Source organism: Sminthopsis crassicaudata, chromosome 5 (genome assembly GCF_048593235.1).
Source record: "Sminthopsis crassicaudata isolate SCR6 chromosome 5, ASM4859323v1, whole genome shotgun sequence".
Taxonomy (NCBI): Eukaryota; Metazoa; Chordata; class Mammalia; order Dasyuromorphia; family Dasyuridae; genus Sminthopsis; species Sminthopsis crassicaudata.
The window spans coordinates 109,704,937-110,281,652 of NC_133621.1; the positions used below are offsets into that span (position 1 = coordinate 109,704,937).

Below are 576,716 nucleotides of genomic sequence, written 5' to 3' on the forward strand. Positions count from 1 at the left end.
TTAAATTAAAAATCTGCAAAAAAACTATCTTTCTCTGAAAAGGAAAGCAAGAAGTGAAATGTTTAAATCATCTGCCATAAAAAAGAGGCAAGAAAAAAATTTTACAGTGGAAGGGAAGAGGAGGAAGAAAGAGTAAGAAAATGAATCTGACTCTCATCAAGAACTGGCTCAAAGAAGAAATAACATACGTACTCAATAGAAATATAGAAACCTATTCCTGCAAGAAAATAGGATGGGAATGGGATATGGGAAGGGAAGAGGGTGATAAAAGAGAGGGCATATTGAGTGAAGGAGTGATCAGTACCAAAACACTTTTGAAGAAGAAGATGAAAGGAGAGAGAGAATAAATGGGGGAAATACAGTTAATTATAGTAATTATAAAAAGAATTTTGAAGTAACTTTCTCTGATAAGGTGGCATTTCTCAAACATCAGGAGAACTGAGTCAAATTTATAAAAAAAAAAAAAAGCCATGTCCTAATCAATAAATGATCAGAAGATATGATCTGTACCCATAGGACTATAAATTCATGCATATCCTTTGACCTAATAAGGCCACTACTTGGCATGAATACCAAAAGAGATTTGAAAAAAAATAAAATGACCTATATGCAGTTTTTGTACTCATATATGTATTCTCATTGTAATCATATACTCATGTGTGTATCCAGAGCAGCTCTCTTCTCAGGGCAAAAAAATTAGAAATCAAGGGGATACCCATCAATTGTGGAATGACTCAATAAATTTGATGTATGTTTATGATGAAATATTGTTCTCTGGGAAATGAGGAGGAAGATGCTTCCCAGAAGGAAAAAAAAACCTGGAAAGTCCTCCATGAATTCAAACAATATGAAATGTACTGTATACAAAATAATAGCAATGTTCCAGGATGACCGTCTGTGAATGACTTTGCTATTCTCAGTAGTATAATTATCCACGATTACTCTGAAGGACTTACGATGAAAAATCCTATCTGTACCTAGTGAAGAAACTGATTATGTCTGAATACAGACTGAAACTTTCTCCCTCTTCTTCTTCCTTTTCTCTCCCTTTCTCCTTCTTCTTCTCCCTTTTCCTTTTCCTCTCACTTTCCCTCCTCCTCTTCCCCCCTACCCCTCTCTCTCTCAATTTTTCTTGAGGATTTTTAAGTCTCATTAGAAGGAGAGATCTATGCTTTTTTCACAACTTTACTTTTATGGAAATATTTTGTACAACTTCGAAGTGGTTTCTTAATTGTGGGTGGGGATAAAGGAGAAAACCTGAACTCAAAAATTTTAGAAACAAATGAAAAAAAAATTTGACTGTAACTGGGGAAAATATTAAATAAATAAAACAAAACAGAAAAGAAAATTTCTCTATTTTATGCTTCTCTTGATAGCAATAGTCAGGGGTCATCAGATAAGGTTATCTTCATTGTATTTTTCAGGGAATCTTTTGATGCACTGCGTTGAAGATACTTCATTGTTGAAAGCCTTTAAGTCATCATTTTGTTCTACCAGATCAAAAGCTTCTTTTATAGTGGACAAATATTGATTTGGCACAGTAGGATTTTTTATTCTCTATCTTTCTTAGATAATTATATGATGGCAAAAGTATAGTTCACTGTAGAATATTTCTTGAAAACTTATCTGTTCCCTAATAATGACTGCATTAAGGATGCTCTTGATATGCATGTATGGTATTCTCATGTAAAAAAATTATATAGTTAGGAAAGTAAGCATTTAGATTGGTAATTGCTAATGCTTTTTTGGATTTTTTTTATATAAATAAGATCTGAGATTTTTTCTAATATGAATTTTGATATCTTCCTCTTTTAGTTACCTTGTAAATTGATCTCTCAGGCCTTCAAAACTTGGGTATCTGTAGCATGTATATTGTTTCCAAGGCTCTTTTCTTATCTTTGAGGCCTTCAGTGATATTTCTCCCTTTCCTATAAACACATCTGGAATTATGATATTAGAGTCCAAGGGCAGAGGTTTGGTATTCTTGATTGTGAAGAAAGTATGTGATTTAACAACAAAACAAAATAAAAATAACTCTTTGTAGAACTCCTCTGTTTTTCTTCTGGTTATTTTCCTCATGTGTTCATCTTTAAATACTCTTGAAAATACTTTTCTTCATTGGATATCTTGGCAAGCTTCCTTTAAACTAGTTTTATCCCCTATTACTTCTCTGTTTTATGACGCGATACCACCCATAATCTTCCACCATCCTTTGTAGTAGAATTTTACAAACAAGTTTATGTTCTAAACTGGAGTTATCTTTGGGTGTCCTTTCTTTGCTTGGGAAGTAAGTAAAATGTTTGCTAAGGTGACTTTTGTGCTCTTTTGTTTCCCATGTTGAGGCAATAGTCTTATGTTAAATTTCTATATGAAGTTAGTATAATTAGTATCTGTGACATTTCTTTCATCCTTATCCCATTTTTTATAATCAATAACTTGTTTAATTTATTACAAGAGGTGGCCTTCCAAGGTGGGGAGAGGTAGATACATTTAGGAAGATGACAGAAAATGAAAGATACCAACTAACAAAGTTTAAAACTTGCTTAAATAGGTCAGCTTATAATTGTTTCAATTGCATGCTAATTCTTTTTTTTCCCACTTTTATTCTTTGAGCTTTGTATTACTTTTGATATTTGCTCTCATGAGTGAATGTTCTGCTGATAAATAGACAGTTTATGCAGGATTATCTCCCACTTTAGTAAGAAGTTGCTTTCTAGTGGTATGACACTGGCTGGGCAAGGCATAATCTATCTGCTTCAGCTTTCTCATCTGAAAAAAAAAAAAAGAATAGTAATATGGATATGGACCAATCTCCCAGGATTGAGGATCAAAATTGTATATATGTCTGTATATGTGTGTGTATGCTTTGCAAACATTAAGCTGCTATGTAAATACTAGTTATTATTTCTGAATATGCTCCCCCTTTCCAAATCCTCCCCATAACAAAGATTTTGAAAGAAAGAGAAAAAAATCAGTTCAGCCAAATTAAACAATTCATCAATCACATTTGACAGCATATACAATATCCCATACCATAGTCCTCCACCTCTACAATGGCAGGAGGAAGGAGATATAATTATTTTCATGGTGGTCATTTCCTAAATACTTATCATGAGCATTGTAATACAAGCTAAACATATGTCTTGTGAAAGGATATTTCTTGTTGCCTTTGGTCATGTGACAAAAATAACACTGCCAATCCTTATTTTCCTCCCCAGGGAGAACTAGTGAGCCAACCTTCCATTTAGCATCAACTTCTTCCTGCATTCTGGTTTCCTTTACTTTCCAATGATTGAAGTTGTTTTGATTTAGTGCATCCTGTAATATTTAACAAACATCTATTAATCAGGGCCTATGGTCAAAACATTTTACTCAGCAATTGTCATGCATGAGGATCACTTAGACAAATTCCTAAAGAAGGGAAAAGGAAAAGTGCTTAATCAGGTAAGCAACCTTGTAGCTGAATCTGGATTAGGGTCATCAGAAATTTCCCCTTTCTAAGAACACTGTTTTCAGCAACAAATGCAGTCACAGCACAAAAATGAAGGAAGCAAAAGAAGACACCAACATACTACTTTCTGTCCTCTCTCTATTATGCAGTAAGTTTGAATTCAGGCAGAGACCATGAACCTAGGAACCCTCCCACCTCCTGTACCCCCAAGTCACCCAAATAGAAATACCTGCCTTTTCTCTCTCTTTTTTTTTTTCCTGGGCTTACCTCTTTTTGATTTCCTAAATGTCTAAAGCTAAAGTATATAAGAGTCCTTGCTTCCAAGGAACTTATAGCATTTTTTTTCTTTATTAAAGCTTTTTATTTTTCAAAACATGTGTGGACAATTTTTCAACATGAGCCCTTGTAAAACCTTGTGTTCCAATTTTCCTCCCCTTCCTCCACCCCCTCACCTAGATGGCAAGAAGTCCAATATAGGTTAAACATGGTAGAAGTCTATGTTCAATCCAATAAACACATACATATTTATGCAATTATTTTGTCCCACAAGAAAAATTACATCAAACCAGAAAAAAATTGAGAAGCAAAATAAAATGCAAGCAAAAAACAACCAAAAAAGTGAAAATGCTATTTGTGAACCAAATTCAGTTCCCACAGTCCTCTCTCTGGGTGTAGATGGCTCTCTTCATTACTAAACAATTGGAACTGGTCTGAATCATCTCATTGTTGAAGAGAGCCATGTGGGAACTTATATCATAAGAGAAGTGATAACCGAGGAGGGGACATTTTGCTCTAGAAATTTATAGGGATAGTGATTTGGACCATAGGGAAGAATTCTAATACAGTCCACGCAGGAACGTGGCAGCGTATTTCATTTGTTTATCGTTCAAGGATGGAAAAAGGCGCATGGAAAGAGTATCCACTAGTTCATGAGTTGGTAGGCAGAGACAGCCACCAATCAGGAGCATGTAGTACCAGGGAAAAAGAGCCTCCAGAGTGCGGCTTTTTCTGCTCTTAGTGGGAGGTTGATTATAAAGCAGATCATATGCAAATATGACCTAGCCTTTAAGGTACAGATCACATCCCTACCCTCATTATTTCTCCTTGAAATGATTTTTGTCTCTGTGCTTCCCAAATATCTACTGCATATGCCATTTATTTGGTCTGCATAAGTTTCCTGCCTTAAGTTGTCTTATTTTTGTATGTTTCCACCATATAATGACCTCTTGGTTTGGAGTTGGAGGATGCACTGGCTCTTCCGCTGATTACCTATGTGTCTTTTTCCAAGTCTCTCCTCTTCTTGGGGCCACAATTTCTCATTTAGAAAAAGGGAATTGTTGTGGAAAGAATATACACAAAAGCTACAACTATAAAAATGAAAATAACCTCAAAAAAAAAAAAAAGAAAATAACCTCAAAAAATAAAACAAAAAGGAAATGGAACATATTGTTATTATAATGTCCAATTTGACTTTTAGAGAATGGTTGAGAAAATAGGCCTCTTGATGATCAATTCTGATGGACATGGCTCTTTTCAACAATGAGGTGATTCAGACCCTTCCCAACGATCTTGTGATGAAGAGAGCCATCTATATCCAGAGAAAGAACTGTGGGAACAGAGTGTGGATCATAACATAGTATTTTGCTCTTTTTGTTGTGGTTTGCTTGAATTTTATTTTCTTTCTCATTTTTTATCTGATTTTTCTTGTGCAGCATGATAATTGTATAAATGTGTATGCCTATTTTGGATTCAACATATAGTTTTACCATGTTTAACATATATTGGATTATATACCATCTAGGGGAGGGTTGGGGAGAAAAACAGGGAAATTGGAATACAAGGTATTTCAAAGGTCAGTGTTGAAAAAATCTCATATGCTTTGAAAATAAAAACTTTAATTAAAAAACATGAAAAATGAAAACATGCCTCCCTCCTTTGTTTGAAGAGATAAGAGACAATGATTGCACATGGTGTTAGATTTGCTTGATATTCCAGTTTTACTGAAAGTTTTCCTTCTCCCCCCTTTTATTTTTTATTCTTTTTATTTTTATTTATTTATTTATTTATTCATCTATCTATCTATTTATTTATTTATTTATTTGTTTGTTTGTTTATTTATTTATTTTTACAAGAGATGGTTTGCTGTAGAGGGGAGAAAGAAGGAATAAATTTAACAATTAAAGTGTTTGAAAAATAAAAGTTATTAATAATAATTTTATTTAAATGAGGGAATTAGATTAGGTAATGATGAAGGTTCTTTCTTGCTCTAAATTTACGATCATATGACTTTCTTTCTCCAACTAAATTGTGAGCTCCTTGAGGTCAGGGACATTTTTGTGTTGCCCCCAGATGTATAGGACAATGGATGATGAATTTGCAAACCTAAGAAATAGGATTATGTTTTTTTTTTTTTTTGTGGGAGAACACCATTTAAAAGGAGAGAATAAAATATTAGATTTTTTTTCATAACACTTCTATCTTTGAGGGGAAAGTAATTTATTGTTTCCCAATAAGCAGATATGTCTTATGGGAGATGGTTCTTTGGATGCTTAGTTTCTCTTGAATAATCTAAATTTTGTGTCATTTCTCTAACTGATACTTAGAGAAACTCAAACCTCCTCCAGCCTGGGCAGTAGCTCAGGCTGCCTTGTACAACACAGGGAGTAGTTATGCCACAGTGTGAGAGCTAAGTCTGGGAACATCACACTAAAGACAGATTCCTGCTGTATGAGGGTTTCCAGCTGGGAAAATTGCCTTCAGTTCAGCCAGCATTTAGCAAAATTTTCCAGCTGCCATGAATATGCAAAAGAAAGTGGGCCACTGGCAAAATTGCATGGAGGGCTAGCGATTAGACAATATCATAGACAATAAAAGTTTGGACAGGTTGACTGTGGGAGTGCTGTATGTACTGAGTAAAGGTACTAAATTGTTCTGCCTCCACAGAAATGGCTGGTAGACATGACTAAAAAATACATGATTATAACCATTCCTTTGTGGGTCTTTTCCACATTCATTTGAAAGAGGCATGGCATCTCATAAAGAATAGCAACTTCCTTTCAACCCAGAGGACTTAATGAAGAATTAAGAATATTGCCTTACTATCACTGAAATAATAGAAGGAAAATTGAATTATTCTTCCCATATTAAATGCATCTATTCCTGAATGTTTCTGCCAAAATGACTCTGCTAACCCGGTGTGAAATATACTTTGTTTTCACATGGGGACATTAAACAAAGATGCCGGCTCTGGTATAACCACTTTGAAAGGAATGAAAAGCATCAGAATGAAAAAGTGCTCTCAACGTATGGTTCTATCAGCCCCAAATTGTATCACAGCTGCTTCTGGCACCATTAGATGGAACACTGGGTAATTTATAGAAGTCGTTTTTTAACAATTTGATTGTTGGTATATATCTGTTGAATTGATTGGTTGTAGAGACATCTTTATTTTTATAATAGCAATAACATCCTTTGCTGATTATGGCCCAATTTATTCCTAATGATAACATTACCAACCAGCATTTATCAATTTATATTGGGAAAATATGCTATTATGTCTTAATTATCTGTTTAATTGTAGGAAGATAAGAGCCTATAATACCCTGGATTTAGCAGCTTTTGGGTAGCCTGTTACAATCCCTAAGGTCTCTCTAGGCTGTTTCTACCTGCATTTATATGTAAGGCATGGTGACATAAATGATATTTAATACTCATCCTTGGGTGAGTAATAAAGCCATAATATCCACAGAGTCACCCAGCTAACCCTAAGGTACCACAGCATATATTTCTGCCAACCACTAGTTGTACTACTACCTTACCTGTACAATCTACCTTACTTGGATGCAGTTAGTAGGGATCCATGTGATGCACGTTCACCAGAATTTCTCTAGAGACTCCATAGAACTTCCTGGAGGGTGAGAGGAGGGGATTACCTTTTTCTTTCGACAATATGTCAAGACTTGCCTACACGTAAGTATAAAGTGACTACATTTCTTCATTCCTGTTTCCGTCTAGCCCCTTTCCTGTCTCTCCATGGAGTGAGCCAATATCCTTGCAATGAATGATTGGACATTTAGTAGTTCTATTCTAAGCATTGGGAGGGGGGCAGATAGAAGCATGAAGCAGTCCCTGCTCTCAGAGTTTACGTGTTGGGACACAGCACAGATAAAAGGGCTAGGCTGCACAATAGATTGAAAGGTCCAAGCATCAAGGTAAATGATAAGAAAGACAATTGATCTCTGATCTTTAGTCATTAAGGACTTTGGTAATAGGAAAAACTTTCCTTTCTGGATCTTTGACAGCGTGATCCATGTATTACTTACAGAATGAAACATATTGTTTCAGAGTATGGCCAATGTGTGTGTAACAATATCACTTCGGTGTCCAAGAGGGAAGGACACATTGTTCTCCCTGTGTGCAAAAGGTTCCTTTATTCTCTTGACCCATGCATGTGATGACTAAATTCAATCTTGATCCCCTGAAAGCCTGGATTTTTCCAAATGGCAGAAATAACATTTCTCTTTCCACTTCCTTTCATGAGGAAGATGAGGAAATAATTTCTTTGGAATAAGGGTAGCAGTCATTGATTTCAGACAAAGTTAAAGCTAAAATAGATTTAATCCAAAGGGAAAAAAGAGAAACTGTACTATGTATCAGCCATATTAATCAATATTGTTTTGGACTATTTAAAATAACTAGCTAATATAAAGTTGGAATATTGCTGTGGTGAAGGAAATGATGAGTTTTGGGATATAAAAAATATGGAAAGATTTGGATTTATGAAACATGAAGTTATCTACCTTTAGAGAAAAGAGGAAAAACAAGCATAATATGATCTTATATAGATGCATGTGTATAAATATATAGATGTATATTGTAAATATCTGTATGATTATTAATTGTTAACCAATCAGAGTTGACTGCCACTCTCAGGAACACATTTCTTCCAAGAGCATATAAACTGTTGGTCTGAGCCAGATGGCAAAATGATCATCCTTTTATTACTAGGCATGCTGGTATTAGTAATAAAATAATTAAAGTACCCAGAAACTATGTCTTTCAAACTTGTTAAATGTCACAATTGGTTAAAACTGCTCTAAGACTTTTGGAATATCCTATATTTTAGCCTCTGTGGGATTTTACACATATGTATTAAAGTCAAAATATTCTTTATGTTAACCAATTTCTTCCCCTTCCAGTTTTCTGTGTCTAGACAAAACAGAGAGTAATATTCTATCTTTAATTTTTGCTGGCCTTAGGCACGCAGACAAGTGGTTATGTCTCAGACTGATAATACTGATAATGCCCCCTAAACACAAGATTCCTTATCTCACCCTTGCTAAATATCTATTCTCAACATTCACAGACACTGGAAAGCAGCCAATAAATTCTTTCTCCTATCTTGCCACCTTCATAACTCTCTACAAATTGGTACATGAGAGATAGTGAATGTAGGTGGCAGATCACTAAGCCACCCATCTCCCTTGTGCAGAAGCCTGCCTTCTTGTTTCTAGAGAGAGCCTACCCAAGTACATTTCAAAGTCATGGGTCTCATCATTCCCCTCTATGAAATCACTAATAATCTTTTTATAAGCTCAAATAGGAGGCAATTTGATACTTAAACTATTATCAGCACCACAATCTCTTTCCTTAATGCTCCCTTTCCCCCAAGTGCCACAATTACAGTGTCTGGCTTTGAATATTATTTTGGACTTAAATACTGCCTACATAACTTTTTGAAGACAACAGCTGTGTAATGAGTAATGCTTCAATTAGACAATAAGCATTTATTAAGTGCTTACTGTGTGTTAGTTACTGTGCTAAGGACTGGGAGTGCAAAAAAAAAAAAAGTAAAGAAGAAGAAAGAGGAGGAAGAGGAGGAAGAATAAGAAAAAGAAGAAAAGAAGTCTATGTCCTCAAAGAGCTCTCATTTGAATGAGAGATAGTCAAATAACTACATACATAAAACTACATCCATATAGAGTAAATGCAAGATAATATCAGAGGGAAGGGACTGGGTAGGTGAGGGAATTAGTGAGAGAAGGTCCTAAGAAACCTTTTCTAAAGAAGAGATTTGAGCTGAATCTTGAAGAAAACCAAAACAATGAGGAAGCAAAGATAAGGAGATAGGGCATTCCGAGAATGGGGAATAGCCAAAGCAGAGGCACAGAAACTGGAGACGTAGTATTTTATATACATGGGGAATGGAATAAGGAGTAAGATGGCCCATTATAGTAAAAAGAAGTCAAGTTGCAAAAGGCTTTAAATGCCATAGGATTTTGCATTTTATCTTCAAGTTTATTCTATTTAATCAAGAAAAACTTCATGAAAATGGATTTGAAGGCAACTTTTAAAGGACAAAAAGTTTGCATCACTAAATTTTCTTAGCAGTGTACTGAATAAAGGCATTTAATAAATGAATGAATGAATGACAATAAAACATGGAGGAAGGGAAATAAGTATGTGGAGTATGGATAAGGCAGTATGATATTGGAAAAAATGGGGAATACATGGACATAGAAAGTACATTAGCTAAAGGGAATATAGAGAAGAAGGTTAAGAATTTAGTTAAGATGAAGAAGGACAAAGCATTTAGAAACTCAAAAGATAATGTTTATCTAGAATGTTAAGCCTCTCAGTTAGACAATATACATAGTTTTCCAGTTTTACAGATATGAAAACTGTGAAAATGAAAGATCATATGATTATAGTCTTAAAACTAGAAGGAAGTTTGGATGTCAGCTAGACCAATCCTCATAGTAAGTGATTTGCCCATAATTACATAGCTGGTAGATCTTTTGACTCCAAACCTAGCAATCTGCCTGCTATGTCAACCTGCCACTCATAAAATATATGACAGTGACAATAGCTTAGGCATCTTTTCACCAAATCATTGACTGCACAACTGAGGCTTCTTGTGTAAGGGATAGGGACAAGGGCAGAGGCAATCGATTCTATTATGGCAGAGGTATCTTTCTTCCTATGTATTTTCTCTACCTATAATCATAGCTTGATACATGACACACTTCTCCCATCTCCATGCCTTTTGATGCATAGCATCCATGCCTGGAATCCATGCCTTCCTTTTCTATAACCTAAAATCTCTAGTTTCCTCCGAGGCTTTGTTCAAGCACTACTTTCTCTATGTAGCCTTTCCTACTTGTGTCAGCTTCTAATGTCTTCTCTCCTAATTAATTTGTACCTAAAATATGTACATACATGGCATGTATTCTACATTCAATATAACTTACTGAACAGCAAAACTTTTATTGTAACTATTGGGTTATTTCAGTCATACCTGATTCTTTGTGACTCCATTTGGGGTTTTGTTGGCTAAGAGTTTGCCATTTCCTTCTCCAGGTCATTTTAGAGATGAGGAAACTAAGGCAAGCAGGGATAAGTGACTTACCCAGAATGACACAGCCAGTATGTGTTTGAGGTCAGATTTGAACTCAGGAACATGACTCTTCCTGACTCCAGTCCAGTTGTCCTATCCATTGAAGCACCTAGCTGCCCAGAAACTATTTTACTATTGGAACATCTTTGACTGGTGCTTAATCTTTATACTTGTCACAAAAAAGGAAATTAATAAACCTTTAATAGAAGTATTTAAGTGGTAGTGGATAGAGCATTGGGCTTAGAGTCAGGAACAGAACAGAGAACAAATCTGTACTCACTTAAACTTTCCCAGCTTCAATTCTTCATTGGGTGGGATAAAAATGGTGATAATAATGGCGACTTCCTTTCAAGGTGTTGGCAAGATAAAGCAAGGTAATATTTATAAAGCATTATAAAAATGCTAGCTTTGTTATTATTCTGATTGATGAATCCAGAGCCCCATAAAATCACAGGGGGGACAAAAAAGCCTAATTCTTTCCTCTACAAGCATAGTTTTCCAGGAGGAATAGGATGGAAATTATCTGTACTCTAAAGGTAAAGAAAGGCTTAGAGTTCTTACAGAATTGCTGAAACAAAAATATTCCCGACACTCAGAATAAGAAGATGCTGGGGTTCCCCAGCCTGCTTTAGATTTTTCCATTTATTGTGGTGATTCAATGAGATAACATGTAAAACATTTTGCAAACGTTGAAGTGCATTATAAATGCTTGTTGTTGTTTTTGTGATTGCTAAATCCTAGAACCGTCTAAGGACTTCAAGTCCTCCTATTGCTCTAAATTTTGAATTGGAATTTGGGGAGTTCAAGTTCTCAGAATGACAGAAACAGAGTTGGAAGAGACCTTTGAGCTTATTCTGTCTTTCAACAGGAATCCCTTCTAGAGCAATCCTGATAATTTATCCTTCAGTCTCCGCCTGAAGAGAAGGGATCCATTCCATTCCAGAACAACGTATTTCCAGTTTGCATTGTTTTTCCTAACAGCAAATATAATTCTTTATTTTTGCACCCTTGCTGCCCTCTGGGGCCAAATAGTATTAGACTGTAGCTCAAGGAGGGACTCAGTTCACCTAGGCAGCATCTTACAATTGAGGCATAAGCTGGGAAAGTTTAAGTGAGTACAGATTTGTTCTCTGTTCTGTTCCTGATTCTAAGCCCAATGCTCTATCCACTACCACTTAAATGCTTCTATTAAAGGTTTATTAATTTCCTTTTTTGTGACAAGTATAAAGATTAAGCACCAGTCAAAGATGTTCCAATTGCACTCATTATTGGAGTGCCTCGCTTCTCAAGATACTCATTAAATGATTTAGTGGGTGTTGATTTCTTTGCAATGTCTTACCTACTTGGCTCAACAGACTTTTGTTGTTCAGTTGTCTAGTCATATCCAACTCTTCATGAGCCTGTGGACCACAGCACACTAGGCCCTTCTGTCCTCCACTATCTCCAAACTCATGATCATTGCTTCTATAACATTGTCTATCCATCTCACCCTCTGCTGTTTCCTTCTCCTTAGGCTATATGGGTGAAAATACAGCTATGATAAACCAAGAGCACAGGGACAGTTAGAAATTATCTTTGCTCAGTGCTCCAGACTTTAGTATCGGAGTCATTTTACAAAGATATGCTGTTGGTCACTTGCTTCTCCAGAAATAAACCCAATGGCATATCCATTTAACACTAGAAAACAATCTTCATTTACAAATGTTGACGTTATTTCCTACTTCTATCTCATCTCTCAGTCCGATGGCTATTTACTTTTTAGAAGCAGTCAACTGAGGAGAGACTTGCAGTAATTCAAGGTGGTGGATGAACTCTAGTGCTTGGATGGAGTGGAATACAGTGGCTGTCACTTGACTACATTTTATCCCCTCAGCCAGCAGTTCCTGCACATTAGATCACATTCTCCTGGATAATGAGCATCCAGTGTAAAAGCCAATGTGTGCACCTTGGCTGATGTACATTTAAATGCTACAACGCATTACAAAGTGCTTTATGTCACCACAGGTTGTGTTCGCTTCCATCGTTGCTTAGGTTGATAGGATGCAACATAACAGGATGTGGCAAGCTGGGAGATGTATAATGTGATGCTACGTGTCCCGCCTGCAAAGCAGCAGGTTCTCAGTGGGAGTAACTCATCACAACAGAAAGCCCAGCTTCCTAACTGATCCTGTTTCTGTCGGTGATCTAGGGAGAGCTGGCTAGCTCGGATAATTGGCTCTCTTTATATCTTTGAAGCCACTGCTCAATGTTAGGTTGTATTCATACAGCTGCACCAACAGGCACTCTCAGAAACTCCAAATCCAGCATCTTCTATTTCCACTTCGGGAAAGAAACCAAGCTGAGCCTTGCATGCTGGTGATTAGGATTACTCGAGCTCTTCAGGTTTGCATCTGACTCAGGAGACCATTCTTTGGCTGGACAACATCCAGAGGTATACCTTACTGGGAAGGACAATGTTCCTGAATAATGGAGTCCTGGTTTACATCCTATTCTGAACGTGGCCAGGCTCTTCCTACTGAGATGCTGAACTATGGAAGTAAGGTGGAAGAAATAGATAGCATCTCTTCCTGCTCCTAGGACTGTTTCCTCCATTCTGTTCCATTCTTAGAAAACAGCCCCTTCCTGCCTGTGAAACAAATCATCTCTAGAGTCACTAGAATTTTTACAAATCCATTTTTTTGTCGTAGAAAACATTTCTCAGCCAGAAATGTGAGAAGCTCCTTGCCCTTGCAAGGATACCTTGCAAGGTATCTTTGTCTAACAACAGATTCCATTCATGTTCACAAAAGTTCTGATTTTAAGGCTTTCATCTTTGTTTTGTTGATCATCCCTTTCAGAATATGCTGTGCGAATGGCTCGCCTAAGTGCTCGAATATTTGGAGAAGTTGCCATCCCCACTGATTCCAAGTCCATGAAAGTGGTGAAGCTGTTTAGTGAATAGCCTATGGCCAAAAAGAAGGAGACTTTGACCTGGTATCCCCCTCACAAGACCTATTTTTTTCTCATGAGGAGAAAATGGTGATGGCAGTGGTGATGTCTGGTAGAATACTCTTCAGTACTACTTTCCTGATGCACTCTCTGAGGGAAAAAACTTAAAAAATAATGTATTTCTCCTATTGCTTAATCATTTTTCAGTTATATCTAACTTCTAATGACCCCTTTGGGGGTTTTCTTGGCAAAAATACTAGAATGGTTTGTAATTTCTTTCTCCAGCACATTTTACAGATTAAAAAAAAAGAGAGAGACAGAGTTAATTGACTTCTGCAGGGTTGTATAGCTAGTAAGTGTCTCAGGCCAGATTTGAACTTCCTGTCTCTAGGTCTGGTACTCTATTCACTATGCCATTTAGTTGCCCAAATATACTGTATATAATAAACATAACATAAGATATGTACATATTTATATTATATGTATATTTCATGTAATAAACATACTGTATAATATAATAAATATGTGATATATATGTAATATATAGATTTTATTTATTATATGTACTTACATATAGATATCAACTCCTCAGGAGTAGAGATTGTTTCATTTCTTTCAATCTACTTGCCCATGACATGTCCTCGTCAGAGAAGGTCCTCTCCCTATGAGCAAAGCAGAATTGAATCAGCTCAGAAGAAAGCAAGGAGTGAAAAGTGAGAGATTCCACCCCCAACTGTTCATAGGGACTATTTGAGCTCAATTTGTAGCAGAATATTCAAGCCACATTCAGACACACTATAATTCCATTCAAACATAGTGATGTCATTTTGATCTTTGAGAACAAAGGACAACAACCAACCAACAACCGGCCATGTCTGGTACATAGCAAACTCTTAATAAATGCTTGTCACTTAACTAATTGAGAATTAGGACAGTTCTCATCATAGTAACATGTATATCCTGGGAAAATGAATGATACATTTTAGGACCAAGGATAAGGACTGCACCTGTGATTTCACTAGTAATCAGAACTTCCAGATGAGGAAACTTCCTTTACTAAAGCAAGTTAGCTCCTTCCTTACATTTTCTTGTCTTAAAAAGTTGCTTAGAGTACCAGGAGGTTGAGTGATAAGATTTAGCTCATACTAAAGAAAATCAATCTTGAAAGACTAATCCGTAGTCACATAGAGCCTAAATGCCAAATCTCGGTGGAAGAGAGAGGAACAGGTTTGCCTAAGGATGGAGAAACAGGACAGGCTCCCACAGAACATAGAATTTGAGCTGAGGCTTGAAGGTATCCAAGGAAACTAGGAGGTGGAGGAGAGGAGGAAGAGCCTTCCAGGCATGGGGACTATGGACAGTGGTTGTTGGTATAGTTGGGACAGGAGAGTTCATGAAGGGGTATAAAGTGTCAGGAGCCTAGAAAGATAGGAGGGAGCCAGTTTGCAGGGGACTTTAAGTACCAGACAGAGGATTTCATAGATGGGAAGCAGTGTTTGAAGCAGAAACAAAATCATATTAGGAATATCCCAATAAGCCTGACAGGAGACAGAGCAGTGAGTGCAAAGATCTAGATTTTAGGCTTCAGCAAATTGAGTGCTGGGTAAGTAATTGGGGGTTGAGCTAGAATAAGAGATATCTTGATTTCTCAATATCTGAATGGCTTTTATGCCCTACTATATATGATTGCTCTCTACTTCCCATTTCTTCCAAAACCTTACTTTAAGACTATCACCACCCTGATTGTTTTCAGGACAACAGCTGAGTCCATGAGGTTGACCTCATGATATATTATACTGCTTGTGTTAAGAGTGACGTCTTAAACCCTATGGTGGAAGATTCAGAAATGCTTTGATTGAACTTTGCATTTTAAGTCAGCTGCAGAGCTGGAAGTAGTGTCTTTTGCACTTGGGGCAAGACAATTAGCCTAAAACGCACCCATACAAGACCAATTTTGGGAGGCTACTACTTTAGAGTGGGGGGAGGTGGGCAAAACTAGGGTAGGGCAGGTCGGAGGGCTATTCACCTGAGTGCTTTTTTGTTCTGAAACTTCCCATTTTAACGAATTATTCTTGCTAATTTGGTGCTGAACTCAGGTATATCGAGTATTGTTAAATCCCTCTAAATTGTAGTGCTCTAGGAAAAAATGCAGGTTGTTAGGCCCTAGATATAGCTCTGATAACCTGTCAGTGTCTAAAAGGGAAGTTGAATTAGGAAGTTCTTTCTTGTATTTAATCCAAACTCTATCCTGGGCAGCTAAAGCTTGTTTCTTCTATTCCAAGGAGACAAAAAACTAAGCCCCATCCTCTTACCCCCTCACTTACTTCACCAAAAGAATTCATCACATTTTTGAATGTATTTATCTTTTCCACACCCCGCTTTCTTTTCGCTAGATTCCCCTATAATCTCAGTCACTCTCACTTTTCTTCATAGCCCCTGTTTTGCAACTCCTTAATTGATTTTTCCATCTCCACAGTATGAATAGACCTAGGGCTTGACAAAATGTCACATAGTACGTCCTGATTCAACTATGTCGTGACCACCTCGTTTTAAATGTCATAGTTGGAAGTCCAGGGGCTTCCAAATGTATTTTGTGGTATTTTTAGGGCTGACCAGACCCCCATGGATCCATGTATCATCCAAATACTTCACATATAACTTGCATAGGAATTGTTATTACAAATATTTGTTTCAATTAATTAGCAGTAGCCCCATGATAGAGCCTTACTACATTATTCTATGGTAAGCATGTGGTTGCTCCAGCCCCAGGGTGATGCAAAGCCCAGCAACATTTCTTAACGATCCTCTTAATTACACTGTTGGGGTAACCATTCTGTCTAAAAAACCTGCTTCGTAATTACAAAATCACCAGCCCAGACAACCACGGAGGTCCATCAATCCCTTGCAATCTTCTGCGTCCTTAAACAGCTTACTGTCTTTTCTCTAAATGACAGGGAAGTATTGAGAAGAAAAGAGTTTTGTGTGCAGCTGCTCCTGTAATAAAGTTCCTGCCACCCACTGTCCAGCACTTCTTTACTAATGGAGATCCTTCTTTGCCTCCCACAGTCTTTCCCCCCCCATGCTGGTCTCTGAAACATGAGAGGAATCACTCCTTCCTCTTTGAATCCATCTTGGAAATTCAATCCACAAAAATGTGCTTACTGTAATCTATTTTGAGTGGAGTCCTGAAAAGGCATAGGACAAGAGGAATGGGGTCACGAAGAGTCAGACACTACTGAACAATGACAAAACAGTTGTGCTAAGCACCCTGGATACAAATACAAAAGCAGGCCCAAATGGAACCCCTATTCAAATATGGAAGGGACTACCTCTAGGGAAGTGGTGACCAGGGAAGGGCATTTTGGTTTGGAAATTTATAGAGATGGTGAGTGGAGTCACAGGAGAATAGACTGACACAACCTTTCTAATAACAGTAGAAGGATTGATTTGATTTTAGTTCCAGAACTGTTTGAGGGGCAGAGGGCAAGAGCACATGCCATGGTAGGGTAGCTGGCAGTAAAATGTTACCAGAAGGGGAGTGATATTAAAATGATACATGGCAGAGGCTGCTCAGACCTAAAGGACCATGTGAAGCACCCCCTCATTGAGACATTGAGGAGAAAGAGAGGGCATTAAGTCCACTATGGGATAATCTCTGTTTAGAAGGCTTTGCAGCAGCTGGATTGTCCACAAGAAGTCAGAGGAATAAAATAACGTGTGGCTGGGGGCACCTAGACATAATGGGTTATGTGAGATATTCACCTTTTGGGGCAGTACAAGGAAGTCCTCCCTTAACTATAAGCACCCATCACATTTTTCTGCCTGGGGTAGACAATATACTATTCCATCTGGGTCATATATGAGTCCAGCCCTGTGCGGAAACTGAATGGGTTCCATGATGGAGGATGAAACTTTCCAGACTGGGGAATAAGGTCAAGCTACAAAGTTCTATATATACCACAATAAGTCAGCGGGTATCACTGGGTCCAAGGCAGCTGAACTGTAGAAGCTAAGCCATAATACACTATTTAGAGTGGAACTGAGTTAGTATCAAGAATGCAATGAAGACACGAAGTTGGGCTGCAAAGCTCAGACACTGAAATAGATAATAGGGAGGGGCAGAAATCCAAGGATTACTTCATTGAATTCATCGCCCTCCATTTTCTATGAACACAAACATGTTTTTATGCCCCATTATGTGAAGCCTGTCCTGTCCTCCAGCTCTGCAGCAGCTGGACAGCTCCCACCACCACCACCTACTTCTTTTATCCATTAGCAGTGATCACTTGCTAAGAGCCATCCTGTAACTGGATCCGATTTCATTATTGTCAGAACTTGTCCCTATTTGAATGCTTCTTCCTCTTCTAAGTATGTCTCTATTTCCCCTCCAGAACTCAAATTGTGTACATTTCTTTATATTAATCCTAAACCCAGTGGGAAGTTTGTCCTATAAACAAGGACAGTGCAGAGTCCACTGTTTTGAAACTACTGTATCTGTTTTCTCCTACAGAGAGTATTCAGACAAGCAAGAGAAGGAAGACGTGAGGATGATAAATTCTCATAGGAAAGTCATATTAAACTTCAATTTCTTAAGTCAACCCTTGATCATATCTGAGGTGGACTCTTGTTTCAGCAGTAGAACCTCTAGGTGATAAATCCTTTAGGCTGAGCTTATAGATAGTTATCATACCAGCCCCAACTAAATCAATGGAGAAGGCATCTAAGTAATATATTTTGTATTTATATAATACTAGGCTGGTAATATTGCCTGATCAGATTGCAATCATTATTTCATTCCAATCTGTGTGTGTGTGTGTGTGTGTGTGTGTGTGTGTGTGTGTGTGTGTATAGTTTTAATAAGAAAAACTTTGAAATGCCTGGAATTTTCCTCTTCTGGTAAGATCAGCACATACAACTACTACCCCAGACCCTGCTTTCAAGGCTAAGAAAATAAGGATGGCAATATCTGACTAGAGGATTTAGAAAATTCTTAGAAAAAGAAAAGGCATTCATATATTGTCAGTTGGATATGGGAGTCATTATATTATCATGTGCCTAACATGGGTCTCTTCAGAATCCTATTCTAATTCGTTATCATAATGTAGAAGTAATTCTGGATTCTGAAGGATGTGTCAGCAGAGAACAAACTCTGGTAGGTTCTGTAGTGGAAACCCTTCAAATGTAGGTCAGAAAACAAATTCAGTCTTTTCTAAGATCCAGCCTAGCTAAGTATAGGGAAGTTCATCACCAGTGATGAACTGGTCACTTAGTGATAAATTATTTGGCTATAGAGTCACATAAAACAAAGGAAAATATAAAATGGCTCTCAGTTCCCATTCCACTTTTATAGTGAGAGTTCTACAGTATTTGGAAAGCAAGCATAAGATACTCAGAATCATAGTTTTGAGATCATCTAGTCTAGCAGTTCTTAAACTTTTGTGTCATGGACCCATTAGACATTCTGGTGACCCCTGGGAACCCCTTCTCAGAATGATGTTTGTAAAATTCCATAATTAAGGGAAACAAATTTTCAATGAAAGATAAATGAAAATAAAAATGTATCTTTCCCATCTAAGTTCATGAACTCCCAAGTTAAGAACTCCTTGATCAAAGTGCTAAGTAGATGTTAGAGCTAAGTGAATTCAGAAGACAAAAAGAAATTTCAACTAAATGCAAAGATGGCCCACAGGTTCCTTCTTGAGAGACAAGTAAAGGAGTTGATAGCATTTCTTTCATTGTGTTTGAAAGGCAATAAAAAAGATCAAGTCAAGGTATATTGTGTCACCTTGTGTTGTAGTACACTCGGTAAGCATCTGCAAAATAAAGATCATTCATACCATCTGTAGCTTATGAGCAAACATGTTTCAGAGGATAAAAAGGTAGAACAATTCTATGTAGAATTCAATAATATTCTACAAACTAAATTAGCATATATTTTAATTGTTGGTGACAAATTAATATGTGGGTTTAAGGAAGGATAGTAGAAAATATGTTGGAAAAAACAAAAACATGTGTCAGGAATAAAACATAAGAAAAGCTTGTTCTCTGCTAAACATCCTTTGAGGTTACTTCTACATCATAATAAGAAATTAGAATAGGACTCTGTAGAGATTCATGTTAGGCACATCATAATGACCCCCTAGTCTAACTGACAATATATGAATGTTCTTTCTTTTTCTGAGAATTTTTAAAATCCTTTAGCCAGTTGTTGCCACACTAATTTTCTTGGATTTACTCAGCCTTGAAAACAGGGCCTAGGGTAATAAGTTGTATGTATTGATCTTACCAGAAGAGGACAGGAATATGTAGAGCATGTAGAAATCTCACGCCCACATATCCTGAATATTTTCTTTAAGAACTGAAAAATGCTAGATATGGTGAGCACTAAATAATGTCACAAAAATTAAGTCAATCACCTTTAAAAGACAGAGAAAGGCTATAAGCGAGGTAGCCATTTATAAATCGGTTATCTCTAAGGTACATCTGCTTTTTTTTCCCCTGAGGCAATTGAGGTTAAGTGACTTGCCTTGTGTCACACAACCAGGAAATGGTAAGTGTCTGAGGCCAGATCTGAACTCAGGTTCTCCTGATTTCAGGGCTGGGGCTCTATCCACTGTCCCACCTAACTGCCCCTAGTCTGCTTATTTTTTTTAAGGCAAAGATCAAAACTATACAAAAGCAGAAGAAAGTATAAAAAATATTAGGAAAAATAAGGAGCAAATGATCCTCTGAATCCCCCTTAAAATGGAAAATGATTAAAAGAACAGATATCAGCACAAAGACCATCACCATATTTAAGGAAGTTTAATGGCTATAAGCCAATTACTCTAGTGAGAAGACCAAATAACCATAACAATAAATCAATCAGCTAATACCATCTCTTTGCCAAGAAGAGTTTTGTGGCAGTGAAAGGCAAAACCAGTTTAAAATATATAAACTCACTTGTAAAATTGAACTAAGAAGCACAACAATGGAAGATTATGGGTAGCATTACCTTACAAAACACTTAGAAGGGAAAAAATAGGGTTAATGAAAGTTGGATTAGAGCCAAATCATCTCAAAATTAAAGAAAATGAAAGGGGAAGAAAGAAAAAAAAAAAAAAGAAACGAGCTATAAAATTTTCTATAAAAAACTTCTTTCCCCCTTTGATGATAGTAGAGCTACTTCCTTTGGACTCTAACATCAGTTCTAGATGTGCTATCTAAGAAACAAATGGCATTAAAGAAAACAAAAGGTGAAAATGGAGCTGAACTAAATCAAATGTTGTTTGCCTTTGATTTTGAAAAAAAATATCATGGGGTGATGTCTTAACTTATGTGTAAATTGGGTTAAATTGCACAATGTTGTCAATCTTACTCTCTCTTCCAAAGTCATGGAAGTACAGTGGCAGGAAAAAGCCAGGACAACTGGCAATGGCCCAGATGCAAGACCTTGATGTCTTCAATGTCTGATCAAGCTCTAAGCGGTCCACAGCTCCTGCTTTAGAAGCCACTTTCATGGACACGGGAACAGATTATTCTCATCTGCTCCTTCCACCAAAGGAAGTTTTTACATGCTTGAGATGGACATTCCTCTAAGTCATCAATAGATTTGAGTTGGTAAATCTCAACTAGGACAATTTACCAGGTTGTGGCCACTGTACATGCTACAGCTTCTTGGAGCCGCAAGTGAGATTTGGGTGAAAGGTGGACCCCAAAGGTGGATGAGCAGCTCTGAAAAGTGCTTTACAAACTCTTTCATCCATAAACATTCCATACACCCCTAAATCAAATATACACAGAGGAAGCCCATGATACAGATGACATGAATTTTTAGGATGTTGAGTGTTCAATTATTAAGATCTCTGTGAATGGTCAAGGATTACAAAGACTTAGGAAAGAAATAAAACAGACATTATTATTACCAAAAAAGAAAACATGATCAACTTTAATGAGACATCATTATAAATTTTAATAAAATGAATAATATACACAACCATCATTGAAGATGAGAAGGGAATAGACAGGTTTTTGACAAAGGATATTCCACTGCAGACCACATCTTTACTGTCACACAATTGAAATAAAAGCATAGAGAATACAAGATTATAGTATTTCATAGTTTGTCTATTTTAAAAGCAGCATTTGATTTTGTATAACAAAATTCTGTCTTACAGCCTCTTTTCCAACAAGGTACTTCTCATGCATATGTCAAATATAAGCTTCCTTGGAAGTATAACAACAGAGATAACTGTCAATAACTCTCTGATTAGTAATATCAAGTAAGGAATAAAAGAGGGAGGATTGTTTGCCAAAAGTATTTTCCACTATCACAGACAATGTCTAGCACAGAGTTCAAATGAAAGAAAGATTGATTCCTTATAGATAATGAGGTCCTCTGGATACTCTTTTTTACAGATAATTTTCTATTGAATCAATCAGGCCCAGAACAATTCAGATCTGCTTAAAACATTCAGACTAATTATACATGCAGCAATAAACTCTGTGAAAGAAAAATTCCCTTTGTCTATACTATGATATGCAGTTGGATGGACAACCCATGAACTTGTATATATGTGTTTATACACAAACATAAACATGAAAATACACATACATATACATGTATGTACATATTTATGTGTATAGGTACCATATATATCTATATTTCTGGTTATAGCTATATCTAGCTAGGTGCAGACAAATACTTAGATAGAGATATCTTGAGCAGACAGTGCAAATGGACAATAAACAGGGCTCAGAACTGAAAAGGAATAGATGAGCATGCAATATTAATTTTGGAATATTGTACAATACTTTGATGACCTCAAGTTTCTCCCTGAAAGGAAAGTCTATCTTTTTAACCACCAACGTTTTTCCCAATCATGCTATATGGATATGAATCATGAAATCAGTTTAAAGAATCAATAAACATCCATTAAGCCTCTATTGGGTGCTATATCACTGTCTCCAAAGAACTAACGTTTCGAAGAAATGGAGGGCAATGAAGAGGGGTAAATGGGGGGAGGGGTTAACCTGAAATGTGTCATATAAAAATAACTGCCCAGGAGAAGCAGAGTAAAAAGTATTATTAGAGAATGGTATGACAGGGAAAGAGTTTGGTTAGTCATATAGCCAAGAATAAGAATGAAAAAAAAAATCAATTGAAAGTCCATGGATGCTATTAGTATTCACATACATCAAAAGACCCAGAGGAAGGTGCTATGCCACTGAACGGACCCACTTGGAAAATTTATGGAAGGACAAGAATAAGGGTTATTCAGAATGTGAAAATTCCTGGGGGTTGTAATCCATCAAGTTTGAGAAATGACGTCCATAGATGAGATCATAGATTCATTGAAGTATTGAAGCCTAACATGGAAACAAACATTGCAAATCCAACATCTGTCCCTTTTGTATTAAATATAGCAGTTAGTTAATAAGGGAGTCAATCTTCAACATGACTAAAATTGATTGCTTCAAAACTAATCAGAAACCATAAATCAGCGCATCTAATTCCATTCAAAAGATGGCACAACACTAAGAGAACTTTTAAAAAAGACTAGTACTTTATAACCCTGGGTCATTTGGCACATGGACACAATTTACACAATGTAGAGTTTAAAGTGTTCATATAATATATTTGCATATTTAACTGAGGAAATGGGGACAGCTTGGCAGCACAATGGATACAGTACCAGTTCTAAAGTCAGGAAGATCTGAGTTCAAATCTGGTTTCAGATACTTACTAGCTGTGTGACCCTGGGCAAGTCACTTAACTCTATTTGCCTCAAGTTTCCTCATCTGTAAAATGGGTGTGATAATAGCACCTACCACCCAAGGTTGTATGAGGATCAAATAAGATAATAATTTTTAAAGTGCTTAGCACTGTACCTAGAGCATAGTAAGTACCACATAAACAGAAACTATAATTAGCTATTAAAATAGGTCTGGATCTTTCCTGAGATTATGAGTAGCTACCTGGCATTGGGGGTGTGGGGTGTGACCACCTCATTTCTCACTGTTTCTGCAGCCCTATTTGAAAGGAAAATTACTTCTCCAGATGGGATGATCCAAGGGAATTGGCTTATAATGAGTAGCCCAATTGACATGAGGATGGGGGTAAGCAGGAGAGAGCAATTAGTCTGAATACGACCCTGTACCATACTACCATATAACCATATCACAACTAGATGAGTCTTTTCAAAGAATCAGTTTTAGTTTTGATTATTTAATCTATTTTACCTTTAGAGATTTTGATAGTTTACTGATATATTTATAATAAAATTATTTCAGAACTGAAAGTTACAGGGACACAAAGAGAGAGATACAAACAGAACCTGGCACTGAATTCCCAGAACCTGATAGATTAGAAGATCTTGGTGAACTTGGGGAGCAAACCTGCATTTCTGTTTGCGATGAAGCTATGAACAAGAGAATCACTGAAAGCTTCATGATTGTTAAATAGAAGCAAGTACAAGTCCCTATACCACCTGTACCCCCATCCCCAACTTGTTTCGTTACAGTTAAGTGGGGGGGGGGGAAATCTATTGTAATTTATCTTATTTCTTTTAAATACATGTAGGAACTTGATATGGAAAAAAATATATAGCAGCTTCAGAAGGAAATAGGGTAAAAGACAGGTGAGACTGAAGGTTCCAGTTGCTATAGCCTGGGGCTACAGAGGATAGGCTGGGTAAAATAATGACACCACCAGTTAACATTGATTTCTATCATCCGTGTCTAGAATTTATGGCTCTCCCTCTCTCTGTTCAATGTGGATAATGCATTATGGAGACATCTATTTTGTTTAAATTCTTTCATTTTCACTGCAGTTCTCAGAGGTAGCCGAAATCACTCACTCTATTTTATACGCAGTATAGCCAATCAGGAGTGATGTTGGGATGAGAATTTTTGAGCTTCCAGATCCCTAGTCTCATGTTTGATTGAAATGATTCTTTTTTCTGACCCCTTTTCCATCTTCTCTTTGCTATTTCCTTACTCAGGCTTCCATTTTCTTGTCAAAAATGAGCCAGGGTGCCAAGGTCCTGCTAAATGGGAGACAGAATGAGTGGGGGGCAGACGGGGAGGATGTCAGGATTCTACACTCCCAAACACTGCAATCAATTGTCTTAATGTTCCTGCTAGTTTTGATCACTCAAGGGTAGGACTACTCATTGTTCTTAAGGAAAGCAACAAATCAAAGATATGAGTTAAATCCATGGTTTAAGAACTCACACTGAAAATATTTTCCCACCATTGTTATATTTGGAAACTGCAACAAGTTGGATATTTAGTTTAGCATCAATTATTTAACCTTTCTACTATATTAAAATACCTCCTGAAACAGAACATCTCACTTTTGGACAGCACTATCACTAGCAAGATTTTTGTTATGTGGAACTGAAATTTGCTTCTCTACAGATTCAATCCATTATCCAGTGAAGAAGCGGCATTCACAGAATTCCCAGGGCTGATTCCAGCCCAATCCCCATCATTCATGGAAATAACCAAGATGGGATATTTAGTTTAACATCAATTTCTTAACCTTTCTACTATATTAAAATTCCTCCTGAAACAGAACATCTCACTTTTGGACAGCACTAATCACTAGCAAGATTTTTGTTATATAAAACTGAAATTTGCTTCTCTACAGCTTCGATCCATTATCCAGTGAAGAAGCGGCATTCACAGAATTCCTAGTGCTGATTCCAGCCCAATCCCCATAGCACCATTCATAGAAAAAACCCTCTGGCAATTTCTTCTGCAAGGGATTCAACCTTTGCCTCCTCAGAAGCCACAATAACTGAAGACCCAGATCCTTGCTTGACATTATTGCTTGATTCAACATCAGAAACAGACATGGTTTTTATCAGTGGAAATAAAATTTAAATATTTAAAAAGATACATTACCATTTACTTTCCTGATGTATCCTAAGGATCATGGGGTCTTTTCACCTGATGTAGCTGAAACCTATATTTGTTATTTCCCTTTATTGGAATGTGAGCTTGTTGAGAGTAGGGACAATCTCCACATTTCTATTTATGTCCTTGGGGCTTAGCACAGTGCTTTGTACACATTCTGAGACCAAGCAGACAAAAATCAAATTTTTCTTCCACTTAACAGCCTTTCAAATACTTGAATACTATTGGATCTGTCCTCTTCCCAGCCCCCAAGTCTCTCATCTCTAGGCTAAGCATCCTCAGTGCTTCATATTGCCTCCCTCTACTGGACACATTCCAGCTCATCCCCAAAACATAATACTAAGAGCTAATGCAATACTTCAGACGTACTCTGACCAGAGTACAAAAGACCTCCTTTCTTCTGTTCCTCTCTCCATTGAGGTATTACTATAGATCATTTTGAACTTGCTGTACTTTAAAAATTTTTCACCTAAACTCTAGTACATCCCATTCTGTAACTCTATTGTTAATTTTGTGAACTCAAGTATTAGACTTTACATTTATTCTTATTACATCTCACTATATTAAACTGTATACATTTATTTGTATACTGTTCAGTTCAATGATAACTGCCCCCACTAGGAGGAATTCTACTGAATCTTAGTAGCCAGGGGGAAGATTCTAGAGTTTCCCAATGGGTACAGGTTCCATGAGACATAAGAATGCATACGATTCAAATTCATATATACCATACCACTAGACTAATGAAAAGACATTGCAAGGGATAGAAGTAACTAGAGGGCCTGAAATATTAGTGTTAACTCAAAGGCTTCTTTGGATTGGTGGTCTGTATAACCACTGGAGGAAGAGCCATCATTTGACAGTCTTCACTGAATAGGGTTAGGATCCTGCTCACCAGTACTCTCACAGTTTGATATCAAGTACTGCCCCCTTCCTCTACCCATACAAATGTTGGTCTTCATTCCGGGGCTGGGAGTGGAGGTAAAGAGGGGTCTGAATTTATCATTGCCCATTATTTTCTCCGGAGGTTAATTCTGGTTCTGCTCATTAAGGTCCTTTACTTAACCTCTCAGTGCCCCCAAAACTACTTAGATTATAACTCAGAGCAGGTGAAAACCAGCATTGTATATGGAACTTCCTCATTTAGAGTTCCCCGTACTCATGAGATCACAGGTCTGGTCCAAATAAATAAAAAAATAGGTTTTCTTCTTTCTTCTGGACCTAAGAAAATAGAATCCCTTTTTCCTCTTGGGGAAGACCAGATGCTATAGTCTTGGGCTATATCCCAACTAGAAAAGACTTCATTCTCTCCATTTCACACAGGAAATCATTTTGAACTTGCTGTTTTGACTGAAATTTTCTGGTTTGACATTCTTACTCTTTCCTTCCCACGACCCGTACTACAGCCTCATCATTCTTTTCTCTTGAATAACTTCTGTCACCCAGCAGAGCAGAAAAAAAAAAATTCAAGATTAAAGTGACAAATTAACTGTAGCTGCTAAATATTTAATGCCAAAGAAAAAGCTGTTTAAAACCCATAAACTACAAAGGGCATAAATCTAAATTGGAAACCAGAGAAATGTTATATTACCTTAGATTATGCCGTGCCTTAATATTGCCTTAGATCAGGCTGTTTGCCGACTGGCGTGCATGCAATACAATTGTCACGTAAATTTATGAACATGTTTCAGTAACTACATCCATTTTCTTTGTATTGTTTTGCCTTGACATTTATAGCAACTTCAGTTTGTCACTACACAAGGATAAGTGATTTTTAATTTTATCTGTTCTCTTTGGAAGCCCCCTGCCCTTGTGAGGGATGGGAGGAGAGGGAAGGAGTTTTGCTCATGGTCAATTATCTCTTCTTTCATCATCCTCTTGGAATCTGAGATTTGTTTAAAAAAAAAAAAAAAAAAAAAAAAGGAATAATGTGTGTCCTCAGGGCAGTGGTTTGAGATGAACTGGATCAGTGAGCCGAGAGGCAGTGGGCCTGGGTACACTTCCCAGACCTGCCAGAACCCAAGCTTCTCAGGGAGCTGTGTTTTGAACATACTTTGCTTCACTTACTCTATGGGTAATGACACTTGTCACAAAACCCAGCCCCCAAGAGAAACAGTAGGAGTTAATGAGATAATAATGTCTGTAAGGCACAAAGAGCTCCTTGGATTAAAGGGAAAATGTGTATGTGCCAAACAATAGCCTCTGTGCTTTGCTCATGCTGTTCCCCCTGCCTGAAAGGCTCCCTCCTAAACATGCTCTCTTTTCTTTCTCCATATCCTCTTCATCCTTCGTGACCCCATACTAGGATCTTACTTTCCTTTAGGCTCACATCATCCAAACTCCTATAGTGTTTAGTGACTGAAACTCTCATTTAGCATTTACGGTATGTTTCCTTTTATTGGTATCCGTCTTTTTATTATATGGAGGCAGAAAAGTGTAGCTTGTCGACTGCCAGGTTTGAAATCAGGAAGACCAGAATTTAATTCCTGTCATGGACACCTAGTAACTCTGTGACCCTAATCAAGTCCCTTCACTTCTACCTCCACAAGGAGGAATAGTATTGAATCTTAGCAGCCAGGGGAAGATTCTAGAGTTTCCCAATGGATATAGATTCCATGAAGCATATGAATCTATATGATTCAAATTCATATATACCTACCACTAGACTAATGAAAAGACACTGCAAGGGATAGAAGTAACTAGAGGGCCTGAAATATCTTAGAGTTAAGCCAAAGTTTCTTTGGATCGGTGGTCTGTATAACCACTGAGCAAAGTGTGGAAAAGCCATCATTTGACATCTGGAAGACTGAATAATCAATTAAAGACTTTCTGAATTCTGCCACCAAAAATCAACAATCTTTGACATACAGGTATCTTGCTACGGGAGACTCTACAGAGAAGATTACAAGTGTCAGAGGAGGAGACTAAGGCCCAGGAAAAGGAAAATGGTCCACCTAAGGTGATAGTGTTCACGTTAGAGGCAGTGTGCGCTCCAATATTCTCTATTTAAAATACTCAAGGATGTTTTGGGGAGAATCCTTTGACGAGGGCTATATTTTCACTGAAAACATGAAGTTTACTAGAAAATGGTTGCATTCTACATTGGAATAATGCATATTCCACAGTCATGGATCCTTCCCAATATTTCAGATCATGTTAATTATGTCTTATCTTTTTCTTTCTTTCTTATTTATTTATTTATTTATTTTGGTGAGACAATGGGGTTAAGTGACTTACCCAGGGTCATACAGCTGGGAATTGTTGAGGGTCTGAGGCTGGATGTGAACTCAGGTCCTCCTGTGTCTTATCTTTTTTTGTCTTATATTTTTCTTTTTTTTTTATTTAGAATTTTTTTTACAGTATATATGCATGAGTAATTTTTTTATAATATTATCCCTTGTATTCATTTTTCCAAATTATCCCCCTCCTCCCTCCATTCCCTCCCCCCGATGACAGGCAATCCCAAAATCCCATTTTACATGTGTTACAATAAAACCTAGATACAATATATGTGTGTAAATACCATTTTCTTGTTGCACATTAATTATTAGCTTCCGAAGGTATAAGTAACCTGCGTAGATAGACAGTAGTGCTAACAATTTACATTCACTTCCCAGTTTTCCTTCTCTGGGTGTATCTACCTCTGTCCATCATTGATCAACTGGAAGTGAGTTGGATCTTCTTTATGTTGAAGTATCCACTTCCATCAGAATACATCTTCATACAACATTGAAGTGTACAGTGATCTTCTGGTTCTATTCATTTCACTCAGCATCAGTTGATTTAAGTCTCTCCAAGCCTCTCTGTATTCCTCCTGCTGGTCATTTCTTACCGAGCAATAATATTCCAAAACCTTCATATACCATAATTTACCCAACCATTCTCCAACTGATGGGCATCCATTCAACTTCCAGTTTCTAGCTACAACAAAAAGAGCTGCCACAAACATTTTGGCACATACAGGTCCCTTTCCGCTTTTTAGTATTTCTTTGGGATATAAGCCCAGTAGTAGCACTGCTGGGTCAAAGGGTATGCACAGTTTGATAACTTTTTGGGCATAGTTCCAAATTGCTCTCCAGAATGGCTGGATTCTTTCACAACTCCACCAACAATGTATCAGTGTACCTGTTTTCCCACATCCCCTCCAACATTCATCATTATTTGTTCCTGTCATCTTTGTCTTATATTTTTCAATGAAATCATAATCCTTGTAAAATCAAGGCCTCTTGAGTTAGGTCTCCTTTCATTGCCCTGCACCTAATAAGCCCTCAAGAAACATGGTATGATGCTAATAGTGATGATGACGCAATAGGAATATTTTTAAATATTTCTTGAATAAACAATCAAGTAGCATTAATAATTATCTATTAAGCATATCCCTGTAGGAACTAAGTCAAGCCAGTATTGAGGTAATTGTTTTATGGCTGGACTCCAGCAGGTGCTTACCCTTACAAAGCTCGTCCCGTTCTATTCTTGTGAACATTACATCCCCCTAGTGGCTGGTTAGTAGTAGCATTAGATCTATACTTCTAGTTGCAGTACTAATGATCAAAGGTGGGGCTACTAGGGGTCAAGCAAAAAAAAAAAAAAAAAAAAAAAGGTAAAAAGCAGAGCTTGTTATATTTAATTATTTGAAAATTATACCATGATGTATTAGAATCAAAAGATCTGAGTATGAATCCAATGTTGCAATTACTATGTTGCTAAACTTGGCAAAAACACAATTTTCTGGGCTTAAGTTTCCTTCTCCGTAAAAAGTGAGTTCTACTAAGTAATCTAAATGCTATATATTAATAGCTTCTATTTACATATTGCTTTAAAGTTATTGGGGTTTTTTTGGGGGGTGCAACTTCTACCTTTTATCCCTAATTCTTCTTTTTGGTATCCTTCTGAGAACCATGACATTCTTTCCCTCCCCCCTTTTTCTTATTTATTTTTAATAGACATTGCTTTAAGAATCATGTTGAGAGAGAAATGAGAAAAAAAGACAAAAAAATGACAGGAGAGATTAAAAAAAAAAGAAGAAAGAAAGAAGAAGCAAATATGGCATGTATTGATTTACATCCAATCTCCATAGTTCTTTTTCTGGATGCAGATGGTGTTTTCTATCCAGTTTATCAGCATTGCCTTGGATCACTGAACCACTGAGAAGATCCAAGTCTTTCATGGTTGATTATCGCACATTCTTACTATTATTGCATACAATGTATTCCTGGTTCTGCTAGTTTCACTTACCATCAGTTCATGTAAATCTTTTCCAGGCCTTTCTAAAATCAGCTTGTTCATCATTTTTTACAAAAAAAAAAAAATCCATTATCTTTATATACCACAACTTTTTCGGCCATTCCTTAATTGATGGGCATCTACTCATTTTCCAATTCTTTGCTAACACAAAAAGAGCTGCCACAAACAGTTTTGCACATGTGGGTCCTTTTTCCTCCTTTATGATTTCTTTGGGATACAGACTCAGTAATGGCACTGCTGAGTCAAAGGGTATGCACAATTTGATAGCCTTTTGGGCATAGTTCCAGATTGTTGTCCAGAATGATTGGATCAGTTTACAACTTCACCAACAATGCATAAGTGTCCTAGTTTTCCCATATCCTCTTCAACATTTATCATTATCTTTTCCTGTCATTTTAGCTAATCTGAGAGGTGTGAGGAGGTACCTCAGAGTTGCTTCAATTTGCATTTCTCTAATCAATAGTGATTTAAAGTATGTTTTAAAGTTTACAAAGCACTTTATATACATCATCTCATTTGAGCTTTACAAGAACTCTGTGAGGTAGGTCTTATTATCTGTTTTATAGTTGAGGAAAACTGAGACTCAGAGAAGTTGAGATGAAGATAAGAAGGAGGTTTTTTCTGATCAGCACTTAGCATTGTTAAATGGTTCATTGTCAGAAATAGATAGAATTTTGTTCAATGAAATACTAAAAATGTGTTTGTGCATCAACCTTAAGTTCTTTAGAGTATATATATTCTAGCCAAACTGGATTGTTTGCCACTTAGATCACTGGGCGTTCCTAATTTACTACCTGACTTGCTGGAAAGAAGGAAGGAAGGAAAAAAGGAGTAAAAAAGAAGAGGGAAGGAAAGAACTAAGGGAAGAAAGAAGAAAAGGGGAAGGAAAGGAAAAAAAAGGTTAAGAAGATAAAAGGGACTTCCATGCATTGTTACCTGCCACACTATGGCTCCTCCAGATTCTGCCCTATCATTTACCTGGTTGTTATAGCTTAAGAACTATTGGCCTTTCCCTCCATCTGTTAGCTGAACCCTCTATATATGCTGCTTCTCCTTTTCCAAATGTAAACTCTTAGCAGAAACTGTCTCACTTTGACATTGACACTTAGCCCAGTGCGTCCTATATAATAATCTCTTAAAGACTCTTTCATTCATTTGTCACATATTCTGTAAGTATACAAGGCAGGAATTGAACCCAGATTTTCCTGCTTCCATGTCCAGCACTCTATCTGCTCCATCTCTCTACTTCTCAAACTCAGAGCTCTGATTCCTCTCATAAACAGAAAAACATTTTAAAATTATTTTTACTCTGACATGAGATTTCTTTGCAGCCAGATCTCCACAAGGGATACACAAATACACCTTTAGACATGTGAGCTGCCGTGTTTGCAAATTGTTTTATGATTATGTTCATCAGTTGTGCCTCACAGCCTCCCTGACAGCCATCCCCTGGGAGACAGAGCAGTCTGTGCCTTACAGCTGGGGAAAGCCTGGTTTGGGAAACTCGAGTGGTTCTGACTATCCCCCCGTCCATCACCAGCCACCTTGTTTTCGTGTTCCCTTGCTTAGCTTGGTAAGAAATGCAAGATCACTGAATATTGCCTTAGCAGTTGCCCTTCTGCCTCTTCCTCCCAAGAGTCTTAACTGGTAATGACAGTTTATTCCTTTTTCAGCTCTCTTCCCTCCCATTACAAATTATTTTTTTTTCTCAGAAGCCACACTGGATGCTTCTTGTCCCTGAAATTCTGTGTTCAGGGGCACTGGGGCCTATGGAGATTTGATTACAGCACCTGAATTCTGGGCTTTTTCTTCTCCCTCTTCATGCTGACAATATTACATGGATCCACAAAATTTGCTTCCTGGAAGCAAATATATCCTAGTAATAACTTTCATGGCAAGGCTCTTCCTCATTTCTATGTTAAATTCATGAAGCTTGTGGTCCTTGATTTCAGCAGAAACAACTCTAGGAATAACACAGATCACCTGAGGGCAGACGACAAGGCAGAAGTAGAAGGCAGAAACAGAACTCAGGTGTCATTCTTCACAAGCCTTGGGCCTCGTTCCTATTTGAAGATACAACAATCTCTAGTATCGTCCTGTTCTGTTGGGACAGAGACAGAAGCTGCGTTTGGAAGAGGGAAGCCAACATTAGGAACAAAGAGCAGGGAAGTAAATGGCATATATCCAAGGAAAGGCCTACAAGTTGGTAATCAAGACAATTAGCAAGAGAAGTCAGATAAACAGGAGTTAGGGAGCACACAAGTATTAGGAATTAATCAATCAGCATTTATTAAGTGTTTGCAGTATGCCAAGGACTGTGCTAGGTTCTGGGTCAGTCGGTCAATCAATAAGCATTTGTTAAGTGCCTATTATGTGCCAGACACTGTGCTGCAGATACAAAGAAAGGTTAAAAATAAATAAATAAATAAATAAAAATAACAACTGCTGTAAAGAGCTCTCAGATTAAAAGGGAGACAATATGGAAACCATTACATACAAAAAATATATGGAGAGCATAAATTAGAAATAATCAACATCACCAGCATCATTTAAATAGAATTGTAGAAGATGGAGTTATAGTTGAGACTTGGAGGAAGCCACCAGCAAAACCATGAAGAGATGAGGAAGAAAAACCTCCTGAATGTGGGGACGAGCCAGTGAAAATGCCCAGAGCAGAAGATGGAATGTTTTGTGGGAGGAACAGCAAGAACGTCAATGCTAGTGAAGGGCATGGGGATGAGTATGGTGTGAGGAGACTGGCAATGGATCGGGTCAACTTATGAAAGGTTTTAAAGATCAAACGGAATATAAATAAAAAGAATGAAACAAGCTATAGTCCTCTGTTAGACGCCTTAAAAGCATAGCTTGTTTCATTGTGTGTGTGTGTGTGTGTGTGTGTGTGTGTGTATAAGCCTATAGGAAATAAATAGTCCCAAAATACAGTAGGAAGGAATAAGAAATTATAAGGAATAAGAAAATAATTTATGGAGAAGGTGGATCCTGAGTTGAGTTCTCAAGGAGATTATATATACATTTGTTTTCTTTTTTTCCTTTCTTTTCTTTTCTTTTCTTTTCTTTTATTATAGCTTTTTATTTACAAGATATATGCATGGGTAATTTTTCAGCATTAACAATTGCAAAACATTTTGTTCCAACTTTTATCCCCTTTCCCTCCACCCTTTTATGCATTTGTTTTCTAAAATGGGGACATAGTTGAGAAAAATGCAAAAAGATGGAAGATGGACTATCCTCTGTGAGGAATAGAGAGAATGTCTGTCTTGCTGGATTGTAGTTGTCTGAAAAGGAGTAATGTATGATTACAATGGAAAGGTAGTTTGGAGTAAAATTATAAAGGCTTTAAAAATTAAACATAAGGGGTTTGTGTTTTATTGTAAAGGCAATGGAATTGGTTGAGAATAGGAATCATTGCAATAATCTGGTCAAGAAATGGGAAAAGATGGGACTAAAGTTGTTGTGGTATGAGCAGAAAGTAGAGATATAGTGAAAGAGATGTTGTGGTTGTAGAACTAGCAAGAAGTTGGGAGTTGAAGATAATCAGGTTATGAACCCGAGACTCTGAAAAAAGAGTGGTGCCTTCTAATTCCAATAGACTTGGAACGGAAAATGCCATTTGTATCCAGAGAGAGAATTACGGAGGCTGAAACCGAATATTTTCACCTTTTAAAAAATTTTCTTTTTCTTTTTTTCCCTTTTGCTGTGATTTTTCTTGCACAACATGACAAATATGGAAATATGTTTTAAAGGATTGCATATATTTAACTATATTTATATATTAATATATTTATTAACATATATCAATAAATTTAATTTATAATTTTAATTTATGTATTATATGCATGTATCATATATATTTAATATGCCAGTTTGCTTGCTATCTTGAGGAGGGAGGAGGTAAGCAAGGAAGAGAAAAACTTGGAACACAGAGTCTTACAAAAATTAATGTTGAAACTTATCTTTGCACATATGTATTTGAGGAAATAAAATACTATTGAAAAAAAAAGGAGTGGTATCTTCAAAAGAAATATGGAAGTCCAGAAAATGGGAATATCTGGATAGAAAGATTGTGACCTAATTGGAAAGACTGTCATTTTGGGAGATTAACAAGTCTCTGAGACATCCAATTGGAAAGGTCTAATAGGCAACTGGTGAAATGAGACTGAAGCTCATGGAAGAAACTTAGCCTGGAAATATAGATCTGTCAGTCATCTATATAGAGAGGATAATTAAACCCATGAAAATTGATGAGATTGCCAAGAGATAAGAGTATAAAGAGAAAAGAAGGCTCAGACCAGTGCCTAAGGAATGAACCAACAGTTAGGTATCAAGGTAGTTGACTAGTAACCTGGCAAACTGTAAGGAATTGAGGAAGAAATATTAAAGAAATAAGAGAATCATAAACCAGGCAATACTTAGGTGTGTATGGGGGTATTCAAGGACAACTAACACCTTTGGTGTAATGAATGACTTGCTGAGACCGTTTTAAAAGCTTTCAAACTTTTTTGGTGCCTACCTGGCACTTAACTCTCACCTGTGGCTCCAAGAAACTGTAGCTTATGCAGTGACTATATCCCAGTAAACCATCTTTGCAGGCAAGCTAAATGAATCAAGTTAAGAGTAACTGTCAGTCCTCAAACCTTGGAACAAACAATTTGTTCCAACAGTCATGAAGGCAGCTAAAGCAGAAACTGTGAAATACTTAGAAGCTTGATCAGACATTGAAGACACTGAGGACACCTACTACATCCCAGGCTATTGCCAGTCATCCTAACTTATCTTGCCACTGAATTTTTGGTTACTCTGGAAAAGAGAGGGAGGCTGATGACTTTGTGCAATTCTCTCTTTCTTAAATTCAATTCATTCAGGAGTCAAGACACTATGATGTCATGGATCCTCTTCAAAAATGAAAGACAAAACAAAAAAAAAAAATAGATATCAATAGATAAGGCAAGCCAGAGAGCATCAGCATCTTATTGCTGAACTAAAAAGTCACTTGCATGCTTCCTCCTGGTAAAGAAGCAAATCCTAGCACATGGCCTGTCCAATGTGCTCAGTTGAGCTACATTAAAGAAACAGTCAGTCAATCTGACTGGCATAAGGACTCTGGATCAGAGTTAAAAGTAGATCATGACAGAACTCAGCCATAATTAATGACTTTGGATTGTCAGGGTAGGATAGGTGGAAGAGATTCACTTTGGCTGGTACATGAAATACGTGAAGATGGGAGGAGCAGGTTTCTATGATTGGTTCTTATGATATTCCCATTCCCCTCAATAGTAGAGACAAATTCTAAGCAGTGTAGAAAGATTTGCATGAAGTGATGCAGAGTAAAATGAGCAAAACAAGGAAGAGTTTCTACTGGGACAGGTATGGGAAGGTATTTCAGTGGGTGCTGATAGCTATAAAAAAATAACAAACATTTTTATTGCACAGAAAAAAAGAAAGAAATGAAGAAAGGAATATAAGCAAAGCAATTTTGTAACTACCTTGTTACACACACACACACACACACACACACCTTCTTAAACTTATATGTATAATAAAAGTTCATGGTTTCTCATAGCCCTCTTTCCCTTTCTTTTTTTTATAATTTGAAATGTTTATATTTGCTATGTTTAAGTTCAAAAATTAGAAAGGATAAAAAGGACCTTTAAGGATTTTTTACTTTGTCCTAGAAAAGAACATAAATATCTGAAAGTCAGATGAAACTATGACCCTCTCTTAAGATCAAGCTAATTTTGGAAAGCATAGGGATTTCAATTAACAGATGTTAAATATGGCCTAAAAGGACAATATTAAAAATGGAGTTGGTAAATATTAGCATTCATTTGTCAGGCATTTAAGTACCTAGTATGTGTCAGCCACTGCTCTAGGCACTGGAGATGTCCACCTTAATAACTATATATGAAACAAGGAATCTAGGATTTAAAATTGCAAAGAACCTTATTGATTCCTCTAATCCAATTTTCTCATTTTATAGATGAGGAAACTGAGGCCCACAGAGATAAGATGATTTTTTTTTTTAAAGATCACACATCTAGTAAGCAACAGAGACAGGAATCAAACCTCAGTCCTCTGAATCTTAATTCAGGGCTCTTTTCTCTGACACAATTTTGAATTACTATTTTTGACTATAAAAATTTTTAAAAGCCCCATTGGGCTTGATAAAGCTTTTGGGATCTCATGGATCATAACAAGATTGCAATGTTGAATGATTAATATATCACATGCTTGTTATGCACCTTTGGTTATATATGTCCCTTCCTTAAAAGTCATTTTGATGGATAATAGCTTGAAAACCTAGATGTTATAATTTTATCCTATTAGTGTCAGCTGTTTCAAATGAAAAATGAAAGAATATAATAAGCACCAGCCTTTGGTAATGCTACTATGGATTGGGAAGTCCAGAACCATAGAGCTTTGGGATGGGAAAAATTAGCTGGTAGAAGTTATGGTAGGGTTCCTACTTGATAATTGCAATATAAAGAGAGAAAGATGTGCCTCACCTTTCTCCTGTCCTGAATTTCAACCTATTTTCCTTTCCCTACTCAAGATCTTCCCTCCACCTCTTATCACACCCAGAGCTCCTGAGAATGACTCAGGCTGAAAGAGAACTACAAAGCACAAGTTCAATATTCTCTGGATCACCATAGAGAGAAAGTATGGCCCCATTTGGTACTGGTACTTAGGGGAATTTCCTAATCAATAGTGCTGACATTATTGAGTTCTATCTGAACAACTCCCCCTCCCCTGAATGTTTCATAGATCTCTGTTAGGGTCTAATTTATCATCTGGTGACTGACGCTCCGGTGATGAACCTCTGTGCACTTAGCCTGGTCCTCAGAGAACAGACACAGTCTATTGCCAGGACCACACATCTTGAGCATCTGTAGCAAGATTGAACCCTATTTGCATAATATTGAGTTCACAAGGTCACCTCTACAATAGATGCTTCAAAGTAGCACTTTTTTTGGGGGGGGTCCATTTTCTCCTGATGGAGTTTACATTTATTCATTCTTACAGACATGTTGTCTGAAGCTTTATAAGACAAGATGGTTGTCCTTGGTGTGTTCGTAAGGGAAGGAAAAACCTTAAAATTTTATCAAGGCATGTGATTATGAATGATCAAGCAAATCCCAAGGAACCTCACTGACAATGTGTTGAAATGCTGTAGGCAGGAGCACTACAGAGTCTGAGCAACATCACCAAGTACTCTGAAATTACCATTGCAGGTGTGAAATTCAGTCTTCCACTTCAAGAGTCTTACCACAAAGGTCAGACTTCATGAAAGAGCAGAGTCCTCCACAGATGGTCAAATGGTTCTAAGATTAACTCAGAGTGATAGTTCCAATTGTCAACAGCTTCAAACTTTCCTGATTGGGAAACGTTGCCACAAGAGCCTGATTACCTCTCCTATATTGGATCCAATTGGACCTTCTCCTGGCTATTCCCTCTTCTCCTTGTCCCTTACACTGTGCCTTGTAGAATGCCTGTACTAAGGCAAACCAACTCTCCCATACCCTGAAGCTTTTCTGTAATTGCTCTCTTTATTTTAAAACATGGCTTCCATTCAGGTTTATAAATGGTAAAAAGTCCAGGAATGGCAGATTGGAGCAGGTCAGCCTGGTCCTCAGAGAGCAGGGAGAATCTGTTGCAAAGGCCAGACTCCAACATGGTAAAATCTGTCAGTGTTTTTGTTCCACTGGGATAAACATTGAAAGCCCATAGTTACCTCCACTCTTGAGGGGTTCCCATTTCTTACTGATGGATCTTTCCTATTAGGAAAATGAGGGGTGGCTTCTCTGTGAGACGGGGGACCATGTTATGAGAGCTACCTTAAGGCCTGGGGAGATTTATTTACAGCATAGTCCTTTGGTACCTAGCCATATTGTTCAGAATAATTTCTAAGAACATTTAACAGTCAAAATCATTAATTGTGACTTAAACTCCATAAGATAAGCAAAGCCATAGAAGTATTAGTTTCAATGCTTCCCTTTTCTTTTGTCTTCAGCATAAAGTTTGTAGGATTCAAGATGTTGAGCTCCAGCTCACATCTTGTTCTCAGAGGCCAGCCACTCTAAGCTCTTTATTTTACAGATAAGGAAAAGGAAACATCAAGAATCATGTAAGTAATAAGCAGGAGAGTCAGGATTTGAACTAAGGTACTCTGACTCCAGAACTAGTGTTCTTTTCATTGTACCATTGCTATCTCCATGCTATAGACTCCTGAATGTTTCAAAGGAACTTTTTAAAGGTCTCTTTGAAAGAGAACATGCCGAAGTCACTGGATTTCTCAATGCCCCCCATGATTCTGTAAGATTATGAGTTATCATATTGCCAATAAGTTACAATGGTTGGACTTTTCATGTTAGAAATTTCCTGCATTGGTGAAATCACAGGTTCAGTCCTCCCTTCCTCAGCTCCTTATTGCCTTTATTATTACTACTTTAAATAATAATAATAGCTGACATTTATATCCTACTTTAAACATTTTACATGCAAAATATTCATTGATCCTCATGCAGCTTCCAGAGGTAGGAGATATAAGGAAAATGATGCTCATTTTGCAGAGGAGGAAACAAAGGTTTTCAGAAGTTAAGTGACTGGTCACACAACTAGTGTATGTGTCAAAACTGGAAATAAACTCAGATCCTCTGATTTCAAATCCAAGACTCTTCCCTTTACACTGAAATTGCTTTCTCCAGAGTTATCAAGAATCTACACTGCTAATTCGCTTTTCTCAGTTCTCATTTTATTTGATCTCTCAGCAGCTTTTTAAACCATTGACTATGTTCTTCTCTTGACCACTTTCTTCTTTTAACTTCAGTGAAACTACTTTCTTAGTTCTCATTGTACATGTCTGATCATTCCTTGTTAGCCTCTTTTGCTGTTTCACATCCATTTACCAATTTATCAGAAAATCCCCCAAGGCTTTGTTCTCTTTTTCTTTTATTTCTCTATACCTTGTTTTTTTGGTGAGCTCACCAATTCCCATTCATTATAATGTCTATATAGATGATTCCCAAATCTATGTTTGTTGCCCTAATTTCTCTCTGGAACTCTAGTTTCATTTTTATCAACTATTTACTAAATACCTCCTATACATTTCATTGACATCTTAAACTCAAAATGTCTAAAATGGAACTAATCGTTTTCTCTTCTTAACCTCCCTTTCAAAAATTCCTTGTTTCTGTTGTGGGTTATGACATCTTACCATATAGTTGAGTTTGTAAGCTTGTGATCATCCTTGATTCTTCTTTCTCCCTCACCCCCTACATCAGTCACTTGTCAAATCAAGTTTTATCTGCTCAACATTCTATAAATTTCTGCCCTCTGCCCCCTTCTCTTTACTCAAACTGCCTTAAACCTAGCTAAGGCCTTAGAAGTTCTCACCTAGACTAACAATAGGAACCTACATTAGAAAGCAATAGCTTCCCAACCGGTGTTCCCTCATCTAGTCTCTTAACTTTTCCTGTCCTTCCTCCAGGTAATTGCCAATTTATATGCACCAAACACAGATTTGTCCAGATCATTCTTCTACTAAATAATTTGCAGTGGCTCCCTGTTGCTCTTAAATAAAATGCAAAATCCCAGCCTCACATTTAGAGCACTCTTTACATTACTTCCAATTACTTTTTCAGTATTATGTTTTAATACTTTTCTTTGTACACTTTATTTTCGACTTTGTATTTTGTAGAATTACATTGAATTGACTACACAGCAATGACGATTATTCTCATTAGTTCAAGTCAAAGGTTAAAAACATTTTTATTATAAGACCCCAAATACATGCATTAGGGAATTGATGGTGCTAATTATAGTACCAAAAGGGATTCATTTTTAAAATCATAGAGCATTAGTGATATTTGAAGCATATGGTAGAAGTTACTTAGCAAAAGCTAAATACTAGAAGAAAAAAAAAAAGAGAATGACTTTAATAGAAATGGAAATGTTCTAATTGGTGGAGTTCCTTATATTCTGTGATACTCCATCTGTGAAGTAATTTTCTTGCCACTGGAAATTCAACTCAGGCACGTGAACCTCCTACATATACTCAAGTAGGTGGATGAGACAATCTTCCCATTCAAGCCCCAAAAGAAAATCAGAAAGCAGAAGAGAAGATACTTTCTACAATCTGTTCTAGAATCTACAGACCAGATCAACAACTTCCCCCAGAATTACTATTTAAAACCAATATTTTGACCTTCAACTGTGATCCCGCATTCCCTCCATCCAACCATAAAGTACAGTTTTTGAAGGTTTCCAAAGTACTTCATGAATATTATCTCATCTTACTTTTGCAACAACCCTGGGAGGGAGATGTTATTATCCCCATTTTACAGATAAATAAACTCAGGCCCACAACTAGTAAATGTCTGAGATCACATTTGAACTCGGGTCTCAGTGACTCCAGGCCCAATGGTCTATCCACTGTGCCACCCAGCTACTTCTAAACTGCTATGCTACTAGAACCTCTCCCCAGTTGGGGAACATGCTATTCTATCCATTTTTTTCTTTGCAGAATCTCTAAGGTTAAATTCTTACATTTAGTTTTCATTTTCTGCCCCCATTTCAGGTCTTCATTACTTAGGTCTGGACCCTTTTTGCAATAGCCTCCAATCTATCTAAAATATCACTTATGTCATTTTATTCTCCTGCATAATTAATTTCATGACTCCCCATTGTTTGTTGGATCAAGTCCAAACTCTTTATATTGACATTCAAGTCAAGAAACCTGGCTTTAACTTCTGGAGTTGATAAGCCAGCACAGGAAGGGCTCTCCCAGACCTCAGAAGTCCTTTACTCTGACTTGTACTTGCATAAGATCTCTTCTATAACATACCTCAGAAGCAGACATCCAGGTTCTCCTAGTGAAGGGAAACTGCTACCTAATAAGTGACCCCTTCTGCCTCAGCCTATCTCAGAGTCTGTCTCCCCTGGTGAAGCCTTCTCTGATAACTCCAACATTAGTCTTTCCTCCTCCCTGACTACCCATAGCAATAATTATATGTGTTTTATGCATTTATATTTGTGTAAGGTACCTGAGATGGGGAAGAAATTTGGAACAAATGACTGAAGTGAAGGGTGACATTAGTTCCACCTCTTTTCATTCATTCATTGTCTTTCCTTCCTACTTTTTATTTGAATAGGAGACCTGGAAGGAACAGAGAAAGTAAAGACCATGGATTCTGAGACACATTCAGCTCTTGGAGTTTCTTTGGCAAGGATTTTCCCTGAAATGAGATTTGAGGATGCAGAATCCTCATAAGGTTTTAAGCCAGATTGACAAAGAATTTCTACTTCTATATCAGATAGTTTTGTGGGGCAAAAGACAGCAATTCAGACTGAGGTAAAATAAATTCAAAGGCAAATTAAATGCCTGCAGAGTACCTTATTCATCTGACTGGCTTATCTGTACTCCAAAAAAGCAGTCTGTCTCTGGAGACAAAGATCTTTCTAGAGAGAAAAGCTACACACACTTAAACTTCTTGGAACTGATAGGTTATCTTTATGGAGAAAATGAAGTTGAGAGCTTTCTTATAATCAGTCAGCTAACAAACATTTATTAAGCACCATGTGCCAGTCACCATGATTAGCAAATAGAATGCAACAACAACAACAAAAAACCCAGTAGTCTGCTCACAAGAATCTCACCAACCAAAAAAAGGGAGACAAATTATGTACTAATAAAACATATACAAGATAAAATGAAGATGTTCAACAGCATTATGGGGGATTGAGAAAGGCTTCATGTAAAAGTTGGTCTCTGATACTAAATGTATGATGGTGTTAGAAACATAAGATTCATAACCAACAGAATAATGTCGAATAGCAACTATGAGAAAAGAATACGATCCATCAGAGACTGTACACCATTTGATGCCAGCAGAGAGCAGATTTAGCAAAAACATAAGGCTCTAGTGACCCCATAGCAGGACAAACATGAATTACCTCTTCCATGTAGCAGTTTTGACTATATTTTCTACATGTGTGCTCTTTTATCAGTATTAACTTTTTAACTTCACATTGACGTATGTAATTATGGAAGAATATCCCCTAGTTTTGTGAGGAAAATATTCTTTTGATTCTTTTCTTACAATTACATTTCATTAAAAAATCTTTGAGTTTATTACATCTTCTGGCATTGTTAGGGGCTCAGGAGTTAGGAGTTTTGAATAGATGTGAATAAAGAGTACTCTGGTTGTGGATGAGTTTTTTCTGGGGGACCCACGCATATATACACATATGCACATCACGATGTTTCCAAGTATAGGCTTTAATCTGTTTGACTTTCTCTTCTTCTCCATTAGTATCAAGCACCGTTTCATATTACTTTTCTAATCTCTCCCTCAACTTCAAGTTGTGTCTGTTTGGGGGAATATCGAGGATCCACACACAAAAAAACAGCTACAACTCCAAATAAGACATTTCCCCAAAAGTGAGGAACAAGATCATAAAATGTTATCCAGTGAAACTGATGCTAACAAGGATCAACATGAAAAGGATATAGTTGGTCATCTAAAAAGTAATACATTTGAAGAGGTAGTTTGCAAATGGATTGTTGTAAAGATTGAGGTGCTTCCTGAATCCCATTAAGTAAATAATGTATCTTCTGAATCAGGGCTTCTTAAACTTTTTCTACTTGTGACCTCATTTAGTCCAAAAAATTTTATGCAACCTCAGTTATATAGGTATATAAAATAGACATACTGATAAGAAACCACAAAAATTTATTTTCAAACAATCCTTTGGTATACCTTAATCATAAAATTTATTAAAGATAAAAGCAAATTTGCTTATTAATGATATGCATGTGCTTGCTTATTTTACATTCAGTTTGATGACCTAAAGTTTAAGAAGCTTTCTTCTAAATCACTTAATCTAGCTAAAGTAACTCAACTAAGAATCATCATGTTAGACATTAGATGTGTCGCTGACAAGATGCTTCATGGTGTGTAAGAAGTGTAAAACAAGAACAAAGAATATGAATGTTTCCAGCAGTGTGTGTGTGTGTGTGTGTGTGTGTGTGTGTGTGTGTGTGTGTGTGTGTGTGTGTGTGTGAAGAGAGAGAAAGAGGGAGAGGAAAAGAGAGGGAAGAAGGAGAGGAAGAGGGAGGAAAGGACTTAGTGGCTAAAACTTAAAGATATATTTATTTTGGGGACAGCTAGACAGCACAATGGATAGAGCACCTGCCTTGATATCATGAGGGCCCGAGTTCAAATGCGACTTCAGACACTTACTATTTACTAGCTGTGTAATCCTGGGCAGGTCACTTAACCCCAAATGCCTCAGGAAAAAAAAAAATATATTTATATCATGTGATAATAGACATTTTGTGTAGAAATGCAAATTCAGCTGTCAAATTGTAATCTGAAATCTAGCTAATTGTATTTAATTTAACACTTTATCCTATGATGTCTCACACCATTCTTTCTTTTGGGTCTGTAAATTACAATCTTCTTGAGGACAGGGATAGCATTTCCCTCCTTTCTCTCCCTACAATCATGTAGATAAAAGCCAGGATGGAATAAGCCCTAAGAGCAAGGAAGAATATGTCTGATGGGTAGTCTCTTGTAGAGTTACTTCCTGGTATTTTGAAGATTGGCAGTTGTTCACAGGAAATGTGAAAGGCAAGACCCTTTGGTCTGAGGGAACTCTCCATGAAAGCAGTTTGAGCTTAAAGAGCTAACTGGTGGGAGAGTGTCCACATGGTAATGGACCATGTGTTCCTCACTGTAATGGGCCATGTGTTCTTCACTGTAATGGGCCATGTGTTCCTAATTTGGCAGTCCTTCCAATCCCCAAGAGGACATTCTCACTGAATAGGTATACAATTTATTGTATCATGCAGGGCATTATTGCTCACGCCACTTTGGCTGGTGCTTAAGACTGGTGGATGCTGGCACGCCATCTTACAGAAAAGGCACTGCGCCATTGTGACAGATGGAGTCATGCACTGGCAAGTTGTCGAATCAACAGGTGCATCGAGGGTGAAAATGACATTTGAAGATTGACTCCAGGAAGCTCAAGTTCATATTTAAAGCCCAGGTAGCTAAGAAAAATGTCTGCCACAGCGAGGAGAGCTAAGGACCAAGCTGAACTTTTGATGAGGCTCCTGATTTGAACTTTAGAGGAATTAACATATTGGTACTGAAAGAAATGGAGCTCGTCTATTTCTTTCTGGGAAACTTTGCATCCATTAAAAGTTAATTTGAATTATTTTTTCTCGCCTTGGGATAGGAACTGGACCTATATCATCGATATACCATATTCTTACATTCTCTTATATTATTAATATATCATTGTATATAATATATAATACTATATATTACTATTAAAATATATTATTATATTCTATATTCTATTTCTTATAAAAAACTTCTTCTACAAATACAGGTTTGTTTGTGCTGCCTTTTCTTAAATTTATAACCTTATAGAATTGCCCAAGGCACTGATAGGTGAAATCACTGACCCAGAAGGAGTTGAAGTCAGGATTTGAAATTAGCTGTCCCTAACTTTGAGACCAACTATTTATCCACTAAGCCATTAGTTAATTACTATGCATCATTCTCTTAGGTGCAACAAATATTGAGTGGGAACCACAATTCTTCCCACAACAACAATGAATCATAGCCAGATAAAAAAATTAAAGAAAACAAAAACTCCAAATCTAATTTGGCTTCTAGCCTCCTCTCTGGATTATTTTTCCTCTAAATCAGATGTCAAGTTAATTAAAACCTTTGGAGAGATCTACATTAAGAAACACTCCCTCCGCCCTGAAAAAATAATAAAAGGATATCTCATGTGTTATTACTGTTTCACTTAGGAATCTTCCATACTCTGCTAGAAATACCATCTGGAATATAATTCAGTTTACTGCTGCGCCTCTTGGTTATTGTGTCCTCTTGCTTAGAGATACTGAGTAATGCACTCTTCCTGTCGGGAGTAATAATATCAGGTACAACAGGGGGATGACATTTATTTCCAATAAAGTATTTTTATTAGAACTAATGACTATATGCTGAAAAGAGTTAGCAAGGAGAGTTGCCACTGGCTAATATGGGTGAACTAATGGTTTCTCTGGTTTATTTGTCCAGAAGGGCTACTTGTGTTGAAAGGCTGACTTTACTTGGGTGGTCAGAGGGAGAGGAGATGAAAGCAAAAGTCATCTATGGGAGCTAGTAGGAAAACTGTGAATAGAACTCTAGTTTTTCCAACCAAATGATCTAACAAGGATGACAACTGTGTATATACCCAGAGATCTTTATTTATTCTCCAAGGCACTTTCCCACCAGTTATCTCACATCTATATAGTATGACACGGCATTCCCTCTACTTCCCCAGGGAATGGACGAATGTTCATCATTTGTGACTGAACCCAGACCATGACGTGGCTACTCTATAACAATCTTCCTGCCATGCTTCCAAATGTAATCTAACTTTCTCTTTTCACTTCTGGCTCAGAGAACAACCAACAACTCTATTTCCATTCCTAGAAAGGACTTTTTAATCAATTGTTCTGTGGTTCAATTTACCAGCCCTCTGACTTCCCTGACCAAAACCCTTCCCTGGCCATCACTCCCCAAAATAGGTGGTTTTCTTCTGTTAGAGCATAAACTCTTTGTCAGTGGGAATTGTTTTGCTTTGTTCTATTTGAATTCCAAGTATCAGAAACAGGACCTGATCAATCCATCAATTGATAAGCATTTATTAATGGGCTAAATGCTAGGAATACAAATACAAACAAGAAAGACAATCCCTATCTTCAAGAAATTTAAATTCTTTTGATTTTTAAAAATTTTTCTCATGTCTTGTGTAGTCATTAGCTTCTACTTGCCCAATTCTATTTTAAAATTTTATTTGTTTAATATTTTCCCTAATTATATTCAAAACATTTTTTAAAATTTGTTTTTTAAAATATTTGAGTTCTTTGTTCTCTCCCTTATCCCCACCCATGGGAACTTACATTTTAATAAGAGTAAGACCAATCATAAAAGAGAGCTAAAAGGGAGATAGAGAGATACTAGTCTAGGGGGGCATGATGAAATCCCAAGTGTACCCTGCTGAGAAATAGAGATGGGTGACCTAGATATTCTCCTTAAATGGGAGGAGCCATTCAGTCAGAGGAAGAGACCAAAGGGGCAGATGATATTTCTGAAGTGTGAGTTCCAGTGCTAAAGAAATCTTCCAGGATGAAAAGGTTTCTGGATCTGGTCCATATTAAGCTCTTACTAAATAATTTTTCATTCATTCATTCATAAAGTAGATAGGAGAAGATATAATTAACCCCATTTTATAGAAGAACAAATGGAAATACAAAACATTTAAGTGATTTTTCAGGTTCAAATCACTAATTAAGAAACATTAATGATTAAAATAAAGTATCCTTATTCCTAATTCTCTTTCTTTCAGAACTACAACATCCTCAAAATCTAGTATTAAGTATAGGACTTGCTTTTCAATAAACATGTTGATGGAAATAACAATACCCTCATTAGACTTTGCTGCTGCTCTTCAGTTTGGACTTGGGTTAAAAAACAAAAGGTAACATGTAATTGTGCCCACAAAGTTTTGCAACTTGAATCATGAGTTGCCCCTTTCTCACTTTTTAAAATAAAGAGTAAGGTAAATTTTTCTAAAGCTGTTGCTGGGGGTATGACATAAAACATGGGGAAAGCCTTTTTGGGGACTGATTTCAGAATTCAGAAGGATTGATTTCAAATCAACAAAGACTTCAAATAATATTTCTTAAACATCCCATTATTCATTGTGCTACACTAAATTTTCTTTCAGATTCAAGACTAAAATTCCAATGATATAATTGCAAGGATTAAGAAAAAGTAGAACTGCCTAAAGAGATGAATATGGATGCAAAGGGAACTCAATGGCTAGTCAAGATATTTTTAAAAGCCATATATAGAAGATAAAAGCAAGACCAAGTATCAAAGCATCAATGTAAGAGTACCACATTCCTTTAAGAATACTTTGAAGCCTGAGACTATTTTACTAGGTCCCTACGCTGGGACCTAATTCTCACATATAATTTGTTACTAAATAAATATCTGTTAGACTGAATTGGTATCAGATACTCTAAAACTCGGAGTAAGTATATGATGAATGCCAAAAGCAATAGGAAGGGACTTTTTTAAAAGTTATTTTTGGGGCAAGAGAAAGCTGAAAGAAGGGATTAGATTGGTGCTTAGGTGGAATAGCTTCATGATAACAGATGGTACAAAGTCAGAATTATTTAATAGTTATATTGATTTTTTTTCTCTGTACAGAAGAATCATCTATAGTCTGGGAAGTTTAGAACAAAAATGGCCAATAGGGAGTGAAACTCAAGATAAATAAGAAGCTTGTAAGAGAACTGTGGCTCTCAATGAATTCAAGTCAATAGACCCAAATGTGCAACATTCTAGGGTTTTAAAAGAATTGACCAGAGTGACTATCGTGTTGTCAATAATCACAGGGAATATTTGAAGTGTTACAAAACTGAAAATGGATAAATATTGTCATAATTTTCAAAAAAGTAAAGAAGTTCAATAGTTAAGCTATAGACTGGTGAAGCCAGCTTTAATTCCTGACAAAATTATAAAATATATGATTAAAGAAAGATTTTGTGAGGTTTAAGAAAGGAAGAAATCACTAAGAATTAACATGTTGTTGTTGCTGTTGTTTGTCCTTTGTTCTGAAAGGGGACCATGTCATATCATGACATGAAAGCAAATTGGATTTCAGTGAGTTAGGGCTGTGCAAGGTCACCTACCTCACTTTCCCTTCCTGAGCCATCTGGGTCCAGTGGCCAGATATAGATCAGGACAATTGGAGATGGCCCTGAATGCAATGGGAGACCCCTCCTTCTTAAGCTAAAGTCTTCAACAGGTCTCAGTTTGACTGAGGCTGTACCCATTCAGTGATTAAGGCTGAGAAGCAACTGAAGTAAAGAATTTGTCCTTTAACCTAGTCCAAAAAAAAACTACAAAAAAACAAAACAATAAATGAATGAATGAATGAGTGAATCTGGGATGGAAAGATCTTCAGGGTTTTTGGCCAAAGCAGAAACGACTGCTATTTACATTTAATCTGACTCAATCAGGACCCAAACAATGACCAAATGGGGCTTGGCCTACGACCTGTTGGTGGCCTATGGAAACTGAGACCAACAGGGGTAAGCGATATGCTCAGGATCGCGTAGGTAGTACATGTATGAGGCCAGATTGGAACTTGGCTCTGACGCCCAGCCTAGCACCCTACCTCACTGTACCACCTACCTGCCCAGTTAAATGAATTCCTTGAATAAGAATAGGCCAAGTGAAACACTACTTCATGGAAATAACATCAATACAGTTTTCCTGTAGTTTAGAAAACTACTCAATAAAGCATCCCATACTATTCTTGCTGTGATGAAGAAAGGAGGGATGAAGATTAGATAATATCACAGCTGAGTGGTTTCATAACTGCTTGAATAACTGGGACTAAAAAGTAACCATTAAAATAGGTTGATTGGCAGGATGTTAGAAGACCTAAAAATAAAGTGCTCAGAGATGGGTCTTTGGCTTCTGCTTTTCAACATTTATATCAATGACATCACAATATTTTAGAGTTGGAAGGGACCATACTGACCATCATACCTACATACTAACCCATATACTAAGAGGAGTTTCCCCACTATAACAAGTTTAACAATTGGCCATATACATCTCTGTTTGAAGCTTCCTAAGTGAGGAATCAAAATATGGATAACATGCTTATTAAATTAGATAGACTTCTTGGCTTCATAATAATTGTTGTCCTGTTTGATGAAAGAGTGAGTCTCCACAGGGAACTGCATAATGGGCAGAATCTTTTAAGACTAAATTAAATAAGGAAATGTGTGAAGTGATACACTTGGATTAATAAATTACTAGAACGAATATTGGATGAGGGAGACACTATTAGACAACAATTCACATGAAAAAGATTCAGTGGCTTCTGTGGACTTACGTGATCAATATGAAGCAACAACGTGACATGGCAACCAAAAACAATACTTGATCTCTGTCTACCTTAGTGGAATCACAAAACACAGGAGGTGATAACTGTTATATACTTTCTCTTCATCAGAAAATATCCAGAAAATTTTTTCTTTCACTCTCTGAAACATTTAAAAAGAAGGAAGAAACATGCATTTTTAAAAATGCTTAATATGTGACAGGCACTGTTTTAATTGCTTTATAAATATAAATTTATTTCCATGATACAGGTACCATTTTATGCCCATTTTACATTTGAGGAAATTGAGGTAGGCAGAGGTTAAGTTGCCAGAGCTCACACAACTAAGTGTCTGAGGTTGAATAGGAATGCAGGTCTTCCTGATTTCAGACTCAACACTTCATCTACTGCGCTACTTAGATGCCAAGTGATGTAAATCAATTGGAGTTTGTTCAGAACAGAGTGACCAGTGTGCCAGTAAGGAGACTGGAGACCATGTCAAATGGAGATAGCTTGGAGGTATTTAACCACAAAGGAGAAAACTTGAGGGGGAACAAAAAGGGGTCAAGGTAGCTACTCTCCAATATTTAAAGTGCCATCACACAGAAAAAGGATCAGGTGTGTTCTGGTAAGATATTACTAGGAACAACAGGAGGAAGTGGCAAAAAGATAGGTTTTGGCCATATGTAAAGAAACGGATCCTAACAATGAGAATTGTCTAAAAGTGGAATGGGTACTTCAGGAGATGATGGGTTTTCCATCAGAGGAGATCCTCATGCGGAAGCTAAACAGTCTCTTAATCACTTGTCAAGGATGACATAACAAACTCCTATTGAGACATTGGTTGAAGTGGAGGCAAAAGTTGGACTTTCAGTTTTCTTCTGATTCCAGAATGAATTAAAGAAGGTGTTAGTTAAGGGAACTTTAGAAGCTATTTAGTCAATCCCCTCATTTTTTTTTCTTTTTTTTTTTTTTTTTTGTATCTTTTGTGTTTACATCATTTATATCTTCCAATGTTTCCCCCCCACCTACTGCAAGATAGCTATCTCTAAATAACAAAGAATTAAAAAGAAGAAAAGAAAACCAGTTTAGCAAAGTTAACTGACATATTTAAAAAAAAATATGACAGTATATTGAATGTTCCATACCCAGAGTCTACCTTCTCTACACAGAAGAAGGGGAAGGTATCTTCCCCTATTTCTTCTTCGATGCCATGTTAGATCATTATCATTTCATAGCATTTAGTTTTAATTATTTTGCTATTGTGGTTCCTTCCATTTACATTAAGGTAATCATGTTTTATATCTTCTTGGTTCTTCCTACTTGGCTTTGTATGAATTCATATGTTTTCAAATGCTTGTCTGTATATATTGTATTTATTATATCTTAAAGCTCAGTATTATTTCATTATATTCTAGTACCACAACTTGTTTAGTCATTACTCAATAGATGGTTACTTATTTGTTTGGAGTTGTTTGCTACTTCAAAAAAGTGCTACTATAACCATTTTGATATACCTAGGACTATTTTTCTCACATCTCCATGTAGTATGGCTAACAGTGGAATCTCAAGATCCCAAACCTCTCCTTTTTCCAAGAAAAAAGAAGCTGAATTCTAAGAGTGATGACATATCTTGGTGAAGGTTACCTAGCAAGTGGAAGAACTGGACTTACAGCCAGTACTATTGAAAAACAGAACTGGGATTCCAATTCATCCAGTTTATTTTATCATGACACTGCATTGTCTCCTCAAATATGACATTGATATTCTTGCTATCTACGCATCCACCTTCAGAGTCCATAGTGAGAAAAATGTTAGGCAAGGAATCAGATTATCTTTTGTTCAATTTTTTTTCTCTTTTCCTTTCATCTCTGTTTAATAGCAAGCTAAAGCCCCAAAGGAACAAAATGTTATCTGTCCCTACTCGATTATCTTACTTGAACACCTCCTGCCCTTCTTGCCCATACCACTGTTATCATCACCAAAGCTTAACAACATGAGGTTGCATTAACCTCTTGTTTAAAAACAGCAGGTTGAATAGGGCAACAATACAGATTTGAAATAAGATAAAATTCCTGGAAACAACTTTTTCTAAATCAATAATCTGGTGTCACCACCTGCATATAATCAATTCCTTATTCATATGGGATTCAGTAATCCTATTTACTACATTCAGGTAATATGGCACTTTTCCCCCAATTTTTTCATCTAATATTCAAGTAAAGTGGCATTTTTACATGATTCTCCAGTTCTCTCATATCCCAAGATTTATCTTTTTTATCTTTCTACTATCTTTTTTATCTTTTATTTATCTTGTATATATACATGCAATTATAATATGACATGTTTTTTAACACATAAAATTGTAGCTCCTTTATAGCAGATTGTTTAGTTTTTGTCTTTGTATTCCTCCTAGCTAGCATATTGCTTGCATATAGTAGGCATTTAATTAATGTTTTCTTATTAACGGAATGAGTGAGAAGAATTTCTATACCAATAGTTCCCTAAACCAATGAAATCATAGATATGGGCCAAAATGTTTGTATATACATATTGGCAAATGTGTGGAACGTTTGTTCTTCATGGGCAATCGGTTTTCCTTAAATTTCTCTTTCAGAACTGAAATAGACTCCAAAGGTCTATATGTAGAAGAGAAAATCCATGAACCTCTCCACTATCACATCCCCATTTTGGTATTCATGTATTAGTTCTGAATGTTCCAGGAAAAAGTATACTTTCTACTGCAATTGAAAGAACTACAAACCCAGAGCTTGGCAGGGTTCAGCAATCATTTCTTTCTCTTTTCTTATCATTCTAAGAATGTTATTATCAACTTAATTCTCTCTCTAGGGAACAAGGGGTTGAAGACATTTGAAAAGAGCCTTTCAGAACCTCGTACCTATTTAAAATAGATTGCTAGAAGGTTATTATTATATAACTATTATTAACAGTAGCAACAATAGTCATAATAATTTGTCTATTGAGCATTCACTCAACAAATATTTATGGCATTACTACACATTATTACATAGTTACATACTGTGGGAGCTAAAAAAGCAGCATAATATCTGGCTCTTGTCCTCAAGGACAGTGTGGCTAAGGAGATAAAACTTGCATGCATACACATACGTTAATAAATAATACAAGCTAATAAAGAAGCTGTGTGGTAGGGTGGATAGATCTGTGCAGGAGTCAGATAATTCTATACAAATTCAGCCAATTACTAACTGTGTTACCATAGGCAAGTCACTTTCTACTCCCTACACCGTTTCCTCATCTATAAAACTGAGAGGACTTTGATGTGGTCATTTTTAAGGGTTATTCAAGCTATAAAATCCAATGATTCGATCATTCCTTATGATGAAATAAATGCTACATCAGGGATCTAGATCATAAGATGAAATAGGAATTTAGGGATAGAAGAGGTATTTGTGAATTCAGAGAAGTTTTCATGGAAAAATAAGACACCTCTAGTCTTGAAGATTAAGTCAGACCTTAAGAGGTAATGGGGAAAAAAATCTCAGATGCAATGGTAAGAAGGTGGCCGTGGTTAAATATGTTTTGAGCACAATAAGTCTGGCCCAAGAAGACACATTGAGAAGAAAGTATTTTAGGAAAGGTAGGTTCAGCCATACTTTAAAAACACTAGTAAACAAAAACCAAAACCAAAAAAAAAAAAAAAAAAAAGGCCAGCTAGGTGGCTCAGTAGATAGAGACTTCAGACATTTAACACTTCCTATCTGTGTGATCCTGGGCAAGTCACTTAATCCCATTTGCCTCAGCAAAACAAATAAAACAAAAAACCCCACAAGTTTGGGAATGGGGAAATGATATGTTTGGGGAAATCTGGGGTTTCTGAATTCTATTCATTAATTTAGTTACATTGGGCAAATCCTTCTTCAGTCTCTCCATCTATAAAATGCAAGTTAGACAAAATATTCTTTAAGGTATATTCCAGCTCTAGATTGTAGGCTCCTAATCTGGTGATAGTATGCAAGATGAACTAATTGCAGATGGGACAGACTAGTAGCCCTTAATACAACAAACATATACTGTCCAGAAACTTCACTCTAAAGTAGGAATAAGATCAGAGAAATATTGATTTGGACTGGAAGTATTATAATGAGCATCTAGTTCAATCTTATTTTATAGATGGACAAACAAGCTTAAATTGGTTAAAGGATTTGCTCAAATACACATCACTAGAAAATAACAGAACAATGGCTAGAACCCAGGTCCTTTTAACTCCCAAATGCAACATAGACTTCTTAGCCTTGTCTCTTTTGACAATGTTCTGTAGAGGCAGGTGGTACAGTGAAGCTGGGTCTTTTGCTAGAAGACCTGAACTCAATTTTAGCCTCACAGTTACTAATTATATGACCCTGACCAAAACCATTTAACTTCTGTCTGCTTCAGGTTCTTCAACTATAAAGTAGAGATAATAATAGTGAGAATCAAAAGAGAATATTTATAAAGCACTTAGCACAATGCCCAACATATGGGTGCTTAATAAGTACTTATTCCCTTCCCTTTCCTGAACTGAATGCATCTTTTCATTAACATAGAATTCAGAGAAGACAGGAATAGCCCAGAAAGATGAAATAATAGAAGATAAGTAATGAAAACAAGTATTAATAAATCCCTAAAGAGAGAAAGGCCTGGTCACTTAATTTTTCTTCTGATTTTTCCTTACTTTCTTCTGACTAGAATCATGAATTTTAAAGAGTCAGATAAATATGAATTTAGCCTTGTACTTGCCCTGGTACACAAGTGGTACATTCTCTCTAGCACTGGCTTATTTCTTCAAGAAGTTTTTGGACTTGGCTTAAAGTGATTTTTTTGCTACTTAGCTTGATTTATGGCCAAAAAAAAAAAAAAAAGTCTGATATTTACTGGGTTGATCACTTTGAAGATGGTCATAAGCATGCATTGAGGAAATGTAGCCTGGGAGGGTGCTTTGTGAAAATGACTATCAGCAACTAAAATTGTACTAAATGTTCTTAATCTCTTTACTTTCTTGGCAATTACTTATATTGTTGCAAAATGATAAATGGGTCATCTCAGAAAAGCAGCATATAATTTCCTTCATCCTAAAGTACAACAGGTTCTCTTTTTCTTTTCCTTGTTCGTGTTAATGTTTTTCAGCTCAGAATCTCCAAGGAGAATTTAACAAGAGGATATTCTACCTCAAATAAAAGTCAAACTCACACATCGAAATCCATGCATCTAAAACTTTCTCTTGTCCGAGTCTAGACCCTGTGGGACATTGAGGGAAAAGTCAAAATTGACATTCAATAAAATCAGAGTATGGATTGAGAAAACAACTAGCCTTAGAAATAAGAATGACAGAAAGGTCAATTGTTGCTGGAGTAACAGGTTCCAATGTGCATAAGGACAACTACTTGGGTCCTTACAAGATGCTTCAAGTAAAACACTGTAGGACACTTTTTTTTTTTTTAAGAACAGAAAAGGAAGAACAAAGGTTTAGCCAATAAAGTGCAAACACTTTCAGGCCAACTCTATGGAATCAACAAATACCAAAACCTCAGTTTTAGAAATGTTCGTCTTTGGGATAGTGGAGAGATTGTGGGGGGAATGGAATTGGGGTATGATGTTTGAGTAAAAGTTTGAAGGAGCTTCTACTGTAGAGAAGCCAAGATGTAGCCCATGTTGGGCTGCTGCTGTGAGGGATAAAGACCTAACACCTGGGGAATAGAGTAGCAGAGGGGTGGGGATCTTGCCAATAGTAGGAACTTGCAGGACAGTTGGGTACCTAGTTTCAGGTCCAGTGAAGAGAGGCCAACTGAAATTCACTGCCACTGGAGGGACTGCTGGGAGTAAGATCATTTGTAGGACAGCATGACAGGACTAGTAGATAGGAGGGGACCTCCAGCACTGGGTTAACACTGTAGTGTATGTGCATACCTTTTGATCTAGAAGTGTCTCTACTGGTCTCTGTCCCAAAGAGATCATAAAAAAAGAAAGAACCCACATGTGCAAAAATGTTTGTAGCAGCCCTTTTTGTAGTGGCTAGAAACTGGAAATTGAATGGATGCCCATCAGTTGGAGAATTGCTGAATAAGTTATGGCATATGAATGCTATGGAATATTATTGTTCTATAAGAAATGATCAGCAGGATGATTTCAGAGAGGCCTGGAGAGACTTACATGAACTGATGCTGAGTGAAATGAGCAGAATCAGGAGGAGATCATTGTACACAGCAACAACAAGATAATATGATTATCAATTCTGATGGACCTGGCTCTTTTCAACAGTGAGATGATTCAGGCCAGTTCTAATGGTCTTTTGATGAAACGAGCCATCTGCACCCAGAGAACGAACTCTAGGGATTGAATGTTGATCATAACAAACTATTTTCACTTTTTTGTTGTTGTTTACTTGTATTTTTTTTCTGTCATTTTTTTTTATCTGATTTTTCTTGGCAGCATAATTGTGAAAATATATGCAGAATTGCACATGTTTAACATATATTGAATTGTTTGCCATCTAGGACAAGGGGTGAGAGGACGGCTGAGAGAAAAAAAAAAAAAAAACTAGGAACACAAGGTTTTGCAAGGGTGAATGTTGAAAACTACCTATGCATTTGTTTTGAAAATAAAAAGCTTTATAAAAAAATAAAAATTAAAAGTGGAGTGTAGAAACCAAGGCTGAACCCCAGTTTAGACCTTAGAAAATAACAGTAAGAAGGACCTGAAGCATGGGTCATTCACTTTCCGCATACTCTGTAACTACAATTTGATAACACTAATAGTTGCTAAGCCCAAAATAAAACAAAATAAATAAAAATGAGGAAGAAAAGGAGAAAGAGCCTAACTATACATAATTACTATGGGGATAGAAAAAATCTGGCTTCATATTCAGAGGAAGATAATGGATCTTAAAAAGTCACTTCTTTTTCAATGAGAAATGTTAAATATCCTCCAGCAAAAAAAGAAAAAAAAAAAAAGAAAAAAGGTTTTCTTGGAAGAATTTTAAAAATCAAATAAGAAAAATCTAGAAAAAATTAGAAAAGAAATAAGAGCAATCCAAGAAAATCAAGAAAACAATAGGAGCAGCTAGGTGGCGCAGTGGATAGAGCACCAGCCTTGAATTCAGGAGGACCAGAGTTCAAATTTGGTCTCAGACACTTAACACTTCCTTGCTGTGTGACCTTGGGCAAGTCAATTAACCCCGGGGGGGGGGGGGAGAGAAAGAAAGAAAGAAAATAATGAAAAGAGATTATTTCATACAAATGAGACAAAAAATGAAAAGTTAATACAGAAAAAACTAGTATAGAGGAGGACAGATAGTGCTGAGAAGTTATTCTCTTTGGAAAGGGCTCAAAGAGGGAACAACATAATTATCTAGAAGGGTATAAAAGTCTTTTTTTCTTCTGAATTTAGAAGAGTACAAGTGGATAAGGAAGGGGGAGAGGATGAGGGAGGGATCTGAGTGAGTTAAGGAACAGGAGGGCAAGATAATGGGTAGAAGTAAAGCAGAGGAGTGAATAGCTATAGGAAGAGTGTGAAGAACAGTGAAGAAAATATATAAATAATTATAGCTTAGAATGTGAATAGGGTGATTTTACCCATAAAATAGAAATTGATACCAGATTAATAATTTGAATCCAACAATATATTGCTTTTAGGATATGCTATAAAAATGAGAGCTAGATACATGCATACATAAAATAAAGATTGGGAATAGAATTTATTATGTAAAAAAAGCAGGGGTATTAATCATGATCTTAGGCAAAGTTAAAGCTAAAATAGATTTCATCAAAAGAAAAAAAATAGGGAAATAATACTATGTGTGAGTACATATTATTCAATGTTGTTTTAGTCCATTTAAAATAACTAGACAGTATAAAATACCTGAGAGTATACAGACCGAGGAATTACATGAAAAACACAAAACACCTTTTATACAAATAAAATTAGCTCTAAGTAATTGAAGTAATATTTATTGTTTATGTAACGTTCCAGTTAAATTACTAAAAACATGGAAAAATAATAAAGTTCATTTGGAAGAAGAAAAAAGTCAGGAACTTCAAAGAAAGTTGAAGGGGTGGGGGAAGAGATGTAAAGGAAGTAGATTCAGTAGCATTAGACCTTATTGTAATGTAAGAACATTGTTGAATGTAAAATGGATAGTTTTGATCATTAACTTAAAATTTTCTTGTATAAATAAAACATATGCAGTTAAGAATAGGAGGAATGCAGAACATTAGGAAAAAAATTTCAGACAATCTTCCAGATAATGTTGGAATATTGCTGTGAATATGAAATGATGAACTGGTTGATTTAGAAAAATGTATAAAGACTTGGACTTATAAAGGAAGATGCTATCTATCTTCAGAAAAATAAATAAGAGGAATTAAATATAATAGTTTTACATATATGTTTGAGTATTTGTGTACATATGTGTATGTTTATAGATATGTGTATATATATGCATATATATATATATATATATATCTGAATTTCTTGGGGACGGATGGAGGAGAAAAAATATAGTAAAAAGTGAACAACAGAGAATGAAAAAACATAGGGAAACAAAGAAAAGCTGAAGATCTTGAAAACAATGTAAACTATTATATAGGTTTTCTTAAAATGTAAATATATTGTTTTATTTTGAACCCTCTTTTACATTCTTCTGTGTTCATAGCAATTTTTTTTCTTATTTTGTATTTAACTTTAAAATAAATTTAAAAACTAAAAAAAAAAAAAAAAAAATGGCAGGAAGAGGCAGATGGAGGTAATCAGAAAAGAAGGAGCTCAGGAAAGGATTTAAGTGGGTTCCATTAAATGTACTTCATCTTAGCAAAAAAACCCAAATAAACAAACAAAAACAAACCACCAAAAGATAAGCACATTAAAAATCACTGGAATGATATTACTTATGGAAAGCAGAGTTTTTAGGAAGAGGACATGAAATGAACATCACAGGACTATGTTCTTAATAAAATTATTTTAAAATTTAAAAAGAAAAAAGAAAGCTATAAAATTTGGTTAGGAAAAACCTTCTTGAACAAAATTTCAAAAGGATAAATGAAATAAAAGGGTTTGTTTCAAGGATCAGAGAATGCATTGGTGTGAATTTTGCTTTTATCTATGTAGATATTAACAATCAGGATTAGAACAAGCATAAGGTAATAGGCCCTTTCTGCCTGTCCCCAAGTTCCAATGGACATCACATCCTCTCCCAGGCCACCTTGCCACTGGATTAGACTAAATACCAGAGTGCCATGTGGTCTATAATCTCCAGGATAAACAAAAGATGGGCGGTGGTGCTAATGGCCAAGACAGTATATCACTCCTACAAATAGTAAATCAGCCCTGTTCCTCTCCACTTTCTATGTTTCTCTGCTCTTCTTTTCCATTGTGTCCTATGAAACTTCCCTCTACCATTATCAATTTTTTTCTATATCTCTTTCTCTCCTGATTCTTCTTTCTTCTGGTAGTCTCTCAAATATAGCTTTTTCTTAAAAACAACATTTCTCTTGGTCCTCAACAAAATGATCTGCTTTATCTCTTACAACCTAGGAAGCACAGAAGCAAGATGAAAAAATGGCATATTCCTTTCTCCCTACTGCCACCTCTGCTTCTATCATTCATATTCAAACACATTTTCTCCAGTTTACTCCACTATGAAATTGTCAGTCTATAAAACAGTCTGGAAAGCAATTTGGAAATATGCAAAAATGACTAAAATGTCTGTATCTTTTGATGCAGAGATTAAACTTCCAGGCATATATCCCAAGAAGATTAACTTTTTTTAAAGACCCTATATGCATTAAACAATTTATAGTAGCAATTTTCATGGTAGCAGAGAACTAAGTAAATGTCCATCAGTTGGAGGATGGCTAAATAAACCATGGTACATTAATGTAATGGAATATGACTGTTGTGAGAAATGGTAAGTATAGAGTAATGTAACCATGTTTCCATACACAAAACTCTTCTAAAATAGACCTAGAAAATACATCAGAACTAATGAATCATGATGGGAAATCCAAAAAGAATCACAAGTCTTGTCTTGTTCAGGAAAGCATAAGGTGTCAGAGAAGATTCCTGGCATTAGGGACAGGGTTAGACCGGAACATGCAGAGTGGAGCATGTCAGGCTGTGCAGAGCTGGAAGGAGTTACAGATCCATACCAGTGTACTCCCCAGATACTGTGTGAGGACAAGTGCTAGCTGGCAGTTCTGAGTCACAGACACAGGGTAGACCATGAAGGAGACCTATACTTGGGGATGGCATTCCTGGACAGGAAATGCTGGTTGGTATACTGAGAAAGGAAGAAGTTCAGAAGCAAGCAGAGTTAACTTAGAGTCAGGAACAGAGCAAGATCTCCATTCCAGCATCTAACTCAGTCTGTGGCTAGGAATCCCAGAGCAGAGAGGAACCTATAGTTCCCTCATTCTGGATTGGAATAACTTCCCAACTGGTTGATAAGGGATGAATCCAGCACCATTCTATTGTTATTCTGCCTGAAATCCAGGTCAGAAACTTTCAGGCCAGGAGGCTAATAATTATACTTAGCCTAGGTGAAGTACCTTGGTGTTATTGAGAACATTCAAGTCCTCAACATCATAAGATCCTCAACAGGATCTTATTTTATGATCCTGAAATAAGAGAACACTTTAATATACCAAGAAAGCAGCATCAGGACCAGCCCAGACTTTCCTTACAAAAATGTGCAGAACTCATCTTTAATAATAACTCCGAAATCAGAAAATAAGCTAGAAGAATGGGTAAACAAAAAAAGAATTCTACCATAAAGAACTACTACCATAGCAGGGACACTTGAGACACAAATACAGAAGGGAAAGATTCCATGATACACATGATACACATTTGGGAAATATGTAGTTTGGGCAAAAATTCAATTAGAATTCCTAGAAATGATTTAAAACAAGAATTTTAAAAAGTTAAAGATTTTTTAAAAAAATCAACAAAATGAGAGCACTTGAAGGGAAAAAATAGAAGAGAAATGAGAGTTATGAAGAAAAAAAAAAGATGAAGAACAAACAATGGAAAAATCATAAAGGTAATAGAAGAATTAGAACAGCTTGGGAATGAACAACTTGGGAAGGGCTTTGTTTCCAAACAACAAAATCCCTGAAAATTAGAATGGACCAAATAGAAGTCAATGACTCCATTAAAACAAAGTCAAAAAGCCAAAAAAGAAAAATTAAAGAAAATGTAAGATTTCCCATAGAAAAAATACTGACCTGGAAATTTCCCAGATTTCATAGAACTAGAAGGCAAAGTGGTTCTAGAAAGAATGCAAAATTAACCTCTTAAAAAAAAAAGAAAGAAAGAAAGAAAGAAAACTCCCAGGAAGACCATAGCTAAAATTCAGTTTCTAGTTCAAAAGAAAGCATATTATATGTATTTGGGGAAATGGAACCAAATACCAAGGAGCTATAGTCAGGATCACACATGATTTAGCTGTCATTACAGAGAACTTGGGGTACGATATTCCAGAAAGAACATGATCTAAACTTATGGTCAAGAATAACTTACCTAACAAAACTGAGCATAATGCTATAGGTGAATGGACCTATAGTGGAATAGAGGCCTTCAATGCATTCCTGATGAAAAGACCAGAGTTGCATAGAAACCTTGAAGTTTTAAACACAGGAGTTAAGAAAAACATAAAAAAGGAAAAAAAAAAAAGATTAAACAAGGATAACTTGTTTGCGTTATAATATAGGTAGATAATAAATGTATCCTATATGATCTATAGTATCATCAGAGGGAATCTAATTAGACTAGGAGTAGTTCTAGTATGTCTTAGTGACCTTAAGAATGGAAAGATGGGGGAAACACACACACACATGTACATGCACACACAAACACAACTTAACAGTACATTTGGATGGATTTGACACAAATTATATAACAAAATCCAATAACTGCTGATTAATGGATCAATATCCTTCTAATGGAAGGCCTTAATAAAGTGAAATAAGTCTTGTCCTTAACCCTTATTTTGTTCAATCATTTAAATTATTGACATAAAATGAAAGACTGTAAATATCATTCTTATCAGATTTGTAGATAAACAAGCTAGAATTTCTACTTTTGTTGAATAATAAAAATCAGGACTTTAAAAAAATCTCATATTTGAAGAGTATTAGTTTCGAAACCTAGCTCTAACACACCTGTGTGGTCTTGGACAACCAATCAATGTTATCAATAAGCATTTATCAAGTGCTATGATATACCAGTGTTAAGCCTTGGGCAATGCAGATACAAAGAATAAAATAATCCCTAGTATAAAAGAGTTCACATTCTACCAAATTCCAATCTCTTTAGATCAGTTTACTTACATATAAAATAAAAAATTTGGACTACATGATGTCTAAGCCCTCTTTTAGCTCTAAATCTATGCACCTACAGTATACTCAATTATATTATGTTTATCCCTATTAAGCTTTAAGTCCTTCTTTTATGTCTTTAAGGACTACAAGATGCCCTTCTGTAATTCTTCATTAGTTTCATTGAAATCTCACTTGTCCATATACAGTAGGTAGTTAAAATCCACAGATAATTTCCCAAACCTCTAAATCAAGAATTTCAGTTTTCTTTCTCACCAACTTTTTTCCTCTAAAGATGCTGATAAAACACTGAATTTTTCCATTTTCTTCTCAGATTACTCAGGTTATATACTCAGGTTACCTCAGATTCTCAGGTAATATACTACTCAAAACTGACTTAGATAAAAGCCTGTAGACACAAGAATGACAAATAAAAAGTCTGGATAATTTACACAGTAGATAACTAACCTCTAAATAATGACTGTATTAGGCTCAAGACACCTTGCTCTTCTTAGATTCATGAACAGCCCAGTATCTGTTACTATGGTACATTGTCCCTGGAACTAAGCAATTGTTTTGTTTTGAATAATCAAATTCAAACAGATATTTCTTTTCTTAATGCTTTTCTATAAAGTAGGTTCAAATGTAATTGATGAACATTGTCATCCTAGGGAAGGTAAGATCAAAAGTAAAGCTTTTACGAAATTTTTTGCTAACAAAGCCCCTACCCTCCTCTTTCTGGGCTCAAGAAGATATTTTCTGCTTTCCTGTATAAATGGAAATCCAATTGATGGAGTTGTGGGAAGAGACTGTATCAGCACAGTTCAAATTAGATGGGTAAAGTAGAGTGAAACCTAAGAAAAAAATAATACCTTCAAGATTCAGAAAAGAGATGGAAATCAAAGCAATGTTGACATCTAGAGTTTTAGGAAACTTTGAGTCAATTTTTGACATCAAAGGATATCTATGAATATATGAATAAGTAAATTAATTTTTATAAAGCGTGCCTAATTTGTGTATTGTACCAAGCACAATTAAATATCAAATACAATTAAATACAACTTTTAAAATTTAGACAATTCCTGCCTTCAAGGAGTTTATATTTCTAATGAATGAAGACAAAACATGTAATGTTCTGGTGAGCTTTGGGAGGTCTTGGGACCAGCCTTCGTTTTAGCAGAGAAATGACCATGAGAATATCCAGGGATAAAGTCCAAATTCTTTATTATCTCCTTCACAGTCTCCCAGTCTTCAGTTTTCAGAAATCACCAAAATGGAGGGAACCTGACTCCATGTGAATGGGTTTTTATGCCTGAGGTTTCTGAGGAAGCCTCATCAAGGGAGGCAGGGGCCAATCAGGTCCCCAGAACTTTGTTGCTTATCAGGGAAAATTAATTTGCAGGAAGCTAAAGCATCAAATAATCATCACACATATAAAGTTCCCATACATCCATAACAGCAATAATTGCACAATTTAACAATTTCCATCCCAAACCTTAAATACTCACCTTATCTCTCTATTCCACACAAATCAAAGCAGCCAAGTCCGATAGGAATAAAAAGCCTTACCTGTATGATTCCTTTCCAATGTGCTGGTTTTGTTTCCATCACTCTCTGACCTCAAGAAAAATGTAGCCATCTCATTTCTAAATATTTGGAGAAATTTTAATTATGGTTCCAGGCGAAACAAGGTAGAATCTCATCCATTAATTCAATCTCCTAACTGAAATGAATAATTTCAGAGGTTAACTGAAAAGAAAACTGCACGTTTATTTTAAACTACTTAGGATGTCCCTCACCAAGAAGTGACTTTCTGTTGGGATAGAGGGGAACCACCTGACAGTAACTACTGAAGATTCAACCCAGAATGGATCTCCTTTTGTGAAGGGATGAAACAAGGAGACCGAGACAGTTGCTGTTCTGATATCTCTGATATCTCTGACTGAGAGGCTGTTGTATTGTCTCACCTCCCTCCTCTTCCCTCTGCCTCCAATTTATCTCATTCCCAGTCCCCAGTCCTTTGCTCTGAGGTTATAAATTGTCAATGGGAGAGGAGGAACAGATCAGACATCCTGGCTCCTAGCTCCTTCTGCCCTCAAAGAATTTATGACATTGTCCCTCTAAAAGATTCCAAGAGATAAAGCCATCCCTGATACTTCATCTTTACTTCTGTATATTCAAACATCCTGACTCTGGCTTTTTAGTAAGACTTTATTGCCTTCCCTCATGCTGACAGAACAAAATGGTTTTGTAAAAATCTCTCCCGCTCTTTTTTCTTTGTTTGAAAGATATAAAAGGGTTCAGCATTCTCCCATACGTCACTGGATACTTTGAGAAGAGATTCCTGTCCAGTCAATTAAACTCTCCAATTAATAAAGTATTAAAAACTATATAATATCTATCTTGCCTCAGTTTCTCCAGCATTACACTATGATCCACAGCTGGGGAAGCTCTTAGGAAATTGACCTGTCCCTTAACAATTCCCCCCCTTTTTTTTGGGGGGGGGCTGTTATTTCCCCTCCCACCTCGCCACAGCATGGTATGCACACTGAGAAACGCAAGAGACACTATCACTTCTGGTAGTAGGTGTTGATCTTGTGAAACCTCATGGAGACAAACTTTCAAACAGAGAAGAGGACTGGGGTCAGAACAAGCATTTCAGTGTCTCCTCAGTCTCCTGACTCGGCCCTTTGATGTGTTGGCCCATTTAATTATTCCCAATAAAAAATTCTTACTGGGGCTCTTCTTCCATAATTCTGGAGGGATCCTTCTCACTAACAGCTGTGGTTCTTCTTGTAATTCTTGCCCCATGTTCAGATGCCATAAGTTGGACTACACAGGAGAGATGCTAGAATACATGGATGTCACCTTACTGGAGATCCAACGCAGAATGGATCTCCTCTCATGAAGGGATGAAACAAGGAGACTGAGAGGCCATTGCTGTTCTCTGAACTCTCTCCTGAGAGGCCATTGCCTTGTCTGACCTGAATCTCCTCCTCCCTCTGCCTCCAATTTGTCTCACTCCCAAACTGCAACACCTGTGTCAGAAAAGGCTGCCTCGCAACTCCTTCAGACTCTATGATCCACAGCTGTGGAGATTCTCGGAGAATTGACCTGTCTCTTAACAACTTTCCAATTCAAGAGTATCTTTCTTTTTTTAAAAAATTTTTGACTCTTTTGCATTTTTATTCATTGCATAGCTTCACAAAGCTGAAACAAAGTTGAAACATACACGTATACTCATACATCTAGACATACATACATAAATGCATATATACATGTAAGAAATCCTTCTTGATTGGCAGTCTTCTGCTTGATAATTTTTTTTAATTTAATAGTTTTTATTTACCAGATATATTTATGGGTAATTTACAACATTGACAACTGCCAAAGCTTTTGTTCTAATTTTTCCCCTCCTTCTCCTCTCCCCCCTGCAGATGTCAGGTTGACCAATACATGTTAAATATGTTAAAGTATAAATCAAATATATGTCTTTCTTTAAGTAGAAATTGGGCCCCGATAATCAGCCCTTTCAGAGAAGGATACATAGCCAATGTGCAGTATTATATAAAGATTCTATTCCAATACTAATATCTTTCAAAGTAGGAAAAACCAAAGCAGGGGAAAGGTTTTAGCCAGCCATTTGGTGTTCAGAAAGCAAAATGATACCTCTAGGAAATACATTAATCTTTGTTTAAAGAAAGAAAAGGAAAATTGAACATCTAGAAAGTTTTATACTTGTTGCAGATGCTATCTACTCAAGAACTGCAAAACAAAGGATTTTACATTTAATTTTGCTGAAGTAATTGAGGCCACCTGTCTTGTTTTCATTTCCTCCTTCTGAGGATTCAATTAGATGACCTTCTTGGGTCACTTACAACTCTCTTATCTACCAATCAACAAGAATTACAGATAGAATACAAGAAACATTCCTTCCTGGTCCTGTGGTCTATGAATTTATGAAACAAAAGGTTTGTGATGAAAATGGTGGTTGGGATTTGGAAGATGTCTGACAAAATGCATGTAAAGGTTCTAAGGATTACTTAAATCCAAAAGATTAAATCTGAGGACACTGCACTAGCCCATAGTGCAGCCAAGGGGACTTGGCCTAGTAGCAAATCAGAAAGTTATTACTTAGCTAGAATTCTTATGGAAAACACCAGCCTGCCTTTCCTATTTGCAGCAGAAAAGAGGATTTTGATCCCTCTGTGCTTCCCTTTTTACTTCCAGGAAGTGAGATGAAACTTGGTCTCTAAGGACCTGATTAAGAATCATAAAAAATCATGAAGAATCATAAATCACTAGTCTGGATTCTACTGCTATGCTGTAAACCTGGGATCTGCCACTTAGAGAATGGATATGAGAAGAGGAAGCCATAAGTTAATTATAGATTCAAGATTCTCTCTTCCCTTATATATGTGATTATCATTTCAGTAATAAGACAAGTAGTGTTGACTTCATGGAATCTCAAGAATGTCATCAAAGGCTTGAAATTTATTCCACATAGAAAATATCAGCCGCTATTTTTATTGATTGGTGATGATATACCTACCAAAATTACTAATTAATAATGATTATGAATTAAAATAATTTTTAAAAATATAGTTGGGAGCTACTTGAGAAACTTTTGCAGGTTACCAAGAATAGAGGGATGTGAAATTTAAACAATATCCTTGAAGGATGGAGATAAGGAAGAACAGCTGAGCACACCTTGAGTTTTTTTTTTTTTTTTAATCTGGCCTGGATTTTCAAGCTTTGTTCTGAATTTTAACTAAAAAGAATATTTTCTTGTATTCATTTCTTTAGTTTAATCACTGATTATGACTTCCTTCATAAAGAAAACATTGTTAAATATTTTATATTCTCATTTGTCCATACAACTTAGCAAATTTTTAAGTTTTCAAAGCTTCCTCTTCCAATCTCTCTCTTTCTTCTTTCTCTCTATTTTTCTCTCCCTTTTTCTCTGTTTCTCACTGTTTCTCTCGGTGTCTCTGTCTCTGTCTCTGTCTCTGTCTCTCTCTCTTTTTCTCTCTCTTTCTCTCTCTCTCTCTCTCTCACACACACACACACACACACACACACACACACACACACATACACACATACACACTCACAAAAACTATTGAATACCTACAACAAATTAAGGGGATGGATTGTAGTTGCAGAAGGGAAGAATAGATCCAATCCAACAATAACAAAAATTTTATGAAGAAATCTTCAATGCAAAGATTCTTTAAATTGGAAGCACTATGTACTAATTCCAACTCTGAAATTTAGTAATTTCATGATCCTGTCTGAGGCAACAAATATTAATATCATTTTTCTTTTTTATAAAATTATTAAAAGAAGGTTGTCTGAGATAGCTCATAATAAAAGCATGGTGAGAAGGTATAAAGTGTTGTTTACAATGAGAATACATAGGTTCAAATCCTTCTGTTATTTGTGACCTGTGTGACCATTTCTATAGAAGTTAAGTTTCTTCATCAACAAACCTAACTCTCTAGATTTTTTCACTTTCTCCATAACTGTTTGGCTCACATTGGTCACCCTCTCCACTTCTTCTTCTAGGGCCTCTTTTATGTTTTGTATTCCTTATGAGAATGTAGTTATCTGAGGCCAGAAATTGCCTCAATGAGGTTTATATAAAAACCTCGGACAGGGCTTTGGCCATATGATCCTCAAAAGTTACAAACATCTTCCCAATTTGGAAATAAAAGAAACTAACACCAAATCAAATGAGAAAATATTTGCAAAGTACTTAGAATTGTGCTTGCCATATACTTAATGTTACATAAAATCCAATTGTTATTACTGTTCTTATTCTTTTGTGGTTATTAGATAAGTACTCAGATGGGGAAACTGAAGTCTTGCCTGTTTTTTATAAGGCAGTTGATTTTTGAGGAACTCTCCAGAGAAAATAAAGAAAAGAAAGGGACAGGTGGCCACAGGTTAACTATCAGGGAGTGTCTGAGACATCTATAGTTTCTGTCTTCAAGTTTCTACTCCTAAATGATGAATTCTAGATGTATATGCTTGTAGTAGAAACATGAAAGAAAAAAGACAAGAAGAATGGGCAGCCTTTGTTGTGACCCTGACTTTTGTCTATTTAATTATGGGTGTTTTAATCCCGTTAATATGTGTTTGTAAATTTTCACAAGATCAACACCTGCTACAACCATCCAGAAGTGATAGTGCCTCTTGCGTTCCTCAGTGTGTGGACCATGCTGTGGCGGGCGAGAAGAGGAATAACAGCAAAAAACCAAAAAAAAAGGTGACTTGTTAAGGGACAGGTCAGTTCCCTGAGAGCCTCCCCAGCTGTGGATCATAGCATCTGAAGGAGTTGCTGGGCAACCTTTTCTGACACAGGTGTTGGTGATTCGAAATGAGATAAATTGGAGACAGAGGGAAGAGGAGGGAGGCCTCTCAATCAAAGATGTCAGGGAACAGCAACTGTCTCAGTCTCCTTGTGCCCTCCTTTCACAAGAGGACATCCATTCTGGGTTGGATCTTCAGTAGCCACTGTCAGGTGCTCCCATGTATTCCAACAGAAAGTCATTTCTTAGTGAGGGACATGTTAAGTAGTTTCAAATAAATGTGTGGTTTTCTCTTCAGTTAACTTCTGAAATTATTCACTTCCAGTTGAGAGATTGAATTAATGGATGAGATTCTACCTTATTTCTCCTGGAACCATAATTAAAATTTCTCTAAATATTAAGAAATGAGATGACTACAACTTTCCTGAGGTCAGAGAGTGAGGGAAACAAAACCAGCACATTGGAGTGGAATCATACAGGTAAGGTTTTTTTATTCCTATCAGACTTCCCTGCTTTGGTTTGCGTGGAATAGAGAGATAAGGTGAGTGTTTTAAGATTTGGGATGGAAATTGTTAGATTGTGCAATTGTTGCTGTTATGGATGTATGGGAATTTTATATGCCATGATTATTTGATGCTTTAGCTTAGAAATACATGGCCAATGTGATAATTTGTTCAGTTTGATTGTGTTTATTCATATAAAATGTGAATATATATTCATATAAATATATATTTATATATATATATATATATATATATATATATATATATATTCATCTAAAAGTTCTTCTGAAGCAAAGCAATCTTAAGAGTTAGTGATATAGAAAAGAATGTCAATACAACATCTAAAAAGGTAAAAAAAAAAAATCTAACAACCACCAGTTATATTCTAATGTTTGCTTTCAAAACACAAATTTCTTTGCAACCTTTAAGCCGCTTCTACAAGCATATTTTAGATTTTTAATCAAAATAAAATACTGTATTTACTGTGTATTTTCTGGTACAATAAAAGGTATAGAAAAAGGAAAGTTGGACATTATCCATAAACCTCATCCTTCTCCCACTCTTTATTTTCAGTTGTTCTTAACTTTCTAACTTGAGCAGTTATTGGGTAGTTAAAACTTTGCTAGTTCAGGTCCTGGGTCAAGCAGCACGTAAGGTGACATATTCCCTAAGGTTCCCTTCCTGTTCCAAACCTTTAAGCCTATGATAAATTTGGCCAAGCTTCAGCTGTCTTCTCACTCATAATGAAAAATAACTAATTGAAAAATTATTTGTAAAACTGTTTTTATCATCCAATCCATAGTGCTTTTGCATAAGGAAAGCCCTTTTGTAAATTGAAGCATTATGTAATTTGATAGATTATGAATAAAAATAATTGTTGTTAAAATATAGGATAACATTTTCTGATAGTTTATTCAATAAGTTTTTACTAAGCACTTTACTATATCTTATGTGCAAGATTACCAGAGTCTTTTTTTTTTCCTAGTGGCATTAGAGGTGGTGTGGCAGGAGGGAAGGGGAGGGAGTGAAGAGAGAAGGCAATAAAGTAAAAGAAACAAAGTCTTCTATTTCTAAATTGGATTAAAATAAGCCTATACTGCTATGTCAGCTACTTTTGTGATAGACCCAAGACTGTTAAAACAAGGTTGTTAAAGATGACAAATATATAGAACAATGAATACTTTTTCAGTGACTTAAAAAAATAGTAGTTTAAAGAGAGAAAATCACATGTGAAAGGTATGGAAGAAATCACTAAAATATGCATTTTTTTCAGTTAGAATATTTTTTTTTTAAAGACACAAGCATTAATTCACTTGATTAGTGATGGGGATGGTACCATATAGTTTTGACTTTTTGGATGATTTTTGTTCCTTTGTATTCAAAGAAAACCAAGGACATCATGATGTTGAGAACAAGGGATAGTGTATTTGACAATTGGCCAATATGAGTTCTGAAGGCTCTATAACAAGATCATGTACAAATAGTCCATTTCAATATTTAAAATGGATTCTGAATATTCAGGTGTGTATCTATATTGTCCTTGCTGTGTGGTTCTGTGCCTTGTCTTTTGTCTCAAAATTGATACTAAAATACTTGAGATGTCTTGAGTGAATGGTTAATGTTGAACATTTTAATTAGCATTTTTAGACACATAGTAGAATTCAAGAAGAACATTAGAAAAAGTAAACATTTTTTTCTTATTTTAAAAATGGTATTGAATTGCTGAATCTTTGTCAAATTGAAACAGGAGTAGTGCCCTTCATAATATAATTTTAGCACTGTTCATTGTAATTAAGAGTTTCTGGTTACATTGTATAATATTTTATGAAGAAAAATGCCATTCAGTCAATGCAGACTGTGCCACATATTTTGAGCGTGGCATTTCATTTTCACTACTTTCTCAAGTGGGACCTCCATAAATCATGGAGGCTAATGCTTCCCATGCACTCTTTGTCTATGTCCTAATAGTTATCCACAGGGGAAATATCACATAGTTGATAAAGCTGGAACCAGAATGTAAAAGGCTAAACTTAAATTCCTCTGTTGGGTATTTAAATTTGATTTTAAAGGCAATAAAGAACCCCTGAAACTTCTTGAACAGAGGAGTAATATAGTCAAACATATGCTGAATGTCAATTTGACTGCTATGTAGAAGATGCATGGGAGAAGAGAGAAAGTAGTAGGGAAACCAATTAGGAGGTTATTAAAATAGTTCAGGTAAATAGTGAATTAAGAAACTGAATAATTTTATCACAACCGTGATAAAGAAAGGAAATCAGATTATGAAAAGTAGATGATTGGAAGGATGGTGGTGTTATCAACAATATAATAATATACAGAAGGAGGGTGGGTTGGTACAAAAATATTGATATTTGTATTATGCATTCAGCAAGAAATGTTCAAAAAACTGTTGATAGGTAATTGTCATTCATTTTAATCAGTGAACAAATATTTTAAGTACTATGTGCCATGCACTTTTTGGGCCTTGGGAATAGGTGTCATGAATGAAATAATCCTTATTCACAAAGTACTAATAGTTTAAGGAAGACAAGTACACATAAAGATTATCTTTAGATAATAAATACAAATACATATTAATGGCATATGCAAATATATATAAAATAGTTAACTACAAGTCAATTTTTAGGAAGGAAGATAAGAGCAGTTTTAGGGTTCAGGAAAAATCTCATTATCTGAGATGTCCCTTTCCTCCTGGGCCTTAGTTTTATAGTGCTTGATACCCCATGAATACAGATAAAGCAAACTAAAAATACAGTATCTCATTGGTTTATAAACAGCTAGCAAGCAGATAAGAGCCACTTGTTCAAGTGGTCATGGTTATTGTCCCTTGTTGGACAATTGAGGGATGACAAAGGATGACAAAAAATAGGGGATTTTCCATATAATTAAGTCACCTCTGCCATACTGGGCTTGAGCATAATAGGGAAAAACTAGGTTGGAGTGCTCTAGATATCTCCTAAATAATTTGCAATCTGTAATTCATCTTAGGTCTAATAACAGAATTTATAGTAACTATCCTTTTTTATTATTATTATAGCTTTTTATTTACACGTTGTGCATGGGTAATTTTACAGCATTGAGAATTGCAAAACCATTTGTTCCAACTTTTCCCCTCCTTGTCCCCACCCCCTCCCCCAGGTGGCAGGTTGACCAATACATGTTATATATGTTAAAGCATAAATTAAAGAGGTGAAAGAGAATTGGGAAAAGAAAAAAAAACTGTCAAAACACTAAGTTTCATGGGTGAAGAGGAAGGAAACCCTTGTCATGGGAGGGAAGAGAGTACCAAGGCAGCACAGCTGGGATGTTGGAAGGTCTTGGGATTTAGCTGGTGTGCATGGTATGTACTGTTAATCCTGTTAATTCAGGTTTGCTCTTGGGCTTCAATGAAGCATTCACAAATAATTGAACAATTAAGAAAAGGAAGTTTAAATTAACCATTGCAAAAATATGCAACGACATTATAGTGGCCCCTCCTTTCTAGCCAATATGGAAACATATCTGCTAAGCAGGACTGAGTATGACGACTCAGGTGGTTTTCAGAAATCACCAAATTGGAGGGAACCTGACTCCATGTGACTGGGTTTTTGTGAATGGGTTTTTATGCCTGAGGTTTCTGAGGAAGCCTCATCAAGGGAGACAGGGGCTAATCAGGTCCCCAGAACTTTGTTGCTTTTTAGGGAAAATTAATTTGCAGGAAAATATGAACCCTGGTTCTATCACATGTGCTGTGGGAGAGCTCCTATTTTAATTTAGACTACTGGATCTGTGGATCAGGAGTTGCTTGGGTAGGTGTCATTGTCTGATCCCAGTTACCTTTATCTTCTATCTACTACTAACTGTGTCCTGCACAGTCAGGTGCAAGTGCACTAAAGGAGGATGGCTTGGGCCTTTGGTATGCACTCAGTAGCATTTTAAACCACTCGGAGCACACCACAAGGCACCCAGCAGTGAGAAAAGGTATAGTGATAGTAGTCTCGCTCCACAGGTTGCAGATACATCCTGTCAGATAGCTCATGGCATACTTGGAAAGTCCATAGTATTACACAGAGTAAGTAAGTCAGACATGAATGATAGAACAAAAAGCTCAGGCAACTGAGGGGTATGGCAGTATTACAGATAAAGGGAGCTATGAGTTATTCATCAGGAAGATAAACAGGCTTACTGGAAAAAGGGAATTCAGTCCCTTGGATGTTGATTGCCTACTTGACTTGTCATTTGTTTCTCTCCTGTACCTTTTATGGACTAGGTAATTTCTAAGGTTCCTTTTAACTCTAATATTCTGGGATACTACTTGATGAGAATTTGCTAGTAATTAATTCGCTGACTGAAGAGTTTCAAGCATTTTATAATCTTCAACTAAATAAATATCTAATTTTTATGAGAAATGGAACGATAGTCTTTTCTCAAGTTTATAATCTAGAATCTCTGGTAAATTATCTTGGTGGGCCAGAGTGCAGTAATGAGGAGGTTAAAATCATAGATGTGATTCCTCTGCAAAGCAGTTTTACACAGACTATACCTCTGGCTCTTGGTCATCGTGAACAAAGGCTAAGAATTTGTGTCTGGATCAGTGAAAGCTCTATTCTCATTCTTGCAAAGACTTCAAAGCTCATGCTACATGGATGATGAATAAATAATTCCTTATTTTGGAAGCAAAAGGGTAGTATGACCCAATGGTATTATACATACATACATACATACATACATACATACATATATACATATATACATATATACATATATATATATATATATATATATATATATATATATATATATATATATATATATATATATATATATATATATATATATATACACATACAGTTGTTTTTTTTTTTCTTTTCAGATGCTGTTAGTAACCTGGTCCTTTCTACCAACAGTACCAGTCATGACTAAAATGCTATACAGTGGTGTGATGGGATCAGATGCAAGATTACTTACTATGCTATCTTTTGTTGATTTCTTGTATAATAGAATGAAGCTAGCTTTCACTGCATTTGTATTTCAGATGATTTATTATTAAATTCAACTTGCCTAGAAGGATCAGGGAAAGTATGTTCCAATTTATCTTTTTATCTTCCTTTTGTATGTATTTATAACTGAATAGTATAGATGTCTAGATAGGAAGCCGCTGCACGAAGCCTCTATCACTGAAACACTTAAACCTTTTAGTTAGACTTTGTTTTTGAGGTTGTAAGCATTCTGGTCCATCAGTACATATATCTTAGAAAGATTCTGTCAAAACATCGAATGAATATAGCAGATTTGATTGCCATTGACCTGAATGAAAACGTTCCTACTATGTGCCAACTGAAATGGTAAGCACTAGAGTTAGAAAGACATAGACAATTCTTGTTCTCTAGGAACTTGTATTTGGAAGAGATGACATATTGTGCAGAATTGTGGCTAAGGAAGCACATAGTTTAGTCTGGAAAACTTGGCAGGATGGGGTTAATGGGGCCACTGAAGGAGAGTTGACTTGAATATGGTTCTAGTATGAGAGAATAATAAAGGATACTATGATTAAGACAATGAGACCCCAGATCAGAAGTTGTGGAAATGAAAGGGTTGAAACCAACAAAGCTCAGGTCTATTGGCAAGGTACTTGATGAAAATGAGGAAGTAGGTGGTGCAGTGGTGCAGAGAGTGCTGGACAGGAAGAACTCAAATCTGACCTGAGACTTGATTAGCTTTGAGACCTGGGTGAGTGGGTGGGTGAGAGTCAGCCTCAGTTTCTTCACTTAATAACTGAGAATAATAGTATTTATCTCTGTTACATTTGAAAACTCAGGTAAACTGAGGTGTTGCTATGAGTCTTAACCAATAATTTGGGTTAATGGCCTCTCTAATAGACCTGAGTGAGGGCTGACAGAATCTTATTTTTAGGTGTATCTTCTACTGATGAACTCTCCTTGCAAAGGTAAAACAATCCAGATTGGTAGATATTTTAATAAGGAGATGGGTTAAGTCACTTCAGCTGCTTCCCATTACTTCTTTGAGAGATGGGAGTAACCCCTCAAGTGATGGGATTAGTTTTAGACCTGAATAAATAGGTAATCTGTTTCCATTTTGAATCAACTTGAATTTATATTAAGTGGGTATTGGATAAGACTACCCTAGTGGAGATACCAATTAAAATAATAGAATTGAGACTCAAAAGGACTGGAGGCTAACTTGGTAAAGGATAAAAGTAATTACAAAATAAGTTTGGTCTTTAAGCAGTTTTCTCTAGAATATAAGTTAAGAGTGATGTTAAAAAAAAGTAAGAATTTAGACTGGAGGCATAAGAGAATTTTAAATCTATGCAAGCTTCATTAAGTCTTAAAAAGTTTTCAATTTTATCCCTTGCATGGTTGTTGTGGTGACAAAATGAGACATTTGCAGAGTATATTGCAAACCTTAAAGTGCTATATAAATTTAGTTGCTGTTGTTAACCATTATTATACGTTAATCATTATTGTCATTATATAGATGAAGATTAGTGAAAAACCTACTTTAGTGACCCTTGTCTTCTGAAACAAGTCCCAACTTTTTAATTTAATAAAAAAAAATATTTTGTCAGTAATGCCTATCTTTATGAATCTCTTAATATTACAATTTTTGAAGAATTAAATATGCAGTAGGAAAGTACAGTGGAAAGACTCAAGCATGAGGAAATTCTGTTAAGAACTACTTGTATAAACAGTTTGGTCATGTATATATGTATTGTATTTAACTTACTCTATCATATTTAACATTTATTGGTCAACTTGCCATCTGGGCGGGTGAAGGAGAGGAAAAATTAGAACAAAAGGTTTGGCAATTGTCATTGTTATAAAATTTACCCATGCATATATCTGGTAAATAAAAACTATTAAAAATTTTAAAAGATAATTAGTTCTATAGTTGTATTAAAGTTTGTACTAAAGCAGTACAAAAGATGACATCAGTAGATCTGAAAAGGCAGTAGGCTGATTATGCAATAACAACTTGTGTACTTCCTTAGTATGCATGAAATGTAAGGAAATCTAACAGAAGGCCTTGTGGATGTCTTTTGGAGCAGTTATGGTAATACCAATATTGCTTTAGGAATTTGCATACCAACATGCTTTAGGAAACCCAATCAAAGCATAAAGCTGAGTTTGTATTACCTGTCTTTCAGGCATGGTAGCCCTAGTAGACTTCTAGAGGATAAAATTAACTTACAATTAGCTGACTATGATCAAAATTGGCAACTATAAACTGTAAGATGAAGTTTAGCATATTGTCCTATTTCCTTGGAAACATAATTCAATAGAAGATATCTTAATCAAACTCCTTCTATAAAATAAATATCCAAAACTATGGAGGGAACAAATTTAAAATTTCAAATTTCAAAACTACTTAAAGAAATAAAGAACCAAATAACTAGAGGGTTATTTGTTGCTCATGGTTGGGCCATATTATTAAAATAAAAGTGAAAATGACTAAATAAATTCAAAAATTCTGTTATGCTAAGCTACCAAAGGAGTAATACTTCATAGTTCTCAGCAAAATAGGAACATACATTTGGAAGAACAAGAAGTTTATAATGTGGGGGTGGAATGGGGAGAGTAGAAATGAAATAGGCATAAGATTTTCAGATCTCAAGCTATATTATAAAGCGGTAATTATCCAAATTATTTGGTTCTGATTAAGAGAATAAAAAGTGATATCAAAGGAACAGACTAAATAAACAAATCAGAATTTAATGAAAACTCAGTTTTCACATAACCCAAGAACAAATTATTTGGAGATGAATTCCCTACATATTCCATCTCAAATTATCTTTTCCTGTTCGGTTGTATAGGATAGAACTTTTCTTCAGGTCCAGGTTTTGGCTTAAAAAATCAGGAGCTATGCATTTTTCTTTTCTTTTCTTTTTTTTACATTTCTTTCTAGATCTGATTTTTCTTGTGCAGCAAGATCATTGTATGGATATGTATACATATATTAGATTTAACATAACAGGTGTTCTAACACATGTTAAAATCTATCTGGGGGAGATGGGGGAAGAAGGGGAAAATTTGGAACAGTAGGTTTGGCAAGAGTCAGTGTTGAAAAATTACCCATGCACATGTTTTGTAAATAAGCTAATTTTTTTTTTTTTTTTTTTTTTTAATCGGGAACTATGGGGCAGCTAGGTGGCACAGTGGATGGAACTCCAGACCCTTAATACTTCCTAACCGTGTGACCCTGGGCAAGTCACTCAACCCCAATTGCCTCAGGGGAAAAAGAATAATAAATCAGAAACTATGTGAACACACCCACAGAACATGTTAACCTCCAAGAATTCTTCCCATTAAAAAATAGTTCTTAGGAAAACTGGCAACAGGTGAAAGGAAACACCTATTTAGACTAGAATCTTACACTATATACCAAAGTATCCTGATGGATATTCCAAAGATGATCAAAGACAAGGTCCTATATGTGCCCAAGTCCAGATAGAAGCATTTCTTATGATAGTAAAATAGGTGCCTATTACTTGGGGAGTAGCTCAAATTGTGGTATATGAAAGTAATGTCTTATTATGACATTGTAAGACATGATGAATATGAAGAATTCAGAGAAACTTGGGAAGATTTATGAACTAATACAGTGAAGTGAGCAGATAATATATACGATAACTATACCAATGTAATTAAATATCTATTTTTATTTATATCTATATGTACATTGACCAAGTTTGAAACCAGACAAGAGCAAAAGCAGCATTTTCTTTTTAAAGGGTCAGAATATTTGAGTGTGAAATGTTTATATATTTTTGAGGCAGGTTTAATGTGTTGGTTGATTTTGCCAAAATAAGATTTTTTTCTTCTTAGGGAAAGCTTCCTGGATACTTATTTGGGGGTAAATTCAAAAGTCAGTGTGAATAAAAATAAGACATCAGTTCAACTTTTTTGAAAAAATAAAGGGAGATAGATAATTGGAAAGGAATTAGTGGATGGGCTGCACCAATGGAATCATAGTGATGATACTATTTTAATTTATGGATTTATTGACATACCAATCAAATTACCAAGGGATAGTCTATAGAACTTTATGGAACTGAATAAAGTAATAATGAACTTCCTTTGGAAAGATACAATTTCTGTGTCCTTAAGGGAAACAATGGAAAAAATAAAATTGAAGGCAGCCTAGCATATTGTAAACTACCTGATCATGCAGTAGTCATGTAAAACTACTTAGTATTGGTTTAAAAAAAATAGAAAACTGATCAATGGACCAAACTAAGTAAATAAGAGCTGCGCCTGACCGCCCTGGCCGTAGAGCCAGGCCCTGCCTCTAAAGCCCTGAGCTGCGCCTGACCGACCTGGTCATAGAGGAAGGCCCTGCCTTGAAAGCCCTGAGCAGCCCCTGACCGCCTTGGCCGTAGAGCCAGGCTCTGCCTCGGTAGGTTTTACCTTAGTGCCTGGACCTGGAGCTTCGCTAGACGTTTAGGGCTTGCAGGATTTAGCTCAGGGCCTAGAGTCAGGGCTTGGCTAGACTGTTAGAAATGGCAAATTTTTAGCTCTGGGCCTAGAGTCAGGGCTTGGCTAGACGGTTAGGGCCTGCAGGTTTTTAGCTCGGGCCTAGAGTCAGGGTTGGCTAGATGGTTAGGGCCTGCAGGTTTTTAGCTCGGGGCCTAGAGTCAGGGCTTGGGTAGATGGTTAGGGCCTGCAGGTTTTTAGCTCGGGGCCTAGAGTCAGGGTTGGCTAGACGGTTAGGGCCTGCAGGTTTTTAGCTCGGGCCTAGAGTCAGGGTTGGCTAGATGGTTAGGGCCTGCAGGTTTTTAGCTCGGGGCCTAGAGTCAGGGCTTGGGTAGATGGTTAGGGCCGGCAGGTTTTTAGCTCGGGGCCTAGAGTCAGGGTTGGCTAGACGGTTAGGGCCTGCAGGTTTTTAGCTCGGGGCCTAGAGTCAGGGTTGGCTAGACGGTTAGGGCCGGCAGGTTTTTAGCTCGGGGCCTAGAGTCAGGGTTGGCTAGATGGTTAGGGCAGGCAGGTTTTTAGCTCGGGGCCTAGAGTCAGGGCTTGGGTAGACGGTTAGGGCCGGCAGGTTTTTAGTGCAGGTGTAGCTAGACGTTCAGCTAGATGGCCTTAGAGCCAGGCCTTGCCTCCAAAGCCCTGAGCTACGCCTGACCGCCCTGGCCGTAGAGCTAAGCCCTGCCTCGGTAGCTTTTTGCTTAGTGTGTAGGGTCAGGGCTTATCTAGACTCTTAGGGCTGGTACATTTTTAGCTCAGGGCCTAGACCCAGGGCTTCACTAGACGGTTAGGGCCAGCAAGTTTTTAGCTCAGGGCCTAGTCCCAGGGCTTAGATATATGGTTAGGGCTGGTAGATTTTAGCTTAGGGTGTAGACTCAGGGCTTAGCTAGATGGTTAGTGCCAGTATGTTTTAGTGTAGGGAGTAGAGTCAGGGCTTAGCTAGACGGTTAGGGCCGGTAGGTTTTAGAGTAGGGCTTAGAGTCAGGGCTTAGCTAGTCGGCCGTAGAGCTAAGACCTGCCTCGAAAGCCCTGAGCTGTGCCTGACTGCCTTGGCCATAGAGCTAAGCCCTGCCTCAAAAGACCTGTGCTTTGCCTGACCGCCCTGACTCGAATGCCCTAAGCTGCGCCTGACTGCTCTGGCAGTACAGCTAAGCCCTGACTCGAACGCCCTAAGCTACACCTGACCACCCTGGCCGTACAGCTAAGTCCTGACTCGGTAGGTTTTAGCTTAGGGAATAGAGTCAGGGCTTAACTGTCCGGCCAGGGCGGTCTGGTCTAGCTTAGTGTGTAGAGTCAGGGCTTAGCTGTACGGCCAGGGCGGTCAGGTCTAGCTAATTGTGTAGAGTCAGGGGTTAGCTAGACCCAGATTCCATTTGGGTAAGAGCAAAGAGTCAGGCAAGTGAGAGTATCCCATGTTTACCTGGGGTTCACAGTGTCAGGAAGATGACTTTGGCACAGAATCTCATATTTTTTTACATTGTTTTGCTTGTCCACGCTATTTATGAAGATTTTTGCAAAGTCTTTTCAACTGATTTAGTTCTATTCCTCTGTAGGATTCACCCTGAAATCCTCTTCATCTTCTCACCCTTAAGGGCAAATCAATTTCTTTAGGGTATCTGCTAAGCTGAGGGAAGAAGATGATCCAAATATGGATTAGTCTTTCTAGCTAGGAACCATAAGTAAGACTTTTTAAAAAAATCTCATTTAACTTCTAAAAATTCCAATTTTTTTTCCTTCCTCCTCCCTTTCAAATATTCATTTTTTTGAGCAGGACCAGGAAATCATTTTATACTTCAACAACAATACTGTATGATGATCAATTCTGACGGACGTGGTCCTCTTCAATGAGATGAACCAAATCAGTTCAAATAGAGCAGTAATGAACTGAACCAGCTACACTCAGTGAAAGAACTCTGGGAGATAACTGAACCACTACATAGAATTTCCAATCCCTCTAATTTTGTCCGCCTGCATTTTGGATTTCCTTCACAGGCTAAATGTACACTATTTCAAAGTCCGATTGTTTTTGTTCAGCAAAACAACTCTTTGTTCATGTATACATATATTGTATTTAACTTATACTCTAACATATTTAACATGTATTGCTCGACCTGCCCTCTGGGGCCGAGGGGAGGGGTGGGAGGGGAGGAAGGAGGGGAAAAATTGGAATAAATGGTTTGGCAATTGTCAATGTTGTAAAATTACCCATGCAAATATCTGGTAAACAAAAACTATTAAAAAAAAAAAAAGTAAAAATTTTTATCTAAAATCTTGAAAAAATACAAAAATTAATATTTGTTTTTTATTGTTATCTTTTCCAGTCTAACCATCTTAGATCTTTTCCATTTCCAACACCACCAGTTTGGGGAAACGTTGAACAGAAAGGCTTCCTTGGAATGAAGACTGAATCCTGGAGTCTGGAAATATCTATAATACATGTTAAATGTGTACAACTTATTCTTGATGAAACTATATTGATTCTTTATAAACAATGCTTCCTTTTCTAGCTGTCCAGCAGCCATTCTTTTAATACTTTATAGAATTAACAACAAGAAAACCCAGGTGCTCAATCAGCCAGCGGCACTCTACATATAGATGGTAACAGCAAATAGAGAAGTTTTGAATGTTGTAGATAAGTTTAATTATCTTGGTAGTATACTTTCTAGGGATGTAAACATTGATAATGAGTTTGACATGTATTGCTAAAGCCAGCTCAGTTTTTGGGAGTTTCAGAAGGAAAATGTGGGAGAGAAGAGGAAATAGACTATCAAACCGAAGGTATAGACCCATGATGCAGACCTTATGTGCCTGTGAAACCTGGACAGTATACCAGCACCATGGCAGCAGCATGGAATTGCTTCCATTTCAATTGTCTTAGGAAGATTCTGAAGATCACCTGGCAGCATAAGGTACCAGACACTGAGGTTTTGTTTTTTTGTTTTTTTTCAAACTAAAACTTTTTCAAACTAAACTGCCAACTATTCAAATTCTGCTACAGGGAGATTCCACTGGGCTGGCCACATTATTCAAATGTCAAAGGTACACTTGCCAAAAAAGAATATTTTATGGAGAACTTGCTCAGGGCAAGCACTCAGAATATAGTCAGAAAAAGCAATACAAAGACACTCTCAAGGTATCTTTTAAGGACATAAGAATTGATTGATTGTATGACATGGAAGACACTGGCAAAAGACCACCCAGCACAGTGTACTTTCATCAGAGAAGGTTCTCAGCTCTATGAAGAAAACAGAATTAGTCAGCTCAGAAGAAATGGGAGATGTGTAAAGTTTAAAGAATCTACCCCAAATGTTGAGAGACTATTTGTGTCTGATCTGTGGCAGAGCATTCCAAGCTTGTATTGATATGATTAATCATGGATGGACACAATGTAATTCAACTTTATATCATTTTGGTCCTCTTCGAGAACAAAGGACAACCACGAGAATTTTGAAAGGAAATTAAATCATGTCCATTGCCTTATAGTTTATAGATTCTAAGATATATTTTAAACATTGGACAATATTTATCCTCCAGTCTTTTCTGTAGATCTCCTATTCTTGAGTGTTTTTCAAAGTTTGTTGGTAGGGGCTCCTCAATCAAGCTGGCCAGTTCTATCAATAACCTCCATGGTAGTTCATCTTGATGACTTGAACTCCTCAAAAGTATCTATGTTTTTTCTTGCTTATTTTCAAAATATATGCATACTTTTCAACATTCACCTTTACAAAACCTTATGTTTCAAATTTTTCTCCCTTCCTAACCCCTCTCTTAGATAGCAAGTAATCCAATATATGTTAAAAGTGCAATTCTTCTATACATATTTCTATATTTACCATGCTGCATAAGAAAAACCAGATCAAAAAGGGAAAAAATGATAAAGAAAACAAAAAGCAAGCAAATAACAACACAATAGGTGAAAATATTATGTTATGATCCACATTTTTTTATTTATAATTTTTTTCACAGTATATATGCATGAGTAATTTTTTAAAATAATATTATCCCTTGTATTCATTTTTCCGAATTATCCCCTCCCTCCCTCTACTCCCTCCCCCTGATGACAGGCAATCCCATACATTTTACATATGTTACAATATAACCTAGATACAATATGTGTGTAAATACCATTTTCTTGTTGCACATTAAGTATTAGATTCTGAAGGTATAAGTAATCTGGGTAGATAGACAGTAGTTCTAACAGTTTACATTCACTTCCCAGTGTTCCTTCTCTGGATGTAGTTGTTTCTGTCCATCATTGATCAACTGGAAGTGAGTTGGATCTTCATATTGAAGATATCAACTTCCATCAGAATACATCTTCATACAGCATTGAAGTGTACAGCGATCTTCTGGTTCTATTCATTTCACTCAGCATCAATTGATGTCTCTCCAAGCCTCTCTGTATTCTTCCTGCTGGTCAGAGCAATAATATTCCATAACATTCATATACCACAATTTACCCAAGCATTCTCCAATTGATGGACATCCATTCATCTTCCAGTTTCTAGCTACTACAAAAAGAGCTGCTACAAACATTTTGGCACACACAGGTCCCTTTCCGCTCTTTAGTATTTCTTTGGGATATAAGCCTAATAGCAGCAATGCTGGATCAAAGGGTATGCACAGTTTGATAACTTTTTGGGCATAGTTCCAGATTGCTCTCCAGAATGGCTGGATTCTTTCACAACTCCACCAACAATGTATTAGTGTCCCAGTTTCCCCACATCCCCTCCAACATTCATCATTATTTGTTCCTGTCATCTTAGCCAATTTGACAGGTGTGTAGTGGTATCTCAGAGTTGTCTTAATTTGCATTTCTCTGATCAGTAGTGATTTGGAACACTCTTTCATATGAGTGGATATAGTTTCAATTTCTTCATCTGAGAATTGTCTGTTCATATCCTTTGACCATTTATATGATCCACATTCAGTACCCATAGATGTCTTTCTGGATGTAGATGGTTCTCTCCATCACAAGTCTACTGGAATTGTCCTGAGTTACCTCATTGTTGAAAAGAGCCACGTCCATCAGAATTAATCATCATATAATCTTGTTGCTGTGTGCAATGTTTTCTTGATTCTACTCACTTAACATCAATTCATGTAAGTCTCTCCAGGTATTTCTGAAATAATCTTGTTGGTCTTTTATTATAGAATAATAATCATAATATTCATATACCATAACTTATTCAGCCCATTAGTTGGAGAATGGGCATCCACTCAGTTTCCAGTTCCTTTTAACTATAAAAAGGGTTGCTACAAACAGTTTATTTATTATCTCTTTGGGATATAGATCAGTAGAGATACTGCTGGGTCAAAAGCTATGCACAGTTTGATAGCCCTTTGGTCACGGTACCATATTATTCTTCAGAATGGTTGGATCAGTTCAAAACACCCACAATGTTTGAGTGTCCCAGTTTCCCACATCCCCTGCAACATTTATCATTATCTTGTCATTTAATCAATCTGAGAGGTATGTAGCAGTATGTAATGGTACTTCAGAGTTGTCATAATTTGCATTTAAGAGTACTTATGTTCTTAATGTCTTTCTATGTATCTTGGTTATTAGGTCTCCATTAGCTATTTCTTTCTGATTTTTTTTTTTCAGTCCAAGAAAACATTCTTCTGGACAGAGAAACAGAAGCAAAATATGTATGTGTGTATATATATAAAATCTCTGCCTGCTTTCTGTCATCTCTTATTGTCATCTTTTTTACTTTGTGCCATGATACTCTCCCCACTTTCCCAATGTACCCCCCATTCCCAAATCCTTTTTATTGTTTTTAACTTTGTCAGGCTCATCTCATTCCCAAATTTAGCATTCCTGACAATTTTATTAAAGGGTCTGCCATATTTTTCTATTCATCCTGCACTACCTATCCTTGCTTTCACTTTCTGCTTATCTTTTAAAAATTTAAGATGGTTTATGAGTTCTTTGTGTATCTACATTGATCTTTTTTGGGATAACTTTCCCTTTTAATCTTCATCGGTATTGTTTCTCTCTCTCTCTTTTTTTTTTTTTTTTTCAGACCATTCTTTAGAGCTCCTGGAAGTGTGAAAGTACAGGGCATGTTGGAAAACACAAAGAATTGTCTAATTTGTCTGCAATGTAGAGTTGGTGGAGGGGAATAATATCAGACAAGAAAAGAAAGAGTGTTGTCAGCTTGTGAATGATCTCAGCTGTCATGCTAATGAAATTCAATAAATTTGATACATGGATGAAGGACCTGCACTAAAAGGCATCAGAACTTAGATCAATGCAATTATCAATCTCAATTCCAGAAGAATGATGATCAAACATCTCTATTTTATAAAGAGGCAGTAGATCATGGTGCAGAATACTGAAAGATATTTGCAAACATAATTCTGGTTTGCTTAATTATAAATTTTTGTTATTGGGAATAGTTTAGGGAGAAGTGATTGGATAGCACTGCAAAAATAAAAATCAGTATATATAATAAAAATAAAGATGAAGGATCTGGGAAACTGTGATTTAATGAACTATCCAGTTCAAAGATGCTGATATTTTCACAGAATCATGATTTCATCAGAGGACAATCTTTTTTACCAATGAAATTCACAGAAGTATTTACAATCTCATGCTTGGGGTGAGGAGAGAGGGAAGATGGAGTGGGATGGGATGATATGGCCACAAATAAACTGGAGTACTAGGTGGGAGGCTGTTAGCATGGCATAGGACTGGGCTGGGGGTCAGAAAATCCTGGTTGAAATCCGACTTCAAACACTTATTAAATGTGGAGAAATCATTTATCCTCTCTGAACCTCGGGCAACTCTCTAACAATTATCTAATACGTGATTAATCGGTCAACAACAACAATAACAAATATTCATATAGCGGTAATCATGTGGCAGACATTGTGCTAAGTGTTTTACATTTATTGTCTTATTTGAACCCCACAATAGCTATGTAAAGCAGATGCTATTATTTTCATTTTACAGATGTAGAAACTGAGGCAAACAGAAATCACTTGCCCAGGGTTATATAAATGGCAAGTGTCTGAGGTCACATTGGAACTCAAGTATTCTTGACTCCAAGCCTAGTGTTCTTTCTACTGCATCACCTAGTTGGATTCCAGAGATCCCCTATCCATTGGCCATTCTCTAAGCTCTGACTCAAAAATTACCAGTTTCCTTTTCTCTACTTTCCTATGATTTAGAGATAGCATCTACTGAGATAAAATTCCTTCCCTCCCATCCTTTCTTTCTTATCTATTTTCCCCTTCACTCCACCCCTGCACAGTCCACATCATCTTCCACCCTTCTAGTTCCAGTGCAAACTTTAGAATCCTGGATCTGTTTATAGAACACATGGATCTAGTTTTCCAAAGCTAGAAGAGACCCTATAGATTATCTAATACCATTTCCTTCACATATAAGAAAACCAAAACTCAAGGAAGTTGTAAATGGTCCATAGTCACATAGGTAGCAAGATGGGATCCACAATCAGATCTTGTGAAGTCAGGTTCAGTATTCTTTCTATATACCATGCTATTATTATTATTATTTGCTGAGGCAATTAGGGTTAAGTGACTTGCCCAGGGTCACACAGAAAGTATTAAGTGTCTGAGGTCAGTTTTGAGGTCAGTTTTGAAGTCAGGTCTTTCTGACTTCAGGACTGGTGCTCTAGCCACTGTGCCACCCAGCTGCCCCTACCATGCCATTATTAATAAATTCTCTTCACAATAGATCTGTTTATCTTTTCTCACCATTAGCTTCCCAGTTAGTCTCTTAAATTTTCATATTTTTCATCTTTATTCTATTGCTTTCATATACAGGGATAGTCATTTTTTTTTTTTTTTGCCCTGATGATCATCTCTATAATCTAGGATCTGAAATCCCTTTCTCTAATACAGATTTTTTCTTTGGTTTCTCTTCTTTACTCACTCCTCATAAAACTATTATTTTCCTAATGCTCTTCAGTCTCACCATCCCATCTCTGCCTATTCTCCCAGTCTCTTATTTTTACTCTGCCTCGCTTCTCTCAGTATACACTGCTTAGTTGATCATTTCAAACATATACTTTGTTACTCTTGAATTCCATGCCTTCTTGTCACTAGTTGTGTCATGCAAAACCTCTGGGTCACTCATACCATATAACATCACTGATTGGGTTCAGTACAAATGTCAGTTAATTTCAGCTATGGCATTACTGCTATATCTTCCTTGATTTCTGAGCACTTCCTCTATACTGGCTGTTCCATACAACCTTCTTCCACCTCAAAACTTTTATACCTCCATCATCTAGTTTTCAGAAGATTTCATGTCTCATTTTACCAAAAAAAAAAAAAAAAAAAAAAAAAAAAAAAAGACATATTGACAGACCATCGTTTAAGGGCCCTACTTCTACCATAGTGCATGAAATATAAAAAGAGCTTAATAAATAATTATTGATTGATTGATCATGGAGCTTTTTCTTTTTTATATTCTGTTCTCTTGTGAAGAGATGGCCCTTTCCTTTGCCAAAACAAATTTCCCCATTTGTGTTTTAATTCTATTCCCTCTAATTTACTCCTAGGCAGCTGTAGGTACTGGAGTAGATAAAGTGTTGTGTCTGGAGTCAGGAAGACCTGAGTTAAAATTTGATCTGATACTAGCTGTGAGACCCTAGGTAAGGATTACTTAAACTCTGACTCAGTTTCCTCAACTATAAAAGAAGGGGAATAATAAAAACACCTACTTTGTTGTAAGGATCAAATGAAATGTTTGTAAAATCTTTAGCACAATACTGTATAATTAGCTATTCCTTTTCTTTCCCTATGATACCTCATCTTCCCATTGATTTTTTCATCATTTCATTTTAATCTGTTCATATCCATTGGTTTCTTCCCCTTTTCCCACAAAAGTATCAATGTTACTATATATATATATATATATTTTTTTTTTTTTTTGGTGAGGCAATTGGGATTAAGTGACTTGCCTAGTGTCACATAGCTAGTATTTGAAGCTGGATGTCAACTCAAATCCTCCTGACTTCAAGACTTGTGCTCTATCCACTTTGTCACTTAGCTGTCCCAGTCACCCATATTCTTAAAAATTCTCTTTTTGACTCTGCCATCCTTGAAAAACATTAATCAATTATTAAGTACTTATTAAGCACCTAATAAAATACAATGTTAAGTGCTAGAGATACCAACATCAAAACAAAACCATCTTCCTCTTATCCACTAAGTTTGGAAACCCATAAGGCTCGACTTGGGCTTTCTTCTCTTTCTAGAGTATATCACACTTGGGTGGTCTTATCAGCTTCTATTGGATTCATTGTAAGATCTATAAAGATAGGATCCTGGTCTGTAAATCCATATATAGTCTCGCTTGTGAACTCTAATACTGCATTAGCAATTGATTATTAGGCAACTTCATCACAATATATCTGAAATGAAATTCCTCATATTTTCCCTCAAATCTATCTTGCCCCTTATCTTTCTATTTCTTCTGAGGGCTCTACCATATTTCTAGTTGCTCAAAGTTACAATCTTGAAATCATCCTTGACTCTTTCCTTCTCTCTGGCCTTCATATTTAACCAGTTGCCTTGTTTATCTTACTTTCACAATATATCATTCTTTTTTTCTCCATCAATATTCCCTCTCTTCTAGGCTTTTTGTATCATTTGTATTTCATACTCTTCTGATTTTGTTGGATTATGCTTTTTTTTTCAGCTTTCAGAAAATGTTATTGGGTGTATGAAGGAATCTTTTTCATCTGGTCCAAAGAATAACCTGTTCATTATTTCTTATGTGTAATATGTGTAATTAAGCTACATATAGGATTAATAGGGCAAGCACTTGAAATAAGAGTAGTTCCAGAAGATAGGATTTTAGGCAATGGGACTTAAAGGAAACCAGGAAAGGAAGAATGTAGAGATAATAAATAAAAGCATTCCTTGACATACAAAGTGACAACAGAGTGTGTTATTTGTGGAATAGCAGGGAGGCCAGTGTTATTGACTAGAAGAGTATGGCAGGGAGTAAGGTGTAAGAAGACTGGAAAAATAGGAGGGGGTTAGGTTGTGAAGGTCTGTGGATAGTAAATAGAGTATTTTGTATTTGAGGTGGTTTAACATGATCAGACAAGCACTTAAAAAAACATTTTGGTAGCTGAACAAAGGATGTTTTGGAGTGAGGAGAGACAAGGAAGGAGCACCTATTGAAAAAGCAAGAAGCTATTTCTATAAATGATACATGATGTGGTGGTGAGGGCCTAAGGGAGTGCTGGTAGTGTCAGAGCAGAGAAGGAAACATATCTGAGAGATGCTGCAAAGGTTAAATTGACAGGTCTTGATAAACTGGATTATGGGGGTCAGTGATAGTAAGGAGTTAAAGATCATACCCAAACTTAAAGAGTCTGAGGGATGGGGAGGATGGTATTGTCCTCCACACTAGCAGGGAAAATAAGAGACTAAGATGCCAACTGGACATCCATTTTGAGATTTCTGAACAGTAGTATGAAATGAAATTGAAGGTCAGGGAATAGTTGGGGGCACAGCAGGTATATTTAACAGGGGCTCTCAAACTACGGCCTGTGGGCCAGATGCAGCCCACTAAGGATGTTTATGGGGCCTGCCGGGTTATGACAAATGGGCTGAGGGGCAGAGACAGAGTGTGAGGTTTTGTTTTTACTATAGTCCGGCCCTGCAACAGTCTGAGGACCACTGTTGAGAATCACCTGAAGGGAGATTGTGCTTAATCCCTGGGCTCTAATAACATTGATGTTTGAAGTAGAATAGAGTAAAGCTTCTTAAACTTTTCCCATTCATGATCCCTTTTCTTCCACATAGGTTTTACTTGGTCCCAGATATATAGATACATAAAATAGGTATACAAATTAAACATTTACTGATAAAGAATCATAATTTTTCATCAATTACAAGACCCTGTATGGGACTGCAAACCATAGTTTAAGAAACTGGGATATAGGGGTCCCAAGACACACTCCTGTGGGACACCTATAGCTAAGAAGTTGCATTCTGGTTAGGAATCTAGCAAAGGGGACTGAGAATATGATGTAAAGAAGGAGAACCAGAAGATAATGGTAATCTAAAACTAGAAAGAAGAGAATCTTCAATGATTTTCTACTATATCTAAAATACCAAATCATTAGCCTAACATTTATAGTTTTACATAATCTGGCTCCCATCTGCCTTTTTAGTGATTTCATATTCTTCTTTTCTTTAGACTATCAAATGGATCATCTAGTTGTTTCTTATAGTAGACATTGTGACTCTCACCTGTCTTGCCTTTATTCATGGGTTCTCAAACTACGGTCTGTGGGCCAGATGCAGCTGAGGACGTTTTACGTGCCCACAGGTTATGGCAAATGGGCCGAGGGGCGGAGACAGAGTGTGAGGACATGCTCCTTTTCAATATTTAGGATATGAAGTATATCCTAAGACACTCACAGTACAAAAGCTTTCTTTAAGAACAGAGAAGTTGAACACCTTAAATGACTTTCAAAAATTAATAGGAGATATTCAATGGATGCGTCCAGTGTTAGGCTTAACTACCAATCAACTACAACCTCTCTATGACATTTTAAGGGGAGACAGTGCTTTAAATTCACCACGCCAGCTTACAAAAGAAGCACAAAAGGCTTTGAGAGAAGTTGAACTGGCTTTATCCAATGTGGTTGAAAGAGTCACTCAAAAACCCTTGGAAATATCAGTTTTTGCTACAAAAGAGGCACCCACAGCAGTCCTTCATCAAGGAGACAGAGTGATTGAGTGGGTGAACCTCCCAGCACAACCAGAACAAAGCCTTACACCTTACCCAGTGCTTGTGGCTAGGATTTTATTAAAGGCTATTAAGAGAGTAACACAATTATCTGGGATAAGTCCTGAAAAAATATACACATTCTATACTAACGCACAGATTAATGTATGCTGTGAGAACATCCCAGAATGGCAAATTTTATTGGCCACCGCTCCAAATTTTGCACATGGATCTCCATTAAAGATTACCCGGCTACTACATAATTGGCGATGGATTTTTGAAGAAAAGGTTTCTAAGGTTCCTCTTAAAGGACCAACAATCTTTACAGATGCCTCCAAAGAAAATATTTGTGCCATATACTCTCATGATTTAACCATAAAGAGAGTAATCAGGACTCCTTTTCAATCCACTCAACAGAATGAATTATTTGCTATCATGCTAGCTCTCACTTATTACCCAGGAGACGTAAATATAATTACTGATTCAGCCTATTCAGTAGGTGTAGTACAAAGAATTGCCACAGCCCAAATAAAATTTGCAGCCTCCAATATTTATCAGCTCTTTAAGGAACTTCAAGAGCAAGTGAGAAAACATCCAGGCAAGATTTATATCTTGCATGTCCACTCACATAGTGGACTTCCAGGTCCCATTTTTGATGGAAATTCAAAGGCAGATAGCCTTCTAACCATGTTAGCCAGTAGTCCTTTATTTCAGGAAGCACAAGAATCTCATTCTAAATATCATCAGGCTGCTCGAGCTTTACGTTTACAATTTGGAATCACAAGAGAGGAAGCTAGGAGCATAGTAAAAAGCTGTACAGCTTGTCTTCCTTTCCACGCTCCTACACTGCCTCCAGGGAAGAATCCTCGTGGTTTGAGACCCAATGAAATCTGGCAAATGGATGTGACCCATTATAAATCTTTTGGTCGTCTATCTTTTATTCATGTCGTGGTAGACACCTTTTCAGGATTCACATTTGCAATGCCAGCAGCAAAAGAGACAGCCCGAGTGGTCACTGAATTCCTTATACAAGCTTTTGCAATTATGGGTGTGCCACAAGCAATAAAAACAGACAATGGACCTGCATATACGTCCAAACATTTTACACACTTTTGTGCACAGTATAAGATTTTACATACCACGGGCATACCCTTTAATCCTCAAGGGCAGGCAATAGTAGAGAGAAGAAACAGAGATATTAAGACACTCCTCCAAAAACAAAAGAAAGGGGGAGCCACAGGTAGCCCTAGGGAACTTCTAAATTTAGTTCTCTATACCATTAATTTTCTAATTTTTGACAAAGATGCACTGGCTCCAGCAGACAGGTTTTATAACCCACCAGAAGGGCAGTGTCCAGTGCGAGCATCTCCACTGTCCTTAGATAATCGCCAGGTGATGTGGAGAGATCCAGAAAGTGGTGAATGGAAGGGACCAGATAGGTTAAATGCCTGGGAGAGAGGGTTTGCTTGTATTTCTTCAGCAGGAGAAGGAATCAGATGGGTGCCAACAAGTCATATTCGCCTTGTCCATCAGAGAAAGACAGAAAAAGAGAAAGGCCTCAAAATAAAGGAGAAGATCTAAGAAACATCTGACACTGAAAGAGCATGGATAATAAGAAGACTGTTAAAGAACTTTAAAAACCAGCAGAAATCATTGGACTTCCTCACACAAGATGAGACTAATGGACAATGGACTTATGGACATTTATAAATTTTCAATTTATGATTATGTTATATACTTCTAGCATGTGTTACGTTACTATGTTACTATGTGCTTATGTAATTTATGTAATTATCTGTAATACTTCCCATATTGATGGATTTATGTTTCAAGGTCATTTATGTAATTATCTGTAATACTTCCCATATTGATGGATTTATGTTTCAAGGTCATGACTGTCCTATGTTCTAAATCAAAAGAAAGGGGGAGATGTTAGGATTACTAAGTGAGAACTGAGGTTTTCTGGACAATTACAAGGTGAGAACTCAGGTTGACTTGATAGAGGGGGCAAGCTCATTGGCTGGGGTGGTTCTTCCCAGAAGCCCTTGCATTATCCCACGCCCATCTCTGGGAGAATAAAAGAGAGGACTCCCAGAGACAAGAAGAAGACTCAGAATTGCATCAGGCTTGACGGGGCTCTCTGCAGGAAAGGAAGTGAGTAGACACAGCAGATCTCTTCCCAGAGAGCGATCCAGCAGCTTCTAGAGACGACAGCTCACTACAGTTTTGTTTTTACTATAGTCCAGGCCTCTCACAGTCTGAGGAACAGTGAACTGGCCCCTATTTAAAAAGTTTGAGGATCGCTGAAGGTAGTTGGTTTCCTGTATCTGGTATGCTCTCCCTCTTAACTTCTGCCTCTTAGAATTCCCGCCTTTTGTACAAAAACAGCTTAAGTATCCATCTCTATTTGAAATCTTTCCTGATTTTCATAATTGCTAATGTCTTTTGTTGTTGAAGTATAATTTTATACATACTTTGTAGGGCTGTGGTATCTCTCACCACAGAAAGTAAGCTATTTAAGAAGTGGAACTGGGAGTTTTTTGTCTGTCTGTCTTGCTATCTCCACTACCTACAACAGTGCCTTGCTTACAATTGAACCTCCCTCCTCCAGTTGTTAGTACCCATACCACCACTCACAATGAGCCTGAATATTTTGTATTAACTTCTCTGTATATACATTGTACTTTCAAATACAATGTAAATTTCTTCAGCTTGTAAGGCCTGTAACTGTTTCCTTCTCTGTTTTAAATGTCCAGACTCTAGTAAGAGGTAATGAGTCAATGGGGTAGTAGCTTAACCTCTGTCTCAGTTTTCTCAACTGTAAAATGGACACACTACTATTTCCCTGGCAGAGTGGTGGTGAGAATCACGTAACAGCTGTAAAAGTGTACCGTGCAAGACACAAAGTAGCCAATCACAAATGCTCCTTCCCATTCCTTTCCTTGGATAAGGAGCATCACTGAGCCTAGTTCACAGGGGCTGCACCAATCCCTGTTCTTTCCCTTCGAATCTGGAAAATGGGATGAATAGTCTTTACTAAAAAGGGCTTAAGAAATGCTTGTTGGCTGCCTGCCATCTGGGGGAGGGGGTGGAGGGAGTGCAAGGGATAATGTTGTAAAAAATTACCCATGCATATTTTTTAATTTTTAAAATTAATTTTATAATTATACATATATTACATAATATATATAAAATTAATTTTTAAAATTAATTTTATAATTATAACTTTTTTTGACAGTACGTCAAGAAAAGTTATAAAGTTAATGTAAAAAATAAAGTTAAAAAAAAAAAAAAAAAAAGGAATGTTTGTTGGAGGATCCAATGAGCTGAATGAACGCAGGTACAAGAGAGCAGTAAAGCACCACATATAGTGTGTTAAGTGAAGCCCGCAGACAGGAGGTCTAGGTGGGACAGTGGATGAAGTAAAGATGAATTCAAATATGGCTTCACACTTTTACAAGCAGGGCTCGTCACGTAACCGTTTTTGCTTCAGTTTCCTTATCTGTCAAATGTGCTGGAGAAGGAAATGGCAAACCACGCCACTCTTTGCCAAGAAAACTCCAAACGAAGTCACAAAGAATCAGACACGACTGAAAAGAGTGAACAAGAGATAAAGTAAAATCAACATGGTTCTGTCCTCTGCAGTGCTCTTAGGGCGAGGCGCCACTCTTGCAGGTGTTCGTTAACTTCTGGCTGGTTAATACTACAAATCCCAGAATTCCGTGCGCCACCTGGCTCTCCTCCTATGTCTAAGCCGGGAGATCCGAATTCCAACTACACCACGCCAAACTACAAGTCCCATAACGCCAAAGGGCTGCGGAAACTTTTCATCTTTGACAAGTGGCCGTAGCATCCGGATCCGTAGCCAATTGTCGGGGCCTCTGCGAGGAGAGGAGGCGGGTCTTTGGCGAGAGGGGCCAATAGGGCGCCCTGGTACTACTGAGCATGACCGGAAGGATCCTGGGGGAGAGCCTGCGCTGTCTCCTTGCCGCTGTCCCTGCGGTGACCCGTGCCTCGTCCGCGGGAAAGATCTAGACCCGGGGGTGGGGTTCGGGCGGCCTCTGTTTCCAGGACGGGGATCGGGGCTGCTCCGCCGGTGAAGGGCCGGAGTGCGAACAGGAGCCATGGGCGGGACGTCCAGCACCCGACGGGTCACCTTTGAGGCAGACGAGAACGAGAACATCACGGTGGTGAAGGGCATCCGGGTGAGTGAAGGGGCGGCGGGGTCGGGCCATTTCTGGACAGCGGCCCTAGGCCCGTCCCCGTAGGCGTGGCCGTGGATCCCTGAGGGGGGATAGAGTTTGACCTGGAAGGACTTTGAGATCTCCAGCAAGCCCACTTAACTAGTGAGGAAACTGACACTCAGAAAGGGGATAGGCTGGTCGGAGCCCTCCTGAGCTTCGCTTCCTACCGGCCACCAACTTCTTGATCCTGCCTGAGTGACCGAGCTCTGTGACCTCCCTAGGAAAACATCTCGTCGGCGGACCCTGACTTTGCCAGCCTGGGCCTCTGCGCCTTTGGGTGGCTCAGGGCTCCCCGCTGTGCCCTAGGCCTGATAGGTCACCAGAGGCTCTGGCACCACGTGCCTCGCCTTCTGCCCTCCCGTGTGTGTGTGTCCGTCCGTCCGTCCTGGGCTTCCCCCCCCCTGCCTTTTATATAGAAAGTTTACTTACACAAAAAACTTTGTACTTGGACAGGACCCTAGAGATCGCATCCTGCTGGTCCAACAATTACTTTCCTTAGTTTTATTTTACTTCTCCTTTATTTAAAGGAGAAAACAGGTTTCTTGTCCACATTCCACAGGTGGAATCGGTCTTCTGATTCCTATTCCCTGCTTTCTAACCTGGCACCTCTTAGGCCAACCTCTTTCCCCTCCCCTCCTTTTTTTTTTTTTTTTTTTTTTTAAAGCTTTTTAAGAAACCCAAATAGTGAGTAGGTAGTGAACAGATGTCCGTTAGTGTAATGTAAAATTGAATCAATTTAATGTGCAAATTTTTTTTGCACAATTTCATAATTTCTTGCCTTAATGGTTGGGGGACGGAATGAAAGGAGAGAATGTAAAACTCATTTTTAAAAAATTATTTTAATAGTCTTTATTTACCAGGTATATGCATGGGTAATTTTACAGCATTGACAATTGCCAAACCTTTTGTTCTAATTTTTCCCTTCCTTCACCCCCCCAGATGGCAGGTTGACCAATATATGTTACACATTAATACTCAGTTTTAAAAAAATGATGTTAAAAGTAAATAAATGTGTGTGTGTGAGAGAGAGATGATTGAGTCAGGTTAAGATAAATGTTAAAATGGGACATGGGATTCTTGCATCAAGGTAAACAGGGTTGACATATCATTGCTAACTTCATAGATATGTTGTTCATTGTGGAATGCGCAACCCATGAAAATGCCAAAAAGCAGAGTTCTGGCTCTCCCAGAGATCATGAAAAGTGAGAGAAAAGACAGACACTGGTGTTCTTAGAAAGTGAAGTTCCCTACAGAAGAGAGCAGAGAGAGACTCCAGCGCTTTATTATCATTAACTGTGTCTTTAAATGCTTTCTAATCACAGTGTTGCTAAGGAAACAATGTAAACAAAAAGTAGATAAATCAATCAGCGTTTGAAGGGACTATGAGAAAGTTGGGTTCAGGGAGAAACTTGAGCATTCTCAGACAAACTGTCTCTCATTCTTTCTGTGCAGGTGTCTTATCCTGCAAATTCTATTCTCATGAGAACTCAGTACTACCAGAAGCTTCTTAGCCTCTGCCAGCCAATGAGCAGACTGGAATGGGGGTTTGTGTCAGGTCTAAATGACACGAATTACTGCAAACTGAGTGCAGATTGAGCTGGCCAGAAAGCCTGGGAAAGTACAGCTTGAAAATAGCAAACTATTCACAGAGTAGGCAGGTGATTACATCATCAAGGCAGGTGTGATTCCCTGGAGGTCACAGTTCTTTACACTTGAGATTTGAATACCTTTGCTTCTCGTAGGATGTTTAAAACTAATATGGGGAATTGTGTTTAAAGAATGTTATAATAATAAAAAATATATACATTATTTATTCTGCTGCTGTAGATAGCCAGTTTTAATGAAGTGTTATCCTTCAGGAATTCAGGAATTATTTCAGAAAATAAGCTACATAAGTAGTTTTATATGTAAAACTATCTAGGCTCTATGTAGTTCATTCCTCTTTTGGATGTTTTAGGAGTGTCCATTGTTTAGGAAAATTGTGGTTATTAAGCTTAAACTTATTTTTTTGCAAATATGACCTATTGTTCTTGTTTTGGCTCTCTAGAGTCAAATGGAGACAACAATCATTCCTTTGGGTTTTTGTCTTCTCTAGGTTAAAGGTGAACAGGTCCTTCAATTAATCCTCATGTGCAGTGGACTCTATATTCTTTACAAAAGTTGTTGTACTTTCCTGAACCCCACTTTGTCAATATTCTTCTTTTTTTGCTGAGGCAATTGGGGTTAAGTGACTTGCCTAGGTTCACACAGTTAGAAAGTATTAAGTAAGTCTGAGACCAGTTTTGAACTTGGGTCTTCCTGAATTCAGGGTTGGTACTCAATCCACTGCACCACCTAACTGCCCCCTTATCAGTATTTTTCTTAAATGATGATGCTTAAAACATGAACACAGTACTCTGAATGGTGTCTGACGAGGGCAGAGTATAGTGAAACTATTATCCTATACCAGAAAGCTAGGTTCTTCATGTGTCCCAGAATCCTATTAGCTTATTTGGTTTACATATCAGTGCTGATTATTATTGAGCTTTCAGTCCTCTGAAATTTCCAGATTATTTTTTAGAATAACTGCTGTATATTGATGCCTTTTGAACTTAACTTTTCATCTATGATCCAGTTTCTTTTTCATGATATCAGTGATATCATGCTTTGTATTGCAGTTTGAGTTTGACTTTTTTTAAAATTATTGTCTTTTAATCTCAACATGTATTCATTCAGTAAACATTTATTAAACATGAATTATGTGCAAAAACAATTCCTGCCTCCAAGGAACTCATAATCTATTTAGGAAATAAGGTATACTGTATTAATAACATATTTTGTAAGTATTATGGATAAATGAATAGGAAACATAGAAATTAAGTTGGGGACAGGGATTAGTGAGTTTTAGGAGGTAAGATTTCAACTAGTTGATAAGAGGCTTTAAGAAGGGAATGGAGAGATTACATTTTAATTAACTACAGTTTGGCCTGAGCAAATGCATGGAGGTGGAAATTGCCCTAGATTTCTTCAGGAAAAAGTATAAATTGTTTATTAGTTTTATTTAGTTGTTTTTCTGACAAGGGAATACTTAGTAGAATGAGGAAGGCCAATAGGGAAAACCTGTAGTATTTTAAAAAAAAAAAAAAAGGGCATTAAATTTTACTTCCTTTCTCCACAAACAGAACAGAAATGTAGAGGTAGTAGTAGCTTGTGAAGGCTATTAACATCAGAGTTTAAAAACATCAGGTTTTTAAAACTAGGCCACAAGGAACTATTAAAGATTTGAGCTGGGATGAGATGGGCAGATGGGAGAAATGCATTGGAATGATTTAGTTGATGGGCAGGTATGTAGAAGGAGAGCTTAGAATAAGGAGAAATGATACTTGAAGGAATCAAGTAGAAGGCTGTTGTAGCAATCCTAATAAATATATAGACTAAATATGACTTAGGACACAAGCAGTAGAAACAGAAAGAGGAGAAGCATTTTAGAAGTAAAATTGAAAGTAATGGGCAAAATGACATAGAAAGGAATGACATAAGGAAGAGAGGAATCAAAGATGATTCTTGGGTTTTGAATAACTAGGAGCATTGACAAAATCAGGAGAATTAGGAAGAGGGAAAGAGAGGTAGAAAGGTGATTATTTTGGTTTTGGAAATAGTGTCTGATTTGATCTTCATAGTAGCTCTCTGAGTAGGTACAAATTGCCTCCCTTTTATAATTGAAGAAACTGAGACAGAAAAATATTAAGTGACCCCTTCAGGATTACACAGGGGAGTTCAGGAAAGATGGAGGAGGTGATATTTGAATGAGTTTTGGAGGAATTAAGGGATTCTAAGCTTCCAACTGGGGGAGTATGTTCTAGAGAGATAATATATGCAAAGGCATGGAAATGGTACTTTTGTGTAAGCAGGACTCTTTGGTTGGCAAGAATAATGTAATGTATGATAAAATTAGAAAGATAGGTAAGAATCAAAGTGTGAAGGATTTTTAATGTTTAACAGATGTTTGTATTGAATCCTAGAGAAAATAAGGTTTCACAGGAGTTTATTGAGCAAGGCAAGGAAGTGACATGATAAGACTTATACTTTAGTAATTTCATTTTGGCAGCTGTGTACAAAATGGTTTGGCATATATTGGATTGCTTGCTATCTAGGAGAGAGGGAAACAATTTGGAACATAAAGTTTTGCAAGGATGAATGTTGAAAATTATACATATGTTTTGAAAATAAAAAACTTTTTGAAAAAGAAATAACAAAATGGTTTGCATAGGAGAAGAGGTCCTAGATTGTGAAGGGGTGCTGAAGATTTATGATCTGAAGATTTAGTGATCTAAAACAATGAATGAAATCAGAAGGAAAGACAGATTTGGAGGAAAACATAAGCCTATTTTTGGACATTTTCAGTTTGAGTTGCTGATGGGGCTTCCAGCTGGCAGTATCCTAATAATAGGTGGTCTTAAAGCTTGAAAAAGAGGTCAGATCTGGAATATAGATTTTGTAATAATGACACATTGTACTTTAAGATTTATAAGACAATTTTTTCAGAATCATCTGAAATTATCTCAAATTGAAGAGACCAAGAGTATTGAGAAGGAAAGGCCCATATTTACAACCGTGTTACACTTAGTTTAAGAGGTCAGGAAAAAGTATAGTACAGGAAAGAGGAGACTTAAAAAACTATGACATGTCTAGTGAAGGAAATGAGACCTAACTAAAAAGAGGTAGTAGTCAGCAGTGTCCAGTGCTACAGAGAGATCAAGGAAAGTAAAGACTAAGAAAAGGCTATTTATTTGCTGTGTTGATTAGGAGACCTTTCCTTATCTCTGCAGGTACTAGTGTCTTTGCTTCTGATGCTACCTTCCATTTATTGTGTATGTATCTTGAATACATTGATTCACTTATGTTGTTTCACCCACATATATTGTTAAGAAGACAAGTTCCTTGAGGGTAGGGATTGTCCTAGAATGAGGTAAATATTTAGTAAAGACTTGTTGGTTGAATGACAGAACTGGGGATCTTTTATCTGGAGAATACTTAGAACATTTGAAGGATTGTCACCAGGAACAAGGGTTAGACTTTGTTCTAGCACATGGAAGTTCAGAGGCAAACTAAGATTAGATGCTAGACAAAACTTTGTAGCAGTGAAGCTTTCCAAAAATAGGAGCTTCCTCAGAAGAGAGTAGATTTCACCTTGTGAGAGACATTAAGACAAAGACTGTATAATCCGTTTTTGGATAAGATTCTCTAAATGTTGGTTGGGTTTAGATGGTTGATGAGGTGCCTTCTGTAAGTTTATAGAAACAGATATTCTTTTTGTGGTTGAAGAAACTGGGTAAGTCATAGTGAGGTTAACTATCTTACTGAGGTGTATAGCTAGTAACTAGCTGGGGTGGGATTGGAGGCAACTCTGCTGATTCATGGACCCCCTGCACTATTTGAATGATTTTTGAGAGTGCCAGAGGCAAAATTTAGATTGTAAGAGGCTGAGAAGGTGAAGCATTGGATGCAGAAATTTTTCAGTTTTTTATGGGTATTTTTAATTTTTGCATTGCCATTTTAAAAATTATTATAACCTTCCTTTTTTTTTTTTTTTTTTTTTTTTTTTTAGAGCAAAGAATCAAAAACAAAGAGAGGAAATTAGTTCAGAACTAGCCATCTTTCACCTAGGGTTGGGGAGGAAAATGTGATGGGGTAGACGGTCATGGGAAGAATTCTTTTTTTTTCTTTTTTAGGATTAAGGAAATCTGAGAATGTAAGAGGGTGAGGAGATGGGGGGGGGCAATGGGAGTAGGGAAGGAGAAGAGGTTTGCAACTTCATGAAAGATGAAATGATTACTAAAGGTCCTGAAGAGGAAACAGGATTAAAGAAGCACATAGAGAATTAGCCTTTCAGAAAATTAGGCATACTTCTTCCTCCATGACTCAAGTGAACGGATTAATGACACAAATTTTAAAAATTGAATGGAGTGAAGTAGTCTTCAGCATAGATGGAAAGAGGTTGTCACTTAATGTGAAGGATAGATAAGAGTACTGTTCTGTGTCATGTATCAGATTTGTAACTTTCTTGGTTATAGCAATAATACCCATGTGGTCAGAATTTAGATTTGAACCTTGAAGCTTTGCATGAAGAAAAATGGCTTATTTGACATGAGATAAGAATATATATTCATTTCAGTAACCCTTCATTGATACTGGCAAGTAGGTTGAAAGTTGATATTGTAGTGAAAGAGTTTGCAGTGTCACTAATGCTGCATTTTGGTGTAGCTAGAACACAAGACTTTCAATTTTTATTGTAGGTTTTTTAACCTTAGAATTTTTTCTCAGTTTTCTTGCTAAGACTCTTTTGACATCTTAAAGTTAAAAAATTCTTTCCATTTTTAATTTCTTTTCTCTTCTCTTCTCTTCTCTTCTCTTCTCTTCTCTTCTCTTCTCTTCTCTTCTCTTCTCTTCTCTTCTCTTCTCTTCTCTTCTCTTCTCTTCTCTTCTCTTCTCTTCTCTTCTCTTCTTTTCTTTTTTAACAAGTACTTAACAGAATTTTCCAGGGTCTTGCATTTTTCCTTTTATTCATAGGGTTTGGGATGGGGATAGAAAAGGAATTCAGGAATTCATTAAGTGTCAGCTATATGGTACATTCTGTGCTAAATGCTTTACAAATATATCAATTTAACCCTGTGGGTAGGTTCTATTTTTATTCCCATTTTACAATTGAGGTAAATGAGTCAGACATTGTCTATCCGGGCTCATGTGGCTATAATTTTCTGAAGCTATATCCAGGTCTTCCTGACTTTAGGCCCAGTATTCTATCTACCTTGTCATCTAGCTGACTAACATTAACTAGTCTTTATTTTGAAAATGCACTCTTGTCTTCTCATTCATCATCCCTTTTCCATCCTGTTTCTAGGTTACCTTAAAGGGTTTTCTAGACACCCATTTATGTGTGATATTTTAGGATGGATTTCCTTCAACATAAGATGAACTTCTAGTGACAAAGTTGTCAAAGCAGATTCAAGGAAGTACTCACATTATATTTGCTTAATAGGATTTTTTTGAACACCTGCTGTTCATGTATGGTAGTTAGCACGCAATAGAGATTTTCACAGATTTATCTGAAACATCAAAGCCATATGAGGGAATTTGTCAAAAGCTAATGTCACATTCAGTTACTTTGGTTTCAAAGTAATGTTTTACATGCTTTCTAAGCATCACCTAATTTCCACTAAAGAGTTGCAAACCAACTTAATAGGTATCTGCTGGAACTCTGTCTTCCCAGAAATCAGCCGGAGTCAGGATAATCAAAAGTCTTTATTCTTGGTCTTTTGAGGTCTCAGTCAGGGGATTAGATCTAGCAAACACCACACCTCCTTCCTCTCTCTCCACTGCCAGGAGAATGCCTCAATTTCCTCCTCCTACTCCACCCACACAAGTCACTTCCCCTTCTTTGTCCACACCCAGCACAGAATAGTTGGGGAGGGTCATCCTTCAAACATGTTAATAGAGAATTGTCCAATTGGCAATTAGTCTCATTATCCAAGTGCATTTGCTCAGTTCTAGCCCTTTACAGATATCAGTTGTGAGACATAATATATCTGTTGTGAGATACCAGGAATGGGAATTTGCATCCCTTACGGTTCTGCCCATAATGGGAAGAAATGGTGATGTTGGGTGTTTTTGAAATAGAGTCCATTTTACTGACAGATGGTTAGAGAATTTGGTAGTGGGTAGGTAGTCTGATCAGTTGGAGATATTTATTGGGTAATGAAAACTATGAGTAGTACTCTACATAGTAGAGAGTAGAGATTTTTGAAAAATAAAATTTGAAAGGACCATCGTCTTTATATTGAACAAAGAAGCTTGTTTTAAGGAACCATGAAAAATGGGAAGAATAAATTGAATCATTTGTTTCATTCCTTTGTGATTGAATGGTTTGATGCTCCCTCCCTTTCTCCTGTATTTTCCTTTGCATTGAAGGAGTGGATGTAGCATTGTTTCTCCTTTCCAAAGTTTCTGACATTTGTAACTTGGTAGGGAAAGAGATCCTAGTAATTGAAAGGAAGTAGATATGAAGGCGCAGCTTACTGTATCCAGAAGAGCCAGAATGGTATGTTATAGTAGGTAGAGTATTGGACTTTGCATCAGAATGACTGGGATTCAAATCTCTTATTACTGGTATGATGAGAGCCTCGGTTTCATTTGTAGTAAGTCACTTAATCTCTTTGTTTGTTTCCTTTTCTATAAAATAACATCTACCTCCAAGATTAGGAGAAAATAACGTATTTATAAAATGCTATGTAAGTTATAGATCTGGTATATACTATTATTAGTAATACTCGAGGATATTTCCATTTTAAATAAAATGGGCAACTAAATATCCATTAAACTGTTTGGATATCTAAGGAACAATTCACTTTTTAAAAAAACAATAGTTTTTTATTTTTCAAAATACATGTAAAGATAATTTTCAACATTTACCCATGCAAAACTTTGTGTTCCAAATTTTTCTCCCTCCTCCCTCCCCGCTTCCCCTAGATAGCAAGTAATCTAATATAGGTTATACATGTGCCATTCTAAAAATATTTCTACATTTATAATACTGCACACAAAAAAAATCAGATCAAAAGAGGAAAAAATGAGAAAGGAAAACACAAGCCTAATAATTTTTTTATTTTATTATTTCCCAATGACATGTAAACTACTTTAACATTCATTTCTTAAAATGTAGAGCTCCAAATTCTTTTCTTCCCACCTTTTCTCCATCCAATGAGAAGACAAGTAATATAATAATTAAAGTCATGGCAAACATATTTCCACTTTAGCTATATTGCAGGAGAAAACATGCAAATCCCTGCCCTCCAAGAGAATAAAGAAAATTTTAAAAGCATGTTTTAAGCTGCACTCAGAATTCATCAGTTCTCTATTTGAAGGTGGATAACATTTTTCATCATTAGTGCTTTAGAATTGTCTTGACTCACTGTATTGTTCAGAGTAGTTAAATCTTTTATAGTTTATCATACTTATGATATTGTTACTGTGTACAATGTTCTTCTGGTTCTGCTCACTTCATTTTGCATCTTCTTATGTAAGATTTTTCTGAAACTATCCTGCTCATTATAGAATACAGTAGTATTCCATCACAATCACATACCACAATTTATTCAGCTTTTCCCTAATTGGTGAACATCCCCTCTATTTCTTTGCTGTGACAAAAAGAGCTGCTATTTTTATACATATAGGTTCTCTTCGACCTTTTCTTTTTTCTCTTTGAAATAACAAGACCTAGAAGTGATATTGTTAGGTCAAAGAGAATGCAGTTTTATAGCCCTTTGGATATAATTTCAAATTGTTCTCCTGAATGATTGGCTTGGCTTATAATTCTAACACTGCATAGTATCCTTATTTTTCCACATACCTCCAGTATTTGCCACTTTTTTTTCTCTGTCATATAAGTCATTCTGGTAGATGTGAGGTGGTAGTTCAAAGTTGTTTTAATTTGCATATCTCAGTGATTAAAAGCATTTTCATATGACTAAAAATAACTTTGATTTCTTCTTCTGAAAGTTGCTTATTCATATCCTTTGGCTATCAACTGGAAAGTGGCTTTTATTTTTATAAATTTGACTCGGGCTTCATTTTTCAAATATATAGAAAACTTTCTTAGAGAAACTTAATATAAAAATTTTCCCCATTTACTATTTTCTTTCTAATTTTGGCTGCATTAGTTTTGTTTGTGCAAAACCCTTTTTAATCTCCTGCAATCAAAATTACTCATTTTCTTCTAAGAAGCTACACTTCTTAGAAAGGAGAAATTGCCATGAGAAATTGGTAGCTCTTTTCAGGTACTATATCTATCTTTAAAAGTCACCTTTAAATGCAAATTCCAGAGAATCATCAAAAATTTAATTCAGACACCTCATTAAAGTTTCAGGCTAAAAATTAATCAACAGCATGATTAATATTTCTGTACATTACTAATAAAGTTTATCATAATTATGATATTGTTATTGTGTAAAGTGGTCTCCTGGTTCTGCTCTCTTTACTTTGCATCAGTTCATTTAAGGTTTTTCTGAAATGATACTTTTTGTATCATTTGTATTTCATACTCTTCTGATTTTGTTGGATTATGCTTTTTTTTTTTTTTTTTTTTTTTTTTTTTTTTTTTTTCCAGCTTTCAGAAAATGTTATTGGGCGAATGAAGGAATCTTTTTCATCTGGTCCAAAGAATAATCTGTTCATTATTTCTTGTAGCACAATACTATTCAATCACAATCACACAAATTAAGGAGGAGCTACTATGAGAAATTTGTTTCAAACAAGATCTATTAAATAGTTAACATAAAAGAGATGCAGAGCAAATAAATAGCTGAAGAGATAGTAACTTTCATGTCTTAGCTCTACAAATATAGTAAAAATGAATAATATTCTCCGATATTTTTTTCAGATCTAGTTCTATGCCGAACCATATTACCAAAGGATATATTAAATAATTAGAAAAAGTAACAAAATGATTTTGGAGGAATGAATACCAAGATTAAAAATAAAGGATAGAAAGAAGTAGGAACCAGAAATGCTTAGAGCTGCTATGAGAACTCAAACTCTATTACAAAGTAGAATTAGCAAAACTATCTGGTAGTGGATAAAAATAGAAAAGTTGATTTGTAGACTTGATTGGATAAATAAGACCTAGAAACAAATATATGCAGTTGTCTTAATGCTTCATAAATTCAGGGGTATAAATTGGTAGGACAAGAATTCTTTATTCTGTGAGAACTAATAGGCAAACTGGAAAGCAGTTTGGCAAAAAAAAAAAAAAAAAAAAAAAAGTTTAGATCATTTATTGTTTATAACATTATACAATAAATTTCTGGTATAGGTTTTCATGATATTCTAATTTAAAATATATAGATACTTTGTGTAGATATGAGAGAATCTTAGTATATGTTATATTCAGGGAAATAATTTTCTGTGTGCATATTCCATTATAGTTTAACACAGTTATCAGGCTTGCCTTTGGTCTCCTAGGTTAGCTGGTCATTTGTTTTCCCGGCTGTAGGACAGTGTTTTTTTTTTTTTTTTTTTTTGTCAGATCCCAATTATAATCCTTTGGATTCAGAATAAAGCTACCTCTTTATCTGATATTATGGTGTGTGTGTGTGTGTGTGTGTGTGTGTGTGTGTGTGTGTGTGTGTGTATGCCTGCCTCATGAGAAAGTAACAGGATTAGAAGAAATGCAAGTACTACTACTGTGAAGTGCTTTTTCACATGCCAGTGAAATTCTTATTTTTTGCTTAATTTCTTACTCAGCCTGATTTTCTATAGACTAGTTTTTATGCACAAAAATGTTTGTATGTGTATTTATATGAATGTATGACTTGGACTTTTTGTATCATTTGTATTTCATCCTCTTCTAACTGATTTTGTTGGATTATGCTTTTTTTTTTCAGCTTTCAGAAAATGTTATTGGGCGAATGAAGGAATCTTCTCCATCTGGTCCAAAGTCTCCAAGTACCTTTCATGGTTATGATTCTAAAGGTATTTCCAAAATTTGACCTTTAAGAGATGTTAACAGAAAATCACAAGTGCGTAGATGAGATATGGTAATATGAAGAGTCTATTTGAAAAAAAAAGGAGACCCATTAGATTTTGAATTATGTCTTCTTCCAACTAGTGATATGTACATACTAATCACTTAATAAAATATCTGAATTGAACTGAATTATGTGTGCTTTTGCCCTTTAACCAACCTTGGGAATTTTGGATTTTATTTGAAACCAATAGAAAGATTCCCTTTGAAATTTTTTATATTTCAGATGGGTTTCCTTTCACTTCTTTTCTTTGCATCTTAAAAAGTCTCAGTTTTTAATCTATGTTCTGTGCCCTTTCTCTGGCTTTGTAACCTCCTTAGTTTTTTTCTCTTTCTGTTAAGTGAAGACAGTATTATTATCTTGTAAGTATATTATAAGGATTTAGAGGTTAATATTTACTAAATATGTTAAAATTAAAAAGCATTACAAAACTACTATTATTTAATCTAATTGAAGTACCATTTAAATGTAACTTTGTTTTTTGAATTTTGAAAGTTGGAATTGGAATTACTTCTACATTTTACAAAATTCAATATAATTAAAATTATTATAAATCAATAGAGAATAAGTTTTCCCTAATATGCTTTGGATCATTCATAGGAATGTGATTAATTTCAAATAGTATATACTTCCAACCTCTATTTTATTCAGTAGTTCCATTTTTGCTCTTCATTTTACTGAGAGAAAATAGTACATTTTCTTAACCATTTCTGTCTTTTCTGATACACACACTTAACATTGCTAGAGAAGTATAGAATTTGAGTGAAAGAGATGTTAAACATTAAAGAGATATTACAGTAGTTATTAGAAAGCATTATCTGAGAAAAAACAAGTAAAACAGTAGTACTGTGCTTCTTCATTGTCTAAAAGTCTATGATGACAATTGTAGATTTTGGTTAACTCTTTTGGTGCCATTGGGGATCAAAGAGGTTGTTGGCCTCTAGAACTAGAGAAATAAGAACTGCATGTAATAGGGGATATATCACCATTTTTTCCTATTAATATAAGTTGAATTCCATTACAGTTTATTCTAAAGCTGTCAAGCTTTTTCTTAGTGTAATGTTCAATAATTCAAGCAGTATTTGGTAAAAATTAAATTTCTTCTTGATACTTTTTTTTTACTTATGTAGTAATTTGGTTGTATAAAGCCTGGAAATTTCCCATTATGTTATGAAGTTCTCACAACTGAGTCATAGAAAGGGTATACAATGTTGAAAGTGGTTATTGTTGCTTATGGTATAGATCAGTCAGATGGAGAGATTTGTCTCAGCATTATATCAGGTTAGTTCAGAAAATAACTTTCATTTAGTAAATGGCTTTCTCTCGTTTGCTTCATTTCCTAATAATTCTTGTTTGATTCTTATATGAAGGAGACAAGTTGATCCATTTGGGTGAGGTTTTTGAATTGTGGTTTGTGAAAATGGGTGGATAGAAAGTGGTTGTAGGCTGCTAGGTGACTTGGTGGGGAGAATGGGCCTACAATCAGAAACACCTATTTTCCTGAGTTAAATTTTGACTTCAGACACTTACCTGTGTGACCTCAGGCAAGTCACTTAATCCTATTTGCCTCATCTGGAAAATGAGTTGGAGAAGGAAACAGCAAACTACTCTTAATATCTTTGCTAAGAACACCTCAGCTCTCCAGATATGACTAGATAATAACTCCAACAAAGTCTGTAGTTCTAGGCTTAAATTTCCCTGAAGAACTTTTTTATTATAGTCTCCATTTAACCAATAGTGTGAAGATAGATAAAACCTGACACAGAGTTTGGCAGAAGTATGTGGGACATTTGATAAGGACTGACATCAGAGCTCTTCTCTCTGCTATCGACTCCCAAAAAATGTAAACTAAAAACTCGTCTGAATGATTGGTCTATAAGAGACATAGTGTTTGCCCATTGTGATGCTAGTGGCACTGTTATGTATTACTTTACTAAGCTTCTTGGGTGCAGATACCACTTTGTTAAACCTCTGATTGCCAGGTTAGAAATTTCAGAGGGCTAACGACCCCTGACTGTAGCCCTGGTATGTATGCCATTCTTTGAGATGCCTACCTGCCGTCCTATTCATTGTATGATGTTGGTCAGGCTAAGTGATTTCTCCTAACTTCACTTTTCCTCATCTATAAAATGGAATAACACTAGTTAAAAAGCCTTTGTAAACTTTAAAGCACCATATAACTATGTTATTGTAGAATTCTTACACATGCATCAGAATCTCTAGACTAGATTAATAGTCTGATATGCCAAATGTGCTCATGACATTAGCTTTAGTGACAGGATGGCCAGTATTAGAGTGAGAATAAATGAGAACAGAAATATCCCATAATCCTTTTCCTGGCTGATTCTTCCTCTAAGAACTTAACTTGGTTATCTAGGAACTTAAGATTGTACTTCAAATAGTTCACATTATCTTTCTAATAGATTTAACTTAGACAATTAAGGAAAAAACGTGTTCTCTTAGTGACTGTTGTCATTCTGTCTTTCCACCTTTGGGAAGGAGTTAAAAGACTTGTATCCATCTGGAGAGGTTGTTGACTATTTCTTTTGATTGCTTTAGGAATAAAAATTGAAACTAGCTGCTGATTATATAAAGCTTATATATAAATTTTTCTCTGAGCTTTTTAAAATGGACACTTGAACTGAAATAATGGTTTCACTAAAGATGCTGAATAATAGGTTTGAGCTTTTGCTTTGAGTCATTACTTGTGGATGGAAAATGGGAATGTTTTATGGCCAGGATTTTTATCATTCTTTACCATTTTTCTCAAAGTCAAACAGATGACAAATACATTGGATAAGAGTTGAGTTTTTAGAATTAATTTATTTTTCCCCTGGCATACTTTTTCATAGGTTCTTGGCCTGTGGTCTGGGGCCACTTTGCATGATTGAACTGTAAGGATAATGCTTTTGAGAAATTGAGAGCCTTAGGCCTTTTATACATGTAAACTAAATATGTCTATAGTAAATTATTTTTGAACGTAGAATTTATGTTGTATGAGAAGGTAAATTTCCCCTGAAACTAATTCTTTTGCTAAACTTTTAAGCAGACCAATGGCTCATTGCAATAAATACTTTGCATATTAAATTGTTTTTAGTAAAATAGTGAATTTTGCGACACCCAAAGCAGACTATGATGCCACTTTAATAAATGAATATATTCTTAAGAATTTGTCCTTACTGTCTCTTTGCCTTTTTTTTTTTTTTTTTTTTTATTCTACACTAGTTTATATTTTAACTCCATGCTATTGCCATTTTTGTTTCTTGTGTAGACTGTTCAAAAAAAACCCAATGCTTTTATAGGAATATTTGTCTACTTTTGAGTAATATGTTTTAACATCAATGTTGAAACATTGACTTTCTCCTACGTTGATTTCTTCTCTTTTGCTTTTTTGGTGAGGAAATTGTGCTCCAATAATCAGTATGAAGAAGTAAGAGTAGGATCAGGCAAAGAGAGGAGAAGGTATTTGTTGATTTTCTAAGCCTCTGAAAAGTAGAGGAAAATGATGAATCTAAGAAAAGACAAATAAACTCACCGTTATTATCCCCACTGTAAATTTCTCTAAATTTCTTGTCATTGTGAAAAATAGAAACAATTTATGTTAACTATATTACAGAGATAGCTAAGTATTTGGCAGACTTAAAATTGGCAGAAAACCAATTTGTATAGGAAATAGTACAGCCCCAACAAAATAGCATTAATTTAGGTAAACAAATGCATGCATACTTTCTAGGTTATTTTCTTCAGGGAACTGATCCTCTTGGTCTGCCATTTCCAGACTTAATAGCCCTTCATAAAGCATGAACAGTAAACAAGTCTGTCAGTTTTATCTGTTTTATAAAATGTAAAAGTAGTTACAGAGACAAGAGATAGCATGTTATTGGTGATAGCTTGATAGAAGGGGCAGGAATTCCTGGATTATATTATAGATACATAATAGCTATTTGATCCTAGGGAATTCATTTAACTGGGCAGATGAGTGGTGCAGTAAATAATAGAATAGCTTGCTGAACTGAGAGTGAGGAAGGCCTAAGTTCCAATTGGGTCTCATACACTTGCTAATTGGGTGATCCTGGGCAGAATTATACACAGAAAGATGCCATAAGGCCTAGGGCAGTGAATTAAGGGCTTAATAAATGATGCAATTAGTAATTTCATTAATCATTTGGGAGAGCTTCACTGACCTGGGAGGACTTGAAATAGACCTTGATAAGATTTCCATAGACTGGAAGCTGTGAAGGAGGAATTTCTCATGAAGTTCATTTTAACTTTTTATCTATCACCTCTGCATGGGAGTCCATCCTTATCTGTCTTTCCTTTTTCTTGTCTTTTCCCATCCATTTTCACATCCAATAATAATTTCCATTTCTGAGAATGGGAAATCAATCAGGCTGTGATGAAGTTTTTCCTTCTATCAACCTCAAATCCAATTAATGGCCCAGTATAGAACAAATCTATTTTTATTTGACAAACCTAAAAAATTTTCAAGAGTTATATTTTTCCCTTCCTTTATTGCTCATTTTCTTTCGCCTCCTGCCATAATAAATAATGCCCATTCTTTTAACCAGCCCTAATGACATGATTATTAAGTCTTTTAGCATTAAATAGAATAACTTGGATACTCTTTAGCCTCAGTTTCTGAACACAGTACTTTGGAAGAAGTCACATGGCAAAAGTATAATCTCTTCATTGCTTTCTGTTTTAATGTAGCCTATATTCATTCTATTAAACTTTCTTGATTGTTTTCTCATACTTTTCACTCATTGTAGTTGCTCTCTACTTATTCCTCCCTCATCTTTGACTAGCCATATTGAATATTTGATTTCTGTTGTAGCTAAGTGTGGTCTCTGCTTAAAACTCTACATGGAGTCAGTGGGAGATGATAGAGACAATTGCTTTCTTGACTCTATCAAATATGAAGTCATCTGCTTCTACTAAAAAATCTTGGATCTTCTATAACTCCCTTTAGTTTTTTAGGTAAAAGACACCATTCTAAACCTGTGATCTTATTTCATATTACTCCCTTTCATTCTTTTTCTGTAAAATTATCCCAGTATCTATTCCATCTTCCACTATCTTGCTGTACTCTCAATTACTTTTTTTTTTTTTGTTTTGTTTTGTTTTGTTTTTTTTCCTGAGGCTGGGGTTAAGTGACTTGCCCAGGGTCACACAGCTAGGAAGTATTAAAGTGTCTGAGACCAGATTTGAACTCGGGTCCTCCTGAATTCAGGGCCACCTAGCTGCCCCCTCAATTACTTTGTAATGTACTTTTTTTTTCTAATTTGCTTTGTAAAATCTTAAGCTTCCTTCAAAGCACAGATTAAATGCCTCTTTTTTTTTTTTTTAAACAGGTTTTTAATCCAATCATTAATGTACAATCTTTTGAAAGTAATCTGCTGCTTATACTTTGTGTTTACTTACTTGGATTCTTGTACCCACCCAATGCAAATCTTAAGAGGGCAGAGCCTGTTTTGTTTCTGCTTTTCTATTCCTAGTGCCATGCATTAGAACTTCCTTAATATTTTGCTTTTTTTGATTTTTAAAATTCTTTGTTGAGAATTCTCTGGGTAAGTTGTTGTATTTTGTATTGATAGTGTTGAGTTCTGTGTTTATCAAGGTCACAAGAAACAGGAATAGAATTCCCAAGGAGGATAATAATGTTGTAACTCGGGGAGAGATAACAGTTATAAATAGTTATATAAACTTGGCCTCAAGGATTTTATAGTTTAGGTAGAGTGGTTAGTTGTTCACAGATGATTCAGTACAGTTTAAAATATGATTTATATGTATAGGGTAACTTTATAATTTATAGTGTGCCAAAAATTGAATTCATAATTCTCTGCCTCATTTTGGATTGATTCTGATTATTTGATTATTTGAAAGTTTTTCATTTTGGAGGGCTGCACTCTATTCTCTTATCCTTTGCATGTAATGGAATTTGTTTTGACCTAGAGAATCCAAGTTTCCTTTTATTTCAAAATGATGTTTTTTCAAATATCTGAAGACAGTTTTTTTCCCCTAAACTATCTGTTCTACAAATTAGCATCTTATTTATATGCTCTGAACTCTGGACAAGAATTATACTTTCTTAGAACTTTGTCTTCATAATACATGAGCATGCATTATGCTCAGATTCTCCATTTATAAGGTAGAGAATTTTCTTCTTATGATGAAATTTCATCTCTTAAATCCCAAGTGCAAAACTCAGTATATTAGCACTTATTTTTTCTCTCATGTTTTCCTTTAAAATTTTTTTGTCTGAGTTTTTTTTTTTCCATTTATACATAAAGATGTTTAACATTCATTTGAAAAAAATTCTAGATTCTCTCCATTTCTTTCTTTCCCTGTCCTTGAAAAGACAATTTGATATACAAATGCAATCATGCAAAAAATATTTTCATATTAGCCATGTTGAAAAAGAAAACAGACCAAAAAAAAAAAACCTGAAGCAAAAAAAAAAAAAAAATTAGAGTAAAAACAATGCTTTGGTCTGTTTTTCAGACTTCTTCATATCTTTCTCTGGAGATAGATAACATTTTTCATCCGAAGTCCTTCAGAATTGTCTTGGCCATTATGTGGTCAAAATAGCCCAGTCATTCACAGTTGATCAATGTTATGATACTGCTTTTACTATGTATTATGTTCTGATTTTAGTCACTTTCCAAATTTTTCTGAAACTGTCCTGATTATCATTTCTTATAGTATTCTTATAGTCACATTCCTATGCAACTTGTTTAGCCATTCCCCAGTTGATGGGTATCTCTTCTGTTTCCAGTTCTTTGCCACCACAAGAAGAGCTGCTATAAATATTTTTGAACATATAGAGCCTTTTTCTTTTCCTTTGATATTTTTCAGATATAGACATAGTAGTGGTAATGTTGGGTCAGTATACACAGTTTTACAGTAGCTCTTTGAATATAGTTCCAAATTGTTCTCTCAAATGATTGGACGAGTTTACAACTCCCCTAATAGTGTATTTGTGTCCTAGTCTTTCCACATTCCCTCAAGCATTTCTCATTTTCCTTTTCTGTCATATTTGCTAATTTATTAAGTAAGAGATTTATTAAATAAGTTGTTTTAGTCAATAGTGATTTAGAGCATTTTTTCTTGTGACTATAGATATCTTTGACTTCTTCTGAAAACTGCCTGTTCTTATCCTTTGAGTATTTGTTAGGTGGGGAATGGTTTGTATTTTTATAAGTTTGGCCATGTTTCCTATACGTATTTAAGAAATAAGGTCTTTATCAGTTAAATTTGTTTTAAAATGTCCTCCCTCATTCTTATTTTCCTTCTAATTTTGGCTGTATTAATTTTGTGCAATATTCTTTAATTAAAAAAAAAAACTTTTTTTTTTTTTTTTAAGTGATCAAAATTATCCATTTTACTTACCGTGATCCTCTCTAGCTCTGATTTATTTGGTCCTGAATTTTTCCCTTATCCACAAATCTGATGGGTAACCTTTTCTTTCTTTTACTTTTTTTTCTCAATAGTATTTTATTTTCCCCAATACATGTAAATATGCATAAATACATGTAAAGATAGTTTTCAGTATTCATTTTTGTAAGATTTTGTATTCTAAATTGTTCTCTTTCCCTCCTTCACTTTTTTCCTCCTCAAGATAGCAAATTATTTGATATAGGTTTAACATATAAAATCCTTTTAAACATTTTCCTATTTGTCATGTTGTACAAGAAAAATCAGACCAAAAGGAAAGAAAACACAAGAAGAGAAACAAAGGCGAAAACAATATGCTTTGATTCATACTTGGTCTCCATAGTGCCTCTCTTTTGAGACAGATGGCATTTTCTATCCTAAATCTGTTGAAATTATTTTGAATTACTGCATTGCTGAGAAGAGCTAAATCCATCACAGTTGATCATATAATCTTGTTGCTGTGTACAGTGTTCTCTTGGTTCTGTTCACTTTTCTAATCATCAGTTTTTTAAAGTCTTTTACAGGCTTTTCTGAAATCATCCTGCTTATCTTTTATTATAGAAAAATAATATTCTATTACATTCACATTCCATATTCAGCTATTCCCCAATTGATAAGCATACATACAATTCCTAGTTCCTTGACACCAGAAAAAGAGCTGCTACAAACATTTTTGCATATGTAGATTTCCCCCCCTCTTTTGTGATCTCTTTGGAATACAAATCTAATAGTGATATTATTGGATCAAAGAGTATGTACAATTTTATAGTTCTTTGAGTATAGTTCTTAATTGATCTCCAGAATGGTTGGATCATTCAAAGCTACACCAGCAAAGCATTCGTATCCCAATTTTCCCATATCCCCTCCAACATTTATCATCTTTTTCTGACAGGTAAAATTCTCTATGCTCCTCTATTTTTCTTATGATATCATCTGTTAATGTCTGAATTATATACTCATTTTGATCTTATCTTGGCATATGGTATCAGATTTTAGTCTATGTCTAATTTCTTTCAATCTGCTTTCCAGTTTTTCCCAGCAGTTTTTGTAACATGGTAAGTTCTTGCCTCCAAACCTTGGATCTTTGCATTTATCAAACACTAGATTACTATGATAATTACTGTATACTGTGTAATTCAATTGGTCAGTATCATATTCTTTTGATGGCTATTGCTTTGTCATATAGTTTTTTAAATTTTAATTTTTTCTAGTAATACAGGTATATTAAATTAAAAAAAACATGTTTCCTTATGAATCATGTTGGGAAAGAAAAGTCAGAACAAAAGGAAAAACCATGAGGGACAAAAAACAAGAAAAAGAAAAATTGAACATGATATGTCATATAATTTAAAAGCTGATACTAATAGGTTGCTTTCCTTCAATTTTTTTCATTCATTACACTGATCTTGACTTTTTTTTTTTTTTAATAGTTTTTTATTTTCAACATTCACCCTTACAAAATATTGTTCCAAAATTTTCTCCCTCTTTCTCCCTCTCCCTTCCTCTGGACAGCAAGTAATCCACTATATGTTAAACATGTGTCATTTTTCTATACATATTTCCACATTGATCAGGCTGCACTAAAAAAAAAAAAAAAAAAAAAAAAAAAAGATCAAGAAGAAAAAAATGAGGAAGAAAACAAAAAGCAAGTAAGTAATAAAATAGGTGAAAATGCTATGTTGTGATCCACATTCAGTTCCCATGGTCTTCTCTCTGTGTGCAAATGGCCCTTTCCATCACAAGTCAATTGGAATTGACCTGATTATCCTCATTGTTGAAAAGAACCTCATCCATCAGAATTGTTCATTAACCTTGCTATTGATGTACATAATGTTCTCCTGGTTCTACTCACTTCACTCAGCATCAATTCATGTAAGTCTCTCTAGGACTTTCTGAAATCATTCTACTGACTGTTTCTTAATACAATAATATTACATAACTTTCATATACCATAACTTATTCCGCTATTTCCCAACTGATGGGCATGCACTCAGTTTCTAGTTCCTTATTGCTACAAAAAGGGCTGCCACAAACAGTTTTGCACATGGATTTTTTTCCCTTTTTTATGATCTTTTTGGGACACAGACCCAGAAGAAACACTGCTGGATCAAAGGATATGCACAGTTTGATAGTCATAGTTCCAGTTTTTTTCTCTAGAATGTCATTTATTCAGAGATTTGGTTTCATGAGGTTTTTGAGAGAAATTAGAAAAGCTTAAGCAGTTTTCTGGCTTCATTCTACCATTTTGGCACCACCTCCAGAATTTTTTTTAATTTTCCAGAATTTAAAAAGTTTTTCTAGTGTTCTTTAAGTACTTCATCATCTCAATTGTCAAGAGTTATAGTTTTGTTTCATTATTGCCTGTTCTCATTCATTAATTTTTTGTCTTATTGCTAGTATAATATATATTATTGTTATATTATATAATAATATAATACTGAAAAGTGGTGGTGATATAAGTCTTCAAGTTTATTCCCATTACAGATGATGCTTGTTCGTGGTTTTATATAGAAACTATTTATCATTTTAAGAAAGGCTCCATAGTTTCTCTCTAGAGTATTGTCTTTTATCAGAAGCATTTTTCTGAATCACTTGAGATAATCATAATTTTTGCATTCTTTATATAAATCCCATCTGTTCATATTATTTGATCTTTGCAATAAATGTATTGTTGTAAACTCATTACTTATACTTTACTTAAAAATTTTGAATCACTATGCATTAGGGAAATTGGTCTTTGGTTTCTCCCCCCTCCTTCCCCTCTGTTTTTGCTATCCCAGGTTGAAATGTTATAATCGTATTTGTGACATAGAAGTAATTTGGGAAGACTTTTTTCCCCAAACAGTTTATATCCTAAATAGAGTTAATTATTTTCTAAACATTTCACTTGTGAGTCTATCTTCTTCTCAGGGTTTTTTTCTCAAGAGCGTTCTTTATAGCTTGTTCAGTTTCTTTTGCTTTTTAAGATAGAATTAAGTATTCCATTTCATCTTCTGTTGATCAAAGCAGTTCATATATTTGTGAGTAATCATCCATTTCACTTAAGTTGTTACTTTAGCTGGCTTGTAATTGGGCAAAATATCTTCTTTAATTTCATTTTCATTGGTAGTACATTCACCTTTCCTTCCCCACTCTAATATCAATTCCTAGGGTTTTTTTTTTTTTTTTTAATTAGGAATTTCATATTTTTAGTTTTTTCATTCTTTTGACGCTTTTTGTTTCTTGATGTCTCAATAGTTTCTATTTGCCCACTTCCAATTTTTAAGGAATATATATTTTTTTGTTGTTGTTATTGTTGTTGTTGAGGCAATCGGGGTTAAGTGACTTGCCCAGGGTCACACAGCCAGGAAGCGTTAAGTGTCTGAGGCCAGATTTGAACTCAGGTCCTCCTAACTTCAGGGTTGGTGCTCTATCCACTGCACCAACTAGCTGCCCACAGGAATATTTTCTTAAGGAAGTTTTTGTATCTCTTTTCTCATGTGACTAATTTTGCTTTTTAAAGTGTTTTCTTTCTTTTTTTTTTTTTCCCCCTCTTTTACCATTTGACTAATTTTGTTTTTTAGGGTGTTGTTTTCTTCAGTATTTTTGGTCTGTTTTTCTCCCCAAGTTAATTCTCTTTTAATTCTTCAATTCTTTCTTTCTTTTTAATGACAATTTTTTGCATCTCTCTCTCTCTCTCTCTCTCTTTTTTTTTTTTTTTCAATTTTTCCTCTACCAATCTTATCTCTTTAACATTTCTAGGAATTCTTGTTTATATTGTTTCTAATTTGTATATTTTCTTTGAGACTTTATAGTTCTTATCTTCTTCTGAGTTTTATAAAGTCTTTGTCATTTTTGGTCACAATAGTAGCTTTTCACTATCAGTTTCTTTTTGTTGTTGTTTGCTTATTTTTCTAACCCATTTCTTGACTTTGAACTTTATGTTAAAGTTGGGTTCTGTTCACCTGGTGTGCCTTGTGATGTTCCAAACTTCAAATTTTTTGTGCCAATGTTTTTAGAGCTAGTTCTGGTGATCTGTAATTTTTCAATGTCTCTATGATGGTGTGATATGGGGAGAGGTACAGTCACTGTTCTTCTGGTCAGTGTTTTGTTCTTTCCATAGTAACTTCTCTTGCTCCCTTGCAGGCACAAGAACTAGTGTTCTTCTCTGCCCTGGAACTGTACCTAGATCTAGTTCATTGCATTTGCAAATGATTCTCTTTTCAGAGACCCAGAAACAGGCAATGGAGTTGCCAAATAGTACTTAGTCTTGTGCCCAGTTCTGGCATAGGGATCTCCTGTGATCTCTTTTTGACCAGTTGACTAGATCCATTTGGGTTGAGAGCTTCCTAAGCTGCAGTTGATACCTGGCCCACCACTTATGTTGCTGCTGTGTCTGCTTTGGCCTGGCTTCTATCTTGTATCACAGCCTTTTCCTTCTAACCACTTTAGTTATCTTGGGTGAGAAAAATGTCTCTCCCCAACTTTGTGTTGTCTTTCTTATGGCAAAATTCTATTTGATATTATTTTAAAGTTATTTTGAGGGGATATTTTATTTTTTTAAATTACCTGTAAAAACAATATGTAACCTTCATTTTTATTATTTTATTGTTTTGAGTTCCAAATTATCTTCTAAATGTTCATGTAATATATTATTTAGGAAAGAAAGCTGTTATCAATAACTGACCTAGTATTCTCAGGTTGTTTATACTGATCAATGTTTTCAAATAGTCAAATGAATTTGTGATTTCATTCATATGGAAGTTCATTTGTTACAGATTGTAAGCCAACCATTTTTGTCTAAATTTTAAGTAAGATTATTCCTTTATCACTTAATTGGGGGAAAAAAGCTCTAAGGATTTGGGGGCACCCATTTTGAAGAAATCAGCATTAAATAATATAGAGAAGTCTACTTCTATACTATTTAAAGAGAAGTCTTAAAGTCAAATTTTGCAGTTCTCTAATTTTACATAGAGCTGACCATAATGAGTATTGCACAATATATAAAACAAGTGCATATGGACTGTGTGCAATTATGATTTTAGGGGCTGCTCACTGCTCTTTTAATAATTTTATAGTATAATTTTAATAATTTAGATTATTTTTATAATATATAACATTTTGGAAGATTTTAGTCTGCTTATTTTGATTAAAAAAATTCAACCCTTTTCAAAAAGACATCAATTCTTTTTTAATAAAAAAGCTATTGCTTTGTTTTTTTATGTTTATTTATTTATTAGCAATCACTTATTTATTTATTATTTTTAGTTACAGTTTTTATTTACCAGATATATGCATGGGTAATTTTACAACATTGACAATTGCCAAACCTTTTGTTCCAAATTTTCCCCTCTTTACCCCCTCCTCCTCCCCATGGCAGGTTGACCAATACATGTTAAATATGTTAAAGTATAAATTAAATACAATATATGTATACATGTCCAAACAGTTATTTTGCTATACAAAAAGAATCGGACTTTGAAATAGTGTACAATTAGCCTGTGAAGGAAATCCAAAATGAAGGTGGACAAAAATAGAGGGATTGGGAATTCTATGTAGTGGTTCATAGTCATTTCCCAGAGTTCTTTCGCTGGGTGTAGTTGATTCAGTTCATTCCTGCTCTATTGGAATTGATTTAGTTCATCTCATTGTTGAAGAGGGCCACATCCATCAGAATTGATCATCATATAGTATTGTTGTTGAAGTATATAGTGATTTCTTGGTCCTTCTCATTTCACTCAGCATCAGTTCATGTAAGTCTCTCCAGGCCTTTCTGAAATTATCCTGTTAGTCATTTCTTACAGAACAATAATATTCCATAATATTCATATAACACAATTTATTCAGCCATTCTCTAATTGGTGGGCATCCACTTAGTTTCCAGTTTCTGGCCACTACAAAGAGGGCTGCCACAAACATTCTTGCACATACAGGTGCAAAACAAAATAAAAAAAAAATCATCACTCAATGCTGTGAAAGTTTGGACAAGAAAAGATAAAATGCAGCTTAATACTTTCATTGCTGAAATGAAATATGATAAGTGTAAACTATTTTAAATACTATTTAATTAAATACCAACACAATGTGTTGGTTATGATGATGAAATGCTTCTTTCCAGGGAAGGATTATAGAAAGCACTTCAAAGGATGCTAATTACTTCTTTCCCCACATTTTACAGATGAAAAAAATGAGGCATAGAAGAAAAGGAAAGTGATTTTCTGAAGGAACTGACATCTGAACTTAAATCTTTTAGCATTAAGCCAACATTCTTTCCATTTCACTAAACTGCCATTTAGCCCATCTTTCTCCCATCTCACCCATATATACACAAAAAGACATTCTATACCTACCAGATGAAGGAAATGTTTTATTTATCAGTTCTCTGGATATTTCACCTCAGAAGTAGTAACCTACTAAAAAAAAAATTCCTTTTATTCGTTTTCAATTTAAAGAAAGAGCAAATTAATGTCATTTCAACTAACTATAAATGGTGGAGATTTCAAGAAGAAATCACTCTGTGACATTAGAGAAGAACATTTCAGTTTTACTTCTAAAGAACTGAAAAGGGAAAAATTCCTCAAGTAAACACTTCATTTCTATTTAAAAAGCATTGCCAATCTCACAGAATTCTAGTAAGGAGGGGAACCCTGATAAATGAGAAACAGTGGCTCTGTTTAGCTTTTTCTAAACTCTCCTTTACTTATATAATTTAGCTGAATCATGTGGTTTCATATGATTACCCTGCACATATTTTGTGCATGTTCTTTATGCAACTAAATATTTGCACGTATGGGCCTGTTTTGTCTCTGTATCCCTGTGAATAGTCCTTCTATATTCTGTTCTGATCAAATCAAGTATAGGAGTCAATTTAAGCAAAAACAATGATAGAAAGTATCCACAGAAGTGTGATAAGTACTATGAATGGTTTCACAAACTAATTTCACAACTGGCTGCCCAAGGGCTGTGTTCCTAAGGATGTGGGGGTTGGGTGAAGACACACACACAAAAAAAGGATGACAGCTGAGTTCTTGAGTATCTAAAGAGTTATCATCATGTGGAAAAGTCTTGCTCTGTGTCCCAGGGACCAGACTGGCAGGATCTACTAACAAGAATGGTTGCAAGATTCAGAAAATCAGATCTAGGATTTGATGTAAGGAAAAATATCCTAACAATCAGAGAGATCCTAAAATGAAATGGTATTAGGAGATAGTAGGTTCTACCTTATTGGAGATCTTTAAACAGATGCTGAACAGTTATTTGTCAGGTTTTCTGTAGAGAAGATTCATGTTCAGGCCTCCATTGAAATACACAAGATCCCTAAAGTCATTTCCAATTCTTAGATTAGGCAATGTCACTATATTAAATACAGCCTAAGCATAAGTAAGTGAATATCAAAAGATTTTTTAAAATATGTGTATAAAAACTAGTGACAATGGTCAAGCAAAACAGGAAACATCAAAAATATTGAAGTTTGTGCACACTGAATGCAAATTGAAATGCTAAGAATTTGTTTATACATCTCTCTTCCCCCACCCCCCACTACTACCTCTCTTACCTCTCTTACCTCTGGAAAACATTGCTCCAATTTGGAACTCTGCCTGTATTCCAAATATATCATAAAAGATCATATGTGCAAAAATGTTTGTAGCAGCTCTTTCTGTAGTGGTAAAGAACTGGAAATTAAGTGGATATCCATTAATTGAGGAATGGCTGAATAAGTTATGATATAAGAAATATAAAGAATATTATTGGTCTTTAAGAAATGATGAGCAGGCTGATTTCAGAAAAGTCTGGAAAGACTTGAAGAACTGATGCTGAGAGAATTGAGCAGAACCAGAACATTGTACACAGCAACAACAAGATTATGTGATGATTATATGTGATGGAGGTAGCTCTTCTCAACAATTCAGTGATTCAAGACTATTTCAACAGATGTGGGATGGAAAAGGCCATCCAAATCCAGAGAGAGAACTATGAAGAATAAATATGGATCAAAGCATAGTATTTTCATTGTTAATTTATTTTCTTTTTCTTTTTTGTTCTTATTTTTCTTGCACAACATGACAAATATGGAAATGTTAACCTATATCAGATTGTTGTTTTGAGGAAGGGAGAAAAATCCATCAGCTTCAAATTCTTAAGACTGCACTTTTCCAAATACTTAGATCCTTGCTAGCCAACAGGATACTAAAATATGAAAGCATTCGCTTCTTGAGGCAGTATTTCAGAAAGCAGCTAAATGTTCATATATTTTAGGTACATAACAGAGCAAATAGATATCATGGGGAGACAGCAAGACATTTAAGCACCTGAGTTGCATGTGCCCCCCAAAACCAAAACACAGCTGGCAAATTTAAATTTAAATATACCAACTCTGACAGTGCTCTTTTAATTACTGTTTTCCCCTAAATTTCTACAATCTATTTTTTACCTTAAACTACCATTGGTGTTTTTCTATTTGCAAAGTTATTCTAAGCACTGTATCTAAATACTGAACCACTGAGAGAATATGTGAGATCAGTTTAAAGGAACAGAGTTCTTAAAGCAAAAAATACTTATAAGTAAAAGTTTTTTGTGTACATTTTGTGCATTTCCAAACTTTTGTCAAAAATAAAATATCATCATCATCATTATTTTGGTAGCTAGATGGCATAATGGATAGAGAGAGTAATTAATGGGTCTGGACTCAGAAGACTCATCTACTAAGTTCATATGCAGATTCAGACATTTACAAGTAGTATGACTGGGGAACTCACTTAATCCTGTTTGCCTCACTTTCTCATGTATAAAATGACCTGGAGAAAAAAATGAAAAACCACTCCAATATTTTTACCAAGGAAACCCCAAAGGGATATATATATATATATTTGTAATTTAGGAACCAACTTTTAAAACATTTTTATTTCTCATTTTACACATTATACAAACAAATATATCCATATCTGAAATTCCAAGTATCCTAAACATGAGTAATTGTTTGAATATTATAGTTAATTGATAATAAGTTCCAAGGTACAGAAGTCTATTAAAGATATCTACCTATTAAGTATTAATATAATTATGTATGTCTATATGTAAATACAAAATGATACTTTCGTATTTGTATGTTTATGTGTATATGTGTGTGCACATATACACATACTTATGTGAAAAGTTTAAGACTATTTTGAATCACGGATTATTAGATCTGCAAGAGATTTAAAGACCCAAATCTCTCATTTTGAAAATGAGAAAACTAAAACTCAGAAAGCTCCTATGGCTGGCCTGCCCAGCATCACACAGCAAAATTAGTGCCAGAGTTACAACCCAGGGTCCTGAATACCAATCTACTATTATATTTCTACAATACTCTGATTCTCTAATGACAAATTACATAGAGAACAATGTGTATAGACCATATAGTTATGGTTATGTGACAAAGCATGAAAACAAGAATTAATTTTGTGGAGCTAAATTAAACTATCTTTAAAAAACAAAGCAATAATAAACCCACATAAATCATTAGCATTCTTATATATCACTAACAAAATCCAGCAGTTAGAGTTACAGAGAGAAATTTCATTTAAAGTAATTACCGACAGTACACAATATTTAGGAATCTATCTATCTGCCAAGGGAAAATCAGAAAGTATATGAGCAAAACTACAAAACACTTTCCACACAAAGTCTGATCTAACCAATCAGAATAATATTAAATGCTCTTGGCTAGGGCGAGCAAATATAATAAAGATGACAATACTACCTAAACTAATCTATTTATTTAGCATTATACCAGATTCCCAAAAAACTATTTTAACGACCTGGAAAAAATAATAACAAAGTTCATATGGGAAAAAAAAAAGGTCAAGAATTTCAAGGGAATTAATATTAAAAAAAAAAAAATCAAGATGGCCTAGCTGTACTAGATCTTAAATTATATTATAAAGCAGAGATTACCAAAACCATTTGGTATTGGCTAAGAAATAGACTAGTTGATCAGTGGAATATATTAGGTTCAAAGGACAATATAATCAATAACTTTTAATATGGCAGAAATTAGGCTTAACACCATATACCAAGAGAAGATCAAAATGGGTTCATGGCCTAGGTATAAAGAATGAGATTATAAATAAATTAGAGGGCTTATATCCCAAAGAGATATTAATGTAATCATTGTTTGTAATGTTTTCCTGGTCCTGTTTGACTATAACAGTTTATATAAGTCTTCTAGTGCTTCTTCTAATTCTTCATAGTCGTTTCTTTCAGAGTAATAATATTTTATTGCATTAATTTTCCTTGATTTCTTTAGTTGTTCTTTAGTTGATGAGTACTTTTTTGGTTTCCATTTCTTTGCTATTTTTTGTTAGATGAATCTTTCTGTCTTTGACAGTCCCCCTTCCCTTCCGGTTGGAGTGTATGCTTGATAACAATATTATTCTCCTCCTCCATACCTCCTTTTTTTCCCTCTCATCTTAGGCTTTCTTAGGTTTTGGCACTTTTATAGAATACATCTGAAGTTAATGAACTAGGAATCCACTAAACCAATTTTTATCTTTTACTCTTCCTTTTCTTCTTATATCTAGTTCTTTGCCTGGACTTAACTGATTTTTTAAATTTTTTTATCTTTAGTATATTTTTATATCCCTCTCTTCCTACTGCTACCAATGTAACTTAAGCCCTCATTACTCCTTCCTAAAATGCTTTTACACCTTCCATCCTCTCTAGTATATTTTTTGCCAACTACTAGAGTAATCTTTCTCCTACCTAAGTTATACCATTTCTCTTCTGAAAGCCTTTCAATGACTCCCTATTGGTTACTGAATAAAACATTCAAGGTCTTTTAGATTTTCTGCTGTATTTACTACACCAGTCACATAATCACAAAATTTAGAATTAAGGGACCTTAGCAATCATATCGTCCAAGCTATACTCCCTGAAAGTATATGCCCTTTCTCTAGTTAAAATAGAAGTTTTTCTGCCTTTGTTTCTTTGTTTTTACTGTTGCTGGTAGCCAATCCTATCTTCGCTTCAACCTGTTATAGTCGTGTCAGTTTTTTGATGCTCAGAATAAATGTTTTATGTCATTTTCTTCCCTGATCACTTGGTTCTCTTTTCTTTCTCTCCCCAGGTTGCAATGATCTTTTCTCCTTAATCTATTACATTGCATTGTGTTTGTTCCTTTATTCTACACTTGGAAGGCATTATTTGTTTTGGTTTGGTTTTTGTGTAGTCATCATTCCATTAATATATTCATGACTGTTCTGGAATTGTATTTTAACTTGGTTTTTCAATTACAGTAATACTTTGTACATAATATTTAATAAATATTTCTGAATTAATATTTATTATAATGTCTTTTTCATCAGTGATAGATAACATATTAATGATATAATCTTTTGCTCCACATAAGCAAGGTTCTTTCAATTTTAGTTAGAACACTGGTTTTTTAAGTTTTTAGAATATTATAATATACATAATGTTTGAGTACAAAGAAAATGAGATGGGTTTGTAAAGGAATAGTCTTTTTGCCCCTAAAATGTCAGTTGTAGTTTTTTTCTTCTAGCTATTAATTCATCTCAAGCCATGTAGCTCTTGACAAATGATAGAATGTTAGTAAATTATTTCATATAAAGGAAGATAGAGATGAGAAGTAAAAGATATAGTTCTTTGAGTTTGGTCTTTAACTTAAAGTGTCATTTTTATTTTCTTCTGAATTATCTTTTTGTCAATATTGGGAGGGCAAAGGACTTTTGAAGATTATGAGTATTGTAGAAAGCCCTGTCTTTCCTTTGCTCTGATTAAACTTTTTTTTTTTTTAAGGCACTTTTATTATTCGCAAGTGTCTATTAACTATTGATCATTGAAGTTTTGTGGAAGAGCCATATTTTAAGGAAGATATGCTCATGTGATGTTCTAAACAATAAAACCATGCTAAGAAAGTTTTCTTTTGGAGAAAAAGAAAATAAATCTGGGGCATATAAACAATGACATTATTGGGATAAATTGGAATTCACTTTGAATTCACTAAGTTATTAGGACAAGTAGTCTTAAACTGGGTTTTCAGAGGAGGTGAAAATTTTACCGGGTTTAAAAATTTTAGTTTAAAAAATTTCTACTTTATTACTTTTAGCTTGTTTTAAATATTGTATTGGGGGGTCCCTCACAATATTTCTGTTTCCCACAAATAATAACTGACATATCACATTAAGACCCTGAGATATAATAAAGAGCATTTTCATGCAGTGTATTATGTAAGCCTCAAAAGATTTGTTTTATTGCCTTTTTCCCAGTAGCTATAAACCTAAACCAAGTATTTTTAAAACTCATCAAATGTCAGACTAGACAGATTAAGTGTATTATAGTGCTTTTCTTCCTGAAGACTGACTGTTCTTTTGTTAGTTAAATAAGAGATAACTTCTTAAAAGCATTTAATCTCTTACTTTCCTGGAAAAATAGACAAGTATTATCAATTCATGTTTTTGTATTTCCTGAAGGTATGCTTTTATGTTATATATTTAAAACAAAGTTTTTTTTTTTTGTTGTTTTGTTTTTTTTTTAAATAGTAAGAGGAGAGAAGCTCTGTGATGTAGTGAAAAAAGTATTAAATTTGGAGTCAGAGAATCTGAGTTCTTGGCTCTGCAACTTACTGGTTTTGCAATTCATTGAGTCAGTCAATAAGTATTTGTTAAAAGCTGACTATGTTGCTATGCATTTTATTAAGATCTGGGGATGGAAAGAAAACTAAGAGACATTGTTTTTGAGACTTACAATTTCTTACAGAAGACAAAATGGAAAGCACTGTGTATATACAAGATATATAAAGAATAGATTGGAGATAAGCCATTGAGGAAAGGAACTCAAGGGAGATCTGGAAAGATTTAATGCAGGAGGTCTTATTTGAACTGAAGCTTCAAATATGCCAGTGGACGGTTCCAGACATGAGGAACAGCCATTTAAAATGGCTGACATTGGAGGCTGCAATGTCTTGTTTGAGAAAGCAAAAGTGCTAATATCACTGGATTAAAGAGTGTGGTGGGTTAGGGGCAAGATGTAAGAAGACAAGGGTTATGGAAGGATTTTATGTTTGATGCTCGAAACAAGAGAGAACCATTAGAGTTGATTGTGTGTGGTACAGAAATGGTGAGGGGTCACCATTTAATAAAAAGCTGGAGAGATCTCTAGAAGCAAAGCAAAGTTTATTGTACATTCTCACAAGGGCATCCCACCCTTGAGCAGACAATGGAAGGGAGGAAACGCTTTCTGGGGTAGGATTAACACTTTTTAATCCCTAATGCAAATACACCCTCCCACCACTGACCCTTATCCTCATAAGCTGAGATCTTTCATTCTAAGCTCGAGATATACCTGAAAAATTCAACTTGACCAATAAGTACATAGTTGCCCATATTTGACTGAAATAGGGAGGAAATGATGTCATGGGAGGGTAGCAGGAAGGGGACTAAAGTATACCCTTGACTCAATCCTTAAAGTCCTTCAGGCCTACTGAAACTCTGAAGTAGATGAAGCCTTCCTCGATTTTCACAACTGTCTTGAAAGATCTCACCTCATCTTGTTCAGTTGAATAAAGGAATGGCATGGTTCATCTTGTGCTTTAGGAAGGTGAATTTGAGAGCTTAAATAGGAGATTAACTGGAATGTGGGGGAACTTGAGCCAGGGATCCTACCCAAGAGGCCATTTCAGCATGGTGATGAGGGCCTAGGCCAGGATGATGGCAGTGTCAGGGGAGAGAAGTAGATGTTGTAAGAGGAGGAGCTGGGCGTGACACTTGGATTTGAAGTCTTCAGTCTTATTACATGGCATGGCTTTAGGTTTCTCAGGCATTCACTAACTAGGTAAACTGGTTGAATTCAAACTAATTTGCTGGAGGTGTTAGAGTTTAGGTACTAGATAAAACATTAGACTGAGAATCAGGAAGACCTGATTGTAAATCTTGCTTCAGACAAATGAAGGGTCTTTGAGGGCCTTGCTTTCCAGCCCTAAAGCCACCTAGTGGTGTACATCTGCTTATGTGCTCAGAGAATTCTAGATGCTATCCATAGTAAATGCTATATATGGTTTAGAGGTTGAAGAATCAGTTTTTCTCTTTAATATTTGTCTTTGTATGAAATCACAGAATCTCAAAGTTGGAGGGTGCTTCAGAGACTATGTAGCCTGACAGGTGTCTGCATAGTACTTGCTTACACATCATAGGAGTAATTATTAGAATGTTGTACTGTACTCAGGAACTTTTATTATTCGTTTATTTCAGTCTTATCTAACTCTTTATGACTCTAGATAGGATTTTATTGGCAAAGATAAGGGAGTGGCTTGCTATTTCCTTTTCCAGGTTATTTCTAAATTATAAAACTAAGGCAAACAGGATTAAGTGATATTCCCAGGGTCACACAGCTAATAAATGTTTGCATCCCCATTTGAACTCAGAAAGATGAGTTTTTCTGATTTCAAGCCCAATGGCACTTATTTGCTGAAATCAGGGACAGTTGGAATCAAATGTTGTTGACTTGCCTTGGAAAGAGAAAGTGGGCTGGATTTTCTTTAGAATATTGTACAGTGTTTTTGATATTTTTTATCTGATTCCTAAATGATGGAATACAATGTAGTCAAGATGTAAAAAAATATTTGTCATGTATTTGTAGATCAATTACATTGAAAATAGTTTCCTGTGCTTATGAGTTATCTGTCAGACTACTCTGAAGCAAGTTTGCATAAAGTCATTATTTTGCATAAAGATATTAGACATAAAACTTAGTGGTTCACATCTCTGGATTCCTGTTTGGATGTCATTTATTCCTTTTAAGAAAAATCAGAATGAATTAAAAATTGAAAGAGATGATATTTTGCAATTTGTACTCGTTACATAATTCATATTTGAGTCGTCTTTTGGTACTTTATCAGATACATGGTTGGTATGAATTTTTCCTTAAATCTGAAATAAATAAGGGAGGATTAGACACAAGATAAAGTTATAGTATCTTTTGGAGCAATCTGTCATTTATCATTGCCAGCCTGTCTCTCAAACTTTGTAAAAGGTGATGTTTTTGATATTTGTCACCAAGTTTCAGCTCCCACAAATAGGTATTTGAAAATCTTAACTTTCATATGGAGATAGCAAGCTTTAGCCTTGTACTTGCAATGTATGTAGCACGTGCAATGCATTAAAGAATGAAAAAAAATATGTTATATGGAAAAAGTTTTTACCAGTAAAGCTTCAGGCCATGAAAATCCCAGTGAGAGGTTGTCAGCTTTCATTTTATGGGAGTAAATCTAAATTTTGGTATATATTTGCTACCAAGTATAAATCTAATCAGCAAGCAAAGAACATTGTGTTTTATTTTGCTAGTGGCAGCAAAGAATAATGATGGATGTAATATAGTTTAAATTTACTGTTGAAGCAGCATTTTCCTTTACCCTTTGGCCTGTTTAGAAAAAAAGAAATAGATCTTTATGTCTATTTCACAGCCAAAATAGGTAGTTTGTATATCGCGATTTCCTAAAACACTCAAAAACTTGTGACTATTTGGAGTGGTGACTAGAACTACACTCAAAAAATAGATCTCCATAGAGACCCACTATCACTGTGTTGTGGATATCTGTTACATGATAGAGAAACATAACTGTTATCCGTAGTTATCTCTCATTCTGTTTATCTAGCATAGCTTAACCTTTGGAGATTGTTCAAGTTGGTACTAAGGAATTTTTCATTCACTGTCCTTGATAGCATGCATCATTCATCATACACAAAGTACTATCACTTTAAAAATCTAAATAGAAGAAAAAAAATCTGATGCTACTTGAAAAATGAAGTGAAAAGAGTAGATTTTTGTCTCTCTGGCATTCCCTCACTTCCTTCTAATTTTCTTTTTTTATTAAATGATGAAATTGTGGCTTTTTTTTTTTTTTTTTTTCCCAGTTAGAACATTATCAGGGTTTTGCTTGCTACTTCCCTACCCTCCATATAATGAACCTCATTTTAAATATGGGAATATTCATATTTCCTGAAACAAAATTAAAACAATTGCATAGAAGAGTAAAAACAAATCCCTTAATTTGGGGTCAGGGAACCCAGATTGGAATCTTAGATTGATGAGAGGAGCCCCAAAACTCTTTCTTTCTCTCTCTCTGACTTTGGGAATGAGCCATGAAGTAGAGCACTTAAGAAGCTCCTTCAAGGAGACCTTCTCTTTGAATCCTGCTATAGTAAAGACCCCACCTGAGGACAAACAGCTTCATTCTGTTATCTGGGTGGGGGCTGGTTGAGTCCTGAGCTGGAGAATTCCAAATCCTATTTAATGCAAGATTTTCTATTTAATTCCAACTCAAATTCCACCCACTAGCCCCATCAGTAGGGGGAGGAGGCTTCCTTTATTGCCAAAGGCTTCTATTATAAAAAGCCACTTTTAAATCCTCTCCTTGCAGAGGATCTAACATGCCATGCCATGCTATGCCAAGGAAACCTGCCCACTGGAGTGATATTCTCTTTCAGCATTACCCTTTCTTTATCTCCTCACCTATTTCCCTAATAAGGCATTATTTCTCTGTCAGTATTTCTCTGCTAGAAATTTTACTTCTCTGTTGAGACCTTGCTACTAAGGAATTTAGCCTTTCTATTCATGCATAGCAAAGGCTAATTTCTAAATGTCTATAATAAACTTCTTTTTATCAGTCTAGCTTTTCCAGTTTGTAAATTCTTTACGAAGGACCTCTGTGCCAGTCAGAAGGGGGGTTCCCACAACTCACTACCTTGGGGATTTAGGAGAGCCAGACTTCTTCATTTTGTTCCCTGAACCCCAAACCTGCCACTAACCTCATCATTTAACTCCCTGACCATGAGAAACCCTAATCTCATTATTTGGTTCCCTAACTGGGAACCAAAGGGAGACTACTCTGAAATCTAGACATCATCAAGATCAGTCATATTTTATTTTTTTATATGATTTTAGGCATTTCCCTTTACCTTTAGTGGCTCAGTTTTTAATTTGTAAAAAGAAGAAACACAGAACCATAAATATCAAAGTGCAAGGGACCCCAAATGCCATCTCTTCCAGTCCAACTTTTTTTTTTTTTCTGATGAAGAAATTGAGAATAAACATCAGAGATAGATGTGAGTCTCCATGAGTCTCCACTGTCTCTAATGAAACTAGATGCCCTGACTTCCCTTCAAATTCTAAATCTGTAATTCCACAATACACAGTAAAAACCAGCTACTTCTTCCAACTCTCCAAAACAAAACAAAGCATGTTTGAAAACAAATGTTTGAAAACAGCAAGATGGAGGTTGAACTAGATAGGTCCTTTTTAGCTCTAAAATCCTCTCAACATAATTTAAATCATGGTAGGATTTTATATTGACTATCACATTTTTCTATTTGGGGAAAGATTTTGGACTACAGTCTCTTAGGCCGCCCACCACCTGGTCTAGTTTTATGCTTTTGTTCCACTTTGGATGATGGATTTCTTACTTCTAGGCAGTTAGGTTTCAGACAGTTGGATTTGGAATATGAACTCCTAGGATTTGAACTCAGTAGGGGAAGAAAAATATCCATTTTCTTAATGAGTTGCTTTTTTGTTTTGCTTTGTTTTTTGGTTTTTCTGAGAGGAATGGGTCTGGTTTTACTGTGAAGTTATAGTTCTACCCTGAGCATTTTGTCTGTTGTGTGAATTTCCTTGCATATTCATTATCTTCTTCATGAAATGCCTCTTTGTTATGAAGATGACCCTGGGTCCTTTGTAGACTTATCTATTTGTCATAGACTAACTTAGCTCCATTAAATAGGCTTCATCAGATAGGCTGAAGGGTGATAAAATTGCCAGCTACAACTAGTTTGGAAGAATATCCCCTAAGTTATAGTCATATGATGCCCATGTTGACTGTTTAAAAATCTAGAAGGACTGACATAGTTAATTATATAATTCTGTTGTTTTTTGCTCTCTTTGTTGTTCCTATGGTTCATAATGATGATAAATGGTTTTTAAAAGGATTTTTTTGGAGGAAATAGAAATTTTAAAATGTGTCTAAATGTTTAAAAAGTAAGTTTTGTTGCACTATGGGTTTACATTGGTTATTTCTCTAGAAACCAGCTAAACCAAAAGCTGATAAAATGATTACATCTGTTGATGTATACTGCCTTCTCAGGTTTCTTTTTCTTGGTAGAAGTATGTTTTATTTCATTTATACATCTGTAGTTGTTGTGCACATTATTTTTCTGGTTCTGCTTATTCTTTTCTATAATAGTTTCTACAGATCTTCCTATGTATTCTGAATTCCTTATATAATGTTTTTTACTGCTTACTATTATTGCAGCACATTCAAACTATAGTGTGTTTATTCTGCAATAGATAGTGAGCTACTTTTTTCCCCTAATTTTTTGATTCCAAGAAAAATTTAAGCAAATTTGGAGTCACTTTATTCATCCAAATGCATGAAAGAGTAATGTGGAATTTAGTAGGATCCCTAACAGTCTTACTTTTAGTTTATGTTAAAAATGAGAAAATATGGGGAATATGAATAAATTTGGGGAGAAGAAATTTTAGCTTCACTTTTGGGGTTAAAACCCATGGGAAAATTTCCCTGAATTTTTCTTTAATTTGACAATGAATTTATAGTTATGAAATGATAATTCTCAATTTTATTTAATTATTCTTCCATGTCTTCACATCATCATGACCTCTAGGAACATCTGGCTTACCTCTGAGACTCCAACAAGGTTAAAAGACAAATTAAATGTTTTTTTCATCTGTGTATGTGTTTATGGACCTTGGGCATCAGAAACTGAAACAATGTGTGATTGTTTGTAGATCCTAAGCCATTTGCTTAATCGTTTTGAAAACTTTACTGAAAATTCATTTTCTTAAGTGATTTATGTTATGAAATTCTAGCATCCTGATATTCAGAGTAACATAATTTAAAACAAAATTCTTTACAAAATAGTTTAAATTCAGTTATATATTAATCAGATTTTTTCCTTCTACAATATCATGTACTTAAATAATGTATGATTTTTTTCTTAAACACAGTTAAAAAGTATTTTTAAGCGCTGTAATTTTCTTTGATCTATGAAGAAAAGGCAAATTAATAGTGTTAATGCAATTTTCCTAAAAAAGATACTTAAGCCACTTGAGTACAAACTTTTTTTAGCACCTGTGAATACTTAAGGAAATATCTGCTTATATAGAATAATTTATATGATACTTGGGAATTACTTTAAATTAAAACTGTTCATTTAAGGGCTTCTGTTAGGAAATATTTTGTTAGCCTAATTCTAATCATTCCATGTCCTTGACAGTAACAAATCTATATTTCCTTGAAAAATCTAAATTTTCACAAAATCTGATTGCTGCTCTAGTCTAAAATACTGATTTCAAAAAATGTATAAGCTTAAAATTACTTCATATATAAATGTTCAGCTCACGTAAATTTGGTAAAGGAATGTGCTTTGTATCATTAAACTATTCAAAAATTTTGACTACCTTTCTGATAAGTGTAAAATATTGAATTGATTTTTAAAAAATATATAGCTTGAAAATTATTTTTATATTTAAATTTTCAATTCAGATAAATTTAGTAAAGTAACATTTGTCCTTATTTTTAAAGCTTAAAGCAGTGTCTCCTCTTAACATGTCATAATGGTTGTAATTGATGGATAGGTAAGTCTAACACTGCATCCATTGGATATCTCCTATCAATTTCTGGAAGTCATTTAAGGTGTTTAGCTTCTCTGTTCTTAAGGAGAGTTTTTGTACTGTAAGCACCTTAGGATATACTTCATATCCTAAATATTGAAAAGGAGCATGTCTTTGAATTTTTTCTGGAGCTATGAGCAATTTGTAGTACTTTAGTGTTTCCATGGTCTTTTGTAGACATGCTTCTAACATTTGTTCCTCAGGTGCACATCCCAATATATCATCCATGTAATGTTATTACATTTTGGAAATTCTTTTCTTACTGGAGTAAAAGTAGCTGCAACATTCATTTGACACCTAGTAGGGCTATTTTTCATTCCCTGTGGCAAAACTGTCCATTCCTATCTTTTATAAGTTTCAGCTAACGCTGGGCACTGAGAAGACAAATCTTTTCATATTTTCCTTATCTAGAGGGATAGAATAGAAACAATCCTTAATATCTATAACCCAAAGAGGCCATTCTCTAGGCAATTGAGTAGGAGATGGAAGTCCAGGTTGAAGAGTTCCCATAGTTTCTATCTGTTCATTTACCTTTCTTAAATCAGTCAACATCCTCCATTTTCCAGATTTCTTTTTTACAACAAATACTGGGGAATTAATTCCAAGGACTTAGAGAAGGTTGTAAGTGTCCTTGGTCAAGTTGCTCCTCTACTATATCTAATGAATTTTATCGCTACCTAAAGGCCACTGTTCTATCCACACTGGTGTATGTTTTCCATTGGATAGGAACACGTGAAAGTGTTGTCAGGCCTTCAACAGCAGCCCTGCCTTAAAAACAAATTACTCATTTTTAACCCTAATTGTTGTAAACTGTCTCTTCCCCACAGATTGATGGGGGTTTTTTTCAACTATAAAATGAGTAAAAACTCCTGTTTCTCCTTCAAAAAGTCCATCTCAAAGGGGTAGCACTAACTTCAGCTGCTATTGATCCTCCTAAGCCAGACATATAAGTGTCTGCCTTAATCTTTGGCCAATGACTGGGCCACTTGGCACTTCTAATGACTGTGCAATCTGCACCAGTGTCTACCAATCCTTCTAATGGTATGCCATTTATATAGAAGATGAGCATAGGTCTATCAGCTGTCATTATATATTGCAGTATATTCCTGAGTTTTGCTACTTGGAATCAGAATGTGGGTGACTATCATCAGGTTGATTATTAGGAATCTGTATCAGTAAACCTGATGCTACTACTTCTGGTTGATAAGTCACATATTGTCTACCTGTCTTAGTGACTGGGATATTATCTACACATTCTCCAGTTTCCCACATCAATGTATGGATGGACACTGTTTTGTAAGTACTCTCAGGAGGTGAAATGGGCAAGCCTACTGTGCCTGGAAGCAGGGGATCCATAGGCTGGAGAGGAACAGATTTCACCTCTTCAGGGGATATCTCAGTTGTCCCAGCTGCATACAACTCTGTCCTCCCCAATTGTAATCCCCTTTTCCCATCAGGTTGCTTCCTGGCTGATTGATCATGTCTGGGTATTGGACTTCTAGGCACACTGGGTGTGGCATTGACTGCCATCATGCCCCAAATGTTTTTTGCCTGGGGCCCCGGAGCTGGGCCCCTCATCCCATTTCACTGAGTCAGTCTACACTCTGATGCCTAATGGAACCTTCTGTTGCATTTTGGACATGGGGTGTTGGGTCTTGTTCTCCCACCCTGTTTTCTCACTCTATCTCCATGCCAACATTGAGCTTTCAGATGCCGTACTTTACCATATTGAAAGCATTGATGAGTCTCTCTGGAAGTCCCTTGCCACAAGGGATCCTGTCTTCCCATGTTGGAATCTTGGGAAGTCTGCATCATAGCCTGGCTATAAAAGGCATTTGTGCCCACTGTGGCACAGCGTCTTATGATCTCCTCTAAAGGAGCATCCTTGTGTAGTCCTAGTATAATTCTTCTGCAAACCTCATTAGCATTTTCTTCAGCAAATTGTCTTATCAAAATGTCTATTACAGTATTTTCACCATTAGTCCTTGTGATAGCTATCTGCAAACGTCCCACAAAATCAGCAAAGGGTTCGTTTGGTCCTTGTACAATTTTTGTGAAGGTCTCACTCTTGTCGTTTTTATTGGGGAGAGAAGCTCATGTTTTGATAGCAGCAGCAATTTGCTCATATGCTGCTATGGAGTAATTAATCTGTACTGAAATTTCTGCATAAGAACCTACACTTGTTAATTGTTCACAGGTGATTGAAGCATTAATTCCACTTTGACTATTTTGTTGAGCTTGTATCCTACAGAGCTCAGTATATTCAGAAGGCCACAAGTTTTGCCCAGGTTCTAAGCATACCCTTGCTATAGATTTCTAGTCTCTAGGGGTCAAAACTCCATAAGCCAAATTCTATAATAACATCTTAACATAAGCTGATGTAGCCCCATAAAGAGTGCAAGGAGTGTACTTTCTACTCTCTTGACCTGAAGAGTTAAACTGTTGAATCACAGGGTAAATTTGGAGCCTCAGATCACCTATTTCTTTCCCTTCTTCTGTAGCTTTAAGTACTGCCTTTTGCAATCTGGTCATAGGAGGCAATGAGTGATTGCTGGGGGGGAGGTGCTGGGGATATCACCGCCCCTCCCACTCCTCCTCCTCCCTCCATCCCAGAAGCTGGAGTTGATGGGGGCCTGTCAATAATCTGCTCCCTAGGCGGGGTTGAAGTTGTCTCTAGAGAGTTAGAATCACCTAGCCCTTGAAACTCATTTAAGTTCCCATGCCCTCAGGCAAGGTCTTGAGACTGTTAATGAACAGTCTTCCTTTTTTTCCTCACACTTCCTCATCTGGCTGTTTCTAAAACTTTTCCTTTTTCTACAACTTACAGGACTGTTTAAGGCCAATTGAATTATGTTTTATTTATATATATATATATATATATATATATATATATAAAAAATGCTTCTGTTGAAATTGAACCAGGACCTCTATTGTTATAGTATTCTCAAAGTTGTTGTCCCACAAGTTTCCAATTATCTATACTTATTTCTTCTTCCTATAAGAACCAAGGGCACATGCTTCCTAATGTACCCAAGAGTCTATCAATCTGTTCCCAGGTTATAATTAAATCTTGCCCCTCAATAATGTAAGCATGCTTTCTATAGCGTCCTTTTGGGGTGGGGGTGGGGGGTGGGGACCGCAATGGGGACAGGGAGGGGGAGAATCTTTTCCTAACATCTGTCCCATTTCAGCTATAAAAAGTTACTAGTTTAGCCCTTAACAAAGTAAGTTCCCTGTTTGTCTATTAAAATACTCACCTAATTTCCTGGTCGCTGGAGGACTTCAGTGAAAGTAGGGTGCTTGGCCCACACGTTGGACACCAAATGTTGTGCCCATGTTAGTACCCTGGATATCTTAGAATCAGCCGGAGTCAGGATAAGCAAAAGTCTTTATTCTTGGTCTTTTTGGGGTTACCATCAGGGGATTAGATCTAGGAATCTCCACACCTCTTTCTTTTCTCTCCATTGCCCAGGAATGATCCTGCTTCTCCTACTCTACCCTCTGATCTCCCTTTCCCTTCCTTGTCCACACCCACAGATCGAGCCAGCACAGAGTTGAGTAGGGTCATCCTTCAAGCATGTTAATAGAGAATTGTTTGGTAATTAGCCTTAAGTGCTAGGTTACCTTACATTAAGTGCATCTGCTCAGTTTTAGCCCTTTACACAATGTATTCAGCTATTCTCTAATTGATGGGCATCCACTCAGTCTCCAGTTTCAGGCCACTACAAAGAGGGCTGCCACAAACATTCTTGCACATACAGGTCCCTTTCCCTTCTTTAAGATCTCTTTGGGATATAAGCCCAGTAGTAACAGTGCTGATCAAAGGGTATGCACAGTTTGATAACTTTTTGAGCAAAGTTCCAAATCATTCTCGAGAACTGCTTGATGTATTCACAATTCCACTAACAATGTATCAGTGTCCCTGTTTTCCCACATCCCCTCCAACATTCTGTATTATCTTTCCCTGTCATTCTAGCCAATCTGACAGGTGTGTAATTGTCTTAATTAGTTGCATATTTTAAAAAAAAAAAAAGTTTCAATTATCTTTTCCCTCTGTTTCATTTTTTATTTTTATTTTTTTTTGAAATCTCCCTTACTTAAAGAGTATAATTTTTCCTTTCAAATAAAAAAACAAACCAAAACCTAATATCTGAAACATAAGCATAGTAAAACAAAATAGATCCAACTATATAATATCTAAAAATCTATTTTCCATTTTATACCTTAAGTCTATCATCCCTCTATCAGCAGGTAAAGAGCAATCTTGCATCATTGATCCTGTGGAATCCTAGTTGGTTTTTGCATTTATCAGAGTTCTAAGGTCTTTGAAAGTTCTTTGTTTTATAGTTTTTCATATAATAGAAATTATTCTGATTCTGTTCATTTCACTCTTTATCAGTTCATATGTCTTCCCAGATTTCTCTGAAGCTATTCTTTCCCATCATTTCTTTTAATGCAATGATACATCATAATTTGTAACCCTCAATTGATAGGTACTCCCTAGTTTGTAGTTCTTTGTGTGACAAAAAAGATTGCTATACACACATATGGTTCTTTTTTTTCATCTCTGGGTTTTGTCCTAGTAGGTAGGTCAAAGGTGAATGATATTTAATAACATTTGGGGCATAATTCTTAATTACAGTTCTATTGACAGTGGTTCAGGAGCCCTTCCAACATTGGTGGTTTTCCTTTTTTGTTAATTTTTTTGGTTAAACCATAGTTTTTAAAATTCTCTTTTATTAGTGACTTAAAAAGTATTTTTCCATATAGAAATGGTAACTTAGAGTTCTTCCTTTGAAAATAGCCTTTTCATAAATACACAAATTAGGTGTTTCCTATGTTTCCAACATTGTGCTAAGTGTTGGGGATACAAATACAAGCAAGAAAACTAGTTCCTACTTTCAAGCAGTTTACATCTAATAGAAAAAGGCTACAAATTGAGGATAGATGGAAAGTTGAGGGGAAATTACACTTGTGGCTGGCATACTTTGAAACTGGTACTGGGAAAGAAAAGTAGAAGTTTGGTGATGAGTGCCCAGAGGAACTCAGGATGTGCTAATCATTTGATCTGTTGGGAAATGGCTGTTTTTACATATATATCAATCAGTCCTTAAATATCTTGGATGTCAGTCTCTTAGTAGAGAAACTATGCAGACTTTTTCCTGCAAAGATTTTAACTTTCATTTCTTATTTTAGTTGTATTATTTTGCTTGTACACAACTTTTTCAATTTTATGTAGTTCAGGTTGTCCATTTCATCTTTTGTGATCCTTTCTCATGTTTGGTCATAAACTTTCATTCATAGATGTGTAAGGTATTTTCCCTTTTTCTCTTCTAATTATTTCTAGATCACGATTCATTTTGAGATTATATATATAATATGTGGTATGAGTATATGGTTTGAGATCTTTATCTGAATCTAATTTGGCACCTGCTTTCCAATTTTGTCAATTTTTGTTGAATAAATGATTTCTTATGCTAGTAGTGGCAGTCTTTGCATTTATGAGACATGATGTTCATTTGCTTTTTCATGCGATATACTTAATCTGTTCTCCTTTTGCATTTAACTATTATTTTTTAGCTAGTGCCAAATAATTTTGATGCTTATTACTTTTTAGTATAGTTTAAGTTCTAGTTCTACCAGGATCCTTTCTTTCCCACTGTTTTTTCATTATTTTCTTTGATATGGGACCTTTACTTGTTCAAAGACCACCATACATAGCCTTGTTCTCCTTTCATCTTTTTATACCTTATACTCTCCCAACCCCAACCCTAACCCCTGGTCCAAATACACACAAAAACTTGTTCTGTGATCTAGTAATATTGACCTCCTTGCTGTTCTTGGAATAAGACTTCCCATTTCCTTATTTTGGGCATTTTCACTGGCTGTTCCCTATGCCTACAATTGTGTCCCTCCTTTTCTTTGCCTCCTAACTTTATTGGCTTCCTTCAAGTTTCCTCACATCTATGTGAGTGCTAATGCCTTTCCCTTTTTTTCCCCCAATTTATCCTGCATATAGTTGCTAGCTTGTGATCTCTCCCTTCTTAATATAAGTTTCTTGAAAGCAGGGACCTTTCTTTGTTACCCTGGTATTTGAAACCTTGAAGCATAGTAGCAGTAAATATGCATTGATTGATTCTTTATGATCTTGATTTTTTTGTTCTTTAAGATGAATTTTATTATTTTTTTCATTTAATAGTCTTTAACCTGCTTTAAAAAAAAAAAGGATGTGTAGGTGTAAGGTATAGTAACATTCACTCTAGTAGTACCACTTTTGAAACATACAGCTTTAATTGGCTAAGAAGAACCAGATTGCGATGATTATGTAAAGGGAAAAAATGTTATTTAGCTAAAATAAAATAAATCAGTGTTTAGGAAACTTGCTTCTCCTGACTCAGATGTAGTAATACGGAGAGAATAAGGAATGAACCAGTGAAGATGTCAGGTGATTATTCAATAGTGAAAATAGTTGAAGTTGTTTTGGGGAGGCATCTGCATTCCTGTGAATATCATAATCATAATCCCAAGTCTGCAGGCTTTCTGTCCGCATCTGTGGCATTTATTTGCATTTCTAATGTCAGCTGTCTGAGCAATATTGTACCCATCACCCTTTCTAGAATTTAGCACATTTTGTGGCTCAGCCTGTTTCACATGAAAGGAGTTCTAGTGATTGAAAAATAGCAAACTGTGTTCAGAAGGAAGGATGTGCAAAGTAACCAGAGTGAGACATTAGGATCCTGATTATGGAAGAAGACTTACCTTTTAAATGAAAAAGTTCATGACTGAGATTAATATTGATAGAATTGTAAGAAAAGTTCAATAACTACTACCTTTCACCACAACCACCTCCTGGCATTTTCATGATGCTTTATGGTTTAACATAAGTTCCTATTTGATACTCATAATAACTATTAGGTGGACAGATGAAAGGTGCATATAAATAATAGTAGTAGTTAGCATTTGCGTAGTATTTCCTATGTGTTGTGCTATGTGCTTTACAAATATTATCTCATTTGAGATAGGTAGGCAGAAGATGCTACATCGTCCACATTTTACAAATGGATCCAACCATCCACCCATTACAAAGTATTCGATGTCATATTTGCACTCAGGTCTTCTGACTCCAGTTCCACCATTCTATCCACTGAACCCCTACCTGGCTTTTTAAATAGATAGTTTAATTCTATCTATTTTCTGTATCAATAAAAAATCCGAGGTTCATCAAATTTAAATAATGTATGCAAAGTTACATTATTAAGGAAAGAGCAGTAGCGATTTGAAGTCAAATTTTGACTTTAAATCTGGTGCTCTTGACCTGCTCTGACACCTGATCTGACAGGATTGTGATGAGGAAAATGCCATATTAATCATAAAATCACTTTATAATCCTACTAAGGCATTTTCATTTTTTATTAAAGGTAGCTATCAGGCAAATAATAGTAAATGAAATTGTTTTTTGCTCTGTTAATAGTATTTTACAGTTGATTCATTTCATTTGTAGAGCAATATTGATAATATTGCTTTATTTAAACTGAAAGTTATAAAATGTTTGTTTCATTGTGATTTTGGAGACATCGTTCATTTCAATATCGAAGGTTCACAATTTCCTGTATGAAATCTCTCTTTGTTATGGATTATTACCAGTTTGTCATTTGGTCAACCTTAATCTAAAGTTTACTGTGACCAAAATATTCGCTGCCCTTTGGCTAACCTGGTGATGAATCCCTAAGAACATTTTATATTCACCAGTGGTGCTGTACTTCAAAATCTTTCCAACTGGGTAAGATGTGCTGGAATTTTACACTCTGTTATCATGGCTTAACATTTCTGGGGTCACCTGGATATTATATTAAGGCATAAAGAGTATAGTGGAGATTTTAAGTTTTTGTTCAGAAACTGTTTACTGTTTTAAAATGGCAAAATCATGTTAAACTAAATTATAGAGGTTTCAGAAATGCTTATGAGAGAATACATTGTTTATTAAAGATTAGGAGTACTTATAGATACTATGAAAATTGTGTTTTCTGAACAATGAGTAATGATTTACTCCTTGAGATGAAGGGGGAAAATAAGAATTGTAATCATACTTCAAAAAAGAAGAGTGGTTCAATTATTTCATTGTATATTAAATGTGAAAAGAAAGTACAAGTTATATTTTATAGTATTATGAAAAATACAAATGTTTCTGTTTTCAACTAACATACTTGGTATATATCTTTGAATTACCATAAATAAAATATGAATTAGCTAGGAGGGGAATAATGAAACCTGAATTAGGTTATTTAAAATGTCCCAAAGGAGGCTATTGTTCTGAAATGGTTAGTTTCTTGTATTAAATAGTTTGAATTTTTTTTTGTATTCTTTTTTATCCTGCTAAGTAAGTCATTAAAACAAAAGGTAAAAAAAAAAAAAAAAAAAAAAAAAGGATTAGTTTTACTTGTTAAAGTGTGTACCAGTACTTCAGAAGGGAACTATCTTTTTTTTTTTTTCTTTTTAGAAGAATTACTCATAATGTTATTGAATTTTTATTCCTATTCTACATTAAAAAAAAAAAAAGTTTAATGTTCATTTATTTTACCAAGGCCATAGAAAAGTCTAAAGGTGAATTAGAAGACTTGTTTTCTTTTGAGATGTTTAGTTCTTTTGTGTTCACTTTGGTTTTTCTCATTAATTGATAAATAAGTTTTCTCAAAGAGATATGATAGTATTAAAATACAGAATGAGATGTATTTTTGGACATGGCTAATGTAAGAATTTGTTTGACTTGAATATATTTCTTTGTTATAAGTATTTTTTCTTTCCACATACTCTTCTCCTTCCCTCTCTGCTGCCCCCCTCCTTATAGTGGATGAAATGGGAAGAAGATAAAATAAGTGGTTATTAATTTTAAAAATAAAATATCAAATAATTATAAAAAGAGAATGCTGTTGTAATAGTATAAGGGCATATGGCAGACTGGATATGGTGGGGTGAATGAAAGAGAAAAATTGAGAATGTCATTGAAATTGCCAACTTGAGATAGATGATGGTACCTTCAATTTTAAATATCTGTTGTTTGAGGTGTGATGTAATGAATTGTGAATGTATTGGGTTTGAGATGTCTACATGATACTTAATTCATGATAAATCCAAATATAGTTGTTTTTTTTTTTTGAGATTAGAGTATAAATGAGAGATTAAGGTAGATAGGTAGATCTGTAAGTAATCTTCATTGAGATAATAACTGAAGCTATATTGGTATAAAAGGAGAAGAGAAGGTAATTTACACTCTCAAAAGCTGCTCAAAGGTCAAGAAGGATTAGGATTAAGGAAAGACATTTAGATTTGACCAAGATTTTCAGTAACTTTGGAGAGAGTAGTTTAGCTGAGAAGGCAAGATGGATATACTGTGACTGATAGCAGATGATTGGATCCAATAACGAATTTTTAAGAATAGAGTAGACGTAGACACATTTGTGGCAGCAAGGAATGAAGTTGAAGATGAGAGGGAAAGAGAAGACAATTATGGGAGCAGTTTTCTAGAGAAGATGTGATGGGTGGGTAGTATCCAGGGCTTGTATAGAAGGGTTCCCCTTATCACAAAGAAAGTTCACCTCTTTATGTTAGAAACAAATGAAAAGAGATATCAGGGAAAGATAGCTGAATGATGCAAAATAAACAGTAGAGAAGAGAGACTGCTCAAATATCCTTTTTCTCTGAAGTATCAGGGGATGTCTTTAGCTGAGAGGGCAGAGAGGAGAGGATGACATTGGCGACTTTAAGAAAGTTAAAAGGATTCAGAATAGTCCCTGTGGTAAATGGGAGAGCAAATTATTTAAGGCAGCTTAAATGAGTTGTTTTGCTTGGAGAAAGGTCCCCAGTTGATATTAATTTAACAGATTTACAGTGGACCAAGTCAGCAAAGTGTGATTGTTTTCTTTAGTTCAGAACTGCAGCACTTGAATATTCTGACTCCCAAGAAGTGAATTGTGGAAAATAAGTCAAAGTTGAGATTTGTGGCAAGATGTGATCATTGATCAAACAAAGATTCAAGATTCAAGATACACTGTTTCAAAATACAGCATTTTTGTATTTTATGTTTCATTCTTCAAAGAAATCAGAGAAAAAAGATTGTCACTCAACTGGATGGACAATGGATGGACAAATGGTTGATAGGTTTTCTCACACTCAGATTTTTGGCCTTTATCCATATTATATAATGTCTTAATTGTTACAAAATAAACTCTAGAAGTAGGGTAAGGTGGAGATAGGTAGGTTGCTCAGTGGATAGAACACTGGGCCTAGACTTAGAAAAATTCTTGATAAAACCCAGAAGTAATCTTTAGTGGGGGGTGGTGGTAAATAAAATTGAGAACAATGAAGAGAACAGATGGAGGGAATGGATCAGGTCTGGTAGCAAAGATTTCTCTTAACTTTTGTTTTTCTAAATTTTCTAAAACTATAAGCATTTCTGGGGTAGTTTTTTGCTTTCACTGGATTTCTGCTGTCTTGAAGGATGAATAAGTTAAACAAGTCTAACATTATACTAAAATGCCTATTGACATTCTTTATATTAAGCTGTAGTGAATTAAATGGAGTCAGCTTTGGGAAATTGTGGCATCTCATTTAGGGTTCTTAGGGTTTATACAAATTTAATTTATGCCTTTACCCTCAGTGGACTAAATACTTTTAAAAGGAAAAAAAAATTAAGCAATGCATCAAAAAGCAATATCCTGAAATAATTATTACTATTTTAAATTTTAAATTATAGATATTATTTTCCTAGAGGCTTTTTGAGGTCTCCTATTACTCATGTTTTTTAAGGTGCTATTAGACAAGGAAAAATATGTTAGCTATTTCACTATTTCGGTACTGATTCTTTAAACTGACTCTGAAAATGTAATCCATAGAAAATTAATAATTTCTTTCTTGGTATACAGTTTTAGCAGCTGGTTGTTGATTTTTGTTTTCACATAGAATGGAATATCTAGCTGTAGCTCTGGAGTGCTTATTTAGTATCAAACAATAAAATGAAGGTTATTTGCCTATTATGTCATTCAGAATTAGCATTTTAAAATGACTTATAAATCCTGACGGGGCAATAAAGCTATGTAATAAACCATTAACTTGATGATGTTAATATTTAGGTTGCTAAGCTGTTTTTAACACTATTCTTCCTGATTCAATATTTATGATTTTTAACATGCAGTTAAGGATTTTCATTTTGACATCTTCATTAATAGTATGTAGTAGTACCTATCCTTCCAGGTATCTAGACAGATGGCATTTTTCAGAGGTAGCCTCAAAATACATTATTCTTATTTGATAGTTAATGTTAAGTGTCAGTTGAATACGTTTATTGTTTGTGTGCATGTCAACACAAATATATCGACAAATATTAGTATGTAAAATAGATGGAGTTTGAAATCTACTGTATGTGTTGTCTCTTATTTAAAGTGAGCTCTTTGAGAGTAGGAGCTATCTTTGCTTTTTTATTTGTGCCATGTACAATCCTTAAGAAATACTTTGTCTTCCATTTTTTCATCACATGAAATGTCAAATATCATGCTTTTTAAAGAATACTAGATGTTTTAGTTATTTCTCTGTCCTTTACAATTCTTAATAACCATATAGAAGTTTAAGCACAAGAAAAGATTCATTTTGCAGTTCACACAATCATAAGACAGGCTCCTTTATATTTTATTGCAACCAGTTTTCTCCCCTGCGCTTTAAAAATAATCCTTAATTGAACTATTTTTTTTTTTCACTCTTGCTATTTTCACCTAATAAATGAACTGTATCATTCATTATACATTTATTCAACTAGGCATTTTGCTAAGTACTGGAAGTACAATATAAATTCAGTCAGAAAGAAAGACATAAATTATGAAAACATTGCATTTTGAGAAGGTGAAGGTTCACCTTAAATTACTTACATTGAAATGGGGAAAGACTATGTATATCATCATAAGGAGACTGAAGTAGGTATTGGGGTGTGTGGCAGACTTATCCTGAGTGTAGCCAGAAGAGGAAGGGAAGACATGACTAGTCTGTGCTCCCTCATTAAATGGAGGTTTTGGAAGGAATCATTCAGCAATTGGGAAAAGCTACAGACGCCTTTATGCCGAGAAAATTATCTCTTCCATATCACTTGGGTGGAATATCCTTATAAAATATTTTGGCCCTTTCTTTGTACCACAGAAAAAGTCTCAATTTCCCTTTTTTCTTTCATGGGGTGTTTACAATAATTTATCAAGACTGGAAAACAAGAGACTTTATTCCACCTTTGGAAGAATCAAGATTTAGGGCTGACAGGGACCTTCAAGGCCATCTAGTCCAACCCCTTCATTTTATAGATGATGAGGCTAGCTAACATTTAAAACTTACTCTTTGCAAATTTATATTGAATTTTATGGTTAAAATGTATTTTTTACTGTAGTTTATCTTTATGTAGTCTATAGAATCAAAATAACAAAACCAGAAAAACTGAAAGAGTACTCATATTTCAGAAAATGTTTGGATGTAGACTTGGATATTGAGTTTGAGGACTTTGAGTGTGACTTAAAACTTAGCATGTATCTTCTCTGAGGATTAAATAAATGTCAGGTCATAAATAACAGATTTGCATACAAGTGCTAGTTTCTTGTTAGAAAGTAAAGAGATATTTAATAAATGTTTATTAATCACCTGCTATGTGCAGACACTGTGCTTGGGATACAAAGAAAGGTAAAAGATAGTGTCTACCCATTAGGAATTTTACACAGACACATGACACACAATTGGTTATTATCCCTGCTCATATTGATGTTTTAGTGTTGAGACCAAGGCATTTAAAATTTAGAACTGGTAGGCTTTTTAGAGATCAGATAATATAAAAGTCACACTGAAAAGTTAGGCTATGGAGGAGGTCTAGAAATGTCAAGTTTACAATGCCATTTTTGTCATCTGAAAGAGAGGGACAGATGATTTGGGAATTTGAGACCATGAGAATCAAACTAAGGCTCAATCCCACATCTCTAGTTTGCAAGAATTATCAGTCATAATATGAAGTTAAGAACCTTGATATTTTAGTTACCAGTTTAATCTTGAAATCTCAATTTCAAAATGCACGAGTTTTGAGCCAATTCAAAGAAACTAAAAGAGTGCATTCTCAGGAATTTTTGTATCAGTAGACTTTGTTTATAACACCTAGAGTAGTTTAAAATGTCTTGTTAGTAATTGTAAGGTGCTTGAATTCTAGAAGGTATTAAAATAATATATTATTGTTAAAGTCTTAAGGGCTATATTTTCTGAACCTAAACTTTAGATTTTTAAAAAATGTACTATGTGTGGTCACTAAGGCCATTTATAAACAATTATCAAAAATACCATTATTTTTGTTCAATTGTTGTGGGTATACTTTAGAAATGCTGTATTTTCTGAAGAGATAGGCAAATCAAGAAAAATGTCCTTTTGTTTTAAAATATTTTAAAAGAAAATTTTTTATATGTCTATTAAAAATATTATAGAATACTTAATAGACTAGAAACAACTTTACAAATTTCCATGGCACATTTGATTTGTGGTATGAATCATTCTTCTTTTCTCTTTTTTATCCTTTTCTTTTCCTTTTATTTTTCACACTTTGCCATTCCCTAAAGAATATGTGGAAAAATCATTGTGCTAATAGTTAAAGTTGGCCTTTCCTTTGTTTGTATTTCAATAGTCCATCCTGAAACACTGACCTTTTAGTTTTAATAAGTTTTATTTGAGAAAATGTTCAGCTGTTGAAAGATGAAAAGAGTATTTTTCAGACAAGCCATTTTTAAACAGAAATCTCCAAGTGGTAGAGATAAGTTTTATCAGCAGGAGATATAGTTTTAAATTTTTTATTATGTTGATTTAATGATGAATAATAAAGAGTTTATATTCACTCTTAGTACTGCTGTGCTTTATTATATGTCTGTACTTGGTTTATTTTCTTAAGATTTGTAGGCTTTTCATGTTAGGGGCATATTTGACCATTTTATCTTATTGTTGAGTGACTTGCATAGCTAGTAAGTGCCTGAAGCTTAATTTGAATTCAAGTCCTCCTGATTTCAGGGGCTGTGCTCTATTCACTGTGCCACCTGGTTGCCCGTTATTTGACGTTTTTAAAGCTTCAGATGTGTAGCTTTTTTTTTTTTTTCTTCAGGTTTTAAAAGTTGAAATGTGTTCCAGTTTAGTGACTTTTTAGAAATAGTGACATTTCGCCTCTTCCCCCCCCCCCCCATTTGTTACAGGAAATGTGTAAACCTTTCTGCTCTGATATCTTATATTATCACTTCATAACAGTATTTGTAGGATTTTAAAACTTTTTTTGTTAAGTTCCTAATTTGGGGGGGTTCTCAGGCCCTACATAAAAGTTAGTGATAATAGCTAGTTTGTACTTGTTTCAGAGGTCTTGTAGTAGTAATAATTATTGTACCTTTTTTTTTAAGCTCCCTAGCAAAGGCTTGCTACCACAGAGATGCAAAATCTTTTTTTGCAATAAATCACATTCAGGGCAGCTAGGTGGCACAGTGGATAGAGCACCAGCCCTGAAGTCAGGAGGACCTGGGTTTAAATCTGGTCTCAGACACTTAAGACTTCCTCCTAGCTGTGTAACCCTGGGCAAGTCACTTAATCCCAATTGTCTCAGGAAAAAAAGAAATAAATCACATTGGCTTGAATGTGGCAACATATTATAATATTTGACCAATAGTCTCTGCTCTTTAAAGTTTAAGGAATAAGCATTTATATAGCACCTAATATATGACAGGTACTGTGCTAAGTACTTTATTTCTTTTGACCTTATAACAACCTGGTCAGGTAGGCAGGGTTATTATCCTTATTTTATAGTTGAGGAAACTGAGGCATTCAGAAGTGTTACTTTCCCAGGACTATTCTGGGAAATGTCTTGAGTTTATATTTGAACTTCACTCTTTTTGAATCAAAGACCAGTCAGTGCTCTATTCATTCAATGTGTCACCTGGTTGCTGGGATTAAAGAGGTAGTGAAAACTCAGATCAATTAATTCATTCTGTAAATGTTCCAGATAGATGATTTTTTATGTCTCTTTCTTATTTAACTCTACTGTGCTTCTGGAAATGGAGCAAAGTACTTTATAACTCTGAACCAAAATGGACTGCAAGACTTTTCCAAAGATATCAGTTTTGTTCTTCAGGACAAAGGATGCTTAAATCTCAATTGTGATTTCTCCCTCCCCTCCCCTCCCCTCTCCTCCCCTCCCCTTCCCTCCTCTCCCCTCTCCTCCCCTCCCTTTCCCTCTCTCCCTTCCCTTCCCCCCCCTCTTTTATTTTTCTAAATACACACAGTACAAAGATAGTTTTCAACATCCACCCCTGTAAGACCTTGTATTCCAATTTTTTTCTCCTTCGCTTCTCCCCTAGATAGTTACCATTCCAATATAGGCTCAATGTGTGCAGTTTTTCTAAACATGTCTCCAATTATGATTTATTTCAACAAGGAATTAAGTTCTTACTATGTACAGTGCTTTAGGGAAACACAAATACAAAGTGACATGAATCTTCCATTAAAGGGGGTGAGCAGTAGCATAAATTTTATGTCTAAGTACAGTACAAAGTAAAATGACCATGGAGGGTTTTTAACATTCCAATACAATTGGTTAACCTTGTAATCCTACATATTTTATTTTATACATTTTAAAACATTATTCTGAGAAGGGGTCCATGGATTTCATCAAATTGCCAAATTGGGCTCATGACATATAAAATCCCAAACCTTCAAGAACCCCTGAATCATCTTTTCCTACTTGTTCTGTTAATCCACAGTCTCCTTGAGCTGTTCTATCTCAGTTTCTCTGCACTAGTTTCCCTTATTGTCCTTACTGAGTTTCCCTGAATTGTCCTATCTCAGTTTCCTTAACTGTTCTGCCTCAGTCCCTTAAGTTGTAAAACCCCCCTGGTTCATTAAGACTGAGGACCATTTGCTCTAAGGTTATAAAATGTCAATGGGTGATGAGGAGCAGATCAGACTTCCTGGTTCCTAGCTCTTTCTGCCCTCAAGAATTTATGACACTGCCCCTCTAAAATATTCCAAAAGATAAGACTATCTCGGATACTTCACTGACATCTTTACTTCTGTTTATTCAAACATCCTGACTCTGGCTTTTAGTAAGAATTTATAGCCTCCCCCCCCATCCTGACAAAGTCAAACGGTTCTAACTTTTCCCGCTCTTCTTCTTTTCTTTGTCTGAAAAGCTATAAAAGGGTTTTTCATTCCCCCATTCATCACTGGATACTTTGAGATGAGAGTCTTGTCCAGTCAATTAAACTCTCCAATTAATAAAATATAAAAAACTCTCTAATATCTTCTTGCCTCAGTTTCTCCAGCATTACAATTCTTATTTGTCTATTTTGTAGGCTGCCTTAAAATATTTTTTTAATATCAAGAAGTAGGCTAGAGCTAAGGAAAATAAGTGTTGACACTGATTTTGCTGGTTGCTGATATTTCTTGTGTTCTGGGTCGAACCTGACTTGAGACAAAGTACTTTGGATTGAATAGGTTTAAAATGGGAACAAGTCTAGAACTCTTCAACAGTTTACAAAAGATATTTCTAGATTTCTAGCTTGAGAAAGATATCTTAAAAAGATTGAAGCATTGAAGTTATCTCAAGTCGATTTATTTGAGCATAGTGCTTTATGATGCACCAGTCAAGGTGTCAATCTACTGGCTGCTTTGTACTTAGGTGACAATAATAAGATTCCAGCAGCTAGACTTTTAGTTTCTGAGCCAACTCAAACTGTATGATGTTCTTCAGTATCTCTTAAGGAAAAACTAACCTAACTTTCTTGGGAATAGGGATTAGGTTATTTTTTCTACTTTTCACTGAGTGGATTTTATGTTCTGTTGTTTTTTAGTTGTCTGATTCCTCTTCATGACCCCATTTGGATTTTTGTTTGTTTTTTGGGCAAAGATACTAACACGGTTTCCGATTTGCTTCTCCAGCTCATTTTACTGATGAGGAACTGACTTAAACAGTGTTAAGTGACACCTAGGGTCACACAGCTAGAAAGTGACTAGGGGCTAGAAGTGAAGTCCCAGAGAGGAGTCTTCCTGACTTGAGATCTGGTGCTCTACCCAGTGTACTATTTAGTTTTATTTAATCCTGGGTGTTATAGTTATTTATTATGTGGGAGTGAGAATCTGAGAGAGTAACTGAGGTTGTTGAAAGCATCAGAGTACCAAGATTCAGACACTAATAATTCTTATTACAAATACGTTAAGGAAAAAAGGAAAATTATGTTCTTATTATAAAAATATTAATGAAAAAAGGAAAATATATCATTATATTTACTTAATAAGTATATGAGAATAAATATAATTAAATCTTTGTTACATAAATGTTACAGGACTTTTAAGAGTAGAAAATATGAATTTGTAGTAATCCCTAGCCATTCACTAGAAATTTCATGCCTGTGTTTTTTTAAACTAAATTCCTATGAGGATCCCTGCTTAAATTTATATTGGATACATTTATCTGCTTAAATGTATTCCTTCTAGTAGAAATGTATGGTCCTTAGGGCAAAATAACTTTTTTAATGTTATAAAATTTTAATGAATTGAATTTTCCATTTGCATATAAGCTAATTGATTGCTTTGATAATCAAGTGTTTATTGCACTATATACAGTGACAGCATTTTAAAAAAAACTATGGAAATAATTTGGGGCCTTTATGTGGCTTCCTTATAAAATGGCTAAGGTGTAATGTAACTACAAAATCATGGATAATCTTTCACAGTTCACATATGGAAGTCGTATTCCTTGCTTTTATAAATTTTCATTCAAATAAATGAATTAAATTTCTAAGGCATATTTGATCATACCTTGGATGAACTATAAATTAGTAATTGGAAACTCCTTAAATAGACTATAAGACTAAGTATTATTTAATCAGAAGTAAGCCTTCATATAACATATGAACATGTAACATGTTATAGTGCTTTATAATTAGATTTTACTGATGATTTTATTCTTTGTATTTCATTAGTTACAACTAGTTAGTTACAAAAGACTGAAAGATAAGGATTAGTTAGTATATTCTTTAATTTAGGTATGGAAATTTCCAGTTAAGTGGAAAACTAGAAACTTACAACTATGATTAGAGCATTGTCATTCTGTAGATGATCATTTCCAGAAACTTTGAAACCATAGAATCAGGTCTTTTTTTATTTAAAAACAAAACAAAACAACAATGATGTGGAGGGGCTAGAATTTTGGAGAAAACTGAAATGTTATACTTTTTAAAAAGTACCAACACGATAAAGTAATTTGTATAGGAAAAATATGTATATAATATAGTTTGCCTATCAGAATGCTATATCAGATTGAAAATTGCTTCAAGTAATCATAAATTTGCTTATTAAATAACCTTTCTAATGTTTTAAATTTTCATAGCGAATGGTTATTATACAAAAAATTTAAAGGCATTCAGTATGCTTTAGTAAGTTTATTAGAACAGCATAATATATTGTTCTACTAGTTCTGCTCACTTCACTTTATATTAATCCTTTCTTTCTGGGATCTCTCTTAAAAAAACAAACAAACAGTTTTATTCTTAATTTATTTGATTCAGTAAAATTCCATTACATTTATACATTGCAATTTGTTCAACCACTTTTCATTTGATTGGTATATTATCTTACGTGGGGTCCACAGATAGTTTTCAGGAGTCCATTAACTTGGGTGAGGGGAAAAAAAATCTTTATTTTGCATAACCAGTTTTCTTTGTAATCCTATGCATTTTATTTTATATATTTAAAAACATTCTATGCAGTGGTCAGTAGGCTTCAGCAGACTACCAAAGGATCTATTTTATGTAAAAAAAAAAAAAAAAAAGTTAACACCTGCTGTAGAATTTGACACAGTATTATACCAAACTGTGTAGTATGTGCAAGTGTTTAGTTTTCTTTTGTCTAGTTGAAATGAGAATCAGGATCATCTGATGCTCACTTCCTTTAATCCTTCCACCAAGTTTACATTACTCTTGTTTGTCCTCCTAATTATTTTCCTTAATATTTTCCCTTATTCTTCTTTCTCCCCCCCCCCCCCACCCCACAATGTATTCCTTTTGATCATTCTTTTCTTTCCCTTATCAGAATCATTTGATTGCACAAGATGTTAATATCTTTTTTGTGTAAGTTCTGGTTTTTCTGGTGGCACCCTTTCCAGTTGTCCTTGGTCTTCTGGCTAACTTTTTATATATACAATTTTTGTTTGGGAGAAATCATTTACTGTAGTTTCTTATTAGATTTCTTTATCATTCAGTTTGGTGAGACTATTAGATTTTTACTGCAGCAGTAGTTTAAGAGCTGGATTGCCTATCTCAGTTAAGGTCACTAACTTGACCCAAAATTTTAAAAAACAGTTTATTGGTCTAGTCAAAATAAATTTTTTTTATGAATAACAAGGACACAATTTTTTGGAATAAAATGAAAAATAGATATGTTTTTTGGCCACCCTATTTCCACATTTCCTATTACGATTTCCCTTTTGGCTCTAAGCCATTTCTTTAAAAAAAATTACCTGAATTTTACTGTTTTTCCTTTCACATAAATAAAAATGATTTTTTTTCTCACCCATAAAAATGATTTTAAAATATCTTCAGAACTTTTTTTAAATTATTTTTTCTATAATGGCAGTTGCTCCTTTTTAGCTCAACATAAGAAAATATGCTCTATTGAAATTTCCTCCCCTGAAAGATGATGCTAAGTCTCACTCACTGGGTTAATTCTTGGTTGTAATACAGGTTTAACCTCTAGAATATGGTTTGTTTTTTTGCACAAACAAAACTAACAGAAACAAGATTAAAAGGGAAATACAAAGATGGGAAAAAATCTTTGCAGTCACTGTTTCTGATAAAGGTCTCATTTCTAAAATATATAAAGAACTCTGTCAAATTCATAAGAATATATGTCATTCCCCATTTGCTAAATGGTCAAAGGATATGAACAATTTTCAGATGACAAAATTAAAGCCATTTATAGTCATTTGAAATAGTGCTCTAAATCACTATTGATTAGCAAAATGCAAATGAAAACAACTCTGAGCTACCACCTCACATCTCAGATTGGCTAAGATTACAGGAAAAGATAATGATAAATGTTGAAGGGAATGTGGGAAAACTGGGTCACTAATGCATTGTTGGAGTTGTGAAATGATCCAACCATTCTAGAGTGGAGGAGGGGGAAAATTGGAACAAAGGGTTTGGCAATTGTCAATGTTATAAAATTACCCATGCGTATATCTGGTAAATAAAAACTATTTAAAAAAAAATCTAGCATAGCAGCCCTGGTAGGGGGAGATGACCTATGCCAGCTCATAGAGGGAAAAGATGAAATATTAGGAACGTATAAATAGATCAATTTGGCTAGAACAAAGAATGCCTGGAGGGGAATTCTGTACACTAAGTCTTGAAAGGTAGGCTAGTGCTTGCTTGTGAAGTTTTAAATGTGAAACAAAGGAATTTCTATTTGATTCTAAAGGTAGTAGTGAGCCATTAGAGGCTTTTGATCAGGACAATAATATGGTTAGAAATATCTTAAGACTCTGACTTTTGAAAATGTTTGTAATAGAGAATGGAGAGAGAAGAAATATTATAATATATATTATATGATATATAATATATATATTATAATATCATAAGGAGATAATTACCATATTACCAATGAGAAGTGGTGTGGATCTGAAGTAGGAAGAAGGTCAGTTGTGTGAGCAGAGCAGAGATATGCCAGGACTCTTGTGGAAGAAGGAGGGACAAGATTTAGAGATGTGGTAAAAGAGTGACATTGAGTATATGATTTTACAGATTGTTTATAATTCCCTGTCTCTGAACTTCCAAGATAGTTTTAAGAGTTACATATAATGTTCACAGTAACTTAATGTAATGACCTCATTTATTGTAGGCAGTAGATTGTTGGGCATTTTAAAATTGGCTTATAGAATCCATTTATTTGTAGACTTGTGATAAAACTCTCCTAAAATCATTAGGGAAGTGTTGGTTATATTATTTCTGTAATAATAATGATTTTCTAATTCCTAGGACAGACTTACTTTAGGTATAATTTGATCCATTATTTGTTTTGTAGTAGTATCTTTATTTAAATACTTATGCATTATTTTTTCCTTATTTATAGCTAATGAAGAAGAAATAAGAAGACGAGTAGCTGAAGAATTGGCTCTGAAAGAGTCTGAAAATCTGAAAAGGTTTGTTTTATGATATTTGCAATGTATTCTAATGGTATAGCCTATCTATTTAATATTTCTTTTGGCAGGAGTCTTCCTGCTTTATGTATTCTGAATTAATCTCAACTGAGCTTTAGTTTTCTCATCTGCATAATGAAGAGATGGAATTCTATGATTTGAGGTTTCTTCTAAATTATTTTTTAAAATAAAATCCTGTAATCCTTCTGGCAAAGAAAACATGACAGAGTGAAAAAAGATCACTACATTTGAACCAGAACTCTTATTTTTAATCTTTAGCTTACTATTTATTAGCTTTAAGATTGTGGGTAAGTCATTTACCCTTTTTTGAGTTTATCTCCTCAAATTTGAAATTATAATAATAATAATAATAATAATACTGATCTATAGCGTTGTTTTGAGCTATTATATAACTGGGCTAATAGTCCTAATTCCTAATATTGAGCAAAATCCTAATTAATATGCAACAAGACATTTTCCTGGCATTGTTAGTTTACTTCTCTCTCAGTGTAATTGATTTACTCCCCCAAATGTCAAAGCTAAAAAAAAAAAAAAAAAAAAAAAAAGTTAAGGATAAAAATAAATTAATCATCAGTAATAACAAAAAATAGATAAGAGGAAAAAAAAAAAAACACCAGTTCAATACAACTAATCAAGCAACTAAGTCTGATAGCATTTGTTTGTTCTACATCCTTTGTATCCTCTGAAAGGAAGCTGTATGATGGAGAGAATACTGTGCCTAGAGTCAGAAGACCAGAGTCTATATGCAGACTCAGATACTAATTAGCAGTGTGACCCAGAGCAAGCTACTTAATTTTTGTTTACCTCAGTTTGCCCAGCTTAAAAAGGTAATAATAATAAAACCTCTCTAGCAGAGTTGTGATAAAGCTCAAATGAGATATTTGTGAAAAATGCTTAGCAAAGTAGGTTTTATATAAATCCTAATTCTCTCCCTCCATTTTTTCAAAGAAGGGATTTGTGTTCTTATATCACTTCTTTGAGGCCAAATTTAGTTATTATAATGTATCATTGTTTCAATTTTTCAAATTCTCTTTTCCATTTACATTTTTGTAGTCACTATGTATTTTGTATTTCTTTTTGTCATTTAACTTGGCAACATTTTGTGTAACTTCATATTTGTGGTTTCCTTAAAAAAAAACAACAATATTTAGTTACCTTCATTATATTCAATAATATTCACCCATCACAATTAGTTAAACCACTTTCCAAACTTTTTAAACAATTGGGTATGCAAATTAGTTTAAGCACTAACATCAGTGTTATCTTATAGCATTAGCTAGGATGTTGCAGTAGATAGACTGCAGAATTTGGAATCTGTAAGGACTGAGTTCAAATTCTGCCACAGATATTTATTAACTGTGTGACTCTGGGCAAATTATTTAATTTCTGTCTGACTCAGTTTCCTCACCAGCAAAATGGGAATAATAATAATAACTGTGACAGGTTTATTGTAAAGATAAAAATGGCACAATATTTGAAACAGTCTTTTCGAATCCTAAAGTATCACATAAACTATTTCTAGTTATTAATAACAATAGCTATGATTTTAAATCAGTGTCTTCTTAAAGAGACAGTGTACAAAATTTTACTGTGCTATTTTTATTCTTTTGTATCACTAGTTTTGAGGACTCTTGGAGTCTGTTCAGAATTGATATAACCAATCCAGTCATCATTTGCTTACTTTACTTCATTTGCTCACATTAGTTATTTAATTCCTTTTTGTTTGCTGTTTAGTTTTCATTCTGTCCCTGTGTTGCTGCTTCTGATCTGCTCTCATTTATGCAGTTATCTGGGTTAGAAGTTGATAATGGTACCAGCTTTTTAATGAAATACAATAATCTGGACTTTTTAGAACTATGTGTCTTTTACAAGGCTTTCTGGCTCATAAATCAGTTATTGATGTTTGTAGTTAATGGAAGTTGAATTTCTGTTTTCATAGTCTATTATTGCATGTTTTAAGTATGTTTTTGTTTACATCCATGCATAGGGCGTTATACTAAGTATCCAAGAGAAACCCACATATAGGGTTTATACTAAGTAGGAGGTTCTTTCTTGAATTTACCTACCCAGCATTCCAACTTTACTGCAGAGAGCCCAACTCCATTGGACAGACTACATTGTTTGAATGCCAAATGTATGCTTGCCAAAAATATTATTTTATGGATAACTCACACAGAACAAGTTCTCACAAGGTGGTCAGAAAAAAACAGTACAAGAGCACTGTCAAAAATTTTAGAGACACTGGCACAGGAGTGTCCAGCATGGCATGCCCTTAACAGAGAAAGTACTATGCTCTGTGAGCAAAGCAGCTTTAACGTGGCTCCAAAAAAAAAAAAAAAAAAATGCAAGATGTGCATTCAAGGTTAGAGAATGCGCCCCAGATGTTCACAGGTACTATCTGTGTCTGATCTGTGGCAGGGCATTCCAAGCTTTTATTGGTCTGATCAGTTGCAGTTAGACACACTAACTGGACTCTTAATATCATTTTTACTCCTCTTTTTACATGAAGGACAAAAACAAAGATAACTAAATGTTATGCTTAGGGAACTGAGAGTTGAGAGTCAGGAACATAATTTGAGTTTATATTTGGAGTAGTACATAGAAAGTTGCTAAACAGTACATGCGCTTTGAACTTGCTAAGCCTATACTCAAAAAAGATGAAAGAAAGAGAAAAGAAGTCCTACATTCATGTGTATATATGCCCGCATATAGTATATATGTGTTTATGTATATATGTATGTGGAAAGCAGCCCTCACTCCAGAAGTATTAGTCCTGGGTGATTGTGCACAGTGCAACCTCTGAAACTGAGATGCAACAAAATATGGATAAATTTTCTGCTGCTTATGCTAATTTTGGCCTGTTAACAATAAAAAAAAATACAGGCACTCCTCAACCAGCACCTCACCATCTAAATGTGAGAAAGGGGAAGTCTGACTTCCAAAATGGGGTCCGTAGATCTTCCCTTAGACCTTCCCTTAGACTCATTATGCTGACCTTTTTATTATGTACTTGTGAAACCTGGAGAGTATACCAGAAACATGCCAGGAAACTGGATCATTGTTCAAATGCCAAATGTACTCTTGTCAAAAAGATTATTTTATGGAGAACTCATACAAGGCAAGCACTCACAATATAAGGACATTCTTAAGAGCATAAGAATTGATATATGACATGGTAGACATTAACACAAGACTGCCCAGCATAGTGTGCCCTCACCAGAAAAGGTGCTCTGCCCTGTGAACAAAGTAGAATTGATTAGGTCAGAAGAGATGTGAGATGTGTAAAATTTAGAGAATCTACCCCAAATGTTCATAAAGACTATTTGTGTCTGACCTGTGGCAGAGCATTCCGAGCTTGTATTGATCTGATTAGTCACAATCGGACACAATTTATCTCCACTAACACAGTAATGTTATTTTAAACATTAGATAATGTTTGCCCTCCATTTTTTCTGTAGCTCTTCTATTCTTGAGTGTTTTTCAAAGTTCATTAATAGGGTTTTTTCCAATCATGACTGCCAGTTCTGTCAGTATATCCTCCATGGTAGTTCATTCAGACCTGATGACTTCAACTCCTTAAGAATGTCTATGTTCATTCTTATTATCTTCCTACTTATCTTGATTATCACTTTTAGGTTAGGGAGCTAAGAGTTCTTGGGCTTTGGTTGTCCCAGTTTGAATATTGTGTCATTGAACTGGTCATTGGCTACTGCCAGTTTTCTGGGGCTTCCAGAGTCTTCATCCTGGACATTTTTAACCCCTCTGGGACTTTCTACCCAACATGGAGCTTTCTCAGAGGAGCATTACCACAATTGCTGCCTCTGGACATTGAACTTTGGTCTGTATGTAGTCTCATCTCTCCTTGTGCTGGGAGGGTACCCTCTGGTGGTGGTGGCTTTGCTAGTGCCTCTCTTTTCTAGATTTCATAGGTTTGTGACTGACTGTGGATGAAAGAGTTCACTTATTGTAGCTTCTTTTTGGAATATTTGAGGATTATTTTCAAGTTTTTGCAGACCAACTGCCTGCTATCCTGTCTATAGATCCCAACTATGACTATAATCGTAAAACAAAACTAAACAAAAAATTCCCCATGGAACATATGTATTCAATCAAATGTGTAGAGATAGTAACCTTACAGTTCTCAAAAATTGAAGGAATTTCATAAGTTATCCTCATTTTAGTTTGGAGCCTCCATTCTTTTAATTGCTGAATCATTAAAACTTGCTGAATATATCTGTGATCAGATTCTGTTTCTTGATTCCATTGCAGAGCAATATAGATGAAATTATACTTTAGAATTTAACTATGCTACAGTATATTTTAAGTTTTTAGTTATTAAAATTCTTACATTTTATCCTAGACTTGGTCCATTTTTATGTTGGCTAGTGTTGAACAGTAAATTTATGACTCCACAAAATCTTAATGTTAAACATGCAAAAATTTTAGTACATAAACTAGGTAAGGTCATAGACCTAAGTTTGTATTCTGTGTTTTTCTCATTGTAAATCCTGATAAAGGGAATATATATTCCCATTAGTGAATTTTCAAGCATATGCCACTCTTTCTTTGTGATTTAGTGTGTTTCTTGTCTTATAAATCATTGACAATATCACATTGAAATTGTTGGAGGCCAATTTAGTCAGAACTAATGGATTTCAGCATAAGCAGTATAAAAACTCGGCTTACTTTTCACCTGCGCCCTCTTTACGAAAACCAAATTTTGACAGCAAGAAAAATGTGAACACTTTAGACCTCTAGCCTTTGACATTTGAATTTCACCTCTTACCTTGGAAAGACAAGTAAAATTGTTATATTTTTAATAACCTTTTTCAAGATCTCAAGAAGAAAAGGAATAAACGTAAGATGTTGCAATTGTAAGTTGTACATCAAGATTTCTTATCTCTGTCAAAAAATGGCCTAGAGGTGAGAATACTGTTTTTGGTTTTTTTTTGCCCTTTAAATTAAAACAATATACTAATACTAAATTTAAAATGAATTGATTCGGTGCATAAAATAATATTTTAGAGCATAGTTCAATTGAAATATTGAAGCCTAATAAGTACCATATAACATTTTAAATTGTATTATAACTTTGGATAGTTATTGAGTTTATATACATTGTCTTTAGTGCTGTTCTTTATATTGTCATCATAAAATAAGTGTTAAACTTATTTCTACTTTTTGTTCTCTAAAGAATAGCCATGTACAACTTTGGGAAGTTCAATAATTTAGCCTGTTTCTTCTGCCAAAATTATGTATGGCAGATTTATTGTGATATGATTTCTGCTGTGGGTGAAAGAAAGAAAAAAGGGGAATAATCTACTTATGGTTGACTGCCTCAAGCCAGTGTTTTCAGTACTTGTTGATTATCTTGTATCATAGTAGGATAGGTAAATCTTGGAAATAGAACTTTTAGGAATAATTATTGTTTATCATGCTGAAAAAATTAGAAATGAAAGAAGAAAAGAATGAAATCTTGCCTTTAAAAACAAGTTTAATAATTACTCCAGAAACAACTGGTACTTGTCTTAAAAATATTTTAATTAAGTAAAATGTTTGAACCCTGTTTTCTAGTCATAATAATGACTAGATAATGGTGGTTTATTTACATACTGATCTCTCCCAACTGAAACATACTAAACTACCTATAATTTATGAATTTTTAAAAGAGACAAGAAATAAGAATTGTTGAAAGTGATGTTCTTTATTAAATATTATCATAACCTAGAGATAGAAGTGACCTTGAAAGATGTTTACAATGGATTTATGATTTTTAGTAGAGGTTATATATTGGATTACCTGTGGTCTAGCAGCTCTAGCTGTCAGCTTTGTTTCAGGGTTGTGATTAATATGAATGACAGGATGCTTTTTGTAAAGACGCTAAGAAAAATATGCCACAATGTCCAGCCAATTCTTTTTAATAATTGGATCACTCAGTAAGCACTTATTAAGTTCTTACTATTTTCTGGGTGCTCTGACAAGAAAATCATTTCTAATTTCTGTCTGAAACTTCTTAGGCTTTAGTTTAAACACACTTTTCATTGACTAGTTGTGATGGACAGTATTCCCTATTCTGTCTTTTATAATACTTCCTATATTTAAAAATTCTTAAGATATTCTATTATATGAACATACCTACCATTTCTTGAAAACTGGCTTGGTAGCCTACTTTTCTAGACTTTTTCATGCCCATTATTTCATGATGTTCTTTCTTCTTGGTTAAGAACAATTCATTTATTGAGCTTAAAAGTAAACATTGATCTTAGTTGCATATATAATAGAAGATCATTTTATCATCATTCATTCATTTCTTTATAAGCTTACTAAAAACATAGAGCTGTATTAAGTTTCACTGTTACTGCTTTTTTCCTCTTTAAGTTCAAGTAGAATATTTGCATTTTTAAATAGAAGCAATATACTTTAAATAGCCAACAGTTTGTATATTATGTATACTCTTTTGCTATTCTTTAAGAATTATAATCCTTTTAGAAACTACTCTTGTTAAATTTTTTTAACCCATTTTAGGCTTATCTTTGTTTTTGTGCATTTTTTAGTACTACTCATAGCTACAAAAAGATTTCCTCCTCTTGAAGAAGTTATTTAACAATACACAAATATAAGACCTGAAAAGGCTTAATCAACCATACTCTAAATGAAGTAACTTTTTTCTACTTGTTGTAATAGCTGCAGTGATATATGTATTCTTGTTGCATTATATCTCTGCTGACAGTAACTACTGGGCATTCTGCTATGGTGTTTCAAATTACTTCATTTAGTTTTTGACTTTTGCATTGCAAACTAGTTTCTGATTTCTTGTTCTTGTTCTTTGGTGATTTTATGATATTTCATGGTAAGACTTTTTCCCACCTCTTTTTTCTAGAATAATCTAATTGGTAGTATTTGTAAAGTAATGTATTTATATGTTATGATTCATCTTTTAGTTTTAATACCAATATTATGAATATAAGAGGACATTGAGGCAAACTTGGCTATCTGCAGTAGGCAACTGTATGCAAATTTGGACAATGGCCACAAATCTCTACCCTTTCAAATAATAAAGGCCTACTTCTACTTAACAAAGAGGACACTGTACTTTCTATGCTAAACTTCACTAAATATGGTACTGGGCTTTCTTAATTTATTACAGGGCTTGACACATACTAAGTGTTTAATTAATAAATGCTGACTTGACTGTTTCTTCTCTAAGGTGATATCATGGATAGTGTGATGAGCTGTAGTCAGAAAGACCCAGAGTTCAAAGGACCTTAGGTACTTATTGGTTACATGTCATGTGTGTCACGTAACTTGTATTTGCCTGAGTTTCCTCAATTGTAAAGTGGGGTTAATAAGTGTGTCTACTTTCTAGTGTTATGAGAATCAGATGATGTAGTAATTATAAAGCATTTAACACAGCATTTAGTAAATAGTAGTACCTTATTGCTAGTTGTAATTATTCCATGCTTTTCATTCAGGATTTTCTGAGAAGTTTAGAAAAGTACTGGAGTTGGTGTACTTGGTGACTTTGAAAATATGGGGTAGGAATAAATAACATTTATTTTTATTTTAATGATTTGAGGGTAGAAGAAAGAAAACTTTTTATTTAAAAGTCAAAAATTGTTCTAGTGAATGCCCATCAATTTGGAGGCAAATTTGGACAATAAAAACTAGATATAAAATTTAGAAAATGAGGATGTTGCCATTATTATATATTTATGCCAAATTGTAAAAAAATATTATATTTTGTTATTTCAAGCTTATCCAGAATGGAGCTCCTGCATGCTCTGTCCTGATTGTTGAAAGTTAGCTGCCATAAAATCTTTGAACTTAGAGTTTGTAGTTCATCTATAGAACTATAACACAAAGCACAAATATTACTTAATAATATTGTAATAAAGGATTATAGAGTTGCAAAACAATGCTGTATACAACAGATGACTTTGGGAGCTAAAATAGGATCAATCTCTTGAATGAGAAAACATTTGTTGGAGTTCAACAAATAAACAACAGAAAGGAGGACATTTCAGCTTTTGGAATACAGCTTGAAAAGACTCATGGTGGCAGAAAAAATGCTTTAATCCTTCTAAGTCTTGGCTTTTTTTCTTGCTTTTACCACTGTTCTGGTTTTGTGTTATTGTGTTTTTCCCTTCACTCTATCTGTGCCTCACCCCTAACTGGACCCACTGTACTGAACTGCAAAGTAGACACTCATTCTAGCAAATTTTTTGCAACTTCTCCAAGAAAAGTAAGTTTCTAATACTCCAGGATTATTATGTTTCACGAATCCTACTTTCAAACAGTAGAACCATTTTGTCAGGTTTTGTGTTTTTACATCACAATCACTACTAACATGATAAAGAAAAATAAGGGGCAGCTAGGTGACACAGTGGATAGAGCACCAGCCTTGAATTCAGGAGGATGGGAGTTCAAATGTGGTCTCAGACACTTAACACTTCCTAGCTGCATGACCCTAGGCAAGTCACTTAACCCCATCAGTTGGAGATTGGCTGAATAAGTTACAATATAGGAATATTCCAGGATTGTTTTTGTTCTATAAGAAACAATCAGCAGAATGATTTCAGAGGGGCCCAGAGAGACTTATATGGACTGATGCTGAGTGAAATGAGCAAAATCAGGAGATCATTATACATAGCAGTAAGACTATGTGATGATCAACTGTTATTGACTTGCTTTTTTCAACAATGAGGTGATATAAGGCATTGTACCATCTGCATCCAGAGAGAACTATAAATACGAAATGTGGATCAAAGCATAGTATTTTCAGGTTTTTTTGTTGTCGCTTGTTTTTTTTTTTGTTGTTGTTGTTTTGTTTTGTTTGTTTGTTTGTTTGTTTTGTTTTTTCTTTCTTGGGTTTTTTCCCTTTTAATTTTTTGCACATTATGATGAATATGGAAATAGTTTAGAAGAATTGCACATGTAGGGACAGCTAGATATCAGTACCAGCCTTGAAGTCAGGAGTTCAAATCCAGCCTCACACAGATAGCACTTACTAGCTGTGTGACTTTGGGCAAGTCATTTAACCCCAATTGCTTCACGCAATTAAAAAAAAAAAAGGCACATATGTTTAATTTTTATCAGATTGCTTGCGACTTGGAGAGGAAGGAGGGGGAGAAAAATTTGCAACACAAGGTTTTGCAAAGGCAAATATTTAAATCCATCTTTGCATGTATTTGGAAAAATAAAATATCATTAAAATTTCCCTGGGGGGTGGAAATTAGAGTTAACCTTGTAGACAGATAATGGAAACAGACACTTAGCATAAAGGGGATAATAACAGCACCTAGGGTTTCTGTGAAGATTACATGAGATAATACTTGCAAAATGCATAGCCCAGTGCCTGGTACATATGAGGCACTTAATAAGTATTTGACATCTTCCTTTTGAGTCATCTCATTTAAGAAACATGGAAAATGGGGGGTGGGAAAATATGAGAGAGTGGATGGAGAGATATTAAAGAAAGCTAATCAACACATCAAAGATCTGACAGTATGTTTAGTGTTTTATGTCCTTAATCTACCATATGTGCAGAAAAGGAAGTTTGTTCACTTAATGGCATAGCATTTAGTTTGGTTGTACTCTTTCCTTTTGCATTGTTGTAATTGTTTATATCATTTTCCTGGTTCTCCTTCCTTCATTCTACAGCACTGTGTCTCCTTATATTTCTCTTAATTCTTTATGTTGGTTATTTCTTAGCATGCAATCGTATTCTATTAGATTTATGTATCACTCAAGGAATTAGAGTAGGAAATGAGGAAATCAAACTATCACTTTTTGCAGATGACATGATGGTATACTTAGAGAACCCCAAAGACTCTGCTAAAAAGCTACTAGAAATAATTCAAAATTTCAGCAAAGTGGCAGGATACAAAATAAATCCACATAAATCCTCAGCAATTTTATATATCACTAACAAAATGCAACAGCAAGAGATACAAAGAGAAATTCCATTCCAAACAAATGTTGAGAGTATAAAGTATTTGGGAATCCATCTACCAAAAAAAAGTCAGGAATTATATGAGAAAAATTACAAAACACTTGCCACAAAAATAAAGTCAGATTTAAATAATTGGAAAGACATTCAGTGCTCTTGGATAGGCCGAGCGAATATAATAAAGATGACAATACTCCCCAAACTAATCTATTTATTTAGTGCTATACCAATCAGACTCCCAAGAAACTATTTCAATGACCTAGAAAAAATAACAACAAAATTCATATGGAAGAATAAAAGGTCGAGAATTGCAAGGGAACTAATGAAAAAAAAGTCAGAGGAAGGTGGTCTAAGTGTACCTGATCTAAAGCTGTATTATATAGCAGCAGTCACCAAAACCATTTGGTATTGGCTAAGAAATAGACCGGTAGATCAGTGGAACAGATTAGATACAAAGGACAAAAAAGGGTACATCTATAGCAATCTAATCTTTGACAAACCCAAAGATACCAACATTAGGGATAAAAATTCATTATTTGGAAAAAACTGTTGGGAAAACTGGAAATTAATATGGCAGAAATTAGATATGGATCCACACTTAACACCATATACCAAGATAAGATCAAAATGGGTCCATGATTTAGGCATAAAGAATGAAATCATAAACAGATTAGAGGAACAGAGGATAGTCTACCTCTCAGACCTGTGGAGGAGGAAGGAATTTATGACCAGAGGAGAACTAGAGATCATTATTGATCACAAAATAGAAGATTTTGATTACATCAAACTAAAAAGTTTCTGTACAAATAATACTAATGCAAACAAGATTAGAAGGGAAGTAACAAATTGGGAAAATATTTTTAAAAGGAGAGGTTCTGACAAAGGTCTCATTTCCAAAATATATAGAGAACTGACCCTGATTTATAAGAAACCGAACCATTCTCCAATTGATAAATGGTCAAAGGATATGAACAGACAATTCTCAGATGAAGAAATTGAAACTATATCCACTCACATGAAAGAGTGTTCCAAATCACTACTGATCAGAGAAATGCAAATTAAGACAACTCTGAGATACCACTACACACCTGTCAGATTGGCTAAGATGACAGGAACAAATAATGATGAATGTTGGAGAGGATGTGGGAAAACTGGGACACTAATACATTGCTGGTGGAGTTGTGAAAGAATCCAGCCATTCTGGAGAGCAATTTGGAACTATGCCCAAAAAGTTATCAAATTGTGCATACCCTTTGACCCAGCAGTGCTACTACTGGGCTTATATCCCAAAGAAATACTAAAGAGTGGAAAGAGACATATATGTGCCAAAATGTTTGTGGCAGCTCTTTTTGTTGTAGCTAGAAACTGGAAGATGAATGGATGTCCATCATTTGGAGAATGGTTGGGTAAATTATGGTATATGAAGGTTATGGAATATTATTGCTCGGTAAGAAATGACCAGCAGGAGGAATACAGAGAGGCTTGGAGAGACTTGCATCAATTGATGCTGAGTGAAATGAGCAGAACCAGAAGATCACTTCAACACAATACTGTATGAGGATGTATTCTGATGGAAGTGGAAATCTTCAACATAAAGAAGAGCCAACTCACTTCCAGTTGATCAATGATGGACAGAGGTAGCTACACCCAGAGAAGAAACACTGGGAAATGAATGTAAATTGTTAGCACTAATATCTGTCTGCCCAGGTTACATGTACCTTCGGAATCTAATGCTTATTGTGCAACAAGAAAATGGTATGTACACACATGTATTGTATCTAGGTTATATTGTAACACAAGTAAAATGTATGGGATTGCCTGTCATCGGGGGGAGGGAGTAGAGGAAGGGGGAGGATAATTTGGAAAAATGAATACAAGGATAATATTATAAAAATATATATAATAAAAATTATTAAAATAAAAAAAGATTTATGTATCACATTTAGCTATTTGCTACTTATATATACTTTAAATTTAGTTTTTTGCAGGCACACAAAATATTGCTATAAGTTTATTAATGTCCTTGCAACTTTTCCTTCTGATGTTTCTGGGATAATGCATAGTACTGGGGAATCTCTGGATCAAAGGATAGCAATATTTTAGTCACTTTTCTGCCAAACATTTAAATTGCTTTTCAGAATTGAGATTTGGTTCTACTGACAGTGAATACTTTTCTTTCCTCAAATGTTCTAACATTGACTATTACCAGTTTTTTAACTCATTGCAAGTTTGTTTGGAATAAGGGGAAACTTCAGAGTTTGCATTTCATCTTGGTGATTTAGAGTAATTTCATATAGTTGTTAATAGCTTGTATTTCTTCTTTTGAAACCATTGGTTCATATGCTTGGATCTCTAATTCACTAGAAAAAATTGTGTGCCAATTTGCGTAGATAATAGTAGATATAAGATTCTTATAAGATATTTTATACAGATTTTTTTCATAATCAACAGTTTGCCTTTCTAGATACATAAAAGTAATAGTATTTCTGTATTAAAACAGCAAAATTAAGGAGTAAATGATAGACATTTCATTAAAAGGAATTGTAAAAGTGCTCGACATGACTGAAAATAAATCTGCCTTAATACATTAAACTTGTAAATGCAATTACATGGTTAGGTCCTTCCAACCAATAAAATAATTATCATCTCCATAAATGGAGGGGCATACCAAACTAACAAGGACAAATACTTCATAGAGCTACACAAAATAATAACAAATTCTGGAGAAATAATAATTTTATGGAAAATAGTAAAATAAAAAGAAGGAATGAAGGGAGATGAGCATTTCCAGATCTCAGTTTATATTACAAAGCAGAAATAAATAGAGACAACTGTTTGGTACTGGTTAAAACATAATAATGTAAATTGATAGAACCAGAGATAGTGAAGAATCAGAAAAGTTGAACTTAGTAATAATTCAGTTTCCAATAAACCTGAGAGCATAATTTTTTTTTTGAGAATATCTTTCAATATTATTTGAACTTTTGGGAATACCGGAAAGTATTTTCATAGCAGTTAGACCCAGCATCTGAGATGATTTGCTATATCTTCAAAATGCATTTGTGACCTGAAGAGAAAAGGCTACATTATTTTTTTTTAATTGAAGATAATCAGATCAATTACTTTTTCTTATTATGTGTATGGGAACAGTGTTTAAACAAAGAATAAATATAATGTCAAAAGTTAAAATAATTTTCATTACCCGGGATGAAAATTTCTTTTGCTCAAATGAAATCAATGCTATTAACATAAGAAAGGAAGTTGTTGATTGGGGAACAAATTTTGTAAGAAATATCTCTGTTATAGATATCTAAAATATATAATCAACGCAAAAAAAAATATGAAAAACTGTTCTTCTGTAGATAAATGGCCAAAAGATAGAAAGAAACATTTCAAAAAGAATTGCAAGCTCCTGCATCTTAGGTTTCTTCTCACATCCTATTGTATTATGTATACTCATGTATCTTTGGTTGCTGGTGATTTATTTACCTTTTAATCATAGTGATTATATTTCTGTTAATATCACATTTTGTTTATAAACTATGTTTTTAAAAATCAGTTTCAAAAAATTAAGCTGTCCTAACATTTTACCTTTGGAACTGGAATATTGGATTCTTCCATCAAAATATATGTAAATAAGGGAACAATTTATTAGTTGTGAACTATTAACAATTTCCTCCATTCACTGAGTTTTAGATTCTGCAGACATACCTCTTTAGTTAGAAATGTTTTAGAGTTACACCTTTTGATGTGGTGTATTTTGGCTCCTAACTAAATGGAAAAAAAGACTCTAACAATATGTGTTACGCTGTAATATTTGGGCTAGCTTTCTGGAGATCCTCCAAAAGGGCCTTGGTCTCAGCAGGATAGACACCAGGAGAATGGACAAGAATAGAGTCCAAAATCTTTATTGTCTCTGTATCTGTCATAGTCTGACCCAGTCTCCTCCAGGAGTCTGCCAGTCTGCTAGTCTGACTTCTCTCAAAGCCTCTTCAGCTTCTTTTGTAAGCTGGCGTGGTGAGTTTAAAGCAGTATCTCCCCTTAAAATGTCATAATGGTTGTAATTGATGGGTAGGTAAGTCTAACACTGGATGCATCCATTGGATATGTCCTATCAATTTCTGGAAGTCATTTAAGGTGTTTAGCTTCTCTCTTCTTAACGAAAGTTTTTGTATTGTAAGCACCTTAGGTATACTTCATATCCTAAATATTGAAAAGGAGCATATCTTTGATTTTTTCCTGGAGCTATGAGTAATTTGTAGTACTTTAGTGTTTCCATGGTCTTTTGTAGACATGCTTCTAACATTGGCTCCTCAGGTGCACATCCCAATATATCATCCATGTAATGTAATAACATTATTTTTGGAAATGCTTTTCTTACTGGAGTAAAAGCAGCTGCAACATTCATTTGACACCTAGTAGGGCTATTTTTCATTCCCTGTGGTAAAACTGTCCTTTCATATCATTCCTAAGGTGCTGGAACTCTGTCTTCCCAGAAATCAGCCAGAGTCAGGATAATCAAAAGTCTTTATAGATCTAGCAATCTCCACATCTCCTTCCTTTCTCTCCACGGCCAGGAGAATGCCTCAATTTCCTCCTCCTACTCCACCCACACATGTCACTTCCCCTCCTTTGTCTACACCCCCATCCAGCCAGCACTGAATAGTTGGGGAGGGTCATCCTTCAAACATGTTAATAGAGAATTGTCCAATTGGCAATTAGTCTCACGTGCTCCATTATCCAAGTGCATTTGCTCAGTTCTAGCCCTTTACAATAAGGCTCAGCTAAATTAATACTGGGCACTGAAAAGGCAAATTTTTTTCATATCCTCCTTATCTAGAGGGATAGAATAGAAACAATCCTTAATGTCTATAACCCAAAGAGGCCATTCTCTAGGTCTAGGCAATTAATTGAGTAGGAGATGGAAGTCCAGGCTGAAGACCTCCCATAGTTTCCATCTGTTCATTTACTTTTCTTAAATCAGTTAATATCCTCCATTTTCCAGATTTCTTTCTTACAACAAATACAGGGGAATTCCAAGGACTTAGAGAAGGTTGTAAGTGTCCTTGGTCAAGCTGCTCTTGTACTTTATCTAATAAGGCCTGAAGTTTTTCACTTGTTAAGAGCCGCTGATGTATCAGTTTTCCATTGAATGGGAACAGGTGAGAGTGTTGGCTGGCCTTCAACAGCAGCCCTGCCTAAAAAGCCTAAGTACTCAATTGTAATCCTAACTCTTGTAAGATAACTCTTCCCCATAGATTGATGGGGATTTTTTTCAACTACGAAAGGAATAAAAGCTTCTGTTTCACCTTCGAATGTCCATCTCAAAGGGGTAGCACTAACATCAGCTGCTATTGATCCTTCTATGCCAGACATATAGGTGTCTTCCTTAATTTTAGGCCAGTGACTGGGCCAGTTGGCACCTCTAATGACTATATGATCTACACCTGTGTGTACCAACCCTTCCAGTGTTATGAATTAACATCATGTAATAGCTTAAATTTTGAATCTTTGATTAAGGAGTTAATTGCATTAATTTTATTTTTCCTTCTAGTTCCATGTTGCTATGAATTAAAATCCCTTGCTCTAGAACTTTGTTTTCCTGAATAGGAGATGGGGAGAGAAGTTAAAAGATAGTAGAAAATAATTTGTTATTACTGTCATTTTTAGAGATATATTAGAATTTTGTAAATTGTATTATAACTAAGGAAGTGTTATTATAGATAAATAATTTTTAGTCCCAAGCAATAGCCTTGATAAGATTCCTATACACTTGTAGATGTATAGCTATTGTATTGACTGCCCATTTATCTCCATCTTCTCCTCATTTATATTGTTTAGTTTATTAAAAATAGATTCTAAAATATTTTGCAGTTTTTAATTGAACATTTTTCATGCAACTGTTAAAAGATCATTAGTTCTAAATAGCCTCCATAGATGAAAAACTTTTTAAAAATCACAAGTATGCATTTAAAACCAGTCAATCCATCAAAATAATATAAAACAATATAGAAATTGAAAATTAATGTACTTTTAAATTGATCATAACCTTAAAGGAACTGTACACTACATAAGTACACCTGCTAAATTTACCTTATAATTTTCAGGAAATTATAAAACAAAAAATAATACGCAACACTACCTATCATATCTGACTGATATTTATTATGAAGTTGGCACAAAAAATGTTTTCTGCAAAATTTTAGAATGTCTCCATGGCAACCTTGATTTAAAAAAAAAAAAAAGCCCATTCCTAAAACTTTCAAGTAGATAGATGAGGCTTGTTGTACAGAAAGGGGAAAGAAAAAAAAGAATAGATGAATAAGTTAATGAATAAAAAATAGTATTAAAGAATTAATATAAATTCTGGGACCATAAATACAAAAGTGAGTCAGTCTCTATTCTTGAGGAGCTTACATTATAATAGGGAGAAACAAAAAATAGAGGAAAAAGGAAGGGGCTTTTTTTTTGAATATGAAATAAGGTTGTTTTGGCTGGATGTTTCGAGCTGGAATATTGGATTGGATATTGGATTCTTCTATCAAAATATATGTAAATAAGGGAATAATTTATTAGTTGTGAACCATTAACAATTTCCTCCATTTACCAATTAGGACACGGTAGGTCATAGAACTAAAAGCTTCATTGTTATTGTGGGTTACTAAAGTAGAAAAATAGAATGCTTACAATAGATAGGAATGGGAGAAGCGAAAACCAAAATTTGCATTTGTTTTCCTTCTAAAAGAAGATGGGTTATGCTTTTCTTGAATTATTCCTGTATTCCTGAACTTAATCGTCATCTGATTTGGATTTAGGAACTTGATTTGATTTTCAGACTAGAGAGTTCTTGGCTTCAGTCTTTATTTAGAGAAAAATTTTCTCTGTTTTTGCTGTCATGTCCATAGGAGCAGTTATTTTAGCTATACTCCCATCTGAATGAGCAAGATGACAATTTGAGGATCATTAGAATAGAGCTCAATCTCTACTAGCAATATTTCATATATGGCTTACTTTTAATTAAAAACATCGTTAGACTGTGAAAAATATATCATGGCATGTATTTGTATTCTAGATTGAACTGATACAGCATGTTTTTTAATAGGTATAGTTTTTGTTTAGCTTTGAATTCAGTTTTCATAAAACAAAATTTATTTCCCACTCTATATTGATCTAGCTACACTGATATATTTATTGTACTCTATCTCTTAGTTTCTCTTCTTTTGTCTAGCTGTCCTCTTCCTCCAGAATCTCCCTTCTCTGCCTTTTACTTTCCATGGCCAACTTTGAGACATAATAAAATGTCACCTTCTATGAGAAGCCTTTTCTGGTATCTCCTGGTGTTGGCTTCCTTCTGAGATTGATTCTTTTCTCTTCACTCTGTCTCTTGTATGAATTTAGTTATTTACGTGCTGCCTACTATCATCAATATGTCCTCCCCAGAGGGCTAGGATAATGCTTTTGCCTTTTTTTGCATTCTTAAGTGCTTAAAATTTACTCCATGTTCCGTACATATTAAATGTTTAATAGCTTTCTTATGTCTGAGGGAGGGACAGCCACCTTGTTTGGTGCAGATAGATAGCACTCTTTTATAGATAATGAATCTGAGACTCAAGTTAAATTACTTACCTAGGCTCATGTACTTAGCAGTTGTCAGATCCAGTATTCATATTCACATCTCTCCTGATTATCCTTATGTTCCTGATGCCATTCCTTATTTCTGTACACTTTAATATATATGTGCTAGGTTGGTAGATCTCAAATTTTTCTACCCTTTGATTTAAACAAAACCTTGGTAGAGCCCTTAGAATAAGATCTTCTAAAATTATTTTAATGCCTATTAACAGACAATGTAAGGTTCATTCAAAAACAGACAGACATGAAGTATTTCAGAATTCTTTGCATTGTAATTTTTTTAAACATTGAATTGTACTACACTGGGCATTGAGAGATCATCTATTCTTCATTGAAAATATGTTGCATTCAGTTTTGGAAGCTGAATTAGGTTGTGCTTAGTTGTATTTTTCTATCATCTCATTATCTCTAAATGTCCTTTCCTCCCATCCTTATTTCCTAGCAGCATGTCATAGGAATGACACATACTCAACCAACTCCTTTTTGTAGACAGCTCTTTGTAGACAAGAACAATACATTCACCAGTCAGTGAACAAAGTGAAAGAAAAATGAAGAACAATATTAGAAAAGAACCCTTTGGGAAGCTACACAAAAACTGTTATATTAAAATCAATACCAGGGCTTGACCTTTTGTGGTACTGTATATTTTAAAGCTTTCTATTGATTCTGTTTTAATAACATGTTTATTTTAGTTTACTGTCATAGGTCTGGTGAGAATACAAAAAGAAAAGATTAAATTCCTTATTATTATGGTCATTTAATAATTCCAAATTTAAGCAATAGATATCATGATGGTGGTTAAGTATTTTCTCTTCTCTTTGAAATATCTGTGGCTTTGCTGTGATATATAACTAAGTGCTATTTTTCTCAAAATTAGAATTTTTGTCAGACATGGGTGACAGGAAAGTCCTATATACATTTTAATCCAAAAAACCATTAGTAATTTAATATGCTGAGGCTGAGAGCAGGATGGTATCTGGATTCATAATGGCCGCTCTCATTTTTTTTTATATCACTAATGCAGAATAGGGAGTCTCCTTACCTGACAACTTTGATCACTGAATATAATAATTTCTCATTTGAAAGGCAGAGATACACTTTGTCTTTTAATGTATACACACTTTTGTGCCTCCAGTTATGAAGACAATGATTTTAGGGTTCTACCTTCCCGGTGCATTTCTTTTCCTTAGTGTATTCATTTCCTCTCCAGAAAAAGATGGCAGTGCTTGGCCGTTAGGGAATGGGATTTTCTCTCTGATATCTTTGTAGTCAGATAGTTATTAAACAGTGTTGTGTAAACCAGAAAGGGAGATGAATACATCTAGAAAGGTTATATAAATGAATGATGAATTGAATTAGATTCCACTTGTAAAAGAATAAGTTAATATGCCCAGGGAGTCTTAAAATAACTTTAATACCAAAAAGTCCCATTGTTTATGAGATACTTGCCCCCTCATCTAAGCTACTTAAATGTCTGTTAAATGGAATGTTTTATGAATTAGAAGGCATTTAAAGAAAGAAAATTCATTAATATGGAAAGGAAGAAAAAAGTAAAAGGGGGGGCATCATTAGAAATAGTATTGTAATGCCGGAGAAACTGAGGCAAGATAGAGATTAGACAGTTTTTAATATTTTATTAATTGGAGAGTATATTTGATTGGACAGGACTCTTGTCTCAAAGTATCCAGTGAGGAATGGGAGAATCCCAAGTCTTTTTATATCTTTTTTTGAACAGAGAAAGAAAAGAGCTGGAAGGTTTTTTAACTGAACCATTTGGTTCTTTCGGGATGGGAGGGTGTGGGACTATAAAGTCTTACTAAAAGCCAGAGTCTGGATGTTTGAATTAACAGAAGTAAAGAGGTCAATGGGGTATCCCTGATAGTCTTATCTTTTAGAATCTTTTAGAGAGGGCAGTGTCATAAATTCCTGAGGGCAGAAGGAGTTAGGAGCCAGGAAGTCTGATCTGCCCCTCATCATAAGCCTCACATTGACAATTTATAACCTTAGAGCAAATGGTTCTCAGTCTTAATGGACCAGAGCCGGGTTTTACAACTAAGGGGATTGATGCAGGACAATAAGGAAAACTAGTGCAGGGAAACTGAGGTAGAACAGTTCAAGGAGACTGTGGCATAATAGTATGTGCTTTGGGAGGTGATGGGCAGAGAGGTGGCACAATGGAGAATGAATCAGGCTTGGTGGCAGGAAGATAACGAATTCAGATTTGGCCTCAAACCCAGGTCTCATCATCCTGTTCATTTCAGTTTCCTCATCTGGAGTAAGAAATGCCAAACCATATTCACATCTTGTCCAATCTGAGTGTTTGAAGATATTTTATAAATTGTAAAACATTGTACTATTAATTTGAACTACTGTCAAAAACAGTGTCAGCACCTGTCAGATTGGCTAAAATGACAGGAACAAATAATGATGAATGTTGGAGGGGATGTGGGAAAACTGGGACGCTAATACATTGTTGGTGGAGCTGTGAAAGAATCCGGCCATTCTGGAGAGCAATTTGGAACTATGCCCCAAAAGTTATCAAACTGTGCATACCCTTTGATCCAGCATTGCTGCTATTGGGCTTATATCCCAAAGAAATACTAAAGAGGGGAAAGGGACCTGTATGTGCCAAAATGTTTGTGGCAGCCTGTAGCGAGCTGTCGTCTCCAGAAGCTGCCGGATCGCTCTCTGGGAAGAGATCTGCTGTGTCTACTCAAATCTCTCAGACAGATTCTTCTTCCTGTAGTGAACCGTTGTCTCCAGGCAGTTGCTGTTAACTCTTGTCCAGAGAAGTGACTTCCCTTCCTGCAGAGAGCCCCGTCAAGCCTGATGTAATGCAGAGACTTCTCCTCTTTAACTCTTATCCTTCTCCAGTCCAATCTGCTCTCCAGGCCCAATGTTGCCTCTTTTATTCTCCCAGAGAATGGGCGTGGGATTAATGCAAGGGCTTCTGGGAAGAACCACTTCAGCCAATGAGCTTGCTCCTTCTATCAAGTCAACCTGAGTTCTCACCTTGTAATTGTCCAGACAACCTGAGTTCTCACCTAGTAATCCTAACAGCAGCCCTTTTTGTAGTGGCTAGAAACTGGAAGCTGAATGGATGTCCGTCAATTGGAGAATGTTTGGGTAAATTATGGTATATGAAGGTTATGGAATATTATTGCTCTATAATAAATGACCAGGATGAATTCAGAAAGGTTTGGAGAGACTTACATGAACTGATGCTGAGTGAAATGAACAGAACCAGAAGATCACAGTACACTTCAACAACAATGCTGTATGAAGATATATTCTGATGGAAGTGGATATCTTCAACATAAAGAAGATCCAACTAACTTCCAGTTGATCGATGATGGACAGAAACAACTACATCCAGAGAAGGAACACTGGGAAATAAATGTAAATTGTTAGTACTACTGTCTTATCTACTTATACCTCTACCCAGGTTTCTTATACCTTTGGAATCTAATACTCAACGTGCAATAAGAAAATTGGATTTACACACATGTATTGTATCTAGGTTATACTGTAACACATGTAAAATGTATGGGATTGCCTGTCATCTAGGGGAAGGAGTAGAGGGAGGGAGGGGAAAATTTGGAAAAATGAATACAAGGGATAATGTTATAAAAAAATTACTCATGCATATATGCTGTCAAAAAGAAATTTTATAATTATAAAATTAAAAAAAATTTAAAAAAAAAGACAACCTTCTGATTACAAACCCCCCTCCCCCCCAAAAAAAAAAAAAAACAGTGTCAGACACTTAACAAATGCTTGCCAGATTGGACTAGTTATAGTTAGGAATAATTAAATGAAAAAAAAAATTATATTTGGACATAATAGAGACTGAAATTTTATTCAATGAATTTTAGTGAATTTATGCAGGATTAAAAAAAAAATCATAGAGACCAATACATGAATAAGAACATTTGAAATTTAGTGGTTGTCTAGGAACATACCCAATGGTACTGTAATATCGCAGTTATTTCCTAAAGTTAAGCTAGAAAATGAATCAGTTTTATATTAAAAACTCAAAAGTGAGACATAATAAAAATAACAAAAATATGTTTTAGAGAATTATAGTTTGTAATTTGTTTCAGTTGACTAGGATGGAATACTACACATCAAGAGAAAATATGAATTGAGATATATTAATTAGCCAGATTATCTTTAGGGGTTGCCATGGAAAGAACTCTTTTATTTATCAGTATTATCTCCAGCAAATCACCTAATCTCTATGGGCCTCAGTTTCCTCATTTGCAAAGGGAGGTTGGATTGGAACTTTGTTATGGTCATCGTATGTTCTTTTAACTTCATGTGAAGAGTAAATAATTGGTAGGATGTTCCATTTCATATTTTATGTTAACATGATAACTTTTTTGCAAAAGATATTCATTGCATTTTATGAGAAATAAACTAGAGAATTTGAGTCATTAAACTTTATAAACAGACTTGTTAAAGGAAAGATCAAAATTATCTACAAAGACTAAAAATGAAAGATAGTATTCCATTTAATGCAGGTTCATTCTTTTTTTTTTTTTTTAATTATAGCTTTTATTTACAAGATATATGCATGGGTAATTTTTCAGCATTGACAGTTGCAAAATCTTTTGTTCCAACTTTTCCCCTTCTTCCCCCCACTTCCTCCCCAGATGGCAGGTTGACCAATACATGTTAAATATGTTAAAGTATAAAGTTAAATACAATATATGTATATATATCCATACAATTATTTTGCTGTACAAAAAGAATCAGACTTTGAAATAGTGTACAATTAGCCTGTGAAGGAAATCCAAAATGCAGGCGGACAAAAATAGAGGGACTGGGAATTCTATGTAGTGGTTCATAGTCATCTCCCAGAGTTCTTTCACAGGATGTAACTGGTTCATTTCATTACTGCTCTATTGGAACTGATTTGGTTCAACTCATTGTTGAAGAGGGCCACATCCATCAGAATTGATCATCCATCTAGTATTGTTGTTGAAGTATATAATGATCTTCTGGTCCTGCTCATTTCACTCAGCATCAGCTCATGTCTCCAAGCCTAAGCCTCTCTGTATTCATCTTGCTGGTCATTTCTTATAGAACAATAATATTCATAAACTACAATTTATTAATGCAGGTTCATTCTGACCTGTTTTAAAACAGTTTGTTGGGAAATAATGTGATATGTACAAAAGAAAATAGTAAGAGGCAGTGATAATTTCATACAGAAGTTATTTACCATTATAGAGAAACCAAAAAGTTTAAGGAAATGCCTTAATCAGCAAATGCCAGACCTCCTTGTTACATGGAGATAGTTGACAGCCAAGAATAACACTAATTTAGAGAATTCATTCATTTATATAATCTAACAAAGAAGCATTCATGATGTCTATGAATAGTATCACCTTTAATTGGTTCAGAGACAGCTTAATAGTTCAGTGGATGGAGCACTGGGCCTGGAATTCAGAAGACCTGAGTTCAAATCCATTTTCGAACAGCTATGATGGTATGACCCTGGGCAAATACTACCCTATCTCTACCTTATGTGCCTCAACTGCAAAATGGGACAAATCCACCTCCCAGGGTTGTTGCAAAAATAAAAATGAGATGTTGCAAATAGTGGCTACTTCTTAAATGACTGTTTTTATTTCCTTTCACATAGATGGAATAAAGTGTGTTTTTAAAAACCTTACCCAGAGATACCCATTTCAAGAGCATCGTCCTGAGAAATTTTAAGAATACAAATAGAAGGATGCAAATAGGAAAAATTTTTATGAAAACTTTTGTTTTTAACCATCCTGAATTGCAGAATTATTTTACTTCAACGCTACCACCATATTCCTAGATGTGTTTGCAGAGCCAATAGAAATTATACCAAAGAGAATAAAAATAGGCAGCGAAGATGGGTTAGAGTAAGAGTATGCAAAAGTGGGGACAGCCAAGTGTCACAGTGGATAGTGTGCTAGATAAGGAGTCAGAAAGACATCTGGCTTTGGATGCTAGAACTGTGATCTTGTGCAAGTTATTTAACTCTGTCTGCCTTATTTTCTTCATCTGTAAAATGAGCTGCAAAAGGAAATGGCAAAACACTCCAATTAACTTTGCCAAGAAAACCCCCAGACTGAGTCAGGACTTATTAACATTATATACACGTTCATTAAGAGGATTCTTCATCAGAATTATTTTTAGGGAACAATTAAGATTTCTGAAGGCTTCTGACAGGACTTAAATGACTTAAATATTCTGGAAAATGTAAGGAAGTCCTTTTTGGGGGATCAGATTCTCAAATTAGTGAAAAGCAGCCTATGAAAAGTTACACACTTAACTTTTGATTTATTTTGTCACATTTGTGAATTTGTGCAAATCATATAAATTTCCCTCCCTCCCTCCCTCCCTCCCTTCCTTCCTTCCTTCCTTCCTTCCTTCCTTCCTTCCTCCCTTCCTCCTTCCCTCCCTCCCTCCCTCCCTCTCTCCGTCTCTCCCTCCCTCCCTCCCCTCCTTCCTTCCTTCCTTCCTTCCTTCCTCTTCCTTCCGTCCCCTTCCTTCCTTCCTTCCTTCCTTCCTTCCTTCCTTCCTTCCTTCCTTCCTTCCTTCCTTCCTTCCTTCCTTCCTTCCTTCCTTCCTTCCCCCCTTCCCCTCCCCTCCCTTCCTTCCTTCCTTCCTTCCTTCCTTCCTTCCTTCCTTCCTTCCTTCCTTCCTTCCTTCCTTCCTTCCTTCCTTCCTTCCTTCCTTCCTTCCTCCCTTCCTTCCCCCCTTCCCCTCCCCTCCCCTCCCTCCCTTCCTTCCTTCCTTCCTTCCTTCCTTCCTTCCTTCCTTCCTTCCTTCCTTCCTTCCTTCCTTCCTTCCTTCCTTCCTTCCTTCCTTCCTTCCTTCCTTCCTTCCTTCCTTCCTTCCTTCCTTCCTTCCTTCCTTCCTTCCTTCCTTCCTTCCTTCCTTCCTTCCTTCCTTCCTTCCTTCCTTCCTTCCTTCTTCCTTCCTTCCTTCCTTCGTCTTCCTTCCTTCCTTCCTTCGTCTTCCTTCCTTCCTTCCTTCGTCTTCCTTCCTTCCTTCGTCTTCCTTCCTTCCTCGTCTTCCTCCTTTTCCCCTTCCCGGATCACATAGCTAGGAAGTCTGAGACCAGATTTGGACTCAGGTCCCTCCTGACTTCAGGTCTGGTGCTCTATCCACTGCACATCTAGCTGCCCCCATATAATTTCTTTAGGACTTAATTTTCACTTCTGTAAAATGAGCGGATTAGGTTAAATGCTCTCCAATGTCTTTTTGAACTTTAACATTCTATGATTTTTTATGTGATCCTGTTTGTTAGTCCTCTCCCCTTTCTAAAGTGAATGAATCCTGATGCATATGCTTTACATTTAAGCCACTGAATTTACTTTTCAGAAAACATGAAGAAACACCAGAGGTATATAGGGTGGGGGTGGGGTGTACATATGTGTACACTTTCCATATGATGAAATAATTTATTTTCATCTTTTTTACTGGCATATCTTGTTTTGACTCCAGTGACTCTTAGCCGATACCAGAAGAACCTCCTTCATGAAATACTTTTACTGAAAATAAATAGCCAAACTAATTGTGATTTCCATAAGTTCATTTCCATTTTTTATAATTTAATTTTTAGTAGGTGTGTTTTATCTTTAGTAGGGTTTTATAGTTTAATTTTTAACAGGTGTACCTTATCTTCAGTGGATTAATAAAAACATTCCCCATCACTTTACTTGTATTTTTGACTTTGTTCTTTAGTGTTCTCTTTATTTACATTTTTGTAGTTTTTTTGGTAAATTACTCTTTTTGTTGCTTTCTTAGCTTTTGATAGGAGAAAATACAAATATATAGGAGAAGTGAATTGAATATGAAGTTAGAAAAAACAGGAATACCAGGAAATTAATAATTCCTGAAAAGGAGAAAAATTAAAGTTTTTAAAATGAAAGGAGAAATAAAGTTGAGAACAAAAAAATGTCTAATTGAAAATCAAAACAAAAAGCCATCCAAAAATGGGAGAAAAATCATTAGATTATTTTATTTTCAATCAAATTATTAACAATTATTTTTTAAATAAAAAGGAAAGTGTCAAAATATCAAAAAAAAATCAAATTAAAAGAACAACAGTAATTAATGATAAATGACAGAAATAAAATATCAGAAAGTAGTTTCTCTAAATACCAACAAAGCATTAACATTCAGTAAAAGAGATGAGCAAGCATATTTAAAATTCTCAAAGCAACAAACTAGCAATATAAACTACCTAGTTTCAGAAAGAGAAATCTAGGAAGCTATAAGTTCTTTTTGTAATAATATTTTATTTTTCTAAATACACAAATAGATAGTTTTCAGCATTCATTTTTGTGCATCTTTGTGTTCGAAATTTGGTGACTTCCCAAGACAGCAAGCAATCTGATACAGGTTAAATACGTGCAATTCTTTTAAACATATTTCTATATTTGTTATGTTGTTAAAGAAACATCAGATCACAAGGGGAAAAAAAAAACACTAGAAAAGAAAAGAAAAAAGCTCAAGCAGACAACAACAAAAAGAAGTGAAAATATTCAGCTTCAATCCACAGTTCTCTCTCTGGATGCATTTAGCATTTTCCATTCCAATTCTATTGGAATTGTCTTGAGTTTACATTGGTGAAAAGAGCTAAATCCATTACAGTTGGTGATCACATAATCTTGTTGTTAATATATACACTTTTCTCTTCATTCAGCTCACCTTCCTCAGCATCAGTTCATGTATGTCTTTCCCTGCTTTTCTGAAATTAGCCTACTCATTATTTCTTAAAGAACAATAATATTCTATTACCTTTATATATCATAACTCATTCCCATTCCCTAAGCTGATGGACATCCATTCAACTTCCAGTTCCTTGCCACTACAAAAAAGGCTACTACCAATATTTTTTGTACATCTGGGTCCTTTTGCTCTTTTATGATTTCTATGGGCCTGTAGTGACACTCCTAGATAAAAGAATATGCACAGTTTGATAGTCCTTTGGACATAATTCCAAATTGCTCTCCAGAATGGTTGGATCATTTCACAACTATACAATCAACTTCTTGGGTGTTGTTCATTTGGGCAGGAAGCTTTGTCTAGTTGGATTTGTAAATAATTTTTTTCAAATATTTAAAGATTAATAATTCCTGTATTTCACAAATGTTTACAAAAATATGAAAAGTAGTTATTTTGTCAAATCTCACATGACAGTATCCAGATCTGATCAAGATAAAATAGAAAAAAATGAAATTAGAAAGTTATCAGTAATAAATAGTTATAAAAATATAAATAAGTAGCTGTAGCATTATATTTAAAATTTTTTCATTGTGACTAAATTGAATTCTTACAAGGGAACCAAGGATCATTTAACATTAGGAAATGATTTAGCATGATTAATCATTTTAATAATAACAATGACAAAAATTAAATTAGATCAGTGAATGGGAAAAAAAAAACTAAGCAATTTAGCAATCTTATGTTAAGAAAACAAAAAAGAAACAAATGAATGAATTATGTAAAAACTACTGTCCTAAATCAGGGAATATGAGAAGAAAAGAAATTATATTCCCTGCTTTCCAAGGAAGAGCACATTCACTGGGGAAGATGATGCATAAAAAAGATTTCAGCTACAAGTTAGATTGAAAGATCCCATAGTATATAGCAACATATATCTGTTTTATATATACATATTTGTAACAAAGCAGATAGTAAAGCCTTATCTTTTATTATCATTTCTATTGATAAAATTGTGTCAACTTTTGATGTTGAATCATTTGACGGATCCCAGGAATTTGGTGGTAACAAACTTCTGAATCTTAAATAGATGTGACTGTAATAATTGTAAGAGCAATGGTCTCTACCTTCACACAGTGGAAACTAGAATGGAACCATTTGGAAGCATTACTGTTACCAAAATAGTTCCTGCATGTTTTGTTTCTTGCGCAAGATTGCCTGCTCTGTAGGTGGCAGTTAGTTGACAAGTTAGTGGGAATGGTTGGCCCTTTATCTACACTAGATTCTTTCCATACATGATGACTATAAGGGCTGATCTGAAAACTGGACTGGTGATTTTTGAGGGGAGAGTTCTCCTGCTCACATTTCTCTTATGCCCGTCTGGTTTTTGGTTCCATTGGTGAACAGTTGTTTCAGGTAGTGATGAGGAAGGTGAATCCCTTTTTCATGATGATGATTTCTTTCAAGGGTGTTTGCAGGAGACAGGTGGAAAGCAGGCTTCATAGTTTTGAAGATATCCTAAAAACAAATTGAAATAAAAGGACCTTTCTTAAAATGATTAAAAGCATTTATCTAAAAATAGTTAGCCAGCAGTTGTATATGTGATAACACCAGACACTTTTGCCTTAACTTCCAGATACTCACTGAGATAATACATATAAACAGGTTTGTGAAATCTAAAGCCCTATATAAATGTGATCTATTATCATTATTGTTATTATTTTTGCAATTTTTTTTTTACATAATGCTATACATGATAACCTTAGCAAAGGACAAGCAAAAGAAATGAACAGAATTTTAAAAGGGTACACAACTTATCTTATTTCTGGGCAGTATAAATGTTTACTACTTAAAGAACAGTAGAGAATCTATTTCTGCCTTACTGCATTTGATTTTGAGGTTTTATGCCCTAGTATATGATCAATTTTTGTATAGGTTCCATGACCTGCTGAGAAGAAAGTATATTCCTTTCTGTCTCCATTTAGCTTTCGCCAAAGATCTATCATATCAAACTTTTCTAGTATTCTATTTACCTCTTTGACTTCTTTCTTATTTATTTTGTGGTTTGATTTATCTAATTCTGAGAGTACAAGGTTGAGATCTCCCATTTTTATAGTTTTGCTATCTCCTCTTGCAGCTCTCTTAATTTCTCTTTTAAGAATTTAGATGCTACACCACTTGGTGCATATATGTTTAATATTGATACTGCTTCATTATTGATGCTGCCCTTTAGCAGGATATAATGCCCTTCCTTATCTCTTTTAATTAGATCAATTTTTGTTTTTGCTTGATCTGAGATGAGGATGGCTACTCCTGCTTTTTTGGTTTTGCCTGAAGCATAATAGATTCTGTTCCACCCTTTTACTTTTAGTTTGAATGTCTCACCCTGTTTCAAGTGTGTTTCCTGTAAACAACATATAGTAGGATTCTGACTTTTAATCCAGTCTGCTAACTGCTTCCTCTTTATGAGGCAGTTTGCCCCATTCACATTTATGGTTAGAAGGACTAATTCTATATTGCTTGCCATCCTATTAACTCCTGCTTATGCTTTTCCCCTTTCCTTCCCTTTTACCCTCCTATCCAGTATTAAACTGGTGAACACCACTTGCTTTTCACAGCCCTCCCTTTTTAGGATCCCTCCCCCACTCCCCTCCCCTTATTTTACCCCTTTTCCTCGAAATTTCTGTATTCCCTTCCCCTTAGCTTACTCCTTCCCTTTCACTTTTCAATGAAGTGGAAGAAGTTTCACCATAAATCAAATATGTCTATTGATACACACTATGTTCATCTCCCTCCTTTCCTTCTCTCAGATATAATAGGTTACCTTTGCCTCTTCATGAGATGTAGTACCACCACTTTACATTTTTTATGATATAATTTCCTTTCCATCTCTAGTTTCTAAGACAAATTGTACATATGTTCTTTACATATTTTTTTGGCAGAAGTATAGTTCTCAAGATTTCTTTTTACCTTTTTAGAAATCTCTTGAGTTCTGTATTTGAAGATCAAACCTTTTATGTAGGTCTGGTTTTTTCATCAAAAATAGATGGAATTCATTTATTTCGTTAAATGTCCATCTTCTTCCCTGGAAAACGATGCTCATTCTTGCTGGGTAAGTTATTCTTGGCTGCATACCAAGTTCCTTAGCCGAACAGTAGAGAATCAATATAGAAATTTAATGGGAGCATGTTTTGTAAAGAAAATAAAAACTGAAGCCTACACAATTCATCACAATTCTGTCTCATATTCCTGCTTTCATTGGAAAATTTACATTTAAAATAGAAGTAAAATATATTAACTACCAGGATAATGATGTGTCAGTTTACATGTAATACTTAAAGAATGATAGCTTCAAAAAAGTTTTTGTAGAAATATGAAGGACCTAAATAATTGAAGGAAAAAGCATTATTTACGATTAGACTATATATAGAGACATTATTAATGTAGGCAATAGTAATTAATTTGCCAGTCACATTAAGGGAATGTTGGATGGAATTAGGAAGATTAATAAAATACATATTTAATGATTTGAAAAAGTCTAGAACATTAAAGAATTAATAGGTATAGGAAGAAAGTTTGGAGTTAACACTTCTCAGAATCTTTTTTTTTTTTTTTTTTTTTTTTGGCTAAGGCAGTTGGGGCCATGTGACTTGCCCAGTGTCACACAGCTAGGAAGTATTAAGTTCTGAGGTCACATTTGAATTCAGCACCTCCTGACTTCAGGGCTGGTACTCATTCTATTGAGCTACCTAGTTGCCCCCTCAAAATTCATTAAAATGCTAATGATCACAATGCTAGTACTGGATGAAAATTGTGAATTTGATATAAAATACTCAAACTATATCATGTTAATTTGACTTAGTTGTGTGTTTTGTATTGATATACATTATTGTATATATATATTATAATCTAATAATCATCAAAAGCTGCTATTCCAAATTTTGTCAGTTCTCCTCAAGCCTCCTATGCCATATGCTTACTCTCTTCACATGAGAGGACCCCTTTTTACCCCTCTTTCTATTTCATTGAGAGAAGTCCATCATAGTCTCCTTCTCCCTCAAAACCTCTGCATATCATTCTTCATTATCTTCTTTGTCCTATTCTCTAAAGATATGGGTTTTGATTCTTGCCAAGGCCTATTCTTTTCTTTACATTTTTTCTTGATTTCATCTTCACCTTCTTCACTATATAATATTCAGTTGTTAAATCACTTCAAATGTGCACCTTTGGATTTGAAAAACACTGCAGTAATTTGAGTTTTGAGGGATGTTCTTTTATATGTATTATGCATATAAAATATAGGTTGGTTGGTTTTAGATAGTTGCATCTTTCGCTTTAAACATTTTATACTATAAATAATTTATTTTCATGATAGTGGCATAGGGTATTATGTGAATTAATTTGGGGCAAGTGATAATTTGATATGGTTAAATTTTGTGATAGCATTGGTCAGTGATATATATGTGTGTCTGTGTGTTTCTGTGTGTGTGTCTTTGCTGATACTTGGCTAATTCAAAATGTTTGACCTTGATCAGATGAAGCTGAATTTTAATTTCAAATTTTTTTTTTTTTTTTTTTTTTGCTGAAGCAGTTGGGGTTAAGTGACTTGCTGGGGGTCACACAGCCAGGAAAGTGTTGTGTTTGAGACCACATTTGAACTCAGGTTGTCCTGACTTCAAGGCTGGTGCTCTCTCCACTGCCACACTTAGTTGCCCCTCTTTAGTTAATTCTTTATCATTTGAGTGCTAGATTTCATGTGATACAAATGTGTTTTTCATTGTTCTGTTTTCTTGTGTTTTGAATTCTTAAAAATAGATATAACTCAAAAAATGTACAAAAGTTGTAGTTCTTAAAAAATATGTTGTATTAAATGTTAGAGATATGGCAACAGCTGTTGGTATGAGGAAGTCTTGTTTTCAGGATCTACTTGAGCCCATAATGGATTTGATTCCATTGCACCTACAGTAAAATAGTGTGACCAGAGATAGAAACAAAACAAAAACACCTAAGAACTGACAAGGTATTGCTATGGAATATCAGAAATGATAAAAGATCTGAAGAACCTCACACCTAGAAATGTTGTTATTGATTTTGAGAGTAGAATGTGGATGAACAGAGAGAAAACAAGTAAAAATCAGTTGCTAACTTTTGATAAAGAAAAATATGGATATCACTACAAATACTGGCACATCGAATATTGGAAAAAGCATCATTTTAACTCATGAAATTCATTTTACCATTCATGGCTGTATCAGAATAGTTGCCAGGAGATGTTTAGGTAAGCATGTAAGATTTGGTCTTCCTAATCAGAATGTAAACTACCCATCATCTTTTTTTTTTGTTTGTTTGTTTTTTGTAATTTCATGTTGTTTTGAAAACCTTGTCTTTTGTGGTAGAATAATAAATAATATGTTGTTACATTGAAAAGCAGAAGTATTCTGGAATTACTGAAATTTCCCAAGTGGAGATAAAATATTGATATATGAACTTCCATCATGATACATAACTTTAAAAGTTAAGAAATATTATCTAAAAAATGGATATGAGAATACTTCATTGAGAATTTTTGAAGACTCCCTTGACTTAAAGCCCATGAAGACTCGTGGGTAAGAAGCAGTGTCAAGATGGCAGAGTGAGAGGAAGCATTTTTACTTACTCAGCCTTTACAGCAACCTAGAAAATTTTCTTTGGGGAAAAAAATCCCAGTCAATCTTTTTTTTTTGTTTTCATTTTTTTAAGCCTAAGGTGACTTACAAAACAGAGGTATCTGCAGATAAGAGGGCTGCTTTATTATACATAATTGTAACAGGTTTTGTTTTTCTTGGTTTTTTTTGGTAAATATTCAGTTGAAAATAAAAAAAAATTTGAATTTAAAAAATCATGTGTCATCTGCCTCTTCTACTTCCTCACATTCCCCTGCTCTCCTCTCTTTTCTTTCCTGATCACTTCCTCTTCTCTCCTCTTCACACATTCTTTTTCTCCCTCCTTCCCCCCCTCTCTTCCTCCCCCAGTTCCCGCCCTCCCCCTCTCCCTCCATCATTGCCTTTGCCTGTTATCTACTCTAGACTTGGAGGGGAAAAAAAGACTCTTATTCTACATTTAACTGTCATAAAAAATGTACAATTAAGAATATCCTAATATCCAGAAGAATTAGATAATAAATGTCATTATAAGAACAGTGCCAAATTATGTTAAATAAGGAACTGCAGCAAAAAGAGGACATATTACATATTATAAGATATGAAACATTGAAAGATTTATTGTGTAAGTCAATATATTTATTTTGTTTTACTCCTGTTAAATTGCACAGCACTGTATCAAAAACAATTTATTCTGCATATAACAAATGTACTTAATTAATATTTGTTGAATGATTTATCAAGAATACTTTAGGAAATAACTGAGTATTCTTGAATAAGGAAATAACATGTGTTTTACAGTGATTATTTGTGTATACTATGTATTAGAAGGAAAGAAGTTTGGTAGTAGGGATACCAAAGTTGAGGTCAGGTATGAAAATCCAAATTAAGGAGGTGGTCATGTAAGTAAGTAAAAAGGTACAGATGGGAAAGATGACATGGCAGTGATTACAAATTGTAGAACAGATTTGGGCTTTATAGAAGTGAAAAATTTCTAGTTGTTAAAAGAAATAAATAGCATGGTGGATAGCCTTCAGAAATAGTTCTCTTCAGAGCACAGTAAGCAAAGATTGAATAACTATTTGTCAGTTATGTTGTGAAAGTCATTCTGTTAAGACCCTGTTGGGACTTTCACTTAAATCCAGCCAGCATTTATTTATTATGTGCCTACTATATGTATTAATATTAGGTTTATTTAAAATTATTGAAGCAATACTGGCAAAGTGCTTATCTAGTTGGGCTAATATCTCTTATAAAATGCAAATGCAGATTGGGAGTTGGGAATTGAAACTCATTTTCATACTTTTAATACCTTTTCATTTCAAACTAGTAATATTAAAATACCTTTAAGCATGTCTTTAAAGTATTTCCCCTACATCTCTGGAGGGCTTGTTATACTTAACCAACTTTCAAAAAGGCCTGTTCTGGTATTTTCTTACAGATTTTTAAGTTTTGGGAATTACTTTTGAATGAGGTAGATCTCACTTGGGATCCTGTTTGCAAGTTACATATCCTTAGGTTGAGATTAACAGATAAACTAGATTTGACATAGATTCTTTAGGCATATTCTTTGTCCTGAATTTGGGTACAAGTTATAAGCCTGCTATTCTTTCATAAAACAAACAATGGTCATTTTGACTTATGAGTCTAAACTGTTGAATATGCTTATCCCATAAAAGAGGCTTAATCTTGATTTAGTTGTTCTCTCCCTGAACATATTTTATTTTCCTTAACTCTTTTCCAAGTGAGTAAACTTACAATATAAAAATCCTGAAAAATCAAAAACTTGAATACATGGATTCCATGCCATGAATAATTATCATTACTAGAAGTTAAGTAGGTGAAGAATCAATTTCACACCTGAGATCATAGCTTAGAGTTTAGGTTAAAGGTTTTCTCACAATTGGTAGCTTTATTCTCAAACTGAATGACAACTGCAATGATTCCAAAACCACATTTTTCTTCTGCATCAAATCCAGGCAGCACTCTGAGTCATTAAATATTAAAGTTTGTATTCAGGAACATTATTCAGTCATTAATATTGCATTGAGGCCTTAACTGCATTGTTCAAAACATTTTAGGATGTTATGCAAGTTTGTCAAAATACATTAACAATCTCACTCATGTTGAACTAAGCAAAAAATGACAAACTGTTTGCACCACAAATGTGTTGTGCTTAAGTTTTTTTGTACAGTGTAAGCATTTCAAGTTAAGGAAATGTTAACATTTAGAAACCTGGGAAAGAGAGGCTGGGTGCGTTTGGCAGCAGCAGCCAGATGGAATAAAGATTCATCTTCTACATAACATCTGCTAGAACTCTTCATGAAATTTACAGTAATTTTTACTGAAATTTATTTTTTTCACAATTAAGAGCAAACTGTTAGTCAAACCTGATTTTTGCAATACTAGTTGGCTCTGAAATCCTAGTGTTGTTTATAGGGACCATTTTCAAATATCCATGATTATCTCTCATCTTGACAAATTTGAATCTATATAGGGACTCCCATTAGCTTCAGTATGACTGAAAAACCTTTGCTATTTGGCAGAGTATGAGAAAGTAACAGAGTGAAAGCTTTCTTTTTATGAAAAGATTTGTACTAGGTCGGTGTGAACACATGTGGTTTCTTGATGCTTTCCATCTTCCTGTTAGCTGTTGTTGAAGGCCATAAATTTATTTTTGTGTAAAGGTAATAGGAGAAATATACTTCATGACTTAGAAAAAAAGAACACAAAATTCATCTGGAAGAACAAAAGGTAAAGAATTTCAAGGGAATTAATGAAAAGAAAAGCAAATGAAGGTGCCCTAGCTGTACCAGATCTAAAACTATATTATAAAGCAGCAGTCATCAAAACCATTTGGTATTGGCTAAGAAATAGAGCAGTTCATCAGTGGAATAGGTTAGGTTCACAGAACAAAAAAGTCAATGACTATAGCAATGTAATGTTTGAAAAACCCAATGAAGAGACCCATCTACACCCAGAGAGAGAACTGTGGGAACAGAGTGTAGACCACAACAAAACATTTTCACTCTCTCTGTTGTTATTTCCTTGCATTTTGTTTTCTTTCCAAGTTTTTTTTCCTTCTTGACTTTTCTTGATTTTTCTTGTGCAGAAAAATAACTATAAATATGTAAACATATTGGATTTAACGTATATTTTAACATGTATTGGACTATCTTCCATCTAGTGGAGGGGGTGGGGGAAGGAGGGAAAAATTTGGAACAAAAGGTTTTGCAAGGGTCAGGGTTGAAAAATTACCCTTGCATATGTTTTGTAAATAAAAACTTAAAAAAAAATAAAAGAACACTTCAATTAAAAAAAATTGTATTTTCATCAATATCTAGTTCTTGGTCTTCATTTGTAGACTTTTAATTGTGTTTTATATTATATTAAGATTATATTGTCAAAGGATCATAATATGATGTTTATTTCAAAGTAATATGTAGTTACAGAAGTACTATATGTTGTTGTATATATCTCTGGTGTTGGTTATTTTTAAGAATGTGGTTATCAAAAATTAGAGCTTTTAGATATTTGCTATGTTTCATGGGTTAATTTCAATAATGTTTATAATGTGTTCTTGTCTGTATTTTGTTTTCTGGTGTTTTATTAATTAAAAACAAGGCAACCCCTCAAAAATGTATTTATTGAAAAGTAAATTTTTAAATTCTCATTCCTTATTATTTTAATCTTATTTTGTATTTTTATTTATAATTTATAATATATTTATATGTTTATATATGTAATGTATGAGATTTATTAGTGCATAATATATATATGAATATATAACATTTTATTATTCCTTTATTCTTATTCTTCTTTCATTATTATAATAATAAAATTATTTTTATTCTTTTTATTCTTTCTGATTAAGAAATATCAAGTAATTAAACATTATGAAATTTTTTTTCAGTTAATAGAAGGTGCATGCGTGTGTGTGTGTGTGTGTATGTGTATGAAATGTTTGATAATTATTGATTTCCCGGTGTTGGCAATATATTAAGGCAGACCCATAAGTAGGGTTGTAAATTCTTGATTATCTGGACTACTTCAAATGTAGGATGGATTAATTTTGTTAATGTTGAGTGGATTCAAAGTTTCAAGAAAGATAGAAATGAATATTATGAAGTAAATAATGAAGGTGGTAGAGTGAATCCCTGCTGACTAAGAGCTAAATTATTCATTTTGTTAGTTTAGCTAACATGGCTCATGCTGTGTGGAATTTCAACAGAGTCAATGACAAATACTCATAACTAATACTGCATAATTTAAAATTCTTTTTTCTTTAGCTTTAGTAATACAGTTGAAATTTAAAAGTATTAGCCACTTGGAAATTGAATTTGAGCAGGTTAATATCATGGGAGATACTGTCTACTCAGTTGTTTTTAGGTTTTAACATCATCATGGTATCATTTCTGCGAATTGTAAATCAAATGCCCACCATGTTTTTAGCTATAGTGAACCTTTCAGTTTTAGTTTTTTGTACTTCTTGAAACTAAAGAGTATCATCTTTGCTAGCAATGATATTTGACAGTTGTAGCCCACTTCCAGGTGAGCCTCCCCGGCCTTAAATATCTCATCTCAAATTTGCCTGTCAACAAGCATTTATTCATTCATTCATTTATTTATTTATTCATTCATTCGTTCATTTATTTATTCATTCATTCGTTCATTTATTTATTCATTCATTCGTTCATTTATTCATTCATTCATTCACTCATTTATTTATTTATTTATTTATCTATCTATCTATTTATTTATTTATTTATTTATTTATTTATTTATTTATTTATGTATTTATTTTTCCCCTCTTCAAATATTTATTTTAAACTTGAATACAAAATTGGAAAAGAAACGAAAATTAGTTGCATGCCCAATTCATTGATCTCCTCTTTCTCTAAATTTTTTATGTAGCTATTTAGAAATATAAAATTTCCCCTAAGAACTGCTTTTGATGCATCCCATAGGTTTTGGTATGTTGTCTCATTATTTTCATTCTCTATTGGATGATATTATGGATTATTTCCATGATTTGTTGTTTGACTCACTCATTTTTTAGAATTAGATTATTTAATTTCCATTGGGCTTTTAGTCTATCTTTCCCTGCCCCTTTATTGAATACAATTTTTATTGCTTTGTAGTGTGAAAAGGAAGCATTAAAATTTTTGCCTTTGTACATTTGATTGTGAGGTTTTTATGCCCTAATACATGATCAAATTTTCTGTAACTGCCATATATTCCTGAGAAAAAGATTTGTTCCTTTCTGTCCCTGTTCAGTTTTCTCCAGAGATCTATCATAGCTAGGTTTTCTAGGATTCTATTAATCTAGTTACTTTCTTGTTTATTTTGTGGTTAGATTCTGAGATGTAGACTATTAGATTGTGGTTTGATTCTTAGAGAAGATTGAGGTCCCCTCACTAGTATAGTTTTACTGTCTGTTTCTTCCTGTAACTAGCTTAAAATCTTTTCTAGGAATTTAGCTGCTCTACTACTTGCTGCATATATATTTAGTATCATTACTACTTGATTGTTTATGTGCCTTTTATCAAGATGTACTTTCTTTTCTTATCTCTTAATTAGATCTATTTTTTCTAAAAGAAAAAATATTTGCCATGTGCACAGTAGACTATGAGAGAATTCAAAATATAAAGCAATAAGTTTCCATTTCAAGAAAGCCTACATAATAAACAGTATTATTATGGTCACTAAGTCAATTAATTCAAATCTACTTTTTAAAATTAATTACATGATTTTTAAAAAACTGGTCTTATTTGGAGAGAAAAGGAGCATTAGAAATAAAGAGGTTAGCAAAAAAGATACTAAAGAAAATGACCATTGTAGCAATTTTTTAAATGCACAGAAGTTAAGAAGGGAGCAGAGAGAGCAGGGGAATTTTGAATTGTATTCAGAACTGTCTTCCTTGTAGGGTTTTTTTTGTTTGTTTGTTTTTGTTTTTGTTTTGTTTTGTTTTGTTTTCTGCAATGCACTTTTTTGGCTTTATTCTGCATTAAGTATGGATACACATCCACCCACATATAAGAGCACACTTTTTCTTTGAAGTGGATAGTATCTTCCATCATAAGTTCATGTCTTTCCGGAGTGTCTAAATCCACCAACTCATCATTTTCTATATCATGGCAATATTCCAACTTTATACTGTATAGTTATTTTAAATAGTCTAAAACAATATTGATTAATATGGCTGACATGTATATCATTTCCCTATTTTTATCTTCTGATTAAATCTATTTTTAACTATAATTGTCTAGCTAGTACTTCTTGTGGTAGTAGGTGCAGTGATGCCAATACAAAGAAAAGTAAAAGAAGTATTCTGCTCTCAAGAAGCTCATAATTTAATGGGGGGAGCAACATAAAAACTGCGTGTGAAATACATTGCCAACTTGTGCTTTAGGAAAATTAATTTGAAACAGAATTGGATTAGGAAGAGACTTGGGATGAGAACTCAACTAGCAGGCTATTAAAATTTTCCAGGAAGGAGGTAACCAAAGGCAGGAAAATGAGCAAATAAAAGAAAAACATCAACTAGTTTCAAGTTAGTGCAGATCTAGATATTCCTCTACCCACCCCAAAAAGAAATTAACTCTATAAAAACTACAGATGCTCAAAAAAAAAAAGTGAACCACCCCCCCCCAAAAAAAAAAAAAAAACCTCATTAAAACTACTGGCAATGTCAGTGGAGTATTCAGAATTCCCCTGCTCTCTCTGCTCCCTTCTTAACTTCTGTGCATTTAAAAAATTACTACAGTGGTCATTTTCTTTAATATCTTTTTTGCTAACCCTCTTATTTCTAATGCTCCTTTTCTCCCTAAATAAGACCACTTTTTAAAAAATCATGTAATTAATTTTAAAAAGTAGTTTCATGTGGTCATGAAAATATATTAGTTCTTCTGTAATGGGAGAAGTAGCATCTTGAAAGCCGAGTTGCATAGGGTAAGGCATGATAAGATATACAGGATTTAAACCTATAATTTAACTATGGCAAAGTTATGTAATAATTATTACTAATCTTTTGAGAAAGTCATAAAGGTTATGGGGTTGACTTGAAATCAATTTTTGGTTGACTTAGTGACCATAATAAAAAAAATGTGACTTTCTTTATTTTTGTACCTCTCTGTACTTTTTTCACAGACATTGGCAGTTATGCCTTATCATAATTATTCTGAAAAACTGTTCACTATATTAATCAAACTTTTAAAGTCATTTAAAGTTGTTTTTGCCTTTTATTAATTGTTTTCAGGCTACAACATCAGTTTAGTGTGAACTGCATTAGTTCATGCTATCCAGGATTCTCCGAAATTTTGTTTTTGGTAATCTTACAGTGAATATGACTTTAATTAAATTAATATAATACATTTTGTTAAATTTTCTATAAAGCAATCTAATTTTTTTCCCTAACACCCTCTCTTCCCCTTAATCTCCTTTTCAGGATCAGCAAGTATTTTTTGCTTATGACTCTTCCCTTTTAACCTCCACCTATTCCTCATCCCTAATACCCAATTTTGCTGTTAAATTGAATGAATTTCTACACCAAACTAGGTATATTCAACCCTCTTTTTGTTCATTTAAGAACCTAATATGTTCTAGGCACTATTCTAAATGCTTTATAAATATTTTTTTTTAATTTGATCCTCACAAAGAGTTCTGTGAGTTTTATAATTATTATTGTTATTGTTTTTTATTTATTTATCCCCATTAAGGAAATTGAAACAAATTGAAACAAATAGAGGTTAATTGACATATCCAGGTTCACATACATAGTATCTGAGGCTGGATTTAAATTCAGCCTTAATGACTTCAAGTTTAATGCTGTATCTATTGTATACTTCCCTAGGAGAGAGAGTGTGGTTCATTGGACATATTTACATGTACATTTCTCAACTACAGTAAAACCTACCCTTTTTTCCTCCTTTTTACACTAGTATATTTCTCCTTTTATCTTTCTTAACCTTCTTAAAACACTCATAATACACTTCCCTCCCCAACATGATATTCCTATATTAACTCATAACCTTCTTCAATATGCTTCAATAAATTTACCTTTCTTAGCTCCTCTAGATTCCACTATAGTTTAGAGTTCATACTCTTTTCATTAGAAATATTTTAAAGGCATCTATTCCATTAAAGTACTTGTTTTTCTGCTATATTGTGATATTTAGCTCTTTAGAGTGAGCTATTATTTTTTGTAGTTCTGTCTCCTCTATATATTTTTTGAATATTCAAGATTAATTCTCATTTATGGTACCAAGTCTTATTTGATCCTGATTATAGTTTCTTGATATTTGAACACCTTTTTTTGTATGTTTGCAATATTTTTTCTTTGCTATAGAAACTTCTATATAGATTTTGTTTATAATATTTCTCAGACTTTTCCTTTTTGGATTCGTTTCAGGAGGTGATTGGTGAGTGTTTTCTATTTTGATTTTGCTCTCTGATTCTGATAAACTTTAGGCAATTTTCATTTATGATTTCTTGAAATGTGATGGCCAGATTTATTTTTTTAATTATGATTTTCAGGGCATCCAATGATTGTTAAATTATTTCTGTTTTCTAGATCAGTTGTTTTTCCTTACATTTCCTTTTGCTTCTTAAATTTTTTGATTTTGTTTTAATATTTCTTGTTGTATTATGAAATTATTGAATTCTTTTTGATCTCTTAATGTTTTGGAAGTTCATTTCTCCTTTCAGCTGTGTAGTTTTAATTTAATGAGTTTTTTTTGGGAGGGGTTAAAAAGATAATAAAAAGCCTAATATCTCATTTTCTTATTAGCACTTAGTAAGAACCTAACAGGGGGGAATTCACTTTTTTTATTTTTTTGAGCATCTGTAGTTTTTATAGAGTTAATTTCCTTTTGGGGTCGGGGGAGGAGTATCTAGATCTGCACTAATTTTTGAAACTAGTTGATGTTTTTCTTTTATTTGCTCATTTTTCTGCCTTTGTTTACTGAATTCAGCTTTGTCTTGGAGTACTCGCCATTCTGTTGCTTTTTTTGAAGAATAGTTGGCTCTGCTTGATCTTTTCCTTATGAAGCTCTTGAGTTCATGCTATGATCTTTACTTCTCCACTCCCATCTTGGAAGTTCAGAAAGCTGAAATTTAGGGCTCTCTTTGGTATCTCAGTATCCTGAGTTAGGGATTTTACAAAGTTGAGGTCTGGGCTCTCTACTTCTGAGGTCTTCATTATTCTCTTAAATTCGCGCCCCTCTTTCTTGCTTTACCTATGTACTAATTGGAAATCTAGACTGGAGAGTCCAGTTCCTTGTCTATCTCTTACCTTATTGGGAAGCCACCCTCTGTTAGAGCTGACTTTTCTCGATACCTTTCTATCACTTATCTTTTGAATTTCTGAGGTGGAAAAAGTCACATGCTGTAGTTTTACATTTCTTGAAAATTATATGGTATGCTGCATACTTGACAGATTTGTTGGACTAGGTGTGTGCCAGGTGGGCAGTCTGCCTGCTGTGCCAGGTAGCTCTCTTGGCTGAAAATCTCAATTTGAATACTAAGTAATTAAATCATTATCTTCTAAAAAATATCACCATTAAATTGGAAATAATAGTTACACATTTTATTGCAATATACCACATGAAAGTTTCCATTCTCATTTGTATTATTTAACAGATTTTAAATGTGTTTTTAAGAAAAGCTTTCTATTCCTAGGATAAAGACAATTTTATAGACTTTCCATTGGACATTAAAATTGGAAAAAAGTTAAAATGATACAGAAAGGATTAAGATCTTATATGACAGGATTTCCTTACTGGATTGAATTACTGAGTTTTTATGTTTACACGTGTAACTGCCAGCTAATGGTTTAACTTGTGTAAGAGTCAGTTAATAGGAGAAAAAATATATTATTTTTGATATATTTTCTTTTTTCTGTGAAGACTTTAATGTTTATACCATGCTTTGTTTCTTTTAATCCTTAAAGAAATCTGTCAGATTGGTAGTAAAGATAGTCTGATTTACAGATAAGGAAAGCAAAGTGTCCTTTGCTTTTTAAGTGACAGTACCTTGATTTCCAGGGGAGATCTACTTATTCTTAAATAAGTTTTCTTTACAATGTATATTGCTTTTTGACTCAGAAATATGTAGGAAAAGTTTATTATTTTGCAGATGCTCAGTAATTGCATAATGCCTAGTGAGTATGATTTTAGGTAAGAAATATCAGGAAATAAGATAATAAAAGACATAAATAATGGGGTGATTTAAGTGTTACAGAAAAGTCAAAAAGAAAAAAAATGGGAAAGGGTAGCAGTGGCTTGGCAGGAGTGCCAATCACTTTCTAGAGTATGGCTTCTGTTTACATTGCTGAAATGGCATGAATAATTTATGCTAAATCAAGATAGGAAATATTTGTTCATTTAGCAAAATAGGTTATTTTAGGCTAAATCTTAACATGAACTAGGCATTATGGCATAATGAATGGAAAGAGCTTTTTGGCTTTGGAATCAAAAAAAGAAATTACGGTTCTGCTTTTTGTTAGATCATCTTTGTAACCTTGGGCAGGTCACTAGTCATCTCAGAGCTTCATTTCATCCTTTGCAAAAGAAGATTGGATTTGATTACCTGTATCTTGTAGCTCTAGATCTGTGATCTCTTTGTGTTCTCATTGTGGCACATAAGAATACTTTGAAGGTAAATGTTAAATGGTGAATTACATTTTAAATAAAGATTGAATTGATGAAAAGAAGGGTCAGTGAATTGTTATTTCTTTAATTTGTTTGGTTTATTGCAAAATTATTTAAATTCCTAAGTAGGATTATTATTACCTAAAGTTTTTTCTAATATACCCATGTCTAACTATAGTCTGCTTGAGGGAAGTATGGGAGATTAAAAGAAGGGGAGAATGAATACAGTAAAAGATGCAGAGTAGAGAACAAAAGAACCACTTACAAGGAAGAAAAGATGGACAGTCATGAATATAATCTATTATTACGTATGCTTTCTTGAAATAGAAATTTATTGTTGCATATGTTGAATCCTCTCTAATGTTCTGCTGGGCACATAACAATTTTTTTTAAATTTCCATTTTTGTCTGTCTTTTTCTATTTGCTTTTTATTTTATATTTAGTTTTATATAAATTTAAAATTTTTTTTTCTAAACATAAATTTAATTAGGACTTTCTTTTGAGTGAAGCACTCTGATTTTCTATAAGCTCTTTAGAGAAAGTAAATATACTTTCCTATACTTTTCAATAACAATCAGTTCATACGGATTCTCTTTAATGCTGTTAATTTTTCTTTTTATTTTCAGAAGTAAGATAAGTTGCTAGTTGTACGTTTGTTCAGCCAATATTTTTTTACATAGTCTAATGTTTTGTTGAATTACCCCATTTCAGCTTTCCCATTTCAAAATAAATAGCACACAGAATTTTGATCTCTAGTTCAGCATTTGTTCCAACAAAGTATAACGCATTAAGTTAAAACTTGTCATTAGCATTAACAATGACCTACATTAGCATTAACAATGACCTAAGAATTGTAGTCACTCATTTTTCTTTTTGGGTACTTGAAGCAGTTTTCCTGGTCATTAGATGGCTTAAGCTTGACCATCTGCCTTCATGTCTACAGGCAAATATTTTGTGTACTTTGAAAAAATGATGCAGAGGCAGTTGACTTTACAATTCTTGACTTAATCTTAAATCATTTAAGCTAATAACTTTATTTCTTGGAGCATCAATTTCCCACTTATTTCCCTCCATTAAATGGAAAGATGATAGATTTTCTATTATATTTTAGAATTATGTAATTCCAAAACAAGAGTTTCCAAATAATAACTGTGGGTTAAGTACAATTTCTAGTGCTATAGCAGGTGTGCAGGTGAATCATTGTATCTAAGATTGAGGTGGTGTATACTGTTGAGTTCTTAAAGAAATTCAGAACAAAAATGTTTGATACATAGCTCACAGTAATCTAAATATTGCCCCTAATTTAAGTTAAAATGTATCAGAGATGTGGCTTACCTGATCCAGTGATGTACATTGAAACCCATCTCTTGTTTGTTCAACCTGTGTGACCCCTCAAGGTTGTAGAGGGAAGAGGATTGAGAGTTTTTCTTGCTTTCTTTTTACCTTAAGAAGGTAATACTCTTTCCTTCTGTAATTCCACTTCCTTTACATGTGATTACTCTAACAACAAAAAACTCCCCAATCATTGGAATATCTTCTAAGTCAATGAAATTATTAAGACACAAGATAAAGACAACTCTTTCCCTACTTTGGTGGGATTTGTTATTTTGGTTTAGTCCAATTAAAGCCCTCTTGAAAATTCTGCTAAATATTGTTCTTGGTTTAGAATGCTTCTAAAGGGTTCATAATGGGAAATTTTTGCTATTGAGGAGAAGCATATGCAACTTGGAGTGTCTCCCTAAATGGTCCATATCAATGAGCAATTTATTCTTTTTAATTTGACAGGTTATTTATTGCATTTATTATATGAGACAGTTTGTATTTAAGAATTCATTTTGCTAGTATTTAAAGGTATGCCTCTAACTTGAATGAGAATGTGATGAAGAAAAAAGTTGTTTCACAAAAGAACTTGAGATACAAGGGCAAACCTGACTTTTGTTTGTTTCATTAAGCTTAGTCAAGCTACCCAATTATATTTTGCAAATAAGAAAAGCTTATACTAAATTCATTCTGCTTTACTTAAAACTCTAGAGAATTTAAATGAGGAAGGATATGTATTTAAAAGAGGACAATTTAAATGAAATTTCTATTTGGAGCTTAATGTAAGAATATTAGACCAAGGATTTTGAAATAATGTTTCTTTTCCTGTCCCTTATCTAAAATCTTTTTTGCATTGGAAAATACCAAAAAATACCCAGTTCTCCAAGAATTGTTTTTAATCTTGGGGAACCCTTTTTAATAATAACAAAAACCCTCTTTATTTTATAATATGGCCAACTATATCTAAAGTGTTGCTTCTAATACCATTTGGAATGTTATGTGACTAATATCAGAGCTTAGCATTTCCCTTAAGCCTGTGCTATCCTCCGTATTTTGGCCAGATTATTTCTTTATTCTTTAAATCAACTTAGTATCCAATTGAGAGGACAGTAGCATACTATTATAGTTTAGACAAGGAATTATTGAAAGCAGCAACATATTCTTGGTAGTAGATTATTGGTACAGAATATGGAGAATTTAAGGCATCTCACTAAAGTCTATATAACATGGCAGTTGAACATAATAATAAAAATACTTTGTATTTGCAGTGGCATTCCATTACTTTTGGTAATTTGCTTTCCTGTTGTACATTATTAGTTTTGTTAATTAGAGAAAACCAGTTCTTAATTTTTTTCAATTTATTGGCCCCAGGTTCCCCCCCCCCCTTTTTTTTTTTTTTTGCTTAGTTTATTTATTTTGATAATTTAAAGGTTTTTAAAGTTGTACTTTCAGTTCATTGTTGTTCACTTTTGTACAGTTCCTCCTAATAACTACTTTGTTATGTTGTTTTAAAAGTTGTACTTTCAGTTCATTGTTGTTCACTTTTGTACAGTTCCTCCTAATAACTACTTTGTTATGTTGTTTTGCATTTCAAAGTTTCTCTTCAATTGCCAGTCAATCAACAAATATTTATTAAATATTTATTTCATTTATATTCAAATACTGTGGTAAGGACTCAGATACAAAGAGGCAATAAACAAACCCTGCTTCAAGGAACTTGCAGTTTAATGGGGGAGAAAAGAAGCAAACAAATATGTACAAATAACTATATGGAAACTAAGTAGCAAATCATTAAAACAGGAAAAACATTACAATTAAGAGGGTTTGGGGAAAGACTTCCTGTAGAGAATGAGATTTTAATAGGGACTTTTAAAAGAAGCAGTAGGGAGACCATTCCAGAAGTGAGGGCCCACCATAAAAACTTTCTAGAGCCAATCACTGTCAAGTTAGCGGAACATCCTGCAGAGGTCCTTGTTCTTAAGTTAAAGAATAAGTAGGGAAGAAAGATGTCAAGAAGACTAGACAGATATTAGGACTTAGATTATGAAAGACTTTGTATGCCAAATTGAGGACAAAGCTCTAGTCTTTAAATCTTTTTGTTTCATTATTTTCATTTTTTCCCCTGTAAGGGTCACATTCATTCTTGCTGAGAAAAATGTTCTGGATTACAGATTTTTTTTTCTTTTGCTTTTTGGAATATCATTCTAATATGTTCTCTTTTTCATAATAGGTTTTGTCCAATTTTCTTGTCAGCCTGATTCGGGTTTGTTGGTACTTGAACTTTTTTTCTTTCTGATTGCTTACAGTTTCAGTTTGAGTTTTCAATTAGAAGCCCTCAACTTTGTTTGTCTGGGATATTCCTGCCAATTTTAATCATGTGTTTTTATTTCAGGATGTGGGGAATGGTTGCTAGAGCCCCTTTCCCAAATTAACTAATCAGAGACATCTTCAGGTACAAAGACAAAGCATTTTTAGTCCCTGCAAAAAGACAACTTAGCTTCCAATGTGTGCTCCTCAACCTGACCATCTGGAAGTAGGACAAGCTGGTTAAATAGCAAAAGACCCAAGCCTTTTCATTTGATAGACTAAAAGGAAGTAACCACCCTTAACGAATGGTCATCAATGTTGTCTACTTCCTGTGGGTCACATCACTTCCTGTCACTGACCTAGGGTCTTGGCCTTTAGAGACCTCTAGGCATAGGGATGATGTGATTTCCTGTAACCTGGACCTAAGACCTGATTTTCTGACTCCTGGGAATAGGGATCAAGTGACTTTGGCCTTGTCTCATAGACTTCTTGAGAAAACTTCATCTGTGTATTTTACTCAAGGAGTTAAATGACATTTTTTCCCCTGTCTTCTCCCTTCCCAACTTTGCTTTCTTGTTCAAATTGGCCTGAACATTTTGCATTTGAGTTCTTGAAATGAGCTCTCTTCACTTGTGAGTTGTTGATTTGTTTTTGTCATGGTTTTCAGGAAATTCAAAATTCATTGATTTTAAAATTATATTTTCTTTTTTCCAAGTCAGTCATTTTGGATAGTAGATATCTTATTTTTCATTTTCCTGTCTTTTTATTTTATTGCAGTATTTGTTGTGAAGTCATTGACTTTCATTTACTACTTAATATTTTTTTAGGGAGCTTGATCCTTGGGTAAAGTTTTTTTTTAAAACCTTTTTTTCTAATCTATTAAATCTCCCAATTCTTTCCTTCAAAGATCTTGTAATTCATTAAAGCCATTTTCCCCTCTGTGAGGCCCTACATGTAGTTTTTGTGCATTATGATTTTCTTGAGTTTGACTCTTAATGTTTCTTGATTCATAATATTTTTACTTCTGTTTTGGTATATATATTTGCACACACACACACATATATATATATATATATATATGTATATACACAAACACACACACACACATACACACACACACACACACACACACATATATATATATATATATATATTTTTTTTTTTTTTTTTTTTCCTTTTTACTCATCTCTTTATCCTTATTTGTGCCAGGGTCAGGTTCTTCTGTTCCCCATATTCTTGTTTAGTCCTAACCTTGGTTTCCTGGCTTCTTGACTTTGATTGTCACCTTCCTTGGCTTTCACCTCCCTTGGTATGTCATTGCTCAGAGGATTGGTAGATTTTAGAGTTCCCTTGAATAGTCAGTCAGTACAGAAGCATTTATTAAACACCTGCTCTGTGTCAATTATGAACTACTATTATCTCAGTATTTTTGATTTGATTTTTCTTGTGCTGCATGATAAATTTAGAAATACATTTAGAAGAAAAAACTTTCAACTTTCCTTCTAATCTTGGTCACATTGATTATGTTTGTGCAAAAGTTTTTAAATCAAAATTATCCATTTTGTATTTCATAATGTTCTCTATCTGGTTTGATCATAAATTCTTCCTTTTCTGATATATATCACAGGTAAACTATTTCTTGCTCTGATAATTTGCTTGTGGAATCAGTCTTTATGTCTAAATAATGCAGTCACTTCAACCATATCTTGTTATAGGGTATGAGATGATTGGTCAATGCCTCGGTTTTATCATACTGTTTTCTAGTTTTCTTAGTACTCTTTGGTCATATAGTGAATTCTTATCCCAGAATCTGAAGTCTCTGGTTGTATCAAACTGTAATTATTCACTACTGGTGTCTTATGTACCTAATCTATTTTCACTGATCCACCATCTTATTTCTTTAACCAATACCAATTAATTTTGATTATTGATACTTTATAATAATAATTTTAGATCTAGTATGTAGGCTCCCTTCCTTTTTTCTTCCATTACTTGATAATAATATTTTTTTCTTCCAGATAAGTTTTATTATTTTTTCTACCTCTATAAAAGAATTTTTTGGTATTTAATTGGTATGGCACTGAAGAAGCAAATTAATTTAGATAGAATTGTCATTTTTATTACATTAGCTCAGCCTACCCAATTTCCCCTTGATTAATAAGATTTGACTTTGTGTGAAAAGTGTCTTATGATTATGTTCACGTTTTGGCAAATATTAGTTTTTATTTTAAATGGAATTTCTCTTTTTAACTCTTCGTGCTGGGCTTTGTTGGTAATATATAGAAATGCTGATGTTTATATATCCTGCAATTTTGCTAAAGTAGTTGTTTGAAGTAGCTTTTAAGTTGATTCTCTGGGACTCTAAACATGCCATTATATCTAAGCATACATCTACACAGAGTAAAAGTTTTGTTTTTTCATTGCCTATTCAAATGCCTTCAATTTCTTTTTCTTACTGCTAGTGCCAACATTTCTAGTACAATATTGATTAATGGTGGTGGTAATAGACATATTTGTTTCACCCCTGATGTTATTAGGAATGCTTGTACCTTATCTCCATTGTATATAATGCAAGAATGAGTCCTATGTTTTGTCAAAAGCTTTGTCTGGATCTATTGAGATAATCATTAATCATATGATTTCTCATAATTTTGTTATTGATGTTGCCAATTATGTTGATTGTTTTCCTAATTTGACAAAATCCTGCATTCCTGGTAAAAATCATAGTGTATTATCTAGGTGATTAATTGCTTTGATTAATCTCTTTGCTGATATTTTATTTAAAATTTTTGCATCAATATTCATTATGGAAAGCAGTCTATATTTTTCTTTCTCTGTTTTAGTGCTTCTTGATTTAGGTATCCGTACTATATTTGTATCAAAAAAATAATTTGGTAGGATTTTTTCACTTCTAAATAATTTATATAGTACTGAAATTAATTATTTAAATATTCAGTAGAAGTCCATTGGGAATCCATCTGGTCTTGAAGGTTTTTTTTTTTAGGGAGTTTATTGATGACTTATTCAATTTCTTTTTCTAAAATGAGGCTATTTAAGTATTTTATTTCCTCTTTTTTTTTTTTTTTTTTTTTAATCTGGACACTTTTTATAAATATCCATCCATTTAATTTAAATTTTCACATTTATTATAATATTTTGGACAAAACAACTCCTAATTGTTGCTTTACTTTATTCTTTCTTGCTGCTGAATTTACCAATTTTATTGTTTTTTTTCCCATAAAATCACCTCTTAATTTTATTTAATAGTTCAAAAGTTTTCTTCTGATTTTATTAATTTCTGTTTTGATTTTCACAATTTCTAATTTGTCATTTATTTGGAGATTTTAAGATTCTTTTTCTAGCTTTATTTTAGTTGCATGCTCATTTCATTTATCTCTTTTTTTCTTTATTTTATTCATGTAAACATTTATTGATAACGATTTCTCCTAAGAGTTGTTTTGACTACATAACATTAGTTTTGGTATGTTGTCTCATTATTGCCATTGTCTTTTGGTAAAGTTATCAACTGTTTCTATGTTTTTTGTTTGATTCACTTGTTCTTTGGGCTCAAATTATTTAATTTACAGTTAACTTTTAGTCTGTCCATGACCCTTTATTATACATAATTTTTATTGCATCCTCATTTGAAAAGGATGCATTTAATATTTCTGTCTATGCATTTGATTGTGAGGTTTTTATGCTCTAGTACATGGTCAGTTTTTATGTGAGTGCCATGTATTACTGAGAAAAATTATATTTTTTCCTATCCCCATTCAGAGATCTATTATATCTAATTTTTCTAAAATTCTATTCATGTCCTTAACTTCTTTCTTTTTTATAGTTATCCATAAATTATGAATATTCATTATTGTTCATGTATCTGGTTCTGAAAGGAGGCAGTTTGAGGTCTTCCGCTAGGAGAGGCTACAACAATGACTTTAGTGTATGAATTATATTTCATCTACTTAATTAGCATTGCTTTTATTTATTTTTTATTGTATTAAGTTTATTTTTAATACACGTTGCTTTATGAATCATGTTGGGAAAGAAAAATCAGAGCAAAAGGGAGAAACCATGGGAGAGATAAAAAAAAATAGAAAAGAGAAGTAAACAGCATGTGTTGATTACATTTAGTCTCCTTAGTTCTTTTTCTAGATGCAAATGGCATTTTTGCAGTTGGCAAAGTTGATTGGGATTGCTTTGGATCACTGAACCACTGAGAAGAACCAAGCTTTTCATAGTTGATCTTTGCACATTCTTGCTGTTATTGTGTACCAATGTATTCCTGGTTCTGCTTTTTTCGTTCAACATCAGTTCATGTAAAACTTTCCAGGTCTTTTTGGTAATCAGCTTGTTCAACATTTTTTATATAAGGGAATACGGACCCAGTAATGGCACCGCTAGGTCAAAGGGTATTCACTGTTTTATTGAGCTTTAGGCATAATTCCAGATTTTAACATTGCTTTTAATTTTGTTTGTATGTTGTCTTATACAGTGACTTTCTACTAGGTAAGAGTTATTTAAGTAAACAAGAATATCTTTACCGTGTACTTGTTCTTTCTTTGTAGAGTAAAACATGGAAAAATCCAGGCACGTGAGGATATCAACAAACTTCTGGACAGAGAGAGGTCTGTCAGCAATGAGCAGTTAACTAGAGCCATTCTTCGAGAGAGAGCATCAAGTGAAGAGGAGAAATCTAAGATGAAGCATATGGTGAGTATTGTAGATTTTTATAAGTTTGCTGGCTTTTATATTTCTTTTCTCAGTGATTTTCCTCATTTTCATGTCTCATAATTAAATTTCTCTGATTAAACAATTTGGTTGAAAGTTAATGTCCCCATTTTAGAACTTGTTAAGCCATTTTTATTATTAGGCCAAATGTCACAAGCTCCTTACACTGCCTAAAATAGGACAGTTTGTGGTTTTCTTTTACTGGGTTCTTTTATACTTAAAAATCTGTGGGCAGCAACTTGCTTTGTGTTACTGTCTATCTAATGTCATTCCTGCCTATTGTCCTAAGCATTAGTCAGTGAGTTTGACAAGTCACTTCTTAATTGCAAGAGGGAAGAGCAGAGAGTTTTTTAAACTGATGAAATGTTTAATAATCATTTCCCCTTAATTTTCCTTGTGCCTACCCTTTTATGGTTAAAGGAACTTGTTCATATTCAGGGAATTATTTAACAAGGATCATTCAGTACATTAGAATTCTTAGATTTCACTTAAGCTCAGTCAAATAAAAATATCTTCAGTGAAGTAGAAAGCAGGTGTTGCCCTTTTTTTTTAAGCAATTTTTTCCTTCAGTGAATTTTTCTGCCTCATTTTCCATTTTGTGAATTGTGGTTTTCAGTGCATTTTTCTCCTTGATTTTTTTTTTCTCTTCCTTACATTTGATTTAGTCTTTTAACTTAAAACATTTTGTTTTCTTTTTTGTTTTGTTTTGTGTGTGTGTGTTTTTTTTTTTTTTTTCTATCTCATTTACCAAGTTTTTTCCTGTTTTTTTTTTTTTTTTTTTTTTTTTTTTGGTTGTTGTTTGTTTGTTTTGTTTTGTTTTGTTTTTCAAGATGTTCTTGAATCACATATTTTTCTTCCCAAGCTCTGGAAACTGCTCCTGCTGATACTGATTGAGTTTCTCCTAATATCTGCTTCTAGTTAGCTGGGGCTTGGTCTTTGCTGATGTAGTCTGTGCTGGACTGTGCTACATTCATACTCTTTCCGCTACAATAGATTTTTCCTTCAGATCTTCTAAGTTGTCTTTGGCTAGAAAATTATTTCACCTTTCCTTTTGTGGGTTTTGCTGCTCTAGTTACTCTTTTATGGTATCATTTATGAGTGTTCAGAGGGGTTTGAGGTAAAGCTCAGGTGAGTTTGCCTTTTCTTCTCCCTCTTGGCTCCACCTAGATTATATTTGTTCAATTAGAGTAGATTCCAAGCAAGCATGATGAGAAAATATTGTTAGAAATGATCAAAGTTCATACTAGAATAAATATAGTTGACAGAAGCATAGTGTTATGTGTAACAAAGTAAGGTGGATCCCTAAATTTGTGGTCAGAGTAAAGAAAAATGACAAATTTTTACATTTAGGAAGAACGAGCATTGAAGCTGATTACAATTTTTTATATATACATTTTAGACATATATACGTGTACATATGCCTTTTTAAATATCAGAAAACTAGAAATGCCCACTTCTGTTATCCCTTATAATAGTAATTGAATTACGTATTTGGCTATTGTTACACATCCTAGAAACTGCAGTGAAGTATTGTTTCATTCTGTAGTATCCCTTCCTGCTTCCCCCCCCCCAAAAAAAAAAAAAAAAGAATTTGTCAGTGTTTTTTTCTTTTAATTGTACAGAGGCTGTCATTTTAAAAGATTTTTATTAGTTGTTTGAAACGTTTTGAACTATTGATCCTGCAAGACATGCTAGATGGAGATTACCTAGATCTCTTCTTTAGGCAAAAATATCTCTAGTAGAAAGGTTCTTAATTATTTTGTGAACCCTTTTTTTCATTCTAGTGAAAATTATGGAATCTTTCTCAGAATAATGTCTGTAATGAAATACATAGGAATAAAATAGGAACAATTATATTGAAATATGATGAGTTACCAAATTACATATTAAAAAAAAAATTCCAGCTTACAGACCTCTGTTAAAAACCTCCATTCTAGCGGGTTAAAGGACAGTATAATAGCTCAACAGAAATTTTCCTTCAGTGAATCTAATTGCAGTTGATTAAATTATCTGGCTAATAAACTGATTATAATTTCTGTCACTTGATTTTTTTAGTGAGATTCTACTTACTTGTAAGGGTATGTTTTTAATTATTATAGAGATGTTCAGTCCAAGTTCTTGAGTCAGGTGTATTTTCATTTCACATTAGTAAATTGGCACTGTATTTATGAATCAGGCTCTTAAAAGTTATTTTGGTGTCAGAGCATTTTGAAAACCTTTTCACTCTTAATTGGACTAATAAATTCTTTAGGCCATATATTTATGACCCTCTGATGGTGGAAGAAAGTGAAGCCACCAAAGTACAGCAGTTCCTAGGGCCTAAGCCAAATACAGGACACCATGCCATTACATCACAAAATTGCATAACATAGGTTAGTAATAATCTGAGAGTATTAGTCTCAGTGAAAGTGTCTTGTGAACCGAGATTCCATAGACGCTGGGAAAATTTATGGATCTTGCTTAGCTATAAAATGATGGCATGTGGGTGAGTGTGAATGACAGTAGAGAGAGATGTAGATTTGTAGTTAGAAAATTCAAGTTCCACTTTTTCTCCCGGCCAGCTGTTTATCTTTGGGCAAATGACTTCACCTTTTCCAACTTCAATTTCCTTAACCATAAGAATGGGATTTGTCTATAGAGAATTTTGTCTATAGACAAAATTATAGAGAATTTGTCTATAGAGAATATAAGAATTGTTTTGTCTATATTACAAGATTATTATGGAGAGTAAATAATATAGGTATAACATACTTTATAAAATTTAATTAGCATATAAATGCAAGCTGTTATTATTTTAGGTTGAAGAAAGAATAATGTTTAAGGAAAAGCTGCACTGAGTGATGAGAAAGCAGTAGTGTTTTATTGTTTCTCATAGTGTGAGGTTAAAGTTATGTCATCATAAACATAATAAAAAATTGTGAATATTATCCAGCTTGAGGCAATGTGATTCCCTGGAAAGCTCTCTGAATTGGGAATCCATAGTATTAATAGCTGTGTAATCTTGAATAAGTTACCTTAGACCATAATATATCAGTTTCTACCTCATAAAATAAAAATACTAGACTAAATGACTTCTAAAATTCCTTTTTAATCTTGTCATTCTATAATCCAGTTTTAGATTAAAGGTGAATACATATGATTTAAAATATATACTTTTAAATTTGCAGTGAAAGCATCATTTAATGAAGGTTAATTTCTTGTGCAATTATATTTGATTCAAATTTTTATTGCCCATCTACTCTCTGTGAGTGTAAGGACTCAAAATAATTTTGAATTTCTTCCCTTAAATAGTTATGGTCTATGCTTTTGTCAATATGGGACTCGTTATTACCCATTTATGTAAATCAGTAGCTAATTCTTAGAGAGTTATGTGTGGTCATTGAATAATAAAAAAAATTATACTTTCTCATTAGGATTACTTTTTCGTATTTCAAAAAAGTAACAGAAGGAAAATAACACATGCTGAAAATTTTGGGGAAATAAGAAACTCTCTGCAATGTATTATTTTAAGAATAGCTACAGTAGGGTTTATAGAATTAGAAATAATTGATATTTAAAATTGAAGACACCACATTTTTTTAAAATATAAATTTTTTCCTGTAACTTGCCCCCTTCACTATTTTTATTGTTACTGTTATTGTACCCAAATACTATTTTTTCCAATTCCATATCCATCCATATATATATATATGTGTGTGTGTGTGTGTGTATATATATATATATATGTATATATATATATATATATATATATATATATATATATATATATATATATATATATATATATATATATATATATATATATAGTTTTAATATTGTTTTAAAATTTTTAAAATTTGAATTCTAAATTTTTTTCCTTTCTTCTTTCTCCACTTCTCTAATTGAGAAGGCAATTTCCTTTTTTTTTGATCTCTTTGTGGTACAGGCCTAATAATGCTATTGCTGAACAAAAAGATTTGCACAGTTTAATAGCTTTTTACACTAATTTCAAATTGCTTTGCTGAATGTCTACATCCGTTCCAGATTACAATCGTGCTTTGACATTGCTGTTTTCCTACATCATCTTCAGTATTTGTTATTTTCCTTTTTTTGATCAGCTTTTTTAATCTGATGGGTATGAGGTAGAACTAAAAATTGTTTTGATTTATGTTTTTTCATTATTAGTGATGTAAACATTTTTTTCTTATGACTATTGATAGTTTGGATTTCTTTCTCTGAAAACTGAATTTATGTACTTGGATCATTTGTCATTTGGAGAGTGGATCTTATGAACTTGAATCAGTTCCATATATACCTTAAAAAGGAATAGTTGCAATATTTATGATGAGTCATTTCTACAGTTGGAAACTATTTTCAAAAGAACATGACTATATCTTTACTGATGCCACATTTGATATAAGTCCTTTTTTTTTTTTTCCTTTAGTCTTCCAGTGAAGCATATGTATTTGCCCAAATTCCATTGCCTGTTAATTCCCTGATATAAATTTGATTTTGACATACATATCTAGGTAAAATCAGTTTAGGATAGATTTGGAGCCCTTTAGTTGGCTCTTTGGAAGACACTGCAAGACTGAATCATTGGGCTTTTTTTGCTCTTCTTCATGTGTGAAATCATATCTTTTGACTCTTTTTTCACTAGATTCTCACGATTCTGGGAATTCTACCTATCTGTCTGTCTGTCTGTTTTTTTGATCTGTCTTTTTACCTATATGTATCTATGTATGTAGTTGTTTGTATATTGTCTTATCTCTTAGAATTGGAATTCCTTGAATGCACATACCATGTGTTTTACAGTTATTTGTAATTGAATATTTATGTGTGTATGTTGTATTTTTAAAATTTATGTATATTTAACATGTGTAATTTTTGTCACTGTCATTTATGTTAGTGTCAGTTTGTGTGTATTCTGTTATAAGCTAGAAAGTCTAGATGACAAATTTTAGGCATCTATACTTGGTTATTGCATAGTGTTATATACAGATAGGTGCTTTATCAAAAGAACTTTTTTAATTAAATACTTAGCTCCAAAATTGTTTGTAGGCATTAAAAGTTTGTTTGTTTTTGATTTTTTTTGGAGTGCTATTTGTTTGCATTGAAATAAAAACTACAAATTAATTCAGGAATATTTTGTATGCTTGTTCAAGGTCTTGAAAGTTAATTTAAGACCCAAGTATGTAAATATAAATAGTGAGTTTTGCTGTCTCTATCACTCGAAATGATGTTTTCTCATTTTTCTTCTGGACCCAGCAAAACCTGCCCTATTCTAACTTTGCTCATTGAAAGCTATCATATATTTGAATTTGACAAATATGATAAACTGGCATAAGAAACTTCTGAGATTTTTAAACATATATCTGTATCACCGCATCTCAGGTTGAACATTATTATATTTGGAAGATCATGTAGGAGGTTTTTTTATTCCTACATAAAGTCTGTCTTGTGCTCCAGCTGCTAGTGTTCCCTCTCATAAAATTACTATGGATTTATTTTGAATAATTTTAGATATGTACAGGTATGTCCCCTTACAAGATGCAAGGCCTGTCAGGACAGGGAGGGACTTTTATGTTTATTTTAATAACCTTTTGCCCAACATAGTTCTTGTCCTGTTAAGTCGTTAATAAATGCCATTTGATTGATCATATTTGTGATAAATTTCAGCCCTCTAAATTTGATTATATATACTTATAATGCAAAGCAGAGGAGTACTCAATTGGGTAGGAAAAGAAATAATATTTTTTATCAATAATTAGTAGTCTTTTTGAAGAGTTTATTCTTGATTTAGGATGTTCTCAAATTCCTGTGCAATTGTTGAGATGTACCATTCCCCATAAGAACTTTTCAGGTAATATAATGCAATTCTCAAAATTCCCAAACTTACTGGACACTTATGGATGTCTTATGTTTGTTTGATTCTTGGGATAATTTGGAACTATTCTGAAATCCTCTAGTGAAGGCAAGTGTTTCCAAGAATATACTCAATTCACTGAAGGATTAGCATTGCTCTGAAGGTTGTCCAACAGACCGCTTTTCCACTTGAATTTTTGGGCTGTGGGTAAGAATGTTTCCTCCTTATTTTTTTATACATTACCAATCACTTCTCTATTATGATATATCCACATTTTTAGTCAGCCAGTAAGTAAAGGTTGGGTTTCACACATTTTGTTAATTAGAAAGCTGTCTTTCAGTAGTTGATATAAAAATTCTTGTGATGACATTGGTTTTCTGAAATAAAACTGATTTTTAAAATCTCTTCCACCCACCAGAAGTATTTCTTGCTTTTTTTTGTCAGATGTGTATCCAGGCTTCCTTTCCTACAGCTGTGGAAGCAGCTGTCTTCATTAAAACTCTCCAAGAAAGCAAAGTCATTGTTTTTTTTGTTTGTCTTGGTTCAGAAGCTAGATTAGCACAAAAACTTCCCTTTGGTAATTTTCTCAGCTGAAGAAGTTTATCAATCCAGGGCTGGACAATTTGTAGCTTTTGCACCTTCTTCCATTTTTTATCCATATCCATCACTACTTGAGTGTTTTAATCAGCCCAACATGAAAGATTTCTTTTGGACCTAGTAAAAACCTGTCTTTTCTAACTTTGCTCATTGAAAACTACCATATATTTAAGTTTGACAGGTGAAGTATGAGAAACTTTTTAGATGTGACTAATAGAGGAATTTAGTTTTGCTTGATAATACATATTTATTACAAGGGTTTTCTTTTTTTCTTTTTCACATGAGGGGAGTGGGAATTGCATCAAGGAGAAGAAAGTTTGTTTAATGAAAGAAGTTGTTGATAATTTATAATTTCCAAATCTGAAATTGTCAAATAGAAATTGCATGTTAAGAGCATGTTTCTTATGAACGTATACCAACTGCTACTGATAATGCCTAATAAATGAAAGGGTCAGAACCAGTAAAAATACAGTTGTAAGAATACAGTTGTCTTGACATTTCTTTCTGTTCTATTTCAGATATTAATCTTCAAATTGCTTGTCCTTTCTGTTGTTTTAGTGAAAATTAATAGGCTATTGTAACTTCAAATAATATAAATTTTTCTAATCTCTACTAGATATTTGCCTTTTTTTTTCCTGGCCAAATAAAGTTGTGGTAGATTAAAATTATTACCTCTATTCTCCTGGCTTCTCTTTCTTATGAGTATTGAACATTTTTAGAATCTGATCAATTGAAAAGTGAGGAGCTTTATTCAGAATTGTGTATAGTAGAAAAAACAGCATATAACTTAAAGAGTAAAAGTGACAAAGATTATATAATAATAAGGCAGAGCAGTGGATAGAGTATCTAAAGATCCTAAAATCTAAATTTTTTTTTTTTAAATGCAGATGGCATTTGCTGTCCAAAGTCTATTGGGATTGTTTTCGATCACTGAACCACTAAGAAAAACAAAGGCTTTCATAATTGATCATTGCATTTTCTTGCTGTTACTATGTACAGTGTTTTTCTAGTTCTGTTTGTTTCACTCAGTTGCAATTCATGTAAATTTTTCTTTTTCATAATCAACTTGTTCATCATTTTTTAAAGAACAATAATATTACATTATTTTCATATATCACAACTTATTTAGCCCTCAAATGATGAGCATTTACTCATTTTTCAATTCTTTGGTACCACAAAAAGAGTTGTTACACTTTTGATGTGGGTCCATTGTATGCATAGTTTTATAGCCCTTTAGGCATCATTCCAAACTGTTTTCCAGAAGGTTATCATTTTACAACTCCACCAACAATGCATTAGTGTCCCTGTTTTTCCCACATCTTCTGCAGCATTTATCATCACCTTTTCCTGGAATCTTAGCCAATCTGAGAAGTGTGAGGTGGTACCTCAGAGTTGTTTTAATTTGCATTAAAAATCAAATTTAAATTTAAAAAATCAATAGTGATTTTTTTTTTTAGCACTTTTTATTTTTATTTTTAATAGCACTTTTTCATTTGACTATAAATGGTTTTAATTTTGTCATGTGAAAATTGTCTATTCATATCCTTTGACCTTTTAACAAGTGGGGAATGACTTGTATTCTTATAAATTAGATATAATCTTTATATATTTTAGAAATGAGATTTTTATCAGAAACAGTGACAAAAGATTTTTTTCCCATTTTTGCACTTCCCTTTTAATCTTATTTCTGTTGGTTTTGTTTATGCAACAACATTTTAATTTAATGTAATCAGAATTGTCCATTTCTTTTATGTTCTCTAGTTTTTATTTGGTCATAAATTCTTCCCTTCTCCAAAGATTTGATAGGTAAATTATCTCTTGCTCTCCTAATTTATTTATGATATCATTCTTTATGCCCAAATTATGTACCCATTTTGACCTAATTTTGGTATGGGATGTGAGATGTAGTTCTATGCTAAGTTTCTGACATTATTTTCCAGGTTTCCCAGTAATTTGCATCAAATCATGAGTTTATATTCCAGAAGCAGGAGTTTGGGGGCTTTAGTAAATACTAGATTATGTGTATCTATTCTATTCCACTGATCTACCACTATATTTCTTAGCCAGTACCAAATGATTTTGATGACTGCTGCTTTGTAATATAATTTTAGGTTTGTGAATCAAACATTCTGGAAAGTAATTTGGAACTAGTCCAAAAAGCTATTCAAATGTGCATGCCTTTTGACCCAGCAATACTATTACTGCTGTGTCTGTAACCCAAAGAGATCAGGAAAAGGGGGAAAAACCCATAAATACAAAAATACTTATAACAGATCATTTAGTAAGAAATTAGAAACTGAAGGAATGACCATAAATTGGGGAATGATTGAATAAGTCATAGATTATGATGTAATAAAATGTGATTATGCATTAAAAGAATGATGAAGGAAATAGTTTCAGAGAAACCTAGGGATGTGCAAAGTGAAGTGAGCAGAATTAAAATAATTTATACAGTACTACAAATATTATAAAGATAAATAACTTTGAAAATCAGGAATTCTGATCAACCTAATGATCACAATTTCAAAACATCCTTGATGAAACATGTTATCTATGGTCAAATGGAGACAGTGATAGACATAAAATACAGAATATATATATTTTTTTGATCATAATAGGCTTTTTTTTCCCCAAGCTTTTGTTTTCTCAGTAGAGTGAGTGAGAGTATGTGAGATTAAACTGAGAAGTGAAAATAAAATAAAAGTGAACTAAAAAAAAGAAAAAAATGGAGATAAGACCACCTGCTTCACTTGACTGTTTTGAGGTCTGGTGAGATGAAAATATTCAAAGTATTTTGCCAAAGTACCTGCTATTGTTATTATTACTGATTTGGACAATTTTTTTCATATAGCTGATCATTGACATTTCCTTAGAAATCTTAATATTCTTTGACTACATAATTTATTATTTTCTGTTACTTTGCCCATATGTTGTGTTTCCTCAAAGATACTTGATTCAAAGGATTTTTCCTACTTGGCATCTTTTCTAGCAATATTGATTTTATTCAAATATAACTTTTAAATATCATTTAAACAAAACTATTTTTTATTGATCTTAACTATATTTTGTTTGGTTAAGTAGTTTCTACCTAACCATAGATCTGAAAAGTTATCTTGTTCCATTCTTTTTTTAATGACTGAGTTGTTCTCTCCTGTCCAGTTATTCTTTCTTTCAAGATTTAGTTCAACTTGTAACACCCTCAAGAAGTCTTTACTGATTCTCTTATTTGTTAATTCTATTCTTCCCCCCCATTTTCTATTTATTTTATAGATTTCTTTTTACTTACTTAACTATGAATATAATTTATCTTCCCTTCTTCTATATCTCCTCTCTGGGGCTTCTTGAAGAAGACAAGAGATGTCTGTTTTTGTTTCACCAAAGTCTAGCATTTTGCCTATCCTATATTAAGTACTTAATAAATAAATATGTCTAGATTGAATGATTTTTAAAAAATGATATGATCTTTGTAAAATTTATGGTTCCTATCCATTTGGTACTCAGTGTGGTACTTGTTGAAGACTTTTTTTTTTTTTTTTTTATATATATATATATATTTTATAATATTATCCCTTGTATTCATTTTTCCAAATTACCCCCCCTCCCTTATTCCCTCCCCCCGACGACAGGCAATACCATACATTTTACATGTGTTACAATATAGTCTAAGTACAATACATGTGTGTGAATATCATTTTCTTGTTGCACAATAAACATTAGAATCCGAAGGTACATGCAACCTGGGCAGACAGATATTAGTGCTAACAATTTACATTCCCCTCCCAGTGTTTCTTCTCTGGGTGTATCTACCTCTGTCCATCATTGATCAACTGGAAGTGAGTTGGATCTTCTTTATGTTGAAGATTTCCACTTCCATCAGAATACATCCTCATACAGTATCGTTGTTGAAGTATACAGTGATCTTCTGGTTCTGCTCATTTCACTCAGCATCAGTTGATTTAAGTCTCTCCAACCCTCTCTGTATTCCTCCTGCTGGTCATTTCTTACTGAGCAATAATATTCCATAACTTTCATATACCACAATTTACCCAACCATTCTCCAACTGATGGACATCCATTCATCTTCCAGTTTCTAGCCACAACAAAAAGAGCTGCCACAAACATTTTGGCACATATATGTCTCTTTCCGTTCTTTAGTATTTCTTTGGGATATAATCCCAGTAGTAGCGCTGCTGGGTCAAAGGGTATGCACAGTTTGATAACTTTTTGGGCATAATTCCAGATTGCTCTCCAGAATGGCTGGATTCTTTCACAACTCCACCAGCAATGTATTAGTGTCCCAATTTCCCCACATCCCCTCCAACATTTGTCATTATTTGTTCCTGTCATCTTAGCCAATCTGACAGGTGTGTAGTGGTATCTCAGAGTGGTCTTAATTTGCATTTCTCTGATAGGTAGTGATTTGGAACACTCTTTCATGTGAGTGGATATAGTTTCAATTTCTTCCTCTGAGAATTGTCTGTTCATATCCTTTGACCATTTATCAATTGGAGAATGGTTTGGTTTCTTATAAATTATGGTCAGTTCTCTATATATTTTGGAAATGAGACCTTTGTCAGAACCTTTGTTTTTAAAAATATTTTCCCAATTTGTTACTTCCCTTCTAATCTTGTTTGCATTAGTATTATTTGTACAGAAACTTTTTAGTTTGATGTAATCAAAATCTTCTATTTTTTGATCAATAATGATCTCTAGTTCTCCTCTGGTCATAAATTCCTTCCTCCTCCACAAGTCTGAGAGGTAGATTATCCTCTGTTCCTCTAATCTATTTATTATCTCCCTCTTTATGCCTAAATCATGGACCCATTTTGATCTTATCTTGGTATATGGTGTTAAGTGTGGATCCATATCTAATTTCTGCCATACTAATTTCCAGTTTTCCCAACAGTTTTTTCCGAATAATGAATTTTTATCCCTAATGTTGGAATCTTTGGGTTTGTCAAAGATTAGATTGCTATAGATGTACCCTTTTTTGTCCTTTGTATCTAATCTGTTCCACTGATCTACCGGTCTATTTCTTAGCCAATACCAAATGGTTTTGGTGACTGCTGCTATATAATATAGCTTTAGATCAGGTACACTTAGACCACCTTCCTCTGAGTTTTTTTTCATTAGTTCCCTTGCAATTTTTGACCTTTTATTCTTCCATATGAATTTTGTTGTTATTTTCTCTAGGTCATTAAAATAGTTTCTTGGGAGTCTGATTGGTATAGCACTAAATAAATAGATTAGTTTGGGGAGTATTGTCATCTTTATTATATTCGCTCGGCCTATCCAAGAGCACTGAATGTCTTTCCAATTATTTAAATCTGATTTTATTTTTGTGGCAAGTGTTTTGCAATTTTTCTCATATAATTCCTGACTTTTCTTTGGTAGATGGATTCCCAAATATTTTATACTATCAACATTTGTTTGGAATGGAATTTCTCTTTGTATCTCTTGCTGTTGCATTTTGTTAGTGATATATAAAAATGCCGAGGATTTATGTGGATTTATTTTGTATCCTGCCACTTTGCTGAAATTTTGAATTATTTCTAGTAGCTTTTTAGCAGAGTCTTTGGGGTTCTCTAAGTATACCATCATGTCATCTGCAAAAAGTGATAGTTTAATTTCCTCATTTCCTACTCTAATTCCTTGAATCTCTTTCTCGGCTCTTATTGCCGAGGCTAGCGTTTCTAGTACTATATTGAATAGTAATGGTGATAGTGGGCAACCTTGTTTCACTCCTGATCTTACTGGGAAAGGTTGCAGTTTATTTCTATTGCATATTATGCTTACTGACGGTCTTAAATATATACTCCTGATTATTCTAAGGAATAATCCATTTATTCCTATACTCTCAAGAGTTTTTAGTAGGAATGGATGTTGGATTTTGTCAAATGCTTTTTCTGCATCTATTGAGATGATCATATGGTTCTTATTAATTTGATTATTAATATGGTCAATTATATTAATAGTTTTCCTAATATTAAACCAGCCCTGCATTCCTGGAATAAATCCTACTTGATCATAGTGTATTATCTTGGAGATGATTTTCTGAAGTCTTTTTGCTAATATCTTATTTAAGATTTTAGCATCAATATTCATTAAGGAGATTGGTCTATAATTTTCTTTCTCAGTTTTCGATCTACCTGGTTTAGGTATCAGTACCATGTCTGTGTCATAAAAGGAGTTTGGTAGGACTCCTTCATCCCCTATTTTTTCAAATAATTTATATAACATTGGGGCTAATTGTTCTTTAAATGTTTGGTAGAATTCACATGTGAATCCATCTGGCCCTGGGGATTTTTTCCTGGGGAGTTGATTAATAGCTTGTTCTATTTCTTTTTCTGAAATGGGACTATTTAAGCAATTTATCTCCTCCTCTGTTAATCTAGGGAGCCTATATTTTTGGAGGAAGTCATCCATTTCACTTAAGTTATCAAATTTATTGGCATAAAGTTGGGCAAAGTAACTCCTTATTATTTCTCTAATTTCCTCTTCATTGGTGGAAAGATCCCCCTTTTCATTTGTAAGACTATCAATTTGATTTTCCTCTTTCTTTTTTTTGATCAAATTTACCAAAGGTTTATCTATTTTATTGGCTTTTTCATAAAACCAACTCTTGGTTTTATTTATTAATTCAATAGTTTTTTTACTTTCAATTTTATTGATTTCTCCTTTTAATTTTTGTATTTCGAGTTTAATTTTTGGTTGGGGGTTTATAATTTGGTCTTTTTCTAGCCTTTTAAGTTGTAAGCCCAATTCGTTAATCTCTTTCTCAATTTTCTTCAAATAAGCCTCTAAAGATATAAAATTTCCCCTTATTACCGCTTTAGCTGCATCCCAAAGATTTTGATATGATGTCTCATCATTATCATTATCTTGGGTGAAATTGTTAATTGTTTCTATAATTTGCTCTTTCACCCAGTCATTCTTTAAGATGAGATTATTCAGTTTCCAATTACTTTTTGGTCTATTTACCCCTAACTTTTTACTGAATGTAGCTTTTATTGCATTGTGATCTGAGAAGAAGGCATTTATTATTTCTGCCTTCCTACATTTAATTTTGAGATCTTTATGTCCTAGTATATGGTCAATTTTTGTATAGGATCCATGAACTGCTGAGAAGAAAGTATATTCCTTCCTATTGCCATTCAGTTTTCTCCAAAGGTCTATCATACCTAGTTTTTCTAATGTTCTATTTACTTTTTTAATTTCTTTCTTGTTTGTTTTGTGGTTTGATTTGTCTAAATCTGAGAGTGCAAGGTTGAGATCTCCCACTATTATAGTTTTACTGTCTATTTCTTCTTGCAGTTCTCTTAACTTTTCCTTTAGAAAGTTAGATGCTATACCACTTGGTGCATATATGTTTAGTATTGATATGGCTTCATTATTTATGCTACCTTTCAGCAGGATATAGTTTCCTTCCTTATCTTTTTTAACGAGATCTACTTCTGCTTTTGCTTGATCTGAGATAACGATAGCTACCCCTGCTTTTTTGGCTTTACCTGAAGCATAATAGGCTCTGTTCCAACCTTTTACCTTTACTCTGTATGTATCTCCCTGCTTTAAGTGTGTTTCCTGTAGGCAACATATTGTAGGGTTCTGCTTTTTGATCCAATCTACTATCCGTCTCCGTTTGATGGGATCGTTCATCCCATTTACATTTACAGTTAAAATTACTAATTCTGTATTTCCTGCCATCGTATTATCCCCAGATTATGCTTTTTTCCCTTGACCCCCCTGATCCCCCTCCCCGATATTTAATTTACAGACCCCCCTTGTGACGCGCAACCCTCCCTCTTTTTTTTTTTTTTTTTTTTTTTATTAGGATCCCTCCCCCCTCCCTCCAAGTCCCTTCACTTATTCCCCTTTTCCTTTTCCCTTTTCCTCTCCCCCCTTTTAATGAGGTGAGAGAAAATTCTCTGAAAAACAAATATGTTAATTATTTACTCTTTGAGCCTCTTCTGATGAGAGTAAGATTCACACAATGATTCTCCCCCTCACTAAGTTCCCTCAGATATGGTGTATTTTCTATGTCTCTTCCTGGGATGTAGTTTCCCTCTTTTTATCACTCCTTCCCCTTTTTCTGAACCGACCTCCTTCCCTTTACTACACCCCCCTTTTTTTCTTTTATATCAGTAAAATCAAATTATCCTTGAGTATTTTTTATATACCCACAACAGAGTTACAGTTCTCAAGGGTTCTGTGTACCTTTTTCTGTTTCTCTTCAGTCTTGTGGATGTAGATCAAATTTTTTGTTTAAGTCTGGTTTTTTTCTTAGAAACATATAGAATTCCTCTGTTTCATTGAATGACCATCTTCTTCCGTGGAAAAAGATGCTAAACTTAGCTGGGTAGTTCATTCTTGGTTGCAGTCCTTGATCTTTTGCCTTACGGAATATCAGGTTCCAGGCCCTTCTATCTTTTAATGTGGAGGCAGCCAGATCTTGGGTGACCCTTATTGTGGCACCTTGGTATTTAAATTGTTTTTTTCTAGCTGCTTGCAGGATTTTCTCCTTTGTGTGGTAATTCTGCAGCTTAGCCACAATATTCCGTGGTGTTCTTTTTTTAGGGTCTATTTCAGAAGGAGTTCGATGTATTCTTTCCACATCTACTTTCCCTTCTGTTTCTATTATCTCTGGACAGTTCTCTTTGATAATTTCCTGTAAAATAGAATCTAGGCTCTTTTTTTGGTCATAGTTTTCTGGAAGTCCAATAATCCGCAGATTATCTCTCCTAGATCTATTTTCCAGGTCTATAGATTTTCCCAGTAAGTATTTGACGTTGTTCTCCAGCTTCTCATTTTTTTTGTTTTGTTTGACTGATTCTTGGGTTCTCTGTGAATCATTCATTTCTATTTGTTCCATCCTGACTTTTAAGGAGTTATTTTCTTCTTTCACAGTTTTTAGTTCTTTTTGTAAATGCCCAATTTCGTTTTTAAATGAATTATTTTGCTCTATTGAATTTTTTTCCATTTCCCTAATTTTTTTTTTTTGAGAATTATTTTCTTTTTCCAATTCAGAAATTCTGTTTTCTTGAGACTTTTTTATCTTTTCCAATTCAGAAATCCTACTTTCCTGTGTTTTTTTAACCTTTTCTAATTCACTAATTTTGTTTCCCTGCATCTCCTGTGAATTCTTTATTTTTTCCAGCTCCAATTTCAGGACGTTGTTATTCTCTATCATAACTTCCCTTTCCTTGCCCCATTTTTCTTCGATCTCCCTCAATTTCTTAAGAGCTTCTTCTAGGAGAGAGTTATGTGATGGGGGGCAGGAATCGTTCCCCTTTAGGTTGTTATCTTCTGAATCTTTGCTGTTAACTTCCTCGGGGTTGGGTACCCGCTCTTTCTCTGTATAGAAGGAATCTATAGTTTTTCTAGCTTTTTTGCTCATACTTAAAAAATGTTTTGGGGTCTGTCCCTGGGGTAGGAAATTATTTACTTCTTTACCAGCTTCCTCCCAGACCGGATGGATGCAGCGGCCCCTGCGCCCGCGCTAAGAGAGAGCTCTGGGAGAGAGTTCCCCACCCCCTCCCTGGAAGTGCCCCAGAGGTGATTAGCACTGCTGTGCTTTGAGGGCGTAGAATAGTGAAGACAGCAAGAAGCTCAGCCTATGTGTCCGGGTGGGGAGTGGATGTCTGCAGCAGGTGACGTGAGAAGCCCCTGCGCTCAAACTGGAAGTGTCTGCCAGAAACCGCAGTCCCTAGTTCAAAGGTCCCGCTTCTCTGGGACTTCCTGGAGCTGAGTTCCACTCCCTCCAGCTAAGCTAGGCAGTGTGTGTTGCCTTGGGCCGTATCCACCCACTTGTCAGTCTCTTAACTATTCTCAGGAGGTAGCTGAGGCCACACCCGAGTCTGCAGAGTCACCCCCAGGGTGGGGGGGGGAGGGGGGGGAAATCTAATCTGAGTTTTAAAATATTTTGGCTTTCTCTTCTGAACTGCTAAATAATTAGCAGAGAAGAGCTAACAGCCTGTGCCAGATTCCTTTACCTCAGTGGCTTCTCTGATCCCAGAGCCCCTCCCAGCGCAATGGGCGCAGCGTGCCCCTACCCCACCGTCTGTGCTGGTCTTTCTTATTCCTCCCCTGAGAACTGACCTTTCCTGTTGAAACTCCAGATTCTCTTCAGCTGGTAAGTCGTGCTTCCAGTCCTTGTGGTATCTATCAGTCCTGAGCTAATTTTGAGACTTAATTTATCTAATTGGTTGTGAGGGAGTGAGGACGTTCACTGAGTCCTGTGTTTCTTCTCCGCCATCTTGGCTCCGCCCCTTTTTTTTTTTTTTAAATGCTCATTCTTTGGTGTTTTCTAAGTAACCCAATATACTGTTTGCAAATAGCAACAAATTTACTACTTCTTTTCTGGGTTTCCCCCCCCAACATTTATATAGTTTGTGCTTTTTAATTCTTTTCTATTGTCTTATTACAATTTGTCAGATAATAAGGGTTTATTATTTATTTGTTTATTTTAGTTTATTATTAATAAGTATATTGCTTTAGTCTTATTTATTAGACAAATTTTCACTGGTACTCTATTGCAAATTGCGCAAGCTGTTAGGAATGTGTGTGGGGGGGTATGTGTGTGTATATGGTGGTGTGTGTGTGTGTGTGTGTGTGTGTGTGTGTGTGTGTGTGTGTGTTTCATCTTGGAATATTTTGCTTGAAGTTATGACATATTCATTTGGTATAATGTAAATTTAGCTTTTCTACATGTTTAGATGAGATTAAAAAAAACAAAAACAAAACGTGTATCTGTACCTTTTAAATTCATACATTTTTAGGAGAAAGAGTCACAAATGGACCCAAAAAGTGTAATTTGCTACATTGGGAGTAAAAAAGAAAAAAAGAGCCATTATATACTAACACCATACCTCTGGTAATGTTTTAGGCTAATTTTTCTTATTTTTGACCCTCCAATAATTTTATATACAATCCTTAGTTTCCCCATATACACACATTAAAAACTTATATATATATATATATGTATATATGTAATATGTATGTGTAAATAGTTTTATAAAGGTTACAAATGAAATAAAAAATATAAAAAATGAAAGTAACTTAAAACAGTATTTTTTTATTAGATCATCAGAAATTTTTATATATTATAGTTGAAGCACTTGAGTTTTTTAAGTTTGAAATATCTTCCCCAAATTTAGGATAGCACTTAGTGATAGACCTAGGTATAGGTTCTGGGATATTGACACTCTTAGTCACATTCATTCTGAACCCCAAATCTAGAAGTATTTTCAAAAAGAAATTTAAGAGGAGATACCTATAAATGGATAATGTGGGGAGTAATAACAGGCTACTTTTTCTTTTTCTGTCAGTTACAGATAGGCTACATTTGTTTTCCTCATTTTAAAAAATATATACATATACATATATGTATAGACCTTTTAAATATATATATATATATATTTTTTTTTTTATTAAGAAGCATTTTCATCAGGAATGCCAATAACTCTAGCAAGAGATTATAAATATATTTCAGAGTGGATTTCAAGTCACTGCAGGAAAATACAAAGGTTATTTCTTTTTAGTTTTTTTATTATTAATTTTTAGTATAACCTTGCACTTTTAAGAATCTATAATTTAAAGGTTATGCTATAATAATTTAAAGGTTGTGTATATTGTTAGTGCTTTCTTTAATGTGTTTTATGAAACATGAATTGTGTACTTCTGATTATGTAATGAAGTATGGTGAGGAACAATTTCTTTGTGGCATGTTATGATCATGTGTTAACCACTTTGGAAGAAAGAAATATAAGAGGTGAACAGTTTCCCATTAGCAACATCTCAGTTATATACTGATTCATGGGTAAAAACTCTGCTTGTCATTAATTTTTTCTTCCTCCTCAGCCCGGCTGATCTTATAGTAAAATAGATGCTAACTTGGTCTTGATGAGGTATATAAATCTGTTATTGTGGTGATGAAATTGTTTTTACTCAATAGGTATCTGTTGAGTGCCTACTCTGTGCTAGTCAGCGTGCTAAGGGGTAGGGATACAAAAAAAGAAAAAAAAAATGCTGTTCCAATCCTCTGGGAGCACACAATGTGATGGGAGCAAAGAAATAGTAAAAGACAAGCATTACACAAGGTAAACAAGTCTTGCTGAATGATTTTTATATGTGCTAACTCTGTCATAAGCAGTTCACTGACATGAATGCACTAGAATTAAGAGAAATTGGGAAGGATTTTATGTAGAAGGTGAATTTTTAGTAGGGGATTGCCTCAAATTAGGAAAGTCTAAATTTTACATTCATTTTTTTCTTTTTCCATATTTTTATTATCCTTAATAGGAAGGTACCCTTGTTACTACCTGATTTTAAACTACTTAAGTAAATAGCAATAAAGGCACTTCTCCTAGTTCTCTTCTCCCAAAGACCTTTTCTTCCCTTCTATCAAAGACATCCTAGGCACAGAATCACACAGAATGAGATGGCTGTAGATAAATGACAGTTTGTTCCAGTGGCATAGCGGGAATTGTGGGATTTGGGATCTATAGCTATTGTCATATTTTGGGATTGGAAGAATGTTCTTCTAACATTTAAGACCTTTTTCTTTTTTTCTGAGGCAGGGTCACACAGGTAGGAAATGTTAATTGTCTGAGACCAGATTTGAACTCAGATTTTCCTGATTTCAGGGCTGATGCTTTATCCACTGCACCACCTAGCTGCTCCCTAGGACTATTTTTTAATAGAGCTTTTTTTCAGATGTACTTCACTGTATGCAAAGTTGTATAAAAGTCTGAAATCATGCAAAAAACTAAATAATGATTACTTTAAAGCAGCTATTCACAGGATATTTCCTTTAGTAATAAATTTCATAAGAGGATTAAATGACTTGATTTATAAAAATTATATTTGCACACAACTCTTTAAGAATCATCTCTCATGTAAAGTAACATGTTTTCAGGTATGCCGCCTTAAACTTTCAGCAGCAAAATTTCTGCCAAAGAAATCTTTATTTTCTTATTTCAAAACTTACTTTTTCTTGTCTAGTCATTCCTATACACTTAATTAAAAAAAAAAATAATCCTAGAGTTACATCTAAATAGAATTGACTTATGTCAAGTCTTGCTGAATGATTTTTATATGTGCTAACTCTGTCATAAGCAGTTCACTGACATTTTATCACTTGGTTCATTACAGATATCATAGTTTGGTATGAGAGTACTAAATTAAAATGTATAGAAAATCAAACTAGAAAGGGATAAATATATGTAAAAGCCCTTAGCATAGTACCCAGCCCATATATGATGATCTGGTTTTATAGTTAGCATATTTGCTTCATCTTCTGGGAGAGACCAAATGAACAAGCCATCAAGAATTTTATTGAATGGCTACTGATATTATAATCATATTTCCTTTTGAAGAACTAAGAGGTATTCTCTGTTCTAATTGTAAGAAGTTAAAAGTTCATCATAATTATCAGAGACAGCTAATGATGTAATGGATAGAGTGTCAAGCTTGGAATCAGAAAGATCAGAATTCAAATCCAGCCTCAGATACCTAATTGATATCTGACAAATCTCTTAACTTCCTCAACTGCACAGTGGGGATTATAATAGCACCTATGTTGTAGTGTTATGAGAATCAAATGAGGTAATATTTGTAAAAATGCTTAATCTTAACAGCACGTATTAGGTAGGGACTATATAAAAATCTTTATTTCCTTCCCTTCCATTTCCTTCCCCTTATCAGAAGCATTTGTCTAAAGAAATCCAAGATAAATATGTTGCATAATATCTGAGTTTATGATTGTGACACTTATGGAATGGCCTATGCTTTTTCAGTCAGGTTTTCATGTTAAGTTTCTTAGTAGAAAGTTAAAGTCAGGTACTTTTATATCCTTTTGATGATTTGTTTTTTAGTGTGCAGGTAGGTGTGAGACTTTTCTAAATTCAATAGTAAATTGAGCAGCAGTAATGTTTATCCTACAAGGTTTCACTTGAGATGTACATTGCTTCTTTTTTAAATGTTGGGAATTCAATTTTGGAACAATAGTGAATATAATTAACTACATGTAGTTGTATATAACATAGGATTTTTAAAAAAATATATTCTTTATTTAATTGCTTTAACAATCTTTTAATACTTAATTATATTCTTTTTTTTATATTGCTTTTCTGATTTTTACCCTTTTAAAAAATTTATTTTTATGTATCTCAAGACTGATCTATTAACTGAATATTTTCATCATTTCCTACAAGCATGATATTCTAAGTTCTTTTCTTGCCTAAATATATTTTCAGGATGACTTCTCTTGAAAATATCATTGGACAGAATTACTAAATGAATTAAGGCCTCCACCCTCCAGAGAAAAGGAATCTGTTTACAGACCTGCACTATTTATTACATACCTCATTTAGCTCATTCATCATTTTAATAGAAAAATGAGTCATTTTAAATGATTCTGAAATAATTTGAAATAAGCTTACATAGCTGTAGGCAGAATATGATTTACTGAGACAATATGAAACTTTTTAAGGAGATACTGGTGTGAGCAGCAACAATAATTTATGATTATTTGTAATGTAGTGGATCTATTAAATGGATTCATTTTCATTGACATTTGCTGATTAAATTAAATAATTAGAAGATCTATCCAGGCCAACTTTAAAGTCTTTAGTTACAAATTGCAAAGTTCCATATTTTGAATATGATTTTGAAGTGTATTCTCTGCATTCAAATAATTAACTATAAATGCAATTTCAGATTTGTTTTTTATTATTTTTGAATTTAAAAAGAGATAATTAGTATCTTGCATATTTTTATTGGAAACTTACATAATTCATCTTCCACTTAAGCATCTCTAAGGATTGTCATACCTTTTATGTCAGCACCTCTAACTCCATGATCCAGAGTTCTGAAATTCCATTGCTTATGATGCTTTCCTAATTTTTTTTTCACTTACATAACTTCATTTTTCTTTAACTATTCAACATCATCATTGTGACCTTTAAGTTCTCCAATTTTCTTTGTTCTCCATACATCATCACATGATGTGATCTCATTTTCTTTGTGTTAAGTCTTGTCACTATGGTTGACTAATTCAGTGGAATTTGTATATCTCTTGAATTTGATGCCTTTGTCTTCATTCTTTTTGCCATTAATGCCATGTCAGACCCAAACACTGATTTTCTTTGGTCATCTGAATTTGCTGTTCCTAGCTAAATCTTGTTTACCACTCCTATTAAAAGTGAAACAACTCTTAGGGGGCATGAGATCTTTGGCATAAAGAGAACATGTGGAAACTCTGGATCAGCTTAAGGAGCATTAAGTTATTTTCATATTGAAAATCTGAATATAATATTTTGATACATAGAACCATTGTTGGTGTTTGTTTCGTATTCACGCCTTTCATAACACATGATACATAGAGGTTGTGTTAATATATTTTTTGGAAACATTAATCTTATGTTTATTCCATTTGAGTGATTAAAACTTATTTTCATGGGGAAGAAACTTTTTAAATCATAGATGCATCTTGGTTGATTTCTGTAAAGGCAAAATCTTTAGATAGAACTAGAATTTTCACATTAATCATGTTGTAAATTTAACACAGTTTATACTGTTTGCACAAAACCCACGTGGAATTTGAAGTTAAGCTATTAATAGATTTGTAATTTTGTAATAGAGTTCATCGTAAATGTGATTTGAACAATGTCTACTAAATTAATCATGTACTCTTTCATTTTAGTTGGGTCATTTTGGACTGCTTTACTTTAAATTTTAATTGGTGGGAAAGCTTTTCTAATTTAAAAGGTAACTACAGACTAGATAGGTAGAAATAAATATGGTTTATAATTCTTTTAAAATTATTTTAGATTGTAGTAGTAAGTTTACTTGTAGGTAATTGATCAACTCTTTCATTGACTAGTGCATTTGAAAAATTTTTTCAATGCTTTAGAAATAGGAGTTGTGAACATAAACCCATCATTTAGAAGAGACTAGTAGAAAATTTGGTTAAGACATTTCTATAACAGTGTCAGAAGTGGAAATGCTGGGGATCTTGGGGAGAGAAGTGGCCATTCTTTGGAGAGTATATGATAGAGGAAGGAAAAGCTGCATGTAATTGTATATGCATGTTAAGATTGTGAAAGAGCACATTTCAAAGTTTCTAGTGTAAGATAGCTAATTCTGTGGTAGAAGTCAGTATAGGAAGGATGAGAAATTGCAAAGAATGAAATTCTGAAGTAATAGTGAAATATTTAGTGAGAAAAAAGGAGTTATTTGAATGACAGGATTCATGAGAAAGTTACCCACCAACTTAAGATATTTAAATATTTATAGAAGAAATAAGTAACGACAGGGAGACAAGAGAATGAAAAGAATCCTATGTCATGGTACTATAAATAGACTAGAAGGAATTATAAAGCTCTAAGGGACTGTACTTAGTCAAGACAAAGAAATTATTTTAAAATTGTGTTTTACTTCCTTTCCCCCATCCCCCCTCCTACCTTGGGGAAAAGAGAAGAATTAAAGAAAAGGTAAGACTGTGTAGTGGACAAATGGTGTAATAACCCAAAACAGAGAGAAAGTAGAATGGCATAATTATTGTTTTGTTTTTGTGTTACTTGCCAAGGAAAATGATCTTTGCACTGGAAATAATGGATTTAAAATAGAGGCAGTAACTTAAGAAACAGAAGAAAGTAGATGGAGAATACTAATTAGTTTTGAATTTTCAAATACCACTATTAATAAAAACAATAGCATTGATATAGTATGTACTATGTGCCAGACACTGTGCTAAGTATTTTATAAATATTCTCTAATTTGATCCTCACGACTACCTTAGTATGTGTAGGTGTTGTTATTATATCCATTTTACAGTTGAAGAAACTTAGCCAAGAGAATAAGTGATTTGCCCAAGACACACATTTGTTAAATGTCTATGGTTGGATTTGAATTCTGGTCTGACTCCTCTCTGTACTCTTTCATTTGTTCCACCTAAATCACTCTATCCAATGGTACTCAGTTGATGAATGTCTTTGAATCACTGTCAGTGACAAATTGTGCATTTTTTAAGCTGGGCATTCTAAAGGATGGGGATACAAATACAAACAAGTAAAACTGTGACTTCCCTGAAGGAGTTTATTTTCCAAAAGGAGGAAAGGAGTACATAAAGGGGAGTAGGAGGCAAGATATAAAGTGACACAGTTGGGTATCCAGGCAAAATATCCAAACAAGATATCCAGATCACCAGAGTCCAGAATGGTCCCAGGGAACAATCCAAGGTTTTGGGAGAGAAGGGTAAAACAGACCTAATGTAAATGGCATGACTTAGGTTAAAGTTCTAGTTTTTTTTTTTTTTTTTTTTTTGTTTTTTGTTTTTTGTTTTGTTTTGTTTTTAATAGGAGAATGGTCTGCAAACTATAAGCCTGTGATATTGACTTTGAATCCCAGGAAAAATTTAGAATAAGTAATTTAAGAAATCATTAGTAAATATCGAGAAGGAAGTAGTGATTATAAAGTATCTGATGAATCTGATTTCAAAAATTATAGCTTATGTCAAGCTAACTTAATTTCCATTTTTTGTCAGGATTGTTTACCTGGAAATGCTGCCAGTGTGTAGCTTGCTTAGGTCTTAATATGTTAGATGAAGTTTTACTGTTCTTGTGGAAGCAATACAGATTAGGTGAGAATATATAGGTAGATGAACTTAGGAATGTTTGAATGACTCTGAGGGAGGTGTTAATGATTCATGCTAGCCTGTCTGAAGAATGATCTAGTGGTCTGTGTTTGACTGTCTATTGGTTTTATTAATGACTTGACTGAAGGCATAGATTTTTGAAGTTTTCATATGGAAGGAGGGGTTAGGTTTAAATTCTGTTTGGCCTCAGAGAGAAGAATTAGGAAAATTATTAACAATTTATTCCATTTATATCTTGTTTGTACATAGTTATTTTTATGTTATCTATCCCATTAGACTGTGAGCTCCTTGAGATCAATAGTTGTTGTCATTCTTTGTATCCTTAGCACTTAGTACAGTATTTGGCACATAAGAGATTCTTAATAAATGCCTGGTAACTTATCTTCCTAGAGAATGGGTTTGGGTGTACTCCAGGGGCTTGTGGGAAATTTACTTCAACCAATGAAATTGCTTGTTTGAACTAAAGGTGTGAACTCTGAGCTAGAGAATTGTTAAGTACCGACTTAGCACTTAGTAAGAAGGTAACAGTTCAGTCATCTCCCAGAGTTCTTTCGCTGGGTGTAGCTGGTTCAGTTCATTACTTCTCTGTTGGAACTGATTTGGTTCATCGCATTGTTGAAGAAGGCCATATCCATCAGAATTGATCATCATCTAGTATTGTTGTTGAAGTATATAAAGATCTCCTGGTCCTGCTGATTTCACTCAGCATCAGTTCATGTAAGTCTCTCCAGGCTTTTCTGAAATCATCCTGCTGGTAATTTCATACAGAACAATAATAGGGAATCTTTTTCATTAGATTCTTTTTTCATAATCTGAAAAAAGATTTTGAGTTCCAAATTTTTTCTCCTTCCTTCCCCAAGACAACAAACATTCTTATATGTAATGCATGTGCAATCATTGTAAATATTTTTCCCTATTAGTCATGTTGTGAAAGAAGAATTAGACAAAAGGAAAAAACCATGAGAGAAAGAAAAAACAAACAAAAAAGATGAAAATATTATGGTTCTAGCTGCCTTTAGTCTCCACAATTCTTTCTCTGGATGTAAACAACATTTTCTAACACCAGGGTATTAGAATTTTCTTGGATTATTGTGTTGCTGAGAATCAGAGCTATGTTTATCATAGTTGATTTTCACACCATCTTCCTATTACTTTGTACAATGTTCTCCTGGATCTGCTCACTTTTATCCAGCATCAGTTCATGTAAGTTATTTCCAAGCTTTTCTAAAATCATCCTTCTCATCATTTCCTATAGAACAATAATATTCCATTATATTCATATGAGACAATTTATTCAGACAGATTGTAATTGATGGATATCCGCTGAGTTTCCAGTTCGTTGCCATTAGAAAAAGAGTGGCTTACAAACATTTTTTGCACATGTGGGTCTTTTTCTCTCCTTTGTGATCTCTTTGGGATACAGACCCAGTAATGGCACTGCCGAATTAAAGAGTGTGTGCAATTTTCTAGCCCTTTGCACAAAGTTCCAAATTGCTCTTCAGAATGGCTGAATCACTTTGCAACTTCAACACCATTAGTGAGTGGTGATTTTTAATCACCATTTGGGTGATTAAATTGGGGTGATTTGTAATATTATTTGTATTAATTAAGTTCATTCTTTTAAAAATGAGAACAGTTTTATTATTAAATATATTTTCAAGTTGCTTTATATTTGAATAAACAGGCAAGTATTCCTTAAAGCCAATTTTTAAAAAATAAAACTGAATTCTCATTCTTATTTTGAGTGATTTTTGAAGGATCTGTTTTTAAAAAAAAGTCCACATTTTGGTTTTCTTTACTTTTGCCACTCACTCTGAGGAAAAATGATGATATGAAAATTTTTTTCTTCTTTCTTGCCTGTCTTGTCTTGTCTTCTCTTTTCTCTTCTCTTCACTTTCTCTAGGTAACTTTTAAAGAATTTTTTCTAATGACTAAACTTGATGTTTTTAAAAACTAAGTACCATTTCAGAAATTTGTGCTTGCAGTTTAGAATTGAAATTCAAGCCACAGGTTGCAGAATAAAATTTGTCTTTCTATAAAGTTTTAAATCAGATTTAACTTTTAAAAATCAAATGATTCTATTTGACACCATTTTAAAATTAACTCTGATACTTTTTTTGCGTACTGAATCATATGGTGTGAGGATTTTATTTGTCAAGTGCTTTGCAAAATACACTATATAAATGCTAGTTGTTATTGACTATTATAATGCTATTTGTGATTTTTATTACACTGAATGCCTACTGTGGGAATTCTCTCTAACATTCTGTGACTTTTAAATATTTTTCTGTGACTTAATAGATAAATTCTAGGCAATTGCCAGACAGAAGGGAAGATTAGATTGCCTGGATTTGGAGTAAGCCTTTGAAACTGTTTCTTACTAGCTACAAGCTAGTACTCACTTTCTATCTTAAGCCTCTGCTTGTACACAGTAGGAAAAAAAATTGTTAAATGGGTTAGAATGAAGTTGATTTAAGCATTTTTGCTTTCTTCAAGTTCAAGGATGATTCCTAGTTTGTTATTTCTTTATTTTAATGAAAAACATACTAATAGCCATTTGTACCTTATGTCTTGCCCATCTGTAAGCTAGTTACGAACATTCTTCGTTCTGGTCATTTTCTCTTCTACATTACATTTGTTACCTAGCACTGTAGTGTCTTCCTGTAGTTCCCCATTAATCTGTTGTGCATGGCTAAGGGGAAAATGTATTGGTCCCTTAATTTTTCCTTTTCCTTTTCATTCCCTTTGAAGGAAAAGAGAGTATGTCTAATGTAACCCTTAAGGCATTAAAAAGAACAAGTCCTGAATAATATCTTCATTTTTAATTCATAGCACATTTTAGCTATAAATCTCCATTTTGTAGTTCTTCATCTCCAAGTTATCTCTGTCATAATATGTTGTGCATGTATATTTTAGTATGTTTTTCCTTACACTTCTCTTTCTTTGAAAATTTTTATGTCTTTGGTGATTGTTGTTTGTAATGTGCTATTGTCTCCAGAAGCTGCTGATCACTCTCTGGGAGGAGATCTGCTGTGTCAATTCAAATTTCTCAGATAGATTCTTCTTCCTGTAGAGAGCCGATGTCTCCAGACAGTTGCTGTTAACTCTGGTCCAGAGTAGTGACTTCCCTCTTTTATCCTCCCAGAGAATGGCCGTGGGATAATGTAAGGGCTTCTGGGAAAAATTACTTCAACCAATGAACTTGCTCCTCCTAAGCATGCAAGCTCTTCCCCAGGAATTCACAAGTCAAACTCCCAGTAAAGGCCGGAACTAGAAAATTGTTAAGTACTGACTTAGCACTTAGTAAAAAGCTAATATCTCATCTCATTAGCACTTAGTAAGAATCTAACAGTTGTTGGAGTGAACAACTAAAGTGGCCTCTTGAAATAGTCTTTGTCCTTTTGAATGACATAGTACAAATGCATATACACACTGGATTGAGATCTCCCCGACAGAAATATATTTTTAAAATATCATCAGTTCTAATTTTGACAAAGTTTGCTGCTGAATATGAGAGCACCTTGCCAAGACTACAAGTTTCTCAAGTAGTTTGGCAATACATTTTTACTTGATTTACTCAGTTATTGCAGTCATTCTTGGCATGCTGTATTTGTAGAATACATCAATTTTCCTTTTTTTTTTTTAAATTTTTTTTTCTCAGGGTTTCTATCAGAAGGATTTAGCTTTTTTTATTTTTTATTTTTTAATTGGGCAGCTGATAAAATTTTGAGTTACCAAATCAGTCACTGAAAAGTAACTGAAGATGGTACCATGTAGCTGCAGGTTCAATAATGCATTTCTCGTAGGGCTTGTTGTCTAAGTCCAACTGGATAAAAGCTATTTTGTCATCTGAAACAACACTTATTTTCATCTTAAGTGACTGGAGATTAATTATCCAAACCAAGATTTATTTAACAGAGGTAGGTTTCTTCTCTTGTGGACTAGTTGAGCATGAGACAAAAGAGAACACAAAAATTTGAAACTTTCAGTAAAAGTGTTTTTCTAAATTAGTTAAACCGGATTGCCAGGATTGCCATATGAGATTGATGGTAGAAGCTGATAAGGATTAAATCTAAAAAATAACTTGCAAAAAATTCCAACATGGCTCGTGAGTGTGAGCTACAATAGTTAAAGGGAATTTTTTATTTTTTATATATTTTTTTATTAAAGCTTTTTATTTACAAAACATATGCATGGGTAATTTTTCAACATTGACCCTTGTGAAGCCTTCTGTGGCAAATTATCCCCTCCTTCCTCCCACTTCTTCCCCTAGATGGCAGGTAGTACAATACATGTTAAATATGTCAAAATATATGTTAAATCCAATATATGTATACATATTTATACAGTTATCTTGCTGCATAAGAAAAATCAGATCAAGAAAGATCAAGAAAGAAAAAGAAAAACTGAAAAAGAAAACGAAATGCAAGCAAACAACAACAGAAAGAGTGAGAATGCTATGTTGAGGTTCATATTCGGTTCCCACGGTCCTCTGAGTGTAGATGGCTCTCTTCATCAATATAAAATTGGAATTGGTTTGAATCATCTCAAAAGAGCCTTGTCCATCAGAATTGATCATTGTATATTCTTCTTGTTGCCTTGTACAATGATCTGATGCTGCTCATTTCACTTAGCATCAGGCCTCTCTGAAATTATCCTGCTGGTTGTTTATTACAGAACAATAAATTCCAATAATAAATAACATAACTTATTCAGCCATTCTCCATTTGATGGGCATCCACTCAGTTTCCAGTTCCTTTTCACTACAAAAAGGGCTGCCTCAAACATTTTTGGACATGTGGGTCCCTTTTAGAGGGAATTTTTTAGTCAGTATTCCTTGAGAGTCCAGGGAGAATCTTATTGTTCAACAGGTCCACACAAGTAGAAGTTAAATAGAATGTGGAGTCAGAGTAACTCCTCTGCACCAAGGACGACTGTTCCCTAAGTAACCACTTCAAAGTTTTGGAGTACAAATTGGGTTTATATATATATGTTTTTTTGTTCTTTGTTTTTTTGGGGTTTTTTTTGGTTTGTTTTTTTTTTTTTTTTTTACTAACTTAGGATACACAGGCAATCAGCAGAAAAAACTTGAGGCAAATGTACAAGCCTTTGGTCACAGGAGCTGCTAAAGATCAGGTTTGTTGCTGAACAAAAGTGTCTTTTTCTGTGATTAGTCTTCTCAGAATTCTTTATGTTGACAGGAAATCTCTGAAATGCAGCAAAGTAGAATCATTTTTGTTTATCCTATTACCAATTTCACAGGACTTTTCAGAAGACTTATTTCCCCAAATTCATAGTACTCTTGCTTATTTTCCTCCTATATACTATCTCTTGTTTATTGTCTACATTTTTCTTATTTTAGACTAATATAATATAAACATCTCTAGCAGATTGCAAACTTTCTAAAGGTAAGTACTGTGTGTTTGTGTGTGTATAAGTATGTATGTATGTATGTGTGCGTGTGTTCCTTAGTACCACCTATCTATTGCAGAGTAATGTTATTGACATATAAAGTGAATTTCAGTGTTCCACTTTCATTTATATAATTATTTTTGTATGTTCTTGTTATATATTCATATCCTAGTCATATGAATATGTAATATATTCATTTATATAATTAAAAATTCTCCACACTTGATATTCTTGTCCTTTACAAAGACATGATTTTTGATATTATTGTAGAATCTCTTTGTTTTACTTACTCTTATCTATATTGATGTTAACAAGTTATTAATGTAATGGTGCTGTAATTTATGCTCTTAGTTCAAGTTTTTCTTCCACTTTGAAGCTAATGGAAATGAAACAGTACTCATTTGTTGCTTTGTTGCAATATCTGGAAACTTACTAAGATTTCTTTAGTCAGGTAATAAAATTTTTTTTTTAGCTTCACAGTACAAATGTCAAGTCATGTTTGTTTATAATCTTGTACAACAGAATGATGTTTTGTTCTTTGGATAATACTTTAAAAGTATTATTCCAGTGATTGAGGAATATTTGTAATGACTGAGCATCTTGTCTTATAGCAGTTTACATTCTTATTAGAAAAGTGAAATTGTGAATTTTTTTTCCCCCACTGGACTTAATTCCTAGATCAAATGTCATGGTCAAGCCAGTTCAATCTTTCTGCTTCATAACATCTACCCAGTCTTTTTTGTGCAATAGCCACTCAACAAATATTGATGACTGATAAGGTTTAGCTCTTTTCTTATAAAATCTTTCTATAAAAGATGTCAGATTAATGCTTTCTTCTGCTTCTCACTTGGGCAGTTTGTGCCTTGACTTTATCCAGGTCTGGTATTATATGTGTCTTCATTCTTGGGTTCTAGTGACTGATATTCCTAGTAATTAATTTCTGGTTCTGAAGTTTCAGCAGTCACTTAGCATGTTGAGCTACTTACTACTTCATTGGTCTTTTAAGCTTTTTAATTCTAGTCACACATTGTTACAACAATATTTCACCACTTCTGATTTTCCTAATTGTCATGCAGATAAACAGTATGGATCATGACATTAGGATAAGTGAGGAACTTACTATTTTGCCTTGCAGAAAGAAATTCTTACTGTTCTTTTTCTCTTCTAAGCTACATAGTAGTAATAAATAGGTTAGTCCGTAGCACTTTATGATGGATAGGTAATAGTGCTGTACCTGAGCCAACAGGCCTGTTTCCATAGCATCTGTCACAATTCAGAATCATTAACATATCTTTAATGGTTTCTTTTCAAAATAATTTCTACTAGGCTATTTACAGTATATCAAGAAAAAATAATGAATTGTGGAGAAGGGAATTTCAAATGCAAACAAATGCTTTTCTTTCCATCATATATAATTTTGATGGAATTAAGAAACCATATAGCAACATATTGTACAATATAGTACTTTCTTTACAGTATTTAATGTTCTGTGAGCTACCAGATCCATTTATTTTCAGAAGAGTTGATATTCACATAAATTCATGCCTTCATTGCTATATAATATGTTTTCTGCAAATACTAAAGACATTTTGGCCTTTCCTATAGATGTGTGACTCATACACTCAATTGGATGATTTTCACCATCCTTGTCTAGTTAAACATTGATTGGTATTCTTTTTCATTTCACAGTAACTGATAGGATTTGCATCACATTTATACAGTATGTTCCAAAAGTCTTAGTTTAATTAAACCTTTTAAAACTTGAAGAGTGATAGATGGGGGAGAGGGGAAGGAAGAAAGAGAGAGAGGGCAGCAGAGAGGAGCAGGCAAGGAGACACTGAATAGAGATTTAGCCTTAAAACTAGGAGGACCTTCATTCCAAGTTCAGAGCCTGTTACTTAGTGATGATGTCAACTAAACAAGTCACTTAAGAGGCAACTCTCTAAGACTTTAAGTTTCTGAGAAGGTGCTGACCTGCTTTGATAGAAAGAATGAGTAAGATAGGAAGCATGTATTAAATACCTATTATATGCCAGACACTACTAAGTAATGAAGATACAAAGAAAAATAATAGGTAGTCAGTTCTTGGAAAGCTCAGCATGCAATTAACTATGAAGAAAGTTATATACGAGTTATGCATAATATATTGGAACTAATCAAAATAGAAAAGGACCTAGAATTAAGAAGGATCAGGAAAAATTACTTATGGGAGGTGAGATTTCAGTTGGGATTGGGAGAAGCTAGGATATGTAAGGAGAGAGAGTATTTCAGGCCAGAGGGGCAGGCATTGAAAATCTGGAGTCTGGAGGTCCAATATCTTGCTTCAGGTACAAGAAGGAGTCCAGTGTCAGTCAATTGAAGAATTCCTGATGTCATGAGTTTAAGAAGAGTACAGAGATTAGGACAGAGGGAATAGGTTTTGAAAGCCTTTCAATGTCATATACTTTCTCTGTCACTCATCATTATAAAACATGATCAAATTTTGAAAATCTTCACATGCTTATAGGTAAATGCTATTTTGGACATTTATAAGCATGTGAAGATTTTTCAAAATTTGTGATGGCTTTAAAGAGGAAAAAGTCTCAAAGATTGTTTTAAGCTAGTATAACAAGTTGTTTCCAAAATTTCATTTCATCCTCACCAAATGCTATTCCCTTTGCTGTGGACAGCTTTAAAAGTTTTAAAAGCAACTGATTGGGGGAAGAAAAAAACAAAACAAAACAACAAAAAAAAAACTTCCCCCCCCCCCCCCAAATACTTCTTGAAAGTTTTTATTGCTTTATTTAGATGTTTAGACATTTTTGTTTTGGGCAGAAGAGTACTATTTTTATCACAAACAAAGTAAAATTTCCTTATTATAGGGATACTTTTTTGGACCCTGGACTTTTGCAGGCTTCATAAGCATTTGTTTAGCATGGACCCTTAGGACAAGAAGATTGCTGAGGATAAGAGTTTGAGGTGTTACATATTTTTTGGAGGGAACAGACTCTCCTCTCTGTGCCATGTTAGGGTTAGTTCATTAATATATCCAAATAATCTCAGTTATCAGTAATAATTGGTATTGTATTGGTCTGACTGAAGATAGCTACATACATATACACACTGCAGTTATTTGGAACTTACTTGAGATTCACATATCTTAGTCCTAGCAGATCCTATACCAAGAGTTAAGTGGCTATCCCTTAGGCACATAGTTCAAGAATTTAAATTTCTAGTAATATATGACAATTTGCAAATTATGTGCCTTTGTTCTTTGGTATAATCTGTACATGACTTCTAGGTTTCCCTTTGCAATTTTAACTTCTTGCTATTGGTAACTTTATAGTAGCTATTTATAAACTTACTAACTGTACTCTGTAAAAAGAAAGGTTGTGAGCAGAACGACCAAAATAAAATAAAAATTTTAACACATAAAACCATTTTGCGGAGATTACTTAGTGGTTGACATATAGTTGACAATTTTTTTTAGTAATATCACTTTTGTTCTTTTCTTATTTGTCAAGGTATTTAATAACTAATTAATATCTTAATATTTCATGGTACCAAAAAGAATTCAGTGAAAGTTTAGAAAATAATCATTCTGAAAAATGGGCATACACAGGAACAATAATCATGATTGATTTTAAACACATTATTGTTACATTATTAATTAATAACAAAAAAGTGAAAAGCATAATTTAAAAAATTTTCTTAGCAAATGAACAGCTATTTTACACAATATATTCTAAATCTGCTTTGTGAATTAAAACTTTGGCTCCCTAGAAAACTTTTTTGTGCACTTTTTGGGGAAGTCATATAAAAACGGTATGAGAAAGAATGGGAAGGGGGAGAATAACTTAATTTTAGTACATTTGAGCAAATGTATTAGAGCAAAAAGTGAGTTATTTGTGTGTGTACATATGTATGTATATAAGTTAATTAGGCATGGCATATTTGAATATTACTACCTAGTTTCCTCTAGTACTTTTGTTAATGTGAACACAATGAAGATAAAAATACTGATTATACATTTTGAAGGGTATATTTCTATTCCTATTAGAGTTGCCTAATTCAAGATAATTTGTAATTTATTTATTTATTATTATTATTAATATATATATATATATATATATATATATATATATATTTTTTTTTTTTTTTTTTTTTTTTTTTTTTTTTGGTAAACAAATGATAGCCTGTCTATAAACAAATTAGTTTTTTCTCTCGACTTTTCTGGCAGGTTATCTAAGTGTTCCGATAGAGTTACTATTGCTGGAATCATTTTTGAGTCTATCTTTTACACATTACAGCCATCTCTTTGGGATATTCTCAGGAGTGAAAAATCCTTGTGAATGAGTTTTAAGTTTTTTGGAGTAACCAGAAATGTCATGAGTGATTGTGCTGCGAGATATTGAGTTTGATAATTAGTCAATGATTTATTAAGAACCTGCTATGTGTTCTGTTACATATTGGGAATACAGGGACAAAAAAAATGAAACAAAAGCTTAAATTACAAGTAATTTATTACATTTTGATAATAGGAAAGAAAAAGGTAATTTTAACATAAGGAGATCAGTTTTCCTCATGTGATTTAGAAACATTTAGAACCCATGTGGTTCTAAAGTACAGGTTCAAAAATGTTTTAGACAGTGGCAACATTTTCAGAATAAATGAATTGAAACTTACTTGGAAAACTTACTTGGACATCTTTGAAAGGCAACAGTCATTTAAAGACTGGTTTTGTTTTAAAATATCAACAGCAAAATAGAAAACCAGTCTAATTGATGTGTTTGAGGTTCAGAACCAAATGAAGATATTGATTTAGGCAACAAATGGTGAAATTGAGGGGAGCATTTGGCACCAAATGTTGAGATTGAGTAGAACAATAAAGCAGTCATGTGAAGAATTCACAGTTGCCTTTCTCTTTGGCAAAAGGTAGGTTTGTTTATGAGAAACTATTGTAGACAGATTAAAAAAAGTAAAGACACCAGAAGTGGTAAATGAATTAGATTTGGGAAAGTATGTAACAGTTAACAATGGAAACTGACAATTAACCAGGAGAAAGGAAATACTCCTTGAGGTGGGACTATTAACTGGCAGGCTAAAGCAGAGATGGAATTTATAGCATTTTAAAGTAGTTAGCTGTAACAAGGAGAAAGACACTATGAGTTTTGTGGAAGGAAATGGGGAGAAAGACACTATGAGGCAGAATGCTATGTTGGACTATCTCAAAAGGAAATCAGCAAAGATGTCCTGGGCCATGGGCAGATTTATAGGAAAAATTTAAGGTCCGGGGTTTGACATTTGATTGGATACAGTAAAGTGGCATTACCCAATACTTCCACTGGATAACTGTAAGGTTGAGCTGATCCCCATCAGTGCCTTTCCCTGCTTGCTTCAGGTAGTAATCTTAGCAATATTTTAGGCTTTGTCTATAGATCTCACCTAGTAACCCATGATCTTATCCTATTAAATCCACTGATTGTAGTTATCTGACATTTTTGTTTAAAAGTCATCAACTTCCCCCCTTTACATTTGCATAATATACTTTTTTCAGGCAATTGGCGATAAATGATTTGCCCTAGGGCTGACTCTCTGTCCACTAATAGTATTTTTTTTTTTTAATTTACTCAGCATTTTTATGTATTTCCCTCTATCCTACTTATCTTTCTATTATATTTGCCTCAATGCCATTTTCACTAATTGCACTATCTAGCAGTGATCTCTCTTCCCCCATCCTTCCCCATAATAGCTTTTGCTTTTAAAAACATCTTTTATTACTGTTTAATTTCTATTACACTTTTATATTTAAATGACTTGTCTATGTAGCTGAACTGTGAGATCCTTTAATTAGAAAATTTTGTGTGTATAACTTTTGTGGTCTTCCTCCAAGACACAAAACTTCTGTTGGTCACCTCTTCTACTTTTGTTAAATTGAATCAAATAATAGTTATCAAGTGTGTTAATTTTCTCATAGTAAAAGCCATATTTAGTAATCATTTTGTAAATACTGTAATTAAGAGTTTCATACATTTGAGGTGGAAATCAAGCTTTGCTAAATGTTTAATTATGTAATTTATTAGATTTCTAAAATAATTAAATTTTTGAAATGTAATTAAAATTTCTGAAATTTTTCTGAAATATACAACTAGAATATTGAGATCATATTTTAATAGCTGTCTTAAATAAAATACTCCCTCATCTATATATTAACTTATATTTAGCCTATTCATTTTTATTACTTCATGAATGCAGTTTTAAAACTAGAGATAACTAATAAGAAGACTTAAAATAGTATCTTTCACTAGTCTTTAAATATGAATCTTAAAGATATTTATTTAAAGACACTCTTTAAACTTAAAAGGCTACTTTTGTTCTATATTCCTTTTGAACTCTTATGGTTCTTTGCTTTGTTTAACGACATTATTTAAAGTTGTCTCTTAAAATAGTCTCTCTTAGGAAGGAATTTTTTTGGTTGCATAATTGTAGTCATTTTTAAATTTTCTTTGAAAATTTAAAAATTAAAATAATCAAATGAATTTTTGTTCTTTTAAAGCTGATTACAAATATGAGGTTTTGGTTTTAATAACTTTTTTCTGATAATTTCTAGGGCATGATTTCTTTTTTTTTATTAATAAAATTAAATCCTTTCAATTAGTTCATGTGAGTATAAAGTTGTAAAAAAAAAAAAAAGTATATCTAAAGCATCTCTTAACCACACTAATTAAGTATCTATTTTAATGCATTGTAGAATTATAAAGTCCTTTTTTTTTTTGTTAAGATGTCTGACTGATTTTGATTGCATATATTTATTTTCTATTTTAAATATTCATATTTTGGTTTTGATAAAACAACTATTGAATTGTGTTATGTTTTCATTGAGCATTCGATTTTACATATTTCCATTTACCTATCTTTTCAAAATATGTAGCAATTTATATTCAGCTAACAAAATCAGTATTGTCTTTGATGGCAGACTATAATATTGTATCTTGACACTTTAGTTTTGTACATATTCCATGCTTTTATTTTTCCATCATTTTTCAGTAATACATGTTTCTTTGTGACCCCTTTACAATGTTTTTGGCATTAGATTGATTTTCTATGTTTTTCTCATTTGACAAAGGAGGAAACTAAGTCAGGATTTACTCAGGGTCACATAGCTGCTAAGTTTCTGAGGTCAAATTTGAACTAGGAAAAGGAGTCTTACTGTAGCACTATGCCACCTACCAGCTTCTATTTCATGCTTAATGAAGGCTTAATGAATTGTATTATAGAATTATAGAATTTTAGGGTACAAAGGGACTTGAACAAATATCTGTCCAACCTTCTCATTTTATAAGGAACTAGACCAAATCTTAGAAGGGTTTTATTTTGCATATAACTAATAAGTGGAAAGTAGGATCCAGGTCACATGACTATTAGCTTATTGTGGTTAGGTATTATGTCTTATCTCACATTTATAATTAGAAAACACCTAGTACTAGTATTAGGAATGGAAGTTTCAGTGTATTTTCTCTCCTCTCTATCCCAATTAGCTAGTTCTGGCCTTTTCAGGTTTTGTTTTGTGTTAAATATTTTCAAATCTATAGATCTTTTTCCTGTTCCTCCTTAAGAGAGAAATCTGGTGAAATAAGCTCACAATTACAGGGTCTTAGATTCCTGTCTTTATCTGTAAAATGAATGGGTTGGGCTAGATGCCCCCTAAATTCCTTTTCTATTCCATGACATACTGTTTGAGCTTTGCTCCTTACAAATTCTCTCCACTGACCAAGCAAAGAGGTAAGCTGTTAATCTATAGACCTCTAGTACTTCACGTTATATAAGCTTTTATTCTATCATACCGTACTTCATTATGGGGATGTGTATTGGTGTGTGTTTATGTATGTATGTATATTTCCCAATTGTCCTCATTTTGTTTGCTTCCAGATAATTAAGTAGTACTGTGTAGTTTTTTCTCTTTACTTTTCCTCTTTACTCACTCTGCAATATTGTATCAAGGCTTCCCTGATCTCTTGGTAGATGATGACTTTCTTTTCATACCTGCATAGTATTTAATTTTACAATTAATGTATTTATCGTGTAAGTTTTACATTTATGTGATTAATATGTTTATTTTTTCCCCTCTACTAGATTGTCATGAAAATGAGGACCAGTTTTTTTTTTGTTTCTTCACATCATCATAAACTCCCTTTCTGAGTGAATTTGTAATTTCTTCAGTATGAACATTCCCTTCAAAAAATGCATCTTGCAGTCCATTCTTTTCTGCTCATCTTAACCATTTCCTTCCATAAATTTGTTGCAAGGAGTTCAGCCAACATGCAGGAGTATTTCTTATATCTTCTTCACTGTATTTCAAGGATATAGTAGTTTATGTAGACTGGGGGTCATTAGTTTTCATTTTCTCTTCATACCTGGTCTGTCATTGCTTTTGATTCATGCATAGCTTCACTGACATAAATCCAATAAAGTATGGCAGAAAGAGCTCTGGGTTTAGAATTCTGTCAATCAAAAATTGACAAAAGGGTATACTGAGGAAAAACTGCAACCAAGTTATCATTTATTAGCAAGAGCATGTTGCTTATCGTTAAAAGGGTGACTTATCTGCAGTAGTGCTAAATACCCTGAGTAAAATTGCAGTTCTCCTTATAAAGATTTTGAAGAATACACAATAAAGAACAGGGTAGGTGATATCATGGAAATTAAGGTACATAAAGTCTAAATGTTTTGCATGAAGTTATACATGTAAGGTATTAGATCCATAATTTGAAACCTTTTCCAATGCATACCATGCCTCTCCTGTTTTTTAATACTTCAGAGACAGGTGTTATGAAGAACTTGGCAATCAAAAAATTTTTTTTCTTCCATATTCATGAATATTGTTGGGATGATCTGATTTTATTTAGTCTCTCTTTAAACTTTCTGCTAATCTATTTTGCCTTGTACCAGTTTTCCAGTGGTTTATTAGATGAAAATGTAATAGTCCACTGCTGTATTCCACCTTAAAAATTATTGCAGGGCAGCTAGTTGGTGCAGTGGATAGAGCACTAGCCCTGAAGTCAGGAGGAACTGAGTTCAAATCTGGCCTCAAATACGGAACACTTCCTAGCTGTGTGTCCCTGGGCAAGTCACTTAACCCCCTTGCCTCAGTAAAAAAAAAAAAAGGGGGGGTGTGTGTGGATATTGCTAACTTTTGGTTTGTGTAACCTTCCTTTTCAGTTATGTCCCTATTATACTCTTGTCCATAGAAGTTAAAAATTTTTTTTATGTAATAACTATTTAAAAATAAGCATTAAAAATGAAGATAGCTAGCATTACATACTGGTTATTTTATAAAGTAATTTATAAATAACATCTCTTTTAAACCTCTTCACAACCATGCTTAATATTTGCAATTTGTGGAGAAAGTGAGATGACTTCTCCAGGGTCACATAGTAAATACATGTCTGAGAAATGATTCAATTTCAGTTCTTTCTGACTCTTCCAGCACTCTATCTACATCACCATCTTGTTGTTTGACAGGTATTTTTCCATCCATAAACTTTTAGCTCTCAGTATCTTTGCATGTTAGATCTATAATTCACAAGGAGATGAAATTTGTTTGTTTGTTTGTTTGTTTTTTCCACTAATACTATTTCCAGGCTCTTTTGGCCTCTGTATTATTTGGAAATTACTTCTGCCAATCATTTCCTGTTGTATTTTGCTTTTATCAAACATGTTCATACCTAATGGCAAATTTAGTACTTTTTATTTTTCTTCATTACAGTGTATTAGTTTGAATAGTTGTGTTTTACATGCAGTTTGTACCTTCTACATATTATACATTTCTGCCTCGGTAGTTTTTCCTTTGCCTTTTATAAACAGTCTTAATTTATTAAAAAAAAAGTTTTAGTAGAATTTCTGTGGAAGTTAAAATCTTTACTTCTAAAATGGGATTCATATACTGTTTATATTATATTATTTTTCTCTATATAGAATGCATACATATGTGTGTATGTATATTTATACATAAATATACACACACACTTATCTATTGATATCCTCATCCTCATATGATGCTTTTAAATCTACACATAACTTTAACTTTGTCATTTATAATCATTACATAATTAACTTTTATATGAGCTTGAAATGATGTTTGGGTGTGTGATAATCAGAGTGCATTTTAAAAATTAAATTACCATATCTAGAGATTTGCAATATTATTCAATACTTGAATAGGTTCAACTTTGAGAATATTTTCTCTTTTCATTAGTTGCTTAAAAGTTTAGATTTATGCAATGTTGTGTAAAATTCCTTATTTGAGGTGAGCATTATAATACTATAAGGGACTTGAGTCTAATGAATTGCAGTAGGCTTTATATAATATCTGAAGGGGAATATATATGAAAATTATTGTTTTGTGAATCATCTGTTATTTTATCATAAAGGGAGGGTTTACTATTTAAAGGCCTTCTTCTCCACCTTTCTTTTATGCTTTCTTGTTTCCAACCTGCCTTTGATGTTCGCTTGTGTGTTGTGTGTGTTTCTCATTATGCAACAAGTGCTTCATGAATAAAATACCAAACTGATCTGTTTAATACATATTGCCTACTCCTATCCTTAGAAAGATACTATGCAGTAGGAAATTACTTTCATGTTCTGAAGTTTGTATATTAGTTTTATCAGCAACTAATCTTCTTGTGAAGTTCAGTTATTTAAGTTGTCTCACCCCTTTTTATTGAGAAGGAAAGGGAAAACTTGAATGATCTTTAGGAGGATAGCCACATTTTGTACTTTATTTTAGTTTTTATGGATGTTGCCAGTGTAGCATTATAGTATCTACAATATCACTGTTAAACATCATGATCCTTGTTATTTTCAGCATATATTTGACTGGGGATTCATTCTTATAAGATAAAATCATACAGGAAGAAGAAACTTGCTATTTTCTTAAACATAAAGCCAAAAGACTCAGTTATGTGAAGCTACTCAAGGTTCTTTGATATCTTCAGTGAAAAACAATTACTGACATTGCAAGTAATTTTCTTTCTTAACTTGTAGTGGTAGAGAACAATTTAGAAAATTGATGCATCTGTCAAAAGGCTGGATGGGTAGGGTACACTGCTCAGTTTGAATATGATAACATAAAGAACCCCACAACTTTTTACTAATAGTGAAAAAAGGATCCATTTTATACTCCATTAAACTGTTATACATCATAAATAATTTATGCCTATCCTTGTAGTTATCTATATCAAGGATGACAAACTAGCCATTTAAAGACCATTTTAATGAATATAACAGTATTCCCCTTTTCTCTTGCTTTGTGTCCCCTTATAATACACCCCTACCTTTACCTCAACCTCATGTAGACTAGCAGAGACATATACTTCATACCAAATCCTATTCTTTATAAAGAGGAACTAAATTATTAGTGTTTACTTCTGGTCAAGGAATAGTGGTCTAGACCAGTTGTCAGAAAATAGGCATTCAGGCCAGATCTATTATGACATGTGAAGCTATTTTATATACTATACTAGTGACAAGTCCCGTCTTTGAATTTTTACTTGTTTAAACAGATCTTGGACTCTTCTGTTTTGTACTCCTTTTCTTGATAGCATTTGGGAACATCTAGCCCACAGGCTACATAAGATTTGCAATTGCTAATACAATTGCAGGTGATCATGGACTGAAAGCATGGTACAACAACCTCCCACTGATTGAATTCTGTTAGTTGATAATTTTGTATGGCTTATAAATTATATTATAAATAAACAACAAAAAACATTCTCCACTTCTGCATTAACACATTCTTAAGTCTTTAAAGTGTAAGGGACTTTGGAAGGCAATTGAGTCCAATCTTAACATTTTGCAGAATTATTTACTCCTGAGACATGAAGATTTAAGTAGATGACTTGGTTTTTGTCTTGTAAAAAAGAACATGAAATAAATGATTCTCCTTAGCCCCAGAGGACAGAACAAATTAGGGGATGGGTACTTCAGAGAGAATAATTCCAGGAGAACCTTCCTAAGATAATAAAACAGAAGTAATCAGTTTCTTACAGGTGGTGTGGGTTTTTTGTTACTGCAAGTTTTCAAATGTAGGCCACATGTCAATTTGTCAGGATCTATAAGAAGGGATATCCTATCGTTACCTTAGAATAGATTATGCTTATTTCCCTATTATCAGTGAAAAAAAGTTCGGTAATATAAGACATTTTCTGTCTGTTATTTCTCTGTAATTATACTTGAAAATGCAACACGGGCCCTAAGATCTGCTGTCAATATCTTTTTTGAGTATATGGTGGTGTCTTTTAGTTTTGTAGGCTACCTACTATCAAGGTAAATTTTTCAAGAATTGCTAGATATAAATTTATTTGCTTTTGAAAAAAACATGGAATAAGATCAAATATTATTTCAATAAACACTACACTGGGGACTGAAAGTATATCTTAGCAATAATGCCATCCTACACAAGAAAGGCAGGGTTGTGTATCTATGTTATCAGATTTGTAGCAGGGTATGAATAAGAGATACATATAGATCCTTAGATTATCATACAAAACACAACTTAAACCTGTCACTGAATTCTGCTACTTAGGCAGCATTCCACCTACTGATGTAATGATGGACAAAGAGGTAAAAGAACCAATTCAATAAGGCCAGAATGATGTTCTGATGGAGAATGAATCTGATGTGATAGAATTACAGAATTTTAGATTTCAAAGGACATCAAAGAGTACTTAGTTCATTCCATAACTACTTATTACTCTTTTTACAATTTCTTAACTGGCAATTCATTTTTTTTCCAGTGACAAGTCACTTACTATCTCTAGAGGAATTCCAATCTTGACAGCTCTGATTATTAGAGGAAGTATTTCTTCACGTCAGTACCAAAATTTACTTTTCTATAATTTCTACTTATTCTTCTATATGCTATCACTAAATAAAAGAAATCTAATCCCTCTTTCATGACTTCGCTAAAATACTTGCAGATTATAATTAAGTATACCCATTCCTGCTTTCCATAAGTTTTATGATCCATAACCTAAAACATCCCTAAATCTTTCAACCAGTCCTTCTGCCGAGTTTTCCAAAAATCTTTTCTACTAAAGTTTAAAAGTACACTAAAACTTTTGTAACACTTTGTATTTAAACGACTTCAGATTCCCTCACCAATCTGGTTGGTCTTGTAATATCCTTTAATATGTCAAATTTTGGTTAAAATATATCAGCTAGAGCCAAATGTATTATATCAGTTGTGGTTTGAACAGATCAGCATGCAATGGGAATGTCATATCCTTTTTTAAAGACAGTATATAAATGCAGATTATATTTGAGTTGAGTTTTATATGGCTGTAAATAATCAAACTAGAGTAAGAATTAATCAATGGACAGTGATTTATGATGGGCACGAGAAGGCTACTAAGAACCAAAATATCATTTTCCTGCTAGCAGAAAGTTTTGAATAAGAACTGTCTGCGAGTTCCCAGAGTTCTCCTTTGAATTAGCACCTTACCCTCAATCTTAATCAATATACCATGTCCAGTCTTAGTCTTTCTCTGTCCCTCCTTCCCCATGACTGATCCATAAAAGAGCCTTCTATATCTCACACCCTAAACTCATTGTCTTTGTACTCCTCCTTCCATTTGGTTATATTTAGTAACCCTGTCAAAAAAGTTAGTTAATGAAATATGGCATGAATTAATTTTACTAATTTCCTACCGACATAATTATTACTATGTCTTTACTACTCAGATCTGTATTTTCATTGATTTGCATGATAATTTCAATAGTGCTGATAATAATCCAACAGTACTTGTTGTCTTTTTAGAGTTATCAAACAGTACTTGTTGTCTTTTTAACAGTCTATATATATATATACCCTTTGATCCAGCTGTGCTACTACTGGGCTTATATCCCAAAGAAATACTAGGGAAAGGGACCTGTATGTGCCAAAATGTTTGTGGTAGCCCTTTTTGTAATGGCTAGAAATTGGAAAATGAATGAATACCCATCAATTGGAGAATGGTTGGGTAAATTGTGGTATATGAATGTTATGGAATGTTATTGTTCTGTAAAAAATGACCAGCAGGCTGAATACAGAGAGAGACTTACATGGGGGCAGCTAGGTGGCACAGTGGATAGAGCACCAGCCTTGAATTCAGGAGGACCGGAGTTCAAATCTGGTCTCAGACACTTAACACTTCCTAGCTGTGTGACCCTGGGCAAGTCACTTAACCCCAGCCTTGGGGGAGGGGGGAGACTTACATAAACTGATGCTGAGTGAAATAAGCAGAACCAGGAGATCATTATACATTTCAACAACAATACTATATGAAGATGTATTCTGATGGAAGTGGATATCTTCAACAAAGAGAAGATCTAATTCAATTCCAATTGATCAATGATGAACAGAATCAGCTAAATAAAGTTGTCTTTTAAGAATTTTTCAAGGAATCAAATGTAATTGTTCCAGTTATATTTTGAAGAATTCCTCTATTTCAATTTTCACATTTAAGACCTGCCTTAATTTACACAATCCATATTAAAGATATACAAAGCGACAGTAAGGTTTAATCGTCTTTATAGTTGTGACATCTATTTCTACCAAAAACTTTATTTCTAGTTTATTGAGCTATTAGTGTTACTTTTTTTTTTAATTGAAGCTTTTTATTTACAAAGCACATGCATGAGTAATTTTTCTCACATTGACCCTTGCATAACCTTTTGTTGTGAACTTATTCCCCCAAGCCACCTCCCCTATTGGGTAGGTAGTTCAATACCTGCTAGATCCAATATATGTATACATATTTATACAATTTTCTTGTCGTGCAAGAAAAATCAGATCAAGAAGGAAGAAAAAGAAAAACTGAGAAAGAAAATACAATGCAAGCAAATAACAGAGAGAGTGAAAATGCTATGTTGTGTTCCACATTCTGTTCTCATGGTTCTCTCTCTTGGTGTAGATGGCTCTCTTTGTTACTGCACAAGAGGAACTAATTTGAATCATCTCAATATTGAAGAGAGCTACTTTCATCAGAATTGATCGTTGTATAATTGTGTTGTTGCCATATAATGATCTGGTTCTGCTCATTTCACTTAGCATCAGTTCATGTAAGTCTCTCCAGGCCTCTCTAAAATCATCCTTCAGGTTGTTTCTTATAGAACAATAGTATTCCATAGCATTCATATACCATAATTTATTCAGCCATTCTCCAATTGATGGACATCCACTCAGTTTCCCGTTTCTTTCCACTAAAAAGAAGGCTTCCACAAACATTTTTGCACATGTGGGTCGCTTTCCTTCCTTTAGGTTGTCTTTGGAATGTAATCTCAGTAGAAATACTGCTGGATCAAAGGGTAGGCACAGTTTGATAACTTTTTGTGGTTTTTGTTTGTTTTTGCTGAGTCAGTTTGGTTTTAAGTGTCTGAGGCCAGATTTGAACTTAGGTTCTCTTGACTTCAGGGCTCATGCTCTATGCACTGCACCATCTAGCTACCCCTAGTTTGATAACTTTTTGAGCATAGTTCCAAATTGCTCTCCAGAATGGTTGGATCCATTGGCAGTTCCACCAACAATGTATCAGCGTCCCAGTTTTCCCATATCCCCTCCAATATTTGTCATTATTTTTCTTGTTATCTTAGCCAATCTGACAGATGTGTAGTGGTATCTCAGAGTCATCTTAATTTGCATTTCTCTGATCAGTAGTGATTTGGAGCACCTTTTCATGTGGCTACAAATAATTTTCAATTTCTTCATTTGAAAATTGTCCATATCCTTTGACCATTTATCAATTGGAGAATGGCTTGAACTATTATAAATTTGAGTCAATTCTCTACATATTTTAGAAATGATGCCTTTATCAGATCCTTTGTATGTAAAAATGTTTTCCCAGTTTGTTGCTTCCCATCTAATCTTGTCTGCATTAGTTTTGTTTGTACAAAAACTTTTTAATATAATCAAAATGATCTATTTTATGATCAATAATGATCTCTAGGTCTTTGATCACAAATTCCTTCCTCCTCCACAAATCTGTGACGTAAGCCATCCTATGTTCTTCTAATTTGTTTATACTATCATTCTTTATGTCTAGATCATGAACCCATTTCGACCATATCTTGGTATATGGTGTTAGGTTTGGGTCTATGCCTACTTTCTGACATACTGGTTTCCACTTTTCCCAGCAGTTTTTGTCAAAGAGTGAATTCATATCCCAAAAGGTGGGGTCGTTAGGTTTGTCAAATACTAGATTGTTATAGTCATTGGTTATTTTGTTCTGTGAAACTAACCTATGCCACTGATCAACTTCTCTATTTCTTAGCCAATATCAAATGGTTCTGATTACCGCTGCTTTATAATATATTTTTAGATCTGGTACATCTAGGCCACCTTCATTTGCTTTTCTCTTCATTAATTAATTGGAAAGTCTTGACCTTTCATTCTTCCAGATGAATTTTGTTGTTATTTTTTCTAGTTCAATAAGATAGTGATATACCAATAAAACTCCCAAGAAACTAAATAAATAGATTAGTGATTATTGTCATCTTTATTATATTTGCTCAAGCTATCCACAAGCACTTGATATTTTTCCAATTGCTTAGATCTGACTTTATTTGTGTGGAAAGTGTTTTATAGTTTTGCTTTTATATAGCTCCTGATTTTTTTCTTAGCAGATAAATTCCCAAATATTTTATATCATCAACAGTTATTTTAAATGGAATTTCTCTTTGTATCTCTTGCTGTTAGATTTTGTTAGTCATATATAGGAATGCTGATGATTTATGTGGATTTATTTTGAATCCTACAACTTTTCTAAAGTTGTGGATTATTTCTAATAGCTTTTTAGTAGAATCCCTGGGGTTCTCTAAGTATACCATCATATTATCTGCAAAGAGTGATAATTTGATTTCCTCATTACCTATTCTAATTCCTTTGATCACTTTCCCTTCTCTTATTGCTAAGGTTAGCATTTCTAATACAATATTGAATAGCAATGGTGATAGTGGGCAACCTTGTTTCCCCTCTGGTCTTATTGGAAATGGTTCTAGTTTATCCCCATTACATATGATACTTACTGATGGTTTTAAATAGATGCTACTATTTTAAGGAAAAGTGCATTTATTCCTATACTCTCTTGTATTGTTAATAGGAATAAATAAATAAAATGGATTTTATCAAATGCTTTTTCTGCATCTATTGAGATAATCATAGTTTTTGTTAATTTGGTTATAATTTTCTTACTGTTTATCCTACCTGGCTCAGGTGTCAGTAACCATGTCTGTGTCATAAAAAGAATTTGATAGGAGTCCTTCATTCCCTGTTTTCTCATATAGTCTATATAGTATTGGAGTTAATTTTTCTTTAAATGTTTGGTATAATTCATATGTAAATCCATCTGGTCCTGGGGATTTTTTCTTAGGGAGTTGATTAATAGCTTGTTCTATTTCTTTCTAAAATGGAACTATTTAAGTAATTTAGTTCCTCTTCTGTTAATCTGGGCAATCCATATTTTTATAGTTATTTCTCCATTTCACTTAGGTTGTCAAATTTATTGACATAAAGTTGGACAAAGTAATTCCTGATAATTACTCTATTTTCTTATTCATTGGTGGATAGTTCTCCCTTTTCATTTTTGAGACTAACAATTTTATTTTCCTCTTCCCTTTTTCTAATCAAATTAACTAAAGGTTTATCTATTTTGTTGGTTTTTTCATAAAAACAACTCTTAGTTTTATTTGTTAATTCAATAGTTTTTGTTTTGTTTTGTTTTAATTTTATTGATCTCTCCTTTTATTTCTAGAATTTAAAGTTTGGTATTTGATTGGGGGGGGTTTAATTTGTTCTTTTTCTAACTTTTTTAGTTGCAAGCCCAATTTCTCTGCCTCTATTTTATGCAAGTAAGTATCTAGAGATATAAAATTTCCTCTTATTGCAATGTTCTTAGTGGTTTTCTGGAGGTCTTGGAGCAGCATTCATTTTATTAATCACCACAAGAATAGCCAGATATTATATTCCAAATCCTTTATTATCTCCTTCAAAGTCTTGTCTCCTTGTCTGGAGTTCAGCTAGCTTTCTTAGAGGACTTCAGGAGTGTTGGTTTCAGTGGAGAAGTGCAAGAGGCCAGGATAGCCACTAGGAGCATGAGGGAAGATGGAATTGAATCTTTCTCTCCTTCCCTGGTTCTCTGAATGTGGTTGAACCTCACAGCTTATATGCTCTATACTGAGTATTAGCCAATCATTATATCACTAGGAAACCATTATTTGTTGTAAAATTCAGTCAATCATACTGAATTTAGAGAACTATTAATCACCATGCTAAAGTAGATAACCATGGTCTCATCAATTCCACTCAGTTAGCACCTCATAAGAATCCTTGATTCAAGTTCAAAGTTCTGGCCCATAACAGGCTGCATCCCACAAATTTTGGTATGTTGCCTCATTATTGTCATTCTCTTGGATGAAATTATTGATGGTGTCTTTGATTTGCTGTTTCATATTCATTTTTTAATATGAGATTATTTAGTTTCCAATTTCTTTTTCATCTGTTATAATTTTTAGTTGCATCATCTGAGAAAAATGCATTTTCTATTTTTTCCTTTCTGCATTTGATTTTGAGATCTTTATGTCCTAATATATGGTCAAATTTTGTATAGGTTACATGAACATGGACTCCTTTTTGTCTCCATTCAATTTTCTCTAAATATCTTTCCTATCCAGTTTTTCCAGCATTCTTTTTACCTCTTTAACTTCTTTCTTATTTATTTTGTGGTTTGATTTCTCTAGTACTGAGAGAGCAAGTTTGAGATCTTCCACTATTATAGTTTTGCTGTCTATTTCTTTTTACAGCTCTCTTAATTTCTCTTTTAAGAATTTAGATACTGGGGCAGCTAGGTGGTGCAGTGGATAGAGCACCAGCCCTGAAGTCAGGAGGACCCGAGTTCAAATATGGTCTCAGATACTTAACACTTCCTGGCTGTGTGACCCTGGGCAAGTCACTTAACCCCAATTGCCTAAAAAAAAAAAAAAAAAAAAAAAAAAAGAATTTAGATACTATATCATTTGGTGCATATATGTTTAATATTGATATTGCTTCATTATCCTTTAGCAAGATATAGTTTCCTTCTTTGTCTGTTTTAATGAGATCAATTTTAACTTTTGCTTGAAAAAACTAAAGGTTTTTTCTTTTTATCTTTTTATAAGCTTCTCTTGAGTTCTATATTTGAAGGTCAAATTTTTTCTTTATCTCTGGTCTTTTCATCAAAAATAAATGAAATTCACCAGTTTCATTGAATGTCCATTTTCTACCCTGAAAGAAAATGCTCAAGTTTTGTTCTTGGCTACATTCAAAGTTTCTTAACCTTTCAGAATATCAAGTTCCAGGCCCTTCAATCCTTTAAAATAGAAGCAATCTTGTGTAATTCTTATTGTGGTTCCTCCGTATTTTAATTTTTTCTTTCTGGCTGCTTGTAATATTTTTTCCTTGGTTAGATAGTTCTCAAATTTAGCCATGATATTCCTTGAGGTTTTAATTTTGGGGAGGTCTCTTTTAAGAGGCATTCAATAAATTCTTTCAGTGGTCATTTGATCTTTTGTTTCTGTGATATACAGGCAGTTCTCTTTGATGATTTCCTGAAAGATAGTATCTAGTTTCTTTTTTTCATCATGTATTTCAGGGAGTCCAATAATCCTTAGATTGCCTCTCCTAGATCTATTTTCCAGTTTGGTTGTTGAATGAATGAATCAAGTCAAACAAAACAAAAAAATAGGGGGGGAAAATTTTTTTTCTATTTTTTTGTTTTGTTTGACTGATTCTTGTTGTCTCCTTGAGTCATTCATTTCTATTTGTTCAACTATGAATTTTAATGAATTATTTTTTTTTCTTTCTTTCTTTCTTTTTTTTTTTTTTTTTTTTTTTTTTACTTCTTTTTGTGTTTGTCCAATTGAATTTTTAAATGAGTTGTTTTGTTCTATGGAAATTTTTTCCATTTCATAAATTCTGTTTTTTAAGGAGTTATTTCTTTTACTGTTTCACAAATTCTGTTTTTCTGGGAGTTGCTTTCTTTTTATGTTTTATCAAATTTATCTTTTAATAAGTTGTATGCTTTTTCCATATCACTAAGTCTATTTTGTATTTTCTTCAAATACTTTCTGTGTTGCCTTTTCTAGCCTCTCTTGCAAATTTTTAGAGCCTTGTGTGATGGGGACCAGGTTATATCGTTTTTTGGGGCTTCATCTGGAAACAGTCTGCCTTTAGTCTCTTCAGGACTTGAAATCTGTTCTTCTCTTTTGCCATAAAAGTTGTAAATTGTTAATCCTCTTCTCTCTCTCTCTCTCTCTCTCTCTCTCTCTCTCTCTCTCTCTCTCTCTCTCTCTCTCTCTCTCTCCTCTCTCTCTCTCTCTCCTCTCTCTCTCCTCTCTCTCTCTCTCCCCCCCCCCTTTGGGGTATTGCAGGGTTTCCAAAGGGCCACTGCTACACTGGGTCTGTGCCCCACCAGGAACTATGACATTCTGGCATTTTGGTGTTCACTATTGATCTTTTGTGTTTGTGCAGGATGTTTTATTACTTTTCTCCTGATCTACTGGCTTGCAACCAGGGCAGAGTAGCCAACACTACTGTAGATTCCTGTGGATTCCTCCCTGTAGATTCTCTGCCTCCTGGAGTCAGTAATGCCTCCGGGCTCTGTGCTGTCTGAAGCTGGTATGTCAGCTTTCCAATTGAAGCAGACCTTTTCTGGTTTGTTTCCTCCCATAGATTCTTTGCCATGTGGAGTTTGCACTACCACACTGAGACTGCTCAGCTCCGGGACTCTATGCTGTCTGCATTGGTGTTTGTCCTCAATTGCTTGCACTGGCTGCCTCCCTCCATGTTCCCAATTGAAACAGATTTTTTCTGGCAATCTTCAAAATTATCTTCTGCTGATCTTGTACTCCAAGTATTTATGGGTTCTGCTGGTTCAGAGCTAATTCAGAGGCTGGATTTCGTAATTATTGAGGGTTATAGAGATGATCAGAGAGAAATATGTCATCTATGCCATCTTGGCTCCAGCCTGGAGCTATGTGTTATTTTTCATCCTTCTTAACTGTTAGATAATGGAACATCACCAATAAAAGTCCCAAAAAGCAGTCAATTCAATTTAATGAAACAGAACTACTACAATGCAATTTATATAACTGAACTTAGAGAATAATGAAAAGCAGCAAAGCAGTTGTTATGGGAATAGGTCACCCATAGTGGGCTGAAGTAGGAGTAATCCCTGGTTAGAATATGTAAGTTGTAGTGTCTATAGTACAACTATAAGAATAACTAGATAACAATAAATCACAGTTAGTTTTATACTAGTATAACAAATTGGTCTTTGTTTTTTTCTTTAAACTAAAAGCTTCAGTGAACCAACGAAGTACTATTGCACAAACACTACAATGCCATGCTATGCCATACTAATACCCTCATATATTTTTAAGTGCCCACTCTGTGCCAGGCACTGTGCTGAAAATACAAAGACAATCTTTGCTTTCAAGGAACTTACAGTTTAATGGAGAAAGACAACATACACAAGGAAGATGAAAAGCAGGAAGGATAGAATCTAAACCAATTTATTTATCTGTTGGGAAATAAGCAATTGGCTGGGCTTCTGAGCCCTCTTTAAATGAGTGTTTTAGAAGAAAATTTTTGCCCTTCAATCTTATGGGTTTTGAAGTTAGCCTACCAAACTAAAACATCTTTATAATAATGACTATCATATCATCAGCTTATCAAGATGAGGAAGAATGGTGCAGACAAATGCAAATATTGCAGCTGATTGGAAATGAAGGTAAGAGGCCTGGAGACTTACATGAACTGATGCTAAGTGAAATGAGCAGTACCCAGAGATCAGTATACATGGCAACAAGATTATACGATGATTAATTGTGATGGACATGGCTCTCTTCAACAATGAAATGATTCAAACCAGTTCCACTTGTTTAGTGAGGAATAGAGCCATGTATACCCAGAAAGAGAGTTGTGGAAACTGAGTGGGGTTCACAACATAACATTTTCACTCTTTTTGTTGTTGTTTGCTTGCATTTTATTTTGCTTCTCTTTCTCCCCTCCCCCCCGGGGGGGGGCAAGGTAATTGTATAAATATGCATGCATATATTGGATTTAACATACATTTTTACCATGTTTAACATGTATTGGGACTACTTGCCATCTAGAGGAGGGGGTGGGAAAGGGGGCCGGAATTGTTAAAAAAGGACTAATGTTGAAGAATTGTGCGTGCATATGTTTTGAAAAATAAAAAGCTTTAATAAAGGGTAGAAAATACTTCAGACCACAAATGAAAAAATAAGTAATAAACAGGCAAGCAGATAAATAAATAAATAGAACTTGCAGAGTTCTTTTTAAAAAAGAAACAAAGGATAAAAATTTGTGTCTGAAAGTTAACTGAAGTTGAGGATTATGGAAAATTGTACTTATTGTTGCATAGAATAATTTTTGATTTTGACTTAATGGTGAGCTGGAAACTTCTCTTTTAATGATTTAGAGCCTGGTTCCTACATTTAGAATTTGATTTTTCAGCTTTTCCACATAGGGAAAAGAGTGATGTGGATTTTGCAGCATCTTCTTATTAGGAAGCTGGACTGATACCATCCTCAGCTCTCTGGAGCACAGCCCCAGTGCAGAATATTGTACACAGAGTTAGTCCAGATCTTAGAAATAATAGTTACCGAGTTTCTTTAGTTAAACAACAGGACTATACTTTTACTGGTAACCCTTATTTCTGAAGCATATTGTCTTTCATTTGAAAGACTGGCATCTTGACTGTAGAAGTCACAGCTGGCATTTTAGAAAGAGGCTAAGACAAGATAATCTGAAGATAGAAATCTATATTAATGCTTAGTAACATTCTATTTTCACCATTTTATTTTCATCAAGAAGTAACTCATTAAAGTATCAGAAAATTGTATAACATATTTTAGAAAGTTCTTTCTGGGGGTGAGGGAAAACTATACCGAAGTTTTGATAATTAGAAGAAAGATAACCTTCTCATTTGGAAAATTTCTTTGTACAAAGTTCCCAGAGGTGCTGGATGATGGAGGCACAATTATAAATTTAAAAGGGATCTGACTTATACCTGTGCATACATATCGTCTCCAAAGTACTGAGCAATGTTAAGTAACTTGAAAACTTTAAAATAGCTGAATTTGCATTGCCTCTATTCTAAATATTACTTCCTGTGGTATGTGTTAAGTGATAAAATTATTTTTAAAGAATTATTTTTTTTTTTAATTTTTCTTTTTTATTATAGCTTTTTATTGACAAATCCTATGCATGGGTAATTTTTCAACATTGATCCTTGCAAAAACTTCTGTTCCAGCTTTTCTCCTTTTTCCCTCCCACCTTCCCTAGATGACAAGTAGTCCTAAGTAAAAAAAAAATTAATCCAAGCCTCTGTGAGTAATCCAGTCTTTAGCTGTAGCACTCTGCTTATATCCTTGCTTTTCTCAATAGCATTAATATTGCTAATGGGAGTCACACATGTATTATGTAATTTTACCATACCTTTTAGGTATTTCTTCTTTAGAGAAGGTAATTTCCATGTAATATATTTATGATGCTAATTATTTAATTGTTTTATTCAAACCTAAACCCTCAAGATGAGAATGTGACTGCAGACACTCCCTATTATTAATTGATATACTCTAAGGGAAAGGATTTTGAATTAATCAAATAGACCATTGAAGAAATTACAATGGTGATTATTATGTATCATATTTTGTACTCAGTTTTGCCATTCATTGGTTCCTCTGTTACATCATTCTGACATTCTACTATTTTTAAGTTTCCTGTCTCAGTGAAATTTTTGGCCTTTTTTTTTTTTTTTTTTTCTTTCTTAATGTGTAAATACTTGAATAGTTGAAATCTCTTCATTCCTTTCCTTAAACTACTCTCACTTTTTCAAGAGTATTCTTGGTTTTACTTTAATACTTTGATTGTTTATGAAATGTCCTTGGTAATTAAAATCATTGACAGGCAATATCCTTAGCTGCCAACAGTTTGTGATTAACTTGTAGATACATTTTTAAAAATCACTGCTGTCACCTGTTCTCCTTAAGTATCTCAGCAGTCTTTGGCGCACCATTCATTCCAATAGCACCACCACCATAAACAGAATTGAAAAAAGAGCACTTGAAATATCACTCTTCCCCTATCATATCCAGTGAGAGAGGAACCCTTATAGGCACTTCTATTGCCCACACTTTTTATCCGTTAAACAGCAATAGAATTCTCTTTCTTACTTGTACTCTCTTGAGAATTCTTACTTCAAAATAAGTGTCGGAAATGTAGTTTCTTGGGATAATGGGATAGGAAGAAACTAGAATTTGGAAGTTAGATAAGTTTAGGTTGCTATTAAAAATAATATTTTAAACAAATTCTTGTTCATGGTTCAGTCATATTATATCTGAAGCTTTTGCAGACTGGTATGCAACTGTGAGTACTTGTTATAGTAATATTGTTATTGGTTAAAAATTAGTGCTTTTAAAATTAATTTTTAGAGTAAAATTTATTCATAGTTGGAATAGCTAATAATTTTCCTCATGTTAATGAGTTGCTCAAATGCTCACTGAAGCTTTGGAAATTAATGCTTACAGTAATTTTCAAAATGTCATTTGAAGAATAGTTAGTACAATGGTAACTATATTATTAGTATCCAAAATATTACTATATTTGAGGTAATTATTAGAATTTTCTGTAATGGCTATTTTATAGAGCACTCTAATGCAATGTATACAATATTGTTTTTCTGGAATATGGATTTTGAAAAATTCATGTTCATCACTGTAGTATGTCAGTAAAGTTCTTTACAAAGGAAAGTCTTTTGACAAATGGAAGATGCATTCCTTCATGTAATATATTGCAGAAACACCAACCACCATTTAAAATTTTAATAACAATGTTTCTCTAATTATAGGAGCTGGTTTATATATTAGGTAAATTATTGTTTGTAAATGTTGTGTTGTATTAACTAACACAGCTAATTGCCAGAAGCAGAATAAACATAAGTTTGCTAAAAGCTTCCATCAGTAGCTTGAAGTAGTCATTGCTGCCTAATATTTCATTCAATATGGAAAGAAAGGTAATGACATTATGAATACATTTACAATGCTAGCCAATTTCTTCTAAAATGCATGCAAGTATTATTGCTTTACTAAGAGTCTATGAAAAATGATTTATTTAATGCATTTCAGCCCCCATAATATTGAAATATAATTGAGATGTGAAGTAAAAAAAACTCATGCAGTCAGAATATGGTACATGAATCATAGTCTAAATTGCTTGTAATTTTAAAGGCACTTAGGGGAATTGTGAAATTTATATAATGCATTCTTATGTTTGGAAAAGGTTATAAGAGCCATAGTCCAGTTATTTTAGTATTTCAATCCTTTTAAAAATAGGAGTGTTAGTAAACCAACAGTCTTATCAAAATGAGAGAAAATTAAAATTAAAATATGTTCAAGCGAACATAAATATTTTGCATTTTTCTCACTCATCTGCATTTTACTCATAGTAAAATAGTTGAACAGTGTATACTTTATATAAACCCCATAATCTCATTTTATAAAGTATGTAACTGGATGAGTGACAACAACATAAATATTGCCAACATGCTTAGAAGGGAATCAGTTAAATGGTACTTGGAATTTTGATGATTATTGCTTTCAAAAGAGAGAAAATCACAGGTCTTGGCTTTATAGTTTAATTACTTGCTTAACAATTGCTAGTGATTTCACTAAATCACAAGGCTTCTAAACAAATAACATCAGTAACTGCTGCCATGCCTGAGCAACTCCAATTTTCTTGACAATGGCTACCAAACTGTGTTTAGCTTAATATAAAATGTTAGTTTAATAGAAAGCAATAGGAGCTTCAAAAATGCTATTTTTGTAGGGCCACCAAATTGGCTTCTTAAAAACCATGGCAAAAGTAATTTAACCAAACCTCAAGGAAGAAAAATAAAATGGTCAAAGGATATAAACAGAGTATTTAAAGGAAGAAATATAAGCTATCAGTAATCAGCTTTAAATTATGAATAATTTAAAAGCTTTAAATTATGAATAATTAAAGAAATGCAAAGTGAAGAAACTCTTATTAGATCTACCTCATATCCATCAGTTTGGCAAAGAAGACAAAGTAGAAGTCTATGGGAAAACAGTTATTACTGCTACTCTGTTGGTGGATCTGTTAATTGATGTAACCATTCTGAAAAGCAAATTGGAACTATGCCCAGCAAGTTACCAAACTGTATATACCCTTTGATCCAACAACATTGATAATGGACCTGTATCCAAAAGAAATCTAAGGAGGAAAGGATGTGTATGTTTAAAAATATTTATAGTATCTCTTTTCATAGGAACCTCCAAATGAGAAACTTTCCTCATGTTGGGGAATGGTAAAGCAAATTGTGCTTTTAATGGCATATAATGGAATAGTACTGTATCTTAAGAAATTCCACATTGCTGGGATTAGGGAGGTGCTTCCCCCTATGATATGAAAAATTCATGTAATCTTCTCTTCATATCAGAAAAGAAGACTGGGATTTTTTTCTTTTTCTCTTACAGGATGTTTATAGTACTTTCTTGTAAAATTTCTGAGTTTTTAAACTGTTTATGTGTTGTCTGCTGACATTTGCAGTTTCCACAACACTACTGAAATTTTTCCATTTAATTTCTTATGGCAGTCCACGATATATGGAAACCATAAAAGAGAAAGTCAAAATGTGGAAGGGATAACTAGCTATACTGTCATGAATGAACGAAGCCGTTTTATTAAGTTCTGACTATGTATGGGGCATTAATGATTAAAATAGAAAAACTTTGCCCTTGAAAAGCTCACATTCTAATGGGGAAAATAACACTTATGGAAGGTTTCAGTTGCATATACATTGGAAAGTTTGTAAGGTGTAGCAAAGCAACTGATAATACCTTTTTTTTTTTGATATCATTTACACTGGTGGAATTATATCAGTCTTATGTTACACCATTTGCCAATGTCCAGGAATTTGGTAGTAGGAACTTTTTCCTCCTTGGAAAAAAATGGAATTCTGTCTTCTGCTGGAACAGTTGTTAGACAACCCCTACACAGGATTTACTCCCGAGGATGATGTCTTTCTTTTCAGGAATGGAAGCAATGTGTTTTCTAAGAAGGTTCAGTTTGCTAGGCTAACTGTGGGGGTATGAGAGAAAATGGTGGTCAAGGTGGTGGTGGTTTGATTTGCCTGGCACATGCTGTCTCCTGTTTCTCCCTTATGGTGCCTTGCTTCATCTAGGCTGACAGAAGTAGCTAATTGGCAATTGATAACAATGGTTGATCTTTTCTCCACAGAAGTTTCCTTTTCATTTGATGACTGTGAAGGTCTAGGTAGGACTGGTAAACTGAGGGATATTGCCACTCCTGAGATTTTTGTGCACTTCTGCACAATTAGTCAGTGGCAATTAGTTAGTAATTGACGACGGAAGGGGGCCCTTCCCCATAATGATTTCTCCTCTTAGTAATGTCTATAGGAATCATTTTGGAAGTATGTCCTCTAGAATTGTGCTCAGTCACTGCTTTGATCCAGATGTAAAACTTTCCAAAGTAGTCTTTCTTTCTAGTGGTATCATCATATAGAAATTGTTCTGTTCACTCTGCTCATTCTATACTATATTATTTCATGGAAGAGTTTCTAGTTTGTTTGTTTGTTTTTTTTTTAAATGACCCTTTTCACAATTTCTTACAATATTATTGAACTTTTACATTCATGTACAATAACATGCTAATCTACTATCTAGTTCATGAACTCCCCTTAGTTTCCAAAATTCTTTGCCACCTCAAAAAGAGTTGCTAAAAATATTTTTCTACTTTTGGGGCCTTCTTTTTTCTTTAATCTTCTTGGTAACATACATGGATTGGTGGTATCATTGGATCACATTGCTTTACTTACAATCTATTTGTATGCTTATTTTCCTCTAGCTCCTTTAACATTTGTTCTCTTCCTTCCTGTCCTTCCCTTTCTTTCTCATCTTTTCCAATGTGATGGATATGAGTTCAGATCTCAAAGTTACTTTTATTTGAGTCTGTGTAAATATTAGAGATTTACAACATTTTAAAACTACTGTTTTATATCCTGTGATCTAAATTTCGTTCTTATGATTTTGAATTACTTTCTTACATATCATTATCAGGGAAACTTTCAAAGATTCTTTTTTTTCCTGATTTCCTACTTCTCTTCTAGTTTTAATTGCCATGGATTTTGCAGGGTGTACAAATGTTTTAAAACTTTGTTTTCAAAAGTATCCAGTATGTCATTTTTGTTACTTTCCGTGGCTAGTTCTTTAATGTCCCCTGTCCAAAGATCCAAAAAGTAATTTCTTTCCTCCTATAATTTATGACTTCACTATTAATATCTAAGTTTTATCTTCATATTGAACTTAGGTAATTTTGGCCTGGTTTCATGTCCAAAAAAGCATATGTTTATTAAATGAAAACTACCTTGTTTACATTCAAGATACCAAAGTATTTTGAGAACTATATATTATTGGTTGCCAATTATGGACCACTTATTCATTGAGATGTAACAGATCTTTACAGAAACATAGATGCTGATTATATTGTTCAAATTAGTCCTGATGTCTAATTTAAGAGAATGCTATGGGCCACTATGGGCTGCCTTCTCACTGAAGAGAATAACGTAGAAAAATCCTGGGAGTAGCAGAATTAATTTACAATACTATGAAGACCTTTTTATAAATGCAGTTTGATGAATAAATGAATTATGGTGCCCTTCGTTTAAAAAGCAACACTGAATTTTGACATTTTTAGCTTATCAGGTTCAGACTCTTTAAATACTAGTTAAAATGATGATAAAATGAGATCCAGACTAACTTACAAAATATTATCTTACCTTTTGAATTTTGTTTCCTATTGGGTTTTACATATTTGGCTTCAGTAAATTGTATGTGCTTTTTAGTTCAAACTTGAGAATGTTGTATAGAGAACTGTGATTGGGCATTTTGTGAGAAGAAAAGTCATATTAGTCTGGCTTTCTTAAATGTGTAGGGGGACACTTTAGGAAATTGATTTTTCAAAATGAAATTTGGTACAATGGGTGCTTAGTAGCTCAATGAGCAACTGAGAAGCCTAATTGTGAAACATAAATCTTAAAATAGTTTGATTCCTCCCTGGGAGTGATCCTGGAGGAAAACAATTATGAAAAAATAAAAATTATCAATAAAATTTATTAAAGAAAAAAAGTATTATTTCTTGGGGCACTCAGATTTGTATTTATACAGATACTTTCCCTTTTCTAGTTATGGCTCTGATTCTGCTTAACTTGTGAGTTCTGACAAAAAGATAACAGTTGGAAATGTCAGTTTTGGTGCTAATGTATGGAGATTACTGGCTCTTGGGTTGTGCAGGCCAACAGGACCATCCTTCAGGGAAAGCAGTGGTTAGCATCCTGGCTTTTTATTTTTCCTTGTCTTAGTGCCTCCTCTTCTTTGACAAGTGAACAATAAAGCATACCTTTTGATTCTGGACTGTGTTAGTGCTTTTCTATATCCCTCCTGCAATCTTTCTTTTTTCATGGCACATTATATGAGGGTCTTTTCACCTCTTATTTTCTGACCTATAATTCTAATCTTCATTGGTAGATCTCACCTAGGTTGTGCTCTAATTGGCACAAATGTAACCTGGTAGCAGCAGTTTGCTATTTCAGCTTCCTAATTGGTGTCAGAGGCTGCTGGTGAAACCTGGGTGACTTGGATTGATTGATGGAGGGGGTGCTGTCTGCCAAGTCTACATCTGACCAATAGATTTATTGCTTCTGAAACTAAAAAATTAATGCTAAAAATATTCTTTAGTGAATATAATGGGTCTGGAATAAAAGTTACTGTTCAGCATTAAGTAATACTTTCCATGTTACCTGAGGTTCCCTTGAATTCTCAGACTAAAATTTTGTGCTATTTCTAATTCACAGCTGGCTGTTTACTTGATTTCATAATACAGTGAAATATACACCAGCTGTTGCACAGTGGTATCTCTTTTTCACAAAAGATAAGAGAAATTGGTAGTCAAGTAGTCTGTTTGTTTTGAGCAACTCCTTTTACAAAATTTCAGACTTTGCAGTAGAATCTTAATTTGTCTTTCCCCTCTCCTCTTGAGCTACCCCTCCTCACAACACACACAAAGCTTTCTATTCACTAGACGTATTCAGACTTTATGAATTCTTAGAAGCCTATAATATAGAATAATGGCTATCCTAAAATTAATGACTAAAATTAGTGGATTTAAATTTTAAGTTTTGAATTAGCTGGCATTCATTTTCTTTTCCCCATTCGTATTCACCACTCTACTTGTTGTTTTCTTTTGGTCATTTTCAATTGTGTCAGACTTTCATGACCCTATTTGGGTTTTTCTTGGCAAAAATACTGAAGCAGGTTGTCATTTCTTTGCCAGTTTATTTTACAGATGAATAAATTGAGGCAAACAGGTTTAGGTGGCTTTTCCAAGGTCACACAGCTAGTGTCTGAGGCCAAATTTGTACTTGGGAAGCTGAGTCTTTTTTGTATGCCCAACACTTTCTCCACTGCACCATCTAGCTGTCCCCACAACTCTTCTGGAGGGGCAGGGGGAAATGAAAACACTTGGGACAAATGTATATATTTAAGCAAAACCCAGACTCAGATAGATTCTATGCAAAAATGTATATTTCATTATGTATCTTTAGTTCATCACTTTTTTTGTCAGGAATTGGATAGCATTTTTAATCTTTGGTCCTAGACTTAAGATTGTTCATTCATTGATTGGACTTCTTAAGTTTTTCAGTGTTGTATGTCTTTATGCTATTGTTGTTATTATGTAAATTATTCTCCTAGTTCTGTGTAATTTCATTCTTTCAAGACTTTTAAAAAACCATTCCCAATTTCCTTAGTTACTTCCTAATTGATAGACATACCTTTAGTTTCCAATTCTTTTGTCATTTACAAAAAAAGAACTTTTTTTTTTTTTTTTTTTGTACATATGGGTCCTTTCCCTCCTTCTTGTTTCTCTTTGAGGTGTAGGTTTATCAATATCTGATGCAAAGAATAGGCGTAATTTAATATCTTTCTGTGTATTGTCCCAAATTGCTTTCTAGAATGGAAAGATCAGTTCATAGCACTAAGACCAAGGCATTAGTGTATCTTCTTTGCTGTAATTCCCTCAACATTTGTCCTTATCCTTTTTGGTAATTTTTTACCAATCTCATTAACATGAGCTGGATTTTTATAGTTCCTTGAATTTAGATTTTTCTAATTATTAATGATCGGGAGCATTTTCTCATTAGTACTTATAGTTTGGATTTCTTCCTTTGGAAACTGCAAATTCGTATCCTTTGATCATTTATCAGTTAGAGAACTTGTATCCTAATATATGTTGGAAGCGAAATTTCTGTCAAAGAATCGGACTACAAAGATTTTTTTTTCCCCCGTTTAACTGTGTTTCTTACCAGTCTCAGCTATATTGGTTTTGTTAGTGCGAAAACAACTTTAAATAATTAAAGCTGTCCATTCATATATCATTCTGAAAGATAATTTTTTCTTTGCTCCTATAAATTTTTGATGATGACTTTTATAGTTTTTATCAAATAATGAATCCTTAACCTGGTAGCTGGAATCTTTGGGTTTAATGTACTCTATGCTACTGGCATCATTAATTCCTATATGTTGTATACAAAATGTTTTACTTCTTGATCTTTCTACATTTTACTCAATACCATCTTTTTTTTTTTTAATGATTACTGATTTGTAGTATAATTTGGAGTATAGGTATTGCAAGAACTTTCCACTTTTTTACCCCCTGTTATTTCCTTTGTGATTCTTGCTGTTTTCTTCCTCCAAATGAATTTTTCCTAGTCCTCTGGTATTAGTCCTCTGGTATTTAGCTTAGAATGGCATAGATGAGTATATTAGTTAAGGAATTGTAAGTGGTATGAGAAGTTGAGTTTCTACAGATATTGTCAAAACAGGATGAAAGGAGAAATGAATTATGTTGTTAAGATGTCTCCAACAAATCATCAAGTCAAGGATAAACAACTGAATTCCCGAAAAAGTGACCTAGGGTTAAACTATCTCAAATGACAAGGCATATAAGCCTCATGACATTTGGAATAGGAGAATAAAGGGATTGTAAATCCAACCAATTATAATTAACTGACTATAAATCTGACCAATCCCAATCTTGAAGGGGGGTAGGTGTATTGGACAAAACTAACAATATAAAGCTTGCTCCCACTTAGTGCTCCATGAGTATAACAGCTTCTTGGGAGAATCACTGAATAAAGAATTCTTCTTTTACTCTATAAAAAATATTGGCTGTAATACTATTCTAGGACTAGCTTGCAGCTGGGGAAGTAGTAGAGTGTAGCAGTTCATCCTGTGCTCACTCCCCAATTCTGCTGAATTCCATGCAATCTTCTGATAAAATGTTGTCATTTTATATTGGATTGATCTACACATAAGCAATATTATCCATTTTTGTGTATTTCTTTATAGCTTTTTAAATTATTATTATAGAGCACATTAAGAGTTGAAAGATACTTTTTAGACATAGTTAGTAAATATTTTTCTATTATATTAATAACCAATTATTAAATTAGGATTAAGGTTTTTCCTATTTCATCATTCAAGGTAGGTGGTTCAATCAGTCTGGGAAGGACAATGTTTATTGTAGACTGACTTATTAATCCTTGGGGCACATAATCCTTGATCTTGGGCAAGACCTCACCCAAATAATTTGCTTCTATTTAAAATGCAAATAGAATGCAGTTTAGGCAAATTCTTGCCCTCAGGAAATAAGCCTCTGCTCTTGGGACCTGGCATTGGAATAGGGTAACCCATTTTATTGAGGAGAAAACCAACTAGAGTTATCTGGGTAGAGATAGATTTCTTTGTTAACATTCTAGAGGTGATTGGGTTCTCTGATCAGGATGCATTGAAGACTTAAACCAGATGCTCCTTAATATGTTCATCCCTTCATTAATTATTTGCCTGGGGGTTGATTTTTACCTATGGGAATGTCTCTTTCATAAAGGCATTTAAGCATTCCAAGGTTTTGTCTTTGTTTTGCTTTGTGGTTGTTGAGAGAGATTAAAAACTATCAATTAATTATTAACTGACCTAATTAATTATTAGTTGCCCAGAAATTCTTTCTCAGGATTTTCTTTTGTCATAGTGTAATGGGGAAGAAACTGAGGATAGAGATTAGAGAGTATTTAATAATTTATTTGAAAGGGAGAGATTTACTGGGACCAAATGGGTCCTTGGTTTGGTCCCAGGGCTGAATGAGACTATAATCTCCAAGAATCCAGTGAACAATGAGAGTTCTCAGTGACCTATATACACATGGCTCAGATACAGGGGGTAGATTGAGGCAGGGACAGAATCAGGGTGCTGAGAGCAGGAACGGGACTCTGACAATCTGCTTCTGACAGGGTGAGGGTGATAAAGTCTAGATTTAGGGAACCAAAATGAGATTAGTGTTTTTGGTGGTCCGGGAGTTAAATGATAAGGTTTCTTGGCAGGTTCAGGGTTCAGGGAACCAAATGGAGAGGTTTGGTTCCCCTGCACCCCCTTGGGATTCAGCACAATGGTAGAGAGTTTTGGGGAACTTCCTTCTGGTGTCGCCGAGATTCTCTGTAAAGGAATTTACAGCCCTGAAAACCTAGATTGATAAAAGAGGTTTATCATAGGGATTGGGAAGTGAGAGTAGAAATCCTGACAGAGAGGCATAAAGTCTCCTTAGGGAAATAGGTGAGGGCAAAGAGAGGGTGGCACTGGAAAAGAATATTCCAGTGGGCAGAAGAGGCCTCCTTGGCATGGCATGGCATAGCATGGCATTTTTGAAACCTGCAAAAGAGGATTTTAGTTTGGCTCTTTTATAATAGGAGCTTTGGCTACCAGCTGAAAGGAACTTGTAGGTGGAGTTCTACAGGCTAGGTTTCAGCTTGAGTTGAATTTGAATAGAATTCAATGAGTTTCAGGACTGAACTGACCCCACCTAGTTAACAGAATAAAACTGTCTTGTTGAATGAGATGAGGTGAGATCTCTCAGGACAATTGTGAAAATCGAGTAAGGCTTCATCTGTTTCAGAATTGAAGTAGGCCTGAAGGTCCTTGAGCATTGACTGAAGGGCACGTCTAAGTCCCCTTCCTGCTATGACATGACATCATTTTCTCCCTACTTCAATCAAATATGGGCAACTATGTACTTAATGGCCAATTTCAATTTCTTGGGTAGTTCCCGCCTTTAGAATGTAAGACCCTCAGCCAATGAAGATGATGGTCAGTGGTGGGAGGAGTATTTGCTTTAGGAACTATTTACAGTGTCAAATCTGTCCCAGAAGGTGTCTCCTCCCTTTGATTTGGGTGGGATGCCCTATTCTAGCTAGAACATACAATGAACTTTTGTTTTGCTCCTAAAGATCTCTCCAACTTTTTAAAAATGGTGACCTCTCACCATTCTGAGTCACACACAGTCATGTTTCCATATTAGTCATGTTGTGAAAGAAGGCACAGCAATGTTTCATTCTGCATTCAGAATCCATAAGTTCTTTCTCTGGAGGTGGATAGCATTTTTCATCATGATTCTTTTGTAATTGTTTTGGATTGTATTGTTGAGAATAGCTAGCTAACTTATTCAGAATTGATCATTATACAGTTGTGGTTACTGTATACAGTATTCCCTGGTTTTGCTCACTTCACTTTGTATCAGAGTTCTTGTTATTTCTTATGACATTATTCTAATGTGATATTATAACATTACAATGATAAACTACAACTTGTTTGGTTATTCCCCAACTGATGAGCATCCCTTCAATTTCTAGTTCTTTGCCACCACAAAAAGAGCTGCTATATTTTTATACAAATGGAATCTAATTTTTAAACCAATATCTTTTATGATGAATGAAACTTTGAAGATATTTGACAGATTTCTGATTTTTTTTTTCTCTCCAAGGGAGACATTTATGACTTTTAGGGTTATTTAAACTCCTGTCATTCTAAAAATCAGTCTAAAATTCATTTCAATAGATGTGAATTGTAGTTTCCTATAATTGTCCTAAATCCAAGATTGCCAGTTTGGAACAACTGAATAGTTATTTAATGGCTGCTTCATTTTGAATACTTTTTTGAAACCTTAGGCCATTTTTAGTCCATTCTGATGAAATTTAAAATCATGTCTCTTGGAAGTAAAAAAATAAAAAAGTACAAACCTTTGAAATTGGACCTAGCTGGTCTTTATAAATAGGTGAATTATGCATCTTTTCAAATTATCTTCTCATACTTAAGATAATGTGTGATATTTCTAGTCTTACAGTCAAATTGTGAGATCAAGTCATAAATATCTAATCCCATAAAAATTTTTAGACACAAATGCAAGGTTCCTAATTTTCATGAATGAATTTAAAGCAAAGTTATATTCATCTTCTTAGTATGGTTCATGGAGCTATTTTGTAAAGAGGGTAGAATTGCTAGGTTTTATTGGAAATTAATGTTTTGAAGGTTGAAATTACAAAAACTAACATTTGTTTTGAATGAAAATAAAAAAATGCCAATTATGCTAAGTGTTGGAAATACAAATTATAAAACGAGATCATAATTTTTGTTGCTGCAATAGAAAACAAAAGAATATGGGGAGAATATACATGTTAAGGAATAGCATTATGTGAGGCTCTTATATATAGATGATAGTTGTATTTGGGCAAATAAACTTTTAAAATTTTTGTCTTAAGATGTGCTAAAAAGATCTGTATTTCTGGCTTTTGAATAATTATTCAGACATATATTTATGTTCACAGATTTTGTTAGATGGTGAGATTCTTAGAAACTAATATTATATAGTGAGGGGTTGTTAAGATACTCCAGAAGTTTTACAATGCATGAGGAGAAGAAGGGAAGACTGGATAGTTGTCTAATAGAAACTTCTGGAATAAGGGATTTTTAAAAAAAAATCTCTTAAGCATTGTTATTTTCCAATTTCTTAGAAAATGTGATCTCTGTGAATGTATTTGGAATTTAGTAATTTTGAAATGATTAAAAATTTGCAGATGCATGAACTACATGTTGAAGTATCAATATCTTATCATTGTTCCCTAAACAAAATTATTATTTATACCAAAATGAATAACCTCTCCTTTCTTATTTGTCCTTGTTCTGATATGTACATTAAATTATTTCTTCTTCACCCTCTTCTCCTATTTCCAACTCCTTGACCCTTTATTACTGATACTGCTATTTTACAAAAATTGTTTTTGTGGTATTAAGATTTATTTTTCTCCCCCAGTCTTTTCTCCCAAATAGATCTAATTCAAAGAAAGTGTAGACCCCTTCTTTCATCCATTATAAATTATTTTCATTTGAAAATGTCATTTTACTTTTCTTTTACAACAGAGATCAAAGGAACACAGTTTCATCACCAGCGTTTAGTGGTTCTTTTCACTTGTGGACCTTAAAGAAATAGGATCTGGTTTAATTTGTTTCTTTCTTAGATCTCTTTCATGGCATGTGCACTCAGATAGCTGAGTATTATTGATGCTGAGTGCTTTGTGATGGTTTTTTATTTATGTTTTAGAGATGAGACAGAGAGAAGAAGGAAGTCGGGTTTTACAGATTTTGTGGTACATACTCCATATATGTTTTCAGTTGAAATGAATCTCACACTGAAATATTTGTAGCTTCTACTGAAATGAAGTTCTAATTCCTTGAAAAACAAAGCACTTTAAAATTTTTCCTTATGGTTTGAACTCTTATGGAATGTAGTTAAAAATATTATTCATAATTGATTTTTTTTCTGTTTTTTTCTAAGAAGTTTTAAAAAACAAATAAATTTCAAATCCCTGTTGTAATCAAATATCAATTAAACTTTTAGGCTTTTAAATTATATATTCCTGCTTGTTTTCATTCAGTGTTGAAGGGTTGTGGGGAACTCTCTTAATATGACAATTATGTTTTCTCCCTCTAAATTACTTTGTTTTTAATTTGTGTGTACTTAGATGTCGATCTATTGTTACCAACACAGTATTTGGCACATGGTAGACATTCTGCTCATTGTAAACAATGGTGTGATTGTTGTGTTGTTGAAGCCTTTATTTTCTAGTATTAATGGAATCCCCTGTGTTTGTCATTCTAACCCAAACTTGCTCAGGTCTCTCTTCCCATATGGCATCAAATCTACTGTACCATAAGGGTATTTAACTTGATGAAATTTCACTTAATTGTCCTGCCTAATGCATCTATTTTTTTTTGATCCAATGCTAAAGCCTTAATGTTTAGTTAGTTATTATATAGAATTGGCAAATATCTTAATTACTATTTTTTTCTATTGTATTTGAAATATACTTTTTTCTTTTCATCTTTTATTTTCAATAAACAACCATTTATTTTAAAGGATATAGTATTCTAATCATAGTGTTAATATTATATAAATATAAATTTTTCCTCATTGGTAATGGAATTTGATGTTGGTACAATAAGTAAAGCTTATTGAAAATAGGGAAAGATGACCTGGACAGAGACAGGGCAGGGGAAAACACTTTGGCAGCTGAGTAAAAATATAGTAGAATTGCACCGCATATTTATTTACTTTTTGAAAAATGTCCTCTTTTTTCTCCCCAGAGTTCTAGAGAAAATCTGCTGTGGCAATTTCTTGTTAATGAGAACACTACACACACACACAAACTCTCTCTCTCTCTCTCTCTCTCTCTCTCTCTCTCTCTCTCTCTCTCTCTCTCTCTCTCTCTCTCTCTCTCTTCTCTCCTCTCTTCTCCTCTCTTCTCTCTCTCTTCTCTTTCTTTGGGACTGAATCAGTATATACTGAGAATTTTAAAAAGAGCTCTCTTAGGGAGTGTGTTTGCTCTGGGCCTTAGTACATTTTTTTTTTTTAAAGCAGTTTCAAAGGATTAATTTCCATAAGCAACAGTTTTTCCTTTTCTCATCATCTAGGATTCTCTAGTTTTTTAAATGACTCTTGGAATTATCCTTTCTCCCAGGAATTGACACAATTATTTGTACCAAAAAAGAGAGATCATTAGTTTTCAAAAGTTTCCCTATATCTAAACATGGACAGATAGACATTGCCCATTTTTATAATTTATTTTCTGATTTACATATTTTAAACCCTGAATTTAATTTCTTAACAAATTCCATATACATAGAAATTTTAAAAAAAGGGATTACACATGAAATTTTGAATCTTTTTCACGTAATCCTCGCTCACTTTGACATTCGTTATTATCATTTCATATTTTACCTGTTAAGGAGCTAAAACTCAGAGAGTTGAATCTAAATTTTATGATATCAAATACAGCAGTACACAGCATTTGTAATTATTTTGTGGTGGGCTTCCCTGTCAACAGAACTTAGGAATCTGTGGAGATCTCCTCTTAATCTTCAATGGCAACATTTATTTATAAGAGGCCTTCTAATTTCCTGAAGTCTATCAACAAACTTTAATGAAGTGCCTCTTATATACCATTCACTGCATATGTTTTTCATTACTCAGTCAAAGAGTAATACACCCATCTTTTTCTCATAACACTGTTTTCAGTATCTGACAAACTATTGTCACTTAGGAAACATTTATTAAGTGTCTGCTGTGTACCCTATTTAAACCCTGGCTGTATGCATGCTCATGAAGAGCTCAGAATAATCCTCTGTTATTATAAGAGCTCAGAACATTGAGGCCAAGATAAAACTTTTACTTTCCAGTTGATCCAAAAAAACATCTTGAAAGAAGTAGGTTTTCAGGAGCTTTCAAAGATGGAAAAGAGAGACCCAAAATTCATCCACTCCTATACTGGATGGGATAATAGTAACTAATTGGGAAGCTTGACTGAATTGTTGTTAAATCATGGGTTTGTTATTCAATAGTGTGTTTGCCAGTGGGATTAGAGAAGATTCTGAGCTATAATTCCTCAGAGTCGTTCTCTCCTTGAACCCCATTTCTAGTCTGGACTAACTTGGGGCAGTGACTTAGATCCTATAAAGTCACTTCTTTCTTCAATACCTGTCTCCTTATCTGCCCAAACTGGACACTTTTTTGAGACATCCCCCTGCTCTCAAACTGCAAACTGGGAGCTCTGGACAGGAATTTACTGGAATCTGCATTGACTTCTTCTGCTCTTTTGGCTCTTGGTGCTACTTCCCTGAGAGGAGGGTATGGGAGGTATTTTCCTAAAGTGCTGAAAATAGTTATTCTGGGTATGAAACTAGAAAATGGAATGATAATTTGCTCAATATAGAACATTTCTTCTCTATAACAATGCCCAGTATAGCCAACTCTGTGAAACTATGGAATCCAAGAGTATTCTACTTTCTCTTTTCTTTTCCTTTCCTCTTCTTGCATTTTCAAAGGTATACTTCATTTTCCCTGATAATCTGGAAAATCCAAAGGCATTTCATAAGTCTTCTGACCTTGTTCCTTAATAACTAGAAGAGCAGTTACCCAGCCATGGGAAAAAGCTACAGGTACAGCTAATTCTCCTTGCTAAGGATACTTTCTAGGAATGACCTCATTGTCCTTGTCCTCATTTTTTTATATTGATAGCTTTTGTGTCTTAATACCTAATACCAATAATAATTTACAGTCTTCATAAAGAATTCTGCTGGGAGGCAGGAGGTGGTGGTGAAGGTACATCTTTTACCAACTGACAATAATAAGATGGTGTGTCATTTTAACTGAAATTTACCATTTTGGACAGTGTTTCTGAACACCTGGACTCCAAAAGGTTTCAGTTTTAGTATGGCAGGGAATATTATTAACTTGATATTGACTAATTTAAATCTTATTTGATCTTAACATGTATATGTTTACTTGGGGGGGGGAACCTTTTCTAATTAGTTATACTCATCTTTGAATGGTTAGATAAATCTGGCCAAATCTGAACCCATTATGTATAGATGTTCCTGTTCAGATGAAATCTAAATAAAATTTGAAAGCAAGCTACATATTTTGCAGATGTCATTATCATCCCAAATTCTGGGCAAGTAAACTACATAAAACATTGGAAATAGAATGAATCATCCATAGTATCTGAAATAGTGAAGATGGATAAATTCTTCAAGTTGATGGGGAGAAGTGTAAAATACTAGAGATCCTCTTATTTCAAAAGACAAAAATAGGTCTGGCAAATAAGATAAAGGACACATGTTTTATGAAATCAAATTTATTTATAGAATTAAACTGGTGGGCCACTTTATAACATTGCAATGCCTCTATCAGTGAAGGTAAATAACCTCTAAATAAATAAATAAATGGGTAAATAGATGAATGAAGTTAAGCTGAGACTGAAAATTGATTACTAAGCAGAGATGATCGCTATTGGTACCTTAGGAGTAGGCTGGGCACAGACAGTGCCAGATCCGTTACCCTAGTGACTTTCCCTTGACATCTTTCTTTCCACCTTGGTGGGGGGGAAGAGGGAGTGGGAAGTGATGTGGGGGCTGTCATTGACATTCTGTTTACTTTTATGATTGTGTCCTGTTCTGTTTCCTCCCCCTTTCCCCCAGCTTGGGTACTATCTCAGGGGAGCTAGTAGTTCAGTGGTAGAGTTACGAGCTTGAAGTCTAGAAGACCAGACCTAAGTTCAAATATGGTCTCAAACAAGTACTAACTGTGTGATATGGAAAAGTCATTTAACTTTGTTTACCTCAGTTTCCTCATTTGGAAGAAGAAATGGCAAACTAATACAGTTTCTCTTCTAAGAATAAAATCCAAAGGATTCAATAAGATTTGGACAAAACTGAAATGGCTGAACAGCAGCCTTGCCTTGTAGAAGGAAACTTCTACTCATAGGCACACACACACACAAATTTTGCATCTCCTTACTCCCCCTTTATTTTTCCCAAGTCTGGCATAGTTAACTTGGGAAATTTCCTCACAATATAAAAAAAAAAAAAAAATGATCCTGATCATGGCTCAGTAACATAAATATAATAATATTTATATCATGGAAAAGAAAAACTGCTTCAGTTAAAATGACATAATTACAAAACAAGTCAGTGGCATCACCATGAATGTATTTAAAATGACCAGACATATCATTCTGATTTTCCACATAAGTACCAACTTTCATAGTCAGTTAATGTATATTCAATTTTATTGTTTTCTGTTTTATTGCTAATTCAGAGGGAATGCTTTCTTTGCTTTTTGAAATGACAAATGCAGATTTTTTTTTCAGTTATATTATACAGGCTTTTGTAGACTGCCATAGATAGGAACCTAACCTAACCTACTATGAATGTAATTTAACCATTTCTCATAGGCTTAGAATTGTCATTATCTTTACATATGTTTTGGTACTATGCTCTGTTATTGTGATACATATGGTGTTAAGAACTAATGGGTTTATTGGCATAATGCTCTCTTTCTTTGCTATTCTGCCTTCCTACTGTTTTAGTTTTCTCACTTTCCCTCCTTCCTTTCTTTTACTTCTGCTAGTCCAAATTTAAATTATAAAACTTATTTCTTTCTTAACCTGTGATTTCTAAAGAATGAAGTGCTTGAATTTTGAAAGCAATTCTAATCAAAAACTGTTGTCTTAAAACTTTCAGATCTGCAGTTGTATCCCCAAATCATTGAGACTTCCACAAATCTGACCTCCTATAGATGGAGTGTTAAGCATTTGTGAATTTTGCTGTAGGGACCCAAGCCGATTTAATGATTTTCTTAAATGGGTAATTTAATCAAAGTGTAGAATCTTGTCAATAAATATCTTTCATAATAGGAAAAATAAGCCAAACTTTCATCCTTGAATTTGTCATGAAAAAATTAATCTTTTTTTCCCTCATAATGTATATTCACTAATAATGTGTATCTGGTGTCCTCAGAGAACAGGTATTCGATATATTTTCCAGATGTCAGAAATTTGCCTCTTCACCACACACACACACACACACACACACACACACACAGCTATTTAGATGTAGATAGAATCACTCTATAATGTGGTATTTCTTCTATTGTCAGCTGTCACTTCTGTTTCCCTGGAGCCCTACCTATGCTGTAAAGAACTGAAAGGAAAATCTGATAATCAGGTCTACTTAAATAAATAAACTAAATTTGCACAAAAATAAAAAATCTGTAGTTTGCAGCCTCAGGGTCTGATAGTGGAAAAGAGTGCCTGGGTTTGTGACTGCAGCTCTTTGCTTCACATTTATATTTCTTAGTACCATTATGGATGTTTGAGATTGATTATATAACCAAGAGTAACTGAAGTTTAAATGGTACTACACGAGTACTACTTCTTCGTGTACAGATTTTTTCTAATTAAGTTGCATCTTATGCACAGTATCTGTATCTCTAAAGCAGTGGTCCTCAAACTTTTTAAATAGGGGCCCAATTCACTGTCCCTCAGACTGTGGGAGGGCCGCAATATAGTAAAAACAAAAACTCACACCTTATCTCCACCCCTCAGCCCATTTGTCATAACCTGGTGGACCACATAAACATCCTCAGCCCGTGGGCCGTAGTTTGAGAACCCCTGCTCTAAAGTCTCTTGCTTTCATAGATCTGCCATTTAAAGAAATATTTTAATGCTTTTGCTCAATATTACCCAACTAAATTTTTTTGTTGTGATTCACTGCACCAGCTACAATTGTTTCTCAGTAGCCAACAGCTTTCCTGCATAATTTTGAATTTACACTTCATTGTCTCAGACTTCTGTCCATTATTGCTAGTCAACTGAACAATTCAACTTGCTGATATTATTTAATAAAGCATTATTTCAGTGCTATGAGATTTTACTATGGGCTATAACCTCATTTTCAATATTTACAATATTAAATATCACTCATGGATAACACTCTGTTGAAGCTATTCGATCAACTAGATCATTGATTATACCACAAACAGATTTTGAGATCATAGAAAAAAGCTCATATAATAAAAGTTCAATAATCTTGTTATTTGCTATCTGGTTTAAAATTATTCAGTCGATATTTATTAAATTCATGTTTCTAATACTGAGGCATATAGATACATAAATATCTCTCCAAAAATAGCTTCCAATTCTACAATACCCACAAATTATGAATTTAAGAACATATAGCTCAAACTGAGAGTTTCTAGGAAACTTTATAAAGGAGGTGATATTTTACCTGGGTCTTGAGGGATGTTTAATCTTGTTAGAATTTGACTGATGAGAAATGAACATTCAAACAGAAAGGGCATCAAGAAAAATGGACTGAATTCATTTTGAGGCAAAAAGTATATGGAGAGCAATAGTGTGAAATCATAACATTGTAAATGTGTGTTGGAACTTACTTGGGGAAGACCCTAAAGTATTCAGCTAATATGACTTTTATTCATTAGAATTGGGAATTTCTGAAAAAAGGGAATAATGTCTATATATTGAGAATCAATATTTTTTTTACAGAATATAGGAAAGTTTTAGAGGGTTAATATGCTGGATTAATGGAGGATGTTTTATTGATGTTGACAAAATTGGATAGACCTGGACTATAGCAGTGTCAGTGGGAATGGAAAGGAGACATCTCCAAATTAGAGGGCAAATACTAGTGTAAATACTTCCATACTAGAGATGCTTTGGCCTTACTTAATTTTAATAGCTAAGCCTGGAATTTTAATACATATATTTATCTCCTTCCTTTCATTATCTTATTGCTGACCTTTAATGTTTGAAAGAATTGTATATGAGAAAGAGCCAAGTGGGCAGGGAAACAAGTGTTTTTGAAATATGTAGTTAGTAATGTTCCATAAACCATGGGAAAGTTATATTGGAGGCTAAACACAAATTAGGGCTGGATAAGTAAATCTGGGAATATACAGATGAGAAATGATAGTTAAATCCAAAAATCCTGATTAGATCTCCAAATGAAACAGTATAGAGCTGTGGTCCTCAAACTTTTTAAATAGGGTGGCCGGTTCACTTTCCCTCAGACTGTTGGAGGGGCCAGACTATAGTAAAAACAAAAACTCATACTCTGTCTCCGCCCCTCAGCCCATTTGCCATAACCCCTGGTATAGAGGGAGAAAAGCAGACCCAGAACAGTGCCTTGGAGGAACATTCAAAATCAGCTAAAGGAACTGAGAAGAAGTCATCAGACAGAGGAAAGGGAAAGGAGGCACCTGTATATGGCCTCCTCCAAAAGTTTAAATATGGAAGAAGGTAGAGCTATAGAATGATAGCTAACAGTAATGAGTGGAACAAGCAGGGATTTTTTAGGCATAGGGTAGACTTTTGCTATTTGTAGGCTGCAGGAAAGTTGCTATAGACAGAGTTATAATGTAGGTTAGAAGGACTAAAAAGGAAAAGTCTTCCAAAGAAACCAAGATGAAATGCAATCATTTGCATATATGCAGGGGTTATTCTTGGCAAAAAGGACTGTCTTTTTTTAATATGAGAGAGAAGTAAAAGGAATATTCAGGAAAGCATCTGAATGTAAGATGAGGAGGGAAGAAAAGAGGGGTTTTGTTTTTGTTGTTTTTTCCCTCCAGTGAAATAATGAGGCGTGGTACTTAGCTTAAAAAATCTGAGGAGAGCCAGAGGAAGTTTGGGGAGGGGAAAGTTGAAATGGTGAGAGAGGATCAATGAGTCTATTAGTTCTATCAACTATCTCCATGAAGTTTCTGATGATTCCATTCAGTGGAAAATGTTCTTTTCTCTGTCCTAAATTGTTACAGTAACAGTTGTTTGTTCCATTCATATATATCTTCCTTGACACCCACACTATATTATAGTCTCCTAGAATGCAGGGACTAGACTATGTTTTATAGTGTCCATAGTCTATGAAGTCTCCATAGATTGTATATAATTTTATTTCTGTTGTAGACATTCCATATTTAAGTGAAAGAAACTGCCATCCCACATATTCCACTTTCTTACTCTGAATTTCCCTAAGCTATTCCCCCGCATGGACTGCTCTCTGGTACAAGTCTTCTTGGAATCTTTTGCTTCTTTGAAAGCTTAGTCCCAAATGTCATCCTTCCCACAAGGTCTTTTCTGATCCTCCTAACTATTAGCATTCTTGCACTATATTATTTTTTGTACATATTGTATCCCCAATGGTAAAAGGTGGGCCTTGTGGTTTTGTCTTTGCACAGTTTAGTAAATAATATCCAGTTGAATGTGAGGGGATGCTTTATTTGAACTCATGGCATGCAAGTCAAATGGAGGCCACAGAATATAGTGGAAAATATGCTGGCTCTGGAAACAAAAGCTTTACCTCTGACACTATTTATGTGACCCTTGGATATATCCTGTGTCTTCCTGGCCATTGATTTTCCCATGTGTCAGGTGAGACTAGATAAGGCTCCTGGGTTTCCTTCCAGTACCAGATCTATATTCTATGACTAGGATTTTAACAAAGCAGTATATGAAAATATGTTTATGGGAGCTGCAAAACACACATTTCAATGTCAACATTAATCATGCTAGTATCAGTTCTGGAACATATTTTAAAACAAAACAGCCTGATTTTTGCAGAAGTTTTGCAGAAATATATGTATAGTTTTGCTGAATTCAGTCTTTTGGCCATTTTGGGTAAGTGCAAAAATAAAGATGAGCATCTTTGCAGGGAGAATGAGGAAATTTTTAAAAGTATTACAAGAACAATTTTCACAACAGGTCAATTAATATTTTTATGTTACATTTTATCTCTAGAGGATATAGGCTACCTCAGGTCATAAAAAGCTTCAGTAGGACAAAAGAGACCTTGTTGAGAGGACAGCTTGGCTGTCTTTTTATAGACATTTTCAGCCATTAGTCACTTTTTCCTTGATCATGTCATCATTACCACTGTATTCATCTGACACCAGACAAAAGGAAAAAGGGAAAAGAGGAGGGGCTGGGGGGAATTCCTTCAGCGCTTAAATCAGACTTGTCACACTGCAGGAGCACAATGTCTGGTTTTAATAGTCTCATGTCATACACTATGTATTACTAGTAAAAGATAAGCCTATTCTTTAGAACTTAATTTTTTAAAATTTTGCAGAAGATCATGAAATGTCATTCTTACTGTTCTTTAAAAAAAAAAAAAAGTGGTGAGGGGAAAAGACAACTTATATTTTATGAGTGTCAGCCTGCTAAATGTCATTACAATGCTTGTTTTCTGTTTCAGATTAATAGTAGGTGATAACCATTTTTCAAAGCAAGCCGTCTTTTTAACTCACTTAAAAAACAAAACAAAAAACAAAACAAAACAAAAAAAACAACTAACAACTAATTCTCTACTGTGGCCAGAAATTTTGTACAAGTTGACAAATGATGAGAATCATAAACCATTCAGTACTTTATCAAATAGAACACCTGGCTAATATCCTGCATTTTAGAGACTGATCAAAAATTTAAAATCAAGTATTTCTTTTATCATGCCTAGTGAATTGTGACATACTTATTGAAATGTTTGTTTTTACTCTTCATACTTATTTTGTGGCATATACACTGTGTCTTTAATATATTTGTGTTTCTCATCAAGGTGTATCTCAGCTTGTAAGCAAGGATAAGGAGATTTTTAAGTCTGAAAAACCCATTAATTGTGTCTGATATAACACTATATAGATGCTATCTGTTGTGCATTGATAATTTTATTGTAAAGCAACTGAACTGTGTAATTTGGCATTTTTTCCCCCTCTCGATTCATTTAAATCCACATCTTAGCTTCTATTTCTGTGTCTGTATCTTGACAGAAAAATTTTAAGAATTAATGAATTATTGTTAGGCATCATACTTTGAAAGGTGTCAGTGATGTAAGCATAGTGTAGTGGCTAGCATATGTGTATTAAAATCAAGAAGCCTGGAGTTTAGCTTTTGTAAGATAGACTAATTTGTTGTTTAAGAATTAGAATTATTAACTTAAAATATTTGCCTTTATGTACAAAACATTGTGATTTAAAACACTGAGTCTTTTAATGTTTCTGCTTCTAAACTTTCTCTTCTCTTTCTTCCAACTTTCTTCTAAGTTAGACTGTCTAGAATATGTCTTGCTTTATTCATTTTCTTTATTTAAATGGGCAGTTTAATTCCTATTTTCTTCTAATATTCCAGCAGTAGAATTGAGGTTAAAGTAGTTAACCGTGTGGGCTATTGGGAACAATTTTGTAGTACCTTGAACATTTTTTCCAGCTCTGAAGCTTTCATATTAATCCTCACTCTGCCACCTGGGATCAACCTGTTGATTTTTCCAGAACTTACCTAGCTTGCTTTGTTTATTGGAAAGAATTAGCATTAAAGAAGGATTCAGAAAACCTAGTTTTAAGTCTTTACTCTTCTACTATTGAGCCTTGATGAAATCAGTCTATCTCCTAATAGATTGCTACTTTGTAAAATGTTGTAAATTTATTTGGACTTAAAAATTCTAATTTCCCGTTGTCAAAAATTTTACATCATTCACTCCAAACCCCCCCCCCCCCCAAGCCTCCATGAAGCTGAAGGGGGAAATTTTGGCAGGTGGGTCAGGGAATATTGAATGGATAGAGATACATGCAAAGTCTTGCTTTTAATGTAGATCTATAGATAGTTTGTGTGCAAGAACTTTATGACCTATTAGAGTCAACTTGATGCAGGACTTTGTCAGAAGTGTTCCTGCAAAAAAATCAGATGTGGTTCTGGCAGGATACTTTTCTTGTCCTGGGTTTTGGCTTGACATTCTTGATGGTACTACTAGGTTTGACCTCAAGAGGGATAGTCTTGCCTTTCAGGGTCTTCACAAAAATCTGCATTTCTGCAATGCTGCACCCACTGGCTTTGTGCTTCTGGCCTCACTGTTTTCCTGATCCCAGTTAGCAACAAGGACCCACTTGGCCACCTGGCCCCCAAAAAGCCAAAATACCATTTATTATCTTTGAAGCCTTAAATAAACTACTTATTCTTATGACTCAATTTCTGTCTTCCTCCTGGGATGTTCCACATATCTCTGTCTGTCTGTCTTTCTCTGTCTCTGTCTCTGTCTTTCTCTCTGTGTGTCTCTCTGTGTCTCTGTGTGTCTCTCTGTGTCTCTCTGTGTCTCTCTCTCTCTCTGTGTGTCTCTCTCTCTCTCTCTCTCTCTCTCTCTCTCTCTCTCTCTCTCTCTCTCTCCTTCTCTCTCTGTCCTTCTCTCTTCCTCCCCTCTCTCCCCTTCTTCTCCCCCCTTTTATTTCTTCTCTTTCTCCTTCAGGCTAGCTAAACATGCCAACATTATGAACACAAGATCCTTCCCTCACCATTCCAGGTGCCTTCCTCTAAAATACTTCTAATTTATTAATGTCCTCCTAATGTAGAACCTAAAAATGAATGTATACTTTAGCTATATTTTATGAGGACTGAGTACAGCATGATCAAAATCTCCTTATATCTGCATGTTGTACCTTAAATTCACATCTTTCTTGTCTGCCATATCACAATAATAATTCATGTAACATTTAAAACTCCATTTTTTTTTCAGAAGTTCACAACAGTTATTGTAAAAAATATTTATATACTCATTTATATCTTAGTGTAATACTTCAAACAAAAATAATTTTAAAAACTTTTATTTTTTAAAAAATTCTCATTATCAGGTTCTTTTGTAAAGGTTCCTTTTTCATGTAAAATCTACCAAAACAGTAGTACTCTGAACCAGAGTAGCACCAAGAACATAAGAAAGAAGCACAGATAATGTCTTCTCCTGAAGTAAAGATTTGCAAATGAATAGAAGTAGCTCTAGGAACATCACTTTAGTTAAGAAGCACTTAAATAAGATGAAGAAGAAATAGATTTTTTGGTCCCAAATCTAAGTCTGTAAGTTGTAATGAGAGAAATTTAGCCTTTATATAAGGGAAATTTTCTAAACAATTTGAGCCATTTAAAAATTGAATGGAATACATACAACCTTAGGATTGTACATGGAGAACTAATTGTAACCTCAGAGATCATCTCTGGAAATTCAATCCCAACCATGTTACTTGGGATTCCATCTCCACACAGATTCAGGAATTGATTCCAGATTCTTTAAGGACAACATGGCTGGTGACATTTCTTAGAGAAAACCTCTTTTATGTATAGACCAGACTAAATGACTTCTCAAATCCCTTCTAGTTCTTTAATTTTGTTTTTATCTTTATAATTTGAATTAGTTTCTGAATCCATGTCCTTGACATTTTTATTCCTTTCATAGTGGACAAAATGGGGACAGGCTGAAATTTAAATTTGATATTATCAGTTGAGCAAACCTATTTATGTAGTGTTGTTTAATATTGGAGAAAAACTATTGACAAGCCATTGTATTTAATAAAATTCACTATAATTAAAACCTTTTTTAAAATAGCATCCTTTCATTTCAGTAGTGTCCTTTTAGATACAGTGGTAAGGTATGATTTTTTTAAAGACATTCAATTAGCTAATTTAGATTTACTTGACTACTTAAACCTGTAAAGTAGACATTGTCAGTTTTGAAGATCTTGAGTACAGTGCTTCAGAGATCTTTCTAAATATTATATAAAATTTTATTAGTGGCTTTTATGGAGTTATACATGGCAGGAAAGTGGGGATTATAGCTGATGTGCTAGATGACAGAATAAGGATTCCCCCCAAAAAAATGCTTGTCACACCAGAATCGTAGTGAGATGAAGTTTAATAGCAATATGACGTTTACACTTGAAATTGAAGAAATTCATAAGTTTCACAAATAAGGAAGTATAATTATAGACATATGACAATTTGTATGAAAGAGGTCTGAGTATTAGAGTAGACTGTTGACCTCCCCAACACTAGACAAGTAGTTCTTTTTAAAGATAGAATTCTATTTTGATAATAGGCTATATAGCAAGAGAGGGATAGAATTTAGGAGAGAAATCCTACACTCTTCTGGCTTATTCATCTGATATCTAGAAGATTATCATCTTTGGGGACCTTATTTTAAGGAAATACATAAGTTGGAACATATAGAACTGTGAGGAAACTGGAGAAAATGCCAGACAATAATAAACAGAAGGATCCAGGATATTTTGACTTGGAGAAGAGAAGACTTAGGAGGGAATTGTTATCAAACTTGAACTTTACAAAGGGCAGTGTTTAAAAACAATCAAACAAACAAGCAAAAAAAAAAAAAAATTATTCTCCTTAGCAGCAAAGTAGCACAAAAGAAGACAACATTGGTGGAAATTTTAAGGGGTCATTTTATCTTAACTCAAGTAGAAGCTTCAGAATAATTAAACCTCATCAAAAATGGGATGGACGTCCCAATATGGTAGTGAGCTCTTACTATCTGAAAATCTTCACGCAAAGGTTTCAAAACTACTTATTAGGAATTTTGGAGAAGGAATCTTTGCAGAAATGAAAATTGAAATGTTTGGTCTGTGAAGTTCTTGTCTTCTTTTAGATTCTGTAATAAAGGTGTAAATTCCCCAAGAGAGCCATCATTTTATATTGAGAAGAGCAATAGACTAGGGGTTAGATTATCTAGGACTATTCTGTTCAAGGATCTAACTCTAATTACACTATATTGTACATTATATTGACTATAATTTTGAATAAGACATAACTTCCATGGAACTTTATGATGTTATCTTTGATATGTGTTTATTAAAGTTTCTTAAATAAGCTTTGATATATGAGAAATAAACAGATTCCAGGTGGAAATACTTCACATTTTGTACGAGAGTTGTTTTTTTTTTCAAAAATTAAATTAAATGGTGCAAATATAAGTAATCTCATTGAAAATTTAAGAAATTCACAAGGAAATACTAAAGAAGGGAAAGGGACCTATATGTGCCAAAATGTTTGTGGCAGCCCTTTTTGTAATAGCTAGAAACTGGAAAATGAATGGATGTCCATCAATTGGAGAATGGTTGGGTAAATTATGGTATATAAATGTTATGGAATATTATTGTTCTGTAAGAAATGACCAACAGGAGGAATACAGAGAGGCTTGGAGAGCCTTACATCAACTAAGCTGAGTGAAACAAGCAGAACTAGGAGATCATTGTACACTTCAACAATGATACTGTATGAGGATGTATTCTGATGGAAGTGGATATCTTCAACATAGAGAAGAGCTAATCCAATTCCAATTGATCAATGATGGACAGAATCAGCTACACCCAGAAAAGGAACACTTGGAAATGAGTGTAAATTGTGAGCATTTTTTGTTTGTTTTGTTTTTTGTTTTGTTTTTCTTCCCAGATTATTTTTACCTTCCGAATACAATTCTTCCTTTGCAACAACAACAACAACAACAACAACAAAATTCGGTTCTGCACATATATATTGTACCAAGCATATACTATAAGATATTTAATATGTATGGGAATGTCTGCCATCTAGGGGAAGGGGTGGAGGGAAGGAGGGGAAAAAATTGGAACAGAAGGGAGTACAAGGAACAATGTTGTTAAAAAAAAAAAAATTATCTATGCATATGTACTGTCAAAAAATGTTAAAATTATAAAATTAATTTTTAAAAAAAGAAAAAAAATTAAGAAATTAAAAGCTTGATTGGCAGTTACTTTTTTCTATTGTTGTCTACTTTGTCAGATCTACGACACCAAAGGCCTCAGCACAAAGGGAGGCAGTTAGAATACACTCTTCTATCAAGAGTTATTTCTGAGATGTCTAACTTTAGTAGTACAACAAGATATATATGCTTAAAAATAAAGATTGAATTCCCAAAGAATGGATGAAATATCACAGTGGAAAAGGAAGATATAAACGTTTTAAGTGTAATTATTATTGTTTTCTCCTATATCACAGTAACTGCAGATCATCTTGCTTTTCACATGGTTGTTAGCCTTTAGGTGTTAATTTAACCTACTATGCATGTAGAGATACTTCCCACAAATCCATCTCACAGCTAATAGTTGAGATTGATAAGTAAAGGCACCTTTCTTCTCCATCTTAAGTTAACTTGATCAGAGAAGTTCCACCCAATTAGTTTATTTTATGTGCCTTATCTCTTTTTTATAGTACAGAATTTAAATTGACTGAACTCGTATGACATTAAATTTTCTAAACTAAATCATTTCTGAAATTTAATTTATTCGATGTTTTATACAGCAAATGATTAAGAGCTTTGTCTGTTCAATTTTCAGTGCCCAATTTTGGCTTGATAATGCTTTTCCATTATATATTAATATTTTTTTCTTTGGTGCTAATGTACATTTATCTGTATTTATTTTCTTTGTGTATGGTTAAGATTTGTTTCATTAGTAAAGAGTGAGTGAACCTATTCTTTGAGATACTGTAGAAGACTGATTAGAATCGTTTTTCGTAATACTGTTTTTAAGTGAATAGAGTAAAAAGCCCCTATATAGAAGAGAGAGAATCAGTATATTACTTTTTACCATTAAATCTATGCAATTAGGAATAGAGCCAAGCTTTGTCTAGTCCTAATTATTAGGTATGTGTCTTATATGTTATGAATATGTTCTTATGCAGTTTATAGAAAATGATGAAAAAAAACCAGGCATTTGTATTGTAATACTTTTGAAATTTTGCTTATTTTCTTTGAAAGGAAATAAGCTACAAAATATCACGTAGTTTTCTAAATAATATATTTTTAGGTATAGATTAGCTATTATTCTTATTTTTAGTATCTTTGCCACTTTAGTATCACTGAAAGTGGCCTCACAGAACTACATCCACCTGACAGTATTGTTGCAGGAGGATGGAATTTAGCTTAACAAAATGGACACATTAGCATAGATTAAAACCAAAATACTATTTCTACCTTCCCCCCCAAAAATGTTAGGATCTCATTGTCATTAACTGCTATATTACATTAACTGTTAACATCCTCTTAGAGTACATGGTCTTCATCTTCACTAATTGTTTTTAGTTAGGGGTATGTGCATGTGTGTGATATACCCAAATCAGAAAATAATCACATTGGGGTTGTTGTTTCCTGTCTCATAAAGAAACATATGAAAGCTGTGTGTGTGTGTGTGTGTGTGTGTGTGTGTGTGTGTGTGTGTGTGTGTGTGTGTGTGTGTGTGGGAGAGAGAGAGAGAGGAAGGAAGGAAGGAAGGAAGGAAGGAAGGAAGAAAATAAATATATTACTTCAATATATAGAATCCTTCTGGCTCCTAAGCTACTGAAAAATTTTCATGTTCAGGTCTTCCCCATCTTAGAAAATATTCACTTAAGCCTGCTATTTCCTCAAGCTAACGTTCTATGGGTCTCTTCTTAGCCAGACATCTTAGTAAAAGCTTTTTATATGTGCTGCTTCGATTTCTCTCACTTGCTTCTCAACTCCTTTAAGTTGTACTTCAGATAGTTTTCAAGTTGCCCTCTAATTTCAAAAACCAGCAGCTTTTCCTTACTCATCTTTCTTGGCCTTTCATCAAATGATTTTGACAATTTGACAATGTTGACCATGAGATACTTCCCCCTTTCTTAGTTTTTAGGACTTTACTCTCGATTTTCCCTGTAACTCTGGCTACTCTTTTTCAGTTTCCATTTTTGAATTATTATCCATTTTTTACTCTCTAATGGATAGTATGAATTATAATTTTTCTTGGTCCCTTTTCTTTCTTCATACTCTTCCTGTCAGTACTGCTTCAGACTCCTTGGGTTCAATTATAATTTGCATGCAAATGATTCTCAAATCTGTATTTCAAGATCTAGTTTTTCTTCTGAGCACCAGTCCCACATCCCTAACTGCCTGCAGCCTATTTCGAAGTCAGTATGTGTCAAGCTGAATTTATCTCTTCCTCCAAACCTACCTCATTTTATGAGTTCCCTATTTTTGTTAACTGTCCCAGCACCCTTTAATCAGTCTGGTTTACCAGCTCAGGATCGTTCTCTTCACTATTCCTCACCTCACATCCAATCCACAGCATGCCTTCTCTCCATTCAGCTTAGTGTCCCATCCTTTTATGATGTCTCTTCCCAAAAGTGAAAAGGACAGAAAGAGAATAAACGATAAAAGCTGTACTAATTCTATCTCATCCTCACAACACCTTCAAGGAATTGGTGCTATGATCCCTGTGTTCAGTTGAGGAAATTGAGGGGCAAAAAGAGAAACTTACTCAATTATCAGTTTAAAAAATTTAGGTGATATTTGAACTCAGGTCTTTCTAACACCAAGTGTAGCTTTGGGCCATGTAGATTCTTCAGACTGTTGCAATAGTCCTCAAAATTGGTCTCCCTACTTCCAAGTCTCTTTGTTTTCTCTTCTGAAAGCAGGTATGTGGTGCAGTGGATAGAGCACTGAGCCCAAAGTCAGGAAGACTGAGTTGAAATCTATCCTCAGACACTTAACTAGTTCTGTGACCATGGCCAAGTTACTTAACTGCTTGTCTCAATTTCTTCATCTGTAAAATGAGTTGAAGAAGGAAATATCAAACCACTCCACTATCTTTGCCAAAAAAATCATTTGAAAGGGTTCATGAACAATTGGATAGAATTAAAAACTACTACTATCCTTCCTATAGCTTCTATCCTACTGCTGTACTGGGTTGACTTTGTCATTCTTTTGCATAAAAAGCTCCTTGCTGCACTAGATGAATAAAATGGGAACTACTCTGACATTCAAGTACTTCACAATTGTCTCCATTCTGTTTTTTGAGGCTTATTAAATACCCATTCACATCACTTTGTTCTATACAAATAGCTCTCTTGTTCTTCCTATTTGCCATTTCACTACCAGTTTCTGGAAAATTCTATGTTCCTAGAATGCATTCTTCCCTCACTTCTACCTTAAAGTAGAATCCTTAGCTTCCTTTAGAACTCTGCTTAAGAACCAACTCTTAAATGAGTCCATTTTAAAGTTCCCTCCCTCAAAGCCTGCTAATGAGTCCCTGATAAGTCATTATTTTATTTGTACACAAAACCAACACACACTATACACTCATTAGAAATACATAAATATAAGAAATGTAGCTGTAAGTATATATTAAAACGTGTGTGTGTGTGTGCATGTGTGTGTATTTCTTACATGTGAGTTTGTCATTTCTTCAGTTCATTTTATAAATCCCTTAAGGACAGAAAAGATTTCTTTGTCTTTGTATCTCTAGTACCTAATATAGTGCTGATGTGTGGTAGGTTTTTATTTAATAATAACTAATCAAGTGATTCTTTGTACTGCCACCCCATAGTTCTTGTCTTTCCTTTCATCTTTCATTGGCTTCATTATATATATGTATGTATGTATGTACATAGTAGTTAAATAGAAAATAGTTTAGTCAGAAAGGAAAAACCTACCTACAGACAAAGTAAAATTACAAGATTCCAAGTAGTGTTGGGAATGAATTTAGAAAGATTTGGTCCAGAGCTCCCACAGTTGAAGAGAAAACTGGAAAAGAAGCAGCATCCAAGTTTCATGTTACCTCCTTGGTGATTAGGAAGATATAGCTCACATCCTGCCTCAGTTACTTCCTAGATATGTGACCATACTTATTAAGCTCTCTTGTATTATATATGGCAACAAAACTATACAACTAATTCATCACAAGATCATTGGAACTGATTCGAAGAGAGCCACATCCATCAGAATTGTTCATCATATAATTTTGTTGTTGTATACAATGATCTCCTAGTTCTGCTCATTTCGCTTAGCATCAGTTCATGTAATTCTCTCCAGACCTCTCTGAAATCGTTCTGCTGGTCATTTCTTATAGAACAATAATATTCATATACCACAATTTATTCAGCTATTCTCCAATTGATGGGCATCCACTCAGTTACCAGTTTCTAGCCATTTCGAAAAGGGCTGCCACAAACATTTTTGCACATGTGGGTCCCTTTCCCTCTTTTAAGATTCTGGAGATTGCATCTTAAAGGAAGAAAAAGACTGAGCAGAGTTGAGGAGGAGGTACGCATCCTAAGAATCAGGGGTAGCCACTACAAATGTACAGAGAGTTGGCAAATGATAGATACCATGTTTGAGAAATAGAAGATTTGGCTGGGTTGGGGACTGTGGGTGTGAAGAATAAGCAAAGTTCTTTCAAATGTTTAAATGCTGTATAAATATGAGCTATTGCCATCATGAGGATGATACTCCAAGAACTTCAGATCACTCTTAAAGAAGGGAGTTTTCCCTCTATTTAATAAATTTTTAAATCTTTTAGTTTAGACTTTGAACTATTTTTGTTTAACAAACAAAACAAAACACCTCCATCTGTAAAGTAGTAGTCATTTTTGCAGTTGTATCAGCTCAAATGACCCCTATTGCAATTTGAAATATTCCTATTCTATTAATTTTCTTCCTTCAGAATAGTTGAAGTTTTCTTCCTGATTGCTTTATGAGAAGTTAGTGTGTTAAAGTAGTAAGGGAAGAGTGTATTGTTTTAAATTGCTTTTATCAATATGAAATAACTAAGACAAATTTTTACTGTTGAAATATTTCTTACTGACTTAATTCCTACTTGACTGGACTCCTGACACTTAGATCAGAGTTCTGTTCTACTTAGAAAATTGATTGCAGCATATCAGCTATATGTAGTTAAAATGTATTTAAAATTCCGTGTCTGTTTAAGGCAGGTGTTCTCAAACTATGGCCTGCTGGCCAGATGTACCTGCTGAGAATGTTTATGCGGCCTGCCAGTTATGGCAAATGGACTGAGGGGAGAGGCAGAATGTGAGGTTTTGTTTTTACTAAAGTCTGGTCCTCCAACAGTCTGAGAGACAGTGAACTGGCCCCCTATTTAAAAAGTTTTGAGGACCACTGGTTTAAGGCCAAACTTTTAAGCTTTTTTTCCCACTTAAGCAGTCTGGTGAAGTGTATTGATCCCTTATCAGATCAAAAGGATCCCTTTTATGCATGTTTTTAAATGCATAAAATAAAATACATAAAATTACAAAGGAAACTGAAACAAACACATGATTGTAGGTATACATATATGTTTATGTGTATATATGTTCTTTTTTAAAGCTCACCTGCTTCAGCTTAACAGCTCCAGGTCTAAGGAATAACATTATTAATATACATGCTGTAAGTTTAATACATAAAAGTAACTTTTAACACAATCAGGCTTTGAAGCTAGGACTGATTTGTAAATTTGATCAGTCCTTAAAAGCTAATACGTTAATAAGTTGCATGTAATTTCTTAGTCCTTTGAAAGTGACTTTCCAGAGTATTATAGAATGTAATGCCCAAGTATAATACTTTTGTTAGTATCACTTTGTAAAGAAGTGAACCTCATATTACTTCTCATTTACAGCAAAAGTGGACTATTCATTTAATTGAATACATGCCTACTGTTAATAATATTTTTGTGACTAATTGATAGTCTCAGTTATCATAATGTGCAACTTTGTAACCCATAAATATATTACTTTGCCAGTTTATATTGTAACAATGAATTAATATCATTTGTAACTCTTATAGGTTTTTAAGTTTTTCTTAAGATGATATTTGCATCTCTTAAAATCTGAATACAAATGTTATTTCCCAATTTCTTGATTCTTTAACATTGATCGATTTTGCATACTCTTGTCCCACATGTCTTTTCTGCTACTATGGAGAATGCCACATTTTTATTGTTTCATTTGCCCATATAAGCACTAATGTGTTTCTTTATACTTTTGGTGTATTAACCATATGTTATTGTAAAAGATAAAATATACCTCACAATTAATCATATATGTTTCAAATCTTTACTGATGTTTGATGGGGGTATGGAGGAAAATGAATAATCACTTGGATGTTATGTTTTAGATTAGCATCTAAATAATATGTCTTCTCCAAAGTATAACATTATAAAAATGGAGAAAATATTTGTTTTTTGTACTTTGAACTATTACAATTTAAAAAAAATTTTTTTTTTTAAAAGAAACTCTACCTTAGATGGAACTGGTTAATTTAAGCCCAACAAGTTTTTCCTGAAGACAGAATCCTTGCCTTAACATTTCTTGTATTGAAATATAAAGTACTGAGAGAGAATGACATCATCTTAATTGATTGTGATGTCACTGTGTTCAGAAAAACATACTTTGTATTTTTAGTTAGTCCTTTGCCCAAGAGCCTCTAACTGCTAAGAAGATTGAGGTATCATGTTGGAAACTTGCAGTTATGGTGACACATCAAAGAAAACAGAGGTAAAGATAAAAGTTCCTATTAGAAAAGTTTGAAAAAATGTAGATTTCAATGATAGTTAGAGAAACTTGAGTCAACAAACAATATTTTTGTTTTCTTAAAAGTAATTTTAATTTATTTCTTTTGTTAAATTCTTTAGAATTTCATGTTAGCGTATGTAAAAATCATCTACCTTCTTTAACCAAATTGAATTGTCTTTTGTGCCTAGTAAATAAATATAACCTTCAAAGAAGGAAGATGAATTTTGATTAAAAAGCAAAAATCAATTTTATGCACATATTTACATATGTACATTTCCATATGATTATATCTATATTTACATACATACAAGCTTCTTCAGAATGCTTTCATACTTTTTAAAGGTGTTAATGTGATAGGTTTTTTTATATTTTAATTCTACTTTATTGTCTTGTTTTAATTTGAATAGTATAAATAAGTCAAATTCTGACCAAATCATTTAATTTTTTTTTAATCCAGAGAATTTCCATAATATTATTTCCCATTTTGTTTTGTTCTTTAGGTTGAGTTATATTCACTATCTTCTACAGCTGTCTGTTTCTTATAACATGAGTTTACAGTTATCTACTGTTACTTTCTATCACATCATCACATTGTTTTTAAAGGAATAGACTGAAGTATGGCTATTCTATTTTTTGTTTTTATATCTTTACCACACATAGACAAAAATCATGTGATTAAGGTGTGTGTATACAGGTATTTATGGGGGGAATTCTTGCATACATAAGGTCATTTTTATGCAAGCATACAATCACTCTTTGAATCTCAGAATATATTCTGGTAATGTAGTCATATGATAGTTTTATGATATTTTCATATGTTTTATATTGTCTGATATTGGGGGTAGCATTCTCTGGAGTCTTTATTATATATAGTTGATTTTTAGTATATTGCTTTTAAATTTTTCAAGGAGTAAATACTACAAAGACAGAGTTTATTTCTAATTCCCTTTATGTTCGAATGCACTATTCAAATTATATTTCAGTGGCTGGCTAAGTGCCATCAGTAGGGATCAAACAATACATTTACTAGTATTGCATAATATCACCTAAAGCTTTCTGAATTATATGAGCATTATGAGTAGGTATAATGGAATGCTTATTACATTTTCTCTGTATATCTTTTAATTCACCATGTAGCTATATATGAGCAAAAGAAAATTTTAGTTTTAGTGGGTAATCTTAGATATCTAATGAAGTTGCTGAGAGGAAAGTAGATGATAATACTATTAATGGTTTGGTAGAGGAAATGATTTCCATATCATATAGCTGTTATTCTAACTAAATCCTCTTGTACTATTAAAATCATTACAAAATTGTCCACTCTCAGATTCTATACTAGTCTCCTCCCATTTGCTTAGGAGGATAACCCTGGATATGTGATTCCTATTAGCGTTCAAAAAGCCGTTGTTTTTATAATCTGTAAGTGATATTTAATTCTTTTGTCATGAGGAAATTTTCCTTCTATAATAGAAAATGAAAGAAGGGTCAGTAACAGTGGTAGTTATTATTTGGTCATTCATTCAATAAGTGCATAATCTTCTATCTTCTAATTGATCATATTTAGAGATGTGAAGGTTACTGCTTTAAAAAAAATATTGGGTGGATATTAACATTTGTGACATCTCTGATTTGATTATCTTCTTGGTGTCTTGGCAAACTTGCTTTATGAAGATATAAAAGAACATAAAAATATATGTTTATCTTCACCTTATCTGAATTTTTTGAAATTTCCTTTGACATCTTCTTATCATACCATAAGAGAACAATGACATTTACTGGTTCCCTCATTAAGGGAAACTTAATGTCCTGTAAGTTTAAATAAGCAAGCATTTACTCTATTGCCTTCTGTGTGCTTTGTATTTGGAAATATATTGGCAAATTGTTTTTCAATAATTTCTTTTAAAAATCATTTATCATAATGTCATTTATAAATTTTTATTTTACATGCTTCAGGACCTAGAAATTCAGGTAAGTTGTTAAAAAAGACCTGTAATATACATAAATGGGTTCTAAACTTGGACACTTAAATCATCTTGAGAAACCTTTGTATAATATGGGAAGGAAATCTTTTCAGTCAGCAAGCTTGTCATTTGTCATTAAATGCTTGTCATTTGCAAAGCACTGTGATAAGTTCTGGGGGTACCCAAAAATTGTAATATCAGGGAAACTTTTAATCCTTATTTTTAAATTAAGACGGATAGTTATTAAACATTGATTTGAAAGTATTCTTGATTTAAGCTAACCTGTTATTTGACTTTTCTCAAAGATATGAAGTTAAGACATATTCTTTGCTTTTAAGTAATTTAGGTCTAAATGTGGAAAACAGGTGCTACAAAGATGGTTATCACTTAGGAATTCTTAGAAGATTAACATGATCAGACTTTCTTTGAACTATGTGGTTTTGAGTTAATCCTTGAAAAATACTAAATAAGCTCTTTCAAGCTAAAGGACCGACATAAGCAAAAGTGAGTTAGACAGGAAAAAGTAAATTTTGTACAACCTCTGATATAGAAGCCTAGAACATGGAACAGGAACAGTCAGAAAATACCTACATTGAGAAAATTGAAATGAAGAAATGAATTTAGAGAAGTGAGAGTGGAGAATGATATCCTGTAGATGAAAAACAAAACTGGTACAGTGTCATGGAAGGAACAGAGGGGATATTTAAAATGCCTTTTTGTCTAAAGACACTTTGTGAGTTTTTTGCTTTGTTTTTGTTTTTGTTTTTGTTTTTGTTGAGGCAGGACTCCTGGTCACTATCATCTGTGGAGACATTTTTTCTCAGTAGTTTCAGATGAATTTAAATGGGCTATTTGCTGCTTTAAGAATTTCTTGATCTTCAGAATAATTCATCATTCATATACTTTAATTATCATACTTTTAAAAGTATAGCAAGTATTTTATTTTTATTCTTGTTGAAAATGAGGTTTAGCAAATCAGAGTTGTAAAATAATAGCTTTCCCAAGCATATTCAACTACCATTATTTCAGCAATTTGCTTTTGTTCTCTCTTCTACCTCCACTCTTTATTCTCTGTAACTCTTAAAAGGACATTTAATAGTATGAAGAAAGTAATTTCATATCTGAATATCTTCTCTTATTACTCAGAAAGTTCCCAAAACATAGGATACACATACAATATCTTACATAGAAATCTTTAAATTCAAAGATAATCGTTAGTCTAATTTGTATTTTGAATAAAAAGTGAGCATAAATGCTTTAATAGTAGTTCTTGAAATGACTTTTTTTCTAGAGGAGTTAAAAACCAGTGTGCCTAGTGCTGTAATCTGACATTTCCAAGTAAGTTGGGACAAAGTAGGATGCAGCTGTTAGACAAGAAAAAACCCACAATGCATATTCATTCTTTACATTTAATACAGCAATCATCTATCTTATTAATGTTTTTCTTAGGCAGGGACCTAATAGATTGCAGAGTTTTCAATTGTGTATATTTATTTCTTACAACCTTTATTTCACTTTTACTTTGCTGTTGCTGCTTTTTCTTGATATAATGTTTTCTTTTATTATTTTAGGCTAAGCAGCTGGAAGAGAAAGACAGAGTGCTAAAAAAACAGGATGCTTTCTACAAAGAGCAGCTGGCTAGACTGGAAGAGCGGGTATGACCATTTAAAATTATTACTATTTTATAATTTAAATAGGTAACTTTGGGACACTCAATACTTTGGTAGTTGCACAACATTTGTAATTTCCTCATTGTGTGTAATTCCCTACATTGACATAAATCTCAGGCTGGTGAAAATTGCCATGGCCTAAAATCCATCATCTAAAAGACTTTTTGCAATTAATTAGGCTTATCCTTCGATGACACCCTCAGTCTGATAAGATCCACTGAATAGGCTCTCTCCTGAAAACTAAGATAAAAAAGATAAAAAACTTCCAATATGTGGTAGGTCTTTATTGAGGGAAATCCTTACTTTCAAAATAAATAATTTGAATTTAGAATCTAGAATAACTAATTATTTAAATTTAATTTTAAAACAAAACTAGACTAATCAACAGTAGCTAAATAATAATATTAATAAATAATAATTTAGAAATTAAACTAATGAATAAAAGCTACAACTTTTTGGTGAGGATCAGTAGATAAAACTTTTTTTTTTTTTTCCATAAAGAATAGCATTTCTACTTCCATAATTTCCTGTGTGGACATAATATTTAGAGTGAAACACTTTATTTTATAGCATAGGAGATAGGTACTAGACTAAGGATTTCTTTCATGTATGGTATGCCTCGACAAGTTATTGTCTTAGAGATTTAGCGTGCATAGTGATTGATGATGTGTCTTACCAGGGTCACAAAATGACATATGTGCCCAAGAGTGGACCTGAACCTGCCTCCAGGGTCAAGCTCTTTGCTATATCATAGTGGCATTCTTTTATCTTACAGAAAGTTCTTTTAAAATGTTTTTCTTGTGCATTTAAAATCAGATGGTCTCTGAATGATTTAATATCATATTAGAAAATAGCAAATAACTCTTACACTTGGAGTAAGAAATAGAAAGCAAATAGATTTTATTTAGTAGGTAGCAGATAATGATCATAACTGTGTTAGAATTTTTGTTTTCTCAGCTCTTACCACAAGACCTAGCAAACAATAGATTCTCAATAAATTCTTGGTGACTTTTGACTGGTGAAATATCTTTAAAATGTTAAAAACATTTTACTATAATTCAAAATAATGGATTAATTAATCTTATCTCCTGTTGTTATGGTTGAAAAGTCAGGATAGGTTTTTGATCCTGATTGTTATTTGTAATTTTTTGCCTGGTGCCTGACATAGAGTCAGCATGAATAAATGCATATTCCTCTCCCCCTCTTCTATTTTTCCCCTTCACCATCTATACAATGTAGTTCAGAACACATGTATTTCTCTTTCTGGGAGAAAGCATTTCATAGAATTTTTAGCAAGGGAAAGTACTTCATTAACTTTTTAATGATATATAAATGTTAGGAGTTGTTAATTTCCAGTATTCTAGCACAGAAAATATTTTCCTATAGAAGCTAGGTTATGTAAATGACTACCCTCACAAAAACTTTAATGTAAAATCTATAAAGCATTTATGGTATTTACTATGTTAAGATAGGATTTCACAAATGGGTAGACAATGTAAACTTCGCAAATGGACTTTTAGGTGCACAAATTGTGAACTGCTTTTGTCATTGATATAATTTTCTTTGTTTAGTGCTTTTAAGTAAAATTTTCTCTTTTACTTAAATACTTTGAAGAATTCTAATTGGCAAGAAAGAAGTACTAATGCAATGACCTTAGAATGTTATATTGCTTCTTTAGTAAAGTCATGTTGGACTTAAGAGCTTAAATAAAATATTCATAGTGGTCTCAATGATCTCAGCACAATGAGAAGTTTTAAAAGCAACATTTAGTAGTATTGAGGAAGAAAAAAAAGCTAAGAATTGTGGGTTTCTGGTTATTCTGTTTCTATCTGCCTTATGATCATCCGTATTCTTGGAGTTTATTTCAAGTTGTGCTACAATTGATATGTGCCCTTTGAAAGAATAGCCAACTGCTTCTAAGCTAAAGACAGGAGGCGGCCATTTAAGATATTAGATTATTTCCTTCTTTTCTTTTAAAAAATGTTATCAATATATTCTCTATATTTCTTAATGTAGCCTTAAACAGGCATGCCTTATTATAATTTTTAAGGGGAAAAAAAAAATAAGTTCATCTGAACTAACATATCAGATGACTTTGATATTATTTTTGATGACTTTGATATTATCTATGCAATGGTCTTTCTACTTAAATCTTCTGCTTTCCTCCCCCATCCCCATCTCTACAAAGAGGAGAACATCTTCTATCTTGTCAAGACGAAGCTTGGTTGTTAACATAACTGAATTTTATTTTCTTGGTTTTTCCCTTTTATATTGTAGTTATTGTGCATGTGTGTATATTGTTTTCCATTTATGCTTACTTCATTTTGAGTCAATTCACATTTGTCTTTTCATGCTTTTCTGTATTCATTACTTATAATGAAATAATATTCTGTTACATTTATAAATAACTACAATTTATTTAGCCATTATCCTACTAATGGATCCCTATTTATTTTCCAGTTTTTTCTGTCCCCCCAAAATACTAATATAAATATTTTGATGTATCCAAGGTCTTTCTTCTATTATTAACTTCTTTTGATATGACATGATTTTAATATTAGATTATTTGTGATGACAATAGTAGTGATATTAAACTATTTCTAAGCAGTTATTTGGTTTCACAATTTCAGTGTCTTCCTTTCCACACATTCTTTTTTATTGTCCCTTGAGATTTAAGCATTGAATAATTAATTTTTTCAGTCAACAAACATTGATTAAATATGTTCTGGTTGTAGAAAATCTTGTTCGTTGTTGAGAAAAACTTCAAGTTGAGATAAAGAAATTCATGGAATTTGCAGTGTAGAACAAGGAAAAGACATGAATTTAAGGCAAAAGGCATACCACAAAGGATCATATAATGACTATATTAGGGAAGTATAAGAATCAAGTGCTTTGTGAAGCCTAAATAGGGAAGTTAGATAACATGGAACTACTAAAATATTTTAATGGGGGACTAACACGCACAGAACTCTGCCTAAGCAATATTAGTAAGCATCTAATATAAAGAATTAGTTGGCAGTAGGGCAAACATAGAGAAATAGGCTATTGTGTTAGGCAACTAGTTAGAGCTCTGAACCTAGATCAGAAAGCCCTGAATTTAAATCTGACTTTAGACACTTAACTAGTTGTGTGATTCTGAGCAAGTTATTTAAAACTTTAGCTCACCAGGCAACTCTGTTAGGGCTGTAATTTTCAGAAATATTTTTGATCTGCACCAGTGGAAGGAATCAAAATCAGATATTTTTTGGATTTAACCTTGTCTTCATCATTTATTGCTTTAAGACCTTGGGCAATTTCTCTGAACCTTAGCTTTCTTCACTGTTTTCTCATCTGTGAAAATCAAAGTAATAATTTTAGTAATGAATACCAAAAATGCCTTATTTCCAAGACAGACTATCAAAGTTATTATGAAATTCTAAAGAAAGGTTATATGCAAAAGGAAGGATCTCAGAGCTAGAAGACAACTTGAAAGTTCTCTAGCGGAGTTTATACCTAATTAGGAATTTATCACTTTTTAAGGCAACTTGTTTTACTTCTGGATAACACTAAGTATTAAGAAATATTTCTGCAGACAGTATTATGGTATCCTCTACCTCACTGCAATTCTTAACCATAGTTGTCTGAGGCTAATCATAACTCCATAGAAAGAAATAGAAATTTGAAGATATGTCTTAGAAAGTTAATTTTCTCCTAAAATATGCTGATATTGGGATCAAGAGAGCTATAAAACTGGGTGAGATTTGTCATCTAACCTGCATGTCTGGATTAAAAAATATGTGAACGATATTCTTTGTAAAATCCAAACAACAAAGTTTTTCTTTAAAAAAAAAATTTTTTTTTTCCAAATGTAACTTTGCACAAATGACATCCTAATTGCACAATATTTCAAACACTGCAAGTTCTTCTGGATGGAAGAAATTCCAATGCATTGTTAAAGAAACTTTACTACTCAAACTGAAATAACAAAGTGTTTGAAAAATTTTATTCCCCACCTGAACTAGAGATGAATGATAAACTAAGACCAGGATTGAGGAAGAAAATATTAGACAGATTTGTATTTGAAAAATTGCAACACACTTTTGAAAGTTGTAGCAAGAAACAGAAATATTATTTCTTTCTATTAATAAACAATTATTAAGTCCTATAACACTAACAAAGAATTTTTAATTTTAATGTTCAAAAACATTCTCTTTTAATTGATTTTATTTCATGATCTTAATTATTGGCATTTCTGCAAGTCTGCTTTCTCTTTTTAACATTAACATTATTTTGTTGTTTTGACCAGTTAGAATTTACCCAGAATCAAAGAAATATTTTGTATATATCTCAGTCATTTTAGTACAGTATATTATGAGATTCGTGTTGAAGAAGTGAAAAAAAGGATTTGCCTACGTAATGATAACACTAAAAGCTAACTCCTTAGGTTTGACTCTAAAGATCTCTATTAATTTAATTTAATTTTTTAAAAAATCACTCACTGAGTTCATACTCTTCATTTTATAGTTGAGGAAAGTCAAATACATGAAGTGGAGGTACTTAAAACATTTTTGTGGTATGGATCTTTTTAACAATAATATTTTTCATGATTGAAGAAAAAACTAAATTTTTGTTAGAGGATAGAAGAAAATAAAGGTATAATTCTTCTGTCCTCTCTTCCCTTTCTTCCCAATGGAGGTTCATGGACCTTTTCTATTATATTTACAGACCCTATTTGAAAATTTATGGACTACATGTATTTAGAATCTCTGCTCTGTTGCCTTTTAAGAATTCATTGGATGAAAATCAAATGGAAATTGAAAAAAGGGTCTCATCCTCAAGGCATCATAAAGACCAGTGTAAAGATTCTTAATTTTGTTTAATTTAGGGGCCAGAGAATTGAAAATGGAGTTACAGCATTTGGCTCAACAATGAAGTATAGCATGTTTTATTTTCTCTTTACAAACTCCTGTTGACTCTAGCAGATGTCGGCATATTAATAGCCTACATTCTGTAGAGTTTAGGAGCATGTTGTAGGCCTGACTAGGAGCACACAGGAGGAACTGGAATAAAGGTATTGTCATTAAGAAAAAATGCCTGCTTCTAGTCCATCACCTACAGGGAGAAATGCTAATTAAATTCTAAGATCATGTTTACATCAAATGAGCAATTTTTAAAATGCTCACTAGTGAGTAGGTGGCATATCTGTCTCTTGTATCATAAGGTGTGCAGACTCATCTCTGTGATTAATTGCCTTTTTGATTGCTTGATTATGTCTTTGTCAATTAAAAACTTTATTTCTTTTTTCTTCTGTATGACTTGGGGAAAAAACAACAAAAACCAATGCCAATATTGATAATAAAAGGAAATGACTACAGAATAGGTTATTGTCAGCACAGTGTGGACCTTGTGGGAAGAAATTATTATACATATTCACTAGCAGAAATACTATCAAGTGTCTGCCTTTTTAGGGAATTAATAGAATTTGGCCTATAAAGGGGCATCAGTGACAGGTATGCTTCTAAAACAGACAGTATTGTTGTTAAGAAGGTAGCTGTTGATAAGTTTGATTTATCAGTTAAAATCCTTTCTGTATGTCTGTCTGTCTCTCCCTTCTCCCTTTTTCCCTAAGTGGATTTTAAATAGTTGCCCAGCATTTTAACACTGATAGAAAGTGGCCTCTGAATTAATTGTATTCTCTTTTAAACAAGATATAATAGTTTTGTTAAAAGATTTTTTTTAAATCCTCTAGGTAAAGAATATTTCTAAGCAAGTAATCAGGTTATTTAAATTTTACTAGATTAGACTTGTAGACAAATATTCATCAGTGCTGAAGGGTATATTCTTTTCCTGAAATTTGTGGAGTTTATAAACTATTCTTTCTCATTCATGTTGGAATTGGATCAATTTCCCAGAGTTCTGTAGTTACAGAGTTATAGAAAGGAGGGTTGCTCAAGTAGGTGAATTTTGATGGTAAAAGCAATAAAAACCAATGTCACTTTTAACTGTCATGCCATTCAGAGCATGACAGTGCTGTGAAAGTTTTGATCCATCATCTATGTTATGCTCCATTTTTTATTTTTAAGACCTCATGGTTAGATCATATGTAGATTTAATTACATGTAGACAGAAAAAAAAATTTTTTTTAATGTCCCTTAGAATAATAATCTGTTTTTAGTAAAATTCACAAGATACCATTTAGTTTCAAGATTCATCTTCTAAAAGAAATCTATTTCAGGTTTTCAAATGTAATGAATATAATTACATTAACAGGAAAAAAATTCTGTCAGGCATTATGGGGTAGAGAATATAAGGCAAATCTGTTATCAACATCTCCTGTGGATAAATTGGCTTTCCTGTTAAACAGTCTGATTTTTTTTAATGGGAAATGTCAATTGGATGATCTGGAGATAACTATTTTTAGGTAGCATTTGGGACATGAGACTTACATATGTTTTTCTGGGGTTAGTTAAAAGCACATCCTGTTTAAATGATCTTCTTAACTGGAGCCAGCTTATTCTTCCATGTCTTACTTTGGAAGAAGGATTTGCAACTCATAGGATCAGCACTTAATTTGGGGCACTATTTACCATGTAGGCTGTCAAGAAGTATTAACCTTAAGGTAAAATGAGAACATAGAGTACAAAGCTGTGAGCTGATGGCACACAGTACACCAGGTATTAAATAGCATTATCCATCCTGCTTGCTACAGTAAATAGGATTTCACTATTATGATGTGTCAGGGCTTTCAGTGAAATCAAATTTACAAGACACTAAACTGCCATCCTCTCTGCTGAGCAGCTTTATTCTGGGATCTTGCTTTCATATTAATCCTGTTGGTAGGAAATACTTGTACAATTGTGCATGGAAATTATAATTTAATGATCTCTTTCCTTTCTCTATTCAGGGTTTAAAATGGACCACTGTGCTTTGCAATGATAGCCCCAGGGCTCTGAAAAAGAGATAATATATAGTTCAGCTTTAGAGCCAAGTATTGCCTTTTTGTGAGTGCTTGTAATGATCATAAGTACTAAGATGCCTATAATATGGCTTTCGTATTTATACTTTCTCAACTCTTAACATTTCCTTTACCTTTTGAAAGATAATATAATGAAATAATTAGATTTTTCTTAACTTTGACACTTTTTCCAGTAACTGTATTCTGTTTGCATAGGAGTGTTAAGGTAAGATAAAAAGAGTTGTAGAAACAGGAGTTCTTTAAAAGCCTTTAGAGAATTCTATACAATGTACTTGGATAGAATCACTAGTCTATCATGTTTGAAAGACTAAATGTTTCTTTTCTTGGGTTTTTCCTCTCGCTATCAATAAGAATATTCCAGTAGGAAATAATTTGCTGTGTTTGCATTTGGGTCAAAACAAACCACTGTTTTCTTTGTAAGAGTCAATAATCATGCAATCTTTTTAAAAATTAAATAATAATCATTTTAGTTCTTAATTTCTCAAATATTTATTGTTTTTATAGCATTTCATTGAAGTAGGCCAATAATTATGAATATCCCTATTTTCATACCCTTGTCCCAAACCCAAGACACAACCTGGTTAATTTCCAAAATAAACTTATGTGCCCTTATTCAAAAAAAAATTCTTCTATCTCTGTATTGCTTTTAATGAGAATGTTATCCTATTTTAAGACATTAGCAAAGATTAGATTATTGATTTAATAATCTTTGATTATTATAGTCTTTACCAAATAATATTAAGATTTTATATATTATCAAGGAGTTGGTGCTAGTTGCCCGGTATAATAGATGTTTCTGACCTGACCAGTAGTAGTCTGGTTTATAGAATATTCAAGATTTCATGAGGGGAAGGTAATGCTAACAGTTAAATAATAAAAGATGCTATGTTGTGAAAAAACTAGGATCCTACCTTTCCAGAGCTTGGGAACTTTTATCATGCTTCTATATGGTGACTGAATAAAAAACAAACTGTTGTGATCTCTTAGGAGGTAACTTGGTTGCACTTCCTACTGATTGTAAGATGGTTAACTAGTCGCTAGCCTAAGCACTGAATGGGTTTTGTGAGAAAGGCATTCTCATTTCCTCTTCAGCCTTCTATTCACTATATTGAAGGCAAGGAGAGGGAATGTAACAGTTTTAAGTCCTCAAGAGGAGAGGTATTCCTTTGGCTGCTTGTCCCTCTTTGCTTAATCTTTAAAATCATTATTTAATTTTATTTAGAGCATATATTCAGAGGCCTCTTTGGTTTCTGAAGGGGGGATGGTAGATTTGTTGTGCCACAGTTTTCTTTTATTGTCCTGATTCAGTTTCCCTAATTGTCCTGACTCAGTTTCCCTAATTGTTTGCCTCGGTTTCTAATTTATCTGCTCAACCACCCCTCCCTCCTAATCATGATGATCCAGATAAGGAAAAAGACCTTCTACTTAGGCATCATTAGACTTCTGGGTGCCTCTCCCCATTCTGTAATTTATCAGATGTCTCCCATGCCTCTCCTAGCTCTGTCAGAACTGGATTGTTAGTTCCTGCTCTCAGTGTTCTCACTCTGCCCCTGCCTTGGTCTATCTTTGTGTCTGAACCACGTGTATATATGTCATTGAGAACTCACATTGTTTTTCTATCTTGCCTCAGTTTCTCTGGCATTACAGGATCATCACAAAGATTAACTTCCTAAAAAGTGCCCCTGAAATTTATATATGATGTTCTTTGCTCTGATCATACTATCTGTATTGCAAACTATACCTTTCTTGAAATCAACAGCATTGCAAGGCTGTTTATCTTATATATTTACATACCTGTAAGGCATCTTATATATTTATGCCTATTAATATCTTCATTTGTCAAGAAAAATTCTATTCCATTTCAAAATTATTAAACTTAAATAAATATGAGATCAGAATGCTTATTCAATTAAGCAAAATCTTATTTATTTCCTTATGCCAACAGGCTGATGAGCTTCCCCATACTTAGCTAGAATGATTCTCCAACAACAGCGGACTATGTGATCCATCACTGGCCCATGCCAACAACCTTTATAGCTTGATGTGGAGCCCATCAGTGGAATTGTTTTTTTGAGAAGACCAGCTTACTTCCATGCAATAATGAAGCAGTGAAGTAGTGAGAAGCAAAGTCCAAAAAAGTCCCAACTTTTTTAGGGAACTCTTAATATAAATGAAGTCTAATGTAATAATAGCTAGCTTAAAAAAAAAAATCATTAAAAGTCATCCAGGATCTTATTTAAACCCTACTCTTATCCTGAATCTTATTTTAGTGTCAAAACCCTCCTGGGACATGTGGACATCAGAAAAATATCTTCTAGGCATCTCTTTATTTCTTGATTGTTAATCTAGGAAATACATTCTTTTAGCCAAAGTTTTTTTAACTTTTGAGGCTAATAGAAGTCATAAGAATAGGAAGTACATAAATTGAATAATTATTATTCCTCTTTTAAAAGCTCCTTTTGAACTTTAATCTATGTCACCTTCTCTTTCTTTTTCACTTTTTTAAAATTGTACTGTGTTTTCTGGCTGACTCAGTTATTTGATATTTTACACTTAATCAGTGGGTTTTGGATTTTTTTACGTCTATGCCTTTGCTTGTGTTTTTCCTTGGGCTTGAAGGTCTTCTTTTCTCCATGGCAAATCCTTGGCTATTTATATCCTGCCATCCCCATGAAGTATGAATTAATCTCTTTTTCAATGGAAAGAACATTAAATGTAGAATTAGCAGCCCTCAAGTCTTATCCTGGTTTGGTTACTTGAGAAAATCTACTTAACTTCCTTGTTTCAGTAAAATGAGGGTGTTAGATGTGGTGATTAAAAGTCAGTTAAAATGACTCTCCACTGAGGAGTAGAAAATTTTTCTGCCATCCAGTAGGTCTGCATCTTTTGTTTTGGTTTGGTTTTTATCTTGGTTTTTTTGTTTTCTTTTCCTGGAGCCTAGGTATAACTTGATTTACATATAGTGATTTGCATTAAGTAAAAGGCTCATGAGCGGTTGTACTTGTCAACATTTTCAAATGGTTTATTTTATAAATTGCTTCTTAACATACCAGTATTCTTTAAAAGATTGTTTTTGCATCCAATGGAAAAAAATTCTATGGTCATGGTCAAAGTAATGCATGAAGATAGTGAATCTTTTAACATATAGGGTATATTGATAAGGGAAATTTATAGACAGGACAGCTTTGGGCTTTAGCTTTGTGATGCATATAAACCCTGAAGTGGTAAACATGGAAAAAAGGAGAGAAAATGTGCTAAATATTATAGAGAAGCAATTGAATGGAAAAAAGATGGAAATAAATGTCCTAGAAAAATCAAAGGTCAACCAAGATAGATATACTGATGAGGTCTAGATTTAGGGTGGTCAGGAAACCAAATGAAGAGGTTTGGCTCCCCTAAATCCCTTTGGGATTTGGTGCATGGGTAGGGAGTTTTGGGAACTCTCCTTCGGAAGTTACGAACCTGGAAACCTAGATTGATAAAAGAGGTTTATTGGCAACAGAGAGATATAAACTCTCATTAGGGAAATAGGTGAGGAGATAAGGTAGCACTGGAAGAGAATATTATTTCAGCGGGCAGAGGTTTCCTTGGCATAGTATGGCATGGCCTGGCATGTTAGGACCTCTGCAAGGAGAGGACTTAAAATTGCCATTTTTATAATAGAAGTCTTTGGCTACAAGCCAAGGCCTGCTCCCCTTCCTGATGAGGCTGGTGGGTAGAGTTTGAGCTGGAATTGTATAGAAAATCTTCAATTGAATAGGGTGTTTCTCCTATTCAATGGGATTGGTATCTCTAGCTCAGGACCTAGACTACAGAATGAAGCTGTTTGTTCTCCAGCAGGGTCTTTACTGTGGCAGGATTCAAGGAGAATTTGTCCTTCAAGGAGTTTGAGTTTCGGGGTCCCTTCAATACCATTAACAATAACAAAGACAGGGCAGATGATAGAATGAAAAAGAAGATTCTGAAGCCTTTATTGTCATTTTGGGTAACTTTCTGTCATCACTTTGTTGAAGGTCCATTTGATAAGAGGACCTTCAAAAGCTATGTCCCTAACTTCACTGTACTTGCTCACTCTACTTTTTTATTTATTAGTACTCACCTCCAAACATAAAGTTCTTTCCAGAACATGTTCAGTTAGTCATTTTACTTCAGAGTATAGGAATATCAGAATTCATAATGTATGCAAATTAGGTACATTACAGACCTGACTTTTACATTTATCCCTTTTTGTTCAGCTTTTTTTTCTCTTTCAATTGAAAGACTCATAATTATGAGTCAATAATTAAAATTTTTTAAAAATTTCTTAGTCATTAATTTCTTAGCCATTAAGAGCTATCTAGAAATGGAATGGGCTAAATACATAGAGCTCCCCATTATTGAAGAGCTTTAACTGAATGCTAGATGACCTTTTGTTAGGTCACAAACAGAATTTTCACTAGTATGCAATTTTGATTAGATGGCTTCTGAAATTCCTTCCAATTTTGACAAGTCTGTTTCCTTGGACTCTTTGTTCATTTGAAAAGCAAGTTCTTTTCTCTCTGTATCCCAAGTCAGCCCAGGAATGGTATACCTCAATAGGTCAAATTTGTCTACAGGTACATCCACTTTGCTTAATTTTGCCCACTGAATTACTCTTCACTATATGCATACCAATATTCTTATGCCTCAGTTTGCTTTTCTTACCTACCTTCCTCCATTTCTTTTTAACCTCCTCCCTTTTTCTTTTTTTCCTTCCTCTATCTTCTTCCTTTTTTTCCTTTCTGTTTGTTTTCTCTTTCTTGTTCAGTAAGAAATGCAAACTACTCAGACATATGATGTATTTCCAGCTTTCCTCTCCTTAGGCTACCTAGTGACTTTTGTTCTTAAAGGCTTACCGTATTGAGGTTAGACTTAATGTGGACATTCAGTCTACTTTAGCTCTACTACAGCTGAGAACTCTGAGCTCCATCCACCAAGATCAAATTCTCTTCTTATTAGGGATTATAGTTGTGTGCTGCCATGTATGGCTCCTGGCTTCTTTCTTGCTTTTGCTTTTTGCCATTGGTGGCTTTGTCTTGCTGTGTTTTCAGAACTCATAATTTTTCCAAACACTTCAAATATCTTAACTTCTCTTCCCAGTATTATCATTTGGTTGAATGACATCTATTCAATACATAGTCTGTTGCTCCTTTTTAGATAACCATGAGCATATCTACAACATCATTACAGGTAGGTTTTGGTTCACATAGGATTTCTAGATAGGAAAAAATATACTATGCTCTCCTTGAATTAGTTTAAAATGGTAACAGGCAAGGTATATGCTACACAGAAAAGCAGGAGGAATAAATAACATTAGCATTCAATAAATTTGTGATATTCCCATGTTATCTTTCTGCAGAATACTTAAATGTAGCTAAAATTACTACTGTTATATTTCTGTCGTTATAGAAAAATACCACTTAATAAATTTTGAACTATACTATCCCCTCTTGTAGTTTCTTTAAAGTATAGAAACTTGGCAGCCATCCCTAGAACTATTTGTTAAAATTCAATAGCATATAATTAAAAGCAAAGAATGCCAGTTCTCTGTTGAATATATTAAAAATTATATCATATATCATTTGAATTTGGCGTAGTATTCATTTCCCAAAAGAATTACACCAGAAGACAAAAAGCTAAGTAGTTTTAGTCCAAATAGAGTAGAAAGTTATATACGGTAACTGAATACACAAAAATATCTGTTATATTCCAACTGTTTAAAAGGGCAATTATGCAAAAGCTAATTATTGAGTGAATGTTCCTTTAGAAATGGCCAAATGAAGCAAAACACTTATCATAAAATTGGGAGGTATTTGGAGTCTTGCCAGCCAAAGTAATAAAATTGTCTTGGTCTTTTAAATTTTGGGCTAATTTTGCTTTTAGAAGTACCTTTACGCCATCCTTTATTTAGCTGTAAATGTCTTCTAGTATTTGGAACTAATATTAATACATCAACTAGGATAATATAGGGATAAAGGTAACAATTTCATAAAAGCAATAGAATTTTAAAGGTTAAAGTAGGCACTTTAGTCATCACCTGTTCAATACCTTCTTTGTATGGATGACGAAACTCTTCTTTTGAGTGTAAGTTTTAGAATTCTTAACAGTCGCTGTCAGTATACTATGAACTCATACATTCAGGTCCAGGCAAGTGATTACAAACTTTTCTGTTAATATTACTTAAAGGTAGGATTTACTGGAATAGTCATTCCCAATATTTTCAGTAAAGAAAAATCAGTACTAACATTGCCTCAGCTCAGGTTGTATCATTCTAGGAAAAGAGCTGATCTGGGAACATAGGCTTAACTTTGAAAAGAGATTTAGAAATCAAGTAGTTCAATCTTGTATTTTATAGAATAATAAACTAAAATCAAGAAAGCTTAACTCCAAAGAGTATTTCAACTTCAATTGAATAATACTTGTATTTTGAAATTGAAATCTTTGAGCGAATGGGAATTTTGTCCATTTGAATAGTCCAACTCTTCAGTTTATTATGGATCTCAGCAGTTAAATGTGATAAATTTTCTGGAAAATCTTATGGCTAATTTTGGTATCATTAAGCTCTTCTATAAAATTAAAAATTTTAATATCACTCAATTATAATTGTTAATATTTTACTCTTAGCTTCATAGATTACAAGGTGCTTTCCTCACAATAATTCTATAATTAATAACATTTTGTTATCCTTTAAATTTTTTATATGAAATTTCATCTACCAAAATCTACTGATATTTCATCAAGTTGTGGATTTGACTCTTGGTTCTTCAGGACTTTCACAGTGAAACATAAAAATCTTAGTTACTTATGTCAAACTTGGATTAGGACATTGTAGAGGGTTAAAGTCCCATTTCTACCAAAGTATCAAAGTTTTCAAATATTTGAAATTAATAGAGGTTAAGAACTTTGTCTTTATTCACATAGTCTAGTACAGGGGTTCTCAAACTACGGCCTGCAGAGGACATTTAGGCAGCCCGCCAGGTTATGTCAAATGGGCTGAGGGGCGGAAACATATATATGTTTCAAGTTTTCATTATCATTATACCAAAAAAAATTTATACATATATTATGTGGTATGTGTGTATGTGTGTGTATAAAATGGTGTGCACATCAAATATTTACTAATAATAAATCATGATCTTACAACTCCCATATTCTGTTATGGAACACCATAGGAGATTATGAACCACAGTTTAAGAAGCTGAGGTTTAGGGAACACTATTCCAGAGGGGATGTGAATATAATTTAGGTGATTGGAACTGACAGTAGTAAGATTCAGACTGAAAAGGAAACAAAAAAATAGATGACAATGAATTAAGTTGCCAGATAGTGGCTCAGTGGATAGAACACTAGACCAAACTTTATAGAGTTATATAAATACCATTATTATATTAGGCAAATTAGAACCATTTGGTTATGAAAAGGGAGGATTGGGGGGTTTTAAATTTTTTTTTATATATTTTTTCTGTTTCCTACATTACCATAAACATCCCAAGTATGTATCCCAAAGAACCATCCCATATGATGACCCATAGGTGTTTTTTAGACAGGAAAAAATAGTGCAATTAATCAACACATTGAAAATATTCAGAGACATGTGCAATATGTAACACATGTAGTCCTTCCACTTCTACAAAGGCATAGAGGGAGAATATCTTCTCATATTTTGTCATTCAGAACCTTCTGATTTTTATAATTTTGTTACATTTACTCTGTGTGTGTTTTATCTCCTTCTATTAGTAAGGCTATGTATACCCTGATTTGTAAATAAGGGTGTAATACCATGTATTACTGATTCAAGCAGTTTCCATTTACATTTTTGTAAAATGGGAGAGAGCCGCTTCAAGCCTGGTGTGGAGCAGAGACTGACTATGTCTGGAGTGCTGCCCTCTTTATCCTTCCAGAGAATGGGTGTGGGATAATGCAAGGACTTCTGGGAAGAATTACTTCAACCAATGAGCTTGCTCCTCCTAAGCATGCAAGCCATTCCCCAGGAAAGGCCAGAACTAGAGAATTGTCAAGTATACCTATTTAGCACTTAGTAAAAATCTAATATCTCATTATCTCATTAGCACTAATTACATAGATTATATAAACACGTAGTAACATAGTAACATAACACATGGTAGAAGTATGTAACAAATAACATGATCAAATAATCATAAATTGAGAATTTATAAATGTCCCTAAGTCCATTGTCCATTAGTTTCATCTTGTGTTAGGAAATCCAATGATTCCTGCTGGTTTTTAAAGTTCTTTAACAGTCTTCTTATTACCCATGTTCTTTCAGTATCAGATGTTTCTTGGATTTTCTCCTTTGTTTTGAGGTCTTTCCCTTTTTCTGTCTCTCTCCAGGCGCTTGTTGCCACCTGTTTCTTTCTTCATCTTTTTCCTTCTGTCTGTTAAAATACAAGCAAACCCTCTCTCCCAGGCAGGTAACCTATCTAATTTCCTTCTATTTACCACTTTCTAAATCTCTTCTCATCATCTGGCAATTACATTGGAGTTGTTTGCATTGGACACAGCCCTATTGGTTTAAAAGGCCTGTATTCTCCCCAAGTGTAATCCATTTTTGTAATCTGGTTATCTTTTGGCTGACTGATTGGGTAATCCCTTTCTTCCATGTGATTGTTTTTCAGCTGATAGATCACATCAGAGTCCTGACCTTCTAAAGGCTCTTTGGGTGTAACATCAGCTGCCATCATGCTCCAAATTTTTTTTGCCTGGGGCCCTGGACCTGGGTGCCTCATCCCGTTGCCCTGAATTATTCTACACTCTGATGCCCAATGGAGTCCTCTGTTGCATTTTGGACATGGGGTTTTAGGTCTTTCACCCTGTCTTCTCACTGTATCTCCATATCTACACTGAGCTCTTAGATGTCCAATTTTTCCACATTGAAAACATCGCCGAGTTTCTCTAGAAGTCCGTTGCCAGGAGGGACCCTGTCTTTCCATGTTCATCATTGTCCGGGTGTAAAAAGCATTTGTTCCCACTGTAGCACAACGTCTTATGATCTCCTCTAAAGGAGCATCTTTGTCTAATCCCCATATAATTCTTTTGCAAATCTCATTGGCATTTTCCTTAGCCAGATGTCTGGTCATTATTTCTGTAGCTGCATTTTCTCCAATAGTTCTTTTGACAGCAGTTTGCAAACGTCCCACAAAATCCGCAAAAGGTTCATTGGGATCTTGCTCTATTTTAGTGAAAGTCTCTCCCCGATCTTTCTGTCCAGGGAGGACACCCCAAGCTTTTATTGCAGCCTTAGCAATTTGCTCATATATTGTCATGGTATAATTAATCTGTTCTGAATTCTCTCCATACTGACCTTCACCAGCTAAGTGCTCAAAAGTGAATTTTGTGTTAACTTCTATTTCCAAATTGCATCTGACTTGGATTTTACATAATTCATGAAACTCCACAAGCCATAACAAATTTTCTCCAGGTTCTAGGCATGTCCTTGCTATGGATTTCCAATCATTCGGGGTTAGGACTTCATAAGACAAACCATCTAGTAACATTTTAACATAAACTGATGTAGCCCCATAAAGGGGACATCCTTTTTTCAAATCCTTCATTTTATTCAAATCTAAAGATGCATATCTTCTCCATTTTTGACCTACAGAGTCAATACCTTCAATCACAGGATATGCCTGTATAAAATCACTTATATCCTGTCCTTCTCTCTTAGCTTTAACCAATGCTTTTTCTAATCTTGTCATAGGCTTAGGCTGCTTCACAGGCAATTCTGTTTGTGTTTCTGCCTCTTCCCCTCCTCTTTCTTGCTCCACCCCTGAAGGGTTAATAGAGGGAGGAGATGGGAGATGCTCCTGTTGCTCAGAATTGTACTTAACTTCATTGTTATCTGATTCATCCTTTTCACCTAGTTTAGTTGACACCTCCCCATTTTGCTCCTTCTTCTCTTTCTTTAGAATAGCATTTTTTAAAGCCATTTGGATTAAATTGTAGGTATGAATTGTATCTTTGGAAATTGAGTTTAGTCTGGAACCAAAGGGCAAAATGTCATAAGGGCAATTGTAGTGTTCACCTAATTGCTTTCCTACTAATTCCCATTCATCTAGATCCAATTCTTTTTCCAGAGAAAAACAAGGACATATGACCTTCACAGTTCTTAAAAGTTCAATAATCTCCTCCAAAATTATAATCAATCCTTGGCTTTTCATAACCTTGATAATGCTCTCCAAACACTTTCCTTGAACAGAAGGCGTTTGCCCCATTTCACTATAAGAGATTGCTGGTTTAGTCCTTAACAAGCTAAGTTCCTTATTTATCTATTAGCACACTCACTTAATCTTTAACAAAGTTTCCTGGTTACTCACGGTTCTGGGTCAGAGAGACAGAGATCTGGATCGGAGGCTTTTCCACTGGAATCAGGATCGTGTCTGTCACTGTTCAGGCGCCAGATTGCGATGGTCCAGTCTAGCACCTCTGAAGGGCTCAGAATAAGTCCTTGTCAGGATAAGCAAAAGTCCTTGCCCCACGTTGGGTGCCAATTGTAACATGCTGTTGTCTTCAGAAGCTGCCAATCGCTCTCTGGGAGATCTGTTGTGTCAACTCAAATCTCTAGGACAGATTCTTCTTCCTGTAGAGAGCTGACTTCCCTTCCTGCAGAGAGCCGCGTCAAGCCTGGTGTAGAGCAGAGACTGACTATCTTTGGAGTACTGCCCTCTTTATCCTCCCAGAGAATGGGCATGGGATAATGCAAGGGCTTCTGGGAAGAATTACTTCAACCAATGAGCTTGCTTCTCCTAAGCATGCAAGCTCTTCCCCAGGAAAGGCCAGAACTAGAGAATTGTCAAGTACCGACTTAGCACTTGGTAAAAACCTAATATCATTATCTCATTAGCACTTAGTAAGAACCTAACAACTGTACATATTATTTTCTTGACTTTTCTTACTTTATCTGGCATAAATTCATGACTCTATGCTTCTTTGTATTTATCACTTATAAGAGATTAATATATTCCTTAGCCTTCTTTCCACAATTTTTCTACCCATTTCTTTGTTGTTTCCATTTCTTATTACTGAATGATATTTTGTTCTTATCAGTGGGTTTCCTTGGCATATTAGCCCAATGGTAATACATTTTACCTGTCATACACGATAACTCTCCAAAATGTTTCCATTTTTGCCAATTTAGTTTCCTTTCTGTATTGTGCTATAGAAAAAAAGTTGTGTGTAAGTTGATTGATGATAATTAGTTTATAGTCTAGAGTTCTTTCTCATCTTCCCTTCCACTAGTCTTGTTCATTGGCTGTTTGGGGGATTTTTTCCCTCCCTCTCCCTCTTCTTTTGCCCTTCTCCCTGTTCATTAGGTTTTGTTTATTTATATCCCTTTTCAATAAGTCTCTTGATCTTTATAATCCATTCTTTCTTTCTGTTTACTATAGGACAGGCCTTCTTAAACTTTTTCCTCCTATGACCTCTTTTTCACCCAAGAAATTTTTCTACAATCCTGGCATATGGGTTTACTGACAGTTAAGTCATAATTTCACAACCACAAGACCTATATGGGGTCATAACTCAGTTTAAAAAGCTATGCTGTAGACCTTCATTCTCTGATTTGCAAAGTTTCTAAGGTACCCTAGGCTTTTCCCTCTAGGCAGTTTCTGCCACTACTTTGTAGAACTTGTCCCAGTGGATTCCCTTTTTCTATATCTATTCACTCCCACAACAAGGCCAAGTATTGCTGTTGTCCCAGAGGACACTGTCCCATGATTAGATTCCTTCCCTACTACATCCCTAATTATGCAGACCACCACAGATCTGTGCCTTACCTTTTTTTTAAACATTTTCTTTAAAATCTTCTCCTTAGATTCATACTGTCCCACTCCTCCAGGTGCCCATTATTTTCCTGACGTTTCAATCTCCACCTTTTAAATGTTGTCAGCAGGCATCTGAAAGGATAGATAGAAATGATTAAAACTCCTTCAGAATACTTGAGGCTTAGGAAACTCAAGAAGGACTAATAGTATTGTTTTTACTTGAAGAGAGTACCTTGTCTTGCTAGTGTTTAAACCAGAGGTTTACTGTGCCTCCCCACAACACTCTTAAGTACTACCTACGTCAGATTAAAATGTAATTGAGAGATATTTAACAAAGTAAATAAAAAATACATTACAACATAAATTGTTAATTTGTGGCTTTCTAAGTCAATTTCCATTTTGAGTTTGACATCACTGATTTAAACATACACACACACTCATGCGCGTGGGCGTGCACCTGTTACATCCTCAAGATACAAGCATTTTAATAGATATTATCCATCAAGTTGAATTGAGACACAGAGAGAGAACTCCAAGAGCATTTGAGAGAGGAGTCCAGGATGATTTTGCCTAGATAGATAGATAGCCTTCTATAAAGTAGATATTGTGTTCCAAAAGGGTTGCAGGAAAGTGTATTCTGAGAATGAGGGTAAAGAAGTATTCTTCTTTCATAGAAATTGTTCACACAACAAAGTAGCTCATGGCTAAGATTATTCTAAATTAAATAGAGGTATAAATAAAGATTTTGACAAATAAAAATTTATAACATCAGAGAGATATAAAGCCTTAGGATCCAAGTCTTAGGGGAAATTGCTATACTTGAGGCAGGCTGATTCTTTTCTTTCCTTACTTCCTTCTATCAAGCATTTGAAATATATAGTTTCATGTGGTTTAGAGCAATATTCTGAAGAATTTACAAGAGTAAAGTCATTAGTGGATTTAGCCTGATTGCAATATGTTTATGCAATATGATCTTTCCCTGCCACCATAAAAGCGAACTTGAAGTCTCCTTTTTTGTGTGAGATAAAATAAAAGTTACCCCTAGGGGAAAAGAAACCAAGTCCTGAAGTACTATTTCTTACAAAACTTTGTGTTCTCAGCACCACTAGCTCTCTCATAAAAACTACTCCCAATTATTACCTTTCTTAATAATGCTTCTTTATTGAATAGATTCCTTATACAACATGCTGAGATTAGAGATTTTTTTCTTACAATTAAAGTAACTAAAATCACTCTTCCGGTGACGACAACAACAACAAAAGTGAACTTTGAAACCTTTTGAGAATATAGCCTTTTAATCTCTTTGAACCTCTGGCAAATTCTTGATATAATCTTAAATTTGTCTTTGATATTGCTACATCTACCTCTTTGCCTTTTTTTGTTGTGCTTAAAAACTTAATCTTAGTTGGGCCCATTAAGCTTTTCTGCTTCTTATAGGTACATATATTTTAAAATTTGTTTCTGGAATCAGCAATCCTTTTAAAAGATAACTGACCAGAATATCTGTTGTTTTACTCTAAGCAAAATGGAGTGAATAATTTAAGCAAAAGTTCTATAGTTGTGAGTGAATATTCTTTTCACGTATACACTATGAAATAAAACTGGTGATTAATGCTTTGACATGTAATATGACATTTTTCTTCATTAGTTTTTCAGTGTATATAATGTGTTAAATATCTACTGTCAACACATCTTGAATATCTAGAATGATTGAATGATTATTTTTCCATACTGTTTTATGTGATCTATTATTTTATTATCAAAGTATAAAATTTAAAGAACTGAAATATAGACTAAGTTAGAATGTTATTCCCTCAAATTACTAGTGTAATTTGACTTAAACTTCAGGATAAAAATATGTAGTGGTTAATAACAGTTTAAAAAACAAACAAACAATGTATCCACACAAATGATGTATATGTGTACTAAAAATTACTCTAGCTATAATTCTTCAATTATTTCCATTATTTTTCCTTTTAATTATTTACAGCTTGATTTATATTTATGACTCGGGCTTTGCTCTTGCCAGTGTCAAATAAGATGGGAAATACATCTTTTAAATTAGGAATTTGATTACAACCAATTTGATGAGGCTGGCTTGTTAAGTTGTCTCTGGCCTGTAAGGCTTTTCCTTTCCAACTTCTTGGTCCTCATCTTCATTTGGAATAGTTCTAAGAGATTTGATTTAATTTACTTTGATTTTCATGTTATCTCGTAACATTTCAGAACCCTTATTTTGTAATATTTTTGCCCCCTTATTTTCTCTTTATAATCCTTCCTTTCTAAATCATCAACTGTTGAACAGAACCTGAATTTATATTAGAAATAACTTTTCTATCTTGAGCCAGTGGTATTTACCACCATTCTCTATACTTTGTTTTCTGGTGCTCTTCGATACTTTGCACTTTCTTATTATGTTTCCTTTTCATATGTACTTTTTAAAAGTACGTATCGATCTTCCTAAGTTTACTCTTTCTTGTCCCCACATCTGTGCTATATCAATCCTATAAACACTAAGTCATCTGTAGCCTTTGACCCAACAATACACTAGTAGATTTATCCCCTGAAAAGGTCCAAGAAAGATATGTGAAGAACACATATATGCAAAATTATTTTATAAAATCTGGTAACCATCATAACATCTTCTTAACCTCATTGGGTGAACAAATTATTATTTATAAATGTAGTAAAATATTGCACTCTAAGAAATGATGAAACAGATAGTTTCAGAGAAACTTTAGAAGATTTGTAAGAACTTGGACAGGATAAAATGAGCAGAACTACAAGAATAATTTAAAACAGTATCAGTGGCAGTGGCAGATATATAGAAATAAAACATACCAGAATGTAGACTTTTTTACCTAATAATGATTATTTGTTATTAAGGGTCCTCTATTCCCCCCTCCCCTTTTTCCATTTTGGGGAAGGATTTAGAAAGGAGAATAGCTTTAATGATGCTCTCCCCCTCAAAAAAAAAAAAATTAGCAAAATAAGTCATTGAAGCATTTTATAAGGCACTTTATAAAAGTAAAGGATGTTCAAAAGGAACAGACATAAAAGAAAACTATTAGAATTAATGGATAGTATTTTTTATACTTGTACATAAAAAAATTCATGGCTTCATATGTAGCTCTTCTACTTTCTTTATGGAGAACAGTGACTTGTATATGTTGCTTTAAGAACAAGTAAAGTCTATATCATTATTTCCTTTAAGCTATTCATTTGTACAATGGTCTATAACAACATACCTCATATTTTTTCAGTTATCTGAAAAGAGTTGACAAAATTGTGAAATAAACTTAATCATTAACACCTGGCTTCTTTTTATATTTTTTCTTTTTTAATAATACTTCTTTTAAAACAGAATATGTTCTGATAGTCTTCATTTTAAAAAAATCTTTATCTGAAACATATATTTTCTTTCTCTTTCCATTCTTCTAAACTCACCAAGGACAACTCCTCTTCATTCTCATAGTTCTTTTTTTTCCCCCCAAAATAGGAAAAACTATTTGCCTGCTGCAGAGGTCTATTTTTATGTCTCAGTTCTTTCTCTCCCTTGTCACTTTAGGTCCCAGGGCTTTATTAATAATTATTGGTCAAAAATATGTAAACACTTTAAAGTTTAGAAAACACTTGATGTATAATTTATTTCTAATAACCCATTGTGGGTAAGTGGAATTATTATCCCCATTTACAAATAAGCTGTCAAACTCAATGAAATTGTAATTTGGTCAGGATCATGTAACTACTAAGTGTTAAAGGCACAAATCAGACCCAGTTCTTTCTGATTCCCAAGTCTTAACATTCTATACACCTGTGCTGATCTGTGCATCTTTATCACCAGCTTTACCCATCTTTGTATTTTAATTTATCTTCTGAATATTCAGATCAGCATTTTCAACTGTTTCCTCTCCATTCATTCATAAATGTTATTTTAGGTGTACTTTGCTCCAGATAACATTTTAGGCTGTGAAAAACAAAAATTAGGAGGGAAAATAAATGTCACAATCAGTATTATTAAAAATTTATTAGGCACTGACTATTGGCCAGGCATTGTGTTAAATGCTGGAGATACAAAAGCAAACATAAAATACTTGGATGAGCTTACAATTTAAAGGAAGAAGAAATACTTAAAAAAGAAGCTGAAAAGTAAAGTACCCACCAAGCCTGGGGACATAATGAAAGTCTGCAGCACAAGTGGGAAATGATCTGAAGATTTCATCTTGGAGAATGGTGAGTTTATAGAGATCATCAAGTCAACTAACAAAATAAATATAACGATAAACATTTATTAAGTCCCTACTATGTGCCAGGTACTCTGCTACTCACTAGAATTTAAAAAGTATTCTAAAGACAGTATATACAAAGCAAATTACATATAGGATAAGTAAGAACTAATTAACAGGTGGCAGACACTAGAAATATGAAGTGTTAGAGGAAGACTTCAACTACAAGATGGGATTTTTTATTTGGTACCTATAGGAATCCTGGGAGGTCAGTAATCAGAAAGGAGGAAGACAGAACATTGTAGGCATGGAGGATAGGCAGAGAAAATCCCTCAGCTGAGATGAAGTATCTGAAGGAGCTAGACCATAAAGGGCTATGAATGGCAAGCAAGGTATTTTTATTCTAATGGGAGAGACCTCATTTAATGGAGAGTAATGGTCAAAAAAGGGGGGATAGTTTGTCATATATAAGTTAGTGATTGGACTAACATGGACCAACAACATGGTCCATTGTAAACCCTTTATAGAAGCTTTGTAATAGTGACTTTAGATTATAGCTGAGCAAGAAAAGCAGGGCCTGAGGAAGCTTGGCATATTACTAAGGTGGAGATAATATATAAATGATGCCATGGAGTCACTCTTCCCCTTCCCTTTCCCTTTCCTCCTCTTCCTTTTCCTTTTCTCCTATTTTTCCTATATTTCTTCTGTTCTAGACTAATTCTCCCTATCTCATCTAGGCTTAAGATAAAGTAGCTCCTTCCTTACATGTCTGTCCTCACTTCTTTTTGGCATGGAAACTTTGAACTGCTCCATTTCTGATCTGGGGAGGTTTGTCCTTCTGTAGGAAATCTAACAACTGCATCTGTTCCTGGGACTTTACCATACTTATGCAGAATTTAGTTTGGATACCCAGACATTGTGGCCCACCACACTTCAAAATGCCTAAGTTCAAAAGATCCGCTCTCTTCAGATTCTTGGTAGCTAAAATTACAGATATGTGCAACCTCATACATCTCCTGCCATATTTTAAATTTACTGTATTGACTTTAACTGTATCTGGAGAAAATAGTACACAACAGTTAGGGGAAGTCACTTTGCCATGTTTAATAAATTTGCAGCCTTTGGTTTGATATGTTAAAGAAACTTTTGATGCATTTACTTTGTCTCCACAAATAGGGAAATTTGCTAAATGGATAAAACAGATTTCAGGAGGTTATATGAATTTATTTTTACTACAGGTAAGATAAAATATATAAGTCCTATTTCTTAGATTTAATAAGTAGACTGATAAAGCCCCTCTCTTGCTGTTTATAGAAATGTATCTTTTAAAGTGCTTTCCTTAGTTATGTTTTCCATTTAAAATATCAATTAGCTTTTCATCTCAGATGCTTTCTGGCATATCTTGTATCTTTCATTTGGAATATTTATCTGGATAATAGCCAGTAATTTTAGTTATATATGAAGAGGTCAGTTCATGAAATCACATTGCATCCTTTCACTAAATAGCACTTCAGACCTAAAGCTCAAGTCTTCACAAATAGACTTTAATTTTCACTGCTGTCATCCTGAATGATATTTTAATTTTTTTGCTCCTTAGAAAACTTCAGTCTCTTATCCAACAAATAAATGAGTTGAACCCCCAGGAAATGCTGCAGAATGTTTCTTTTTGCCGATGCAAAATGCAGGAGCTAATAAATGTCTTCTCCCATCAGGAGTAGGCATGTAATGAGTAAATGATGGGAAAAAGAATTCAGGGAAACAAATGATCAAGCCAATCTAAGATGACAAATAATTTCTTAGTAACTTGGTCTCCAGTTGAACAGAGGGCTTTTTCACTAGGAAAAGAGAATGACTGTTGAAATTAAGTTTAGCACATGTCTATTTACATATAGCAGCAGATGGATTTCGTCAAGTTGCATTTTGAACAGTGAGCAGTAAACTGAGATTGAAACATTACCTTATACAAGGTCTTGATGCATTGTAATTTCTGTAAATATGTGTTAGCAGAATGAATACTTTATCTAGGTTATTATATTTTTTACATTTTCCCTGTTTTAAGGATTTAAGATTGGTCCACATAACCCAAGGCAAGGATTTCATTTGTTTTGGATACTTGTAACTTTCTACTTTTTGAGGATTTAAAAGAGAGATATACTTTACTTTTTGGGATTCCATCCTTTTCCTTGCTCTTATCTTACAATTTTGATTATTTGGAGTGATCCTGGCTTCCAATAAAGAAACAAGTGTTAATTGAAGCATAGAGATGAACCAGATGGAAGGGGGAATCAAAATCTATAATGAGAGAGTGAGACATCAGAGACATCAGTGATATAAAGTGAGGAGTTGAAGGTGTTTATTTTATTATTACAATGAAATCCTTCTAGGAAAACTTTATAGGAGTCACTCTGAAAAGATACTTGCAATTTGCAAAAACAGATTTTCATGAATATTTCTTGAAGTAAGTTGCCCAATTATCATCTTTACTTTTGTGTTGCCTTCCATAATTATCTTGGCTTCCCTCTCCCCCTACCAATAAAAATAGTATTTTGATGCCACATGAATAAGATTCAATCTAATAGTTGAGGAGTGAAATTCTTAGGTACATTAGGAGTTTGTACTACAATTGTACAAATGTTAATGAAGCATCAGACAAAGAGAAGTTGGACAAAGGCAATAATGGAGGACCCCACAGTGTTCTCTGCTATGTAAAAAATGTACCTTAGAGAATCAGGAATTCTAGCTTAGTGCTATCTCACTGAGAATCATTACACCTGAAAACTGAGGCTTTGATGTGCCTCTATTCACATGCATATTTTTGTGTCATATTTTCCAAAAAGGACTTACCTTTGAATGATAGAAAGATAAACATAACTTTGAAATAGATGGGTGATCTCTGGCTATTTCGCAAACTCTCATATCTGAGAGTTAACATTAATTTAAGAAGGGCTTTCCTTTTTGGCCAAGGACCTTTATTGTGTCATGCAAATAAAAAGGACATGTCAGTTGTTATTGTGTGATTTGGTGTTAGTGCTGAAGAAAGGAAATTAAAACTTGAGATATATGCTTCATCTACATTCATCCTATTGTGCTTATATGTTGCAACATGTCATTATGTGACTCTTAAATAATAAAATCTAAGAGCTCCTCTCCTAAAAAAAAGCAAGCTAAACAAACTAGCACAGTATTTATTTACAAGATCCTTTTTTTAATCCATTAGTTTTGATTGAAGAAAATTTAGTTTTATTCTCATTAAAATGGATTAGATATTTACATTCAATTCTCCTTTATCTGTAAGGAGTAGCAAGATGTAATTTCACATACTGCAAATTGAATTGAGAAAAAGGGGTTATATCAGTGTATCTTCCCAAAGCATCATTGCCTTTCCAGAAAGGTACTTTTCAAATGAAGTACAGAATGAATTTTTTTTCATTTCTCCCCTCTTTAGACTCTTCTCACCACCCATTTCTCATATGTGTATGTGTATATTTTAAAATTTAAAATCTCTATGGACTTTTCTGGACTCTTTTTGTGTGCATTAATGGACTTGTTTCTATTCTACTTTGGTACCAATGATTTGTACAGATGATGAGACAATTAAGAAATTACTTTTTGATTTGTCCAAGGTCACAGTGATAATAAATAACAGAATTGAAATCCAGTTATTTTAACCCCAAATGCAGTACTCTTTCCATTATGCCACTAGGCTTTTGATTACCTTTCATGTGTCTAGAACAGAACATTTCATTCCTTCTTCCCATTTAATTGAGATCTCCCTGTCATCTTTCCTGTTCTTGTCTGTAAATTCTTCCAGTCTTCACTCAGGCTTTACTCAGTATTGTTAGAAAATCTTTTTTTGAAAAGTCTCCAACAACTGTCTCCTGCCTCCTTAGTTCAGAATAAAATCTATACTTCTGAGAGACGGACATCTAAGGTTCTTCATGATTGTCTGACCCGTCTTAAGTTGTATTTACAATCAATTCCCATTATTACTTAAGAAATGTAACTTATCCATGTTCCTCGCTGTCACTAGTTATGCCACACTCATGCTTAAGAATTTTTTAGCTCCAACCTTTTGTTTCCTTGTTTGAAATGACTTTCCCACTTTTAGATTTCTTTATTCATCTTTTAGATATTATTCAGTACTACTTCTTCTGGCAAATAGTAAGTTCTTAATAAATGCTTTCAACTTGTCTTCAATTAAGATATTTTCACTTTGCTTTTTTCACATGTCTCTTGTTTTCTTTTTAAATTTATTATGAAGCTAACAAATATATAAATACTAACATATATAAAAAATTATCATTTCCATATTCAAACAACAGGGATGATTGCATATGAAATCATGAGGCTCTAATTTTTTAATTTGTTTTATATATGTGCTTATTTGTATATGCTTATACATACTCACCTATTTATACCTATAAACATAAAAAATTTATTTCAGAAGTACTCATACTGCCGTGCTCATCTGTGTTCTCCATTGAATTTCCTTCTGTTCCCTTTTAAAAAGTTTTCACTGGGGGCAGCTAAGTGGTACTGTGGATAGAGTTCCAGCCCTGAAATCAGGTGTACCTGAGTTCAAATCTGGCCTCAGACATTTAATACTTCCTGTCTGTGTGACCCTGGGCAAGTCACTTAATCCCAGTTTCCTCAGCAAAAAGAAACTTTTACCTGTTAATTCTGTTTCCATGTCTTTTCCTCCAGAGTTTTTGTTTCTTTTTCTGTTCTTTTCTGTTCTTTTATCTTTTTGATAATCTTCTTTTATTTTGATGTCACTAATACTATTCTCTCTCTCTTCTTCTCATCTCCCTTCTCACCCTCAACATAAACAAAATCCTTAGTTTATGTTTATCTTTGCAACATATTAGTGAGACCCAGCAAAATGCTGGTCCTTTCTAAAAATTTAAAACACATTGCTCATGTATAGCCATCACCTCTCTTCAAGAAGGTAGGTTACATGCCTTTAAAGTCTTGATTGGTTCCTACATTGATCAGTTCTTAAGTCTTTCAGAGTTTACTTTCATATTTATTTTTTTTTTTCATAAATTGTTTTATTGAATTTATTTACTTTACTCTGAATAGATTCATTCAAGTGTTTTCTTCTGGATATTTTCATTTTGATGTCCCACAGGTATTTTATATTCATCAGGTCCAAAATGAACCCATTATCTTCCTCACCAAAAATGAAAGTTGAAAAGTTTCAGTTTCACAGCCTCCATCTCTGTTGGCTTGTTAAAAAAGAATTTGATAAAGTTTTACATCTTGGCTGAAAAGAATTAAAGAATGTTTTAAATCATAAGTAACTGCAGGTGCTGGTTGAGTGCAAATGGCCTAGGTTTATGTCCTGAACAAGTTGAATTTTTAATTGACTATACTTAATAAGCCTCATGTATATTAACATCTCCTCCCTTGAGGAGACATCCAGCATTTTTTAATATTTGATGAAGTTGCAAGAGGATGGGAGAACATGGAAAAATATCAAGGAATGCATGTTGTAGGAGTATCATGAAATAATTATGTTTTGGAAGGGTTTCCTCTAGTGGAAATTCTGAGGAATAGATGGATGAGGAGGCACAGGGCAAAATTATGGAATATAACTGTTGATTCCAGCATTTGTACCCCCTTAAAGGTGTATGGTGCCTACTTGTTGCAAGAATGAATCTTTCTCCACTCAAGAATTTGGGTCTGACATTTTCAGTTCTAACACTTAGACCTGGAAATTCTATATTTTGGCTATAGAATCCCTGGGAAAGTTTTTCTTTTGGAATTTTCAGGAGGTAACATAGATTCTTTACATTTTCATTTTGCCTTTTTATTCCTATTTGTTTGATAATTTTCTTTAATGATTTTTTGAAATATCTAAATCCTTTTTTGGTCTCATGTATTTAAGTTTGCTCAATGATTCTTAATCTACTTTTTTCACTGTTTTCATTTTATTTTTACTCTATTCTATTTTTCAAAGTTTTTTTGTTTTGGGGGTTTTTTGCTTAAAATTTTGTATTTCTTGTACTTTTAGCTGTTAATTCTGTTTCCATGTCTTTTCCTCCAGAGTTTTTGTTTCTTTTTCTGTTCTTTCTTCTAGTGCTCATCTTTCATTCTTCACTTGTTCTTCAAGAATTCTAGTTGAAAATGTGATCTAACTTTATATTCTTTCAAACTTAGCTAACATAACTGATAACTTGGAAGAATTGAATGAATGTTTACAAAACTATTAACAACTATATATAGCCCATTATCAGGAAAAAAATTCTAGCTATCAGTTAATTCTCAAAAGAAAAAGACCAAGAGTAGAACAAATCCATATAAATTGTATCAAATATTCAAAGAACAATTAACTCATATAAGTCATTTACAATAAGAAAAGAAAGCCCTATTTAACATCTCTATGACACTTGTAATATATGAGAAATATACATTTCAGCTATAGCCATTATAGAAATTTGTATTTAAAGACTATATGGGGGAGATTATATTGATTCAAATATTTTAGGGGTTTTTTTGGAGGGGGAACATGGAGATATTCTAAATTCTACTTAAAACCTTTTACTAAATAAATATGTGGAAAAAGGTAATCTATTCCCCCTCTTTTAAAAAAAAATAACAGTTAAAGTTTTTTAGATTTAGGGAACGAAAATGAGATTAGGGTTTCTGGTGATTAGGGAGTTAAATGATAAGGTCTAGGGGCAGGTTGGGGTTCAGGGAACCAAATGGAGATGTTTGGCTCCCCTGCACTCCCTTGGAATTAGGCACAAAAGTAGGGAGTTTTGGGGACTCCCTTCTGGCAGCATAGAGATAAAGGAATTTAAAAGGAATATATATAGGAATTTACAGACCCAAAAACTTAGATATAGGTATTGATAAATTTATTATAGGAATTAGGAAGTAAGGTTAGAAATCCTGACAGAGAGGCATGGAGATCTGGGTAGGGAAATAGGTGAGGGTAAAGAGAGGGTGAGTAGTAGAAAAGAATATTCCAGTGGAATATTCTAGAGGCTCATTGGCATAGCAAGCATGGCATATTGGCATGTTTGGAATCTCTACAAAGAGAAGATTTTAGTTTGGTTCTTTTATATTGAGTGTCTTAGTGGGGCCGGGACAGCCCAAGTTGGTTTATCAGCTTGGGCTGGGATTTGAATAGAATTCTAGGAGTTACTTGACTAAATTGACCCCACCTAGATGACAAAAATGAAACTGATTGTCCTTCAGGCCAGGTCCTTCATTGAGGCAGAGTTGAAGGAGATTTTCTCCTTCAAGGATTTTTAAGAGTTTCGGGGTCCTCTTTTCAGTATCATTTTTGTTTGGTTGCATTCATTTCTTACAGGGCTTTACATAGTATTTAAGTAGACCTTTGCCAATACAATTTATTTTGTTAGGGACATTAAACAGATTTACAAATGAGATTCTGCCCTGAATTTTAAATTCCCTTTCCTTTCCTCTCCCTTCACCCAGAAGTACTTTAATAATACTGGAATGGTTAGGTATTGTGAGCCACAGGTCTTAATGAATAGGCCAGTTGGTCAGTTTATGAAAGGCTTTTATTTATCATATGTATATCACTAGAGCATCTTGTCATTAAAGATTCAGTTACCAACATAGATAAAATCTATCTTGAATTTTTGCATCTTTTTACCCTAGATTATAATTTATTATTTTTTGTCAGAGAATCTTTTGAACGTTTCATGAAGTTTCTAGGTTCTTCAGAATGTTTTGCAGTGTATAAAATAAAAGAAACATAGTATTACAAAATAAAATCAATTGCTGAAATACATTTACAAAAATATTTTAAATAATTCAGGAACTTCAGATTAGGAATTTGTGATCCATACAGATGTACCCAGCCTTAGATACCTTTTTGAGCACTATTGGTTTTCTTTATTCTGAAATTTCCCTTTATGTATGATTGATGAATTTTAGAATTGGGGATACCTAAATGAAATTAGGGTTTAATTGAGGTCTAGTGACAGGTGCAGGGTACAGGGAGTCAAATAGAGCTCCCCTGCAACGCCTTTGGATTCAGCACAAGGATATGAAGTTAAATGAGGTACAAGAGTCCCCTGTAAAGGAATTTACAGACCTGAAAACCTAGATTGATAAGATGTTTATTTTGGGGTTTGGAAGTAAAGTTAAAGTCTATTTAGTAAAAGGTGAAGGTAGAGGTAAGAGGGCACCAGAAACAGTATTCCAGTGGCCAGAGATCCTTGGCATGCCAGGCCTAAGGCTGCCATGTTTGGAACCTCTGCAAAGAGAGGACTCCAGCTTGGCTGTTTTATAATGAGAGATTTAGTTAAAGGGGCCCATGGGTAGAGTCCCAAGTTGGTTCAGATCCCTTGGAAGTTGGGAGAGCCTGGATCTTCTATTGTAATTCAAAAGGGTGCTTTTGACCAGAATTTGTGAATCAAAGGTCCTAGCTTCTTGAATTGATAATGCATTTGCTAGGAGGGGTTGGGAATCAGAAAGGAATAAATGAATCTGAAAAGACTAGTTTCTTAAAGGGATCACAACCAGCATCATTATGACTGTTCCATATAGTTTTATCACACAAACAATGAATAGAATTGCTTGGAGAAGACAGGATGTTTTCACCTGGTATTATAATGCTGGAGAAACTGAGCAAGACAGATATTAGAGAGTATTCAATACAGAATTTATTAAATAGAGAGCTTTACTGGGATCAATGGATCCATGGTTGGTCCCAGGGAAGAATCCAGCCCTGAATATTGGATACAGGATTTTTGTATAGGTTAACAAGAATAATAACATAATGGGGGAGGTACCTAGAGGGGGATGACCTAATGGGGGGAGATGCCTAGGATAACAAGATGGAGGGAGGTACTGGAGAGGCTCCTGATATTCTAATGATGTCTAAAATGGATAATGACGTTTGTTCTATTAAACATTAAGAGGGAATAAGTATAGCCTAAGGTCTACGATATAAGACCTTTATCCTATGAAACTTTAAGAGGGAATGGTTATAACCTGAGGCAGAGTAACTTGAGAATAGGACAATTTGGGAAATTGGGTCTGGACTTTAAAAGAGAAATGTGGCACAATAGTGTTAGAGCTCCAACCATTAGCAAAGAGAAGACAACCAAACATTAAAACAACAAAAAAAAAAGTTTCCTCAATTTTTTACTTTTATTGGTTTTTTTTTTAATTTTTATTTTTTTGTTATCAATTTGTTGTTCATAATCAGGTGTTCATGGTATATAGGGTTTATTTATTTATTTTGTTTTGTTAAGTAGTCCTATTAAGTTTCTTTCTGCAGCTTGTTTGAACTAGTAAGCATCAGAATGTCAATTTAACCCCATACCTCTCAATTCCATGTCCAGTTTTTTGCTCCACTGAAATAACTTCTTCTGATGCTATAGTCTTCATATAAAGATTCAAAAAACAGACTTAATGGAATGTAGTTGTAATGGTAGAAAGTCAGACTGTTTTGTTGATTCATTAGGCCTGGTCTGTCTTATGAACAAGGAACTAGAAAAGGGGAAAATGTTGACTAAAATGGTCAGTGACTCAGTAAGCACCTACTATGTACCAGGTCCTGGAGAGACAAAGAACAGCAAAAGACAGTTCCTGTCCTTGGAATATACAATCTAGAGGGATTAGGGGAAAATATATATATATATATATATATAAATTAAAAGCCAGGCCACAGGATCAGTAGTATATAATTGGCAGAAGAAAGACTAGGGAATTAAGGGGATTAGGAAATGTTTCCTGTAAAAAGTGAATTTTAGTTGGGATTTGAAGGAAGGTCAGACAAGACAGGAGTTGAAGGAAAATATAGCATGGCCTGGAGAGGAGTACCAGAGAAAATTTCCTGGAGTCTAAAGATGGACTGTCTTATTGTTTAGAGTAACAGGGAGACTACTGTCACTGGGTCAGAAAGTACATGGTAGAGGGTGTTGAGTTTAAGAAAGCTGAACAAAGTTGGGGATGGGAAAGCTGGATTTAAAGGATTTTGAATTTCAGACAGGATGTTGCATTTGACCCTGGGGAAGATTAGGTGCCTTTGGGGTTTATTGAGTTTGGATGCCATAATTGGGTTGAAGGCTGTATATTTATTTCAATGATGCTGCTAAGGTGAAATTGACAAAACTTGGCAACAGCTTGAAAGGAGGCAAAGGTAAGAGAGAATGAGAAGTTGAGAATGACAACTAAGTTTTGAACCCAGGGAACTGGGAGACTTAATGTTGTCCTTAGCAGTAATAGAAAAAAGGGAAGAAGGGGCAATTGAGAGGAAAAGATGAGATCTAGTTTAGATATATTGAATTTAAGATGTCCACTGAATATCCAGTTTAAGATATCAAGATAAAAAAGTTGGTGGTCATCAAAGCAATTAGAGCTGGATGAATATTAAATCTAGTCAACAAAATCTATTAAATCACCTGCATGGAGGTAAAAGTTGAATTTTTTTTGAACTGAAGATGTCATCAAGTGAAGGTAGTATTGAGGAAGAAGAGAAGAGAATTAAGAGCAGAGTGCAGAAAATAGCAAGGATAATAAGAGACCATGAAAAAGAAAAAGCCATTGGATTTGGCAGTTGGGAGATCACTAATAACTTGGAAAAGACAATTTTGATTGAATGATGAGGTCAGAAGCTAGATAAAGAAAAGGAAAGTAGAGGCACCTATTTTAGACAACCTTCTCAAGAAACTTGGTCACAAAGGAAGAAATAGATAAAGGAAAATATTAAAGGGGTTTAAGATGAGGAAGACATGAGAATGTTTTGTAGACTATAGGGAAACAGCCACTAGACCAGGAGATTGAAGATAAGTTAGAGCATGGAGGATGGCAAGTCTTTTGGATGAGATGGGATGGGATGGGATTGCTTGTGATGATAGAAAGACTATGGCCTTTCTTAAAAGAGGGGAAGGAGGAGAAATGATAGTAGGCATCTTAGTCATGCCATGAGAGGAGAAGGAGTAGTGCTCAAATGAATTGCCTCAGTTTTTGTTTGTTTGCCTGTTTGTTGTTACTGTTTTTCCAGTAAAGTATGAAGAAAGTTTCTTGGTTGGGAGGAGAGCCAAAGAAAGTTTGAAAATAGATGAAATGATTTGAAAAAACCTTTGTGGAAAATAAGAGTTGATAAAGGAAATGAAGAAAATTTAGTTAAAAATGGAGTTCATAGTGTTAGGATTGATTCTACTTTAAAAACATATTAAAATTCCCCTTCTTATAGCTAATCAAAAGATAATTATATTATAAAATTAAAATCACAATTAATATACAAGTTAAAACTGGGGTGGATTCTGATATTTCAGTTGGTCAAAAGTCAGAACTGTTTCTTAAACTCAACACCCTCTACCATGTACTTTCTGACCCAGTGACAGTAGTCTCCCTGTTACTCTAAACAATAAGACAGTCCATCTTTGGACTCCAGATATTTTAGATTAACTTTCCATTTTAAAAGTTTTCTACTAGGGGAATACTTAGTGAGGTTTTCCTCCCAAGCACTTGCGCTTATAAGGAGCCTACAGATACTGATGATAGAAATTCTTGGAGGTTAGAAGCTCAAAGAAAAGATCATGTTTTATATAGCCAAGTCAAGCCTACTTGTTCTGCTTATAGAAAAATACAAAGCTTGATCTTCCATTTTTTCTTCCTAATTCCAGCAAAGCTATTAAGGGTATTCACTGACCATGATAGAGAGACTTCAGCAATTCCTTACTGCTTTCTGGTAAATAAAATTTCTGGTTATCAATTTCTTAATAGTTCCTCGTTTCACTTTTATGATTTATTTTCTTTCTTTACAACTGGAAAAGGTAATATCTTTTGTGAGAGAATCTAGAAGTAGAATTTAAAATGTAGAAGGTACTCAAGTTTAGAAAGTTATATAACTACATATTTTTCTTTTGAAAGAATTAAGAACTTGAACACTACTACTCCTTTGGATTTCAGCTGTAAAATAGGAAAGCACATTTTTAACCGAGACTTTCCAAGAATTGCACCGTTTCAATTTTTTTTTTTTTTTTAACATTATAGAGTAAAGCCAGCATCAAAGTAAACTTGGCTATGCCCACTTCTTGATTCTGTTTTCCTTATACTGTTTTCAAGACTATAAGTAAACAATAAATCCAAACGGAGACAATATTCCAAGTGACACTTTTAAAAAAAAAAAAGTTTTTTTGGATAACTTATTTCATTAGTTTAGTTTATTATTATTTGACATTATTCTTTTCTGTAATAAGTAATAGATGAAGTTGAAAATATAGTTTAGATACTTAAATTCAATTTCTTTTCTGAAGCTGCAAGACCTTTGCTGTCTGTCATATTTATTTAGTCTTCCTTTTAAGTGATATGGTCATCTGCCCACTGTCTCCTGAAACTTAACATTTTTCATTAACAATTTGTCCATCTTCAAAAACATTCACTCCCCCTCCCCCTAAATCAACAAAATGAACATAAGAACATTACTTAATCCATTAAATCTAGGTTTAAAATAATCTAAATTTCAGATCTATATTCCACAAGTTTCATATAAATTTTTTTGTTTTTTTGAGGGGTTACTTCAGAAGATCATCATATTTAGAAGAATAATTATTTAATTTTTAAATTGAGTTAATAATGTTTTAGTCAAATGTCCACAGACATAAAAATCATTCAATACAATTTTGTTTTCATAAAAAAGTAGTAATGATTGAAAGAAGATTCCTACATAAATTTTTTTTTTTTTAAATGACACAGTCACGGTGCTATTACCTAAACTAGGTAGGGTCAAAGTACAGAAAGAAAATTATAGACTTAATTTCCCTAATGAATATTGATGTAAAAATCTTAAATAAAATGTTAGCAGAGAGATTGCAGCAAGTTATCAACAGGATAATACATCATGACCAACTAGGATTTGTTCCAGGAATGCAGAATTGGTTCAATATTAGGAAAACTATTAGCATAATGAACTGTATCAATAACCAGACTTAACAAATCTTATGATTATCTCAATAGGTGTAGAAAAGTTATTTGACAAAATCCAATACCCATTCCTATTAAAAAGACTAGAGAGTGTAGGAATAAATGGAGTTTTCCCTACAGTAATCAGTAGCATCTATTTAAAACTATCAGCAGGCATCATATGTAATGGAGATAAACTAAAACCTTCCCAATAAAATCAGAGGTGAAACAAGGGTTGCCCACTATCACCATTACTATTCAATATTGTATTAGAAATGTCAACTTTAGCAGTAAAAGAAGAAAAAAAATTAAAGGAATTAAGAGTGTCTCATGAGAAAACAAAATTGTTACTTTTTCAGATACAATGTTGCAGGATTCAAAATAAATTCACATACAAATCATCAGTATTTCTATATGTCCAGCAGAAAGAGATACAAAAAGAAATTCCATTTAAAATAATTGTAGATAATATAAAAATATTTGGGAGTCTACCTGCCAAGACAAAGTTAGGAATTATATGAACACAATTACAAAACACTTTTCACACAAATAAAGTCAGATTTAAACAATTGGAAGACTATCCAGTACTCACAGGTAGGTTGATTAATCTGCCTAGATTAATCTACTTATAGTACACCTTTTGGGTGTACTAGGTTCACAAGATACAATAGTCATGACTATAGTAATCTAGTGTTTGATAAAACCAAAGACTGCAGCTTCTGGAATAACAACTCACTGTTTGACAAAAATTGCTGGGAAAATTGGAAAACAGTATGGCAGAAATTAAACATTGATCAACACTTACCATCCTATACCAAGATAAGGTTGAAATGGGTTCTTGATTTAGACAAAAAGTATTAATGTAAGCAAATTAGATGAACAGAGAATGGTCTCCTCAGATCTTTGGAGAAGAAAGGACTTTATGGTCAGAGAAAGACTATAGTACATTATGGAATGCAAAATGGATACTTTTGATTATATTAAGTTAAAACATTTTAGCAATGCAGACAAGATTAGAAGGGAAAAGAAAATTTGGGGGGGGGAATTTTATATCCAAGAGTTTTGATAAAGGACTCATTTCTAAAATATAGAGAATTAACTCAAATTTATAAGAATACAAGCGATTCTCCAAATGATAAAAGATCAAAAGATGTGAACAGATAATTTTCAGATGAAGAAATTAAAGCCATTTTTAATCATATGAAAAAATCCTCTAAATCACTGTTGATCAGAGAAATGCTAATTAAGACAACTTGAAGAACCACTACACAACTCTCAGATTGACCAAGATGATAGGAAAAGATAATGATAAATGTTGGAGGGGATGTGGGAAAACTGGGACACTAATACATTGTTGGTGGAGTTGTGAACAGATCCAGCCATTATAGAGAACAATATGGCACTAAGCCCAAAGGGCTATCAAACTACATAAACTTTGGTCCTACTGGGCCTGTATCCCAAAGAAATCATAAATAAAGGAAAGGCTCCACATGTACAAAAAGTGTTTGTAGCAGCCCTTTTTGTAGTGGCAAGGAACTGGAAACTCAATGGCTGCCCATCAGCTGGAGAATGGTTGAATAAGTTATGGTACATGAATGTTAAGGAATAATATTGTTCTATAGGAAACAATCAGTAAAATGATTTCAGAGAAGCCTGGAGAGACTTACATGAATTAATACAAAGTGAAGTGAACAGAACCAGGGGAGCATTATATATAGTAACAATAATGTACAATGAAATATTGTGAATGTCTTCATTATTCTCAGCAGTACAGGGAGAGAAGCAATATTGATTGCTTGCAAACTTGAGTATATTTAATTTCTTTTATTCTAATTTTCTTGTAAAATATGATTAATGTGAAATGTTTTGTATGATTGTGCATGCATAACTATAACTTATAATTGCTTATCATCTCAAGGAGGAGGATAATTTGAAAGGAAGGATAGAATTTGGAATTCAAAACTTAATAAAAAACAAACTTGTTTTTAATTGTTTCAGCAGGTGATCAAGGGAAGTGTGTTTGTGTATTAGAACCACATACACACATAATAAAGGGATTGGATTAGAAGACTTTTAAGGTCTTTTCCAATTTACAATCTATGATCCTATGGCTTCTAGTTCATTTGACTAGCTTCCAGACAATATAGGTTATCCTTTTATATACTTGGATTAAACTTTTGGATCCTACTATATACCTTTCAAAGGTCAGTTGACTCTAAATCCCTTTGAACACACCAGTAACAAATACACCACTAAAAATTTAGTTTAAATGTTTAAAATTCATGGTTGTAAATATGGACTTAAGCTTCCCTTTAGCTGTTTTACAACATATCTTTAGTGTTTTTTTCAACCTGTGACCAGCTAAATTAGGATAAAACTGACATAAATATAGAAAGAATAACTTAAAGAGACATTTCTAACATCAGAAATTCTCTATAGTAAAATGTATTTGAGCTCATTTTCACAATGTAATATTTCACAAAGGTAAACAAAAAGATTGCTTACTTTTTTGAAACTGTAATCACTACATATCTGAGACATAGTATATATAATGTGTAAATTATAAACTAATGGACTATTTAATTAATTCAATAGATTGGGTCATAGTGCTTATAATGGCAAAGTTATGAATCTGATTTTTTATAGCTTAGTCCATTCTAATAGATTGTTGAAGGATGTGTTAAGGCGCCTGATTTCACTTATAACTTGATAAATTTTTAAAAGACAGGAAAAAAGGTCAAAACATGTTTTCATCAATTTTCTTTTTCATACTTGGTACCAGAGCCAAATAGTAATTACTGAAGATTGCTTTAACGAAGAAAAAACAGTTGTTGGGTTTTTCTTTTTGTTTATTGTTTAATAATGGATGAAGTGCTGAACTTGAAGTCAGAAAGACTTGTGTTCAACTCTCATTTGTGAAACTGATAATTGATAGTAATTGTCTCACAGGAGGATTATGATTCTTAGAGATTTTTAATCAAATATAAAGCACTACATTATATAAAATTGGTTTTATAATAGGAAAAAAAATGCATCACTGATATAAAATGGGTAGTTCATCAGATAACTTGATTCAGCTTAAGAAAAATAAACAATCTGCCTATAGAGATCTATTCAGGGAGAAGCCCAGAGAGAGATCACGCTCAATGGAAGAATTTCAAATGGAAAATTTTGTTTCAGCAAATTGAAATTTTTAAAATTTATTTAATCATAACATTGCAGAATTGGAAGGTCATCTAAGGCCCTCTGTTCCATTTCATTTTTGGATAGCTCTAATTGTTAGGAAGTTTTTTATTTTTATTATATTTATTATATCTTATTATGTTGAACTAAAGGAAAGCTGCCTTTCTATGATATCAATTTGTTGCAACTAGTTAAACCCTTCAAGGCCAAACAGGTCAAATTAAATGTCCTTTGTAAAGTGTAGCACCTCAGGTATTATTTGACCAGAGCAAAATAGCAACAGGATTATCATTTCTTTCCCCCTGCTCTGAATTTTGCATATGATTGCCTTATTTTTTTTTTTGGCTGCTACCTCCTAATTCTCTCAATATTTTACTGAAAATCTTAGAGTTTTGCTTTTTCCCATACAAATTGCTTTCTAGTCATGCATTCTTTATCGTGTACTTATTAAATTAAGTTGATTTAAAAAAAAAACAAAATACATATTTTATATATGACAGATTATATTTCATTTTGTTAGCTTTTGCTTCAACCCACAGTTATGCCCTGCTGACATCATTTAATGTATTAGCTATTGTCACCCTCAGATTTTAAAAACTGTGTTACTTTCTTCTTTTACCCAGAACATTAGTATTGAAAAGTAAAGGACATTTCTCCCACATCTTTCCCAGTCAAGCTTAGGAATTCATCTTTTCAGAATTATGGAAGTAATCTATTTTTTTTTTCTAAATTGGAGAAAAATTATTTTTCATATTATCACAATTGGAAACTGGTCATTATAGCTGATTCCATGAATGGAATCTTGGTCTTCCTAAGCCCAGGAATAATTCCATGAAGGCTTTAACTATTCCAAGCATTATATGATAAAAGAATGGAGTTATCAAAAAAAAATTATCCTACTCAACTACTTCCTTCCTAATGTGTATCAAAATTAAGAATGTCTATTAGGCCTACTCTTTTTCCATTCCTGAAACATTAATGTAGTTTCTCATCCAACATCCCTTTGAATTCTTGTCCTCATGGATCCTTTGAGTACTTCTCCAAGAAAACTTTCCTAAATTCAGCCAACTTTAAACTAGGATAATGTGATTTCTTGTTCACTAGAATTCTATAGTGGGTAGTCATTATTAGGATTCTTCTAACTCATTCTCATGGTGGTGCCTATTTGTATTTGTACACCTTTTTCTTTCCCTAATCCTTTTTTCTTTACCCAATCCTTTCTCTTCGGAGGGAAATCATCCTAGGCATAGTTAGGTCTTTGTTTTTCTTTATCATAATCATCATAATAATAATATTTTCACAGTAAGCACTTCAAAGTTTACAAAGGACTTTACAAAGATCTCATTTTATTCTCATTTTGGCACCAAGTTCAGTACTATTATTTGCCCCCATTTTGATAAATGAAGAAAGTGACTGAAAATGGCTAAAGTCATTTGATCAGGGTGATAGAACTGTACTGAAAGGATATTAGAATCTCTCCTTGTCATTTGTTAAATTATGCAGATCAAAATTGTTTTCTAACCTATAATCCTCTCTCCAGTCCTATCTCCTCCCATTTCCTTTCTCTTCTTCCCTCTCTACCCCCTAAAAAAAGAAAACTCAAAACTTTCATGATGACAGTAAGATTGTGGCCTTTTTCTTTTTTAAATAAATAAGAGTTGTATTCTTCTGTATCCACTCAGCATTTTTTGAAGCTAGCCTTCTAGCAAAGATCATATGGTTATCTTGACTTTTCTCAGTTTAGTTATTTTTCCCTACTTCCAGCTATGTAATTGTCTATAGCTGACTAAAGTGAAGTTGCTCATCTTTGGAGAAATCCTGTAATGCCAGAGAAACTGAGGCAAAATAAAGATTGTAGAGTATTTAATATTTTATTTGAAAGCGAGAGGTTTACTGGGATCAAATGGATTCATGGTGTGGTCCCAGGGCTGAATGAGACTATTGTCTCCAAGAATTCAGCAAACTCTGTGAGTTCTCAATGACCTATATACATGTGGCTCAGTCACAGGGGGTAGGTCGAGGCAGGGGCAGAGTCAAGGTGCTGAAAGTGGGAAAGGGATTCTGATGGGTGGGGGGAGACACCCTGGAAATGGGGAGAAGCATCTTGATAAGATGGTATCTGATATTCTGATAACTTGTTTTGGAGAGAGGCATTCTGATATTCTAAAATATAAGATCTTTTATCTTTATCAAATATTTTGATGATTAAGAGGGAGGGGGGTTTTGCAGGATTGAGCAGAACCATTAGGGAAACCAATTTAGGGAAACTGAGTCAGGATAATAAAAGAGAACTGTGGCACAACAATTCCAGTTATTTATTATTAAATTTACCAATTTTTTGGAGAAATTGTATGACTCAATAAATTGTGACATGTATGAATTAAGGTTATTTCAAACAAGAAGGTTGTTTTATAGAAAAAAATGATCGACTCTTAATTTTTCTGGCTAGTGATTTAAATCAAAGTCACATTAACAAAAAAAAAGCAAAAAACACACATCAGATAGTGCTTCTGTGATATCCTCTCTTTACATGAAAAATAATATATGTTTTTATTTTTCACTAGAAAGAATTTTGCAAATATAAAACACAATCTATTTGTGTTCCTACTCAGTAATAATTTGTTGAAAGACTAGGTTAGTAACATCCTCAGCATCACTGTAACTATTCCCTATTTACTTTGTTTAGGGTTTTCTCTTCTGCTTGTTTCCCCATGAATACAATATAAATAAAAGAAGGACCTTGAATCTTTACTGTTCCCTTTAAAAGAAATCAGAGGGGTTCCTGGCTTTGAATCCCTTAAGGGGAATTTTCTCTTTATTCTTACTCTTCATCTATTCCACATACCAAAGGCTTTTAGTGAAAATCAAATCCCCTTGTTCTGTTTCTTGGTTTCTTTTTAAAAGGGTATTCACTTTTCTCAACAGTGTTCTCTGTAAAATAAGTCATTAGCCAAATAACAGTTGACTAGTCACCTTCCATTAGATTGCATGAACTATGTTAAGAGAGAATGTGATCAGATGGTAAACAAAGCTTAGATGTTTAAAAAAAAAAAATCAGTAACAAAAGGAGAAGCTATATAGCTAAACCATTGTTGATACATTTTAAAGCAGTGGCACAAATAAGATTAGTGTAATCTCAATTTTTGTATAAAATTGATATTTCAAGTTACTTTTACCTTTATTTGATTATCTTTTCTTAGCATATCAATAGATACCCATCACTGTCTTTCAGTAGAAGCTGTCTCCCCTTGAAATTTTAAACAGGAGTTAATTGATTGCCCTAAATAGTTTTTAGCATAAATAAAAATAGATCATTCAAAAATGCTGATTTTACTTGCTTTGGATAGCAAATAGTTTTCCTAGGTTAATAGTCACTCTAGAGGCTCATACAATGGTAAATCTTTAAAATAATGTCTGTAATCTTTCTGTAAAAAATAAATATTTCTTCTGTTTTCCTTCCTTTTCCAATGTAGGCTTAATATTCAAGTCTCCATTCAGTGGATAAAGGAAAACTCATTAAATTGTATTACTTATTGGGAAGGAAGATTGAGAATATTCCCCATGGTTAAATACTGGTTTTACTTGTTTGTTTCAATCTTTAGCTGTTCAATTTCCCCATCTTGTCATTTTGTTCATCTCCAACTTATTCCTCATTCTAATAAAGGACTGGTTGATTAGACTGCATGAAAGTTTTGGATTTAATATAAGAGGTAGTGACTTTGAGGTAACCGACTCTACTGCATATTTGTTGTGGTATGACATTTTGGTTTCTCTGTTCTTTTATCTTTATCTAAGGAGGTTGGACTAGAAGCTCTTTATCATCCTTTTCAGCTCAAAATTTTACATCCTATTGATGTGTCAAGCACTATCTTAAAGAGACCTATTCTGTTTTTCAACATTTTTTCTGGTTAAACAAGGTTATACCCAAATCATGCTTGGCTTTTAAAAACTTTCTCTTTTTGGCAACAGACTGTTCTGAGAAGTAAAGACTGAGCAAAGATAGTCATTTCATTAAGTACAGTAGTGTAGAATTGGGGAATTACAAACAAGATTTGCACCTTATATGGCTGTGATGAATAGGAATTTTGCTAAAAACACTACTTGTTTTTAAATAGTTTTCATGACTTATCTAAATTCTAAGATGAATGCTAATTTTATGATAAACTTTTTTATCTTTGTTTTTAATATACTTTTATGTTAACTCAATATAAATGTTGTTTCATATTTGAGTTGGTTCTTTTGGTTCCTACTCCTCTGTTTATCTCCTTCAGTCCATTTTGATATTCTAATTTCTTTTTCCATTATCAGTACATCTAATTGCACACTAGGAGACTTCATAGAGATCAGTTCAGATCTACACACTATGTGACCTTGAACTCAGGTCCTGTTTCCTCATTTATAACATGAAGTTATTGATTTAAAATAATGGTTTTCATTTAATAGAACATGAATCTTTGAGAGGTTGATGATAATGTTCGAAGCAGTTTATGCTACAAATTTGTTAATGGCACCATAAACATTAAATTATTGAAAAAGAATAGAATGTTAGTATATTAAATAAGTCTCAGCACATCTTTTTTTGTTAAAAGAGGATTTCTATAATCACTGGATAAAATTGCTTTCAGCTCTAAATCTAAATAGTTTTATAAGGTGATATAAATGTAAGTTATTAGTACAAATAATCAGCAGATTGAGTTTTAGGTTAATAAAGTCTTGGTTGTTTTTTTCCCACCCAACTTTACTGCATGTCTGTCTTATATCCTTTAGTGGTTGATAACTCTGTACAATCATCTGACTCCTAACTAATTACCAAATTAGATTCCTCTCTCCCTGGCTTTCTAAGGAATCTATCTTCTCTGCGTTACTATTCTGATTTCTCTCAGCTTTTCTTGAACCTCCTGGAAATGTAAGCCCTATTCTGGCTTCAGTTTGAACTATGTGCCACATCATATTTTTTGAGTTTTCTTGCTACTTCTACAAAATCTCTAAACTTTCTGCCCTCTCTTGCATACTATAACAGATAATTAAATAATAGATAATCTACACCTGGCTACATAGGTTTTTTTCTTTCCTCTATTGCAAAGCTGGTTCTTTGTGCTCTCCAATTAAATTGCACTAATTTTATTCTGTAATTTTAGTCTGGGGAGGAATTTGATCTGGTCCTTAGCTTAGTTTTACTCTAATCCAGAGGGCAAAATAAAGATTTTTATTAAATAGGTTAAGGAGGCCTTAAGTGAAAATATTATTCCTAAGTGGTACCAGTGTTATGTTATTGGTATATGTTATTAAAAAAGCATACCAAGGTGAAAAAATAATGAATGTAATAATTATATTTTGTGTGTGTGTGTGTTTTGAGCAAAGTTTTTGTCAGTTACCTCCAAGTTTCTGCCTTTGTAAAATAATACAATTGACTTAATAGTTTTCTAACAGCCCTTCCTCCTTTTGTTCTTTCTAGCACTTGTCCAAGTAAGGTTTTATAAGAGAAAAGCAGAACTAGGAACTACGGCTCCTGATTTATTTAGTCTAGATTTGTTTTCATTATTTCAAACTCTTACCTCAAAAGCAAAGAAAAAAAATTTAAAACAGAAGCAATTGCTTTGTCAGCATATTAATGGCAGTTATAGTAATATAATGTCTAATTGACAGTAATTTTGTATGTCTCTTGATAAGTTTAGTATTGGAAAGCATTTATGGTTTATGAATCAGTCATTATTATTCCCTCTAGATTATAAGGGTTTTTTTCTTTTAACTGTTACAAGTGGCTTGCAAAAAGCTTGACAGTGTGTGTTTTGTTTGCTTTAAAAGTGGAAAAAATATTTTTAAGGGAAATTGGTATGATGATATGTAACATAAACAGAGAAGGGTAATCTCCTTGGAATAACATAGCTTTTTAATAGTTCTAGCCTCCAATTGAATTAAAACCTTTCTATATGTAGAAGTATTCAATTGATCCCTCAAATTGTGATTCATATATATATATACATATATATATTTATGTAATAGTATATGTCAAATATTGTCTATGTGTCACAGATGCACCTTCGTGCTTGAAAATGATAAAAAATTACATTCGATCCTAACAACTCTTCTGTTCATCTTTATTGATCAAATACAAGAAAGATAAATTGTAGCCTAAATAAGATTATAGTAAATGTTAGTGTCGTTGGGGACTAGAGTTTGATGGAGAACCATTCATCATCTCAAATGGTGACTTGTCTGTGTCTTCATCTATACTCAGTCTGCTGTCTAATAACATACCTATTGATTTTATCTACAGTCAAGAAACCTATATGTGACTATCATTGGACAGCCCAGATTGCTAAATGCAAAAGAGTCATTGATATGAAAAGGATTTCATTTTCATTTTCTTACTGACCAGCAATGACTTACTAAAAAAGAAACTACCTCAAGTCATGCATGTGAAACCTCTATTACCATACCAATAAATAATTTGGTCTAGTTGAGGAATGTGGGTGGAGAGTGGACCCCTTTGATTTAGTTACGCTTTTTCTTTTTTTTTTTTTTTTTAACATAGTTGTATGATTTTCAAGATATTTCCTAAGATCTTAGGTCTAGAAGACATTTCTAAAGGTCATTTATGCCATAGCTCATTGGTAAGGTCGATTCTTAACTAAGTATTCTGGCCCAGGAGCCTAGTTTTCCTATTATTTCTGTTCTTCAGGAAAAGAAAAAATTTCAAATTTTCTAGACCCATAACCCCCCAAAAAGATCAAGGAAAGAAAGAAAAATGTCCTATATAAGCAAAAATATTTGTGACAACTCTTTTTGTAGTATCAAAGAATTGGAAACTCAAATATGTCTGTCATTGGGGAATGGTAGAGCAAGTTTTGCTATTTGAATGTAATGTATATACTATTGTATGGTATATTTAGTAAGCTTAGGAAAACTCCTAAACTGATGTAGACTGAAGTGAACAGAATAAGAATAATTTATACTACAACTTCAATTATAAAAATAAACAGTTCTGAAAGATTTAAGCAATAATCACACATAATTCCAGAGAACCGATATTGAACAATGCTGTTTACTTCATGATTGAGAGGTGATTGACTAATATATAGAATGATACATACATTTTTGAACATGCTAATTTGATGACTTTTTTTTTTTTTTTTTTTTTTTTTTTGGACTACGCTTATTTGTTACAAGGGTATTATTTTTTTCCCTTCATGATGCAAAATGAGAGAGTTAATGTGGGAGAGGGAAAAATGCTTCTAATTGAAAAAAATAAATTAATAAAATAAATGAAAGGGAAGCTTTAAATTTAAAACTCTTTAGAAAATATAGAATTGTTAACAAGTTTAACCTAGGAAGGATGCAAAAACATTTTTTATGAAACATGAAACTTAGTTATGTATTTGATGAGATCTTCAATGTTGGGGGTGGTTAGCAGAGAAATTGATAGATAAAATTTAAAAAAAAAAATTAATCCTTGAGACAGGCCCCGAAGAGGAACTGATATTGGTCACTTTAGCTTCATAATTCCACCCTCTGGGGAATTTGTCTAGTCAGAAATGCATGCTATGTCAAACCTCTTAGATATCTATCCTTTGTGGGGGGTCTTAGGCAGCCTCACCTTGCTTTGCCCTGTCAGAAATCCCAATCATGTCCCTGAGATTAAAATTTCTCTAAAAAATCTACTTATGGGCCATCTCATGGCCATGGCCACTTCCCTCCTTTAGGTCAGTCCACCAATGCACTTTGCCTTTTGATGTCTATCTCCTTGCCCCTCCTCTATATCAACTGGTACCTCTTCTAACTCCACTATGCTTCCCAACCCTTCTTCTCCTTACAGCTTACTAATTCTTTTAGGGTGCCAAATCCCTTTCAGGACTTAGCCTGCCAGCTAAGGACATGCCCCAACCTCATTGTGTGCTCCTTTTTTTACTGGGTTAATTGTGAGTTTTGCTGAGGAACTTGTCTTTCATATGCTCTCCCACTATATTTCATATTTATCATTCCTGGTATCTATTGTATCCCTTCATTTCGTCTGTAATCTGTTCCCCTAAGAAAATCTACCTTTTGCCAAAGAGAATGGCCATTTTAAATTCTTCTGAACTGAACCCCCCAACTTTTGGTACCTATCATCATCTGATGTGTACAACACCCACATCGTTTTGATCAGCTTTAGTCTAATTTTCAAATCTTAAAAGTTACCTGTTGGCTTTGTTATAATATGGTAATCTTTTTTTCTGGTATACTTGAAAACTAAATCTACTTTTCACATAACAGGAACCATGATCTATTTACATATCTAGCTTAATATATTAATGAATTGAATATATAGGATAGATTTGAAACTTTGATTTTAGATGGCTCTTTTCTCCAGGTCTCAAAAAAGAAAGGAATTTTCTAAATGTGTCTAAGGATGATGATATATTTACACAGATTTAGTCTTCACTTATGACTGGCATATCAGTTCTAATAATGAATGAATAAAATTGTGATTCAACTCCAGAACTGTAATTTTTAAAATCTTTATATCACTTAAATAGATATGTCATATATTACGTGTGTGTGTGTGTGTGTGTGTATAAATACACACTTGGATATCAAGGCCTTCTGTTATGAACAAAAAACCTATATGTTATTCATTGCTTCTATATAGTAGAAATGTGACTATTAATACTTTCTTTATAGAGTGCAGAGTTTTACAAAGTTACCACAGAACAATACCAGAGGGCTGCTGAGGAAGTGGAATCTAAGTTCAAGTAAGTTTTTATTATTTACACTTTTAAAAGAATGTAACTATTTTCCTTTTCAAAAATGGGAAAGTTATTTAATGATATAGCACTTAGGAATCACAGGAAGAATGCTAGTGAAAGAAGTATATTATTTGCTTTTCCTGGAGTTAAACTGAAAGCATTTGATGAAAGTTTATTGTTGACCATTGTAATTTATTTTGTGAGCTACAGGGAGATTTAAAACAATGATAATAAAAGTGTTATTTGAATCATAATGTTAGGCAGTTTGAGAACAGGGAAAATTTCCATTTTTCTGTATTAAAATGTGGGTCATGTCCAAATTTGGTTTTCAGTCTTCTTCATATTTAAGTCATTTTTATTCCTTCACATGTACTTTAGAAGTATTTAAATCAGTAGCTTAACTTATAACCCTTAGTTATAAGTTAGTTATAAGGTAATGTTCACTTGCTAACTTTATTAATACTTAGGATACTTAAATGAATGTTCTATAATTGATGAACCAAAGTGGCTCTGACCCATAACCTTGAACTTTTTCTTTTCTGCCAGAACTCTCATTAAGCAAAAAGACATCATAATATAAATGGTCCTATTTTGTAACCTCTGTAAGTAGGAAATTGCTAACTCCCCCAAAATGATATTGTTATGTATTAAGCTGAAATATTGTTAGATTCTAATTTTTATCTTTATGGATCTGTTTATATCTGCTTGATAAAATAATTAAATCTTAAGGTGACATCATTATTTTCACATACTGTGCAGTTTGTACAGTATCATGTTTTGGTGTTTTTAAAAAAATATTCCCTCCAGATATTAGAAATGTTTAAAAATATGAAAATCACCCTTCTGCTAGAGCTTAATATAAATTTTTATGGGAGAGATGATAGTGGGGAATTACAGTTTTCTACCTTCAAATTAAAATGTGTGTATTTTAGAGGGAATAAGATGTCAATTTTGGTTTGTTTTAATATAAAGGGGGAAAATAGTTGTTTTGAAAATGTTGGTATAGGTATGAAGGCATTATTAATAATTAAAAAAGAAGTTGTCAGAGATGGAGGTAACCAGTACTTTATGAATGATTTTGCAGAGCCATGACAAGTAATTTTTTGCAAAAGGAAATAAGATATAAAAGAAAGCTAATGGGGCACTGGAGAAAGATGATGTCAAAAAGTTAATGGAGGAATGGGGGGGGGATTAGTGAATTGTAGCACAAAGACTACAAGGTGGCTGATAAAACCAGTGCTTGTTGATTGATAAATTTTATATTATCTATGCTTCATATCTCTTCTAATAGCTGATAGGCCATACATCCCAAAGAATATCATTTTAATATGATAGCCCTACAGTTGATAAGCATTTATTAAACTCTTATTTTGGGCCAGCCACTATGTTAACATAGTGTTGGTAATATAGTGATACCTTATTTCTCTTGTATATACTCCTTTGGTTTTTATTCCTTACTCCATGATCAAGCTAATATTACTATCATTAGTTCCCTTCACCACTCAGATATTTGTTAAATGCCTACTAATTGGCAAACACAGCAGAGATCTTTGGCTGTTTTGGATCCTGCTTCAACATTCCCTGATAGGCAGCAACTCTACATGTCTTTGAAAAGCATCTCATCTAGTCTTTTGGATGTAGCATATTATAGTGATAGAAAACTGGTTCTAAAAAAAGATAACTTGGGTTCATATTCTGATTCAGTCTGCCTTTATGACTTTCGACAAGTCACTTTGCTTCTTCAGGCTTCAGTTTCCTTGCTTATGAAATGAGAGGGTTGCATGAGATTCTTTGACTCTAGGCCTGTGATCTGTTACCTTTATCTGAGAATTTTGTTAGGGTCTTTGATAGAGATGAAGAGCTTCCAAAAGTACCATTTCAGCATTTTATAAAAACAGATATCTTTTCTTCATAATAGTTGGACTGTGAATGAAGTTTATTAGGATATGTGATTAAAAAAACCATTTAATCAACATCCCTTTATAATAACTAATTGAGATTGTTCTGAGAATTCTTATATTTACTGTTAAGTTTTTACTATTAGTTTAGTAAATCATAGAATAAGGCATAAAACATGCAGAAGGTAGAATTGCCTGTGGATATTAGACTACCAAGTGTTGTACAGTTGTAGTGAAGCCAGTTGTGCTTTGATAACATGTCAGAGGAATTCTTTGAGAACTAAGGCTTCAGACTGGATGAAAGATGGGTTTTTTTGTTTATTGTTTTTTTTTTTTAAGAACTTTTTAACTAGCAACCAAAAAAGCATTCTTTTAATGAAGCAAAACAAAACCTAAAATGTTACATTTGAAAGGTGAATTTTTATATTATGTCCTTTTTTGGCAGCTGCTTGCCTAGGATAAGAATTGGATCTATACCTCTCCAGGGTTTTGTTTATAATCTACATCTAGAATTGTCATCGAAAGATGTACAGAAATGAGTTATAATTTAACTTGCATATATCTTATGTACTTGATGAAATTTTAATATAGTTGGATTCCATTAGGGCAATATTTTATAAATAATGGGAAGAAGAACTATTAGAGTATATGACTGTAATTAATACTAGTAAAGTCTTTTTTCTTGTCTGTGCTTCAATTTCCTGATCAGTAGGATAAATAATTGGCCTAGATGATCTTTAAGACACATTTCAGCTCTACACAGTATTTAAATTGTATATGAACAAAAATTGTATGATGGTACACTAGATTTTTAATAAGGATTTTAGAGTTTTATCCTTTATAGACTTTTATAAAGTTACTGAAAGAAGCTTGGGTTATCCCAGTGAAGTACTGTTAGATTACTTTGTAAAAGTCAAGGTGATTTTCAAATAACAGGGGCTTTATGCAAAATACTTGAAAGATAAAATAGATTTTGCATATGTTACTGTATATTTTAAGGTTCTCTATACAAAATTCTTTCATTTTAAAATGTCCTTGGTCACAAGGGCCTCACTGTGACATATTATTTAGGTGGTCTCTTGGTACTTTAATAGCTATATCACAAATGAATTAGTGAAGCCTAAAGATGATGCTCCAGCGATATCAGCAGGTGTTTCTCATGTTCCCTGTAATTAAACATGTGGATTGTGGACAGTTTTAAGCAACAGTGTTTAAAGATCCTGTTTAATTGGCTGTAAAAGAATTAAATAAGGTTTTGACTGCTAGATTTATAATTTTGTTAGTTGCAAAACCCACTATGCCTGAATGTCAATGTGACTTCAATTTGGAATATTATATTAATAGAACTAATGGTACTGTGGTTCCAAAGTTACTCTGTTAAATAGGCCTAAAACTCCTCTTGAATTTGTCAATTAATTCATATTACTTAACGTTTCTACTTAAACTTCTAATTTAAGTTTTTCTCTTGTATTTCTTGAAAGTTCAGTTTTTGCAGTTTTTCATTGTTTCAGTTGCTTTTTAAAATAATGATTTCTTATCACTAAGATTAAAATTATACACTCCTGTATATGTATTTGTATCTACAAGCCGACAGGTCCTCTGTACATTGTAACATTTATTGATGCATGCTTATAACCTATTTTGGTACTGTGTGAATGAATCTGATATTGCAAATGTGCATGATAAATGTTTTATCTCTGATTTTCATTGATCAAATTCTAAATGATCAAATGATTTATCTCAGTGAGACATTAATTCACATTGATCATGTTTTAAATGATCAAGTTGGGTTGGTTTCTGTTGTACATAAATTGTATTAAAACGACATTAGTTCTACATGCTGCCTTTTTTAATGTAGGAGTTATGTTATCAGCAGTTACATTATGACCAGAATTATTGAATTATAAAGATGTCTCCTTTATAATGAAAAGTTTACACTAGAAGAAAAGAATGCAATATTACTGGAAGAATAGAGCTTCAGGCAAGAATTTGGTCTTTAAGTAACTTCTGCATTTGTATTGGTCTTTCTCTCCTTTCCCCTTCTCCCATCCTTCTCCCCTTTTCATTTGGGGAGATGGGAGCAAGAAATATAGCAATTGCCGTAGTGACTTTTTTTATTGCCTCTGGTCATGGGAGCCAACTAACATCTTGATTTTCCAGTTAGGAACAATGTAATTGAAAAGGCAAAATCTTAGCTATAGAAAATATTTTAACCTCTATCTTTTGTGCTTAAGTTTCTTGGTTATCAGCAATTTGGATCTCTCAAAAGTCTTCTGAATTCAGGTATAATCATTCATTCTAGTGCTGATAACTTGTAGCAAAAGATCTTTAAAAGTTGGCTTGTTCTTTTATAATGATTACCCTTTTAGATGTTATATTTTTAAATTGCAAATATTATAGACACTGATAGATCTGGTTCACAATGTCTTCAACAAACCATGCTCTCTGAAGCACACTTTAAAGTATAAAGTGAAAGAGGCAGTGTAATAGAGTTTATACATATCCAATGTTATATATATATGGGATAGGTATGTGTCCTAAACTCTAGGATTGCATTCTTCCACTTTTCACAAATGAGCAAACTTATTTCTAGAAGATTCAAGTTGCTTTGCAGCACTCAATTGACGATAGATGCTGGTGGAAAATGTAATCAAAAACAACTGTTCTGGCGTTATCCAAAAAATTAGAATTATTACATCAATATCATCTAATGCATTATTCAGTCTTTTTCATTCTTTGGATCTTTTCACATAGGCCAGTAAAATTGTGGAAGTTTGCTTACTTCTTTTTCTCCTAAAAATTCATCATTTGCCTTTTCAGTAATTGTCCCTATTACACACTTCCACCAGGAAAGTCTTTTAAAAGGAAATCTGGACTTGGTATCTGGCAAAATGTGGTGCTAAGAAGGACCATAGTAAAGATTTGATCCCTGAAAATATTATTTTGCTTTATAGAAGAACACAGTACTTATAAAGTACAACTCATCAATATTATTGGTCACCAAAGGAAAAATGTGATTGCATTTCAAATTCTGAATTTATTTTTTCATCCTCAAAATACACTATCTGTACATCTACTTATGGGATTTCTATGTGGCTCAAACAAAATATGTTAGAAGTGATTTGCCTTATAAATCTAAATGTGTCATATAAATGTCAATTGTTATTTTAAGAAAGATGGCTACCTTTAGTAGGCAGAAGCAAAACTCAAGAGGACCTGAGTTCAAATTTGACTTTAGACTCTTAACACTTCCTAGCTGTGTGACCCTGGGCAAGTCACTTAACCCCAATTGCTCAGCCAAAAAAGAGAGAGAGAGAGAGAGAGAGAGAGAGAGAGAGAGAGAGAGAGAGAGAGAGAGATAGCACATCTCTTTGTGTATGAATAATGAGGGAGCTTTCCCCAGCTATCCAATTCTGAGTTGTTCATGTGTATTTCTTTTTAAACACATATATGTACCTACCACATACCCAATATTTCTGTTAATAAAAATTAAAATTAATATTTGTGTCGCTTAACTCTTGGGAATTGGGGTACCTGAATTCACTAAATTTTGATTTACTTCTTGAGAAAAAACTGATATCTCTGTTTTTTCTTCTGGAAACATAAGCATTGAACATTCTTTTGATCAATATGATCCTTAAGGATAGAGTATACCTCATGCTGTTACATGAAATATTATACAGTTTAGTTTGACAAATAATGACTTTGAGTGAATTAGTGAAAGAAAAGGCATTTGTAAAGCACTATTTGTTAAGCATTAGGATTAAAAATAGAAAAAGGAGGTGAGTACCTGCTCTCCAGGAGCTCTAATTGAGGGAAACCATACCTAAAATAAAGTTCAGCTTCTAGGCTTCCAGAAGATCCTGAAGGCTTAATGGTATTGTTATAATAGATAAGAGTACTGGGCCTGGAGTCAGGAAAGCCTGAGTTCATATTCTACCTTAGACATTCAATAGCTGTGACTTAACTACTGTTTCCCTCATTTGGAAAATGGGGGGTGATAATAATTTCTCAGGTTTGTTGTGAATATTAAATGAGATATTTGTGAAGCACTTTATATAAATCTTTTTTTTATCATATCTTTATTTACAAAACATATATGTGGGTAATTTTATTCAATATTGTTCTTTGCAAAACCTTTTGTTCCAAATTTTCCCCTCCTTCCCCTCACCACCTTCCCTAGATAGTCCCATACATGTTAAATATGTTAAATTATATGTTAAATCCAATATATGTATACATAACTATAGTTATCTTGCTGCACAAGAAAAATCAGATCTAGAAAGAGAAAAAAAAAAAAAAAACCTGAGAAGGAAAACAAAAGTGCAAGCAAACAACAAAAAAAGAGAGTGAAAATGCTATTTATAAACCACACTCAGTTCCCACAGTGCGCTCTCTGGGTGCAGATGGCTTTCTTCATCACATTAGAACTGGCCTGAATCATCTCATTGTTGAAAAGGGCCACATCCATCAGAATTGATCTTATATAGTATTATTGTTGAAGTATATAATGATCTCCTGGTTTTGCTCATTTCACTTAGCATCAGTTCATATAGGTCTCTCCAGACCTTTCTGAAATCCTCCTGCTGGTCATTTCTTATAGAACAATAATGTTCCATAAAATTCATGTGCCATAATTTATTCAGCCATTCTGCAATTGATGGGCATCCACTCATTTTCCAGTTTCTTGACACTATAAAAATGGCTGCCACAAACATTTTCACACATCTGGGTTCCTTTCTCTCCTTTAAGATCTCTTTGTAATATAATCCCAGTAGAAACTGCTGGATCAAAGGGTATTCACAGTTTGATAACTTTTTGAGCATAGTTTGAAATTGCTCTCAAGGATGGTTGGATGCAGTTCCACCAACAATGTTCCAGTTTTCCCAAACTTCTCCAGCTTTTGTCATTATCTTTTCCTGTCATCTTAGCCAATCTGATAAGTGTGTAGTTTTATCTCAGAGTTGTCTTAATTTGCATTTCTCTGATCAATAATGATTTGGAGCAGCTTTTCATATGACTAGAAATAGTTTCGATTTCTTTGAGAATTGTCTGTTCATATCCTTTGACCATTTATCAATTGGAGAATGGCTTGAACTATTATAAATTTGAGTCCAATTCTCCATATATTTTAGAAGTGAGGCCTTTATTAGAACCTTTGAATGTAAAAATGTTTTCCCAGTTTATTGCTTCCTTTCTAATCTTGTCTGTATTAGTTTTGTTTATACAAAACCTTTTTAACTTAATATAATCAAAATTATTTTGTGATCAATAATCTCTAGTTCTTCTTTGATCACAGATTCCTTCCTCCTCCACAGGTCTGAGAGGTAAACTATCCTATATTCCTCTAATTTATTTATAATATCATTCTTTATGCCTAGATCATGAACCCATTTGGGCCTTATTATATAAATCTTAAAGAACTATATAAATACTAATGATCATTAGTGATAAGTCATATGACATCATCAGGGAGCATGTGAATGGAAAATCTGGGTAGATGTTAAAGTCTAGAAAACCTTAGAAGTTGCTGACAAAGCAAGTAGGACCTACCTAATCGTCTTTATCTCACTAGGACAGACTGTTCACTCCCATCTCATAGAGTCCAGAATGGCATTGGGTCTAGAGAAAAGGGATTAAGAAAAAAGAAATAGGGAAAAGAAACACTGAGATCTTTCTGTTGCTCTATTGCCTTAGATTGATTCTAGGACAAATTGCAACTGAGACCTCTTTTAAATGGCTACAGACCTTTAGTTTGTGTAGTAACTGATAAAAAGTTGAAGTTTGTCCCACATAACTGGAATTTGTTTTTACTGAAACCTTTTGTTTTTACTTAAAATTTTCGCATTTCTCATTGGAACTAATAAAGAGTTTTTAATCTTACTTATTTTGACCATTAGAACATTCACTTTAGGATCTAGCTAGAAAAAAATTTCTTTGATTTTTTTTTTTTTTTTTTTTTTTTTTTTTTTTTTTTTTTAATCTTTGATCTTTTCAACATTACCTACCTTTTTGAATGCCACTCATGTACGGTAGACACCATTGAAGCTGGTAGGAGGGCCAATTAGAGTTAATTATTGTCTGAAATGTCCAGGAAAGCTTCTATGATGTAGTTTTTAAATTTCTCTTATGTTTTATTTGCCAAACTAACCATTTTAAAGGCTTTCCACAGCCTTAGAAATTATATTAGAGAAGTTAACTCTTATATATAAGAATAATAATACTCAACATGATTTCCCCAAAAGCCTATGTATTCTTCCATGTTTAAAAAATCTTTGAATATTTAAGTGATATTCCATTAGTTTTTAAAAGCATCTGTTGTTATTTTTCACTTTATTTGTTTCCTGTTGAAGACCTTAGCTTAAAAAGGCATGGTTTCCCACTGCATTCATGGCCATCTCCAATTGTCCTGATCTATATCTGGCCACTAGACCCTGGTGGCTCTGGAGGGGAAAGTGAGGCAGGAGAACTTGCATCACCCTCCCTCACTTAAATCTAGTTTACTTGGATTTCATGGCATCACCTTCCTGATGTCATGGACCTCCTCAAGAACAAAGGAAAAACAACAACTAGGAATTTTGGTGCCTGGGATAAATTGTTTGTTTTTCCTTTTCTAATTGAGTAGGAAGGGGTAGATAGTTAAGGGTATGGTCACACTTGCTTGAGATTGAGGCAAAATGAAGACATGTGGGAGTTGAAAAGGCTGAGGAAATGGAAAACCAGGAAGTTTAAATGGGGCATGAAGCTAGGGTAAAGAATTCAGAGATGAGAATAAACTTGGCAAAATTCCTAGTTATACTTCTGTTAAATGGTCCAATTACCAGGGTAGGCAAAGCCTACTCAAATTTGAATATTCAAATCATTAGTAAATCAGGTAAGATTAAACCTAGGAGTTGGATATAACAGTTCCTTATGTGTGAGTTCACAATAAATATTTGTCAAATGAAAGAACTGGTCATTTAATTATTGCTCCTCATTTTTGTATCTGTAGTTATAAAAACCCTTGTTTTCAGGCTTTTCAGAATATTTCTGGGAATTTTTGACAGCACAGTTTAGTGGGAAGAACACAAGAATCCACAGAGTTTAAGCCTCTGAAATTCAGTCCAGTTACAAATGTTGTAATCCTATATAATAAAATTCCGTTTTCTGATCATTTTTAATTGATTAAATGACATCACCACAATATATGCATATGTTTATGTCATCACACACTTTAGGATGGTAGTTGTGGTAACATTTACTCAAGCCATGTTGATGGTGTATCCTCAATCCCAGTACTTGAAATTCAGTGGCATGTTTCCAAGGAAATTATTAATCATACTATCTAATAATCAATTCTTCCATCAAAGTATATTCTTACCCTTTTTCAGTACCAAGACTACTTGTTGACTACATATGTCATTTCCACAGAAGAGCATGGGAATCTGCATGTTATATAGTGCCACCTTCTTTGAGAGCTTTTGCCAGATTGCTGATAGTTTTGAAAATGATTTTCTAAGATTTACTTAAAATGTTAAGTAAGGAATGTTTAAAAAAAAAAAAAAAAAAAAGCAATAGTAGTGCTTTTTAATGCAGTAGACCTATTCATACTTAACTATTTATTGAGTCCTTGGCAGTGTGCTTGAACATGTGTAGAGTTTTCATCTTGACTCTTCCCTGCAAATTGAAATGAAAGCATCCATGCTCACATGGTAAAATGTCAACTGCATCCTACATTTGCTCACATTGCTGCCTGCCTTTACTTTGTGTTCTTTCATGGGAAATGATATGAGTGACTCTACTCATTCAGTAGTCATTGGTGAAACAGGTATGTTTCTTTTTTGTATGTGTACTGATAATCAGTTAAGCCTTTAGAAATTGATACAGGCACTTATTAAGGTCCTGACTTGTAGTGTGGCTGCTATGTCAGAACTCATCTCAACCAATGGGAACTCCTTTTATTGATGAAGCTGGCAAGTAATAATACTCTGCTGAGATGCATCTGGCTTCACATTCCCTTTCCTAGTACTAAAACCTCTTGTTTTAATATGTTAAACCTGCTTAGTGGAGATTTTACAAGCACAGAGAAGTCAGCTATTTTCTAATTGCTGTACTAACACGAGAAAAGCTAAAGGCAGGAGCACCCTCCCTATCTGTCTTTCTTTTTTCCTCTTTTCTCCCCTTTTCTCCCTTCCCATTTCCTCTTTCTTCCTTGCCCCCCCACCCTGCCCTTTTCAGAAGCACTGCCATTTGCTTTGCATTTTGTTTTATTGGTGCTTCTGAGGTTACACAAATACCTGTTTTTGAGACCATGCAATCTCTGGAGTCTAAGTCTACAAGTCTTCAAGAATATTGTTGGCATAAGCACAAAGCCATTTATGTGAAAGATCTGTTCTGCCCATTTGATGATAGGGTGTTTTTTTAAAGTAACATACACCTGTTTCTGCTTAGAAAATGAAGAATGAATTGCCAATTACTGTAGACATGTTCAGACATGGTACTTCATATTGCACAGGCTTGTGTAGTCTGCTTTATCCTAGGCCCCCAACTATGAAGCCATCATTCTTCCAAAAGGAGATAGGTTGTGAGAAGGAGGGAAAGGGAGAGAAAAAGGATCAGTCCTTGATCAGTTGCTATTATTTGTGCGTGTGCAAGCTGCAGGAAGGGAGGTCAGTTCTTATAACCTTTGTTTTCCCAGCAGAGCTCTTGAACAAGATGAAGTGATCAAAGCAGGAGCCAGTACATTATCACAATCTCATTACTTTGCAAGCTGCATGCACAGATGCTGCTGTTTTCTGCATCAGGCTTCACTGATTTACATTCATAACACCTCCATTAGAACTCATTTGATACAACTCATAATTAACCAGTTCTTTTCTTTTCATAATAGTGTTGTTCTAATGTAAGAAGCACCAAAGCAAAGAAGAAAATAGTATAATTGTGTGAATCATGAGAACTAGAATCTATTGGTTATGTGAATAGAAGTATGTGTTAACTGCTTTTCTTCAATTTAGATCATATACTGGTTTAGAGTTTTGAGGAGGTGGGATAGAAATCTTTTAAATCCTTGCATAATATACATTTCCCTTTTCAGATAATCTGAATTAGATTAAGTCATAGTATCATAGAAATCAAGATTTGAAAGCACCTTAGAGATGTCCGTACCATCAATTTTATATATTAGAGCTAAAGAATTTTTAAAAAATTCACTTTGTTTTTACTTTATGAAATAAAACAAGCATTTTCATAACAGAAAAAGATGATTGCACATTAAAATGCATATGTTATACATACCTTGCTGTTCTTTTTAATTATATTAAAAAATTATCATGTAAATTTTTTCTTCCTTCCCCTCCTCAACCCTAGAAATGCTGCTATCATTAGACAAAAATTTTGTGTGTGTGTGTGTGTGTGTGTGTGTACACATATCTGTTCTTTCTCTTGATGCAGATATATCTTTCTTCATATGTCCTTTATAATTATTTTGGGTATTTATAATAGACAAAATAATTTCTTTCCTCAAAGTCATTCTTAAAACAGTATTGATGTTACTATATATACATTGTTCTCTTAGTTCTGCTCATTTCTTTATTTCATGCAACTCTTTCACTGTTTTTCTAAAATTTCCTTATTTCTTATAGTACAGTAGTGTACTATCACAATCATATACCACAACTTGTTCAGCCATTTCCCCAATTAATGGGCATCCTGCAATAAACATTTTAGAGCTGATAAATCCGTATTTATCTTTGGAAATATGCTAAGTCATGGTTATTAGTGGGTCAAAGGTATATACCCTTTGTATAGTTTAATACATATATATATATATATATATAAAATATGTGTTTTATATATATATACATAATATATAATTTTATATATTATGTGTATATATATAGAGAGAAAGAGTTATATATGTATATGAATAGTTAGCCAACTCTTTAGGTATAATTCCAAATTGCTTTTCAAAACAGTTTTTTATTCACAATTCTACCAACAATAAATGTGTCCCTGTTTTTCCATAGCCTTTCAAACACTTATTACTTTCCCTTTTTTTCATTTTAACCATTGTGGTAGGTGTCAAATGATATCTCACAATTGTTTTAATCCACATTTCTCTAGTCAGTAAGTAATTTAGAGCATTTTTCCATATAACTAGAATTTTGACTTTTTCATAGGAAAACTACCTGCTCATATCTTTTGACCATTTACCAGTTGAGGAATTACTGATATTCTTACAGATTTGACAAAGTTCTTTACATATTTTAATATTTTTTTAATATTTAATATTACATATTTAAAATATTTCCCCAATTTTCTGCTTTGTTATCTTAACTGCATTTATTTGTACAAAACCTTTTTAATTAATGTAATCAAAGTTATACATTTTATACCTTACTTTGTTCTCTCTCTCTCTTTTTAATTTATAAATCGTTTGCCTAATCATAATATGTTCCATGATAATGATAAATTATGTGTTCCATGTTCTTCTAATTTTCTTGTGCAATCTCTATACCTAGGTCATGTTTCTGTTTTGACTTTGGTAAATTGTTTGTCCAAAAGCTAAAGAAATTAAGTGACTTTCTCAGAATCACACAGATCATAAGTGGGTAAACCAGTATCAAAATCCAAGTTCTCTGACTTCAAATCTAGCTTATCTTTACATTACATCATGTCCTCACCATAATGTTAAATGTCCTCAGTTTATGATAGTGACTCTTAATATTTATGTAATCCATAGACTTATAGGATTTAAAACTGCCAGAAATTTAGGGACCAGATAACCTCTTATTCTGTAAATATAGAAGTGAAGAAAAGAGAAAGATTTGGTAGTAGTCATCATCGTTAGTCACTCCTAAAATCTTGGTAATTTTTACTTCATTTCATCCTTACAAAGCTGTTAATTATCCCCATTTAACTGAAAAAGAAACTTAAGCAAATAGAATTTAAATGACTTGTCCAGAGTCACACAACTAATATTATCTGAGGTTAGATTTGAACTCAATTGAGTTCAGATCAGGCACACTAACCACTGTGCTACTAGCTGCTCTGTAACAGATAGACTTTTGATCCAGATCTTATAGGAGGTTTTCCTTCTCACTATGCTGTGTAGTAACACCTCCTCTCTTTCATCTCTTTATATCCAATATTTTGTGATTCTACCCAGAACCACTTTAATTAGTGATTGGATGTGGGAAAGTATTCTTATCAGTGTTTTAAATATATGACTAAGTAAATGGTGGTATTACATAATTCTAGAAGTCAGAGGAATTGATTTTGTAGAAAAGTTAAAATTTGTTTTGAACATGTTGAGCTTAAGATGCACCTGGAATATCTAGATGGATGTGTCTACTCAGCAGATAAAAAATATAGATCTGAAACTAAAGATAGAGTTTGGGGCAAATTTATAAAGTTTTGTGATTTATTCACAGACATTTATTTGGAGATAGAGTGGTTTGTAATACCAAGGGGAGGGGAGGGAGAAAAGACTAAAGAAGAAAATCTTGGAGATATTCCAAGATAAGAGTAGAAGTTGGTGTTCTACTATCAAAGCTAGTCATAAAAACTGATATTTTTTGATTTGAAGGACAAAACATGAGGATTCAGTATTAATCTAATATATGTGTGATGCTCTCCAAGGAGGGTGGATCATGGAGGGAACCCTTGCTAGCTAAGGGATAGATTAAGGATATTGTTAATTAAGAAGGTAAGAGATCTGTACTGAAAGTCTTCTTTTGGCACTTAGAAAATATTCTAGAATCTTGAATGAAATACTAATGTGGGCATTATCTGTAACTGTCCCCGAGGATCATATTTAATGTGTCTTGACAATAGTATAACCAGGGAATTAGATTTGTTGTTCTTGACATCAGAAGGCTGAACTTGGATGGGTGAGTGGAAGTTAGAAGGAGGCATGTTTTGACTCAGTTCAGGAATTAATTTCCTAACAGTTCAATGGGAGTAACCCCAAAATATACTTCTTGAGATGATGAATTTGTCATTGCTAATACTGTTTAAACAGAAGTTAAATGACTATCAAAGATCTTGTAAAATGTATATATTAGTGACATTATCATGAAATTTTAATGCAGAACTTATTTTAAATGGCAATATAGTAGTCTTTGTAGGTAAAAATTAGTCAGATTCTTATCTATAACTCAAAGTTCCTAACATTGTGTAACTAAAAATTAGAATTTCTAAACCTTTTGATGTTGTTCCTATTACAGTTATCCAATTTCTAAACCTTTTGACGTTGTTCCTATTACAATTATCCATTCCATGTAGCAGCTTACCCCATTGTGGTTTCTATATGTCATGGATTAGCTTGAGGATTTAAATGGGAATTTGGGAGGAGTTTTGCAGAAGTTGCAAGGGACACTGAAAAGCCAGCATATGACACAGAAAAAGTTTAGAAACTCTGAAATGCATAGATAGATAGATAGATAGATAGATAGATAGATAATTGTATTATAATATCAACATATTTTAAGTTTTAACAATCACAATAATTCAGACTTCTCTGGTACAAAGGGAGAGCCAAAATATTTCACTCATATTTCCCATATCATGTATAACACTATTAGGATAACTATATTAAGAGAACTTTCTCTTCCTTTCCATTAAATTTGAGGCTTTCAGAAAGTCTTCTATTTACATAAATTCTTTTTCTTGTATTTGGATCCAAGATGGCCCTAAGCTCCAAGTTTCTTGAATTCTTACTTTAAAAATCTTATCCCAAAAGTAAATCTAATTCTAGCTTTTAACTTTTTTTTTTTTTTTTTTTTTTTTTTGGGTTTTTGTTGTTGTTGTTTGTTTGTTTGTTTTTTACCCCTGAGAAGAAAAATGATCATTTAAAAATACTTTAAGGGAAATTTCCTCAATTATTTTTCTTGGATAATTTGTACAGAATTATATTTTGACACTTAAAATCCACTATTGATTTCATATGCCCTAAAGGTAAAAGGATTATCTGTTAAACTTTTTACCATTAGTTCCAGAATACTATAAAGCCAAAAGGAAACAAAAAAAAGAAGAAAAAAAAAGTTTTTTGGTTGAAACCTAAATCCATTTCTCTTTGGGAGAATTTAAAAGGATCTATATAGATCCCTTTGTCTTTTTTCACTGATGACAAGACAGCTGGAAAAATATATTTTCAAAATTTGATGATGCACGGTTCTGCACATATATATTGTACCTAGGACATACTATAAGATATTTAATATGCCATCTAGGGGAAGGGATGGAAGGAAGGAGGGGAAAAACTAGGAACAGAAGGGAGTACAAGGGATAACGTTGTTTTAAAAAAAAAAATTACCTGTGCATATGTACTGTCAAAAAAAAAAAAGTTATAATTATAAAATTAAAAATAAAAAAAATTTGATGATGCAGAAAAAATAGGATTGCCTCTCTGAAAAGGACATTTATATAACTATATTTTGAAAGAGGGTTTTTTTTTAACCCTCCTACAAATGTTATGCTATTTAAAAAGACTGATCATTTCTTATTAATGTTAATGATGCATCTGTTTGCACTATATGCCATAAAATTGCCTCTTTGTACAACAAAGGGTCTAAGAAAAATGGAATGTGTAAAGTGCTGCAGGTTTGGCTTTGCAAAATAGCCACCAGTTAAGATGGCTTAAGATTTATTCAGTAACTATACACTGTCATATTACTTAGTTCATGACTATCAATCAGCTTCTCTCACTTTTATTATTCCTTTCCACAGAGCATATCTATTTTTTTAAGTAAATACACATATACACACACACACATATGCATACACATACACACAGAGCACACTCATTTATAAATATTAGGATATACAAGTCAGAATCGCCGCATCTTAGAATTAAAAGGCATTCATACCCTGCCTGTTTAATTATGATTTTAGTTATCCCCTTACATAAGTTTTGCCATAGCACAAATTTCTTTTTTCTTGTTTATTTCCATTACACAACCAAAGATATCTTTTATTGACTAATGCATTTAAGGGGATAATTGATTTATTTTTCACACCATGTTAACCATTCATAGTCAAAATATTGTCAGTATTTTTTAAAACATCAGTATTTCAACCAATATTTAGCAACCCAAAATACATAAATTATTTAGAAAAGTGCAAGATATATTGTAGTATATCCTAGATAAATGGGATTAAAACATTATGAATCAGTCAGCTTTCATTCCTTAGGCATATTATGTGCCATGTATTATATGCTATTCTGCTAAGTTTTAGATACAAAGAAAAAAAAATGAAACAGTTCTGTTGTTCTATAATTTGTATTCTTTAGGGGAGACCACCTGTTTATATATGATTATGTAAAAAAATAAATATATGCAGAACAAATACAGAATTGGTTTTGGGTAAGTAAATGCATGATATTTAAGTAAGATATACTAGCTGTTGTGATCAGAAAAGATTTTTTAAAATATTATTTTTATAGTATTTCATTTTTTCCAAATACAAAGAGAGTTTTCAGTTTTGCAAAATATTTTTTCCCAATTCTCCCTTCTTACTTTTCTCTTCCCCAAGACAGTAAGCAATCCAATGTTAACATGTAAAATTCTTCTAAATATTTTTCTTTTGTTATGCTTTGTAAGAAAAATCAGATCAAAAGGGGAAAAAAGCACAAGAAAGGAAAAAAAAATTAAGCAAACAAGAATAAAAAGGTGGAAATACTATGCTTTGATGCACATTTAGGATCCATAGTTCTGGCACTTTCCATCAAGTATATTGGAACTTCTTTGAATCACCTCATTTTTGAAAAGAGCCAAGTCCTTCACAGTTGGTCATCATAATCTTGTAACTATGTACAATGTTGTCTTGGTTCTACTCATTCCATTCAGCATTAGTTCATTTAAATCTTTCCAGGTTTTTCTGAAATCAGCCTGTTCATCATTCTTATAGAACAATAATATTCTATTATATTCATACACCACAGCTTATTCAGCCATTCCCCAGCTGATGGGCATCCACTCAATTTCCATTTCCTTGTCACTTAAAAAAGGGCTGCTACAAACATTTTTGTACATGTGGATCTTTTTGGGATATAGATACAGTAGAATCTCTGCTGGATCAAAGGGGATGAACAGTTTTCTAGCCCTTTGGGCATGTTTTCAAATTGTTCTCCAGAATGGCTGGATCATTTCACAACTCCACCAACAATGCATTAGTCTCCCAATTTTTCCCCATCCCCTCCAACATTTATCATTACTTTTTCCTGTCACCTTAGACAACCTGAGAAGTGTGAAGTGGAACTTTAGAGTTTTCTTTATTTGTATTTCTCTAATTAATAGTGATTTAGAGCATTTTTTCATATTACTAGAAATGGTTTTTAATTTTTTTGTCTGAAAATTGGCTGTTCATATCCTTTGACCATTTATCATTTGGGGAATAGCTTGTATTCCTACAAATTTAAATACGTTCTCTATTTCAAAAATGAGGCTTTTATCAGAAACACTGGATGAAAAATTATTCCCCAGCTTTTTGCTTCTCTTCTAATCTTAGCTGCATGGGTTTTGTTTGTGCAAAACCTTTTTAATTTAATGTAATCAAAGCTGTCCATAATATCTAGTTCTTTGGCTATAAATTTATGGAAAGTTTTATATTGAAGTTGTTGTTTCATTTGAATGTTAGAAAAAGTAAAGTAGTCTGTGAGGCAAAGATGGAGTGCATTCAGTACAGAGATTTGAGACTACAATTGAGTGTTAAAAGATTGTAAACCTAGTTGCAAAAGATTGAGGAAATAGTGATATCTGGAGCAATTAGAAGTCATAAAATGGTGAAGGTTTAGGAGGGGTAAGTAATAGAGAGAAATGGAATGTTAATTGGTCCCAATTAGATATAAGTGCATCAGATAAGCTTTAATCATGAAAGAGAGTACATATTGGTGAGATCTGGGATATGCCTGAGATAAAGGTAGAAAAGGAGATTGTGTTATTTGAGGAGATTGAAGAACATGTGGATTGTTTTAGAGATAATAATATTGAAATTCTCTAATATAAGAATAAGAGTTGAGGCTGATAGGAAGACTGTAGAAGTCTGATAATGAGCACTACAGTTTCCAAACTCCTATCCTGACTGCTCTTCTCTGTCTGTTCAGTTCTGAAACCAGAGCATTGCCTAACTGTGGCATTTCTCCAAGGTACTTATACAGCTCTTGCCTTTGTTTCATAAACCATTCACTTGTCTTCTTGTGTGTATACAATTAGGTTGAATTTATCTTAAGTGATAATTGAATTTGTTTTAGGCAGTTTTGAAGTATGTGCCCTAGGGCTTGATGTGTAGATATAACAGTATACTCAGTAAAGAAGAGTATGTAGAATATTGTATAAGAAATCTCTGTTTTGGGGTGACAGAGCCAATATGGCAGAGAGGAGGTATATCTTTTTCTGAGCTCCCCCCATATCCCTCAAATTGGCAGCAAATTAAGCCTCTGAACTAGTTTTGGGGTGACAGAACCCACAAATGTTTGTAGTGTTAAAAATTTCCAGCAGAAGACAATTTGTCTTCAGCAAATGTTTGTTTCAATTGGGCATGAAGGGCCCAAGGTCAGGTGAACATAGGGACACAGGACAGTATAAGTTCTATGTGTCCAGGGAATCTATCGGAAGGAATTTACAGTGGCATTGGCTACTCTGTCCTGGTTGCAAGCCATTAGATCAGCAAATTAGCTATAAGACATCCAACACAAATACAAAAGGCAAATAGTCCCTGGACCCCAGCATAACTCAGCACCTGATCACGCCCACCCAGCATCAGAAGTTAGTCAGCATTGACTTAGGGCAGCCACTGTTGCCTGTAGAGGAAGCCTGGACAATCTCCCCTTTATCCTAAAAGTAGTTCTCAACCTTTAAAAAAAAAAAAAATGAGGATAAAAGCAAAAAGAACTCTGACCATAATTTTTATGGAGAAAGAGAAGAACAGATTTCAAACCCTGAAGACACTGAAAGCAGATCATCTCCAGATTAAGCCCCAAAGAGTAATAAAAATTGGTCCCCATCTCCATAAGGGTCTCTTAGAAGAACTCAAAAAGGATCTTAATAAAAGAGAGAAGAAAAATGGGGAAATGGAATGAGAACTTTTCAAGACAAGAAAATGGAAATTATCTGAAGAAAACTCTTTTCAAAATAGATTTAGTGAAATAGAAAAAGAAAACAGTTCCTTGAAAAGCATAATTTGTGAAAAAAGAAAAAAAAATCCATAGAACAATTCATCTCGTTTAAAAATTCAATTGGCCAAATACAAAAAGAGCTAAAAAAGGTAACAGAAGAAAATAATTCACTAAAACTTAGAAATGAACAAATGGAAATGAATGACTCAATGAGACATCAAGAATCAGTCAAACACAACCTCCCTCCCCCCCCCCAAAAAAAAAAGAAAAAGAAAAAATAGAAAAAAATGTAAAATATCTTATTGGAAAAACAACTGACCTGGAAAATAGATCTAGGAGAGACAATCTAAGACTGTTGGACTACTGGAAAAAAAGAGCTTAGACATGATCTTTCTGGAAATCATCAAGGAAAATTGCCCTGATGTCCTAGAATCAGAAGGTAAAATAGCCATTGAAAGAATTCACTGATTAGCTCCTAAAAGAGACCCCAAAATGAAAACTCCAAGGAATATTATAACTAAATTTCCGAATTATATGACCAAGTCAAAAATATTGCAAGCAGTCAGAAAGAAACAGTTTAAATAATAGGGAGCCACAATCAGGATTACCCAGGACCTAGCAGCTTCCATCTTAAAGTATCAAAGGGCCTGGAATCTGATACCCTGAAAGGCATAGGAACTTGGATTGCAGCCACAAATCAACTATCCAGTTAAACTGAGCATTATCTTTCAGGGAAGAAGATGGACATTCAATGTTACATGTGAATTTCATTTTATTTCTGATGAAAATACCAAGAGCTGAACAAAAAAATTTATCTCCAAATACACAACTCAAGAGAAGCATGAAAAGGGAAAAAACTCCTGGGAACTATATTTTTGTTAAGGGTATACTTAGAGAGTGCAGGCATAATTTGATTTTACTATGATAATATAAAAAATAAACTAGAGGTGGAAAGGAGATTATACTGGAAAAAAAGAGGAAAATGGAGGTAAAATTATGGATATTACATCTCATGAAAAGGCCAAAAAAATCTATTATAATTAAGGGAAAAAAGGGAGAGGGATGAACACTGTGTGAATCTTTCTCTAATCAGATTTGTCTCAAAAAAAGAATATCAGACATTTGATTTCACAGAAAAACTTTTCTTACCTTAAAGGGAAATGGGAGGGGAAAGGCAGGCTAATAGAAAACAATAGTAAGGGAAAGGTATAAGAAAGGGGAAGGGCTAATTGAGGTAAGTGGTAGTCTGAAGCAAAATACTGGGGATGAGGGAAAGGGAAAAAGTGGTAAATAATATGGTGGGAAATATAGAAATACAGAATTATTCATTTGAACTATGAATGTGAATGGGATGTATTCTCCTAAAATGAAAATTTTAGAGATCAGGAAGGAAACCACGTCTTGCCAAAGGCACCCCTTGCCAAAGGGTACCATAGATAATGACGTAATATCAGTACTAAACATATATGCACCAAGTATGGCACCCAAATTCCTAGGAGAAAAATTAATTGAGCTGCAAGAAGAATAAGACAGCAAAACTATGCTAGTGGGGGATCTCAATCTTGCTGTCTCAGAACTAGATACATAAAACCACCAAAATAAGAAAGAAGTTAAGGAGGCAAGTAGAATTTTAGAAAAGTTAGGCAAGATAAATCTTTGGAGAAAATTGAATGGAGACAGGAATATACATTTTTCTCAATGGTTCATGAAATCTATACAAAAATTGACCATATATTAGGGCATAAAGACCTCAAAATCAAATGCAGAAAGTTAGAAATAGTAAATATTTTTTTTTTCTTTTCAGATCTTGATGCAATAAAAATCACATGCAATAAAAGGCCAAAGGAAAATAGACCAAAAATTGATTGGAAACTAAATAATCTAATCCTAAAGAATGAATGGGTAAAATAACAAATTATAGACATGATCAGTAATTTCATTCAAGAGAATGACATTAATGGAACAACATATCAAAATGTTGCACCCAAAGCGGTTACTAGGGGAAATTTTATATCTCTAGATGCTTACTTGCATAAAATAGAGAAAGAGAAGATCAATGAATTGGGCTTGCAACTAAAAAACTTAGAAAAAGAACAAATTAAAACCCCCCATTAAATGTCAATTTTGAAATTCTGAAAATAAAAGGGGAGAATTAATAAAAATGAAAGTAAGAAAACTATTGAATTTCTAAATCTAAGAGATGGTTTTATGAAAAAAAAAAAAACCCAACAAAATAGATAAACCTTTAATTTGATTAGAAAAATGAAAGAAGAAAATCATCTTGTTAGTCTCAAAACTGAAAAGGGAGAACTTTCCACCAGTAATGAAGAGAAAATTAGAGCAGAATTTGAAGTTATTTTGCCCAACTATATGTGAATAAATTTGATAATCTGAGTGAAATGGAGGACTACTTACAAAAATATAGGTTGCCCAGGTTAATAGAAGAGGAAATAAATTATTTAAATAGTCCCATTTTAGGGAAAAAAATAAAACAAGCTATTAATCAACTCCCTAAGAAAAAATCTCCAGGGCCAGATAGATTTACATGTAAATTCTACTAAACATTTAAAGAACAATGCCAATACTATGCAAACTATTTGAAAAAAATAGGGAAAGAAAGTATCCTATCAAATTCTTTTTATGACACATATATGGTGCTGATACCTAAACCAGATAGGGTAAAAACAAAGAAAATTATAGACCAATTTCCATGATGAATATTGATGCAAAAATCTTAAATATTGCCAAAGAGATTACAGAAAGTCATCCTCAGGAAATACACTAGGACCAAGTAGGATTTATAGTAGGGATGCAGGACTGGTTCAATATTAGGAAAACTATTATATAACTGACTAATATAATTAGACTAACAAAAATCATATGACTATCTCAATAAGTGCAGAAAAAGTACTTGATAAAATCTAGTACCCATTCCTTTTAAAAACATTAGTGAGTATAGGTATAAATGAAGTTTTCCTTAAAGTGATCCATAACATTTATCTAAAATCATCAGCAATCATCATATGTAATGGGGACAAACTAGAAACCATTCCCAACAAGATCAGGGGTGAAACAGGGTTACCCACTATCAGCATTAATATTTAGTATTGTTATTAGAAATGTTAGCCTTGTAAAAAGAAGAAAAAGAGATTAAAGGAATTAGAGTAGGTAATGAGAAAACCAAATTATCACTCTTTGCAGATGACAAAATGGCATACTTATAGAACCCTAGAGAATCAGCAAAAAAACTACTAGAAACAATTTACAATTTTAGCAAAGTTGCAGGATACAAAATAAATCCACATAAATCATCAGCATTTTTTAATATACCAACAAAGTCCAGCAGCAAGACACAAAGAGAAATTCCCTTTAAAATAACTGTTGTGAACTGATCCAACAATTCTGGAGAGAAATTTGGAACTGTGTTCAAAGAGTTATCAAACTGTGCATCCAGCACAATTTTGAACCAACCAATGTTTCTCCTGGGCCTTATGTCCCAAAGAGATCTTAAAGGAGAGAAAGGGACGCAAATGTGCAAAAATGTTTGTGGTAGCCCTTTTTGTAATGGCAAGAAACTGAAAACTGAATGGATGCTCATCAGTTGGAGAATGAATAAGTTACAGTATATGAATGTTATGGAATATTATTATTATATCAGAAACGATCGGCAAAATGATTTCATAGAGTCCTAAAGAGACTTACATGAATTGATGGTAAGTGAACTGAATAGGACCAAGAGAACATTGTACATGGCAACAACAAGATTATGTGATGATCAAGTCTGATGAACATGGCTCTTTTCAACAAAATGATGTGTCTCTTGCCAGTTCCAGTTATCTTGTTATGAAGAGAGCCATCTACATCCAGAGAGAGGATTGTGGGAACTGAGTGTGGATCACAACATAGCATTTTCACTTCTTTTTTGTTGTTATGCTTGAATTTTATTTTCTTATTTTTGTTCCTTTTTGGTCAGAGTTTTCTTGGGTAACAAGATAATTATATAAATGTGTATGCCTATATTTGATTTACATATATTTTTACTGTATTTAACATATATTGGATTATTTGCCGTGTACAGGAGAAGGTGGGGGAAAGGGGGTAAAATAGGAACACAAGGTAAATAAAAAGCTTCAGATAAAAAAAAAAAAAAGAAAGAAAGAAAGAAGGGGAAAAAATCCCTGTTCTATTTAAATTCTGTACTATAAATTTTCCAGAACAATGACAAATAGTTTTGAGCCTTTATCTCCTCTTTTCATGCCTAGCTCTTTATAATCAGAGACATGGAACAAAAATGATCCAATAGAGAGATGCATGATAGACATAGCTATGCCAAAACATATTATCAAGGAAGAATTATACAAAATGTGTCATAAAAGGCATTATCAATAAAATATAAAACCAGAAAGGCAGGTGGACCAGCTACATAGTTAGAAATTTCCATGCAATATAAAGAACTCTAGAAGAAGCTGGGCATATAATATATTAAATGGTTCTCTTGTGGCATATTTGTGGGTGACATGCACAGAATAAGAGAACATTTATTGGGTCCTGATATTTGTATCTCTAGTGGACCCATCAACAAGAATTCACTAGCCACTATTACATTTCTCTTCTTCCTCTTCCCAATACCTGATGATACCTGTGAATTTTCTTTTCTTCTTTTTGAAGCTGGGGTTAAGTGACTTGGCCAGAGTCACACAGCTAGGAAGTATTAAGTGTCTGAGACCAGATTTGAACTCGGATCCTCCTGAATTCAAGGCTGGTCCTCTATCCACTGTGCCACCTAGCTGCCCCCACCTCTGAATTTTCATAATCATTCCTTGGAACACTTAAAAGCTGCTTGTTCTGCTCTCTGGGGGAGCAACATCAAAAAAATTAAGTAGCTCTAAAAAGCATTAGTGGTTCTTTTTTTTTTTTTTTTTTTTCTTTTTTCTACCTTTCAGTCCCTTTTTGCCACTTGTGATTCTTTTTCCTCTTTGTTTTCCCTCTGAAGAACTTCTTTCCATTATTTCAAACAACCAGTATAGTCATTCTTTCTTGAACTGGATCATGAGTGAACATTCACCCAGAGAATTTTTTGCCTTCTCTTCTAGTAGGGATCCAAATTTGCAGGCTTTGGATAGCTCTAGTTTTTATTTGGTACTGGAAGAAACACAAACATGTACTGGAAAATGCCCATTGCCATCTATAGTTGCCTCTGCCTTTTGGCAGCCTGAATGCTGCATTTCCCTAGCTTCTGCCACCTGTTCACTGTATTGGAGGCTCCTGTGCAGAAAATCTGCCCTTTTCAGGTTGTTTCCCTTTTCTTGGAACATCTACAAATACTTGCTCAGTTTAATTTGTTCTGTGATTCATGGATCACTACCAGCACTCTAGCTATAGTGCTTGTCCTTATCATTTGTCTATGCTTCATATCACCCTTTCCTTTTTCTTTTTACCATTGGGCAGACCTCAGACACTACATACTTGTCTTATTTTCATGCTGCCCCAGTTTCCTATATTATGCAATACCCTGGTAGGGCCTAAACTGCTTTCCAAATTGTGTAAACTTAAGTTGCCTTGTGTACTTTTCAATCATTTCAATCCATTAATGTTTTCACTTGAATTTAGACTTGTAGCTGTCATCAAAGGAAGTTAAAGTCTATTGACAAGTTATTCATACGGTTTCATAAGGTGTCTTACATATGTATGCATATAATACAAGTATAGATACATGTGTCTGCATATACACTCATATGTATATACATAAAGCTTAGTTATAATACACTTTTATTAGCCAGGCAATGATAGAACAGAGGTAAAGAGAACGAATAATCTTATTTCCCATGCTTTAAAGAAGAGAAAACAGTTTCTCCTCTTTCTGGCTCAATTAAAATTGTGCTGTTTTTCAAGTCCCATTAACACAGTGGGTTGCTTTTATGCATGCATTAGTGGCAGTCTCACTGTAATATGAAGCAGACTTGTTGTATTGTGGACACATTTATGAAGATTGATAACAGCTAAGGTTCAGTTTTAACTTTTATTGTCAGACAGGCTGCAGGAAAAACTGCCTGGTATTGGCTTTTGCTTTGATTTATGAAAAGGTTGCCACATGAAAAAGACATCACATAAAATAGTGTGGCTGGCAGCTATGTTATTACATACAATTGTAAGCTTACCAAACAATAACTAACTCTTAATTATGTTCATTATCTTCTCTTGATGTTCTGTGTAGTACTGCCATGGTATGCTGAGGTTACTCAGTCTCAATGGCAATATAGCACCTTCTTATCCAAGTAGGTCAGTCCCAATAACTTTCCAGTACATGCTTGGCCCATGTACTACAAAGAGCTCTGGCTCAGGAGTCCATGTGGGCTCCTAGGTCTGGCTTTACCACCAGCCAGCTGTTTGATGTGGGGCATGTAGGCTCTCTAGGTCCTCTTCTTGGAAATGAGGAGAGGAATAAATTGAATGATCTCTTATTTCTCCTAGCATTTTATGATCCTGTACTTAATTCACTTTTATTTAGAGAATCATCACATCACACCCACATTTTTTGAAGACATTAAATAGAATCCTACCATGCTACAAGCTAGTCATGTGTTCCTAAGCAAGTCATTTAATCTCTTAGTGCTTCAGGCAGTCTTCTAAAATGGTAAATTATGCATTTACCAAATCTGCCATTGTCAAAAGAAGCATTCTCATACTACCTCTCCCTAATAATATAAAATAAAAATCAGAATTTCTCGAAGGTTATCGAAATTAGATAACAATTGGTTTTTTAAAAAAATAGTTGTTTGTAGTTCTTTAATAATTTCCATAACATCAATTGAACCTTCTTGAAATGTGTGCCTAAAATTTTTTGATCCATAGGACTTTTTGGCCCAATAACAGTCATTCATAATTTTGCCTCCATTTTGAAACCCTCTACTATTTGGTATCATTTATGTCATAAAAGTTTGCTTTTTTTCTGGTATCTACTTGTTTTATCTGATTACTTTCACTTGCTTTTTAATGTGCAAAAAAAGCAGCTGTGTTTTTCCTTAAATAAATATAATTGTCAGAAATAGTGCCATTATTTTTGCTAAGGGCAAATATTATGGGAAATAGTAGAATAAATTTGACTTTAGGAAGATTATACAAATTGTATCTACTTTTTTGAAAAGTAAATGGGTCTTACTACCCTCACAAGACTGCCACTAATAGTGACATTTTTTTTCAATGTTAACAACTCTGGGAGCCAGACAAGAGGGCAAAGATATATTTTCCATTTTGAACCTCATGGTTAAACTCTTTATGAGGTAGATAAAGAAAAAAAGGCCAACCGTGTTCTTCTCTGTCAGTTTTGCTAGGAGCTAAGTTTTTTCACAGGCAACCAAAGTTAGGGGTCAGTTTTTTAGCCTTTTCCAAAGTTAACATATGAGATTTATATGTGACAAAATTAGAGGCAGCATTGCTGGTGCTATGGAAAGGGCAGTTAGAAAATCTAAGTTCAGATGGCCCTTAATTTAATTTTATTTTACATGTAACTCTTTTAAAAAAAAAAATGATTTATTTAATTATTTTTTGCAAAAATTTTATGCATAGGTAATTTTCCAGCATTGACAGTTGCAAAACCTTTTATTTTGCACCTCCTCCCCACCTCTTCCCCCAGATGGCAGGTTGACCAATACATATTAAATATGTTAAAGTATAAGTTAAATACAATATATGTATACATGTCCAAACAATTATTTTGCTGTACAAAAAGAGGACTTTAAAACAATGTATAACTAGCCTGTGAAGGAAATCTAAAATGAAGGTGGACAAAAATATAGGGATTAGAAATTCTATGTAGTGATTCATACTCAACTCCCAGTTGTTTTGCTGGGTGTAGCTGATTCAGTGCACTCTATTGGAACTGATTTAGTTCATCTCATTGTTGGAGAGAGTCTCATCCATCAGAATTGATCATCATATAGTATTGTTGTTGAAGAATATAATGATCTCCTGGCCTTCTCATTTCACTAAGCATCAGTTCATTCAAGTCTCTCCAGGTTTTGAAATCATCCTACTAGTCATTTCTAATAGAACAATAATATTCATATACCACAATTTATTTAGTCATTCTCCAATTGATGAGCATCCACCTAGTTTCCAGTTTCTGGCCACTACAAAGAGGGCTGCCACAAAGATTCTTGCACATATAGGTCCCTTTCCCTTCTTTAAAATTTCTTTGGGATGTAAGCCCAGTAGTAACGCTTTTGGATCAAAGAATATGCACAATTTGATAACTTTTTGAGCATAGTTCCAAATTGACCTTTAATTTTAGATTGGCAATTTTGCTTTTCCTAGTCCCTTATCTTCCTTGCTTGAATATTTACTTTGGGTTCATATTAAGTGAGAACCAATACTCAAAGTAACACCAGAGAGGGGAAGAAGGAAAGGTAAGGAAAACCAAATTATATAGGCTCACATATGATATACTGTCATTAAAAGCTTAGATACCCCCTATCTTCCCAACCCCAGACTGCCATTAAATTCTGAATCAATCCAAAGTATATGTGTATATTGTATGCCATTAAATTTAAAGAAGACTATTTGTCAATAATCATAAAACTGTTGCATATACAAGGTATTCCAAATATCTTATCTTAGTGCACTTTTAAGCTTTAATAGCAAAATCTTACTGCATATTTAAGCTCTAATAACTTAAAACTTCACTAAGACCTACAAAAATTCTCTGTGTGCTTGTTGGCATTTCATGCATGTGTGTTTCTGTAAAATATAACTAGGCTAAAAATGCTGCTTCTGAAATTCAGTTGTGCTTTAAAAGTAGGCATGTTCCCTTATTGTTAAAATCTCCCCTGAAGAAATAGAGGAAATATGGACAATGGTACATAATACAGTTCTTGGCTTTGCTTCCTTTCTCTTTGAGGAGCAGCATTTTTCCAATTATTTCATAAACTTTCAGAAACTTTGAATTTGTGATAAGAGGGGTTAGTGAAGAATATCTAGACTTCTAAGCCTTCCATGGAGCTAAAAATTCACCTTAATTCAATTCTGTAAACATTATTATTCCCCTTCCTTCCATTTTAAGGCTCTGTGTTTTAGCTCTGAGGTAAATGCAATAGTAAGACATGGCTTATTACCTCAAGGAGATTATAAATTAATGGAGATAAGATATAATTGTGAATAAATATAATAATATAAAATGTGAACTATGCATAAAAATAGTTTAGAATCCCATAAAAGTTTCAAGAGAGATGACTTCCAGCTAGGAACAGGAGGAAGTACCAAAGAAAGATCAGAGAAATCCAACCCATTACTGAGTTTTTTAGAGGCAAAGAAAAAGATTCAAAAGTATGCATGGAGGTTTTCTTTACTCCTGATTAACATTACTGAAGCTGTGAATAGAACAGAAAGGAAGGGGAAAATTGTCCTATAGTATGATTTTAATATTGGCCAACAAAACATTTTGTAGGTTTTTTTCCTTCATATTATTCTTTCTTGTATTAATAGATCCAAAAGGCTTAAGAAATACCACAAATTTAATTAAAAACAACTTAAGCAAGCATTGAGTTCCTTTGTTCTGTGCCAAATACTTTTTAAGGGACTGCTAGATGGACAAAAATGAAACAGTTTCTGTAACCAAGAAGTTCATGTTTTACTGGAGGAGAAACCCTATGTACATAATTAAACAAAAAATATACAGATTAAAGAAAAAAATTTTTTGATAGAATTGTAGTAGGAAAAGAAAAACACTAACAATAATAAATTATTTCTGATTTTGCCATCTTTCTGTAGAGTGTGGCTTTCGTCGGAGGGAAAAAAGGTCGCCATGATAAGCCTAGATCGTAGCAATTATATATAGTACCCATTCAGGAAATGTGTTAAAAATGAAAATAATTTGACTACTGGTGAAGATTTACTCAACCTGTGGTCTCAAGTGCATTGAATTTAAAAAAGGGAAATCTGGCTATTTGGAACAAAACCAGTGAGGACTGGGACTGCATTCAGAGGGATCCTAATAAATACTGGATGAGTCTGCTTCTGTATATGCATGATAATGTGGAATGAAGAGGCCTGGCTCTCTTGTTCAGAGTATTCTGCCTGGAATTCTGTGACTTTTTCAAGGTCATTAGGCATCCATGTAGGTCTTCTGCTTATGCTCCCAAAACTAGGCTCTCATTGGCCAATTCCCCCATTTCATAATAATTATACATAGTACTTTTTATAACCTACACTTTCATTAAAATTAAGGACATTCCTAAAGTAGAGGGAATGAAGCTCACAAGTCAAAAAAAGACTTGAATTTTAAAGATAAAGTCACTGGTGTTTGGATAAATAATATGCCTAATGGCATCAATAGTTATTGTCTTCCCCTTTAAGATATTAAAGTAAAAGGGTGAAAGTTCATTTACCTCCAATAAAGAGCTTCTAGGATAAAGTCAAGATTTGAGAATTCTCTAGATGATTTTGTCTAGTGTCATCAAATGGGATAAAATAAAATCATTGCCCTAGTGCTTTGCAGAACCACCAGATTTTCCCTTATTGTTGGCCATCATTACCACCCAATATGACAATTTACATCAATTTCAATAAGCATGGTGATTCCATTTTTTTTTCTTCTAAGTGAAAGATCAAAATAGTGTAGATTAATAACTTTAAAACTTTGTAATCTAGCTCCTTTATTTTATAAATGAGAAAACTGAGGTTTGTAAAGACTAAGTCACTTGGGTTAGCTAGGTGGTACAGTGGATAGAGCAATAGAGCACAAGCCTTGAAATCAGGAGGACCTGAGTTTCAAATGTGGTCTTAAACACTTAACACTGCCTAACTGGGTGATCTTGGGCAAGTCACTTAACCCCAATTGCCTCAGCAAAATGAGAGAGAGAGAGAGAGAGACAGAGAGAGAGAGACACTAAGTGACTTGTCTTGTGTTTTATACATTTATTTACATAAACTAGATTTGAACTCTGGTCTAGAACCTTTTGATGTGTTGTCATGGGTAGCTTATTTCAATTTGCATGATGAAAATATCCAAAAGCCAGGTGTCTTAAATAAGACTGGATTTTTACACTGAACATTAATTGAGCATTGTTCAATGAAATATTAAAGCTCAGGAGGCTTTGTGGTAGGTAAAGAGGGATCTGTCATCCACTCTGCCCTTCTAAAATCCATTCCTTTGGGCTTGATTAGACCTTATTCATTAAATGAAAATCCCCAAAGCTTTTAAGCTTGGAGGGCTTTTCTTGCAAATATGACCAAGAAAAGAAAAATCTGTGTTTTCATAGAGATACTATCTATAACTTCTATTTTCTTCCCCTCTGCATTGCTTTATCAATCAATAAAATGAGTTTCTTAAATTTCACTTCATTCTTCCTTAATGTCTTTCAGTGGTGCAAATGTTGAGGGTGGGGTTGAGAAAGGCTCAAGCCTCACAGCTTGAATAAACTGAAATGTTATCAGACATTTTTAATTAACATTGGCACTTCTAGGCCTCCTGCTGGAGGCAACCAGTTTGACTTTACAAAGTGACATTTGTGACACTGACAATAGAGAAACCTACTGAGAGAAACTGAAAACCAGTTTCTGGCCTGTTTGAATACTGTTTTAATGACGATATAACTTCAACCATGTGGTGATTATTATTCTTCAAATGTTCAACCTGTTTTAGAATGGATTTTGCCACTATTAAAGCAAATTATAAAATGACTTACCATCCTTCCCATTGAGCTTCCTCTTAGTGCCCTAGTCACAAATAATGTCCCTACTGCTAGCAGTAGCAAAATCCATGCCAAATGCAATTATTTCAAATACAATTCCATTTATTTCCCAGTGAGAACTGCTGCTCCCATGAGAACTTTGTTAGTTTGAGGGGGAAAATATATATAGGTTTGTGTTAATTTCCTTCCTTATACTAAAGATTTGGTTTTTTACATGAGCAAAAGCTTTTAGTCTATCAAACACATACTGTAGCCATCGGTAACACAATTATATATCTGTGCCTCACCACCTACTAACTTTGTATGTCATCAAATTGCATGGAAATATTATCAGAACCCAGGTTAACAATGAGTTGTATCCAAGCAATTTCTTTAATAGTCACACATTTGGAACTGAGAATTCATTTTTTATAAAACAAATATGACAAATTGTTGTTAATGTCTGTCCCATCTGTCCCATTTGACCCATGATATGAGTTGCAGATATTGCTATATAATTGAACCACCATTTATGATACTGTTTTGGCTGCAAACTACTTTGTGTTTCCATCTAAACTACTAAAACCACTTCTCTCCTCATGCTACTTTAATTATATTATATATTATATTAAATAATTTGCTTTGTCTTTGAAATAGTCCCATTTCAGAGAACAGGGAGGGCGGTGGAAAAAGGAAGGAAATGGCAATTTGGAGGTCCCAGGAGTATCCAAGAGAGGGAGTTCCATGGTTTACAACTAAATGTTCAGTTCTTGTTTAGGGCATGTATAGGCCAGCCATTTGTAATTTGGACACTTCATGTAATGTATCCTGTTAATATCAACTGCTTGACAAAGCTATTGAAGTTGTTTGTGTGAGCCTACTTCAATGTTTGCCAGTATGAGAGAAATGTTTCTTGGTCTATTTAAACAGTTATCCCTGGTTAGATCATTCTGATCACTATTTTAAATTTTGCCATTTGAGTCCAATCACAATCATTTAGAGAACGTCTAGTATTTCTTTTACTGAAATTAGGCAGTCATAGCTTTTTTCATCTCCATGTCAGCAGCAACAGTCTAGATGTTAAGCCAATTTGCTTAATCTTGACTATCCTCATGAAATATATTTAAATTCAATTTGTGTAATACCAAAGGATGAGATTATATGATACACTAGAATTTAATGCCATATACATATAACATTAGTATTGATCACTTTAATCTTAACAAAAGGGAAAATGTTTATCGGAATGTCATTTTTAAAATGCTAAGAATATATTGGAGAGAAGAAGAATGTCTTAAGTGACCACACAGATAATAACAGCCCACATTTATATAGTCCTTTAGGTTTTCAGAATACTAGTCAAACATTATTTCTTGTGATCTTTGTAACAGTGCTGAGAAATAGAAACTGCTTGTCTTCCTCTCTTTTTATAAAGGAAAAAAAGGCAGGGAAGTTCAGATACATTAAGAGATTTGCTTTATCACACAATTAATTAAGCAATCACATAATTAGCATCAGAGATAGTGTTTGAACTCTGGTCTCTCCTAGCTGACATGCTTTTCTTTTCAAAACAGTACCTTTCCAATAAGTATAAAGTATATATATATATATATATATATATATATATATATATATATATATATATATATATATATATATATATATATATATATATAAGTATAAGAAATATGTAGCTGCTGTGCAGCCACTGTGTGAATATGTACATGTTTTTTCTTTGTCTTCCCATAATTCCTACGTTAATGAGTTGAATTGCAAGACAGATGATGGGAAAATACCTAACTGCCCTTAATCAGTCGGGAGACACTTATTACATGCTTTCTGTGTTTTTCATACAAGCGATAACAAATTCAAACAAAAATATAGTCTTTGCCCTCTAGGGGCATATGTTCTAATAGGGAAAACCACATAAAAGGAAACTGAAAAAAAGAAGACCTACTGAGGAAGGTGATTTGATGAATTCAAGTCACCAGGCCCATTAAATATATAAATATCATGATGATTTTTAAATAGAAAAAAGATAAAGCAGGTAATCTTTATTAGCTGTCTAGCATGACTTTTGTTTTTTAGTGACTTGAATTTGGTACTTTTTAACATTTTTATTAGTGATTTCTATAAGGGCATAGATAGAAAAAGTGATGGTATCCTTTCTTTGGGGTAGTAGCTGTGATAACAATTCCAGCTACAGGAGCATGGAGGTAATTGAAAAACTGTACACCAGTAGCACCACTAATAAGATAACCTAGCCTAGAGGCAACAATTCCCATAGTTCTGGCAGCAAAACAGGGAAAAGAATAGAGACATTTTTTTCAGTGGCCATAGCCAGCTAAGTGAGTAGTAGTTGATTAATCCAGATCCACAAGGGATGGGCCACAATCAGTTGGACAGGCTGGAAGCAGTGTATGCATGAACTCCAGCAAACTTAAAGAGCCAAAAGTAATACTGATCTTAGAAAGCAGGACAACAAAAGAGGTAGCTACAATTTGATTACATCCTCTTGTCTTTGCTCTTAAGACTAAAGGGTAGGAAAGTTTGTGCAATCATTTTGGTGTTTATGACTCAGACTGATGAGAAGTAAACTGAGGTCTAAACCGAGATGGGTCAGTTCCTTTTCTTTCTCTCCTTCCTTCCCCAAAGTAACCAAGGGTGGAGTCGGCAGCAAATGAATTTGCTACTCAATGCGAATGGAAACATAGTCTTTATTGATTAGAATGGAAACACCGGAGAGTGGGCAAAATGGCTGCAAGATTCAAGGCCAATTGTGCAAAGAATAGATTTTTGAGGACTCTGTTTTATACAAGAGCACAATCATTCAGATGCAGTGATGTAAGGAGGTTCCGGAGAGTGATGTAAATAAGATAAGGATTCTCTTGTTATCTTTTGGGGAGAGACAGAAGTCTCTTCCCAAAAAGGAATTTCCTGCTGGCATTTGGTCTATCTGAGCAGATTAGGATGGGGGCTGTAAAACCCCAGCCAGCTCAGATAGCCCAAACTAGTTTGACCAAATCCTGTATTCAAAGGTCCAAGTCCCAAAGGAAGTTGGAGATCAAACAAGGAATATCAAGGGGCTGCCACCCCCAACAAGACCATTTACAGTACTACCAGCTAGGAGTCCAAGGAGAGGTGGAATTGAGAGCCAGAATATTAGTGAACTCTATGGGCTTGAGGTGACCCCAGTACTCCAGTAACACCTACTAGTGCTGTTAAAAGCCAAATACTGTGGAACAGACCCTGGGGAAGTTTGAATTAAGTTTATAGGCTACCCTTGAATAGTGAGCATGATCTAGGTGAAGATTTAGAAAAGGAAAAAGAATAATAGGATAGATTGGAGCAGAGCCAGGAGATTCAAGCAATGTTATGAAAACCCAGAGTGACGGTAGTACGTGTTGATTTAACATGAAGAATATCTGCTATGTTCAATGCTGCAGGTAAGTGAAGAGAGATAAACACTTAAGACAAGACCATTGGATTTGGTTATCAAGAGCGTTCTAGAAGCTGTTGTGAAAAATAGTTTTAATATAACTATTATTAATAGTTTTTAAAGGAGGAAAAGTTGGAGCACTGAGTTTAGATAATTTCTTCATAGACTTTAGCCGAGGAGGGGAGGAGAGAAACAGAACATTAGCTAACGAAATATTCTGATCCAAGGATGGAGGCGACATAGACATATCAGGGAAAGAACCAAGGATAGTGAAAGCCTGAAGCCTGAAGACTGGGGCTGATGACAGGGAATAATAGTGAGGATATACTGTTAGAGAAGACAAGAGGGGACAAGCCAAAGATAATATGTAGAGGAATTATTCTTGGTAGAAAGAAAGGCCACCTCTTCATTAGGGACTGGAGTAAACAGTTAAGAATTGAGCGAAGTGAGACTATTTAGCATGAAAAAGAGAATACTTAAAGAAAAGGATGTGCTAACTATCTTCAAGTATTTGTATTGAGAAAGAGGGATTCAACTTTTCTTCTTGGTCCCAGAGAATAGAACTGGAACCACAAATGGAATTATCAAAAGGGGAAAATCCAGGTCTGATGCAAGGAAAAGCTTATTCAAGTAAAAGTACCCTAAAGTAAAGTGATCTCTTTGAGAAGTGGTGGTGTAGTTTGAACTAAAGAACTTTCAGGCTAGTGGATTTATAGAAGGACATAGTCAAGAACGATACAAAAATAGAAAGGTATTGATTGGTCATAGGCTCTGTGGAGAAAATACACAGAACAGCAATTCAAGAATTAGTCAAATATCAAGGCAACTGTGAATATATATATGCTTGTGGTGTGGGTTTTAAATGAGATTCTTCAAATATTAATTAAGCTAAATGACTCCTGACAGCTTTTTCAACCCTGAGAGTTTTAATAATAATAATAATAATAATAAATAAAATCAAGTGATTCCTATTTAAAAAAAAAAAAACTTGCTAAGATAGTAATTTCTCCTTTACATTTCTCAGAGCTGTTTCCCTAGAACTCATCTTTATACTTATTCTATTTTGCATCATAGTCATTTGTAAATAGAAACCTGCTTTAGAGCAGAATTTGTCTTAATTCATATTTATATCTAGCACATAATTCAAAGCCTTGCATGTAGTGGATAATTATTAAATGTTAATTGAATGGAAAATGACTAGCTCTCTGTCTTACATACAAAAATACTTCAAAAAGATCCACAGTGTCTTTATTATGGATGTTCTGTCCATAAATGACTTCTTATTCTGTGTAATTCTTGCCCATGTTCTCCTGTAATCCTTCACAGATAATTTATCTAAGTTGCTTTAAAAAAAAAAAAAAAAGCATTGTAAGAATCTTATTATTCTTATTATAAGAAAACTTTACAGTTTTATAATTATTAGACAAAATTAACAAATTGACTATATTAGTCTTCATTTCATACACACAGTTTTCTTGACAACTTGTGTAGTTTGTTAGATTCAAGAGAAATTTCAACTGGAATAGTTAGAAAAGATGATTGGCATTCCATCCTGTCTTGAGTATACATCACTTAAAACTATATCCGAATGCATATAAACTTGATATCATATAATTTCTGACTAATTCCAAAGAAATTGATGAGTTAATATTTGTAATGAAAAATATTTTTTGAAAAAAGCCTGTTTTATTTGATTTTTGATCTGTCTTTGTTTTTCAAATCTCTTCATACTTCTGTTCCTCTGAAGTTCCTATGGAAACTGTTATTGGTGTAGTTTTCTTATCAACTTAATTGAAAAATAGATCAGTCCAAATGATTTTAATTTATAACATGTTTTAGAGAATAATAATAGCAAAATAATAAGAATGTTGGCATTTCTGTAATGCTATAAGATGGCAAGGTGTTTTACACATATATTATTTTCTTACAAATAACCCTTAGAAATAGGTGTATTGTTATTATTATTACCATTTTACAGAAAGGAAATTGAATCAAAATAAGATTTAAGTGACTTGCTCAGGGACACCCAGAAATACATGTCTATATTTTAACCCCAGATTTTTCTTACTCCAAGTTCAAAGTTATGCTCAGGCCCCTTAAATGCCTGAAGAATAAACTAATTGCAGAGTTTTACAGTTGTACATCATCTTATACAAGAATGTATATATTAACTCTTACTGGCATATCAAGTTATTTTCAGAAGCAAACAATTTTGCAGATGAGTATCTGTCTATATGGTTCTGAGTAGCACCGAAAGCAGTTTCTGATTAGCACCTAATAAATTTTTTACATATACTCAAATGAACTTCAATTTATTTCCTTTTTTCATTCTTCCATTTTCATGTTATTACTTTATTAGCATGGTTTAATATATTGAACATTAAAATTTGAGTCAAAATATGGGGAATTTCATCTCTACTCTGCCACTACCTGGTTATGTGATCTTGGACAAATGTCACTGACTTTCTTATTTGTAATGGATGATATTAGTTCTAATTTTCTAGCTGTAAAATTCTAAGTTCATTTGCAAGTATTTAATGAGTGTCTTATGTATAAGCTACTGTACTGGTCACTGTGTAGTACAAATAATATAATGTTAAGCCTTTTGTCCCCTCATCTGCTATAAGGCGTTGCAAAGACATGTAAAACTCAATCCTGTTAACTAGTACTCGGTCAAAGAGGTTGCTGCTCTAGATGGTGATGATGGTAATTGTTTTTGCAAGAAAATTCTCTTACTTCCCTGAGGGGAAGATGAAAGACAAATGATAGTAATTATGATAATTTGAAGCAAATTTAACTAAGTTACCATAACTAATAAACCAAAATAATTTAGAAATTTCTAGTCAGCAAACATTTGATTTTCTTGCCAACCAGAAAGCTATGGAAACCAAAGAAAAAGGTGAAAGATGGTGTAAGACTATGATCTGAATCATCTCACGAAATAATGAAAAGCACAGTGTGGGGGAATGAGAGAGGGAAGGGAAGACACCAAAAAACATTTTTTGTAAAGCTTAGCAAAAAGACTTACCTTAAGCCATGTCGTTCCAAGGGCATAAAATTAAAGAATGAAACTGAAGGGAATAACAGAACAATCTATAGACTTTTTAAAAATAGCATTCTTTTCCTCATCAAGCTCCACTTAATATTACAATTTTACTGTATAGTACATGTTAATATCACTGAAGAAAACCAAGGTGGTGAAAGCAATTAGATTATATTGATAAGGACCAAAACTGAGGCTTAAGGGGAAAGATGGTTCAATGCTTTCTTCTCCTCCAAAGTAACCAAAGGGTGGGTCCAGTTAGCTACTCTATGCTGTGTTAAAACAAAGTCTTTATTGATAGTAAAGGGATAGGCAGGTATTTGACCTTTAGGGAGCTTAAAGGCCAAACTTGCCTGTATATGGGATAGTAAAGGGATGGAGGGGACGCCAGAACAGATTTGGTGGGCACTAAGCAAAGAAGAATCAAGTGCGAGAAATAGAATTTTGGGGATTCTTTTTATACACTAACTAGCAGGGTCATAAAACAAAGTTTGTATAGAGATGTTATCCAAGAGGTTCTGGAGAGATTTGTAAATAAGACAAGAATTTCTCTTAAGGATATAAAATTCTATTAATCATTTGTGTCTCAAGTTATCTCCTTTTAGCCTCTCCTAAGACAGGAATTTCCTGTTAATTTTTTGTATCTTGGGCTATCTTCTTTTATCCTCTTCAATACCAAGAACACATCGAGGTCTATGCTGGAAGAAACACAGTTTTTATGGGCATTAAAGAATTGATTCTTAACATGTGAAAGTGGGAAGGGGTGTCAAAAATGTAAACATAGTAAAAAAAAATTTATCAGACCTTAATTTACCACCAAAAAAAAAAGTGAACCATGAGAATATCAATAATTCCTAAGCTATACAGCTTTTACTAACTTATAAATTCTAGGCTAGCAAGTCATACTATTGATTCATAGTGATGATGGGGGTTGAGGTCCTTTTAAGATTCCTCTCTGACTGCCCAACCCCCATTGCTGACCTTGATTCACAAATCCTGGTCAAAAGCACCTTTTGAGCCAGCCCCCACCATCAGCTCAGCTTCCCCTGCCGCCGCTGCCCCCCCCCTCCCCCCCTGATCTGAGCTATCTGAAAAGCCCACCAAGAACTTGGAACCACCCACAATCTTTTAGGTATAAAAGATCCAAGCGGAGGTTTCTCTTTGCAGGAGCCCTCCCCGCTAACACGTATCCAACACGTATATAAAATATAAATTTTATTTTTAGAGCTAAGTCTCTAATATCAGAGAGATAAAAGAGCACACTGGTCTCCATTTCTATTTACTCTAAGAAATCCAAATTGGTTGATTTCTGTAATACATTGAGGAAAAAATCATAAAAGTTCCCTTTCTGTATCAAAACAGTGCTAAATACTCTTAAGACAAAGAGGTTAGAGAGCAGAAATGAGCTTCTTTTCTGAGTTCTCCATATTCTCTATGCATTTAAATGAGAAAACATAACACTCCAGCATCCATGGTTTTCACTTCTGAAAAGAATCCGATTGCAGGTGGGGGTAAGCTTCTTTTTTCTGCTTTGTGTCCAATATTAGACATTATAATTTAAAATATCCATTTTCATTTCTTTGGTTGTAGTAGTAGTAGTTAGTGTAGTCGTTGTCTTTATTGTTTTCCTGATACTATTTATTTCACTTTGCAATAGTGCATATATTATCCCATGTTTTTATGTATTCACAAGATTCATATTATCTATATATTTGTTTTGAATTTATCATAACATATAGTATGAGTTACTGGTCTACTTTCCATTTTTGTGAGCAATTCTTGTCAGTCAGATAGGGAGCTCTGTTCCAGATAATTTATGTTTTCAGGTTTATCAAACACTTATTAAATTCAGATATTTCTAATTCTTCATTACTTTTGTTCCATGGATTTTCTTTCATATTTGCCTTTACTGCATATAATATTAATTTTTGATTTTAAACATTTTCTATGCCTATACTTTGAAGAGTTCTTAATAATTTTTTTTTTTTTTTTTTTGGTCATAGGTAGTCCATGGCATCAGTTTATATAACCAGTGTGACTTTGGCATTTGTTTTCCTAACTTTAAGTCAATCATTTATGCCTGGTCAATTTATGCCTGGTCATATTGAATATCAAATTATCAAAGTAAATGATATTTTCCCATGAATTGCTATATTTGCCAAAGTTTTCTTTTAAACTTGAATAGATATTAATGTACATTAATGCTATCAGTCAACAATAGTCTTTGAGGTATACTTCTCTGATTTGATTATTAGGACTGGTTATCTCATAATGATGAGAAGTAGATAAGGGGTGCCTAAATGAAATTAGGTTTAATTGCCGTCTAGTGGCAGGGGTACAGGGAGTCAAATAGAGCTAGTTTTAAATATATATATATATATGTAATATATTCATATATATATATATATGAATGATGAGGTCTAGTAGCGGCACAAGGGTCCCCTGTAAAGGAATTGACAGACCTGAAAACCTCGATTGATAGAAGAGGTTTATTATGGAGTTTGGAAGTAAGGTTAAAAAGGTAGAAAGACACCAAAGCCAGGGGTGGCACCGGTGGACAGAAATCCTTGACATGGCCGGTGTAATGATGCCATGTTTAGGATCTCTGCAAAGAGTGGACTCCAGTTTAACCCTTTTAATAGGGAGGGGGGGGGTTTGGACCATCTGAAAGGTCCGGTGGGTGGAGTCCCGTTTTGGCTTCCTGCTTGAGCTTCAGCCCGGGTTAGAATTTGAATAGAATTCTATGGGTTTTTAGATAAGGAGGAAGTTGTTTGTGCTTGGGGTGGGTCAGAGTCCAAAGAGGTTTTAAGAGTTTTGGGGTTTCCTCATCAATCAGAGTAGTTTAGTAGATTGCTTTCTCAGTTTTTTTTGAAAATAGTTTGTGTAGTATAGGTACTAAATCTTTAAAAATTTTATAGAATTCTTTTGTAGGTTCATTTAGATTAGTAGGATTTTTCTTCGAACTAAGTTCAGTTTCATTTTCTAAAATTGAATTATTTAAGATCTCTATTATTTAGTATTCTGTGTATGTATGTGTGTATATATGTATGTACATATTCCTAGAAAATTATGTTTTTCTAATTTTTTCAATTTTGTTGGCATGTTAACTGTAGTAAAAAATTTTTCTGATTTGTGATTTTATATTCATTTTTTATTTTAACTATTTTCTTCCCCTTTTAAAAACTGGGTAAGGGCATCATTTTTTTTTTTTCAAAGACATAGCTTTTTAGGATTTTAAAACCAATTTTATAGAGTTTTAGGGGGGGTTCAATTTATTTTTCTTATTTTCAGGGTTTCCTCTTGTTATTTTGACTTGTTTTTGTTTGCATTCTTGTTTTTACTTTAAATTCATCAATCTTTTTTGTTGTTGTTGCATTTGTTTTTAAGGACATAAATTTTCCTCTTAAAATTCCTATAGGTTTGATTTATTTGGTTTATTCTTTGACCTACTTGTTTAGAATGTCATTATTAAGTTTCAATTGATATCTGTATCTTTTGTTTGTACTCCCTGAATTGATCATTGTTTTTACTGTATTAAGTCTTAGAAAATGCTATTTGTGATTTCTCCTTTTTTTTTTAACATTTATCAGAAATTTCTTTATGCTCTACTACATGACATTTTTGTAAAATTGCTCTGTAGTGCTGAAAAGTATTTACATATATGTACACAGATGTTCATATATATATTTATAGGGAGTGTGCTTGTAGTTTTTTTTTTTTTAATATATTTAGAATTTTTTTTCACAGTATATATGCATGAGTAATTTTTTTAAAAATAATATTATCCCTTGTATTCATTTTTCCAAATTATCCCCTCCCTCCCTCCACTCCCTCCCCCCATGACAGGCAATCCCATACATCCTACATGTGTTACAATAAAACCTAGATACAATATATGTGTGTAAATACCATTTTCTTGTTGGTGTGCTTGTAGTTTTGAGCTCACAAATTTCCTTTTCCCAAAAAAGATCTTGAGGATCATAGGCCTTTACAGACCATGCTTTTAGAACCATTGGACCACACAAATAAATATATAGAGGAGGAGGAGGAGGAGGAAAAGAGTAGGACAATATCAAGTTTTAATTTCACTATAATTGTAGAGTGGGTAGAGAATAAATGAAATTAGGGTGAAAAGATACTGTTGTACGTTTTGGCTTTAGGCTTTAAATGCTCTTGTCTTTACTCCTTACCATAAACAGTCTCTATAACCTCCCATGAAGCCTTCCCCAAGGACTCTGTCCAGTGCTCAACCCAGCATAATGAAAAAGGTCAGTTTTGGAACAAGAAAACAAGGGCCAGAAACTAGTTGCCTATTTACTAATGTTGCATTGGGTATATCACTTAACCTCTCTAGATCTCTGTTTCATGACCCCTTAAGTCCCTTCCTCTTTTAAATTTATGATCCATGAATCTTAATTTAGTCTGCACTACTACTAATAACTTACAGATATAGAGCGCTTTACACAATTCTCAATATGACCCTCACCATTATACTAAGAATTGTTTAATGCAAGTTCTTCATTTTACTGTTGAATAAGCAGTTCAACCCTAATGCTAAACCCAGGTGCCAGCAGTATAGAGTGTCATTCTTCCTACACTGTAGCTATATCTCCTCTCAGCCTTATTGCAGAAGGGGGGGAGACCTGTGCTCATGTCTCAAGAGCTTCACTTTTGCTATATTTGGTGGTTTGAATGTTTTCTCATTTAAATGCATAGAGAATATGGAGAACCCAGAAAAGAAGCTCATTTCTGCTCTCTAACCTCTTTGTCTTAAGAGTATTTAGCACTGTTTTGATACAGAAAGGGAACCTTTATGATTTTTTCCTCAATATATTACAGAAATCAACCAATTTGGTGTAAATAGAAATGGAGACCAGTGTGCTCTTTTATCTCTCTGATATTAGAGACTTAGCTCTAATAGTCTAAAGAATATCAGGGAAAGTAATATAGCAAGCTTTACTACAAGCTTTAAAATGCTTAAAATTTAGTCTTAAGCTCATTTTTTAGAATTTCTCAGTCTTCCTTGAGGTATGTGAAAGTTTGGAAATTTTAAAAATTAAGCTGTTCTTGACTTATCTAAGTATGCTCTGAAATTTGATCACAACAGGGAAAGAGGAGGGAGCGTTGGAATGTATTTTTACACTTGAGTAACTCAAACAGAATTTCACCAAACTTCTTACCCTCCTTTATGCTACTCCCTCCCTTGTCCTCACTCCCACCCCACCCTAGTAAATCATCCCTAAACTAAGAAGTAGTATGAAAAATTCATCCCAAAGACAATTCTCCTTAAAAAAAAAAAAAATAAGAACTTAAAAATAGGATCTTGTCATGAAGGTGCCTTCTGGACTCTAATTCTGCATAGACTGTGAGGACCTCACTGTTCAGCTTACAGCTATAAGATTCCATTTCAATAGATCATTCTCACTGGGTTGAACAATGCATGATAGAAAATTTGACTTTTTAAGTAGCTATTTAAAGAGCTTCTTAGAGATTTTACTTTATGTCACTTGTATTTAAAAAACAGTCTTTTCCTTTGCCCCAGGAGGGCACAAATAGTTTTTAAAAATTTACTTTCAACCATTCCTTACTTGTTTTTGTGTTTTGTTTTTATTCATTATGACTTGTTGCTGATTAGTTTAGTATTGCAAAGATGGTAATGTATAGATACACATATCAATTCCAGACCATTTTTCACTTCATTCTGAAGTATCAGCCTTAATAAGGAGAGATGAAAATAACAATGAAGAAAAATAATCTACTTCAAACTGCTTTAACAAAGCAGAGACAGAGAAAATCCATATACATCATTTATTTTATGAAAAAGTTCCTAGAATTTCACTTATTCTAAGTTCAGTGTGAATATTCTTTAAGCATTCTAGTTAAATAGTTAACCCAACTAGTCATATGGGATTAAATGCCATGCTTTCACTAATAAATTATCCCATCCTGTACTAAAAACCTTATAGAGATATCTCAAATGACAATACTTTGACTTGTCTGATTACTTGTTTTTGCCTCAAATATTGATTTTATATCCATTGGGATTTTAAATTTTGACCTTTTGGGCTCTGGACATTTGTTCATTCCACTATTTATTTGTTGAAGGGATAACGGTACTTCTTCACATGCTATGATTATTTTCTGAATGAGAGTTGGTTTTCCAGACACTTAAGTATTTTTTAAGCTTTAATTTACTTGAATAAAATTTTGAGGAACTATTTATATGTAAAGCATCCTGTATGTGTAATATTTTAAGTTAAAACTTCACTTTCAATTTAAAGAACTATATTTTACTTGTTGTATTTTACTTGCTCTGATATTTTATGAAGTTAGAAATGTTGTGCAGAGTTCTTAATTATTTTTGTGTTAATTTTGAGTTAATAAATTTTAATGTATGTCTAATTAAACATTAACCACCCACACTTATTTGTCTTTAAACCATTTTGTGAATATTAGTTCATACTTCCAAATATACTTTTTGTAAATTTGTGATATATATTACTCATTAAAAATGAGAAATCTGAAATATAAGTGCTATGATAGTAGCCAATTGAAAATTAAAACCAATCTATTAAAATTGTTATATTTGTACTGTATCAAGTGACTAACATATAGATTTTTGTAAAAAGTGAACTGATGCTACATTCAATATGACTAGAATCCTTTTGGATATGATTCTTTACCAACATTGAACTTACTAGCTTAATAACATCAGATTATTTCTTGTTGCAGAAATATTGTATTATTGGGTTTGGAAGGAACAGCAGATTAATTCCTTTTTCCTAAGTATATGTATATGAACCGAATATACCAATTCTTCCTAGATAACATTCTGTATGAACTTATCATGGAAATTGTTTGCGCCCTTTTGGTTGGTGAGATGAGGAATGTGTTCTAGGAGAATCAGGCCTGCATAACTGGGAATGGGAATGAAGAACATGAATTGGATTTACTTTAGAACTATTGTATTCAGGATATCCCTAAAATCTCAGTGCAATTGTAAGCTTAATGAAGAATTTAATAGCTTAAAGCTCTTAAGCTTAAAACAACACTAATATTTTTGGGATTCCTGTAAATCCATTATTTGGAGGGGGGGTGCACAGAACCCCAAATACAGCTTTTTGTCATTTTCCTCCAATTTCTTTGTTGCTGACATTTCCTCATATTTTTCATAGTTCTTTTCATCTCAGAAATATGAGAGAGAATGTAGCTATATTAGAAAACTTTTAAAATAAATGCCTTCCTATATCTGTATTTTAAGCATCATACCTTTTAAGGGGAAACATATATGAATACAAAGATAGTATAATTTTGTTAATGCGCTATGCAAATTATTCATTAAAACATTTACAAATCTGTGCATTAGTATATTGCTTGACTATATAACTATTCTTTACAGGATTTTTTTGGTTTTAAGCCTTTTATTTCATATCCTTTTTTAAAAACTGAGGATTTAAGAATGTTTTCTTATGTATGGGCTGGCTTTTTGATCACTTGTGGCATTTTGACCTGTGATTTTGTTTTTCTCTCCTAAGTAAATAATTGCTATTTATATAGGTCTGTATACAAAACACTTTGCATAGATCATTTCATTGTTACTTATACAAAAGTTATCTTATTTGACCATACTGACCCATAAAGTAAAATAATGTGAATAGTCTTATCTCCATTTTAAAGGAAGGAAACTGTCAGGAGATACCAGCCCTAAGTGATACAACCAGAAAACAACAGGTGCCTGATTGGAATCTTTTGAGTCCTCTGATTAATACATTGCTCTTTCCATTATACCACAGTTGTTTCTGGTCTTATTCTTTCTAGAACTGTGATTTATGGAATAAAATTATTCATAATCTGCTGTCCCTTCACTCAGAACTGAGTTTCATACTAAATATGCACTTGGGTGGCTTTTTTCACTCCACTGCGTTAGAGTCAAAATCATTGGAGGTAACCGTTTAAGAGCCTTAAGTGATTGATTCATTTGACTGTGAAACTCAATGAATTGTATTAGGGGTTACTCTGAAAATATGGTTCTTTCCATTTTGATATTATAATGACAAAAAAAATAATAATTTGGCTTTTGTGATTTAGTAGCTGACTTTTATTGGAAAAGCTTTCATTTTCATTTGTCATAAAGAAATTAGTGACCACAATAGAATGTAGATGAAAACAAGAAAGCATTCAACACTTCTATGTCCTGTTCTAAAAATAGTATAGCCAGTATTTTGAAACAGGTAATAATGTATTCACAATATAGTTATCCTCTCTTTTAGGATAAACAATACAAAGTAGCTAAGTAGAAATGAATGCACATACTAAAAATTTATATTCAGTCATCTTCAAATTTGAGGACATCTTAATATCCCAATACTCTTTTTTCACAGTAATACCAACAATTTAATTTTAATTAATGTAAAGTCCAGAAACAAAACAAATTCAACTTAGTGATGGATTTTTAAAAATATTCTAAAAGTTGGTAATAACTTCTAGAAGGATGCTTCTCTGTGGACCAAAATCCAATTTCACAATTGCACTTTGAAGATTTATATTTTTAGAACAGGAAATGAAAATGGTTATATAGTCAAGCAATATACTAATGCACAGATTTGTAAATGTTTTTAATTAATAATTTGCATAGTGCATTAACAAAATTATACTATCCTTCAGTTTTTTTCAATGCGTATTGTACCTTGTTCACTGGACTTAGAATCTAATGAAAGGGTCCTAGAAATATAAAGTGAGTAAACAATTACATTCCTGAAGAGATGAGTTAAAACTAAGATTAAATTCCTTGTCTTGAAAAAAAAAATCTGATTACCCTATATAACTGCAAGACCCTCTATGTATGTATGCCTGATTTTCATATATATTAGAGTTGTATTAGAAAATCTGACCCTCAAGAATCCCATATTGTTCAGATATTAGGTTTTCTCCATTCCAGCATGACCATTGCATGTGATTGTAGTGTCTGCAGAACTTTTCACTATGGTCCAGATACAGGAAGAGGATTGTGGTGGGAGAGAGAGAAAGGGAGAGGAGGGGGGAGGAAGAGAAAGGGAGAGGGGGAGAGAGGGAACCTACACTTCTTTTGAATAGTTTTTGTGTTCTCAAGAGGAGGGACATGGTACTCTTGGAAATTGTAACTGCTGACTCATTTACATTAAATGTTCTTTGGAGATCTAAATGCTGAATTGTTAAAGAATAGCTATCTGCATAAAAATTTTTCCTTCCAAATTCACTGTTATTCTTACTGCTTACCATTTATGTTAGCTGTACTAAAAAGATAGGTAAGTAGTTTCCTCAAAATGCAATGCTCAAATAAACTCCAAAAACTTTTCTAAGATAAAAGTTACAGGAATACATAAGCTAAGCAGCAATAAACACTACAACTGATTAGAGGTTTTTAAAATTTATTTTAGGAGTATTTTAGACAAGAGATCAGAAGACCAAATGTCTTAATATAGCAGTCGTGAGAAAAGATTAAAACAAAATACTTGGAGATATATATTTCTCATATGCTCTTCTCTTTAAATGACTTTGCAATATTGACCTTTTACTAAATAAAGGTTCTTATTTGATAATGTATTTTAGATGGTTGTACCTTTTTGGGGCTCAGCACTTCATTTGGGAAGTCTCTTGCATCATCACACAGAGAAGACATCAGTCTCTAGCAGATGAGTTTTGAGTGCCATTTACAGTCAAATGGTAGAATACCAGAATGTACGGGAAGGGATTGAATTTTTAAAAAGAAAAGAAAAAGATGACAGAAGGGATTAGAGGAGATATATAGGTATACACACATATGTAACATAATATACTTAGAATAGATTAAGTTTATTTAACTCTATTTCAATAGATTTTTACCTCTAGCAATTTAGAATGATATTTTGGATAATATTCTATTCTTTTATGTTGGTTGTAAAATAGAAATTTTTAAAAATCATCTGGTCCAGATTTTCCTAATCTGATCTTTCCATGAAATTGTTTTTAAAGATATACATGAATTGACATGTGCAAACATGTGTGATTTATTTTATATATTACAAACCTAATATTATGATTATATTTCACACAGTTGAACATAATTTAATTCCTCTGTAAATCATGTGTTTAAAAACTATTATTCTCAGAAAAGCTCCATAGACGTCATCTTATTGCCAACAGCAGGATACATGACTTCAGAACAAAACAAAAAAGATTCAAAACCACTGAACTCTTTTTCATTTTTTTAAATGAAGAAATTGAGGCCCAGAAAGTTAATTGGTTACATCAAGCACCAATTCCTTTTTGTTTAATATTACATTTTCTACACAATTTTTTCTGCTGACCTTCTATATAATGCAGCTAATTTCTCTAAATTTGAATTTCATCTCTTTTTCTCTTATAGTTGTCATTTTTTAAGCTTTACTAATGTCAAATCTTTTTTAACCTAAAAAGAAACTACCTTTTTAAAGTGTTCCTTGAAGCAGAGATTTAATTTTCTTTCCAAGGTGTCTTCATACTCTCCCTATTATGATTTTTCTCTAGTAGTAGCTTTATACATCAGCAAGAATGAAAGCATTCAATAAAACTCAATTGTTGACGATACAGACAATTTACCATAATGCATATTGGAAGTTTCTTTGAAACTCTTTCTTGAATGGAAGATGCCATGACATCTGTTTTACAGCCTTCTAATGTTAGTCTGTAATCTCATTTAGCATTTTCTCAAAGTGAAAACAGTGCATTATGCTGTCATAACCGGCATCCCAGATCAATACTAAAGCAGAACCTTTCCCTCACACACTAAGCCACACAGATGTCCAGAGTGTGCTCCAGCCACTGAGGGACATTTATGTTCATTTCCACCCTTTGTGCCTTACCCCCATCCCCACTTCCAGTCATCAATACCAGATTGTGGGATATAAAGAGACAAGGGTATGTGTAAATATTTAGAATATAAGTTACCAACAAACAGAAAGTCAAGAGACCTAAAAGAGAAGCATTAATGACTTGGATAATAAAAGTGCATTTTAACACATTTGAAATTAGAACTAATGCTATTCTGGATACTGTGCTAGTCTAGATGTAGCCTAAAATCATATTTGTGTTTTTGGTGGTCTTACTGCGTTGTTGATTCATGTTGAAATTACTTGTAGTCCATTAACTGGATCCAGATCCTTTTCTTAGAAATGGTTTCCCAGCCATATCTCTCCTATCTTAATGCTTGTGAAATTACGGTTTTTTGAATTGCAGTATAGGAATTTACATTAACCTCAAATTTTTAAAATTCTAATAAAAGTTCACTTTTAATCTATTATCCTAGTGTGTTGAGGTATTATTAAAATTATTAAAATAATGTCTGATTATCTTGTCTAAAAATCTCATAAACCCTCCTATAATTGAAAATTTGACAAGAATACATTCTATGCTCTTATCCAAACCATTGATGAAAAGTTGAATGGGAGAAGGCTCTGGAAAGATGGCTTGGGTTACACACAAGATGCCTTTCTCAAGTTGACAAATGATCTACAAACCCATTTTTATATTTGTTCTTTCTAGCTATTCAAAATCCACCCAGTTGTATTATTATCTAGCTTTCCATCCTGCAAAATATGAGAAGTTTTGTAAAATGCTTTTTGTTAAACTCTGAAGTATGCTTGGGTTATCTCAATTTCCCTTTACAAATGCTCAAAATCCATCCGTTAATAATATGTTCTAGAATTTTGTTAGGAATACAAAGAAATCAAACTTAGTCATACATTTCACAGAACATGACTTTGATTTCTTTTTTGAAAATCACTATGTTTACCCTTTACCAGTCTTGCAATATATCTTGCTTCTCCAAGATCTTATAAAGGTAGCAAAAACAGTTTGGCAACCACGTCTGCAAGTTTTCTCAGTACCATAAGCGTAGTTCATTTAACTTTGGTTTCTAGCATACAGTGAGAAATAGGTGCTCTGTCCCCCCTCCTCATTTGTCTTCAGTTTTGTTATCTCTTTTGGTCTATCCCTCCCAATCCAAAGACAAAAAAAAGAGCAAAATAAGAGTTTGGTCGTTCAGCATTCTCATCTTGAGCCATTGTCACTACCTTCCTATCTCCAAGCAGCCATTTTATTTACTACTTTGGCTCTTTTTTTGGTCCAGAATAGCAAGTCCTTTCTGAAAGTCCTTTTTGTGGATGTTAGTATTTAGGTTCAACTCAATGCAAACCCTTAGTATTATTTGGTATTATTTTTATCAGACTCTATGCAAGACTCTATCTATGCAATTATCTGACCTTGCTTTCATCCTCCACACATGCCCTTAAAGAAAAACCTGAATTGACTATGGTCTCTTTAAGTGGCTCTTCCCTTTCTTCTCTCTCAGAATAATTTCCACTTATGTCATTAGAATTTCATTCTAGGGCATTCCTGTGCCTTTTGACTGATTTCCTCTGCAGAATATTATGCCATTAGTTCTATCCTACCTATCACTTCAGTTGCCGTATCTATTTTTTAAAAAAAGAAAAGGCAGGAAACAGGAGGAAGATAACTCAAAAGGAGATAGTAATACTCATGCACCACCTCACAGGATTGCTATGAGATAATACTCGTTCTACCACCTCACAAGATTATTATGAGGAAAGCACTTCAAAAAATGAAAAAATATCCCATACAATTCTGACTTATTAATGAAAAATTGGCTTTAATATTATCATGCTTAATATTTCAGTATTTAAAGCAAAGCTGACTTCTTTTAAATGCTGATGTTCTTGATAGGGGATTAGAAAAATCCATGTCCAGAAAAAGTCACAGATATTTGAACTTTGAAATTTCAAAGTAAATTCCATGAATTAGATTTAAATTCATTTTTAAGTAATTGACAACTCTGAATGACAGCAGTATTGGTAACATTGCATAAAATTTTAGAAATTTCCCCAGTTCTAACTATATATCTAATGTCTTTAGAAAGTGTCATGGAATGAATTCCCTTAAGAAACAGTAGTGTAGTTTTCATTTCGCTTTTGTACTCTAGGAAAATGTATAATAGCCTAGTGGATTGAGTAAAAGTAATTGGGGATAAAAATTATTGCCTAAGGATTTCCTTGTTGATGAGAAATTTTTTTTTTTCTCTCTATGTTCTCTAGGGTTTTTTTTTTTTTTTTAACCCATTAAATTGGAAATAATGCTATTCAGAAATTATGTTTGGAGAAACCAATTTTAGATTCTAGAAGACTAAAATTTTTTTTAAAAGTTTTCTATATATAGAACAAAAGTTAATTTGAAAGTAATATAAATGCATACGCTATGTGTGACATAATGTGTACATGTGTGTCTGTGGACACACTCAATTCAAGTTTCATGTCTACTGTATTATATTATACTACACTACACTACACTACACCACACCACACCACACCACACTACATGCAGCTATACTAAATAGTGGGGATAGAGTGAGTCCCTATAACCTTCTTTCATCACTTTACTCATGGAAGTATGGCTCTAGTTTACACACCACATTTTAATTTACTTAATTTATTTTGCAATTGTGTATGTGTGTTTCCTTTATATACTAGGTGGAGATTGTAAATTGTTAGAATGTTAGGGTTGTTCTGTGTTAAAATGCAGTTTGTATACTCAAGACAAGTTTGTACGAGTCAAATAAAAATTATATTTATCAAAGAGAATTTGTGATGGTTGGTCTAAGCTTGACATTTTTCCCGTTCCTGTGATTGCAGAAGTTAGTATGTCAGTAGTATATACAAAATAACTAAGAATAAGTGGACTCCTTTATTTACTATGTAAATTCAGTCATTAGATCATGGATCTAAAGCTAAAAGGGGCTTTAAAGGATTTCAATTTCAACCCCTTTATTTTTCAGATTAAAAAAAACTAAATCCAGCAAGATTATAATAAGTGACTTATCCAAGGTGTAAGTGAAAGTGTCTTGTGTGGAGTTAATTACTAGGGTTTATTTAATGGAAATTATCTAACTTGTCTCCACTTTGATCTATGAGAAATATCATTAATTTAAATAACCCTTTTTCTCTGAAGATAGAATTGTATCTTTCTAACTTTAAAACATTCACCTACTCACTTTAATTTAATTAAAAAATTATACCTTTTAATTTTTATCTTTTGAATTATGAATTATTCTTTTTCAGACGCTATGAGACTCATCCAATCTGTGCTGATCTGCAAGCTAAAATTCTTCAATGTTATCGAGAAAACCCTCAGCAAACACTCAGCTGTTCTGCTCTGGCCAATCAATACCAGTACTGTGTCAATCATGCCAAACAGGTGGGTTGCAAACTTAGCCAGTTTGGACATTACAAAAATTAGGATGGAAAATGTATTTTAGATTGTCATAAGGTTCCATCCACATCTCTCTATTTAGATCTCTCTGCTTTTCATATAAAGGGTTTCAGCCTACAGTTTTGTTTTTTGACATGTTTGTGTGCTATGCAGCTATCATTCCCCTCTTCTAATGAATTGTGGTAGAAATGTATTCTTAGCATATTCGAGTAGTACTTTGCACATGTAATACTTTTTTTTTTTTTAATTTTTATTTTATTTTATAATTATAACATTTTTTTTGACATGGGTATGGGTAATTTTTTACAACATTATCCCTTGCACTTACTTCTATTCAGATTTTTTCCCTTCCTCCCCCAACCCCCTCCCCCAGATGGCAAGCAGTCTTATATATGTTAAATATATTACAGTATATTCTAGATACAATATATGTGTGTAGAACCGAATTTTTTGTTGCACAGGAAGAATTGGATTCAGAAGGTAAAAATAACAGTTTACATTCATTTCCCAGTGTTCCTTTTCTGGATGTAGCTGGTTCTGTCCATCATTAATCAATTGGAATTGGATTAGCTCTTCTCTATGTTGAAGAAATCCACTTCCATCAGCATACATCCTCGTACAGTATCAACACATGTAACACTTAATAAATATTTGTTGAATGAGTCAATTAATATGTGCTTTTGGAACATCATCCAGGACTCACTAGTATTGATATCTATTACTGCATGGCATTCAGAGTTAAGAGGTTCATAAAAGTGTAAGATCTAAATATATGATAGAAGGAGGGCTTAAAATACTTTTAAATGTATCTTAAGCCATATTCTCTCATTAAGTCTTCATATAGCAATCAACTGATACTCACTAGTACATGTTTCCTCTAATTTAGGTATTTTAGCAACATTAATAAAACTGGGAATAAATCACCTATCTTAATGAATTAATATAATTGCCTACCATGTAATTGATTTAGTTAGATTTGATTACACTTAGCTATTAAAGTTATATGTAGGAATTCTCAGTGTTTATCAGATGAAAAGGTCATAATAGCTGATCTTCTAATATAAACATAAAGCAGTTGACCTATACAGTATGTCCTTCCATAGTCTGATTTGCCAGGGGTTATAATAATGTCACTTAGTATGCATTTCTAACTCTCTCTTTATATATTTGATAAGAGGATTTGGAAGGTCTGGTTGGATAGTTGAGTAGTGGAGAGGGGGAAAGGGATATGATCAGGATTTTTTTTTTTTTTTTTTTTTTTAAGAACGACTGTGCTTTTAAAGTTCTCACTTAATGCCCATTTCTTTCTCTTGTTTATAGTAGCACTTGTATTGTCTTTAACAGTATATGAGGAATTCTTTTATTAAAAGATCTTTAGTGGAAGCATCATCAATATGAAGGCTAGATATTTTATTTCTTGGAAATATATTCTGATAAGCCTTTGGTAAAATCAGCCTACTATAAAAATACAAACTCAAGCATTTGGGGCCTGTGAATTGAGTAATGAAGGCCTTTCTAATTTGATATTAGTGCCATATTGTGGATACAAGAGTCTTTGGAAAAACTGGCCATGGAAAATTTTGTTCCAATTCCAATATGTAAAATATATGTGCTTGTGTCCACTAATGCAATTTTAACATAATAACTTAAAGAAAAATGTTAATATCGATAAATGCTTCGTAGTTTTTAGAATTACTTTGAAGTTCTTATTTTATCCAATCATAAACTTTTGTTATTCCATCTTTCCCAAGACTTTACCAATCCTGAAACTATTCTTTACCAGAATCTCCAGTCTTTCTACTCCTCCATATTTTTTTCAGTCCATCTCCCAGCTCTCTAGCACAATCTCCAGACTTCACAGTCTCAAGTCCTGGGTGAATCACTTCAATTCTACCCTACTGTATGCTATGAAATCTCTTGCTCCTTTGTCCTTTCACTGTTCATGCCTCACTAAACCCTAACCCTGGAATTCCCCCTCCATCTACCTCCTTCATTCCTACTCAACACTGCTGCTGGAAGGAGCTGGAAAAAAGTCACAGGTTCATGATGACTGGGTTTATAATACATTTAAGCTGTCTAATCTACCCAGACTATAAATGAAGCAAGGCTTCTGCTCCTTCCAGATGAATTTCCTTTCCCTCTTACCAGAGCAGCTGTTCTTGTCTCTTTCTACTCTCTTGTTCTTCCACAGAAACCACCCCTCTCTCCCCATCTTTAGTATCTTCACTTCCTATCCTCAGTCTCTTTTAAAACACTGGCCTCCATGTTCCTCTGATAACCAAAAGTATTCTCTGCAGTTATCAGTCATCTATTAATTGCCAAGTTAGTGGCTTTTTCTCAAAACTTACTCTTCTTGACTTCTTTACAGCACCTGACATTATTGACTACCTGCTCCTCTGGAGTACAGTCGTTTAGGTTTTCATGACTCTATTCACCCTTGGTTCTCCTATTATTTGTACTACTTATTTCTAGTCTCTTGCTGGATCGATCTTCATCATCCATACAGTGCCCATTTGACTGTAGGTGCTTCCAAGCCTCTGTTCCAGGCCTTCTGGTCTTTTCTTTTTATACTCTTTCATTTGTTCATATCATCATCTCCCATAGGTTCAGTTATTATCTTTATTCAAATGACTCACAGATCTAGATATGAAAGGAAGAAAAAAAGGGAGGGAATCATATTCTCATGAAATCTTCTATAGCAGTAAAGTGATATTCTCTAGTACATTTGTTTTCTCCAATTTAGGTTGTTCTTAATTTCTTCCAAGTGGAAGAAAGAAGATTTATTAGGTGATTATTATGAGTAAAGCACTGTAAAAAGTTCTGGGAATGAAAAAGAAAAACAAAGTAATCTGAGATCTAAAGGAATTCACTCTCTTAACAGAGGGATAAAGCACATTTAAGAGGTTTCCACTGCAAATTGATGGAAAGGCCTAATAGTTCCTAGGCTACAGAGGTAAAAACAGATGTTAAAACCTCTTCCTTGATATTATTTCCACTCATAAAACCATATTCATTTCTGAGATTACATTTGTAACTCCAAAGATTTGTTGGCAAGAACTCTGTTGGTTTTTCATCATCTGGTTAGAGAGAAAAGGCAGCAGCTGCAGCTCCTGAAGCAGCAGTTGTCAAGTGGCATATCTACAGAGGTTGAATCCCTGGATAATGTTTTCCAGGGGTTGGCTGGAATCAGGCTGGTAAGGACATTGTTATTACCAGGAGGATCTTGAATGGTGTACAAAATCATCTTGGAAACAACATGAGCCAAAAGAACTCTTTTTTTCTTAAAACCTTCCCCTCTTTTAAACCTTCTCTATGTTCTTCCAGGTTTTTAACTTGGGCATTTCACTATCACTCACCCCCTGTATCTAATCAGTTACCAAATCTTATTATCTCCACAGTGTTACATATATATATATATATTACATATATATATATATATATATATATATATATATATATATATATATATATATATATATATCTCCCTTCTCTCCATTTACATTACCTCCCTAGCCTCCTGATCACCTCTTGCTCAAACATCTGTAAGATTAGGTAAAACAAATTAATTTTAATCTCTGGTCCTTGAATCTCTCCCTACTGCCAAATTATTTTTCCTAAGATACAAAGGTCTGATAATACCAACTCTTCTCCCTAAATTCCAGTGATTCCTTCTTTCCTCTAGAGGGATCAAATGTGAATTCCTTTCTTTAGCATTTAAAACCTGGCCCATTCAAGTCTTTGTAATTTTATAGGTTTTTTCCTCTCCTTGCATTCCATAGTTAAGCCATACTAACCTACTTGGTTATATATTTCTTTTCCTGTCTCTGTGCTTTTGCACTGTCTCTCAAGCCTGAAATGTTCTCCCACTTCACATCTACTACTTCAGATCTTTCACTCCCTTTAAGACTAAGCTCAAATGCCACATTTTCTGTATGAGATCTTTCTGGTTCCCTTAAAAGTTAGTGCCTTCTTCTTTTAGATTCTTTTCTGTCAACTGTAGTCTTATTTACACACACACACACACACACACACACACACACATACATACACACATCTATTTATGTACATCTTTTCTTTCCTACTAGAATGTAATTTTTTAGAGGATGGTGGATTATTATTACCTCTTCTTTTTTTGTTTGTTTGTTTCCTAGGACTTAACACAGTATCTGACACAAGTATTAAAGAATGTTTGGTGATGAATTAATTGGTTTTTGTAATACTTATATTACACTGACTTTCACTTTGGCCTTGCCACTTTTAGTTCATGGTGCTTTTTTGTATGGGATGGTTTTTGCTTGTTATCTTTATATGTGTTTTGGATTGTTCTAAGCCATCTATAGTCTCTGCATCTTCCAAATGACAAACACTCTTCATTTATACGATAGGGTTTGTGAAGATGGAATCTAAGGTTATGGAACCAAACAAAACGACCTGGTCCATGTTGATTGAAGTCTCACATAGAATTATAGCTTTATTTAGACTATATTCAGACAAAGTTGTCAGCCGAAGACTTATAGTTGTTATCAATGACAAGAAAAAGAACCATGACTTTATGGAAATCTCTTGGAAGTGTAATTTTTATTACCTTCTGTTAGTATTTTTAAATGACTTCTATTGCTTATATGGCATATACATTGGGTAGAATATATGCTTTTACTATAAATTAATCAAAGGGATATATATACCTACTGCCCATAAAGTTTTTGTCCTTTTGAATAGGTACTACTGAAATGATCACATTTAGAGTAGAGAATTAAGGCTTAGCAACCAGGTGTAAACTCACAACTGGCCATTTGTGACCAAATATTGAACACAATAACTCATAGAATTTGATTTTAAATGAAAAGGAGCACCAAGTGATTGGTTTTCTTCAAAGTAGTTCTTTGTTAATTACTAATCTAAATTTTTGTGGAAAGAAGCAAGAAAATGGGAATGGGGTACAATGGTTAAAACAGTAAGCACACAGAATTGAGGGCAAGCAAAATAGTGATGAGAAGGATAGCTGAGAAATGAGTTATAAGAGAGAATGAGAACAAAGCACTTTATCAAAGATGACAACCCAGGAAGGCATCATTTTATGGCTATACTAAAATGACTTGTCTGATGTAAGAAATGTTTCATTAATGGTTTCTCTTTCCATAATAGAATTAATTACCTAATGTTTTCAGTTTTCCTTTTTGTGAAGACACAGTCATTCCTGGAAGTTAGATTTCAACCTTGTGACCTCAACCCTTTGGCCCTTCTTGTTGGAAAAGGATTTAGTAGTATAATAGTCACCCTTGTTTCCTAAGGCAGTTCCTCATGGGGCAAACTATCCCTCTTTTATTTCCTATGAAAGCCAGAGCATATACTGGACAATACTCAACAGTGAAACAACAACCAAAACATGAAAACAAGCCATTAGTTGTCTTGTCCATTTCTCTACCATTGTAAGAGCATTCCCCATAGGATAATCTCAATTGCTAAATCCATTCCATGGTTAAATGACTCTCATGATTAGGCTTTTACTGGTTCCCTTGAGGCACTTTCCTATAGTCCTAATAGATTTTACTGATTGGAAAATTTCTGGATATTCTTGAGTCTTAGTTTTTCTTTTGTTCTCTTTCATCCAGTTATTCACATTTATCTTTTCCTGAACCATCTTTAAACAATTCCTCATGGGTTGTCATGGGAAATTTAGATTATTCTTTCTGGCGTGTTAATTCTGAGTGATCATTATAAGAGTAAAAGGATTTTTAAAGATAATTATCTCTAGGACTAAAAACTACAGGCTAACTAAAAATGATACATCATTAAGAAATGAATGTGAACATTTATTTATATATACCGGAACATATAATCTACATTAATTCTTTAGCCATCAACTTTATAGTTTTCTTAGAGCTACCATGATCAATTTTTTTTTCTTTTTGCCATTCCCCATTCTGTCACAGACACATACACATGACCTCTATTTTTCTTATTCCTTTAGTTGTCATATCATTGAGAAACAGTTTTTGAGATCCTCTGATCCAGCTGCCTCCTTTTTATAGATGTGAGAATTGAGTCACAAATCACTTTTCCAGGGTTACACTGGTGGTGGCCAACATTTTCCTTTTATAGAGTGAAATAGAATCCATTCTTATTAGAAATTAAACTAGAAAAAGTTGAAATAGTATTAACCCAAGTTCATATTGCCTTCTCTAATTCAAGATACTTCTACTTTCTGCCTATTTTCCTATTAATCACATAAAGTATAGGTAATTTGTTGAAAAAAAAAAAATTCTAGGTATTCTGTTCAGAGGGGTAATTAATTTAGGGATTTTTTTCACCCAGAGCAAATACAGTTGTTGGGATGAAACATGACACAAACAACTGCTTTGGATAAAATTGAGCCAAGAGGAGTTAATCTGTGAATTTTCTCCCGCTTCCCCCCATCCATGCCTCTTGAGAGGAAAATGGGTCCCATAGCAATAAGATCCTCAAGATGGTGGTGTGGGCCAGCAAGCATATTTCTCTTCCTGTTTGCCTTGTACTACTGCTAACAGTTCTGATTCTGGACCATTTTTATCAGTTGCTACCAATAGCTACAAGATTAAAAAGAAAAAAAAAAAAAAAGAGCTTAGATTCTTAGGGTGTGTTATGTGTAGTCTATATTAAGGTGGTTTTTCTCTCTTTATGCTTATATTCAGAAGAGACACACATCTACTAGTTTTTTTCTGTATCCTTATATGTATTTTCCTCTTCTTTGGTTGGAGGTAGCAGTCAAGTTGTAGAATCTTTTATTTTTTTTATGACTGGCTTCCATACTATAGCTAAGTTCTTTACTCAGCAGACAAATCATAAATATGTTTACCACTATTGCGGATTTGGGGGCCACTTTGTTGTTGTTCCTGTTGTTTAAAGATCATAGTCCCTGGTTTTATGTATTACTGACATTCCTATGGAAGTCCAATATGTGGAAATGAGGCCAGTTTGAGAAAGAAAGGAGACAATGATAACTTTTTATGTCTCCTGCAGATAGTAATAAAGATAGGGGCTCAACCTGTGATTTCATTTGGAGAGAAAACTCCCTTTACCACTGTAGGTTGTCATCTCTGCAGCTTATAAATTCTGGAGTTGCCTGGAGCTCTCAAGATTAAGTGACTTACTGATGTTGTTTAGAACTAGAACTTGAACTCAGGTCTCTTGCTGATTCTGTGACCAGTTGTCTTTCTACTACATCCTACTTCTCATACAGATTTCCCATGCTAGAGAAAGGAAGAAACAACTTTCTCTTTCTGCCCCCTGTTAACTAGTGTAAAAGAGTAGTAAATTTTTTGTGTTCTAATACACTTCTATAAGAAAATAGAGGTTGCCAACCAACTCTTACTTGAAGTTTCAGTTGTAAGGATTTTTTTTTTTTAAGCTTTTTATTTTTCAAAATATATGCATGGACAATTCTTCAATATTAGTCCTTGCAAAACCTTGTGTTCCAATCCCCCCCCTTCTCCTATGCCCTACCCTAAATGGCATGTAGTCCAGTATATATTAAACATGGTAGAAATGTGTTAAATCCAATATATGCATACATATTTATACAATTATTATGCCGCACTATAAAAATTCAGTCAAACCAGTTTAAAAAAAAAAAAAGAAGCAAAATAAAATGCAAGCAAACAACAACAAAGAGAGTGAAAATGCTGTTATAAACCACACTCAGTTCCCACAGTCCTCTCTCTGAGTGCAGATGGCTTTCTTCATCACATTAGAACTGGCCTGAATCATCTCATTGTTGAAGATATCCACTTCCATCAGAATACATCCTCATATAGTACTGTTGTTGAAGTATATAATGATCTCCTGATCCTGCTCATTTTACTCAGCATCAATTCATGTAAATCTCTCCAGGCCTCTCTGAAATCATCCTGCTGATCATTTCTTACAGAATAATAATATTCCATAACATTCATATACCATAATTTATTTAGCTATTCTCTAACTGATGGGCATCCATTTAGTTTCCAGTTCCTTGCTACTAAGAATTATTTATATGCCAAGAGTATTCAAAGTCATATATCATGACAGAATCATGGATATTAGTGGAATTCAGCATAAATGAAAAGTCCAGATCAAGAGATCTAAGGCACATGAATACAAGAGACCGACCTTCTTCCAGTCACAAGCCAGGTCACAAGACAAGCAGTCAAGAACCAAGTTATCACACAGGTACAGGATGTCACATCACAGTGGCATGTTCAGTAGTCAGGCAGCCTGTCAAGCCAGCTGATTGAGAATACCAGGTGTTATCCCTGCCTCCTGCTGGGACAGAAAACTTTTAAGGCATGGCTAGGATAGGAACTGCAGATAAGAACAAATGAGCCACTTTAGAGAGATAATAAATAAGTAACCTGACTGTTATAAAGAATGAGGGGTCAGAATGAGGGCAAAATTTGACATACTATTTTATAGCTTTTTCCTAAGTATTTAAATGAAGCCTCCGGGATATTGTTAGCTTCTGAAATAAAAGACACTGAGACCAGAATGCATAAAGGAATTTGCCTGAGACAGAATATCTGCCAAATTTCTTAGGGCCCTGTATTTTATCTTCACTATGACTTGGATTCTTGAAAGATTAGGACTTCACTGGGCCCCCTCTTGAGTACTGATATTGTCAGCTTAAGTATTGATAACTCTGGTGTTAGACTTTAGGCTTCCTGAAAAAGCACTTCATCAGGTGAAAAAGATGACCTGTTTCCCAAGGTGGCAAAGTTTGTTAGTAGCACAGACAACACTAGAACACGTCCCTTGTTTCTTTGACTCCTACTACTTTGTCATATATCTGAGTTACACGGGCAGATATCTACAAGCCACTAGATGCCAAGTATTCATTTTTTAGTTTTCTCCTGAAGGAGGGGAGAAGAAAAGATTATGGTGACTTCTCAGTGGTGATACAATAGGATCTTTGAATTTGGAAAGGACACTAAAGTTCATGTAGCTTCCCCTTGGGTTTGTAAAGACTGAGGCCCAGAGAAGCGAAAAGGCCCTCTTGATACCCACAAGTCTTCAGAGGCTGATTCTTGATTTGAAGCCAGGGCCTTCTCCTGCAGCTCCAAAGTTTGTCAGCTCTCCCACACATACCCCTTGTGGGCTCTTGGAGGCCTTTAGCCCAACAGGGGATCCAAACCAATTCATAGTCTCCCTTGTAAAATGCAGGTGCCTCTCCCAAGCATCATGCCCCCAGATTTCTTGGCTAACACAAGCAGGATTATCAGGAGGTTCCTCATTACCTAGTGGTGATGAACCTCTGCACTGGGAGTTATATACTATCTTTTCCCCTGCAGGCTCACACTGTCCTGAGACTTTTCTTAAAGTTTTTTCAACATTATAAAACTTGCCAGCATTTATATTTTGTTAGCATATAGCCTTAAAGGCTTGAATCTAACATTGCATAATAACATTAATGAAATCACAAATCTACTGAAATGTTAATATTTACCTTAATATGATATATAGAATTAGTTTACAATCAGCTACAAACAAAAATGAAATACACTGAGAGTTAAAAGGGAGGAGGTAACATGAAGGGGGACAAGGGTTGTGTAAGTACACCATAGATAAATGTTGACAAGTCATTATGTGTCTAGATTGCAGGGCCATAATATATGCCTTCATACTATAAATTCATTATTGAGGGATGGTTGACTTTTTGGAGCATGTTTTTAAATTATATTTATAAGGAGGCTTCTTTATCGTAATCTCTTAGCATTTGTTAATTGCTCACCTGTACTTAGACTTCAATGCCACAAGTATTTTCCCCTGATCTCCTAGCTTGAAGAGTCTGTCTTTAACTTTTAAAGTTAGGTCAAATTCAAATTTTTGAATTTACCTATTTACTGTCACTGATCATTCCCTGGAAACCTTTTCAGAAACCACTTCCTGAGAATAATTGCCTTGTAAATCTTTTCTCCATTACAGACTGATTGATTAGAGAAAATATTGCCATTGAAGTACATTTTTTGTGTCTTCATGATGAATATTGCTACTCACAGGCTCCTCCTTCAGAAGTGTACAATGTTACAGTGTTTTACCTGTTATTGTGGTTAAACTCTGTAACTAATGAACCTAGGGAGACAGAAGGTACCAAACTTTTAAGACCTGCAGCATTAGCTGGAGTCATGAAATATCCTGACATGAAAAAATTTCAGTTCTCCTCCCAAAGCAAGAAACAAAGAGTATAATAGTTGTTGGGCAGGGGGAACAGACTGATAGATTGAAAAGAAAGTAAGTTAACTAATCAGATTTTCAGGTAGTAAGAAACAATTTTTGTGTCTGAGCCGAGCATTCGAGCTTTTCATAAATTGAGTTTATTGATTACCTTTTCTTTCTATCTCCTTTATAATCTTCTCATTCTGACTTCCTGTTTCTTCTTGTGGCTCTAATCTTTCAGTCTCTTCTTTAGTAAAAACATAAAGCACTATAGAGACCAAGAACTTTAATGGGGGGGGGGGGAGGAAGAGAAACTGCTTTTTAAGGCCTCCCACAGTGTTGAAGCAATGTTGTCTGCCATTTGTCAATTCTGTTAGTTCTTTGGGGCTAAAAATTATGTCAAGTTTGTTAGAGGAAAGTTAGCAGCATCACCAAAAAATAAATTCCTGTTCCCCCCAAAAAAGCAACAACTTTACTTTCCCCTTGATGGTGATTTGGCAACACAAACTTGCTATAATTTCTTTTAAATAGATTGAGACAGCCAAGCAACTGACAGTGTAGTGATTCAACCCAACTGAGAAAGCTATAATTCAAAAATCAGTAGAATAGATTATTATGTAGCAAAAATATTTGAGAGAAACTGTTCAGATCATTTTAATAAAGGGAAATGACACACAATTTTCTATCTCCAGGGGCACTGTTCTTGTCTTACAATCAGAGCTGCCAGTCTTTCCATGGTAGAGGGAACCAGAAAGGGGGGTAGAAGGGAGGAATAGAATAAGGAGGGTAAGAAGAAATAGGAAATATGTAGCCCAAACTCTTCTTTTTTTGGTATTGAGTGATTCCCTGAGCTGTTTAGAAAGGGAGTTTCGGGAGGCCAAAATGATGAGCTCTTGCAAGGAATTTCTTTCCCCACAATAAGATTAAGTATTCACAGTTCTCTAAATGAAGGAGGCAATTTTTTATAACTTGCAAAGCTTTTCCACTCATTCTTTGGGGATTGCTATGTTAATTTATGCAGTGTTAAATTTATGCAGTGTTAAAATTCAGTCCAACAGCAGCTACTTAAAGAAACTATACAGTGGTGGTACGAAGAGACTCTTAAGGTAAGCTCATTGTGAAAATAGCCTTAGTCAGCCCTGAGAAATATTGAAAGCCTAAAGTTTTTGTGCCAAGGTTGCAAAAGGTTTTTTATTGTATGGCTTTAATATTAATACTTTGAAATATTTTACAAAGTAATTTGTCTCCTTTAATTCAACCTGACATTTTATTGTGGTGTCTTTGACAGTAAAGAAGACAGCTTTGTCTTGCTTCTGCCACCTTTTGGTGGCAAATGAGCCCAGTTTGAGAACCTGTTGATAAACTAGCCCTGAAGCTATTCCATTCTTTTTATTTTTAAGGAGCAAAGTTTTATACAGCTTAGCTGCTACTGTATCTTGGGAGATTAGAATTGTAATACATGCACTAGAATATTATGTAAGTGAGTTTAAGAGATTATTAAAACAGTCTGTTTCCCTGACTTTGTTTTATAGTCTTCATATATTGTATGTGTATGAGTAAATACCACTAAGTGTGTCTTACTTAGTAAGCACTCTTCTCCTGATTCTCAAACTATTCAACCTTCCAAGGGATTGTTCTTTGCACTTGACAGGGGGAAAAAAGGAGAAGAAATACCTAGATTTGGTTTTGGTTCATTAGGGCTCCTGGGAGAGGATGGGTGGTTGAAAAACAGATTCTTTTGCAAAAGTTTTAAAATTTTGTATCCTTTTTAAATTAGTACCCTTGCTTACATAGCAACAAAATGTAGCACTTGACAAAGGAATTAAGGGAAGGTACAAATATACATTTTTGACTTCAGTTGGTTATAGATATGAATTACTACAAATAACACACATATACATTGAGTCCTCATTGCAGTGCTGTTATTAGGATTCAGGTCATGGGATTGTCAACAGTCTAGGAATTAAATGGCCTAAGAGAAGTCCAGTATGGTTCTGCATGCGCTGGATTTTCTTTTGTGGCAATTAGTGAGTGTCTTTAAATTTATATATAAAGTTTACCTCCCAAAGAGATCAAAAGTTCTTTCCCCGTGGGGGTAGCCCCAATATCTTTAAGGAGACAACTATTCTAACATTATTATGAAATTTCCTTTTTTCCATAGAATGTCTAAAACCTTTCTAATTAACTTCCTATTTGATTAAATTAATATTTGCTTTTATTTTCCTTACCTTTCTGGTTTTCTGAAACCAAAGAATCTGAAAAACATATCATCATAGTATCTCAGGATAATTTCTCTTTGTTTCCATGCCATTATGTAATCTTGGTACTCCTATTCCTTAGAAGGTTCTTTTTTTTGCTTGCCTTCATTCGATCTTTTTCTTCTTTCTGAATGCTACCTGGGGGTTTCCCTCAAGAGTCAGTTCTTGGCCATATTCTTTTTTGTGTTGTATAATATTCCCTTCTAGAAAATATTTCCAAATTCCAGCGTTTCTGCTATAACATTTGCTACCTATCCCACTTATTCTTATTCATCTTTTGATATTTATTCATCTGTTGCTTTATCTGCCTGGTGATCAAGAAATCCTTTTTTTATATCTGCTATTTCCCACTTAAGTGGGGAAGTCACTTAAGAAGTCAGTCCTGGGTTAGGTATACCTCTTGGAATTGAGCTCATTTAGCCATTACTGAGCATTTTAGCATTTCTGTTCTTCTAACAGCAAGCTACAATTTCTGGGAGTGGTTTGTATCAAAGAACCCAGGGATTCTTCATCATCCTGTGGCCCTTGCTTATTAAAAATCAGGTTTATACAATTATGTTTCAAAGGGGGCATCTTTGCTCCAGAATTTTATGATGCTTGCCTGAACCAGGAAAGCCTCATGTCTTAACAGTTATATATTTGGAAGTGAGCATTACGAAAGCTGATGGCATAGCGTGAAATGTTGCTGTTAACTTTTTAATTCCTTGCTAGTGTTGAAACTTTTCCTTTTGATTTATCTGCAGAACGTGCTTGAAAAAGGAGGATAAAGCTGACTTCCAAAGCAAGCAAAAGCCTGACAACTTTAATTCCAGCAGTGGAGCATTTTTTCCCCCAACAATACAAAGCCTACTTAAAGGGCAGACCACTAAGGAGAAGAACTGGAAGAGCCAATTCAACAGCAACAAACATCACAACTCAATCAGCAGACACTTGAAAAAGCCAAGTCTGGTTGTCTTATTACATCAGAAATCTGACCTGTTAAAGCTCAAGGTTGAAATATAATGTTTTGTGGGTGGGTCAGGAGAAGAGAAAGGATAAGTTGAAAGGGAGGGCAGTGCATATATGAGAGAGTGGGGAAGGAGGAAAAGCCTTGTGAATGAGAGCTACCCCCAGGGAACTAAATTGTCTGAGCTTCCTAGAATGCTGACTTTGTCTTTTTTCTTTTCTCCTTTGATATGAAAGAGATTTTTGTTTGTAATTTATTATGATGATCATGTAACTAAGAAAAGGAAAAAAATGTCTTTTGCTGGAATAATGTGTATGATTATAAGTGAAATATGGCCTTCTTATCAATGTAAAAGCAACTTTCTAAAGTGTGTACGTGTGTGTGTATATATATATGTATGTGTGTATATGTATATATACACAAACAGACACATACTTATATATAGATATCAGTTCCTTTACCACGAATACTGACAACCATGCCTCACTCAGTATCCATAATAAATATATTTTATGAACAAGACTGGCATTATAGTCTGTAGCCTGGCATCTTCCTGTTCTCAGTTGTGGTCATACTTAAAGAATTATTGCATTGCCATTATTGATTCCTTTATTCAAATCCTTTTCTAATGCCTCATAACTGTGCAATCACTATGATTTCTTGAAAGTTATGCCAACAGAGAATAGTTCTGGCAGGTCCTGTCAAGGTGGAGAGGGCTTCAGGTGTGTCTGCCATCTGAGGTCTAGCCTGGCCAAGTTTGTGGAAGCTTATAGCCAGATGGTTACCTACCAGGTATTGCATTTTTTTTAGCTCCAAATATCTCATAATAAAACCTTTTACCTACTAAAGGAAATCATAGTCTGCAGCAATCAAGATTATACACTAATGAAGTCACTGATCTTTCAGAATACTGAAAATATATTATTTGCTAATTTGCATTTTATGTGTTATCTTTCATCCATAATTAATGTACTTTACAAAGCTTTATTGTGAACTTTTCATACCCCTCCGGTGAAATTCAGTAAGCTCCTAAGACATCAAGGAAACTCCTATCCCCTTGAGAGAAGTCCCCCTCTGCACCTTGAGCAAAGAAATGGACTTCATAGCTTTGTGAGATATTTTCCAAATCTATGTTCTATGAAAATAGCAAACAAGAATTGAGGAATAAGGTCTCTTTATTCTTGTCACAACATCTTGGTTAGAACTCTGTATAGCTTTTTGAGACTTTCCAAATCTATATTCTATGAAAATAATAGCAAACAAGAGTTTAGGAATGAGGTAGGTCTCTTTAATCTTGTCACAACTGCTTAATTAGAACTCTGTTTTTTGACCCATTTGTCTTGAATCTCAATCAACAAGTGGTTCTGAGTTTCAGAAAGGACCATGATTATTGCCCATTTGCTTTTTTTTTTTTTTTTTTTTTTTTTTTTTTTTTTTTTTTTTTTTTTGAGGAAGAAGATGACTTTTCTCTGGTTATGAAAAAATTTCAGGCATTCCATGTAAATGGAACTTTTGGCTACTTAGTCACTTTAATTCCCTAATTGGCTCCATTTGAACTGTATCCTACTGTATTATTGTGAACACACCTGCAGATCTGATTTGTATTCTGAGTGTTACTGGTGACTCTCCTACCATAATTATCAAGATGCTTTGTGATTACAGTTTAATTGAAGGTTAAAAAAAAAAAAGTGGTGCTGAAGCAAGCTGTGTTCTTTTAAGTGTGAAGGAACCATTGGTAACTTGAGGAGCAGCAAATTTTGGCACCATCAAAGTGGGATCCAGGTAACTGCCTGGGAGAAATAATAGGTACACAAAAGCAAAATGTTTACATGGTGACTTGCTGTAGTGTTTACAAATCAGCTAACTCACAAATTCTCTTCTATAGCGTTTTGTTTTGTAATTGAGAGCCAAGAACTTGGCACATCCCAGTCTGCCAGTCTTGTAGCTGGCAGAGAAATACAGCACTGGAGAAGCAGACATTTAAAGCTGGTTAATTCTCTGAAAATGGAAGAGTCATCTGTCAAAGCAGCACATTCTCATTGCCAGTTTATTAATTCACCACTCTGACGAACATGACGGGTGGCAGGGGAAAGGGACGGATCCCTCCTGCCAGCATTTATATAACGTAGAATGAGACAATGCATTTTTTCTTTTTTATTTTTGTGAGGCCTTTCCCAGCCTTTGTTTCATGGCTTCTTTTAGAATCCCATTAGGTCTTAGGACAACTGCTTGTGAAGAATATAGTGATTTATATGAGGATCAAAGGAACCATTTTATGTATTTTCAAGTTAGCTTCTCCTTAGTTAGAACAGAGGACAATCTAAAACAATTTAGTCCAACAAGCCAAGAAGAATATCATCTTCAAAACTATGATCACACTAGACAAATTGGGATTAAATTAAGGGAAAAAAACTTAAGTAAACTGAACAAATCATTGGTAATAAGGGATCTGAACAACTAGACGTCAATCTTCATCCAAACCCTTTTGGATTTCAACCTCTTTCCCAGATTTGGTGGAAGTCAGGTTATTGCCTTCCTCTTTAGACTTTTTCACAAGAATTTCAAGTTTTATTAATTTATTTATTTGACCTGGGGAATTTGTTAAATGCTTCTTAAGATCTCTAGTATCCAAAAGAACAGGAATCTCCTACCCTTAGCATGGAATCATCCAAGCACTTAGGCTGTTGTTACTGCAAATTGGAGAACAGTTTCCAATTTGAGGGGATTTCCATTGTTAAACCAATGAAAGTTTAAGAATTAGAGGTGAGAATAACAAATTTTAGCTTCTGAGGACATTGCTAATATAGGGGATGCACATATTGCATGTAAACAAAAAAGTATGATAGCTAATGAGTTTGTTGCCATGCCTACTCCCTGTTATCCCTCAGAAAAGCACCTTTAAAAGGAACTCCTACGGAAGCACAATTTCTGGCCAGAATCACTCAGTCTTTGCTTAAAGAATTCTAGGCAGTCCATCTTATTTAACTGTTTCATGATTCAGACTGAAATAAGTATTTACTGTTTGCAAAGCTCTATGATTTCTTGAGAGCTCAGTGATATTCATAGTTTAGACTTATAAGGCAGTGTCCTTGCATTTGTGGGCCTTGTGGTCTGGTGGTGGATATATCATATGTATTTATAATGTTCTATGTTATATGTACATAAAAGAGGATCAGTTTAATTTCAGACAGTACATAGTTACAGATCATGGAAATCAGGAAAGGTTTCTGAGTTGAGCTTTAAAACTAGAATAGGAGCTTATAGTTGATAGGGAAAAAAAAAAAACAAAAACCTAATTCTTTTTTTTTTTTTTTTTTTTCCAAATGAACTGCTTTGTAGTTACAGATTACCCTATACATGATTTATTCCCTATTAAATTCCATCTTGTTAGCGTTAGTCTATTATTTTCCAACCTGCCCAATTCTTTCTGGATTCTGATTCTATTATCCAGCATATTAGCTGGCCAGTTCAGCTTTTCTTATCCACATATTTGATAAGGTGGTCTCTATATGTTTGGTCACAGCACAGATAAAAATGTTGAAGTGATTTTCCTAAAGCATAATTCTGATCATATTATCTCATTTCTCTTTTCTAATAAATTCTAATCTTTCTCTACTTGATAAAGTTCTTCAAATAACACCTTTCCTGTCTCTCTAGTCTTTATATACATTACTTTTCTCCTTCACTCCAAAAATTGAATCAGACTCATCTATTTTCTGTTTGGTGCTCATGTCAATTATCTTTTCTAGATACCATCTAGATTGGAAAAAGAATTCCTCAACAATCATTAGCTGTTTAGCAATTGAATAAATAAGTTCTTTCTATTCCATGGTGTATAGCTTTTCCAGGCAAAATGCCTTAGATTTTTGAAAGCAGCCAAATACTTTCTTATCCTCTCACTAATTTTATTTTTTTAATTCCATTGTTAACTATGATGATCCCATCATTTCTAGAAAAATTATTCTCTTTGATAGAGAAAACAATAAAAATAGTTGAATAGTACTGCCGTCTCTCAGCTGTCATATCTTTCCATCTACCCTGAACAATGGCCCTATCCCTTGATCCTCTTCTTGACTCCCATTTAGCTTCTTTTATTTTGTTCTAACATTTATTTGTCTGGATGTTTCTTTCTCTTATCTTACCTTTATCGTTTTTCTGTTTTTTCCTTTTTTTTTTCTCTTCTGTCTCTCCCACCTAATCCAACTCCTTAATTAGCCTTTTTAAAAATTATTCATAGATTTAGAACTGGAAAACCATTAGAGACTACATAATCAATCCACTCTTCTGCTCTCCAACCCCTTATTTTATAGATGATCAAAGAGAAATTCACAAATAATAAATGATGTGGCCAAGGTCACACAAAGGGAAGATTTGAGTCCACGTTCTCTGACCTCATAGAGCTAGTGTTCTTTCCACTCTGCTGTGGTGCCCCAATATTTTTGTTAGTAATTCTAAGTTCCTAAATCTGTTTTATAATTTCTTCACATTTTAAAAGAAGTTGATGGTTTTATATTATGACTCAATAAACTTTTTTAGTTGATTTTTCTTTCCTCTTTGGATAATATAGATATAATTATTCAGAGAGGCAGATATTTCTCACCACTGCCTTAGAGAATCATCATCCTCTGCAAAGATATGTGGTCTTAGAATACTAACGTGGTTTGTGTCCTAAAATCATGCTCCAAAACACTAGAATAATGGGATGATGTGTAATGAAAAAATATATATGGATATGTATGTATATCAATTTTCTTCACTTTTATATTTATGTATCATCTCCTCCTGAATATCTCCTTTAAGGAAAGAGAAAGAAGAAAATTTGAGAGAGATCAAGATTTTTTCTCCTACTACTCAAGTTCAATCTCTCATCTATCCACTGTACTCTCTTCTTTCCTTATCTCTGCCTTTCAGAAGGAAGGAAAATACTGAAGCAAGGAAATCTCCTACTTATGTATTTAACTGACTCTTCCCTCCCATCTGATCTGATGTTTGCCTTAGCCCAATATTCACACTCCATTGGGAAGAGTGGTGCCCTCAATTCAATGGTGAGCATGATCATATCTGGTCATACTCTCCATACATCATCTTCCAAAACTTATTTGTCCCATCTAGCATCCAATTCTTTATTTCCATTCCCCTCAATCTTCTCAACCAAAATTTCAATCAAATGCCATCTACCTCTTCCATCGAGCTTTTGTGTCTTCCACAGGAAACATACTTCCCTTTATCCTTAATCTTTTCCTCTTCTACTCTTTGCATCTACTGGCTTTTACTGAAACCTGGCCACATTTTCCACTACTGACTTTACTTTCATTTATTCTCCTTGGCTCACTAGTCAAAGAAGGGGAATTAGAATAGTCTTTGCTCCCCATTGCCACTTTCAAATTCTCCTACCTACATTACTCAGGAACTTTTCCTTTGAGTTGCGTATTCTTATCTATCATATAGATAAGAATATATATAATATATAATAATAATATATAATATAATATTATATAATAATATTATATATTATTATATAATATAATATTATTATATATAATTATATAATATTATATATATAATATAATATATATAATATAATATATATATAATATATATAATATATTATATAATTATAATAATTATATAATTATAATATGATATATATATAATATAATATATTATATAATTATATATAATTATATAATATTATTATATATAATATATTATATATTATAATATTATATAATAATATTATATAATAATCATATAATCAAATCCTGGTAGCTATTGTCCATAGACCTAATTACACCCTTTCCTCAGTGAGTTCAGTAAATGGTTCATATTTTTTTCCCTCCTCCCAAATTCTACCAGGAGACTTCAGCATATTTATTGACTCTCCCTCAAACTCCACAGACATGCAGCTTTTCAACCTATTCCCCATGAGCTATTTCACCTTACCTCAGCCACACACAAAGATAGTCTTACCCTGGATAATTCCAAATTCCCTTTATCCAACCATAAACTTTTAGCTTTTCACATCTCCCTTAGTCTTCCCTTAGAAAATCCTACTGTTCATTAGTATCATGATCTCTAATCTTTTGATCCTTTTATTTTCTCCCTGGCCATCAACTAACTAATCTTTAGTCTCTCTCTTCTCTTAATCATTTTGACCCTTTGGTAAGTCAGTTCTATATTGTCCTCTCTTGGATTCCTAATCCCTTTATCGTATCATTGATTATTTCCAACTAAGCTTCAGCCTTGGGTCATTATTATGCCTTCACTTCCACTTACGTGCTGCTAAGTGAAAGTAGAGAAAGTCACACATATTCTATTTGGGTCCAGGACAATTTTATGTTATATAACTTCAACTGGACCCTCATGGCTACTGAGAGACTTAATTATATCTCCTTTATCATTTCAATTCTATGTCTTCAGTAGCTTTTCCAAACCTTTTTATCCCTCATCAAACTTCCCATGTTGTTCCCTCTTCCCATCTTTTCAATTCTGAAAAAAATTGATGAGTTCCCCGTTTTCCCTTTTTCCCCATCTCATATCACTCATATATCTTTTACTCTTTCTTCCTTTACCCCTATTTAACATGCTAAAGAGGTCTTAGTCCTTACCAAGGCTAATTCCTTGCCCTATTCAAGGGATTCCATTTCATCCTTTTTCCTCCAAAAAATTACCCCTTCTGTCGTCATTCCTACTCTTATTTTATTTTCAATCTCTCCCTATCTACTGGCTCATTCTCGACTGCCTACAAATATGGTCATCTTTCCCTCATCCTCAAGAAACATTTACTTGAAAATGTATGGGATTACCTGTCATGGGGGGAGGGAGTGGAGGGAGGGAGGGGATAATTTGGAAAAATGAATAATTATCCTACAAGGGATAATATTATTAATAAATAAATAAATAATAGGGGGAAAAAAAACATTTACTTGATTTTTCCATCCCTATTACATGTCATTCTATCTATTTTCTGCCTTCTGTAGATACATTCCTTGAAAAGATGGTCTACAAGAGGTATCTCCATTTTCTCTCATCTTACTCTTACTATTTATGTAACAACATTTTTATAACTCTGTAATTACATTTTTGTAAATCCATAGCAAAACACAATGCTAAGAGTTGGTTGGTGTTTATAATTAAGTTATTGTCAGCTTCTGACTTTCATACCACGGAAACTGCTATAATCTCCAAAATTACCATTCATTTCTTAGTTGCCAAATCCAATGGCTTTCTCTTAATCTTCATTTTCCTTGATCTTTCTATAACTTTTGACACTCTCCTTCCCCTTCCTTTATTCTTTCTTTTCTTAGGTTTTTGGGATATCTCTGCTCTCTGCCTATCTGATCTTTCCTGAATCTCCATTGCTGGATCCCTATCCAGATGTCCTCTAATGGTTTTGTCCTGGGTCCTCTTCTCTTCATCCTCTGTATTACATTTGGAGATCTCATTAGCTTCCATGGATTTAATTAACATTTTTATGTTGATTATTCTCAAATCTATCTATCCTGCTCCAACTTCTTTGCTAATCTCCAATTGCCTTTGAGACATCTACTGGCTGTCCAGTTGACATCTTTAACCATATCCAAAGCAAAAACTCTCTTTCCCCCAAATCCTCCTCTTCTCTTCCTTTACTTATAACTATTGAGAGTAACACCATCATTCCTGTCCCTCAGGCTCAGAACCAAGGAGTCATCCTAGATTCCTCACTCTCTCTCTCCGGTGCCATATCTAAGCTATTACAAAGGCAATTTAATCTTTTCAACCTCTCTTGACTTTGTCTCCTCCTCTGCTGTAGGCTGCTACCATTCTGATGCACTGGACCACATCACCTCATATCTTGATTACCATGATAACCTCAGAGATTACTTCTAAAACTTTGTTAGAATTTAATTTTTTTCCCCTTCCACCAGATAAAGTAAAGGTATACAGAATTTTTTGATTTGAATTTTACTACATCCTTTTCCTTGGGGAAGTAGAGGAGGCAAGTGGGAAAAAGAAAAGACTGACCATATACAAACTTTAAGCTCTCTCCACATCCACCCTGTAAAATCATTAAAAATGCATAGAGGTAGATTAGCTACTCTGTTAGCTATTTTTCCTTTCCAGTTTCTGTCACTTACTGAAATTACCAGAAGAAAAAAAAAATTTTAAGCATCCTACCTTCATTTTTATTCCTCCAGTTCTTTTCAAAGACAAACTGCATTTTGGAAAAATGAATATACTTAGCATCCTTTCCAGTCTATTTTTCACGGAGTTTCCCGAGGAGTGAAACAAGTAATGCTAAGTTCACTTTTGAAACAATACCTTTAAAACAAGAAAAACTGCTTCTTTGCAATAAATGGACAGATTAGAAATCTGGCTAAACGTTGCTGAAGAGATCCCAGACGCACTTTCTAGCAACTTCTCTGAGAATGGATAATTCCATTTAACGATGACTATATTATTTTTCTTTTTTTATTGAAGCTTTTTATTTTCAAAACATAGGCAAGGATAATTTTTCACCATTGACCCTTGCAAAACCTTGTGTTCCAATCCCCCCTCCCCCTTCCTCTCACTCCCTCCCCAGATGGTAAGCAAGCATGGTAAAATTGTGTAAATCCAATATGGGCATACATATTTATACAATTAGGACGACTATATTAAAAAGAGAAGCAAGAGTTCTCTCTGGTCCCAGAGACCCTGAGTTATTTCATCACTTTGCAAGATTCTCACTGCAGCCCTGTGCTGCACCATTGACTCGATTCCATCCACTTCTGAAGCCCCGGAGCATTGAATTCTCTTATTCTTACAGAAAACGGAGAAGTCAATTAACCCACCCCTCAGTCTCCAAGCCAGCACTCCAATTAAAGGCGAAACTCTGGTTTTGCTTTGTTTTTGTCACCACCTAGTGCCTCCAGTCCCTGCGTCCTAGGCATGAACGTTAAAAATAAAGACTGAGAATCAGACGGGACCCAGAGTTCCTGTGAAAGAGGTTCGCTTTTCCAGCGCTGATCTTTTGTATCAGCCCTCGACCTACTCCCTACGTACAGTCAAGGGAGCAAGAAAGTGTGTCTTTAAGAAAAAGTCTGGTCTCGAAACTCCCTCCGACCCCGTGGAGTCGCGGTAGAAAACAGCCGAGTTTCAACTTAATGAAGTGTTTCAAACCTTTATGATCTTTTGAAACAAATTTGACGAGGCCTCCCTAGACTTCGGAGATTTTCCCGAGCAGAAAGCCTCGCCTCGCCTCACCTCCGCCGCTGCCCCGGCGGACCCTTTCCTAAGAGGAGCCGTGCCCGCCCTCACCCCGAGGAAAGGATGGCCCGCTAGGACACCACCCTGGCTTCCAAGCCAACGAGAGCATTTACACAACGGCTTCAACACGCAGAGGAGGGAGGGAGGGGGTCAGTCCCGGAGTCACCCCGGGCTGCTCCGCTCCGAGAGTTTCTTCGCTTCCGGAAGTACTGGCCGAATTCCATGGCGTCTGTGCCCTATCGGAAGGTGGGCTGGGGGCGCGCGGGCCGGGGGCGCACGTGCTTCCCGCTCGCCAGCCTAGAGCAGTTCGGCCGCATCCTTTCTGTCCGTGCCCCCCAAAACCCCGAGTGGGAAGGCGCTGGGACTCGGGAATATGTAAAATGGGGCGTGGGGTGTGGGCGCTGGGGGCAGCAGTTACTATTTTTTTGCTGTCCGTGCAGTCTGAGAGATAGGAGAGAAAAAAAGAAAAACACTATTTTATGGTCCCTCCTGAACCGGCTGCGGGGAAGGGAGGGGAGGAAGGCGGAAGGTGGTGGCCGGCAATATTTCCCTCTGTCTGGCATTTCCCTAGGCTAATGCGTACTCAGGCCCCCTAAGTAGGACTCCCTCGTATGAATCCACTGAACATATCTTAACAGAGCAAGATGACGACTCATTTTCCTTGTATGTCAAGTCTGAGGAGCGAGGGAGGGGGCGCTCCATCGAGAACCCCCCGCTTCTGCCCCTTTCTGCTCCTCAGATACCTCGAGCCCACCCTAAAAGTGAACCTGCAGTGAGAACCCCTGGGAGCGCCCGGCCCCACGGCGAGTAAAGAGCGCAGAACTTAATTCCTGTCCCCGTCCATCAGATAGTCCATAGAGGAGTGCAGACAGCTTCCGAGTCAGCTCAGGAAAGGGGACTAGGGGCGGAAAGGATTCTCTGTCTGTAGGAAAAACCTTGACTGGCTAGACAAGGGAGAGAGGTGGAAATACCCAGTAAGTTACCAGGATGTCTGGGAGGCATCTGATGTGTCCTCTGTTGTTGCTGTGGCTGCTGTTTTGTCAATACTAGTTTATTTTTCCAATTACATGTAAAAATATCATTCATTTTTTGTAAGATTTTGAGTTCTAAATTTGTTGTCCTCTCCATCCCTTACCTTCCTGGTCCCCAAGACAGCAAGCAGTCTGATGCAGGTTATACGGGTACAATCATTTTAAACATTTCTGTATTTGTCATGTTGCAGAAGAAAAATCAGACCAAAGGGGGAAAACCGCGAGAAAGGAAAAGCAAACAAAGAAGGGGAATAGTATGCTTCGGGCCTCATTCAGTCTATTACTGTTTTTTAAAATATAATCTTTGGTCTCCCTGCAAGGGTGACTGGCGGGGAGTCATATCTGCTCATCTTTGGGTGAACTGACCCTCCTTAACAGCTCTCGCTGCTCCCTCCCCTGTTCCCTAACTTGCTGCATCTCCCAGGATTTCATCCAGATCCCATCATCTGTCTTCCAATAAAACACTCCTTTAAAGTTCAGACTGTCTTTTTCTAACACTCTTTTCCAATCCCGCTCCCGGTCATCTATTCACTGTTTCTCATTTCTGACAATACCTCTGTCAGATGCAAGTCCCAACCCCCCTGAGCTTTTCTCCTCTGTAAAAGGAAGGGAAGTTTGACCAGATGACCTCTGAGGCTCTTTCAGTTCCACATCTATGCCCATCTCCTTAGTGACTTTAGCAGTCTTTCCTTTCATTCCATCTTTTTCTGTCATTTTTAGGGACTTCAACAACCATGTTGATAGCCTGACCTCAGATTCTCCATTCCCTTGATTTCTTGAATGCCATCCCTGCACTGCCCCTTGGGTGTGGTTATACTGTATCTTAAATTTCTTCATTACTGGAGATCATACTAAATGATGCCATGCCCGGGGCTATCTATCACACCTGTCACCTCTTCCTCACTCAGGGTCACACCTGACTTTGCCCATCACTAAAAACTGGTTCACTCTTACAGCTTTGAAGTCTGAAACTCTTCTCTTGAACCGGTGTCCTGTCCTCCCACTTCTCCCATGCCCTGACCCTTATAAATCTGCTATTTGTTCTTATTGTGACTGATTCTGTCTTATCATCTCAATATACAGGACCCCTTCTAGCTTCATTTGACTTCTTACTGTCCTGATAAGCTATAAGGACACTGGTAAGTTCAGAGTTTCTCATGAAGGAACCCACATATGCCACTTATGATTAGCAATAAGGATTGATTTATTGCAAGGGCCCTGGCCAGCCACCTTCTTAGCCATTCTTCTTCCTCCCCCATTAACTAGGTACTATATAAACCAATGCAAATCATAATTTCCTCCCTGCAAATGATCTGCCCTTCTGGTGCTTAGTTTTGTATTCCTAGGGACCCCAAGATGGAAAAATGAAGGAAAGGTCTCCTATGACTCTAGTTAAGGGCATTATTTCTTACTATCTTATGTCCTAGCTGGAAAAGCACCCAGAGATAAAGCCCAACCTAGTGCAAAGCATATGGGAGACGGAAACATTGGGGTCCATAGAACCTTAGCTCTTAAGAGGGGCTTGGAAAAGCCAAGAACTCAAGTTTTCCACATAGTGTTAATACAGAACTATTATCCTTCACAATATCCATGATTAGCTATGGGAGATGTGTAATATAAATTTATTTACTTAATATGTGTTTTGATTCTATGAGGACAAACTATGATCCAGAAGAATAAGTGATCCCACTTGTATAGAATGGCTTTTAGAACTTAAGAAAAAAGCAAGTAATTTGGGGCAGCTAGGTGGGGCAGTGGATAGAGCACCAGCCCTGAAATCAGGAGGACCGGAGTTCAGATCTGACCTCAGACACTTAACACTTCCTGGCTGTGTGACCCTGGGCAAGTCACTTAACCCCAATTGTCTCAGGGGAAAAAAGCAATTAATTCTTATACACAAAAGGAATAATAGTATATTCATTCAATCACCAAGCATTGATTTATTAAGCATCTACTTATAATAATAATCACCAATGTTTATTTAGTGCTTTACACAAATATATTATTATTCCCACTTTACGGGTAAGAAAACTGAGGTGAGGATAGGTTAAATGACTTGCCCCAATAGCTACTTCAGTTTCTTCATCTGTAAAATAAGGATAATAGCGCCTACCTTCCAGGACTGTTATGAGGATCCAATGAGATAATGTTTGTAAAATACCTTGCAAACCTTAAAAATGCTATATAAATCTTAGCTACTATTATTAGAGATATGTATTATTAGAGAACTGCTTAACTCATATAAAATGGTGCCCTTTGAGCAATATTGCCAGTTCAAATTTTATAGATTTATTTAACCTTCATGGAGGTAAGGAGGAGAGAAAGGAATGTAAGCATAAACAAATCTCCCCCAAAGGGGATTCTGCCTTTGTATTTATACTAGAAACAACAAAACTTTCTTAGATTTTAAGGTATATTGGAGTGTTGCTATATACAAGTGTTTTAAGAAATATTAAAGCGATTTTCTTGGACAGATGTACTCACCTGGAGTGGACTTGTCAAACCTTTCCCATCTCAAGGTCAAGCTATCAATCATCTTTTGGTGCTTAATCAGTCATCCAAACTTACCATAGCCTTCATCTATCCCCTGATTTCTGCTCCAGGACCTTGCTGCATTGTTCTTCCCACTTATAGTTTCTCTTTGTGTTAACATCCTTGATGGTCTTCTCCTCTCTCTAGGTTCCATCATTTTTTTTTTCCTTTTGTCTACCATGTGGATGGCCATCCTCTGTGTGAATTACTCTCCAACCTTGATCTCTTAAACATAGGCTCTCGAGTGGTAGATGCTCACATCCAGTCTTATGCCCCAAGTCTAATGCTCTTTCCTACTTCTCTCCTCAAGCCCACCTTTTTTGGCAAGAACTTCAAATTCATCACCTGTCAGAATTAAAGCCTCATTGGCTTCCCCAAACCACCCCTGTCCTCACCAATCTCTTGAGTTGTCTGTGACCTTCTTTGTTTGCTACACTTTGTGCTCTATATCTTTCTAGTCCTGTTGAATTCTTGACTCGGTTCCCTCTTTATCTGCTCACTACCTACCCTACTTAAGCTTCTCATCCCCTCTCACCTGAACAATTGCGGTAGCCTCTCTCACTGAGCTCCCATCCCAGGGTCTGGTTTCCTGTCTGCACCATCAACTACATCCATCTTCCCCACAACTGTCAGAATAATCTTCCTAAATCTGATCAGAGGATTTTAAATTAGGATAGAAGGGACATTGAAGGCCATGAGATCCAACCTCATTTTACATGTAAGAAATAATTCCCAGAAAGGATTAGTGACTTGCCCAATTACAAAAAGTAGTCATCCTCTGTATCAACAATGACATATCCCCCCAAGGTGGGATGAGAATGTAGATCTAAGATCCCAAGAGGAGTCAATGCTCTTTCCACTGTGGCATCAGCTTTCTTTTCATTCAGGCTTTTTTACATCTTGGTCCATCAATTCGTTATTTAATATTTTGATAACTTTTTCAACACATGTGATTTCTTTTATAATCTATTTTATTTTTATGGAACTAAAGGTATTATTAGGAGAGCATAGATTTCACCAGACCGTCCAAGGAGTACATAACACAAAAAAGGCTAAGAGCTCCCCCTTCAACATTTACCAATTGTTAACTGTTATACTTAGCATTCTCATCTCAAATCCAAGGCTCTCCATGATCTATCCTGGATCCACTTTTCCACTATTATCTCTTTCTATTCATCTATGCATACTCTTTACTTCTAGCGAAGTTAGACTATGGTCCATGCTTTTCTTGGCTTCATAATTATGCCTCCACACCTTTATTTGTGCCATTCCCCCTACTTGAAATGTCCTCCTTCAATCTCAGTCTGTTCATCTTTAAAGGATTTGTTCAACTGAAATCTCTTTCATGAATTCTTTCCTGATCACTCCCTGTAGGAAGAAGAGATATTTATCTCTTGTAAATTCCCATGGCTTTTTGTGCCCTTTATATGATACTTATGCCTTCCCATATTGTTGCATCTCTCCTATTAAAGTACAAGCTCCTGGAGCACATCCTTGTGCTTCTGTCTTATTCTTCTTGAAAAACAAGGAGGCACAACCAAAGAATGCTTTGTTTAGAGTCAAATATCTGAGTTCAACCCTTAAAACACATGAGTAATGTGACTTTGGTCAAGTCACTTCCAGTCTCTGGGTCTCTTTCCAGATCTGTAAAATGAAACTTTGTGGATAAGATGACCTCTAAGATGCCTTCCACCTCAAAATCTGTGACCTTTTGATTGTTTTTTTAATTTTCCAAAGCAAAGCACTTAGCCCAGAGTACTGCATGTGGTAGTTATTCAACAAGTTTGTTGAATGGATCAATGAAAATGAAAATTCTTTGCTCTTATCCATCAAAACTGCCATAGTGTTGAATGGGAGAGAGGAAATTGTCCAGCTGTGGCCTAATTCTAGTTCTCTTTTTACGGTTCCATCAGACAAACTCCCTTCCCTTGATATTCTTTCCTACTCATCCAGAACACCCTAAAATCCTCATTTGATCACACCACATTTGACAGGGCACCCACCCTGCAAGGAGGGAGAGATTGTTACATCTTCTGGTTCCAAAGAAAGATGCTTTTCTCTTAAGAATGACCCCATTGTGGAACTGCCCTGTCAGACCAATGCTGGTGCAGGAAACAGCTTCCAGGCATCCCAAATAGGACTCCAAACTCCCCCCTCCCCCCCCCCCTGCTTTCTAGTTCCAGTCACTGCTGGATTCCCCCTTCAGAAGAAAAGTAATTGTTGGCCGAGACCTTTCAAGCCCCATTCCATGGCAATTTGTCACTGGTGCCTTCACTTTGAAGCTCAGGCTGCATGGGGCACAGTGAAGTACCACCTGTCTCAGCCTCCATCACTATCTCTGCTGTGCGCCCTTTCCCTCTAGCTAGAATCAGAAGATTAAAAATAAATAATGGAAACAAAAAGAGAATATCAAAGTTTCCTGGAAGCATTCATGCAGTCCTCAAATTTCTCTGAGTGATATCATTTCAGAAAGAATTCAGAAGCTTTGAGCTGGACCTTAATATCTATGCCCAAAGTCATGGCAAAATGATCAATGAAAAAGGAGAGGTCACAGCTAATACTTCCCACCACAAAAGAATACAGTCATCCACAAAGGTCATGGTATAAGGCATTACAGATAGCTATGACCTTGAAAATTGTCCTGTTCTGATTTCTTAATTTTTCAAATGAGGGAAAGGCAAGCTCAAAAAAGGAACATAAGTAGCAGCAGAGGACTCAAAGGACCCGTCTCCAGAACCAGTATATTCATTTCCCCAAACTGCCCACCTCATCACTATCTCGCCAGCATTGGTATTCTTCCTTAGATTATCACTTGAACCTCCTGGCCTTTTCCCCAATAGCATTCTTTGCCTTAGACATTATTATTCAACTTCCAACTAATGTCTTCTCTTAGTATATCCCCTCTCAAGGGGCCAGGATTCAACAGTCAAGTCCAAATCTACCATCACCACTATTTTGCAGATGAGAGACTTGGAAGAAAATAAAGTCCTTATAGTGAAGACACTGAATTGTGGAGAGAAAAGAAAAATACCTTTCATTACAGATAATCAAAAATCTTGGTTCAAAGATAGTATGAATGGTCTTGCCTGGCAGTGAAGAAGTCAGCTAGAGTCAAGTTCCCATGGGTCAATGCTGGGTTTCCAGCTAACAGAAGTTCTTGATGCTTCATAGCTGACAAAGTGCTTATCTTACTACGTAATCATCCCATGTTTAAAATGGGGAAACTGAGGCTTTAGGAGGTAATATGACTTATTGCCTTTGTGAAGTAGGTCAAGTAAATGGAAGTGAGTTTGATTCTTGACTCTGCTATCCTATCTAAATTGTTTTGGGTACTGAATTGAAATCTAGTTCCCTAAAACTTCCAGATCACAGATTTAGACTTGGAAGGTACCTTAGCCATTTAATCCAATCTCCATATTTTACAGGTGAGTAAATTAAGGATTAGAATGGTGAAGTAACCTTATAAAATGTGAACCCATGTCAAAATTCTGAAATCCTAGAAACATAGAATATTAGATTTGAATCTCATACACCGGCAACATGTTTGGTAAATCAGGTAGAGGTTACAGCAATCCTCTGCCTCCAAACCCATCACCCTTTCCTACTACACCATGCTACTGGGTCTTAATATAGACTCTACCCCTCCAAAGGTAAATGGCAGTAGCATTCTCCCAGTTAATAATGCTCCAACTATTGAAGGGAATAGATGTACTCTACTGAGTACTCAATATACTTCCTTTTTAAAGCAACATGGTCTTAAGTCCCTTCACTGTTCTGGTGATTGCTCTTACCAGCCTGGTAGAACTAGTCACCAGAGGGGTAGCTAGATGACTCAGTGCCTAGAGTTTGGAGGACCTGAGTTCAAATCCGACTTCAGCACTTACTGCTTACCAGCTGTGTGACCCTGGACAAGTCACTTAGCCCCAAATTCCTCTCAAAAAAAGAAAACAAATTACTAGAATCTGACCAAATGCCCTACGGGACCTCAGACCCTCCAGAATGACTCCACATCTCATTCTTTGTCTCTGTGCCAGCTCCCAACTTCCTGTCTAGTCTCAGCCCTGAACCACCTTCAAGGGCTGTCTCTTAACCGGCTTTTCCTAGCATGCTCTCCTCATTAGTCGGCACTGTTTTTCCAACAAGCCTCATTTGGTTAGCACTCCCGGTTTCCTAACCTCTCCCCTCTGGCAGAAGAGACTCCTCTCCCTCGATAGTGTTTCCAGCACCTCCCAAATTAGTATCATCTGTGAATTTCATTACTGAGCTGTTTACCCCTTTTCTCCTGGCTCATTAGTGGAGGTGGAAGTCTAAGAGGCTCTCACTCCATTACGGCCCAGAGACGGAGACAGAGCCTGTGATGGCCTTGAGCTTAATGGAAACCCTACTAGACACAGGGCTATTGCTCTTCTACAAAGACAGTAATGGCCTTTTGCTCAATAAAGGTTTGGGGGACTGATTTTAAAATAGGCAGTTCTGGAGTATTTCCCAAAGGTGTGCTAGAATAGCTCAGAGGTAACCCTGTAATGGGGAAGGGAAGCTGGGGCAACTTCCCCGGCCCATTCCTTGCCTTTATGGAGGACTCTGGAAAGTAGCCTTGTGTTGGTATAAATGGAAGCAAATGGTGGCTCTTCCTGCTACAGTAAGAAGACATGTCACTTCTACATGCCTCCTTATCCATCCCATGAAAGCTTTGGGCTTTGAGTCAAGTTAGGTCAACAAGCATTTATTAAGTGCTTAGTGTGTGCTAGGTACTGTGCTAAGCACTAGTTCAATTGGAGGGACATCTGTAGAGTAGGCATTAACAGATTCAAAAACTGAGTTCTAATCTGGCTTTGCCATTTGTTAACAATGTCACTTAACGTGTCTCAGTTTTCTCTTCTGTAAGATGGGTGTGAGGATAATAATAAATAATTATCATTTATTTCTCAGGGTTGTTATGAGGATGACTCAATCAACAACAATTTAAAACATCTCCTATGTGCCAAATACTATGCTAGGAGCTACAGAGGCAGAGATAAGAACAAACTAATCCCTGCCCTTGAAGAGCTAACATCCCATGTGGAAGATATTTATGTTTAGGGAGAATAATTTTATCTAATGGACATGCATAACTATGCCCAAAAGACATATAAAATAAATATAAGTGGATAGAAATACAAGGTGAGAAGAAGAAGGAGGAGGAAGAGGAGGAAGAGGAAGAAAAGGAAGAAGAGGAGGAATAATAAGAGGAATAGGAAGAAGAAGAACAACAAGAAGGAGGAGGAGGAGGAGGAGGAGGAGAAGGAAGAGGAGGAGGAAGAGGAGGAGGAGAAGGAAGAGGAGGAGGAGGAAGGAAGGAAGGAAGGAAGGGAGGAAGGAAGGAAGGAAGGAAGGGAGGAAGGAAGGAAGGAAGGAAGGAAGGAAGGAAGGAAGGAAGGAAGGAAGGAATACAAATTAATGGGAAGAGGAGAGATGGCTAACAGCAGCAGGAGGCAACCAAAAAGCCTTTATGTAGAAGGTGGTGTTTATGCGGTGCTTTAAAGAAAACTAGATTCCAGAAGGTGGAGGAGAGGAAGAAGTACATTCCAGGCAAAGGCTTGGAGCCTAGAGATGAGAATGTCATGGGTGAGGTCAGTTTAGATGGACCAGAGAGTCCATAGAGGTGTCATTGTTCATCCTTCATTCTCAGAGACCAGTGATATCACAAGGGGATGTCTGTGGAAAGCTGGAACAATACATTAAAGGTAAGTTGTGCCGGGCCAGGCCAAATGCCGAGAGGGGGAGTTTGTATTTGATCCTACAGGAAGTGAGATAATCCACATGAAACACATGTTGCTGTAAAATGCTATATAAATGTCAGCTGCTGTGATTATTATGGTTTTGTCATTATTGTTACAGGTGTACTGGTTTGGTGGTGAAGGAACAAGCACAGAATGGCTAAGAATAAATAGGCTTTGCTTTAGGGAAAGTAAGCCTGATTTTAAAATGAACAGTATCGCTTCTTGGTTTTCCTTTTGCCAGATGAATCTTGCCATGTGAAGCCAGCAGCGGCTCTTTGACCTTTTGTTAATAATTCACCTACAATCAGCTGCCCCTTGATTGGGCTTTTCCTGGCTTGACATTCACATATGGGTGCTCCTCCATAGCAGACCCCAGACTGGATTTATGCAAGACTCAGCTGGAGTTTGATGGGCCCCCTTGTAAGCTGAGCTTTGTAAGAAAAGGCAAGAAAATTGTGGGGGGCAGAGAGCCATGGCAAGTAGGGAAATGACGAAGGTTCTGGGGGGGAGGAGAAAAGCAAGGAAATGGAAATGGGAGGAAAAAAATGGTGGGAGAAGGAATAGATTCCCCAGAGCCACCTTCATTAGCAAACAGCCATCTTTCCATTGGCCTTCCACACCAACCCAGATACCTACTGAGTCACTTATACATAAAACTGTCCCCAGAGTAGGAGGCCAAGGTTGTTTTCTTGGCCCTACCACCCAATTTCAGTTCCTCTTAACCTTTTTAGGGGTCCCTGGGGCCTCATTCTATTTTCTAGCAGCCCCTAGCAAAGGCTTCTTTTGTTCCAGGGCTTTCCCAGGGGCTTTACAGCATAGCCTAGATTTGAAGTCAGAGCTCAGATTTGAATCCTGAATCTACCTGTATAATACAACCTCTGTATCCTGCACATCACTTAAACTCTCTAGGCCTAAACCTTTTCTTCTTCAAAATAAACCAGTGAACCAGGTGGTCTCCCAGTTCCCTAAGTCTACGATGTATGATACATGACGCTATAACTGGGAGACACTGTGAGCATCCCCTGGTCCACCCTCACCTCCAGCATGACCTCGGCTGGGGCCTACAGGGAGGGACAAGCATGTGCACGGGACACAGCATGGAAGAATGAAACAAGCAGAGCAGGAGATCCGAGTTCAAATGCTAGCTTCAGCATGGTGACCAGGAGCAGCTGTTCAATCTCTGAGACTCATTTTTTATATCCGCAGATTGAGCATGGTACTCAGCTGCCTACCTCAGATTTGTGGTGGGATGGGGAAAACTGCAAGAGCGTAGACCTTGGAGTTTGAATCCTTCCTCCAACACCATGTGGACTTGGACAAGCCTTGCCTAGGAAAGGGATCTTAGAGTTCTTACATCCAAATCTTGTCATTTTTCAGTTCAAGTCCCCAAGGTCACTTAGGTGACTTCTAATAAGTGACAGAGTCAGGATTTATACCCACCTTCTCCATTCTATTGTCCCACTCACTGCCCTGGGCCTCAGTTTACTCATTTAGAAAATGAATGTTATAGTAACTAGTTCCTAGTTAGAATATTAGAATATTATAGAATAGTATGATGTTAATACTAAAATATTATGATATTCCATATTATAAACTAGTTTATAGTTAGTAAAACTAGACTAAACTTCCTAGACGTTGGTAAGGTTCAAAGGAGAGCATGAGAAGGTGCAGATAAAACTCTTTGCTAATTTTAAGGGAAATTCAGTTACTATTGGTGGTAGTGAGTGGCAGAGTAGTAATAGTGGCAGTACTAACAGTAGCAGTTAGCGATGGTAGTGTGACAGTAGCAGCAGCAGCAATACCAAATGTTAAAGATTGGTTGGTTTGTTGGTTGGTGTCTTTCCTTCTTGAAGAGGACCAAAAAGACATTACTCTGTTGAAGTCCAGGTACAGTGTGTCCACTTGTGGCTGACCAGACCACTATGGGACTCTACCCAGGTCAGGCACAAATAGTCCACGGGCACATTTAGAGTAGAGACGTCTCTTAAATTTCATCATGTTTCTTCTGAGCTATTGCATTCCCTCATGGAGCACAGCACCCCCTTTTATGTGGGTATGCCATGCTGGGTACACCGCATGTTGTACAGGTGATCCCCGAGTTCTTCAGAGAGACCCCAAGAGCACCGACGTGTCGCTTCTTCCGACCACCCCGGGGAGTGCCTGCCTTGTCAGTGTTCTCTGCATCTCTTAGGCATCCAGACAGCATGGCCATTAGTGTGGTGCTCTCCACTCGGCAGTACAGCTTGCAAAAGCTTACAGTGTTCCATCATTGTGTTAAATCCTGAGGGTTTTCTTTTTAAAAAGGTGAAACATTCCCCCTGCCACTACTCTTTTAAGGATCTCACATTCTGGTGGAAGATATTAATATTGGATCAGACCTAGTGGTTGGCAATAGTGACTCCAACAAAAATGGGCACCTTTCAGCTGGCCACTGTCTCCAGGCACCGGGGAATCAAAGTTCCCATTATGGTCTGGGTTTAGAACCAGGTCCAGAATCCCTGGCCTGGGATTGTTTCTTCAGGATTTGGAACCTGACCTTGGATGTCACCTACCCATAAGATCATCATAGAACTCCTGTGGGGATCTAAACCTCTCAGCTTTAATGAGGTCCTGATTCTTTCCCCCTGAGTAGATTGCAAATTCATCAAGATCAAGGCCTGTGTTTCTGATTGTTTCTTTTATCGATCTGCAGAGTCTCAGAGTTGGAAGGGACCTTAAAGGCCATCCTACAACAAAACAGCCAGCCAGCCTCTTGAAGACCATCCATCATGTTCCAAGGCAACAATTCATTCTATACTGAATTCAGAGATTCAAAGAAGTCAAGCTGGAGGAGTCAATCTAGCCCAACCCTGTCATTTTATAGATGGGGAACTGAGGTTCAGAAAAGTGAAGTGATTCCCCCAAATTCACACAGAGAATAAGTGACATGAAGAAAAGCTTTAATTATCAGGAAATTTTCCTCACAATAAATTGAAATCTATTCCCCTGGAATTTTCTCTCATTGTTCTTAGTACCACTTTTTAGGGTCAAGTGGAACAAGTCTAACCCCTTCAGATACTTGGAGATACATGTTCCCCATTCCCCCTCGTTTGAGACTGAACATTCTCAAGTCCTTCGGCTGATCTCCCTAGGGCATGATCTCAAGGTTTTTAATCATTCTGAAAATCCTTCCTTGGAAACTATCCCTATTATAAACATCCTTCCTAAAAGTCTCCTCAGCCCCCCAGCACAAAACCATGAATATACAAGATATTCCAAAAATCATCCTACAGTTTTAAACTTTACTTGAAAAAATATATATGCTTGGTAAATATGAAGTATGTAAGCTTGACTTAAAACTAAGACTTTTGGGATACCATGTTTAATTGGACTGAATTGATTTTTAAACGTAGCCTTTAATCCTCTTACCCAAAGGAGAAAGTAATGTAGGAATATGGAAGATAACATGAAAGATGACTCTGAATTCATCGTCTGTTCTCAGACACTTACTAGCTGTGTAACTTAGGTGAGATTATTTAACCTTTGCCTGCCTCAATTTCCTCATCTGCAAAATGGGGGGAATAATAGCACTTAGCTTCCACTGTTATTTCAGGGATTAAATGAGATTAATATTTGTAAAGTTCTTTGCAAATCTTAAAAGTGCTAGGTAGATACTAGTTGCTATTATTACTCCTACATAAAATACAAAGCCCTTATGCCAGTATTTAAGATCCTTCCCGATTAGAAGCCAAGCCAAATTGCCAGTTTTATTTTATTCTCAGATAACTTTGTAATATTACATTTTAGTTTATGTAATCATAAAGATTACCTGAGAAGACTTCCAATGGAGTCCATGACACTGAAAAAAAAGAAGCCCTGATCTAATGGAATATCCAACAGCCAGTTGAAAATAAGAACATTCGGAGTTCAAGAGATTGAAACAGGTGATAAGAACTAAAAAGGGTACCTAGTATTGGAACAGAGGGAAATATTCTTTCACAAATGAGATGGTTAAGATGTTCTCTCATTGGACACACCAATAGTTATCCATTAGAAATATGTTAAATGCAACTGAGAGACAATATAGTATATCAGAGAGAGGTCTGAGTTTTGGCTTATAGGACATGGGTGTTCATCTTGACTCTCCTGCACACATTGCAGTTATCCCATCTACAACTTTCCCCATTGCAGTTTTGATATGTGGGTCTGCAGAAGAAATTAAATGGGAATTTGGGAGGAGTTTTGTGGAAGCTGCAGAAAAACAGAAATACAGAAATGCATAAAATATATGTACAGTATTGTATAATGTCAACATCATTTGATCCTCCCAGCCCTCACCTGCTAGTGCCCCTTGTATGTCTGTTTCATTTACTTATGCAAGCAATGCTATTTTCACTGATACATGTAAACATCTTGTAGGGAGAGAGTTTTTTTTTTTTCATCTTGGTGCCTAGAACATAGTAGGAACTTAATAAATGTTTGCTCATCGATTAATTGATGGAGTGCAAGTGAATTAATCTTTCTCATTTCTCCCCATCCATGGACTCTCTTCTCCATCTGTAAAATGAAGGGGTGGTACTAACTGACCTCTGAGGTCTTTTCTAGCTCTATAGCTATAAGATAATTGGCTGAGATCTGCCTGCTTTCAGGGATGATTGATTGCAAATAGACCTATGGGGGTTGGACCTGGACCAGCATTGTCTGGGATCAAGGAGGCCAGATGAAGAAAGAGAAGATTTCTGTGTAAGCATAGTAGTAAGGGGATGAGGGATGGGAAATGTCAGGGATCCTCCTAAGCTGGGGAGCAATAGGTAGATGCCAAGGAGAAAAGGGTGTATGAGCTATGGCGGGAATGAGCTGGAATCCAGTGGACTTGCAAGAGCAAATTATTAAATTTTCAGTGTGATCATCTACACTTGGGAAATTGGCAGACATTTCAAATCAGTGCTTGATTTTTTGTTTGGTTGATTGTTTAAACTTAAAAAATGATGAAGGAAATGTTGGTAATGGAAATTAAGCTTTAAAATATATCTTAATGGCACAGTGGATAGAGCACTGGCCTTGAAGTCAGGGGAACGGGTCAAATCTGACCTTAGATAACTTAACACTTACTAGCAGTGTAACTCTGCTAAGTCAGTTAACCCCAATTGCTTTGGGAAAAAAAGAAAAAAATTGTATCTTGGTGTTTTGTGATTTTGATATATATTTCGGATTCGCTCCTATAAATGATGCTCTCACACAATAGTCAAAAGTAAAAGTAAAATTTAATCATATAGTACAAGGAATAGATTGCTTACAGTAACACCCAATACAACAAATAACACAAAATATTAAAGAAAGGATTAATAATATAATAAGGACAGTAGAAAAAAAGATGAAGAAAACATCACCAATTCAAGGGAGCACCGACTCTCTTACAATCTCGGCTGGGAACCCCATTTTAGCAGCCTTCGAGTCTCGAATAGGGAAAATTTCCCCGGCAGATCGTCATCTCCGTGGGTGAGGTCCGAGGAGACTTAGGGTTTGATAGCTTATATAGGACTTTAAACAAAGAAGGCATTCGGCTAACTGATTTAACAATAGAAGTCTGCACATATAGCAGTTATGTGACTTAGGATGCAGAACAAATCAATTCATCAAATGTTTACATGAAAGATTTATGAATTGGAGCAAGGAAACAGACTGTTGTAGATATGCAGGAAGAGAGTAGCCATGTCTCTTTGAGCATAAGCAGTTCCAGGAGGGCTAGTTCCCAGAATTGCTACCAGATCTGTTAGCTTGAGCCAGATCACAAAGTTCACAGAGCAATTACATTCTCACAGGTTTAGTTCTTAGTTCTTAGTCCTCATATTTTGGAGTGAACTTACTTTATATAAATAAGTCTCAATTCTTTATTCACAACCCTACCCACTCAGAAAGCTGGTTGTTGAAAATTACCAACATACTCCTGGCCTTGAACCAAGGAATAGGTAGTGTTTATGAGTGGTGTTTAATGTTATATAGAGACCATAAGGAATCAGGTTCTGAGATTCCAATCCAGGTTCTGAGGACATGGTACCACTGCATACTGAATACCAACTAGAATTGGGACCCAAATACTTATATAAGGATATGTTAAAAAAGATAAAAATGATAAAGTTAAGGGACTTTTCAAATGATTCAACCACAGTGAAAGGGACATAGATGGCTGCAGGTAAGGAGAGGTGGGTCAGAGCCCACCATAGCTTATCTCTTTTAGTCAAGATAGAAATCCAAAATGTAAGACTCTTTAAATCTCAAAGGGGGTAAGATAAAGGAAAGAAATAAGACATTCCAAAAATGATGTGCTAGTCAATATTTAACAATTGGTTTCCCCCAAAAAATGCAAGCTTGTCACTTTAAATTTAATACGGATTATTAAGATTTTCTCCATCATGCTTTAAAGTCTAGGTGATCACAAAACAATAAATCAAGGTCTGTTTTTCAGTGTTCACTAATCTCTGAGATGTAAGTACTCACACTGAAAATTTAACAATTGGCTTTCCAGAGCCAGTTTGAATGGACTCCAGTTGAGCATGATAATGGTGCTTCCTCAATGTCTAGTTACAGAAGGAGGCTGGATTTAGGGTAAGGACCTGGGTTTGAATCCTGGCACTATTATTGACTACTCAAGCAACCGTAGGCAATCCTCTTTACCTGTCTTCTCAGTTTCCTCATCTGTAAAGTGAAGATCTTCTAAGTTCCACTCTATGATTCAGGAAGAGTATTTTCTGCCAACATTCCTCTTTTTAATTGACTTTGGAAATGATCAGTGTTCTTAATGTCAATTTTGTCATAGAAACCAATTCTTTAACTTGGGCACTTCAGCCCCACCTTTGGCTGAAACAACAATCTTCATTTTGAATTTTGTGAAGCTTTAGATCAAATGGGAGAGACATGGTCAGAAAACACACTGTACCCCTGTTTGTAGCCAGCAACAACAAAAAAATCTGACATTTATCTGAGGTGTGAGGGCTCACTAAGCACCTTCCATACATTATCTTGTTTGATCTTCACTAGGCCCTAGTAACTGGATGAATGTAGATGCAGGATTTCCCTTGCTATGGGCCCTGCAGAGAGAACACATCCATGTCTCCTCATCCTATGGACCTATGTCCTTTCATAAATCCATCGTAGAAACTTCCCTAACCGTGGGCATTTCCCCTCTAGGTCTTTTAAAATTTCACGGATATCAGTGCAATCTCTTGAGGGTACCTATCTTGGGACCAATATTGGATCCATATCTTGAGGAGGTTGGTTGTTGCTGCTTGTCCTTACTTAGCTCTCTAAGAGGACCAAGATGTATCAGGCAGGAGCTGCCATGACATGCAAGTGAATGGGATTTCAGTGAGGGAAGGCTGGGCAAAGTCACCTGCCTCACTTTCCCCTCCAAAGCCATCTGGGTCTAGTGGTCATATAGAGACCCGGACACCTGGACAGGAGCCTGCATGCAGTGGGAGATCTTGATCTTTTTAAGCTAAGGTGTTTAACTGGTCACAATTTGACTGAAGCAACATCCATTGAGTGATTAAGGCTAAATAGCAATAGAGGCAAAGAATGGCCTCTTTCATCTAGTCAATAAACAGGCAAATAAATAAATAAATCTGGAGGGGAAAACCCTCAGTTTCTGGTTAAAACAAAAATGCTATTTATGTTCACTCCGAGTCAATCCAGATCCGAACAGCAACAACCTGGACCACATCTGGAAGTAAGTGTGTAAGTCTCACCCTTCTCTCACAGGGGTATTTGCCCATGACTCCTAATTGGTCAGCTCTTTCCCCTCTCTAGGCCATCCTCCACAAGACTGACTAAGGGACGTTCTGAAAGTCTAGCTCTGAACCTGTCATGATCCCTTCCCTCTAAGAAATTGCAGAGACTTCTTTTTACTTCTAGGATCAAATAAAAACTCCTCCAGCATTTAAAACTCCCCAAACCTGGTTCGTTCCTATCTTTCTGGTCTCCTTTCACAGTGTGTACTCCTCCAGGTGTACTGGCCAGCAGGCTGTCCGTCACACTCTGCTCCATCCCCCACTCGATGCCTTTGTCCTGACTGGCCTCCTTTTCTGGTTCCTCACATCTGCTACCGCTAAAAGCCACACTTTTACAGAAAGCCTTTCCTGGTACTCTACCTGCTAATGCTTTCTCTTCCATCCACTCTGTTTGTATCTTATGTGTACCTATCTATGCACTTCTCCCCCACACTAGAATACATGCTCTGTAAAGGGTGGGTACCATTTTTACTTTTTCTTTGCATCCTCAGCCTTAACAGCTAGAGAGTAGGCACAGAAGATAGAACACTGGACCTGGAGTAAGAAAGACCTCAGTTCAAATCTAGACTCAGGCATTTATTAGTAAACTGTATGAACCTGGGCAACTTACATAACCTCTTTTCCCCTCAGTTTTCTCATCAAAGAAATAATAGCACCTATCTCCTGGGGTGGATAGGGTTGGGTTAAGGGTATCAAATGAGTTAAATAATTGTAAAATGCCATGTAAAACTTGGTGTGCTATTTAAATGCTATTATTATTATCTATTACTATCATTATCATGATCAGTAAGAGGCCTAACATAGAATAAATACCTAAAGAATACTTAGTGATTATTTTTTTTTTTTCAAATGAGAAAGCCTAGCTGGTTCTAAATCTAGGTCTTCTGGATCCAAAACTCTGTTTGACAACAGGGGGTGTCAAATCCAAACAGAAACAAGGGCCACTAACTCAGATGGAAGGATCCCAGATGGTTGCTTAATTTAGTTTTAAAATTATTTATATTATATAAAATTATTTACTAACAGTTTTAAAATCTGATGTTAGTTATGTTTTATTGTATTTTAATTTATATTGTAAATAATTTCCAGTTACATTTTGAAAAGGTTTGGGATTAACTAGGAGAATTGTAGATTCCATGCCTTTGACACCTTTGCATTAAGCCATGTTGTATCTATCATATATGATCCATGCTAAGTTGGAGGACCTGAAAAAACAATGATGATGATAATAACAGCAAGCATTTATACAGTGCTTACTATGTGCTGGACATTGTTCTAAGTGCTTTACCACATTATCTCATTTGAAACCTTTACATAGTTATCTACATAGCTGAGGAAACTGAGACAAATGGAAGTTGACCTGACAGACCAGGTCGATGGAAATTATTCTGAGTCAGACCCCCATAACTGGCTCCTGGGGAGAGAAGCCCTTTTAAATGTTCTTCAGAATTTCACAATCACATAATTAATAAGTGTCTGAGGCTGAATTTGAAGTTAGGTTTTCCTGACTTCAGGCCCAGCACTCCATCCACTGAATCACTTAATTAAAAAAATTTGTCTATTTATACAGCACTTTTTTAAAATTTTCAAAGCACTTTATATGTATCACATATAATCCTCATAAGAATTCTGAGAAGTAGGTGCTATTACCATTCCTGTTTACAAACAAGGAAACTGAGGCATGAAGCAGTTAAATGACTTGTCCACAATAGCACAACTAATAAGTGTTAGAAAGCAGAATTCGAACTTAGGTCTCTCTTCACTCTTTCAGCCCTCTTTCCACTGTGCCATACTGTCTCTTCAATTCCCCCTATTGGTGTTGGTAGTGGAAAATAAGTAATTTTTGTATTAGACTAGACAAAATAAATGTGGAGATCGGAAGCACATTTCTCTCTTTTTACATTTTTCTTAGCTGGCTCATGCTAAAACAAATATAATACATTTTCTGTTTGTAGGTGAAAATACTTTTCACAGTTCACTTTTGGACTTTGTCCTTGGGATAAAGGCATCAGCTCAGAATGGCTCTTAGCTCCATTTATAAATATCCAATGGAACCCTAGGAAGCTTGCATAGGATCCTAGGGTTCCAGGGAATATAGTTTGAAAAAAAGCCTGCTTTAATCCAAAGAAATGACATTAGTGCCAGGGATTAATTCCAGGGTATTAGTGAGGAGGATCAGACCAGGTCAGTGGGAGTTATTCTGAGACAGACCCCCATAACTGGCTCCTGGGGAGAGAGGTCCTTTTAAATGCTCTTCAGAATTTCATCCATCCCCTATGGGAATCTGACCTTTGCTGTGGGGACTTTTTTAGACTAGGTTGGAGGAATGAGCCCAGTGCTTTGTGTGGACAGGGGGAGGGGAAAATGAGAAGAGCCTGCTCCCAGAAAGGGAGCTGGGGTTTGGAGGAAATGGGAGAGGAGGTCAGAAGTTGGGAGGGAGAGGGCAGGGAGGAGGGAGTAGCAGATGCCAGAGCTAGAGTAGACAACAGCAGTGACTAAAATTAAACCTGATTGCACAACTAATTAATCCCTTGGGAAGAGGGAGAGAGTTGGGTACTTAGGGGTGGGAGAGTAAGATAGGAAGTATATCCTGGAGAAGAGACTTTGAAGGAACTTCAGAATTAATCTAGTCAGTTCCCTATCTCTTCTTCCTCCCTTTCCATGTATAAATTCATTCTAACAAATCTTTGGAAAGCCACCACAACCTTTACTTGGGCACGTCCAAGGACAGGAGGCTCACTGACTCTGGAGGCAGCCAATTCCAATTCAAAAAGTTAATTCTTATATTGAGTTGAAATCTGCCTCCTGTAACTTCTATCTTTTGGTGTTAGTTCTGCCCTCTAGAATTAAATAAAGGAAACTTTATTCCTCCGAAAAGAGCAAAAAAAAAAAAAAAGGAAGACAAAGCAAAACCAGGAAACTATCTCATCTATACTTGTAAAATAAGAGCAACCTGTCAATGTCTAGTATAATCTGTGTCTGTCAAAAGCTTTGAAACATGGCTACTCATTTTGAATTGATCTCATTTGGCAATAAGTAAGCTCCTTTTTCTTTCTTTTTTTTTTTTGGATATGACTTTCAGTTAGGCCAAAAATTTATAAATTATCTCTCCTGAATATATTTTCCAAATCAGTTGTTTCACATAGATATTTCACTTTTTCTCTTGTTGTTTTATTCTTTTGATCATGTTTTAATTGCATCTTGATTTCTCATAAAGTCATTAGCTTCATTAGATGAATTCTAATTTTTAAGGAATTATTTTCCTCAGTGAGCTTTTGTACCTCCTTTCCCATACATACAGTGGCTAGGGGAATCACTTCCATCTATCTGCAAGTATTTTATGGTTCACTTTTATTCCATTTACTTCTTCACATACTTAGATATATTGCCTGGACAAAACATATCAATCAAATCCAACAGTAGTGCAGCAGCCAGACTCCATTCAAATGATAAATATACAGCAATAGGACCTCCTTTATTTTTTACATGGCATCCCATAATGGCCAGACCAGATTCACAAAATTCTATGTCTCTATTTTTATCCAAAACCAAAGTTTATAAGTCCCTAACAGTGTGTGTGTGTGTGTGTGTGTAATCAGCCAAAGGATAGCTCAGAGTAAAGGTATCTAATAAATAGCTAATAATAAAAGTCACAAGAGGACATTAGCCCCATTTACAGAAGCCTGGATCATGCTCCTCCAGAGGGACTATATAGAAGGAGAGAGTATGTATGTGTAGGCCCAAGTATGGAAGAACAATTAAAACCTTTGATATTCTATGACCATCATTGTCTTCTAGTGATGTCACATTGAATTCAATGGGCCTTTCCTTCATGGTTTCTCATTAAAAATGTCTCTGCACTACCTCCAGTTGCCTTAGACTAGAAGGCTAGAGCTTATTTCTTTTAAGGACAGATTGATAGCTCTTTAATCAGAAACACCATATTGTGCTAAGGAAAGCTGTTCACGGTGCCTCTAGGCTAAAATTGTCTTTTCTTTCTGATTTCCAGGTCTAAGAGGAGAATCTCAAATCCCTCCATTCCAGAAAATCATTTACAGTAGTATGGAGATGAATTTTAGCCAGAACCAAAGAAAAGGTGAGTTAAGGAGGCAAAGCTACTGAGTTCTAAAGCCTTTCCAGACCTCAATAATGCATGTCTCTCAGCAGCTGCTTTGATGACATAATTTGAAAACCAGTGGGGAAATCTCACGATTTCACTGTAAGTACAACAAATGTGGTTGGTTAGTAACTTGTGAGGATCTCCTTTCTCTGTCAGAAATAATCACAGTTCTGCTTCTTCATATGAGGTGCACTTCTGGGGGCCCAGTGACATTATAGGTCCTCACCTTGGAGGAAGCTAGAGTGTGTTAGTCCTTGGGACTTTCAATTTAATCTTACAATGGATTCAATCTTCCATGAAGGACAGGAGTTATGGATCCTTGGCTTTTGTCAAAAAACTAGAAGGCAATGAATAAGATTTATTCAAGTCTCATAAGTGTGTTATACTTTATTGGATTAATCCCCAAAGCCCCCCACACATTCCTATAGGTAGAATATATCTGGGGGGGAACCCAACAGGTGCAAACAGGCGATCTCACTAATTATCACCATCTGGATAATAAATAAGACTTTTATAAAAAGAATGTGACAGAAATTATTTTCCCTTTCTTTGTTGTGTTTTTACTTCTGGTGACTTAAATATTGTATTTGGATTGAATTAAATACAGACGTGCTCCGACCACAAACATTATGGGTAGAAAAACTAGCATGACAGGATTTGTGGGTGAAAACTGCTGCTTCTTAGTAGGAATTAAAAATAATGTACTTGTTAGGTACCCGGTAGCACTTTATTACTTCAGAGGACAGTTAATTCTCTCTCTCCTTCCATTTAATAAAAGGAAAAACAAAGTAAAAAAAGTTTAATGACTTGCCTATGGTCATATAGCCCTTCAGAGATAGAGGTAAAGGGAGAACCCACATTTCTTTATCTTTTTAAGAAATCTTGTTTAATATTTTATTTTTCCCAATTACATGTAAAAACAATTTTAACATTCTCTCTCTCTCTCTCTCTCTCTCTCTCTCTCTCTCTCTCTCTCTTTAAAGAAAGATGATGTCTAAGTTCTGTTTCTGATCATAGCTTTCAGATAGTTCAATAATTTTAAAACTCTCTCTTGGATTTATTTTCCAGGTCAGTTGTTTTTCCAATGAGATATTTCACATTTTCTTCTGTTTTTTCATTCTTTTTATTTTGTTTGATTATTTCTTAATGTCTCATAAACTCATTAGCTTCCATGTATCCACTTCTAATTTTTAAGGAATTATTTTCTTCACTGTGCTTTTGAACCTTCTATTCCATTTTACCAATTCTACTTTTTAAGGAGTTGTTCTCTTCATTAATTGTGTGTGTGTGTGTGTGTGTGTGTGTGTGTGTGTGTGTGTGTGTATAATGTATACACACAAACATCCATTTCATCTATTCTATTTTTAAGGGTTTTTTTCTTCAGTATTTTTTCTTCCTCCTCTACGAAATTATTGACTCTTTTTTTTCATAATTTTCTTGCCTTCCTTTCATTTTTCTTCCTATTTTTCCTTTATCTTACTTGATTTTAAATATTCTTTTTGAGCTCTTCCACGGCCTATTTTCATATTTTTTCTTTGAGGTTTTGTATGAAGGAATTTTGACTTGGTCATATACTTCTGGGTGCCTTTATCTTTCTTGTCACCATAGTAACTTTCTATGATCACAATTTTTTTTTCTTCTGTTTGCTCATTTTCCAGATTATTTCTTGACTTTTACCTCTATGCTTAAGTAAGACTTTGCTTCCCAAGGAGGCACTATCCCAAGCTTGTGCAGCTGTTCTCAGGGGTTATTCTGGGGATCTGTAAGTTTTTGGCTCTTTCAAGAGCCAAAGGAAAATGGTATTTATACTTTCTTGTACTGTGCACTGGGTTGTGAGCTTCCACAAACACTCTTTTCTACCATGGAACTATGCTCCACTGTGGGCACAAGTTCTATGTTGTGAATGTTCCTTCTTACATTGGGACTAAGACCTAGCATGATCACCCAGATCCAAGAATAGGCAATGTAACAGAGTCCTGCCCCTGGCCAGCAAAGGGATGCCTGTAAAATCTCCTTTTGACCTGTTGTCCTACCCTCTTATCATCTGTAGGCAAGAAGGGTCTGGAAACCACTACTGCTGTCACGGACTCAGTCACCCCAAATCTTCTTCCTGGTTTGCTGGGACCCAGTCTCCACTGCATGACCTGAACTGAACTGCACCCCTATCTCACCCTGAGGCAACATACTCTTCCTGCTGACCTTTTAGGTTGTCTTGGGCTGGAAAATTGTTTCAGTCCATCTTTTGTGAATTCTCTTATTCTAGAGTTTATTTAGAGTCATTATTTAAAAGTATTTAAAGGGTTGGGGGTGGAGCATAGCTCAGAAGAATCCCTACCCTTTACTATGCTATCTTGGCTCTATCTCCCCATGTTTTCTATTTTAGTCATAATAAATTCAAACCTTTATATGAAAGAGACTGTAGTCGTGGTCTACTTAAGGGTGAATATTTGGATGTTGGCTCCCAGATTTCCTTTGTATGAGACAGTGGAAGTCAAGAGCCTGAAGAATAACTCATGACAAGCATAGCAAGATCTTCCCTAATATGACTTGCATTTCTCAGGCAAGCTTCCCTAATACTTTTCCCCCTCTTCCTACCCATAATCCTAGTGAATGTACATTTTATGTTTATACTTTTATCTTATCTCCCAGATAGCTTAAGTTCCTCCCTGATTCCCAGAACCTTTGCTTTCCTCCTCAGAATCTGAACCATTTTCTGATCTTTTGAAGACATTGCCCCAGGGCCGGAACTAATTTTGTCTTCAAGTCCTGTAGATAAGAGGCTTGTGAACAGAGAATGTTGATTACTCTGGAAAGGGAACTTTTACATGGTCAAACTTTTCAGAATGCAGTTCAAAGAGATAGTTGAGGATATGGCAGATCAGGGATGGTTTGCCCATAGGGAACCTAGTTGTCATCACACAGTAATATCTTCATTTCCTTATCTTCAAAAAACAAACAAATATTGCTTCTCAAAGATGGACCTTAGAGACCAAAACCTAGTCTAATCTGTATCTGATAAGGAATTCTATCTACAGAATACAAGTGGTCCCCAGCCTTTGCCTCAGGGATGGGGAACCCTTTTTTCTGGCAAGGGACATTTGAATATTTTTTATCAAATTATAGAACTCCAGAAGTAAAGTCACTGTTCCTAGTTCTCTAATCCCCAGTGACAGTGGTTGATTATGCAAATAATTTCTCAGGTTTTATAAGGAAGTCTTTGTTTAACTTTTGTTTTTTGTTTTGTTTTGTTTTTATCTTGAACCAAAATCTGCTTTATGAAAGCTTCACTTCTTATTTCTGGTTCTGCCCTATGGAGTTAAGGAGAATTGTAAAGTTCTGTTGTCTCCAGAAACTGCCCGATCACTCTCTGGGAGGAGATCTGCTGTCTCAACTCAATCTCTCGGCCAGATTCTTCTTCCTGTAGAGAGCCACCAACTCTGACCTAGAGTAGAGACTCCTCCCCCTTGTTCAATGTTGCTTCTTTTATCCTCCCAGAGAATAGGCATGGAATAACTCAGGGGCTTCTGGGAAAAAATACTTCAACCAATGAACTTGCTCTTCTTAAACATGTAAGCTCCTCCCCAGTTAAAAGGGGTAAAATTCCCCTTAAAGGCGGAACTAGAGAATTGTTAAGTACCAATTTAGCACTTAGTAAGAACCTAACATCTCCCCCTTTGTTTTGATTTAGAACATAGGGTGGTCATGACCTTGAAACATAAATCCATCAATATGGGAGGCATTACACATAATTACATAGATTACATAAACACATAGTGACATAGTAACATAATACATGCTAGAAGTATGTAACAAATAACATGATCAAATAATCATAAATTGAGAATTTATAAATGTCCATAAGTCCATTGTCCATTAGTCTCATCTTGTGTTAGGAAATCCAATGATTCCTGCTGGTTTTCAAGTTCTTTAACAGTCTTCTTATTAGCCATGCTCTTTCAGTGTCAGATGTTTCTTAGATTTTTTCCTTTGTTTTGAGGTCTTTCTCTTTTTCTGTCTCTCTCCAATGGACAAGGCAAATACGACTTGTTGGCACCCATCTGATTCCTTCTCCTTCTGAAGAAATACAAGCAAACCCTCTCCCCCAGGCAGTTAACCTATCTGGTCCCTTCCATTCACCACTTTCTGGGTCTCTCCACATCATCTGGCGATTATCTAAGTTCAGTGGAGCTGCTTGCACTGGACACTGCCCTTCTGGTGGGTTATAAAACCTGTCTGCCGGAGCCAGTGCGTCTTTGTCAAAAATTAGAAAATTAATGGTATAGAGAACTAAATTTAGAAGTTCTCTAGGGTTACCTGTGGCTCCCCCTTTCTTTTGTTTTTGGAGAAGTGTCTTAATGTCTCTGTTTCTTCTCTCTACTATTGCCTGCCCTTGAGGATTAAAAGGTATTCCAGTGGTGTGTAAAATCTTATACTGCGCACAAAAGTGCGCAAAATGTTTAGAAGAATATGCAGGTCCATTATCTGTTTTTATTTCTTGTGGCACACCCATAATTGCAAATGCTTGGATCTCTAACAGAGAACAATTCTAATGCCTTTTGCACATGACAGAACTTCAAATACTTTAAATGCCACACAAGTAAATTTTGATGTTGATCCTAGAATTGACAGCCCCAGAAGTTTTATTGAGCAAGGTAGTATCATAGTCAGATGCAGGCTTTTAGGAATAGTATTTTGACAACTTTGTAAAGAGTAGATTAAAGAGGACTAAAGGCTGAAGGCAGAAATACCAATTGAAGAAGTTATTTCTAGGAAAGAAGGGATGAAGACATGAAGTAGGGTGGTTGCCATTTTAGTAGATAGAAGGTGATAGATGTGAGAGGCTGTGAAGGTAAAATCGACAAGGTCTGATAACTGACTGAATATGGGAATAAGGGGAAGTGATGATTTGAGGAAAGTACAAAGATCCAAGTAACTGGAAGGACCATCAACTGTAATAGGAATTTTTTAGGAAAAGAGATGTGTTTGGTGGTGAAGATAATGAGTTCTCTTTGGGATTTTCAGATGCCTAAGGGAAATCCATTTTGGAATATTCAATGGATAATTAATTGGTTTTGTGAAACAGGAGCTCTGGAGAGAGACGAGAGCAGGATATACAAATCTAGGAATTTTCTGCACCAAAATGATAATTGAACTCATAGCAGTGGATGAGAACACTCTGTGAGAGAAGATAGAAAAAATATGAAAATGATTTTGAATGGAAAGAGCCATCTGCACCCTGAGAGAAGACTGTGGGGACTGAGTGTGAATCACAACATAGTATTTTCACCTCTTTTTATTGTTGCTTGCTAGCATTTTGTTTTCTTTCTCACTTTTTTCCATTTTGATCTTATTTTTCTTGTGCAGCATGATAATTTTGGAAATATGTATAGAAGAATTGAACATATTTAACATATTGGATTACTTACTGTCTAGGGGAGGGGATGAGGAGAAGGAAAGGAAAAAAATTTAGAACATAGAGTTTTGCAAAGGTGAATGTTGAAAATAATTTATGCATATGTTTTGAAAATAAAAAGCATAAAAAAGATATGAAAATCAGTGCCTTAAAGGACACCCTACAGTTACTATATGTGAACTTGAAGATCCAGCAAAGGAGACTAAGAAAGAATGGTCAAATTAATAGTAGGAGAAAAAAGAGAAAGAAGTGTCTTGAAAATCCAGACAGGATGCATGAAGGTGATTTAGTGTCAGATGCTACCTAAAGGTCAAGAAGAGTTGAGAAATGATAAAAGGTCATTGGATTTGTCAATTAACATCACTGAAGGAGGATGAGAAAGAGATTTGTAACAATGATGATTTTTAATCAAGTTTTCTAACTAGCTTAAGACACACTGTGATCTCTTCCCTTGACAAACTGAAACTTGACTGTCAGTGGGACTCCTGGATTCTCTTCCTATCTCAAGAGATTCAGCAGGTGTTACTGGTAAAGTCCTTTCCTTTCTCTGGGCTTCTGGGAGAAGTGGCCATAGAACCTACTAACCTTAGAGGACTAATTATTTTCAGAGCCTATTTTATGAGTAGTCACTAGACCTCTAAGTCACAGACTGGAAGGAAGCCTTCATGTTAAGGAAAGAATGAGGTTGGATTCTTCCCTGATTTAGCCACCCACAACTTCCTCACCAGAAAGAGATGCTAGAGGGTTCAAAGCCTTCATTAACTAGTTCATCCACAATTTACCCTGTCATTCAGGAAACCTAATCTGATTCTCTCTATTTTCAGAGAGGGAAACTGAGCCACAAAGAAGTGAAAAATTTTAATCCAGGATGATAATAAAGAGCTAACAAGTAGAACTCTGAGCTGCTGAAATTGTTTTCATTCCATGTTTAATTATAGGCCTCTACAAAGTAATTATCTATGCAAAATGTATTTTGATTATGTGTCATTTCTTCCTGATACAAAAGCTATTAGTTGTGCCTGAGTCCTCAGGCCAAGGGGTTGGGAGAGGCTGCAAACTCAGCTAATAGAGTATTCATGGGAACAGGTGTCTCCAATCATAGATCATTGCCAGTGAAGATGTAGTTCTAATTTCTGGTGATCAGCCTTGTAGTTACCTCTTCCTCTCCCCTCCCTTTCCCCTCAAACTTACTCATCCATTTCTCTAGATCATTCACCTGTTCTTTTCACTCTGGAAGAACTTTGGAGGAGAGAGAATGTAGGACAACTTTGGTCATGACAAGAGCTATTTTCTGAGACTCAAAGATCCAGGGTACTAGTTAATGGGGAAGTTATTTGGCCCATCTGTGACTAAGTTTCCTTAACTGTAAAATAAGGGCTTAACCAGAATATTGTATAAAGGTTCCTTCTGCTCTAACATTTTTATGAAGGGCTGAGTTAGAGCCAATTTGTTTTCCTTCCCTAGTGCCAGGTATAACTGCTATCTAGAGGACAGCTAAAGGGAAAGGTGTTCACTACCAGGACAGATGTGAAGATCTGTTCTGAATTGAGGGTTTCAGTAAAGGCTAATTACTTTAGCTATGTCCTTACTAAAAAGGCAGAAGAGCTGGGTTTGAACGCATACAGGGAATAGTTGTGTGAACATGGCCTCTCCTTTCTGAAATTCACTTTTTTAACTTTGAAGAGAGTATGACTTGAAATATCTGCCATATTTTTACTTTGGCTGAATCATTTTTCAGTCACATTTGACTCTTTCTGATCCTAATTGGGGTTTCTTGGCAAAGAAACTAGTTTCCCATTTCCTTCTCTAATTCAGATGAGGAAACTGAGGTGAACAAGGTTAAATGGCTTGCCCAGGGTCACACAACTATAATCAATGCTTAAGGACAGATTTGAACTCAGGAAGATGACTTTCCTGATTCCAGACCCAATGCTTTACCCACTGGCCACTTAGTTGCACCATCAATTTTTGAAATGTTCAAAAAAATGTTAATAAATTATTTTTTATCCACAAAATGCCACATAATGTGAACAATTGCTGGTAGCATTATGATGAAACTCTACTTTTACTTTGAGCTTCATGTCTTCTCTTCTCAAGGGCACAGCAAAATTTGTAACTTGTAATTTCAGCCTACATTACAGAGACTTTGGATAATGTTATGTAGATAGCCACTTATAAGTAGTATAAGAGCTTAGGTATAAAACTAAAATGGGCTTGAGAAGTCATCTAATCCAGCCACCTCATTTTATAGGTGAGAACAATGAAGTTTAGGAATATTGGAACTTGCCTATGGTTACATAGATTAATTGTCAGAAGACAGATCTGAAAATAGGTCCTTTGATTCCAAAGCCAGCAAAGACTTAAGAAAGTGAGAAGAAGGGAAATGGAGGACTTTCTCAAGAAATTTAGCCACAAGAAGAAAAGAGACAGGATGATAGCTAGTGGGGATGGAAACATCAAATAATAACTTTCTGAGAATGAGAAAGACACAAGCATATCAGGAAGCTCCAGAGAAATGGCCAATGGACGGGAGAAGATAAGTAAGAAAATGATAATGATTGAAGGAAAAAGATTGGATGAAAGTGTATCGCTTGGGCAATAATGGGATTTGCCTTAACAAAAGGGTCAGCTCTTCATGTGAGGTAAGGATGAAGGAGGTGATTATGGGAGAAAACATCCGGTTGATGTGAGATGAAGACAGAAGAAGAGAGAGCTATCAGTGAATATCTTCAAATATTTCAAGGGCATAAGAGGTAAGATTCTCATCTATGAGGATGAGAGGAGGAGGAAGCATGAGAATTTTGAGAAAAGTTGAAAAGATTTGGAAGGATTTCTATGGTGAATGGGATGATGAATTAATTGGATAGGTATAAAAGGATTGCCTTTTCCCCAATAAATAAATGATCAAAGGCTATGGACAAAAGTTCTAAAAAACAAAAACAAACAAAAAACTGCAAAGTTCTACCACACCTGCACATTTTTTCATGTAAAAAATATTCCAAATGACTAGTAATAAATGCAAGTCAAAAACAACCCTGAAGCTTCACTCACACCCTGCAAATTAGAAGAAATGGCACAAATTGGCAACAGTCAGTATTAGAGAAATGTTGTGGAAAGGGAGGCACACTAATGTATTGTTGGTGGAGTATGAAATAGTAAGTATAACCATTTTGGAAAGTAATTTGGAATTGTGTAAAAAGTGGCTAAAATGTCTATATTCTTTGAAGAGGAGATTCCATTACTGGGTTTATACTTTAAGGAAGCCATAGGTAAGAAGAATGTTTCCATTTATGCCCAAAATAGTTATAATAGCATTTTTTTGAGATAGCAAAAAATTAGAAATAAAATATATTCCTATCAAATGGGGAATGACTAAACAAACTATGGTAATGAAATATTACTGCACTATAAAAATGATGTATGTGATGAATGCAGAAAAGCATGGAAAGATCTATATGAACTTATACAGAGTGATGCAAACAGATCCAAGAAAATAACACGTAATGACTATAACAGGATCTCAAATATACCTTCTCCACATGACAAATAGAATTGTTTCAGAAAGAAAAAAAGCACAATAGATGGATATTATGATAAAATCCAAAAGCATGTGTTATGTGTAACACTTTCTGTGTAACCTTCCATCTCCATGGAGACATAGGTTAGGGTTAATAATTTCATTCTAGTCCTACTTGAACCTTATAATTTTGTTGTGTACCTGTCTAATAAATGTTTGGATTAGGAATTGAACCTGGGTCTTCCTAGCTATAAGACTTATAAGACTAGTTCTCTATCTACTATATTGTCTAGCTGAATTTAAGCAATACATACATACATTACATATTATATATATATATATATATATATATATATAAAGAGAGAGAGAGAGAGAGAGAGTTAAGAGAATAAAAAGTAATATACATTGTATGTTAGATCTATATAAATATATTTAGACATATATATACATATGTGTTTATCTATATATTCACATACATATATACTGTAGTTCTTATATAAACTGTTTTCTTGGTTATACTTATTTATCATCATTAGTTCATATACATTTTCCTGGGTTTCTCTGTATTTATCTCTTTTGTTGTTTCTTATGGCACAATTCCATTCCATCAAGAGGCTATGATTTTTTTCAGCTACTCCCTAATTGATTGGCTATCTTTCCCCATACACCTGATTCTCCACTCCAACAAAAAGTGCTGCTCTATTGTTTTTGAACATATAGGTTCCTGTAACATTTTCTTAGCCAATCATTCATTTTCCAGGGCTCTGATACAGAACCAAAATCTGCTGGCTTATAATTTCTAGCCATTGCTCCCCAATTCTGTCCTCTAGAATCTCACAGTAAGTTTTTTTTGTGGAAGACAATCATCTATCTCACCTTTTCCTGCTAATCCTCATATGACACTGTAGTTGTACTATTCATTACCTTGTTTGCTTTCCTGTGGACACACACTGTCTCATCAACGTCTCTCTTAGAATGTGATATCCCCAAATGAAAGCAATACACTCTTAGTTTTGGTCTGACTACTGTGAGGTAATTGGAAGAGAGGGATGAGAGTCAGGAGGGGGAGGAACATATCTTTCCTTAATATTTTTCTTAATATTATGATTCTGTATTAGAAACAGTGTGGCATAGTGGTTTGGGCAGCGAGGTGTCATAGTGATAGTGCACAGCACTTGGAGTCAGAAAGACTCATCTTCCTGAATTCAAATCTGACTCCAGACCCTTAATAGTTGAGTGACTCTAGGTCACTTAATGTGTTTACCTCAGTTTCCTCATCTATGAAGTGATCTGAAGAAAGAGATGGCAAACTCCAGTAGCTTTGCCAAGAAAACCCCAAATAGGATCATGATGTCAAAAGGACGTGACTGAAACATGACTCAGCCACAGCACACTGATTCACATGCTGATTTTGGATTGGGGACACTGGGGTTCAACTCTCATTTCCAAAGCTTACTAGGTGTGAGTGACTTATAGGTAAGTCACAAGCTCTCTGATCCTAAGTTTTTTCAACTATAAAATAGGGATAATACTATTTTTAATCAAGTATTTATTAAATACTTGCTCTATGGCAGACAGTCTTAAGCACTGGGGATACAAAGAAGAAAGAAAATATTAATCTTTATCCTCAGGAGCTGATAGTATAATGGGGAGGACAACAAGCTACGTGCAAACTATAGACAGTAGGGAATGAGAGGCAAGGTTCTAAGAAGATGGGAGAGGGAAGAGGGTTCCTGGAGAAGCTTCTTGTAGAAAGTGGGACTTGAGTCCTCAAGGAAGCCAAGGTAGCCAGAAGATAGAGGCATGAAGGAATGATATCTCAGGCATGTTGGACAGCCAGTGAAAAGGTAAAGTCAGGAAACAGAATGTCCCCCATGAGGAACTCCAAGATCAGTGTCACTGGATCCAGGCTATGTGGAGGGTAATCAAATGTGAAAAGACTGGAAAGGTCGGAAAGAGCCCAGGTTTAAAGGGCTAATGATGCAATATACTATACTTCTCTCCCTCCTTCCCTCCCTTCCTCCTTTCTTTCCTCCCTTCTTCTCTCCCTTATTTCCTTCCTTCCTTCCCAATATAGACAGGTTTTACATAACTGCCCATGTATAAACTATGGTGGATTGTTTACTTTCTCAGGGAGAGGAGGAAGAGAAGGAGGGTTAGAATTTGGAACTCAAAATCTTTTTTAAAAAATGTTTTAAAATCATTTAAACATGTAATTGGGGAAAAATAAAATACTGCATATAAAAACAAACATTTTATATTTGATCCTGGAAGTAACAGAGAGCAAATCTGGAGTTTCCTGAGTAGGGATAGGGAAAAGAGGGCATGACGTTGCTTCAGTCTTACAGAATTATTGTGAAGCTAAAATGAGATCATATATGTAAAGGGCTTTCCAAACTTTAAAGTGCTAGACAAATATAAGTTGATATTATTAATGTAGTCTGATATTATTTCAGCTTTTTTGGCATCCATATCACACTGCTGGCTCATATTGAGTTTATATTTAATTCAAACTGCCCAGGTTTTTTTCCCTACTTTTTAAATGTGAGCTGCTATTAAATCAGGTCACCCCTACCCTATGGTTGTGAAATTTGTTCTTAGCAATCTGAAGACAGGACATTCTATTCATTTCTTTCTTGAGAGGCAGTGTATCTAGTGGAATATATCAAACTGCTATTCTCAGTCACTTAACGGCTAATTTTGTAGGGACAGGGTCTGTGTTTGAATGCTGCCCCTTCCGTTTACCATTTGTGGGATCCTTCAACTCCTCAGGGCCTCAGTTTCCTATATGTAAGAAGAGGGTGTTGTTCTCTTTAAGATTCTTTCCAGTGTGCCAAGTCTGTGATCCTTGTTAAAATTTCATCTCGTTATTTTGGGCTCATCAACCCAGGCTATCAAGGTCTTTTAGCATCTTGACTCTGTCATGTATTAGCAATCTCTCCCAGCTTCATGTCATCTGCAAATTTTATAAGTAGGCCTTCTATAACTTCATCCTAGTCCCTGATTAAAATTTTAACAGGACAGGACCAAGGACAGAACCTTTCCGTAAACTACTAGAGCTGTTCTTCACTCCAGCAAGAAGCATCCTGCACTAGGGCAACTGAGCTAGCAGGAACTAGCTGTGGCAACAATGGCTGCCTGATATAAAGTTTATTCAGGATTTGGGTCTGAGCTGAGAAAGGAGTTCTGTGTTTTGGTGATGGAGTGAAGCTTTCAATGGAGAATGATTGTATCAGGAGCCAGAGAGATGTGTGCCTGCAGTACGAACTAGCTGTGTGACATTGGACAAGTTGCTTTAAGCCTCAATTTACTCCTCTTTAAAATGGAAATTATAAGAGCACTTGGTTTGCAGGAATATTATAAAGATCAAATGGGATAATATACAGAAAGCAATTTGCAAATCTTTAAGTGTTATAAAATCTTAAAGTGTTATATAAATGATTATTTATAAAATTATTTATAATAATAAAGATGTAATCTAGAAATAATAACATTTAATAAAATAAAGGAAATTATTTATAATAATTATAAAATTATTTGTACAATTAAAATATTATGATAATTTTTGGACCAAACCTGTGCTTTCATTGGTAGAGAGAACTCCTAATGAAGAAACTACCTTTATTAATGCATACATGTCACCTTCTCTGCAATTTATGATTGAAAAGCCATCATTAATTTTAAGACTATTTGTTGTAGAAGAGTGCTCAACAGAGATTGGGAAGGTGTTGAACTATGTACTCTCTAAGTCTACCTTTCCAGTGTGACTTTTTTATAATTTTATCTTATTATTTTGGTCCTATCTTCCTAGAGTTAGTTAGTCACTTTTGAAAATCACTGGTAATTTGTGATTTGAAAATCACAGGAGCTACATGGCTTTTTAAGAAATATAAAATAAAGTCTTCTAATACCACAAAGAAACTTTACAGAATGTTTTAAATCATAATTTTCTAAAAGATCTTTCAAACAATGCCATGCCTTTCTAACTAGGTTATGAATGAGTACAGAGTATACATAATTGGAGAGTCACTCCAATTATGGAAATTTGGCCCCATACACTTAAGACAGGGAGCTATTTTATCAGGAGCAAGTAGAGACTGCAAGAATGGACTGTTCTAGTGCAGGAACTTCAGAAAGGCCAGGTTGAGTGCCCAGGAGTGGATTACACTAAGTTATAAAAATAGAGGCAAGCCTGCAGAAAGTAAGTTTCAAAGTTAAAGAGATCTGTAACATTCAACTCTGGATGTCAGTAAGTCAGCAAGCATTTATCGTTGTTCTTGTTGGTCCTTTGTTTTGAAGAGGACCAATGGCATTAGGGGTGATGTCTACACTCACATGTGAATTGGATTTGAGGGAGGCAGAGTCACACAAAGTCAACCTCACTCTTTCTTCCGGACTCATTGAAATCTAATGGTGGGACAAAAGTCAAGGAGACTCTCAATGGCCTGTGATAACAGTGGATAACCTTTGTGTCTTCAATGTCTGACCAAGCTATAAATACTCCGTGGGCCTGCTTCAGTTGCCTTCATGGCTATTGGAACAAATTATTTTCATGTGCCCATTCTGCCAGGAAGAATCTTCAAAAACTTGGAATAGACGTTCCCCTAACTCATCAATAAGGCCGAAGTCTATTGGTTACTCTCAACTTGGTTTAATCCATCTACCAAGATGATTTTTACCATGTGTGGCCATGGAGCATGCTGTAGCTTCTTAGAGCCATAGGTGGGAGCTGGGTGGCAGGTGGACACCAAAGGTGGATGAGCAGCCCTAAAAGGGTTCTCATGAGCCCTCACACCAGAGGGGCTAGTTGTCCTTGAACTTACTAAGCACTTATTCTATGGCAGGCACTATTGAGGATACAAAAAAGGGGCGCTTAGATTCTGAATGTAATATTCACCTAAGAATACTATCATTCAATATTTCTCAGCATCATTCACAAGACTTTCCTGATTAGCTTTTGTCAAATGACTTCCTGAAGCTTGAGATTTCCTGCTAGGTAGACAATGATTGTGATTTTGCAGTCATAAAAGAGCCCTAAACCCCATTGTATGCTTCTCGAGGGCAAAGACTACAGCGTCTAATTCTTTGTCACTCCCATGGGGTTCAACACATGACTTGTAGAGATTCAAAGAACATTTATTAGATTGAATGGAAAGTGTAGATAAAATGAGATTACAGCACTTAGCACAGTGCCTGACACATAGGTTACTGAGTAAATGTTGACTATTTGTAATGAGTAGAAATTTAAGAAAAGATGATAGCTCAATATAATATAGAACTTCTTAACAGGTAGAACTGTCTGAAAGTAAAATGGGCTGCCTGAAGGAATGGAATCTGAAACTCTACTTATGGGCCTCTTTTGTGAACAGCCTGACCATGTCACTTGGTCTATAGCATTTAGTGACTCCCAATTGCCTACTAGCATAAACTCCAAACTTTTCTTTATGTGATTTAAGGCTTTCTCTGGTTCATACTATCTTTCCAGCTTTATTTCATACTTTTCTAAACTTGATATTTCATTTCCTACCTTGATGCATTTGCATTCCATCTCCCAAGTCTGGAAGATACTTTTCCCTTATTTCTAATTTTTTATCTATTTATTTATTTACTTGCTGAGGTAATTGGGGTTAAGTGACTTGCCCAGGGTCACACAGCTAGGAAGTGTTAAGTGTCTGAGATCGGATTTGAACTCAAGTCCTCCTGACTTCAAGGCTGGTGCTCTATCCAGTGCGCCATCTAGCTGCCCTCAACTTTTTTATCTTAAGAATTCTTCCTTATCTTCTTTCTAAACTCAGCTCTTATTATCTCTTCTAGGAAGGCTTCAGTCATCCCCCAATTGCTAATACTTCTCATAAAGACACTTTTTCTTTTCTTTTCTTTTTTTTTCTTTTCTTTTCTTTTCTTTTCTTTTTTTTTTTTTTATCTCCAACACTTAGAACAGTACCTTGGTTCATAGTAGGTTATTAACAAAATTTTGCTGAATTGAATGTAAGGATGGGAATTTTGGGGGAGAGATGTGAGTTGTATTAGGTGATATCTGAGAGCTTTTCTAATTCTGAGATTTTATGGGCATCTCCATGTATCAAAGACAATTTCAAGATCTGAATTCCATGTTATAGCAAACATAACAACCACCATCAACACTAACAACTGGCATTTATATATAGCCTTGAAGGTTCTAAAAGAACTTTACATATGCTAATTCATTTGATCCTCATGTCAGCTTAGGTACACTCTTTTTATAGATGAGGAAATGGATACTGAAAAAAGGTAAATAACTTTCACAAGATCATATAGCTAGTAAGCTTCTGAGGTCATATTTAAGATCACCTTTTATTGATTTCCACTCTGGTACCTAGGTATTATGAAATCTAGATGTCGCCATATAATTATAGTACAATGGGTCATTCATGGTATAATTTTTTATTCTCTGTGAATGTTTTATTTCTGTAAGAAAAAAAGTTTCATTGATGCTTTTGTTTTTGTTTTTACATTAGTAGTTTTCGAATACACCCTTCCTCCTCCTATCCTTCAGTGAATCTTACTTAATGAAAAAGAAAAACTATGTAAGCATAACCAAGGTTAAAAGGATAGAGGTGCTTCTTATCTTGTCTTGGATGCTATGATTAGTTACTATAATTTTGTAGTGTTGACTTCATTTTATTATTTTTTGCTATGTATTGTGTTCTCTTCATTTAATTTATTTTTTAATTATTCATTTTGTTTTGATACAACACATAATTTAAACAAACATATCACCAACAAACTGTCTTACACCCCCCCCCCCAATCCAGTTAACTAGAAGAGTAGAAAAGAGTGATTGATTATGCCTGTGACTTTATGCTTTTATAACTTATCATTTTAATAACAACAAAAAAAGCTATGGGCTTGAGTACCTGGACTTTTGATGTTGTTTTCCTTTATATTATCATAATCAGCATGTCAGGCTGCTAGGTGTTGCACTGGATAGAGAGCTGGGCTTGGAGTCAGGAGCATTCATCTTCCTGAGTTCCAATCTGGCCTCAGACATTGACTGTGTGATCTTGGGCAAATCACTTAAACCTGTTTGCCTCAGTTTTCTCATTTGTAAAGTGAGCTGGAGAAGAAAATGAAAACCACTCCAGTATCGTTGCCAAGAAAACCCCAAATGGCATCATGAAGAGTCGGATATGACTGAATTGACTGAACAGCAACAAAATTAGCATGTCTATTTCTTTTGGCTCTTTTTTCATCCTACATTACTTTATAAAAGTCTTCCCAGATTTCCTTGAATTTTTCATATTTGCAAATCCTCCATATTCATAACAGCATGGATTTATTTCTCTTCTAAGGAAGGAACTTTAGAATATTTAATCTACTACTCTATTTAAAAAAAACTTTTTGATTATGAACTTAACAACCAATACCAAAAATTATCGTTTCCATGTACAAAAAGATTACATATGAAATTGTGAAACATATATATACATGTGTATATGTGTGTATACATACATGTGTTTATATATAACACATACAGCCCTATCATTTTACAGGCAAAAAAACTGAGGGCCAGAGAAGTAGGATTTGAATACAGGTCCTGAGTTCAAATCCAACTCCTCTTCTACAGAGTTCATTACATAACAGTATAAATGTTTGTACTGATAATGTAACTTTTACTGTAGATTATTAGAGCTGGCAAAGACTTTAGATCATTTATTCCAACTATCTTATTTGTTTTATAGATGAGAAAACTAAAATTCTTAGAAGCAGAGTGACTTGACTAAGGTCACATAGTAGCACCCCGTGTAAGATTAACTGTGTTTTCTGATTTAGAATATCCCCAAAGAGTGGCAGTAGCTCATTTGAAGAATTTCTATATGCAGCTAGAGGCACAGCACTATGAGCTCAAGAGTGTGTAATAAATGTAATTTAAGCATTATGCTGAGAGGCTGTGTCCCATTTACTCAGTTGGTTAGAGTACAATGTTAATGAAATTGAGATCTGCAATTCAGGTTTTGTCCAGACTATTCCTAGAGAGAAAAGCTCTATTCCACAGATAGATTGCATTCATGGCCAGTTTTCAAGTAAATTGATGCCTTTGGTCACAAGGTGGGAGAATCGTCAACACAGTGCAATGGCTTGACCCAGTTAATCTCTATTCCTTATTTATCCTTTGTTCTGCAAGAGGACCATGACATCAGGGAGGTGACTCCATGACATGCAAGCGAATGGGATTTCAGTGAGGGAGGCTGTGCGAGGTCACCTGCCTCACTTTCCCTCCAGAGCCATATGGACCCAATGATGAGACATACATCAAAATGACTGGAGATGACCCTATGCAGTGGGAGACCTTAGTCTTTTTTAAGCCAAAGTCTTTAACAAGCCTCAGTTTGATCAAGATAATCATAGATTGAGTAATTAAGATTAGGTTAAAATTGAGGCAGAGTGGTATCATTTACCTTTTCAAAAAAATTCAATCTGGGAGGGAAAGACCTTTAGAGTTTCAGGCCAAAACAGGAACAATTGCTGTTTATATTTAATCTGAGACAATGGGACCCAAACAATGACCAGATGGGGTTTAACCTGGGACCTAGTGTTGACCAACCAATGAGAGCCAGGACGATTTATATTTAAGACACGGTCATTAAAAAAGAAAGTTAGCCCACAAACCTCAATATAAGATTTTAGCAAATAAAGAATTTCTATTCTTTTGGGCCACGCACCTGCATGTATGTGGGAAGAAAAGGAAGGAAAAAAGGAAGGGAGGGGAGGAAGAGAGGGAAGAAAGGAAGAAAGGAGGGAAAGAAAAAAGGAAGGAAGAAGGGAGGGAAGGAAGGAAGGAAGGAAGATAGGAAGATAGAAAAGAAGGAAGGTAGGAAGGAAGGAAAGAAAGAAGATAGGAAGGAAGGAAAGAAGGAAGGAGGAATGAAAGAAAGAAGGTAGAAATGAAGGAAGGAAGTGATGATGTTAGTGCAGTCCGAGAGTTGTAGAAATCCCCTTGTAGTCGATTCAGGTTCTTTGTGAAGGAATTCACGAATCCAAAATATTAATTGGCAAAATGGAAGTTTGTTGTTGGATAGGAAATCAGTTTTGCTAAGAGACTGACTTCTTTAGTGGCAAAGCTCTATTAGGGAAATGGAGGCTGGCACTGAGAAGAGAATGCCTTCTCTGCAGGGCAGGGTCCTGCTTTGGACCTTCTGCAAAGAATGAGTTCAAAAATTGCCTTTTAAAAAGGAATCTTGAGGCTCAGATTTCAGGTTGAAAAGAAAACCAAAATCCCCAGGCCTAGATGCTTATGGGTATCCTGCCCAGATCTCCATTTGCAATTTAAAAGGGTCTGGCATTCCCAAAAGATCAAAGGGGGCTTTTTGACCAAGATTTCTAGTTGAATAACTACACTTATCTGGGGAGATATGCTTTCCCAGGAGGCCTGAGACACAATTTCAGAGTGATAATTTTAAAGGGACCACAGTTTCACTCCCTTTTCTGAAGGAAGGTTGGGTCTGTCCAAAGGCAATATATGGATCAGGATGGTTGGAGATAGCCTTGAATGCAGTTTAAGCTAAGATCTTTAATAGGTCCAGTCTGACTGAGGCAATTCCCCTTCAGTGATTAAGTCTAGGTAAGAATTGAGACAAAGAATGGCCTCTTTTACCTATAAAAAAAAATTCAAATCCCTCAGAGTTTCCACTCCTAGAAAGCTACTTCAAAGCAATATTAGATCAGACTTATCAAAAGCATCATTTCAGTGAATAGAAGAGAACAGAGAATGATGGGGACACTCTCCATTCTCTATCTGCTTGGTCTTGACTCTGGGGAACATAATTCCTTCTTACAGGATAAGCTAATCATCTGAAATCTCTTCTCCATGCAGACTGACTCGGTTTTTGATGCTCTGCACTTTGTTAATACCCTCATTAGCTGCTCCCCTCGGATGGGAGAGCTGGAGGGTGGAGCAGTAAACTCCTCCCAAAACTCTCCTTTAATAGGTACCAGGGTTTTCCAGGTGATTCTCAGTTCTCCATCAGCAGCTTGGCTTAGTTTCAGCTCCATGGAACAGCATACATTTGATAGCCCTTTTCTTCCCCTTCTCCTTACCCTTTACAGCTTTCTTAAAAAACAAAACAAAACAAAAAAGCAAAAAAAGCTTCCTTTTATGTGTTATCTCTCTCCCACTTATTAGATTATAAACTCCTAGAAGGAAAGGACTGGTTTTTTTGTTTGTTTGTTTGTTTTTTGGAACTGTTTGGTACTCTGTAAGTACTTAATGAGTGTTTATTGAAGTGAGGAGAGCTTGGTACAGAAATGGCCTACCATTCCTAGCTTATGCTCTAACCACAAAATCTTGGGCTGGAGCTGACACAGACCCTGATGGTTCCTGGGGTCTCAAAGATTCCACATGACTGAACATACCCTTGCCCAGATGTGATCTCCTTCTATAAAATTCTCTACTGTGCTCTACTGACCACTAGCACTGGTCACAGATAAATTTGAGCCATATTGAAGAAATCTGAGAAAAGAGGTTTTTAACACAAATAGAACAGGAGATGATTGGAAAGATGCAATATCTGACACTAACTGAGGCTATAACCTTGAGCAAGTGCAGATTTTGTAGGACAAAGGACATCTGTGTCCCCAGGCAGGCTTTTAAAGCCATCTCTCAAATCTTTCTGTCTACCTTCCCCAACCTCCCCTAATGGTCAGACATCTTTGTCTTTCTCTCATGCTTTTTTCTACCCTTGATCCAGAAAAGAATCAGCCAGGTAGGAGCTGAAGAACATTAATGCCCAAGATGGCAGCAGTCATTTGGGGCTAGATTCTCTTCATCTCTTCTCCCTAATCCCTCTTAGGTGGTACAGTTGAAGACTTAAGAATCCAGAAGAACTGAGTTCAAATCCTGTCACATTTATTTACTAGCTATGTGACTGAGTCACTAAATTGTTCTTAGTCTCAGTTTCCTTATTTGTAAAGATGGGGATAATGATAGCACCCACTTCACAGGGTTATCAGGGGATCAAGTGAGATGAAATATGTAAAATGTTTTATAAACCTTAAAACACTATATAAATATCAGTTATTATTATTATATATGATTTTATCATATTATATAATTGCTCTTCAGTTTCTGCATTTATAAACAGAGAAAATAATACTCTTTCCTCCCTGCTTTACATCTGATAGGAAAGGAGTAGAAAAATAAGAAAGGAAATGCCCTGTTCCTTCTACCCCTGGGCAGGGTTCTCTGGCCCCCAGATCAGAGATAGTTCTATCACCCTTGCTGCTCACCCCCCACCTCACTTAGAACATATTTCTTAGTCATTTCCTTGTACCCAATGAACACAGTGGTTGGGATCCATTCATTATCAGCCGGATTGCAGGCAGCTGATGTTGATTTGATAGAATCCAATTTAGCATCACGCTCTGGGCTCTGTTCCATAAGCATTTGGGTTTAGCATGTTCAGGCAGTTTGATTCTGTCTTGATGGCCTTTTAAGCGGCTGAGAAAATTGCTGGTATGGCAGTTTGAGGGCAGGGGATTGGGAGGGTGGGGGTGGTGAGAAAGAGGGGACATCTCTGGCCTGTGTCTAGAAAAGGCAGCTGGCTAAGGGATGCTGGAGGATCTGGAATTTAAAATAGCACAGACAGACAAAAATTGCAGGTGATACAAGGGCCAAGTGTCTGCCATCTACCCCTACTGCCCCACAACAACAATCTCTCTTCTTTGCATGTCATCCAGGGATGACCCTCTTCCCATTCATGTGAATGAGTCTAGTATTTACTGAGCCAAATATGATTGTGTTTTGGAGAGGGGAGAATTCTGAGAGAAGAGATAGAACGTTACATGTAAACAAGAATTTTTAAGCATTTGTTTTTTAAAATTTTGAGTTCAAGTTCTCTCCCATTTTTCCTCCTCTTTGAAAAGCAAACAATTTGATATATTTTCAATATAATATATATTTTCATAATTTACCTTCCCAAATTGATTGGATTTTGCTTTTTCTTATTTTGTTTTTCTTTAAAATATTATTTCTTACATATGATGGCTGGCTGAGTGAGGGAGAGAGAAAGAAACTGAGAGAAATTCTGATGATGTAAAACCAAAGATTTTTTTTTAGGTGAATGCTATTGCTCTTATTCTTTTTTTAAAGATTTTTTTATTATACCTTTTTATTGACAAAACATATGCATGGGTAATTTTTCAAAAACTTCTGTTCCAACTTTTCTCCTCTTTCCCTCCACTTCTCCCCTAGATGGCAGGTAGTCCCATACATGTTATATATGTTAAAGTATATGTTAAATACAATATATGTATACATATTTACACAGTTGTCTTGCTACACAAGAAAAATCAGATTTAGAAAGAAGATAAAAATAACCTGGGAAGAAAAACAAAAATGCAAATTGCTCATACTCTTTATCCTGAAATTTAAATTATATTTCTCCAGTGAAATGTAAACTCCTCAAGGGCAGGGACAATTATGTTGTTGTTCTATCTCTATCTCCTAATATATCACCTAGAACATAGGAAGGAAATGTTACATGTTTATTGAATAGAATTTTTAAAAGAAAAGAAATGGGATGTGAAATCATGACCAAAGGGGACACCAAAGAAGAAATATAAGAAGGCACCTCTCCCCTTACCTGCCTTTGCAGAAGTGGTTGTAGAACACTGCATACATCTTAGACTTTTTGTTTTAATATGTTAGTTTTTTACTAGATCACTCTTATCTTTGAGTTGGGGATGGGTGGGTTAGGAGGGGAAAAAATCAATCAATAAACATTTATTAGCCACCTTCTATGTGCCAGACACTGCTGGAGAAACAAAAAGAGGCAAAAGATGGTCCCTGCGCTTAAGGAGTTTATAATTTTTGTAATGTAAGTGAAAGTAAAGGTGATTAAAGAGGCAAAAGGTAGTCCCTGCCCTCAAAGAGTTTTTAATTTTTATAGGTAGGTGTAAGTGTAGGTGATTAAAGAGACAAAAGGTAGTCTGGGCCATAGAGTTTATAATCTAATTTTTGTAATGTAGAGGAAAGTGTAGGTGATTAAAAAACATTAAAAACACCAATAAATTATTTTTAAAAAGCAAATTAAAATGCCATCTGAGAAAGTCCAAATCAGGCCACAGGAGCCAGATTTCCAAGCCCTCTCCCCATTTCCTCAAACAATAATCGCTTTCTTTTGGCACCTTAGTTCTAAATCTTCCCAGTAACTAGGGTGGTAGCAGCTCTGTCTATCCCTTATCATCTGTTATTGTCATCATGGCCCACCTTGTAACCAAGCTATACTCCTCAGTTTGTGGCAGGCCATCTTTTTTTCTTCCCCACCTACTCCAATACCAGTTAAATATTCTAGAGCCTTGTCAGGGCTGGGGACAGAGCCAGGTGCCAACCTAGAGAGGCATCAGGGAGAGCTCTTTATTCTGTCCCAGGGGGATTTCAGCTCAGTCGACTCAATGCCCTCTGAAGAATTCTGTACCACCTTGAAACAAGCTCCCTTTTCCCTTCTCCTCTGCCTCCTTTTGTTCCCAGCATTCTCAGAGGCTGCACAAAACCACCAGCTTGGAAATGTCTTCTTCCCCAGTATTTCTTGCTCTGTGAGTCTTTCTCTAACCCTCTCGCTCCACTGATGCTCAGAACTTTGCTCCCTCAGAAGTTTGCCCTCTGATTGACGACATAATTTGGATACCACACATTATGGCTTGCTCTGACAGACGTTTCACCAGAAGTTTCTTCCTCTCTGCCCACGGGGATAGGCTGCCCTGTGACTGGCAGCTACAGCCAGAGCTTGCTGAACTTGGCACTGTTGGCTACAGCCTGGCAGCCTCTAGAAGTCAGCCAAAACTCTTGCTTAAAAACTGCCTCCCTCAACCAGACATATTCCTCTTTAAGTGGGACAGTGAGACTCCTTAGAGAGACTTTATTCTTACAACTGAATCATCAGGAACCCTCAACCTCTCTCCTCCCCATTGTTCCCCTTCGGCCACAAAGCAACTTGGTAAATTAAAAAAGTTCTTAGAGTCAGAAGTCCCAGACTGGAAATTTGGCTCTGAAAAATACTAGTTTGTTTCCTCATCTGTAAAATGGGAGCATTAATGCCTGTCTTGTCTCTCTCGCAAGATGATTTCCAAGCAGCTATTCTTCAAGCCTTAAAATGCGGTAGAAATAAGAAAAAGTATTCAACCTAGTGGGATGAGGGCCTTGGTAGCTATGCAGCTAAGTCTGAAGCTCCTTACTACCACAAGATCTTGGGGAATTTATTTAACCCTTCTATGTCTCAGTTTCCCCATCTGTAAAGTGAGGGAGTTCTATGACTTCTGACATCCTTTCTATTTCAAAGCTGACATCCTGCTATGATCTTAATGGGTAGAGCCAGTTTCAGGGTCAAAAAAATCAGACTCAAGCCCTGCTCCTGATACATCCTGCCTATGTGACTGTGGGCAAGTCATAGTTTCTCAGTGCCCCTAGACACTCTAATCAATAAGGACTTATTACATGCCTACTATATGGCGGAGGCTCCATGCTAAGCACCGAAATACAAAGTATTTTTATACATCTTTTTTGTACATAGTTGTTTGAATGTTGACTGTGAACTCCTAGAGAGGAGGGATTAGGTTTTTGCCTTTCTTTGTATTAATCTAGTATTTACTGAGCCTAATATGATCGTATTTTTGGGGAGGGGAGAATTGAGAGAGAAGAGATAGAACATTACATGTAAACAAGAATTTTTAATCATTTATTTTTTAAAATTTTGAGTTCCAAGTTCTCTCCCATCTTCCCTCCTCTTTGAGAAGCAAACAATTTGATGTTTTCAATATAATATATTGTATATATTTTCATCATTTCATAAATTATAATTTTATAATATATTGTATATATTTTCATAATCCCAAATTGATGGGATTTTGCTGACTTTTTCTTATTTTGTTTTTCTTTAAAATATTATTTGTTGGGGGCGGAGCCAAGATGGCGGAGAGGAAACACACGACTCAGTGAACGTCCTCACTCCCTCACAACCAATTAGATAAATTAAGTCTCAAAATTAGCTCAGGACTGATAGATACCACAAGGACTGGAAGCACGACTTACCAGCTGAAGAGAATCTGGAGTTTCAACAGGAAAGGTCAGTTCTCAGGGGAGGAATAAGAAAGACCATCACAGACGGTGGGGTAGGGGCACACTGCGCCCATTGCGCTGGGAGGGGCTCTGGGATCAGAGAAGCCACTGAGGTAAAGGAATCTGGCACAGGCTGTTAGCTCTTCTCTGCTAATTATTTAGCAGTTCAGAAGAGAAAGCCAAAATATTTTAAAACTCAGATTAAATTTTCCCCGGACCCTGGGGGTGACTCGGCACCAGGGGGTGTGGCCTCAGCTACCTCCTGAGAATAGTTAAGAGACTGACAAGTGGGTGGATACGGCCCAAGGCAACACACACGGCCTAGCTTAGCTGGAGGGAGTGGAACTCAGCTCCAGGAAGTCCCAGAGAAGCGGAACCTTTGAACTAGGGACCGCGGTTTCTGGCAGACACTTCCAGTTTGAGCGCAGGGGCTTCTCACGTCACCTGCTGCAGACATCCACTCCCCACCCGGACACATAGGCTGGGCTTCCTACAGTCTTCACTATTCTACGCCCTCAAAGCACAGTAGTGCTAATCACCTCTGAGGCACTCCCAGGGAGAGGGTGGGGAACTCTCTCCCAGAGCTCTCTCTTAGCTCAGGCTCAGGAGCCGCTGCATCCATCCCGTCTGGGAGGAAGCTGGTAAAGAAGTAAATAATTTCCTACCCCAGAGACAGACCCCAAAAGATTTTTTTTAAGTATGAACAAAAAAGCTAGAAAAACCATAGATTCCTTCTATACAGAGAAAGAGCGGGTGTCCAACCCCGAGGAAGTTGACAACAGAGAATCAGCAGACAACAACCTAAAGGGGAACGATTCCTGCCCCCCATCACATAACTCTCTCCTAGAAGAAGCTCTTAAGAAATTGAGGGAGATCGAAGAAAAATGGGGAAAAGAAAGGGAAGTTATGATAGAGAATAATAATGTCCTGAAATTGGAGTTGGAAAAAATAAAGAATTCACAGGAGATGCAGGGAAACAAAATTAGTGAATTAGAAAAGGTTAAAAAAACACAGGAAAGTAGGATTTCTGAATTGGAAAAGATAAAAAAGTCTCAAGAAAATAGAATTTCTGAATTGGAAAAAGAAAATAATTCTCAAAAAAAAAAAATTAGGGAAATGGAAAAAAACTCAATAGAGCAAAATAATTCATTTAAAAACGAAATTGGGCATTTACAAAAAGAACTAAAAACTGTGAAAGAAGAAAATAACTCCTTAAAAGTCAGGATGGAACAAATAGAAATGAATGATTCACAGAGAACCCAAGAATCAGTCAAACAAAACAAAAAAAATGAGAAGCTGGAGAACAACGTCAAATACTTACTGGGAAAATCTATAGACCTGGAAAATAGATCTAGGAGAGATAATCTGCGGATTATTGGACTTCCAGAAAACTATGACCAAAAAAAGAGCCTAGATTCTATTTTACAGGAAATTATCAAAGAGAACTGTCCAGAGATAATAGAAACAGAAGGGAAAGTAGATGTGGAAAGAATTCATCGAACTCCTTCTGAAATAGACCCTAAAAAAAGAACACCACGGAATATTGTGGCTAAGCTGCAGAATTACCACACAAAGGAGAAAATCCTGCAAGCAGCTAGAAAAAAACAATTTAAATGCCAAGGTGCCACAATAAGGGTCACCCAAGATCTGGCTGCCTCCACATTAAAAGATAGAAGGGCCTGGAACCTGATATTCCGAAAGGCAAAAGATCAAGGACTGCAACCAAGAATGAACTACCCAGCTAAGTTTAGCATCTTTTTCCATGGAAGAAGATGGTCATTCAATGAAACAGAGGAATTCTATATGTTTCTAAGAAAAAAACCAGACTTAAACAAAAAATTTGATCTACATCCACAAGACTGAAGAGAAACAGAAAAAGGTACACAGAACCCTTGAGAACTGTAACTTTGTTGTGGGTATATAAAAAATACTCAAGGATAATTTGATTTTACTGATATAAAAGAAAAAAAGGGGGGTGTGGTAAAGGGAAGGAGGTCGGTTCAGAAAAAGGGGAAGGAGTGATAAAAAGAGGGAAACTACATCCCAGGAAGAGACATAGAAAATACACCATATCTGAGGGAACTTAGTGAGGGGGAGAATCATTGTGTGAATCTTACTCTCATCAGAAGAGGCTCAAAGAGTAAATAATTAACATATTTGTTTTTCAGAGAATTTTCTCTCACCTCATTAAAAGGGGGGAGAGGAAAAGGGGAAAGGAAAAGGAGAATAAGTGAAGGGACTTGGAGGGAGGGGGGAGGGATCCTAAAAAAAAAAAAAAAAAAAAAAAAAAAAAAGAGGAGGGTTGCGCGTCACAAGGGGGGTCTGTAAATTAAATATCGGGGAGGGGGATCAGGGGGGTCAAGGGAAAAAAGTATAATCTGGGGATAATACGATGGCAGGAAATACAGAATTAGTAATTTTAACTGTAAATGTAAATGGGATGAACGATCCCATCAAACGGAGACGGATAGCAGATTGGATCAAAAAGCAGAACCCTACAATATGTTGTCTACAGGAAACACACTTAAAGCAGGGAGATACATACAGAGTAAAGGTAAAAGGTTGGAACAGAGCTTATTATGCTTCAGGTAAAGCCAAAAAAGCAGGGGTAGCTATCCTTATCTCAGATCAAGCAAAAGCAGAAGTAGATCTCGTTAAAAAAGATAAGGAAGGAAACTATATCCTGCTGAAAGGTAGCATAAATAATGAAGCCATATCAATACTAAACATATATGCACCAAGTGGTATAGCATCTAACTTTCTAAAGGAAAAGTTAAGAGAACTGCAAGAAGAAATAGACAGTAAAACTATAATAGTGGGAGATCTCAACCTTGCACTCTCAGATTTAGACAAATCAAACCACAAAACAAACAAGAAAGAAATTAAAAAAGTAAATAGAACATTAGAAAAACTAGGTATGATAGACCTTTGGAGAAAACTGAATGGCAATAGGAAGGAATATACTTTCTTCTCAGCAGTTCATGGATCCTATACAAAAATTGACCATATATTAGGACATAAAGATCTCAAAATTAAATGTAGGAAGGCAGAAATAATAAATGCCTTCTTCTCAGATCACAATGCAATAAAAGCTACATTCAGTAAAAAGTTAGGGGTAAATAGACCAAAAAGTAATTGGAAACTGAATAATCTCATCTTAAAGAATGACTGGGTGAAAGAGCAAATTATAGAAACAATTAACAATTTCACCCAAGATAATGATAATGATGAGACATCATATCAAAATCTTTGGGATGCAGCTAAAGCAGTAATAAGGGGAAATTTTATATCTTTAGAGGCTTATTTGAAGAAAATTGAGAAAGAGAAGATTAACGAATTGGGCTTACAACTTAAAAGGCTAGAAAAAGACCAAATTATAAACCCCCAACCAAAAATTAAACTCGAAATACAAAAATTAAAAGGAGAAATCAATAAAATTGAAAGTAAAAAAACTATTGAATTAATAAATAAAACCAAGAGTTGGTTTTATGAAAAAGCCAATAAAATAGATAAACCTTTGGTAAATTTGATCAAAAAAAAGAAAGAGGAAAATCAAATTGATAGTCTTACAAATGAAAAGGGGGATCTTTCCACCAATGAAGAGGAAATTAGAGAAATAATAAGGAGTTACTTTGCCCAACTTTATGCCAATAAATTTGATAACTTAAGTGAAATGGATGACTTTCTCCAAAAATATAGGCTCCCTAGATTAACAGAGGAGGAGATAAATTGCTTAAATAGTCCCATTTCAGAAAAAGAAATAGAACAAGCTATTAATCAACTCCCCAGGAAAAAATCCCCAGGGCCAGATGGATTCACATGTGAATTCTACCAAACATTTAAAGAACAATTAGCCCCAATGTTATATAAATTATTTGAAAAAATAGGGGATGAAGGAGTCCTACCAAACTCCTTTTATGACACAGACATGGTACTGATACCTAAACCTGGTAGATCGAAAACTGAGAAAGAAAATTATAGACCAATCTCCTTAATGAATATTGATGCTAAAATCTTAAATAAGATATTAGCAAAAAGACTTCAGAAAATCATCTCCAAGATATTACACTATGATCAAGTAGGATTTATTCCAGGAATGCAGGGCTGGTTTAATATTAGGAAAACTATTAATATAATTGACCATATTAATAATCAAATTAATAAGAACCATATGATCATCTCAATAGATGCAGAAAAAGCATTTGACAAAATCCAACATCCATTCCTACTAAAAACTCTTGAGAGTATAGGAATAAATGGATTATTCCTTAGAATAATCAGGAGTATATATTTAAGACCGTCAGTAAGCATAATATGCAATAGAAATAAACTGCAACCTTTCCCAGTAAGATCAGGAGTGAAACAAGGTTGCCCACTATCACCATTACTATTCAATATAGTACTAGAAACGCTAGCCTCGGCAATAAGAGCCGAGAAAGAGATTCAAGGAATTAGAGTAGGAAATGAGGAAATCAAACTATCACTTTTTGCAGATGACATGATGGTATACTTAGAGAACCCCAAAGACTCTGCTAAAAAGCTACTAGAAATAATTCAAAATTTCAGCAAAGTGGCAGGATACAAAATAAATGCACATAAATCCTCGGCATTTTTATATATCACTAACAAAATGCAACAGCAAGAGATACAAAGAGAAATTCCATTCCAAACAAATGTTGAGAGTATAAAATATTTGGGAATCCATCTACCAAAGAAAAGTCAGGAATTATATGAGAAAAATTACAAAACACTTGCCACAAAAATAAAATCAGATTTAAATAATTGGAAAGACATTCAGTGCTCTTGGATAGGCCGAGCGAATATAATAAAGATGACAATACTCCCCAAACTAATCTATTTATTTAGTGCTATACCAATCAGACTCCCAAGAAACTATTTTAATGACCTAGAAAAAATAACAACAAAATTCATATGGAAGAATAAAAGGTCAAGAATTGCAAGGGAACTAATGAAAAAAAACTCAGAGGAAGGTGGTCTAAGTGTACCTGATCTAAAGCTATATTATATAGCAGCAGTCACCAAAACCATTTGGTATTGGCTACAAAATAGACCGGTAGATCAGTGGAACAGATTAGATACAAAGGACAAAAAAGGGTACATCTATAGCAATCTAATCTTTGACAAACCCAAAGATTCCAACATTAGGGATAAAAATTCATTATTCGGAAAAAACTGTTGGGAAAACTGGAAATTAGTATGGCAGAAATTAGATATGGATCCACACTTAACACCATATACCAAGATAAGATCAAAATGGGTCCATGATTTAGGCATAAAGAGGGAGATAATAAATAGATTAGAGGAACAGAGGATAATCTACCTCTCAGACTTGTGGAGGAGGAAGGAATTTATGACCAGAGGAGAACTAGAGATCATTATTGATCACAAAATAGAAGATTTTGATTACATCAAACTAAAAAGTTTCTGTACAAATAATACTAATGCAAACAAGATTAGAAGGGAAATAACAAATTGGGAAAATATTTTTAAAAACAAAGGTTCTGACAAAGGTCTCATTTCCAAAATATATAGAGAACTGACCCAAATTTATAAGAAACCGAACCATTCTCCAATTGATAAATGGTCAAAGGATATGAACAGACAATTCTCAGAGGAAGAAATTGAAACTATATCCACTCACATGAAAGAGTGTTCCAAATCACTACTGATCAGAGAAATGCAAATTAAGACCACTCTGAGATACCACTACACACCTGTCAGATTGGCTAAGATGACAGGAACAAATAATGACAAATGTTGGAGGGGATGTGGGGAAACTGGGACACTAATACATTGCTGGTGGAGTTGTGAAAGAATCCAGCCATTCTGGAGAGCAATCTGGAATTATGCCCAAAAAGTTATCAAACTGTGCATACCCTTTGACCCAGCAGCGCTACTACTGGGATTATATCCCAAAGAAATACTAAAGAGCGGAAAGAGACATATATGTGCCAAAATGTTTGTGGCAGCTCTTTTTGTTGTAGCTAGAAACTGGAGGATGAATGGATGTCCATCAGTTGGAGAATGGTTGGGTAAATTGTGGTATATGAAGGTTATGGAATATTATTGCTCGGTAAGAAATGACCAGCAGGAGGAATATAGAGAGGCCTGGAGAGACTTAAATCAACTGATGCTGAGTGAAATGAGCAGAACCAGAAGATCACTGTACACTTCAACAACAATGCTGTATGAGGATGTATTCTGATGGAAGTGGAAATCTTCAACATAAAGAAGATCCAACTCACTTCCAGTTGATCAATGATGGACAGAGGTAGCTGCACCCAGAGAAGAAACACTGGGAGGGGAATGAAAATTGTTAGCACTAATATCTGTCTGCCCAGGTTGCATGTACCTTCGGATTCTAATGTTTATTGTGCAACAAGAAAGTGATATTCGCACACATGTATTGTACCTAGACTATATTGTAACACATGTAAAATGTATGGTATTGCCTGTCGTCGGGGGGAGGGAATAGAGGGAGGGGGGGTAAATTGGAAAAATGAATACAAGGGATAATATTATAAAATATATATATATATATATAATAAAAAAAAAATTGCAAAAAAAAAAAATATTATTTGTTATATGTGATGGCTAGCTGGGTGAGGGAGGGAGAAAGAAACAGAGAGAAATTCTGATGATGTAAAAATTAAAGATATCAATATAAATTTTTTTAGGTGAATGCTATTGTTCATACTCTTTTTTAAAAATTTATTTTTTATTATAGCTTTTTATTGATAAAACATATGCATGGGCAATTTTTCCAACCCATTGATTAATTAATCAATTAATTTTTAGTTGATTAATTGTTTTAATTATTATTTCATATTTATTAAGTTCCTAAGATGTGACAATTGTACTGTGGATACAATTGCTAAAAAGAATGACAACCCCTGCCCTCAGTTTGCTTACAATCTAAAGCACAAAAGGAACAAGAAAAGGCAGGGGAGAAGGATGGGGCACCAGGGATTTCCCAGCATCTTGTTCTATGGAGTTGAAAACTGGGAGTGCCCTACTAGTAAAATGGAGAGATCTGAAAGGATTTTCTTCCCTCTATAAAGGAAAGCATTGGGAGGAGTTTACTACTCCACCCCCAGCCCTCCAAACTTAGAGGGGAGAGGAGACTAGAGAAGGTGGATTTTCACTGGTACTTGAGAGAAGCCAGGGAAATTAGGAGGGGGAATTGAGGACATGAAGGGGGGGGTGAGGCAACCAGGGAATGCATGCACAGTCAGGAGCTGGACTCTGCCTCCTCCTCCTCCCTCCACAGCTCTTTAAGGCCATATTTGCAGTTCTGGTCTTCGGGTCTATTGGTAGAGAGAATTTCTTCACCGGGAGAAATGCTGGTGAAAGTACAGATCTGGTCCTTCCTCCCCTCAAAAATTTTTTTTGTGATTTCTTGGGAAAGCCACAAGAGAAAAAAAACTTGTTAGATGTTAGGGGTCAGAAAGGAAAGAATATCTTAGTAATTGAATTACAGGTCACACACACACACACTAATTGATGCTGATAGTGATATATGGTCAGAATGACTAGAAATGGGGATCAGATGCACAGAAAGATCTCTCTAGAGGTACTATGTGGGACTTGAGCTCTATAGAACATCTCAGAGGGACTAATTCCATATTTATCATGATTATCTTACAAAACCAGCTGCTGCCCATCATTCTCAGCTTTTTAGAAGTCTTACAGTTTTCTCTCTTTAGCCCCACAACAAGAGGGATCCTGAACCTGTCCAATATCCATCTAAACCACCACTATCTGTACCCTGATCAAGACCCAGGGTAGTGTGGAAAGAAACTAAGTAGGATAGTCAGGAGACATGGATTCTGATCCCTATTTACAAAGAGTCAGTCATATGTTCTGTGCCTTAGTTTTCCTCCAGAAGATTTAAATAATCCCTGCTGCCTTTTTAAAAAATGTAATTTGTTTTCAATGAAGATACATACTTTTTTCCCTTTCTACTTCTTTTCCTAAAGAAAAAGAAAAGGAAAAGCCAAATGTTTGTAACAAATATGCATACTAATATGCAAGTAAAATAAATTTCTGCATTTATACAGTTAAAAAAAAATCTTCTTCTGCCTTCTGAGTCCCCCAACTCTCTCTCAAGAGGGAATAGGAAATTAAAAAACAAGAAAGAAAAGAGAAATAAAATCAAGAAAGGAAGAAAGAAATCTGTAGAAAGAAAAAGAAAAAGAAAAAAAAAAGGCACTGAGGTGGTGCAGTAGATAGAGCACTGGCCTTGGAATCAGGAGGACCTGAGTTCAAATCCAGTCTCAGATAATTACTAACTGTGTGACCCTGGGCAAGTCAACCCCAAATGCCTCCCTTTCCCTCCCCCCCCCAAATAGAAGGCTTCATTATCAGATTTTGGAAATATGGTTGGTCATTGTGTAAATCAGAGCTCCAAAGTCTCTTAACCTTTTTGATCTTCCAGGAGAATCAAAAGAAATGTCATTATTTATTATTAACTTTTAGCTTCTTGGAAGAAAGGTACAGTAACAATTACAGGTTTGAGGAAGTGGGGGAATCAATATTCAGCTCTGTGTTAAGAAATCACTTTCCCTTCTTTGAGCCTTCCGTTCCTCATCTTTATCAATCAATTAACCAATAAGCATTTATTAATCACTATGTATTTGTCTCTGTGGATACAAAAAAAGGCAAAAACAGTTCTGGTCTTAAAGGAGTTGTCTGGGGAGACAACTTGCAAGCAATTCTGTATTTATTTAAATTTTTTTATTAAAGCTTTTTTTTTTCTCCCCACAACATAAGCATAGGTAAGTTTCAACATTCACCCTTGCAAAACCTTGTGTTCCAAATTTTTTCCCTTCCTTTCTTTCCATCCCCTCCCTAGGCAGCGAGTAATCCAATATATGTTAAACATGTGCAATTCTTTTATCATTTATCATGCTGTTTTAGATCAAGAAGGGAAAAATGAGAAGGAAAACAAAATGCAAGCAACAACAAAAAAGTGAAAATATTATGTTGTGATCCAAGCTCAGTTCCCACAGTGCTCTCTCTGGGTGCAGATGGCTTTCTTCATCTATTGGAACTGGCCTGAATCATCTCATTGTTGAAAAGAGCCATGTCCATCAGACTTGATGATCATATAATTTTACTGTTGCCAGTGTTCTCTTGGTTCTGCTCACTTTATTTAGCATCAATTTGATGAGGTTTATAATTGGGGTACCTAAATGAAATTAGGTTTAATTGAGGGCTAGTGGCAGGTTTGGGGTACAGGGAGTCAAATAGAGCTCCCCTGTATCCCCTTTTGGATTTGGCACAAGGATACAGAGTTAAATGAGGTTTAGTAGTCGCAAGAGTTCCCTGTAAAGGAATTTATAGACCCGAAGACCTAGATTGATAAAAGAGGTTTATTTGGGGTTTGGAAGTAAGGTTAAAAGGTGTTAGGTAAAGAGAGGAGGGCACAGGAACAGGGTTCCAGTGGGTAGAAATCCTTTGGCGTGCCAGGCATAAGGCTGCTATGTTTGGGACCTCTGCAAAGAGAGGACTCCAGCTTGGCTCTTTTATAATAGGGGGCTTTGGCTACAAGCTAAAGGGGGCTTGTAGGTGGAGTCTCAGGTTGGCTCCAGGTTGGGTTTGAGCCAGGGTTAGAATTTGAATTGAATTCAATGGGTTTTGGGACTGAGCCAGATAACAAAGATGAAACTGTTTGTACTTAGGGTGGAGTCCCCTCCCTGAGGCAGAATCCAAGGAGGTTTTCTCCTTTAAGGATTTTTCAGAGTTTTGGCTTTTCCTTGTCAAATTCATCTCTAAAATCATCCTGTTGATAGTTTCTTACAGAACCATAATATTCCCTACAATTGTCATGCTGTAATTTATTTAGCCATTCTCCAACTGATGGACATACACTCAGTTTCCAGTTTTTTGCCACTATAAAAAAGTCTGCTACAAACATTTTTGCATATATGGATCCTTTCCCCTTTTTTAAAATAGTCTCTTTAGGGCACAGGCCTAGTGGAGACACTGCTGGATCAAAGGGTATGCACAGCTTTACAGCTCTTTGGGCATAGTTCCAAACTGCTCTCCAGAATGGCTGCATCTGTTCACAGTTCTACCAACAGTGTATCAGTGTCCCAGTTTTCCCACATCCTGTCCAACATTCATCATTATTTTTCCTGTCATCTTAACCAATCTGACAGGTGTGTAATGGTACCTCAGAGTGAAATTCTGCATTTAGAAGTTATAGACAGTGAAAATGGGAGATAATGGTAGAGCACAGGTACTAACACTTTGACTGAAGGGAGTAGGAGAGCCCAGAAAAGATATCTTGAAGAAGAACAACCAGTGAAAAGGCATTGAGTTGTGAGATGGACTCAGGTGTGTAAGGACCAAATAAGTTCAGGATGGCTTGACCATAGAATATGTTGTTATTATTTTTGTTCATTTGTTTATGGTTGTGCCTGATTCTTTGTGACCCCATTTGGGATTTTCTTGGCAGAGATCCTAGGGTAAGTGGCCATTTCCTTCTCCAGCTCATTTTACAGAGAAGAAACTGAGCAAAGTGTAAAGTAACTTACTCAGTCATCCAGTTAGTAAGCATTTGAGAATAGATTCAATCTCAGGTCTTCCTGACTTAGACTTGGCACTCTATCCACTGCACTACTGTGCTCTGCAAAACACATGGAGGGGAATAAAATAAAAGGAGTTTGGAAATATAGTTAGGAATCAGAAAGATAGATGGGAATCCTCTGCCAAAGAGAGGATTTTAAAATGAAAAGATTGGACTAGATGGTCTGTAAAGTACCTTCCAGCTCATAGTCCTCTGTGTCTGTGAAAGCTGTTATACTTTTCTGTGGTTCAGAACCAAGAAGGACACCAGAGTCCAGTGGTTAGGGCAAGCTAGGTCCAATGTGGTCATGGTCTCTGTGCTTGGCTGGGGTGGGCTAGGCTGTGCACAAATCTGGGCTGAGGTAGATACTGGCTTCTCTTCAAGAGATTTTCCTTTGGGACCCCACACTCTTAATGGAAGCTACATTAGCTAATCTATGATTCAATTAGTTGGGAATGCGCTGGGCCTGAGGGACAGAAAGGTAAGGGTGGGGTGATGGGGTTCAGATTGCTGACTTTTCTGTTTGCGGGAATAGGTTTCCCAAGACAATGGAAAGGCAATTTGAAGTCCCAATCCCTCCCCATGTCTTTCTCCATTCAAGGACCCAAGGGACCATAATCTACCAGTTCTTTCCTTTGTAAAGCAGACTTCTAGGTGGTACCAACACCCTTTAGTGTAAGGAGGAGATGGCTGGGGATGGTGAGAAAGCATTAGGAGGAAGGGAGAGGAAAGGGATGTGAAAAAGAAGTGGCAGAGGCCAGGAGAGCTCTAATGAGCCTTCAGGCCAAATCCCATAACGGGCTATTTTTCACATCTTCTCACATTGTAAATGCTATTCCTGTCTTTGCAATGAGCTCCTACTCATCCCTTGTGTTAGCTCTGACTCAGTATTCTGGCATTATAAGGGATAGGGAGAGGAGGAGGGAAGGTTTGTATTGCTCATCTGGACTCTTGTCTCATTTAGTTACCATTTCCATCTTTTAGTCAGATCTCGCCAAGGAGATTGAGAATAATTTGAGGGCAGGAATCATATCTTCTATACTCGGTGTGTCCATCTCAACCCATAGATGCTGGTTAGATTTCATAGTAGGCTGTTCCCTAAATCTTTGTTGAATTAATACAATTAAATAAAATGTTTAAGGGCAGGTGGTATAGAGGAGAAGCAAAAATCAGGAAATGGAAAGAATTTAAAGACATGTAGTAATCCTACTAATTTGTAGATGAGGACATGGAGGACATATATGTTTGAGATAGCAGATCCAAGATTTAAACCTACCTGCTGTGATTCTAGTGTTTTTTGTTTTTGTTTTTGCTTTTGTTTTTGTTTTTTTGCTAATGGAGGAGGAAAAATTAAAAAAAAGGAGGAAGAAAAAGAAAAAAAGGAGAACTCAAAGATCAGAAGATAGAAAAGGGAGAGAAATTACAGTGGAAAACAATTCCCAGTGGGAGGTAGGAAACCTAAATTCAAAATGTAATCCTTCCATTAACCTAGGTGACCTCTGATAACTTATAAGAAGAAGGGAGACTGAGGAGAATCTATTGATATTCTCATCAGACAAAGTAGTTCAGAGGCAGGTTCTTTATGTGTGTGTGTGGGGGATTCTTATTGCACAAAAAGCTATTGGATTCACCTCTCTGATCCTCTATTCTAGGGCTTATTAAAAACTTTTCCCCACTTATAACCTCTTTTTACCCAAGAAGTTTTTATATAACCCTAGGCATATAGGTATATAAAATAGATATATAAATCAACCATGTACTGATGACAAATCATGAGGAAATTTATATTAAAATAATTCTTTGGTACATATATAATTTGAGTATTTTGAAAAGATGAAAGCAAATTTGCATATTAATGAGATTGATATGCTTGTTTATTTCTACATGAAGAATTAGATCTTGGTGGAATATTTGATACTGCAAGATGTAGAGCATTCAGAAATCTTTTACTGTTTTTGAGACCCCCACATTTAGTTATATGACTTCATATGGGGAAATAACTCACAATTTAAAAAGCTTTGCTCTACTCCAACAATTCTAGGAAAGGACTTCTCCCTAGGGAGCATCAATTTATGCAAAAGAATTTAACTGAAGACCACAGGTGAACATGGGGCTGGTCACTACGTCATCAGGCAACTCAAGTGGTCCCAAGCACGAAGGTCCAGATTCCAAATGGCTGGGATTGTGTTCGTGCCTCTTGGCCTTGATGACCAGGAAATTGCATTAGGGCAGTGGGGACTAATCAGGTCTCAGGGGTAGTTGCTTTAACTGCTCGTAAGTGAAAAAAATCCAAGAGTCTCAACATTATCTCTAAGGAGAAATGGGCTGATTGCAAAAAGAAACACCGAGAGACAATGGCAATAATGCAATTCAGTGTGTGGAGGGGGAGAAAAAATAGATATGAGTATTAGCTGAGTCCTGGGTCAGTGGAGGATGGAGAGAGAAAATTGTGAATGAGGAGGGAATGGGGAATGGCTCCACAGAGCAAGATGAAGTAAGTGAAGTATGAAATCAACACTCCTTGGTTGTATTTGCCAAGTGTTGAAACATGCTGTTCCCTAATGTCTCTGGGCCTCCAGGAGGAAATAGCTTCTTATACACAGTGACTACCACATTGGGAGATAGCCTCTGGGAATGGAGAGAGTCAACCGGAAAGCAGCTTGGCTTCTAGAGCCCAAGAGGTTAAGCCCATGACGAGCAAATGAGCTGAGACCTTAACCACTGGTGCAGCACTGCTCAGACTGAGGCAAAATTGCCGTCTTCCCATTTCTTTATTATGCTGCACTGATTGAGCTGGGAGCCTGGGTTTCTGTCTCAGGTGTACCTCTAGCTTCTTTATGATAATAATAATAATAACTCACATTTCTATAGCACCTTAAAGTTTACAGACGACTTCACAATCACTCTTTGAAATCCATTGTCAAAACATCATTATCTACTTTTGAATGAGGAGGAAAAAAGTTTGCAAATGGTAAATGGCCTCCCCAAGAACATCTTGACTCTGGCGTTCATGTCTTAGAGCTGGTCCTACACACAATGCTTCCAAAGGTAGGCAGAAATAAGAAAAAGGCCAGAAGGCTGGGGCCTAATTGATTGTAGAATTTGGTTCAGTGAATATGTGAGAAATGAAGGGATAGATAGAAGAAAGGCACTCTTGGTGCCATCCTGGCTGACTTACTCCATTGCTCCACTAGCAAGAACAAGGATGGATTGGCGCTCCATGAGGACCCAACTCTGTCAGAAAACAGTTGGAAGGCAGAATCAGAGGCCCCAATTAGCAACAGAAGAGTGGTTAGAGAAATCAGGGCCCTCAGTCTCCCAACAGAGACCTTCTGGGAGACTGGGTGGAATGACCTGGGGAGCAATTGCTCCCAGCACTGGGAGTGTTAACTAAATCCTTGCAGGAGCAGTGGACTGGAAAGTGAATGCAAGCACCTGAAATGTGTTCCTGGAACTGCTGAGTTTGAAAAGTACCAACTCGTTAAGGGGCATCCGAGATTGGGGAGGAGTCATGGAAACGTGGTAGTTGTTATTAATATGTTTGATTTTATTCCTTTCCCTTTTATTGCAAGGAGTAAAGCATTGTATATGGTCAAGCCCTGCTTTGCCAACTCCATTATGCTTGGCTTATGTGATTAGGGTCCATTGAAATTCAACACCAAGGGAAATCTGCAGGGTCCCAGAGGGACTAAGACAATAAACAATTGGATTTGGAATAATTGGGGCTAATCTATGATTCAATTAGTTCATTACTCTAGGGGCGTTGTCTTGTAGATTTATCCAATGATTTACAGAGGGGCTTTGCTAGGAGACCGAGACAGACAGCTCCGAAAACCACAAAAACTTGAGCATTTCCCCAAGCAGTCTCTGTTCTTGGGTAGAGTATAAAAATGCCAGGGCAAATGTGGAATCAAATGGTCCTTATAATTGGTCAGGATTAGGAAAGTGGCTAACAGGGCTCTTTTATGAGTAAACTTGTAGAATCAGAGCTTCTGACAGTATGCTATTAGTGCCTCTCCTTATTATCCCTGGATTCTTCATTTAAGTCACAATAGGAGGGGAGACAAAACCTACTTTATTTTAGTTGTTCTGTTCACACACATGCACTATAGAGCCTTATTCATAACACTGCCATGAAATCACCTGAGATGTGAAATGGCTTCGTGATGAGGGTCTATTGTCCTTTTGTATGAGTCAAAGACTATCTGGCGGAATAATCCACATGTTCGACTTTCTGCTTTGTGTTCCTTAGATTCTGTCTCATGCCATAAAGCAGACAATACGTGCTTGCCTAGTTGATCACTTGCAAGGGTCTCTTATCTATAGCTTAAGTTCCTTTAAGCAATTAATTCAGAACACCTGCTAAGCACCTACTGAATGTATAACACTGTACTAGAAACTGAGGAAGAGATATGTTTAAATATAAAAAGGAAGGTTCCTGCCCTTATGGAGCCTAAAATCTTGTAGGGGACATATGACATATTCAAATGACCAGAATATATCATGACTAGTATATTAGAGAAGAATACATAAAGTGGCTTATGATATAGAAACTAGGAAAGGTCATTACCAATACAAGTACTGATCAGGGAAGACTGAGAGGCTATACTTAAGTTTGGCCTTTGAGAGTGGCTGGAGAATGAAAAGTGTCGTCCCCAAAGAATAATATTCTCAATTATACTGCACCAGTGTAATTAAAACAGCAATAAAGCTCACTTGATACCATGAAAAATGTTGGACAATTTTAGTCCACATAGCGTCAAAGTTAAGGCATACAGCCTTCCTTTCTGTTAATAATCTGTACACTCTATAAGTGAAAAGAGACATTTTCTGGCTAGATACACATGATTTGTTCTCTTCTCTTTCTTTTAAAAAATATTTATATCTCCCTCTGTTCCTACCCTGCACCAATGACCACCAACATAACACAGATTTATATGTGATCATACAATGCAACTGTATATCAATTCTTTCTCTGATGGGGGGAGCATCTTCCTTTTTAAGTCCTTTTTTGTTGTCTTGAATATTTATATTACTCAGAATAGCTTAGTCATTCACAGTCATTCTTTGAATAATATTACCGTTACTGGATACATTTCACTCTTCATTATTTCATGCAAGTTTTTCCATGTTTTTTTCTAAAATCAACCAGGTCATCATTTCTTACAGCACAGGAGTATTCTAACAAATCATATAACACAACTTATTCAGCCATTCCCCAATTGATGAGCATCTTCTCAATTTCTAGTCCATTGCCTCCACAAAGAATGCTGCTATAAATATTTTAGAACATATAAGTTCTTTTCTTTTTTCCCCTGATCACGCTGGGAACAGACCTAATAGTAGTATTGCTGAGTCAAAAAGTTATATATAGTTTTACAGCTTTGGGGGCATAATTCCAGGTTGTTCTCCAAAATGATTGGATCAGTTCACAGTTCTACCAACAGTGTATTAGAGTTCCACATCTCTAACATTTTGTCATTTTCCCCTTCTATCATTTTAGTCAATTTTATAGGTATAAGATAGTATCTCAATGTTGTTTTAATTTGCATTGCTTTAATCAATAGTGATTTAGAACATTTTTTCATATGAGGATATATAGCTTTGATTTCTTCTTCCCAAAACTGCCTGTTCATAGTCTTTGACAATTCATCAATTGGAGAATGATGTGTATTTCTTTCTTTCTTTTTTTTAAATTATAGCTTTTTATTGACAAAACTTCATATGCATGGGTAATTTTTCAACATTGATCCTTGCAAAAACTTCTGTTCCAATTTTTCCCCTCCTTACTTCCATCCCTTCCCCTAGATGGCTGGTAGTCCCATACATGTTAGATATGTTAAAGTACATATTAAATACAATATATGTATACATATTTATACAATTATCTTGTTGCACAAAAAAAATCAGATTTAGAAAGAAGGTAAAAATTACCTGGGAAGAAAAACAAAAATGCAAGCAAACAATAACAGAAAGAGTGTAAATGCTATGTTGTGGTCCACACTCATTTCCCAGTATTCTTTCACTGAGTGTAGCTGGTTCTGTTCATCACTGATCAATTGGAACTTATTTGGATCCTTTCATTGCTGAAGAGAGCCACTTCCATTAGAATTGATCCAGATATAGTCTTGTTGTTGCCATGCATAATGATCTCCTGGTTCTACTCATTTCACTCAGCATCAGTTCATGTAAATCTTTCTAGGTCTCTCTGTGTTCATCCTGCTGGTCATTTCTTATAGGACAATAATGTTCCATAACATTCATATACCACAACTTACTTAGTCATTCTCCAATTGATGGGCATCCATTCAGTTTCTAGTTTCTGGCCACTACAAAAAGGGCTGCCACAGAAATTAGGTATTGACACACACTTAACACCATACACCAAGATAAGATCAAAATGGGTTCATGATTTAGGCATAAAGAATGAGATTATAAATAAATTAGAAGAACATAGGATAGTTTACTTCTCAGATCTGTGGAAAAGGAAGGAATTTATGACCAAAGAGGAACTAGAGATCATTATTGATCACAAAATAGAAAATTTTGATTATATCAAATTGAAAAGCTTTTGTACAAACAAAACTAATGCAGATAAGATTAGAAGGGAAGCAATAAATTTGGGAAAATATTTTTACAGTCAAAGGTTCTGATAAAGGCTTAATTTCCAAAATATATAGAGAATTGACTCTAATTTATAAGAAATCAAGCCATTCTCCAATTGATAAATGGTCAAAGGACATGAATAGACAATTCTCAGATGAAGCAATTGAAACTATTTCCACTCATGAAAGATAATGCAGTTTAAGATTTGGTAATGTTAAACTTCCTTCCTTTACATTTTTCATTAATTCCTTCAATATTCTTGATCTTTAATTTTTTTAAATTAATTTTCTTATTATTTTTCCTAGCTCAAAATAATTGTTGGAACATTAATTGGAATGGCACCAAATAAGTAGGTTAATTTAAGCAGAATTGTCATTTTTATTATATTGGCTCATACCATTTATAAATAATTACTATTTCTCCAGTTATTTAAATCTGACTTTATTTGTATAAAAAGCATTTCCTAGTTATGTTCATATGGTTCCTGGGTTTTTCCTGGCATGTAAACTCCCAGTTATTTTACATTATCTATGGTTATTTTAAATGAGCTATCTCTTACTATCTGTTCTTGCAGGGCTTTGTTGCTGATATAAAAATGCTGGTGCATATTTATGTAGATTTATTTTGTATTCTACTAATTGCTAAATTAATGTTTGCTAAAATTATTAATTGTTTGAAATAATTTTTAGTTGAATCTCAAGGATTTTCCAAGTATATTATCATATTGTCTATAAAAACAGAGTTTTATTTCTTCATTGTCTATTATGATTCCTTCAATTTTTTTCTTATTGCTATAATTTTTTCATTGCCTATTGCTATTACTAGAATTTCTAGTATAACATTGAGGTATACTGATGATAATGAGCATCCTTGTTTCACTTTTGATCTTACTATGAAGATTTCTATTTTATCCCTATTACAGATAGTGCTTGCTAATGGTTTTAGGTAGATGCTTCTTAGGATTTTACTAACTTGATATTCATGGTACAAATCCTACTTGTATCATTTTGTGATATATTGTTGTAGTCTCTTAGCTAATATTTTGTTTGGGATTTTTTGCATCAATATTCATTAGTAAAGTTGGTCTATAATTATCTTTTTTTGTTTTTGCTCCTTTGGTTTAGGTATCAGTACCATATTTGTTTCGTAAAAGGAGTTAGTAGGATTCTTTTGACCATTATTTCCATTCATTTATTTCATATTGGAATTAGTTGATCTTTAAATGTTTGGTGGAATTAATTTGTAAATCCATCTGTTTCTGTTGCTTTTTTTCTTAAAAAGCTCATTTGTGGCCTGTTCAATTTCTTTCTCTAAAATAGGTTTATTTAGATATTCTATTTCCTCTTCTGTTAATCTGGACAGTTTATGTTTTTGTAAGTATTTTTCTATTTTACTTAAATTGCTAAACATATTGGCATGTAATTGGCCAAAATAACTGCTAATAATTGATTTAATTTCCTCTTCATTGGTGGTGTATTCATCCCTTTCATTTTTGATACTAGTGATTTGGTTTTCTTCTTTCTTTTTAAAAAACCAATTGACCAATTGTTTTTCTATTTTATTGGCATATCCATTTTTATAAAATCAACTCCTAGTTTCATTTATTAATTCTATTGTTTTCTCATATTCAATTTTATTAATATCACCATTAATTTTCATGATTTCCAATTTGATCTTTAATGGAAGATTTCAGATGTTCTCTTTCCTACTTTTAAAATTTTCATACCAAGTTCATTGATCTACTATTTCTCTATTTTATTGATGAATATTAATGCATTTAGAGATATAAAATTTCCTCTGATTATTGCTTTTGCTTCATCCCACAAATCTGTTGGTATGTATTATTGAATAATAATAAAATTTTATTATTTAATATTAAATCTTAAATCTTAATTAAATCTTAAAATTAAATCTTTAATAAAATTATTTATTGTTTCTATGATTTGTTCTTTGACCTACTGCTCATAGGTGACATTAAATTTTTTAAGGAATAGATGAAGATTTAAAGAGTTTAAGAAGTGATTCTGGGAATGAGATACTGTGTAGGGAAGTTTCAGCACTGAATTACAGCTCAAACTTAAATATTTAAGACAAAACAAGCATTGATTTTGTTCCTGAGAAAAGACAGTATTATTCAGGACCTTTTCTGGAAGAAGACAGAATTAAGAAGGAGGGAAAAGGCTGGAAGCATGGCTAGGAGTTTCTCTCTATCTATAATTATCTGAACCAGCTTTTAGGACCTGGATTTTATGGTGTGCTACAACCTATGTCTTAACATTCATTTATTTCTTGATCTGCAGAAAGCATTTTGCTCATGGTTATTTTTCTGACAGTTTGCTAATTCAGATCCTCTGGGATGCTGATCACTGAACCTCATATACAACATTCTATATCTCTCACATCACTTCCTTTGCATAGTTTAGAATGTACTTCATTCTCACCACCACCACCTTTATAAAATCCATAACTTCTTTAAAAGGATAGTCCAGGTACCATCCCCAACATGAAACTTTTCCTAATCCCACCAATATCCTGAAGTCCAGCTGGACCTGAGTCAGGAAGATTGTGTTAAAATCTGGCGTCAGACACTTAGTAGCTTTGTGGACATAGTCACTTAGTGTCCTCTCTGCCCTAGTCATCCTCATCTGTAAAAATGGGATAATAATAGGATCTTCCTCCCATTGTTATTGTAAATATCAAATAGATATTTATAAGGAATTTTAAAAATATATATATTTTGCATATCTTATATACTGAACAAATATTTTTATGAATTATATAAATATTTTATAAAATTGTGTATATTTTATATACATATTTATAATATGTATACATGTATATGCTACAATAGAAAGTCAATACATATGTGTGTGCATGGACATATATATATAGCTAGTAATATATTTATGCATACATATGCATATATAAAGTCTATCTATATATTTATATGCACCAGACCAATGTGCATATGTATTTGCTTCCTACGGTATCAGGGATAAAGGATAATGTTCGCTCTAAGCTCTGTGGGTATGCTATAGCCTGTATGTTTATCATGTGGCTCTAACTGGATAAAGCTTCTTGAGGACAGGACTTGTTTAATTTTTTTCTTTATTTCTCCAACCCTGTCTCGCATCTTGTTCACAGTAAATGCACAAGTAAATGTTTGCTGCATTGAATTGGGAAGAGACACAAGGGCCCAGGCAGAATTCTATTGCATAGCAAATATGGGAAGTGTGATGGAAAGGGCATATTGGATAGGGAGCGAGGTCCCCATTATGTTCTTCATGGTATTGCACAAATGAGCTTGCCAACCAGCTGCTGTTTGATCAGCTTGGCTTGTGTCTCATCACAGAAGCCACTTGCCAATAAAACTACGTGATTCACATGTAATAGTATTTGGGTAATGCCATCCTTGAAAGGTTAAAGTCTAAAGGATGTTCCAGGCTGAATGGCAGTTGCCTTTAAGCTTCTTGAGGGGAGCCGCTGTTCTGTTTTTGTCTTCAATTCTCTAGAACCCAGCTCAGGACCTTGCAGGTAGTTTTAATGATGGATGTTTGTTGAATTGAATGAGGGGAGGAAGGACAGGCAGCATGCAGTAGGGTGCTGGACTTGGAGTCAGGAAGATCTGTATCCAAAAGCTGCCTCAGACTTATTAGCAGTGAGATCCTGTGCAAATAAATCACTTAGCATCTGTGTCTCAGTTCCTTAATTTGTAAAGTGATAAGGGCTTCAGACCAAATGGCTCCTAAAGAAAAGGGGATCTTAATTTGTGGTCTGTGAAAAAAAGTTTTTTTTTGGTAACTATTTCAATATAATTGATTTCCTTTTATCCTATACATTTTATTTTATGCATTTAAAAACATTGTTCTAAGAAGGGTCCATAAGCTTCATTAGATTGCCAGTGAGGTCCATGATATATAAAAAATAAATAAAGAACCTTTGCTTAACATTTAAATCTAAGATCCTATGATGTCCCTCTCCAGGGCCTCCTTTCCTTATCTTTATGTCACAGGATTGGAGTATTACTTATGGAACATATATGGGGGGACATTCAATAAAATGTACATGGTACTGAGATGAGCTCTTCCCAGTGACATGGATGGCCTTCTTGATGCTTTGGGGTGGTGAAGAAATCCTGTGGTCTTTGTGACAGCCAGCATCAAAGACTATTAAATGTGGTCCAGGAAGAGCAGCCCATTGCACAGACTTTGTGTGGGTGATTCCACCTTCTGGGCTCTCTCTTCCTATCTGTTGGCTGTGTGAGGCTCTGAAGCTCTCCTACCCAACTACCTATGGCAGCTACTCACACATGGCAGCTAGAATACTTCCCCCGACTGCCCCTTCTGCTTTGGGTTTCTTTCCCTGAGTGTAGGTAACCAAACAACAATAATGAGAGATGGACTTTTTGGGAAGGATTGTCTTGGGAGTTTGGAAGTTCCTGAATCCCTCAGCCAAAGCTGACTACCAGCAGAAATTTTTTTTGAAGAATATGTCCACAGACAGGAGGAGAAACTTAAGTCCTGAAATGGTTTGCCAGAAGGTACAGGGTCTGAGGGAGTTGGACAATGTAGAGCCAAGCTGAAGGTGAAATCCATGTACAACAATCATTCTAAGTCCTCCATGCTTTAATGTCTAAGTATCAATCTCCTGGTAGAATTTAATAGGAATTAGGGCTTAATATTTCACATTTTAAAACAACTACCAATACATTTTATTTTAAGCATTTTTTGTGTGTAAAATAGATGTTTTCTTATACTTATATACTGTACATTGTGTTCCTTTCTATTCCCTTTTGAGCAGGCCCTAGATTTGAAGAGAAACTAAGTGTTTCTTTAGTGATTTTCCCACTGGGTCTGGGATAGGGAGATACACATGGAGAAGTTGATTTCTCTTTAGAGAGGCCAGGCTTCCTCATCACTGAATCTGCTCTGTGAAGGAACCAAAAAGAGAACTCCTTATTGGTCAGGATGATCTCTAGCTCCTGGGTCCAGTACTGATCAATTGTTACAGGTAAAATAAAAAGTTGACCAGGATCAACTCTAAGATCCCAACTCATTTTCTTCTGTGCCTGAGTTTCCCTCAAGCTAACATTCTATAAAATGTTTTGAAAGGTTCTAAGAGACTTATTTTACCTTCCTTTTTCTTTAATGTTTTAAAAATACTTTCTTGTCCTCAACATTTCTAGGGCCCTGAAAAGGAAAGAGTCAGCTTGTTTTTTGCTGCTGCTGCTGTCTTGTTCTATTTGTCAGGTTCTATCAACCTCCCAACCACCCAGCTGTACCCAGAACAGGCTGGGCTTGGTTCCAGAGAAATTACTCCTTGGTAAGGGTGTTGGAAGTGATGTCACTGGAGTTACTTTTTCCTAAGTCAGGAACGGATTTAAACTCAAAGTAACCTCAAGGCTTAAAAGCTGACCTTGGTGTTTTCAAAGTGCATCCTCAAGAGCTCATAGTCTCTCCTCCTTCCCCCAAGCTGGGACCACTCTTTGCTGCTGTTCCATTTTGCTACTTACAGAGCACTTCTCAGTTCCCGTGGACCTTATCACAGGAGGAAGGGGAGACATATCAGAAAACCTTCAGATATATTGCTGAGGTCAAATGAAAGAAATGGTACTTGAGTAAAACTAGGTTCTGATCTTGGTTCAGCTACAACTTCCCAGTGGGGTTTGAGAAAAGTCACTTAATCACTTTCAGCTTCAGTTTGTTCATCTATGAAGTGGAGCTAATAATACCTAACTACTTAATAGGGGCATTATGAAGATCATATGTGTGTATATGTACATTCATATATATGTGAAGACAAACCCTTAAATGCTATAGAAATATGTTATTATTTTGCCTCTGACTTATATAATATAATAGTTTACATTTATATAGCACCTACTGTATGCCAGATACTCTGCTAATCACTTTATGATTATTATTTCATTTGATCCTTACAACAATTTGGGGAGGTAGGTACTGTCATTATTATCACCGTTTTACGGATGAGGACACAAGTCTATAGAGATTAAGCGGTTTTTCGCTAAGCTGTTCTTGACTTTAGGTTCAATCCTCTCTCCAGTGGGAGAGTTATATACATGATATATACTCTTATATATATGATTCGCACCCAGTTCCTGAAGTATACAGTAAACACCAAGTGCCCACAATGCAATGAGGTTTAGCATAATAATAGCAACCCAGAAGCAGCCAGGCAAGGATAGAAAGTGTAACACTTGGAATAAAGAAGAAGGGGGTCAAATCACCCATGATATTTCTCAGTTACGTGACCCTAAGAAAATAATTTATCCTCTGTGTGACCCAAGCAATTCCCTAGAACTTAACTTTTACATCATAAATAGGTCATGATCTACCTAAGTGGAGGAAGTTCCTATGCAAAAGATCTACTTTGCCCTTCCTTAGTGTATTTGTCATATCTCATATTTATATATTGCCTTGCCATTTGCAAAGCAATTCACAAACATCATCTTATTTGAGCCTTACAACAATTCTGTGAGGAAGGGGCTATTATGATACCTATTTTACAGATGAGCAAACTGAAGCTCATTGTTGTTAAGTGACTCTTGAATGTCCCTTGAATCCAGGTCTTCTTACTCTAAATCAAGTGTTCTTGACATTAGTCCTCTCCTGTGTTTCAGTATTGGGAGAAACCCACCCCTGCTTCCTGGGAATTTCAATAGTACAGACCTTAGGCAATGCTTAAAGCTGTATAAAGTACCCTGCAAACACAAAGGAAAAGATACTGATTGACTGGAGATGATTGTTATGACATATGAAACTTGACACATATAATAAGGAAGACAAAGTTCATTAATTAGTCCTTCTTCTGATGCCTCCATTTACTCAATTTGCAAATGTGTGAATATATCAAGAGGGAAAGTGACTTGGTCCATTACTCAACTAGTCTCTGTCTTGGACAATAACTAATATGTCTTTCTCTCTTTTTCTCAATATTATTTTATTTTTCCAAATATATGAAAAGATAGTTTTCAACATCCGTTTTTATAAAACTCTGCCTTCCAAATTGTTCTCCCTCTCTCCCTTATCTCCCCCCTCCCCAAGACAGAAAGCAAGCTGATATAGGTTAAACATGTGCAGTTCTTTTAAACATATTTCTATATTTGTAAAAAGACTATTTTTTGATCCACATTCAGTCTTCATAGTTCTCTCTCTGGATGCAGATGACATTTTCCATCCCACATCTATTGGAATTGTCTTGAATCACCCCCTTGCTGAGAAGATCTAAGTCTAACAGTGATTCATCACAAAATCTTACTGTTACTGTGTACAATATTCTCCTGGTTCTGCATTAATTACTACTTCCTGCTCTAATGTTCTCCAAACCAAGGATTGGCAGTCTTTGGAAAAAAATAACAACTCTATAAAAAGCAGACTTTTAGAGTTGAAAGGGATGTTCCAGTTAACATAATACAGAGCTCCCTTGTCCAATATTTCAGTTCTTCTACAAGAACTTAAAGTGGTCATCCAGACTTTGGATACTTTGGATTAAGTCTCTCCTGGAGGAATGGCTTAGTGTCCCACTTTTAACAGTAGAGCCTTTTTGCTAGTAGCATCTTGGTGGACATTGGGAAGGGTACAGAGTGATAGAGTGAACTCTAAGTTCAACTACATAAGCTCAACTCTTGACCAAGAAGGCATGACTAAACCATGTAAACCTGGACAAATTGCTTGTCCCATCTCAGTTTCCTCATCTGTAAAATAAAATAATTGGACTCAATGGCCTCTAAGGCCCTATTCAGATCTAAATCTATAATGCTGTGAACCTTCTGGTGGAAGGTTCTGAACCAAGTGGAACTCTCTACCTTATGAGGCAGTCCATTCTACTTTTGTGTATTAAGAGGGCAGCAAGGTGACACAGTGGATAGAATGCCAGACCCGAAGTCAAGAAGACCTGAGTTCAAATCTATCCTCAAATACTTCCTAACCCTGGTCACATCACTTACCCCTGTTATCCTCAGTTTTTCATCTATAAAATTAGTTGAAGAAAATTGCAAACTACTCCCATATCTCTGCCAAGAAAACCCCAATTGGGGTCAGGCAAAGTCAGATAGTATTAAAATGACAGAACCAAAAAATTTGTTAGGAAGTTTCCCTTTCTATTAAGTTAAGAAATACCTGCCTGTATTTCTACCCACTGCTTCTTTGTGAAAAGCGAGTTAGTACCCTGGATACTTTAGAATCAGCCGGAGTCAGGATAAGCAAAAGTCCTTGGTCTTTATTGTTGGTCTTTTGGGTTTGCAGCCAGGGGAATAGATATAGGAATCTATATACCTTTTTTTTTATTCTCTCCACCGCCAAAAAGTGACTCCCGCTTGTCTTACTCCACTCTCTGATCCCTCTCCCCATTCTCTGTTATACACCCACAGATCGAGCCAGCACAGGATAGTATGCTAATAGAATATTGCCCAATTGGTAATTAGCCTCAAGTGCTTGGTTATCCAAGTGCATCTGCTCAGTTTCAGCCCTTTACACTTCTCCTTTTTGAGGTCAAGCATATAAATTTTGCCTTTTCCCAACATGATAACCTTTCAAGAACTTGGAAATAGTTATCATCTTGCCCCTTCTCTATCCTCTGTTCCTCTCTCCCCCACTTCTCCACCTCCAGCTAAACATCCTCACTTCCCTCTTCCTTCAAGCACTTTGCTGGGTTTCCCTTCTTTTTTCCATTTTGTCCCAGAAAGCTCTGCACCAAACACTACAGTATTCCACATGTGGTCTCACTTCACATAACAAGAGGCCCCTTTTCTCCTTTGCTCTGGATTTGGTCAGTCAGTCAAAATTTTTTATAAATCACCTACTGTGTCAGGAGCTATGTTAAGTGCTGCAGATACAAAGAAAGGCAAAAAAAGGTACCTCCTCTCAAGGAGTTCTCATCCCAGTGGTAGAGACAACATTGGAAACTACATACAAACAAGATAAGGGGTGAACCAAAAATCTTTAAGTTATTAAAGCTTCAAACTTCACTAAGGCTTTTGGGATACCTCTCGATTTATTTCTCTATTTTTAAAATTTGACTTTGAGATCAATGATTAATGGCTCTACTTTTTTTTTCTAATAAATTATACTCCTGATCCTTGTTATTGTGTTTGTGTGTATCAATTATTTCCTATTTCTGCTAATTCTTTTACTTTAGTTTTACTCCTTAACCTCCCTTATTATTAATTTTTTGGTCTCTTTTAGCTTTATTGGTTTCCTTTTGCCCAATTTCAAAGGATCATTTTCTTATTTAAGACTGTGAATTTCCTTTTTTAGTTGGTGAATTTTTTCTTAATCTTGTGTTTCTTGGAGGCTCTTGTTTATTTATTTATTTTTAGTTTTTCCTCAGTCTCTCTCATTTTATTTTTAAAGAATTTTTTGAGTTCTTATATAAATTATTTCTGGGCAGGAAGTTATTTAATGTTATTCTTTGGGGTAGGGGAGGATTTTTTTTTTTTTTTTTTTTTACTTCAATGTCCTCCTTTGAAGATGAATTCAAGTCTTCCCTATTCAAATAGTAGGTTTCTCTGGTTGGATTATTTCTCTCTCTTTTTTTTTTTTTAAAGAGATAATCTGTTAGTATAAATACTTCTAATCCTGGGATGGGGTTAGAATGCCACTGGCTTCACCTCAGCTCTCCCCTCTGATCTGGGACCCCAAACCAAAAGCTCCACTCTTCTGTAAGTCCCTACAGCCAGCAGTGTCCCCTGTCCCACTGCCTCTGCTCTCACCCAGGCATGCTGGCTCCTTCTCACTCAGGACCCTATCTCACAATGCATTCTTATCAGCCTTAGGTCCCTCAGTCTTCCCAGGCTCATACACCCAACTCCCTGGGATGTTTAAGAGACAAAAGTTCCTATGATTTGGGCTGAAGACTATCTGTGAATACAGCCAGCCCCAGCAGTCCTAGCTTGCTCTTTTGGTGGAGGTAGCCTGGAGGTGTTTATACTTCACATTGGTTAAAGGTCAATTCTTGCATCTTTTGATCTTCTAGGATTATTATAGAGACCTGTGCTGTCCCCCAAGTCTTATTTATTGTGCCAGGAGACACAATTTTGTTTTGTTTGTGGGGGAAATCTGGAGAGCTTAGAATTTTTGACTTACTCCATCTTCCCCAAATTCTTTCCCCATTATCATTTCTTATGGCATAATATTTCATTATATTTACATATCATAACTTGGTTAGCCATTTCCTGATTGATGACCATCCCTTCTCTTTCTAATTCTTTGCCACCACAAAAAGAGCTGCTATAAATATAAATATATTCATGCTATAAGTATATATATTTCCTTCCTTTCCTTTCCTTGCCTCCTTAACTTCTTTGGAGCAACATAATAGTGGGCACTGTCAGATCAAAGGGTATGCCACATTTAATAGATTTTTTGGGGGAATAGTTCTGAATTGCTTTCTAGAATTGGCTGGACCATTTCACAGCCTCACCAACAGTGCATTAACATATCTATTTCCCCTACAGCCCTAAGGCATTTGTCATTGGCCTTTTTAAAAAATCAATTTTGCCAATCTGATGGGTATGGGGTAGTGCCTCAGAATTGTTTAAATTTGCATTTCTCTAATTATTATTGATTTAAAACATTTTCCATGTGGTTATTGATCATTTGGATTTCTTCTTCTTTGACCATTCATCAGCTGAGGAATGGTAGAGAGCATTTTCTTCACTACAATCCTGAGAAATAAGAGTGCAAAAGAGTGCAAAATTCCCTATTTTATATATGAGAAAGACAGGTTCATTTTAAATAGTTTGCCTGGGAGCATATAGCTGGTAAGTAAAGGATCTTATTCTAGAGCTCAGATTCCTTTGAGGTCATCCATCATGCTTTTTCAGAAAACCTATTCAGTTCTGACCTGGGTGGATTCACCTTTCCTTAGGTAGCCTAATGGTTCTAGTTAGTAGGGGCTCATCACAGTAGTGTTAATTTAATGTGAATATTCACTTGGATTTGGTCCTACTGTGAACTCTCCAGTTTTAGACTTTCCAGGATCAGATCTCATCATGCCCTTGCGAGAGTCACCATTAGAAAGATGTCTTCACGGAACTATGCTCCTCAAATCACCCCATGTTACCACTAAATTTACGTCCCAAAAAAATCAAAGAGAAAAAGGACCTATATGTATAAAAATATTCACCACAGCTCTTTTTTTTTGGTAGTGGCAAAGAACTGGAAAATAAGGTCATTGAATTGATCAGAGTTCTAAATCTTTCAAAGTTGTTTTTCTTTATAATGTTGTTGTCATTGAGTAAATTGTTCTCCCAATAGATGGGAGCCTTTTTAGTTTATTTATTAAGAAAAACAACCCTGAAAGACTAGAACTCTGATCAATGCAGTGACCAACCATGACTCTAGAGGACATGATAAAGCACACAATCTACTTCTTGAGACAGAGAGATGATGGGCTCAAGGTGCAAAATGAGACTTTTTTTTTTTTTTTTTTTTTTTTTTTTGCACAGGGCCAATGTAAGAATTTATTTTGTTTGGCTATGGGTATTTGTTATGTGAGAGTTTTCACTTTCTTTTAAAAACATATTCCAATGGAAAGGTCAAGTGGGATAGGGAGAAAAATAAATATTTGTTAATACAAACATAAGATAAAATAACAGATTAAAAAAAATAGGAGTTTTCATTGCAAAGTGGATACTTTCTCCCTTTTTAGAAAGATGGAGTCCTCTCAAAGAGGACTGAGCATAATGGGATTTTTGTCAGCAGTTACTGAATGGAAATAAAATCTGCTGAACATTGTTACCTAAAATGTATTTTTGCCTGAAGACCTTTTTAACCTATATCTTTTAACCTAAACTTAGCCATATTCCATGATTTCTCGGAGAAAATTCTGGATGTGGAAAAATGGAGTCAATAAAGATGTGATTTTTGGAGCCACTTGAAAGTTGTCCATATAACTCCAGAGTTGAACTGGGGCCATGGGTTACATAGAATTGGAAAGGATTTTTAAATCCCTTAAAATCCATTGTTTTGAAATCTCATTTTACAGATGAGGAAACTAGGGCCAAAGAAAGGAAAATAATAACCAAAGTCACCTGTGCAGGAAGCATGGGAGCACAGATTAATAACCAAGCTGGTGACTTGAAATTCAATCTCCTTTTTGCAGTATTATGGTATGAGAATGAGGCATGGGGTGGGGGGAGGAAAGGAGTTGTAATGGGACACCACTCTCCTTAAGTGTTTGCATAGGGGAGTAAATAGAGCATTCTTCCTTAGTCATTTCAGTCAGAGGTAAATGGAAGCTCTTGGAGACACAGTCAGGCAAAACCTTAGGCACTTTTGGTCATGTTGATCTTCAGGGAGACCTACAACCTCTCAGTTTCCTGAGAACAATTTCCACCGAATGACTTTTGCCCTTCCTCATGATAATCACAGTCCCTAATGGCAGGAAGTCAGCACAGAAGAACCCCCATATATACAAATTATTTTTGATGGTTTCAATGGAGTTTGTACTGTCCTAGACAAAATGAAATATGAAGATTGGGCAATGGAGGATGACTTACACTGACACATGGAAAGCAATGATTGAATACAATGCATGAGCTGCATTCAATACCTATTGAAGGATAAAGATGAGGTTATAAGACCACTATGTTATCTCTCCTCAGGCTTTCTGAGGCTCTCAGTCTCTGGTGTCACATTATGAGACTGCTGATTCTTCTTCCTCCTGTCTTTCTCTAATAAACAGTTCCAAGTCTGATGCTTCCCAAAGAATATGAATTCCCTTAGGACTCTTTGGCCACCTTATGACATGCTAGACTGTTTACTTCGCTTAAGTGATAAGGGGACTACAGGAAAGAAAGGATGCTAGAACATAGAAGATATTTAGGATGCAGCCCTAGAATGAGAGCCACTTGATCTAGATTCAACTTTTGACTCTTCCCCCAGCTAAGCAGTGTGATGTCAGGCTAAGCATTTATTCTCCCTGAATTTCCATTTTTTCATCTGAAAAAAAAATGATCTTAACCTTTAGGCCCTCCCCCCTTTATTATGAGAGACAACCTAGTGGCCAAAGAACTAGCTTTTGAGCAGAGAAGAATTGGGGTTACCCCTGCCTCTGGTAACTACTGACTGAGTGACCCTCAGCAAACCATTTAACACCTTTGTGCTCTGGGCAACTCTCCAACTACAGATTTCAGAGAAGGTGCTCATCAGCCAAGGAAGAAAGAACTTTCTTATTTGGGAATCAGTTCCCTATTTCAGCAACATCATAGGTCCAGTCCCTATCTCTATCCCAATTATACTGAATTAAGAAATTGATGGAGAAAATTATAATAATTCAGATTAAACTGAAAAGTGTGTCATGAAATATTTTTCAGGCAAGCCTTTAAACATTTACCAGTGTGCCCCTGGCTATGAGACACTTAAAAAAACAATTTTTCTCCAATTAATGACATATAATAACATTGTAAAGAGAGAGCTACAGATGCAGAAAGGGTTTCTAAATTGGAGTCTGGTTCCTCTCAGCTACCTTTTAAAATATATAGTTTAAAAATTTACAATTCAGTCGAGTTTCTGTTATTTTGATGTTTTCATTTTAAAAGTAAAACATTTTAATTCAAACTTGTATTATTTATTTTTATTAGGAAAAAAATCCTTCTGCTTGTAAAATACCAATGGATTTATTTAAACAGAATTAATCATAGAAATGTTTTACTGAGATGGACTCTTTTTTTTTTTTTTTTTGGCCTTTCTTTCTCAGTTACAATCCAGGCATGAACCCTGGCTCCCAATTTGGGAGCCTTTGTGTGTTAAAAATGGAGAAGCCCTTTACCTAATGAAGAACTGTTAATAGGTGTTGTTTTTCCTAAATTATCATATTAAGCACAGACAATTAACAAGCGTATCCTTGATGCCGCAGGATACCGACAAACTCACTGGAACGGATCTCATTGTCCATAAATTATCGTCATGCTGTAAGCCAGCTGTTTAATTACTCTCTGGGCTTGAGATCTGGGTTGGGGCTTTCTGTGATGCTGGTTGCCAATGAAAATAAAGGCAGCAACATTTTAGATCTTCCTCTGTCGTCTTCTTCAGCAGCAAGCTGCTGCTGCTGCAGACACAGCATGGCAAGTTAGATTAGAGCTGGAACTGGGGTTATGAAGACCAGGATCCATATCTACCTTTAATAACGGGCTAGCTCTGAGATTTGAGGCAAGTTGCTTACACACAGTTTCCTCTAAAAAATCAAGATAACAGTGTTTGTAGTATCTAGTAACTAGCTCAAATGAGATCATGGATATAAAGTGATTACTTAAAGGTTAACTTAATGCTAGTTTGATACAAGCATGGTTAATGAGCTTCTGTTGTTATCAGTATTGGTTCTGATGGGCAAAGCACCGACCACATTCCCTTGCATTTCCCATGCAAGCGGGCTGGTCTACTATATCTCTGTGGTCTGGTATTTATTTATAGAAATTAACAGTTCATTCTCCTAAGTCACAGTTCTATCTCCTTATGTGTATTGTAGGTAATGAATATTGTGCATCTACTGTGCTGCAGGCTTAGTACTAAGCCCCGTTCCTACAAATAGAAGCAAAAAGAAAGTCAGCTACCCTCAAGGAGTTTCCATTCCAACTGGAAAACAAGATATCAAAGGGTAGTGAAAAGATATCCAGTGAAAGGTTCCAGCTTGGTGGAGGGATATTCCAGGGTGACTGCCTGAAGGGTGGTGGCAAATACCTGAGAATCAAAACCTCAGGAAGGGAATAGGATCTTGTCATTAACACAGAATTTTGCTCTGAACTCTGCCCCTTTTATAGGAGGCTTTTCCATTGGCCCTCCACCACCTGTCCAACTGCTAGCACTTTTCCTTCTAAGGTCACCTTTTATCTGCTCTATGCAACTTGGCTGTACCTATTTGTAGCTGTGTCATTTTATGGACCTGCTTTTCCCATTCTTCCTCTCCCAGACGCTTAGCACAGAACCTAATAAATGCTTTTTGACTGAGTGATACAAATTAATATGGTGTAATGCTAGACATGAACCGATTAGGTTTTGTTTCAAATCCTAGCTCTGGCACGTGACCCATAGCAAATCAAAAGAGGTTACTTTCTGAGTTTCTGTTTCCTCTTTTGTAAAATAGGGATGATAATATTTGTACTACTTCCTCATTTAGTTGTGGTATGAAAAGTCCTTGGAATGCTTAAAAGTGCCAGTTTAATAGGATATGTTATTTTTATTATTCAACTTCAGGATAGAAATGGCTGCTCCGCAGTGCTGGCTTTGCCACTGATTTGTTAGTTTCCTAAAGCAGCACAGAAATGTTAGACAAGGAGGTAGAGACCCTTGGGTCCCCACAAGAGAGGACCCATTTGAGTGCTATGCTTTGTGGAATAAAGGAGGGAAACAGATCTGAAATGAAATATATTCTCTCATTTTCAGAAATCTGAAAAAGACTTTTCTCTGAAAGCTTACAAGAGCTGGATCTCATTTCATCTTTTCTTTAACAACTGTCTCCCTTCTTTTAAGTGCTGTTTATCCTTTTTCCTTGGAGGTCATTTGTCCTATTGAAATTCAGAGGGATAGAGGAGAGAAGATGAAGGGCCAAAAAAGGGGGGGCAGGATAGACATCTGCACACCATGCCAGGTTGATCTTGACCTCCAAGTCTTCTGGATTGTGATTCTTTGCCTCCAGATGCCTCAGCTTAGACATTGCACCCAAGGTTCACAAGGCAAAGGAATAAGGATAAGAAAAGGGTGGTGGAGAAGTGCTGCAAATAGGGAAGTACAGAGAATGTAGTTGTCCATTCATCCCTGTAACTTGACAGCACCTGGAAACTTTTTAGAAGGAAATAAAATTATGGAGTCTTTGTTATTGGAGAGAACCATGGGCTATCTGATTGGTGGACTGTTCAAACACAGGAAGTCTGAAAATAAGCATCTTAGCAACTATGGCTAGTAGGTGATGGGCACCTTCTACCATTCTTCACCCTTCACATACTTAGGAGTAGATTCCACGTATTTTCTTCTATTTTCTCAATCTTCCAGTCAACCTCATGCTCCATTAACTCTCCAGCACTTAAGCTGGCTGGCCACCTTCCACTTCTATTTTAAAAATTAAATTCTAATTGATATAAGTGTGGATAATAAAATCCTGTCCTGACACAGTTCATTCTCTTATTTTTCTCTCTGTTGCCTGTAACCCAATAGGAGGCATTTGAAACTGAAAACCTAAATGCTATTTCTTATATTTCCACCCCTTAATAAAACCTCCCCACATCATCAGTATAAATGCAAGATTTTGACTTCACATTAGAGAGCATAATGTTATGTATCTCTCCTATAAGATGATGGTTGTGACATCATTGGCTCAAACAAATTCTGGCCTCAAGCATTCCTACTGGGTAATACTGGGCAGGTTACTTAATCTCTGTCTGCCTCAATTTCCTGAACTATAAAATGGGGCTAATAACAGCACCTACCTTTCAAGGTGAGCGCTTAATAAACCCTTGTTCCTTTTCGTTCTTCTCCCCATAGGAAGATGAATAACAGGATATACAATAAATGGTTTAAAAGGGAATTGAACAAAGGGTGACAAAAAAGCAGGAAGAAATGAATGATTTTCTCTGAATGGAACCTCTGCACAAAGACCAATCAGGAATACTGTCAAGGCACTAGAAGGGAGAATAACATTAACTCTTTACTCATTGTGAACCATAAAAGAACAGGAGTTGGGAAGATATTTTTCAGCATCTTTTTGATGCTGTTTAGAAGACAGAGCACCTCTGATTTTTTAGGTAGCCATGCACTTAGATAGTCCTTAGATTAGGCCATTAATAAGTTTTTGGACCTATTTTTAAAACAATATTTTATTCCTCTCCTCCTAGTTACATGAAAAGACATTTTTAAAACATTCATTTAAAAAATTGAATTCCAAATTTTCTTTCTCCATCCCTTGCCTTCCTCTTGCTGAGACAGTAAGAAAGTTGATATAGGTTATACATGTTCATGGGATGTAGGATGTGTTCAGGAAAGATTAGCATCTCTGGTCTGATGGCTGCTAAAGTCCTTTTTAGGACTTCTTTCCACTATTGGTGTTCACCTGATCCACCTAACACCTGTAGCACGCACAGTGCCCATACCTCAGTAAACTGTTTCAGCAGACAGATTAAACCACATCTCAAATCCATTGGTGGGTAAGGGAGGTGAAGCCTTCCTTTGGTTGAAAGGGCAAATGAGAACAGTAGCTATGGAAGCAGCTGATGTAGGTGTTGTGGAGTATTTAGAGCTTGGTTAGACATAGAAGACACCAAGATTATCTACTGCATCTTGAACTGTCACCAGTCATCTTGACTCTCTCCTGCCACTGGACAGTGATGACTCTGGAAGAGAGAATAAGGCTAATTTCATGCAATTCTGCCTCACTTAAATCTACTTTATGCATGAATCAAAAGATATCACATATAATTTTACCATTTTTATTTATCTCAAAATCCTATGGTGAAGGGAGAGTGATGAAGCAGCAGGTGAGGATTCTCTGGGAGCTGTAGTCACAACCCTGAACACAGGTGGCCCAGGGAACTGGGACGCTGATGTAGGTTTTGCAATCAAAACTAATCTAGTGAAAAAGCTTGTATGTCTTCCAAAAGGAGTGAAGAAATGGCAGGCTCATGACATTGTGATTGCCACTTGTAGGAAAACACTATGTCACTATTATCAGTACCTCTGCTCCCACCATGACGAACTCTGATGAAATCAAAGAAAAATTTTATGAAGATCTGGAGATTATTATCAATGTGCCAGAAGTGTACAAGCTTATAATTTTGGGTGATTTTAATGCTACGTAGGCTCAGACTACAGACATGATAGGGAGTCCTTGGGAAGAATGGAGTTGGAAACAGCTTCAGCAATGGTCACTTATTACTGAAGAGTAGTGCTTCTCATGATCTTCTCAATACTGTATTTCATCTCTTTTTTTTTAAATAATAGTTTTTTATTTTCAAAATACATGCAAAGATAGTTTTCAACATTCATCCTTGCAAAACTTTGTGTTCCAAAATTTTCTCCCTCCCTTTCCCCCACCTCCTACTTTAGACAGCAAGTAATCCAATCTGGGTTACACATGTGTAATTCTTCTATATATATTTGCACATTTATCATGCTGCACAAGAAAAATCAGATTAAAAAGGGAAAAATGAGAAAGAAAACAAAATACAAGCAAACAACAACAAAAAGATGAAAATACTACGTTGTGATATTCATTCAATCCCCTTGGCCCTCTTTTTGAATGCAGATAGTTTCTCCATCACAAGTCTATTGTAATTGGTCTGAATCACCTCATTGTTGAAAAGAGCCAGGTCCATCAGAACTGATCACATAATCTTGTTGCTATATACAATGTTCTCTTGGTTTTGCTCACTTCACTTAGCTCATGTAAGTCTCTCTAGGCCTCTCTGTATTCCTCCTGCTGGTCATTTCCTACAGAACAATAATATTCCATAATATTCATATACTATAACTTATTCATGCATTCTCCAACTGATGGACATCCACTCAGTTTCCAGGGGCTGCCACAAACATTTTTGCACATGTGGGTCTTTTTTCCTTTTTAATGATCTCTTTGGAAGTATTCATTTCTAAACACAATAAAACTTCATGGATGCACTGTCACAGCAAAAATTGGCATTTAATAGACTATGTAATTGTAAGGAGATGAGACAGACAGGATATGAGAGTAAAGAAGACAATATAAAGTACTGGACTGATCATAGACTTATCCTCTCCAAGCTGCATGTTTGCATTCAACAAGTGGCTCCCTAAGGCAAAATGACTTCTGGAAGAATTTATGTCAACAGATGCTTCTCTGAAGGGGAAATCACTTCTTGTTAGCTTGAAGGGAAAGTTGAGTTAATACATAGTTGACAATGGTGAGCAGAAAAGGAATGGGCAGCTTTCAAAGATTTGGTGTACAGCACTACATTTTCTCATCTGGGTCAGAACACTCACAAGTATCAAAACTGATTTGATAAATATAAGGGGAAAATTCAGAATCTGCTAAGTGAAAAATAAGACCTCAGTAGAATAAATTAGCAGGATTGTTCATTTCTCTCAGAAGGCAGCACTTAATTCCATCAAAAGTAAAATACTAGTGAAGCTGAGAGAGATGCTGAATTCTTAGCAGATGAAAATCAATTTATGCTGATAATCCAAAGTGCTTTTATAATGCTCTGAAGGCTATATGAGGGCCAAAGACCTATGCTGCTTTTCAGCTACTCAGGGTTGATGGAACATCATTGATTAGTGATAAGTACATGATCCTGAAGAGATGTGCTGAATGCTTCTATAGTGTTCTCAACAAATTGTCATTAATCAATGCTGAAGCCATTGACCATTTATTTCAGGTTGAAGTCGATCCCTCCCCAGCTGAAGTTCCAACAGAAGAGATTTTGAATGTTATCAGCCTACTTTTGTGTAGCAAAGCACCTGTGCTGATTATATTCTAGCTTAGATTTACAAAGTGGGGGTCCATTGAGCATACAAAAGCTGACTGAAATTTTCCCAGTTATATGACAAGAGGAGGTTATTCCCCCAGGAGTTCAAAGAAGCCTCTGTTGTCCATCTCTATAAAGGTAAAGGAAATAGATTGTCTCATGACAATCACAGAGAATGTGGAGTCTGTCTCTCTCTCTTAGTCATGGTTGGCAGGATTCTTGCTAGAATAGTCTCATCTTTTACCTGATGATGGTCATCTACCTGAACGTCATTGTGTCTTCAAGAAGGTCTAAGGAACAGTCAATATGATGTTTCCTGCTTTCTAACTCCAGGAGAAATGTTAGGAGCAGAATAAAGGTCTGTACATAAGATATGTAGATTTGACCAAGGCCTTTGATAGTGTCAGTCATGAGGATTTGTGGAAAATTATGTCAAAAGTTGGTTGTCCAGAGAAGTTCATCAGTATAGGATGTTAGTGTCCTGATGGCATGCTTGCCCTGGATAATGGACAATACTCTTGAGCTTTCTCAGTCACCAATGGAGTGAAACAAGGCTGTGTAAGTGCTCCCATATTTATTAGCAAGATTTTCATTTATTTCATTGATTTTCAATCACGTTGTCAAATGTCTTCCATGGCATCAAGATCAGCTTCTGCCCTGATGGTAAATTCTTCAACTTGAAAACATTACAAGCCAAGGCTGAAGTGAAGGGAGTGTTGTCCATGATTTTTTTTTTTTGTTTGTTTGCAGATTACTGTGTACTTAGCTTCTGAAGCTGAGCTGCAGCAAAGTATGGACCGGTTCTCTGCTACTTGTGCTAATTTTGGCCTAACAACGCCAAGAAAACACAGGTGCTCCATCAGCCAGCACCACATCATCCCTATGTGCCAGTTACAGCAAATGGAGAAGTTCTGAATTCTGTGGATAAGTTCACTTATCTTGGCAGTATATTTTCCAGGGATATTTTCATAAATAATGACGTTGACACACATGTTGCCAGATCTAACTCAATGCTTGGGAGGTTCTGAAAGTTACTACCTGATTATCAAACAGGAAGACCCGAGTTCAAATATGGCCTTGGACACTTAGTAGCTGTGTGACTCTGGGCAAATCACTTAACAAACCCTGTTTGCCTGAATTTTTCCATCTGTAAAAATGAGCTAGAAAAGGAAATGGCAAACCAGTCTAGTGTCTTTGCCAAGAAAATTCCAAATGGGGTCATGACGAGTCAGACCTAACTGAAAATAACTAAGCAACAACAGGGAACTTACATTCTATTGGATGGATAAAGGTTGGAACCATTTGTTCCTTCTGAAAAGCCCTTTTTAGCTCTGAGTCTGTGTCTCTTCGAGTTCTGTAAATGAAGAGATATAGGAGACTAGGGATCAGCAGGAAACTGCAGCCCAGCCCAAGAGTAGCCTTCGAGCTAAGAATTATATTTATAAATACATAGATGTGACTAATTATGTTTTAAAATACAATAAAGTTTTATTTAAAATATTAAAAAACATTTATAATAGTCTTACAGAAATAGGTAAGAATTTGGGCTTTGGCCAGGGGCCCCTTGTGATCTCTAAGGTCCTTCCCATTGCTAGTTTTCTAATTCCATATTCTAAGGTTTCTTCCAACTCCGACCTTCATTGTTCAAAGGTGCCTTCTACTAGATGAACAGTGTAGTTCCTCTTTAGGGCAGTTTATATCCAACAGACAGGCTTTCTTTGGATATAGATAACTGAGAGAAGCAGGGAAATTATAAACAAGTCATTTAACCTATTTGTTTCCCAATAAAAATGTAATTCTTAATTAGGACAGCATATATTAAATTTCTCTCACTTGTAGACCTGCCTCAGGTTGTTTTTATAACTCTTGACCTACTTGATTCTTGAATGTTCTAAACAACTATTCATAAGAAAGACATTGATTATCTACTAATTACTCCTGTTCACTTGGTGACCATTAACTACTTTTAATCTCTCTTCTCCAAAGAAATACTTGAACTGTTATTCCTCCCTTCACTCTCCCCTCCATCCTCCATCTCTGAATGTCAGAGTCCATACCTTATTGCAATTCAAGAAAAATTTCCCAGCACTTCTAGGTGAAAGTGATCTTTCCTTTTTCAAAATACTTGTAGCCTTTTGACTCCCTTCTTAGTAGAGTTTATCTCACCGTTCTTTGCATCATGATTGTTTGGATATGTTTCCTCTTCCACATTCTCCTCCCCTTTAAGATTACTAAATTTGGAGAAGTGGAGGAGAACTCAGCAGCCCTCCACTCTAATCCCTCCCTGAAAAATAATCCCCTCTATAACAAATAATTGTTTAGCATTAGCTGGAAAATGTCCAAAACGGTGCCCTCAGCTCCTGCCCCCTCCAAGCAGCTCATTCAGCTTTTTTTTTTTTAATTGTTAGAAAGCTTTGCCTGACCTCAGACCATAATGCACCTCTACTCCAGTTCTAGGGCAGGGACTGCTTTATTTCTGTCTCTATATGCTCAGTGCCTAGCAGGTGGCCTTCCATAAAGTAGGTTCATAATGCCATAAGGTTTAAAACTGGAAGCAATACACTGGATCCCATCCCCATCCCATTTTGTAGAAAGGAAACTGATGTCCACTGAGATTAAAATGACTTCTCAAGGATCACAGAGGTGATAAATAGCAGAGTAACAGATTCAGCTAACTGTCACAGTGGGTAGGGTTGGGAGACTTGAATTCAAATCCTACTTCAGTTTTTTACTAATTATATGACCTCTCTCAGCCTTTGTTTTGTTATCTATACAATGAGAATAAAAAATGGCACCTATCTTACAGAGTTGTTGGAGGGGGGGATAAATGAGATGTAAAGTGTTTGTGTTAAGCGTAATAGGAATGGTATCTGCTATTATGATTGAATTGTGAACATTTGGAAACCATCAAACAAAGGAGAACCAGTTATAAGCAAAGTAATGTGTCTGTTCTTATAAATGTATACCATATATACCCACATGAATATGAACATACATATATGCACATACACAAACACATAATGTATACATATATACATACATATGTGTGTACAATTACTTGGTTTAGGTTTTCTTTCTACTGTCCCTTGCTCTTCAATACTTCTCAGGACTTTCAGTTCCCTGCAAGGTGTGGAGGTGAGGGGGAGGTGGAGAAGGGGCTAGTCTGTATTTTTTTTTTATCTGTCCAGTAGAATGTCTCATGTATGATAAATGCTTCATGTTATTGTTGCTGCTGCTTTTTATTCCTCAGAGAGCCTTGGAACCACCAAAAGCTCAGCCTGACAGTCTCACCTGCTCAGTACCAGAGCATTTATGGGATTGAGGGTTTTGTGGGTTAAAGATTTTTTTTCTTAAGTGCAGACATTTTACAAGCTCTCAGGGACAGGAGAAAAAAGGCATGAAATCTCAGATTGCTTTTCTTTGTTTGTCTAAGAAATATTAGATTTAAAAAAAACTATACGCTTAAGAATTTTGTTGGAGGTGGGAGGCGGGGAGGAGAATTGAAGAAAGCAGTTTGGAATCTAATCGCTCCATTACCTCCATGTAGGTACGAAAATCCTTTGTGCATTGTCACTCCTCCTCCTCTCCCACTCCCTTCCAGAGCACTGGGAAGATGTCTCCCGCTTTCCAATACCACACTGTGGCTGGTGCTTGGGTTCCAGAAGCCTCTGCCATTGGTGGACCAGCCTTTCTCCCACATATGGCTCAGAGAAAAGGGTTCTTTAGGAAGAGAAGAGCTAAGTCTGCTAAGTATGAGCCCCATGGGATCTAAGAGATAGTCATTCCGTCAAGCAGTCAGCAAGCGTTTATGAAGTGCTTACTAAGTGCCTGACATCATGTTAGGCCCTGGAGACAGAACTAAAAAGCCAAAAATATGGTGGAGGACAGACAACATGTGCCCAACTGGTCACACAAGATATAGTCGACATAGACATACAGGCATTATACATGTATATATTAAATATATAATATATATGCCACATTGAAATGTGTGTGTAGTATGTGTGCTGTAAATGGAATGTGATTGTTGTTCTTTGTCCTTCGTTCTTGAAGAGTTCCAGGACATCAGGGAGATGATGTCATGACCTGCAGGTGAATTGGATTTAAGTGAGGGAGGCTTGCAATATCTTCTGCCTCTTTTTCTCCTCCAGAGTCATGTAGGTCCAGTGGCCATGTATTATAGATCAAGACTGGAGATGGCCAACTGGAGGGTATTCTCAGGGAAAGGGACTAGGAGAGGGGGAAAATGTGAGCTTTGAATTGAGGCTTGAAGTAAGCAAGGAGAACCAGGGGTCCAGGTAATGATGGAGAGCTTCTAGGCACAAGAGACTGGCAATGAAAAGGCACAGGGTGAGAAGACAGATTCTCTTTTGTATTTTTTATTATACTTTTTTTTTTAACTAAAAACCACTTATTTTTTCTCTTTCCCCTCCCTTTCCTCCTACTGGGAAAAAAAATTAAAACATCCCAAACCTCTCCCACTTTGTAATCAGAGTATCTAGAATGTAGAGGATTATTGAGGGGTGTATATTGGAAGAAAACAGAAAGGTAAGGAGGGACTGGGTTGTGAAGGACTTTAAATGACTTTCAATATTTAATTTTTTTTATTTTCCCAGTTACATGTAAAATAATTTTTTATTTCGTTTTTAAAACTTTTGAGTTCCAGATTCTCCCCGCCCCCCAACTCCCATTAAGAAGGCATGTGTAGGGGCAGCTAGGAGGTGCAGTGGATAGAGCACCAGCCTTAAATTCAGGAGGACCCGAGTTCAAATCTGGTCTCAGACACTTAACACTTCCTAGCTGTGTGACCCTGGGCAAGTCACTTAACTCCAGCCTCAGGGAAAAAAGAAGGCAGTGTGAAATTATGCAAAACATTTCCATAAAAGTCACCTTTAAATGCATTTTATATTTGATTCTGGAGATGATAGAAAGCCAGTGGTCATTACTGAAGAGAATTAAGGTTGAAGAAGCACGATCAGATCTGCCTTTGAGGAACATTACTTTGGCAGGTGAGGGGAGCTAGATTAGCGTGGATAGAAGCAATTAAGGTTGTGCCAGGGTAGTAGAGAAAAGGGGACCTATATTAGAGAGGGCCTCCCACAGATAGTGATATAGAGAGTCACAGATAGTGGGGGAACTGTGGGTGACTTTAAGACCCTCCATCTTATACATCCCCACTTTCTGCTGACATGTCTGGTTTGGAGGGTCTAATACCCCACTCAGAGTTCCCCCACTCTCTGTGACCCTCTCCACTAGATGAGAGATGTTGTGAAGGTAGAAATTACAAGAATGAAAACAGATTGGTTGGGGAGGGGGTGAGTATGAGCTGAGGATGTCACTAAGGTTCTAAGCCTGTGTGAGCAGGAGCTTCTCATCAGGAATAGGGAAGTGCAGAAGTGGGAAGGCTTCGAGGGGAAGGATGATGAGTTCTAGTCTGCACATATTGCATCAGAGATGCTTAAGGAACATTTAATTAATATCCAAGAGGTGATGAGATTGGAGTTCAGGAAAAGAATTGTGGCTGGGTATATTATTTTGGAAATCACATGTGTAACAATGTAACTCATGGAAACTATTGAAAAAAAAATCAAGTGAGGAAGCATAGAAAGGAGAAGGGGCACCATGCCTAGCTCTACAAATGTGGTCTCTTTTGATCCTCACAACAACCCTGCAAAGGTAGGAGCTATTCTTAGTCCTATTTAAGGAAACTGAGGCACACCCAGTTATGTAAATTTTCCAGGGTCACATAGCCAGTAGTCCACTTGAGGCTGGATTTGCTGCACTTATTCCAGACCCAGCATTCTAATCACTGTAACAATTAGCTGCCTCTAAATTGAAGTAGGAATTTTTACGCTCAGGGCAAGTACCACTCACAGGAGAAAACCAGTACAAAGGATACTCCGCTCTCTGGGACTAAGGAGAGATAAGGGATGTGGAGACAGAAACAGTAAGACCGAGGACTTCAGATCGGGAGAAGCTGAAGTGGGAGGTGAATTATAAGACAAGCCAGAGCAGGGAAGGGAAGAGCTTGCTCACTCCTACCCACCATCTTGTAGCTTCCTATTTTAACTAATTATTCTTTGAAAACGTTAATAGCTTTTGTTTTTAACATCATCTTCATTTCTAAGTATGTCCCTCCCCCTTCCTTGAAAGAATCAAAAAAGAAAAAAAATCAGCTCAGTGAATTAGCCAACACATCAATTAACCAATTATTTTTGCTAACTCTAAATTCTATTGTTTTTTTTGCGTCTAGCAGAATGCAAATGCCTCCATCCTCCACATTCGATGCTCTGGGAGGCTGCATGGGATAGGGGAAGAGCACAACCCTATGAAGTGGGGAATTGGGAAGTCTAAGCTATTTAATGTGTCTAATTGTCTCAATATGCAGGGAATCTGGACATGTTCCAAAGGCTACGGCAGGGTACCTCCACATCCAAACTGGGCATGCTCGGACAAGTGCCGGTTACAATATATTTTTAAGAGAATACTTTGAAAGGAAAAACGTTTAAGACCCACAGAGATGAAACTATTAGTGGGTTTTACAGGACTGATGCTTTGTAAGGCAGAGCCCCTCAGGTTATATCACATGGATATGAATAATATCATTATTCTTGACTTCTCACTTGCACTTACCCCACATATATACTCAATTGCCAAACCTTGACATTTCTTCCTTCACGACATCTAATAATGATATTCAGTATTTATTTAGCACATACTATGTGCCTGGCACTGTAGTAAGCTCATAACAGATATTTCATTTGATCCTGACAACAACACTGGAAGGTTGGTATTATTATTATGCCCATTTTACACCTGAGAAAATTAAGGCAAATAGAATTTAAGTGACCTGCCCAGAGGACACAGTAGTAAGTGTCTGAGGCTGTATTTGAACTCAGGTCTCCCAGAATCTAGGTCCAGCAATCTATCTACGTAAGTGCCACCTAGTGGCCTGACTCCTTATCTCTATTATACAGCCCCCATCACCTCTCCCTCTTTTTCATAGCCTCTTAATTGCTCTCAGCACCTCCAGTCTCTCCTCACCCCAGTCCATCTGATCCTCAGCTGCCAAGTAATTTTCCTTAAGTGCAGATCTGACCCTGTCACTCCCCCATCCAATCGACTTCCCATTGACCTCTGGTAAAGCCATCAAAACTTGGTCTCAACCTATGTTTTCAGCCTTCTTGGACAATCCTTCCCCTCCTCCAATCTCCAACTCAGTCAGATTCGCCTTCCTTCTGACCTCACACAAAATCTTCCATCTTCTCTTTCTGTGCCCCTGCCCTCATCAGCCCCACTTGCCTAGAATGTCCTTTCTTTGTTCTTTTTTCTGTTCCCCATTTACATGTAAAACATTTTTTTTCTTATACATGTACATTCATTTTTTTACATATTTCCTTATGAATCGTGTTAGGAGAGAAAAATCAGAACAAAAGGGAAAAACCACAAGGAAAAAAAAAGAAATTAAACATAGTATGTGTTGATTTTCATTTAATTTTCATAGTTCTCTCTCTGGATGCAGATAGTGTTTTTCATCCAAAGTCTATTGGGATTGCCTTGGATCACTGAACTACTGAGAAAAACCAAATCTGTCATAGTTGATAGTAGCACAATCTTGCTGTTGCTGTGTTTTTCTGGTTCTGCTAAGTTTCACTCAGCATCAGTTCATGTACATCTTTCTAAAATCAGCCTGTTCATTGGGCTATAGAATAATACAATTACATTACTTTCATACCATGACGTCTCCAGCCATTCCCTAGTTGGACATATATTTATTTTCCAATTCTTTGCTACCACAAAAAGAGCTTCTATAAACATTTTTGTACCTAGGGGCCTTTCCCCAATTTTATGATTTCTTTGGGATACAGACCCAGGAGTGGTGCTACTGGATCAAAGAATTCATACAGTTTCATAGCCCTTTGGGTATAGTAACACATTGCTCTTCAGAGTGGTTGGATCTTTTCACAACTCTCTCAGCATTGCTAGTGTCCCTCCAACATTTATCGTTATCTTTTCTGTCATCTTAGCCAGTCTGAGAAGGGTGGGGTGATAATATCCTCCCTTTTTTCAGCCATATCTTCTATAGAATATTAAAGAATACCCTCCTTGAAAATGTAGCTCCAAGTAGTATCCTCTCTTTACTTTCAAAATTCAATTTTAAGTTCTGAATTCTCTCTCTCCCCATCTCTATTTCTTTCCCCCATGGAAAGAAGGAAGAAAAATAAAACATTTATGTATTGCTAGTTAATTGTTTCAGTTGTGTTGATTCTTCATGATCTCATTTGGGGTTTTCTCAGCAAAGATCTTGGAGTAGTTTGTCACTCTTTCCTCCCTTCCCTTCCCTTCCTTTCCCTTCCCTTTCTCTCTTTTCTCTTCTCTTTTTCTTTTTACTTCCTTCCCCTCCTCTCTGTCCCTCTTTCTTGTCTCTGTATATTTCATATTTATCCACTATATATTTATTCTGTATAATTTTGATTTATATATGTACTTGTCATCTCTCCCTATTAGAAAATAAATTTCTTTTGAATAGAAATTGACCAGGCATATACTGTAAGTGTTAAATAACAGAAGAAAATGTACATGTGGCATATTTTTTAGTTACCCTTAACATACTTTTCCCCCCAAGGCAATTGGGGTTAACAGCTAGAAAGTGTTAAGTGTCTGAGATCACATTTGAATTCAGGTCCTCCTGACTTCAGGGCTGGTGCTCTCCCCATTGCATCACCTAACTGCCTCCCTTGGCATACTTTTAAGTTTGATCTCCATTTATTAACATTTTCTCCATACTTTTAAAAGTCTAAACAATCAACAAAATAATAAACAAAGTCCTGATCTGGAGCATTTGCCAATTTCTGAGACACAAAATGCTAACACTGAAAATTGATTCTTGGGGTTAGATCTCACCTACCTCTGGATCATTCTTTCTTTTTACTTCTATGACTAGAATATAGTAGGTGCTTAATAAATGCTTGTAGATTGGTTGACGAATTCCATTAGATTGTAAGCTCCTTAAAGTCAGACAGATGTTTACCTTTTTTTTTATATCCCCAGTGCTTAGCACAGTTTCCAGCACATTAGTAGTTGTGCTAATACACACATAATACATGTGCTGATTGATTTGATTGATTACCCACTGCTCTTGATCCCAAGACTCACTCTGCACAAACACACACCTAAAAAAGGTAGCTCAAACTAATAGTTTGCAAAGAGACAAGGCAATAAGCGTTTCATCTAACCAGTTTGCTGCCTCATCCTAGTTCACCCCTTTTGTCATTCACCTTATTTAGGTCTCCAATTGGAATTATATTCAGACTATTTTACCCTCTCCTCATCTTAAGTAGTGGTCAGGCACATTCTTTGGAGAAAGGGGAAAGACTTCAGCTTTTTCTACTTGTCTTGGAGAATGGTAATAATACTGATTGCTTGCATTTATATAATTATAAAGCACTTTGCCTCTGTTTCCTCATTTGTTCCTCATATCAACACAGTAAAATGGTGGAGAGGAAAGAGTTCTGGATTGCCAGAGTTACTCTTCATATTTTTATGGGTCTGTTTTCTTAGCTATAGAAGTCAAATCCACAAACATTTATTGAGTGCTTACTGTATCTAAGACATTGTGGAAAACTCTGGGGCTGTAAATATATAAAAGGAAAAGGCAGTCTGTGCTCTCAGGGAGCCTATAGTCTAACAGAGGAGAAACCAGGCAAACAACCATATAAAATTGAGATAAATATTAATTAGATATAATCAACAAATTATCAAATGAATAGGTTGGGCTAGATTGACTTAGTGTTTCCTAAATATATGATGGGTATTGTTATGTCTATTTTATGAGAGACCTTATGTCATGGTAAATATAGAAATGGCCTAAGATCCTGGGTTGAGAGCTATGATTCAGTAAGCTTCTCTCAGTCATATATTCAGTTTTTAGCTCTTGACAGTGTAATACAATGGGAAGAGTTTTGGATTTAGTCAGAGGATCTGTGTTCTATGCCTAATCCTACTCTGTCACTTACTGTATATTGACTCAACCAGTTTCTTTGAGGCTGTTTTCTGATCGATAAAATTAAGTTAGACTTGATTGAGGGTTCTTGACCATTTTTATCTTTTTGTTTTAAATTCCCTTAGCAATCTGATGAAGCTTGTTTGAACCCTTTTCAGAATCATGTTTTTAAATGTGCAAAACCACATTTGAATCACAGAGGAAACCAGTTATAATGATAAATTTCAATGTTTAGTCATTTTAATTCTTGTCTGACTCTTCACGACCCCATTTGGAATTTTTTTTGGCAAAGATACTGTAGTGGTTTGCCATTTCCTTCTCCAACTCATTTTATAGATAAGGAAACTGAGGAAAATAGTCTTAAGTGACTTGGCCTGTGTTGTATAATTAGGTATATTTGAGATCAGATTTGAACTAAGTTCCTCTTAACTCTTGGGGCCAGCATTCTATCCCTGCACCTCCTAGCTATCTCTCTTCTTGACCTCTGTCCTTCCCTCCTCCCTCTCTCCCTCCTTCCCCCCTCCCTCCCTCCCTCCTTCCCTCCTCCCTCCCTCCCTTCTTCCCCCCTCCCTCTTTACCTTCTTCCCTCCTCCTCCTCCTCCTCCTCCTCCTCCTCCTCCTCCTCCTCCTCCTCCTCCTCCTCCTCCTCCTCCTCCTCCTCCTCCTCCTCCTCCTCCTCCTCCTCCTTCTTCTTCTTCTTCTTCTTCTTCTTCTTCTTCTTCTTCTTCTTCTTCTTCTTCTTCTTCTTCTTCTTCTTCTTCTTCTTCTTCTTCTTCTTCTCCTTCTTCTCCTTCTTCTCCTCCTTCTTCTCCTCCTTCTTCTCCTCCTTCTTCTTCTCCTTCTTCTTCTCCTTCTTCTTCTTCTTCTTCTTCTTCTTCTTCTTCTTCTTCTTCTTCTTCTTCTTCTTCTTCTTCTTCTTCTTCTTCTTCTTCTTCTTCTTCTTCTCCTTCTTCTTCTTCTCCTTCTCTCTCTCTCTCTCTCTCTCTCTCTCTCTCTCTCTCTCTCTCTCTCTCTCTCTCTCTCTCTCTTTGTGGCCTTTACAATAATATTTGTTGTTCAAAAAAAGCATTCCATTCTCATATAGTGGGAAAACACACTTTAACTATTTTAAAAGAAGTCTTTAATTCTTCACATTTATTATAGCCCATTCCTGGTTACCTTGGTACAAATATACAAGTACCGTAGACTTACTCATACTTACTTTTGTTTTCTATCTACAATATTTTCTTGTAGATTATTTTCTCTTTTCCCTTTGGGGTCTTTTTTGTTTTTCCACCAAAATGTCAATCAACCATGGTTATTATGCTCACACATAGAAAGCCCTTTATGCACAATCTTTAAAAGATGGTTATTTCATTAAATCCCCAGACTTGCTCTAGGAAACTCTTCAGGAAAACATTAGTTACATTTTAGAAATGGAAAAACTGACATTCAGAAAAGAAATGACTTGCTTAAAATCATAGGGTGAATCACTGGAGGATGAAACATCCAAAATTCCTTTTTAGAGGCTGTTGGAACCCTAAAGGCTATTAGGGATCAGTCTAATAATCTATCCTACTCCCTTCTCCCCTCCCCCATTTCATTTCAATCTTTAAATTACTTTTTTTTTATCATAAACTTTAATAATTCTTCTATTTGACAGTTGAAGAAACTGAGGCTCATAGAGGAGAAGTGATTTGCCCAAAGTTACATAGGATGGGACAGAATTACAATTATTGTGTGTCATAGTGAATAAAGCACCAGCCCTAGAGTCAGAAGAACTTGAGTTCAAATGTGGCCACAGACACTTGATATGCTTTTGTTATGTGACCCTGACACTTAACTCCAATCACCTTGCCAAAAGAAGAATAGGATGAGGAAACCAGAAAGGATTATATTATTTTATATTATAGTTTTATTCATATTATCACTTCATCTCAAGAGATCCACAAGGGCTATTATATTGCTAAATCCATGTTTTCAGTACTGCATTCATTTAGTTCTTGACCAAAGGCTAATTGTTGCGCTAGAATCTTTGTGTTTGTTGGTAGAGTTAGTCCACAGCTGCCCTGGTAAGAGAGCCACCAAGTATAAGATGCCTTGTTTCTGTCTTTGTTAGAATAGTTTTATTTTATTATGTATTTACGACAATTTCTAGTATGAAATTTTCTTCTTTAAACTACTTTTTGAAGTTGTCAGTTTCACCAGAATCTCACATCAACTGCAAATTACAGTCTGGTGTACCTCTCAGATTTCATTTTTACTAAAACCATATGGCAAGCATCATATAGCTTCTTTGATCTCCAGATCCATACTGGCTATTGGATTACTTATGTTTTATCTTATGCTGGAATCGGTACTTATATATGTAAAACTGGATATTAGTGGCAGCATGAGAAAATGAAAAGAGCATATGAGTAGGAAGCAAGATACCTTGGTTCTTATATCAGTTTTGTCATGAATTAGCTGTGTGCCCATTGATTGGACACTGGCAAAAAATATGGTACGTTAATGCAAAGAAATCAGAGAAATCTAGCAATGTTTTAATGACTTGATACAAAATCAAGCAATCAGAATCAATAAAATAATATACACAATAACTTCAATAATGTAAACTACACTAACAATTAAAAGAAAACCCAAATGATTTGGACTGGGAAGAGTTGAGAAATGCATTTTCCTCTTTCTGTTGGAAAGGTGGGGGATTCTGCACATAGAATGTTTATTTCATATAATATCATATGTAGTTGAGGTGTTGGTTGGTTTAGCTTAACTATTTTTTGCTCTATCTTTTAAATATTCTTTGCTATAAGGGAAAGCTTATTAGGTTATTAGGAAGAAGAGGTAGGGCAAAAAGAGATGGATTTAGAAATGAAAGATTTGGAAATGGGAAAGTAGATCTGAACATTTTTTGTGAATAAAAAAACAAACAAAACAAAAACACACAAAATGCATGGCTTAGAGTGGACTATATCACCTACATTCCCCTCTCCTCCTAGAGGAGCTGTCTCTTATTATAAAGAATTACAAATAAAAGCTTTTTTTCTTCTAGGTAAAGAATCTTTATGCAACATATCCATTGTATGCACATACCACTCCTTCCTAGTCCCCCCATTCCCTAGAGATTTGCACACACATGCTCACGCACACACTCACACACTCTCTCACACACACACTCGTCATCTCTTTAGCCATTCCAGGGGGAACACTTATTTTCTCTACAATGTCCTTCCATTGTGAGTGGTGATGGGTAATAGAGATGATGTAATAATAATTTTATTGGATCAATATATCATTTAGAAAATAAAAGCTCTCCCTTTCATCAGATGATGACCAGAAGGGGAAATGCCTGGGCTTGGCTAGTAATTTATGTCTGTCAAGTAGGAGGGAGAGTATCTCATCATCTCAATGAGCTTGTGTCTTTGTTTTTTATTAGCTTCCTGATAAGCAGCACCCATAAAAACATCCCTTGGAAGGCCTCTTTAAACAGTAAACAGTTAGCTTTGATAGCAATCAGTTAGCAGGGGAATCTCGTCAGCCTTTTCTTTGGCCAAGTGGACAACAAAGTCAGTTTGATGGGGAACGTTTTAGGGATCCTTCATCCCCTTTCTCTGCCTCCTCCCAAACCATCCTAACTATTTGGATCCCCATTTTAAAGACAGGAAAAACTAAGTACTAAAGGAATAAGTGCTTTTAACCGATCTCTATGAACACAAAGGATAAAGTTTCCCTCCAGACTTAAAATACTGGTCCATCTTATACTTTCTGTTTTCATTGAGAAATATGCCTACTATCAGACAAGAAAATGCATGCACCGGCAAACTCAGAAAAAAAATTTAGGATGGGCCCAGTAGAAATCAGGCTGACTAGGCAAAAATTTATCCTGAAGATATAATCATAGCACTAACACAGTATTTCTAGCTGCTGACGTTCACTGTCATCAGAACCATTTTATTTATGACACAGAATGCAAGTAAGTGTGTTGGAAGAGCTGGGAAACATTTTGCAGACTGGAGAAAAAGAAAGGATGCTGATTCAATTCAATTTAACAAACAGTTGCTGATAGATTTCCTTTTCTGCACAGGGTACCTTTCTTCTGAAGCATGCAAAGCATTTTCTCAAAGAGATCAGGCAAAACAGAGAGTGAGAGATCTAGCTTTAATTTTGTAGATGAGGACACTAAAGGACCCAGGATAAATGACTTACCTAAGTACACACATCTTGAATCTTGAACTTATTATTTATCCTTAGTTTTTATGTTATACCACAAGTGGTATGAAGATTTGTTTTTTCGGGTCAGATCAATTCAATTCATTGCAATGTAATACAATCCAGCACACATTTATGAATCTCCTTTGAGCAAGTATCTTAGTACTGGGAATAGTATTCTTTAGTCACAGGTAGCTCACAATCAAATAAGAGGGTAAAACTTGAGTGAGCTAGAATGAGCTTTGGGGGCAGAGATTGAGGAAGAGTCTTATGAAAGGAGGAATCAGAGAAGGCTTCATGGAGAAGGCATCACTTGGAAGAGAGACAGGCAGGGAAAGGGAGAACAATTCAAAAATGGGAAAGAAGTATGACAATTCATGTACCTGGAGAAGTGCAGGATGAGAACTAGGGTCAGAAGGTAGTTCTGGAGGCATAGAGTATGTGAAAGGATTGATATGAAATTAGGCTGGAAAAGGTGATGTGAAACTTTTTTCCAGTTGCTACAAAGACAGAAGTGAAGTCTTTTTACACAGAGAAGACCAAAATATGGCAGACAAGTGCTGGTCCAGCTCCCTCTCTTCACAATAGAAATTCTTCACTGTCCTAGGATAATTCACCCTGACCTTTTTTCCTCTTGCTTTGTTCCTGAGATCTGTCTCTTCAACACAAGCTCAGAGCCAGGGTCGGTAACCAGAAGGATCTTGGAGCCCATGTGGTGCCCTTTGACTTCAGCTCCTCGTTGCCTGGACACCAGCTGTGTGTGTCTGTTGTCTTAGTTTGAGCCTTCTTCATCCACATTGGGAATAGGAAGGAGAGACTGGTGGAAGAGGGATGGGAGTTGAAAACCAAAGCTTTGGTTTGAAGAAAAAGCATAAAAAGAGAAGACAGGTTGTTGAAACATTAGCTCACTTGGGAGAAGATGAAGAAGTGAAATAACATATCAATGGAGTACAGAGTTAAAAGATTCCTGGGTAAAACCTTAAAGAAAGGGGGACTTTGCATTTGAGTAATATTACTTTAAGGTTTCAAAAAGTTTTTTGAATGGAAGTCTTGATTCTCTGATTAGTGTTTAGGCTGCTGGAAAAATCAGGCTGTAATAGACAGAAACTAAAATAAGCTGTAAGAATACATTCCTTTCAGAGTTGGGGTACCCCATTTGTATCTTGTAAAAGTGGAAGACTTTCAAGTATCCCATTTATACTTTATATTAGAGTAGTAGGACATCTATTAAGCCATCATCAGAGAGGGTGCTATGTTCCATCAGCAAAACAGAATTGAATTAGCTCAGAAGGAATATGAGATATGCAAAGTAAGAGATAAATGTTCATAGGGACTATTTGTGTACAACTGTGCATTCTGAACTCATATTGGTCTGATCAGCTACAATCGAACACACTATAACTTGATTTAACATAGTCATGTTATTTTGGTACTCTTCAAAAACAAAGGACATCAACTATTATTTAGTGGTAGTCACTGTCTTAAGTGCTGGGCATACAAATACAAGAAAGCACAAAGACCCCTGCCCTTGATGATCTTATTTTCTAATCAAAGAAAATAATATATAAAGGGGATCTGAAAGATTGGAAGAGGATTACACTATTAAAGTTGTAGAGGACACTATTCCCTGGGAAGCTAAGATTAAAGTTCACATATCAGATCTAGAGAAGAAACCTTATAATTTAAGGTTCATGAAATATTTTCTTCTCAACAGCCCTTTAGGGTAGGGGGTGTAATGTTGTTCCTACTTTGTAGATGAAGAAACAGAGATTCAGAGGATTTAAGTGACTTGCTCAAATCCCAACATTCTGTCAAAGAAGGGTCTTACCTTCCTTATCTGGAGACCAAAGTTTTGGTGACTGGCCTATTAGCACTTAAGTAGTCCTTGGATTCAAGACATAGAGATGGAATTGAAGTAGAGTTCAATCCTTACACTTGGTGACTCCGTGGCTATAGAAGCACATATCTTGGGTCTTAATTTAGAGAAGCCTCTAGCATAGGAAGTAGTTGCCTCAAAATGGATTCCCTTTCCTAGCCAACTGGTAATAGGGAACCTAAGGCAGATTTGAGAAATATATCTTTCATTTAAATAATAGGCTTTTATTTTCAAAACAAAGATAGTTTTCAACATTGACCCCTGCAAAACCTGGTGGTCCAAATTTTTCTCCCTCCCTTTCCTTCACCCCCTATCCTAGACAGCAAGTAATCTAATATATGTTAAACATGTGCAATTCTTCTATACATATTTCCATAATTATCATAGTGTACAAGAAAAATCAGATCAAAAAACAAAATGCAAGTAAACAACAACAAAAAAAAGTGAAAATACTTGTAATCCACATTCAGTCCTCACAAGTTCTCTTTCTGAATGCAGATGGCTCTCTCCATCACAGAAGGCACAGCAAAATGAGAAGGGAGGCCTGGATTACTGTGGTCCTGGGAGATCCACAGCCCAAATTTTCATTTCCAGTTCAGTTACAAGCTTGCTAAATTATTTGAGGATACTGTTATTCATTGTAACTTGTGATCACACTTCTCTCCATTTCACATCCACCATTGGAATTGATCTGAATCACTTCATTGTTAAAAAGAGAATTGATCCAACAGAATTGATCATCGTATAATCTTGCTGTTACTGTGTACAATGTTCTCTTGGTTCTACTTACTTCATTCAGCTTCAGTTCATGTAAGTCTCTCTAGGCCTCTCTACAAATCATCCCGATGCTTATTTCTTAAAGAACAATAATATTCTATAACATTCATATACCATAATTTATTCATCCACTCAGTTTCTAGATCCTTGATATTACAAAAAGGGCTGCTACAAACATTTTTGCACATGTGGGTCCTTTCCCTCTTTTTTATGATAAGAGATATATCTTAAAGAACCCAAAGTTTATAAGATGTCACCAATATCTGACAATTTCCCTAAACAGCTACAAAGAAGCCAGGACACTCAAGGACACTCCAACTGCTGCTGGATGGACAAAAGTCCAGTCTCTGACATCCAAGAGCAACAGAAGAGACACTAAGTCCAAGTGCCGGGGGTAAAAACAAGACAAAAATGAAACAGTTTTTACTTTCAAAAAGCTTACATTCTATCTTGAGATAACAAGTATAAATATAGTGATATATAAGTAAAAAAGCTTATAAAATAAATACAAAGTAGTTAAATACAAGGTAATTTAGGAAAGGAGGGTACTAGCAGTTGGGAGGATCAAGATAGATTTCTGTTCTTGGGGAGCAACTGGTTTCCAGTTTTTGAGCTCTCCCTTCCTCCTCTCTTAGAATAGAGAGATGGACTCACCCACTAATAGGGAGAAATTAGAGGGTTACTAGCTGGGTGACTCTGGAAAAGTCATGCCTCAGTTTCCTCATTTGTAAAATGAATTGAAGAAGGAAATAACAAGAAGGATTAATATCTTTGCCAAGAAATCTCCAAATAGAGTCATAAAGAGTTAGACAAGACTGAAAAAACAACAAAAAGGGAAGACAAGAGTAAAATGGGAAGGGAAGCCTGGATTACTGGCCTAGGAGACTCACAGCCCAAATTTTCATTTCCAATTCAATTACAAGCTTGCTAAATTATTTGAGGATTCATTGTAACTTGTTAGCCTGACAAAAAAGGCCTTCTATAATTTTACTTTTCCCTTCCCTTTCAACGTTACATTATACTACTCCTTATTGCTTATTCTAAATTGTAGTCCAGCTAAATTATTTGTTATCCCACATTTTCTATCTTTATGCCTGTGTCTGGGATATTCTTTTCTTATTTCCTCCCTCCCTCCCTATGATTTCCTGTTCCTGATCTTATTCAGTCTTTAAAGGCTCAGCTCAGATGCTATCTTCTTTTTTGGAGAGGATTTCTTTTTTTAAATTAAAGCTTTTTTCAAAACATATACATAGATAATTTTCAACATTCACCCTTGAAAATCCTTGTGTTCCAAATCTTTCTCCCTCCCTTTCCCTCATCCTAAGTAATCCAATATATGTTAAACATGTACAATTCTTCTATACACATTGCGATTCTTATAGTGCACAAGAAAAATCAGATCAAAAAGAAAAAAAATGGGAAAGAAAACAAAATGCAAACAAACAACAAAAAACTGAAAATACTATGTTGTGATCCATATTCAGTTCCCATAGTCCTCTCTCTGGGTATAGGTGGCTCTCTTCATCACAAGACCATTGGAATTGGCCTGAATCATCTCACTGTTGAAGAGAGCCATGTCCATCAGAATTGATCATTGAATAATCTTGCTGTTGCTATATACAATGTTCTCCCTGGTTCTACTTATTTCACTTCTATATTACCTTCCCTATGAAGCTTTTCATAATTCCCCCAGCTAGAAGTGATCTTTTCCCCACCTGATCTCATAGGCACATGCTTTGTTTATATCATATTTATCTAGACTCTGTCTCTCCTACTTGAGTCCTTGAGGGTAAGAGCCATTTAAAATTGTCTCTATTTTCTCTAGCACCTAGCATAAAGTGATTAATTTAAATTTTTTTATTAAAGCTTTTTATTTACAAAACATATGCATGGGTAAGGTTTCAACATTGATCCTTGCAAAACCTTTTGTTCCAAAATTTCTCTCCTTTCCCCACTCCCTCTCCTAACTGGCAGGTTGTCCAATACATGTTAAATATAGCATAAACTATTACAACCATAAATGCTTACTAAACAGTTATTGAATAAGTGAATGAATTTCTTTCCTCTTGAAGTTAGTGACTCCAATTGTAAAATCTCATTACCTATCCCCCTATATGTTCCTATTTCAAAGGTATCAGGCTGAATAGGAACAGATTTTCTTTAAGATCTTCAATGGAAAACATATTATTTAAATAATATTTTCCAAAGTGCTTCCTGCAAAAATCCCAGGATAAGTGCTATTTTGGTCCCCATTTTAGAACTGAGGAAACCGAAGCTGAGAGCAATTTAAGGACTTGCTTGGGTTCATAAACCCAAACAAATATCTGAGGCTAGATCTTAATTTAGGTCTTCCTGATTAAAAATCCAGCACTCTTAAAAATAAGACACTATTTGCCCCTATGCCTTGAAAATATTTAGGAAAATAAAAAGGGGGACTTTTAAATTTGAGACTCTTTGAAGCTGGACTAAAGGTTTTTTGAGTTTTAGCTGGCTGAGAGATTCCACAGGCTCTCATCTATCCCTGGACTCATAAGTGAGCAATACTTTGGTACAGGGTTGAGTTACATCCCCAGTGCAGCTATAACTCAATCTGTATTCTCACCTCGAACAATTGTCCTCTAGCTTGTAAGTGTTTTATAAAACTCCATGGGGGACCTGGGTGGGCCCAGCACTGGGGTTAGATTATACAACTCTACCCTTATGACCAAGAAGGGGAATTTGAAACCTTCAAAGCAGAGTCACTCCCCATCAATGACTTTCTTGGGACATATTTCAATTTTCCCTTTATTACCCAGCTATGAAAATAATAAGACTTTTCAGGGGAACTTGGATTCTTTCTTTTGCCAGGTTTTTTCCTTTTTTCCAGAACTGCTGGTCCCTCTGAGGTATGAACACCTTCAAGGAAGAAACTCTTGTTCATCGTGCAACTCTTTTTGAACACCGGACTGGGCCTTAAAGGCAATACTTAGGACCTTGGGAGATTGAAAGACTAGACTCCTTGCTCATTCCTGGAAGGAAGATTTAGGTTTTTACATTTTCTTTAATTCTTGCTTCTAGAAGCTGGGCCTGTCTAGGCTTGATGCAGAGAAGGACTTCTTCTTTATTGAACTGTGGGGTGGGGAGCAGATGCTGAGCAGTGCCTCTGAGAGCATAGCCTTTATGTCAGTATTTTAGGGGTGTCATAATCTTACTATGAATGCTCCCTGATGAGTGCAGATTGTAACCCATCCTTGCTTTCTCTTCATGCATATCTTTATAAAAATTAAATTTTTTGTTCCATTTTAAGTTCTAATTGGCTTCCTCCCTCCTTCCCTACCTCACAGTAGAGAAAGCTCACTTTCACACTCACACACAAATACAAACCTTTGTATGCACATTTCTCCATATTAGTTCTTTCTCTGGAGTTGGATAGCATCATATTCATAGAAACAAATGATTTGAACATTTACAATACTATGAATAACTTATTCATTCACAGTTCTAAAACAAAATATTGCTGTTACTTTATACAGTAAATAATATATATATACACACACAATACAATACTGTATACTGTATCTCTTCATTTATTTATATATTAAATATGTAGTACACATTTATTTATATTAATATGTATATATTTATTATATTTATATAGAGGATTCATGCAATGCACTTCTTTAATTTTTTTTTTATACAATGGTACTGAAGTTATCCATTTGTCATCCTTTGCTCTTATCACATCATTGCCTTATCTCCTTTTTTGACCATATGATACTTTTCACTTGCATATCAACTTCTTTTTTTTTTTTTCCTAAGGCTGGGGTTAAGTTACTTGCCCAGGGTCACACAACTAGGAAGTGTTAAGTGTCTGAGACCAGATTTGAACTCTGGTCCGGCTGGTGCTCTATCCACTGCACCACCTAGCTGCCCCCATATCAATTTCTAAAATATGCAATAGTTTGCTTATGTCCATAGTGGGACCCAAGAAACCTCTCTGTCTTGCATCAGAAGTGAGCTATTGATTCTTTCTGGACCATTCATTGCAACTCCAACTACTTACCTTTAATAGGGAAGTACAGTTATGGGAGTCAAGACTGTAGATCAGTTTAATATTTCATAAAGGGAGTAGAAAGATAGCAGGTAGGTAGCATAGTGGATAGAGTACTGGCCTGGAAGTTAGAAGAACCTGAGTTCAAATCTGTTCTCAGACCCTTTCTAGCTATATAACCCAGGACAAGTCTCTTAATCCTGATTGCCTAAAAAACTAGATTAGATGTGAGTGGTATGGATGAAAAACACACATATATGTCTGTGTATATGTACATATAGAGAGAGAAAGAAAGGGAAAGTGACATACATAGACAAAAAGAGAGCTAGAAAGAGATAAATACAAAGAGAAGGGAACAGATAGCTCAGAAGGCTCATTTTTGGGTTGCTGGAGGATGTTGAATTTTTGGTCATAGGAGCTCTGGAAGTCACAGTGAGTTTGTAACTGACTTCTATAATGGAATTCCTCTCTTCTTTTAAGATAGATAAATTATTACCTACACAACTGGACATTACCTTCCTCCCCCCAAAAATGACACCATTTCTACCCTCAAAGAACTTACATCCCACCCAAAGTTGCCTACCAATCAGGGAGCATGTTGGGTAGGAGAGAGCTTTGGATTAGAGTCAGAGAACATGGTTTCACATTTGGACATGGCCACTTTTGGCTAGTTTGGGTCTAGATAACTCTTCACTTCTCTGGCCCTCCAATTTCTCAGATAAAATAAGCAGGGTAGTTTGATGACTAAACAGATCTCTTTCACTTCTATATCCTAAGGAAAATTGTGATGTTAATGTCAGCATGTGAACTTACTGACGCTCTAGAATTCCTTTTGCAGATTCTCAGAAACTCTAGATCTAAGGTTCTGAGAGCTCTGTACTGCCTGTGCAATATAGTACTGTATCGCCCTTTGTTTCTCAATTAAGGACTTGACAGTAACGGGTTAAGAGAGAACATGTCAGAACCTTCCCTCCAATGCTTGCCCAATAAGGGAAGAGGAGGATTTTTCATCTTGGCTTTTTCACAGGGGGCTGGAAATTGTGCCCAGCAGGGAGAGAGTCTGTGGGATGACTGCAGATTTCTGGAGGAAAGGCTTTCCCCTCTTCTAAAGACTCTAGGGACTCAGGCAATCTCCCAGGCCCACAAAGGGGTTGAACTTCATGGCGCCCACTTCCCCGTAAGTGTGATAGATGGGCTAGCTTTTCCTGGTGGTTCAAATGCTTTGCATTGATTTGTGTATTAGTTTGTATATTGTTTTGAGAGACCCATTTAAAGCAAAGCTCTGCCCATCGTCCATCAAAGCTCTCTGGTGCTTTATCTTCATTTTGACTTGGCTCCTCAACAGGGTCTCCGGCAGGCTGCTGCCAAAAGAGAATAAGGAATCTCTATCCATCACCCAGAGAGAAAACTTCATTCCAGGTTTGTTCAGACTTTAGCTGAACGTTGCATCCAATGGGAAAGAATGCTCAGTGTTCACCAGTTCTCCTCTTTTGAAGGAGAGAAAAACTAATCACTTTTTAGTTGGTTCTTTACTTAGAAAGTGGGGACATAAGAGGAAAGCCAAGACTTCCATTTATAGATGAATAAAACTGAGGCAAAGTGACAATATCATGGAGTAGAAGCTTAATAGAAACTGTCCTTTCTCACAATGCAAGTAGTATGGAGGTAGTTGATCAGCAACTACTGAGTAAAAAGTTACACCTTCTTAGAAGGCAGGGACTTAACTGAGTGGAACAATGAGGTGGAAGCACAGAATTGGGGTATGGGGTACAAATGGAGTTGCCATTATTATATTCTATTTTCTGTATTCTTATCCTAGAGTCAAATCTCATTCTTTGCCATCTACTTCCTCTTCAATTCCAAATGACTCCCAATAATCTGCCTTCCTCTTTCCCAGAAGTAAAAAGGATACTTCTATCAAATACATGCCCCAAGGCTACAATAGTGGTCCCACTACCACTCCTTGGTTTTTCCTAGTTTGGGGATGGGAATAATAATGCTATGACAACTGTGACATTTTGGGAACTTTTCATTGTACACAGAATTTTGTGGGTTGCTTCCCTCAAGGCCACAAAAAAGTGATGCACCATTGTATTAATTATCCAGCAAAGGGGCACATTATCTGAGTTGCACCAGGTGACATTCTCCTTGGGCCACCAGCCCAATGAATTTGTCACAAGTATAAGCAAGGTTATTTTCCCCAAGGTTTGTAGTTTCCCTATTGGCCACAAGAGGACAGTCAGCTTGTAGATCCTTAGCTTTTATTTATTTTTCACCATTATGGTGAACTTGAGGTTTCAATTGGTGACATGATCTAGTTTAGAAATAAACTAGGGGATAAAATGGGGGCAGTTAGGTGATGCAGTGAAGTAGCCTGGAAGTAGGAAGACTTATCTTCTTGAGTTCAGATATGACCTTAGACACGAGATGTGTGATCCTGGGCAAGTCACTTAACCCTGTTTACCTCATCTATAAAATGAGCTGGAGAAGGAAATGGCAAACCACTCAGAAAACCAAATGGTGTCATGAAGAGTCAGATACCACTCAACAACAACAATAACAAACAAACAAACAACAAAATACATGAACACATATTATTTAATATAGAAAATATTAAATTCATATATATGTATGTGTGTGTGTGTGTGTATCTACATATGTCTAGACACATCCCCACCCAAAAAAACTCACTCCATTTCTGGATTGTTTTCTCTTTGGTCACAATTCCCTCACGCTCATAAATTCCCATCACTGATCACATAGTTTATTGAATAAAGTGAACAAAAAAAGGAAATGGGTTACACATTTCAACTAGATCCACCAAATGCATTCATCTCATAAACCAACTCCTATGTGCCTTTCTAGACTTTTAAGGATGGTAGAAGGAAGTTCCTGATCCACCTTTCTTTGAACTCTTGAGCAGGAGTAAGAAAAGAGTATGTGTGTCCAGGATTTCATCTTAGGATCATAGACTATTGCAAGAGAAAGCAGTAGGGAGTTGGGGATTAGTGTGGGGAATTAGCTTCTCACAATCCCACTTGGATATTTTGCACTAGGCTTAGAATCCCCTCCTTGAAGCACTGGTTTCCAATAGTCTAAGTTATTATTTGATAAATTATCAGCCTTTAGCACTGATAGCAGCAGAGATCTCTGAAGTTATAGTCCCAGAAGTTTTGTTCTAGTCATGGGAGTTTAGCATCAGTCTTGCCTCTTCCTAATATCAAAGTTCTAGATGATTTCCATTTTATTATTTTTCTGTTTCTCACTAGTGATTTTTATTCCCTTGGAATCTTTTAAAATTCTTATTTACCTCTCTTCAGCTTTGTTGGGTGAAAGGAATTGTATTTCTTCATTAAAAACAACATCTCTTGGCCACTAGTGGAAAGCACACATTAAGTTAAATGAGTTGGGTTCAAATCTCAGCTCTGAAAATTACTACTCAGGACAATTTAAGTGATCCCATTTCCTTTTCTGTAAAAGGCTTCTACTCCCTATCTCACAGGATTGTTGTTATGTAATCACTTTGTGAACTTTAAAATGCTGTATAAATAAGGGCTACAATTCTTTCATAATAACTGAGATTGATTCTCAGATTGCATTCTTGCCATTGTATGATATTAATATTTTCTAGACATACCAATGTGGCTCAAGAGCACCCTATGAGTGTATATTAACTTGATTTAGAGAGATAAAAATATCCATTTCTGTCTCTCATATTTATTGACCATTTCAAATAGACTTCTAAGTCAGTCTGGACTCAGATATTTCAGATAAGCAAAAGATCTCAGTTCTCTGCCTAGGACTGATTCACTCTCAGTCTAGTACAACAACTCTCCAGGGACTCAGGGAACAGGGAGAGAGATGAATGAGAGCAGAAAGAAAGGAAGAAAGAGACTTGTTATTGTTGTTTTAAAGTGTATTGGACTTAGGAAGTAAGCATCTTTAGCAGTAAGAGTTTGAACAACAGTAAAAATTTGCTACAGATCAATGTGGTTCCCAGGTGGACAATTGGGAAACGTGACCTGGATATGTTCTTTTTCTACTCCAGGGCTGACTTCTAGAACGATGTAACTTGATAGGTTAACGATGTCCCATCAGACTTTTACTGCCTCAAATCACTATATTTTCTAGAAATTTCATAGAGTGCAAGATCTGAAATCTGATCATAGATCTGCAAGATCTGCAAGATTGTTATTGTTACTTCTGATTCTTGACATAATGGACTCGTCCAACTTCAAGATAATAATTCTCTTAGTGGTTCTTGGATCTTCCTAACATATTCCTTGGGGAAAACAAAGGCTGGCTTATGTCTTTCCCAGGACTCCCAGCTACCCTACAAGCACAGAAAGACAATAAAGGAATTAAATCTTGAACAGAATTATTAAGACATTATGGAATTTAGAAAAGATTTGTATTTTTATTCTTAAGAGAAAAGCTGGGAAAGCAACTTTTGGAATCTATTTTCCTTTATAGGAACTTGATTCACTGCCTCCATAATGTGATTAAACCATATACTGAAGTCCCTGTAACTCAAGAGGAATTGGCAGGTTTTGAGACCATTGCAACTTTCACTGTGGCACTTTCCCTCGATTTCTGGTAGCTCCTTGTAGCTGGTGAACAACAGCTTCAAGTCAAGCTCAGCCAGCTCCCTTGCCTTACCTGGGAACCCTCTTGGCAAACTCCAGCAGTCAGCACTGGGCTTCTGTCCCTCTCTCAGATGGTGTCCCCAGTTGCTTGTTTCCCTCACATTCATCTGCCCAGGATTTCTTGCTGGGTCTTTATGCACTCTCGGGCTTCTTATCTGGTTTATGTAGAGTTTGGCAAAAGAGGGATTGCTACCAGCTCCCATTAGTGCATTCCCAATCCCTTATTTAATAGAGGAGGACACTGAGGTTCAGAATGGTTGAGTATCTTGCCAAAGATTTATACAATCTCCTAGTGGTAGAGCTGTCACTTGAACTCAGGGCTTTTGATTCCAAACCCAGTGCTCTTTTGACAGTACCACAGTGTGAGAGAATATGGTTTGATTCTGCAGAATCTACATAATAATGAAATACATTATAAGAGGGTCCTTAAAAAGCTACTTAACCCAAACATTTGCACAGTTACTCAGAGTGTGTGTATGTGCACTGTGGAGCAGAAAGACTGTAAAGCCAGATGTTAGAAGTTATATCACTAATTTACTGTGTACAAATCTCTTCCCTCTCTGAGTGTTGGTTTCCTCATCTATAAAACAAAGGGGTTAGACCGGGTCATTTTATAAATTACTTTTAGCTTCACAAAACTTCTGTCCGTGATCCTCAGTAGGCCCAGCATCACTTAATATTCTATCATCATCTCTTCAAGGACAGGGACTCTGTCAAGAGTTTCTTTTGCATCTTCCAGCCCCAAATGGAGCTGGGCTCTGCACATGATAGAGGCGCAGTTAATGCCAGTGACTGAGCACCTAGATGCCTCCTCCTGATTTATTAATGGCAAAAATGTTGACTAGATTAAAAAAAAAATCTCTCCTCAAAGAGAGGATTCAGTCACTCTGCCGCCATTTTGCTCTCCCAAAGGGACAGACTCTGGCTTCTCATTTGGTGGGCTGTCAAAGTCTCCTCTCCTGCTGGGAACAGGCTTGTGACAATTCAGCAGGAGCGATGGGGAATCCCCTCCTGGGGACAGCTTGCCTGTAGAGCCCTGGCTGTCAGGCCTGTCACCTACACGCCACAAGGACAAGACAAAGGCACAAGGCCATCAGCTGCCTCTGCTCTCCTGATGACTGTCGGCGGCACATTTTGGTCTGAGGGGCTCCTGAACATAAATCAATCTGTAGCTGCCCTGGCTGACAGAACATAATGCAGCCAGGGATGGATTATCTTCCTTCCTTTTTCCCTCTTTTTTTCCCCTTCTCCTTTTCACTGTTACAAGGAGAAGTGAGCTACATTGATTATTCTCCTCCTACACTGAGCCATGCACCAGACTAGCCAGAAACTGCTCAGAGCGACAAACAGCAGCATCACTTTCTCTGCTGGATCAATGTCTCTTCTGGCATAATTTCATCCTCCTCCTCCATCCCTCTACCCACCCCACCTCACATACCCTTAAGAACCAATCAAACTGAAAGTGTTCTATTATAGAAAAAGCTCTGTTCCACATGATTTGGGTTTTAATCCTGATTCTGACATTTACTATCTGTGTTCTTGGGTGAATCAATCAACAAAAATTTATTAAGCATTTGTCAAGAGCCCAACACTGTTAAACTCTAGGGATTAAAAAAAAATGCAAAAACACTATCCCTACCCTCAAAGAGCTGCCATTCCTCTCTGGACCTACATCTGTTTTTTTTTTTTTTTTTAAAGGAGGATTAGACTAACTGATCTTTCAGATCTTTTAAAATTTTGACAGTCTTAAATTATGGATAATTTGAATTTGTTATTCAAATTTTGAATTGTCATTCCTTGCACACATTCCTTATTTTCTCACCTTGTGCCTTTGCTTATGCTGTGAAGAGGATCATAGATTTTGAGTGGGAATAATAGCAATGATTGCTAGCATTTATATAGTGTTTTAAGTTTTGAAAAGTAATTTACTAATATTTCATTTAGTCCTCACAACTATCCCGGAAGAGAGGTGCTATTATTATCTCCATTTTCCAGATGAAGAAACTGAGATCCAAGGAGATGATGAATTTGATCATCACTAGTAAATGCCTAAAGAAGATTTGAACTTAGTTCTGCCTCACTTTAAGCTCAGCTTACTCTCTATTTTTCATCAGTATTTCCTCATCATGTTCCCTAATTTCTTTTCCTCATTCTAACCTCCATCTCTTTTTTGTTGACATTCTACCCATCTCTCCAGATCCCATTCAAAAACCACTTCCTGACATCCTTCACTGTCAGCCCTCTTTCCAAGGTGAAAGGGATTTCTTCCTCATCTGATCTTATAGAACTTGGTCCTTTTCTCATGCTTTATTATACTCTGTAGTATTCTCCTATTATCTTAATTTCTTGTTCTTAATCTCTTTGGGAACAGGGACCTTTTCTTACTGATCTCTGTGTCCCTGAAGTTTAGAGACAGTCCCTGCACATGCTCATTTTTTTCTTTGAAAAATCTATTTAAACAATATAGGTGCAACTACCACTGACACAAATTACAACCTTATAAGAGTTGCCATGATAGAAAAAAAATTATCACTTGGTAGCCAGTCTTCTAGTGATGAGCTTCTGTGGATGAAAGTTGATGAAAGACTTTGTCACTGGGTTATCAAAGCCTTTTCACCTTGGGAGGATCTACCACACTTTTGATATCCTAGGGTTGCCATCACACCAAACAGTAGATGCTTAATGTTTTCTGAATAAAAGGATGAAAGAACAAAGAAGAAAGGCAAAAAGAGGAAGAGAGGAGGGAAAGAAAGAAAGGGAGAGAGGGAGAAGGAGAGAGGAATAGGGGGAGGGAGAGGGAAAGGGAGGGAAAGAAGGAGGAAAGGAGGAAAAGAGGGAGGAAGAGAGAAAGAAAGAGAGAGGAATAAGGAGAGAATAAGAGATAAATAAGAGAAAAAGCAAAGGAAGAAAAAAAAAGGAAAAGAGAAGGGAACAGAGCAAGCAAGAAAGAAAGGGAGAGAAAAAGTAGTAGAGGAAAGGAGGGAGAAAGAAGGGAAAAGATGGAAAGGAGAGAAAGAAAGAAGAAAAGGAAGGGAGAGAGGAAGAGAAAGTAAAAATGAAAGCTGAAACTAGGTCAGGTCTGGAGCTTTAATGGCACCAATCCTTGAAGTAAACTAGCAGAATCATAATTGGAACTGTTTCTTTGTTTCAAGGCATTGAATTTAGCAGATATTGAAAATACTTATAGTTCTCTACTTTCAGCAGTGGAAAAATGTTGAGCTGAATACCTAGTTAGTAAAAGGAATTATTTAAAATGGGTAAATACCAGATGGTACACTTCTTTACCCTTGTAATCATAGCCTATGTGGGCTTTTTTTTTTGGCCCAGCTCCACTCTGATACCCTACCCAGAATCTGGAAGCCTCCCTGGGCTTAATTAATTTTTTTTTGCTGAGGCAATTGGGGTTAAATGACTTGCTCAGGATCACACAGCTAGAAACTATTAAGTGTTTGAGCCTGGTCTCCTTACTTCAGAGCCAGTACTGAATCCATTGAGCCATCTAGTTGCCCCCAGGACCAATATTCTTTTTTTAATTAAATTTTTTTTTATTTTAGTAGTTTTTATTTACCAGATATATGCGTGGGTAATTTTACAACATTGACAATTGCCAAACCTTTTGTTCTAATTCCCCCCCCCCCCCCATGGCAGGTTGACCAATACATGTTAAATATATTAGAGTATAAATTAAATACAATATATGTTTTGCTGTTGTTTTGCTGTATAAAAAGAATCAGACTTTGAAATCGTGTACAATTAGCCTGTGAAGGAAATCCAAAATGCAGGCGGACAAAATTAGAGGGATTGGGAATTCTATGTAGTGGTTCATAGTCATCTCCCAGAGTTCTTTCGCTGGGTGTAGTTGGTTCAGTTCATTACTGCTCTATTGGAACTGATTTGGTTCATCTCATTGTTGAAGAGGGCCACGTCCATCAGAATTGAGGACCAATATTCTTAAGGGTCTCCCCACCTCCAAATCAATAATTATTTTTTCATAAAATTCAACGAAGTTATCCTTGGCATCAGATTGGCCCTGTCTTCCTTGATGCAGCTTCCTGGTCACTTATGGGCATTAAAGTTTCATACACCTCAGGACTTTTTAGACCCATGTCTGTTTGAAAATCAATTGATACACTCCACCCTGCCCCATTGAATAGATGTCTGTACATATGGAGATGAGGGGAACTGTTTCCACAAGGTATCCTGATAGACCTATTATTATTATTACTAGGCTTAGTGAAGTTTTAAGCTATAAAAATTTATTTTTTTATTAAGCTATCAAGGCTTAAAACTTCACTAAAACTTTTGGGAGACCTTGTAGCTAAGGTCCAGTGTATCTTTTTACATATTTCTGCTATATTAAAGCTAAATAAAACTTTTGCCAACTGTTCAATGATTTATAAGAGTCTTAATTTGTTTTGAAATGGCACCTAAACTAACAGTATTGTGGCATCAAGTTTTGTCCCAAACTCTCCCCCATTTGTTATATGTGGGAATCAAGGTAACAAGCGGTTAAATGACTACACAAAATCCTGTAGCTTAGTTGCTAGCCTTGTTAGGATTTGAATTCAGTTCTTTTGGATCAGGCTATTATATTATAGCTGCTTTACTTAATTTTTTCCCCTGCAAATAGATTTTATTCTTTCTCCCCCAATATATGTAAAAAGATTTTTTTTGAGTTCCGAATTCTATCCCTTCTTTTTCCCCCTCTCTGAGATGGTAAGCGATCTGATACAGGTTACATATTGCTGTTTTATTTTAGACAGAATAATTTATATTTGGGCTGATACCAAACTAAATGAATCAACATTAGGATCTAGTGTCATCTGTCTTTCTCTTGGCTCCTTCCTTCTAATTTTAGGTGTCACCTCTTACTTTCAGTGTCCCCATTAAAAGCCTGTTGTTGTTGTTGTTGTTGTTGTTTTTTTCTCTACCCCTCAGCTCTGAATCCATCTTATCCTGTTCCTCCCTTAAATATTCTCCTCTACTCTTAAAAAAAGAAAAAAATACTTGTTCAGTAATAATCTATTAGAGCAGGAAGAGATGAGAAATCACTGAATTTCTGAGTTGGAAGAGACCACAGAGTTTATCTTATTCAGTTTAAGCCTGATCAGCAATCTTGCCCATAATCTTTCTGACATGGGATCAGTTTAGCTGCAATCAATCAATCAATCAATCAATCAACAAGTATTTATTAAGAGCTTACTGAATGCTGGGTGCTGTGTTAGTCACTTCTACTTGAAGACTCCTAGGAATATTGACTTTATTACTTCCTGAGGCCATTTGGCCAAAAGTGGGAAGAGACAATATTTGGGATTGTCATCCATGATTTTCTTGGGGGTTTTCTTCTGACTCAGTAACCTCCTTACTCTAGCCCTTATTTTTTGAGGGGGTTCTAAATGTTATATTCTAATTACTAGGAAGACATCTTCAGAAGAAGCTAAAATCTGTTTTTTTGTTTGTTTTGATAAATTTCACCCTTTATTTTTAACTGTGCCCTTTGAGGCTCAGCAAAACTGTCTTTCCTTTTTTATATGATGGTCCTTCAAACAGTTGGTCACCTGCTATATCTGTTTTGAGTCTTCTCTTCCACAAGCTAAATATCTCCAGTTCCTTCTATGAATCCTCTTAAAACTTGGTTCTGAGGTCTCCCTGGGTAACCTCCTCTTCATTCTTCAAGGGACTTTAGAAATTGCTAACTTCATTCCTCTCATTTTACAGATAAGGAAACTGAGGCCTAGAGATACCAAATGACTTTCTCAGCATCACATAGTCATACAAGCATGTCATTTTGAAGTTGGGCAAACCAAGGCAAGAGTGATTTGTCCAAGGTCAGGCAAGGGCAGATATAGTGACAGATATAGGAAAGAAGCCATAAACATTACCTGCTTTGGGGATGTCAAAACTCTGGCTGGAAGTCTGCCCACCCTCTTCCCCAGTTAATTTTTATTTTTATGGGTCCCATAAAACAAAGAATTCTTCCAATATGTCAGTGTCTGGGGCCAGAATTCACACCTCTATACTTCTCTGCCACCATTCTTCCCATTGTGCCAAAAGTGGGGAAGGAGAAGCTCTGCATATTTAACTCTCCCAGGACTCTGTACTTTGCCAGTGTTGATCTGTTCAAGTAATTCATGATAATCAAATAATGATTTAATGTTTTATCTCTCTTGCATAATTTACTTACATTTTAACAAGGGTCTGTCAATGTCCCTTTGGGGCAGTAAATTCAGACCTTTTATTAGCGCTCGGAGGAAAATATTATTGAAGAAGGAGGTCTCTTAGAGAGAGTGGTAACTTACCTTTATCTAATTCTTTTCAGTTTACCAAGTACTTTTCTCACAACAACTCTGTGAGGCAGGATAAAGCAAATATAATTCCTACCTTTTCTCCCACTTCTCTTTCCCCATGATGACCTGTAAAGAGTAGGGTGAGTGGTCCTGGGTTCACAGCAAGGTCTTGTGACTAGTGTCTCTCTGACCTTGGACAAAACACTTTCTCTTGAGCCTCAGTTTCCTGATCCTTGCTATAAATGGGATGGATTCAACAGCCTTCTATAGTCCCTTCTTGCTTAAGATTCAAAGACCGATTTGCATAAGATAAATGAATAATACTCTGGACATAGCAGGTAGGGTGATTAGGGGAAAAATATTCTGTTCTTCCTTTGTTCTTTGTTTGAGAAGATGTTAGAAATAGGAAGCAGAAAGGGTTCAGCCTTTTGAGCTGTTTTTCCAGCTGTGATTCACTGTGCTAGGATGGCCATGTTCTCTTTTCTTCCAAAGCCCCCTTGCTAAAAAGGCATCCATTTGCAAGATGGCTAATAGACATTCCTATGTTCAGAGTCAGCTAGCCCACACAGAGATCAGTCCCACTAAGGGAGAGCTTCATTAGCATTGGACTCCAACCAGCTAAGCAGACCAGCCACAGGCAGACGTAGCACTTAGATCAGGCAGATGGGAAAATGAAGAACACTCCAAGAATATCATCATTTATCATATGAAATATGTGATAAATGAGCGACGTGCCTAAACATTCTGGAGCAGTTCAGAACGAGAGATAAGCTAAGTAAGAACATAAACACCTTGGGAGGGCGGCTTTAGAAAGGTCATTAATGATGGATGAATGCTGATAAATTGAAGAGATCTCCAGCCTGAGAGGAGGTCCACCCTGGATCCCTCTTTGATACAAGTCAGAGATGTATGCTGTATGTTCTAGCTCCGCTTCTTGCTACTCATGTGATCTTGGGCAAATCATCCCACTTTTCTGGGTCTCAATTTCTTCATTTCTAAAAAGAGGCTTTTGTATTGCATGGTTTCTAATTTCCCTTCTCAAAATCCTGTAATCCTGAGTCTGGACACAGACCAATCAGAAACCCTTAGTGTTGCCAAGTAGCAAGAAGGTCAAGTAAGGGAAGTGAGAAACATGTACAAATCAAAGGCTTTCATAATTAATTCAATTTCACCCCAAATCTCACCAGAACAAAAATATGGCTTATAATAATCCCATTTTGCATAGCTTGCTGCAGTGACAAATGTTGTTCCATATAAATCAGTACAAAATCATGTTTCTTGTATACATAATAGTTTCCCCTGCCCCCAATACCTGATATCTGATTATTTGCAGAGTCAATCCATCATCTATGCTCTACAGATGGCGGCTCCCTCCTTTTATACTGGCCTTAGGTGAAATGACTTACTGAAGAATTTCAATAATTCCTAAAGAACTGTATGGGGGTGACCATGATCTCCAGGTTAATATATAATGGTTTTCTGTGAGCAAGCCCAGATTAGAGATACTCAGCCGATCAGTAAACAGTTTTCTTCCCCCTACTTTATTCTTTAGATTTTATTTATTTTTACATTCTTTTAAAAAAATTATTCCAAATTCTCTTCCTCTTTCCCACCCTTGCCCCACCCATTGAGAGAGCAAGCAATGATACCTATTATACATATGAAAGCATGCAAAACATTTCCACATTAGTCATGCTGCAAAAAAAGTAAGAAAGCTAAAGAAAGGGAAAAAAAAAGTATGCTTCAGTATGAACTTATCAGTGTTCTCTCTCGAGTGAATAGCATCTTTCATCACAAGTCCTTTAGAATTGGCTTAGATCATTGTATCTATCATAATAGCTAAATCTTCCACAGTTGATAGTTGTTACAATATTACTGTTATAATCAGAAATTAAGTATTATTATGTATCAAACACTGTGCTAAACACTGGGGATAAAAAAGAGGCAAAACACAGTCCCTGCCCTCAATGAGCTTGTAATCTAATACGGAGAGACAATATACAAACAAATATAAGTAAAAGTAAGTTATATACAGGATAAGTAGGAAGTAATTAACAGGGAAGGCGTGGAATTAAGAGGGGCTGGAAAAGGCTTCCTTGTCAGGTGGGAGGGAGGTACAGGTGAAACACCTGGTATAATTGATGATATTACCCAATCTGAATGACTGATGTACAGGGACATGGCTTTAGCACACTAGAGCTGAAGAACCTGGAGGAGAAAGAAGTGACATTCGTGATTACAACATAAGTTTACCTGTCATTTGTCCTTTGTTGCAGATTTGTGATAAGTAGAGTCCCATGAAGCACCAGCCTTTGAGGCCTTTGAGTAGCACCTCTTTTAGACTCAGATACATTAGATAGACTTGGTAGTGCAGTGGATAGAACTTTTGGTCTAGAGTCTTCTAGTTAAAATCTGGTCTCAGACACTAGCTGTGATCCTGGGCAAGTCATTTAATCTCCGTCTGCCTCAGACATATAAGAATAGCATCTACCTTCTAGGGTTTTGTGAAGTTAAAATGAGATTATGTTTATAAAGAGATCTGCAACTCTAAAACTGTAAAATGCCATTATTATTAATATTAGTGATTATTGGGCTTTAGAGCTATTTACCTTGTCCTACTAATACATGCATTTATAACCAAGAAATCTTTGTGTGGCAACTTGTTCTGAGATAAATTGCATGTGTCCCATCCCTACTCAGTTGGGAGAAAGGACACTTATGATAAAATAATAAACTTCCCAGTTGATTCTCATGAGTTTTGGAGACTCAAAGCTGAAATAAATAGACTTCAACCTCAAAGTAGGGGAGGCTCGCTTTGGTCGTTGCCGTAGAATGATTGGAATATTGTATTCTATAATATATATGTCTGATGTTTATTTTAGTATGATTTTACTAATTAAACTGCTTAATTTTAAATTGAATATAATCTCTAGTCATCCTAATTGCCACTGGATCCACATGGCTCTGGAGGAGAAAGTGAGGCTGGCAATTTTGCACAGTCCCCCCTCACTTAAATCCACTTTACTTGCATATCATGGCCTCACCTTCCTGAGGTCATGGTCCTCTTTGAGAAGGAAGAAAGGGCAACAGCAATAACAAGAATAACACAATAACTCTTTCATTCTATGAGAGGAAGTAGCTGGTAGGATTGAGGTCATATATATCATGAATAGATGATTAACCCCATGTATAAAGCCTGTGATTGTGACAGTTTGCCCCACAAAGCACCTTGATTCTGGAATAGTTTTCTGGGCCCCACATCTCAAAAGAGACACATAAAGAAAGGAAACAAGAAAAAAGGCAGGACAAAAAGAAGGAAGCAAGAAACTGAGAAAGAATGAGGGGGAGAAAGAGAAAGAGAATTGCATTTAAAGCAATTGAAAAATTTAAAGACTTTGCACATTCTTTGATTCTGCTCTCCCCATTCTCTGGAAAAGAAGGGACTGTAAGAAGGAAAAAAGAATAGTTTTCTGAATAAACACAAGAACTGTGAGTGAGATAGAGTAGCCTACCGAGGGAGAAATTACTTTTTGGGGCTGCAGCTTGTAGAAACTAGAGCAGTAAAATATTATTTTAAAGGGTTGGAATCAGTCCTATTCTCATCCCCCCACCTCTATTGAATTCTTACCCACCTTTCAAGGCACATCTTAATGTTTTCTATTATGCTCTTTCTGATCCTTTCTCCATCCCCATCTTCCTCAGTCAGAAGAATGGTGATTCTTTGGATTTTTTATTGCAATGTTGATTGAACCTTTTCAATGCTTTTGTTCTATTTAGTATTATGTAATAGATAATTGTGCATGTGTCTATCTTTCCTTCTAGATTGTGAGCTCTGTGAGGGCAGAGATTATGTCTTTTTAAGCTTTGCATCATCCCTAGTGCCTTAGCAGATAAAATAAATATTGAACTGACTAAAATTTTCATTAGAGAAAAATGAATATCTTTCATTGACTGTCTCTTTTCTCCCTGTCTCATCAAAGAATGCTTCTTTTTAAAAAGGCAACATTCCTTCCTAAAGAAAACATTTTCTTAATAGAAACCCATATATTTTCTCTTCCTAAGTAGATGCTAATTTGAACGTTGGAAGACATAACTAATTTGAATAAAGAATGTTTCTTTTGAACTTATCTTTAGCAATATTCAATACTATGAAATCTTAGTGCACAGAAATACCATGGAATGACTGAATGGCACTATGAAATAGCTGGATGCCCCCATCCATGAATTCATTCTAACAAGCAATGTTGCCCTTATAAGCTGGCAGAATGGATGACCACCTACCAATGATTTAAGTGATGCTAGTATATTATCCCTGCCAAATACTTCTCCCCCTCCTGAAATTTTGTTTATCACATTTACTTTACAGACAGAATGTCTTGAGATAAACCTTACTGGAAATTTTACACCAATGATTTGGATTACTTGGTTAATCGATTTATTTTTCAATAGTAATCTCCATGATCAAAAATGCCTATGTACATAATCATAGGCATCTATTTTGATAATACTGATGAATTAGCTATTTAAAAATGTGTCACAATTTCAAGCTGAAGGGGATATTAAATATTAGTCCAATTTCTTAATTTTGCAGGAAAGAAAACTGAGTTTCTAAGGGATTATGTGACTTGTCAAAAGATAACACAAGTATTAGCAAAGCTGGGATATGAACCCTGATACTTCTTTTCCAAATTGAAGGATTATTATATTATACCATGCTATTTTCTTAAGGACTTTTAGCTATAATACAAAAGCTTTTTTTTTTTTTAATATCCAATGCTAGGTGGTGGAGTGAATAGAATTCCAGGCCTAGAGTCAAGAAGTTAAAATCTGGTCTTAGATAATTAGTTGTTTGATTCTGGGCAAGTAACTTAATTCTTTGCCTCAGTTTCCTTATCTGTAAAATGAGCTGGAGAAAGAAACGGCAAAATTTTCTAGTATCTTTACCAAGAAAACTCCAAATGGGGTCATGAAAAGTCAGACATGACTGCATAACAATGATAATCAGTGATTACTATTCATCATCACCTAATACCACTCGTATCTCAAATTTTAATTTTACTTATGAGAACTGTGTGTTATCTATTCAAGCAATAATTTCTAACTGCAAATTTGTATTAGTAGGAATAGTTTTCAGTTTTGATTTCAATAGTTTGATGAAAGAGAATATGCTTCCAAAGCCTTGTCCCAGAGTCTGGCCACATAGCTTAGAATTTTTGTTGATTACAATTGGTCTATGTGTTCATGTGCACTAGGTAAATAATTTAACATGCCAATATTGTGATCTAAAATGTAGATTCTCCATGAATAAATGGAGCCCACCACATTCATTTGTTGAACCATAGTATTTGAGAGTTGGAAGAGACCTCAGGAGACAGCTAGTCCAAATCATAGCCTAAAAATAATCCCACATATAATCTAATCAATACATTGCCATCCTGCAGAAATCACTACTTCCCAAGGAAAGCAATTCCATTTTGAATATCTCTAATTGTTGGGAAGTTCTTCCTTACGTGAGCATGAATGTACTTCTTTGCAACTTTTGTTCATAAGGGTTATATGATATCTGAATATTCTATTATGTCCTCTCAGTCTACTTGTCTCCAGACTTAACACCTCCATTTCCTTGAATCAAATTTTATATAGTTTGACTCAGGAAACTGAAGCCCTGAAAACTTGTGATTTACCCAAAGGTCCCACAGGTAATTAAGAACAAAACTTGACTTTTAAACTCAAATTCATTCTTTTTTCCTTTTGAATCAAGCAAAGTAAACCTTCAGCATAATAGTACTTAGTACTTTATCCTATTAAGTAAACTTAATACTACTGAAATCTAGAACTATTTGAACTCAAAAGTGGTAGAAACAAACAGGAATTTGAATTGGATAAAATTTTAAAAACTTACATCATTCTGTTATACCATCTGACATATAGAATAAGAGGCAAAAATATATTAGGCAACCATCAATTTTTAATAGGTTTATTATACATTTGCTTTTAGAAGCATTCCAACGTCTACTTTCATTTTTCATTGTAGTTGAATAATCTTACCCAAATGCAGATGTGTGCTTTCTGATATATGCTATGTGAATTGCTACTTTCTGGCTGCTTTAAGAAGCCTCAGGGCAGATAAGAATCTTAGTGACAGATATAGGGAAGATCTGTATTTGTAAGTTTGGAAACAACATTTCTGAGAGAAGAATTTGAGAAAATAAACATGAGAATTGACAATGTAGAAAAAATATCACAATGAGCCTTTGGATTTTCTGAGGAGCAGAGGGACTTTGGCAAAAAATGAAAAGTGGTTGTTCTTAACGTGGAGAACAAAGTTTAAGTAGGATAAAAGTGTAGGATTTTGTATTTCTTCAAACCAAATTAATAGAACTAAGGGATAAAACTTGGCATAAGGGTTATTGTATAGATAACTTTTATTCAATTGAATTGAATTCTTGTCATAGAACATGGAAAGGTTCTCAGTGGCCATCTAGTTAACTCATATCAATTCCAAATGGAGAACTGTGTGGGGATTAGGAGAGGGAATATATGAAAACTGATACCAGGGACTTGAGATAAGAAATTAGATGCCTTCTGTTTGTTCTCAGATGGCAGAACAAGGAACAATGAGTAGAAATCCCAAAGAGGTAGATTTAGGCTTGATGTTGGGAAAAGCTTCCAAATTATTAGGGCTAACCCAAGGCTACAATGAGCTGACTAGGAGGGTAATGGGTTTACCCTCTTTGGAAGGCTAAAATTAATGAAGTCGGAAAGGGCCTTAGAGGAAATTTTCCCCAAGTGCTTCATTTTACAGGTGAGGAAACTGAGTCCCAGAGGTTCACATAAGTCTCCCCCCCCCAATATTTTTTCCAAGCTAAAAATCTCCAATTCCTTCAATTAATCCTCATATGGAATAAACCCTTATCTTTTTACTATATCCTCTTCAGCTTATCTACATACTTCATAAAATGTGGTGTCCCAAACTGACCACAACACTCTCATGTGGTCTGACCATGGCAGAGTATAATGGGGCTATCACTTCCTTATTCTTGAAAGTTGGGCCACTCTTAGTACAGCCCAAGATTGAATTAGTTTTTAAAATTGTTTTTCTTATCACATTATTAATTAATTTTCTGTTGTAGTCCACTAATTCACCTAGATCATTTCTACACAAACAACTGTTCAACCACTTGTTTCCAACCTTGAACTTGTAAAGTTTTGATGGTAGCAGTGCATTTTAAGTATCCAGAGACATTTACCTCAGTATCCTCTAGCACATATAGTCACACTTGTCACATGGAACCAAGAATAGGCTAAAAAGCTCCTGAAAGCAGGGCTTGCTTCTTCTTCTCCATATAGAAATCCCACACTCTTCCCTCCTCCCCTGCAAAGCACCTTACTTGCGTTAGAAACATCTGATTATTGCTATTTTCTTTTTTTGTGGACACAGAAAGTTCTAATTCTAATGTCTCCTGACTGGGTCTGAGGTCAGAGCCATTGCTTACAAAAGCAGTTCTAGTTGACTCTGAAGTGCCCACACATAGAATGAAAGCCTCCTGTTTAAGTGTTGACTCATCCTTTCAAATATCACTGGACTCAGTAAAATCTTGGAAGGGAAAGGAGGAAGATGATGTTGAACTTTTGAGTCAAATGTCTTGATGGAAATCTGCTCCTTCTTATAATAAATAGAAATTGACTTTCCATCCTCCCCTTTTTCTCTTTGTGGTTGTTATCAATAAGGTTTAAAAAGCCTGGAATTGACTCAACCATGGAGGGATGAGAAGCTTAGGATATAGCTACAGGGCTGATCTATGAAGGCAGAATGATGTCTGTAAACATCCCCAACTTGGCCATTTTATTAGGATTATGTGGAGAAAATCTGGAGACAATCAAAGATAGCTATAAATGGGAGTGATTCAAATTGATGGATGGAGTCTCCATGTTTCAACTTCAGCTTTGACAAATATTTCTCAAGTAGTTATTGTGCAGAGGTGCTGGTTCCTGGAGTATATAAAAAAGGAGATTATTTGTGAATCTGGATGCATGTTATGTCCTCCTACCACTTTAAATGTAGACTTTTTGAAGGAAGGGACTTTCAATTTTTTTCCTGATTCTACTTTTTTTTTTTTTTTTTTTTTTTAACCATAGCATTCAGCATAGAGTCTGGCATATAGTAAACCTGTAAGAAATGTTTTTTGTCTGTTGACTGATTTTTTAACTGTTTATTTTCTATTTTATACATACTAAGCACTATTGGATGGAATTGAACTATACTCATGGTCTCTTTGCTGTTCTTTGAACATGACTCTCTCTCTCTGGCCATTTTCTTCCATACTTGGAATGTTTTCCTTCTTTATCTCTGCTTACTGACTCCTTTTAAGTCCCAATTAAAATTCTGTATTCCACAAGAAGCCTTTCCCAACCTCACATAATTCTAATGCTATCCCTTTTAAAGCATTTAAAAATTTTAATTTATGGAACAAAACAAGCATTTTCAAAACATAGTACAATAAAAAGATAATTGTACATGGAACTACAAATCTACTTTGCACGACTAGCTATTTTTTCAAATATACAACAGAATTATCATGTGCATTTTTTCTTCCTTCCTTTCTTTTATTGTTTTCAATAATATTTTATTTTTTCAAATACCATTTTTGTAAGATTTTTGAGTTCCAAAATTTTCTCCCTTCCTTATCTCTCCCATCCCCAAGACAGCAAGCAATCTGATATAGATTAAACATGTGCAATCCTTTGAAACATATTTCCATATTTGTCATGTTGTACAAGAAATGTCTTTCCCCCCCATTTTTTTCCTCTTCCTTCTCTGGCCCAAGAGATAGCTACCATTACATACAAATAGGTATACTTATATGAAATTATTCTATACATCTATTGATGTTTTTTCTCTGGATACAGATGTCTTTCTTTACATGTTCTTTTAGAATTATTTTTTATTTTTCCTGTATGTAGCTTGTTTGTATATATTTCTATGCTTGTTGTCTTCCACATTAGTTCCTTGAAGAGTATAGCTTGTCTGTTGCCTCTTTTTGTATCCATGATATTCAGCACAGTGCTTAGCACACAGTAAGTGCTTAATAAATGTTTATTGGCTTCAGGGACTGATTGGCCTACCACCAATAAGAGTGGCTAATCAGTCATGAAAAAATCAATAGCAAACAAAAGCAAGAAGGAAGAGGCAGAATAGCTGGGGAAACATAATATCTACCATCTTTATACAGCCATAACTCCATTAACAAATCCTCTGGGAACAAAGCCCTTTCTTAAAGTCAGCCTTGGTGTTATGCTGGTGGTGGCTAAAGGCAAAGAATTTGAAGAGGAGGGTGTCTTAATACTGTTTGAATTTCAATATCCTTAATATCAGGAGAGAACTGCTTAGTTTTCTAAAGGGTTTAGTAAGAGTTTGAAACTAGAGGTAGAGGATATGAATTCAAATTCTGTCCTGATATTGGTTATGTATATGACCCTAAGGTAAATTAGTTTATCATTCATTCACTTATTCATTTATTCATTCATTCATTCTTTTTTTTTTTTTTTTTTTTTTTGAGGCAATTAGGGTTAACTGACTTTCCCAAGGTCACAAAGCTAGCAAGTGTTAAGTATTTAAGGTCAAATTTGAACTCAGGTCCTCCTGACTTCAGCCATCTAGCTGCCCCACTAAGTCAGTTTATAAAATCAGTTTATTTTTTTGGTCCTTAGTTTCCTTATCTGTAAAATGAAGGAGTTGAAATAAATGACCTCTGAAGTCTTTTCTCTCTGTAAATCAAATCTATGATCCCATGAGCCTGTGCAGATATATTCCCTGCCTAATGGAGTTCACAGTCTTTTTGGCATTCAGTTTTTACCTTGGTCCAGTCTGATTGTATGTAAGAGTCGCTAAGTGGCTCAGGGAATGGAACATTTGGCCTGGAATCAGGAGGACCAAAGTTCAAATCTAGCTTTAGACACTTAACCTCAGTTTCTCTTAATCCATTGAAGAAGGAAATGACAAATCTCTCCAGTCTTCTTGTCAAGAAAACTCCATGGACCGTATGGTCCATGGGATCATGAAGAGTTGGACATGATTGAACAACAGAACAACATCAAATTGTAGGTGGATTGCTGTACTAGGCAGCTGGGAGATAAAAAGGGTGAAGACATAATTACTTTCCTCAAAGACAGGAGTTTGAAAGAGACAGACAGACAGACACACACACACACACACACACACACACACACACACACACACAGAGAAACAAAGAAACAGAGACAGAGAAAGATAGATACAGAGAGACAGAAGCAGAGACAGGGACAGAGAAAGACAGACAGGCAGAGATGGAGACAAAGAAAGAGAAAGAGAGAGAATCTTTCAACTTGATGTCAAAATGCCTGGGTTCTAATCTTATTTCTGCCACTGTTTGACCACGAGCCACTTGGAATCTGTTTATTCCTCTATAACATGGAAATTACTCTGCTTTCTACCTCACAGGACTGTTATGAGAAGAGCTAAATAAATGCTCTGTACTATAATCTGGCATATGATTTTACATACACACACATACATATGATAATAGAATTAAGAGCACTCTGGGAGAAATATGAAAGGAAATGTACATCAACAGACCACAAAAAGAGGTCATCAGCAATTGAGGACCTATGGAACAAATGGCCAAAATGACATGGAGTCTATTGGAAAAGTCTTCTTGAAGAAGGTGATGTTTAAGCCAGATTTTGAAGGAGATCAAGGATATGGATCAGTGAGAGGAAAGGACGACAAATTTTAAGGCAGGGGTATGGCTGTGAAAGACATAGAAGTCAGAACAAGTAAGAGTGATTAGATGACAACCCAATTTACTTGTCTGGATGGAGGGGCCATGTTGGAGAGTATCGAGTAATGAGATCAGTGACACAGAAAGCCTGAGTTCCTTGGAGGATGTAAGTAGTCAGGGATGGAAGCATCAGCTACGTGAGTATTTTTAAAAGGCCATAGAAAAAAAATTCGTTCAGCTGTATGTATTAGCAAGGATTCAGCGGTTATTAAAATTTCAATGTATCTGATTTTCCTTCCTTTTTTGACTTGTCAGCCAAGAGGACATTTTCCAACCTCTAATCATACAGAAAAGACAGCAGGTCTGAAATCATGGGATTGGGGGCTACAAGGGTCTTCAGGGATCACCTACTCCAAATCGTCATTTTAATAGGGGATATTGTGACTTGCTCAAGGTCATGCCCATAGTTAGCAGCTGAAGAGAGATTTGAAAGTTGGGTCTTCTGACGCCAAATCCAGTGCTCTGTCCACAATGCCATATTACTTTTATGGTCAAATCTGGTTCAGCTTAATGAATTCATTTGATGAGTTAATTCATCAGCTAGTATCTACCACATGCAACAGTGTGTTTGTTACTTTCCTCTATCTAGACTAATTAACACTGGATCTATTACTCTTATACAGGTAAGCCCGACACATATTGTGACTAAGGACAATTAGACATGTTCTCAATATAAATAAATGTAAATTACTTTTTGTGGGGCTCTCTCTTAAAGTGTTTTTCAAAATCTCATCACAATGTGAAGCAGTAACAATGGCGAATCAGGGCTTCATATCAGATACTGATATCAGGCTGTGGCCACATTTTGGTTGGAGCATACTTTTTCCCCTTGGTGGTCTCAAGAGCATGGCTTCCATCACATCTCATATTTCTCTGGTATCTACTCTCCTATGGGAGTAAGTGGAAGGTGGGGAATTATGGTGGGTTCTGAAAGAGGGCAAGAGAGCAGAACTTCAATCCAGAGAAGATTAGGTCTTATCATTGGAGCTCTTATGAGTTTTCCCTATTTGGAGTAAGTTACAGTGATATCTATAGTGATAATAACTAGAATTTATTTAACACTTTAAGATTCGCAAAGTGCTTCTCATTTGACCTTCCTAACAATTCAGTGAGGTATGTGCTATTTTCATTACAGTTTTTATAGATATAACTGGCTTGCCTGAGGACCTACAGCTTGTAAGTTCCCTAGAGATGATTTGAAGCTAGGACTTTCTTACTTCAAGTTTGGCACTTTGTCCACTAAGACACTTTTGGTTACCCCAAAGACCATCCTATTTCCAAAACATCCTAACCTCTGTCCCATCTATACTTATCTTGTATGTACATAGTTATTCTTGTATATATATATATATATATATATATATATATATATATATATATATATATATATATATATATATATATATATATACGTGTGTGTGTGTGTGTGTGTGTGTGTGTGTGTACTTCTTGTATATCCATAGTTGTTCCTCCTGTATGCACGTAAGTGTACTTCTTGTGTGTTCCTAGTTGTTCTTCTTGTAGGTAAGTGTACTTCTTGTACATCCATAGTTGTTCTTGTAGACACATAAGTATACTTCTTTTATGTTCCTAGTTGTTCCTCTTGTATGTACATAAGTGTACTTCTTGTATGTCCATAGTTGTTCTTCTTGTATATACATATATCTTGTGTGTACAGAGACATTTGCATATTTTCTCCATTTAGTAATATGAGCCCCTTGAGGGTGGGCACTCTATGGTCTTAATGTTTTAAGACAATGCTTAGAACACAGTAGGCTTTTAATAAATGTTCTTTGGGTGATTGACATTTATAGCACAGTGATGTATCTTTGTGAGCAATTTTAAATTATAGGAGTATGTCAGCATGTCTGAACAAGTAGGACCTCCTCTTCTCTACTAACCTTTTTTATCCCACTTTCCCCTTTTTGGTCTCTCCCCATGAGCAGGAAGCTTTGGGTGAGACTTTTGTTCAGGTGAAAAAAGAAGCTCCGGTAGGTGTTGTTGTATGATGACAGACTATGTTTTTGCTGGTTAAGGACCTGCTGAGCCTGGAGAAGTTCTTTTTTATTTCAGTAGGTGGGTGGTAGTATGGGAAAGGGGAGAGAAAAGCAAATAATTAGAATTTAAGTGTAACTGTGTCTTAGGTTGCCTCTTAGACTTGGGGAATGACCAGACAAATTGTGGTACATGAATGTTGTGGAACATTGTTGTAATATAAGAAATGTTGAAAAAGACATTTTTAAAGCAACCTGGATAGTATGAACTGACCCAATGTGAAATGAGCAGAACCAAGAGAACAATTCATACTAGGAAAACAACATGCAAGAAGAATTGAATATTAAGATGTAGAATGAAACAGGCTCAAGGGATTGGGGAATGAGCAGTAAAGATCAACCCAAAAATAGGGCCATCAAAACATTTAAAAAATTTACATGAGAATGCAAGGAAATTCAGAGGGAAACACAGATAAAGAGGACAACTTTGAAAACAACATTAGGATTTATATCTATATGTATATACACACATATGTTTGTAATATGAAATGGAGATTCAGTTTCATATAGAATTTTTTTTAGAGATCTTAAGTTTATAGAAATATGTTTTTTGTGAATAAGTTCAAAACAAAACCATAAATTAAAAAGAAAAGAAAAAGAAATAGGGTCCAAGCAGGAGAACTTCTTCTCTCCCTTTCTTCAACTCATGAGAAAAAGGACATAATCTAAGTTAGGATTTGGAAAGTAAACCAAATTCTATGCTAGATTAAGCCCAAATTGGGCAATAAAATCCAAAGGGTGAGGAAAGAGTTGGAAGGAGTTTGTAGTAACTGGATTGGTTAACAAAGACTAGGACAGGAAAACACCATGGAAGAAAGAAGTAGGGATTAGTGAAATTGAAATGGTGTTTAAGATCATATGATTATAGATTTAGAATTGGAAGGGATATTAGAGATCAAATCCAATACTCTAATTTTACAAAAGAGGAAACTGAATCACAGGTTAAGTGACTTACCCAGGGTTACATAGCTGCTAAATGCCTGAAAGGGGATTTGAAACCAGGATTTCCTGACTTAAAAATTCAGTGTCTCATCTATTATACCATATTGTCTTTTTTCCAACTTCTCTAGATTTGGGGGGAAAAAAAGGTAGCAAAGTGCTAACCATGTCCCCACTCATTGGTGATTTAATAACAGATATGATAATTCCATGTGTGCATGGGGGTTAGGGTGAGTGGGATATTCATTTTTCCCCTTTATTTTCAATATTGCTTAAACTCCTATTGAACTCCTATCCTGTGACTCTCTGGTGAAAGTTCAGAATAGGTCTGGATTGCTTAAATTTTCTTATATTTGAAAGATTTCCCCCTCCTCCCCACTATTGGAAGAATTTGTTGTTTGTCATTGGAATTGTTACTCTTAACTACTATGTGTCTTGGAGTTTTCAAGATAGAGTTTTTTTCTCTAGTAATTTTTTGCATTTTTAAAAATTGGAACTGTGTTATGGGTACTTTTCTTGTATTTTTTTTTTTTTTAATTACATTATGGTGTTCAGGTTTTTTGACTTGTCATGTTCTTTTGGGAGATCTATGATCTTTAAGTTGTCTCCATGCATTCTGAATTCAAGATCAATAAGTTTTGCTTGTATAAAGATTGTGTGTTCTCTTAACACGATTAAATTTTGCTTCTCTCAGATTGTCTTTCACTTCAGTGTATTTATATTTTCCAATCAATTTTTGGAGAGACTTGCCACAGGGAATTCAAGTATTTCAGTTCTGCCAATTATTTCTTCTGTGAAGACCATAAATTCTATTTTTATGATTCTTATTTCTTTTTTAAGTTCTTCAGGAATATTTTGCTGTGGTTCCAAGTTCTCTTGGGAATCTATAGCCTTTTCTGTGACATAAGGTGTTGATTTGATTTCCTTTCTCTATTTATTTAGATATATTTGGATTCATTTAGATGTCTTGCTGATCATCTTCCCTTCTGGTTTAACATCTTCTCTGTAGATTAATCTGCTTGTGTTTAAGGTTTTTTTAATTGCTTTTTATTTATTTTGAGATCTTTGATAATTGCAGTCTCTTCCCCCTTCTCCTATATTTCCCCATCATTCACTTTTAGATTCTTCCTACTTTGGTAGTAGAACTCCGGAGGACTGGAATTCAAAGATCTTAGCTTCCTAAATTGGGAAATTCACTTTTCACTGGTTTTAGTCCTTACCATGAGTTTTTTTTGCGGGGAGAGATAGAACTAGTCTCAGTTGTATGCCAGTCTCCATTCCAGTCCTATACATATGCTTGGATCTTGCCTCACTTTCCTGTTTTTTATTTCTCTGAGTGCTGCTTCCACTTTTCTACACCTCCACTTCTCCAAATCAGTATAGTTGAATGTAAAATGTTAAGTCTCCTGCTGGTTGCCACGAATGAAAAGCACAGCTAGGGTTTGCTAGCAGAGACATCTCTAGCAGCAAAGAAATTGTTGGGTAATTTCTGGAGCCTAAGCCTTCATATAGATCAGGTTGTACTGCCCTGCCAGAGTGTGGTAGAGTAAGTGTTGAGTGAGCTTCTTAGGGATTAAGAATTAAATTTTAAATCTTTAGGCTGGTGTTTTGCTTTTGGGGCTTGCAGAAACAGCAGCTCTTACTTTACTTCTTTCACATAGGAAGTATTTTTTTTTCTGGGGGCGGGGGGAGAAGGTTGTGTTTGAGAGTTTCTGATGGCTGGAGAAAAATGTCTTGACTGATTCTTCTGAATGGCTGATAAAAATAAATGCATTGGTTTGTACTTGTGAGATATGGTTTGGAGTGGGTGCTGAACCACAGTGTCTTAAATTTAGGGAAGTTTTTCTGGGATCTTCTTATTTGTGAGGGAGCTGTTCTTCAACTATAAAGAATAGAACATTACTATCATCCATTTTTCACTTATTCTTTCCCCCTTCCCCCACCAATTATATTTTAAAAAACGTCTAGCTGAAACCCAGGCACATCTCTCTATACATCCAAGTTATCTACATTTTAAAGAGTATTAGATCCAAACTTAGCTTAATTTTTATCTTTTAAAATCTCATAGAAAATCTCTATGAACTTTGGGACTATTTAAGTTTGCCTTTTCTATAAAAATGAATCAGTATGTTAAATTTTGATATCAAAATTCTGAATTGATATTCTAATATCCAAACCATTCTGTATGAAATTGATTCTGGGGCTAGTGGGTATGTTATTTCTTCAAATCTAAATCCAAGTCAAAGAATCACGTATAGCTCTTGCTTCCTTCTCAGAATGAGAGAACTATATTTACCAGGAAATAGCATCCCAATAACAAAAAGTTTTTTTTTTTTTTTTTAAGGAAGGAAACAAGCATTTTTAAGTGCCTACTAAATGCCAGACACTTTGCTAAGTGCTTTACAAATGGTTGGCTGGTTGTTGTCCTTTGTACTAGAAGGGGCCTAAAATGACATCACTGTGTGGAGTTCAGTTTAAAGTGTGTCTGACTGTGACTGATCAGACCACTATGGACTTGGAAGGCTTTACCAAAGATAAAACATAAATAGTCTGTATGAACATTTGGGGTGGAGATGCCGCTAACTTTGTGCTTCTTCTCTTTTTTTTGAGCTTCTATCTCATTTCATCTTCATAACAGCCCTGAGAGATAGGGAGCTGTTACCCTAATTATATAATTGAGGAAACTGAGCTAGACAAAGCTTAAATACAAGTTGCATAGCTGGTGTCTGAAGCTAGATTTGAATTGAGGTCTTCTGGTAAGCATTCAGTCTCAGTACTTTAATAATAACGATAACATTTACATAGCATCTACTATGGTTTGATCACTGAACTAAACACTTTATGAATATTATTTTTTCATTTGATCCTACTGTAAAGTAAATATTATCTCCCTTTTACATTCCAGTAAACTTGAGCAAAGAGGGGATTTGCTCAACCAAGGTCACAGAGCTAGTAAGTACCTGAGGCTGGATTTGAACTCAATCTTCCTGGCTCCAATCCCAGCTCTCTATTTACTGAACTACCCAGAGGCAGTATATTCAACTAATAAAACCTCTCTTCCTAGATGAAGGAAGAAGGACATTTTTACATGATATCTAGAATCTTCTATCTATAGAACATTATTGGATCTTCAAACACTACAATCTCCTCATTCCCTTGCTAGATAATCTTGACATCTAGCTATATTTTACAAGTTGCTCTTATATATGATACCCTTAAATCCTTCCCTACTTTGGATCATAGGATTTTGAGTTGGGAGGGATATTAGGATCATATAGTTTAAACCAACAAACAAAGAAAATGTTCACAGTGAGAACAAATTAGCCAAGACCATACAGGTAGTAATGAAGCTTAGAATGATAACCATCATCCTGGAACTCCAAATCCAATAATCTCCAATAAACCATGCTGCCTTCTAAAAAGTAGCCCTTCTTTAAATTTTTTTTTTAACATGTTTTTATTGATATTTCTATTTCTGATGTCATCATAATATTCCACATTTCCCTTCCAGTCCTCCTGCAGAGAGCCATCCCATGTGACAAATAGTAATTTTTTAGAAGGGAAAAAAGGTCAGACCAACTAATTGAAAAAAAATTCTGGAAACATATCTGTGAACTTCTCATCTCCATGAAGAAGTATCTTCTCATCTCTCTTTGTTCAAGTCCCACTTGATCTTTACAGTTTTGTTAAAGTGTTTGCTCTTAAGGCAGCTAGGGGGTGGAGTGGAGAGAGTGCCAGACCTGGAGCCAGCAAGTCATCTTCCCGACTTCATATCTGACCTTAGACACTTATTAATTGTGAGACCCAGGGCAAGTCATCTCTAAGAAGGAAATAGCAAACTTTGCCATTTCTTTGCCAAGAAAACCCTAAGTGGGGTCATAAAGAGTAGCACGTTCCTGAAGTGAATGAACAACAACAAAACTTCCTCTTAAATGAATTTTTTTTACAGTAATAGAAATTGGGGTCGCTCTTCAAATTGATCCAGTGAGTTTTGTTTCAGCATATTCTTCTATCTGTATATCTAAATGAAGTCTTTGGCTTTTGCCTTTTTTCATATCCAACAGGGTAATATTGTGAAGAAATCTCTACAAAGCATAATACCTTTCACAGAGAATAAGCACTTAACAGATGTCTGTTGAATTGAAGCCCATGGAATCTTCCTCACCTGAGGATCGGAGCCCATGTGGAGATTGTGGGAATGTCAGTGGCGATATGGAGGTTGCGGCCGTGGGAGTCAGAGCATCAGAACATCTCTTTGGTAGTGACATTGGCAGACTGAGCCATGGGAATAGAGGGAGCCCTCCCCTCCCACTATTACAGAGCAGCTGCAGGCTTGAGGATCCAATGCAGCCACCTCCCTTCACTAGAAGATTTTATTTTTTGATGGAGAAGTGATTTGGGGATTGATGCAATATGGTGGTGTGGGGGGGGAGGCATTGCAAATCTTAACTAGAAGTTATGTAAAAAAGCTTAATAACTATTGGCTACATCTCTGTCTTTTTAAAAAAATCTAATTGGACAACTGGTTTTGCTGGCAAAAAACTGGAGTTTGTATCTGAATCTAGAGCAGTCTTACTCATTTAAAAAGGACACTGTGATCCTGTAATAATGATCACATTATCTCCCATTTTCACAGCATTTTGGAGTTTAAAATTATTTCCCTTGCAAAAAGCAGAATTGTAAGGTAGAGAAAGAAATGGCCTTAAATTTAGGAAGACCGAAGTTTAAGCTTGCTCTTGGTACATATTAACTGTGTGACCCTGGAAAAACACAACCTCTTAGTGCTTTGGACAAATCTCTAAGACATTACAGAGAAGTTGCTGACCTGAACTGGCCAATCAATCAATAAACATTTATTAAGTGCTTTCTTTTTATTAAGTTTCAAGCTCTATACTAAGTACTGGGGTTACAAAAAGTAGCAAGAGACAGTCCCTGCTCTCATGGAGCTTACAATCTAATGCAGGAGACAACATGGTAGACATCATTAGTAAAAGGAATTTCTTTTTTTTTTCCTCTTTTTCCCTGAGGCAGTTGGGGTTAAGTGACTTGCCCAGGGCCACACAGCTAGGAAGTGTGAAGTGTCTGAAGGCAAATTTGAACTCAGGTCCTCCTGACTTCAGGGCTGGTGCTCTATCCACTGCACCACCTAGTTGCCCCCAAAGGAATGTTTTTATCTGGACTTCCCTATAACACTAAAATCACTGTTTCAGTTCTTGTTCTTTTCTTATAACAACACTGTGATGTGGGTTGCATGTATAATCATTAACATTTCACTGAGGCTTAGGGATATTTCTTCACTATCCTATAGTCACATAGGTAATAAAAAGCAGTACTGGGAAGCAGTGTGCCATAGCTAGGAAATTATCTGTACCAGATGTGTGACTATAGATCAGCCAATAATATCTCAAGCCTCAGTTTGCTCACCTATAAAATGGGAACAATGACATGCACATTGCTATACAATGATATATACCAATCTCATAGGATTGCCATAAGGAGAACACCTTTGAAACTATAAAGCTCAGTATAAATAGGATATATCATTATGATTTAATTTTAGTGGATCTTCGTAAAAATGAGCAGAAATGCTTTAGATTGCTTTCCCAGGTGACTGGCTAAGAGATAAAAGAAACTAATATCTAACTCTGTTTTTCTGGTGATTCTGCATGTGAAAAGAATTGCTTTGAAACCATTTGGAGTTAGGGAGGGGCTCCTGCACACCCCATGGCTACCTTTCCCAAGAGTCTGCATCTCTGTGTGTTTTCTGTTCCAGTAAGTGAGAGCAGCTGAAAGTTAATTGCTACCTGACGACAGCGACCCAAGAAGGATAAGAAGTGTAAAGAGCTCAGCTTTCTCAAGAGAGAAGAAGGGAGAGAGCCCATGAGGTCAGCTAATCCTATCAAAATATAGCTAATATCAGCTCTGTATCACTATCATTAAAGACTTGTTTGTATCCCCAAGCCTTGGCTGCCATAATCCTCTGTCCCCTAGGGATTTGACTGGATGTTGACCCACATAGTGCTTCTACCTGAGGCTTTTTTTGTTACATGTTAAGCCCCTCCATTTAAAATTTTTTTCAATTAGCAAGTATTTATTTTCTTCCCTCTCCCCCCCCCCACTGAAAAAAAGAAAAGGAAAAAAAAATTAATTGCAAGTATGCAATCAAGAAAACCAAATTCTTGCCTTGTTAATGTCCAAAAATATGTCTCACTCTGTGCCTTGAGTCTCTAACTTTTCTGTCAGAAAGTGTCCATCCTGAACCTTTCTTCAAGAAACGTTCTTGCCAGCAAAAGTACAGCTTTTGAACTCTAGCCGTCCATCTGCCTTGATGCGTGTTTCTGAGGTTCTAGTAAGTTAGTCAGCCAACAGGCAATTATTAAATACTTACTTTGTGCTAAGTGCTGGGGATGCAAAGAAAGCCAGTCATAGAAGTCTCTAACAAAGAAGAAGACATGTAAATAACTATGTGTGTAGAAGATAGATATGACCGAAGCGGAAGGCAATCTTAGAGGAAAGGCGCTTCCTTTGCAGGAGATGAGAACTAGAGGGAACTAGCAAAGGTCTCCCTCATAAGATCCTCTTCCTAATGGCACGGAAGGCAGGGGGAGGTGATGTAGTTTTAGTCAACCTCACTAAAAACAGTTCCAGAACTATTATTAACTGGTTGTATTTATAACTGATATAGCCACAGTGACTGCAAATGTTTACTAAGTGCCTACTATGTACACAGCACATCTCAAAGAACTACGGAATTTATAAAGAAATATAAGATCTAGTCCCAGCTCTTAAGGAACTCATGATCTACTTAAAAGATGAGAATATGCATGCAAAAATGAAATCGCAACAAAAGATTAAGCAGTCAAGATAACAATAAAAGAGCTGTCATAAGGTAGTGCATGATTAATTGCCAAATTAATTATAAAGACAGTAATTGCTATAGGAGTTCAGAGGAGGAAGAAATCATTTCAGACTGGGGGTGGTCAAGAAAGGCTTTGGGGAAGAAGTGGGATTTAATTGGGGCCTTGAAGAATGGATACAATTTGGGGAGGAAAAGAGAAGAGGGCATTCCAAGGAAAGAGAAGAATAGGAGTATAAAGTAAAAAGGTAAAATTACAGAGAGAGATTTGGGGAAAACGGGGGGGGGGGAATTAGTTAGGTTGGGGGGGAGGGCTCATGTAGAGAAGTAAGAGTGGGGAGGTAGCCGGGGACCAGATTGAGGGAAGTCTTCAATGATATCCTGGCGAGTTTGGATTTTTGTCCTACAGGCCAAGGGAAGTCATGGAGTATAACTGATAATACAAAGGCTGCCTGGCTCATAATGAATTCATTATTTTGTTTATTCCCACTTTGCTCAAGTCAGAGGAAATGTGATTTTAACATCATTATCTATCTTCTTTCCAAGGCATTTTGAAAAATATCAGATGATATATTCTTAATTGGTCCTAAAAGATTCTTGAAACAAGAATGGGGATTGTTTGGCTATTTCTTGATAGATAGATGTAATTATGAAGAAGAAGGTTTTATAATATGAGCCTTGAAACACACACATATATACACATACACAATATGCTCATACTACACATACTTATGTGAATGTGTACAGGCATTATAAAAAATGTATGGTGACTACATATACACACACATACATACATACACTCACATAGAAAATGGCATTACATAGTATATTGTGACTATATATGGATGTATTTTCTGTCTATATGTATATGGGTGTATGTATGTGTATACACACATATATGCATACATTTGTAGAGACGCACACAGAAAGAAACAGAGACACATACAGGAGAGATGGAGAGATGGAGAGAGAGAGAAAAAAAAGAAAGAGAGAGAGAGAGAGAGAGAGAGAGAGAGAGAGAGAATCAAAGAGAGACAAAAACACAGAGAGACAAATGCAGAGACAGAGAGAAACACAGAGAGACATACATACGTACAGGAGAGATGGAGAGAGAGAGAGACAAAGAAAGAGAAATAAACAGAGAGACAGTCAAAAAGAGAGAGAGACAAAAACACAGAGAGACAGACGTAGAGACAGAAAGAGACACATAGAGACAAAGAGAGAAAGACAGAGAGACACAGAGACAGAGAAAGAAGAATCACCATACATTTAGGTAGTGCCTGTACACATTCACAAGCCATATGTACACATCCCTATTTAGTGTCAGGAGTCAGGAAGCCCTGAGGTTCAAAATTTCTTCTCAAATACTAATTAGCTGTGTGACCCTGGACAAAATCATTTAATATCTTTCAACCTCATATGTCTTCATCTGTAAATTGAAGATAACAATAATATTCATAGCATGTACTTCACAGGATTATTGTGAGGTCACATGAAATAATCCATGTAAAGAATTTTGCAGGGGGGCAGCTAGATGACACAATGGAGAGAGCTCCCGGCCCTGAAGTCAGGAGGACCTGAGTTGGAATCTGACCCTCAGACACTTAGCCACTTCTTATCTGTGTAACCTTGGGCAAGTCACTGAACCCCAATTGTCTCAGCAAAAAAAAAAAAAATTATAAACTTTCAATTTTGTAATAAATGTCAGCTATTATTATTATTATTCACAAATTCCTGTCACAGGATTGTTGAAAGGATTAAATAAGATAATATTTGTAAAATACTAAGCATAATCTTGCATGCAGTAAGTGCTTAATAAATTATTGTTCCATATACATGTGTGTGTGTATATATATACACACACACATAAATATATATATGTAGTCACCATACATTTTTATAATGCCTGTACACATTCATATTTCCCCTCCTTCGCCCCCACCCCCATGGCAGGTTGACCAATACATGTTAAATATGTTAAAGTATAAATTAAATACAACATATATATATATACATATCCAAACAGTTGTTTTGCTGTACAAAAAGAATCCGACTTTGAAATAGTGTACAATTATAGGCCTCACTTTCAAAGCTAGGCAGCTAGGTGGTACAGTGGATAGAATGCCAGCCTTAGAGTTCAAATCCAGCTTCAGACATTTACTAACTATGTGACCCTGGACAAGTCACTTAACCCTCCTGCCTCAGTTTCTACATCTATAAAATGGACTGCAGAAGAAAATGGCAAACCTTTCCAATATATTTGCAAGAAACAAAAACAGAACAATAATAAACTAATTGGGTCACAAAACCTGGACACACTCATTGACTAAACAATAACTTCCAAAGAGAAATTTCCCTCTTCCAATGGAGATCAGGACCTGTCTGCAATATATAATTAGAGTGCCAATTAAGTGATTTACCCAGGCTGGCACAGCCAGTTTCAGTCAGAGGCAAGGATGTCTTCAAGGACAGCTCTCCAAACGTGTCGCACTGCTTCCATCCCCTCATTTTCCTGACATTCCAGTTTCAGTTCTTTCCACCACTCCATACTGCCAATTGTATAGCACTGTACATGATAAAACCAAGTCTGGTGATAAATATTCTATGCAAATCAAACTCCAATTAGCTAAAGTGTACAGATCTTGCCTGAACAGGAGTGGGCATATTTTGCTGTTCCCTCTGACAATTCAGTGACAGAGGAGAGACCCTGAAAACAGAAATTTTTCAGGAAAGAACGACAGTGAATTTGAGATACTACCACAGTCTGGGAAGGCCATCCTGGAGAGGGTTGCAACTTATTAAAATTAAAATTGAGAAACAATAGAGGTGGGAGTAGAGATAGCTATGTAGTATTATAGTCACAAATATTAGACAAGATTGCCTATCCATCCTCCTGGTCATTACAGACAATACAGATAGAGATTTATTTGTACCAGGTCAATAGCTCTAATCTTTGCTCAACACGAGAAGGCCAGACACAGGCTTGTTTCCACAGTGGGTGTCATTGATTAAAAACTGAGAGGTCTTTTAGAGATCATAGGCTTTTAGGGCTTCTGGATCTATAGCTGGAAGGGACCTTAGGGAACTATGTGGTTCACTCCCTTCCCATTTTACGGATGAGGAAACTGAGGCTCATAGAATTCAAGTGACTCACTCTAAATTTAAAAGATGATTACTGGCATATCCATAGCTAGAACTTGAATCATTTGATAACTAATAATGAGGTGATGATGATGATGATGATGATGACAATAATAATAACTAACATTTGGATACTGCCTTAAGGTTTATGAAGTGTTGTACAAATAACATCTCACAACAATCCTGGGAGGAAGGTACTATTGGTACCCTCATTTTACAATTGAGGAAATTGAGGCAAACAGGGTTAAGTGACTTGCCCAGAGTCACACAGCTCTTGAGGATCTGAAGCTGGATTTGAATTCAATGCTTCCTCATTCCAGATCCAGTACTGTAACACTGAATCTTTTGCTTCATTTGATGTCCAGTTAAGCATATTTCAGGATAACATTATTCTTTTATTTACTTGCCTTTGGTTGACATAACTCTCAGGGAACTGGAAAGTTTCTGATTTCTTACAATTTCTTATAATGTTTCTGGTTTCTTCCTGGAGTCAAGAAGACCAGAGTTCAAATCTAGTCTCACATACTTCCTAGCTGTATGACTCTGGACAAGTCACTTAACTCTGTTTGCCTCAATTTCCTCATCTGTAAAATGAAGATAATACCAGTACCTATTATGTTTTTGTGAGAGTCTAATGTGATAATATTTGCAAAGTGCTTATTACAGTTCCTGACACATAGTTGGTGTTTTATAAATGCTTATTCCCTTCCCTTTCCATTATATCAATAAAATCACAGGTCCGTTTTCTTATATCTGACTTTTTTTCGACTTACTATGAATTTTGTTTCAGACTTAAGGCAAAATTAAATTGTGCCATCATTGCCACTATCATCACTACTTTACACATAGAAAAGAATAATTTTTCATATATAACCCACAATGAAAAAAAAAAGTACTGGTCTTTGGTTGTGTGATCCTGAGTCAGTCACTTCACCCAGATGATAAAGTGCCTTCCTGGCTCTAAATCCCATGATTCCGTCATCTCTCAGCTTGAGTTTTTCTTATCTGTAATATAAGGGAGTTGGCGTCTATAATCACTAAGCTCTGACATTTTATGGTTCTGTGATTCTGTTGCTCTCTTTTCATTAACAAAATAATTTTCTTCTTTCCTTTAGTCTAGGACTTCTCTGGCTCTGGAACAATCTCTTCTCCACTCTCTAACCCATCCTGACATTAGATCACAAACTTTTTCATATTTTGTTTCTTCTGGATAGTTCCATTATCCACCCTCTCTGAAGCAAAGTTCAATTTTTTAAAAGTATTTTTCAAATACATGCAAACATAGTTTTTGACATTCACTTTTGCAAAACCTTATATTCTAAATTTTTCTCCCTTCCTCCCCCTAAAACCCTCCTTCTGAAGCCCTCTCCTAAATAGCAAGCTATCTGATATACATTAAACATGTGCAATTATTCTAAACATATTTCCATATTCATCATGCTATGTAAGAAAAATCAGATCAAAAGGGGAAAACACAAGAGAGAAAAAAATAAGCAAACAACAACAAAAAAGATATGTGAATACTATGCTTTGATTCATATTCATTCTCTGGATGTGGATGGCACTTTCCATCAAAAGTCTATTGGAGGGGCAGCTAGGTGGTGCAGTGGATAAACAGCACCAGCCCTGAAGTCAGGAGGACCTGAGTTCAAATCTAGCCTCAGACACTTAACATTTCCTGGCTGTGTGACCCTGGGCAAGTCACTTAACCCCCATTGTCTCAGAAAAAAAAAGTCTATTGGAGTTTCCTTGAATCCTCTCATTGTTGAAAAGAGCCATGTCTGTCAGAACTGATCATCACATAATGATGTTGTTGTTGCTGTAGGCAATGGTTCTGCTCACTTCACTTAGCATTAATTCATGTAAATCTCTCCAGGCTTTTCTGAAATCAGGAAGGCCCACTGTTTTGTTTTCCCTGTATGATTATATGACATTTAAAAAGTTCTTTTCACAGATGAGGGACAAAATACCGTAGTAGATTATTGGCAGATATTAGAGTACAAAAAAAAAAAAAAAAAAAGAGTTCAAATCCTGCATCTAATGTGGCAAAACAATGGGCAAGTTATATAGTGATATGGTTGTAAAATGCAAAATTTGGAATTATGGGACTTGGGTTTAACTCCTGTGTCTATTATTACCCATGGGACCCCAGGCGAATCACCTTACCTCACTGGTCTCTGTTTCCTTCTTTGTAAAATGAGGAGGTTGGAACAGAAGGCTTCTAGGGTCATTCAGTTGTCTGACTTTTTGTGACCCAATATTTTTTTTTTTGGCAAGGATACTAGAGTGATGTGCCCCTTACTTTTCTAGCTCATTTTACTAATGAGAAAACTGAGGAAAACAGGGTTCAATAATTTTCACAGGATCACACAGCTAGTAAGTTTCTGAGGCTAGATTTGATCTCGGATCTTCCTGATTATTGGACTGGCATTCTATTCACTTATTTGCCCAAGGTTCATTCTAATTCTACATTTATGATTTTATGACTTAATCTCTCAGTGTCTTAGGCATCTCTCTATGACTATGAATTACAGAAAATTGGCTGACTTCAGTTAGAGGAGGATGCCTCCACACTGGGAGTTCCTGAACTGACATGTCTCTGCTCAAATCAACAATAAATGTACATAAATACATAGACATATATATACTAAGCAATTGAGATTGAAGCCAAATTAGAACCTGTGGCACTGACTTAAAGTGGGCATAGTTAGAATAATGTAACAATTTAAATTTATGTGTTGCTATATTAGTCTAGAGAGATGGTAAAAAGTCAGTATCTCCTCAAATTTTCTCCGATACTCTTGCCTCCTGAGGGGTCCTTGGCTGTCACAGCCTTGATCTCTGCTCCGGGAGGACTACAGACATCATCATCATCATCATCATCATCATCATCATCATCATCATCATCATCATCATCATCACCTCTGAACCATTGCATTTTGGTTATCTGGTACCTGGCACCTAGCAGGTATTTAATTGATGCTGATTGATTGATTGTTACACTTCAGGAATAGAAGGTGATAACACCACTGGTGGCACAAGGTAAAGAGCAGGGGAAGTCAAAATGAGATATGGATCTTGAGCATCTGAAGACTGGTAAAGGATTTTCAAAGGTAGAGGCTAAAGACTTAGCCTCTTTAGGTCTTCAGAAGCTATGTGATTTATCCATCGATATACAACAAAATTAAGTGACAGAACTGGGAAATGAATCAAGATTTCTTGACTATAATTCCAATGTTCTTTCCTTGGCACAAAGTTGCCTCTTATTTATTTAAATAATTTAGAGTACTAGTGAATAGAAGATATTTGAGGCAGGAAGAGAAATCCCTGAAGCGGATGACTATGCACATGAGATAATATTTGTAAATCACTTAGCACATAGTAGGTATGTAATATAGAAATGCTAAATTTCATTAATAAATATTACTGATAATTGCTGTTGATTATTATTAATGAATATAGTAATGATTATTAATAATAAATATTGTTATTAATCTTTATAACTCCCTCAGTACCTTCCATAATGCTTTATTTAAACATCCAATAAATATTTTATGAATGAATAAATGGAGACAGAGAGGTCAATTAGGAGTCTAATGCAATAATCTACATATCAGGTGAGGAGGACCTCTACTCAAATTGGGCTAGGAGAAATAGGCAGGAAGGGACACATTTAAGAACATTGGAGGAAGAATTGTGGGACTTAATGACTAATTACACAAATTAAATAGAGATGACTCTTGCTTGGCACACGGTAAACACTTAATAAATATTTTCAATTTATTCATTCAATATACAATTTCAAACCCAAGGAAATGAGAGATTGGTGGTTCCATTGATTAGACAATTAACAAGAAATTATTAAGGCACTGTGTTGGGTGAATAGGAATAAAAATACAACCCTCCTCCCAAAGATCCTTACCCTCAAGCAGGTTATTTTCTAATGGGTGAGACAAAGACATACCTAACTCTATACAGAAGAATGATGAAAAGAATAAATAAAAGAGAAAAGGCACTAATCTCTGGGGGATCAGGAAAGACTTTCTATAAAAGGTGATGATTGACCTGTGTCCTAAGGTGACTAAGAGGTGCTGTAATTTTGAGGAAGGGAGCAAAGCTTCTAGTCCCAGGGCTGGAGAGACACTTGCAAATGTGTTGGAGGATTTATTCCAAAGTTTCTATTACTCAATTAAAGAAGTTTAATGTGCCCTGGATACCAGGGAGGAGGGAGGCTGGGATTTTGCATCTGGCCACAGACTCAGCAATCCTTAATGGGAGTCTGCAGGGAAGGCGAGTTTATTCGTTAGCAAATAATCTGTTCCAGGCGAGGTTGGCCGTGGTGGACTGCACGGCCATTGAAGTCCCCTCAACTCCAATTCTGTGATTCTGTGAAGATAGCGGCAAAGGGAGAGAGCATCCAAAGGGAATTGTACGGACATCTGAAGAGGGGGTTTTCGGGAAGAGTTTTTCTTTGAGGTCAGAACTGGAGGAGGGAAAGCAACGCCATGCTGTAACTCTGAGCTTAGCCCTTTGGGAAACAGCCCCACTCGGAATGTGGGCTGGCTTTTCAGGAAGCCTCCTCCTGGCCCCAGCTGGCTCTTCCCATTCGCCTCCGAGTGCTTCATTTTCAGCACCTCCCCCCGGGAGGAGACATCTCTGAGTGACGGAGGACCGAGAGGAGGCGAGTCAACAGGTCCGGAGCTCACGCGTGCTGCCAGTTGCTATGGCAACTCCCTTCTCCCGAGCACCCCCTGCATCCTCACTCATGTCTGGCTCACGTTCTCAGGCTCTCCGGGAACTGCACAGACTAGAAGGGGGAAGAAAATAGTGAAAGGACGGGAAGGACGGGAAGGATGGGGATGGACGCCATTCAGTTTCTCTTTGTTTTTATTTACCGCGCCAGCACTCTGCGGGATCTCACCTGGGCTTAGAAACATCTTCCAGCTTGCGATGACAGGCTGTTGGCAGGACCCAGCTTGATCCGTACCCTCCTCCTTTGCCTTCCCACTCAAATCATGGCGCAGCGGCCAGGGAACAGCAAGGGGATTGTTTAGGCTTCCAAGAGGAGCTTGAGATGGGGGGGCGGCAGCGTCGCCGCTGACCCTTTGCTTTCTGGATGCCTCAGTTTCTTTTGAGTCCATAAAATGCAGAAAACAGCCTGCCACTGCAGAGGGCCTCAAGGTCTTTCTCTGACTCTCTAAAAAGTAGAGAAAGACATTGTTCGTAGAAGGCAATTGTCTAAGTCAGTTGCGGATAGAATTTAAGAACAGGAAAAAAGCCCAGATATTATCTATTCCAAGACTTCATTTTACAGACAAAAGGAGCCCAAAGGGATGAATTGGCTTGTCTATCAGCATTTATTAAGCATCTACTGTGTATGTGCTAGGTAAGTTGCAAATTAAGTGATTTATCAAAGCCACACAGAATTACTGGTAGAACTAATGTTCTTTTGCTCAGAGGTGTAACTAGGACGAGATAGAAGAAATTCGCCACAGGGTGCAAAAATTTAGAGGACATGAATGGCACATTTCCCTTTCTCTATTGGTAGAAATATCTTAGAATCTAGTAGGAAGAATAAGTTGCAAAAATAGGAGACTATCATTTTCTTTCTTTTTCCCCTCTACAGCTTTGTTAAAGGTGTCGCTAGTCTGTTCCTGCCCCATTCCCTTCTCTTAGAAGATATCTTTTTATATCCTGAGGTCTCCTTATAATTGAAATTATCATACACACACATACACACACACATATATTTGAAAGACCCTTTTGACACTTTTTGACCCAGGTTCCAGAAATGCTCTTAGCTTTGAGTTAAATGCCCCTTCTGTCACCCTATGCAGCCTCTGCTTATTGCAGGAATCTGTGCTAGCACATATATCTCCATCCTTTTCTTCCCTATTCCTCTCCATTCCCATCTTACTGGTTAAATTTTTGCTTCCCACTACCATGGATAATTGAGAGCAAGATTAATATTAGGTAGGGGCAGCTAGGTGGCGCAGTGGATAGAGCACTAGCCCTGAATTCAGGAGGACCCCAGTTCAAATCTGGTCTCAGACACTTAATACTTCCTAGCTATGCGACCCTGGGCAAGTCACTTAACCCCAGACTCAGGGAAAAAAAAAAGATTAATATTAAGTACACCAACAGTTTATACAGAATCTTCGGGGTTCCACTGACTAGCCTTTTAATAATACCCTTTCCTGCTCCTAATCCACCACCTGGTGGGGGTGCCCATGTTGCATTCAAGGAGAGCCAGACTATAGTTGTCTGGGACACTTTCATACTTGGAGTTTATTTATTCTCCCCTGGGATTCTTTCTCAACCCGACAGCAGAAACCAATTTTAGTAAATGCTTAGCATAATCAGGTTAGATCCCTGTACAGACCTCTAGGGGTCTTCCCACACATCCCACCCTGAAATGACCCGCTTTCCTATCTCTCAAGGAGTATCTCTCTGACATTTGCCTCTGGCTTCTGTGTTAGTACATTTATAATGCACTCTAGATGTTATGCAACACTTTCATTTTGACAACCTTGTGAGGCAGGTAGAACAAGTGTTACAGATGAAGAAACTGAGTCTCAGGGAGGACAAGTGATTTGCATTCAGTTAATATAATAAATAGCTCAAATCTAGGTCTTTTGATTTATAGTCCAGTATTTTTTTTTTTCACAATATATCACAGTGATTCTGAGACACCAACTCCATCCATTCATTCAAGAAACATGCTTTCTGTTTGTCAGAAAAACTCAGCTAGGTAATACAAAAGTAAAAATGAAAGTGTGCTCTTAAATATTTTATTAGAGGAAATGAGAGGGACACAGATAATTTAACATCAAATATATACAAAGTAAATACAAAGTCATTGGTGAGGAATAGGGACAGGTATGCACCAACAAATATTTAACAACTGGCTCTCTGGAAGGAAAAATATGTGTGTTTATACATATGCACATATATGTATATGCATACAATATGTACGTATATGTATAAATATGTGTATATATCAGAAAAGTCTTTAAAGTATATATAATAGTACTAATAAATACTTTAAATTATATATTATACACACATACATATATGTACCACATATATGTATTGTGTATATGTTCATAGTGCCAGGAAATACATTGTTAACATTTTCTTCATCACTTAATTAAATCTAGACAGTTAACAAAACAATAAATGAAGCTCCTATGTTTACCATTTTCCTATTTCCAGATATAAATGTTCCTAATGAAAATTTAACAATTGGCTTAAGCAGACTCAAGCTTGCTCTCACACACTCCTGGGTAAGGGATAAGGAAAACCCTCTTGTACCCAGCTTGAAGGGAGCTAGGTGAGGAGGCAGAGAACCTAAGAACAGGGGGTTTGCAAAGGTAGGGAGGTAGGATATAGAATATTGTGCTTGGGGAATGACAGGGATACGTTTGGACTAGAATGTGGAAATCAGTCTGTAGAGGGTCACTAGACCAGACTGTGAGAAGGATTCTAAGCCCAGTGTCGATCTGTCTGCTGTTGGCTAGAACATAATGAGACCGAGCATCCCTGTGGTCTGCCTCTGTGCTCTGTCCACAGATGTCAGTGTTAGCCTGGCTAGCCATTTTGTTTTTGCCTGCTGCTAGCTCCGGAATAGTCCATACAGAAGAGTGTGAATGAATCTGTACAGCCCATCCCTACTACTAGGGAAAGCTATAATTACATACATGCACACACACGCACACACAACACAAAGTCATGATTGTAGGATTCTAATGATTAGAATTGTGGAAGGATTTAATGGGTTATATATAGTAGTGGTCTTCCAATCACTAGAAGTATTAAACAAAGGATAGAAAATAATCTATAAGGGATATTGTAATATTGATTTTGGACTAAATGACATGAAAGGTCCTTTTTTTTGTGGTCAAATCCCTTCCCCTTTCTGGATCAGCTTAATGGAACTACAAGTGATTAAAGCAGGGCCCCCAGGGAAAGAATCCTTCTGGAGAAAGGAGGCATATTTTAAGTATAGACCCCTGGAATAAACAGAATGCTTTACAGAATGCTTTGCAGGGTCAAGCTGGAGTTCATGGGGCTGGGCAAGTACAGGAGGAATTGGTTGCAGTGGTCCAACAGTCACTACAAAGAACACTATTAAAAAAAAAAGACTATAAAGGAAGGAATAAGTGCCAATAATTCGGCACTTCTTGTCCTGGGAATTTTCTTTTATGGGGCTGATAAGAGAGCTATATCTCCCCTGATCTGGGGGCTCCGTCACCTTCTGACTCACATTTTCTGATTTTTATTTTGTTTTGGGATTGCTCAGTGCAGCGTTTGCTCCTGCTGCCCCATCAACTGCCTCCTAGGGACATTTATAATTGCTTCTCCTTGGTCCAGGGTCAAGGTCATTCCTGGCAGAAAGGAGAGAAGGGAGCAACAGCAGCAAGTTTCAGCAGTTGGAGGGAGCTGTTTCCATGGGGCACTCTTCTTCCTCCCTTCATCCTGACAGAGAGATGGGGAAAGAGCTTTGGAGGACCAGGCTGGCAGTCTGGGGTGAGGGGAGATACGGGTGAGAGCTGGATGGCAGGAGTAGCTCCGCCAACTATTTCATATATCATGAGGCATTTCAGTTTAAGACTTCTCACCCTCCAAGTGTATTTGTTTTCTTCCAGCTATCATTAAGAGTTTAGTGTAGCCCCACTTGAGAACTGCATTTCGTGGCTTCCACCCTCTGTCTGTGGCTGGCTTGGCTGCCTGACCACCCAGCAGGCAGCAAGGAGAGAAGGGGGTTAATGATGAGCTCGGATGCATGGGGGAATAGAAGCTGATGTCAGCCAGGGCTAGCACAGCCCAGACAAAAGCCCCTAATTGCTATTTTCCTCTTTGTTGGAAAGTGCAAGGCTGACTCTGCTCCATAGCTACAGTAATAAAAAGGTTGGAAGATTGGGGAAGGATTGGGACTAATGAGAGAGCCATTGTCCCACTGGTGATAAAGGAAAAATCAGGAAATGAGAGAAGGAAGACAGTCCCAGAGGCTGAGGTCAGAAAGTCCTAAAGACTAGAGATTATCTAGGTCCTGTGATAGAGCTTGTGCTCACACATAGGGCTTGTCTAAGGGGACTGTGGTCAAGTTGAGTTTTAAATGTCTACAGTGATGGAGCATCTGGTCTTGTTTGTGGGTGGACTGAACCTCCTAGGGTCTCATTGGGAAGAAAGATGTGTGGGAAATGTGCCTGGTTCTTAAGGGCCTTTCCTAGTAAAGACATTGTGTTATAAGGGGAAGGGCACTGAATTTAGTCAGGAAGCCTGAATTAATCTCCCTGGGGCTTTCCATATCTGTAAAATGGAGGGGGTTGGCTGATAAGATGATCTTTGTGATTTTTCTTGGTCTAAATCTGTGATCTGATCTGACTCACAGATAAAAGTTTGGGATCTGCAAGGGACTTCAGAGTCTGAATTGAAGTCTGACCCCAACTTCACACCGGGGATGGGCAGAGCAAGCATTTAGGGTTAGGGTTATGACATTAGCTTTGCCATACTCAAGTCTTAATTTCTCCAATCTCAGTTTCCTAGTTTGTATGGGGGACATGGCGTTGACTTACTTTAAATACATACACACACACAATGTGTCTACACATGTGTTTCATTAGTTATTTCCCAGTTAACATGTAAATTTTTTAACATTCTTTTTTAAAAATGTTGAGTTCCAAATTTTCTCTCTCTCCCACTCCTCTCCTACCCTTTGAGAAGGCAAGTAATCTGATATTGATTACATATGGGAAGTTATGAAAAACACATTTCCACATTAGCCATGTTACAAAAGAAACACATTAAAACCCCCCAAGAAAAATCAAGTTAAAAAACATGCTTCAGGCAGCTAAGTGGCGCAGTGGATAGAGCACCAGCCCTGAAGTCAGGAGGACCTGAGTTCAAATCTATCCTCAATCACTTAACACTTCCTAGCTGTGTGACCCCAGGTAAGTCACTTGCCAATTTCCTCGGCCAAAAAAAATGCTTCAATTTGCACTTATGGTTCATCAGTTCTCTTTCTGGAAATGCATAATATTTTTCATCATAAGTCTTTTGAAATTGTCTTGTATCATTGTCTTGATCAAAATAGTTAAGTGTTTCATAGTTGATCATCCTTACAATATTGATGTTATTATATACAATATTCTCCTGATTCTGCTTACTTTACACCAATTAATGCATCTTCCTAGATTTTTCTGGTCATTCTCTTTATTCTTCCTTCCTTCTTTCTTTCCTTCCTTCCTTCTTTCCTTCCTTCCTTCCTTCCTTCCTTCCTTCCTTCCTTCCTTCCTTGGTCCCTCCCTCCCTTCCTGTCCATTACAATCATATTCCACAATTTGTTTAGCCATTCCCCAAGTGATGAGCATTATCTTGATTTCCAATTCTTTGCCACCACAAGAACTTTTATAATTTTTTTTGTACAAATAAGTCTTTTATCTTTTTCTGAGATATCTTTGGGATTCAGATCTAATAGTGTGGTATTCCTGGTCACTGTTTTATAGCCCTTTGAGTGGTTGGATTAGTTCATAACTCTACCACCAGTAAAGTAGTATTCAGTTTTCCACCCTCCAGCATTTGTTAGTGTGGTGGTGAGTGAAGCTCTTTGTAAAATATTAAGGGCATTTAGAAATGATATCTACTATTAATCTCACTAATCAGTCAAGATAGTTTAAGATAGTTTATTATGGGCCTGGCAAGACCTTGACAAGTAATCTGACTAGAATAGTATGATATAATCCTAGGTTCTTAGATCTGGGACTAGGAAGAAATTCAGAAATAATATAGCCTAACCCTTTATAGATGGAGAAACTGAGCCTATTGGAGATTTAAGTGACTTGCCAAAATCCCATAGGTGGTAAGTATCAGAGGTTAGATTTGAACCAAGATCCTCTGGGTCAAGGAACAGATCCAAAGCATTCTAAATGAATGTCCCTTTGAGTACTTTTCCTTCCTAAAGTCTATCTAACCATTGGATATTTGATAGGGAAATTTAGTCCATTCCTTGACCACTGGACAGGAATGCATTTCCCTTCTAGTGGGATATAAATTCCTGAAGCTCTTCAATTATTTTAGGAAAAAACACCTTTCAGCTCCCCTTAGTAGCTTGCCATTTTCAGAATGTTTCGGAGACTTCCACTCTCTTGTTGACATATCTCAACTTCTCTGGATTCCTTTAAGTTCCAACCCAAACTCCACATTCTATAGGAAGCCTTCCCCAATCCCTCTTAATTCCGGTGCCTTCCTTTTCCCACCCTCATTTTAATCCCAGTGCCCTCCCCCTCTCATTCCCCCTATTTATCCTGTATATAGTTTGCTTTGTATATATTTGTTAGCATGTTGTCTCCCCTATTAGATTTTAATTTTCATGAGGGCAGGGACCTCTTTAGTCTCTTTTTGTATCCTTAGCACTTAGCCCAATGTGTGACACATAGAAGGTACTTAATGAATATTTGTTGATTGACTGATTGACTTCACCTCAAACTGGGATTCCACACAGATTCTGTATTCCAGATAGGACAGATTCCTCACTCCATATTCCTTCTTTCTTCTACCCTTCTATTAATGGCATTTTTCCTGTGTTCAGAACACCCTCTATTGTCACTTTCCTCTGTCTATATCTCTCCTCTCTTTAAAAGCCCAACTCAAATACCACCTCTTCCAGAAAGCCTTTCCTGGCTCCTGCAGTCCTAGTGGTGCCTCCTGGCATTCATCTTGGCACTGAAAAGTAGACTGATTTACATTGATCTAACTACTTTACATTTCTAAGTTTTGTCTCTCCAATTCTAAGTTCCTTAATTTGGCATTGGCTGCCCCTATAAACAAGTCCTAGTGATCCTAAAGGCTATAGTTCTTTTGCATTAATCATAGAGTGCTTGAGTTATGACTCAAAAAACCTATTTCTTAACCTGAAAAAAAGGGACTAAACCCATTTGACATCAAGATTATCATAAATGTCAAATAAAACAAAAGAGCTGAGGCAATGTGTTGAGAACAACATGGGTTCAAATCTCTCCTTCCCACACTTGCCAGTTGTGTGAACCTGAACAAATCACTCAGCATCTTGGAAAGTCAGTTTTGGGTTGGGTTGGATGACCTCTACCCTTCTGGCTTTCAGTTTTTGATCCTCAGGGCTTCTGCGTTCCTATTACCACGCTGGCTTGTCTCCCAGACAGGCTGCCCGAGCCATTGTCCAGAGATCATCAATGATTTGCCCTTTCTCCACATCTCACAGGAGTCAGGGTAGGAAGACTCTGCCCTTCTCTGAAGCTCCGGTTATCCTGTTCAAGCTCTGCCTGCTGTCCCCTCCAATCTGAAGGGCCGCCTGTCTTGTATCCTTTCCCTCTGCTCCTCTGTGAATCGCTCTGGCCTGAGCTCTATAATTTATTCACTATTCCATATCCCCACCCTGCTGCTATCTGCCACTGATTCCATCCATATTCAGCCTTGCATTATTTAAATTTATAAAATGTTCTGGGGATTCAATGAAGAGGAGAGACTCATTAATATAACACTTATTTTATTTTATTTTTAGCACTTTGTAAGCACTTTGGAAGCCATTGTCCGAGCTATTCCTTCCTTCTGTCAAAGAGGCTGGTTTGGAACAGCTAAGAAAACAAAGGCCAATGAGAGGTTTTGTGACGATGAGCGGTAATAATAATTATTATTTATATAAGACATTTTAAAGATGTGCAAAGTGGTTTATATGCATGACCTTATTTTTGCCACCAGCCTATGAGGTAACGACTGCAAATTATTGACCCCATTTTACAGATGAGAAAACAGAAACTCAGAGATATGATTTTCTTGTGGCCAAACATATAGAAAGCATCAAAGGCTCTAATGAAACCTGCTTCTCTCTTAGTGCTGACCCTGTATTTTTTCCTGACTCATTAAATGAGATACTTCTCTAGAATGTCATGGCTAGTGATGAAAACATAGGGCAACAGGAAAGTAAGACAAGGTGGTATGAGACAAAAACATTGTCTAGCAATTTGGATATGTGGGTTCTGTTTCAAGATCTACCAAATCAGCTTTGTGACCTTGGAGGCAGTTAGGGGCTACCACAGTGGATAGAGCGTTGGGCCTAGAGTCAAGATTTGAGCTCAGATTTGATCTTGAATACTTAGTAACTGTATAATTCTGGGCAAGTCACTTAACTTTAACACTTAAGTGGAGGAAGAAGAGAGGGAGGGAGGGAGGAAGGGGAGGGAGAAGGAAGGAAGAGAGGAATGAATGGAAGGAGGGAGGGAGGGAGAAAACAAGGGAGGAAGGGAAGATGGAAGAAAGAAAGGGTGAGAAGGAAGGGAAGGAGGGAGAAAAGAAGAAAGGAAGGAAGGAGAGAAGAAAGGGAAAGAGGAATAAAGGGAGGCAAAAAGGGAGGGAGAGAGGGACAAAGGAAGGAGGGAAAAAGGAAGGAAGGGTGAGAAGAGAAAGAGGGAGAGATGAAGGAAGGAAGGGAAAGAGAAAAAAAGTGAGGAGGGAGGTAAGGAAGGAAAGGTAGGAAGAAGAGATGGAGGAAGAGATGAAAGATGGAAGGAAGGAAGGAAACTTATTTAATAAGTGTCTACTAGCCAAGCATGTCACAAATAATACCTCATTTGATCCTTACTCTATACACCTGGTTTAAAAACCAGCATTTTTTAGGCATTCTGTGCTTAGAGCTCTCTTTCTCACCAGCATACCCCCCATTTTACAGATGGCTCAGTGAAAGCCGGAGATATTTAAGTACATGGATCAAGTGATTATCTGCTGTGTGATCTTTGTTCCAGGGCCATTCCCCAGCTCTGCCCATGTCTCCATGTCCCTAGGCTGTCTCCGACAGGTAGGGAGCTGAGTGTCTGGGTGGGGCCAGAGAGATGGTGAGACCTTTTAGGTTCATTGCTCTCCATCCCCTACCCTCAGACTGATCTGCATGTGCAGTATTCCTGGGCGCAGTTGCCATGGAGAACAATGAGGACTTGAGAACTAACTGGAGGGTGGGCCCTGCAAACATTAGCTGGCAGGGCCTGGAAACCTGGCTGCAGGGATGCAAAAGCCAGGCTAGCACTTTCTCTTGCTTTCCTGCTCCTGGAACCTGTCCTTCACTTTTTGTTAGTCCCCACTTAAACCTGATTCTTAGTTTTGACCCTGTTTCTTGTCTGCTCCCACCACTGAAGTAGAAAGGATGTGTTTGTGACAGAGAAACACATGGAAGAACCTCCCTGAGAGACAGGCTGGCATAATGGAAATGACACTAGACTTAGGAATCAGGAAGACCTGGGTGTGAATCCTAGTCCAGACACTCACTACATGATCTTGGACAGGTCACTTTCTCCTTTAAAACAAGGAGCTGGACTTAATGATCTCAAAGGTCCCTCTTCCAGTTCTAAGTTGGGGAATCCATAATCTTATCGAAGGCAGAGCAATTATCCATAGAACAGTCAAGTTTCTATCTAGTCATTGAAGCGTAACTTAGCGGAAAGAGCATTGGATTTGGGATCTGAGCACCTGGATTTCAATCCTCACTTTGCTATTTAAACTTATGAAACCTTTACCTCACAGGTAACAATTTCCTTGTCTGTAAAAATGAGGGCATTAGACTAGGTGATTTCTAAGCACTAAAACCTATGATCCTAAAGAAGTATGTCACTCCCATGTTAGCTCTCTCAGAGCTCCCTTTTGCTGGGAAATGCTGTAAAATGTCAGGCAGAAGAGAACTGGATATGATGAACTCATCTCGCTCTGTTACTCCAGATTCTGTCTCTATTTTTAAGATCCATTTGAAAGAAGTATGAGTTGACAAGAACCAGTTTATTGAAGTTTTTTCTTTTTCTTTTGCTTTTGGTGGGAGTTGGAAAATAAGCCCCAAATCTCTAGTTTTTATATCAGAAAATGTTTGCCAACTGAAAACTGGGGAGTCAGGAAGCTAGGGCTTCCTTTGCTACAAGGCCTTGTGGGAAGCAGTATTTAGGCTAGGTAGGACTCTTTACTTGGGGGTCTCTGAAGTTATTATTATTTTTTTAATAATTGGCTGCATTTCAATATAATTTGTTTCCTTTGTAATTTCACATATTTTACTTTATGTACTTAGTACTTATATGCACTTAGAAACATTGTTCTGAGAAAGAGGTCCATTGGCTGAAACAAACCAATAAAGTGTTCATGATACCAAAAAGATTAAGTATCTGCACTTTAGTCTAACCCTCTATTTTATAGAAACTGAGATTCTTTTTCATCCTTTTATGCTTTTAGTACCATACTACCTTTGCCTTGTCCTAAAAGGCAAAAAAAATGGCAGAATGATTATATCTGGATTTGGGGGCTCAGTTTGGGGCCACATTTTAGGAAAGAAATTTAAATTTTTTTATTTTAAAATTATTTTTTTTTTGGGAGGCTGGGGTTAAGTGACTTGCCCAGGGTCACACAGCTAGGAAGTGTTAAGTGTCTGAGACCAGATTTGATCTCGAGTCCTCCTGAATTCAGGGCTGGTGCTCTATCCACTGCACCACTAGCTGCCCCCAGAAAAAAGGGGACTAAGATAGTGAGATGACTGGAGAAATTGGACATAAAATGGATAAGAAAAGACTTAGGAAGGGTCTCATATACACATATGATAGACATACATACATATATGATATATACACACATGTGCACACATATATATCTATATTTACATATAGATATAAGGAACAAGGGGGGGAAGATGGGTTGTTATATGAAATGAGGGAAGCTCATTGAGAACAAGGATTTGTTCATTTTTGTCTTTGATTTCTGAGAGTCTGCCATAGAATCTGGCCTATAGTGGGTGCTTAGTACTTGCTCTGCTTGGCTCTAGAGCCTAGGAACAATGATTAGAAGCCATAGAGAGACAGGTTTTGTTTTGGATGCAAGAATAAAACTGAGCTGTCCGGAAGTGGAATAAGCTGCCTTAGGAGGCAGTGAGCTCCTCATTGCTTGAAGTCTTCAAACAGGAACTGAATGATTACTAGTCAGACTCTCTGGAGGGGAATTTGGGTTGGACTAGAGGGACCCTGGGGTTTCTTCTAGCTTTAGGATCCTATGATCGTAAATAATCAGTGAATTCAGCACATGTCTCTCTGCATTTGTCTTGATCACTGAGAACAGAAATTTCAGCTTATCAGTGAGCCTCTGTTTCTGGGTCTCCCCCCTCCCCAAAGTCCATCTGAGTTGTAACATTTATCAGCGATCAACATCTAAGCTCACAATTTCGTCACCTTTAGCTGGGACCAAGAGAAGGATGACCAGCCTTTGGGAAGCATGTAGTCATTAGCCAGAGCCCTGGATCCTCCTCCCTGACCCCACTCTGTGCAGACTCCCCTTGGCTTAGGAGCCATTGCACTTAAAACACACTGCATCTTTTTGCCTCCCCCTGGACTTGGAGTCTCTAAAAGTTCTGTCTTTCACCCCAAAATTAGGTATCCTTTGACTTCTGGAATAGGGGATGCGCTTGGATCATCACCAGCTCTTATCATCCTGGAGGTTATTAATGATCAGTTACTGATTTTCAGAAAACAGAGTCTCTTTTCTAACTTCCCTTTTCCCTTTTCTCCTTCAAATAGAAGCTGGAAATATAGAAACCTTTTGGTGTCTGACCATCATTTACTGTACATACTGAAGAAATCAAAGACCAGAAAAGGTCTTTGTGTGTAGAAGGATCACAATCTTAGAGAAGCAAAGGGCCTTAGGCCCCATCTAATCTAGTTTCTTTCATTTTACACAGGACAAAACTGAGGTCTAGAGAGATGAGCAAATTATTGTAACAGAGCTGATATTGAACTCAGATCCTCTAACCGTCTTTAAGATGCAAATATAGAAGAAATCAATTCAGTAATATTTAATAAGCAATTATTAAGTGCTTAGTATATGCAAGATACCATGCTTCAGTGGGATCAGTGAAATGAAGTGACTCCCAGGATAACATGCATAGGATCTGTTGGGGGCAGAATTTGAATTCAGGTCTTCCTGATTTTAAAGCCTGTTATTTAACTCTGAAGGCAGGCAGCCTGTCTCTTTTTGAATAGGAAAAACAAAACACATTTCCTTTTCATAGTCAGAGATTGTATCTTTAATCCCAGAACTGTCTTGAAATATATACCATTGGTCAAAAAAGAAATTGAATGTGGAACTATATACTTGCTATTGGAAGTGGGGGTGGGGTGGGAGGAGAAAGTCTTAAAATATGTGTTAGACTTTAGGAAAAGGAGGTCGTCACATCACAGCATGGTGAATGGGGATGGGAGTGGGCTGATACACATTCTAGGGGAATGATTACTTTTGTGTATCAAGAGTATTTTCAGTGAAGGTGTGTCAATATGGGTGCAATGCCCAGAGACAGGGGAGATGGAAGAACCCAGGATCTTCTCTCTCCAAGGATACTTCTTCCCTGAAAGCCTTTGAAGTCAAAGGGTCTGGCTTCAGATCCTGACTCAATGACCTGTGTGACCTTGGACAATTCACAGCTCTTTTAAATCCTAGTTTCTTCATCTGTAAAATGTGGAAATTTAAATATGTGACCTCTAAGATCTTTTTTTAGTTTTAACACTTAATTCAATTACTTAATTATTTCCTGGAGCCAGATTGATGTATGCCCTCCTTTCCTAAACTCCATTCTAAAGGGGCTAGAATTTGCCCACTTTGTCTTGTTTCTGGTGTCTCCAGTTTAGAGCTTAAGTGGAAGAAATCTCCACTGTCTTCTTGCTATGGGCATCAAAGGGATCTTGGAGCTCTGCTCACTGCTTGGGGGTTGATGCAGCCATCCATAAACTTCCATATCTACTCATTTCTTCTTTTTCATTCTGTTGGCTCCAAATTACTTCCAATGAGTTTCTTGGTGGCTGGAGAGGAAGTCTTGCAGCCTTATTTTCATTAGGAAAGACATAGATTGGAAAGATTTAGCTGACAGGGCCTTTTCTTTTTCTTCCTCTCTTCCATTCCTTTCCCCAAGAGAAGATGCCCTCCGAGTAGCTTCTCTGCTCATTTTTACCATAGAACGGAAACAAGGCAATCTTTTGGTTACAGTATTTTCTCCTGGGCATCTCGGACTTGTTCCTCTAAAAGACTTGTTTACCCTCCATTACTTAAGTAGCTATATCATGAGAGTGACAAAAAGGCAGCCTGGAGGAAGAGAGACATGCTTTTTTGGCTGTCTGATGAAAGAATAATAGTATCAGACCTAGAAGGGAATCTCAGAGGTCTTGGAGTCCTAACTCATCACTTTATAGATAAGGAAGTTGGTGGGGGGAGAAAGAGAGAGAAGAGAGACAGAGAAAGAGAGACAGACAGGCAGAGAAAGAGAGACAGAAACATAGATAGACAAAACAGACACAAGGGACTTTCCTAAGGTTACATATATGGTGAATGGGAATGTTTGGATTTAAACCCAGTCTTCTGGCTCCAAATCCAGTGAGAAATGGAAGGACATGGTTGGGAGATCGTAGGGAGATGTTTAATGACAGTTGTAGAAGGCTACAAGCCCAAATTCACTTCTGTCTTCAAACCTTTATCTATGTGACCTCTCTCATTGTCTTTGCAAGGTCCCTGAGTCAGACAATCCTGGAGCTAGAAAAGGCCTTTACGAATCACAGAGCATTAAAACTGGAAAGTCATGGTACCTTTCCCTCGTATCCCATTAGAGCTATAGCTAGGGATTTTTGCACCTGGGAAAAGAGGCAGAAATACTAGTGTAAAGAGAATGAGTTTACCATTGTGCATTATCTGGTAGGCAGATTACTTGGAGGTACCTGGATGACACATTGGAAAGAGCATTGGACTTAAAGTCATGAAGACCTGAATTCAAATTTGACCTCAGACACTTAATAGCTGAGTGACTCTTGTCCAGGGTCACTCAATTTCCTTATCTGTAAGGTATAGGTAACAATAGAGCCTACTTTATAGGGTTGGTGTGGGGATGAAAGGAGATAATATTTATAATGTACTTTATAAATCTTGATGCACTGTATAAATGCCATTATTATTTATACCATATTTTTGTTACATATATTATTATACTAGCCATTATTATTATTATTTCTCTATATATTGAACATGTACTAATACTACTATGTGTGAAACACTGTGCTAAATTCTGAGGATATGAAGACAAAATGAAAAGCAGTTGCTTCCCACATCCTACTGGGGGAGATAAAACATATAAACATATTGTTGTTTATCATTTTCAGTCATGTCCAGTTCTTCATGACTCCATTTGAGGTTTTCTTGGTAAAGGTCCTGGAGTACTTTGCCATTTCCTTTTCCAGATCACTTTACAGGTGAGGAAACTGAGGCACACAGGGTTAAGTGATTTTCCCAGGATCATACGTAGGAAGTGACTGAGGTCACATTTGAACTCAGTAAGGGGAGTCCTTCTGACTCCAGTCCTGGTGCTCTATCTACCACGGAGCCATCTAGCTGTCATATACCAATCTGACATGTCTTATTGAGTTCTCACTTTGAGTGAAATACTTGCTAGGTACTGAGGATATGAAGGCAAAATGGGAGATGTTTACATTCTACGGGAGCAGGGGAATACAACTTAGAAACAGATAAGAAAATATGCAATAATTTGAGGAGGGAGTGAACTCTCACAACTTAATGGGAGGAGGATTGTTATTAGGAATGATGCATAAACTAAATCTTGGGGAAATTTAAGAATTCTAAGAGTTGGAAAAGAACAATTTCAATCAATATTAACTGTATGAAATGGTAGCCCAAAAAAGGGACCTTAGATTGCATTAAGGAAGATTGCAGAATCTATTAGGCAGGTGAGTGACACAGGGGATAGACTCAGAGCCAGGAAGCCCTGTGTTCAAATTCCATTTAGTAGCTGTATAAATCATTTAAATTCTCTTGACAGTCAATTCAGTTTCCATGATGGGAATACCTCATAGAGCTGTGAGCATCAAATGAAATAACAGTTGTGTCGTCAAAATCAAATTAACACAAAATGAAAAGCAGTCAAAGTAAGGGTTACCCAGGGGCAGTATATTGACTTAGAAAACCACAAACTAACATTATCTGTGTTTTATTGTTATTTCAATTTTCTGTTTAAGCATTTCCCAATTATATTTTAATCTGGATCAGGCTGTCTGGGGAGTTTTGGTGACATTAAGTTCAACATCCCTGATATGAAGGACTTTGCAAGCCTTTAAAAGCTATATTAAAGCTAGCTAAGACTAAAGTACTTAGCACAGTGCTTGACATCCAGTATGTGTTATATAAATGCTTTCCCTTTCCTTCTGCCCTTTCCTCCACTACTATCACTCAGTCATTCATTCACACAAGGTCCTTGACTTTTTTTCCCCTCTCCTCTGGATCTTTTCCAAATTCTCAACACCTCTTTCCAATTATGCATCACAAGCTACTCTCTTCTGGGGTTTCACTGAGTGTTGCTCTGGCTGCAGTCCTGAATACTCAAATGTGATTGCTCCCCTCGGGGAGTTTCTTTTCTGAGGTAGGAAGGCCAGGAAAACTGACTCATCTTTTTCCCTTTCTCTCCCTCTGTTCCTTAAGGAGGATATGTGGAGGTTTTGGTGGTGGGAGATTATAAGAATCCTTTCTTTAGTTTCTACTTACCCAGGGTAGACTTCCCAAGGAATATGGTGTTCCAGGAAGAGAAGGGGATAGGGGAAAGGTTTCAGGGCTGGCATTTTTTGAATAAAGCTGATAACAAAAGTGAAGCTGGTTCAGAGGGAACAGAATTGAGCAGCTAGGTTAGAGCACTAGGCTTAGAGCCAGGAAGCTCATCTTCTCGAGTTCAAATCTGGCTTCCAACAATTACTTTCTAGAGGTGTGATTCTGGGCATGTTATTTAATCCTGTTTTCCTCAGTTTCTTCATTTATAAAATGAGCTGGAGAAGGAAATGGCAAATCAGTCCAGTTTCTTTGCCTAAAAAAACCACAAATGGAGCCCCAAAGAGTCATATATGACTGAATAACAATA

General features: G+C 35.2%; 1 protein-coding gene and 1 long non-coding RNA gene across 3 annotated transcripts; one reads left to right on the plus strand and one right to left on the minus strand.

The window, feature by feature from the left end:
* Positions 1-2,519: 2,519 nt before the first annotated feature.
* Positions 2,520-7,358, minus strand: LOC141542915 (uncharacterized). Its single transcript, XR_012482271.1, has 3 exons — positions 7,270-7,358; positions 3,238-3,318; positions 2,520-2,769 (listed from the first exon to the last, which is right to left on the minus strand). It is a non-coding gene; the product is annotated as an uncharacterized LOC141542915 (long non-coding RNA).
* Positions 7,359-94,220: 86,862 nt separating this feature from the next.
* Positions 94,221-409,568, plus strand: CHCHD3 (coiled-coil-helix-coiled-coil-helix domain containing 3). 2 transcript variants are annotated; one of them, XM_074267890.1, is made up of 9 exons: positions 94,224-94,474; positions 105,931-106,018; positions 154,321-154,390; positions 205,188-205,332; positions 294,797-294,811; positions 296,376-296,459; positions 344,195-344,265; positions 395,527-395,662; positions 408,846-409,568. In XM_074267890.1, exons 1-9 carry the CDS (start codon positions 94,394-94,396, stop codon positions 408,867-408,869), a joined length of 714 nt encoding a protein of 237 aa, XP_074123991.1. In that variant the 5' UTR covers positions 94,224-94,393; the 3' UTR covers positions 408,870-409,568. The 2 variants fall into 2 exon arrangements, with proteins under 2 accessions (XP_074123992.1, XP_074123991.1); XM_074267891.1 differs by lacking the exon at positions 294,797-294,811 and having other exon boundaries at positions 94,221-94,474.
* Positions 409,569-576,716: the final 167,148 nt, after the last annotated feature.

What these genes read in the sequence shown, in the direction of transcription:
- CHCHD3 (XM_074267890.1), top strand. Translation starts at nt 94,394, where the DNA reads ATGGGCGGGACGTCCAGCACCCGACGGGTCACCTTTGAGGCAGACGAG. An exon ending in TCATGGTTATGATTCTAAAG is followed by an intron (nt 106,019 to 154,320) that starts GTATTTCCAAAA and finishes CCTTATTTATAG; the next exon opens with CTAATGAAGAAGAAATAAGA. An exon ending in GAAGTGGAATCTAAGTTCAA is followed by an intron (nt 344,266 to 395,526) that starts GTAAGTTTTTAT and finishes ATTCTTTTTCAG; the next exon opens with ACGCTATGAGACTCATCCAA.